Genomic DNA, 544643 nt, shown 5'->3' on the forward strand with positions numbered 1-544643 from the left:
TAAAAGAATTCGAGTTACCCTGGATCCAGGGTCAGTTTCTTTGAAGACGCCAAAGCCATTGAAATGTCATAAAAGTCGGGGTTCGATTTTATATATCTGGGGTCTTAAGTCATTTAAAGTCAATGTAAGTTGGGAGGTCATTCGCATTTACTTAAAGGGATTCTTCGGGGATCAAAGCTACCATGAAAAAAAAGAAAAAACTTCAATCCGATAGAGCTTAGGTAAGATGTAAGCTTTAGGGAGGTAAATCCACGTGGGTGAGTTTGGTAGGGGGTCCTTTGGCACATCGCCGTGGGGTAAACTTTTGTTTCTATTTTTCAAATTAAGGATAAGAGCTTGTTGTCTGACACATTAAGATCGTGACACCTTCTCCAAAGCGTGATTGAGACTTTGGCGGCAAATTTTCACAGTGAATTGTTGCAGCATATTACGTGACATCTTGTATAATCTCTGCTACACGCTTTCCTGAGCATTTCTTGATAACAAGCAAATCGTATCATGACCGTTGTCTTTTAAACGTATTACTAATATTGATTCGGGATAGCATAGATAGAATAAACCTCTACTAATTACAAACACCCAAGACGCAGAAGTGAGAAACAAAGTTATAGGTCGATCTTAATGACTTGTTTGGATTTTTTTTTTCACGATCAAAACGCTGCTATTGAACCTGGTAATCTTAGATGAACTTTGTCCGAAATTTTCTCGCAAACACATCAAACCATGTTTTCATGCTTTCAAGGTGGAAGATTTCCCCTAAATTGATGTTTTCTGTCCGTCTTTCGTGCTTGGTCATTTCTGTTGCACTGCGAATGTGCATCTTTTTTTCCGCTGTACACAAAACGGCAAACTTCCTTGTAACGAAAATAATAGAAATGTAACTGAGATTAAGCATATTATGATCATCTACTGTATATTAAGAATTAATAATCAATAACACTTGTATCGTTACTATTAGGCCTACATCAGGTGGATAAAAAACGTACCTAAATGAGCTTTTCATCTCTAAACATCTATCCAATTAATCCCATGAAATTTGCCTCTATTCTGCATCAACTATTGCTTCCGTTACATCACTGTGTGATTGCAACAGCTCCATACCTTTTGCGCGCAGTGCAAAAATTCATAAAAAAAAAAAAAAAAAAAAGCCAATGCTGAAATATATTGAGCGTTTCCCAGTCCCACCTGTTATTTCTTAGAAAAGCCAGTTAACCTGTCTTCCGTGCACCCAAAGACCGTTCTTGGTGTATAACCTCTAACAAGGGAAATATATTAACTATCCCCGGCCATAGGGAGATACTGATGTGACGGTCCGCTGATTTATATTTCTTGGATTAACACAGAAGTTCTGCGACCAGCCTGTTTTTTTAAGACTACAGAATAGATAATACTTTCTGGGAAGACGAATTTGTTTCAAAATTAAGAAATATTGTACTGTGTTTTTGATAATAATATCAACACTGTAGAAGTAGACCTATATGGTTCTATGGAAGGAAAACGTAGGCGGCCGAAACACAACTGCAGAAACAGACGTGACCAAAAGGTATTCATTTATTCAAAATTGAACTTCGCTTTAATAGATTTTATGTAAAATAAATTAGTTGACCATATTTTACAAACCAGATCATAATGTGATGAAAACAAACCATAAAGGTAACTTTCAACTGCAATCTAGTTTTCTCGCGACAGCCTGAGCCCTTGACACCGGTTATCTTTTCATTTTCTGAAAATAACCACATGTAACCTCATTAGTCCTGCACCGTCCTGCTTGGAATTAACCACGAAACATTCTATTACACCATTGACTTTTTCGACCGTGATTTTTGTACGTAGTAAGGCATTAATTAAGTAAAAGAAAACACAAACCGACCAAAAATATTAACATGTAATTGTATTGAGCGAGATTCCAATTAATTGTAGTTGATGTATTTTGAGAAATCACGAGTCGAGCTTGAGGGAGTTTTTAATCTATCCATAATATGAAGCCTAACACCCACTAACGTCCTTTTTAAATCTCAGTGGTATTAGAAAATTGCTTGTTCCTACTCTTTATGCCCGAAGACTTTGAAGATTATAACTCGCCTTTACAAGTTCTTTGCAAATTACTTCAGCATGTTGCTAAGGTAAAATTTCATCATTGTTGTGATTGTTAATAAATGTGTTGTTTCTCTTCTTATTTATTTATTTAATTATTATTATTATTATTATTATTATTATTATTATTATTATTATTATTATTTGCATATAACATTTTGAAACGTTCTCTTTGCTAAGTGTGACTGTTAGATGGAAAATTAATAACACTGTATTTATTTTCTTTTGTTAATTATTTATCAATCGGTTGTCCCGTGCAATATACTTACTCCGCCAGCTATCTCTCAAAAATGATATTTTCCAATTGATTTACACTGACATTGAAATGACCAACGAAACGTAGTATTCCCCAATATGTTTATCTTTCATGATCTTTTTGAACAATTGGCAAATTGATAGGTAGGGGTAGAATGTTTTTAGTCAAAAGTTGTACAAACTAACCAGTATTCTTTTCATTGCCACTCTCAATGATTGCCCATAAACAATTATTTTACTGTCACAAATCGTTTTTATGACCTGGTATAAATAACCAGTTGATAATTGGGTATGGCTTTTCGTTTTATTGTCAAAACGTTCCATACTGAGAAGAGAATAACGTATATGTAAGTCTATACAATAGTTGAGTGGATATTCCCAGGCACCATTGGGTCACCATGCATGTGGATAGAAACGTGAGCATACTTCCAGCTATAAATTACAAAAAGTCTAGAAAGTGATGTCCGACCTACATGTATACTTTGGAAACAGTCCAAACTCCGCCCAAACTCTTGCCTACCACCACCGTCCTGACTACTGGCAAACAGCCAGACTTTTTACCTATATTGACTTAAACCCCCCAGGCACATACGTATAATCAAAATTTGTTGACTTAATAACCGTTGTGATTTAATTGTTACAAGCCATTAGATCTGTAAACGTCCTAGCCCGGCTCTTTGTCTCTGATAGAGGCCGATAGTGTAAATAAAAACGTTGATTATTTATTGGAATAATTAGAAGCGACGGAACAACTTTTCTTCCCCTCTACACTTCAGCCCGCGCCTACTAGCGTAAATATTAAATCAAAATCGATGAAGGAACGAAGAAAGAGGCGGTATAACTGTAATGCAATTAGGAAAATTAAGATGTGTAATTAACATTGTAATTATTTTCTTCTACACAGTATTCTCCATGCGTTTTCCCCCTAGTGCCAGCGTTCGTTTATAATTCTGCAAGTTTTAAACTGTGGCAGGCGATTTCAAGACACGTGTCTTCATCTATTTTTGTCAAAGTCAAAAACAGAAGACGTCTGACGACGGTCTTTTGGTTAAAGTGCACTTAACACAGCCGCAGCAGAACTCTTGTATTTCGCTCCAAAAGGACTTAAATATTTAGAGTAGGTACAGTAAACGTGTACTACTTCTGCCGTAGGCCTACATTCGCAAAAAATGAAGTACGGGAAGGACTGTATCTTTTGAATTTTCAATAACTTTCAGATGCTTTTAATTAGAATTTTTGAATTTTGGAAATTTATATTTCTATATAGCATCTGTGGTGCTTTAACTATAAAGAATAGAAATTTAGGGGAGTGTGCTCCACTTCTAAGAATTTATGACTGAAAATTCATTATCTGTCAACTCCACTATTTCACCCCACGCCTATAGGCCTCTTTGCTAAAACAAATTTGGTTTATGCAGTTGTAAGTAGGCCTACGCAATATATATACAAGGTACATGTGGACCTAAAGTAAAGTAGATCTAACTTTTCGCTTTTTATACCTCATTCCCCTTTTTTAGTAACCGTAGGCTAAAAATTTTAATATGTCAATATTAAAATACCCGCTGCATCCTGTGTTTGTTTCAATTTTGCAACATTTGACTAGGAAACGCAAGCAAGCTTTACAAGCCAACATTTTGTCTTCTTGGAGAAATTTTAATACCTGATAGATATATAGTCACAATAATTGCCAGTTTTAGTGGCATTCTAAATGATATATACAGACACTTAACCAAAACTAGTTTGAATCAATTCATGCCAATTTTTAAAGTAAACATACCTTTTGCATCGTAAACTTGAGGTATAAAACAAAACAGCAGAGCGAACGTCATAAACAAAAAACAAATAAAAATCGATAACTTTCTGAAAAAACAATCTGATCTTTCCGTTTGCTGAAATCAATCTTCCTTTTTTTTCAGAGGAAGTTCCTTAGTTGATTTAAAGTAAAAATATGACATATTTGGAGCGAACAAATATTTTGGAAGGAGACGGTGACGAGACATTTCGAGCCATAGGTAATCAGAATAAATAAATACATACAAATGGAGAGCCAACTTTGTACTGAACTTCTGTACAGTTTATTTGCACGGTACTTATTGGAATTATTCTACCCATCTGTAATTGGGTCCTTCGCAGCTTTACTCTATTATTATTATTATTATTATTATTATTATTATTATTATTATTATTATTATTTATTTTTTCATTTATTTATTTATATCTGTCAAGGAGGTTGTTTTCACCTCTGTATATTGTTTGTCTGTTCATCAGCCTAAACTCCATAAGTTATTGATTGATTTTGATGAAATTTTTTGTGGTGTTTCGGATCCCTGCCTGGATCCAGGAACTTTTTAAGGATTCTTCACCATGGCAAGATAGGGCTAATTTGGTCAATATTCTTATTACACCACGAATAATGCAATTCAATCATCAATAATGAGAATGTGGCTAATTAATTAGTTTATTAATAAATAATGAACAATAATGAGGATTGAGTTGTCTTGGCGGAGGGGTTGAAATGGACTGTTTTTATTTATCGCTCTGGCTGAAGTGAATAAAAATGAACCAAACTTCCTCTGTCACTGCACGCGGAACTGTTGTGGTATGGTCTGCTTAACGCTAACTATACTCTATACTCTATGCTAACTTCGATGAAGTTCATTTTCCAGTGTGTGTGTTTTATTGAGTCCCTTTGGGCTGTCCCTTGGCAATGTATTAAGTCGTTTAGCCAGAAATGATGATATATAACGCTGTTTAATACCCATCTCTAAAGATATCAACAGGAAAGCCTAAGGCGGTGAACGTGGATCAAGCGCAGTTATTCACCCGCTGACATTTTACTCAGTAGTCTGTCGGTTGTTATATACCACTAAGCTCACTTTGATTTAATTATCTACGTTCCCTGGTGGCTTCCAGGTAGTGGTCAAAACATGATGAAGCTGAGAACGGACCGGATGACGCTTTCGGTTGTGCCTAGTCTCAAGCCGGTGAGCCTAGATGAAATACGTTGTTTCTACGAATTTTAGAACATTTTAGAGTGAAGTCGTTTTAGAGTTTAGATTTAAAATTTTACAGTGACATTAGTGAAAGCAATAGTCCAGTAACGTTTATTGTGCACACATTAGTGTAATTCTTCAGTTTTCTAATAACTCACATAAACACGGTAAAAGTTATATATGCTACAACTTGAACGCACGATGAAGTTTGAAACATCACACCTCTACTGGGGATACAGTCATCGCTTGAAAATAGTTATAACCTTCCCAGTATCTAGAACAAACTTCAGGAACTCCAGTTATATTAAGGACTGAAATATACATGCCCAACGCTTGCGTTCTTGTCATTCTGGCGCATGAAACCCCGCAATGCATCCTTGGAAAACGTGCGATCACACATGTGCTGACGAGTAATTTGCAGTTACTTCCTCGTATCCGAAACACTTGACTACGATGGGCCTTGGTAAGAATAAAGTTGAGAGTGACGCAACGTAAAACATGGCACAAGTCACTTTTAATTTTCGTTGAAATGAACTACACATGGAGTTAGATTTGAGTGGTAATATAATACCCATTACCACAACCGTTTTGGTCGCACCTGTACGTCTTGACTCATGGAAAAAGAGCCCCAAAACAGGGATGTGTCATGGGTTGAGGCTAATAGTGCATCACAGCCATTAATTGTTGATAATGCTGTGAATAGCCTAATTAAATTAATTATAAAGCATAACACGCATGAACACGTGTGATTTAGCATACTGCATATGTGAACATTTATAAATGTATATCCTTATATATTGTGTAAATAATGTAGTCTAGTGAGCCTGCAAATGTATTCATATCATTTAAACTCATTACTCATAAACTCATTATTATTATTATTATTATTATTATTATTATTATTATTATTATTATAAACTAAACAAAACAGATATCAGCCTTAAAACAGTATACTTACTCTAGTTTAACTTATGGGATGCTTTAGGTTGTTTTCAGTGACGCGTAGGGGTACTTACGGGCCATCGTACCAATCATCCTTGTAAAACATCTTTTTTTTTTCAGTCATTATATGATTTTTATAAACGAAAATTTAAAAAAAATCCCCAATTTCACCGCAAGTGAAAAAATCCTGTATCCGAATAAGAAGCCGGATAGAGGCACTCCCAAATAGCTGTGTATCCTGATTATTTCGTAGAAATTTGTGTAGCACCCTACAAACTTTTGAGCATCAGTGTAGGCCTATATCAAATCAACAAAAAAGGACATTGGCACCAAGAACTATTTGTGCTCTAAAAACACCCGCTAAGAATGAAGCTTCCTCTAATAAATTCTCCTTTCTTTGAAAGGCAAAATCATCACTCGCTTAAGTATTTTTTTTTTTGCTAAGGTTTTTCGTGCGGTCAGTTTGAATGCACGTATTAAAAAACGTCACCTTTCACTCCCTTTGTATCAACACTTTGTGTTTGTCCATTTCTTCAAAAAGTAATTGTTTGAGTGGGCATAACCTGTTTTTAAAACTATTTTATTACAATATTATACAGAAAAATAATAATATTACATTCACATCATCAGACATTCCAAATAAAATGTATTTCAAATTCAACGTGCTCAATATAAAGTAATGTGGGGTCTGGCAAATTTTCACCTACACTCGAGTCAATATGGCCATCATTTCATAGATAAAAATTAAAACGCGTGAGAGAGATGAAAAGAAGAGAGGAGCACAAAAACCTTGCGCGAAGCAGGGTTGTTACCAGAGAGGTCATCGTTCATGGTAAAAGCTAGTAAATGCGACGTTTATTGTTGTGAGACCTTGCAACATTTTTGAGGCTATCACCCCGCTGATTAGCTCCGTCTCCAGTACTAGTACAGGGCCCCGTAACTCGAAAGCATCGCGCATTGCGACCGAGCCCAAGCGTCTCGTTTCCATAACTCGTTCATACTCGCCCCATATGGGGGTTAGGGAATCGAGACTTGCGCTCAATGCTTTCGAGTTACGGGGCCCAGGTAATAGTAAAACACACGAAAAAGCTTTTCTCTCAAACTTGTTCTCCGAGAGATCAGACTTATCTGATGACCCTTTTATGAAAATGGAAATTTTGTTAAAAATTATCAGACTAAGGGCGCGAAATACTTGTCCAACGTGTTAAACGAGTGAGCTGGCATTTGCACCTCATATATTGTTAAAAGACAGACATCCATTCAGAATTCTCTATGCAGTTTATGTTATGTTAATCCCAGCGTAAGCGTACATCCCATGCACAATACGTCAGTAAAGGAGGAGGACAGGGTCGCGGCAACGTGACTGAGATTATCTGTCCACAATCTAGCCATCGAGAAAGGTAGGTGAGTCTGAAAATAGGCTCTGCACGCGCGACGCGGTACTCACTGAAGAACACGTTGTCTGTGACTGCATACACGCGATAAAGTGCCGTGAATAGTTTCGCTCAATAGACTTTACAAATTAAATTAATATCGTTTTCTCTATTCCTAGAATTACGGACGTATAGTATGTAAATGTATAAAACTTTATTTGGCTAAATATAATGTTTTATATATATATATATATATATATATATATATATATATATATATATATATATATATATATAACATTTCCGAAGACAACCAAGCGTAAAATGAACACAGGAAATAGCTTTGAAAAAGGAACGGCGCTAAAATGGCGTTTTTGGCGAATTATGTACACATCTTATGTTGATAAATACTTCTGGACTCTTTCGGACACCATCCAGATATGTTTTACCATCTCAACAGTGATGCAACAATTTCTGCAGTTAACGCTACAGTGCTTCCATTACTATTACTATTTCGCTATACTTCTCGAGTACGATTGATCGAAAAACTATGAGGGGGGTTATCCATTTTACGCATGATTGTGACAATAAGTGATTTATGCATGATTGTGACAATGATTGAAAAAGTACACCATATCTACTGTTCCTCTGATGTTATTTGTTTGGTTGTTGATCTCAAGATGACGAAGTGAATGAAGAAGATGAAGCCTCGAGTCGATATCCACATTATGCGGTCAATCGTCAGAGAGAGTGTAGCGAAGAATTCTCAAGTTAAGCAAAACGCTCGCATCAACCTGTTGATTAAATGCAAATGCTTGCGGTTTGGTTGAAAATCGTCTTACCACAGAGCGTGGAAGCGCAGTTCTAGTCGTAGATTTAATTTTGCTCCTCTATTTTGCTCCTCTTTTTTTTTTTTTTTTTTTTTGCAAACAAGCAATTTCCGTCGCAGGCTCTATTGGGTCTGGACATTATACTTGTTGGAATGAATGCACAACAAGGCAGTGATTGTTTTTACTTTTTACTCTGTTGAATTGAATCATTAAGGGGTATACGTATTGCAACTGATTATGCAAATACTTGCCCCTTTGTCAGCGAGTTTCACGTCATGATTCGTGAGTAAATCGAAATCCATTTAGGCGGGAAAAAGATTCTCGGAAACATTCTACTGAAAAGTAAACATCCATGTGTACATTGTAGGAACGTATTCAAAATCTCCTCCCTTGTCTTGCTTCCTCGAAAGGCAATTGCCATCAGTTGCTCAATAAATCGGCATTGTTTAGAGAAACATCCTTTTCTTCATTATACAAGGGTGCTGTTTTTTTGGATATTGTAAGGAAATTTTGTAATATAATTTGCCTTTTTTAATTTCATAATTGGTCCTTGTGGAAAAAATGACAAATAATCTACACGGCGCTGACTCTTAGACAAGGTTTGTGTCTCTTGCGACGTGCTAATAATTGATTAGTAATCAACATTCAGTAGTAATTATCTTCAACGGATGGCAAGAGGATACTCAGCAGATAGATGTAGGGGAGTTATCCTAACTGAACAATGATAGTGATGAATATTATTTTCCAATAATTTCTACAAGAACGTTTCTGGCCATCTTCGAAAGCGTGGTGTGAAAAGGCGCTGTAACGGAGTTGGCTTTCTACTTCGGACGTGGGATCGTTGTTGTTGCACAGCAGAAAAAAGGTCTTAAGGTAGAAAAGACCGAGTTAAGCAACTATCTCCGATTTTATTCGATTTAGTAAAATAATTGTATCACACAAATGATCTACTAAGCTACAACCGTTTTATAATTAGGTCAGAAAAAAACGCAGTTCAAGACAGTCGTACACTGTCACTAATTATAATCATTGCATTTGTTTCCAGATATCTTTCTGATTTGATCCATTTCCTGTTCACGTCATTATGAACACCCCCGGGACGGCAAATGCAGTATTAAAGTCATGAGGTGACCGATGATAATAATACATTTACTGTAGACAGTCTTATTAAGTTAAATCTTCCATTTGTGCCAATTTTATGGTGTTTATATGTTTCTATTGAAGCCCGATTTCAGACAATCTAGTGGAAATGGATGCAAATGTTTCCATAAAATATATCATACCAAGAATTTCTTTTTTCCTTTTTTTGCTCAAGCACTCGAACAAGCGAACTTATGGTGACATGTACAAATATATATATATATATATATATATATATATATATATATATATATATATATATTCTATTTTCGGTACTATGAATTTTTAAAAGTCACGTTCGGGGAGTATTTGTAATCCTTAAACGTGGAGGTCAGTTCGATACCATTTATTATCCTTTGATATTCGTAAATGAATTTTATCGTAGCACTTCTCCTTTCTACATGTTCACTTTATTATATATGTCACCCAGCGCTGGTGTCTTTAAGGAAATAAAGGAATCTTGCAACACAATGTGTACTCTTTGTCGTACCCCTGATTGATTAATGTACACCTGTCGCATATCTGACCCTACTCCACCTCCTGCCAAGAGTGAAGAATGAGCATTTCTCGGAAGCTCGATGAAAATAAGTCAGATAATTCACCTTTTAACATTCCGTTTAGCCAGTTAAATATTCGTACTCGTAGGAAATGACCAGTTTTTTGATAGATTATCGGACTTACAGAAGTACACACGTTACTTTTTGATGTCACCTTAAATTTGCTAGACTGGCAACCATTCTTAATTCTGGCATTTAACTTGACGTCTATTTAACAACTGCACTAGACCTCGTCATAGGCCTTCTGTCGTGATTACACAAAATTCACCTCCACCTTATTACTGTGTCAAATTAATATTGAGAAAACCGTTTTCACCCTCCTACTCAAGAATCAATGACATCTTTCATAACATCTTAGGTGTTACTGGATATGTGCAGACATCAAAAGGTGAGATGTATTACTGGAAATTTGGATTCAAATTTCGAATTACACTGAAAAAAATTTTATCATCATGAATGTGACTGCTTATAGAACAGCAAGACAAACAAAAACAATTACTCGTGGACAAGTTCTTTTACTGTAATCATATTACTTCATACTTGGTATATTAAGCTAGTCCCTATGAGGTCAATGCCAGACATTCTTGTGATACTTATCTCACAGGCTGCATATGCCCTGCCCTTCCCCTCCCTCGCCAGGTACATTATCTATATCTAGTTCAATTGCTGGTTTGCATGATCATGGGTCAAACACCCTGATCGTCACATATTGTATTCAAAGTGACTCTTCTATTATCAGCAACTATAGTTTTAATAAGCCGTTTACGGTGACGTTTGTGGATGAAATTTAATAATACCCAATGTAATAAGTAATACTTGTCACTCAGGGGCTCCTTAGTTATTTCGATCCAGGCGTGCTCGGAAGGTGGGTGAATCATACACGTCTGCAAAAATTTACAAGTTAAGCAAAACGATCGCATCAACCTGTTGATTAAATGCAAATGCTTGCGGTTTGGTTGAAAATCGTCTTACCACAGAGCGTGGAAGCGTTCATTTCATTTCTCGTCTGTGGTATTTGAACATCCAAGTCTATCACATTTTGTTACAATGCTTAAAGAACTTGAGGGGGAGGGGGGGGAGGGGCTTGCAATTTTCATCAAAGTATCAAGCACGCACTGACGCACATCAGTTTGACGATAAGGGTACAGCTGAAACCCAGAGGGCGTTGTCACGCACCCCGAAATAGAATTTAACTACCCGACAATTGACATGAATTTATGGTAACATTTCCTCACAATTGATGAACAGACAGGGCTGTAGGCTGTATGCATGTGTGTGTGTGTGTGTGTGGGGGGGGGGGGGGGGGGGGGTATGAAACAAGCAACGGAATTCACCAGTTTCTATGTACGTTTCAAAAGTGACTCTAAACCTGGAAACAGAACTCCAAAACGGGTTGATGGATCGTAATTCTATGATAATTCTCGTTTTGTGGATAAGTCATATCTTGATGAATCAAGAGAAAAGTGTTGCAATCTCCAGGAAAATCCAGCTAAATAGAGGATTCGGCACCTTTAAGTTATTCACAGAATGAAACTTCTAAATCGATTTCCAACCTGCAATTTGCTGACAAATAAAGAACATGACAACAGACAAATGATTATATGTTCATTAACTTATGGCCTTTACACGCATTTGCAACGTTAAAAATAGACATTCCAATCACAAGAAAAAAAAACAGTAAAGGCTCATAAAATTTTAAGCTACACAATGCAAGTATTCTGGTTTCAGTCCCTATTAGATCTCAACAAAAAACACAAATCACATAAATATATAAACTCATCACTATTCTCCTCACTTACATCATTAAAAGTAAATAAACAAGTATCTAAATAATGAAATGCTTTGTTTTTATTCCATTTAATGTAATTGTCTCATGAATATGCCATTTTTTTGCAGAAGGCCCACGAGATAAATGTTCAGCGGAATGGGATTTTATGCCAGGAACATTCTTAAGTAGCACATAACTGGATAATCATCAATTTGTACAAATTAAAAGCTCTCTTCCCTGGACCAGTGCGAAGAGAACTCAGTTGTCTAGTTTTCAATGTCTGGAATCCTCTTGCGTCTAAATATTTTGACTGTTATGGATATTTCTCTATGTCCTTTCCTACCCTCTCTATGTCTTGAAAATAAAAGTACTTAATATCTCCTCGTTCTACAAATAATTATTGAATAAATTGAGTTCACCTATCCGAAACAAAAAAAAGTCAGCGGAAAGAGGCCTACAGACAACCGTTTGCCCAATGCATCTTTTCACTCACAAATGTGGAACCTAACAGAAATTAGCTTATACATGTAAAATCATAATTACCATCTTAATATCTTAAGTGTGAATCACTTTTTCAGTTCTAAGCTATAAAACTGCTGAAATAGCGACGGCAAGGGCATTGAGGGAAAAGTAGGCCAATTGCCTGTATTAATTTTTCATACGATTATTGATTTTTCGTATGTGGAACATTTTAGGGGGAGACATAGGGAAGAGAGGTGCTGGGATCAAGATGCCAGTACAATGTTTGAGTTATATGGGATTAACGATCAGAGTATATTGAGAACTTTTATTGGTGCGAAAAACTACGCCATGGTCCTATTATCCAGTTTCGCCTTCTAAAACTTTGCAAACATCATGGCCCCTCTTTATTTCAGCCGTCTCTACCCTGAATGTTTTACGTGTCAACAGTTAAGCTCTCGAAAAACGCGGAACATTCAGCGTGGGGGCAGAAAAAGAACCGGCAAGGCATAGTTTTGATACAATATATATATATATATATATATATATATATATATATATATATATACACACACACACACACACACACACACACACACACACACACACATATAGTGCACCTTGGTTCAAAAGCCCTTTCAATCGGGAATCACTGGAGGGCGCAAGGGCAGTCCGGAAAAAAAGGTGCTGCTCATTTGCTGCTATGCTATTCGCAAAAACTGTTAAACTTGATGAAGCTGTGGATTTTGTTACTTGTAAGTCAGTGTTCCTTTATTCTGTTCCCCTAACGCATATACTAATAAAAGAAATCCTGATGAATTTGACATAAGACACAAGTCAGTAATTTTTTCATTAATTTGCTTATGTATGAGTGTCCGATAGCCCTTCCTAAAAAGGCATTGCCGTGACTTCACTTGTATTGGTGTTTTCTCTTTTGTCGACGGTATCATTTAGTACAACAGCGCGCTCCTAGTGGTGTAACACCAATTTGCGCTGTGTGGTAATCTCAGTAAAAATTCGGTGTTTGGAGTACATGTATTACATCTAGTCAGCACTGTAAAAGCTACCCGCACCAACACCTGCTCTGGAAATGGACAGTGAAATTGTGACGCAAATTCATTGTGCTGTGTGATTTTTTCATCTCTTGACAGCCTAGGGGTTGCCATTTGTTTAACTTGAATTTGGACAAGAATGGTTTTGGTATAAAAACACACACAGCTTTTTTTCTGTTCTGCCATATGCATTTTTATTACAGATATTTCTTGTCCCTGTTAGATGATTTTCACTCCTTTATTATTCATTAAGAAAACTGGACCCAGCTAGCGACAGTGGCAGGAAAAAAAGGGAGAAGAATTTCATAGGGAAAACTACTCCCCTTAGTATATTAGATACAATACCTGCCAAAGGTGTACAAAAAGATAACAAATCTGCAGTCTATGGATACAGGAAGAAGCCTGGAAGTTATCATGAATGATTCATCCCACCTGCATGTTAATATCTGCAGTAATCAACGGAAAATAAAGCAGACAATCTAATGGTCTATTTAGTTGCCAATCACGCAAACGAGTGAAGAAGAAAAAAAGAACAAGGCAACCACTTGATCGTACATGTGAAAAGAAACAATCAAGCAAAAAAAAAAAAAAAAAAAAAAAAAAACAGTAAGTTACAAAATATTATTCTGACCGACGGTAATCACACGGTAAACAAACACAAGAGAATATCTTTTCATAAATAGTGAACAGAAAAATGTGTTTAAACTTAAGTTTCGGTCATAAACTTTGTCTTGATTTGGATCTTCCAGATATGAGTGAATTCCTGCGGTTGCCTCATGGAATTGAAGCGAAAAGGAATTGAGCTTATCATTCAAGCCAGTCTCATACAAATTATATATACAATCAGCAAACTAAATGAACGACTTTGTGACGAAGGGACCTTATGTAAATGAAATACGTACTATAATTGCTGAAGGTGTAACGACTATTGTAAAGGCATTGATTTGCAATTGTTAAGAGGTTTGTCGGCACACCTCACAGAGAAGGGCCTATTGACCCCGAATTATTCGTTCGAATTGTTCTCTTTTTTGTTTGACGTTTGGTTTAGATATGACATCATTCCAGTCAAAATGCATTCACGAACAAGGATGCTTTTGTTGCATTAAAACAACTACCTACATTGCTATCGGCATTTTTCCATTTGGGCTGCTCATCTGTGATTCCTTCACACTGGGTGTAATAACACACAGTTATTACGCATGACAAACAATCTGAGTAATGCCCTAAGACACCGATTTTATAAAATCTCAAATAAAAATAATAAAGTAAGTCTGCTACTGAGTTTGTCTGTCCAGGAGGATCATGTTGTTCATTGACGGTGAATCAGCTTAGCTCTTTTTACCAGCATCCCTCACCGCGGCCTTTATGAGGTGACTTATTGGAACAATATAGGTGGAGAAATAGTAAATCGTTCCCAATGAGTCATGAATACCAACAGCGTTGCATTCAACTCTACCTGTGATCTATGAGTGCTAGCCCGTCTTAATTTTCGCCTGAATTGGGCCAAACGCACAATAATGAACACCGGACGGATACGCACCGCTAGGCCATTGCGTTTTTTACCTTGAGCATGCATTCCGCCATTGACGAATAAAGTGAGACATTACCTACATCGATTACGTGAAACAATCCATAGCTGATTCGCTATTCCGTAAGGGACTAGGTAGTACAAAATATGAGAAAAATATATGAACGAATTTGTAATCCGAAAAAGGATATGAAACTGGGAACTATTTAAAATTCCCGTTGATAAAACATAGGCACAAAGGGTGAAATGATACTTGTCATAATTAGAATAAAATAAGAATAAAATAAACTGATGAATGCGAATGTAATTGCAAGGGGTTAACTTACGATGACCATTGCGTCAGACTGCAGTAATGAAAAATAAACTGAGCCCCCTTCTCTGACAAAATTGATCATAAATCTTAGACGGGGTTTATCTGAAGTACGGGCATTGCGCACGTCCACAGGATGCGAGTCATGGTAAAATGAAAAATATAAGATATGATGTAGATTAAACCCTCATTCACTTGAATTAATGACGTGAATGTGTCAAACAATTCAATCACAAAATGACTTTTCCATTCATCATTTTCGCTAATTTGTTCAGCTTGAATAGGCTGAATAGAGTCGGGTTTTGTGGACGTCTGTCTCGCTAATTGCCGGACGCTTAAGACAATGTCAATAGTATGACGGATATAACGCAATATGATAAGAAAGACAAATAGAAAACGTTTCTGATCGCGTTAATTGGGAAGAGAGAAAATGAAATTAAAATTTGATAAGGAGTTTTAGAGTAAAACTGACTCAATACTGCAAGGCTATTGCAGCATGATGCTGTTTAAGCAATCAGCCGTAAAATAATAGTCCATTAACAATGCTTGGGTTGTCGCTATTTTATTTTAGACTTGGTGAAAAATTAAAGTCAATCGTTTGCTGACGTTGTACGTATGTGTGGCATGAAAGAATTATGATCTCCAGATTGATTTGATGGTGATTTCGGTCTGCTTAAACAGGAAGTCATGATCAACCACGTGGAGCTAAACCTCGGGTGTCAATCACCAATAGCCGCTCAGTGATTGGCCTGATCACACGTGTGACGTCTACCGGGAAAATCTATAAATTCAGCTTAGATAGGCATGCACCCTCACGATAAATTTGTGCATTGGAGACGCAACGAAAGGCAAAAGGACCGCTTGAATTAAGTAATTAGGAAAAGTCTTGAAGGTAATATTCTGAACACGAAAGGACAAAGAAACGTTGCGAAGAGAAGGAAGATAGGATATTCCAAAACCATTCAATTTGAAAGGAATCAAAATACAGGTTGGTGATTTTTCTTCTACGGTTTGTTACACACTGTCAAAAAGTAACAGTGACTTAATTCGTTTATGTTCGACAGATACAAATAAATTTCCATTTCATTGTATTCGATAAACTATGTGTATCGAGAGTAAACATATATACAAATAGGAAAACTATTTGCATTTGCTCTTTTAAAAAAATACAACATAGGCCTATAACAGAGTGGAGGAGGAAAGAGGTAATAAGAAGACAAGCAAAGAAAAGATAGGAGGCAAAGAGGGTATCACTATATATTGAAGAATCCATTACCTTCTGGTGAATGGGTTATGAAACTGTTATCGGTAAAGGATTAATAAATAACTGAAGGGCAAAATCTGCCCACTCAGGTGTGAAAATCACCCCGGTGATTCCAATACACAGACATACCTTAACAGATGTTGAAACATATCATACAGATTATCAAAGCAGGCTCTTTTTTCTAAATGTGTTGATATGGCGTGGAGTGCTGTACTAGAAACAAATGTGATTAAATAACGGTACGAGCAAGCGTGCGCGATTGTACTGAATCAACATTCCACATTGCGGTAACGCTGATACAGAGGTGATTGTGCACCGTTTTCCCCTAAGTAATATTCCCATTTGCCTAATCATTTGAATTCAGTTTATTTTTCATAATGTAATGTTGACTATTTTTTTAATCTTTAAGTATTTGACAGGCCAGCCGTCGACCATTTAACCGAACATTTAGGGTAGACAAAATCGTTAGATTCATTGTATTGACCCTAATAGTCAATGTGGCGAGTCTGTTGGCCAATAAAATTAAACTACCGCACCGCAACGTGCCTAAACGACAATCTTATACAATGATTAGATTTAGCTGCCTTTCCTAGTTGCACGAATCGTTGTAAAAGAGAGGTTTACGTTTACAAAATTCAGTTAGTTTGCCACAGACGTAACGATCAATGGATTAAACCGTGTCTGTTTTATTTCAGATTGACATGCAGTTAGAACAAATAACGACAGTATTTTCCTTGGTGCTGCTACTGTGCGCAGGTTTGGCACGAGCCATGTCACTGAAGGTGAGTTCCTCAAGCGGATACATACAGTAAACATTTACGTACAGAAAGCAAACACGTAGGCCCATATTTTCTGGAAGAACTAACTGTGAAGAACAAATTTCAATAATTCACACTCATGATTCCATCGTCTACCCGCTGCTTTTGTAACCGTTTCGTCATTATGTACTACTCCCTAATATACATGGGGATAAAGTGCCAATTCAGAAACTGACAATGGACAAATGCAGAAACACAATAACGCAATTTTCCCTGAATGACAGAGCTGACCCAATCCCTATTGGACTTGTGGAATTCAACTTTCACCTATAAATGAAAGATAATCTCATAAAAAGTCAGTTCAAATTAACGCTTGATCTACCTTAGCGAGTAACTAATGTCGTCACACACTCTTTGGGAATAAACTATGATCGCCTATATCGCTTGGCGGTAGGCCTATCTCAACCTTCAAGTGCATATACGAACAAATATTCTATTCGACAAATACACCATAACTGACCTTTTGGCTATAATCATGGCAAATTGCGCTAGTTCCTCAAAATTTGTTTAAAATTCTCATCTGTGTCATTTTGCCAACATATTGGTTACTAAATGATGGACAGTATTTTTAAAATTTCATACTGGAATAGATCTTTTCAGTGTTTTTATGTCTTACAAAATGCCGCATCCGAGGTCTATTTTATGGTCGAGTGCTGTTTTGGGTCCGTGACTGGTCGGTGCTTAAACCAAATGATAAAAAAACCTTAATATACAGGGGCGGATCCAGAAATATTTCCTGACAGTCTTCCATATTATATTTGGTTATCCATTTTCCATTTTTGACCGTCTTCCGACAGAAAAAATTAGATACCCTTCAATGTAAACTAGAAAATCTGACCGTCTTCCGGAAGACCCAGAAGACGGCCTAAATCCGCCCCTGATATAGGCATTGGCAATGTGGGACCTTTATTACACCTACGTCTGAGGGTCTAGTGGTCTACGTCGCCACTGGTGTCATTGCGTCAGAATTTACAGCGTAAAACCAGTTGTTTAAGTAATAGCGCGAGGACAATGGAAAAGGCCGCGCCTACTTCCGTCGCGAATACAAAGTGAAAAGGCACGCTGATTAGCAGTTATTAGATAAGGGACGAAGTTGGGCAATAGATCGGAAATTATATAAACTGTAACAGTGAAAATATAGTATTTTCGATGCTTTCATAAGTAGGAATGTTCTGTGTGCCTAAAGATAACTTTTTTGTCATTACAGAACAAAAATGTAAAATATTAGTTTCATTATTATTTTAAAGAACATTTAATTGAATACGTGCAAATTTTGGGACATTAACATTGCCCCTGCCTATCGTACCCGCTTTGGTTGATTTACAAATAAAATCACTCAAATCAATCGGGTGGTGTCTAGATGCAATCATTGATCGGTTTACAGCCAGCCATCAAAAGTAAACACTCAATAATGTGCAATAAGCATTGTCTACATGCATCATTTTGTTCAACGGTAAAAGTTGGTGGCCGTTAAGTCGAGATAATTTTTTGCTTGATCAGTAGGAGTTGACATTACGCTTGAAAGGGCAATGACCTGCTCGCAGTGGTATTGATGATTTTTGAATAAAAAAAAAACGCAGAAAATATACGCACCATGCCCACTCAATCGTAATGCATGTATGGGATAATATACGGAAAATGGGGCTAATAGGCATAAATGTTGAGGTGAAGGTGGGAGAAAATAAACAGAACGTAACCACGGAAGTGGGAACTTTTTGCTTTGAAGTTGAGAAACACTGCATCAGTTGAGTCAACAAAGTAACTAAAGCGATAAAACAACCTTTCAGTTTCTGTTCTCCGAGTTTCCATTGGTGTTACACACTGATCGATAGCAGACCCGGTTCTAGGTTAAACATTCATCTCAAAGCGGCAAAAAGTACTGAAACAATTTTATTATTCCGTAAATATTCCAGAGGCTCCTTTCAACTCGTAAAAGATAACAGAGAAGCGGGCAAAAAATTCGGCATTTTTCTTGAAAAAAATTTACCTCCTCGAGTCCCGACATAGTTATAACCTTGCGTGCAAAATACCGAAGTAGTATAACGTCAAAGGATCATGATTTTTCAATTTGTCTGCTTTCTGCAAGCTGTGTGTTCTCGCTCAGATCTCTAAAGCGTGCACCTTACTCCGATAAAATCAAGTTACGTTTCATAATTAGCCGCACGTGCCCGCCTCACGTCCGTACTACTCCTTTTTAAAACCTTTTCACCTATGACAAGTATTTTTTGGCAATATCCTTGTAAATACCGTACACAAACCTAAAAGATAATGTGTTTAGGATGTTGTCTGGGTTTAAATTTAGCAACCGTGGATAATAAAAGCACAGACATTGTTATTACTCAAATGCCAAGCATATTTTTCTGCGGGACTAATTGTCGTATGTACCTCCTTCTTACTCGACCAAATTTGTGTATGTACCAAATAATATTTAATTGTATTTTTTTCTCAAAACATTCAACTCGTGTGTCTCTTGAAACAGGTCTATCATTTGCAGTTTATACGTTGCAAGCTTAACTGTTACTTTGAATGACATCTTCTGGGAAACTAGCTTAGCAAATAGAGAAAATGATTACTGCACATAGATTTTCGAAAATTGTCAAGTTTTTTTGCCATGTTTTGTCATAGAATTAGTTTATATTTTCTTAATAACGCAATACTCTCTTATACGCCAAACCAGTCTCTTTCTTTTGTGTTTTACCTGTATCCAATTCGTATTTTGCAGCGATTCGAAGATCCATACATGAAAAGAAGCAAAGCAGCATTAAAAGGTAATAAAGCATGTCAAATGCATCAGATATGAGAATGTGCCTTAAGAATCGACGCTTCCGAGTAGTTGGCGAGAAAGCGTCGTTAAGTGATAAGAGATATCTACGGTATACGCAGATCACTAAGATTAATCTTGTGTATATGATAGAGATTTAATAGCCGGTAAGATTTGCTTGGAGACTTCACTGCTAACCTAGCTCACTAGACATCCTTTCGGATATATATGCAAGAATATTAGACATGGTATCAACAAAAAAAAGGAAATACATTATTTGAGACTATCTTTAACCTTCATGTATAGCAAGTCTTACGCATTCATATTTGAACCAACGGGGACTGAACTTTCCACAAAGATGCACTCTCATACAAGCAGAGCTTTATTTAGATGTAAAATGAATAATATGCTAAATTATTAATACACCAAAGAACGGTAAAAAATCTCTCCAACAGTGTGGTCAAATCAAATGTCACACGAGTATGACTATATAATGTTACCATTTGATCTTCGTGTAAATCGATGATTTCACAACGGCCGTAGCCGTCTCTGTTTACAATGCAAATATTGGAGTAAGTTGTGAGCTGGTGTCCCTGATCACATAATGTTCAGATCACATAATGCGATTTACAATACTTTGTCTTCGACCTTAAAATAAAAACACGGAAGTTATACATACCAATAAAGACTTCCAGTAGAATTGTGAAAGTAAAGTTAAAAGTTGGCATACTTAATATTGTGTCGTCACCGATAAATTGTTTTAAAGGACTGAAAAACGGCGTTCGAAGTCTTTCCTTTATATGAATCGCACAAAAGATTTCTGTTAACGATGGTAAGGTATTGGGGTAAGAGTTTAGCAATCTCGATAAACTATTCAGCTTTACGCAGTTAAAACAATCACACGAATAACAATGCACTGCTTTTGCCATAGCAGAGCTTTGGAAATAGTAGCAAATAGTAGCAATAAGTCTTTGCAGTAAATCGACAAATGTACTTCAATGCTCTAGGGATTACGATGTATTTTTTCCACAGATGAGAGTTAGCAGTGTTGTTCAAAACTTTCCGGGGAGGTACTTTGTTTGCGTATTTATCAAACCGCCCATACCCATGGGCTAAAATAAGCACCTTCGGTTAAGTATCTTTGCGATTAAACATACGGCGGTATTATACCTTAAACAGAGTACAGATCTAGAAAACATTATTAAAATTAGGTTGGCATTAATCGCCTAGGATCAAGCTATGCAGATTAACAAATTCACTTAACTATCAACAACACAAAGTTGAAAACAACCTTCAACGATAAACTCGATACTGTTAAAACATTTGACATTTTTTTCTAAATGAACGTCTATGTCATGTTTAAATATGTATCGTGACAGGCGTTCTGTTGGAAGGCACACCCGTCTTTGGGATGCAAGACAAATATATTCTGTATAAGAAATTAGTCAACGTCAAGGATACGGCAGTCACGATTTTAAGCTCGATTTGGCAAGTTTGTCATACACGAAGCAAAACTACAACCTAAAGACTACTTAATATAATGAACACTTGTCAATCACGCACTTTGAGGCATTAATCTTTATTAATAAGGCTTTGCATAAGCTCAAGGTTTTCTTAAATATAATTCTCAGTAACTTCTGTTTTTTTTTCCTTTTTATGCATAATTTTATGCCATTCACAAAACACATTTTTAAAAAGATTTTTACTTTGATCAGATATTTTGATAACAGCTTTAGGTCTTCAGGAAAAATAAAGAAATGTAAAATATGAAAAAAGATTTTTATTTGACATTTCAGTCTATAGAGACCTATTTTTTAAAGAAGTCATCCCTCCAGCCAGCGTAGAGGTTGGTCCAGGCAGTAGCACTGTGTTGATGTGTGAGGCCGGCGGCAACCCTCCACCAACGATACACTGGCTGCGCAATGGAGAGCGGATAAAACAGGTAACTATGAAAAGGAGTTAAATGGAGAGTGGTAGAGTTAAGGCATATTATTAATATACGTCAAGGCCCCAATCGAATGTTAGTCTGAAAACAGTGGTTTACTTTGACTGAGATTACATTTTACGCAGTCTGCATTAATGCCCCGTTTACAGTGTTGCGACATTTCCACGTCCTCGGCGATCACGAATTTTTTGCAATTTTCACAAGTCTCGGCTACTCTGCTCTCGTCACGAATTAGCGTTTACACCAAACCTCAAACCCACCTCTATCTGAAACACTTACAAGTGAAACATTCTTAGAAATCATGCGACTAGCTGCTACCGCAATTTAAGCGACTTGGAATATGACTTTATTACGACTTATGAGGACAAAATTAGGTGACTTCAGACTTGTAAGCCATTGCAACGCTATGATTCCTTTTATAGCTAGTCATTTGTCTCAAGAGCCTTTTGAACTGTCCCAGGCACTCGCAACCCTGACTAAAACATTTTGCGAAGCGAGATTCAGATTTTATACATGTACCTATACGTACAAAGGTAACGGTTGCTATTTTTAAGATAGTGCAAACCAACTGTTATCAGTTGTAAGTGTGCAAATTGGTTTTAAATGGATATGAGGTACATATATGAATACCTTCATGACAATTACAATCCTACGTACATTTTGTATCATTCGTTGCATGGCTTAACGCTGATAAGAATAGATCGATATTGATATGATTAATTAGCAAGTGACTAGAAAGCGGATGGTGCTAATAGATATCACATTGTTGCAACATAATCGAATAGCCTACACATTCTTATGATATGTTTGATTGAAACAGTTCTATTTTCGTTATCGCTTAACTCATAAATAAGCGTCCACCTAGTCTCCGTAGGATCGATCACGCAGGCGACAGCTCACTTTGTGTGCTTTCCTCTGTCATTTTATCTTTTACCCATCCTCCTCCTTTCAGGTGCTCTGTTGTTTCAGAACGTTGACGGCAATGGCTCTCTATAGTTCTTTTTCTTGGCATTTCTGATTCACTCATTGGTGTTAACTTCCACCCCTAGGCTGAGGCTGTTTGAGAAAGTTCACATCTCTTCCTCTTAAATCTCTAGTTTGCCAGTACTTGTTAGATGTTCTAGGGCATAAACAGTCCTATAATTCCACATTGAAGGCCTGCAAAACTGCCTGAACAATACTTTGGTGAAACATTCATTTCCCCACGAACAGCAGCCACCCTTAAATGAACTTTTGTTGCACGAAAAATATACCCTGGCAACCGAATGTTCTTACCCGCAGCAGTCAAACACGTGTACCCCTAAATTTGTAAACAAACCGCTGCACCACTGCCCTTCTCTAGCTCCCTAGGTCACACACTGCGATACACCTGACCCGGGTCCTGGAAGAATATATTCAGTAGTTTACACTCTGCAAATTGACACCAAAATTAAACCAAGCAACCCATTAAAAATTGGAAAAATCACTATTTTATCACAGTACATGTAGACGGGACGTTATTATTCACCCATACGTTATCGCTTTTCCCGTGGGTTTTGTAGATTTCGAATTCAGATAACATTGAGCTGTTCTTTAACCACTGAAGCTCTCCTGAAAAACTGCCTTTTTCAGATTCAAATCGAAGTTAGCGTTTATGCCAATTTCTTTTTGAAAATAACCCATGTATTCTTTTCAGGGAATACCACACGACTCTGCTGACGAGACAACGACATACGAGCGCAACAACAGAGGCCCTGTCCAAATCGGAAACACTAAGTCAGAGCTCGTCATCGACTGCGCCTCCCGAGCCTCTGAGGGCACGTATACCTGCGTCGCTGAGACGCCAACTAGAATTATTACCACCGATTCAGAAGTTATTTTCAGTAAGTAAATATAAACGTCTAAATTACTTGGTCGGAAATATAAATCCAAGAAAAGCAGTGTGATTTCTGTACGAATTAGCAGATTCAAAGATGATTGTTTTATGTGACAAAAAACGTGACTGTCATTGGTCATGCAACACTAGCAGATATAGTTATGATTATAATGATAACATAAATAGAAAACAAATCAATAAAAAGTGACACATGAATATTTTTGCAACATATCAGTTTTGTCTCAAGCTTAACCTGGAAGACCCAGTAATCACCTCACCATTTCATTTCTAGATGAAAAAATGCCAAGTAAAATCAGCGGCAAGTGCCTTAGCCGAGCCAAGAAACAAGGTGAATACATTTTATGAACTTCCAATAATGTGTTTGAATTTCGTAGCCGAGAGAAAAAGCATTATTGAGTTTGCTGCTGTAGGTATTTAGAATTAGGAACAAATTCTTCAAATGCAAATTAACAAGCTTGCAACCCTTCATTTAACTTTAAGAAGGAGGCAATTAATTCTTACTCTGAATCATCTTTTTACTTATGCAGTTGTACAGTAGGCCTTAAAACACAATTTCATAATCATTGGCCTTAAATTAAGAGGTGTGATCTTTCAGGCTCACAGGAACCCGCCAGAATCGTTATGTGGACATCCGACCGGGCAGAACTGGCGGGCGCAGACGTCCAGTTATATTGCCGAGCCACTGGGGCCCGCCCACTACATTACACGTGGTTCAAGGAGGACGGGGAAGTTATTGAGGGCAAAAGAGATGAATATGAGGTAAGGAACGCTTTTTACCAGTAAGATCAGGTGGTCGTTTTAGTAAGATATATAGGCTATACTTTTAAGTAGGCCTATATTATATTCTTTATCTTCTCTTCTAAAGACAATTTATCTGAATATAAAATACAATGTTTTCATTTAATAATGATCAGTAATATACATACATGACCTTTCCATGTTGTAGGTGCTACCAAACGGTGATCTGCTCATTAGAAATGTCAATTTTGAAAACCATATGGGCGGATACAAGTGTGAAGCCAAGAACGCATTCGGAAAAGACACGACGTCAGGATTGTTCTATGTAGTAAGGACCTTATTTTAGAAGATATCTTGTTAACAAAATCACAAGTAATAACTATACTGTTGTGTTCTTTTTCGTTGTTAAACAGTCATGAATCTACGATTTCAAGAACATATTTTGGGCCTAGTTCTATTAAAATTGCCCAATGTGATGCCGTTGTAATTGAAGCAATTATACTCATGAAAACCACCAGATGTTTGAATATTACATGGAATTTTTATATTGGAAACTAATGGTTTTTCCTTTTCATTACAGTTTAGACCATAGACGCAGTAGAACGCCGTTGTGAAAATTGTTGCCCCACTTCACTGCTACACCACCACCACCACCAGACGACAGCCGGCTGTCTACGTCATGGTTTCTTCACGCACGCGCACTGACGAAGCTATAGTTGAGTCCAACAAACTGCTTTCAAGGCAGAGATCCGGTAGCATAAAATGGAAATAGTCATGTCAAATTTCGTGATCGAGGGAAGCTTTATATTTTCGTTGTAACACTAACTTTCCATGATATGGAGAGCACAGTTGCTGCTGTTGATATTAGCTTATTTAAAAACATTCGGTTTTATTTTCCAAAAACAGTCCAATCGTGTCTGCTAGGGGCGCTGCGTTGTGGTAAAGTTGATCAAATATTAGACATAATGATTATTTTTGTAACTTGTTATGTAAAGACGGTTTTTAAAGCATCCGTCTGTGAGACATGCTGATATATACCTTTGCATTTATTGATTGTACAGGGCGTCATGTGGTAACATTGCCAGTATACAGGCTACTTATTTATTATTTATTAAAAAAATCATGTCATACATGTTACTTATTTTCATATCTTACATAAAAAGTGCCCAGTTACTAGCGTCTTATTTTGAATTAATGAGCCTCCGTCAATCCATGTTTTACTACTTTGGAGTAACGGTTCTCCTAATAGCTTTAGGAGGCGCAAGAAACTGGGACGTAGAGAGTTATTTATTTTGTATCTCCGTACGTGGTCGCATGTTAGACCAGAAGGTTTACAAAATACGACTAAAAGGGATGAAGCAATTATTACAAAACACTGATCATTCTTCTGCGAGGAACTGTTTCGAGTTAAAAAGCGTGGAATCACGTTAACATCACTTTTAATTCACATAACTTTACGGTCTTAGAGTCCATCTTCTGAAATCAATATCATAAATGTCAATTCGTTTGTCAAAATCAACTCCAGGTGTTTGCCATTCTAACAGGGGAAATAAAACTGATCAGTGAAGCAAATAAGAACTGAGTTCTTGTCTGTAATTTTATTTAATAATTGTTTTTTTATAAAGAGTCGTTATAAAGCATAAACTCTATCATGCAAGTATTTATGTAACATTCCTAAATTGGGGCGTTTAAGATAACAAGATGCCATGACCAAAGATAAATCTGTAAAATTAATCTTTTTCTTTTGTCATCTGTGATTCCGTGCATGAAGCGCTTTTGACTTAGTATCCAACATAAAATGGTCGGATCTTAGTTTTGAATTGATTTTGCTTTGCGGGTATAGATACTTAAAAGTCTATTCCTCCATCTGATGTGCCCAAAACCAAAGGCGATCATATTCAACTAGCATGCTAGCCCATTATTTACTCATCAATTTGGAAGCTAGTGCATGAGACATATCCCTGATGAATTTTCCAGAATTCTGCATACAAGGCAAACCTCCTTACTGACATTACTGACATTAGCTTTATCATCCATCGAATCACGCGAAAAGGAAACGGTCTGGAAACATCCATCAGCGTTTAGAGGACGGTGTCATTTGATGTCAGGGAACTTATTATGTCACTTAACGTGTATTACTCGGTATACCATATCATATTATGCACATTATCCTTGTTAACGGTCCAAAACACCTGTTAGCCATCCCTTTATTGGTTTTAATCCATCATGTTGCGTGAAAGACATCGTGCCATTAAGGACTTGATAGCAATAGCACAGCCATGTGCTATAAGACGCGGTTCATCCAAAATGATGCTAATCACGATTGCGGAATCTTCAAACAAGTTTCCATAAAACCATAAAATTCTAACTCTTTCAGATTGGTGATGAAAAGGCAAACTAAAGACTGGGTAAAACTTTGAGTAATACCAGTTAATTATTTTAAAGAATATAGTAGTTATAAATATAGTTAATTTTTTCAAGATTACTCACATATTTAGAATACAAACGTTGCTTTCCCTTATTTACAAATTATGCATGTTGACTGCTAGTAGAACACGATTTGCTATGTTATATAGGAAGAAAACGACCTGTAAGGCATTTTAACGGGGTCTTCGCGTTGAATGAAAAGTAGTGCACCAAAGATTTGAGAACCAGTTACGGCAGTTGAACGATGCATTTGGTTAATAATCCCTAAACAATTCAATGATGTGTGATGCATTTTTAAACCACTATTCACGCCAAGGATGTAAATATGAAAGGCAACTACTGTCACGAATAATGTTCGGTCTATCAACATGAACCATCCGCGTCACATAGTCCTTCAAGATCTTATTATCAGACTTTGGTAATGGTTTCTATGACAAGGAGACGCAGGCAACACGGAAAATGTCAGCGGCCTTTACTTTTTTCACCCACTACTACTTTCAGCAAGGGGCCTTGTGTAAATGCACGCCCCGATGGGTCCGTCCAGCTCTGAATCGTGTTAATTTGATAAGGTTCGACACCCCCCCCCCCCCAACACACACAGAGGTCATTTCCACAAAGCTGTCCCTTTTCCCTTATAGAAATTACACAGCAATTAGCGTGATTAATAATGTATATTGTTACCCACCAGAACCCTGATTACTTAGTTGTTACTTTTAAAAAATCATACCCATTTTCACCAATGCAAATGCATAAGTATGTGTCTGCGAAAAAAATCAAAACCTATACATTAATAACATCCATCTAAAAGGGACAATAAATACTCTAAATGGACTTACAATCATGTAGAGAACAAAAGGGGAATTTAAGTTTTCTTATACTTATACATATTTTTCATTTCATTCTTAGAAAAAAATACTATGAACACCGTTTTAACGCCTATTTAATTGCACCAAAAAAATACCACGTCGGTTCCAGGATATTTCTTGAAATGCCTTATCTAATGGAACATCAAAATTAAGGGCTCATACCTACTAAAAATGCAAAACCAATCACTGGTACAAATCACATCCTTTTGTTATCCACACCAATATCTTACTTGGTTACAGAATTACATCTTAAACAGATCACTTTCGCACACAAATTTGCAAAGCAGCTGAATAAAGGGAAGTTTGCTTTGCAACCCCACAAATGAAAATAAGTGCACTGTCTGTTTTTATATTTATTTTTTATGCTATAACATTACGTAATTTTAATTGATTTAACATTATCTAATGCTATATAATAACTAACACTATTCTTTTACTAGAGGGACCTTTCAATAAAAGCGGCCGCTATCGGCCATATTTCGAACACCATATTTGTGTTTGTCCTTTACTTATCCTTTCGCTTGGGTTAATGGGGAGACATAGAGGCTGAGAAAAGCGCGGGTTCCAAGCGTGCACAACTGTGTGTGGTGGATAAAGCAACAAAAAAAGGGAGTGTTTACACTTTAAGTGTCCATTTCTATTGCACCAATATCAGGATAAGTATATAATATTGCAGAAAAGAAACCGAACCCCTTCCAGACAGAGACTGGGAGGTGAGAAGCCCAGACTGTATCAGTGCCACAGATGACCAGGCATGTAATGTAAACCGCACTGAGACGCATGTGGAGTGCAGTACACAAGCAAACTTTACTTTTAACATCTGAAAACGCCGTTCACGTAGCAAGGTTCATGTTTTTTTCGCCGCTTACATTACTTCTCCACACCACTTTTACTCTGATCAATTTCTCTCTCCAAACAATTTATTGCCAGTTTTTTAGACGAAGCCATTGGGTTCCTTACAAATTTAACACTGTTCCTTTTTGTACACCAACCTCTTGTTCATCTTTTACACCGTGGGACAGTTTACATACGTAATAATGAGTAACTATTTTGTATTGAATGTATCCGGACTGTGATGATGCCTTTTTTAGTTACAAATATTTGGATCTCGTTTTCACATATGCGATACCAAATGAAATGTTAAAACAACACGCCACTGCGCTTGGTATGACCACAAAGTCTCCCACAGACGAGATGCATTTGTTCCTTTGGTCATGTCACTGACGTACATTCTTTATGTAGCATTTGCAAAATTATTTTAAAACTATCAGAAATAGCACTTCATAATTACCGTCGATTTTCTTTTCATATTCGAGGACTCAGCAGTATAAACTAAGTCACCAAAGCAAGTCAAAATTATACAAATACATGATACATGAAATGTGCACGTCAGTCAAATTTTCTTTCTTGTGAAATGGCAACTTGACAAAATTGTCACGCAACGTTATCATCAAATACTGAGGTGGAAAGATAGATTAGACATCGTTTTATCAAATTTATTTTATCTAGATTTGCTTACACTAATTGCCGAGTTGACGTGCACCCCGAGTTCCATGTAAAAATGTTGATTGCTTTCTTACATGACAGTAACTGCCAGCACGCCACAGAATTCATTCAAGAGTGGTCGGTGTAACGAGCAAGACGAGACCGCTCCCAGACTCCGGGTCCAAGTATTATTTCCCCGAAGAAACAATGTCAGAAGAACAAAACACCCCAAAAAGGATATCGCTAACTTGGCAGGGCATTTTAATAAAATCTGTTGATACATGATTTACGAACACATGGCCTTCTGATTAGTAAGATAATAACCAGATATATTTTTCCATTTTTTCATTATGGCCATTTAGTGAACCAGCTAATCCAATCAGCGGATATACTGACGGCGTTCACTGCAAAAAGACCATTATGCATTCGACAAAATTTTGAGTTTAGAACCCTCCTTAGATCCTTGGTTGAATTTAATAATTTTTCTCAAATGATGTTTTAATGTTTTATGCTGTGACAAATTCAATGACCATTTTAAAAAACTAGACAGCAAAGTGGCAAATATACAGACACCAACCAGCAAAAATACTGAAGCAATATTCACAAAGAAGGCATGTATTAAACAAATAAATTCTAGAAAACAGATTCAGTGACTTCTAGATAAGATAAAATTCTATCATGCCACAGCCCTTTGAAATGTTTTTAGTAACAGAAACTAGCATTTTAATGCACACACATGTCATAAAAATGGCACAAATAATACATAATTATGTAGAAAAATATCTCGGCTGTAACATAGAGCAGATGTGTTTATAGAGAGCCTTCAATTGAGAATACTGGAAAATTTGTTGTTCAAATACAATTGTTTGAGTATAAAAACTATTGTAAGCCTTTTGGACAATTATAGCTTCCTATAATGAAGAATGTACTAAAACTAACAAACTTCCTCTTTAAAATATATCTGAAGGCAAAATATTACTTTGCAGACAGTGAAAATAGACATGTACACAAATTTATTGTACGTTTTATTTGTTGTAATATACCAGCATCTATAGGGGAAAAGGAAATAATAAGGCATCATTGATTAAAAGAGATTAGACTAAGTTCCATAACAATATAGCAAAGGATGTGCAATATTGGTATTTTGTCCTCCTGGTCAATGGAACACTGCTGGCAACAGAATGATAATTGCTTTTTTATGTATTTTGTGCATTCACGACACCATCCACCAGACTGAAATTGACATCGACTTCATCAAAATCTGTACATTTGTGATAAGTCTATCAAATGGCACACATACTAACAAGTACAGGCCTCAGGCATGTTGGATGTTTTAATGTCAAATAAGATCCTTTATCACTCTTATTGTCTTCAAGTTAGAACCTAGCCTGATAAAGCAGTCATATGTGCACCAAAAGTAAAAGATAACAACCAGCATCCATCCATAGTAAGTAAGAGTGCAAGTCATTATCCCTGTTATCATTAATCACGCACACACCATGGATAGCTTTAACAATATTACCCCTCAAGTTGATAAGGCCGTAACACATACTTGTGAATACTAATTGACTTCACAGTTAATTAAGGCCTACACATCATTTACTGCACTGAGCTTCCAAAGCTGTCATAAGTGGCGTCAAACAGAGACTTTGGCAATGGCTTAACAGACGGTCATGACTGTGAGAGAGCTCACTCCATGGTTAAAGAGAAATTTGACAATATTTAGTACATATTTCCAGATGCTGTAATATAGATATGGCAACAAGCATACTAAATGATAAAAAAGACATCTGATATAAACTTTGAAATCGATCTCATTTTTTTCACTTGACTCAACTTCTGGAGTTGATTTCAGCAACCTTTTAACTAAACAGTGACTAAAAAGTTTTTGCAGCAACAAAAAGTGTCTTCCTTCACTGTGGTTACAAGGGCAGATTTTTGTAATGGTATATGTTCAAAATGGAGTGCTTGTGTGCATGACTCCGATCTTAAAACCACCTTATTAAACCAAAATTATATCCAGGGCAACATCTTCTTTAGCTTGTAGGTAGATTTGTGGCTAATACGTCTTCCACGGTTGTTAACAGCAAATTTGAGGAGCGGTTTTCTAACGATGCAGCCCAAACCTCCCGGTGTATATGCCCTCAGTTTCACTGGCATATATGGACCAGCTGTCACTGCAACCCAACCTGAAATGAAAAATAAGTGCTTTATCATTGGGAAAGCAATCACTCCATCATTTCCTACAGACCTATTACAACAATGCTTAGTTTGATAAGTTGATATCAACACTGATATTCTTCTGATATTTCACACACAAAAAAAAGTGATTAGGTACCAATTTGTGTCTCTTTTACATCAATTACAAAAAGATAGTAGACTATACTTGGTACTAAAACCTAAGTATGTAGGAAGGAACCATGTGAGTTAGTTATATTATATTATATTTATTTTGTTCTCACTGTAGAAATAAGTACTGCTTATTATTTTTTTTTAATATTTTGGTCTTTTACTATATATATATATATATATATATATATATATATATATATATATATATATATATATATATGAGGAAAACTGAACATTTCTTCATTTCTAACCTTTTTTACCATTATCCTTAAAATATGATGCAGACATACATGAAGTTTATTTATATCTCCACATCTATATATAAAAGTGGATCTGGCATTTCTTTGTGAGTGTCCAAGAAATCCAAATTAATAAAGGATCAAAATTGATTATCCTATAGCCAAATCAGACACCTTTCACAAGGAATCTATGAGCACCTTACATCACCTTTTCAGTCTTAAAACCACATCCCAAGTCCAAATTGTAATTGTGTTTACACAGACTTTTAACTCCCAAAGTTGACTATAACCTAGATGTGTCAACTATATTCAGCATAGGCTAATTGACTGTCATCACAAAGTTGACTTCAAACAGTTTTTTAATCAAGTCTTAGCTAGGGTTCCAAAAATAACATCATACAAGTGAAATGCAATCATCAACATATATAAATTTAGGAAAAATTGTCCAATAAAGCTGCTTTTTGAACTTGAGGCACACACTGTTTGTACCAAAAAACACTTATGTAAAATCAATAATTTCAAAGAAACACATTCAATAGCATCACGGCATAATAGATGGTGAAAAGGTTTTAAAATTCATTTTTAAAATTCAAAGATTTCCACCTAAGCCATACAGTGTCTGTATATTTAAAGCCTTCAGTAACTGTGTTTAGGTAATCTATGCCATCACTTTGAAAAAAATCTTTTTGGTTTGAGAGAGATGATATAGCATCAACATTCATATTTACCCCAAGGAAAAAAATGCTCTCTTTACCTCTTCAAGTTTACTGAAGAAAAAAATTCTTTGAGTCTTTCACTGAATATTGCTAATCAAATTTGGGTATTTGGAAAGTGACCCAAGATTGAACCATGATGTTACGTAAGTTTATAAAGCAAAAAAAAAAAAAAAAAAAAAAGCATTCCCCATAGGCCTGCACTCTCTCAATTGTTTTTCCCTTGTCTGCTGTAGAAAATGAATGAAAATAAATAACCTGCCCACATCAAGGGTTTAACTGTCCTATGGAAAGCCCAATCAATGACATCAAGGGCAATGACTTAGAAAGGAAAGTCACTTCATCTTGTTTGTCACAACATATATGTGGAGGACAGGCATTAAAAGGAGTCTTGGTTGTAATAACATCATCAAATGCTGTGACCTTTTTTCAAATTGAATTTAAATAACTGTTTTAAATACATCTCTGTAATGTCAAATATTAAAGATTAATTCTAATAAAGCAAATAATGTTCAAAGTACTTGTTTGTTATTAGCAGCTGGTTATGGTTCAATTCGTAGAAGACTGACAGATGACAAAATTATCTACAATAGTCTCTCTGTAATTCATGCCTCATAAATGGATTAGGTGTTTACTAACACTACCTGCAGATCTTTTTTTGGCATTAACACCCATATTAACCACAACACACCGTACAATTATTTAGCACCAACAAAGTGATACCTAGCACTAACATTCATCTGCTCTGGTAATGCTGGTTAATTTGTGGGTTTTGTGGTTAATATGGGTGTTAGTGCTAAAAGATCTGCGGGCAGTGTTAGTTACACCTAATCCAAAGAAAATCTTCGGGTGTGAGAAAGAAGATATAGCATCAAAATTCATACAGTACTCTCAAGGATAAAAATGCTCCCTTTACCTTACCTCTTCAAGCAAACTGACAAAAAATATTCTTTGGATTTATTTCTAAATATCAATAGTCAGATCTTGGTGTTTGAAAATTGAATTAAGGTATTAAGTTAAAACTGAGTTTATAAAAGAAAACAGCATTTCGAGCACTTTTTAATCATTTTTCCATTGGGTGTTGCAAGAAATGATTGCAGCAAATGAGACTTTATGAATAACCTGCCTATACTGTCCTATTCTGTTTAAGAAAAAATATACCATTTTCAACTGTCCAATGGAAAACCAAAGCAATTACATCAAGGACAATTACTTGGAAGGGGAAGTCACTTCATCTTGTATGACAGAATGATATCTGATGATGTTTTCTTATTTGAAGCACAGATGATATGAATCTTTTAGACTAGTACAGACACATATCTATGGCACAAAAGGAGCAATATAATGCTATGGGTATTTCTATTAAACTGTCCACATTGTACCAGACAATCAGTGTGCTGCTCTGTGTTACAGACATTAGCATTTGGTCAGTCCTACCTAAATTATATCTAAGTGAAACTTGCATCTTAAGTCACGACTTGGATAGATTTTCACTGAATAACCCCAATAGTAACTAACTGTATTGATTTAGCCATGAAAAGATTGCTGCAGCTCTGCCAAGGGATTGCCCTTAATAGTTTCTATCTTTCTAATCAGTTTATTTCTAAACTTTTCCTACAGGGTAATTTAGGATGCACACATTAGAATGGGAATGTTGGTTACATCAGCTATGAAGTGCTGCAAATTGCAACAACCATAATTACTTCTTGGGCTAATAAAACATTTGTCCAAGATCAGATGAAAGGAGTTAGAAAATTATATTCAATATGCTTTACACATCAAAGGTCTCGTACTTTCAATTATGTTTAAGATCAGTGATTTTGGTTTAATATTTTTGTATGACAAAGTGTAAAGGCAAAACCTATCAAACTGGTGCTGATTGTCTACAAAATACTTGCAAGATTTTGGAAACATTGATTGAATTATTCATAAAATATTTAGACACATTAAAGGCACAGAACATGAGTATGACCTCTATAAAGCAAACATTGGATTTGACTTGGATATTTCAACATTTTTCCTGAATCACCAAAGTACACCAAATCCTAAATCATTCACAAAATTACAGTCTCTTAAACCATAATGAGTTTAAAAAAAGCAGTTTCTGAGTAACTGCTGTAATTTACTTTTCCACAGATAATGACGCGCATGTGCAGTTAACTCATTTCTGTGGGTCGGGTTCATGCCTATTTAGGATGACATGCATGTGTGGTTAACCCATTTCCACTGGTCATGTGTGACTGCACGTGTCACTAAGCCACGACAAGTCGAAATGGGTTAACTGCACATCATTATCTGTAGAAAGGTGTATGATAGAGACAGGTAAATTTCACTTCTGACAATAAAAACAAGTCAACAAAGCAAAGTTATAAAACTTTGATGTATCAAAAAGTATATGGTGAAATAGTGACTATTATTCTGTAAATTTAGGGAAATTAAATGCTTCATAAAATAAATGCAAGGAGCTGTTTTCACTTCTGTATTTGGGTTCTTGAGATATGAGCATATTCCAGGTTGTCAATTGCTTGAGTGCTAGGAATCACTTCAGTAAGTCTGAGGAAAATAATTTTCTAGATTTTTACATTGCATTGAGAAAGCTTCAATGCTGCAAATATTAACAGAAATTTATGAGCTCAAAAAAAGAATAATGGAATACTTTTAGTACTTGAAACTGTCTTAAAGTTTTTTTTATATCTGTATATACTGCAAAGCTATTTATTATCAGTACTCAGACCTTAAATGATAAAGCCACTGAAAAAAGTATCCAATGTCCATTTCCTTCTAACTGTACAGGAAGGCATGATGGTCTAAGTGTTTTATGAGAAACATTAAAGAATCATTTAATTAACGAGAGCGCAGACCTCCGCCAAGGCAGCAAAGTCTCCACCCAATGCCGTTTCACCCCTAAATTTTCATTCTATAATGATTTAGTTTTTTGATTTTTGATTGATTACTAATCATCTGTTCCTTGATCCACTTTTGACAGTTCCTGAAAATTTCATCAAAATCGGTCCATAACTTTTTGAGTTATGTTGATGACAGACAGACAGACAGACAAACAAACAAACAGGGGTGAAAACATAACCTCCTTGGCGGAGTATGAAACATCAAATCAAAGTGCAGGGATGGGTCAGTCATGCAGAAACAGGAGAAAATCTCTTTTGGTAGGAAAACCTGGTTTTCAACACTGACCTGCATTTGGGTATTATGAATCAGTCCACTAAGTTACACTGAAATAAATATTTTTGTCTTGCTTTTGCATTTTCTGTTCTAAAGATTGTATAGGTAAAATGTGTAAAAAGTAAAATCTACTAACTTACGGAAGTGGTAAAAGGGTTCAACAAGGCTAACATTCTAAATTGTTCTGGTGACAGAGGATAATAAAAAAGGCATAAGATGCTTTAAGTGAATTCCAAGATGAATTTTCCTGTAGTTGTCACATGCTGTAGATGTTTTGTGCTTGTTTGTCCATTGGAAACAATCAGAACTATGTAGTCGCCCTTTGGATTTCTAATGGTAGAGAGATGACTTGTCTGGCCAAATCATGCTAGGAAGGATCACTGGTACTGTCAACTAGGAAAGGAGGCTGCTTCCTGGACACTTTTTGCATTATCCCCCTTCCCTACCTGTGCAGCTGCTGCTTTCTTTTTGGTTTGGCAGATTCCTTCTTTTGTGTAAAGATACCACTTTCCTCTGATGCAATTTGTTCCCATGCATTGATGTTTCTCTGGAAACTGGATTTTAATATATTGTTTATGTCTGTTCCTCATAGGACATAGGACACTGACCAAAGCTCAATTCTTGCTGGCTGTTGTCTTATTGGCTAACCAGAGCTGATTATACATGTTTCTTTTTGCTGTGCTGCTGGATGATTTTGCAGACAAGATCTGGAGCTATTTCAAAGCAAAGTCCATTTGCTTGTCTCTCACCGGCATTTACGCATCAACACAACTTTCCAAGTTCCATATTATTATAAGACGACACATTTTTCACCTTTCAAATCTTCTGGACTATATTTAACATGCAATTGCAAGCCCCAGTGACTGGGACATAAATGTACATGTGGCCTTTTGTTTCACATTGACCAATAAAAGATTAACAATGTAATATCACTATGTATACTCAGTATATATATTTGTTGGTTACCTTAAAATTATTCAGTATCTTTTTAGTGGATGGTCACTTAAGATAAATATGTATAACATGCTAGTGATGAGCTATAGCTTCAATAGCTTCAAATTGGTGAATTATGCCTTAATACCTGCATTTCAAAATTGTGACCAGCGGCCATCTTGGATTTGAGGATCAAAATGGCTACCAATTGTCTCCAAAGCACCAAGTACATGTTCTTTACCTTTAATTAAGCCATTTTGGTCTTTTACATTTGTTTCAAGGTCTTTAAGATGTTATGAAACATTTTGCACTAATTAGACTACATGACGAATGTGACAACTTAAGCCTACATGTATATTGATTTTGGAGACTTAAGATAGTTTGTACTGATACTTTATGAAACAGATTATATTAAAAATGTATTCTGCACCAGAAAATAATATTAAATGGTGCATAGCTCATTTACAAAGATGTAATACATATAGTTTCAAAATGGCGAATTATGCCCAATTTCAAAATGATTTCTGGTGGCCATCTTGGATTTGAGGGATAAAATGGCCACCAATGGCCTCCATAATGGTAAAAATGAGTTTCTTGCTCATAGTTTAGTCCAATATGATGGTATATAACAAAAAATTGTATTGAGATATATTTCAATATGGGTCATCAATATCCATGGTTTTGCAGCGTTCATACACATACCCGGTATATATCTTGGTAGTCACTTACAACATCCTCTTTGTCCCTTCAAATCACCTTCTATCACTAAAACAATATCAAAAATGACCTTTGCACCCCCAAAATAGTAGGAATCTACATATATCACATATATACAGTATGTAGGTCAAATGTTTCAAAAATCAACATAAAATAGCAAATTATGCCCACTTTCAAAATAGCGGGATGACAGCCATCTTGGATTTGAGGCACAAAATGGCCGCCAATTGCTTCCATCAAAAATGGGTTCCTTGTCCTTAATTTAGTCAGGTTTGGTAATCTAGAAATGTTTTTAGGCCAAAAATTGATGGAAATATGGAATATTGTTTATTTTGGTAACTAATTTGCATAATTTATGCTAATTTATCCATTGATAGAGAGTGTCTCTATAGATAAAAAAATTATTTTGGCCGAAGGAACATTCATGCCAAGTTAGACATTTGCACTACGAAATGCAGCTTTTCGCCAATTTTTGGTCCTTAACAAGCCTACTTAACAAGGTATAAGTGAGAGCTGTAGCATGTGGGATTTACAAACTGCACGTTGATGTTAGTAAGTTTGAGGAAAATAAGTCCATAATAATTATTGCATTAACAGCAAAGAGTGCACACCAACAGGTGGTGGCTTTACGAACAGACATATTGTGTCTGTACATAAAAACAAATTATAGTTTCAACAAACCAATCAGTATAACACATTTCAAGAATGAGTTCACTAATGCATCAGAAGTACGTCTACACAAGTGATGAGCTTCTGATTACAGAGATCAGAAAGCAAGCCATTCCAAAGTAGTCTCCAAAATTATGTCAACATCAAAAGCTATATCAAATACCATGGTTAAGCAATGAAAGGCATGACAAGTGCCTTGGATCAAAGTGTGAAAATGGATCAATATTCTGAGTAGGTATCAAGTATTCTGAGTGAATACCGGTGTAGAATACAGGAAATGTGCCCAGGTTTTTTTTTGTTAAAGTTTTAACCAAAGGGCTGACATTTTATCTCATCTTGATGATGAAGACACTTAATATTATAAAACTATGGCCATTAGGCAAAGCTTCCTCAAGGGAGCTCTCTACTATAAAATGAATCAAGGTACATGTACAAGATAGTGTACCGGATGCTTTACTTTTATGTATCTTGCCCGCATGATTTGTAAGTATTTTCTAGTTTAGTTTCATAAGTCATATAGGTTTAAATAAGGTGAAAAAATGTTTTTCTGTTTTTACATGTAGGTAGATAACTAAAAAAGTGGATGGTGACATTAGCTCTTAGGTAATTTTATAAAAAAACTGTTGACAAATTGATTTTCTATTAAAAAAATACCAGCATCACTTTTAACAAAGGTGTCTTTTTAATACTAAAGGTTAATGAGCACTTAAATTATGTTTCAGTTCAAAGTTCAAACACACAAATTATTGTCAGAAAAGAAATATCACTTATTACATCAAGATTAAGCATGTTGCTTGTTTCAAGCCAAAGCATTAAATCTTAATGATCTCTTTCCAAAAGCAATCAAACTTCACTGAACCTAAGAAATTGAATGCTGTGGCTTCTTACAGATGAACTTTGCATAAATAAAATAAAACCTTATTATTATTATTATTAAAATTGTAAACAATAATTTTTTAAAATAATGTAAAAACAGAAGGAATAATCAAATCATGTCATTTTTAAAAGTTGATCCAACTTTCAGGCTTTTTGAGTTTAAAAATGTAAATAAACAAATTTAAATAGGTGTAAAATTAAATTTGCACGTTACTGAAGGCATGCCATTCCAGAAACACTTTTATAGTTGTACTTCTGAATAAATCATAGCTTTAGATACTGACCATTCCCAAGCTAGTCTACAAAAATAAAATAAAAGTACGAAACCCGTTTTATGAAAATATCTTATTTAAACATACATTAAAAAAACATAGCAATAGTTGAACTGGAAGATCTTTTTCATATCATGTGCCCACTTTACTGTGAGCCATCCTATTTTCATGGGCCTTTAATTTTGGCCAGTTTCGACAATTGGTGCAAAGTTACCATCTAGGATTTGTTCTCATTAGAGCATTATTTGTTTTCATTAACATACTACATCACGAATATCTTAGAGACCAAACAAGTTATCAGTATGTTTCTTTCATATGATGAAAATGTTTACCCACTGGATTAATAACAAAATCATATTAATTTTGCTTTAGATATCAATTTTTTCAGAGCAGCCAATTTGTGTAAAGATAAAAAGCACAGAAAAAACATAACAAACCTTTTGACATAGAGTGGCAACTTTGAAAGACTAGCTGTTCACTTTGCAAGGTCATTCAATTAAGTATTTTATATCACCAAAAAGCTTGTAAGAAGCAAAGTAAAGGTTTCAAAGCAAACTCTCTGGCCATAAAATCAAACCGATGCTGAGATAACATGACCGACATGCTCTCTCATACCATATGAACAGATAATAACTCTGCGATACACTCAGCAATACTTATCTAGATAATGCACTGTATATCTATCAAATGCTAAATATTATTAACTTACCGAGACTAGACAGGCATATATCTGCAACACTTTCATTGAACGCTACTCCTGTCAAGTCTATTTCTTTTCCAACAAGGGATGGGATTTTATTCAGGTGGTCTTTGTCTCCAAATGGAAGCTGAAAGATGTGAAAAATTAGTTCCACATAAATATATAAATATCCTTTTTACTAATTGCATATAATATCTACATGCTTGTCTATCTATAATATAAACATCAGTATCTAAAACATGCAAGAGCTGACAGTGCTAAATAAAGCAATTGTTATATGATACTAGTATATAACTAAATTATAATTTACATGGTATATAAATTCAGAAATGAAACAATCTCAAAACTCTCCAGGCAAATCAACCACATAATTGATACTCTTATTATTTCAGCTTCTCACTTAAAGTTGACAAATAAATTCATAGAAACAAACAGAAAGGACATTTCCTGCATTTCTTGTATATTAATAGTAAAACAAAAATATGGTTTGACAGTTATCACGTTAACTTTATAAATGTCTCAGACGGTAATAGCGATACTGAAGGAAACGAACAAAACAAGTATTAAAATCAGAATATATACAGTGTTCGTACATAAAAACTTGTGATGTGATAATGTGGCTTCTATCAAGACAAAATACTCAGTATCTCATGACTTACCCCAAGGGCCCCAGATTTGATTGAATTCCTATAAAACTGATCAGAAAGATCAAGACCTACTACTTCAACTGGTAAAGGGAAATTGGCAAAGACTGTCATGTAAATTTGCTGTTCTCCCTGCAAAAAGGAAATTAAACATCACTCACTTGAAAATTTTCAGACTAAACAGATATATCAACTGTTTGTCTTTTTTTTCACATGCATACAATGATCAATAAATCTGCAAATACTTCAACAATTTAGATGACTCAGAGGAACTTCAGTGGTGTCATTTAACCCTTAAGGTGTTGAATAATTGTATACTAGCAAATCACATCCCGTACACTTGTTATCAAAAACTTGCAAATCAAACTAAAATTTGCAGCACAGAAAAGAAAAAAATTTAATTTAATGACTTTTGTAGCCAGCCTCCCTATAAGTGCTTAATATAAAGACCATAGACAGTCTAAAAGCACAATGCTAAAATTAAGTGTTTTGTTGTGTATTAGATGATGGCTTTCCCCAGGGCACTGCAGCCTCTGTCTAGACAATTAACTTAAAAGCAGACACAGGAACAGCCCATACCATTATGCGCATGTTGAACAAGGTGTGTCTGAATTTACAAAGGTTGATTTCTGGACAGTCATCAACTGGATCTCCAAATCCAGGCTAACTTATGTTAAGTATAGAGAATAAAAGAACAATATTGTGGAATATTGGGAACTTTCTGAATATAGCTCATTTTGTAATGAAAAAAGAGAACGACAGCAGTATACAAATTAGCAGAAGACATTTTAAGACATTTTTTCTGAAAGACCTAAGTTAAGGTTAAAGCTATTTAGGTTTTTGGACCATATTTTTATTTGAAATCTTGCACCATTGTGTTAGTACAAGAACTAATTTTACTAGACAGCAAAGCTGGCAAATATAGACAACTTACAGATTCGACTAAGTTATTCGTATCATTTCATTTTAACATAAACAGACATATTGCAGTAAACAATATTTTTTTAATTTAAGATAATCTGATCATTCTGATTACTAAAAGGAACCCTTCCCTTTTACCAGACAAAACCAAACATTAAATTTAAAGTAAGACAAAAATGTGGTTTAGCAACTTAAGGCTAAAAACCAGATATGTCAGAGGGCAAACGAGACAGCCATGACATAGAGGCACAGTGATCAAAACACACACACACACACACACACACACACACACACACACACACACACACAGTGTCTGTATATAAAAACAATGTATTATGTGACAAGAGCAGTATTTAGACAAGTTAACATAAACAGTTCGAGAAAAAAAAAAACATTGAGAATGCGCCATGTTAAAAGACACCGTATCCTTATCACCTCCAGATAATCTATCCTCCCCAGACCAGTCAGCCACAGGCTGTATCTCGGCTTCACAACAAAGGTGCGAGGGATTATCATATTCTTGGGCAACAGCTCCAACAGTTCTGCAGGTGATAATAAGTTGATGATCTGCAAGTGGAATACATTTAAAATTTATTGTGATATTAAATACCTGAAGTAAATAACAACAAGAACATCATCAGTATTATTAAAATAATTTATATACAATGTACTTGCAATAAACAAAACTAATGCAACAATTTATTCATACTTTTAATCAGCTCTCACAGAAAAAATGTTCATTTCACACTGCTATAATATCAAAGTATATCTGAAATTCTCAATTGTTTATTATCATAGAGCAAAATAGGTACGTCTTTGATAAGTATTCTACTGAGAACTGCTAAATAAAATGAAGGGTCATTCCAAATCATTTTTGGAAAGGATACCAAAATGATTATTTAAAGTTCAAAACACAAATAAGAAAGATATAATCACTGTATATTAAGTATAATTTTGATGACAATCTTTTAAGTAAGTCACTGGATATTTGCCTGCATAAATTTCGCAAGCGTAAAATTAAAATCACTCTCATACCAGCCACCCCCTCACATGTCACTAAGTTACTCCATAACAGTTATTTCTCACTCAATCATTTATTTTATATAAATGTTTTTAAATAAACTGGATATTTCCAACTGCTTTTCATTTTGTTCATCGCCAGTCATTTCTATTGGCATACAACATGTGTTACTTCAGTCACATACCTGGTTTGGGTTGACAAGTCCTGGTGTGTCAATGCACCATCTACTATTCTGGTAGTGATTTTCATCAAAATATTTAGGTGCCTTCTTTTCTTCTAGAGACTGGGAATGTAAAGAAACAGGGTTATCGTGAAATATATTGATGGCAACCACTCAAGAGGAAGCTTTCTTATGTGCAACCATAAACTTGTAGTGCATCAGAGTTAGATTCAACTTCACAATGACCTTATCTTATTTTTTTTAAACGCAAATAAATCAATACTGCAGAGCATTTTTTCTTAAGTTTTAAAGCCTATCAACTTTATCAACTAAATTCACATCATAAAAAAAGTTAAAAATATTGTTAATTCTATATACCTTTCTGCCACTTTGTGTTTCTTCAAGGCCTGATTTCTTACTAAACACATACTGTGGACAATCGAATGGCTCGATTTCTTGGTCATCTTCAACAGGCTTTTCAGTAGTGAAGGTTTGACCAATGAAACCTGGCGAGTAAAAGTACAATATACCATGATATATTGAATATATCTCTTCTGGAATGAAGAGGAGTAACACACTGAAATAGGTTATGAAATCAACAGATTCAAATCAAAACTGTTACAAATCTGTTAAAATGATTAGTCTTTTCCCCTATTTCTATGGAGCCAGAGATAATCCTAATCTTTATTCTCATGTCTCAATCTCAATTACCTTCACTTTTACTAGTTTTAACAGTTTCCTCACAACTTCGCAGTTTTTCTACTCTACCTACCTTCCTACATTCTATTGCATATAGTTTTTGCTTGCAAAATATATTTGATTTTTTTATAGCTGTTTATCATCCAAATGTATTCAACAATCACTAAATAATTAAGGGATTACTATATGGAGTTCATGGAGTTTAGGGTTCAAATGTAATTGAAAGTAAGATGGTAAGATGGATGGTACGTAGAGACCAGAAATGTGTAAGTATAAGCAGAAACAAAATATTTTGGTATTTGTTGTGTGGAATATCAATAGGTTGTACAGGAATTTGTTAGATGTGACAGTGTGGAACATTGGTAGTGCCCATAAGCCTCTGCACTAGTTAGGCAGACCTGTCTTTTCTTTTCAAAAATATTACCTGTTAAAGTAAGGCTTTTCCGTTTTCCATACTTTTTCCACATTTCTTTCCTCAGTTCCTCTTCTTCCTTTAGCCTTTCCTCCTGTCTCCTGATTCTTTCACTTCTCAATTGCAGTCTCCATGGTGTGATTCGTGCCATGGGGAACTTTAGAGTACCTATTGTTGTGCCTAAAAAAACATATACCACCACTGCAAAGTTGAATAAAAAGTAATGGAAATACAGTGTGAATTCAATTGAATTTGAAACTCTGGTTGGATATGGTGCACAATCAGCTTGCTAACAGTTTACCTGGTTACATACAGTTATCATATGCAAGGTCTAGGATTGTGCTTCTTTGGTCTTAAAGACCAAAGTCACATTTAAAGTCAGACCTGGCAGTGTCAGTTTACCTGGCCATTTGGAAGTGGTTGCCCTGTGAATCAGATTCCTTGCCTTGGTTTGGCACATGTCTGATGACAACAGACTGTTAAACAATGTAGATTTGCCAACATTGGTACACCCTACCAGGTACACATTACCTGTAAGATTAAACTTCTGATTAGAAAAGGGCAGGAAATGACACAAACATGGGTGAAAGTTGTAAATAATGAAAACATAAAGCTTGCCATCACTCATCACATTTAGATCATATGAAAAAAAAACAACAAAAAACAAGTAAAATGAAGACTGCAAATCCTAAATTCAGGTATAATCCTGAAAATTTTACCCATGCACAATTCCAATATAGAGACTATTTCCCATGATTGATCTACTTGTTAGTCTGAAATACAATTATACTAATCAACTGCTTTCAAATACTGTTTTTCAGTCTGGGTTTAATGGGATGGAGGAGTGGGATTGATTGTTAATTTTTGTCTCCTCTGCCTATATTGATTTTGTATAGCTTCCTGCTGGCAAAATTTCTGGAAAAATAATGACAAACCCAAAAACATATTTAGTGCAATTTGACTTTGATATCTTTTGACATTCAAACAACATCTGTATTATATTACTTATCAAAGAGCAAACTGCTCACTATCCTGAAGGTAAAACCTAAAACATTTTACCTTTTTTATGAAAATGTGCAAACGTGCTTGCCCTACATTGATACCTCTTTTCGTGCTTTTTTTTTTTACTTTTTGGGAAAGTATACCCAATCTTCCCCAGATCAGCCACCCTCCTCTCCTCCCTGGCCTGGGTTACTGATGACAACAGACAGAAAAAAAACAAACAAAAAAAAACATGCCCTAGTGAAATGATATGAGATTTTGTATTCTTACCATCAGTTCCCCATTTGTTCATGATCAAGCTGACCAATCCTTCCACACCATAACCTGTCTTTGCACTTATCAGCCTTGTATGAAGAATGGTTCCCTCACTAAGTCCAGCTTTTCTAATATGGCGCTTAAATGATGCCTCAATTCTCTCGAACCACCCAAAATAGTCCCGTGGCAATAAGTCAACTTTATTGCCCAGTATAATCAACTCATGTTGATTGCCAATGTGATCCCATAAATTATCAATAAAGCTATTGGAGAGGTCTAATAAATCTACCAATAATATCACCAGAGATGTTTTCTGAGTTTTGAGTTCTGAGATGATCTGTGGATATTCTTTGGGGGAAACTTGGACATTCAAAGCTAAATTAAAGTGTGTCATCATATGACAGCGCTGACAGTGGGCAGCTTTCCTTTCTTCTGGTTTCAACTGTTTATATCTCTGACTGGGCATGTAGCCTGGAACCCCAGGGTCCTGACAGTGCAGAAGTGCACCACACCCTGTGCAAGGCACATCACTGATGGGTTCTTCTGGATCTGGTCCTCCATATAATTTGCTTTTGTTTGATCTTTTAGGGTAAACTGAGTCATCAATCTGTATTGATTCTGTATAATCTTCTTCTTGCATTATTTCTGGAGCTTGTTCCAACTCTCTAATCTCTTTTTTAAGTTCTCTCAGCTCTTCTCGCTGGTATTCTAATTTGATTTTTTTTACTTCAGGATCTATCTGTTGTTCATTATCATCCTGAAAAGACAAAATGTTATTAAAACTTTGATTCTGCTACACTTTAGTCACAAGTTGAAAGGCATGAAATATGCGCATCAACCATTGATAAAATACTCCACTGAAACTCCACTTGGACTGCATTTTGATACTTTTCCATTACTAGTAATGTCCAATGTGCATTTAACCATTTCATTTCTTTTAAAATATAAAACAGTATAGCCTAATGCATTTTCCAGTTTAATTATTTATTTATTATTTGGCCCAAACTAAAATTCACTACCAATTATGGACCAAAATAAATAAGTCTTGAATTTTAATTGCAAATTTTTTTGACAGTCAAATGATTCACTTCATTTTTAACACAGCATGCTGAATTCATATGCCAATGTAATTGAGCATTAAGCTAATTTACTCTGATGAAAAGGTGCACTACAATAGTGCAAACACTACAGAATCTTGTACAATCTAAAATAAGTAAAAATGTCAAAAAGAAAAAGGCTTCCTTGTTTCAGTCATACACTTATGGGGCAATGTTGCCAAAATGACTTTTGAAAAATTATTCAAACTGATTTTTGACTAGAACTTGCATTTTTTCCAAACCAAAGACACTCCGTAGTTTCAAGAAAAACAAAAGTATGCTTTGACAGTAACAGGTATTGGATATTGGTACCATAATGATGGCCACAGTAAAGACATTTCTAAAACTTTGGTTCCTCTAAATCTATACATCTGTAGATTGGGTGCATACATACATCTGTGATACCCTTCTCTCCTTTAAGACCTTTGAATTTTCCATCCTCCAATATAACATCTGGCAAATAACTTGCATAGGATTCTTGGGATTTCTCTAATTTCATTCTTGCTATCAGGGGCAATGTCTCAACAGGATCTGACATTTGTAATGGTGGATTCCGCTTCATCTTTTTCTCATTCTCCGCTTCTATAATCTTTTTTACCCAAATTCTTGGCTTCATTTTTATTCTGGGGTTTTTGGTTGCATTTCTCTTAGAACCATGTGAATATGGAATAGCTGTGCTGAGAAAGTGAAAGTCTGCAGACCATAGAGCCTGAAATATACACAAAATAGCATGTATACATTGAACTAAAAAAAGTTATCAAAATAGGCATGCCTGCCAAAATAGGTTTATCTGGTGATAAACGAGAATTAAAAACTGTAAATTTGGGTTTGTTGGACAAAGTTTCATTTCAGAATATCTTTAAACAATATAAACGAGCATTATTGTGATTAGATAGTAAAAATCAAGGGGTTGGCACGGGAATGATTGAGAAATTACATTCTTCAAATACCCAGATATGCATAAAACTGATGCCAAACCAATGAATGCAACTGCTAAAGGCATGTCACCTGTTCCAAGCAGCTAACGCCTTATTAATTGATCTATTAATATATTTACAGCGTTACAAAAATATTCCCTGACACCCTCCCTCTAACATTTCTCGAAGTCCCAACTTAGATAAACTGGCAAAATCTTCAATTAACGGCACTAGACTTGACATTCTTCAGAATTTTCTTGGTTACTGATACTTCTTTCAAAATTTAACTTGAAACCTTGCTGTACCAGCGACAACTGAAGTAAGATCTCAAACTTTCACGGTTTCATCTTTCAGTCACCTCAAGTGCTAGGCAAGAAAAACGAGCCACCGACTACACTACAGCATAACTAATCAACTACCGTACGCAGCAAGAGTGTGTTTGGGCTTCTTTCTTTGAAATATAAAGGATTTTACTTACACCAGAGGAGGAAGTACAGGATCGATTAAAAATTCTTTGCATTTTCAGTTATTAGCAAAAATTGTTACTACACCGACAACACGTTGTCGCTTTCTTTGTTTCCGGAAGTGGTGACCTATATAGAGGAATGTTGGGAGAGAAAGAAACGGGGTTACACACTCAGTAAACGTTGTACACGGTAAGTCCGAAGAAATATCCTTTTTCGCTGTTTTGATTATTAAATAAAGTGGTTTATTTTGTATTTTGAGAAATATTGCTCCCCATGTGAAGTTATAATATAATTATAACTTATAACGTGGTGCATGCCTAGTCCTTTATGTCGTAGATCTACTCGTACGGTCCAAACATTTTGTATATATCAGTCATTATTTATGTACTGGTGGTATGTGTTTTGGTAAACATATCTGAGAAAGAAAGTTGTTTGGATTTTTTTAGCAATTTCATTCAGATCAAAAGTTATTCATTTGATGGCTGTCGATCTACTTTATTCTTAGTCCATTTAAATTATGAAAATGGGTCCATCATTACACTTCTGTCTTGAACAAATTGGTGAATTATTGCAATCACTTAATGTATTGAGCAAAATTTCAAAGGGCTGCCAGATTTATTTATCATGATTTCATATATTTTAATCCTGGTTTTGCGATCAGGAAGTTCAGCAGTTTACAACTACAGGAGCGAAGGGAGGAGCTGTATTTAACTTTCTTTTTTTATTTGCCTTTCCATTCTAAGTGTTGGAGGGTTTGGTTTTATCATTCCAATTTATGGATTTTGATATGTACATGCTATTTGTGCAAACGCACGAAAGACATAGGTGTACATAACTATTAAATGCTAGCCTGCTAAGTTGTTGACTGTGTTGATTGTACACAAATTATATGCTGCTTGGAAAGCCACCAGTCTTGCCAAGAACCTTCATGCTAGGTTGGTACCAGCTATACTTTTTGACTCTTACCCTACTCCAATAACAATCAAACAGCATATTTATGCAAATGTATTTAGTCATGGTGAATCTAAAAGCACTGAGAGCCCTTCAGCTTTATTGTAGTAGTAGATGATTTACCTTTCAGCCAGCCAAGGCACATGTATACATATGGATATATTCATCGAATTCTTTGTTTGCATTATCAAAGCCTGAGACCAGCTAGATGAACTTATTATGTGCATGATTTCTGTGGAGGGTTCTTGTATTGGCTCAGACTATATGTCAGAACTTGATGAAATCTGCCATTCACACAAAAACAGAAACCACATGCAGTTTGAATGTACAAGAATTAAGAAATAAGATGAGAATGTAGCTTCCATACAATAAGCATTAAAGAACAGGTGGTGTGGAATAGTTCCCAAAGTGCCAAGTTTTGTACAAAAATGAAATTTCTCTTTTGACAAATGGATGAATTGAAAAATATTATTTTTACTTTTTTTAGATATTTGGTGGCAGTTGGAACAAACATCTGAACAATGTCATTCCAACTTAACATTCCTCCCTCTGTGGTCAGCAAACTGGCCAAGTCAGAGGATGGAGACAATGAACCCCAGAAGAAAGGACGAGAAGATTACAAGAAGATGAAGGAATTAGAAGAGGCAAGAAAGGCTGGTACTGTGCCTGCTATGCAGGATGAGGAAGGAAAGTAGGTGTCATTGGGGTAAATTGTTTTGAAAATAATTAGAAAGTGGAAAGGATTTTATATTTGTATTTTTTACTTGTAATTTTACCCATATGCCATTGAGATTATTGTTATTTTAGAAGCATAGTTTTGAAATGATAAAGCTTAAAAAAAGTGCATTTTGTACTAGATATAAACTATACTATTCTATAGAAATTTGTTTTGACCAAACTGCTGAAATATGTGGGTTAAAGCAGTGTGAACTTGACAAATTAGAAAAATAAAATTCCTTCGTCTTTTTGTTCATGAAATGTGAATTATGTGGAGTTGCTATTAAGTATTATTTTACCTCAAACTGAAGAAGCCTGTGTTCCTGTTTTCAGAGATATCAATCCTCACATTCCCCAGTACATCATGCAGGCTCCCTGGTACTTTGGCTCTACAGTCCCCACACTGAGACATCAGAGGCCTCAGGCAGAGAAAGAGAGGAAGTTTGCAGCTATGGATCAGTGGTACAAAAAGGGAGTGAAAGAGGTATAGTACCATACTATTATCTCCTTTTACGCTGTCGTGCGTCTAGGGCATCAACTAAGATCTTCCACTGCTCTCTGTCAGGAGCTAGGTGTTGGATGGTTCTGCAGGTTTCTCCCAAGTGTTTCGACTTTACTTCCACAGTCCTTCTCCATGTGGTCTTAGGTCTGCCTCTTTTTCTGTGTACTGAAAGAGGTATAAGGGATTTGGATATACAAAATATGTAAAATAAATTTTACGATACAGCATTGTTAGTATTTATAAGTATTAAATTTTGTATCTGTCACTCCTTGGTTAATCAACATTTTTTATGTGAATACATTTTATTTTTTAGTACATAAAGGTATTTCTTAATTGCTCTGATGTGAGCATCCTGTGTATTGATATTTGAACTAATTACTTTTTTGCACACTTTTCATTTTGTTTTTTCTCTTTGTAGGGTCCTGTTGCTACAAAGTTCAGAAAAGGAGCTTGTGAGAATTGTGGTGCCATGACACACAAGAAGAAGGATTGCTTAGAGGTTTGCCATTGCTATTCTAATTACATTCTTGATCCAACACTGGAAATAAGATATATAAGGCAGTGGTAAATGTCATGCTTAAGAGGACAACAGGATTGTGCCTTTAAAAATAAATACTATGTTCTACATTGAAGCCCCCCCCCCCCCCCCCCCCACACACACACACACACACACACACAAATTACATAGAATTACTGTCCAAACTTAGAAATATTCTGATAATGTATGTTTCAGTGCCACGTTTTCTTTGACTTGTTTTCAGCTTAGCGAATGTGTACATGTATTTTTTACTCTTTCAACTTTTAAGCATGGGGCAGTTATTTCATTGAGGATGTAACATGCCTCTGTTGCCAAGGAAAAAGAGATTGATTTTAGGCAAATGATGGTCATCATACTGTTTTTTTATGGGGTGTTAACATTATGCTCACTGATTTTCAGCGGCCAAGAAAGGTTGGAGCAAAGTTTACAGGAGATGGCATAGCCCCTGATGAGTACATTCACTCAGAGCTTTCTCATGACTATGATGGTAAGAGAGATAGATGGAATGGCTTTGATGTGGATGACTATTCCAGAGTTTATGAAGAATATCAAAAAGTAGAGGAGGTAAGAGTTATCCATTACGCAGAAAGTTAAAGTGACCCACAGTGCTTATGTGGTTCTAATCATTTGTAAGAAGAGTGGCATTTTTAAGAATATTGACCCATCATCTGATACGTTGTCTCCTGTAAAAAATGAAAACTGTGGATTCAGATATTAATAATCTTTTTTTAGGCAAAGAGGCAACTGAAAGCACAAAGATTGGATCAGGCCTTGATAAGTGGAGAGACTGAGGTGATTGAATCAGTTGTAAGTAGATTGCCACTTATCTCTGTTAATATAATCATAATGATGTTTTTCTGCTGAAATAATTAAATTATTGATATATCATTATGACATACATTTGACATCATTTGGCATGTTTGAATAAGGGTGTTGGGGACCGCAATAGTAAGTAAGTAATTTCCAAATTTTATTTCCTTTTTTTTTTTTCATGCTCTTTATGACCAAATATCACCATACAGTTTCAATCAGGATAATTTAAAGAAATAACACAATTTCTCAAAAATGATATTTGCACATATCTTTCCTGCCTACTGTCTGTGTTTTACGGACTAGAGGAAAAATAAGTAGGTCAAATTTATGACCAGAAGTTTGATGAAGATACAGTCTTAAAGCCCTTTTGTGCTACCCAAAATATGTTTTGCCATTGTAGAAAGATGCGGATGATGAAGATGAAGATAAGTATGCAGATGATGTTGACATGCCTGGGCAGAAATTTGAAACAAAGCAAAGAATCACAGTGAGAAATTTGAGGATAAGAGAAGACACAGCTAAGGTAGGTATTAGTGTATACCAAGTGCAAAATAAAACATAAGTATATACAACTATATCTTAGTAGAATGTGTAAATTTTGAGTGATTTAAAGAATTATTTAGAGTTACTGGACACCAACATTTCAAAATTTTGAACAGTGAATCAGTCATGTGCTAATATGTCCACATTAGTGCTGTCTAATATGATTTGAATATGATGCTGACAGAAACAAATACTTTTTCTTCCAGTATTTACACAACTTGGATCCTAATTCTGCATACTATGACCCCAAGACCAGGTCTATGCGTGAAAATCCATTCAAAGGCACCTCAAAGGAAGCACAGGAGTAAGTTCATGAAGTCCTGTTTATAGTGTGTAATTTCCCTAATGTTGTGACTGTGAGACAAAGACCCTAATTGTTTTGGCATCAAGTTAATGAATAGATTAACATGCCCATGTTTGAGAATAATCCACTTTCTATGTACAGACACAGAGTGTCTATGCATATTGCCATTACCTGTGTCTGTCTGTCTGTCTGCCTAGACTGGTAGTCTTTGACATACTTTGTTACCGTAATAACTGAAAAGCAATGTTACCATTTTGCTTTTATCTCAGTGGAATTACTCATTGTCCTGAAACACGGGTCAAGTTCGAAACTGGACATGATCCAGTTATTACTTAGATATTTTTAATTATATAATTATTTAATAATTTGTTCTTCAAGCTAATTTGTAAGTAGTGCAGTATTTACCACATTTTAAAAAACATTCTGTGTGAGTGAGGGTCTTAAAACTGGAGTCACAGGTGTCTGGATGGACAGACAGCTCTGATTCATAATGTTTCTAACAGTTTAAATCTACATAGATATATGGCTTCATTGAAAACATTGCTGGTTTTGATGATGACGATGACTTTGTTGAAGCATTCTCTATTAAGCAAAATTGTGAGGCTCGGCTGGCAGAGTTTGTATCTTGTGGTATTATTTTGCCATTTTTTTATGTTTAAACTGATGAAGGTTGTCTATACATTTGTAAGCTTTTTCTGACTGTTATGTTATTATTCCTATTAACTGTCTTATTTCTATATTGGGAAACTAATTGGCTGTTTTGTTTCAAACCCAAGGGGATTTCTCATTGCCCTAAATGCCTGTCAAGTTTGTCAGGCTGATATAGACTGTCTGTGCAATATTACATATGTTTGTTTTCGCTGGCTTGTGTAGATATGTATATATCTATTTATATCATGAGAAATGGACCTAGGGTAATGTAGAACATCTTCATTTCAGACACTTGTTCGCTGGAGACAACTTTGTCAGATATTCTGGAGATGCTACCAACATGGCCAAAAACCAAAGTGAGTGACACACGCATGCACGCACGCACACACACACTTGTGAATTTGGAGTTTGGCATGGTTTTGTTGTGTTGTTTCAGTACTGGTAGTATTCACAACAGTTCAGTTGGTCTTATTTACTGGGGGAGGGGGGGGGGCAACACCAAAATATTAAATTGGAGAAAATTAAGAGGAGTTTTTGTATGTTCAGCACAGAATTTTATAACACAAAAATTATTTTCGGGTAACGGTAAACCCTAAAAGCTTAGGTGTGAAATTATTGAATGTTTTGTCAATATTTCAGTGTTTGCATGGGATGCCTATGAAAGAGGAGCTGATGTCCACTTGCAAGCCAACCCCACACAGCTTGAACTGTTGCACAAAGAGTTTGACAAGAAAAAAGATGAATTCAAGTCTGATGTCAACGACAGCATCCTAGACAAGTATGGTGGAAAGGAACATTTGGAAGCTCCACCAAAACAGATGCTGCTAGCACAGACTGTAAGCAAACCTAGTTCAGCTAATCGTCTAATGCTTGTTATATTATCTGAGTTCAAGTTTCATGAAGAGTTACAAGAGTCAGTGCTTTTGTTCAAATCTAATGTGAGTGAATGATTCTTCATTAAGTTTTTTATTAGAGTTTTCTTTGCCTTTCTTTAGAGATTCATAGCATTCTTGGTTTCTTTGAATTCCAGGAGGAATATGTGGAATATTCCAGACATGGCACAGTGATCAAGGGAAGAGAAAAAGCCATTGTAAGGTCAATCTGGGAAGAAGATGTCTATATCAACAACCACACAGTAAGTACATTTAATGGACATATTCTATTGATGAACATTTAGATTTTGATTATTATATACAAACACTGTATGTGCCTGTATATGTATATCTTATTACCTGTGTCTGTCCATGTTGCCATTGTTGCTGCCATCATCCCACATCATTTGGTCACACTATACCTGCTTAACTATATTTTTGTTTTTAAATTACTTTGAATTTGTAAGGTTTTGTTTGGTGGACCTCTGGGGTTTGTTTTATATAAACTCAGCTAGTTGTGTGATGACATCACCTAAGGGCTACCCAAGTGCAGGGCATGCAAATAAAGGCCTTGAAAAGATGCAGCTACATCAAAGGCAGTAGGTCTAGTGATTGCCAAAAATCTCGTACAAATCTGAAAGATCAAATAGTACCAAAGTGGAAAGTTGTACACTGATGTCTACAATAATTTCTTCTAATGTGCCAAGTACAAGTTACATTTGATGACATGAAGTCCATTGTAGCGTCTATGAACATTTTTCTCTAACTAAAGTATAGAACTTGGATGGTTTAGTAAATAGAATTTCCATAGCAGCAAATTTGCCTGGTTTCAATTTTTTTTTTTTTTGTAAATGAGTATGTTTATAAGCTTCTTTTAATTGAAACTAGTAATGTTTATAATGAAGGCCAACTAAAAAAAAAACTTACGTAATCCATCTTGTCATTGAATATGTTTCTTTTGATTTATTTAATGTATGTGTGTATCATCCTCATTGTTTAATTTTTAGCAAGTTCTTCATGTACAATTTGGTCACTGTCTGTTGATTTTACTTTAATATTGCTTGGTTGATATGAGGCTTGCTTGTTATGCATTATATGCTAACTAAACTGTACATTGTATTTCAGAGTGTTTGGGGCTCATTTTGGAAAGAAGGGAGGTGGGGCTTTAAATGCTGCTACTCTTTTATCAAAGAATCCTACTGCACTGGTGAGGCTGGAAAGTTGGCAGCTGAGGTAAGGTTTAGATTTTTATTTTGGTTTTGAGTCTAACTTTAAAGTGATATATTTTCCACTTAAGAATAATAGCAAAACAATATGGCAATAACAATTGAAGGGGTGCTTTTCCAATAAGATGTTATGTGTGCAAATGAAATGACTTGAAATTTATTCAAGATTTTGTAGTAACTTTCTGAACCGCATTTCTTCAGTCGTCTATGCCTGCTCTTACCCATGGAGATGGGGACCTGGAAGAAGAGGAAGAAAAACAACCAAAATCTTTAGTAGAGGTAAACTTTTAGCAAGGTTATTCTACCTTGGGAATTTTAAATATCCTCTTAAAATTTGAAAGTTATGTTGAAATTAAACTTGAGATATTATGCTGAGATTCAACTTGAGATATTAACCTATAAACAAAAAAGGTATAATTTTATTTTTAGTAATTTATGTTTATTAACAATAATTATTATGTATTTAATATTTGCAGCAACATCAAGAGAGGCTTGAAGAAGAGCGAAGAAAAAAGAAAAACAAGAAAAAGAAAGATAAGAAAAAGAAAAAGAAGGCACACAAAAAGAAGCGAGACAGCAGCAGCAGCAGCAGTGACAGTGATGAAAGTGTGGATGAAGAGGAAGAAAGAGAGAGGAAGATAAAGGAGGTATGTATCTTGTCATTACATAATAGGTATATTTTACTAATATTGTGTTTATTTTAAAAAATAATCCCAGTTAACTTAGTTTTTAGGAATAAGAGTGCTGAATTTCCTTTATTTTCCTCTTAGGCTATCAAGAAGGAAGAAGCAAGACAAAAAGAAGTGGAGAGGTTGATGGCCATCCCAGAAAGGAAACGTCCATATAACAGTGCATTTATGAATGACACTTCAGAGCCCACAGAGGAAGAAATGGAGGCTTACAGGAGAAAGAGGAAAAATTTTGAGGATCCCATGTCGGCCTTTACATGATTATATAACATGGTTTGGGTCAAAAAGAACTTGTGATAATTGAACTGGGTGGACATGCAAAACCCCATTTTCTCATATTCAGTGCTGAAAAATAACAAAATATGAAGGACATTGTTCAGGCGGAGTTATTTACTGTGTGCTGGGCTGTGGAAAGATTTGGCATATGGCAGGTCAAAAAAAAGAAAAGAAAAAGAACTTAACTGTGGTCTAATAAATTCAAAATTACAAAATTTCTTAAGCATTACAGCACTGGTGCGTCGGTTATATATCAACCATTAATTTGCACTCTTTCATTGTATGGGGCATCAGGAAAGTAACAGGGCTGGTATCACAAAAAGTTAATTCCAATTTAAAGTTTTCGGTTTACCCCTTCCAGGCCCGTAGCCAGCAATTTCAAAGGGGGGGTTCTTTTTCCGTAAAAGTGGACCTTTTACCATATAATCCCCATGCACCTAGGTCAAATTTTACCCAGAGTGGACGTTTTTCCAGCAAAAAGGGGGGTTCTTTCGAACCCCCCGAACCCCCCCTGGCTACGGGCCTGCCTTCATTATGTAATCATGATAGCCCTATGATGAGATTTATCCCTTTGATGAGTGGCACTAGCAGTACATACTCAGGAGGCAGCATCAGTTTGACCTGTAGGGCATTTGCAGAAATTCTGACATAAAGATGGAAGAAAAGCAATGATGCAAAATGTGAACTGCTATTTTACTTTGGGAATAACTCCCATCTTTTAGTGAACCAACTGCATCTATTCAACATAACAAAGATAGGCAATATATATATTTAAATTATAGTTTCTTTGTAATATAATAATGCACTGATTTTAGCTGAATAATAACATATTACTGGAAGACATTTGTTACTGTCAACATCAAACACCGTAGTTGATAGATTTTGTTCTTAACAACGTAATGACATATTCTTTAACACAGTAGATGCAAGAGAGAAAATTTCCACATGTTCTAGTTTTGGGTCTGCATAATTAAGGTATTAATCTACATGAAATGATATCAAAGCAATCTGATGTACATATTATCTCTGATTATACCAATCTGTGTTTCCACATCCCAATTTGCTGGAACTTTACCTAAAATTTAAATAATGACTACCCATAAAAATTCCGAATACTGCTGACATTTTACCCTAAACTGGAGTTCTATAACAACCCATTGATTGTCTGTTGTCAGTAAAAGCTCTGACCTGTATGTAGTTCTTTACAAAGAATGGCAATGTTAAATATTTCATTTAAGTACAAATACTCCAAATAAAAATCACTTATATGAATAATTTCTGAATAAATAACATTTTAAACTGAAGTTCGAAGACACTTATCAAGTGTATGGCTGCATTTACACATTGCCTCTGGTTATTGTTATATATTCAATAGCATTAACAATAAATAATTTAAATAATATTGTGAATTTCAACATTGTTATGAAATGGCTTCACATCCTGTCAGGGGATGGACCTTCAATACCTCAAGACTTCTCTAGATATTTACCATTGAGTGATTTCATCATGTTTACTTGTCTATGTAATATATGTATAGTTTGTGTGTTGAGAACCTGAAAAATGCAACTGGCAAACAATTTAGTGCTCAATAAAATTATAATGTTGTTCCTATAACGGTGATCATGTAATAAAAGTTTATATCACCCAGCCATGATAGAAATCTGTAACAAGCAGTCAAAAACAACTTTAATTTTGTCATGTTCCGGCTTATCACAGATTTTTTCTAACCATTGTAATTTATGTTGCTATCTGATGATAACTATCATTTAGCAGTCTAACAGCTCTTTGACCTATGTCGCAAACTTGACTTTACACAGTTGCCCATCACGTCCAATTTTAGCAGTCTAGACTTGGCCCAAAATCTGTAGATTTATTGTAAAACTGGACCAAGAATCTTTTCTTGAGAATTAGATGACATTAATAAACAACAAGCTTTTTCTTAGTAGTTATCTGATCTGCATATTTCTGTATACATTGTATAGGGGAACCTAGCCCAAATATGTGCAATTTAAAATGCTAGCAATATGTTCAGCATGCATAAACCCACTTGGGTCAAAGGTCTGATTTTGGCAAGACTAGACATCAAATTGCACTGGATAGAGAATACAAAGCCATTCATGTGTTTAAACATAATATGTCATCTCCAAACATAAAGCACATTTCAGGAAAATATTTTTAAAGCATTACATAAGAAGCAGAAGTGAAAGATAATTTCCAAATAATCATCAACTGAGAACGAGTCACAAGCAAGTTTCATAATCCAATACATCATCAGTACATATATTCTTCGTTTCAGTTTCTTGTGATATTTTTTCTGCGGCCATGTCCAATTTTGTACCTAATTCTGCTTTTTCCCCCAAATGTTTATCAGCATGAATGTCTTTAACTGATGATTGGGAATATTTATCTATGTTTTCATTATCTGCTGCCAATTCTGCTGTTGTTGATGTGGGTTCTTCTGCAGTGACAGGTGGGACAGGGACAGGGGACAAGTTGGTCTCTCTTAACTGTCTCTCCAACTCCTGAGTTTTACTGGCCAACATCTGTGCTGCAAGCTTTTGATGAGCCAAGGCATTACTTTTGTCATTAAGCTGAAACAAAAATTATCATCAACATTCCATTTCCTTCATACATTTTAACATGTTACAGTCAAATACAGGGCTACTAAATTGCCAATAACATATTTTATCTTTCAATGAACACTTGACTGGTTTAAAATGCCCTAATTTGGGATAACACAGAGACAATTCACCTTTCTACAGATAATGTCACAAATAATGTGCCAACTATGTTATGCATGTTGCAATTTGGTATATGAGTGTGTACCTGCCTCATAAAGTGGAGAGCTAACACCACTGATAATACTGAAGGCTTACCATATCCAATAGTGATTGAATGAGCTCCTGTTCACTAGAGCAGTTGATGTTCACTCCTTTTCCTGAGATTGTTATTGTAGTAGGGGGAGCCTGCTCTTGTGGTAGCATACTGGATGGGGGTGGCAGGTTTTCTGAAATTCAAAGAACATGACTCTGCTGTAAGCAACTAAACTGTTAGTGTATAAGTATAGATAAAGTGTCTGGCCATATAGCCGACACCAGCGTCTGTCATTGCCATACACTTTCCTGGATTTCCTGAAGTGCTTGTACATAAATTAAAAAAGCTTAATACACTAAATGAAAAGATTCCACACTGTGACCTCACGTAAATGTTCTGAAGTAAAAAAATGTCTTCTTTAATACATGTTTTGGGTGATTTTCCACAATAATCATACCTTAAATTGCTCAATTGTAGCTTCTTATATGTTCCAGGCCCTTATGACAATTTTTGACAATCCATTTTAAGCACATTAAGGATTACACTTTATATTATCGTGTGCCATTTATTACTAAACAAATGTTTGTACATGTACAAAGCTGTAGAAAATTAGAAAAGATGTTATGGCAGAGATTCCAAGACATTGCTGCTCTTGTGAGTGTTTGTGTATATGTGAATGTTATATTTATTTAATGTTATTTTTTATGACTTGTACAATACTAATTATGCCTAATTTAACTGATTTATATTTTAACAATGATATTTTCATATATAAATAAAACCTAGAAACATAGCATGCACCAATGCCAAACCTTCAGTTAGCTGGCCAGCTATCCACCTGATCACATTTTTCACTTTAATTTTCTGCTGCTGTGGTGGCATAGTAGCCAGTTCCGTGATTTGATTAGTCAACAGTTTGTTTCGGTTCAGCTGTTCTTCAAATGCCACACGGTAAGCTTCTACTGTATTGTATGCCTCATCTCGCCTCTGTTTGTGTGTATCAACCTGTTGGTGAACAAAATAGCAGTTTCTTTTAGATTGGAAATGAACACCTATTAGCATGGATATGGATAGGCTTTTCATTATATATGCCAATAAAGATTATCAATATGTAACTAAAATGCTGCAGAGCTAACTGGCTTTATCACTGAATGATTTATTCAATGAAGGTCATAGGTTTGATCAGCTGGATTAGAATAAGAGAAAGGAAATTTTTACACGCAGGTTACTTAACAAATATACATCTTTCATCTGTGAAAATATTGACCTACCTCCTCTTTTAATCTTACTAGTTCTTTATTAAGATTGGCGGCAGCATGGGCACAACCACAAGGCTCTGGATTGCTGACTCGGCAATGACATGCTCCCAATATTGATAGCTAGTAAGAACAACTACAGATTATTATTCACATACATGGCCTAACTGACAAACACTTTTAAGTTAAAACTGTTTTTTTCCTCATAGTGTATGTTGTTTGAGAGCCAGAGATGGCAGGGCAATTTATGTTTGTTATTCCTTACCTCATCAGTTGAGTAGTCATTATATTTCTCTTCTGCTTGAGCATGGATACTTTCATATTTGTTGCGTTCTTTCACATCCATTAGTGCCAGAAGTTCATCTCTTTGACGACTCAGACCTGAAAATTACAAAATGCGAGTTTCTTGCTTTCTTTAAGACTTGGTTTTATTTGTGCTTGTGAACACTTGTCTTTTTATGTTATGGTTTATACAACTTCACAAGTGCCTGAATTGCCATTTTAAGAGTGAGGTCTGTACATGCATTCATAATGGAAGTAAGAGTTTCTTGAATTTCAGTATGTTTAATATTATCTGCAGGAGTTTACCCATTTTTTCAGCTTGTAATTTCCGTATTTCTTCTGCTTTTCTATCTAAGCAGGCTAGGAGACATGAATTTTCTTGGCACACCCTGAAAAACATTTTTTTCAAACAATCAACTGAAACAGTTTTGATATGTATGCTGTTATAAAGATTGAAACAATATTTTTGGCACCTGTTTTACTTAAAGGAAAGAGTCAAAAGCTCAGGTTATGTAAAAAGAGAACATCCTACTTTCAAGTAAAATAACTGTCAAAAAATTAAATAAAAAGTAAAAATAAATAAACAACTTTAACCAAAAGAAAAGATGTGACTACTACTGATTCATCTTAGTAAAAAGATTAAACTCTCTGCAAAAATTTAACTCAATTTGGCTTTTGTAAAACAACAAACCTGCTGACATTGTGAGAAACCAAAAGCTCAATTCCAAGGCTTCTCGGAAGATATAGTTTAAGCTTTTCAAAATGAATACATTTCACACAGAAAATTATCCTCACATTGAAAAGAAAATGTAGGTTGTTTTAAAAGGGTGAAATAAATTATAATGTATCAAAAAGTGCAAATAAAGTCTCTTGTTACCAGTGTTACACAGAAATGAATATCAGAATATTAAAACAGACTTGGTTGGATTTGAGAAGTCATTAAGAAGATACTTTTAGAGCACACAGCTTAAAGGGTGCAGCAATACATACACAAACACATCTCAAGTACCACACAAAAGTAGTTTCATCTTAGAACGTAACAGATCTTCAGTAATACAAAATAGGCGTTTTTACTGTATGACTTGATACACAATTGTAAAAAACTTTTTGAAGACAAAAACCTGAAAATCAGAAAATTCTAAAGCACAAGTACTGTTGCATGGTACTAATATTACCTATCACACTTTGCCTGTAGATCTTCCTCTCTCTTTTTCCTAACAAGTGGTTGTGTTTTAGGCTGAGAAAGAGTGCCCACCTTCTCCACCTTAGCCCTATCACCAACAGCATGTGGAGGCTAGCAATATATGGGGAAAAACTGCCAGTTCTAAACATAGCCACAATAAAAGCCACCAAAGCAGAAAAACAAATGCCAACAAAACACTGTAATTCATTAAATTAAGTGTCTTTTCTGCTATGAGTGAATATTCTTTTCACAGTTTTACTTAATGAAAGTTATTTTTCACATTTCATTTGAGGTACAATTACTATAGCACAATATATACTCAAAACTTGTTTTTTATATCAGGGCAAATATCATCTCTAAGGCCAGACAAATTAGATATGTAGGTTAATAAATGGTAATTCTTTGCAAAGAAGGTCCATGAATGGAATTCATTTTTGCTTTCAATATGTTAACATATGGTGTTGAGGGGGAGGAAATGTAAAATCCACTAAAATTAAAAGCATTATTATTATTGAGGTGTTTCTGCATGGGTTCAAGGGTTTTCACACTCACTAAACCAATGTCCAATACGCCTTTTCCATTTGGAAAAAAAAAATGATTTCCTGAGAAATTAGGATCAGTCATGCTTGTTAACCAACCTATCAATTTTGTATGGCCTTAAGTATTTAAAAGATACACAATTTCCCAGATATAAAATTTCAGGATGCAGGAACATATCAAGCATGCACATGAGGGCGTATCGTTGCCACAACGAATTAATCCCTCTCCTCATTTCACTTCTGTGTGTTTTGCTAATAATGTTACCCCTCTGCCTTTGTATATGAATCCAAACTTCAATATTGCCCACTAAAAATAGTACACACTTTCAAGGCCTAAAATGCAGTGCAATAAAAATGCTGTAACTAAACCCCAAAAAAATATGCTGGCACAAAAGTCTAAGTTTGTTATCCAATGGAAGCGCGCTAGCATTTCCCAGTTCCAAAACCAAAGGCAGGTTTACATAAAGCAAGAGTACAGTCTTACCCAAATTCAATATCATATACCATTAAGTTAATCTTTTACAAGTTAGTGCTAATAAATCAGGTGTTAAGTACCATATTTCTGTGATGTTAGATCAAGCCAAGGGAGTATGTACACATGCCACTTCTCAAATCAAGACAATCATGCAAGGCAAGGCACAGTAACTCAGTAAACAAAGCAATGCACATAATTAATTCAAGTGGGTTTGTACCTATTTAGCTTGTAAGCCCACTCTTGCTCACTAGCCACATAGTTGGATTGTTGGCATGCCAGCTCATACTCAACCCTGCTGATTTCCTGGAAAAAGCATTAAGTGATTGCAATCATGACTTTCTGAAACATCTCACAGCATATGCTGGTAGTCACTGCTTCTGTGAAATCCTGGAAATGCTGTGCAATTAATGCATGCAGTTTTTATTTGGAAGGGTGTGTAGCTTTTTGGTGACAATAAGCCATCAAATGTGTGCACCTTTAGGTCATTTGGAGAGATTAATCATTAGGCGTTTTTTGTAATTCTTTATCAATTCTGAGTAAATAAATTGATTTCCTCTCCTAAAAATTTTCCTCTATAATAAACAGAATTCTGGATATAATCTCGTTGTACAAATACTCTTTGGTCAGACTTTCATATCAACAAAGATCAATTAAAGTGATTTTAAATATTAATTTAACATATCTCTAAAAAAAATAATGCAATGTCACTCAACTAAAATGCAATATATAAAAAAATGAATATTTTAAAGCCTACAGATATGTTGAAAGGCTAGAGCACAGTTCATATTATGTTAAATGTGTGTAGATCATGCAGAATTAATTTGCAAACATTCTGTTGCAGCAGCAGGGACAGGTTTATTAAATAAATATACATGCATCCTAAGGTCACTCATGTATGATTCACTATTCTCTCTTATCAATCTCTATAGTCTGGATAAGTACTGCAGTCAAAATAGATTACTCAGTATTATTTAAACTTACTTTAAATTTGTTTTTTACACCCCTGGAAGTAATAAAATTTGGTGTATTGACTTAAATCTATATCTATAGCTGTCTTATTGTTTTAAATGGTGAATTACCTTTTCTAAATCATGATACAATTCTTTTGATTTCTTTTCTAAGGCCTTAGAATCACCCTGATCTTGTTCTACCTGAAAGATAACCAATATCAAGTACTTGACCTTTATACAAGTATTTCCCCAGCCTCAATCAAGTCATAATGCATAGTTACCTTGAAAATCATAAGCCAGTAAGTATTTTGAGAGAAGTACAAACAATACACACTTTACATTATACAGTCCTTTACCCTATCTTCTTTGTAGTATCTAATCAATCCAAGTTCAAGAGAATAAACGTCCTTAAGCAGTGGTGTGTGTGGTGAAAATTAACTAGATTCATAAAGATAAGACAATAGCAAAAAGATGTATACCGCTACAGTTTTGTGCAGAAAATCTAAAGCAAATTTACCTTACTATCATGTATTATCTTACCTGCTTCTGAAGAATTTTTATTGCTTCTTGTTTAGCATTAAGTTTCCTTTGGCAAGTTTCAAGCTCCTGTTTCAGTTGATCAACATCCTATTACACACATTGAAAAAAGAAACATGGCATGACTAATTCAATTTCGCTTGATTAATCTAAATGACTGACAATAATATAAAACTTAATTTATTATATAGGGTTATGAAACAAGTCTATAGCTTGCTGAAAAAATCTATAGTTTTATAAACAATCTTATTACCTCTAGGGCAATTGTCAACTTTCTTTCAATTTGGTCCTTTGATGGCTCTTCATCTTGTACATCTGAAGAGAAATGACATTTTGACTTACAAAAATACATTATAATCATGTCTTGCATAGAAATCTTTCTCTATATAAAGAAAGTGTATGTAATAAAAAATAAATGTGACAGTCTGAATTTGGCATAGTTCTGTCAAAACAGGTCTGTTAAAAAGAAAATTTCACTATACTGGCACAGCTAATGAATAATGACATACTAGTACGTGATGATCAGGTTTATTGTCTATACACTCCTATTTATGTCTTTGAGTCTTAGCATAACAGCTATAGGTGCCAATAAATATATTACAATCTTTAAATAAAAGTACAAAACTTTAATGCATGGAACTTAAAAGGATAACAACTGTTCATTCTGGCCAAAAAATAAATTTTATCTTCCCATTCTTTACAATTTCAACATTCAAAGTTAGCCCCTGTTTTTTTTCCTAAAAACTTTACTTTTTTTTTTTTTTGTAATACTCTCTCAAGAGATTATTACAGAGTATAGCCATATATAGAGGCCATGTGGTCCAATGACAAGCACATATTTCAGAATAATTGCTATAACAAGCGTTTTTGTGGTAAAGTAGAATATCTTAAATTACTATGAGTTGTTTACAATGTATTCATTGTGAAATATAGATCTCATACGAAGAGTTATTATCCCTTTACTTTGAACCAGATGTTGCGGGGGGGGGGGGGGGGGGGGGGGGGACAACTTGTACCAATGAATAAAAATGACTACTTGCTTTTCTGCTTCCTTCCAGTTGTGTAATTCATGCTCGCATTTTTATCGTAGATTTCCTTTAGATTCTGTTGACACAGCTGCCTGTGTTGTTTCAGAGAAGTTCCCATTGGAACGTCACCAAATTTAGGGAAACTTTCTTCAGCTCCCTTTCCAACTTGTGGCTTTAGCAGCTGTTCGGACTTTTCGCGACTGAAGAAGTTTGGAATTCTTTCTGATATCTTTGTTTTAATAGGAGTGTTCAGTGATTGGTCTCCGGGATCAGAGTATGCTCTTGTGAGCGACTCAACGAATGCACTTGTCGCTGGTTTATCTTCGCCTGATCCAGACTCGGAGGAAACGTTACCAGAACAAAAACCTTCGCCGAGGCCAAGATCTCCTCCTACATCGTCTTCTTCTATAGATTCTTTCTTATCTTGGCCTTCATCCATCTTCGCTTATTGCACGTTCCTGCATCAATGATAACAAAGTCAATACACATACGGTGAGATACCAAAGAATTATTACATTTGCACTGGACTAGAAGTACGTGTTATGAGGACCCAAGCGCACCTGTTTCCGGTAGGAAGCTTTTGCGCGAAGAAAACATATCTTACAAAGATTTTGAAGGAGTATTTGAAATACTAATATTTAGAGGTACATAATAATTTTATCACCTTTTAAGACATATTATCATATTTGATAATGTAGTCAATGCAATGTATTGACAGTAGCTCAATTATTTAACTGTGTCACATCGCGGATAAATATACTGTACAACTAGGTCAACTTATTTTCTAAGCTCGTGTGTCAACGCTCCAATCCATAGTATATAACAGTCATATAAGATTAAATGGCAGGTCGGATACCAAGTGGTTTCATCAAAAGTGCCTTACATAATGGCGTTGGAAGATATGTTAATCAGTGCCAAAGAATAACTCTAAAATTTTGTAAGGAGCACGGTGACAGCAGAGGCATGAGGTAAATCCATAATTAATATCAGCACATTAATTAGTGCTTGTAAATAATATTTAATTTACCAAGTTTGTTTGAAAAGTTATGTCATTATATTCATACCTGTGATTTTCACCTTTTAGAATGTAATATTTCACTATTACTGACTCACTGATTAGCACTGAGACATTAATATATGTCAGTCACAGAAAGAAGTACTGTAGTTAACAGCAAAGATATCAGTAGTGTCTAATGTACCTTGTACAAGTTGTAGTGATTTGCAGAATAAATGGAGTAATACATTTAAAATTAAAAAAGAATATTGGCTTGCCACAATGTGAAATGAAGTTTCACATAATGTCAGTGCTTGAATACAATATACGCTGTATAATATTATGAACAGCTTGTATATAATATTATTACCCCAGTATATATTACTGTTGCTAAATGCTAACCTAATATAGTCTCAAATAATGTTGGAAATCCAAGGTTTTTACTTGTTTTACTTCAGAATCAGACAACTGTGTCTGTTATGTTTTGTGTAAGACAAATTTTAGCTTGCATGTCTACAGTTATACATAAAGCTTAAATTGCTTTTTTAAATATACTGTACAAATGTCTCACTTGTCTGGAAGTTGCTGGCCAGGGGTAAAGAGTCAAGGTTAATTCCTTAGACAGGAAAGTGGATAGGAATCAAGAAATGTCTTTTAAAGTCATATCACTAGCTGCACTCCTAGATCAATGATTATGGTGATCTAAACATGTGTCTATGGTGACATACTTTTTCAAACAAGCAACCGATTGAATGTATTTTGATCTCCACATAATCCTTATTTCAGGGACTTCATAGAACAAGAGCTATTAGATTTTACTAGGAGTAACCCTGGAGTGGTGATGTACCTGCAACCAAGGCGACACAGGAAACCTGTTATAGTAGCAGAGTATTGTAAGTTTGGAATAAAAAGAATTTTTGAATTTTTAATGTTTATATTACTTGGCTCTAGCTATAAAGTCTCTCTCTCTCTCTCACACATTGATCTCTCTCTCTCTCTCTCTCTCTCTCATTGATAAAGGTTATTACTGTTCTCCTGTTACTTGTAAAATAAGTGTTCTACATACTTTGTTTTTCAGTAAATGGATACAAAGAAAACCTATATGTGCCCAACTACCCTAAAGATGAGATCTGCAAATGGGTGGAGCATTTGCGCTGCAAGCAAGGAATGACCCCTATGAGACTTAGAAAATACCAGCACACAGACAATCCTAGTATTCAGGGTATATGGAATCCATTTACCAATAAAGATCCCTCAGCAAATGTTACCACATATCCAAATCCTAATGTACGAGTCAGTGCACCAGAATCTGCCACAGATAGATTACTTAAATTAGCGCAAGAACTGAGGGAAAAAGACAACTGATATTTAACACTCTGCATGTTGACTACATTTTAGAAGGGAATGCCTGTGTAGGTGAAACTGTGGCCTGCTGAACTTGGTGTAAAGCCTGTCCGCACAGCAGAAATATTCCTGGATGTTGATAAAATAATATGGATGCAAAAAACACAGTTTCAGTGTCTAGTTGCAACAATATTACGGGTGTTCCCAGGTTGGATACAAAACGTTTGTACCCAATTTTTCAGTTAGCTCATAAGGCTATTCTTGAAAATGATTTGTGATTTTGTTAATGGCATTTCAGTGTGGTGCTTTTTCCAATGCTGACAAAAGTAGGTTAGCTTTGAACCCATATCTAATATACTTATTTTATTTTTATTTTTAAGTAAGGTGCATTTCCAACCTGCTTTATTTCAGTAAAAACGAGACTTCATATTCAAGAAAATGTATATAAATAAAAGCAAAGAAACTAAATGATGTGTGTTTTGCCAGACATTTAATGCTGTGAAGATTTGTATTGTTAATCCATTTATAATTATCCAGAAACTGGGGGATTTTCCTTCTCCGTTTTCAAGATAGAAACGCAAAGCTGCTCAAAAACCAATCAGATATTTATAAAGGCATACTATCTGCCTTTAAAAGTGCTCATTTATATTTTCTTAGTCAACGTATTTTGAAAGGCTACTTATATTTCCAAATTCTGACAACAAAAACGATAAAACATGGCATAGAAGTACCTGTTATTGACGCTTGCTTCGGAATTTACAGGATGACATGGGGGGGGGGGGGGTATGACTGGCCAGTCATATAGAATTAATTAATTCGAAATGGTATAAAAAACGAATCCAAGTGCAGGGACGGGTAGAACAACGTTTAGTGACTATGAAAGAAAATTGCCTTTTTTCGAAGAAAACGTTTTGGCGGGAAAATCCCAGACAGGATGCCTTTACCCGTTTTATAAACATTAAAAGTAAGATAAGACGCGAGTTGTATCGGAGTCGGGTACATTCGGTTTTCTAACGTGAAGTTTTGTTACAATCCAGTGGAGTTTGGTACAGTGATACTGGTGACATAAGGCATGCCCCGTCGTGTTAGACACGTGGACCAACGACCATTCCCTTTGGTGTCAGTGTGACTGATGTACTGGCGCGCCTATACACGATACAGAGTTTACATTGATAAATTACTAGTAATCATCAAAGTTTTGACGGCCACTGACGCAAATTGAGCACTGAAAGAGAAAACTCCCAAACATAATCAGGGTTAATCTCACTCCAAAGGAATCCAGCAATTTGTTTTGTCACTTTTAACCAATCCGTTTATATTGGTTGACTAACACTGACGAGCTCATAACTAAAACCTGTGGAAAACGAGTGTCGGAGAATAGTTTTACGTTAGGAGTTTATTGAATTCAGCAGTCGTCGTCTTTACTTTTTGGGACCGTCCTTTGCTTTAAAAAACATAATTAGACAAAGTCTAGTGACAAGAATAAGGTTCCAGGGCCCAGAGTTCGCGCAGAAGACAGGATAAAGCACATCAGCAGCAACGATGAACAGAGCAAAGAATTTTTTTGCTGGATATATACTTTGTGTATTAGTTGTGTATTGTGGGTCAAGAGTAGTGGATGTGAATCAAGAAAAGTCACCAAAAGGTACTGATATTTTAAAACTTAAATAACATTATTAGTACTGAATTGAATAAAAGGCGCTCGTAGATTTCCAGCCTTTCATTAATACCTTTTACACCATTTTTTCTAACTTCAGGAGCGACTTTCATTAAGGCTGTCTTTTTAATTATCGAGCTGATAAGATTAGGCTCCTATGCCAACAAAAACCTCCAGGACTTAGTCTTATCGAAACAAGACATGTTAACTGCTATATTTTAGATACTTATATGGAGAGACGATCTATTCAAATAATTAGCAACGTGTCTTGCGCCGAGCTGACCCGTAAATATGCCACTCAAAATCTGACCGACGATGAGTTGATGGAGGTTTTAAAACAGAAAGGGGGCGAATATTTGACTGAGTATATGGCTAAGACCACTGAAGAAGCAAAGCTGATGTTCAGGCCGTTGAATAAGCCACATCGACCTAAGGTACGTCTATGGTTGTGTCAGGTCGTATCCCGTAGTTGTGGTGTCCTGTTTTAGATACCGAGGTGTGTTGATTTCTGTCCTCGGGCCTCATTACATGGATGGACAGCCGGTGACATTAATGATGCTTCATGCACTATGATTTCATTCTTGTCCAAAGGATTGGTCTGGCCGGTGCGGATGTCATTACTGGACATTTGATAGACCCAAAAGACCTGTTATAGAAACATTTTTGACAGTGACAAAGGCGAAAAGTAAATTTGGCCATTAAATCATCTAAATTATTCAATGCGTTACCAAACTCCAATGCTACTGGTGAATCACACGCGTACAACGCAAAACAGACAGCAGTGAATATCTTTTACAGAGAAAAATAAAATATAACTGTATAATGCACAATTTTTGGTAACCCTATTACTAAAATAAGTAGAATTTAAGAAGACACATTGATTATGAAAATCTTAAAACGTAAACATATTTGAAAATGAAATATGACAATAAGCTGCTAATATTGGCATACTTTTTCACTTGTTAGCCCGGGAAACAGCCACCCAATCCTCCGCCAGGCCAGTTGACGCCCCCACCACCGCGGACTGACCATGGACCGTATGCGCCAGGCATAAAACCAGAGTCAAGTTATTTAGCAGCAAACGACTTGATAAAAATCTTTCGACAATTTGCAAAAATCCAGAGAAAGTGCGGCATGACGGTTGCCAAGGTCCCTGAAAATATAATTTTGTCTGGTGAGACTTACGGTCGAAAGAAGCGTCAGAGCAATTCTGGCAGTGGTAGGTTGAATGGTCATAGCAAAGCTATTTACTCGACTGACAGACGTTAGAACGTATAAATAAACAGAATAAATTACGTACAATAACATTTGGTAAGATGCGTAGTAAGTTTGAACTGTATGTTCGACATCTTTATGCATTTAAGGACTCCATGACGAGCCCGGTTATCAAGACAAGAGGCGATGTTGGGAGACGGGGTGAAGTGGGCAATATTGTTACGCTTTTTTTGAAATTACATACTTGTCCATCATGGGAAGTAAGAGATGATATTTCATAATGAAGAGTGAAAAAAAGCACAAAAAGTTAATTATTCCATAAAAATTCCAGTGACAACGAATGGTTCGTGTGTATACAGAGGTACCAGTGATGACGGTTATTTACAAATGTGCACTACTTGCTCTACAACTACAACATTGTCGGACTCCTACTTTCCACGAGTGCTCAACGAAGTTTCCTGTGGAGATAGTTCGTCGTCTACCAGCTCTTCGGCTAACGATAATGGCTGCTTGTTCGTATCTGGAACAGGTAATGTGGGGCAGTTGTGTTAGTTGAGATTGTGCTGTGTTACCTTGTTACTTTTCAATGCAGTTGTTTAATAATATGACCGATGGCCAGACCCGCATTTTACTATAAATATAACATTAATGACATTAATGTGTAGTGCTTCTGATAGATTTAATTGTTTAATAGATTAAATAATGCATCGATAGATGACCATTATGCAAAGCCAGCAGAGAGGGTTTGGTCCGTTTATAGAAATTATATTCATTCCAGATATGTGCTTTGGTCTAATTTCGTCTGTCTGTAACAAGTATAGCAAAGTAATAAACAAACATGGGGAGTCAGTGTCCTAAAAAAGAACACCAAACTTTCTTATGGCTTAGGTCCCTATTTATTCGACAATGAAATGCGGGATTAATTTATCTCCTTCCTTTGGCCTATTAGGCTATTACGGACAGAGCTTTGACGTTTTATCAGAAAATTTTCTTCTTTTATCAAATGTGGTCAGTTAGCGTTTGGAATTTGAAACATTTCAGCAAACGGCCAGTGTAGGCAGCAGTACATATACGTGAACATGTTGCGCAAGACGGGCAAGTGTAGCTTGGTCACCAACTCTGACGGCAATGCAATGGCAGTAGACGAGTGGGAGCTGTACACGCAGCCAATTCACGTCTCCTGTGAATGCATGGTGGATGAAAGATCGTTCTTATCTAACTTCGTTACCACATAGTCATAGAGTACAAAACTTTATTAACCCACTGATTGCTGCGTTTCAGTGAATTTGAGGTTAATTTTCAATATATTTTTCACTTTTGAAACTAGTTTTGTGCACTGTTTTGTCCAAAGCCTGTGTAAAATACAATTATCAGATTTCGATTTATATGTGAACTAAGATTTATCTCCTAATTCTTCTATGAAGCACCCAAGTCTCAAAGTACCTGGTTTAATAGGCATAACTAAATCGCTGAAATTGCTTAATACTGTGATTCTGTCTTTATATTTTGCTCAATTTACGAGTGCTTCTTGCATGTGCTCTTATTTCACAAGTTCTCAGTTGTTCAAACAAATCTTCAAGAATGTTAAAATAAAAGTTGCCACCCTTTTTGATCAAATGTATTTTGTAACTGCAATAATATTATATGCAATAAAATGATAATAATCTATACTGACATTTATGTTGAAAACTGAACTGTTTCCGCTCGAAAATAAGACAAAAAATTTCAAATATAGTTTCGAAAATGCCAAGCAAAATCTACTTTTCTGATTTGGTCGTGGCAATTAATTGTAGAAAAGTAGCGGAATTGTAGTAAACAGCATGCGTCACAGATATCATTTTAGATTAAATGTCTAAGTTTGTTTAAACACTTGCCACTGAAACACAATTTATACTTGATATAAACTTCAGAAAATAATTAAATTGGCAACGTTTGCTTAGAAGGAGAGAAAACAATACAAACAATATTTATGTTTACTGTTTAATCAATATTGTCGATATTACTCACAAGAAACTGAGTTAACATAAAATTGCAATAATAGCACCTGAGTTGCACAGAACAGATTGTCAGTATTTTCATGTACCAGTGCCACTGTACTTAGAGCACTAAACCTTTGTACAATGTACAATCATAATAAATAAATTAATTACAATTAAATCATTACATGATTATGTACAGATATATATATAAATTAATTGCTTTAATGTTCAGAAAACATTTGTCATCCTGAATGCATACAGTAACCTAGGTTGCGTCCATTATTGCCATGAACATAAAACATAACCAACATCAAAAATAACCGAAAAATGCTAAATATATATTAGTGTGGTCAATCGAAAAACGCAACAATGATACATCCATGAAAATAAATTACTTGACAATTAACAAAATCCATAAACAAAAACAAGAACTCCTACTCTAATCTATGTGGCATCGATAAATTACCAAAACAGATATTTGTAATTAGTTGTAAATAAAAGAATGAATTCTTTCCTCAATTTATGTGACAATTTTTGATCTCAACAGATCAAGACAAAGTTTTCTCAATTAGCATGACACAGGTATAACACCGACATAAATTTTTGAAACAATAAAATCTACGCACAAAAACCACACCTGCCTCATAGTCGATCAAATAATCACTTAATTACAAGGATGATGACACGCAGATTAAGCTGTGCATAATCAAACCTTATGTCAACTTGGAGACATTAATGGCTGGAAAGTTCCAAAAAAATGTGCATGTCCATCTGGAGTCAAAACGGGACTGACTGGGGAACCAACATCACCGAAAGAAAAGTCAAATTTGGGCAAACGATTAGCACAACTACTGTTTAAAAATCCAAGTGGAGAAACAGTAGAAGTTGCAATCTTTGACGATGGAAGACCTGGGTAACTGCAAACAATCTGTTTGTTGAATTCTTCTAACTGCGACATGAAGTTGAGATTCGGTGCTATCACGTTTCGACGGGTTTTCACGTGATTGTAGGCCTCGTCCAAAGAGCACTTTTTAAACTGCATCACGTACGCGATGCAGATCGTGGCGGATCGGCTAACACCTGCATGGCAATGGACTAATACTTTTCCGGAAGCTGACCTCACTGAATCTGAAAAATATACAATATATTCTGTAGCAAACAACTTAACTGCTCACTATGAATAGTAACATATCGTCACCAGTCATTCTAAAATGCTGGCACTAGAGAATAACAACTCGTGTAAACACGATGAATCACCTATGGAATTTACTTATTTGTCACAAAATTAAATTTCCTCCAAACAGAAATGGCGTGTTTATACTGTACTTGTTGACACGTGCCATACAACTGGAATCAATCTACTAGTTTCGAAAACGTGTGTAACCTTGTAGTGTTAATAAAGGGGTTTACTGAAGCGTTTCTGCAAAATTAGATGTCAAGGGGAACTCGTGCCGTTTGGGAACCGGTAATAGGTGGCGCGAGTCAGTCTGTAAAACCTGCGGCGGCCAATTTGTCTCCGCGCAGTAGTTCGCCTTATTATCTCATTAGCAGGCAGGTACGTCTCCAATCAAGGTACAAAAACAAGATAACTACCCCTATAACTGCGCAAGATCAAATTAATGTACATCCGACTGCCATTAATTTCCGTGTGATAAGGAAGGGTTACAAAACACCGGAAACGACCAAAATCGGCTAAAATAGTGAGTGTTCTTTTTCAATAAAATCGAAGATCTGTAGCAGGAAAGGGGAATATTAAACGAAATGGACCGAAAAGGTCACGAGAAGTAAGACTAAATGGACTTCCTGCTCTTTCATTAAAAAAGGTAAACAAGGGGTTTATTGGAGCTTTGAATAAGTATTTGTGGTCATCACAAGTAATATTTTGCCTCATGTCCTGTACACCGATATGACCGAGGGGAAATTGCTCTATCGTGGTACAAAAACTGGTGTTGTTACGAAGGTAAATGCCACACATAATGGAGATGCTTTAATCTCATATGCGGTTTACAGGATGTGTTGCTTATTTCGCTCATAATTAAGTACAGAGATGCACGCCTATCCCCTCTTCAAAAGCAAGTAATTGATAGAACCGACTGACGCTCTTCATTAACCGCAAACGCCTCGCAGAGAGATGCGCCGCTAGTTCAAGGTGGTAACATATTTCTAAGGGACCTCCACAGTCAACAAATTTCGTTTTCCTGTTTACTCAAAGTTTGAGCCAGTTGCGCTAAATGCCAAATTAAACGAGCTGAATGCCAAATGGGCACAGGTACACCCGACTTACCTATGAAATTTATTGCATCCTGAAACCACTTCCCAATCTCTGAAAAGCTGTCGTCGGCGACTGGTATGGTTTTGTACAGAAAGCTCTCCGGGAAATGGTTCTGGCAACTGTTGGATACGTTGAGCAGGGCCGTTATCCCCGCAGCACGCAGTTTCGACTTCTGAGAAGCATGAACTGAACTGCCCAGATATAGCCAGGGTAATATCTCCACTGCTTCTCCCTGAACACGTAGAAAGTAAAAAGTCTGCATTCAAACAAATACATCTTCACATTTTTACCCGCAATTTTGATCAATATTTATAGAATACCTACTCCCGCTTCAAATTCAAGTTTAACAAACTGCTGTTTTCACCAATTAATGAATGTAATCTATTTAACGAGGAGCTTTATCGCTTTTGAACAACTTCTGTTAACCATAAGTTATCTGATTACAAAAAAAATACAGTTTCATATCTCTAAAACTGATAACTATTTTTCAGTTGATAATTACCCGAAAAAACTCGTCAGTTAATCTAAATTCCTTTCCACAAGATCGGGGGGAATCCAGTGTACTTCCTGATGAAGGAGAACTCGGTTTCACACAAGCTTGAGGATATTGACATGTAAATGCATCGTATCCGCCTGAAATATGAGGAATTATAAGGGTCAATGAAAAGAACTATATATTCCTGATACGGATTTCATATTTCATAAGACAGGATTAACACACACGCGAGCATCGCTTCGAATAATGTCCATGGGGAATGTGAAGATAATGGAGTGCATAAAACTTAGATTTTCGCGAAAACCTTATAAACTAGGCACTCTCCTACTGTATAATCTGCGTTTAGGATAAAAACAAGACCAGTCTCATCAATATTCCCCTTGGTTAATAACATCAAGGGATGGGCAGTTGTGTTCAAGTAGCGTGCAAAGTACCGTCTATTTCACATGTAGGAAAAGTTAGTAGCTTGGTGATACAATGGATGTTTGATAATGCGTCTTTTTTTTTTCACAACAGACCAGCAAACAGGAAAAGCTTCGAACCACAAATGGACGCTGCAAACATGTCACCCTGGCCATGAATGGCGTGGGAAGTGCGCTTCATTAAAAAGGTTATGAAAATTGCATCCATGCTGAATAAAACCTAGATTAACTGATGATGCAGTTTTCATATCCCCCCAAATAATAGTTAGTTTAATATAAGGTTTAGTGTAGCCTATTCTAGTTGAATCAGTTTTTTTTTTTTTTTTTTTTAATTATCCCTATATTGATCTTTATTGAGTAGTACATGTACTTTCCCTGCTTTAGTCTAGACATTATATAATGTATATCAAACTGTATATGGTAATCACTCTGCGGATTACTTCTTGTATTTGAATTTGATCATGCCCGGATGTAGGGCGATAGTCAATAAACTTCTGATTCTGGTTATTTACAGGGGCAAAGATGCAAGTAGGTCAAGAAATGATTTGCCAGCGCAAATGATCGAACAATAAATATTGGTTGTAGAGAAGGGCCACGCTATCCCAACAGATTAGTTATCCTAGATTGTACACGCAAAACATGTGTAGCCACCTTGTACGAAACTCCGAAAAACCCGTCGGTCACTGCTGTAAGCACCATCTGGCGTGAATCTCAGAGTTATCGGATACTTGGAAATCGATTTACAGCTGCAGAGCATAAACACTCAAGAATCAACTGAGATGACGGGTTTTAGCATTTAGGGCAGTTTTTCCAATAAATCACCACCAACATGGAGAGTAAACAGGAAACTGGTTATTATCAGTCCGTCTTCTAAATGAATTACGGCAGGATATTATTGTGTTTGAATTACCTGTCGACGCGCGTTAAGACGGGAACCTGACCTGCCTCCGCCCCCAAAATATCCTTATGTTCGGTAGTTTTTCAAAGTTAGTACAGGTAACTACCAGGCTAGACATTTTTCAATTAGGTGTTGTAACCCCCCCTGTACCTCTGGCGCTATACCATCGTTCTACCGTATTACATAAACGAAACGCCCTTTGTAATGTGCATATATAACGACCTAAGTCTAGTCACTTTTACTGTCTGACAAAAATTTCACAGCACACTGCAAAATGCGAAAATCTTTACCAATATCTGCTCAGTCGAAAATGGACACGAACACTGGTCAATAGGAACGACAGGACCCTGTGCATAGCAGAGGATATTCTAAATTCCGTAAAGTGTACTTAGCATCAAGTAAACGGATAACATAATTATTAGGAAACCGCGATGTTATTCTTTATGAGAGTCACTCATTCCAGAGCGCCCTGGTTGATCGAGCATGAATTCCATACTTCCGATACCACAACACAACTTACGTTTGGTTATCTTATCTTTTCGTAATTTGATATGGCAAAGAATAACCAACCACAGGAAAATGAGAATTTCGAGCCCACAGTATGAAAGCATGCAATCGGATTACATAAACATAATGCATATCAAGATTAGAGTTTTTTAAGTATACAAAAAGGACCACAGTATTATCAATTTATTTTTGGAATTTAAAAAAAACGCTTCTTGAAAATTATCCACTTGCTCGGGAGAGGCAGCGTGATAGTTGACATGCAATTAGCGCCTCTGTCATATTTCCTGCACTCTATTGATGTCGCTCCTTAATTTCCCGGAAATAGGAAATGCATTGTCATAGGCATGATCACACTTGTAACATTATTGTCGGTGGGCTGCAGAAATAGGGATTGCTCAGGGAACGCAGCGGAAGACCAATAAAATATTGGATAATTATATCTATCACAGAATCTATATGTAGTAAATAGGATATTAAATCCTGGGTTCCTCCGAGATTTTCTATTACACAGTCATATGATCAATACGAATAGTGCTCATGTAAATTTCTTCTAAAAAGACCAAATCTTAAAAAATTCACGAGCGTAGTTCTATGACAAAATGCTCTATACCTTCAACTTGATTCGCAATGTATTCGTTCAAGCCTACCGATTTTCCGAATATCAATCCTCATTAAAAGCATCCGACTTCTGTTATAAGAATCTGCCAGAAAATCTATTTGTGGCGACTCCTACGCAAAGCTCGATCGATGCGAACTTCCACTTAAAAGTCGACCTTTCACTTACATTATTCAAATCTGAGAGTCAGCGACACAACTTACTTTCGGATTTGAGATTTTCGGGCTCCTATGGCAACATGATTTTCATCGAAATTTAGATTCTCAACGCTTGGGATATCTTGTAGCAGTTTGTCAACATCATTATGACTTACATGTAAATATAATACAAATTTATACAATATTTAAAGGTATAGTGGCGAATCACCCGTACGAATAACTCCATGAAATATATGTTGGTTGCGTTTTCGTTATTTTCTCCGATTCGTTTTCCACATTTTAACTGTGTTATGAACCCCAAGTGTGATCACGAGTTTCGAATTTCTTCTTTTACTACTTTAGGTCTAAAGTTAGTCTTTAACGTGACGTATTAAAAATATAATTGTATTAAAAATATAATTATATAACTGATCAGACATAGAAATCGCACTTTATTTGACGCAAAAACAATCACTCCCTATAGTATATTATACCATTCCTTTTAAAGCTTTTTTTTCTGCGCTTTTTAATGTTATAAGTGCAGTCTTTATACACTGGAGAAGAACAGTTAATATTAGTATCAGCAACCAAAAGGTTAACTTATCTTGAGAAATCAAATAAACAATAGCTATTTTACCGTTAAAAGCATTAATCTCCGAGCAGCTCTATCTATCAACAAGAACTGAAAAAGATAGATCCATTTCCCAGGGAACGGTATAATTTCATCTTGTGTTTATAAGTAAATGAAAGAGGAAGATATTGATGTTGTTCGGGGACCGGGCACATGTAGAAATAAATAACCTGTTTGTTATTGCAGAGGACAAGTGCAGTGCAAGAAGGGTGCTTCATTTACAAAAAGCCCACAAATATATGTCATTTGTTTGCCTCTACTCGTATTAATTAGCCTCTGGATTTGTTGAGGTTGCGATTACTCGGCTGATAAAGAATCCGAGGTAAACCACTCCATAAATCATATTTCCGTTAGAAGTCATGTCTTATCAAAAATAAAAAGATAATAAAAATAAATAATCAAAATTATAACCTGTGTCTAAATTTTTCACGAGTAAACAGCCCCAAATAAACATTTTGAATCTGTTTTGAAAGACACGTTCTTCATTTATTTTTTCTTCAACGGCCTTGTGCCGTCGTGAAAAGCGTCCCGTGTTACCAAACCAGTGGCAAGATGAATCCATCACAATCACAAAACACATCAATTCCACACATATCAAAATTATACAGCACAACAGATGCGATGACTAAACCTAATCGCATGCAATTCAGTTAATTGTTCTCTTTTGATTCACGATACGGGCACCATCCTAGTTATAAATACATCTCACGATTACGGTTATTCGTCACCACTAATCCCTAGCTCGACAACACGTTAATCAAAGGTCAGACTTAGGGAAAAATCATCAGTCACCTGATATGGACTGATAAGATTAACCTGGACGGGCACCAGACATTGTTTACTTCCGTGGCAGGTATACGTTGGTGTGCCAAATAAATCCCACAATCGCCCAATGTTAGAAAAGCACTTCTTTGAAGGGTCAAATAAGGCTGAGTGTTATAAATAAATCCGACCGTGGTAAAACCCCGGAAACGTGTTTCAAATGGAGAGAAAAGGCGGGATGTAGCCATCATAAGCAGTGAATTGTGATTTTTTTAAAGTGAAATATTAGAAGAGCAGGTATATCGTGATTTTTTTATAGTGAAATATTAAAAGTGGGGTTAATTAAAAATGAAATTGAAATCAAAAGAAAGGATATGATATCCACTCAAACATATAGAGAAATCAGTGTTAACATCAATTTTACTTTAAGTCTCAGATGATAAACGTTAATCCCCAAAAACTTACCAGTTAGATAAAAGACATTATTCCTCAGACGTGCATCTTCTTGCAAGCTTTTGACAACCAAATACAAATTAGAGTCTTTCGTGGCATTTTGAAAATCGTCTGTATTTTGATCATAAATAACCACATTTTTGTAGTCACCCGCCAATAGTTTTTCTCTTGAATTGGCGCAGGTAATGACATTAGCCAAGGGTAAACTTCCACCTGAACGTCTTTTAACAATAGGTGGGCAATTTATATTGTGAGATGTCCGAATATGCCCTTCATTGTACGCTATGAACGGTCTACAGTCAACTAAGATCGTGTCGTTACATCCCCATATTTTCACGAGACCCGTGGCTGTGAGCGACTGCGGCTGGTCGTAGATTTCTAAGTCTGCCATGATAATGCTGTGATAGGCCTAGTCTTTGTCCTTCAAATGTTAAAATCTTAACTCGTGGTCAATAATTATCACAAATAATCGCAAGAAAATGAAGGCCGTGTCAGTCGGAAATGGCACTTCACCGTAGTAAATACAGTCATCGTCTTCTTTTAGCACAGATATTCCCAAACATGGCGCAATATTCTGACTCGTACACACACCGATAAAATCCCATTCACAAAACCACATGAATGGAGGTCAAATAATATAGGCCCTAGCACAGCGCGGACGCCACAGGAAACCGCGAATAGAAAATAGTCCTACTGTCATGGCATAATAATCATTTACTTCATGTTGATGTACTCAAATAAAAACCATGCCCTTGACCAGAGTTATTAATATCTGTAAAAATAACAAGCATTTGTGTCGAGAGCAAACAAATTCAATGACACCACGTCGCATGAATATGAACTGGTTTACTCCCGCCACGATGACGTCACCATCCGGCACGTAAAAATACACATATCTGTTTACAAACGTGTTTGTTAAACATCAAAAGTGAACCCACTAGATTCAAGGTCACTGAAACCTAACAAAACGGAAACGTTCCTGTGAACCCACCCTAAATATCATAGTGGCTTCATTTGCCTCGTATCTTAACACTGCCAAAACTAGTAGAAAACTCGTGCTTTATCCTTGTATATCGAATACTAGGTGCGCGAAACCGATTAATTTCGATTAAAGCAATAACGGACGTTTTATCTGTTTTAGTAATTCAAACATTTATTATTTATAAATTATCTATTTTATCTGTTTGTTTGATTGTTTGTTTGTTAGTGTGTTTATCTCTTTATGTCAATACTTTTTATATTTAGATGCCATGCTAATTATTTTAATTTTAGGCAAGTATGACAGGCCCACTGGTATATGAAGATTGAGGTGGAGGGTTCGATGGATCGTGAAACTGAGCATTGTATAGTCGTATTACTAGCTGATGATACATGAATAAATGATGATACAAATGTCCAGTACTTTAAGCACATGTGTTCATAAATATGTATAAAACTTTATCAACAAGAGTCAGAGGTTTCATGTCATGATTTAACTATTTGGATATACAAATAACACACGAATTCCACTATTCCGCATTAATGCAGAGATGTCCATGGGCCCCTGCAGTGCAGTCACCCTAAAGAGCTCTCTCTCTCTCTTTCTCTCTTAAGACCGGAAGATGAGTGATTATTCTTGGAAATTAGCAAATGTCCAACACTATTTTTTGTATATGCCGCTTCTCACTTCATGGCGTTCTAAACTCAAAAATACCACGTAAATGTACGTTTAAAGATTTCTTCAACTTGAATTAAGGCGATTGAACGGTTAATTGTAGTGTATACAATTAGAAATTCTGCAGACATGGACTCTGAAGATATGGACTTAGAATGTTATATATAGGAATTTTCATTAATGTTTGCATATGTCTTTTGTAATGATATGTTACGTATGGCTTTATCAAGTTAAACTAACAATATCTATTGTTATTTATTCAATTATTTTATCCTCATTCCAATCTTTAAGTTTTGAATTAAAAATAACAACACTATTACTCCTCAGAGGGCCATATGAAACAGCAATAAGCAACATTTGGGTATAATCCATGGTACGTGGCCGTATTCTAAAGGTGCGAAGGTGAGAAAATTGGCACGTTTTCGGAGCGGAAGCGTGTGGGAAAGGTGTGATACCTTATTGCGTTGTATTAAGCTCCTATAACTAGTGAAATTCACAACCAAATTATCTGTTAATGGCGCTATATATGGTCACACAAAATCGGATCACAGTTGCAGGCGCAATTAATAATTTTGTTGAAGATTAATATCGGTCACCCCAAGACTGTCGCTGTTCACCAAATCTGTTTAAAAGATTGAAGTCAACAGTTGTGCTACTCAATATATATTAGAGGCCAGCTTAGTGATAACAATTCCATACCGAAAATTCTCGCTGGAACCACTTCAGAAAAGTGTATAGAACTTGCCAAAGACAATACTGTGAATATTTAGTGAAAATCAGTCTGAGACCCTAGTGGATATTCAAGTGCTAAAGCACTCATAAGAATAAATAGAGTAGGGATTGTTTTTCTTCAACCAACAGCTAGTACTAAAAAAATGTTGCTTACCTCCAATTTTCGATGCTATCTAGAGCACCTTCATCAAGGATTGAGGTTACCCCTGATGAAGATGCTTTAGATAGACCTCTCAATATCGGGCAATAATTTCCATATTAGCTGAAAGAAAAATCTCTACTTTATTCTTATTACATAACACATGTACAGCTAATAAAATCCCTGTGTTAAGCACCCCTCTTTTGTTAAAAAAAGATACTAGTAAAGAAAAATGAAGGGTCATCTAAAAAGTTTACATGCTTTCCAAAACTTGGAGAATAGGTGTTTAGGTCAGTTAGGCAGGTCAAATATGGTGCTTTGATAACTAATGCCCACTGTAATACTGGTTCGTCAGAAAAGCAAGGATGTTTATTGGTTTTGCAACTAGTACATGGAGCCTTTGCTGACCTTATTGGAATTCTCTACAAACTACGTCATGAAATAATCAATATTAAAGAACTGTCGGCTGAATTATGATCATGAGAAAAAAAGGTTAAAGAAATAAAGAAAAAGAAATAAATATTGACCGAACGTGGGAAAACTGATAACAGGCTTATCAGATTATTCCAAAAGAATGAATTCAAATCATAAACAAAACGAGTTTGATTTACAGTGTTGGAAGAACATTGAAGCGAAATGCTAGCGGCTATGTCGTTACCTGCACGAAACACCTGTAGGCATATCGCCAGAGTTGCTACTGTGCTAGTACATTAAGACTGCATTCCCATAGATTTAGATCGATTCATCTGGATCGACCTAACTCCCTGACGGTTCACGCTAAATTGCTGTCAGCTCAAGAGGCTTAAATGTCTGTCACGCCTACCGAATCAGCTAGGGTAAAGATAATTACCCCCTAACAGCTTTACTAGGCGTGATAGACATTTAAGCCGGCCAAGTTGACAGCAATTTAGTGAGACTCCCTAGGGGGGTAGAACGATCTGAATATCTGTGGGAATGGTCTCTAATAGAAATGGCGAGTTTTTTGTGCTGAATTACACGTACAAAAGAACTTTCGGAATGTGAAAATTAGGATGGTAAAGCAGCATTTTGCAGGGCGAAGTGAAATCAAAGTCGTAACGGTATTCTGTTCTGAAAATAAGTCACCGACTACGCACGGTTCCAAAGTCTAAAATATTGTGTTCTGAAAATAAGTCACCGACCACAAACGGCCCCAAAGAAGACAATAAATGGGAAAGATTACTGATATAAGGATTTTAAAGGGCAGATGGTAAATACAAAAAAATGAAGACTCCATAACATAGTGACAGGCAGTGTGAAGCACGAACAGACACACCTACACGCACACACCACCAGAAAAAGAATGCATGTGAAATGATGTCCATAATGATGTCCAGAAAATAAGTAAAAAACACACACACACACTGATAAAACATGCAGTCTACAGCTGCCTATTAATTGATTTCATAAATGACGTGGATCTGGTATTGATTTAACATTTGTACCAAACCCTGTAAGTAACATGTAATTAGCCTCATCTTCCCTCTCTTCAGGCAACTCATTCACTGTCTTAAATATCGCCTCCCACGACTCATCTTCACTCAAAGTGGTATATGTCAACTATTAAGTCGAAAACGAGACACATTATTCATCAGAATCCGAAATGAACTCACGTAGTTTTGCCAAATTTTCGTTTGTAAAATTCCCTTTCTCATGCTTATATGTAAAGATACCCTGTGTTATACAAAAAATGTATACGTGTTTGTGTGGGCGTGTGTCAGGCCTGTGCGAATATAAATATAAGAGGAACAGCTCACCGACATATATTTTGGCTTAAAAACCATGCTATTGGAGAGGGCATCCTTTTTTTCTACATTTATCATGCCAATAAACTCTACATCTCCGTGACATAATTCTCACTGTTTCTGTGTTATTTCTTAAAGGAAATTAATATATTTTGAAGGTGGTATCATGTAAAAAAAATGTTGACATTACTATCACTGTTTAACAGTGTTACATTTTCTTTCAAATACCGTTACCACAACCAAAATGTCACGGTGACATATTCTTCAGACAAGCACTTGTATATGTGCGTTGGTGCTTGATACTTGGATTTACCAAATGGGAATCATTTAAGCACTTTTGGTATTTGAAAACGGGAATACATATCGTCCACATCAGCATGATTCGACTTCCGATCCCGAGCTGTTCACGTGCTCAGTACAAGCCCTCCCACCCGTATTCCCAAGTGTTTCGGAGGAGCTCTCCTTAACATGATACAGCAGCTCGGAAGTAAGTGAATTTGAACAGGGAATTGTATCGGATATAATTCCCCGATTTGAATAACCACCTAACTTGGCACAAGCGAGAAACATGTGATCAAATATGATACAATCTACAAATAAGCCTAGATGGTTTGTATCATTCACAATAGCGGGACACCATTGATGAAACATCACTAAACAAAGACAAGACACTTTTGTTTACCTGCATCGCTCAAGTGATGCCTGTGGCGAATCCTTCGGTGCCACAAAAATAGAGACCCCCGCCCCTCTCACGCCCATTTTTCCTCTCCTTGGATTTGCAGCCGAAGGTCACTCGTTGGCCGAAATTTGGTTTTTTGCAACCAGTCCTCTTTTCTACCTTCCCCCATCTCCTTGAACAGGCACGGTAACCGAATTGCCTTTTCTACCTCGGTCCACGAATAGAGGCGAGACACCTGAATCTCGGGACTCGTAGAATAACAAAGTTTTACTCACGGATATCCCTCATCACACAGTTAACTGGGGATCTTACAAAACGGAGGCGAGTCACATGTACCTACATCTCCCTGCTGTGTCCCCTCACATCCGATATTAAATACGTTTAACATTAATATAAACAAACAAACACATAAACTCAAAAACATGATTTTTAGCCCATATTACCCCTATTCCCGCTTAAATATGCTCTAAGATCTAATGATGGCATCGGGGAAATAACTACGTTTGTTTACATGACCACAATAAATCTCAAATTGGTAAACAAGGTGTAGACTACTGTCCTAAAGAACTTCAGTGCTTCCATACATGTTTTATTTGTGGAAGAATAGCTGCATTCAAGTCGGAGGATGTGGTATCCCTTTGAACATACTCAAAAGAGGATGGGTTGGGTATTTGGTAAACTACTTTACAAAAAAGAAGAGAACCTCAAAACTTATACTCACCTTTAAACCAAACGGATACTCTTTCTGTTACAGTCTAAATAACCATATTACACTCTCGGTTTACAGTTTCTCATTATGCTAGTGAACTTTCCACATCCAATAGTGACACACCTTAATAAGACATTACACATACATTGCGTCACAAGAGTCAGTTTGAAGACACATTAGTGTAGTGCGTGATATCATTAGTATTAATCCAATAATAATAATTATTATAATTATTATAATTAACCGAAACATCCAGAAATACACAAAATTAGTCACTAATGTTCAATCTTTAGGTCTAAACAATGCAACACAACACATCTATTAACACACTTACAAGAAATGAGAATATAACATAGAGAACATTGGATACTGGTTTAGGTGTGGCAGTTTTATTCACTGTGAAGGACAACCGGTATGATAGTAGAATGTAAACAAATATAATAGTGTAGAGCAAATCCAAATCATGACAAACGGAAATTATTAAGAAAGAAGCAAATATTTATAGGTCTTTGACCTTCACCTGACAACTATTGTATTTTTTCGTGAACCGTTCAATGTATTTGAGCATAATGCACGTCACGTAAGTTGCATAACACGACATCATGTCGACTACTGGTAAATGTACCACACCCCTCCCTTTAAAAAATCTACATTTTTAAACTATGCTTTAGTTACGAAAAGGCTTCTAAAATATCCCAGAAAATAATGTTATGTCACGTGTCGATTTTGACTCTTCAATACTTTTTACTTTTGCCCCAAGCCTAGGAAAATTGAGTCTGTGTGATTGAAACTGAGGATTTTGTCTTTTAACGTGGATTGTACTGACTGATCTTTTTATTAATGAGGAATAGTGTTATGCATTTATGCTGCATAATATTGATCTCAAAATTTAACTGTTTCATTTCTTAGGTTAGCTTCTAACATTGGTTGGAATAAGTAAAAAGCTATGAAATTGCAGAAAACTCGAATTGAACATTTTTTGAAAATCTGCCCTCAGCAGTATTACCAACACCAGTTAAGGAAGCTATTAATCGCTGGTTATTCTTCCGGTATTAATTGTTGCTATGGTAACGACTTTGTCACTTGCGTTCTATTGGTCTCATCTGAGACAGTAACAGAAATCTTACATCATCGTATGGTCTTTAAATTCAGGACATTCACAAAAGAGAGGGGACGAGAGAGAGGGGAGGAGAGGACAAAAAAACAAACGCAAGAACAGAATTAGTATAAATGCTTTCTTTACTCCGTTAAACATTGACATGCTGCTGATGCATGTTTTTCAGCGGAAAAACAGCAGCAAGGGCTTCCGTGTTTAAACAATTTGTTTGTATGTGATGTATGATTTGGGAAGAAGAAACGTTCAAACCAGTACTCTCTTTCATTACTTTCTTTTTACCTGGAACACACTATTGCCTTATAAAAATCGCGGTATCAATATTAAGGTGATTCATGGGTAGGTTTCCTTGATGTTTTCTCTGAAAATTTATTTTCAGGTAAACAAAGCAAGGGGAATTTTCAATGCCTTTCCTCTTCTCTTGTCAGTCATTGTGAATGGATGCAAATCCTGGGGGAAAAGAGTGAATAAGACATTCTCTATACGCCGATACAACAAATACAACAAACTATTATTATTAGCTGAGAATCCTGGAAACTGCTAATTGACAAGTTTAAGGCTTAGAATAATTCCATGCACCCTTTTGTGTGCTGTGAGATAAGGAAATCGGAAATCAATCGCCAACCCGCCGATGGTTGGTGGATAGCAGTGCTTTGCTCAGGTTCAAATCTCAGCCGAATTATAGATTGGGGAAGAGCGAGATACGACATCAATTTCCCTAGAGACAGAGGAAGATCAATTAAGAAAGCCTTTGTGCATAAAATTTGCATTTCTACAATCCCTTGTGCAGTGGCATCTAAAATTCGAAGTGCGGGCAAACGCCTACTGCTCAGATTTTTTGAAGAAGCCGACAAGTATTTGAATAAATGTAGCAGGCCACTGCTGTGCTCAAAATACAGCGGTGTGATTATGCGTGATGTTCAGATCCCGATTTCCGGTTAGATAGATCCACTATTGACTTAATTCTAAATGAAATCTACCAATTATTGAACCAGAAAGCCGAGGAATAAATACCGATCCAACTTGACCCAACAGAGTACAAAGCATAGGCTTACACCCAGCAAAGTCTTTTATTTCTGATTAGTCATTTATACGCCTTTTTTTTTCAGAATTTAATGTTATACCGGGCCTTGGGCCAGACATTTCGCAGAAACTGGAATGGGGTTGGGGTGGAGGTCTTTTTCTGAATATCAAAGTCGCTACATGCAGCGGTTGTCCACAAATTATTAAGGAGTAGGCCCCTTAAAATAGCATATATTTTGCCTTGGCCATTTAGTTTTTATAAAGTCTGTCAATTCAATTTTAGATCGAGACAATCACGAGAAAAGTATGATCTAGAAAATTCATTAAAATATTCATCAGTATTGTTGAGCTGCGTCTAACCCGTCTCTTTCACGGTCATGCACGGTATGATTTGTGATTTGGTCCAGATATTTACTTAGTATAGACCAAAGAATTACGCAATCCTTTCCCTACAAGATGTATATCATTATTTCAACATCTTTGAAAGACGGACAGCCGATTTCAGAATTAAATTCAATGTCGTCATCACAGTTTTCAAAAAAAAAAAAAAAGTAAATCCGTTGCATTACATATTTCAACATTAAAATGACATATAACGTTAATGCCTAAACAAAAAGTATATATCTATAAGAAAATGAAAGTAGAAGAATATGCGATTATGCATAGAATTGACACCATGTGCAGTGGACTATAAAATTTTATCACTGTAATCGACCAGCAGATTGTGTTAGAGGCGACCAATGAAATGCTGGCACGTTGGGAGCGAGCTGCCTGCAACATCACTTCCGCCGTTCACATGTGCTGTGTGTTTTGATTCGGACCAGATATTTAGTGCACGACAGGCAGGAAGATGCAGTTTGATATAAGAAGGTAATTTATTTTTTTGCAAGCTACTTATTTTCATTACGTTTACAGCATAGAGAAAGATGTTTATATAACTGCCATCTTTTTCGATACTTGATGCACCAAACGAATATACATGTACTATATTATTCAGGTATTTATAAACTGAAGCCTATCTCTGTCGATTTTAGTATGAAGTATGGATTAATTTTGATCGGCTGCGTTATGATAAGCCGAATGATAGACTAGCGCGGTATCCTAAATTCGTTTTACGTCGTTTTAAGATTCAAAAACCGATCACTTAATTAAGGTGACACACCCAAACCCAATATAGAGGTGCAAACGATGTCACAGTGATGTTCACAAAAATATGTAGTGCACAGATTACAAACTATGTTTTATTATTTTAGGGTCCCACATAAAGAAGTTTGTATTAAAGTTTTACTTTCCTGGAACCACGAATAATAAAAAATAATTCATCATTTAACCCCAAAAAGGAACATACGTTACTGTCACAAATGCATAACGTCTAGCTGTGGAAACGTTTTAATCACTTTGAAAATTCAATCATCACGGGTTTTGTTCTTTAATTTATCTCCTACAAGTATAACGTTGTGAAAAATTACGAAAAGCTTTTGTATAGAGCAGTTAATTGTTTTTTAGCGACTTAAGTTTGCCTGTCACTGAATATTAAAAAAACGGGGAAAATACACCCTACCGACAGTAAAATAAGCATTTAATAAATTATTTTTCCCCTCGTGCTCCAAATATTATATCTGAAATGTCAAACTATCATGGAATCACGATATATTTTTCTGTCAGCAAAAGAAAACATTGTTTTCTCTTGCACCAAGTACTTGTACAAAATGAAACATTTTGTCAATTTTCCTAGGGAACATACGTTACCTAGTATAAGCTATGACGCAGGCCCCATTGGTTACGGTTTAAATATTTATAAAAAAACGTCCTTACGTCATATTTAATTTAACATGATCGAATCACTTCAAAATATATAAGAACACGTTATGAAAATAAAAATTAGGTGGCCTGGAACATACGTTACCGGAACATACGTTACCAGTGAAAATCTACTTGTGCCCGAAACTGGCTCCGAAAGAAAAATTAGCTTCTGTTTGAGATGTCAGGTGGTTCTTTCTGACGTCTGCTCGAGCTAAAGATTAGATGAGGTAAGTTACAAGTGTAAATAAATCCATAAAATCCTCAGTAACGATGAAGGCGAAGTGAATGATTTTCTCGTAATAAAAAATTAAATTCAAATTCAGAAATGAATGTCAAAGACGGAAATAAATGTCAAACAAAACTATGCAAGGAAAAAAAAATCGCCAACGAGCGCATTGAGCGCAGTGCCAAATACATTGATACCGAACGGGAACATCATTATTTCAGAAAAATGCAAAAACAAGAGCTGAGATTTAAAAATAATATCGATCTCGTAAAAAAGAAATGAGAGTGACGCTTATTTGGAAGCGAAAGAAAACGGGTTCAAAATACTATGTAGGCCTGCCTTCCGCCTCCTTATAAATGTCGTGAAAGACAAAAGAGGCATGCGAAGACTAAATCGCGAAAACGAAAACTTCACCAAAGAAAAGAAAAGCTCTTAGCTGCTATATAGAAGTTGCCGAGGCAAGTCCACAGCAATCACCACTTGTTGTGTGTGCAAGGTGGTCACAACGTGGAAACGATTGAGAAGAAACTGAAGGCAGTCACAATGAACTATTAAAGAACTACAATCACAGGTTAATGCCATAAGCAAGAGGGAGAATGCTATCCGGCAACGATTTAGTCATTGTAGAAGACGAAATATGGAACCACCTGAATTTCCCACATGCCCCAAAATTAAGACAGAGCGCATCATACAGCAGGCTATGCACCCAAGCTAACACTGTGCAGGAGCAATTACTTTTATGTCACCTCCATCCCAGTGTACCACAAACTTTCATAGTCTTATTTATAACAAAAAGAAGGCAACAAAGAATATCGATTGTTCAAGATTTGGTCAAACAAGGCCGCTTTTATTTTATAACCCCACTTCCCTAATTATTTTAGCAATAATAACAATGTAGCAAATTGTTGCCTTTATCCTTAGGGATGAAAATAATATCATATATACATATAATATTCAATAAGACTAATCATCCTAAAAATATGACGACTTATAGAAAATGTTTTTTTAGCTACAGTGGGTCAAGTTTAACGAGTTACACCAAGAAGTAAGATGAAAATTTTGCATAATAAAGTGGCTGAGAATATTGCGAAGACGTAACGTTGTCTCAGATTTCTTACCGCTGCTACTGGCATTTGCCGGGAATCGTTGGTCGAGAACTCGCGAAAAGGGGATGAACAGGTCGAAAGGTCGACGGATGGGAGTAGCAGGAAAAAAAGGCAAGCTGTATACGATTTTTTGATCGAGACGACTATAGTAGAGCGCAAGAGCGCCAGTAACCAAAATAAAAAAATCATCGAGCACGTTGGCAGAGTAAAAACACAGTATGAACATCTAAGAAATCTCAAGAAAACTTTTACAAGAAATCATGCAGCCTATAATTTGTCTTAAATAGCGACTGATAAGGACCATATCGAGACCCTTGAACTCTAAAGTGATATCTGTTTCTTATACTCACTCAATGGAAAGACCTAAAACGTAATTTTGTGAGCCAATTACTTTTTATAAATGGAACAAACATTACATATATACTTTTTTTTAATTCCCAAAAGTGCCGAAATCCGCAAGTCAATTAAGACCTTTCAGAGAGGATAGTAAAGCTAATTTTGAACGAATTCTCTGCTGTATTGGAAAACCTATAGGTGTGTTGAAAAAGGCTTCGTTTAAAGAGGTGGTAGGTTAGATGTTTCTGAGATCTGTATTTCTTTACATGCAAATGATGAAGACGCTTGATACGCGGATCGTGTTTGTGTACAGGCTGTAATAGGTTATCACTTTTGATGTCTGAGTTTCATTTAAACACCTCAATTAATTCTGCGAAAAAAAAGCGAAAAAATATCCTATCAATATTTATTAAACTCGTGCCCCGTATCTTTTCTATGGCTGTGGAACATACGTTACATTACGGTATGCGAAGGATGCAAGGCGTAGTTGGTATTGTAACTAATACACCCAAAATTTGAAACTGTCAATGAGTTTTAAATTCACGACGAATATGATCAGTGGTAGATAACTTTTAGGTAACAAAGTTTTCAAATCTCTATACAATTGACAATTACTGCCATTGAAAGAGTCATCAACGTGGAAATTGTAAAGAAAAAATGATCTTTAGTTTGAAAGTAATTTTCCTAGATCTGATCAATTTAAATGTATTTTCCTAACACTTTTCCACTATTAATGACTCATAGGCTTCTGATAGTGTTTAGCTTGCACAAATTTCCACAGCGCTCAACTAATGATCGTGTTTGTATCAGGCGATTCAGTGGTAACGTATGTTCTTTCTTACGCTTTTTTCACTTCAAACGGCTATCAATTTATTTGCTCACAAAACAGAAACGCGTGAGCGTAAAATTTGGACATTTGTGGATTTTTGTTCTATACACATGTACGTTTTAAAAAATTGGATAATACATCGAATTCATTCAATTTCATTTTTTGAGATTTGAACTTGTGAAATGCACCTCTATATTGGGTTTGGGTGGACAGCGTGACTAACCGTATGCAAAGCCTGAATGGCATTTGAATAATGAATCGTATGCACTCTCACACACGTTTTAGCGCTTTTATTTACTTTAAATATCTAATATATAAAACGTAAATAAAAATGCTTGAACACTGTCGCTGAAGTATTTTTTGTTTTATAGCATATGCATCTTCAGCTTCACAAACCAATGCTTCTTGCATAGCTGCGTACATAAACATACACTGTATACCAGTAAGTGATAATTACAAGGGAATCTTTGTATTCTTGAATTTTTAATATGTGAATTATACCTACATCATATTTGAAAGGAATATGATGAATATCTTGATTGATGAACCCCAAAATTATTAGTATTATTACTAGTCCCCAGAAGATCCATCATGAAGAATGCTTAACCACTGTCTTGATAATAGCAAAGAGCCAAAAAACACTGGCTAGTAAATGATTTTATTTCAGGTATCAAATATAAGTTTCTCGATCAGCTCTGTATGCAGGTGCAGACAATTTTGACAGGTTTTTTCATCATGTAATATGTGAACTAATAAAAGGTATAATATTTTCTTTAAAATTCAGCAATGATTAAACTCTCCCAAATTGTATATAAGCTTTTATTCCAAAAATACTACCAAAATATTGTGTATATATATGCCCTGGTATATGAACTAGCTATTAAGGGAGAGTTGTTATCACATTTGCAAATTTTATAGTATGCTCACAGATTAGTGAAAAAATGATGTTTTGAAAATTTAAATAAATCATGAATGTTGCAAACATTACTAAAAGTAAATTATACTTAACAGTATTATTTCCAGGTGTATTGTGACATTTCTGCTGTGTTTTAAGTCAATTAAAGCAAAGAATACTCTATTAAATCTTTGTCTTGCAACTGTACTAAAATATGTTGTCTGAGATAAAGGTAGAGATACACTGTACATGTTCACTTTTAATTTGAATGATTTTTGCCTTCTTCAAGTTGAAACTAGATCATATAATATACACAAGTCCCATGTAAATGCCTTTATTTAATCTTTTTAAAGTTACCTTTTCATATAAGATTTTCACTGAATTTTTATGCAAATTATCCTAAAGTAACCACCTTTAAAACTTGCATATTGTATGTTTATTTACCTGTGTGATAACCTACCCTCTTGATAAACTTGGGATAAACCTAATGGTCTGTTTTTTTTTCAGATATTTGCTGAAATGAAACATGATAACAAAACTTTAAATAAGTATTTGTAAAAATGTACAGAATTTTGTCTTACTAATGTAATATATGGCATGAATTTTGCATGGATTTGTAGTCTGTTTATGAAATATGCAGACTGCCTAATTTTATGCTGGACACCTTATCTACATTAATTATCACAAAAACAACCAAATGCTTTCTCAGTGTTCCATCTGTGCACATGAAGGTCATTCATATGATACAGCTCTATATGCTTGCTTGAAACTTGGGTTATTAAGATCTGTAACATATCTAATTAAGGTCATCAGATGGCCATATGATGAATAGAAAAAGGGGTTAATTGCCTTCTAGATAGCATTTGGCCTTATTTATATATTCTGTCTGTATTTGAACACAACTTCCAATTAAATGATATGATCAAAGTAAAGTCGTCATTACACAGTTAGTACTTTTCTCTTTCCTGGCATATTGTTCTTTTCAAATCTTTGATAGGATGTGTGCAATTTGAGACTGACACTGTTATCTCCCTGTGGTGTTTTGCATATGAATTTGGGAATCTTTTCTTGATATCTTTTCCTACAGTTTTTATCAGGTTCAGTGAATCTTTCATATAATGCATCTTTAATTTGTTGTTGTGTACCTGGATTTTTTTTTTCGTTGAAAATCAAATCAGTGCTTGTGAAAGTGTTGAGCTAGAAACCCTCCAGGCCTGAACACCATAAAATGTAGTAGTAGTTTTTTATTGAAGTGTTCGACTGCAACTTTTCTCTTATCCTTGTTTTCTATTTTCCCTCAAGAAGAGTAATTTCATGGGGGTGGGAAGATAACCTTAATTACATTTCTATAAAATGATATGGAATACAAGTTCTTCATATCTGTATTGTCACTGTATTGTATTTGTACCATTTAACAAATGTCAGAAAGTAATATTTTTGCACATTGCAGATTTGATATATATCGGAAGATCCCTAAGGATTTAACACAGCCAACCCAGACTGGGGCTGTCATCTCAATTCTCAGCACATTGTTTATATCATACCTTTTCCTGTCAGAGCTACTGGACTATATATCAGTAGATATGTAAGTGCCATACAAACAGTATTCGTTTGTATATGAATCATAACTTAGATAAGAAAAGAACAGTAACAGTACTATAGTGTGCATATACCATGTAGAGAATCAATTTATTGCACTATATGAATTGTTTTCCAATAACCACATTAACTAAAAATGTCAGTATTATTGTAATATTAAATCAAGCTTAAATATATTTATTTATTTATTTATTTATTTTGGCTGTATTACAAGCTTGTTGGTGTAGTGCAAAATTAAATGAATAATAAATTACTTTTAATAATTTTTTCTTTTTAGATTTTTGGTTTTCACTTGTTTCAAATTTTACTTGAGCATGTTTCAACAGTTTGTCTGTGGATAGTTATTAATAATTGTTTTTGTTTTTTAGTGTCAGTGAAATGTTTGTAGATGATCCAACAACTGACAGAATTCCAGTGAAAATTGATCTGAGTATCCCACATCTGCCGTGTCAATGTATGTATAAATACAGGAGACTCCTTACTTACAGATGGCATATATTGCTATATGATCACAATGGATGATAACACATTTTAGCGTAAAAAAATTATACTGGCAACAGGATATAATAGAATAAATTGAAAATGCAGATATACCTATATTTCCAGACACACAGGAAGCAGGAGTAAATGTCCTGTAACAGATATGAATTATTTTATAGTACCAGTTTATAACACAATACAAAATCTACATGCCAAACAATCAAAATTAATATTCGGCGCAGTAGAAAAGAGGCTTTAAAACTTCACCTTAAAATCTCTGGTCATAAATTTGACCTACTTTTTTCCCTCCAGTTTGTAAGGCAGAGAAAGTAAGCTGAAAATATATCTATAAGTTTAATTATATGCGCTGGAAATAATGTAATGGAACTCTGCTGTTACCATCTTTATATGACACATTTGTTTTTCACCACATAAGTGTCAAAGGGTTTTTTGTTTTACTTGCACTGAACAGCTCTGTTTAGTAAAATGTCAGGTTTCTTGTGAAAATCATGATTGGAATATATTCATTGTTTACTGCAATGTTAAAATTGAGCAACCCATTGTTGAGGTCAAAATTATTGAAAATTTTGAGAATTTTAAACTTATTTTGTCTCTTTGAATTACTTCATTTTTTTAACATGTGTGTATGTGCGTGTCTTATTGTCCTATTTAGCTGAAAAGAATAAAAAGACTAAAAATTTATATTGAAATATTATGTTTTCAGTCATTGGATTAGATATCCAGGATGATCTTGGGCGCCATGAGGTGGGCTTTGTAGAGGACACTGATAAAACACCAATTAATGAAATGAGGGGCTGCAGGTTTAAGGCCAGTTTTAACATTAATAAGGTAAAAATGTTATTCCAAATATGACATAAGTACCTTATTCCAATAAAAATCTCAAATCTGTACTTATACCTTACTCTGGTAAGTTTTCTTAGTGTATAGTCAACTAACTGTTTCGCTAAGAATCTGAAATCTAACTATTGCCATCTGTAACCCCTTGAATAAAAGTTAACCTGAAATGTACCTGGTGTTGATATCCCAGCCTTCACTGGTAGCCAAGTCAGCTGGGAATGTCTGCATTATACGTGGCATGGGCCTAATACTAAAATCAGTGCCATTTTCATGTGTTATGAAGCAGTCATGCTTGTTGAAGGTCAGGAATGCAAATGTTGTTCTAAAAGACTGGCCAGTCATTTAGAACTTAATTATTTAATTAAATTGTAAAAATATTTAAATAAATGAGGAGGGAATGGGTCAAGGAAAGGTTTGCTTTTTTCCCCCCAGGAAAATTCGTTTTGGCAAGTAAGTCAGTAAATCACATGCAGTGTATGATGTCTGTATGTGTGTCAACTTTGATGCTTAGATTTACTTTTATCACAGTGTAAATACAGTAATAGTTTTAAATGAGTTTATATGTTTTATAGTTAGAATGAGTGACATGCTTTTGATTAAAGTGAAAAAAATTACATTTTTGTCATTTCAGGTACCTGGCAATTTCCATATATCAACACATGCATCCCAGGTCCAACCAGATAGCCCCAACATGAATCACATTATCCATAGTCTTGTGTTTGGAGACACAAAAGGAAAGGTAAAGAAAAACCATACCTTTTTAAAGGTGTACAATGCAGTTTAGACATTTACATAGCAAAAAAAAAAAAAAAAAACATTTTTCTTTTACTACCAAGGTAAACCCTGTCCAAAACTCTCAACAAAATTACCATTTATAAACCTGGGCCCAGCTTCATCACCACTGGATAGCACTATCCTCTGGATAACATTATCCATTGGATAAATATGTTATCCTAAGGACAGTTATGCTTTGGGTAAGGTAATATTTCTGAAAGTCTAGATACTTATTTTTGTCTCTGATATTGATATCTGGTGGTTAAATTTGGCTGCTATCCTCAGAATATCTGTCCAGAGGATAACTATTCTATTCAATGGATAGTGTTATCCATAGGAAAGTGCTATCCATCACTGATGAAACTGGGCCCTGGTTTTAAGTCCTTAGTTTCTTATACTTGAGTCACTCTCTTAATGAAGACACGAGTTGCACAGAAACAGATGCTATCTTAAGTTAAAGTTTTGATTTAACTGATCAGCTTTGAATATTGAATATTTATTGCATTGATTGATTTTTTTAAAATTCCCACATATTTTTCAGCATTCACATTTACCTGGATCCTTTAATCCACTTAAAGATGTGGAGAAACAGGATGCTAACCGTAAGATTTTAACTTTTGCATCAATCAAATTTAAAAATAATTTGTGTCAGTGAAACATAAACCATTTGGCTTAAGGAGGTATGTCTTGAAACACTTAAGTGACTTTAGATGCCACAATATTCTAAAAAATATGAAATGAAATATTAATTTTTAAAGTTCATAACAGATGTGCACGTTTCTTTTTCAGCCTTGTCATCTCATGATTACTTCTTGAAGATAGTTCCCTCAATATTTGAAACAGTTGGAGGCAAAATATCTTATCCATACCAATACACATATGCTTATAGAGTAAGTGCTGTTTAATAAATTGTTTTGGTGTGCAGGTATTACTTTTAAGACATCATGTCATTTCATTTTCATCTTTTTGTATGTAGATGATAAAAAATGGTGTACGTATGTGTTAACATGACCTACTAAATATTTTCCTTGTTGTTGCTCATCATCCTTTCCATCCAAGTCAACAAGCATTTTGGTAAAATGTTCACTTCATGAAAATGCAAAATTTTATTGCAGGATTATTTACAATATGGACATGGACATAGAGTACTACCAGCAATTTGGTTTAGAATTGACCTCAGTCCTATTACAGTGAAATACACAGAGAAAAGGAAACCATTTTATAGTTTCCTTACCATGGTGAGTATCTGAGAAGTTTAAAATTTAAGTACAGAACAGGGTGTGGGAAGGAGGATTTAATATTCTATTCTAGATTCAATTTATGCAAAAACATTTTCACTTTATTTTACATAACTTGTAATAGGGGGTACATGACTGCTTATGTCTGCCTTTTACAAGACAACAGGTGTCATGTGGTACAGACTAAATGATGACATATTACAGTATTAATCCAGTCACTGTTGGAAAAATCTCTAGTGATAATCCAGTATATTGTCCCTGCTTCTGATAGATAGAATGGCTACTTTTTTTATAAGTTTTCTAATAAAATGCTGTTCTGTCTTTCAGATCTGTGCCATTCTAGGAGGAACATTCACAGTGGCTGGCATCATTGACTCCCTTATCTTCACTGCTGCAGAGATTTTTAAAAAGGCAGAATTGGGAAAACTTAGTTGATCTCATCATCAGAAATAGAGGCCGCTGTTCATAGAAGTTACTGCATTATTATGTACATTGACTGTATGTTATTTTGCTTGTAGTTATGATTCTGTGGGAAATGTTTGCATTTTTGTGTAGCATTTAATATAAGCATGCTGAATGTGTGGGCCACATGCTGTTGACAATATCTGTGTAGATTTAACAAATAATAGAAACAGATTGAAATAAGGGTTCATTTTAGTAAAGAATCTTTTTAAATACTTTGCAATTGTACATGAAAAACACATGATATATAGTATCCTAAGAAAATGTTTCAAGTTACAATTTAATTTTATGTTGAATGGCAGTTACATGCAGGTACTTTCAGCAAAAGTTCTCTCACTAAGCCAAGTCTTATTTGATACTTGGTTTACGTACAGTAAAAACTCATCCATTCCTAATAACTTTGTTCTTTACACAAATGAACCCCTATATCAATATATTTTTACATTCACACATATTGTTGATTCAAGACTAAATGATCCATGCTAAAAGCAACTTACAGGTGGAAGGTCCACAGATGTGTAATATTTGATCTCTTCCTTTCAACATTTAGCTGTGACAGGTATTTTAATATCTTTAAATTAGAAAAAGAGTATTTCAGAAAAATAGTGCTTAGTGATGTAGACAAAGGGTAAAATTTATTGGTTGAACTAGTCTTATATTTTCAGAGATGTATTGTTCACATTTTGTTCTGTAGATAATTCTAAAATAGTACTAATGAGAGTTATTTACATGGACAAATAATTAGTTTGGTATATATGTGAATCTAGTCAGTGCTTTGAAAGAAACCTTATTCTTTCTTATATGAAGTATACAAGACCATGCAGTATTTTACTGGATAAACAAGAAATAAAAGGAAAAAACAGCATGTTTTCTTAGATCAAAACATTTATTGTGCTCAGTAGGCTTGACAAATTAAATATCTGTCATGATCTTATTTAAAGGGATAATAACTCTTCGTTTCTGCCAAAAAATGAATTTTCCTGGAGTAAACAATTTTCCCATACTTACCAATGGTTAATGAATCCATTTTAACATTCAAAGTAAGTCCCTGTTTTTTTTCTAAAAAGTTTGGTTTTTTGTTAAAATCTCTTAAGAGATTTTAACAGAGTATAGCCATCAATGGAGGTCACGTGGTCTTAAGACAAGCTCAGATATCAGAATAATAGCTATAACTGTTGTTTTTGTGGTAAAACAGAATATATTATATTTCTATGAGTTATTCACAATGTTTTTATTGTGAAATATAGATCTCATACAAAGAGTTATTATTCCTTTAATATGCCATATTTCTCTTGTGTTAATCCATTTCAAGACACATTTTGTTTAAGCATAACATCTGAGGACCATACATAGTCATGTATCAGTTTGATGAGGGTCATAAATATTCTTTAATATACTGTCTTTGGTTGATATCAAGCAAAGTTGGAGAGTAGAAAAAATTAGATTTATGCGTAGTTATGATTATGACATTGATAAAGGTGCTCCATGATGTGTTTCAGATATTTAAAAAAAAAGATGTAGTTCTAAGCTAAAAGCATTATCCAAAATATTTTATCATAAAGGCTGGGGAAGTGTCAATAAATATTTTTCAATAGTTCTTTTGCTTTGTTGTCCTGCTTATTAGCAACAATTGTTGCTAGATGCCTTTTGATTGTTTTTTTAAAGCCTGGGTCATACTGTGCTTGCAACCTTAGTTGCCATAGGTTTGAAAGTGGTCACATGAGGTTGCCAACAGGTCACCAGCAAACACTGACACATGATGATGTTTTTTTTTTTTTTTTTTGCACTGACAACCAGTACAACTGATAATGAAAAACATTGGTATCTCAGAGGTTGCCTATTGATCTCTTTTTGGTTGTCAGTAGGTTGCCATAACCAAACTATAACCAGCTGCATACCGTCGATTGACGGTCCTTAGTCACTTGGTCGCAAACAAGTTTTCACTGGTTGCAAGCAATTGAAAACATCGCTAGAAGGTTGCAAGCAACCATAATAAAATAGGTGTGGGATGTTGGCTTATATGAGCATGTACTAAATATATAATTCATTTATATTATATCATGTATGCCTTCTTAATATCATGATAAAAATCATGATATCTTAGTTAAAACATTGTATTTGTGCCAGCATTTGAAATAAATTTACAAGGTTTACAAAGACAATTTTTTCAATAAAATAAATACAAGTATGAGTGCCTACCAGCCACCATACTTGTTCAAAAGTCATATAAATAGAGGCTGCTGAGACAATGCATTCAGTCCTCAGTATGTCATCCAACAGAGTGGGAAGGGTGGCAAGAATGTATGTTGAGACAGCAAATGCCTGTGAAGAAAGTTCACTAACATGCAGTTCCAACACAGAATCTGTCTCACACAAAGAGGAGCAGTTGAGAGATCATAGACAGGGTGCAGATAGGGAGTCTTAAATCCACTATTAGCGGAGGAAGAGTTGGTTGAGTTTTTAAACAAAATGAGAAATTCCATAACCTATGTTTGAAAATAAATCAAAGCTGGAGAAATAGATGGGTTCAATCAACAGAAATCGTACCGACCCACTGCAGCGTTTTTTACCAATAGTAACACAAAGAAAACAACAAACAAGCCGAAAAGAAAAATAAAATGCTGCTCTATCACATGCCTAGTTGTGTTGGAACAGGAAAAATGCCATGAAATAGCAAAAAGAGGCCATCTGTGATTTAGCTGTCTTACGCCCAACCATACAAGCCAAAAATGCCTTTCTAAATTTCGCTGCAGAAGTTGTAATGGAAAGCACCACACCGCTCTTCATGCTAAACAAGAGTGATTTTCAGAATTTTCAGAGAAGTTACATTGAAAGACGTGGTGACAATATGTGGCCAAATTGCCTTGGAAAACTGAACACAGTCCTCTACCTACAAATTATGGCATCAAATACTGTATGAAAGTTACGCGTGTATGACACTATCATCAAGAATTAAGAGAAACATAACTTTATTGAGAAAGTATGCGATGATGACACTTCAAATGGACATTACCTGCTTCACAGCCCTGTAAAAAAGGATTCCATTACAACACCAATTTCTAATACTTTACGACTGCAGCGCAAAGGCCACACCTGACGACCTCAGCTACTTAATGATCTTGTTGGAAGAAAAACTCAAGAAATCAAAGAAAAATCAAGAAATTCAAAATGTTCCCTAAATAGGATAACAGATCTGACCAGGAGGAAGTGAGAAACTTGGAGGAACAGTTGGAAGAAGCCTGCAGAGCTCTTGAATCTGAAAAAGAAAATTCTGCGCACAGAATTCAAGTTGCTGTAGAAGAAGCAGAGGCAGAAAAAGAAAGATTACTCAGAAAAGCAAAAGAGAATGCTGACATCCTAGAGGCAAGTGCTGAGGCTGCAGAGCAGAGAGTCAGAGCCCTGAAGCGACAGAAAGAGACAGCTACACCAATAGAACACAGAGCCCAGAATGCAGTCATAACAGAAACAATAACCCCTACCCTTAATCACCCAGCACCAAATGAAATAACACTCCCATTTCACAGAATTAACAGTCCTAGTCGTACTAGTATGCAAACTAATTATGGAATTCCATTGCCCAGACAGACTCTTTCCTGGAAAAGAATCCTGGGAGGGTTTCATTGAGCCATTCAAAGTTCTAAGCCAGACTTGTGAATGGAGTGAGTCAGAAAAACTGTTTAGATTATGTAACAGTCTGCATGGTGAGGCTGCTGATTTCGCCTTTGTCCAGTTGCCAGCAGAGGTAGTAAATTCCTATCCTCTGTTACAGAGGGCATTGCAAAACCGATTTCAAGAAAAGCGTACAACAAGCTCCTATTTATCAGAGCTAGAGAACAGAAAGCTCAGCCCAAGAAAGAAACTGCCAGAATATATCTCCGATATTAGAAAACTTGTACTAAAGGGCTACGTACCCGACGGCTGACTGCACCACCCATGAGACAATTGCATTGCGCCACTGCATAAAAGGTTTGCCAGACCATCAAGCCGCCGTAGCAGTGGGCATGAAAACACCCAAAAATCTGGATGAAGCAAGGGAGGCCCTTGAGATGTACGACAGTCTAAGAGAAGAGACAGAGAAAAGACCGAGTATTAGGGCAGCGAATCCAGAGGCTGTTGTGACTGAAGTCAGCAACACCAGCTTGAAAAGAAGTTTGACATGAAGCTAGATGAAATTAAAGAGTTGATAAAGAAAGCGAAAGCGAAAGACACGAAAAGCCCTCCACCACCCAAGTCAGAAAATTGGAAAAACAACGTAGTGTTTTAAGTGCCATAGATATGGGCATCTGGCAAGAGAATGCAAGGCACCTGTGAAAGAGGCTCCACACATAAACAACCAGGGAAACTGAGAAGGGGCATTCCAGCGGCCAGAATGAACCCCTAAAAACACCTGTTGACAGTGACACTGAAACCTTCAGTTGTAGAAATGCTAGTGCTTCTTGGCCAGTGAAGATTCAGGGCCAAGAAGTGAACTTTATTGTAGATACTGGTGCGTCAAAAACAATTATATTTATAGGGATTGTCCCATTATCAGTATTTAAGTTAGTATGTAACAGGGAATCCCTACCAGTATGTATATTTTGTCAGAAAATATGCACTGTAGCTATGATAACTTCTATATTTTTTTTTTGTTATGCTTATATCAAAATAAACCCTGTCATTTGGTTTGGTTTTATGCAAAAAGACATAATTGATACAAAATAAAGAGGGGATTTGGATTAAAAAGAAAGCATTTGAAAGGATATTATCTTATATATTTATAAATTGGTTTGCAGAAAAACTTATACACAAAATACATATTCATTTTTCAGAGAAGATGAAGTGAACCCTGAAAAAATACTCAGAGTATTCAGTAGTGAATATCTGGAGGGTCGTACCATGGATATTGTAGAAATAGATACAGAGGAAACCCCAAGTTATGACCGCACAGAAATATTTGTTAGCAGATATTCTGTGTGTGAGGATGGCCTTGAACAATTGCTGACAGTAGAAAATCTACGCTATCCCCTGTACGTGGCTTTTCATGGCGAGGAGGCCATTGATTATGGCGGCCCAAGAAGAGAATTCTTGCAAATTATGGTAACAGTAACAAAGAACAGGCTTATGAAGGAAGAAAATGGTGTCGTCACCCTTGTAGAAGATGATTTTTTATGCGCCTCCCAACAATATTTTTTGGGTGGACTAATTTGTGGTATGTACAATATGCATTAGGTATACTATTTTGAAATAAGAATAAATCTAGGTATTGGGTTAAAAAAATTAATGATGAGCTGTATGGGTTGGGTAACAAGCATATGAAAATAGCATGTCCATCAGCATAAAATCAATTTAGTTGATGAAAAAAACATACATTAGCAATGGTAATTCACAATTTTAAATACTGCATTGTATGGATTGAAATATATTTGTATCTATTAGTTATATCCGAGGCAGATCTAGGATTATTTGAAGGGTGGGGGTCCATGGATGTGAAGACATATTGTTTGGTATTTAAGAGGGAGAACTGTGTTTTTGGTATATATCATGTAGTCAAAATTCTTATTCCATGAGGTGAATATTTAGTTAATTTTTTTCAGGACCCCCATGCCCCCCTCTAAATCTGCCACTAGAGATATATATATATATATATATATATATAGATATATAGATATATTAAATATATTAAACATTTTACAGGACTTAGCCTGCTGCAAGGTGGAACGTGCCCAACCTTTGTGGAATGTATATTGGAAAAAGAAACAAAACACCACAAACAGTTTTTGTCAGGACTAAGGAGGGTGGGGATTATACAGGTAAATGTATATATTTCAAGTGAAAAGGGACTTTTAAAATGGCATACTTTCTGTTGTCAAAAATGACTTAGTCTTACAATATATAAACATTGCTTCAAAATGCTGAAATGACAGAATATATGGTAATGCAATTGTCCAGCAGTTTGTGCAGCTTTTGACACGGTTTCTGAAAGTGTAGACTGACCGTTTATGACATGTGTGTTTGATTTAATAATGATGAACATTTTTATTTATTATACCCCTTTTAATTCTGTTAATTAACTTCTTGATTTTAATTGATATAGGTAGGGAAACTGGGTTTTTAAGTTATAACTTAATGGATAAGATCAGTATCATTATTATGATTATAATGATTTTCAATTTTTGATTATCAATTTATCAACAAACCTAATTATAAATTTTACATGCAGTTACACGTCTATGGTACTGCTTTATTGTTCATTAAATCCTATTGCATATTCATTTTTTAAAAATATTTCTAGCAATGTTATTAATGATAACAACTTTTCAACTTTAATTGTAGTTGATGGAAAAACTCCCCACACTGAGAATGGTTTTTAAGGATTCAAATACAAGCCTCAATTTTCCAAAAATACAGAGGCTTCTGAAAGCAGAATTCTCTGCGCCTCAGTCATCCAGGTGCAGGGAAGAAGAGCATACTTATGGACAGTTCTTGAGGTATCTGAGAGAAGTGGCAGGTAATAATAAAGTATATCATACAATTAAAATGTGATAAATAGTAAATGAGGAGCAAATGGTTTCCCAATAAAATAACCTGTGCACAGTAGATAAGTACAATCTATAACCTCACGATGAGACTGGTCAGACATTTAATGGTCAACAACATATATATATATATATATATATATATATATATATATATATAAACATTACAAGCTTTGTTACTGTCACATACAGCACTCTAATTGATGTAGTTTTTTTAAAATAAGATAATCTACAACATAGATATTGAGTATAATGTAAATGCCTCAGAAGTAAATTTCAATTAATGCTGAAGATTATATTTAATAGTGTACTTTTTGCTTTCTCAGCAGGTAGAAGAAAGAGTGTAACTTTAGGACATGTTCTGGCATTCTGCACTGGTGTAAAGGAAATCCCCTCACTGGGATTTCCAAGTGATATAAGTCTGACATTTTCACTTGCAACAGATTCCATGTTACCAACGGCAAGCACATGTATCATGCAAATGAATTTGAAGATACCAGCTCTGGGAGCGGAGAGGCCCCCCCAGGAATTCATTTACAATTTGTGGGACTTGGCTTTTCCTAACACTTTTTTTGGGCTATGTTAAAGAGACATATCAAATCATCTTTTTGCCACAAAGTATTATGCCCAAACTCAATGAACTTGTAATCAGGAGGTTGGAGTTCAATTGAATGAGTCCACGTGAAAATAGTGCAACAGTAAGCAAAGCTTAGTCTGAGATGCCTTTGAGAAAGTATTTTTATGAAAGAAATCAGAAATACTGAGAGCCTGCCTAAAGATTTTACATATTGAAAGAGTTTGAGTGTTATTTAAGATGTATGTTAGTACTAGATTTGATGAGTTGAAAAATTTTGTATGCTAGCTGTTTATCCAATTGAAAAGTATAGTGCACTTATACATTAAGCACTATTTTGTTTGGATGTACAAGTGCTCAGTTTTTTATGTAAAATAAATATTTTATAAACTGTTTACCATAGTCAAAAGTTTAGTAGATTAGTACATGGTGCAATATTTTTGCATAAATACTAGTGCTCAGATTTTCCAGTTATACTTTGTGCAAAAATATAAATAAACGTGATATAAAGAATGACCCAATTCTCAGCTATATCATAAATGTCCTATACACTTCACTCTTCTTTTGACCCTTCTTTATACACAATACCGTCACCCATGTTCAGCAAAAACAGCATATTTGTATAATTTTATCACAGCTGGCTAAATTCTGTCTCGTCTTCACTCCTAAGGGGGCTTACATGAGATAGAATATGCCTGTGCATGCTAAGTGAATTGCTGCGTTTGTGCTCAGTTAGACGCGTTTTTTCCGTGCTCTGGTTTTTGGGGATTTGATCACGTGCAAATTTCAGAAATTTTCAGCAAACGATACCGTAGGATTATATATTCATATATATTCTGTTTGTTTATACTAGACTCTCATCTAAGGACGGATATTCGGATCGAAATGGAAGGTTCAAACTTTACAGAAAACGGCCGTGAACGCGAAGCAAGTCGCTATTTGAGGCCTTCGCGGCAAAACTTTCTCATTCGACGACCGTTCAGCATCGAGATGGCTCAGATGCTCACCCCACCGGGGTTGTCCCAAGAAGGGAGGACGACGAAGATGCGGAACCCGCCGTGTTAAAGAAATGAGGACCGAGATGGCAACAAATCTCGCCCAGATACAGAGTTTGTTCTCATCAGCATTAAAAGAACGGGATGAGCACTGGGAGAGTCGACTGGAAAATTTGGGCATTGGCGATGATTCACTTCAGTCTGGACATTCTAAGCATTCTTCCCACAACATTGTCGTTCCAGTAATTGAGCAAGAGCAGGATCAGATGTCCACCGGCTCGAAATCTCCAGATGACTTCTACGAAGTTATTAGAGAGTTTCGGCAGGACGTTGAACGTGTACGTATACGTGTGACGTAACAGGTCGTTGCCTTCTACGTCACGACTTTTGACATACAGCCTCGCCTAGGTTCTCGTCTTGCGTACGTTCTGAACGTGAAGAAGGCTGTTTACACGTAAGTGAAGAACGTGAGTTTTTAACTGCTCTTTAAGTGTACAAAAGGCAGGGTTCTGCCGAGGCCGCGATTCTGCGAGATTCTCACCAAAAAAATAAAATTCTCGCACAAAAATTACCAAAGATGCGAAAATTCTCGCATACAAACCGAGTGAGGGTGCTATCATTGTTCTTGAGATGATAAAAGACACAATGAGAGTGGCGTCTAAAATTGTATATCTAAATAATCATCACCGGTATAAATTTCTTCGCATAGTCCGCTGCATTGACTTGTTAACACAGTGTCCTTAACGTCGTCATGTTGCGACGATGTTTTACTGCATGTGTACCCTCGTAAGAGATCGTTTCAAGCAGCGTCGTCATTTGTTGTCGTAATATCAATAGTACCTCTTCATGACTACAGTCCAATCGGCAATCCTCGGGTGACTCCGCTGCACTCGGCCTAAAGTAGCACACGAATCTGTGAGCGGTTTTATTGGTTCTAGCACAGGCTTCAAACAACTGCGCATGTGCGCAAAGTACGCTGTTTGAAATGAACAAATTGGTGAAATTGACAAAGCCTGCCGGTGTTTACCGTCTGGTTGATTTTCTTTCATTAGCTCACTGGTGTCTTTTTGAAAGTTTATATTAGAAATGTTCTATTGATTTTATGTTGTAAAAAGTAAATCCGTCTGAATTCCTTAGAAAAATATTTATTTTACCTTCATTTTAAGGGGATTCCCATTGTATTTATAGTGTTATATGTGGCCCCAATGGGGATTTTTACACCTCCCCCACTCTTGATTAATAAAATTCTTCATCTGGAGGATTGTAAATTATATTGCAAAATACATTGAAAATCGTAGGAAGGTTAACTGCAGATAATGCTGCGAGGATATTCTTAACAGTGGGGGAACTCGGCCAATATAAAATTTTTAACTTCGTTTCACGATTTTGGAGCGCCTGTTCTAATTTTTGGAAGCGAGGCAATGGAACCAAATAATGCGATACAATTTGTAATCTCGTAAAAATTGCTATTTTTATATAAAGGTCATAGCATGGAGTACATCGAAATGCGACTTGTTTATTATTATGATCTTAAATAATAATTAATATAAAACAAACGATATAATACGTTCTTAACGTTAGCCTATTTATTAACTCAATTGATTTTTTTTTCATATTTGGAGAATAAAAACACAAAAGTTGTCTGGTTTCATAACGAGGCACTACGTTTCGTTCGTGTGCTATTGGTTCTCTCATTTCGCGCGACAGTCAACCAATGATAGACGGCGTGACAGTAATATTCAGACTGGTGAAGCGTGGTTAAAATGGCGGCTTCCTTGCCGAAAGTGAAAGTTGAGAAACAGAGATCTATTTTTAGTTTTATGCCAAAGTCAGGTAAATCCGTCTCTCCGCCTGACAAGTCTGAGAAAAGGAAGAAACAAATTTCTGAAAATGCGACTCCAGATGAAACTGACAGTTCGTCGACGATAAAGGTATGGTCATTCCGTGGCATTTTTATTTTACGTTTTGGAAGGACACTTGACACTTCGTTTGAAAATGTGAAAGAAAGTAAAAAAAAGGTAATAGACCCGTTTTTGATACGATTATTCCTCTACATGTGAGTATGAAAGTTAAAAAAAAAAAACGTTAAAAAATGACGGGTCCCGTTTCTGATATGTTTATTCCTCCTACGTGAGTATGATAATATGAAAAAGAAGCTGAGGCCCGTTTTTGATATGTTTATTCCTCCTATGTGAGTATGATAATATGAAAAAGAAGTTTAAAAAGTTAGGAGGCCCGTTTTTGATATGTTTATTCTTATCTCTCTATAATGTATGTGTGTGTGTGTGTGTGTGTGTGTGTGTGTGTGTGTGTGTGAGAGAGAGAATAAAAAGTTGAAAAAAGGAAATGTTTAACTCCAGTGAAGAAGTAAGGAGACCTGTTTCTGATATGTTTATTCCTCTGTATATATGTGTGAGAATACTAATTTGAAAAAAAAGGTAGGGCCTTCTAATCAAGGATATTTTCATAGAATGCACTCAACCAAATGTGTTACCTATATTTTTTTTACTTTAGCCTTTATTTTAAAAAGTAGTCAATATTGTGAAAACGATAAATCAAAGATTAAAATGTCCTTCCCAAACACTAACACCCAAACACAATTTTTCCTGATAAAAGTGTTAATTAAGTCATGATTAATCATCAAAACCTAAAAATTATTTTGGACTGTGGTGTCTGGTTGCAGAAATTATAAGTTTGTAAGTAGGACAAAATTTAACTTTTTTTAAATTTTAGGTCTGCAGACCAAATACCATCGAAGGGCCTGAAAGAAAGAAAGAAAGAAACCAAAAGTAGTGCCACAGAAATTTCAACACGATTGGTTAAGAGATTATTCTTGACTCCGCTATGATAATGAGGCAGATGCTATGGACAGTACAGAGAATTCTCCCCCCTTTTTTGAGACCTTGGCAGAACCCTGAAAAGGCATTATTCTTTATATCATTTTGATTAACATTGCAAGATTAACTATTCACTAGATTTTTTATCTCAATAATCTTGAGTTACATGGCTAATTGAAGGAAAAACGGGCTTTTTACAGAGATGCTCTTTGCGTTGTCAGATTCTCTCCAGACATTCCTTGGATTCTTGTATGCAATGACCATGACTTCGTGAACATGTATCACTTGCCTTCTACAATGAAAATGTATATGATTGAATCAAACAAATTTCTTCATTTTGCTTACTGATAGAGAAGAAATAAAGTCATTTAAAACGCTAGGTTTCCCAATGAAATTGTTTTTCTGTTTATTACAGTGCTCTGTTCTCAAACAAGATGGCTTTGGCAGACGATAAAAATAAAAAAAATCAGATTCACTCCTGCTCTAGACATCCTCCTGCTGCAGGAGGTTTTGGTGGTAAATCCATTTGAGGCAAGCCCAAGGTGGGCAGAAGTTTCCACCTCCTTTAATGCTGTATTGAAAGAGAGGCGTGGCGATGAAATGACTTTAACCACTGCCAGGACTGTTCGAGAGAGAACAGCACATTTGATTCAGAAATTTAAAAAAGATGAAATGGAGAGTGCAAGAAAGTAAGTACTCATCACATTCAACACATTCAAAATTTTCTTAGTACTTAATTTACCATATGTCTTTATATAAATTACCTCTGTTCTGTTACATTTTTTATTCACATTTTATTTTGGAAGAAGTATATTATTATTAAAAATATAAATAATTGCAGATCTGGAACAAATGAAGAGTACGGTCAGAGAGAGCAGCTACTCACTGACCTGGTAGCACTCCTCAATGAAACTCAGCAAAAAAATAAGGCCAACAAGGTTGACGCTGAGAAGGCTGAAAAAGAGGAGGGGATGGCTGTAAGGCAGGCAGCCCTTAATAGAAAAGAGGTTAAAGGTATTATGTAATTTGTATAATAGCCACTTTTGTATTTGATAAAGCCAATTACAATATGTATGACACTAAGAAACTGGATTGACATATCTCTATATGTAAAATCCTAGTACTTTATTGGATAAGATTAATAAAAGCAGTAATATTAGCTTTTATCATTTGTTTAAATACATGTTCTCCCTTTAACAGAAGGACAGTCAGGTGTGGGCAGAAAGAGGAGCTCAGAAAGAGAAGATTATCTGGCCATAGTCAGGGAAAGGGAACAGAATGCAAAGAGATTGCGGGAAGAGGAGCTGGCCCTCAAGAGGGAAGAACTCGCATTGTCAAAAGCCAGATTTGAACTGGAAAAGAAGGAGAGGGAGAGAAGAATGGAAGCAGAGGCGGCAAGAGAGAAAATGATGCTGGACTTGATGAAGGCAGTAATGGAAAATAAATAAATCTTTTTTCCTATTAGCACTGCTATATAGGCAATTTAATGTGACCATGATTTTTTTTTTACTTTTTAGTACCCACTTTTAAACAAAGACTACATGAAATAGGCCAAGTTACCTTTTTGCGCACATTTATTTTTCATTCTGTTTGTTAATATTTAGTGCTGATTTTGCTGTTAAGTATACTTGTCCAGTGTTATTGCATCAAAATTGCCAAAATAATTTTTTTGTCCATTCTTATATTCTGCTTATTTGTGCCAAAGTTTATTTTTATTTTCTTCAAAATGATGAAAAATAATTGAATACTCTTTCTTTGTTTTGTGCCAAAAGCTTAAAAAAAATGCTCAAATCTATTTCATATATATTTTTTAGTTTTATATATATCAGATTCAAAGTTTCATTCCTCAATGATGTTAAAAAGAATCATCTCTATATTGTAAATATCAACCATATGCAATTAATAGCATTCTTTACTGTTATATTATTATTTTTGTTGTTACTTATTGTTGAAAGCAGCCATGTCAAATGAATACTCTTATTTTTGTTTTGGTCAAAAGCTAAAATAATGCTCATAAATAAATAGGCCTATCAACCATGCAATTAATGGCATTCGGTACCGTTACTTATTGTTGAATGCTGCTACAAAAAATAAATGCTCTTATTTCAGTTTTGTACAAAAGTTCCAAATATTGCTCATATTTTGAAATCTTTTTCTAATTTTTTATGTTTAAAACGTTTCATTGCTCAATAGTTACAGAAAATTACCACTATATTGTAAATAAAAAATTTCAACCTTGTACAATTCTTTATTTGCTCAATTCTTTTCCTCTACACTACAGCACATTATCTTAATTCTTTTAGATATGTGATGCATTTATTATGTTTAATTTCTTTGATATAAATATTCCTCCAATGTTGGAGGGTGTACATTAAAAAATTCTGTAATAACTCCACCATAGCAACAAGTATGGCAGTTGGTGAGAATTGCACCAACTGCGTACAATTTGCCAACAGGCTGAAGGTAAAGTTTTTAATTTTTTTTGAAGTCAAGAAAAGCAAAAGTTTGTACAATTTTTCCAAAGGCCCACTCTACACTTTCTCGGACCCGAGACATTTCAGAATTAAATGCGTGCTGCTCTGGTGTAATGTTTGCACCTCGAAATGGACACTGAAGTTGGGGGCGGATGGGGTATGCAGGGTCACCATAAATACAAAATCGCCCATCAACATCTTGTGGTAGCTGCAGGGATGCTAGTCTTCCGGTTTTTACCGGAATTCCGGTTTTTTTTTGCGTCCAGTTATTAAATTTTCTGGTACTATATTTTGTTCCGGAATTCTCGTTTTTAACGTGGTCGCGGACTGGACGAACGATGCGTCAGAGGAACGTCGCATTTCAACCATTGCGACAGAGCTGCGTTTCAACACAATATCTAGTCACAACCGTAGCACGTGATTTATTTATGGCGCTTGATTGGTTGGAAATGTAGGCTTTAATGTCGGCACCCATGTGGAAAGTTTTGACACCGCGTGCGCGGAATTTTGAACTAAACCAAACTAAATGGATTTCGTGGAGAGGGGAACAGACGATATTAGAAACATCGACATTACTGTCAAAAATAGATTTAGTTGGAGTTTTAGAAACTTTGATTAATGAGACTGCAGTTGGAGCCCCATTGTTGCTTGGGCATTACCACGAAAGCCATTACCAATCTTTGAAAATGATAAATGAAAGGGATTAACATTTAGTGACTATCATTATCATGCTGGTGATTATCAAGCTTACGTGAGGGATCATTACTGTCTACTATGGGTGGTAGGTGTTTATGTACTGATGGCACTTCCATCTTGTCAATGTCAAGATTATCCTTGGAAACAACTGTTGAAAATTACCATGAAGTTGTGATGACATATATTGCAATATATTTATTAAATAAAATTTGAAATATAGTAATTGTTTCATAATCAATTTGTACCCCCCCCCCCCCCCCCCCCCGGTCTTTGCCAAAAAAAAGTTCAGGTTTTCTTTCCGGACCCCACTAGCATCCCTGTAGCTGTTGCAGCTGTTGAAGAAGACCACTCTCTTTCAAAAGGGCACAGTCGTGGCGCTTGCCTTCCATTGGGCCATACAAACTGCATATAATCCCATTTGGGATCACAACGCTCTGGAATTTAATTGCGTGTGTCCTTTTGTGTCCATTGTAGCATGTCCGTTGTAGAAATGTAGGTCTACTAATAGGTCTAACGGTGCCATCCACAAAACCAATACACTATTTTAATGGTGCACCCTGTGAAACAATCGCCTCAGAATACTGCATGAGATGATCCATGTCCATCCATGGTTGATCTAGATTATGAATCAAGTGACTATAATCGTCATATATGTGGTCCACTGTTTCATTCACGATTACAGATAACTGACTTGTACATCTTCCAAACACATTTCAAGGTCCACTAATCTGTTTGGATATGACAGCCTCTTTAGTAATACACATAAAGCCTCTCTTCCTGAAGTTACTGTTCTGTCAGCAAATATCATTCTGTCTGGAAGTTGAAGAAGTCAAACCAACCGATCGATATCTTCCCTCTGAAAACTATAATATTTTCCGAGAAGTTTAATATACCAGTACATGTCCATTATGCAATTAAATAAATGTCACTCTTAGTGTCACATTATTAAGTCACTTTATTTTATAGAAGAGTGTACCTGTCATGATAAAGCATGAGAGGGTAAGAATTGAAATTTACAAATGTAAGTTAATGCACAAAATAAGTCTTAAAAGTATAAGCATGTTAGTAAGTAGTTTGGTGGTAATACTACTAGTAGTACTAGTACAGTATGACTACTGCATGCACCAGTAGTATGATACTGCAATTGCATATTATTGTTTCTATTATTATTTTATTTCATTATAACCTTCTTCTTTTTTATCATTGTATTTTAAGTTTTAACATGTATCCTCTGTATTTATCCAACCTTTGGTTTGAAATGTGATGTAATAAAAATATATAAATTAATCAATTAATTAGACTAAAAGCTGGTGTCTGAAAAAAAAAAAGACAGTGGGGAAAATAGGCTTACCGGAATTGTTTCCACACTTGCTCATCAGTCATCGAAGTGAGATCGATTCTAGGAATATTCTGATTAAATTTGGTTTTGCGTGTGGCATCATCCAACATAAGCATATCTATCAAGTCTGTGTCATTTTCTTGTATCGCTAGATGTAACAACTCGCGGTCGGACATGTTGTTTTGCGACTACACCGCCCCCACGTTCACGAAGGGCCGAAGCGAAAAGTGGGTCATGCTTGTACGCAAACGTGAACGTGATGACTCGTACGTACACGTACACGTTCAACGTCCTGCCGAAACTCTCTATTTCTAATGAACTGGCAGGAGTGGAGAGAGTAGGGCCGGATGTTTCTGAACAACTGTCAAAACTAATCAACAGTATCTTGCAAGAGAGACTACAAGATGACAAAGTAAAAGACCTCATGGTTAAGCACATGAGGCCTGGGAATGTGAATGGTCTTGCAGTACCGCGTGTAAATCCAGAAATCTGGTCGGCACTGGAGGGCAAAATTAGGTCTTCAGACTTAAAACTTGTCTGTGCACAAGAGTGCATTCTGAAGGCAATGGTCCCGCTAATTATGCTTTTAAATAAAGCAGATGTAGAGCGAGATGAGATAAATGCTAAAAGCATTGTTGAGTTGGTTGAGGTTGAGTTACGTGCCCACCCTTCCAGGGTTATAACCTGAAGTGCACATTTTCTCTCAAAACTGAGCATGCGCAGGCATATTCTATCTCACATAAACCCTATGTTCCTGAAGACTCGACAGAATCTCAGTCAAACTTCAACTTACAGGTAAGTCTCGTTTAACTCCTTAATTCTTGTCCATGTTATCATCCGTTATACTTTGAAGGAAAAGGAGGGGCAAATGGCCATTCAAAGTGCAATAGCTGTTTTTAATAGACCAACAACTATCTATTTCAGCCTGGATACATCCCCTCCTCTTAATAAAAAGGCGTATCTTCACAGGCAAGATGATAAGAATGTTGATTTTTTACACGAAAGCGTTATTTGACTTTCTCTTGGCTAAATAATTGTTCTTATGTCATACAGTTGAATCTCAATAATCGTAAAGGTGGTCACAATTTTTTAAGAGCACTCACTTCATCAGTTATGTGATTCAAATAAATTCAGGGGGGGGGGGGGTCCTGGGAGGAGATTGTCGCAAAAAGAGGGGGACGCTTTCATAGAATCAAAATGATCCAAGATCATCCAACTGCTTCATCTGTCAAAACAATGTTCTACCTCACACGTCAGGAACTCGGGAGTAACATGAGATGGGGAAACCCAGCTGCTAGTCAGTGTGATCCTAGCTGTGCTATCAGTCAGACGCATTTCTTACCTCTGGTCTCTGAGTCAATTGCTTTTTTACATTTATCTAGTTTCTATATTGGATTATTATTCCCTTACATATTTAGTGCCTTGTCTACCGTGTTTTGTGGATAATTTCTTTATCTTACTTTGTTTACTTGGACGGTCAACGGTGTGTACAATGGAGGAATCTGGAAATAACACTACCAGTGAGGAGAACAATTCTTTGGTAACAGTGACTGACTACATGAACAATATAGACGCAAACTTTACCAAAATGGCCAGTGCTATGGCCAACATGAGTGAGGCATGGTTGGTGATGAGCAAGGCTCACTCCAGTGGGGTACACTCTGTGGCCCCTCAGTCTGCCCACTCTGATAAGAGTCATGATGCAGTGTCATCAGACTCTGATGGGGAGGGTTCTGTTAAGGCCCCTCAGCCTACCCATAGTCAGAAACGGAGTCATGACGCAGTGTCGTCAGACTCAGATGAGGAAGATAGTGATGCAGAGGGCTTGTTTGAAGAACAAGCAGTTAAAGAGCCTAATGAAGAAGTAGACTCTTTTTTAGATTTAATTGATGATGATGAGACTCCGGGCCCTGAAATCAGGGAAAAGTTAGCAAGCATTGTTAACAAAACATTCACCAAACCTTTGTCAAAAGATATTACGAAGAAACTATATGAGCATCACCTACGACCAAGAAATTGCGATGCCATGGTGGTCCCCTTGGTGAACAAACAAAACTGGAGTAATGCCAGTAAGGAGTTGAGGGCGAAGGATGCCAGGATGTGTGACATCCAGAGGGCTATTGTCAAAGCTTGTGGCATCTTTGCAAATGTAGCTAACAAACTCCTGGATAATAATGACAGAAAAACAGCCAAAGATGCCTGTGATGGCAGGTAGAAGAAAGAGTGTAACTTTAGGACATGTTCTGGCATTCTGCACTGGTGTAAAGGAAATCCCCTAACTGGGATTTCCAAGTGATATAAGTCTGACATTTTCACTTGCAACAGATTCGATGTTACCAACGGCAAGCACACGTATCATGCCAATGAATTTGAAGATACCAGCTCTGGGAGTGGAGAGGGCCCCCCCCCCCCCCCCCCCCCCAGGAATTCATTTACAATTTGTGGGACTTTTTCTAACACTTTTTTTGGGCTATGTTAAAGAGACATATCAAATCATCTTTTTGCCACAAAGTATTATGCCCAAACTCAATGAACTTGCAATCAGGAGGTTGGAGTTCAATTGAATGAGTCCACGTGAAAATAGTGCAACAGTAAGCAAAGCTTAGTCTGAGATGCCTTTGAGAAAGTATTTTTATGAAAGAAATCAGAAATACTGAGAGCCTGCCTTAAGATTTTACATACTGAAAGAGTTTGAGTGTTATTTGAGATGTATGTTAGATTGTATTTTTGATGAGTTGAAAAATTTTGTATGCTAGCTGTTTATCCAATTGAAAAGTATAGTGCACTTAGACATTAAGCACTATTTTGTTTGGATGAACAAGTGCTCAGTTTTTTATGAAAAATAAATATTTTATGAACTGTTTACAATAGCCAAAAGTGGTGAAAAGAGCTGTATGGAGGTATGTATGGACGGGGGCCATACAGGCATCAACTTCAGAGGAGTTAAGCAAAGTAGCGAAAGCAAGAAACCCTGGGGTTAATGTGATTTACATCTGAAAAGCATCCATAGATGAAAATGAAAAATTGATGAAAAAATCTTGGGAAAATGTGTTTGGCATTCCTAACACCCACAAGATCCATTCTGTGAAGGCATCAGGGCTGGGATATGTACAGGTATCAGAAACATCCAATGGTAAGTATATGTCCATCAGGAGCTTATGAGGGACAAATTCTGCACAGGTGTGCACAACGAACTGCACGATCAGTTCTAGTAACGTATTTTAAAGCTCATATCTCAATGTCTGTAGTGGACATGTATTTACAGTTTTAAGTCCGCCTCCTGTTGCTTACTTTGTATATATTCACGCCCTACTCATTGAGTGGTTAGTTTTTGATCTTTCTCTGTAGATAATAAATTTATAGTTGTTCAACTCCAATTTTTTCACTGAACCGCATAATGACATTTTATGGTGCCGTAACCAGGATAACTATGGCTGCAGAGAAAAATCAAATACTCCGGTTGGTGAACCGAGCCCAGCTAACGAAGCTGTTTCAACGAGCATCAATTTTTATGTCTGATGAGCTGTCCGTAGAAAATGTGAAAACAATGGACTTAACATACGAACTTTCTCTGAACCGCATATTGACAAACTGCATATTATATTTAAGGACAACAGTTATGGCAGTGGTTCGGTACATGAGAACAATGTATGGTAGGGTTAGAAAGGTTAGGTCTGGACAGGGAAGAAGACACTTTACTGCTAGGCAACAGTGGGTGATGGAGAGGTTTTCCTTCTTGGAAAAGCATATGTCCATCCACAACTAGGCTTGGTTAGTCCAAGATCTTGTTAATTATGTACAGCAACACTAAGCGAAATAATATCCAATTCTCATTATTACAAAATAACAAACTACAAAAATAACTTTTATTTTGTATAATATGTTCCTTAAATGTTTTTCACATTTTCAATTATTGCCTCCTGGACAAAATGAAAAGGATGACAAAGAAGAGGAAGTCCTTTCAACCAGCAGCGCCGAGACCAACAGAAGGAAGACAGATACAGTTGAACAGAACATCCTCAACCTTTGTAAAACTATCAGTGATCAGCAACCTACATCTAGCAGAAAAGCATTTTGCTAGTATTTGGCTTAGAAAGTTGATAACCTGTCTGAGCAGCAGTGGGCGATATTTCAGCAACAGAGCATGGACTTAATTTTAAAAGCAGGCAACCAAGGAGCACAGCTCAATTACAGGCCTGCATCTCATTTCGTTTACTCCTCAACGCCCTCAAATTGACACAACTTTTCTGTCTCCATTGAACACTTCATCCTTAACCATACCCTCTGTCCTAATGCTGCATTCAGAGGGTCCAGAGCAGTCAAGTTCAAGCAATTTTTATAGTGCCACTGTGGGAGACTCAGATATGGTTCAGCCCTTTAATGCAACTCTTAGTGGATGTGCCAGTGATTCTTCCAAATAAAAGGAACCTCCTGTCTTTACACCACACGAAACAAGTCCATCCACTAGCAAACAAACTAGTCATGCTTGCATGTGTCAAAAAGATTTTCAGCAGAAGCAACCAGAATCATCATGGCATCATGGAAACAATCCACAAAGAAAGGATATCAACCATATATTCAAAGATGGATACAGTATTGTGATGAAAAACAAATTAATCAAGTTTTGCCTTCTGTGAATAATGTCATAGAATTTCTCACTTGTTTATTTGAAAAAGGATTAGGTTACAGTGTACTAAGTACAGTATGATTTGCTCTGTCTTTTCGCTAAGAATCGCAACTGAATCATTTTCTGCTGGAACTCATCCATTAGTAATATGATTTATGAAAGGCGTGTACACTGTTGGTCTCAAGAGAACACGTTCACAAAAAATTATAAAAAAATGTTTACAAAAATTTATAAAAAGTAATAAGAGCGCAAATTTCAGAATGGGACTGTGAGGTATGGTTTAATAAGGCAAGCACAGGGTGACAGTCATTCAACTGTGTACCTTAATTTGGTTTCAATAAACAGTTCCTATCTGGAAAGTAACAAAGTGCATGACGTGACTGCCAGATTTTTTGTGGTTGCAAAAAGGTTGCAAGCGCAGTGTGACCCAGGCTAAAAGGAACACCCACTGTTTGAAATGTGATTATGCAGCATCTAGAATATCATGATGAAATATGTCCAGGTCTTCAACTGACACAACACACATATTTTGGTTCAATTTTACATGACTTTCAATAACACAAATCCTTTGAAATTCTTTAAATTAAAAAATGAATTAATAAGAATTATTATGTGAAAAAAATCATCTCTAGACACTGCATGGTTTAAAATTCAGAATACAAAAAAAAAAAAAAAAAATGAATAAATAAAAAATACATCTGAGAAAATGTTATCTCTTTTCATCAAAATGGCAATTCCTTGTGATCCCATGAATAATATTTGCCAGTATCTAAATAACTTAAGCTATCAATAATTTTTAATAAACAACCTACAGAGTATTCCACAGTAAAAAGTTTTCCTTCTGGTACATTCTTGTGATATGGCCTCGACAGGTCTGTATCCACTGTCCCTGGGTGCAGTACCACACATATCACTTTGTTCTTTCCACGCCCTAGCTCTATGCTGAGATTCTTGTTAGCCATGTTTAGAGCTGCCTTTGACATCCTATAACTGTACCACCCTCCTAAACCTGTCATTAGAAAAAAGTTAATGAAATGAGTTTGAATTAGAATTCACTGCAGCAAAATATCATCTGTTTAAAAGTTTTAAATCCTGACATAATAAACACAGTATATGGTTTGAACATCAGACGTTTGTAAAACATGTTCAGCAAAATGGAGGAGTCACCTTTTAAATTAATAAGGGAGCAGATTTGGGTGATCTGAACAGTCTGTCATTTAAGACTGGTCCTACATGATTCTGTGTAGACCAGTAGACATTTTAGAATCCGTGGATTTAGTGGTCCAACATGATCATCATTCTGTGTTTGCTTGGAAATTAGAGCTCTGATCATATTACCAATGTCATGATGTATCACTGAACCAAACTGAGATGTAATATACAAGTAAAAAAAATATATTGGTATGATTCTCCATGTGGATGAGCACTGAGCCCTAGCTGTCCAAGATCAATTTCACTTTATAAACAAATTGTTTTACATAAAATGCAAGCCAGTTTAGCTCTTGCTAAATATAGACAGAGTTGAGAGCTATCCTTATTCATTTTGATTAAATACTGGAATGGTTGTAGTAAAGAATTTTATTTCCCAAATTATGCAGCTTAAAGCAATAATAACTCTTCCTTTGAGATTCAAAATTCCGCAAGAAATACATTGTAAACAACGCCTGGAAATATATTCTATTGCATTTTCCCACTAAAACGACTGTTATTGTAGTAAAACTAAAATCTGTGCTTGTCACTTGGGCTTTGGATGCTTTTCTTCGCGGTCGACAAGTGCATCCGTTGCCAATGATGTTTAGGTGTTACGCGGATTCTCACGTTCATTGGAGACCAAAATAACACGGCGGGAAACCCTCAGACGTAAGTTGCGAGTTTTTGTACAGTGCGTCGGAGAACGAAAAGCCCAGAATTGCACACATTGTAGATATAAATGCATTTTGAGCAAAAAGACGAATATATCTTATGAATCTTATAATATTGTTATATAGTGTTGTTGTTGTCTGCTTTTCCTGCGGTTTTAAGTATGTTACCAGAAACTATCACTCGATACGAGAGAGCTCCGTAAGTTAAAATCTCTTAAGAGATTTTAACAAAAAAACGTATGTTTAGGAAAAAAACCCTGGATTAACTTTGAATGCAGGAATGGGGTCGTTGACCATTGGTAAGTACGGGAAAATTGCCGTTTTTTCCAGGAAAATCGTATTTTTGGCCAAAACAAAGAGTTATTATGACTTTAAGTTGCGATAATAAAAATACTTTCTTCCAAACCAAAGCTAAAATCAGAATAATTTGCACTTTACTTGGTGTCAATAAACCACTTATATAATCAAGAATAATTAATAGACTGATGAAGATGAAGAGCAAAAAACTCACCATTGTCTGTTATTGATCCAACTTTGGCTGACATATTGACTAGAACTGCCTTATGCTGATTTTTGGGATCTGGATGTTGTGTTCCAATGTTTCCACTTCCCTTCTGCAATAGTGGCATGAAATGTTTGGCCATCACCAAAGGACCCACTGTATTAGTTGAAAATGTGTCTAGTATCCCCTGGAATTTGGAATACGATGTACTAAAACTGATTTATATTTAGAGATGCTCTTCACGCATATTGAAATTACCCACAGCCACATTTTACCCAACTCAGACCTTCAAGGGGTTCAAAGCCTTCTGCTTAAACTTCAGAAAATAAACTATATCGATTTGTATTTCATATATTGCAGGTGTTGTTAACCAATTAGCCATATATCTCTGTTAGGGAAAATCCTAGAAATAAAATTTAAACTGTACATTTGTGTCCAGCTCTTATACATAAAGCACAAAGTTTTTTGTGGTAGCAATCCTACTTACTGTCAGATTCTAACTTGTGTTATTTGTGCTTACACATAAAAGACAGAGGTGCACAAAAATATATTTATTGTTGGGTGATGAATCCGTGTCCGTATCTGTGACATGATTAAGGGGTCGAAAATTAAAATAAACAACTTTAGACTCATTCTTGAAAGTTTCTTCCTCAAAAATGGGCAATATGGTGCTACTAAAACAACGTTTTGCTCAAAATGAAATAATTTTCTTTATGTACACCAAATTTCAAATCACAAGGCTAGCATTATCAAATCAAATAACACCTTGACCTTGCCTCAGGTTTCGGCCTTACAAGCTCACGGTACCCTTACCGCTGGTAAGGCCTCATAGCAGTATGTACAAAAACCTTGAGACACTTAAGTACCTCGAAATGTCCACGTTCTGACAATCTCTGTGGGTCCTCCGTTGTACCTTGTAGTATGTAAATCCAATTAAAAGTGTTTTCGTGTACCTTCAGGCATGATGTTCATAAAGTTTTGGTCATTTTATTTCAGCTTCCTACTGCACTGACACAACAGCACGCTATATTGTGGTACACTTGCGGAAAGGACGACCACCTTTTCAAGGTCGACCTCGAAATGGAGTTGACCTGTTTCATGTTTCCAATGTAAACTTTTAGCGCCCTCGGGTGACGAGTTGTGAAAAATGGTGTTTGATCCATGTAGGCGACCTAGCTCCAGTTAATAATGTTTTACAAGCATTTGGCCATCCATTTGCGCTTCTGTCGAATTTGGCCCACATTTGCCTTAAAAACTACATTAGAAATAAAATCAAAAAATCTAAAATTTCTGAAATATTTTTTTCATGTAGTTTTTAAAGCAATGGTAGGCCAAATTCGACAGAAGCGTAAATGGATGGCCAAATGCTTGTAAAACATTATAAACTGGAGCTAGGTCACCTACATGGATCAAACACCATTTTTCACAACTCGTCACCCGAGGGCGCTAAAAGTTTACATTGGAAACATGAAACAGGTCAACTCCATTTCGAGGTCGACCTTGAAAAGGTGGTCGTCCTTTCCGCAAGTGTACCACAATATGGCGTGCTGTTGTGTAAGTGCAGTAGGAAGCTGAAATAAAATGACCAAAACTTTATGAACATCGTGCCTGAAGGTACACGAAAACACTTTTAATTGGATTTACATACTACAAGGTACAACGGAGGACCCACAGAGATTGTCAGAACGTGGACATTTCGAGGTACTTAAGTGTCTCAAGGTTTTTGTACATACTGCTATGAGGCCTTACCAGCGGTAAGGGTACCGTGAGCTTGTAAGGCCGAAAACTGAGGCAAACCTTGACCCTATCTGATGTTTTTTTACCTCAAATCATAATAGATTAATTCATGTACCTTTGGAGTTACATCCTTCAAGCTTGTCTCTCCTCTGCCTGACGGGTGCAACAGTCCTGCTGAGTTTATTAATAAATCCAGTTTTCCAAACTTTGCCTGTACCTCACTTGCAACTTGCGCTACATGTTCTTCATTCGTTACATCAAGCCTGTGGATGAAAAGTTTTTCTGAATTTTGTTGGCGCAAATTCTGCAGATTTGACGCATTCTCAGGATTTCTGCAGGTAGCTATGACGATGGACCCTTTGTCAAGCAAGCTTTTACAAAACTGCAATCCCAACCCTCTGCTTGCGCCCTGTACTAAGCTTGTAGACATATCTGACTTGCAACGTTGAAACAAGTTTTTATAACACATGGAGTAACCGGAAGTTGATATCGGAAGTAGCAGAAGGCCAATGAAATACCGTCTAGCATTTTAGAGATGTCAAAAACGTCCAATCAAAATACTTGATTAATGCATTTAAAAGGGCGGCCATATTTGATATTGTGTGCAGGGTTTGTGTTTATTTCTTGTAACACCTATGTTGGTTCAGCAGTCTTGCTGTGGATGGTTCCTTTCAAATTTTGAGGTGGGTAGGGTTTTGAGAAGTTCTTAAAATGGATACTGTGCGTTGCACATCGTATTTCCAGGACTGTGGTAACAGGAAGACCAAATTCATTGGTCAAGATTGGGTGATTACATTATAACTCTCATCAAAAATGATAAGTACATTATAGGAGTGAAACCACAAATAAAAGGTGTGGGCCAAAGGGGGGTGGGGGTGCAACTTACAGTGTGCGGGAGAGGTATGTTTTAACTATGGTAATGTAGCGATTTTTAACAGTACCACTATTTTCATTGGAATTGATTACACAATGTTTGCCTGTAGACATACATATAATTAACTGAGACCCCATTCCCATAGACACCATCAGTCTACTTGGATCGACCTAACTCTGCGGGGACTCGCTGAATGCAATCAGATTAACACGCCTCCTCTTGGCATTAAGTAGAATGTATACAGAAAACCTCATGATTGTATGAGTACGATGGAAACATTCAATTACAGTAGGCTGATAGTATTTACGGGAGTCCCTGCAAAGTTGAGGTAGGTCCATATAGACTGATGTTTTCTATGGGAATGGGGTCTTACTGAATTATTAGTATTACTATTAGGCCTTGTTTAGGTTTGATGATAAACTTTATGTCCTTATATATAGAAAATATAAGGGCAATACTTTTTGGATTTATCTAAGAAATGACAGACTTGTAAAGATCAATCAAGTAATATTTGTTCAGTGACGTGTCCTTTTGGTAAGGTTCATATCTCTTCAACTCTGTGCTGATTTCAAATGTTGCTGTAATGGAATTTATTTCATATCAGGTCTTCATTATATACTTTTATAGAAGTTGATTCTTTGGTAAATTACTGAGGAAATCCATAAGCAATATTTACAATTGTTATGGTTTTTATAATTTGACCAACAGAGAGCTTGGAGCCAATGTTATTGTCACAGACTGTAGATGATTTATATCTATCACCTGTTACAGGTATATGTTGGACATGGCCAAAAGGGAGAAAGTAGTGCAGACATATGGAAGGCATAGGAATCGTGTCATTACCACAAATGATCTATGGAGCTCTGGAGAAGAACGAGGGAAAACTTTATTCAGTAGTTCTGAAGACTCCTCTTTATCAATTACTGACAGATCCAGGAATGTATCCTCGAGGTACACATAATATAAGTATTGATTGTTGTCCTGGCATTTTTAACAGTTTGGGCAAATTCAAGGATTTGTGCAACATGTAGTTGTTCAAGATGTTGTTAACTTATAAAATTAAGAAACAGTGATGTTGAACAAATTTTAAAATTAAATAAGCATTCCTCTGGAAGATGTATGTTTTTATTGTTCATTGTTTTTGATTTAAAATAAAGTATATTTTCATTGTTAAGTTAGAAGAAAATTACTAACTCATTTTTTGTTCTTGGACAGGTCATTCAATTCTTTCTCTAAAACAAGGTCAATAGACAAACACAGTGCTAATAAAGAAAACAGGAGCAGAAAGCCTAGGAGGGCAAAAGTTAAAGCTGTTGACAGGCTTTTTGCTCTCACAGTAAGTATATATGTGTCTGTTATATAGTCGGCATGTCCTTTATTTAATGTTGAGAAAAATAAAATGATGCTTACATCTGTTTATGTAATCATTATCCATGGGGAATATGATGATTGTCCTTTAAAATTAAGTGTTACAAATGAAAGAATCACACAAGAAAGTTAATACATGGCATGTTTATGATTAATTCAGGTATCTTGATTTGAATTTGATGTAAGGATTAGAAAACTACTGCCACAAGGTATCATTCCCCATGTATTTCAGAATGTGTTTAACTGCACTGTGCAACAATTGACTTAGGCACATTTGCTTTGTATTTTAGGACTCTGCAAACAGCTCCCAAAATACATCAAATGTAGGCTGCAGGAAAGCTCTTAGAGATCGAAATGGAATTTTTGACATCAAAAGTGATGAAAAGGTGAGCAAAAAGCCTCAAACAGATAAAAGAAAACGACCCAGGAGGGCCAAAAGGACAGAAAACAAGAAAACCAAGAATGTAAAAGGCTCTTCCAGGGAACCAGCAGCATCTAATTTGAAATCGGACACGAGTGACTTGAAAATAGAAGCTTCTCATTTTAATTTCAGCCAGTTTGACAATTACAGTTTGGTTTTATCTGACTCTCCTCTAAAAGAAGGAGAAAAAATATCTGGTCGTGATTCTTTATTGAAAGAACTGAGTGGTATAACAGTGCAGCAAACACCTGACATTGTCACAAGGGGAAAGCCAGCATTGAGAAGTGTCACCAGTGTTGAAACCAGCACACCAAATATATACCATAAAGCAAAGCGGACAGATGCTGCTGGTAAAATAAAACCTGAAGAGATCTCATTGATAGAGCATTTTGACTCGAATCCCAACACCCCATACCAAGAGTCTAAGGAACAGGAATATGCAGAGATATCTGCAGGTGTCGAAAAACTTAGTCTTGGAGATAGTTCGAAAAACAGCAAGGATGTTCGCTCTGGCAACACTTACCAGGTTACTGACAGACAAGAGTTAACCTATGCACTTAGAAAGTGCCAAGTAGTTTTAGACAGGTGTAAAAACCTTACACAGAATGATGAAAGTGAGGATGCGAACTGTGAAAGCACAAAGGCCTGTGACACTGATGGAATTGGATTGAAAAGCTGTGAAATTATGGTTCAGAAAATAACAGACAGTTTTGTTACACGCAGACGGCGCCCTGCGTGCAAGAGTTCAAATGGTAAACATGCTAGCCTTGATTCAATTGTGGAGCTGTCTTTTGATGCCTCTGCAGACTTATTTGACACAGACACACCTAGTGAACACTCTGATGCTGAGTTAGCAGATCTTCCCAGTCCTAAAAGATGCTACATGTTACGGGGTCAAGGACCTGTGACGAGGAATAGAAATGTATCCGGCGATTCTGAAATTAGTGCCATTTCTGAAATCGAAGAAGAGGAAGAGGTTGAAACAGATGAGGATGAGGAACTTGTTTCTGAAAATGACGATCAAGAGCAAGCTAGTGATGTAGAACAAGGTGAAACTGAGGAGGAGGAGGAAGATAGTAGTAGTGAAGAAGAAGATGAAGATGAGTGCAAGGCTGAGGTAATTTATTAGGATCAAGGAGATTAAAAGATGGAAGTACTTAATGGTCATTAATTACCTTTGGGGAATTTAAGCAGTGGTTTGTTAAAAAGTGTTTTCACATATATGTCAACGGGTCTACCTGATGTGTGTGTGTGTGTGTAAAAGAACTGTTTCATCAACACATTTTTATACAGGAATCTGAAGGTGATGAGGAAGAAGAGGAGGAAGAGGAATCAAAAGCAGAGTCAAATTTAGAAAATCCTAACAACACCACTCTTTACATGCTGAATGACAGCCAATACAAAACTCCCTCCGACAGTGGTTTGCTAGAGGCTGGAATGGCCAGCATGTCCTACCATACTGCAGAAGGCATGGCAGAGATGTCTGTAGACAGCAATAAGACAGATGCTCCTTTGCTGTCTCTCAGTGGACACATTAATAGCCTGTGTCGATCCTTTAAGGTAATGCCACAAATACAATAACAACAATTTTTATTTTGTTCTCAAATTCTTTCATGTGTCTTGTTACCTGTACAGCCTCAATTTATTGGTCATTTGAACAATTATGCAGGTATAACAGTGTGACAACTTCTGCTTTTAGGAAGTCCTTACTCCATCCAAGTCAAAGAACATTCCTCAGCTGACTCCGGAAGAGAAAGTTTTGCTCCAGTGTGAGCAAGACAATGTGATATCATTTAGTAAATGTATTCCATCAAGGTAAATGTTGTGTTAAAAGTTTGATGTGAAATAATTTTATTTATTTTGTTTACTGAGAAGTAAAATGTTATTAGAAGTGACGTGCTTTTAGGATGTTTTGGAAGTTTATAAAAGTTGTTCTGTGTAGTTGGTTTAGGATCTTTTTTATTAGGTAAAGATATTTTGAACTGATAAATTTCTTTTGTTGATATCTTGCCAGTATGATGAACAAGTGTACGAAGATTGGAGAGGGAGTTTATGGAGAAGTTTTCAGAACTGTGGTTAATAAGAAATCTGTGGCATTAAAGGTACACTAGTAAGAGATTGTATCATGTTCATTGATATTACTTTCATGTTTCTATGTATAATTTTGAAAAGTGTATTTGGAATTAAGTTTAAGTTGAAGAAAAGGATAACAAAAATTAATTTTAATCTGTAACTTTAAACGACATTATAACATGACAGAATATCAAAATAAGAAAATATTAATCACTTTTATCTTAAAACAATACATTTTTAGTAACTTTATATCTGTGAAATAATATTTACAGATCATTCCTATTGAGGGTGATTTCCCTGTGAATGATGAACCACAGAAGACCTATGAAGAAATTTTACCAGAAATCATGATCTCAAGGTAAACCAATTACTAAAGCACTGCATGGAATGGTTACGTTTAGAGTTTGATTATCAAACCATAACTTTACTCATTTTGTATTATTAGTAGTATGTTTTATTAGCTTTTGTTGAAATTTTTTAGAAATTAAAATTAAAAAAATTACCATCCATCTCACTCAGAAATATTTGAATCTTGAATATGTGCCTTTAAATTTGTCTATGTAATGTCTGTATATGTGCCATCTTTGATATCTGGTTTATGCTCACTAGCCCTGCAGTTGTGATACAATAGAGAGGAAAAAACTAATTTTACAGTTATGTAACTTTTTCCAGAGAGCTGAGTGCAATGAAGGATAGCCAAAAAAGTTGTACTGAAAACTATGTGGAGGTTAGAAGGTAACAACAGAATACCTGACTGTAGTATTGATGACTCTGCCATAAAAACTCCAGAGCTCTGGAATAATTTTTATTGACAATTTTTATGTACAGACACAGATGTGTCTGTACATATTGCCATCACCTGCGTCTGTCGTCGCCGATGCCGATGCCGATGCCGTCGCCGGCGCCGTGCACTTTCCTTGTAAACACGATAAGTGGAGGGCAGTTTTACTTTTTGGCTTAATATTTACAGAGCTGATGAATATTCATAAAACGCAGGTCAAGTTCGAAAATCAGCATGATCGGGCCATTTTAAGGGAAGTTATGCTGTTTTTTCACTTTTTTCAGCATATATGCAACCCTGTAAACACATTTTAAGGAAAACCGTTAGGCCTGTTGTCATGTAACTCACAGGAGTAATCAGTCTTATAAAAACACAGGTCAAGTTCGAAAATCAGCATGATCGGGCCACTGTTTTAGTAGTTATGCTGTTTTTTTATGTACAGACACAGATGTGTCTGTACATATTGCCATCGCCTGCGTCTGTCGTCGCCGTCGCCGATGGCGATGCCGATGCCGTCGCCGTGCACTTTCACCGTAAACACGATAAGTGGAAAACAGTTTTACTTTTTGGTTTTATATTAACAGAGCTGATGAATATTCATAAAACGCAGGTCAAGTTCGAAAATCAGCATGATCGGGCCATTATAGTAGAAGTTATGCTGTTTTTTTCCTTTTCAGCATATATGCAACCTTGTAAACACATTTTAAGGAAAACCGTTAGGCCTGTTGTCATGAAACTCACTGGAGTAATCAATCTTCTTAAAGCGCAGGTCAAGTTCGAAAATCGGCATGATCGGGCCACTATTTTAGTAGTTGTGTTGTTTTTTTTTCATTTTTCAGCATATATGCAACACTGTAAACACAATATAAGAAAAACAGAGAGACCCATTGTCATTAAACTCACAGGAATGGTCAATCTTACTAAAACGCAGATTGAGTTCGAAAATCAGCATAATCGGGGCATTATTTTAGAAGTGAAGCTGTTTTTTTCGCATTTCCTCAGATTCAATTCTTAGGCATGTTAATAGCCTTATTATTTAAGTAATAAGATACGTAAAAGTGTTTGTTTGACATTTCCTGCATCTTTACAATATTTTCAGTTGATTTTGTAAAAATTATGGTAAACTTGTTATTGTGTTTTGTGTAATAAAGTGTCAAAAATGGAAATAAACTCATATCATTGCAGTTTGTCAGATTCAGTCATCCACTATGTTCAGAATCTAAGAATGGAGGAAATTGGACATTTAACACTGTTCTATTGATATTTTTCCCATCTCATCTATTTTCTTAGTTGATCATATAAAAATTGCAGTACACTGTTTATTTTGTTTTATGTTTAGAAAGTGTTAAATATGGAAATAAACCCATGTCAGAACAGTGCTGTCTTGTTTTATTATACTGTGGGTGAAGAGGTTAACAGAAAAGCCAGAACTCTCTTGGGAAGATTCTATAAGCTCTCATCAAGAGGTTTCCCACTATCCCCAGTTCATTTGACTAATGAGATGCAGTGACCTAGAAATGTGCAACTAGAGACTGTTGCTAAGGGTGGAAAGGTTAACAGAAAAGCCAGATCTCCCTTAGGAAGATTCTAAGCTCTCATCAGGAGGTTTCCCACAATCCCCAGTTCATTTGACTAATGAGATGCAGTGACCTAGAAATGTGCAACTAGAGACATTGTGAAGGAGGCCATAGGTTTACAGAAGAAGCTTGGTAAGTTGTTAATTTTAGTTTAATGTTAGTTTTTAAGAGGAGTTATTTATACTGCTATTGCAAAACAATTAAAGAGCAAAAATAAAGCTAATTAATAAATCCTAACTAACAGTTGAAAAGATCATACATACATAACATTAGACACTGAAGATGTTTATGTCAAATCTGTATCCTAAAGCTCTATAGTATTTAAAACAGTGCATAACTTTTAGAGATGTGCATCAACAATATTCACGACTAAAGAAAGTTAAGAATAGCTATGTGAAAAATCTCATTAAATGGCAATGGTGTCTTGCTTGCCTGAATTGATGCCACATTTCTTTATTGGGGAAATTTGCCTTTCATTGATTCACAGGATAATGCATTTGTTTTATGGTGTTTAACAGCATGTGTACTTTGCTCCAAAAGGGGGTCAAGGTTTATCCTGTGTTACAGTACTAGTAAGTACTAATATTACTGGTGATATTTTAATATACTTGTAGAAACCATAGTTTCTTCTCAACATAGTGGCTGATAAAAAGTGAAGGAGTATGTTTGTGATGGGTCCATAGCAATAGTCCGAAGAATCATTGGTCCGAATGTTCACTAAAGAACCTTCGGACCAATGAGCCCTTGATTAAAAGATCGGCAAAAATGTTACCACTTTTCGGACCAATGAACCTTCGGACTATCGAGATGCCCCTTTTGTGATATAAAGAGAATCAATGCTAGATTTAATCATTTTAAGTTGAATTTGTATAATATTATATTTCTTCCAGCTCACAGTTGAAGTTAGAAGCAATTCAGTTGAAGCTTCACAGAATAATAAGTGTGGCAAGTATTGTTTGTTTTAAATCATTAGCATTTAAGTCTCACGATCATCAAAATACCAGAATTATGCATTTGATGTAGATAGCTAAGTACTAGAATTCAAGTATATAGAAAAGGTAATACTTGAACATCTAGGCAGCTACTAAATTGCAGGAAGTATGTGGGTTGGTTATTGAAGCAACAGAATAGATGGACCACTGACAAGCAGATCTGTCCACTAAATATGTTAAATTCCTTAAAGGTCTTCTTGCCCCCACACATGCCACAACTGCAGGGGCCTAATAATTAAACCTTGCATGAGGTTAAATCCATTTAAGGGCGCATGTGGAGGATGTAAGACATTCTGGATTCAGCGCTATCATTTTTAAAGTAGGGTCAGCCCTATTTAGTTGGCAGATCTGCTAGTTGGCGGATCATCTTGTTTTAAATGGGACCTACAGAATATATTAATTTACATTGCACCATATATTTCAATATCGTTTATATCTCAACTGTTTATTTTTTATTTTTGACTCTTTTGATCATATTCTGTTCATTTTACCTCTGTAAAATCTACTAAACATTTTTTTATGGATTTTAGACTGTAAATAAATATTATTATTATTATTTATTATTATTATTATATGCTATATATATTTTGAGTAACCATAGTTTCTTCTCAACAATGTGGAGCTTATCAAAAGTAAAGGAATATGTTTGTGATATTAAGAGCATCAATGCTAGATTAAATAATAGTCAGTTGAGTTTATATAATATTCTATTTCTTCCAGATCCCAGTTGAAGTTACTCAGTCAGTTACCCTCTCAGTCAATTGCACCTTGTCAGGATAATTAGTGTGGCAATAGTATGTAAGTATTGTTTTAGATACTTGTCATTTAGTCTCAAGATCATCTACGTACCAGCAGTGTGCACTTTATATAGATAGCTACTAGCAGACAAGAACATACCAAGGAAATACTTTTAGATTGGTAGATACTTTATTGTTGGCAATATGTGGGTTGGTTATTGAAGCAACAGAATAGAGGGACCACTGACAAGCAGATCCATCCACTAAATAATTTTTACCCCACTTCAAAAACCATGCCATTTATTCTTTAACGGTCTTCTTGCCCCTACACACGCCACAACTGCATGGCCCGATGGGCCTTATAATTAAACCTGGACACATGGTTAAATCCTTTTAAGGGCTCATGTGGAGGATGTGAGACCTTTGGGATTCAGCACTATCATTTTTAAAGTGGGGTCAGCCCTATTTAGTTGGCAGATCTGCTAATTGGCAGATCATCTTGCTTTGAATGGGACCTGCAGTATATATTTATTTACATTGCACCATATATTTCAATATCTTTATATCTTTACCAGCTATTTTTTTATTATTGACTCTATTAATCATATTCTGTTCATTTAACCTCTGTAAAATCTACTGAACATATTATATATGGATTTTAGACTGTAAATAAATATTATTATTATTATTATTATTATTATTATTATTATTATTAGGGTATTATTATTATTATTATTATTATTATTATTATTATGTTTGTGATATAAAGAGCATCAATGCTAGATTTAAATAATAGTCAATTGAGTTTATATAATATTCTATTTCTTCCAGATCCCAGTTGAAGTTACTCAGTCAGTTAGTTACCCACTTAGTCAATTGCACCTTGTCAGGATAATTAGTGTGGCAATAGTATGTAAGTATTGTTTTAGATACTTGTCATTTAAGTCTCAAGATCATCTACGTACCAGCAGTGTGCACTTTATATAGATAGCTACTAGCAGACAAGAACATACCAAGGAAATACTTTTAGATTGGTAGATACTTTATTGTTGGCAATATGTGGGTTGGTTATTGAAGCAACAGAATAGAGGGACCACTGACAAGCAGATTCGTCCACTAAATAATTTTAACCCCACTTCAAAAACCATGCCATTTATTCCTTAACGGTCTTTTTGCCCCCACACATGCCACAACTGCAGGGGCCTAATAATTAAACCCTGCATGAATTTAAATCCATTTAAGGGCGCATGTTGAGGATGTGAGACCTTCTGGATTCAGCGCTATCATTTTTAAAGTAGGGTCAGCCCTATTTAGTTGGCAGATCTGCTAGTTGGCGGATCATCTTGTTTTAAATGGGACCTACAGAATATATTAATTTACATTGCACCATATATTTCAATATCGTTTATATCTCAACTGTTTATTTTTTATTTTTGACTCTTTAGATCATATTCTGTTCATTTTACCTCTGTAAAATCTACTAAACATTTTATATATGGATTTTAGACTGTAAATAATAATAATAATAATAATTATTATTATTATTATTTTTATATGCTATATATTTTTTGAGTAACCATAGTTTCTTCTCAACAATGTGGAGCTTATCAAAAGTAAAGGAATATGTTTCAGATATTAAGAGCATCAGTGCTAGATTAAATAATAGTCAGTTGAGTTTATATAACATTCTATTTCTTCCAGTTCCCAGTTGAAGTTACTCAGTCAGTCAGTTACCCACTTAGTCAATTGCACCTTGTCAGGATAATTAGTGTGGCAATAGAATGTAAGTATTGTTTTAGATACTTGTCATTTAAGTCTCAAGATCATCTAAGTACCAGCAGTGTGCACTTAATATTGATATCTACTAGCAGACAAGTACATACCAAGGCAGTATTTTTAGATAGGTAGATACTTAATTGTTGGCAATATGTGGGTTCGTTATTTTGAAACATCAAGCCTTTATGGCAATTTTTATTACTTAAATATAATACTGTTGTATACTTTCCTGAAATCTGAAATGTCAGTATCCACTGATTGGTTTCTCCAAATATGAGAAAAGGCTCAAAAAAGTTTGCACCATCTTTGTTCATGATTGATTGTTCACATTTGAAGGTTGCTTTTGAATACATAATAGACCCTTAATTAGTCCATCTGTCTAAAACGTGCAATTTACAGGTGTTTGGTTCAGAAATGAGGACCAGATTAGTGTTGGGCTGAATTAACTTGTCACCCAGAGCATCAATGAGCATATTGAACACTGTTGTGCTAAGAGTATCACCTACAGAGTATCACCTAGATCCCTACAGAGGGAATGAGTTACTAGTAGCAGCCCTTTTATTAATGAAAATATCCTTTTAATTTAGTGCGCATTTACTTCATAGTATGATTGTTAAAGGTAACCATCAATACCACACTTTAGCATCTTACACCCCATTTCCATAGATTAGATCGACCTACTTTGGATCGACCTAACTCCCTGGGGGTTCGCGCTGAATAGCTGTCAGCCGGGCGGACACGAAAGTTAATTGCCCCTTATGGCTTGTAGTGGGCGGGGACGGACACTTAAGGGGGATTATCTGACGTTAGTCTGGTGAGACTCCCCGCGGTGATAGATCGATCTAAAGTTGTGGGAATAGACCCTTATAGATGAGACCAGTTCTTTTTCCCTCTCCATATAAAAAGGTACTGTTTGGTTAATAAATGGATTAAGCTTCCAAGCAGAGACTCCCCAGCATTTATCCAAGTCAGCTAAAGATAACTTATTATGAATATTCCCTTTGAACATTAATTACTTTGTTTACGTTCATCATTAGGAGATCAACAATTTGAATATTTCTTAATGGATGGATCAATTAAATGTTTATTTAATAACCCATACAAGTAGCTTTTTTGGTAACTGGTCTTCACCTTTTATAACTTCTGTGTAGCAATCTTAGAATTTTTTTTCAACTGCTGTCACTTTATCCTTGTTTTACTTTTCACATGTCTCAATGTGCAAATTGCGACTGCTGATATTTTTATCTTTTGACTAAAGTAATAAGTACAAGTTTACATTTATCAAATGTACCAAGTTCCTTTATCCATGTTTTGTTCTTTAATATACCTGTTCGGGAGGCCGATAGCAATTAGGTTGTATGAGGGTTGATTGATAAGTAGTTAGCCTCATATAGAAGGGGTACACATTTTACAAGTATTTTTGTTTATTTCTCAACATACTCTCTTTGAGTATCTATACACTTTTGCCAGTGAGTTTTGAGAGACTGTATGCCACTTTCATAGAAGCCCTTCCCTTGGACATTCAGAAACCCCTCCACTTCACGTATGATGTCATCATCTGACACAAAGTGAGTACCTGAAATGGCCTTACTCAATTTGGGAAATAGATAATAGTCAGAGGAAGCAAGATCAGGATGTTGGTGTATGTTCTATCAGTTCAAAGCCACACTCGTTGATTGCAGCCATGGCAATGACAGACTTGTGAGCAGGGGCATTTCACAAAAATCACTTGCCTTGCTTATTTGAGAGTGCTTCCTCGTCGACATAAACTAATCAAATGACACCAAACTTTGGCTACACACCTTTAAATAGTCAGGAAATAGAAGGGCTGAAAAGGGATATCGCTGCTTAACCCCTTCCACACGAGGCTCACTACTTACTACAACCCTTGTAATTTAGTTACCTTGTAAAAAATCCATCCAGGTATTTACAGATATTCTGTATATAATGAAGTGTTATATATCATTGCACTTCTTTTTCAGTAGCTGTAGCTTACTAATTTCACTTGTTTTCTGACAACTTGATTATAACAAATCAATTCATATTTAAAAAGAGTAGCTTAAAGCAGGTCTGAACATGTTCCAAAAGTCCTATTTTCTTCTGAAGTCTTTTCTTTTTCCATTTGACCTTAATAACTAAACAAACCTTAAATAATAGTTTTTTTTTTTTTAGCATACCTGATGCCCTTAATTTACATTTCTGAGCTTTGGCATCTTAAGACAAATAATACTACCAGACTCAATATAAACCAGCTCGATGCTGGAAGTAGAAACTGGGCTATTATTATTATTATTATTATTATTATTATTATTATTATGTGTAGTTATGTAATCTGTAATGACAGTAATATGATGGGCACAACAAATATTATGCTTTGCAAGGAATCCAATATTATATTATTCTGACTCTATTAAAATGGAATAAAACATTGTATCTAAGGCACCGTTCTAATTAAAAATCCAAATTCCAAAAATCCAAAAATCCATTGACGGTATCTAGTATTCATGGTCTGTGTCCTGAGTACCCCGTGTTATAATTAACTAGCATTTTGTAAAACAACACCAAAAGGCATATGTGAATACATTCTTCTATCTGCTTTCTCTGCTGTATATAAATGGGACTGATAAATTTTAGTAGGTTAGATAAGTAATCCAAATTAACCATCAATTTAAATGAGATAGTTTAAGGCTATTTTATTGTTGATGAAGTGATTAAATTGTTTTGTTCATTGGCATGTCAACTTCATTTTTGTTATACAAGTAACTAGTAGAGGTAGATTACATGTACATGTATTACTGGGGATTCGCACTCCATCGGCATGTACCTTTAATTACAGAAACAACACATCAGTAAATAATGTTTTTGTTTGATAATGTTTTATTTTCGGTGCACTTGTTAGTCTTGGTAGTTTGTTAAGGGCCTCTTAAGCAGTTGCACTCGAAAGAAACTGTTTACAACTCTCTTAGTTTCTATTATGGTTTGCCAATAAATATGTATTTTTTCATATTTCTAGATGCCTAGGTTGAAAAAACAAAGCATGGTCCAAAGAAGGGCACATCAGAAGAAGATGATCAAGAAAAGTCGCAAGAGGGTGACTAAGGATGCCACGTCTACTATTGTGCCTGCTTCGGCAGGCACGCCCACCTCGGTGGGCTCTGTGAAAAACTGTGAAATTACTGATAGAAGCAGTGAAATTACTGATATTACTGATAGAAGCAGTGAAATTACTGATAGACGCAGTGAAATTACTGATAGAAGCAGTGAAAATACTGAAAAAAGCAATGAAATTACTGAAAATACTGAGATTACACAAATTACTGAAAAAAACAGTGAAATTACTGAAAACACTGAAAAAAGTGAAAATAATGCAGTTATTGAAAACACTGAATTTCCTGAACACACTGACATTCCCATTGCTTCAGATGTTACTGTTCATGCAGCTTATACAGATGCTTCAGACAAGACAGATGCTACAGTTGACACAGCCTATCCTGTCAGTTTGAGTGCCACTGATGCCCCTGGTCATTCAAGTAAGTCTATAATATATTCAGACCATTTTTCACCATCAGATAAGTCTGTAAAATCTAACATGCCAGTCAACCCAAAGCTATCATCGGTACCCCACAAATTAAAGAAAAAATCAGTAGTTTTTCCTGAAATTCAAAAAAATGAACCCAATATGGTTACATTAAAAACATCCTTAAAACCTGTGGAAAAAAGTGTTCAATATTCAAAAGTGGGTTCAATGAAGAAGGTACCATTAACAAAACACACTGGTAATACCATTACCTCTGATTCTATTTCATCCATTTTTGATAAAACAAATTTGCACAAACCCCATTTAAAAAGACTACATGATGAAATGAAGAGGCAGTTAAAATGGACAGAAGACAAACAACAAAGCAAAATTGACGCAGTGAATAAAACTCTTTTGGATACCTCACTTACGGGAACCAGTAGCACTGACAGAAATATTTTGAAAAGAGAGAAAAATAAAATCAGGATGCAACTTCTTAGATCTGATCCACAGTACAGGAAAGCCGAACAAAATGCTCAGAGATTAAAACGTTCTCAGGTTGATGAAAAGAGCAAAATTCTAAAGCACAAACAGTTGAAAAGGTCTGATCCACAGTTCAGGAAGCGCGAACAAGAATCTCAGAGACTAAAACGCTCTCAGGTCGATGAGAAGAGGAAAATTTTAAAGTACAATCAGTTGAAAAGGTCTGATCCACAGTTCAGGAAGCGCGAACAAGAATCTCAGAGACTAAAACGCTCTCAGGTCGATGAGAAGAGCAAAATTTTAAAGTACAATCAGTTGAAAAGGTCTGATCCACAGTTCAGGAAGTGCGAACAAGAATCTCAGAGACTAAAACGCTCTCAGGTCAATGAGAAGAGCAAAATTTTAAAGTACAATCGGTTGAAAAGGTCTGATCCACAGTTCAGAAAGCACGAACAAGAATCTAAGAGACTAAAACGCTCTCAGGTCGATGAGAAGAGCAAAATTTTAAAGTACAATCAGTTGAAAAGGTCTGATCCACAGTTCAGAAAGCGCGAACAAGAATCTCAGAGACTAAAACGTTCTCAGGTCGATGAGAAGAGCAAAATTTTAAAGCACAAACAGTTGAAAAGGGCAGATCCACAGTATAGGAAAAAGGAACAAGAATCTCAGCGACTAAAACGCTCTCAGTCTGATATGAAGACCAAAATTCTGAAGCACAAGCACTTGAAAAGGTCTGATCCTTATTACAAAGTAACTGAGAGAAGTAAAAAAAGGTTAAAAAGATCTGATCCCGAATTCAGAAAACATGAAAAAAAATCTGATTCATTTGCTAAACGTAATAAGAGGCAGAAAATCAATACTAATCTTCAACAGTTAATACAACAATTCCACAAAAAAGTTGCTGAAGGTTGTATTTACACATGTTGTATATGTCAACAACTTTGGTACAGGCATACTGTGATAAATTCAGAGTCTATCATGAATTTAGAAAATAATGCAGTTAAACATTGCAAAGAAACTGGTGATTTATTTGACAGTAATTGGATATGTTTAACATGCTCTTCTCATTTGAAAAAGAACAAAATTCCTCCATGCGCTATGGTGAATGGCCTGTCGTTTCCAGAAAAACCCAGCTTCTTGGATTTAAAACCTTTAGAGTGGAGATTAACTAGCCCAAGGTTAGTTTTCATGAAGCTTCAACAAGCTCCTCGTGGAAAACAATACAAATTAGAAGGAAATGTTGTAAATATACCAGCAGATGTTACATCCACTGTAACAAAGTTACCAAGAACTGAGGCAGATAGCTCTACAATTAAAGTTCAGCTCAAAAGAAATGTGAAATTTAAAAATTATGCATATGCTCAGAATGTAAGACCTAACAAAGTACTTGAAGCTGCAGCTTGGTTAACTGCAAATGGAAAATTATATCAAGAAAAGGGAATAACTGTAGACACAACATGGAAATTAGAAGAAAATCCCTGTAGATCTGACACATTTGAACAAACAAAAAAAGAGCATACAACTATTTATAACTTGCGTGAGGAACAAATACAAAACTTACTGAAAGAATATGTTTGTGTTGAATGCCCTGCTAGTTGTAAAAACATTCAATTTTCTGAAGAAGGGCATCTTATGGATCAGGATGGTGATTTTGCAGATGAATTCTATGTCATTTTAGACAAGCCTTATAAATATGATCCATCTGTTGATGTTGACAAATTTGTGGCTACTATTCAGAGTGAAAGAAAAGGTGCTGGTTTTTCAAAACAACCACACATTTTTGGTGTACCTGCATTCAAATCACAAGAGAGAGGCAGATCAAGATATCGCAAGAAGATAAATACAATCAGAGCTTCTAGTAGAGAACGAATTGAAAAACTCATTGCTTATAAGCGCCACCATATTCTAAGAAAATATAAGCATTTGAAACTGAGTTATTATGGCTTGTTTAAAAGAAAAAAACAAGGAAGAACATGGTACTCAAGATACTTCAGAACTGTAAAAAAAATTCGACACAGAGTAAGAAATGTTTCACACTTGCAAAAGAAGTTATCATACTTACAGCAAAGACATATATTACCTACATATTGTGAATCTGAAAATGAGGTACAACACATACGGACTGACAATACTTCATTCCATTTTATGCCTGTAGATGCCCTCTGGCAAGAGAAAATAACCAAGAAACTAAACTTACCATTAAAGCGTCCACACAATTGGCCTGAAACTGGTAGTGATATTCTCTTGACAAATCCTAGGCAGTTGAAGAAAGTTATTGGAGATGGTAATTGTTTTTTTCGAAGTTTGTCTTTTACCATCACTGGTTCTGACATGTTGTATGATAATAATCACATTATACTTAGAAACAAAATCGTCAGTCATATGAAGCAGCTTGAGTATGCTTTTGCAAGTAGTATGTTAGGCGATAATGACAGCACCTCAGCAAATTATATTAGACGAACCCGCATGGATAGTGTAAATGTTTGGGGTACTGAAACAAATACTTGCTGCAGCACATCTGCTACAAACGGACATCTATGTCTACTGCAAGCCTGGTGACTCTTGGAAATGGTTAAAGTATTCTGCTAACTTTCTTGACCAGAACAATCATTCACACGAGACAGCTATTTACCTACAAAATACAAACTCTGATCACTATGATATCGTGCAGAGTGTATGCGACTCATCATTGTCTGCTGATAGCATATACAAGAACTTGCTGCAAACAAAGCAGGTAACACGAGCTAAATCAGATATAAGTAAATACTTACAGGAAAATGATACTACAGATTGGGACGAAATTGATGAGGAAGAAATGAAACCTGGTATAAGAGATACAATGTTAACAGGTAGAGACTTCTTAGAAGACACAGAGAGAGAGAAAATTTATTCTTTTGCACCTGGCCAAGAAGGTCATCCACTCAGCATATTCAGAGATGAACACTGTGAGGAACTGGCTTTTCCTGAAATATTTCTTGGCAATGCAAGGCCTGCAAATCAAAACAGACTTGTCCCTGTACACTACAGTGACATTTGCAAGTCGGAATTAAGACGCAATGACAGAAGAGCAGCAATGTGTGTTGACAACATATTTTTTAAAGCAAAAAAACTACAGATGAAAAGATTGATTGGGTCAGCTTCTCTTGCTGTAAGAAAACATAAAACTAGTGGAAAGAAACTCACTGCAGGAGATTTGAAACAGTCTGGAGCCATTGAGAAACTTTTACATTTTGATGAAGGTTATACATTCCTAAAAGGAGTACGTGGTTCCCCCCCATATTTTGAGAAAGCAAAAAAAGATTTATTTGCAATGATACGTCAGCTAGGAGCAGCAACTTTTTTCTGCAGTTTTTCTTCTGCTGAAACAAAATGGAATCATTTACTTGGAACTCTTGGTCAATTAGTAGATAATAGACATTACTCAGAATCACTTTTTGTGCCACAAAGTAGCACCATTAGGTAAAATACAAGATTTTTTTTACCGTGTAGAATTTCAACACAGAGGTAGTCCACATATTCACATGCTGCTTTGGATAGAAAATGCACCTATTTATGGTGTCAATTCTAATGAAGACATCATACAATTTGTTGATAGCACAATTTGCTGTAGCAAACCAAATGAAGATGATCCAATAAAAGAACTTGTATCTTATCAGACACACAAACATACAAGGACATGTATAAAGAATTTGAAAAAATCTTGCAGATTCCATTTTCCACAGCCTCCGATGAAAAAAAGTATTATTCTGAAACCCCTTGAAGATACTTCACAGAAGAAAGAATATGCACAAGTTTGGACAAAGATTCATAATATTATAAATGACAAAAATTTTACATGTGTTAGTCTAACATTTGAAGAATTTTTAAATAAAGTACAAGTCTCAGAAGAAGATTACATTTTGGCAGTGAGATCTACAATCAAAACTGATACTTTGTTCTTAAAAAGACTGCCCTGTGAAATTTGGATAAACAATTATTCCAGGTCATGTTTACAAGCATGGAGAGCAAATATGGATATTCAGTTTGTTTTAGACATCTATGCTTGTGCAACATATATTGTAAATTACATTTCTAAAGGACAAAGAGGCATGTCAGATTTACTTTATCAAGCTTGCAAAGAAGCTAGAGAAGGTAACAGTGACATAAAACAGCAAGTCCGTCACATTCACCCTGAGCTTCAGAGCTAACTTGACACTAACCTTTTCACTGTAGCCTATTCTCCATCGTGTCAAGTAACCTCTGACGAAAATAGTTTGACCTAGTTTATATAAGCCAATCAAATCCATGTTTCAAAATTTTTCACCAAAGTTTGGTGAAAACGCTGATTGGTTGACCGTCAATCGGCAATCCTCGGCTGATTCCGCAAGCTCCATACTAACAACATACTTATTGTCGAGTGCGGAGACATCCGAGTAGTTCCGAGTGTATTACCGTACACAAAGAAAGCAAGGCGAGTGACTACGAAAAAGAATGTGTTAAGTTATCTCTTGATTCTTTGCAAAATATGAGTAAATCGGAATTGAAACCATAGGGTCTAGCAGTTTGAGGCCCTGCATCATTATCTACTGAGAGACGATGTTATTTGCGTGCTGCCCACAGGTTACGGCAAGTCCCTGATATTCAGCCTTTTCTTTGATTGGTCCGGATTTGAACAAAGCGCGCTTTGACTCGTTCGCGTTCATTGGCTAGATCGTTTAATGAGTCATTGAGTGCGGGCTTTTAAATTTGATTGGCGGGCGGCGGAGGCAATCGAATCTGGTCAGAGGTTACTTGACACGATGAAGATAGGCTACAGTGAAGAGGTTAGTGTCAAGTTAGCTCTGAAGCTCAGGGTGGTCACATTGGAAACAAATTTCTTAATAATGTTGAAATTTCTGCTCAAGAAGCTTCCTACATCACTTTACAGTTACCCATGAGAAGAGCTTCTCGATCATTTGTATTCATTAACACTACACCCCCTGAAGACAGAGTACGATTACTTAAGCCACTGGAAGAAATAAAAGAATTAGAAGATGAATCTGACAATATTGAGTCCAGCAATCTTTTGAAACGTTATAGCAGGCGCTTACCTTCCTTGGACAATATTTCCCTTGCAGATTTTGCTGCATATTATGACAACAATTTGAACATTATTGGCGGAAGCAAAAAAAGATCTTCTAGATTATTAGATACAGATGGTATGCCATTGGAAAAGCATGACCTTGAAAATTTTGAGGATGATATTCATGATATTCCATGTGAAACAGACATTATTAAAAGAAAAAAAGCAAAAATTATTCGCAGTGTTTGGTTCAGTGAGAGTTTATATCCTGAAAAGCATTACCGTGAGCTATTGATGTTGTATATTCCATGGAGAAATGAAGAATCTGACATTTTGCAAAATTTTGAAAGTTATGAACAGAGATGTCAACATTTAGAAAATGAGATTAGGGAACAACAGAGAATGTATTCTCCAGCTAAAGATGAATTGCACAGAGCAATGGAAGATCTAAATAACATGGATAGTGAAGATGAAGATATGTGGGCCACTGTTGCACCAAATACTGAATGTCAAAATGAAGCTGATCAGTGTGAACCTAGTGATGTGGTACAATCTTCTGTTGGTCTGTCCTATGACTTAGCAGAAGATTTGGGTATACATGTATCTGCCAAAAGTTGCACTGAAGAAGAAATTGTTAATAAAGAAATACCTGATATCAGTTACTTTAAAATGATTAGAAACATGAACAGACAACAGTTAGAGTTTTTCCATCATGTTTTACATTTAATCAAATCCAATTCTGATCCATTTCACATATTCCTGTCTGGAGGTGCTGGTGTGGGGAAATCATTTGTCACTCGTGCTCTGTATCAAGGTATTTTAAAGTACTTGTCAAGTTTACCTGGTGAAGACTTCCGGACAATTAGAGTTGCTTTGATTGCTCCTACAGGAAAAGCTGCGTATAATATTGGTGGCCACACAATTCACAGTTTACTGAAAATTCCTGCAAATCAGAGTCTCAAATATAAAAGACTCAGTGCTGATGTGTTAAACAGTTTCAGATACAAACTTGGATCACTTAAAGTTCTCTTTATTGATGAAGTTTCAATGGTTGGGAGTAAAATGTTAAGTTTCATCAATGAACGGTTAAAAGAACTAAAAAACAATGACAGATTGTTTGGAGGTGTTAGCATTGTGGCTATAGGTGACCTATTTCAACTGAAGCCTGTGTTTGATAACTGGATATTTGAAAATCCAAACAATGACTATTATCCATTAGCTACTAATTTGTGGCAGAAACATTTTCACATGTATGAACTGACTGAGATTATGCGTCAGAAAGACAGTAAAGAGTTTGCAGAAATTTTAAATAGGCTTAGAGAAGGACATCACACAGACAAAGACATAAAAGTTCTAAGTGAACGTCAACTTGATCAATCAAAAACTAGCCAACAACCATTACTACATGTTTTCCAAACAAATTCTCTGGTAGAAAATTTCAATCATGCCAGTTATCAAAATGCGAAAGGAGAAAAATTTCAAATTGCAGCCACTGATACTATCACTGGGCCTGTACCAAAACATTTAGAAAACAACATCAGAAAGCAAATTCCATTGGATCATAAAAAAAACATGAATTTACGAAGGATTCTGCATATTGCAGTTGGGGAAAGAACTGAAGTTGTCCTAAATGTTGACACAGAAGATGGCATTACTAATGGTGCACCAAATGTTGTGAAACTGGTAGATTTAGACAGACAATTAATTTGGGTACAATTTGATGCAGAGGACATTGGCAAAAATGTCAGAAGAATGAACAAACCATTATATAATAGCAAAATTTCAAAAACATGGACACCTATCTTTCCTGTTAAAAGACAATTTCACCTGGGAAAAACAGGACAGTATCAAGTTGTAAGAAAACAATTCCCACTGCAGTTGTCTGCTGCAAAAACTATACACAGATGTCAAGGTGACACATTGAAAGAATTAGTTGTAGATCTCAGCGGCAGAAAAAATGAGCACATGCATTATGTTGCACTTAGTCGAGTAGAAAAATTAGAAGGGTTGCATATTTTGGAATTAAATGCCAGTAAAATATGCATTTCTGACAAAGTTAAACAAGAAATGAAACGTTTAAGGCAAGAAGCACAGCTTGTTAAATCAATATCATTTCTATTTGAACAACCAGATGACCACTTCAAAATAATCCATTGGAATTGCTGTTCTCTTCACAAATACATTGATGATATCAGAGAGAATCTTGATGTAGCGAAAGCAGATGTATGTGCTTTCACTGAGACCAGATTTGCAATTAAAGACCTAAATACAAAATACCAGCTAAAAGATAAATATCTTCACAGAAATGATAGTACTCTTCATAGACAGCATGGTACTGCTATCTACAGTCACCATAGATATGCAGAGAATTTTCCAAAAAATTGCAATTTCTCTGGAATTGAGATTACTGTCATACGGTTGGATCAGTTTCCTGACTTAGTTGTCATCACAATTTACCGACCTCCTCATGGTAAAATGCAGGTACTTCTTGAGGCTTTGAGAAATATTCTTGACACTATTGATAAGACAGACAAATGTGTTATTATAGGTGACTTTAATGTCAACTGGCTCCATAAAAACAATGCAAATGCTCTCAGAAAAATGATGTGCCAAGACCTTATGTTTACACAACATGTCACAACTCCAACTACCAATTATGACTCGGCCTTAGATCTCGTCTTCACAAACTTTAATCATACAGATCTTAAACTTATAGTTTTGCCCACTTATTTTGGTGATCACTTTCCAGTCTGTTTGTCTTTTCCCAAAAATTGTCTTTAAATTTATATTACAGATTATAAGACAGATTGTTTCCAAATTTCATTTAACCTATGTTCTTCCAACCACATATATAGCTAAACACATGTGCAGAAGTTTCAGAGAATAACACTTCAAAAAAGAAAGAAAAAACATTAACAAAACCTTACGAATTTACCCCTTCTTTAAAAAGTTATTTACTTTTACCTATACATGTGGAAAAAATAATGTCACACCCATTTCTTCAACTTCATAATACTTGAAATTGACCAATGATATTTGTTTACCGAATTATTTATTTCTTTCAATTCTAAGTTACATGATTACTCATACATTTTCACACATTATTGTGCTCTTCTTTACTTTTATAAAATTTTACATATTATATTGTTAAATATATATTTATATATAATATTTTACATAAATGACGAAAGCAAGAACATAATCATCATATTAAAGACAGTTATAGTTCAAGAAGAAATACCATCTTTCCCTTTTAACTTAAAACATGGCATAATAAAAAAGGAGATAGACTTGGCTGGTGTCCTTTGCCCCATACCTACCAAACCATATTCTTGTTTCACTATCATTTTAAGAAGTACATTTGTTTGGTAAAGAAACAGGTTGCTTTTTAAAATCAGCATGATCAGTTAACAATTTACAGCAGTCATTATTTTTATATCATTTTTTTTCCACACATTGACATTTTCAGTGGCTTATATATCCCTTAAAACTGGATCACTTGCTACTTTGCCAGCTTTGCTGTCTAGTCAATTTCAGTGTACCAAACCCATTAAAAAAAAACCAACCAAATTGAGCAGTGACAAATCTTTATGAGATTAACATGTCATGTTACATATATTTCTTAATTTCAGAAAGGAAAATACCACCTACTTGGAGAAGATTAATGTTCACTTGTAACTTCTTTCCATGGGGTTTATGGAAACAAGACTGGGCTCAAGCATAGGATTTCTCTTCTTACTCATAGTATGAGGAAAGAACAATAAATGTTATAATATAATTGACACTGTTGGAGATGTGTTATTTGTGAAGTTGAAATGTTCATTCTTCACACTGAAGAACACTCAGTATACTTGAACAAAAAACAATGTCATGTACAGTTTTGTACCTCTGATAGAGAAGACAATTTAGAGTAAATTATTCAAGTTTATTCATTTTGACTATTTAAATGTTGGTAGCAAAAAAATGTCAGAAAAAGATTTTTTAAGAAATCTGTATGGCTATTGAATGAGTTGAATTGTATTTTATGGAGCATAGCAAAACAGAGTTTCTCCTATCATTTCTTATTTTGTGAATACAGTTAGTTTTATAAAATTGAAAGTAAAAAAGATATGTAAAAAATATTTGTCTTAGAAATGAACAAAATGTTATTTTTCATGGCTAATATGTACCCCTGGTTTTGTTGCAGACATGCAGTTCTGGTCTAGCACATTCCATACTGGTCATATTTACAAATGCTCTGTATTCTAAGAGTCATTTATTCATTATGTTCAAGCTGTACATTTTATACTTTATTGTTTTAATGCTGAATACCCCATGGCATAAATAACTAGCAGCACAAATTAATTACAGCTTTGGAAATGACTAGCTCACGCTGCTAATTAATATCGCTACAGAGTAAACATACCGTGAACACTAGATACCACCAATGGATTTTTTAAATTTTGCATGTGAATACAGCCTAATAGTAATATATTAGCTTGTTATAATGTCATCTTTCTTTATTTTGGTATCTTAGAAAATAAATGCTCTAAAATGACCTCACCAATTAGTTATGTGAGTATTTATCTACAGCTAAATTGCCATCTTGCTTACCCTTATTCATTCTTAACAGATATATGACTACTATAAAGCTTTCAATTTTCAATTAGCAAAATGCCCAGGGTCTGTAATGCAGTTAGTACGACAGCCGAGTCTAAATAAAAAAATATATTATATATATATTATGGTAAACTTGTTATCGTGTATTGTGAAATAAATTTTCAAAAATTGAAATAAACTCATATCATTGCAGTTTGTCAGATTCAATCATTCACTATGTTCAGAATCTCAGAATGGAAGAAATTTGAATGATGTGAATTTTTCTTCAGTCAACAGCTAATATTGAGATAGGTTTTACCTCCATATTAGCTGTTGACTGAAGAAAAATTCACATCATTCTTAAAACTTAACACAGCTGATGAAATTCTTCTGGGAAGAAATTGCACATTTAACACTGCTCTATTGATATTTTTCCTATCTCATTAATTTTTATAGTTGATTATATATAAATGGCAGTAAACTGTGAATTTTGATATATGTTAAAAATTGTTAAAAATGGGGAAAAAACATTTCAGAACAGTGCTGTCTTGTTTACATTTTGTCATTTTCAAGTTGTGACTTTGAAGTTCCATGGGCCTGAAGACCTTTGCTAGTCACATTTTCTGAATATCCATGTTACTAAAGTTGATGGTCATTATGCTGTTAAACATTATGTAATCTTGCATCAAAATTTGAAAAAAAAACTATTTTAGGCACTGCTCCCATGATGACCATATAAGAAAAACCATGTCACTTACTGCTCTCAAACTTACAGGAAAGAAACATGGGACTAAAATACAGCTTCAGTAGGCAATGCAGTCTGTTAAGTAATTCTTTCTGCCAGTTAAACAGTTTTTTTGTGAAAATTTAATTTTTAACTTATTGGCATTTTCAAGGTGTGACTTTGAAGTTCCTCGGGCTTGAAGACCCATGCTAGTCACACTTTCTGAAAATCCATGATATGTTTATTTTATTATTAAAAATTGATGGTCATTATGCTGTTAACCATTATGTAATATTCCATCAGAATAGAAGAAAATTCTGGGAGCTGCTGCCATGATGACCATTATGGGAAAACCAAGTTACTTAGGATTGCCAAAAAGAAATACAGGGCTAAAATGCTGCCTCAGTTGGAAAAGCAGTCTAATTGGCTTCTTTTTGTGAAAGTTATACATTTTCAAAGTGTAACTTGAACTCCCATGGGCCTGAAGCCTTATGCTTGTTACACATTTTACTTACATTGGTATTACCTGTTGAGCATAATAAAAATTTGATGTTGAATTTGCAGTTTAACATAATGTACTTTTGCATCAGAATTGACAGTAGCCTATTTTGTGCAGTTATTTCCTGCTTTTTGTCTGTACATTTGACAGCTTTGCTGCCTTGTTTTCATTTTTCAGCATATATGCAACACTGTAAACACAATTTAAGAAAAACAGATAGGCCAATTGTCATTAAACTCACAGGAGTGGTCAATCTTATTAAAATGCAGGTTGAGTTCGAAAATCAGCATAATCGGGGCATTTTTTTAGAAGTTATGCTGTTTTTTCACATTTCCTCCGATTCAACTCTTAGGCATGTTAACAATCTCATTATTGAACTAATAAGATATGTAAAAGTGTTTGTTTGACATTTCCTGCATCTTTACAACATTGTTACTTGATTATGTAAAAATGATGGTAAACTTGTTATCGTGTATTGTGTAATAAAGTGTCAAAAATGGAAATAAACTCATATCATTGCAGTAGTCAGATTTAATCATTCACTATGTTCAGAATCTCAGAATGGAGGAAATTAGACATTTAACACTATTCTATTGATATTTTCCCCATCTCATCAATTTTCTTAGTTGATCATATAAAAATTGCAGTAAACTGTTTATTTTGTTTTATGTTAAAAAAAGTGTTAAAAATGGAAATAAACCCATGTCAGAACAGTGCTGTCTTGTTTCACATTTCCTCAGATTCAATTCTTAGGCATGTTAACAGTCTCATTATTTAACTAATAAGACATGTTAAAGTGTTTGGTTGACATTTCCTGTATCTTTACAACATTATTAGTTGATTATGTAAAACTGATGGTAAACTTGTTATCATGTATTGTGTAATAAAGTTTCAAAAAAGGAAATAAACTCATATCATTGCAGTTTGTCAGATGCAATCATTCACTATGTTTAGAATCTCAGAATGGAGGAAATTGGACATTTAACACTGTTGTATTTATATTTTTCCCATCTCATCAATTTTCTTAGTTGATCATATAAAAAATGGCAGTATCCTATTAATTTTATGTTAAAAAAGTGTTAAAAATGGAAATAAACCCATTTCAGAACAGTGGAGTCTTGTTTACATTTTGGCATTTTTAAGGTGTGACTTTGAAGTTCCATGGGCCTGAAGACCTTTGCTAGTCACATTTTCTGAATATCCATGATACTAATATTTTATTATTAAAATTGATGGTCATTATGCTGTTGAACATTATGTAATATTGCATCAAAATTTGAAAAAACCTATTTTGGGCACTGCTCCCATGATGACCATTTAAGAAAAACCATGTCACTTACTGTTCTCAAACAGTACAGTAAATATGTACAGATGTGTCTGTACATATTGCCATCACCTGTATCTGCCGTCGTCGCCGTCACTGTCGCCGGCGCTGGCGCCGTGCACTTTCATTGTAAACATGATAAGTGGAAGGCAGTTTTACTTTTTGGCTGTATATTTACAGAGCTGATGAATATTCATAAAACGCAGGTCAAGTTCGAAAATCAGCATGATCGGGCCATTTTAAGGGAAGTTATGCTGTTTTTTTTTTAACTTTTCAGCATATATGCAACACTGAAAACACATTTCAAGGAAAACTGATAGGCCTGTTGTCATGAAACTCACAGGAGTAATCGATCTTATTATAACGCAGGTCAGGTTCGAAAATCGGCATGATCGGGCCACTGTTTAATTATTATTTTATTAGTTATGCTTTTTTCTTCACTTTTCAGCATATATGCAACACAGTAAATGCAATATAAGAAAAACAGATACGCCAATTGTCATGAAACTCACAGGAGTGGTCATTCCTGCTAAAACGCAGGTTGAGTTCAAAAATCAGCTTAATCGGGCCATTATTTTAAAGAAATGCCGTTTTTTCACATTTCCTCAGATTCATTTCTTAGGCATGTTAACAGTTTCATTATTTAATTAATAAGATACGTAAAAGTGTTTGTTTGGCATTTCCTGCATCTTTACAACATTATTAGTTGATTATGTAAAAATGATGGTAAACTTGTTATCGTGTATTGTGTAATAAAGTTTCAAAAATGGAAATAAACTCATATCATTGCAGTTTGTCAGATTCAATCTAGTTATTTCTTGTTTTTTGTCTGTACATTTGACAGCTTTGCTGCCTTGTTCTTCTTAAAATTAAGTCTGGGACACTGAAACTCAGCCAGCTGAGTTGTGTTTGACCAAAATCTTTAAGTTGTGTGTGTGTGTGTGTGTGTGTGAGAGAGAGAGAGAGAGAGAGAGAGAGAGAGAAGAGGGGGCTGATACCCCAAGTCTTGCAGTCAGTTATCTTATCTTAATCCAAATTTCAGGGTGTCCCTTGTGAAAGGCCAGTACCCTGCTGCTCTGCTTAAACAATGGGATATCTATGACAAAGCAAAACGCTCTGAGAATGACAGGCCAGGTAGAAATAAAGACTGAACAATGCCTCATTCATCAACATTCTTGTGCTTTTACTTTGTTTATCTTTGTGTTGACAGTGTATGTAAGATAGAGTGGCTTTCCACAGTAATTTTTCTACCCCAATCCTTCAGTTCAAGCAGTAGATGTTACCTGCCTTGACATTACCTTTTTAATGGGGGGTAGTTGGCCGGAGGTTGATTATGTCAACTTGCATAGAAAGGCTACATTTGATTAATTCTTAACCAAAATGTTATCATTTAAATGAAAATATTTCTTGGAAGCGTAACAGCTTAAATCCTCAACTTTGATTAGAAACTTGCCATTACCATTTAAAAGAAAGTAGCATATTTAATTTAATTTATTATTATTATTATTATTATTTTTAATTTAATTTAATTTTTTTTTTTAGACATATTTGGCAATAATCAGTTATTCATTGTGTTTGAATTTGCGGATGGAGGCTGTGCACTAGAGGGTTTCAAGGTTGGTATCAAGGTTGAAAGGTAGAAATAGTATGTACCCTTTTTATGTACAGACACAGATGTGTCTGTACATATTGCCATCACCTGCGTCTGTCGTCGCCGATGCCGTCGCCGGCGCCGGCGCCGTGCACTTTCCTTGTAAACACGATAAGTGGAGGACAGTTTTACTTTTTGGCTTTATATTTACAGAGCTGATGAATATTCATAAGATGCAGGTCAAGTTCGAAAATCAGCATGATCGGGCCCTTATTGTATAATTTATGCTGTTTTTTCACTTTTCAGCATATATGCAACCCTGTAAACACATTTTAAGGAAAACCATTAGGCCTGTTGTCATGAAACTCACAGGAGTAATCAATCTTACTAAAATGTAGGTCAAGTTCGAAAATCGGCATGATCAGGCCACTATTTTAGTAGTTATGCTGTTTTTTCATTTTTCAGCATATGTATATGCAACACTGTAAACACAATATAAGAAAAAGAGATAGGCCAGTTGTCATTAAACTCACAGGAGTGGTCAATCTTACTAAAACGCAGGCCGAGTTCGAAAATCAGCATAATTGGGGCATTATTTTAGAAGTTATGCTGTTTTTTCACATTTCCTCAGATTCAATTCTGACGCATGTAAACAGTCTCATTATTGAACTAATAAGATACGTAAAAGTGTTTGTTTGACATATCCTGCATCTTTACAACATTGTTAGTAGATTATGTAAAAATGATGGTAAGCTTTTTATCATGTATTGTGTAATAAAGTGTCAAAAATGGAAATAAACTCATATCATTGCAGTTTGTCAGATTCAATCATTCACTATGTTCAGAATCTCAGAATGGAGGAAAATGGACATTTGATACTATTCTATTGATATTTTTCCCATCTCATCAATTTTCTTAGTTGATCATATAATACATTTTGGCATTTTTAAGTTGTGACTTTGAAGTTCCATGGGCCTGAAGACCTTTGCTAGTCTGCTAGTCATTTTCTGAATATCCATAATACTAATATTTTATTATTAAAATTGATGGTCATTATGCTGTTAAACATTATGTAATATTGCATCAAAATTTGAAAAAAAAAAAACGTATTTTGGACACTGCTGCCATGAGAACCATTATGGGAAAACCATGTTACTTATGATTGCCTAACTTTTAAAAAAGAAATGCAGGACTAAAATGCAGCCTGAGTTGGAAAAACAGTCCAATTGGCTTCTTTTTCTGGAAGTTATACATTTTCAAAGTGTGAACTTGTTACACATTTTACTTACATTGGTATTACCTGTTGAGCATAATTAAAATTTGATGTTGAATTTGCAGTTTAACATAATGTATCTTTGCATCAGAATTGACAGTAGCCTGTTTTGTGCATAGTTATTTCCTGTTTTTTGTCTGTACATTTGACAGCTTTGCTGCCTTGTTCCAACTTCTGTTGACACAAGCAATAACTTCATGTCAGAATAATGTGCATGTGATACTTTACCGCCTTTTCTCAATCCCAAACATGCTGATTGTATCTGAATCAAATTTCCGAAAAATGTGTACTTTTTGAAATCAAAATCACTTCCTTCCAGTTTGAGAGCATCTTGGAAGCCAAGAGTGTCCTGCACCAGGTTGTGTGTGCCTTGGCTGTGGCAGAGGCTGAGCTGGAGTTTGAACACAGAGATCTACACTGGGGGAATGTGCTGGTTAAAAGGACTAACCAGGAGACTCTACAGTATAAGCTGAATGGTGAACTTTGTGAGATCAAGGTCCATGGTGTAACTGTCAGCATCATAGATTTTACACTTTCCAGACTTAGGAAAGGTATGGGATTAATCTACAATGCCCTTGAGCATGGATCTTTGGTTTATGCTTATAACTGTGCCAATTTCTTTGATTCTAGAACTTTGCAACTGTTTATGTTTGATCATTTTTTTCACCTGCATACAACAGAGTTGTATACCTCTTGCGAGTGAAAGAAAATTGCAATTTTTGAAGCACCAGCCATTATGTATTTGCATTTGTTCAATATTGCTGTTTGTAATTAACAATGGGGGTTAAACTCCCAAGCCAAAATAGTTACGTTGGAAATTTTGACATTTTCACACAGTACACTCATAGGCCCATATGCTGAGATGCATTAAATGAACCTTCTGATGGACACGCAAATCATAGTATTCAATACCTCAGCCAGGGACATATTTTATAGGCACATTTTGTGCAGAAAAAAAAAAGATGTAGTTACAATCCTTGTGTATACTATTTCTAGCATACTTTTTGTCTTTATGTTCAAAAAAGAGTGTTAAAACAACCATGTACTCTATATTCTTCTGGTAATTGCCCCCTAGAACATGTTCAGGTAAAAGTAAAAGCTGGGTTTGCAGCCTTATATGTTCAATAAACAAGATCACTCTGCTTCACAATTTGTGCTGGTAGGTCTGTTCAAAGCTGAAACAATCTCACCTCACTTTTGAACATATATAACCCATGCAGCAGTGGGATTCTCTGGTACTGTCCTCAATTATCACCACTACTGTGTACCATGACCAAGTCATGTGCTTCATCAGTATGTTATATTATGTTTTGAATTAAGTTGCATTTGTTTTGTTTTCCAGATGGTTGCACCATTTTCACAGACTTGTCTGTTGATAAGACATTGTTTGAAGGGGAGGGAGATTACCAGTTTGAAGTCTACAGGTTGATGAAGCAGGAAAACCAGTGAGTTTTCTTATAGCTCAACAGAGCTACTTGTAATTTGCCTCTATTGATGAAAAACTTTGCCCAGAACAAGGATATAAATTATTTTGTGGTTGCCCTTATCTTTATCAATAATGTTCTTCTGCATGTTTCTACTCTACAACTGAGATTTGATTCTTTTATCCAGTCTACGCCATAAACTTTTCTGCTGATTGGCCATTTGCACCACCAGTTTCAGAAAAACTGCTCTAAATCAAGATCTATTAGTCCAAGTAAAATGTACTGGACATTGTTCCCTGTTGCAATAATATTAGTAATAACAAGACCTTGATTTTGTCAAACTTTTAAAAAAATTATTTAGAATCATCATGTAACAGTTTCCAAAAATATTTAATCAAATCAAAAATCTCTTTTGATAACATACAGTAAAAAATTCTATGGCTATGTCAGAACACTTTTCATACAATCTGAAGAATCTACTTGTCCAAACTTTTACTGGCCATAGGTATACGACCAGTTGCAGACTACTTTTATCAGTGTAGGACCTCCTTTTGATGGGGCATTGTATATTAATTTTACAGTTGAACATCATGAATGGTATAATATTCAATTGTATCATTATTTCTTTGTTTTAGAGACAATTGGGAGCAGCACCACCCATTCACCAATGTCCTTTGGATCAACTATTTGACTGATAAACTGATACATGAAACCAGATACCCTGGCAATGATGCTCAGCACAGGGCTTTGCTCAGAGACATGAAGGCCTTTTACAAGGACATTCTAACATACAGGAGTGCTGTACACATGCTGACAGATTGCCAGTATTTGAAGTGTTGATATGTACAGAGAGCAGCTTTTCAAAGATTTTGTTTTCTCAAAAGATATTAAATAAATTGTTGACAGTGGAAGAAGTAATTAGGCTTAATAATGCATTTTATTCATGAACAGTTCATACCAATGTTTTATGAAATGTTATCATCGATAGATCAATGGTTATCATATTTTTATTTACATGTTTATTTATTGACCTTGGATGTTTTCAGCAAAAACTGAAATAGATTTATTTGAAATAAGCATTTTAACCTTAAAGAAAACTGAATCATTGTCAAAATGTTTAAAATACTAGTGAAATATATGTATTAATGATAATAACACTTACAATTTAAATTTAGATAAGAAAAGGAAAGAAAAAGAAAAATTGATTAAAACAAACTGTTATAGAATTATTATTCCAGATAATTGAAAAAAAAAAAATAAAAAAATGATGTGATTTCGTTATAGTTCTTAAAGTGTTGTTGTTAATTGGCAGCTTATTTTAGTTACATTAAAGGTACATGCGATCTGAGCATCAGGGGAGCGTGGATTCCCAGTAAAATAAGTTCGACATGCCAAGGGATAAACTGAATATATCATTCGATCAGTCATACAAGAGCTTTAGACTGCTCCTTAAATTTTTGGTCGGAAATTTAACCTACTTTTGTGACCTACTTTTCTGCCCCATTGACATACAGCATAGAATGCTAGCAGAAAAATCCGTTCAAACATCATTTTCGGGTAAAATTAAAGAATGCTTTTGGTAAGTCTCTTAGTTATACTACTTGAAACTATATACTGGCATTTGGTCGATTTTTGTGGCAAAAAATTGACTTTGTATGCATCATTAAAATAAGTGAACATGTTTTTTGCTAATTTCTCCGTGCCACTTTTAATTGCACCGCCAGCAAGAGCACTGGAGTATTTACATGGTTTACTCTTCCCCCTCACCTGCTACCACATCTTGGACTACAAGGACCTGTGCCCTCATCTTGCTGAATTAGGTCATGTAATTTTGACTGGAACCACCTGGAATTTTGGGCTTTATCTGTGCATTTGCATAGCTGTGGTACTTGTCCAAATGCAGAATTTTTCAAAATGAAAGTTATCTAAAATAGAAGAGTGACAATTAAAATTGAATTGGAAATGTTGGTGATCCAGATATGACCTTGAATTTGACCTGCCAAACCACATTTTTGTTTAAATTTACTTAGGGTCTTTGTAAAGGTTAAAAAATATCCTTTTTAACATAAAAGTTTTTTTTCTATTATTATGTACAGACACAGATGTGTCTGTACATATTGCCATCACCTGCGTCTGTCGTCGCCATTCATGTCGCCGTCGATGTCGCCGTCGCCGTCGCCGTGCACTTTCAGCGTTAACACCATAAGTGGAAGACAGTTTTACTTTTTGGCTTTATATTTACAGAACTGATGAATATTCATAAAACGCAGGTCAAGTTTGAAAATCAGCATGATAGGGCCACCATTTTAGTAGTTATGCTGTTTTTTCACTTTTCAGCATATATGCAACACTGTTAACACATTTCAAAGAAAACCGATAGGCCTGTTGTCATGAAACTCACAGGAGTAATCAATCTTACTAAAACGCAGGTCAAGTTCGAAAATCAGCATAATCGGGCCATTATTTTATAAGTTATGCTGTTTTTTCACATTTCTTCAGATTCCATTCTTAGGCATGTTAACAGTCTCATTATTTAATTAATAAGATACCTAAAAGTGTTTGTTTGACATTTCCTGCATCTTTACAACATTGTTAGTTGATTATGTAAAAATGATGGTAAACTTGTTATCGTGTATTGTGTAATAAAGTGTAAATAAAAATGGAAATAAACTCATATCATTGCAGTTTGTAAGATTCAATCATTCATTATGTTCAGAAACTCAGAATGGAGGAAATTGGACATTTGACACTGTTATATTGATATTTTTCACATCTCATCAACTTTCTTAGTTGATCATATAAAAATGGCAGTAAACTGTTAATTTTGTTTTATGTTAAAAATGTTAATAAACCCATTTCATAACAGTACTGTCTTGTTTCACATTTCCTCAGATTCAATTCTTAGGCATGTTTACAGTCTCATTATTTAACTAATAAGATACGTAAAAGTCTTTGTTTAACATTTCCTGCATCTTTACAACATTGTTAGTTGATTATGTAAAAATGATGGTAAGTTTGTTATCATGTATTGTATAATAGAGTTTCAAAAATGGAAATAAACTCTTATCATTGCAGTTTGTCAGATTCATTCATTCATTCACAATGTTCAGAAACTCAGAATTGTGGAAATTGGACATTAAACACTGTTCTATTGATATTTTTCCCATCTCATCAATTTTCTTAGTTGATCATATAAAAATGGCAATAAAGTGTTAATTTTGTTATATGTTAAAAAATTGTTAAAAATGGAAAAAAATGCATTTCAGGACAGTGCTGTCTTGTCTACATTTTGGCATTTTCAAGCTGTGACTTTGAAGTTCCATGGGCCTGAAGACCTTTGCTAGTCACATTTTCTGAATATCCATGAAACTAATATTTAATTATTAAAAATTGATGGTTATTATCCTGTTAAACATTATGTAATATTGCATCAAAATTTGAAGAAACCCCTATTTTGGACACTGCTCCCTTGATGACCATTTAAGGAAAACCATGTCACTTACTGTTCTCAAACTTACAGGAAAGAAACATGGGACTAAAATACAGTTTCATTAGGCAATGCAGTCTATTTGGTAAATTTTTCTGGCAGTTAATCAGTTTTTTGTGAAAATTTTATTTTTCACATATTGGCAATTTCAAGGTGTGACTTAGAACCGCCTTGGGCTTGAAGACCCATGCTAGTCACATTTTCTGAAAATCCACGATACGTATATTTTATTATTAAAATTTTTATTCTTTATGCTGTTAAGCATTATGAAATATTGCATCAAAATAGAAGAAAACACAATTTTGGGTATTGCTGCCATGATGACCATCATGGGAAAACCATATTACTTATGATTGTCAAACTTTTAAAAAAGAAACACAGGACTAAAATGCAGCTCGAGTTGGAAAAGCAGTCTAATTGACTTCTTTTTCTGAAAGTTTTACATTTTCAAAGTGTGAACTTGAACTCCCATGGGCCTGAAGCCTTATGCTTGTTACACATTTTACTTACATTGGTATTACCTGTTGAGCATAATTAAAATTTGATGTTGAATTTGCAGTTTAACATAATGTACTTTTACATCAGAATTGACAGTAGCCTATTTTGTTATTTCCTGCTTTTTGTCTGTACATTTGACAGCTTTGCTGCCTTGTTTTTTTTACTTATCAGTTGAGTGGCTATAATTAAAGGTAGGCCTCTTTCAAAAATGAGCACGATCAGCATATTAAAATTTATTGAGGGTCATTAACTTGTAAGGATTACACAAGGCAGCAAAGCTGTCAAATATACAGACAAAAAGCAGAAAATACTGATGCACAAAATGGGCTACTGCCAATTCTGATGCATAAATACATGCTTAACAGCAAGTCAACACCAAATTATAGTTGTGCACAATAGGCAATTCATATGTAAGTAAAATGTTTAACTAGCATAAGACCCATAAGAGTCCAAATTCAGACTTTGAAAATGCCAGAAGGAGTAAAATGAAAATTTCACACCTGCTCTTTATGAATATTCATCAGATTTGATAATTTTGAAGTCAAAATGTAAAACAGTCTTCCAGTTATTGTGTCATCTCTATAGGTTCACGCTGCTGGTGAAAATTTAATGAGCTTATTGTTCTTTAGAACGGTTTGTTTGAAATTCAAGAACTACAATTATAAAAAAAGCAAATGTGAGGTACCGATGTTGTTGCCAGTCTTGGTGTCTGTCCCCCCTGAGTTCTGACAGAGGCTCTCGGTGGCTGAACAGCACCTGAGGATCTGCTGGTATCTACGGCAACCTTCCTTGAACTCCTGTAAATCAGAATGGCCATGACAATAAAAAAAGTTTGGGGTATACTTTGGAGAATCAACATGAAAATAATTTATTTAGTCTTGACTTTTATCTGAGGGTGTATATTCATGATTTGAAAAAAGCAAATCTTTTTCAAACCAAGTTAAGATAAAAGAAAAAAAATTGCATAACATTAATAGCAGTGATAAAATTACAAGTGTGATCTCTACCATTACAGAACAATTTAGCATAGAATTTTACCAGATGAGTTATGAACTTAGAATAAGAGAACAATGCTTATTGTTCTTATAAACTTACCTACATAAAAACCTATCCAACTAGAAAAGCACTCAGAGAGCGCAGACCTCCGCCACGCCAGCAGTTTTTTAATTATTATTGATTATTGATCCGGATCACCACCAAAAACTAATCATCTCTTTCTTGGCCCACTTCTGACAGTTCCTGAAAATTTCATCAAAATCAGTCTATAACTTTTTGAGTTATGTTGATGACAAGCAAACAAACAAACAGACAAACAGGGGTGAAAACATAACCTCCTTGGCGGAGGTAATGATGGCATCATCTAGGGGTGTATTCCCAGAGATTTAGATCGATCCAGAGATTAAGATTTAGATCGACCTAACTCCCTGGGGGTTCATGCTAAATTGCAGTCTGACAGCCGAGCGCGCACCATAGTTAATTACCCCCTTACAGCTTTCAGTAGGCGGGACAGACACTTAAGCCGGCTAAGCTGACAGTAATCTAGTGAGACTCCCCACAGGGATAGATCGATCTAAAATCTATGGAAATGGGGTCTAGGTCTCTGAACTCTGTGCTGAAGAGGATCACCACACAGCCCTTCTTTATATCCACATAATGATACCTACAGATTTTATACCAATTCTTGAATTAACCATTGTTTTCATTTAAATAAGAAATGAATTGGGGGAAAACAATCCAACAATTTACTTAATATACACTTACAAAATAAATCATTATCAACTGCCACAATCAATAAATGAAATAACTTATTAATCATTTTTTTTCTGAAAGATCTCATTTCTACACACTAATATTTAAATATGTTTAGTTAACAGTGAGGAGTTGTTTGTTTTACAGCGACATGATGCAATTTTGTATTTGTCAAAAGCTTCCATTTCTTCTGTTAACCACATGGTCTCTGTTATTGATCACAGCTCACTTCCATCCAACCTCCCCTTTTTCTTGAATTTCAAAGTAGTTTTCAAATACAGATGGAAAGCAGTTACGCTCCCGAAGCCCTGCCTTTTTTACTACCACTGGCCATTCACAAGGAATATCTTCTTACTCATGGACTTATGAGACATTGTAGCCTGAAAATATATAAATGACTATGTTAAAATAATTACATTTAGCCAATTTTTTATAAAAAATAAAAGAAATAGAAATAGAAAGGGAAATACATCTTTAGAATTTACAAAGCAAAGATATCTGTTTGAATATAGCAATGATGTGTGTGTGTGTGTGTGTGTGTGTTTGTGTTAGAATGCATGTGTGTGTGTGTGTGTGTAATAATAGAGTGTGTGTGTGTGTGTGTGTGTGTGTGTGTGTTTGGGCATGACTGTTTGTATTTTTTCTGAAATCATATGAGTAAATTAATAATGAAAATATATTTTTCATGTCCATCTTCTAATAATCACCCAACTGTTTTAACTTACCCCCACCAGACTAAAGGCCACATGATTTAACGTCACTTTTTACTTGATTACAATAAATCAATTAGCTTTCTTTTTTTCTGTAAAATATTCTCACAAGTCAATTTCTAACTGAGGCCAATCTAGCATATTTCCCAACTTTTCAAACAAACTTATTTCCACCAAATAGATACAAAAAGTGGTGATGGAACGCATTTGATGTGGGCCAGACTCCCCGACCCCAGCTCATGGCTGACTTAGTTGATTGTGGGCGAGTCCCCCCCCCCCCCTCCCCCTTGTCTCGCCCCACATCCCTCTCCTACGCCTGTGTATAGATTGTTGGCTGGTTCGTCTTCTGCCGGGAGTTGAACAGTTGGTCAACAAATTTTTCAGGAGAGACAGATGGCTTACGGAGGGGTCATGTTGCCTGCAAAGTGCCACACGGTGAAACTGAAAAAAAGGGCTATTTTTACACTTTTCTAAAAGTTTGTATTAGATTCTGATTATAGCAGCTCCACGCTCTCTTTATATATTTTGTGTTAATCTGACACTTCTCTCATTCGTCGGTCTCCCCCTGAAATGTTCCACTCCAGAAAAAAATCAATAATGCTATGGGAGAATTGTACAGGCAATTTGACCTACATTCTCAACTGCAGTTATTGGCGCTAGTTTAGCAACGTTATGACTGGGACGTGAAAACCTGATTCACGCCTGTGATGTGAAGGTTTACAATTTATATAAATGAATTAAGTTACAGGGTATGTTGATCAAATGATTGGAATTTAAGGCTGTAATGGGACATTGTTATTTACAAAAATAAAAGAAAATCTGTATACAACTCAAAAACAGAAAAAAAAACATTTTTCTCTTATATGCAAATTGGATTGCTTGTAGTAATATAAGGCTGTCCGGAAGTGATGTCCACATCAGGGATTTCAAATATTAGTGATCTTGATCACCTAAGGCATCTTAATTTTTATTATTTGATTAATATATACCGGTATATTTGAAACTGCCAAATTTTCCCCGGGAAGTAAAATAATTTTCTTCTTATTATAAATCATTGCTCGACCCGCCTATGTGTTCCAGTGAAGAGACAAAGTTGACTTTTACAGGCATATACTGTATATAACTCATAATCCAGTGCTTTTTTGCTTCATTTTTCATGTTTTAGGTGTTTTCTAATGTATGGGATGAAAAGAAAAGTATTCTGATAATTTTTTTTCTTTTTATTCTTTTTTTTTTTTTTTTTTTTTTTTGGGGGGGGGGGGGTCAAGGGGAGCCGTAGCAATTGTGCGAAAGTTCAATAGTCCGAGGGTTCATTGGTCCGAATGTTCACTATAGAACCTTCGGACCAATGAATACCTTGATTAAAAAAAACGATTAAAGTGTTACCGTTTTTCGGACCAATGCTTCGGACAATCGAGACGCCTCCGGTCAAGGGGCTTGGAAGGCTTGCAAGGTAGGCTCTAGAAAGTTGGTTATTCCAGTGCTTGTGGTACTCTTGTAGAAGCCGACTGAAAGAAAATGCTGATCATTTTCAAGGGTAGTGCCCAAAATTTCAAAGGGTTGCTTAGCAACCGTTGCTAAGGAAGTGATTAACCTTAGTAACAAGCTAATTGGACCTTTCTTGTTCAGTTTAAATGATTTAAAAGGGCTTTTAACAATGTTTCAAGCAATCAGAACTATACTATTTTAGGCCATTAAAAGCCCAAATAAACCATTGCAACAGTTGCTAGACAGCATATTACCCTAGCAACAAGTATTTAATAATATATATTTAATAATATATATTTAATAATATATATACAGATATCTCTGTAGCATTTTACAAATCCTCTAGTTCCTTCCCATATCTTTTTGTTCCCATTCTACATAAACTAACATTTCATTTGTTTCTTAATTATTAATTAATAATAATTAAGATAGGTACATAAATATTGTATCCTTGCACAAGCCCAAACACAAACATCTCCGAAGATCTATCAATGACCACACCTAAATTATCTTTAATAGGGCAAATGATGCACGTCCAAACATTTTTTACATGTGGGCAATCCTAAAAAACGTGCAGAATATTTTCCCTAGCAGTATTGCAAAATTCACAAATTCGTAAGATAAGCATAAGTGTTGAATATTCTGTGATTTATTTTGAATCGGAACGACTTCAGTTTCGTGTGATCTGTTTCTTAAATCTTAGTTCCCAATACTTATACTCAAGTTTTTTTTTTTTTTTTTTGTTTTTTTTTTGTTTTGTCTGCCATTCACCTACACCTTTATCTGATGATATTATATGGCTTTGGAGGATTATTTTGCGAAAAATATCTGGATGGTTTGGTAACTTGTTTAATCGAGTCATCTATTTCTTGGAATGCTATGTGTAATTTCCTTCCAATGGAAGAGATAGCCATTCAGATGGTAAGCTCTTTTGGATACTGAATTAGCCCAGAAAGTGAGCGCTAAGGTTGATTTTTTGTTGAGTTCCTCTAGAGAGAGGGGATTTCGAATGTCATTTACAATACCATTGATGTAAAATAAACCATTTTTCACCATCTTTTATGGGAAAAGTTTTTCCATTTCTTTCAATTTTTGAGTTTTGACATAATGGTTGTGATAGGATTTCATCTGGGGTTAAATTGGGATATTCCTGAATTTCACTCAAAGAACCAATAATTGCCTAAAGGGATTAGAAGTTGCTTTTAGAATTTTTAATCTACCTTTTGTTACTACCGATTCCTGACATTTCACCAAGAAAAACTACTGTTCTTTTCATCATAAAGAAGTCTTTTAAACCATGTAAATTTTAGGGCCTTGGTAAAAATTTTATTTATGGTACCTTTTACCGTCCATTTTTGTAATCAGACGTCATCCTTGCTCATTGTATTTTGTATCTTTTCCCATTCCTGATAAAGTTAAGTGTGATATGCATATTTTTAAGTATTGAGGGAGGGGGGCTGGCAGGAGAGTTTATATATGCACTAAGATGAGAAATACTAAAGGTTTAACCACTGCTGACTTTCCTATTATTGAAAGGTTTCTCAGAGATCAGATTTCCAAGATAATTTTCATTTTTTTCAATATTTTCTAAAAAGCTTTTTCATATTATTTTTTATCAGTTTCTTTTCTCTACCAAGTAACTAAAATACACCTTCATGGTTCTATTTTAATTCTTTTTGTTAATTAATGAAGTTCAAAGGTTTCTGTTCACACCCAAAGGCCGTTCTAGATGCCATATCTTACTTCCACCAAGGCTGCTCTACAACAATATAAAAGAAGAGTAATCTTGCGAGATGAACATATCTAAATCAGCACTACGGTGCCATGTCATCAGATATCATGTGCTCATTCTGGTTGGACTTGTACGGAACTGTGGACCCTTGTGGACACATTTGCCAGAAGCTATTGTTCTGCCCAGAGTTGCTGCAATGTGCATGTAGGTGCAGATGTAGAGGCTGACAATGTGCAAGGGCAAAATGCACTGTGTATTGCAAATAGCTCCTGCTTTTAAAATTCTCAGAGAAAGCGCCTTTTGCCCAACAAGTAAAGTTAATAGGCTGCAAGTCCGAGTGGGATTGAACTGACCTGAACCTTAGTTCATGTTGTAGAATAAACCCATTGTTAACTTTACTGTGGAGTTATCTTATTCTCTAGCAGGTAGCACAGCAGTACAAAACAGTTTGCGTGGGATATTTAGGATATTCCAAAGAGCAAACATTGTTTCTTTGTTATAGCACCATTTATTTTAATTTCCGCGCGACGTTCACGCCTACACATGAGTTCTTCCCCTCTTTAATACAAAGCCGAATCTGCCAGTTTTAGTTTTATCTATCTATCTATATATATATTCACTGAGCACACTAAGAAAACCAGTCGGAGCAAAATGTATGGTTTAGGCTTCCTACCATGTCAGCAATTACGATTGAGCTTATAATGCTAATAAAAGGCGTGTCTAAAGAGCTGGTAAAAACAGTTTCAGTCTACTTTCAAAATATCATACCATTATTCTTAACTTCCTAAAGGTTCAAGATCTAATGAGCGCAAGGCGGTTTCAGAGGTAGCGTCGGATCGGGGTGTTGTTCATAGCCGGTTAGTAGGTCTGCAGACGAAAAATAAACAGGTGTTTTCGTTTCCAGTAGGGGCCGTATCAAAATGGCAAATTCATATTGCGTTATGAATAGGTAATTAATAAGTATGCAGTGTTAATTAAAAGAACGTCCACTGCAAGAACTGAAAAATCGGCTGTCTTTTGTTTTATTTTGATTAATAATTTCGTTAGTCAAACTGTAAAATAAACAACCATCTGATCCCTGAATACAGTATATGGATATTGCTTCAAAATGGCGGCATGGCTGTGGTGTTTCGTCTCCTGGAGTGCAGTTGCGGTAGTAGTAGTGCAAGGTGGAGAGTAAGTAGTTTTACTCTATAGTTCACTGATAGTTTGTTTTATGTGGCTCGATATAAACGCATGGAACGCAATGTCCGTGCAATGCAAGTCTGGAGTTGGCTTCAAAATCTTTCACTTATTCACAAACCAAGCTACAGACTACAGTGTATATATACAATGAGAAGTTCAAATGCTTGAACGTTACTATGAGGTACCGAGTACATGTAGTGTGTTAAATGCCAATTGCCTTTTTGATAATTTCTCCACTTTTTGACAGGATAGGAATGAAATCTCTTTTCCAATAGCAGACTTGTAACGGCATCTTTCTCTTCCACCACCTAAGATTTCTCATATAACAGTAACTATTTTGTTTATTTGGCTCGTTTACTTCTCGGAAAATCGCACTTTCAAGGACATATACAGGTTTTATCATTTTTCCTTTCTTTTCAGTATACGTTCCCTTTATGCAGATTTATTTCGAAACTACTTCAAGGATGTCCGTCCCTCAAAAACTGCATCAGAGCCAGCTGAGGTTACAATGAGTCTGGGTCTCCGCAGCATCGATTTTGATCCTAAGAAGGGGGCACTTAAAATAAACGCGTTGTTAAAATTGGTATGTTTTTCTTTTAAACTAAAGCAATCCTTTTTATTATTTCCAAGACCAATCCAAGCAATCAATAAATTTATATATAGAACCAGTTGAATCTAGTGTATTGCTGGCTTTTCAAACAGATAAGGCTCATATAGCTCACACCAAAGTTTGACGAGTCTTGGGGCTAAAGTTTTACCTCATTATTTCATGAGGCTCACAAGTATGCAGTAACCTATGTCCTTAGACTATACAGTGCATGGAATTCAAAATGCTTCTTTTATTTTTATTGACTGCATTTATTTATTTATTCAGACCTGGATTGACTACAGATTACGGTGGTATCCACCATCTTACAAAAATGCCGATACAATTTATGTGAATGCAGACAAGTTATGGTTACCAGACATCGTACTGTACAACGCGTGAGTGTTTGATGCTACATCTATACTGTATATGTGAGACACATAGAACTTGCACAGGGTGCTTGCTACAGTAATTTATTTTCCTCCCAAGGATTTTCTCTGTAAGTTTATAGGAGTATTAAAAACGACAGGAGGTATCTTGGAGGATTCGTTTTGCCCTTTGAATAGTAAAAGATTATATATTTGAAGAGGTGTTTGACATTTGTAGGCTTTGTGAAAGAAAGTTATGGTACAATTTATGACATACTGTAGTAGCACGAAAGCACATCTCTTTTTATTTTCATTTATTATTATTTCGCGAGCATTCTTTTATTTGAAATGTTAACAATAATTCAGACAAATGAAGACGTATATCAGCTTATACTTCATCTGACATGATGTTATCACTTTTTATATCCTCTCTTTTCATGGCCCACAAAAACTTCCAAATAGCTAGGTTTTTTATTCCGTGCCTCGGAATTTATAGCTTGAAAATAACATTTTCTATCTTCTGACGTTTGAATCATGGCAAGTTCTGTTTATTTTGTTTTTTATTTTTACTTGCAAAATAAATCTGCCATCGAATCTGTGATCCCCGATTTCTTTTATAGAATGGCTCCAACAAGAGATGTGGTGAATGCTCTTGCCACGGTTTCACATGATGGACACGTGGTTTACAAGTCCAGCAAAATATACAGGTATCGAGAATAGTAGTTCAGAACTGTAGCAAGTAGAATTGATTGTAGCAAGTAGAATAGATTGATTCTACCAATATATGTATAGGTCCAACAGTATAAATTTCAAAATTCATTTTGACAAAATTTCATGAAGTTAGTTTCTCATGATAAAATGTATGTTAGAGCAAAATAAAATTTTGTAGGATCATAATAATTGGTGCTTTATTGTGTTTTACATTCCAAGTCTATGGCTATTTTTTAGTTTGATAAGCTCGGGCAGATATTAAGCTAAACATTTCTTCTTCCAATTTAAGTGCCATCTGTGATGCTGCATCTTCCTCCACTGTCCACCAATGCAATCTAAAATTTGGGTCTTGGATATACAGTGGCTATGAGCTTGACCTTGTGCTGGACGACATGGACAAAAACCAAACCTTCCCTTACGTGGACACTACTGACTACGTGGAAAGTCACTTCCTGGAACTGATCGGTACCAACGCAACGCGGGTAGTAATGTACTATGCCTGTTGCCCGGAACCTTATGTCGATGTCCAATATAGGCTCAATCTTCGTGTCAAAGGCGAAAAATAATAACTTTTTTACCAAAACCAAAAAAGATAACTTGACTGACAAAACTAAAGAGTCTATTTCTTAAATACTTGAGGAAAATATTGACCGTACCTTAAGGAAAATTGCTGCTGTAATGCGCTTAGCAAAGATTTGTATTGTAAGGTGGGTCTCGCTCGTCTCGTCGTTTAGTGGCGTGTAGTCAACACTGCTATATATCTTCTCTTTAAGAAATAAATACTGCAGTGGCTTTTATGAAAGTCATTACTTGACGATACTAGACGGGTGGGTAATATGGCTGACGACAAGGTTTATACCCTGGCAGTTGGAATATAAAGGAAAGTCTAGTAATGATAATCGTCGTACATCTTACGCAGTAAAAAGTTCTTCTGTGAAGTGCATTCAGTTATCAACGTTAGGTCAATAAGCGACAGTTTATATGATTTTTTTTTTCATTATACTTCATATATCGAGTGCAATAGTTTGACGCTGCAGAGGGACTGATTTAATAAAAGGAATATTGCAAATGTAATGCTCAACCAAGGCCTGCTAAACCCTCTGAAATTGTTGGTCTACGTCTGTATTTTTCCTGATAAAATGAACTTATTTAATAATGTTTGGTTAAACAACAATTAGACTAACCAAATTACATTAGCAATTTGCAGAGACCAAACAAGCAGTATATTTCATTTGGCCATGCGCAAACACGATGTATGTCATGTTAAATGTAAACCTAAGGTCCATTTTCTTATTTTGCATACATATATACAGAGCGAGAGAGAGAGAAAGAGAGAGAGAGAGAGAAACGATAATGGGTGCTGATTGGTCTCTGCAGTGTTTTAAAAGCAAAGTATAATATACCTCTGTACATTTTCATTTCGTAAGAGTTGTGTTGGCAAAGTACAGAGAACATTTTACAGCCTGCGTAGTCGAGAATAAAAAGGTTACTTAGGTGATAAAAAATAACATCTTTTTTGCCCAATATATAAAATAGTCTTACGGGTGTGGCTTATACTAGAAAACTGCCATAACCAGCAAGTGAAGGGTAAAGGTATTGTTTATTTTGAATAAAGGTTTAAGCATGATATAGACCTTCTAAGATGCCTAAACAGCTTCTACAAGAGGCAACAGCAAAAATTTATTGACTTCTGTTTATAATAATAATAAAAAAAACAGCTGGACGAGTGTAAATCAATCTCTAAAAAAAAAAAAAAAAAAAAAAAAAAAAAAAAACCCGGAAACGGCGCATTTCACAAATACTCGGCCAGTATAGATAAACCTAGTTTAACGCATATTACAAAAACCCACTGCATTGAAAAGAATCTATTGACATTCAACTTGTAGCTGAACATCCTTTCCAAATGTGTTTCCAAATTCCACAACCAATATATATATATACCGAACTCAACCCATAAATCGCATGCCATACGTATACCGCCCCTTTCTCATTAGAGTAGAATTGATCTCGCAAGATGGCGACCTGGGGAACCACTATGCTGCTAAATCTGCTCTTTATCCATTGCATGACAGTATGGGCGCTCGTCCTAGCTCAAGGAGCAGAGTGAGTATTTTTTCTTTCACACAGGAGCTGAAGCACCTTTTGAACATTCTTAAACAGCAACCCAGCAGACAAACGACATTGATTCACCGTTGAATCAACATTAATTTTGGTGGATCAACGTTGAATCAACGTAGAATCAATGTCGTTTGGCTGCTGGGAAGGTTTTGCTGAAACAAAAGCATATTTTGTCCAGAAAGTAGATGATACGCCTTAATCTAATCGATCTCGGCAGATCGTGTGCAGTAACCTTTTCGAGCTCGTGTGTTATTCATTGGGTAATATCAGTCAGTGATCAGTTATCACACACACACACACACACACACACACACACACACAAGTAGTATCAGATATATTGCTTATATATGTTTTTAGATCTACTAAATATATATGCTCATACACGTATCGTAATGCATGGCTTAAGAAAAAATTCAAGGCTGGTCACCACCTGTAAATCAAAGTATTGTTGTTTTGCTTTTTCTGCTGGCATTTAATGCTTAAAAGTCGATGGAAAAACCACACGAAACGCTGACCACCATGGGGAATAAAGTATAGGACCTACTATATTTTATATCCTCATTATTCTGTGTTTCAGTGAGGCAAGACTCCAAGACTCGCTGTTCCGGGATTATTTTAAGGATGTCATTCCATCGGAAAACCCGGAGGCTCCACTTCAAGTTACACTGAGTTTAAAACTGATAAAGATCCTGGATTTCGACGTGAAAAGACAGTACATTTCCTTTGTAGCATGGCAAACAATGGTAGTTGATTTTCCCGTTTCTTGTAAAAATCGATGTGTTCATAAGATAATAGGAGAACTCAGTAGACTGCAAATACTATTGCATGTACATAAAGAGAATTTCTCTACTTCTCACCATGCGAAAAATGAAAATATAGACAATTTGGGGCATTTTCAGCTATCGCAGGCCTCAGTTCAGGTGTGGTTTATAAAATCCGCCAAATTGACGCAAATTGCAAATTGCAAAAAATAAATAAATAAATAAATAAATAAATAAATAAATAAATAAATAATAATAATAATAAAATAAATAAATAAAATAAAATAAAATAAAGTAAAATAAATAAATAAATAAACTAGTTTTGTCAAGGCTTTGTATCAACTCCTTGGTTATATCAAGAACTGAACAGTGCAATTTTAGCATCTACACAATTCATTACGTAATCTCAGTCAGCATACTCACATACCCCTAGCTGATATCTTATTTACCAAATTGCTAATTGAGACTAAGTATTTTTTTTATTTCAGATGTGGAAAGCTGACAATCTTCAATGGACTCCAGCCTCTTTCAATGACGTGCGCAGCATTGTCGTGGCGGCCTCTAAAATATGGGTGCCGGATATTCAGCTGATGAACGCGTGAGTGAAACTTAACTTGGCACCGTTTCTCAACATAACAAGACGTATGTTAGCTTTCTGCCATTTAATCAAGAGAACATCCCGTTGCTGTAGATGTTTCCTGTAGTGTTTGGCGGCGATGAGTACTCTGTACCAGCATGGCAGCGTTGTTTGATGTCTTTTCCCCACCTGGCAAGATTATCGTGATGTAATGATACACATAATTCACATTTATACTAAAAATGACGGCTTAAAATTGTTTTCTTTATTTCTTTTAAATCTCAGAGCTGCATCAACGGAAGATATCATGACTCATGCAAATGTTCGACTGTCCAACAATGGCAAAGCCTTTTATGTTCAGTCTAAGAAATACACGTAAGTGATTTTTTTTCGTTCGGTATCAGTACTCTTTAACCGAGGCCCCTCCAGCTGTTACAAAACAGATTTGTAGAGAGTACCATATCAGTGCTTGCTACCCTACTGCTGGGGCGATAATTTACTGATCCAAGTGACCACTGTTGCAAGCCAGTGTCAGAAGAGTATGCGGGATTTTTATACAGATCTTATAAACGGATTTGGCGTTTCCAAACTCGAGTCTCAGGGACCATTCCCACCGATATTTGGATCTATCTAACTCCCTGGGGGGGGGGGGTCTCACTAAATTTAGGAGACCCCCAGGGAGTTAGACCGATCCAGATAGATTATCGTTTATTATTATTGTGTCTCGTCTACTTGCAGTTAATCACTGCATATCGTAGCACCTTTCTCTTATTTATTTATTTATTTATTTATTTATTTATTTATTTATTTATTTTAATGAAAATCATTATTTCTTTCGATTTTTTGTTTATTCTTTATCTGTTTATATATCTATTTATCTGTTATTATTATTATTCTTATTATTATTATTATTATTATTATTATTTTTATGCAAATTTCAGAGCTAGCTGCGCCACAGATCTTAATGACGAGGTTCACGAGTGTAAGCTGAAGTTCGCGTCCTGGGTTTATCCCGGCGACCAGCTGGACTTGGTCGGGGACGACCTCGACCTGACCGAATATAGCGCTGAGATGGAATGGAAATTGCTGAACGCCACGACGGTGCGTAACGCTAATAAAACTATCCCTGACATAACCTACACACTCAGGCTAAGCAGGGATCGTTCAGCAGGTGAGGCAAGATACGAATTAAAGACATTTGTTAAGATGGGCTTTTCTCTGAACACCCAAACCCAGTATAGAGGTGCAAATGATGTCATAGGCATGCTCTTAAAAATATATTCAGTGTACAGATTCCACACTATGTTTGATTATTTAAGGTCCCACAACTTGTATCAGAGTTTCACTCTCCTGGTACCATGAATAATAAAAAACAATTCATCGTCTAGCCCCACAAAAGGAACATACGTTACTGTCTCAAATGCAGCTGTGAACGGTTTACTCACTTTGTCATCACTTTGTCATCACTGGCTTTGTTCTTTGATTTGTCTCCTACAAGTAAAACGTTGTAAAAATCATGATAATCTTCTGTATAGAGCAGTTGTTTTTGTTAATTGTTTTTGAGCGACTTGAGTTTTGCTTGTCACTGAATATTAAAAAAAAACGTGGAAAATACACCCTACCGACAGTAAAATAAACATTAAATAAACTACGTATTTTCCATTCGTGGTCCAAATATTGTATCAGAAATACCAAACTATCATGGAATCAATATAAATTTTCAGTCAGCAACAAAAATCCCCGTTTCCTATTCCACCAAGTACTTGGGTAAAATGGAACTTTCTGACAATTTGTCTGGGGAACATACGTCACATAGTATAAACCATGACGCAAAGCCCTTCGAGTTACAGTTAAAATATGTATAAAACATCCTTACGTTATGTATAATTTACCTTGACTGAATCACTAAAACATATATCGGAAAGCGATATAAAAATTCAATCAAATGACCCGGAATAAAGACATGGTAAAAACTAAAAATTAAATTAAAATTATCAGTCGAGGATTTTTGTTCTATACACACATATGCTTTAAAATTGAATACAACTGTATTCATTCAATTTTACTGTTTGGACACTTCAAGCATGTGAAATGCACCTGTGTATTAGGTTTGGGTGTGAAATGAAATATCTTATAATAGCAAAATTTATTTTAAAAGAATATATTACCATGTTTACTACGGATATGTTACAACAAAACACTGTCTTCTTTACATTGTGCAGATACAAAAGGGAATTTACGAAATCTATTTTTTGCAATACGAGACAAAAACACGAGAAAGTTTTTGATTAATTATAAATTCTGAACAGAAACATTTGCATGAGATACGAAAAATTGGTTTTTGGATGTCATGCTTATTTTAAAAGCGTCATTTAGTGGGCTGCGAGTTGGACCTATTACAAAATACATTGTGACCTTTCTCTCTGTACATTTTTCTTCCTAAGTAAACCGACCACTTGCCATTTCAAGAACTTGAGATCGATAGCTATAGGACATATACAAAACATTGGCAGTCATAATGCAGAATATTTTTCTCTCAATTTCAGACGCTGGACCCGTAAGCTTAGGAGCGTCTCACATCATCACGTGGCAGCTATGGATTCTAGTAGCACTAGCTTTAGCTTGGCAGCAATAGCAACCATTATATTAAGGAATTCATTCGAAGTGCCTGTTACTTATATGTAAACCGATCTCAAGTGGTGCCAAAATGGAAATGCGTCAATACCATAGATCGCTGCCATGCAAGGGCAGTTGAGATAGCATCAATTGTTTAATATGATATTAATATTAGTAAAGAGAAATATGTTAGATCTGTATTTTATGCTGAAGTCCAATCTCTCAGTGGCTTCATTTTGTTACCCCCTAAACAGTCATACCAACCCCTTCACGTTTTTTATGTTGTAAGTTGATGCTGCTAGCCATCTGTTTAGCTATGATTCATCTCTTCCAAAACCAATCAATTTTCCATTCCTGTGCCCTACATTATGGTATTTTTGCTTTGTGACCCCCTACAACCTATACTATCAGAATCCTGGATCCGCAAACGATAACTAGTAGGAAATGAGTTTTCAAATTTTGAGTATATATGGTGGAATAAAAAATGTCATGTTTTGGAGAAATGTGTTATTGATTGGTGGAAGCTGCATTATTGTAATGTGGTGTATTAAACTGGCGCTTTTCCATTATCTTAGTTCACATGGAAAATCTATTTTCTAAAAATCTATTTTCGGAACCTTAGACCCCATTCCCACAGAATTTAGATCGATCTAACCCTTTGGGGAGTCTCACTAGATTACTGTCAGCTTAGCTGGCTTAAGCGTCTGCCCCGCCTACTAAAAGCTCTTAGACTGGTTTCCCATCCCTAGATCGATCTAACAGGATCGGTCCATCTCCACGGGGTCCCTCGCTAAATTGCTTTCAGCCCAAGCAGCTTAGACGTCTGGGACGCCCACTAAAGCTGCTAAACGATAGTTAATTACCCTCTAACAGCCACAGCAGGCGTGACAGACATCTAAACCTCCCAAGTTAATTGCAATTAAGCGAGAATCCCCTCGGGGGTAGTTCGAAGCAAATCAGTACGATAGTCTCTGGGAATAATCTCTCAGACAGTTGAATCTGAGGAAAAACCACTTGTACACAAAAAGAAGGACATAACTTCATTAAAACTGAACCGATCAAGTTTTTTTGACTTGATCCGAATAAAAGTCCTGTGAATCAGTGCTACAAGCTTTGATGTCAATTCTGTATATTTATTTATTTATCTTTTTTGCTCAGACTGTTTAAGGGGATTTGAACTGCGCTCTGTTAGTATCATATTAACTTTTTTCTATTTTCATTTAAGTTTTATTTTATGGAATTTTCACCGCGGTGAAAATTATTTCTACCGCGAACTATGAAAATAGAAAAAAGTTACTATGATACTAACAAAGCTCTGTAGATTTGTAATTAATTGTTTCCTCGTCCATCTTGCTTAGGGTCATTGTATCTGTCTATTTTGATGTCCGTGCCATGTTGATTGTGTGGCATTTTTATTCACCTTCACGTATCTTTGGGGAAAATTTTGACAATATTTAGCTTCGCTATTAGATATGGAGAAGCATGGGCTTCGGACGCCTGCACTATTAAATATTATGAAACGATCTGACTGAAGATAAAATCTAGTAACTCCAAAAAAAAAAACAAAAAAAAACAAAATTGTTTAACTGGATACAGAATAGTTGGTCAAACAGTTTGTTTTGTTCAACCACTTAATTAAAACCGCTGATAACTGATAAAAAACCACAAGCGTCCTAACTCCGAAATGAGTCATCCAGTACTATCAGATGTCTCTGAATAAGTCGAAGAAGAGGGTCTCCATGGGTATTTTTGTACCAGTGAAAGCCACTTTTCTGTCCAACTTTTTATTTCCCCGAGATGCACGACTCATGAATGCGGCTTTTTATTCTTGGCCCTTCGCGAACGAAGTCATTATACCCGGTGATAGTTCATTTTCAGGATTTTTGATCTGAATAAGGTTGATTTACGGTGCTTTGTGAGTTGATGATTTTATTTCCCCTTGAACCGTGATCACTACCCCCACTGAACCCTCGAAGAACCACCCATGTCGACAGTAATACGTTAGCGTAAAGCGTGCTTATCTGAGAATCAAATAAACAATCGGCCCGTAAAGATGTCCACGGTCTCCTGATTGATGTTATGATAATGTGAAGGTTTGGCAAAAAATGCAAAATCCAGTGCAGTCAGGGATGGAAAAATCTTAGTGCAGGGCTAAAGTTGAAGAAGCAGGCCACGAAGTGGTAAAAAATAAAAAATGCCCAGTTATTTAGATTTTAAAAGTTTTTGTTCCTTTTGTTTAGTGTTAAAAGTGTCAATCTCATTATTTTCGTTCATTTAGAGCGCTGTTTGTTCATCGTGTTTTCCTCTGTACCTCAATATAAACTTGTCAACAAAATTCTTTGTCGCCTTTTGCTATTACGAGCCCCAGTGAGCCTCCGTTCGCATATATATTTTATCTTATCAATAGAAAATTAAATACGTATACGCAGAATATTTTCTTGCATTCAGTGGCGCTTTTTTTCTGAATTTTCGTGTAAGAATATAGACAGTTTTTCGTAGAAGCGGTCAGGTGGGAAGAAAAGAAATATCTGACCAGAAACCATAACAAGGTGTGCTGTTCAGGAGTGACTATCTTCAAGTACGAACCTCAAGAAGATCAAGAAGATATAAGGCCCTGTGCTTATCAAAAAAAGTTCTCGTGTGAATTCAGTGCATTATACTGCGATTTTCAATTTGATTATAGTTTGATTATAAAACACGCCCACGGACCACAGGCTACTCGATCACCTAACGATAAATCTAATCAGTAAGTTCTTATTGCGATGGCTGTTAGTTATGATCTCAGACACCAAAAGCCACGTCGTGTTCGGAAAGCGAGTAGTTTAATTTATACCAAATGTGTCGGACGTAATGAACACTTGCGAACACTGTGCCAAAGTTAGCAAAAAATCATACCTGTCAGATGTGCATTTTGACATTTTAACATATCTTCCATAACGCGTTATGTTGTTCATTTCACTGTTTTTGTTTGCACACATTCTTAATTAATATTCACGTCATGATGTCCCCTTGACAGGGGCGGATTCAGGCTGTCTTCTGGGTCTTTCCAGAAGACGGTCAGATTTTCAAGTTTACATGAACGTAACTAATTTTTTCAGTCAGAAGACGGTCATTTATAGTGAATGGCTCAACAAAATATGGAAGACTGTCAGAAAATATTTCTGGATCCGCCCCTGCTTGAATACAATTTATGATCTGGTAACGGTTAATGTGATTTATCTTACCTTTTTATTTTTCAAGCATTAAAAACGAAATTGCCCAAAGTGCAAACTGGCAGCCTGATCACAATTAACCCTAAACCAACGTAGTCACTTCCATAACGCTTCTGAAAATAACAATAGTAAAGTGAGAGGTAAATTCTGAAATGAATTATGACTCCATGGTGTAATTTCTTATTTCATTCTCTTCTCAGTTAGATTCTTTTAATTACTCAATTTTATCTGAAAATTTTAGAGACTTCGACAAGCGTAAAAAACAAATATTGCCTCCTCGGAGATAATGACATAACAGTTAACATGGTGAGTGCGCCCAATGCACGGCTGTTGTTCTGAGTTAATTTACATGATAATAATTATATGCGTTGTTTTTATTGTCGGTGTCATTTTCTATCTAACATTTGTCATATATGCAGAAACTTGAATAGGGGTAGGGGTATGGACACTGAAAATAATTGACTCCTGTCGTCTTGTATCCCATCCCTGAGGTTCTACCCTGAGTGTCAGAGCAACGTAAAAGCTAGCTTGTTAAATATATACCTTGTTATGGAGTCGCTTGTCAGAGCAACGTAAAAGCTAGCTTGTTAAATATATACCTTGTGATGGAGTCGCTTTTACCCATTGTTGATATGGGTTATATATGAAATCAAGATCGAGCTGGCAATACCGGAATCTAGAACCTAGGGTATGAGGTCCTGATATCAATAGGCATTGTGATGGAAATGAGCTATTGTCAAACTAAAATAAAGCAATTTTTAACTAATGGTGTAGCACGAAAAAAAGTAAAATCCGGAAGGGCATTGTCTTATCAGAATAAGATAGCGTGCAAAGAGAATTGTAACTTTTCAGCTTTAGTTATTATTATTATTATTAAACCTGGAATCAATAGATGTATTTAAGATAAATACAATATTGGAATACCCAGCCACAGTTTTGGTGAGAAATACTCATTTCTGGACAATTTTAAAAAGCTTTTGATTACTCATACCCGCAATGGATAACTCTCAATATATCTCATGTATAGGGTTTGGTGCATCTTGAAAGTGACCAGAAAGCAGGTATTTTTTGTAATAATGGCCAGCAGGTATTTTTTGTAATTTGTAGTTTTCCTTTTCTTTTCGTAAGAATAGAAAATAATATTATATGACATTTGCCTCCTTTTCGTTCTCTTGAATACACTTCGTTTAAAAAATGGCTGCTGTTTCCCCCTTAGTAAGTAACTATTTCCTGATGGCGAATAAATAAAAAAAGATATCTTGTACATGCATTTGGTTTAGCGGGAAAGTTTTCTCAACACACAGCAAATGATAATGGAACTTTTCATTTGTAAAGGTGCGGACGGTGTGACGTACCGGCTAGAGCAAGTGCTTGCTTTGCACTGGTAGGCTTTGCATGGAAATAACAATTATTTGTAGGACTTGCGTGTGTATGCTATCTTTCCAATCTCGTTGATGCACCTATCCGCTGAAAACAGCGCTTTAGATTAAATGATGAAGATAAAGCTTTCAAATTATGATAACATAATTGGATGCAAATAATATCTCAACGAATTTAGACAAAGTCAACGAATGTAGACAAAATCAGGCGTTTTTAGAAAAAGCCAAATTATTCATATAAAACATTAATTGTCACGTTGGTCCGTATAGTGTTGAAATGGGGCCTAGTCACATTGTTGAGCTTTATGTTTGATGAGTAATGCGAGTCTGTAAAAGCTAGTTTATTCACTGTACTTTATGACCAGTTATTAGTTGGTGTTATAGTGCATCACCGAGGGCTTTCGGTAAAAAGTATTTCGGACGTGTGTGTGTGTGTGTGTGTGTGTGTGTGTGTGTGTGCACGATATCCTCTACATCCTTATAAACACGCTTTCACATAAACGTTCATTCTCTTTCACTAGTGCTTTTCTTTATCTTTATTATGATAGTTCCAACAGCAGTTCAGCGGAATTTTATCTTACACATTAAAAGAAGTCTAAACCTCAAAATAACGTTCACAGTTTCTTTGAGCTTAAAAATCATGTGTAGGACCTTGTTTACCTTTGTCATTAAAATCTATTGGTTATTTTCCTCTCTCTGAACAAAGTCGTATTCGAACACCTAAGGTATTGGTATGAATGAAAATAAAATGATATGCATTGAACTGAGCTGAACATATAATATATAATTGGTAAACCAAGCAAAATAAGGTAATACGTCAAGTACGTTCTCTGTGAAGCCAAGTGTCCGGATTGATCAAACAATTTAAATCAATCAGAGGATTCCAAGATCCAGAAAAAACCATTCCCTTGGCACGTTTAGTTCTACTGGGTAGGTAGAGTTTATTTCAAATGTCGTAATTCGAGTTCAAATTTAATTGTTAAATCATATAGAACCGCCAGATGCTGTTTTGTCTTTTGTAATACGTCCAGTACATTCTCTGTGAAGCCTGGCGTTCAGAGTGAGCAAACAATTAGAGGATACCAAGATCCGAGAAAAAAAATAATGATAAATAATAATAATCATCACTACACCCCCTTGGCTTGTTTACCAGGACATCAGTGCCATGTTTCTTTGTTGACGCCAATAGCGTCAGTACAGGCAGCTCATTAGTTGATCGTTCCACTGCACGTTATCGGCAGACTTGTACATTATGCAGTAAACTAGATCTTCATCACTTTTAGCTGTTGATTATCTGGTAGTGATTCATGTTGTCCCAGAAAATGACCTTTAGCACATGTAAAGAAAACACTGCCACTGCATATGAGTAATTATTCATTCTTATATGTCGAATTCCATTAAAATGTCAGTGCGTCGTACACATTAAAATGATAGAGTAGCAAATTTCTTATTTAATATATATATAATTACTATCCTAGGTAAAAGCAGAGCCTAACATAACTAAGATTATAATTTAAAACGTTGGAAGATTAAAAACAAAAATACTTTGCTGTATCGTATTAAATAATTCGATTAAAATGTTAGTCATAGGAAGTTTGTTGATCAAGAATGCCAGATACCATTCAAGACACCTTAGGGGTTACCATGACCATTGTCCGAAAGAGAGTGGAACTCTATTATAATTTACCCACCCCTGTATATACTGTGTAGCATAGAAACTTAAGCTATGTGCATAGAAACATCATCTCCGTCAAAATTTTATTTTTGATGATATTCAGATGCATTTTCCTTTTAAAAAATAACTGTAAACCACGCTTAATTCCTCGAAATAACACCCAAAGTGCATAGTGACGCTGCACAGTGATCCTTATTAGTTATAACAAGCAGGCCTGTAGCCAGCAATTTCAAAAGGGGGGTTCTTTTTCTGAAAAAGTGGACCTTTTTCCATAAAAACTTCATGTTCCTAGATCAAATTTTTTCCAGCAAAAGGGGCGGTTCTTTCGAACCCCCCCCCCCCCCCCCCCCGGGTACGGGCCTGACAAGGTAGTACTGGTACTTCCACAAAGGCCGCAATTTTTATTCTGTGGATATTTTTGCTGAGGCAGAGATTAGCCATCTATGCAACCAAAGACATATCTGTTAATATCTAGTGAAAAATCAATCTCTGACCCTGGAAGCGGGTGACAAGGTCGAGTCATGAACATTGCGGTTAGTCTTGGGCCAAAAGTGCAAAAAAGAGACGGATTGGAGTCATGCAGTAATGGGTAATTACACAATTAGGTATTCAGAAGGCTCGGGGATGATGAACGTTTTTAAATAAGCTCTTATCAGGTGATGGGGGATAGGACGGGGACGCGCGTCCATAGGCATTCTTGACGCAAATCTTGTGTCTAGTTTAATTTATCTGTCTAGAATAAGAAATTTTGCTATTATAAGCCTGGAAGTACAAAGACCTCCATACTACGTACCATTTCTTAATTGTAGAATTGTACCGCTGATATCACTTAAGTGAGAGATGTAGTGGTATCACCACCTAGCAACAGGCCTACATTATTCTTTAATTTTTCTTTATTCTTCATTCATTCATTATTCTTTAATTCTGTTTACTGATTTAGGAGCCCATGATATCAGAAGGTAGGTCCACAGCTATTCATCATGCCGACACGTATTGCTTATAAGATGATTACTTACATGTACAAATAAAACAATATGGAAGTCTACAAAAGGATCAAACAGTGCTGACAATAAACCACGAAAGATGACTTCAAACTCGATGGACGGGTCCCGGCAAAATGAGCATTAATAAGTGATGTATTTTCTCCAGGTTTTTTTTTTCATACATGCATGTACATGCATATGTAGACCATCCAGTCAAATATCACCCTCAGATTATCTGATAATGCACAGTTTCGTTTTCTATCTAATTTTCCATTCACTTCCCAAATTGCACCTTCTTTAATGGTTCTGATGCAGAAATCGGACAAATATTCATAGAGGTAGTCACACGCGGCAAACCATAATAATAACAATAATAATGTTGTTTTATCGTGACCAAAATCAAACTCACTCCAACAGTAACGTCAGTGAAGGTTCATGGCAGTGGACGCAAACAATCGCATGGGCTGTTATTTTCTGCACCGCTGTAGCATGCAAGCCACGGTGACCACCCAGTCGTGGCGCCCCACGGAAGGCTAGCTCGCCTGTGTTCAAACGGGAATTAAAAAAGTTCAGAAGAGTTTGAACTAAGCAACAAGTTATCTTGGCGCTGTTTCTAGCAAATAAAAAAAGCATATACTATATAGTTCATGATTGAAGTTGGACTGACAGGCAGTATTGGTTAAAAGTTCACAGCTAAGGGGATATGATATGCAAGGATGCTTCTTTATCAATTTTGTCCAGTTTGAATAAACATCAAGTAAATTTCAAGAGAAAACAAGATTTTGCCAAACTTCTTATGACCTTTATGTTACAATTACCAAATTTCCCGGACATTTTCTCAAGGTGTATCTTGATTTGAAGAAAAATTCCACTTCCCTAAACTGAAACATCCTGGGTTTAAGACCCGATGCATAAAAAATTCAGCCATGAGTAGCCTTTATGAATTGGTCCATTAAAATTTTTAATATGGTACTAAAGAAATTGCCTCAGCGTAAAGCCGTACTCGGCCCTACCCCTACCATGCAGGCCTCTATTGAAGCAAATCCGGGCACGGTATAATTTGATGGTGATAACGTTGACAGGTAAATGGTACATTGTGAGTGGCTGAGGCAGCGGTGCTCGACAATCTTGTCTTTTATCTAGACGTCACACCGCTTCATCTGTTGCATAACACGAACCACATACGTCATTCTTATCAGATTATAAAGACAGTCACCAGGACATAAAAAGCCTCACCAAGAACCTGTGGCCACTAAAGGATACACAACTCAAAAGGAGAAAGAACAAAATCTCAAACTCGAACACAACGTCAGAAACTTCTGTATAGCAAAGGTAACTGTGCGGTGTTTACCTTCATCCGGTGTCCATTACTGACGGTAAGTAATCATTGCCACCTTGTGCTTTGATGATATTTCTCTCAGATATAGTATATCAAACCATGGAAGCATAACTGTCAGTTATTCTTCAAAGTTAAACAGACGTTTTTCTTAAAACAAGTACATAATGAACGCTTGATATTACATTCTAACTTACTGAACAAACATAAATGTCCAAACAGGCACAGTTGGTTTTACTTTATGCATGGTACCAGTATTCTATCTGTAGATGGAATTTGAGCTGTCACTGCCACTGATGCAGGCAAGTTATTTTTTTTACAAATCAAAAGAAAGAAAAAGTGAAGTGAAAAGAATGCTGAATCGTTTTTTGTATGTTTTTCAGGATATTTTTGCAAAATCACATCACAGAAAAATATGAGGACCACTTTCGCTATATTGGTAGCACTGACCGTGGTCGCTGTCGTTTACGGTGCAAAAAATAAAGCTGGAGATAAACCATCACCCGGAGTAGCACTCCCTGTACCAGAAAAAGATGAAAAAAAGATTCCTTTTAAAACCTCTGAAGAAGATGATGGACAAGAAAAAGATCCAAAGGAATCAGGGAAATTAGAAGGAGATGAAAAGAAACAAGGTGGTATCCAATTAGACAAAGGTCTGTCCGATGACGAGAGAGACCACTTGATACGCAAGGAATTGTCTAAACAAGGCAAGCTAGTGGTGGATGAGCAAAGTGGAAAAGGTAATATACAGCTTTTTTCGCGTAGTTTAAAGTTGACTTTACCGTATCACTAAGTAAAATTAAAAAACACTTATTGACTCGGTCGTAATGAACAGGAAAGTGATTTTAGTAAACTGTGTATATAGCTTTCACGATAGTTTGTCTGTGCCATGACTAGTAGGTGATACTACTATTGGGTTAAGATTCATTTGAAGCCATCAAAAGCCATTTATGGAAAAGTAATATAGATGAAACCGTCTCTATGTCATGATTTCAGTGCGTCTTGTGAAAGCCGGAGCACAAGGGGAGGGAGTTCCAAAGTCATATATCGTCACGCTTCAGGAAAATGTTAGGAATAAGAGAGGTAAGTTTCCAGTGCAGATTTAAACGAGAAGATAGGATTAGACAGTGACTTATATGCAAAATGTACGGGCTTTCCAATTCAAGGTCAATTTGTAAAATGGATAAAATAAATAATAAAAAAAAAAAAAATTAAGGGGGGGGGGGGTTCTTATCCATAGTCAACACCATATTATACTGTGTTATCTTTCTCTAAAATTATCAACAAATCACATCTTATCATTAATTTTGGCCATGACGTCATGCAGTTAATTTGCAGCCTAATGCGCAATTCTAAAAAACAAGATGTCATGTTTGCAGCATACGACTGTTCGAAAGCCAGAGAAAACTTAGCAGTTGAACGAAAATATCACTAAACCAGAATAAAACACCAGAGACGGTAACAAAATGGCTATAGCCTCAAATTTGGATTAGACGTTTAGACCAAAATAACTGTAGTCTACTCAAACGTAAGCAATGTCTCACCTGTTAAAAAAAGAATAATTTCTGTGGCCTGCTGGAAGCGTCACTTAGTTTTGAGTGCGACCAAAATCTCACGATAGTTACGAATTGGAGTTTTGAGAAAACTTCATTTGCTTTAAAGTACCTTGTCCTGCGCTTATTTTGCGTTCAACTGGCACGATGGTTAACATCAATCACCTCAGATACACTTTATTCTGGGACTGTCGATTAGGTTTGAAATGGCGGCTCAAAAAGAAGGACTTCTGGTAGATTTCAAATATATGTATTTGCATTAAATCAAAAACCTACAACCAACGGTGGAAAATTCTTACAAAACGTTCACCGGAAAATTCTTCGTTTAAAGGGGGTCCCAAAACAACCATATGAAGTGTAAATCACACTTTTCAGAGATAATGAATTTGAATGTATACGTTTGGTGACGACATTTTTTCATTGTGGAACCGACAAGCGCGTATTTTGAGAACATTAAAATCATTGTTACGCTAATACTTTTGAACAAACGTATTAACGTAAAGAGGTAAAATATAAGCAACTAATATTAAATATCCTAACTTCGGGTCTTTTTAATGCAGATATTTAAGTTTGCAATTATTTTGTATTTTTCAGTAAAACAAATGTTGAAAAGGAGTGGTTTGAAAGGCAAATCCAAACGGGTGAAACTCAGCTCCAAAACGGACTTTGTCCTAATTGATAACGTCGAAGAAGAGTAAGTGGCAGTGAATGATACGCGAGATGAGATCACTTATATAATATCTTTTAAAAACAAAGATCATAATATCTATTATAGATTTTACTGAGGTGTGTGTGTGTGTGTGTGTGTGTGTTTGCGCGTGCGCGTGTTCATTGTTAGCTAATTTAATTGTTTGTATATATTAAAAAGAATTTGATTCCCTAAGAGAATAAGTCACAATGTATGTTGCACGGGTTTCTAAACCTCTGATATCAGATCACATATTATTTTCTTTGAAAAACATACCATATCTACTATAGGTTTATATACTAAGAGAGATGTGTGTGTGTGTGTTCAATGCTGGCTAATTCTATTATTTGTGTACATTACAGGGAATTGGATTCCCTAAGAGGCTATACCGATTTAATCAAGGAAATTGAACAAAACAACGTAGTCCATGCTGACGATTGCGTTACCAGTCAAGTTTCGAGCGCCTTATGGGTAAGTTGAATTTTGAGAAATATCCAAAATAAGAAATATTAGCAAATTACATACTGAGACTTACTATGTAACGAATTTAGTTGTGAACTCAACCCAAGATCTTTCAAAAGGGTAGACATTATCTCATTAATTATATTGACAGGGGCTGGATCGACTGGACAACGCGCCCAATGACGACCGAATGGTCGCTTGGGGAGATGGTACCTCTATCGACGTCTACATCATCGACACTGGAGTGTTAGCTGCTCATCAGGATTTTGGAGGCCGTGTAACACTCGGTCTTAATTCCATTACCGGAAACCTAGACTCTAATGATGACCACGGCCACGGGACCCACGTAGCAGGCACTGCGGCAGGTACCACTTATGGCGTTGCCAAAAATGCCAACATTATCGCAGTGAAGGTGTTGTCTTCCTCGGGGTCTGGTTCCTCTGCAGGAGTCATTAGAGGTGTGGAATGGGTAAGAGACAGAGTTTTACAAAACAAGAAGGTGTCCATCGTCAACATGTCTCTCGGGGGTGGCTACTCCGCTGCTTCCAACAGAGCACAGAAGGAGCTGAGGGAGGCCGGGGTGTTCTCGGCTGTTGCAGCAGGGAATGCGAACACTGATGCTTGTGGAAAATCGCCTGCTTCCGCACCTGACGCCATCACGGTAGGCTCCACCACTTCCTCCGACGCCAAGTCTAGCTTTTCCAACTGGGGAGGATGTGTGGACATACACGCTCCAGGATCCAGCATCTTATCGGCATATCACACAAGCAACACCGCGACCAGAACTCTCAGCGGTACTTCAATGGCTTCACCCCACGTTGCTGGCGTAGCTGCTGCGTTAGCTTCCACTTTCAACGCGAAGGGTTGGTTTCCAGAAACCTCCCCTACAGCGGTCGATTGGTTGGAGTCCTACATTAAATTGTACGCCCAGGAAGGTGTCATCAGTGGATTAGTTTCTGGAACCACAGAAAAAATGCTCCATATGGAGTGCCTGAATATGGAAGAATACAACAACTGAGTCAGCAGCTTCGGTCATATATTTGCCAATATAGATTTTAATGGGATACAGGTTGTTTAAAATGAGCTAGTTTTAAAGCAAAGCTTTGTTCTGTTATCTTGCTGAAACCAAAGCATTCCATTTATACTTGATTACTGACTTACTCCCAAAATTAAGTTTCATGAGTACAAAATAAAAATCGAACGAAGAAACATACATGAAAAAAGCTATTTAAAAACCAAAGATAGTTCAACAGAAATTTCATGTGCGAAATAATTAACAGGTTTAAAAAAACGTCTGTGTTAAGTTGCAGCAACTGACAAGTTATGAGGTCAATTTTTTTTATCATTTGCAATATTCCATTGCGATACTATTTTAAAACATTTAATATCACAGTAAACAAAATTTTAGCGAAATGTCGAAAAATTGGTTTACCGAATTATTGGATGCATGAGGGTATGCCTGCAGAGAAATAAATATATATCAGCCTTGATGCGCTTTCGTCTTATTGAATAATTGAATAATCTCTTAATTATAGCTTTCCAAATAATTAGCAAGGCAATTTGACCAAATTAAGACTTGTGATTCAAATTTAGGGTCGGCCTCAAGCTGATGTAGATCTGTCGTATAGTCAGCACAATTGAAAACATCGAAGTTGAATCTTAAAATAAAAATTTGAATTTCCATTTGGGATAGACATGCAAGGATATTCGTGCATATATGTGGATATTTAGTGAAAAATCACCGATATAATTTTGATTATCTATCACTTATACGCGGAAATTTTACTCGATCCGACCGCAATCTTAAAACTGCTTCAAGTGACATTAATTTAACGGAATGGAAATCGCGAAGTTTAAAAAAAAATCAAAAACGCCAAGGAAGTGACCTTATAATCTTATCGTCCATCTGTTCTTTAATTTATTCACTTATTATTTTTTGAAAGTGACAAATCTCCCTACAACATTTACCGCTGTTACTTAAATTTAGAGGGTGTGAGAATGGCCAGGCATGGTCCTCCAGATGACTTAATATGAAATAATAGAACACGAAAAGAAAAATACAAAATTAGAACGCCATTTAAGAGAGAGTGATGCAAGTTTGCAGTGGCACTCACTCATTTATATATTAGCATCTGCCATTTTAAGCAATTTGCGCTAAATCAACTAGCTAAAGAATTCAATATAAAAGGTAAATAAACTACAACACTTTCATGTGCATGTAACTTATTACAGTTTACGAGAATGGCATTTTATCTTTTACATTAAGCAGTAAAAGATAAACATTCAAGCAGAAGATTAACATTCAACATGTAAAAAACGGTGGTTTGTCTAAGGTATGTTGGCGATGATATCTCTGTCAGCAAATAACATCAAATAACGTTTCACCAATCGTTCAAACGCAGGGGTAATTTCCTGAAAGTAACCCTCTGCAACGAACACCGATCCCAGTGCCGCAGCCGCCCCAGCGACTAAAGGAGACGCCATAGATGTGCCACTCTTTACTGCAGTGGAAGTGTCGGTTTTATTAGACCCCATTCCCAGAGATTAGATCGATCTACTTTAGATCGACCCAACTCCCTGGGGTTTCACGCTAAATAGCTGTCAGCCGAGCGGGCACGAAATTTAATTACCCCCTTACAGCTTGTAGTAGGCGGGACGGACATTTAAGCCGGATTATCTGACAGTAATCTAGTGAGACTCCCCGCGGGGATAGATCGATCTAAAAGCTCTGGGAATACGCCCTTAGACTGGGTTCCCATGCCTATAGGTCGATCCATGTGGATCGATCAAACTCCCTGGGGAGTGTCACTAAATTGCTGTCAACTAACCGGCTTAAATGTTTGTCACGCCTACCGAATCAGCTAGGAGTAAAGATAATTACCCCCTAACATCTTTACTAGGCGTGACAGACGTTTAAGCCGGTTAAGTTGACAGCAATTTAGTGAAGATATATAGATAAATCCAAATATTTGTGGGAATGGTCCCTTAGTTGCTGAGAGAATCCATGTTAAAGGGGCATATTCAAAATTCGTCAAAAAGGTTGTCCCACCCCAAATTTCATGTGCTTTTATTTATAAATGATCACATCACAGGAGTTATATATAAGAGTAAGCCAAAATCAGGCTGAAAAACAAATCTACATATATAAAACAGGGACGGATTTAGGCCGTCTTCTGGGTCTTCCGGAAGACGGTCAGATTTTCAAGTTTACATTGTCGGGCATCTAATGTTTTCTGTCAGAAGACGGTCAAAAATGGAGGATGGATCAACAAAGATAATTTGGAAGACTGTCAGAAAATATCTCCGGATCCCCCCCCTGTAAAATTTGCAGTTATAATATTACATTGACATTATGTGTCTTCAAAAAATACTATGGTCATTATTCTGATGATTTCATATCGGCGTCTTTGGGGTAAAGTACCATTTTCGGTTTCTTGATGTTCTTAAACTGTAACATTTTTAATGTACCTTTGTAAATAAAATTGACGGATGAAAAATGAAAAATGCTAACAAAATGTGGGACTTGATAGTTCTTCATGCCTTTGTCAAGATATACAACAATTTTGGTGATTTTATCTGCAACGGCTATGGGGTTATCCTCCGCAGTGATTGCTGAGTACACCCAATTAAAATTGGTAAGTTATGATCCCCCACAAAAAAGCCGGTACTTTAATAGGTAAAATGTCACCTTAGCACGGTGGCAGCTCAACCTGTTATCGATATGTTGATCAGCAAAGCCCCTTTGTATATGTCAGATATAAAATATTGATTCAAGGATAAAAAATGATAGGAAAAAATCAAATAAGGTGATATAATGATATACAGTACTTCAAGGCATATAACCTTCACTTTTTCACATGTTCTTGTCGATTTCAGTTTGAGTGTGTGAGAAAAAATATTTGGTGATGAGCCAAATAACCTTTAAAGATATCTTATTCGAAATATCTTATTTTCTGGTCAAATGGCATACTCTTCCACCTTCCCCAAAATGTAATTTTCTCTTAATTATTACTCGACCAGTCCCTGCACTTGGATGAATTGTTTAACACCATTTCTAATTAAACATATTTAATTTTTAAATAACTTGCCAGCCACTTAGACCGCCATGTCTTCCTGTACATTTCAGAAGACTATATGGACATCTGGTACTTTGGTTGAGGGGTTTTGCCGTTTTTTATGGTCTGGTAATGGAAGGATAAGCTTTGTATATGTAGACAGAAAACACGGATAGCATATTTTAAGATATAAACGCCCTATTTGAGGACATCGTCTTTCCTCTGTTACACTAGACGCTGATCCAGAAAAGAGGCTCATAAAGTAACTTTTATTTTCTCTGCTATCTATACTCGGTTTGACACTGTGTGATGATAGACAAATGTATGGCAGCTTATTTCAGGGTGGTCGTCCTATAAAACCAATGGGCCGTGACAATATAAAAGGGATCTAAAATCGGTGAAAGGTGCTAAAAAAAGGACATTTTAGCCTAGTTGTCCATTTTAATTGACAAATACATGAATTCAAAAGCGATTTAAATCCCGAGAATCGGCGAATAAACAGACAACATTAGTCTTAATAAAATCCCTAAATTTGCAAGCTTAGGGATTAATAATTATATTATATCCATAAGTGAAACACAGTCTACTTTTCTCTACTACTGTGTCAAGTTTATTTAATAATGTTTATGTCGTTGATCTTATTTCTTTTCATAAGGCACCCAGATAAATATCATTCACCATGTTTATTGCAAAAATATGTATTCATTTTACACATGAAGTCACATGATTGTAAACATAATAAATGTGGAACTGCTGTATTCTGAAAATCTGTATTTGGTTCATTAAGATACATTATCTCTAATAGGAAAAAGTTTAAAATATGTTATTTCACACTTAAAGTCATCGATTTACATATTGAATGATAAAATGAATTTTTGTGAAAATAAAAAATCCCTTCTTGTAATATTTATCATGTGCGACACTCATCTATGAGTTAATTTGATATCAATTATAGATTAATTTACAATTGACATTTTGACTTTTTGGTAATTAAATGTCATTTATATCAATTCGTTTAGTCAATTATGTTAAAAGCTTAAAATAAACTCATGTTTTGAAAAATGGTTATATATTTCATTTATTTCACTGTTAAAGAAGCTGACAGTCCTCATGTGCAAGAATTTACAGAAACAGACGTTTGGTGAATTAGCACGAAGACACTGTAACAAATGAAACAAAAAAAAGTGAAGCATGTAAGCAAATAAAATAGCGAGGTAATTTTGAAAAAAAAAAGGAAAAATTGCATCAGCTTTCACTCGTTTTCTCAATCGGAGAGAAGGTTCTATTTGATGACACCTAGAAAATAAATAGAACTTATTTGTATCATACCTAAAATCGCCTTTAAAATTGAAAGACAACAGCTGTGTCATTTATCTTCCTTGTCTTCTGATGTAAAGAAAAAGACACTAAGAATAAATACTTACATTTCAGACACACATAGGAAAAGAACAGAATTAAAATACTTCCACCACCCAAGTACTTTTATGGTCTCTAAAATCATTAGGGGCCTACTACAAGCAGCAATGCACAGTGAATTTTTGAGTTGGAAGTAATTTTCGTACATTGGAATCTGGCAGTTCCTCTTTCCTCAAAACTTTTCAAAATTTTAGTTATATTTTGATTATCATATCACTGTAAAATAATAGGGTCTGGTGCTCAACCAGAAGCGTATACCTGTAGTAATAATATGTAGTGTGGGGGCGTTGACCTACAGGGCCCTACGTACACGTATATTTTACACAGTACATATATATGTGAACATCGTACAGTACAATAATGGCACTGTCTGTTATTTTGGATCCAAGTACCGAGCGTGGATTCGAGTAACACACATAAACCACAACCAGTAGATTCTTATACGACTCAAATGAAGTCGACATATCAAGGGATAAACCGTATTAATCACTCGATCAGCCATAAAAGAGCTTCTAAACTGCACCTTCGTCAAGTTTTGATCATATATTGACCTAGTTATCTGACCAACTTATCTGCCCTGGTTATATACACCATAGAAAGTAAGATGAAAATATCCGTTCAAATATCGTTTTGGGGTAATATGAAGCGATATCCTAACCAATACTGTTTTAAACTACATGTACATGTTGGCATTTGGTTGGTTTTGTGGCAAAATTTTGACTTCAAGTGAACCATTAATGATACTTCTCTAGTACGCTTTGGTAAACTCTCCGTTGTATGCATATTACCAATATTTATATTATAATCCTTTACCAGATCTTTCACTCTTTCCATTCTTGGTGATGGATTAGTTTAAGATGCTCTTCGGGTGAACAACCTTTTTTATGAAAAGTCACTGGTGTGATGTAGATTGCCTGACATTCCTTATCTCTGAGGACAATTTTGTTTGGTAAGAATCAGACCAAAACTATCAAACTGTAACTCCAGATTGTAGGCGTTTAAATGTCCAAAAATAAAAATATATATGCTGTGGACAATCGTTGAATGATAAAAAAGAGAAACATTATAAAGACAAAGGCTATCCACATTGAATTTAAGGTGATTTAATAATTTAAACTCAGTTCATTTCAAGTAATAATAGGTTTTGGGAACTATTCCATTAACAGCAATGTTTTTAGCAAGCCGTACAAACTGGTCCAGTCCCACATGCATTGGGGGAATTCGAGCAGCAAAGGTCCTGAACACTTCATCGACGGGAAACAGTACATACATGTGTACCATGCATGTATATAAGATTTAGTCTGCCGTCACCAACAAACTCCATATAAACACTAGCCTGTGATATATCTACGAAACCTTCTCGGAACATACGGTACCTACTGTATGCTCAACAGCGCTTAGCCTTATTAACGGTCGCTTTCTGCTTGACAGATGCACTTTGTTCATTACTCGACGAAGTATGCCGATTTCAACGCGGCGAAAAATAAATCTGACGGTCTGGCTGTGTTAGGACTTCTTTCAGTGACTACGGATTACTTTCAGGATGCAGTGTTTCGCTAAAAATTAAAGAGGAATACAAGTCTCTGGGGACCTAATTTCAATAAAATCCGACCCCCTCTTCTCTCTAGACGTACGTTTGCAAATAAACGCCGAAATAAGCCTTACAGTATTTTATTTTAATTTTTTAATACAGTTAGTTTTCCTGGTTTCAGCTCTGTCCAAGATACGCGTAGCCACTTTTAAATAATCGTTTAAAAATAGTCCAAGCGCTACTAGGAAGATATGTTTTACATAATCAGAATGCACGAAAGTCCAGGAAAATGTGTTCCATTTTTTGTATCGTTAAGTGCTTTATTTGCGAGGTAAACATGTCGTACCCATGCAAAGGCATTACACGCCGCATTGTAATACATAGGCCAATGTCAGAGAGTTCAGGCAATGACGTCACGACTGGATAATTACCCCCAAAAAATTAGGCTTACGCTTACCTTACAGTGGGTAAAACGTGATGGGCAGATCTAGAGAGAAGAGGGAGGTTGGATTTTATTGAATTTAGGTCCCCCAGAGACTACTATTCCCCTTTAAGTCATTTGGTTATACCCCCTTTACACTGGACGGCGTCCTTTCTGCGTCCTCTCTGCGACCATGAAATTTGGCATCGCTGTGGTCTTAATAAGGAAGCACGAGCACTGATTTTGTATCAGAATGAATGCTCAATGATCGGCCAGTTGTCGGCACGTAAAATATTATAATTTTTAACTCTCAAATGGGGCCGTGCTGCTGGACGCAGATAGGACGCCGTCCAGTGTAAAGGGACCCTTATTGAAATAAACGTGTGCATTAAACAAAAATCCAGTTGATATGTGAGACGTCTACTTTACCAAGGTTTTCATTCTCAACAGTACAAATACGATTGGCGCTGCAGCTTTTAAGGCGAACAAAAATGCAATGGATAAGTTTAAGTAATTACCAGTATAAGTTATGGAGTAGCCAGCTAAACTATAGGTATTCATTTTTGCTACTATTGCAGTAGTTGAGATTGCAAGTGTGATTGCGCCAGTTATGATTGCAGGTGCAGTCTGAGGACAACACGAACCTAAAACCTATTTTGGACATTCAAACATCACTGAATCAGGTGTGCAGAGTATTAATGTTTTTTATCGTAACTTACTTATTCAATTATGAACAAATGCAATTATACAAAGATCGAGGCACATATATATTTACTTGCTCATATGCACCAGCATCTGGTGTCATTTGGACAACTGGGTAAAGGATGATAATAATAATAATAATAATGCTAGATGGCAAGTTATGCAAATACGTTATATGCAAAGCCGTTATATTAGAAAATGGCCGAGGTGGCAGTTACATCATCTGATCCTCAGCTCCACCCATGCAGGCCTGTATTGAGGTAAATCGGGAAAACGCTCTGGGCACGGTATACTGGTAATTTGATGGTGATAACATTGACAGGTAAGTGGCACATTGTGAGTGGCTGAGGCAGCGGTGCTCGACAACTTTTACTTTTGTCTATACGTCACACCGCTTCATCTGTTACATAACACGAACCACATACGTCATTCTTATCAGATTATAAAGACAGTCACCAGGACATAAAAAGTCTCACCAAGAACCTGTGGCCACTAGAGGATACACAGCTGAAAGGAGAACGAACAAAAATCTCAAGCTTGAACACAACGTCAGAAACTTCTGCACAGCAAAGGTAACAGTGCGGTGTTTACCTTCATCCGGTGTCCATTACTGACGGTAAGTAATCATTGCCACCTTGTGTTTTGATGATATTTCTTTCAGATATATCATATCAAACCATGGAAGCATAACTGTCAGTTATTTTTCCCTGCTCAAGTTAAAACAGATCTTCCTTTGTTAAAACAAGTGCAAAGTGAGCGACTGGTATTACATTCTAACTTCTTACTGAACAAACATAAATGTACATACGGGTACCGTTCTTTTTACTTTTTCTTTTTACTTTTTTAGAATTTGAGTAGTCACTGCCACTGATGCAGGCAAGTTTTGTTTTTCACAAAACAAAAGAAAGAGAAACTGAATTGATAAGAATGCTGAATCGTTTTTTGTAAAAGTGAAAATAAAGCTAAATTTCGTATGTTTTTTCAAGGTCTTCAAACCACAGAAAAATATGAAGACCTCTTTCGCTATATTGGCAGCACTGGCCGTGGTCGCTGTCGTTTACGGTGCAAAAAATAAAGCTGGAGATAAACCATCACCTGCAGTAGCACCCTCTGTACCAGAAAAAGATGAAAAAAAGATTCCTTTTAAAACTTCTGAAGAAGATGATGGACAAGAAAAAGATCCAAAAGAATCAGGGAAATTAGAGGGAGATGAAAAGAAACAAGGTGGTCTCCAATTAGACAAAGGTCTGTCCGATGACGAGAGAGACCACTTGATACGCAAGGAATTGTCTAAACAAGGCAAGCTAGTGGTGGATGAGCGAAGTGGAAAAGGTAACACACAGTATTTTCACGTTTTCAAAGATGACTTTACCGTATCATTAAGTGCAATTAAAACATACTTATTGACTTGGTCGTAATGAACAGTAAAGTGATTTCAGTAAATGTGTAATATAGCTTTCACGATATTATGTCTGCGCCATGACTTGTCGGTGATATTGCTACTTGGTTATGATTCAGTTAAAACCATTAAAAGCCATATATATACAAAAGCAATGGCGATAAACCCGTCACCTCGTCATGATTTCAGTCCGTCTTGTGAAAGCCGGAGCACAAGGGGAGGGAGTTCCAAAGTCATACATTGTCACGCTTAAGGAAAACGTTTCGAATAAGGGAGGTAAGTTTCCAGTTTAGATATAAAATCATTAATGGGTATAATACGTTGACTTATGTGCGAAGTGAATAGTCTTCCCAATTCAAGGTCAGTTTGTATAATGGATAAAATAAATAATATTAAGAAATTAAAGCGTGGTTTTCTTATTCATGGTCAACGCTTTAATTTTATACCGTGTGATCGTTCTCTAAAATTATCAACCAATCACATCTTATCACTAATTTTTGCCAAGACGTCACGCAGCTTTAATTTGCAGCCTTTTGCGCAATTTTATAAAAGTAAGATGGCGTTTTTTGCAGCGTACGACCAGAGGGTGGAAACGTATTGCCTTTATGACTAAACCGTCATTTCTCGATATTGGTTTGTGACCTTCATGGTCAATTAGGGCTTGGCCTCTGCGCCACGCATGAACAGCAGTAAGTCGGTCCACCACACCTGGGTCTTTTTGTCTTTGACAAATGTTAAGTCGTCAAGGAAGATATTATTCAAGACCTCGGACTAACATCTACTAAGACTCCCTGTGGCTTCTTCAGTAACGTTCCTACAATTCACGATTTTTCTTTCTGTGCGTACATACCCTGAAAATGGTTAGCCGATCTTATGAGAACTATGTCACTTTCTCACCCTTCTCTAAGATAACCCCTGGTACGGCTGCAATTCCACGAACATTTCTTAAAAGTCACTAATTAGCACATGCAAGTCGTGTCGATTCTGTTGATAAGCATACCGGCAGGTATGATTATATGAACGGTAGCTAGTAATTAGACATGCGCTAGAACTTGCTTGTCAGTTTAACACAAAGCAGCTTATATAATTACCAGCTGAGATGACCAGGCAAGCCCCTACCCATCGGGGGCACAGACTGATTTCTCACCAGATATTCACAGATATGTCTCTGGCAAAGGTCACAGTTATTCTCTCTACGCCTCAGCGCAAATGTCCACATAATGATAACTGCAGCCCTGGTAGAGGTTGCAAGCCCCAATCATCGTATACGTGAGAAAGTTTATGGCACATCCTCCCTGTATTTTTCTCAAGAAAGAATTATCGATGCGCTTTTTCTTCCTGGGCAATGATTTCATTCGTTTTTTCTAAAACTTTTTTTTGGCATTGGGGGCTTGAGAAAAATTTATTTGCATCGAAATGCCTATCTTGCGCTTATTCGTATAACTGGCATGATGGCTAACTTCAGTCGCCTGAGATACCCTTCATTCTGGGATTGAATAGGTTTAAAATGGCGGCTCAAAATGGAAGGACTTCCGGTAGATTTTAATGATATGTATTTGAATAAAAACAAATAATGTGCTACCATGTCGTTTTTTATTGATGCACAGCGGAAGGAAATAATCACAACATGTTCACCGTACGTATGGATGTAAAATATTGCAAATATTTTAATATAGTAACTTCAGGTCTTCTTAATACATTATTTAACTTTGCAATTACTTCGTATTTTCCAGTAAAACAGATGTTAAAAAGGAGTGGTTTGAGAGGCAAATCCAAGCGGGTGAAATTCAGCTCCAAAACGAACTTTGTTCTAATTGATGATGTCGAAGAAGAGTAAGTGGCAGTAAATGATACGCGGGTAGCTAAACCTCTGACATGAGATGAGATAACTTATATTATATCTTTTAAAAACAGAGTAGCCTACATTGTATCTATTATAGATTTTACTGAGGTGTGTGTGTGTGTGTGTGTGTGCCGCGCGTGTGTTCAATGTAAGCTAATTTGATTATTTGTATACATTACAGACCATTGGATTCCCTAAGAGACAAAGTGGCAATGATGTTACACGGGTAGCCAAACCTCTGACATGAGATCACTTATAGTATATTCTTTGAAAAACACTCTGTGTGTGTGTGTGTGTGTGTGTGTGTGTGTGTGTGTGTATTTAATGTTAACTATTTTGATTATTTGTGTACATTACAGAGAATTGGATTCCCTAAGAGACTATACCGATTTAATCAAGGAAATCGAACAAAACAACGTAGTCCATGCTGTTGATGATTGCGTTACCAGTCAAGTTAAAAGCGCCTTATGGGTAAGTTGAATTTTTAGAAAGATCCAAATAAGAAATATAAGCAAATTAGATATTGTGAGTTACTGTGTAACGAATTTAGTTGTGAATTCAACCCAAGGTCTTTCAAAAATATCGATCTTGACGAGCTGGTCACTTGAACCACACGCCTTGGAATCGTCCCCAGTGCCTCACTTGACCAGCGCATGGGAATCGGTTTCTTGTGAAAGATTTCAGAGACATTGGTACATAACATTATAAGTTTCAGAATTTGATTAATTTATATTTATACCTTGAGGACTACTAATGGATGACGGAGAACATTTAATCAGTCATAGAACATACTTTGGACTATATCTTTACTTAGATCATCTTCATAACAGAAGTCAAATATAGACATTATCTCGTAAAATTATTTTGATAGGGGCTGGATCGACTGGACAGCGCGCCAAATGACGACCAAATGGTCGCTTGGGGAGATGGTGCCTCTATCGACGTCTACATCATCGACACTGGAGTGTTAGCTGCTCATCAGGATTTTGGAGGCCGTGTAACACTCGGTCTTAATTCCATTACCGGAAATCTAGACTCTAATGATGACCACGGCCACGGAACCCACGTAGCAGGCACTGCGGCAGGTACCACTTATGGCGTTGCCAAAAATGCCAACATTATCGCAGTGAAGGTGTTGTCTTCCTCGGGGTCTGGTTCCTCTGCAGGAGTCATTAGAGGTGTGGAATGGGTAAGAGACAGAGTTTTACAAAACAAGAAGGTGTCCATCGTCAACATGTCTCTCGGGGGTGGCTACTCCGCTGCTTCCAACAGGGCACAGAAAGAGCTGAGGGAGGCCGGGGTGTTCTCGGCTGTTGCAGCAGGGAATGATAACTCTGATGCTTGTGGATCATCGCCTGCTTCCGCACCTGACGCCATCACGGTAGGCTCCACCACTTCCTCCGACGCCAAGTCTGGCTTTTCCAACTGGGGAAGTTGTGTGGACATACACGCTCCAGGATCCGGCATCTTATCGGCATATCACACAAGCAACAACGCGACCAGAACTCTCAGCGGTACTTCAATGGCTTCTCCCCACGTTGCTGGCGTAGCTGCGGCGTTAGCTTCCACTTTCAACGCGAAGGGCTGGTTTCAAGAGACCTCCCCTACAGCGGTCGATTGGTTGGAGTCCTACATAAAATTGTACGCCCAGGAAGGTGTCATCAGTGGATTAGTTTCTGGAACCACAGAAAAAATGCTCCATATGGAGTGCCTGAATATGGAGCAATACAACAACTGAGTCAGCAGCTACAGTCATATATTTGTCAATATAGATTTTAATGGTATACAGGTTGTTTAAAATGAACTAGCTTTAAAGCAAAGTTTTCTTCTGTTATCTTGATAAAACCAAAGCATTCCGCCTAAACTTGAATACTAACTTATTCAGATAATTAAGTTTTATAAGGACAGAATGAAAATTGAACGAAAAAACATACATGGAAACAAAACTGTTTAAAAACCAAGGATAATAAGAATATATTTAAGCATTTGTGACGGAAAAATGGTCTAGGTTTTCATGTGAGAACTAGTCAACGTTTTTTTTAAATGTCTGTATAAAGTTGCGACAACTGAAAACTTATCAGAGGTAAAATTTTTTATCATTTGCAATATTGCGATCTTATTTTAAAACTTTAAATATCACAGTAAACAAAATTTTAGCGAAATGTTGAAAATTGGGTACCGATATATTGGATGCATGAGAGGATGCCAGCAGAGAAATATTCCTTGATGCAATTTTGTCTTATTGAATAATAGAATAATCTCTTAATTATAGCTTTCTGAATAATAAGCAAGGGAATCCTATCAAATTAAGACTCGTGATTCAAATTTTCGGGTTGGCCTGGGGTTGATCTGTCGTATTATCAGCACAATTTAAGGCAAAATAAAGTTTAATCTGAAATCAAAATCGTATTTTCCATTTTGGATATTCATGCAAATATGTGAATATCTAGTGAAAAATCAGTATATGGCCCTGGTAGAGGGTAGTTCGTCATCGAAATACTTTGGAGTATCTATCACTAATACCCGAATATTTTACTCGATCCGACTGCAATCTTATAACTGCTTCAAGTGACATTAATTTAACGGAATGGAAATCGAAAAGTTGTGAAAAAATAGAAAACGCCAAGGAAGTATCCTTATAATTATATCGTTTATCTGTTTTTTAATTTATTCACTTATTATTCTTTTGAAAGTGACAAATCTGCCTACAACATTCACCACTGTTACTTAAATTCAAAGGGTGCAAGGAGAAATAAGAAAATGTGATATGATACATTACAAAAAGATTTTTAAAAAATACAAAGTTAGAACACCAACAAAGAGAAAGTGACGCAAGTCTGCAGCGGTACACACTCATTTATATAATAGCATCTGCCATTTCAAACAATTTGTACTAAATCAGCTAGCTATAGAGTTCAAAATAAGAGGTAAACTAGAGGATCAGAGATGCGATACCGCTTTCGGGTATTGTACCAACAACTGCAGTAAGCGCATTCGTATGGAAAACAAAACAAAACAAAACAAAAAGATACACTGCCGCGCCTCCAGTGCTGTGCTGGACAAGCTCTACAAAATGCACTAAAAAGTTTTCAGTTTTTTTTTTGTTGAAAATTACACTATATATCAAAATCATGGGGAAAAGTAAAAGTTCAAATCCAAATTTTGGACAAGGGTGCATTGCGACGAGCGCCACACCTAAACCCGTGCACCAACACGCAGGTTCTAGTAGTCTAGGAGAAGACGCAGTAACGGTGACATGGCAGCGGATACGGCGGACGAGACGGGTCGGGACTCAAACCATGTGTACCGCCAGCGCCTACGCTGATGGTACAATAAACTACAGCACTTAACATTTAAATGAAACTAATTACAGGTTACGAGAGTGGAATTTTATCTAGCAGTCGAAGATTAATTAACATTCAAGAAGAAGATAAACATTCAACATGTAGCAAGCGGTGGTTTTCCCCAGGTGTGGTAACGGCAAAATACATCAAATAATGATTCACCAATCGTTCAAACGCAGGGGTATTTTCCTGGAAGTAACCCTCTGCAACGAACACCGATCCCAGTGCCGCAACCGCCCCAGCGACTAAAGGAGACGCCATAGATGTGCCACTCTTTACTGCAGTGGAAGTGTCGGTTTTATTAGTTGCTGAGAGAATACGGTCTCCGGGGGCATATATATCTACACAACGGCCATAGTTGGAAAAATCCGCCCTGGAATCAGACGAGGTGGTTGCACCTACTGTAATTGCTTTGGGGGCACTGGATGGGGAACTGAGACAGGCGTCTTCATTATCGTTTCCTGCAGCGACGACGACAGGGATACCTTCATCAACCAAGGCTGCAACGGCGTCGTTCGACGCAGTGCTGTAGCCTCCGCCTAAGGACATATTCACCACAGATGTGCGCTTTCTAGCACGCACCTGCTCAAGCACCCAGTACATTCCATTTAGAACGCCCTGGGAAGTACCGCTTCCGTTGCCATCTAATACCTTCACAGCGATCAGGTGAACTCCTTTAGCAATTCCGTACTTTGAACAACCAACTGTTCCCGCGACATGAGTGCCGTGACCATGGTCGTCAATGGCGGCCGTTTCTGACGTGTCGGGAAAGCCAAGTGTCACTCTCCCTCCTGCAAAACACTCATGACTGGGTCTTATTCCAGTGTCAATAATATAGACATCTATTCCACTGCCGTTACCCCAGCTTAGCAGGCGATTGTCATCTCGGATTTTGTCAACTCTGTCCAAGCCCTGAAAAAAAAAGTAACGAAATATTATATATTACATAAATTCGAAATAAGCCGAATTTTTGCCGACAAAAGGTCCGGGAAAAGGTCTTTTAGGATATATATGTATATCCTAAAAGTGCGTATGCGTGGTCCACCAAGATTGTGACCTATTTCACCGTTCACGTGTAGTTATTGCTTAGAAGAGGCAGAGCTTTATACCATGTAAGCCAAAATCAGGCTGAAAAACGACTCTACATAAAATCGGTGGTTATAATATTATCATTTGTCCATTAATATTATTTGTCTTCAAAAATACTATGGTCATTATTCTGATGATTTCATACCGGTGGCTTTGGGGTGAAAGTACTATTTTCGGTTTCTTAATGTTCTTTACTACTTGAGCTTGTATTTAAAAAATCCAACGGAAAATAGATGTGCACGAGTACTATATTTATCACTTATGACTATAAATTACACCCATTTCATCGATTTACATATTGAATGATAAATTGAATTTTTGTGAAAAAAAAAACCCTTTATGTAATATTTATCATGTGCGACACGCATCTATTAGTTAATTTGATATCAATTATAGATTAATTTACAGTTGACATTTTGACTTTTTGGTAATTAAATGTCATTTATATCAATCGGTATGACGTTCATCATTCCCTATATGGAAAGTGAAAGGTCAATACGGGGATCCAGAAGGCGAAAAAAGTTACCATGTAGTCAATCGTGCCTCTGCATGAGCTGTGAATACGTGTATGTGAACAGTGGATGCATCCCAGATAGTGATGAGAATGAAAATGATGATGTTTTGTAAATGTTGTAATGATTTAAAATAAAATATTTGATCATATTTTGCACGGTGTCATTGAATATTTACTACTTGTATACACGACATGAATAAAAGTGATATGAATATCTCAAACATTTTGAAACTGAAAGAGGCTACAAAACTCACCAGTATTTAAGACTGCTTCCGTGCTAAGGATGGTTAAAATCCTTTCTGAGCCTTTTAAGTTTTGAAGGAGGCATGATGCAGGTGTGTAAATCGAGGGGAAAGCGCCCAACTTGTAAGAATACGAGAGGTATATTCTGCTTTAAACTAAATAAATAAAGTAAAAAGCAAGCTACAAATTTTTAAACAAAACACACCATCTTTCTTAGTTGTACTCACCCACAGTCCATATAAGTCAAGTACGTTGTATTCATGACAGCTACTAAAATCGTCATTAACTTTCACTATAACATCTTGCTCGATTTCTTCAATAATATCTGTGTTCTTTCTTACTTCTTCCACCTCGCTACAAAAGATGGAAAGTGCATTACAAAAATGAAATTTAACACATTCGTCGTCTTTTTATTTTGGACCTTAGCTGCACTGTCTTTACGGTATAACTCCTGTTAGTATAACTCCTTGTACAGGATAACTCCTGTTAGGGTGAAAAGAAGCCCTAGCTTGTTCATGTGATTATACTCCCTAGATTTAGAAGAATTCGCACCACAAACGTTGTATGGGTTTTGCACGTAGACTTACCTCTCTGTAAGCTTCACCATTACTATGTCTGTTTCACTGTTAAATTTAATGTGGTCGCCTTTGTACCGCGGAATCGTCTCCAGAAACCGTGCAACTAAGGAGATAAAAATAGTAAAGCTAGCTGGTAAGCAAATAAAATACCGAGGTAATTTTGAAAAAAAATTGCAAAATTGCATCAGCGCCCACTCGTACTCTCAATGGGAGCGAGGGTTCTATTTGATGACACGAAGAAAATAAATGGAACTTATTTGTATCGTTACAAAAATCGTTTTAAAAGTTGAAAGACAACGATTGTGTCATTTATCTTCCTTGTCTTCTGTTTAAAAAAAGACAATAATTATAAATACTCACATAGGAAGAGAACAGAGTTAAAATACTTCTTCTGTTCCAAGTCACTCTTCATATCGAGATATTATTATTATTATTATTAGCGTACATAGAAATAGGCCCCAATCGACCCCACTGTTAAAATAAAAAATCATACCTTGTTTATCGGTTAGTCCTTCCTTCAATCGAATAACGTACTGGTCGCGTACCCCATACCCCTTATTTGCCTTTATAAGGCGCGCTAGAATGTAAAATGTACACAGAATCACAGTAATCTTCGTGCAGTCTTGCCTTAACTTGCCTTGGCATTGGGGCTCTTTCCCAATGAAATTATCGTTCTATGCAGATCGATCCAACTCTGCGGGGACTCACGTTGAATGCAATCAGTTTAACAGGCGTGTTAATCTGCTATTCTGAGTGCCTTAAGCGATAGTCCTCGCGGAGTTGGATCGGACTAGGTAGAACGCTGGTTTCATTGGGGTTTCGAGTATACTAATATATACAAAAAATGTGACAACGACGCATGCAACTGAACCATATAAGATAAGTCAGGTGACTTTGTTTAAAGTCACCCATATCTAATTATAAACGAATGATTCAGTAGAAGGCCCTACCTTTTCCGGTTTCCTTCAACACTTTGATACGTCCTGCTTGTTGCAGTAGACTGCGAGTGTTAGCCACAGTTCGTTCTTTAAATGCTCTTTCACCGTCTTCATGGATTTGCATATGTTCTTCCTTCAATTGCTTACTGTGAATTCCATTCAAACAGAGAACTGCAAGCAATGCCACTACACCGTACAGCTGTTTCATTCTTGATGAGGAGACACACAGACGAAGTTAAATCTAAAAATAACACAAAAACAATCAACAATTTGGAAGGGGGTTTTCAGGCACTTAGGTGTTACCCATAAAGTGCAGTATCAAGTGTGCAGTTACATGTAGTATATACCGGGGATACATGTATTGCGTGATACCATACGTGCGCATGTTAAAAGATACAAGCAAGAGCTAGGTTAGGAGAATGGATGGATGAAGTAGAAGATGATCCATCGATATATATATACACCCCGTTACCCCTATTTCTATTGCTGGCATAGACACGCAACCATCTTTTCTAGAAGCGTATACCTCTGTTATCCTCTGTTCTTCACGAAAGAAATCGAGAGAAGCACAAGCCCCCTCTTCGTTGGTTGTCTATGCATGTGACATCTGCAAAAAGGGCATTGCTTGACCACTGTTCACCTTGACCACTTACTTCTATTCGAGCCAGTGCTTTGGATCAGTCCACTGTCCAGGAAAGCTAGGAAAGTTGACATGGCAAGGTTTTCAGTTTATTTTCAGGTTCAAGTCAGTGAATTGATATTCCTACTTAAAAACACAAGTCACTATCCAATGAATCACTAGCTCGTCGTTATTTTTATTAAATAAATACACCCTTTTTACTTATATTTTTCATCGGCGTTTCAGTGGAAGGTCATTATACGTAAACCGCAGTCCTCGCGCTCTTATGTCCCACCTACATGTGCAACAGATCACCGCCAGGCAGGACCGGTAGGGTAGGGTAAAAAAGTTTCAAGTTGCCCCTTGCACTGACCATTTCATTACCTTAGGTTGAAAGGCCAATTACAAAAATGAGAGACTTGCTTTATAAAAAGAGAGAACACGTATTTTTAACCTGTCCACTACTCAAAGCAACAGGTTCAATGTTCAGGGCATTTTAGGCAATACCCCATCAAGAGAGATATGAAATCAATTAATCTTTAAGCACTTTTTTGGCAGACTTAAAAATGATATACTAATATTTGACCGAGCCTCTTCAGAATGTTACTTGAGTGGCAAACGTAGGCCCTACCAAAAGTTTAAATTGTTGATCTCCAAGATCACATGATTTGTGGTTTTCGTAAATGAATGTTTATATTTCGAGATGGTGTCAGTGTCAGGGTTAATTCTGTAACCCCCCCCCCTCTCTCTCTCCCCCCCCCCCCCCCCCCACACACACACACACACACAATCCACAATGGGCCCTATTTATAATTACTACTGATACATTACAGAAATAGCTACTGATCCCGTGATGGGTTGAGCTAACAGCTAAGGTAGATATGACTGTGTAAAATTTGATAAGCCACGAGATAACACCCCAACGGAGAGTCCTATCAATTTCAGTTCGAACACATGTACAATAATAAAGCTGCGATATGCAACATCGTCAGAGTGAAATTAAAATGGAAACCGTTGTACAGGTTTTGATTTTTGCTGCTCTGCTGTGCAGTGTTCGTGGAAAGGGAGCAGGTAAGAATCCCAGAGACAAGTGTCTATAATGTTATTTTGTATATATTGGTAGACACGCATGTAATAGCGATAGGCCTATTTATTGAGAAAAGGCTGCGCTACGTAGTAAAAAGCTGCTCTACTGGCTGGTGTAACCGAGACGATCAGTTTTGAACAAGAGCTCAGTTATGTGTAAAAATCTAGTTGAGCCAGGATGACATCAAGTATCGCGTAATATTTAGTACTTTCACAGAAATTCTTGTCCAGTAACTACTGAACACAACGTTGAGAGAAATACGACTGGGCTTGATAAAGATGAAAACAGTATCTATTTGACGAAAGTGATTGGAATTCGCTTTGTGTAATGTCCAATCGCCACGGGAGGTCAAGGTTGATTTCTGTCCCCTTCTTGTGCAATGACGTTATGCAGGCATTGATCAGTCCACGTTCATTATACATGCAACCATCTGTGTATAAAATGGTGTGAGGTTCTACCTGACAATGGTGGTGGTCTTTATCAGCACTTGACTTATTTTTAAAACGCCACAATTGGTATAGATTACGACAGCAACATATGTCTGAAAAAGATTACACAATATGTCTCGTCTGTATACAAGCTGGCTAGATATTTCAGGTATGTGTGGCAACCGCACCAAAATCGCCCTTTTCTAATCGTTCTAGGCAGTTCTACATGTCGCACACCATATCAATGATTGGTACTGGAATGAATAAATGAATGAATTAATAAATGCATGAATGAATTAATGAATGAATAAATGAATTAATGGATGACTGGAATGATATATGTGAATGATGCAATGTAGTGAGCATAAAAAAGCGAAATATCTGTCCTTACACCTCCGTAGGCTGCTTTGTGAATGCATTTATTTATTCAATTATTTTTTTTAATGATTTATAATACTGATAATTATTCCCTTTTTTCAGGCCTATGATAGAGGACTGCATTGGGCGGAAAACCCAAGAAATGAATTACATGTTCATTTTGATTTGACACATTTGTCCTGTCTGTATAGGAGGCTAAGTTTATACAGATTTGCTTATCTAAATCGTTACCAAACTGATCCATAAAAAGCGTCCTGTGCTACTTTCTCCCCTGACACTAGTCTAAGCAATGCAGAATGTCTCTATTCTACAGGTAGTACCGTCTTGCATGCCTTTCAATAACCGTTGCAGGTCAAGACATAATAATAATAATGATAATAATTATAATTATTATTATTATAAATAATAAAATAATATTTTTACAGGAGATCTCTGAAATATCTCAGAGGAAATAGTAACCATTTTCGTTACTAAATATGTATGCGTATATCCCCCAACAAGTCCTTGAAAAACTTTCTTTTTTCAGTAACGAATAACACACACTACGACTAGGCTGATAATAGTGGTTATAATGGAGAAAAATTTTAGTTTTATGTTAATCTGCTATGCCTACGGCTTAAAACGGATATGTGAACAAAACTTGGAAATATAGGATGATCCATGCTTAAAAATTAAATCAAAGATGTCTAGCACGTGTTTTGTTTTCATTCAAACCTAACATAAGTATCGGTTGGATTTGGTATGCGTTAGTTTTTGAAACGGTGTAGTAAGGTGTGCTCTTACCTAATATTGTCGGACTATATTGAAGGAATGAAACGGGGGAGGAGTAGAACAAGCCCTTTTGCACCTAGAAAATATTTAGAAAGTAGCAATGCTATTAGGTTCAAGGTATCGGTATATACATTATACGTTTATTGAGTACAGTTTTGTCAGACTTATCCCCGTTCTGACTTCAGCAGGCCGAGAGAGAAGAAGAAATGTAAAAGGTCGTTGAACACTTCACCTACACTGATTTCAGTCAGAGGATAAAAGCGAAACAGATTAATGCTATTTGCCAGGATGATATTGGCTTTTCCCATAATAATTCAGTCTTCATACAATATGTGGGGTGTTGTGATTACTTATCATCTTGACCAGGAAGTTAAAGACACTGCTCTGTGGTTTTGCTGTCGTCGAGTTGGAGGCGATATGGAACGTTTATTATATGAATTATAGTGTTTGTTTAGCTTCCAACCTTTATATATATAATTTTTTCTTCTCTGTTTCTGATATATATGTATAAAGAACGGTGACTTGTAGGCCCATTAGGCCTGGTGATGTACTCATATCATATGTCACGTTAATCAGGGGCGGATTTAGGCCGTCTTCTGGGTCTTCCAGAAGACGGTCAGATTTTCAAGTTCACATTGACGGGTATCCAATTTTTAATGTTGGAAGACGGTCAAAATTGGAGGATGAATCAACAAAGATAATTTGGAAGACTGTCAGTATATAGCTCTGGATCCGCCCCTGTTAATAAATAAATAAATACTATTGCTGGACTGGCGAAACGCAGCAGAAATGCCTGCCGTGCCATATTCTAACAATCTCTCCCTCTCTCAATAGTAAGACAGCTTCTCTCTAAGTTTTGATTTTAACCAACAATTTGAATTTTTTTTCTTTTCGATTACAGAATGGAACTATGGAAGTGGACCTCATGGTTGGTAATAACTTTGGCACATTTAAATCTCTATTTGTTTGATAAGTTTGATGTTACTATCCAAATATCAGGAACATAATATTTTGGGTAATTCCACAAAAAATGAACATTCGAGTGGATTGAAGGAAAGAAACGTCAGTGACGCACACATTTTGTATAATTTTTAACTTGTCCTATTGTTTTGCAGTTAACACTCTAATAACCTCGAATACCGAAATCAAACAGTAAATCAACAGTGAATAAAACGTTATATAAAACAATTGATTTTTGACAAAATGTGTGCGCTACTGACACAATTCAAATGTTTACTTTTTCACGGAAGGACCCTCAACTGTGCCTCTCAACAAATTTTATCAAAGATTAATCGTTCGGTTGTCTCTCTTCAGAATTTCCACTTGTTAAAATTATGTTGCTGTTGTGCATTTTAAAGAATTAAAATGCGAACACTATTACAGTAAACACTGAAACCACACCTTTATAACAATTTTCGACTGCAAAACGCCGTGCTGTAGCACAACCGTGTTGATACTTATTAAAGTTTCTTTTGATGCTAACCATAAGGTCCCGCACACTGGAAGGACCAATCAGGATATGCGGCCTGCGGAGGGAGCCACCAGTCTCCAATTCACATCAAAACAGAAGACGTGAAAGAAGACAAGGATTTAGATAACATAGCTTTTTCGGGATACGATCAAACTAACGGGCTATGGACGCTTAAAAACAACGGGCACTCAGGTAACAAAGATCACTTTGTTTGTAAACAGTTATCACGCACAGTTAAAAAATATCAAATTATAAATAAAATTTAATTGTCCCTAGTTGTATGCTACTTTTTGAATGTTAGTTCACTTGAATTCTGTAGCTTTTACAAATAAGTAAAGGATTGGTTAAACGAATAAATACATGGGTAGAAATACCCCCCCCCCCGTACTTCCATAGACTCTAAAATCATTACTCCATGTAGCAACGCACACTGTATTATGGAGTTGGAAGTAATTTGCATACATTGGAATATTGCAGTTCCTCTTTTCCCTAAACGTTTCAAAATTTTAGTACAGTGATATTTTGATTATCATATCACTGCAAAACATAGGGTCTGGTGCTCAACCAGTAGTGTATACCCGTTTCGGTGATATAATAATAATTTGTAGTGTGGGGGCGTTGACCTACAGGCCTACGTACACGTATACATGTATTTTACGCGGTACATGTACAACATTGGTCAAAAAGGTTGTCCCACCCCCATTTCCATGTATTTGTATTTACAAATGATCACCTTACAGGTGTATATTGTTATAAACGGTGCTTTTTATTCTAGATACCATGTCTAATATGATTAATGGTTAAAAAAATACAAAATAGTGGTGTGAATATGCACATTTTATACCATTTAGTCAAATTTATAACAAATTTGAAACGATATCATTTGATATTGCTCTAAGTAACACTGTCTGAAACTATATGTTAGCATTTGGTTGGCTATTGTGACACAAATTGACTTCAAATGAATCTTTAATACAGCGTGTCTAGTGCGCTTTGGTACTCCACGCTGTATGCTTATTACCAATAAACTCTCACTGTTTCCATTCTTGGTGGTGGGTTATTTATGTGCTATGGGCAACAAAAACCTTTTTATGAGTAGTAGCTGGTGTGATGCACTTAGCCTGACATCCCTTAGTTCTGTAAACTATTTTATTTGGTACAATTCAGACCAAAATTATCAAAGTGTAACTCCAGATTGTAGGCGTTTAAATGCCCAAAATACAAAATATGCTGTGGAAAATAATGCTGTTGAATAAATGTGAAACGTTATAGGGCCTAAAGATAAAGGCTATTCACACTGAATTTAATATAAAGGTGATGTACATGTTATGTTTGAAATTCATTTCAGTTCAAGTGGAAATAGGCCCCGGAAACTATTCCATTAGCAGCAAGGCTTTTAGCAAGCCGTACAAACTGGTGCAGTTCCACATGCATTGGGGGAATTCGAGTAGCAAAGGTTCTGAACACTTCATCGACGGGGAACAGTATCCACTAGAGGTGTGTACATACCATACATATATATAAGATTTAGTCTGCCCTCACCAACAATCTCCATAATTGTTTATGGTGTACACCATATAAACACTACCCTGTGATATATCTACGAAACCTTCTCGGAGTATACGGTACCTACTGTATGCTCAATAGTGCTTAGCCTTTTTTAATGTTCGCTTTCTGCTTGACAGATGCACTTTGTTCATTACTCGACGAAGTATGCCGACTTCAACACGGCGCAAAATAAATCTGACGGCCTGGCTGTTTTAGGACTACTTTTTTCAGTAAGTATGGGTTACTTTCACTATGCAGTGTTTAGCGAAAAATTAAGGCATTTGGTTATTGAAATAAACATGTGTATAAAAAAAATTCAGTTGATATGTAAGACGTCTATTTTACCACGGTTTTCATTCTCAACAGTAAAAATACGATTGGCGCCGCAGCTTTTAAGGCGAAAAAAAAAACTGCGATGCATGAGTTTAGGTAATTACCAGTTGTCCGGAACCGCGCAAAATTTAGCTATGAAACAAATTTAGAAATAGGCTCGAAATACGGACACCGTTAAATACTTTTAGTTCGGATAACGCGTTAATATTACCTTCCAAGTTCGTGGTCAAAATAGTTACGTGTAAATCGCTATGAGGAAATCCAACTCTGACAACAATAACCAGTTTCAACCATTTAATGTTCACTCGTCGCTTGCTTTGGTACATTCTGAAGATATGTTGAAAATTACACCCTTTAGTATCTAACCAAGACAATGGCTCCATGAACTTCCTTATCAATGGCTTCTAAATCAGAATAGTCAACAAGCCTACTCTGCCTCTTTAGATTTTACATAACGTATTATAAAGGGTTACAGACTACAGCAAAAAGTTATTACGTGAAGTTACCGAAATTGTCTGTGAATTATTTGATGTCTCCGGCACAGTATAAATTGTTCGACAACCACATGATGTAGCCAGCTAAACTATAGGAATTCATTATTGCTACAATTGCAGTAGGTGAGATTGCAAGTGTAATTGCGCCAGTTCTGATTGCAGGTGCAGTCTGAAGACAACGCGAATCTAAAACCTATTTTGGATCTTCTTCCAAACATCACTGAATCAGGTGTGTAGAGTATTACTTTGTAATCGCAGGTTACTAAATCAGTTATGAACAAATGCAATTATACAAAGATCGAGGTGTATATTTTTTACTTGCTCATATACAGGCCTACCAACATCTGGTATCATTTACCGGTAGACAGGGTAATAATAATAATATTTATTTAAAGTCTTAAATTCGGACTTTAGAACGTAAATATATAATATATAGGCCTATATAAGGCTCGATAAAGAAAAGGAGGTTTTGATTACAAAAAATTGATTTAAATAATGTAGAGTTAAAATTGTTAGTTCACCAAGTCTTTAAAAATTCCTAATAATTCCGGAATCAACATTAAATCCAGTTTGCTTATAAATATATATATTTTTAATTTGGCAACAGGTACCAGTGTTAGTTGTCCAGTTGTCCCGTTATCGAACCTGTTACCCAGTAATAAAACATACTACCGCTACAGTGGCAGCTTGACCACCCCGGCCTGCTACGAGTCCATTTTATGGTCTGTGTTTCCAGAAACGGTGGGAATTTCAGAATCGCAGGTAAATTAGTACATTAGGTGTGATTGGTACAACTAACAAGTTTAAAATGCGTTTTATCATATAGATCAGTTCTTAACCCCATTGCAGTAAATGGTACTGATAAGGATACCCTTTGTTTATACATGTACCTTCACTGACTGAAAAGTAATATTTTAATTGTATCATAGATAGCCATCCATGCCCTGCATTTTTCTAAACAATTTCAGCTCGATCAGCTGCGTAAAAATCCGTACTTCGAAGGAACGTCCAAAGAGCGCATGGTGGATAATTTTCGTCCTCTCCAAAAACTTAACGAGCGCGTTGTGTCCAAGATGGTTGTAAGCGTAAACGATGGGCAGTCCATCTATTCTGTGACCAGTTATGTTCTTCTTATGTCTCTTGCTGGACTCACACTTCTGCTGGAATAATGTGCGTCACAGCACTTTTTTGTTGAGGCTAGGTGACTAGTTATGCAAACACGACGTAAGCCGTTATATTATAAAATGGCCGAGGTGGCAAGCGCATCTGCTTATCAACTGAGAGTGTTATTTACACATCGATACCTGCAAAATGAGGACTATTAATTTGCTGTTGAAAATGCTCTCCTGAATTGACTAATTTTATATTTAACAACTTGATGATACAATTGGAAAGGGTAAGAAAAGGATAATGTGCTGAAAACAAAAATAAATATCGAAAAGATTTTTGTTGGACTCAGTCTTATGACTCTAATTCTTTTTCTTTTTCACACAAACACGACCTTTCTTTTATGATAATGTATACGGATATGTTGGACTAAGAATAAATACGAAGTAATATTGCGCTGGGTGTTTCTCTACATAAAGACATACACCCTGTATTACGATGTGAGATCTTCAAGTTACACTAGAAATTCGTATTGTAACTATAAATAACATAACAGTTCTTGATTTACTACGTTCTGTCTTGTAAGTGCTTGGGTAATTCCAAAATGTTTAGATGAAATCAATGGAATGTGACCCTTCTGTATATTAACTGACACAATTCCCTACTACATTGAATGTGTTTGCTACTACTTTGTATGAGTGGGTTAAAAACCAGCGTCTTCTGCATATATTTCTTTTGTGAGCCAATTTGCATTGGAAGTCCATTCCATGTGAAATGTATGCATTAAATGACTGTTAGCATGCACACAGGTAACCTTCATGCCCCGTTATTTAGGACTGATATGTTTTCATGTAAAATGGAAGCCATGGAACGAAATACAGATGACTTAAAGCGTCCAAATTAAGATTACTTGTTGAAGCGGTCGTCACTGCAGGATAAATAGTAGTTCAACAACAGTAAGTAGGTATGCTGATGTTATTGGAAATAACACGTTCTTACATTGTTGCAACATGACTCTCTAAAACTGTAAAGACTCATGACTCTCTAAAGACTCTCATAAACTCTCTAATACTTGTTTATAACGTTTTAGCTGCGGGAATTGAAATATATTAATTGACATTGGACGTAAGATCGTCAATGTAAAATGTGCGTGAATTTTAATTTAAAAAAAATGAGCCACTGCATTTTAAAATTCCACAAAAATCCACATACCTGAGGCAAGAGTTAAGATAATAAGCTTGTTTTACTGACTTAAGCATTTTTAAGACTACCTATTTGGATTTTTCAATATTAGCAACGTGTATATTTGATATAATTTTCAGTGTATTCTTCAATCAATCAATCAATCAGTCAATGATATCGACCGCAGTTAATCATCAACATCATCATGATGAGATTGATTTCTTGGCTGATTTACCCCACGAGCGCCAATCTCTCGTGAAGTGTTAGTGGACGGCCGTTGGCTCTATCTAACGAGCTCATCCGCCCGAAGAGAGATGGATTTTATTTTTCGTTTCATTAGAGTGTCCAGCCTACCTCCAAACCTTCCTCCTTCCATCTTCCTTTCTTAGAATATATAAACAAGTCATAAAAACTGGAAACAAAGTGCTACTTCACCCTGCTTGTTGCTGCAGATAAAACAGTAGAAAATGGTTTACTATGTGACCTATGATAACTGAATGATTATAATGTTCTTATTCATCCACTTAGTACCACCCTTAACGCAGGTCAATGTAACTAGAACTCTTATATATTGGAAACCCATCCACTTTTTCACTTATTCTAAAGCAAATGATGATTAAATCGCACACGAATTTATTGCAAAAGTGTTTGTGCTTATTACTAAATAAATTGTGAGGCATATCTCCCTAAGTCCAGCAATGTCGTAACCTGTGATGTGATTATTGTCTTATTGGCGGGATTTTCATTTTATCGAATCTTTCTATTTTATTTTGTCCGACCAACGATTCACTGCGTCAAATTGGGGACAAAAGAAATGCTTCAAACATTCACTCACCTAAGCCAACTGAACAGGAAGAGAGTGACCTTGAGAATAAATTCAGGCCCGTAGCCAGGGGGGTTCGGGGGGTTCGAAAGAACCGCCCCTTTTGTCAGGAAAAGGTCCATTTTGGGTAAAATTTGATCTAGGTACACATAAGTTGCATTGTAAAAGGTCCACTTTTTCAGAAAAAGAACCCCCCTTTTGAATTTGCTGGCTGCGGGCCTGATACTCATAAGGCATTTTGAGTCGGAAATCAAAAGCATCTCTTATGTGACTCCTTTAAATGATAAAAAATAAAATTTGCGAAATGATTGCATAATAAATAACATCAAAAATGCTTCTGTGGCGTAACGGAATTATGTATAATATCAAATGCACATAAAATTCATAGGAAACACACTGGTGCTCAAAAATTGCATCATTAATGTTTCTTCATTTAAAGATTTTTTCTTTTGCACATCTTTTATTATTCAAAGTAACAATTCTTATCGTTAACTGAAATCTTTAAGTGGCGGGTTTAATAAAATATACAATTACTGCCCTGAAAAGCAATATTATCCTGTAATGTTGAAATTTCACTAAGCTGCGATACTGAAATATAACAAACCTCTCTTGCCTCTGCGGAAAAAAATTGCTTGTATCTCTTAAATGAGACCAACAATTAGTAGCTGTTTTCCATTTGGAGTTGAATGATCAATCAAGTCGAATTGATTTCTTATGCTAGTAACAAACGCGACATGGCAACTTACTCAGGAAAGGTTAACTTTTATAGGCGCAGTTATCAGGGGCATAAAATTCGACACGCAACAAAAGTTTTCGAATTAAACAGCCATAAATATCTCTCATCACCTTTAACTGCCAACGGTTTATAGGACACATGCTATTCTAATTAGACATTTTAAAGTCGAATCTATTATAAAGAAAAGAATGATAATGAAACAGATATATTAAAAGAATATTATTCAGTTACCTTACTTCTTGACGTTTACTATATATGTATGTCGCAGGCCAAATTGAAATCTAAGCAGATTAAAAATCAGGTTAAAATCCACAGTCACAGACAATTTAAAATTATAAATAGATTAATCACATTCCCAGTAAAGCCATTTTTGCTATTACAATTTATGTTAATCAAAGATAGAATATTAGAAAGAATTTGTTTTTGTTGGTGTTTGAAAAGTGATTTTCACTCACTTTATAAAAGTTAACATCAAGTATTTGAGTGCTTTTACTTAACAGACGGAATTCAGCATGAGAACAAACGTCTTCAAAATTATCATTCTATGCGGCTCTTTGATGCTCATCAAAGAAGCCTTGGGGATTGCTACAGAGGCTTGTGACACCACCTTTACGACAGCCGCCATTGGGATACAAAACGCCAGCGTCATTCTCACCGGCATGATGGCCTTGTACAAACCTGGAGAAGGAGGTTACGGTTGCAGCGCAGTACCTGACGGTAAATAGAGAATTGACCATTTCACGAAAGACATGGAACAAATTATAAATTTTGATTTCGCCTTCGCTGCCTTTTCTTTGTCAAATTAATCTTATTCTATAAGTCCGCGCTTTTTGATCAATTGCCATCTCTATCAGTGTCTCACCAGTCACACTGCGTGATATCCAACTTCAACGGGTTTTATAAAGACCATGGTCAATCCATAAATACTATAAAATTTACCAAAAGCATTATAAAATCCTTACAGAAGAGTCGAGAGAAAACCGTGGTTTTAGTCTTGGGGTGGGGAGGGTGGGAGTAGTCGGTGTCCTATTCAGCCAAATAGGGCTTTGGTCAAGCTTTTGGTAAATCGTCTCATATCTATATTGCAGCTTAATGTTGGAATATACATGTAGATATGAAACGATTAACCAAAATCTTAAGCACAACTGTAACCATAATGCCTTAAATGTTGTTATTCGACCAGTCCGATGGACGAAGGCCATTGAAGCAATGCGATGGTCCATTGAACTTCTAAACAGAGACAGCGGCGTGTTAAATGGAAGAAGACTCACCGATACTTATATACCTGGCGTGAAATTTGGTAGGGAAACATGGCATTCGCCAAACCAAAAATCTATGCTTATGAAAAAAATAAAAAATATTAAATCTTATTGTCCCTTTGTGAATTTCTATAAATCCACTGTCTTTTTCAATTAAAAATAATTTAATAATTTAACTTTTAACTGTATACATGTATTTAAGGTTTCCTACCAAACATCAATCACCATGCCACAGGTACTTTCTATTCAAATTGTAAATATTATTATAGAAACAATATGTAGGGTTGTACTTTGAATATCCAGGTCTGCAGATCACAGCCACGTGTGGCCACCCAGAGACTGCTTTCACTGCCCTGAAGCAGACATTCCCTGCCCTGGTGACCACGGAGACCCAGTGTGCGCCTAACGGGACCAGTGTGCTGCCAGGTAGATATGGAGTATACCTCAGAGAAAAGCACAAGTTGCATGACCTATTATTATTGAACGTTTTAAGCTCACGGATTCTGGTACCTTTTCCTGACCAAAGCTGGTTTCGACCCTTTTACGTAACGTTCTTCCTTTTTTGCAGGGGGGGGGGGGGGGGGGCGAAAAATCCTGTTACACTTAAATGTGCATAGGGATTATCTTTGACAGGTATATTAGGGTTCACAGAGCGGCGAAATTATGATAATGAACTCTATCATAACGAGGTTCCAGTTGTGAACATCGGAATGGGGCCATTGTTAACAACGCCAGGCGAATCTGTACTACATGTGGCAGCGTCTTACGAGACCCGGAGTAAGGTACGTATTTTGAGGATGGCCAAGCTACCATTTTTTTAAAAAGTAATTTGTTTAAATAATCGGTATAGTATGTACCTGTTGTGCTGACTTGAACAAAATGCTGATAACAGCTTCAAACTGTCCCGAAAATTTAGAAAACAATTACTATTGACAAAAATATCGGGCTCTCATGGAATAAGTCCTTCATCTTTGATCGACAATAACTGGATATGCAAGAGTAAAAACTTCAATTAAAACATTAATTTTGTTTCTCATTTAGGTAGTATCAGAAGTGTTAAAGCAACTCAACTGGAAATACATTGCAGTACTGTACTCCAATGATGCTACTGGGAGAACCAGGGTGGATATCATGAGAGACATGCTAAGAAGGTATGATCTGTGCGCCACTCTCACAGAAACTGTAGATCTCGGTCTATCAGATCAAGATGGTGATGTTGTCATCAAAAAACTTATCTCCTTCGGAATTACTGGTGTCCTTTACGTTGGATCACAAGACCCTCTTTCCGTTTTATTCAATGCAGCAAATCGGGCAGCCAGAGAGAATGCTAAATTCAATTTTCAGTGGATTCTGGACGATATTATTGATGAAATATCTGCTCTAAGTAATATGCCTTACACCAGGGGCGTTTTGTATATCCGCGATGCTGTTCAGGACATTTATGAGTTTAAAGACCACTGGGCAGAGCTTGATCCCACACGACCACCAGCTGAAAACCCTTTCTTTGCTGAACAATACATGACAGAGGAAACTTGCAGACTGCCTTCAGCATTTCATCAGCCATATGTTTCTTATGTCAGCTGTCCAACCGTGACCAAAGAGGAAAGGCTAAGGCGGTATGCTAAGGATCTTATGCGAGGTTTTGTTAACTTGGCTGTGGATACCGTGTATACTTATGCAAAGGCATTAAAAGAAGCACAATCAACAAAGTGCCAGACAAGGGGCATGTGCCAAGACTTTATGCGAATGACCCACAAAGAATTTGCCAATCGGTTCTTAAAGACTGTAAATTTTACATACACGATGAACGAAAGAATACAGTCTCTAGAAAACAGAAAAGTGGCTTTTGATAAAGGATATCTATCGAATCCAGAAGTCGATGTTATAAATATTCAAGTTGATAAGCACGTCAAGGTAATGGTATAGACAACGTACAATTTTTTATGACATAAGATTTATAACATTATTTTTATTACAAACAAAATTCATTTTTTTAATTGAACGGTACAAGTAGAGGCATCCGACAGAGAAATATTTAATGGTTTACGCAAAGTACCTTACAAATGCAGACAGTAATATTCAACATAATGCTGCACTTGACATCTTTTAATATCCGTTTCAAAGATTAGCGTAACTGTCTGTATTTTAATTCTTTTTTCTCTTCCTTGTACACATCTAGGTCGGAGACTACAGAGCGGGTTTACTGTCTTTGAATACATCTCTAATTCGTATGTATGACGCAAGACGCACTGGGAGACTTGCTGAAGTTCCAAAATCACTTTGTCAAGTCTCACACTGCAATTGCATGTCGAATTTTAAATCAAGTGATAATGTTTATAGTCAACAGGGAGATTTAATTATTGGCGGAGTTTTCTCAACTCGACAAAAAGGTTCTACACTGCATACATGCAGAAGCATTGATTCAGTCCAAATGCAGTTAGTTGAAGCATTCAAATATGCCGTGTTGAAGGTAAACAGAGGAGAAGCATCCGTAAGATTGCCACCAGGTATAAGACTCGGTACCACTATATATGACGATTGCGAGGATCCTTATATTGCAAAGGCGTCACAGTCGGCGTCTAAATCTTTGGACGCAATTGTGGCCGTCTCACCTGATTTGCCTCATATGACGGTACACGACACACTAGATGGGTTTAACATTCCATTAGTTTCGGCAGATCCCTCTTTGTCACTGCCAAGAGAAGTTGAAATCCAGATACTTCTTCACATCCTTATGCACAATGATTGGAGATTCGTTCAGGTGGTGTACTCCGATGACTCCTATGGCAATGCAAGCAGTCGAGAATTTAAAGCAGAAGCGTTAAAGAATGGGATTTGTGTTGTACAGTTGGTGCGTTTTAAGAACGCAAATGTTGCTGAAGCAGCTAGCCTGTTAGACAAATATCCGAACACTAAAGTTGTAATTATACTTCTTTCACGACCTAACATTGTTCGTATGTTCTTATACAGCATGCGGCTCCGTCGTGGTGAATACATATTGATAGGCAACAGTGTGCTTGGCAACTCCAATACCGCCGTCGGGGGTGAAGATATAGTATCGACAGGGACGCTGGCAGTCAACGTCCAATACCCGAACAACACCGATTTCTTTTCACATTTAAACCAATTGACTGCAAAAAGTGGTTCCACCCTGTTGTTCCAAAAATGGTACGAGGCACTCTTCAACTGTACGTTAGACACCAAAGTTAATGTTGCATTTCAAAAGTGTATCCAACCTTACTCGACGCCTATCACATCTGCCAGAGGATTCAAACTGGTCCCCCAACATCAGCTTGTTATTGAAACAGTATATTCTGTCGCTGAAGGGTTGGAAAGAACATTGCGGCGTTATTGTCCTGGGAACATTGACAGAATATGTCCTGCATTTAGAAACGCCCCTGACAAAAACCTTGTGGTTGAACGAGAAATAAAAGAAGTATTCCAGAGAAAAGCCATTCATGCAACTTTTAAAATCATTCAATTTAAGGGCGAGAATGAAGGATATCAAGAGGTAGGAAATTTTTTGACAAATACAACAAATAACTGAATCATAGCCCTAGAGAAAACACATTAATAAAGGTTAACATGTTTTCTCAACCAAAAACAAATTAGGCCTACATAAAAAGCGGAATGTTTACTTTAAATACAGTGAACGAGTTGCAGTGATTGTGTGTTGCTAGTTACATTAATTTATGGTGTTTTAAAGTGTCGCCATTACAATGTTTTTATCCCTTCAGGTCGGGCAATTTAACGAAGCTACAAAGAAATTACACTTAGATGATGTCAGATTGTCTGGAATATCCTTGTCTAGTTGTCCTGGTGCCTGCTACGTGTGCAACTATGTGTACCAACACCAAGACATAGTCATAGTTCCAGGAGACATCTTGATCGCCGGGATATTTAATATTCACGACAAGGGGTCTTCTCCATTCACTTGTGGAGATATTCGCAACGGTCCAGCTAACATACAGGGCGCCAAAGCTGTCCAATATGCAATAGAGACCATAGCAAACGGCACGGCTCCTGTGAGTTTAAAGGGCGTGAAACTTGGGGCTGTGATATTGGATGGATGTTCTAGTGCAGCGAGAGCAGGAAACCTTATGTCAAGTGCATATACGGGGTTGCTAGGATTGAAGCAATTCAGAGACATTAAAGTTTGGATGGTTGAAGGTGCAGATATGCTGGAAGAAGCTTTGCCCACTTTGAAGGTAATGGGGTTACCTGTTATAACAACAACGACGACGGACAGTCAACTGAACCAGGAGCTTCAATTCTATCCTAAGATTTATCGTTCAGTGCCCACGTCTGGCCATCTTGTTTCTGGTATTTTGCAGTTTCTCAAAGAAATGGGCTGGAACCGCGTGCAGGTGATCCATTCAACGGACACCTATGGGAAAAATATGGCTGATATATTTGGAAGGTTGGCGGAAAGTGCAGGCGTTTGTGTTCAGCAAACCCATTTTATTAGCAACAAAGAAGAATCTGAAAAACTTTTATCGGTCTTATTATCTTCGTATGATGCTTCGGTTGTTGTCCTCTTTACTAGTATTGAAGATATCTCGGAAGGCATTCTGACGGCTAAGCAAAAATTGACTAATGACCCTCTTCGGCTGCTTATCTTTCTTGATGACTTCTCTGCCACTTCACGAATTTCACCAAGCTTACTTGAAGGGACGGTATTGTTTCAGATAAAAGAACTCGATCTTGACAATTTCTCAGCTTACCTCAAAACACAGAAATTTAATGGTACCCCCAAAAATCCATGGTGGGACGAATATTATGCGAGACTTTTCAAATGCAATCTCCCTGGACAGCACAAATACAATATGTCCTGTCAAAACGATTCTTCCTTGAGAGTGACAGATGCTCCTGATTATGTACATCAGCCATTCACATGGGGTACCATTCAGGCAGTGTACGCATTTGCACAGGCACTGGATTCTTTGCTAAATGAACGTTGTGGAGCAGATAACGACGGACTTTGTGGCGCTTTCACTACTGATCACAATATCACAGCGGCGCTTGCTGCCAAATTAAATGGTGTTTCAATGGATGACGGGTTTGGTAAAGTCTTCAAATTTACCTCAGAAAATGGAACGGTAAATTACATGGTGCAGCGATATAGCAATGATGTTATTGAACAGGTACTTTTACCGAAACTCTTATTTATTTTGATATAGTATAAATTTTAATTACATAATGTGAAATGTATATCTGCTCTTGATTCATGCCATCAACCCCATAATAGACAAATTTATATCTTTTTTTCCAGATTGGTACATATCGAATATTCCAGCGCTCCCTTACTCTTACCAACCCGACCCTTAAGGACTATTATGGTTCAGTTAGTGCTAGGTGTGATGGACTGTGCTCACAAACTTGTTTCGCAAAAATGAAAACCGCTGCAAAAATAACTAAAGATAAACAAGGGTTCGTTGACGGCGATGTAATTTTTGCTGGTGTGTTGTAGTTTTATTCTTATCTTCATGATTAAGTTATATAAGCAATGGTTATAAGCAGTATTTTGATTCATTTATAAATAATTTGCTGCATATGACTTCTTGCGAACACTGAAACCAAAGGTTGGCCTAAGTGCGTAAGTCACTGTATTATCGTGCTTTTTTATATAGCGCTAACTGATTCATATGCCGTTATTGTTTCCTACACAACTTAAATACACCAATTAAAAGGTTTATCTCGATTTTTAAGGTATCTTTGACGTACACCAAAAGAGCTTACAACCCTTAGCCTGCGGCCCTTTGAGAGATCAAAATGGGTTCCAGCTAACAGAAGCATTTCTTTATGCTCTGAACCTTGTAAACACTCACAGGGGACAATTTCAAGATATATTGCGTGGGGTCAAACTGGGTGGCATTTTATTAGATTCCTGCGAAAGTCCTGCACGGGCCGCGACGCTCGTCGATAATATCCAAAGCGGAAGAGTGAGTTTAAGCAATTCTACTGTTTCAAAATTCATTGCCGCTTACATTGCCGGCCCAACCAGTGCAAGCAGTCGAACAGTGGCAGAGGTTTTGAAACCGTATGGTGTACCTCTTCTGAGCTACGCGGCAACCAGCACCGATCTGAAGAATCAGTTGAAATACCCCACCTTTCTCCGCACTGTTCCCAGTGATGGCAAACAGGCAAGGGCAATTCTGGCAGTGTTGAAAAGGTTCAACATAGAGTACGTGCAACTGGTAACTTCATCAGGACCCTACGGTGATCCAATGGCGAAGGACTTGCTGGAGCTTGCAGGAGAAAGCGGCGTCTGCATCGCCCAACATCTTGTTCTCCGGGTAACTAAAACAGTGTCGGTTAAAGTTGCTGCCAATAGCACTTTACATGCTCTCTTGAAGAAACCTCCACGAGTTGCAGTACTGGCGTTAGAACGGGAACATGTGCGTGAATTATTACTCGCCTTCAATAGTAGTACCAATGCTAAAAAACAAAAAATTCTGTTTATTGGGACTGATACATGGCAGAGGGATCTTTCCGTTGTTGCCGGTCTTGAAGATATAGCAGAGGGAGCGCTTACTCTTGGCCTTGAAACTATAGACGTTCAGGATTACGACACTTCATTCTTCTTAAAACATCCAAATAACTACTTCTCTAACCCCTGGTTCGAGGAATATTACCAATGGCTTCACCAATGTTCATTGCAAGGAGATGGGGTGTTTAACAAACTGTGTCCATTGCAAACATCACAAATACCGCCAACCAAGTACAAACAGGACAAACTTGTCTTTTACACCATTGCAGCCGTCCATGCCATGGCACATGGTCTTCATTCGGTCCTGTTGGATACCTGTGGAGCACAGTACTATGGGCTTTGCAGCAACTTCACAAGATCGGGGAATAAATATCAACAGCTTCTGAAGTCTACAAAACTTGCCAACTTCACGGATATCACCGGACGTCCCTTCGAGTTCAAAGATGGAGAAAGCGTCTGTGGGTATAACTTGTTCAGATTTGGTCGAGAAGCGCTTGGAGGATATCTTTACAGCACGGTAGGAATTTGATTTTGTTGTTGTATTTAAATTATGAAAATAACAAGTTTATTTTAAATCATAACAACCTTGAGGTAGAAGTTGTGCAGATATATACTTTCAAATAAATAAAAAACTATTTATATGAAGATCAAATTAAGCTAAAAAAAAAAATACAGACTTGAAAGAGTTGTATTATTAAATGGGTTTAAATTTTGGTTTTTGGCACATTGAAGTTGGATTGGTTGTTATATGTTTACCTTCCGTAAGATCTGGTGGGTAACATAATTCAGCTTATCCCTGTCGTTCCTAATTTTTGAAAAAGGACTTGCATAGTTGTATGCGCCGGTTTTCTAAAGTGACAAGGTTTGCTTTTACCCGGGCATCAACCTAAGGTGAATCAGAAAATATAATTTATATTGCCTTAGATTGGATATATTATATTATATTATATTATATTATATTATATTATATTATATTGCACTGACCACTGGTTAACCCAGGGTGCCACAAAAGACAAGCAAATTCAACAACAGAGCGAATTAACCTTGATACAACTGCGCAAGAACTGATGAGGACGGTTTAGCACTTTTTTTTTAAAGTTTGCAAAGATAATGGAACCGTGTACATATGTAGTCAACATGTTCATACCTTTAAAGGTTGTTAGTAACCAGTAAGCCCAAATATTTGAAATTATATTCATGTACTTTGCAGGCACGCAACAACCGTATAAAATATAATGAAACGCTACCAAGTCCATACAGGGATTTTGAGAAGTCATCGTTTCTTTTTTTTTCTTTTTTTAAATAAGCGATGATAACTTTGATACACATACCATTACGAGCCCAGACGATATTTTCTGTGTGCCTTTCAAACTGTTGACAGAAACACGCGACAACATCATAAAATGTCCTGAAACACTGCTTAGTTCACACAGGTATTTTGAGAAGTCATCGTTTCATTTTTTTCTTTTTTTTTCAGATAGGGGATTATAACTATGAAACACTAACCATTACCAGCCCAGACGACAATTTCTATGTGCCTTCTTCAAACTGTTCACACAAACACTCTTGTAGAGAGTGCCCAACCCTGGGGCCCAAGAAAACAAGAATAATGATATCGGACAAACAGACAATAAAGGAGATTTCAAAAATGTATGTGGTTGCCGTTATGGACGTGCACCAACGTGGTCGAAACCAATTTGAATGCGGACCTCTCAATGTGCAAAGTTATTACCAGCTGTATGCTTTACAGATTGCGCTAAGGAAGGAAAATCCCGACAGCCTTGGATTGTTGGTAATAGATGCTTGCTCGCATAGCATTCGTGCAGTAAACGATATTTATAGTTTTCAGGGTGGCTGCGGCATCATCGGTGAGACAGCTCCGATCGATCTGAAAGTCAGGCCCGAGATGACTATGGCCTACGTCATCATGGGACCAGACAACGTTGATGCTGCCAGGGCTTTTTTAACTTCGCAAGAAATCCCTATAGTTATACCCTCGGTTGCTCCTGCTGCCCCTAATAAATATGTGTTCAGCACCATGCCTTCTGATTTTAACAAAGCACAATTGCTTATTTCCATTTTACAATCATTAGAATGGACCCACGTTATGGTGGTCAGTTCTAGCAGTGATGGCAGTCAGGCGGCAACCACTGCCTTTTTCAACGCAGTCAAAAATAAGACCAATATTTGTATTGGGAAACAGATCATTATGGGAGAAAATGCCACTGAGGACGACGCGCGAGATTTTGTTAATAATCTTAACAGTACAAGTGATGCTCGGGTCGTGGTATATTTTACTGACGTTAAGCATACAGAGCTCCTTTGGTCTGGATCAGACTTATCTCAATTAGTGTGGATTGGCTTTTCCCATGGTGAAAACGAGGCAAAGGAAAACAGCGATCGCGTTTCAGGATCCATTACAATTTCACCACAAACATTAGACATGCGAGATATCTCAAATACCCTAGTGGGATCACGTCCAGATATCACAAATGATATACCCCCAGACTGGTTTGAAGAGTTTTGGCAATTAATAAATGGCTGCAAAAATTCAAGTAGCAAGTTTGTACAAAAACAATTCACTCGCGAATGTGGAGACAGTGAGCAGATTTCATCAAATGAAATACGCATGGACCCCTCTGTAAGCCACACCTTTTTAGCAGGCAGTATCTTGCGAGAGGCGGCTTTGACATCTGAATGTATTCCTGGAGACCGCAATTGCTTTACAAAGGCTCTTCATACAACTGTCGTGCAAGTACCTGATGCGACAACGAAGTTTTCCTTTAATAATACTTTAGGATTCGAAATCCGAAATTTCCAAAGCAAGTCCAAAGTGCATGTGAAGGTAGGTACATATTGGAAGGAATAAATCGCAAAATCGGTATGTTAGCCTACATTTAAAAATCGATGATAGTATATTATGAAGAGACCAACCCATAAAACAGCAGAGTTGACAACTTTGAAACTGAGTTATAAGGTACTGAAAAGATTGGAAAATACGTGAAAAGATAGATCAACAGTAAGAGCTATGCCACTCAAAAAAACTGTCATGACAGTTAAGTAACTGATTAGTTTATTAATGGGCATGCCTTGGCGGAGATCTGCGCTCTCTGAAAGCTTTTTTAGTTTTTTTTTTTGTTTTAGATTGGGTCATGGGATACAGGCGCGATGCACCTTAGCATTGATGTACGTAAATACCAAGGGCCAATTGCCAAAGGCGGATCGAACTGTACTTCGGAGAACTGCCCTTGTTTAAAGAACCCAGTGGTCACTTTTAATCAGTCCGTTACCGTTGCAACTCCTTCACAAAATGAATACATTACAACCTTACCGGCGGTAGATTCCCGCTTCGTCAGTGCTTTAGGAATCATTGTTTCAATGTTCATAGGAATCGGTGTCCTCCTGACATTGGTGCTCTTCGTGGTCTTCTGTGTTGCTTATCCGAACTACAAAAACATCGGGACCACGTTACTTGGGTACTACGGACTGTTTGGAGTATTAGTCATATTTCTTCACACATTGGCCTTCATATATTATCCATCATCTATCGTGTGTGGCTTCAGGCGATTCTTACTGGGTTATTCTTATGCCATTTGTTTCTCAGCATTTCTTGTCAAAGTTTTAGATATATGGAGAATCGGAAAGTATGGCGACGCAAAATACAAACGAGTGACAAGTCCTTGCAGCTTATTCTTTGTTGCAATTGGTTTGACACTTGTCCAAGGCATCATCGTGACCATGTGGCTGGTTCAAGATCCTCCGAAATCGGGAGAGATAATATATGACGGCGGTAGGTGGCACTGGTGTACCAGTACTGACTCTCACAACGTTGACCTAGTGATGTCGTGCATCTACGTCATGGCTCTAATACTCATGACCGCCATTTTTGGGGTTGCCACGTGGAAGCTTGAAGTAAACAACAGAGAATCGCGCTGGATTTGCATAGCAGCCTTTCTCACCATCGGATGTTGGGTAATATGGACCGTCGTTTCCACTCTGGCCGAGCGCAAGTACAGAGACGGTGCGATCGCTATCTGCAACCTTGTGAATGGATATGTCATTCTGGCCACTGTCTACTTTAGAAAGCTGTGGTTGCTGGCCATGCACAAGAAGGAAAAGAGAGAACTGGCTGAAGAACACAGATCCGTGAGTATGAACGGAAGCGCCGAAGGTGAGATGTCAAAATGCCATGTATTTTATTTACATTTAAATAAAGTATACTATAAATAGATACCATAGAAATATATTCCATCTGCAATTGCATGGAGTCTAAGGATGATCTAAAATATCAGTAGCATGGTATAATAACACTGTCATTGTTTGGGAATTATTTAATATTGATCTGATTTAGAATTCATTGTATTGTAATGATAAAACTGCCTCCAGAGGAGTGACCATGCTGTGGCCTGTCTCTATCGTATTCTAGTTCTTTCATACAGATGGGTTAGTTTTTTTAACAAGACCTCCTCTCTCATTCTGTTGAAACTAGTTTACTTTTTCACTGAAGAAAAGGTAAGCCAACACATCCTGTAAAAATTTGAGAATATTTCATGTGATTATCTAGGTGAGCCAATAGAAATGTATTCCACCTATCCAACGACGACGCGAACAGGTGAAGTGTTCGCGCCGGGATCCACCACTCGCTCGTTGGATGACCCTGCGTATGTGTATGCTGTCAAACCTGCCAGACGTATGTAATGTACAATCCAGTAAAGTTAAAAAACTTGAATCTTAGTATTCATACGTCTTTCATGGGGGTTTTATAAGCAAGGAAGACAAATAGGTGGAAAATTAGAAGGACTAGAGGGACCTTCAGGCATCTTAATTATTTTAGATGAGAAAACAATATTTATAAAGAGCGCTTATCTTTGTTTCACTTCTAGACTAGTTGCTCGCCACTTAATTTCTCTTTATAATTGCATATTATGGAAAACACACATGCACTGAAGTATACTATTTAATTCTCGTGCTTTTAATTATGGCGAAAAAAACACGACAGAATCAATGAACAACAACAACGATTGAATGAAGACGTTCTTTTCATTTATAAAATGATGTAAATACATTTATAATGATTAACATGGTAAATAAGTAAATATATGTGTAACAATGTTGATATTTAATGGAAATATACAACTTTTTCTTTCTACTGGCAGTACTATGGCTGGTTTACACTTCATGCTCTTGGGGCACTCTTGTTTACAACTTCAACCAATAAAGGATTAAATGTTTAATTAACGTGGATTACAACTCATTCTATTATATGTATACTACATACTATACTTATGACTATGGAAATAACCACTTTTGGCAATTTAAGGATTCAAAATTGCTTACTATAGACCGTTCGGAGGAATATCATCATTAGTGCAGCACTCTAAAAACTTTTTCCCTCGTACTAAAAGTTCTTGAAATGCTTTCATATAACCTTTTGCTTGGCTTGTAATGTCTTTTCTAACAAAATTGCACAAAGCGGCCTGTAAGACGAATCTCGCAAAGATGATTTTAAATTACAACTACATGAGGTTGCAGTCATGAGTTTTTAAACTTCGTTGTGAACTCCAGGAATTCCGTCGTTCTTTTGCAGCAATTCCTACTCCTTAAGCACTCCTTAAGTTTTACACGCCATAACAATTGAATACATAACTTTGTTAGCTTTTTAAATGAAAAAAAGATTAGTTGGGATTCCACTTAGACTAAAGACCCTAACTTACATACTTTCCACTGTACATTTTCTTTATACAACGTGAATAAATAAGTTAAATATTTACGATATGAAGTAACCCATCAGGTTATTTACCTAGTTCACAATATGTTGTGTAATTTGACTCAAGACACTTAAATGTTAACTTTAAATATAAAATATATAAGTACTTGTTAAATTATAATCTTCAAGTAAGAATGTTGAAATAACATTAAAGAAACAGAATTTTAAAGCTGTTTTGACAATAGTGTACTGAAGCGTGAGAAACTTGATACTAAGTAAGTCAACCTGGAATTGCATTAAACTGAAAGAAAAGATTTCGAAAAGAGTCTTTTAGGTGAAACCTTACCCATATCATTTCTAAGATAAACTTATGTGTGACTTGAAACGTAAAGGTGTTTTTTACGTTTGAAAGGTTCTTCTGCAATTTCTGAGCGGTGGTAAAACGTGACTGTCACATTCCTTTGGAAAAGTTCTTAACGTAAACTTTCTTTCGGAGCCTCCCTTATATTTTCTTAATTTAAAATAAAACACGAGGAATACTGTCAGATCTAGGTATGGCACTTGTTTATGATTAAATATTCTAATTGTAACATCCGTTTCCGGCATTTTGAAACTTCACTACAGTGGTCCTAGGTCTTGATACGATTTGGCCTCTGAAACAGAAAAGTCATAATGTTATTGTAACCTTAATGTCACTAGCTGAATTTTATTATTATAGGTTCAATCAATCCTGAAATGCAAACTATGACCTTTTTTATACTTAAGCAAAAACACATTTTAATTCAAATTAAACTTTTTCGCAAAAAAAAAAAAAAAAAAAAAAAAAACATTCTTTCATTTACACGTACTTTTCATATTGTGCTTGGCCTTGTTCGTTGACGTAGGGTAGGCGTATTCAGATGATGGTTTACTTCTAGCATCCAAAGTATGGCTTCTTGCAGCGTAGTCTACTGGTGTACCTGGTCTGTATGGTCTACCATAACTGTAGACGGAGCCACCTCCGCCTCTCTGTGACTTTAATGTACCCGGTGTACCATATATGACATTTGGTGGCGCACTTCTCATGGTGTTACTCTCGTAAACGGACCCTGGATGTCGCAGAACTAAGCCATCTGAAAAGATCATATACTCACATATTGGAACACTGTTTTCATAAAAACCTATTTTTTCAATATCTTCTAAGATCACGGTTGAATAACACATTTATTCGTACTGCTGTAAAGTACTTTAAGTTTACTCAGTATCTAAGTGTTCACGATTTTCAGTAAAAAACTGTTTCTTACTCTGTTTTTGTAACTGTTTCTTAGACTGAATAGATTATTTCATTTATAAAGGTCTTAAATAAATTCGAAAAAATATCTCTTACGTGGATCATTGACACTGTGCACAGATCTTGACAGGGTGGGAACGTCCGTGTACAGGCCGTTATCGTGTGGCGGTTGTTTGGAAGGGAGTGTACCATTGACTCCTCCAGCATATGCCCCATTGTTAACATACACCACAGAGCCTGGTGCTTTATACACGCTGCCTGTCATTACACTACCACGATCCCACTCGTCTTCTGCCTTAAGGAATTTGTCAATGGTCATACTTTTTAAACGTTTTACTTTCGGCAAGAACATGACAAGGAGGATTAACGTCGCTGTGCACCAAAGTCCAAACGCAGTTGCGGGGTCCCAATAGTCGGAAAAGTCTTCCCGTGAATGTGGAGAAAGGTGACCGATCAATGTCCATGCAATCCATAAGGCAGCAGTGGCACCAGCTGCGATTCCAATTAGAATATTCTCTCTGTGATTTGATTTAACTCTGTAGGATCTTACAGCCAGAATTATACAAAGGAGAATCAGGAACATTACGTAGACAAGCGATAAGACGTGGCTACTAAAATGTAAATGTCTGCAATACCATGTTTGTCCCGTGACCCAAACTCCTTGGGCTGGTTCTACTATTAACCACGTCGAGTCAATTCCAACCTGGACAAGGAGAATGAATAGGAAAAGCAGTATTTGGAACACACCATGAAGATAACCAGTCTTCTTTGATTGGAAAATATTCATAAGCTTCACAATCAGCACACCAAACATAAAGGCGTAGCAAAATCCAATACCAAATCGAATGATGCCACACGTTGCCGTGGTCTGATACGGTACGTAGGCGAAAAGAACCAGATAGCTGAGAAATATACCAAACAAAAGGAGCTGCCCCAGCCACAACACTTTCCACTTTGAGAATGGGGTACCAGACACCTTTACAATAATGTAGACCTCAAATACAATGATCAGGAGAATACCAAGACTTGACAGCACAAGAATTGCGATAACCCAAGAGTCTTGTTTCCGTATTCCTGACGGGGCCTTTTGCTGCTGTGGGGCGGCGGTTGGTTGAGTCTGTCCGCCGTTACCACCATTAGTTGTCCGCAACGTAGTGGACGTAGTAGACGCGGTGGTAGCACTTGAAGTTTGCTCTGCAGAGATGGTGGTGGTAGTGATGGGAGAAGTAACGGCTTCACACACTTGACAAGTTGGACAAGTAGAACTGCCCATATTTGGAGGCTGGGACAATGGTGTTCCCTTCACATATGTTTCTATCTGGAAAAAAATCAATTGTTTAAGAAAAATTGCGCAAGTGCCTACTATAAAAAAAGTGTCCTTTTTCCGCTATGTACATACAATGATTATTAGGTGCCACACTGTTGTCGTAATTTACTTTATTATTATTTAAGTACTCAACATTTATGGTGCAATCGACTTTTTAAAAATGGGGCAACATAAACTGAATATTGGAGGCAGGAAGGTACAGAAATATGAGTATTCAGTGACCATACTATTAATTCAATCAGTTTTATTTCTTTAATTGCTTGCCTGCCAAGCGACTTAATGAAGCCTTAATTTTCAAATATTTCTGAAAAAGTCAATAGAAAAAAGGGACATGACCAATTTAGTCCCCCTTATTTTAGGTATATCTATTTTAGGTATGTCTTAGTCTTTAACTGGATTGATTGGATTGATTGGATTGTAAGTATCACACTGTTAAATGCAGTATAATGAATCTGTATGCACTCAATAACCGTATACAAAATTCAGACGGCATGAACATAACCGCCCCTTTAAGGAAACCGCCAATTATCTTTTTTATCATAAAATACGAATATGCCTGCATTAAAGGTACCCACTTACCGATTCATACTGGTTGCGATTTGCACTAAACTTGTTAATGGCAAATTTCACAACTGCTGCGTCTCCGTTCCCCTGGAAAGAAACCCCAGGGAGTGAAATTTTAAGGATTTCTGCATAAATTTTGTCTAGCTGGGCGTCACTGTTTGAGAACTCGGTGCAAATTTGGTTGACGTTTGGACACATGGCACTCCGGGCATTCTCTATACCATGAAGAGCGACGTCAACTGCTTGAATGACGTACGCAGTGGATAAATCAATCTCAGAAGTATCCAAATTATTGGTGTTAGGCTCACAAGGAACCCCCCTATTCGTGGAGCCTGGCAGATCGCAGGCAAATTTTTCCTCCCAGAATGACGCAAAAATTGGGTTTTGAGTTGTGAGGTTTGTTGTTGGTCTGAGAGCGCGGTAGTAGTCACGGAACGCATTGAAGGAATCCATGTTACCGGGCACTAACGATAATGTCACGGCCCCGTCAGCGGCCTCCTCTACGCCCTTGACTACTTGCATGAGTGTACCCCATGACGTAGTGGAAATAAATGTAAATTCCCTTTCCGCACCTCTTCTTTTTATTGCTTGTAACACATTTCTAGCCTCCACGTGAGTTCCGAAGATGATGACTCCTTTGGTATTTGGAAACGCACTGAGTTTGTCAACAACGCCGTCCATAACTGCATTGTTTACAACGAGTGGTAATTTAATCTCCTGCGCAACGCACAGACCATTTTCGACGGCCATCTTTTTAAAATTTTCTTTTCCCGCGGTTCCATCTTCGTCTGCCCGGTACATTACTTGCACAGCGTCCCAGTTTGACTGCGCCTTGATAATCTCGATAAGAACTTGGGATTGCTCACTGTCTGATGGCTGCGTGCGGAGAAACGTTTTAAACACATTTGTGTCGCTTAATGTGGGGCTGTTTGCAGAATGACTTATAACAGTCTTTTTCATATGACCTAATATTCTGCCGGCTTCCAAAGCCTGGCTACTTCGTGCTGGTCCAATATAAGCTAAGATATTGGAAGGCTTCACTGGTGGATCAGCACCATATGCCAAATCACAGCGTTCCAAATTGAATAGGTACTGAACAGCCTGGTGGGGCCGCGTACAAAAGTCAAACGCCAGCCCCCCAACATCCACACCTTCGAATAATTTCGTCTCATTGTATCGCTGACGAAATGTCTCCAGCGCCCAGAAAAATGCCTGCATGTTTTGTATGCCCTTTTCTCGGAGTGCTCCACATTTGTAAGGGTTGGGGTCAATCTCGTGCACATCGAACATACCGGCCAAATAGAAGTGATTTAGAGGCTGGTCTTTGTTTGCCACTAAATGGGCGTAGGGCTGCTGTGAGGCACAGCTCTGTGACGGATCACATTCTTGGCTGTAGGCTAATGTGAGGACGGCTCCAAGATATGCAACTGTTACAATCATTATGTTCATCTGAAAGTGGATAAACATGACTATTATAACTTATTTAAAAACTAAATTAATCTGTGTTAAATACGGTGTATTTTGTAATGATAATAATATGATAATGTAGTCTTACATGGCGCTTTACAGATTAAGAGATAAAATGACAACTGAATTAGATGTAAAAATGACAAATTAAAAGTAAAAAAATAAAAATTACAACTAACTAAAGAAATTCTAAAATTATGAGTCTAAGAGTTACTTATACTAAATTAGAAAAATCTAAAAAGAATTAGAAGATTAAAAAATAAAATGTTGCTTTATCAGTCACTACAACTGATTAAAAAATGTAGGTCTTTAAAAGTCAATACTTTCAAGTTTTAGTATATGTATATTTTTTAATTTCACCTTAAACTCTATCACATCGATACAGGAATGTGACTGTTGGTTTTCTCATTACAAATAAGAGAACGGTAATTTAATGAAGACACAATAATGTCATAATTACAATTATGGGCACAATATGCAGTTGTGTTAATGTCACGGATGAAAAATACTCAGACATTTTTGATAAGACAGGTAGGGAGATAATAGTCAGTCGGTCCATCTTGATATCAGACGGCATGTATATATCACGCGTTCAGGTTAGGTGATATTAAAAGAGATATCTGATGTGAACGATGATGTGCAGTGCCCAGTGGAGAAATCCTGAAGTATTTAGTATTCTTCGAAAAAATGGGATAGCTAGTTTCTGTTAAATAAAGTGACTTGGGTTCACCGCAAACATATTTTCTATTGTAACACTTGAATTTACGTAGCACCTAAATCAGTCCACTACTGAATTCAAAAGATATAAAACCACAAGCAAAAGGAAGGCATCCATCAAACCGCATAAATGTGATCTTAGAACCAAACAATTAATACTTCATACCTCTGATGAATATTCCAAACAAATATCTCAAACAACTATCTTCAAAAACTCGACTGCATCAACTTACTGCACTTCGTCTACGGCCATTTGACATATACCTCCGGCCAATGCCTAAATCTAAATCCAACTTGTTATTAACCTCATATAATTTCGATCCACCCTGGGCATAGCGCTTATCTTCTTACAACTTACCGTGATTGCTGATAGCTTTACTTTGAGATAAATAGAAATTATGTACTTTATATACATATATATATAGAGAGACCTAAATATATTGGTTTACACACGTCCCACAAGCAAGTTATGCGTCACTAGTATAAGCAATGATATAGTGTAAACATTATCCAGGCTATGTTGTCTTATTGGACCCGTGTTGCAACCTGTGTCTGTCCCACCCTCATCAATCTTCCTCGTGAACCCAGCCTTCTCTCCCCGTCAACATATCATCTACGTCACTTATTCAAATGTCTTTTGGGGTTTAGGGCCAGGTAGTTCTTAAAATAAACGTGTGATTCTCACTCATTAGAAGACTCATCAATTTTTTTGTCCATGAATCACACTTGAAAGACCCGTCACTGGATTAAGATGAATAGACAGTATAATGCAACATGTACATAATTTCAATTTAAGCTAATTGTTATTTCTTCAAGTCTACCCAAAGTGAGCGCACATAAAAAGATAGAGGTCTTTTAAAGGTCCCTTTAAAGAGAAAAGAAATAAAGAAAATGGTGTCAATGTAATATCCAAAGTTACGCCCATAATGAGATATGTATATTTTTAGTGGATAACATGGCGAATGTTTCGATTTTTTTCCACAGTCACTGACATACTCACCGAGTCATTTCATGATAATGTAAAATGATAAGGACGTGTATATTTACTATTAGTCTCTGAATTTATAATCAATTCAGTAAACGCAGTGACATTATTGCTGTATTAAGCCCGGTGTTGATGCAATGTACAGACGTAGACTTCAAACGCAAGGGTGGGTCCTCCAAATTGACAGATTTACTTTTTATATAAATATGGAATAGCTTTTAGACATATGGAACTTTCAAATATTTTTAATATCTCATTAATTATCTTGCAGCTAAATGTGACTTGTGAGGGTTTGCTAAAGGTCGTGCGAAATACCAGTGGCATGTAATCGAGTTTAGAAAATAAAGCGTCGAAAAGTTGGTCAGAAACGCCGTATTAATTAGTAGAATTGTACACAACATATAATGAATTGAGTGAACTGGATTTCACATTGTGCCCGATATAAGTTGAGATTTGACCACTAGCGGATGGTCTGATTATCAGGTGTAACGTCTATGATCATCTTGTAAGAGGGTGATTAATACGACCTCGGGTAATAGTAGGGAAATAATCAGTTATTAGGCGTTGAAAATGATGCCTTGTAATTGACTTTCTGCGCCTCATTTGTATTATATATATAGAGAGTCAGACACACAGGTCGCTTCCCTGCCATTATGCAAGTTCATACCATTATCGTCAGCAAGTCAGGATATTTTACCGATGAATGGAAATATTTTCCGATTAAAATTTTAAAAGTAAAAACATCCGCGCGCGCACACACACACACGCATAGAAAGAGGGGGGGGCGGCGGTGGTGGTGGTGTAATTATACACCAAAATGATATGAAGAATACATGTATGCATAAGGGGCTGCAATATTTATCAATTTTTATAACTAAACAAAGCATAAATACCATGTATGTTAGTCATCCAGTCGTAAAGATTTTTTTTTTAAATCACCAATTAAAAAATCGTCTTCCTCAGTACACCGACACGAGATAAGCAGTGTCTTTGTTATGATAATGGTAAAACATTCATCAATACACATCACGTTGTGCATCTTCCCGAGGTGGAAAAAGTTTCACAATATTCTTTAAGAAAAAAAGGGAGCATTTTTCTTCCCCATTCTATACCTAGATGAAAGGTGATCTCTTTTTTAACATGCTGCAGACGCACAAAAACGTCTGCCTGATAAAGCGCAGTTGATATTGACAAAAAGTTGGAGGATACATATTCAGTCTCCGCCCTAAAAGAAAACTAGTTCTTGTCTTACTATTAGCCCCCTTGGTCGCCCATTACCGGTGCCTGACCAAGTCACCTGCTATAACACCACTCAATACAGGAACTTGCCAAATATGTACAATAAAAACAAACATGACAGCAAGTTAAATTGTGTGTCAAAAATGACATGTGCTATTTTGAAATATAGTCTCGCGTGGTAGTTCCATGCAATACCTGATTTTTTAATTACAAGCATGCAGGCGGGCTAAGGTCATGCTTGTGTTACAATAATAGTAATATACACAATGAAAGACTCCACTTTCATAATGACCCAATATTCCATTTAACTCAATGGGTGTTGGAACATTAAAATGCATCAGAAGTTCACATACCCCAACCATACTAACCATACCCTGATGTAGGGGAGAACTGCAATTTCCCTACATTTTACGCCTGCCCTCAAATAGCACGTACACTTTTAACTTCAACAAAACACTTAAAGACCCGTAACTTTAACTTAAGAGTTTTGACCCCTATGTAAAGAACCAAAATTGTAGTGAAGTGCCTACCTTGTCGTCTTTGTCTACAGTGCGCTGCTCCTAAAATCTAAGTAGCTGTCCTGAGTAAAATCATGTGTCGAGCCATCAGACTTCACCAGGTGTGTAAAATGGGTCGGGTCGGCAGTAGCGCTCAGAAACCATCCTTTAACACTCCCAGTTGTCACAGGAGGCCGGATACCAGTGAGGATAATGCATACAACCCGTTACCATACATGGGTAATTATTACCTGCAGTCAACCGTGGGATATCTCAACATTCCTTTAAAAGAGCGAAACAATTTACATCCCAAAACTTGCCCGACCTGTTTTTAAACTACATTAATTCATGCTAAATGCCATTACACTTTATGCAGGATTGCGCCAATTGTCGCGTAGTATATACCTGTCCAAAAGGTAAACAGGAGCTGGCATTCTCATATTTCACATAGATGAATTCCCCCCAAGGGTCACTGCTGTGTTAGTTGAGACATCATATTGATGCTTTTTTTCTGTGACATTCAGGCGTAAAATCCATGATCAGCGACAGCAAATAACGCTTAATTTTACCCCCGTTTCGAAAACATTACAGAAAATATACATATTTGATTATTTGAGAATGGGGTAGAACTTAGGAGGATCCTCATTTGAAACAACAGGCACTGAGATTAAGATGTAGCTAAAATAAAGCTTTTTTCATTTGAAATAATGAAAACATGAACCATATCATAGTATAGCAGAAGTTTTTTTTATTTCCGGATATATCTTAATATTTGTAATATATTTTTTGCCATATCAAAAAGTCTTACAATGTGATGGGCTAATACAATGGGAAAGTACATAAAAATGTTACGCATTTGAACATGTACGTATTGAACTTGTATGTGTTTATTTCACCATACCCAGATGACTATCTGCAGCGCCAGCAATCCAAAAATTGTAAATTAAAAAAAAAATATGTTAAACATTTCCACACATTAGCAATAAAATTCAACTTATCATAACTGGTTTTGTTGGGAGTGTAGATAAAGCATCAAGGCATGTACACATTACTCCACTGAGCATCTGATCAGATATTCTGTGAATTAATGTATACTGAATATGCATTATTAAGCTGAGATATCCAAGTAGACCCTAAAAGCCCAAACCATATCAAATGGAATATAATTGATAAAATTCAAATATACTCATTAAGAAAAAATTACTTGTCTATCTTTTTGGCAAATGTGTAAAAGGCTACAGTAATGACTTGATCTTTTCAAAGGGTAAAAAAATTATCAATCATTCAGATTGTATTACATCATTTTGGTTTCATTAAATAATTATCTTTCTACATATCATTTGTGTACTTTTACTGAAGTCATAAAAGTAATTACCATAATTCTACATAATTCTAGAAAACAACTGGAAAATGCTCACAGTTTTATTCTGTCAGCTTTTACTCAGTGTTGCACCACACTTGCTAGTTGGGCAATGTACCATACTCAACTCTCCCTTAAAAACTCACTTAAAAGTTTTCCCTTTCATTAATACAAAACTGTTCTCCATGAAGGTGTTAATTTGTGATTAAGAGAACTTTTTCAAGCATAAAACTTGCCATCAAAATAAACACCACTTGCAGAAAAGTCACCAACAATGTCATCCCTTGATATAGCAGCTTGGGAGAGAAGACGCTCCACACAAACAAGTGGTACCGTTGGAGTGTGACTAGAACTGTGTACACGGCATTGGGAATGCTCTGACTTAAAATGAGTAGACATGCCAGCTGAAGAAAGCTGCAAATAAACAAATTTAAATATAGAACATCTTTTCCCTTAGGAATTCTTTGGAAGTATTTTCTTGAAATCCAAAAGAGAAATAAAAAGTTTTATTTACTTTCAAAACAACTGGCAACAATAACTGGCAACAGCTTGATAATTTTCATTAAGATACCCACTTAGCTTAACAACCTTTACACAGTTATATTAAGTTGGAATAGTTGCTAAAAACAAGACATAAATTACTTCTATCCATTATTCATACGAAAATTAGCAAACTTGTTTCCATACCTTTCCTTTAACTGCTTCCCAAATTTACCACGTAGAACACATCTCTCTGTTAGTTTCACCAACAACCCAAGGAACCAGAATACTGGCCCTGCGTAGGTGGCAGAACACATCAGTGTCCCAATCAAGACAGGACTGTATCCATCTAAACCAACATAGCCAGCTGATACATCAACTGTTGTAATGCTGTTTGAGTTTCCCTGGAATGCATGTTGCATTGGAAAGCTATTAAAGTGAACAATAATAGTAAAATGGAAGTTCTATCCCTTTTTTGACTAGCAATTTAGGATAACTGTAGCGTATGTAGATTTAAAATCATAGTGTAATGCTTCATAATGTAAAAAAAAAAACATTTTTCACATCTCAAACTTTAAGATTTTATCATTATCATGTTACTATTATTATTATTATTATATCACTTTTAAGAGCTCCATCATTATTCAAATTTCTGATATATATTTTGTACATATAAATATGTATTAGCGGAAAAAAAGTATTATTATTAAGATTTAATATTAATGTGTGCTTATCTGCATGTATGCACAGCAGGTTAAGTTTAATGCATTATAAACTGTATTCTTATGATGCATACATTAGGTCTCACCTGGTAAAAGAATGCAGCATTTCCCATCCAAATATATAAAAATATCACACTGGAATCTTCAGAAAATGCTTCCACAATATCAACAACACAGCGAGAGATCAAAACTTGCTGCAGCAGTATCTGTGCAACCAGGGGAATGTTATGTGGTCTCATTAGCAATGTTATGGTCAATGTCCATAAAACTAAAAGTGATTTTGTCAGCTGTAAAAATGTTTGTGTGTTATATGGCTGTAACTTTAGATTCCTGACAGTCTTGTGAGCTGTATATAGAAGACTTAATGCTACCACAGCATAAACAACCCTGGCTTCCAGCACACCTCTAGAAAGCAAGAAAAAGTTTGTCAACAGTTTCTTAGTAATGAAAAAAAGTTACAAAAATTAGTTAATTTATTTTGACAATTGATATTTTTAATGTTGAAACATTACATTATTTTCATGAAATTTACAAATTTGTTGATAATAGTAAATTCAATTTCAAACACTGATTATGGCCTCCCTAAATCAGATCTGACAGTAAATCTGGAAAAAATATTTTAACTCTGCAAATCTATACAACTGACACAATTCCTCTTACTTTGTGACTTCTGAATATATTCGAGGTAACACAAGACTACCATTTGCAGCTTTGAAGGTAAAAATTCCCACTGCTGCAATAAACACCATTATCTTCAAGAACTGGTCATCTGTGAGTGACATCAAAAGGAAAGTGATCACAGCAAGAGAAACCACCACTATCACAGATAAGGCAGATTTATTTTCAGGGCTGCAAATAGAAATGAACAATATCATAGAACAGAATCATAACAAAATATATATGAAAAAAGTACTTACTGCAAAGAATTAAGTACCTGTACATGAACAACATCAAAATTAATTGTAAAAGCAAAATGATGACCTTAAACACGGTACTAGTAATGTCATTCAGTATATCAGATGTAAAAGACGTATATCAATTTATGCAGATTTTATTTAATATGGTATATTACAGTGGATAGCTGACTTATTTCAAAACACAACTCCAATGTCTGTTACCTGACCAACCAGTCCCCAATATCAGTCTGATCTGCCCATTTTATCCCAGTCTGGTTCCATGAACGAAGCAAGCGACAAAGCATCAGAACTATAAGCATTCCAAACACAGTCCAATGGTTAACACGTGAAGATGCTTTTCTCATAGAATTTCCAGTATTTTTATTTGACACACTTGATGTATTTCTGTGAAGTTTATTACCAGGGCTGATTTCATGAAGTTCAGAGGAGGGATGCATCACTGTCCTGAAACAATTTCCTGATTGTTCCGCATGCTTCTGGTCAGGCTTCCTGCAATTTGTTTGGTCAGTGTTACAAGCATCTTTTAGAGTCATAGAAACAGCATCTGATATTTTGTTCTCATCCTCTAGTTGGTCCTTGTAACTCCATATTGCAAGGCCGGTGACAGCCATGTGTACTGTCATTGTAAAGAAATACCAGGTCTGGTGCTCCTCTTCCACAAAACTGCTGGACAACAAGCTTATAGTGTGTAAGACGTTTCCTAGCAGGAAGCATTTTGTAACAATTGGTAGCCTGGTCATCTGGAATAGAAAAAATACTCCTTTGAAAGATTAGCTGGTCGAATAAGATCCCGAAAACATCATTAAGTTGTAAAAGAAATACCAGTGCTTATCTTAACTTCCATATAAAAAAATTGTTTGATAAAATTGCAACAACTGGATAAACTTGAAATATGCTAGTGATAAAAGTTAAAGGGATAATAACTCTTCGTTTTGGCCAAAAAATGAATTTTCCTGGAGTAAACAACAATTTTCCCATACTTCCCAATGGTTAATCAATCCACTTTTAATTCAAAGTTAGTCCCTGGTTTTTTTCTAAAAAGTTTGTTTTTTTTTTGTTATAATCTCTTAAGAGATTATAACAAAAGAGGTTATAATCTCTTAAGAGATTATAACAAAGTATAGCCATCAATGGAGGTCACATGGTCTAAAGACAAGCTCAGATATCAGAATAATAGCTATAACTGCTGTTTTTGTGGTACAACAGAATATATTATATTTCTACAAGTTGTTCACAATGTTTTTATTGTGAAATATAGATCTCATACGAAGAGTTATTATCCCTTTAATCAAAATACAACTGCTTAAAACATGTTGCTATTTTTTATTGACTTTTACCATTTTACTTGATATACATACCCAACATCACTTCATAAAAAGAAAATCACCTGCACAAGTAATGATTTCACTACAGCCAAAAATGCTGTAAACAAAAGTATCCCACTGGCTCCCATGGTGAAGACAATACCACCGGTTACCACAACTAGAATAACAGCAGGTATACCATTGGTCCCAGGACACAGTAGCTCACTCTTGTAAGAGGTTGTGCACACAGTGAAGTGCCCTGCCACTGCTACCACACCACTGGCCACACACAACCACCTCACAGTGCCACAACTGGGGACCTGCACACTACTGCCATCTGGTGAGAAGAGAGCAGCAACTATTGCTACTGGTACCTGTAATGAAAAAGTTGTCAGGTAACAATACATGTATAAACAGTCTTCATTTACATGTACCAAGAGACAAAAATCTTTAATGGTTGGCAAAAGAGGGCCATGATTATTTGCTCTCAATACTGTACAAGTTGAATAGGCAGGCAAATTGCAATTTTTCTCCATTCATACGTAATGGATTATGCAGGTAATATATAGTAGGTAAAGGATAATTATGCAAGATTCAAAAAATCCCATCACCATGCAATAACTCACCATGCAAAGGAGGGAGATGGCTATTATCATAGCATACAGGTCATAGCTGGCTAGGGATCTCGCAACTTGGTCTCTCATGGCAACAACTGAATCCCTGTAAGCTTTCATAACATGATACGCTGACTGCTCATCAAGAGCTACTTCTTTGTTATAATACATGTGAAGCCATGATTCATGTTTCTTGATGGCTTGCTCATACTGAATAAAAACAAACTCTGAAATAGAGAAAAAGAAAAAATCACATTTTACTGCAAATGTAAGCAAAGGTGTCATAATGCAGCATTTTCCATAAAAAAAAACTTGGGTTGGCACTATTATGAAAAAAAATATAACTGAAAAGAAAATTTTAAAAAAAGCTTTTAAAAAAGCTCTCTTTCAATAATCTACAACCTCTCAGTAGTCATATGATCATTATGATTTAATGTCCATGACTCTTGTCAGCACAGGTTTTTTTCACCAAATGACAGAAAAAAACTTCAAATTCTGAAAATATTATTTTGCCTGATACCAAATTTCATTAAACTGAAAAGATATGAGTCTTTGTTTTTACAATTAGAAAAAATTAAACATTTACTTTAAATTAAATATACGCTTACTATAAGTGAAACAGCAAATAAAATGCCACACATGTAGGTCATGGATTCTGGTTCTCACCTTTTTCATAATTGGCCACATTTTGTTTGTACACAAGGGCCACTTGGTGTGCATTCAGTTGCATTGCCCTCAGTGCCAGTCTCAAGTCATATTTCCATAGGACATCAGTGGGCAGTGCTCCCAGGTTGTTCTGGGGAATGGGAACCCCCATCAAAGTGGACAGAATGGGCGCTAGGTCAATCTGCTGGAGTGTGGACCAATCAAACTGGACACCTAACAAATAATTAAGGGATTTATCAAGTCCACAAACCCATATGTTCCGTGCTTTCAATAAAAATGAACATTAAAAAGGGCAAATGTTAAGCTAACTTGTATACTTATAATAGTATCAGGAAAAAAGACTGTAAACCTATTCTACTACTTTTTAAAAATGGTCAAGGATAACAATTTCAAACATCTGAACAACAGAACCTCTACTACCTTTCTTGTTAGAGTAGAGTGAACTGAGCAAAACCAGTGGTGTGGAGACTTCAGTAACAGAAGACCCCCCATGACTTCCCTGGTCACTCATGCCATGATCTCCACACAGGACCACAAGGGTGGGCAGCTCTAGGTCACTGTCCTGGTAAACAACAACTGGACATTAAATGTGAAAAAACTGATATCATCACCTACAACACTACCAGTACTTTCTAAACATACACCTTCAGAGACAGAATAGTAGTACAGTGCAGGCCATGTAATCTGAGAAAACTCTCCACTTTAAAAAGTGCGATGAATTATCAACCAGAAGGTTACAAACAGGATAGACTTTTGCTAAAAATCATCCACTAATTGTACCTATCTCACTGTATAAGTGTAAGTTATTCTTTATTAAAAGCTAAGGCACACTGCACTTCTGTGGAACGGATAATAACTACATATAAGTCCAACCTGTTTTATCACAGCTTTGTGTATTTTCTCCATTATTCCATCCATCTCCTTCAACTTTGGTCCCATAAGTGGACTATGTGGTCCAGCCAGATGACCAATGTGGTCAAGGCCCAGGTAATGAAGGATCATGACATCCCAGTCTGTTCTCTCCAGCTCATCTGGCAAATGCCTAGTGACATTGTCATCTACCTTTAATAACCAAAGTAAAAATATCAAACCAGCATATATCATTTCACATTAAAACATGTAATGCCAACATTTCAGGTTTTGTATCACTCAATCATGCTACATAACCTCTTCAAACGTTAAAATGAATGTGTCAACCTTCCTTTTTCATCAATCAACCTTTAAAAAATACATGTCAGAAAAAACAGTAATCAGTATAAAATTTCCAGTCATTCTTCAGTCATTTTACTTATAGGTAAGTACAAATAAGAATATGAGAATAAGAATATCTCAACATTTTACCTCAGTATAGTCAGTAACAAAGAATGAAGTAGTCCCATCTTCACGGAGAAAATGTCCAGGAAATAATCGGATCCAGGTGTCATCTCCATAAAACACTATTTTCTTCCCATTTCTATGAAGCTGTGTGATAAAATTGTCTTCAGTCAGAGATTTAGAGTCAAAGTTGAGTACCACATCTATAAAACCTGGTATTCCCCCCGTAGTTATTGCCTAGAAAGAACCAGTTAGCAAAATAATTCATTCAAAAGACAATTCTGACTATCACCCTGCAACAAAAATACTTTTCATTTCTCCTTAGATTACTATGTTATATATAACAATCTATCTCAGAATGACTCTGAAAATAGATCTACATGCAATAACTTTTAACTTTTTAGTCTTTTTAAATTTAAAAATGCCATTAGTATTAATAAATTGACATGAAATTATCTTCACAAATTAAAATCTGTTTAAAACACACAGAATACAAACCTTTATTCTTGGCATAGTTACAGTTGGAGGATGTGCCTTAGCCACAAAACTCACAGCTTCTTGTTTAGTAATCTGATCTTTAACATAAGGCATGCCCCGGTCTTTGGTGGTATTGAAAACAAAATCTGCCCTCAGTGCATCTATTAAAACAATGACCATTCTTCCAAACAAGGGTGGAACTGGGAGTGAAGGAGTTTCAGTTTGGGTGAACTTGTCTTGTATTGGCTGAGGTGGTAAATCAATGAAAGATGCATGACCTGAAACATATCAAAATACAACATGTACTACCCTCATCATTAACAATACAAAAATGTGATGAAACATCCCCCCCCCCCCCCAAAAAAAAAATGTGATAGAAATATTTCACTTATGATGTGGTTTCAAACTTGAACAGTAAATAAAGGTATTTAAGATAAGATTTCAAAATCTCACAGTATAAAACACCAAACAGCTATTGAATCATCAGTTTAACAAGATGCCACAAATTGCTCCATAAACTGAACAGCGACAATATTCATACAATTATCTTGAATTTCATTTTTTAAAATGTACCCAGTATAATATGTTACCTGATATTGCTGACTTGACTGGGAAAAAGCCTTTTAGAAAAACCAAGAAACCCAATACCTCTAGGCAAACACAACCCAGAATGAAGACAGATCTCTTTATTTTCATCCTGCTTCACAACTCTGAAAAAAGAGAATTAAGGACATGTACAAACACATAATTGAGTGGATTCTTTTAAAATCATCCAGTTGATTCAATATAAAATGGTAAAATTCAGTGACAATCAAACCAGGTGATAGGTTTCAGGGTGAGACTTCCATGTCAGTTTGTCATTGAATTTTACCAAATATTTTTATGTGTAAATGTATATTCTTGACACAAACAAACAATATACATCATTACAAGTACCAGTACACTTATTTGTACTATAATATACATGTACTGTACCCTGTATGTTCAAAGCATTATGAATTATGTACATGTATAAACAATCTACATCCATAGACCTGACTGCCATAGACTGTAAGGTACCCAAAACACAGCAAACTAAAGCATAATTGTGATTTCATTAACAATAATAATTTGTAGGCTACAAAGTTCCAAAATATTATACCAAGGATGGGAGGTTTTACAAATATCAAGTAAATTGAAGTGATGGAGACCAAAAAATATACCTCATCCAATTTTTACTAGCACATCTCTATTTCAGATCTTGTGAATATTGAATTTAACTTTCAGTGGTGGTAATTAACTACATGTAGATTTTAGTAGAAAATACTCGGCGGCAAAGAGTAGATCTACACACAGTCAGTACACACGATTGTTGGACATTTTTCTGACTGTTTTCTCATACAGTAGTGACTAAAATACTAAACGTTAAACTCTTGTGAGTGTTTCTCATAAACCATACCAGTATAAAATGAGATCCAGGCCCTTATGCTCCACACTGCCGTTCTTATTATCCTTTATTGACCATAATTATAAATGAATCTTCCGAATCCCCCACGCCGGAAGGCGACGTCTGCAAATAACTCCCAAGATGCAACATAGCGGAAGTGTGGAACAGCATGGATGACGACTCCGGCTTTCGCATAAACACTGAATATGCTGCGAAATATAATACATGGAGACAAAAGGAAGAGCTTCAAAAATGTAAGCAATCAGAAGCATATATGACATATACATCAAACAACGTCATATATTTTTGAAAATTTTGATAAGGGCAACACATTTCGAAACCGTAAATAATGCATGACGCTTGGATCTAAATCAGTGGAAATGTTCAGTAATTAACTAATCTAATGGCACACGTACAACAAACATGTGCTGCGTAAAGTAGTAGTGGCTAGGGAATTCTGCACTGACACTGCCAGTGCCATTGGATTTGTTGCCAACTTTACCGTCTATTCCCTCTGTTTGAGGATTTCAAAAGATGAATTGGCACCAGCCTCATTGTACAGTACGTCTACTTAGTACAGTACATGTATATTTTATATTTTTATAGGAACAAAAGCAATCATATGTAGTGTTGAATTCATTTAAATCCCTTTAAATCCATTGCAGTAAAAGACAGATATGGAGATGTGGAAATTGATGAGGATACGACTTCATCAGAGTCAGAAGATGATGATGCAGAGGTAAATTGAGTTCTTACAATTGAAGGTGACAAAACTGTATTGAAAACTTGGCTTTCAAATATTAAAAAAATTACACAACTGTACTAATCATTGGTATTAGCCAAACAATTAAATGTATGCAGTGAATCCAAACAGGGTTGCAGCAGACAGTAACTTTAACGTTTGCTACTGAGTTTCTATTCTTAACACTCTTTACGATGGTTCAAAACAGTGTTTATAGTCATTGTGCCTTATTCACTGCAAAGGTTTTCATATTTATATCTTGTTGGTCACGGAATATGTAAAATGGTGTCCTTTTTTTGTTCACATGCATTTCAATTTGTATCTATTAACCATGCCATATGTGCATAACAATGTACTATTTTACCTGTGTCACTTTGATTTGCAGGCTTTGACAGAGGAAGTGGAAAAAGGATGGTTAAAGGCATATGCTGCAGTCAAGACAAGGGATCCCAAGATATATAGCAAGGAAGTCAAGTTTTATAATAGTGATGGTATGTTAAAAGTTATCCTGAGTTTGTCTTATTAATTTGAATTTTCATTAACAAAAAAAAAAAAAAAAAAAAAAAAGCCATAAGATTTCTCCTACTTACGAATCATTGGTTGACCCATCCCTACACTTGAAACATTTTGTACTTATTTTTAATTGAAATTATGTAATAATTTAAAAACAACTAGGTTGTTAGTATATCATAATTCATTTACAATCATGGCTGTCTGCCTGACATTTCAGAAGGAATATTGACAACAGGTATTTTTTTTTTGAAACGTTTATTATTTTATAATTGATTTTCATAATTTTAAAGGTCTGAATTGGGAAAGATAACTAGCTTTGCAGGATATTTAGATATAGAAATTCAACTTTGGGACATCTTCAAATGCGTTAGACATATATATATTCCTTTAACAAATATTCAAGTAACTTAATTGAAGAATTGTTATTGAAGGGTACTGTATATATAATTATTAAAAAAATATGTATGATTAACTAGATATAAATTGTTTATTTTCAGATGAAAAATCACCTGAAGAGGAGACATCTAGAAGGACAAAAGAAAAGCCAGTATATTTAAAGGATTATGAAAGAAAAGTTATTCTTGAAAAGGGAGGGTAAGGAATCCCTGTTGATGGAACTCCCCCTAGTCTATAAACAGATTGAGATTTTAAACCAGTTGAAATTAACTGAAGATTATGTAAGATAATGTAAATGCCAAGCTTACAAAATGATTGTAGTGATGCTAGCAATGCACTGATAAAATGTAAATGATATAATGAGGCCATTTTCAGTTTTTCCCATCTGGCTCTTTATGAGCTCTATTGAACGTCATGTTTTCTGTTCCAGTCAGCTCAGTGATGAAGAGAGTGATAGTGAAGAGGGGAATGAAGAGGAGTACAAAGGTCCCAGTTATTATGAGGAGCAGGATGAAATAAGACAGAGGTAATTTACCTTCACTGATTATGTAGTTCTAGAAGATACTGCCAGTTCAAGTAGATTTGTACAATCCAGATTTTCTGTATTATATCATTCCACAACCACACAAGTAAGATAGCATTTTTAGATTTACTAGGACTTGTCAATGAGTAATCCATTTGTTTGATAAAAATGGTACTCTAATCCCATAGAATCAAATAGTAAAACAGTTTTAATTAAATTGTGTATTATATACTTCAACTAATGATTTTGATTTTGGTCCTGGTACACTGAAAGTTTTAAAACACCTACAGTGTTATTTCTCTCCTCTCTGTTGCAGTATCAAGGCTGCTATCAATGATTCGGATGAAGATTCTGACAGCGAGCTTCTGCACCATAGAAAGAAAACCAAAGAAGAAAAGGTACATAACTTTCCCAGGCTATGCAACAAGTTTTCATCTTAATTCTATCTGTCCTGTATTTTCTACAGTTTAAAAAAAAAATAGGAGTGTTATATGCTATAGACTCAAGTGGCATCATTAAGAAACAGTGCATGTCTTATCATCTCTAAAGAGCCAAACTTTTCAGTCATTTCATATTTAAAGAGCAGGACTTATGATAGATTCACCATTGACTTTGGTTATTTCTATGAAGTGAATAAGATTTCTTTTATAAAAAATGGCTTTTCAATTTAGACAAGATAAATTGGTATACTATGAAAGAGGTTTTTTTATGGTCTTAAGATGGGATGAAAGCAGAATTATTCTTTATTTAGAGATTAAATAATGTGAGTTAAACAAGTTTTATGTTATTTAGCCTCTATTTAAGAAACTATTCTGTTTTATCAAGATAAATTGGGTAAAGCAGTGCAAATGTTACCTATTGGTGATAGGCTCATTATTTGAAATATGAAATTGTTGCAGTTAAAATATGTCCTTTGTTAATTTGAATCTCATTTTAGGAGCAGGAAGAAGCAGACTATTTACAGTGGCTCAAAGGTCAAAAAGAAGAACCAGGAGAGACTATTGATTCAGACCTGGTAGGTTCATTTGCTAGCATAGTATAGTTCTGTAAGGATTATTGCTGTAAGTAAAATGCGTTTAAATAAATTATACAGTAGGGAATTTTTTATCATTTAAAATTATATTTTTTCAGTCTTCATTGAAGAAGTACTGGAACAAGCCTGATTTAGATGAAGGAGAAAAATTCCTTCGAGATTACATCCTCAACAAGAAGTACATTGACAAAGATGATGAAGACAGGTACAGCATTTTTTTTCCACAATGTAGAAAATGCCATTAAAACTCAGATATGTGAGTGGTCTGGGCAAATAGTATGAGTGATAATGATTTAATATTCATTTTGGTGCATATAACCAATGCTTATGATATTTTTGGTGCCCGATACAAGAATATGACTATCTCCAAATCCAGAAGTAGGTAGATGCATTTCTTTTTCAAGTAATTTGAATCAGTCATTTGTGATGTGAAATAAATGCCATTGAATAATTAAGAACAAATAGCTTTCTTCTTTGTCAGGATCCCAACGTACCATGAGATTGTGAATGAGGATGAAAACGATTTTGATGAGGAAGAAAAGGAATTGGAAAAGCAAGAGGAGTTTGAAAGGAAATACAATTTCAGATTTGAGGAACCTGATGCTGAACTAGTATGTTGTATTTGGTTTTGTAATATATATATGTAAGTGACTGTAGTATTAGTGTGTAATATGACTTGGTGTGACTGTTGATATTTGAAATAAATTTAATTCCTGTTTGTATTAATTTTATTAATTCTAATTTTAGATCAAAAGCTATCCAAGAACCATTGAAGCATCCGTGAGGAGAAAAGATGAAAAGAGGACAAAGAAAAGAAAAGAGCTAAAGGAAAGGAAAGAACAAGTAAGATCTTTTTTACATCTTTGTCTGTTGTTCTTTTAAAACAGGAATGCATAATAATTGTCAGTAATTTTTGCTGAAATATGAAATCATATTTGAACTTGTCTTATTAAGGAAAAAAATAGGAAAAAAGAAGAAATCAAGCAACTAAAAAACTTAAAGAAGCAAGAGATTTTGAATAAGCTGGAGAAACTGAAGGAGATCACAGGGAATCCCAGTGTTGGTTTCAGTGAAAAGGACATAGAGGCAGATTTTGACCCAGCAGAATATGATAAGATGATGCAGGTGAGATGCAGATGTACACAGACACAGTTCTCTTTAAGGTTTTCATTTATTTGATGATGCTATAGCTGCAGGTTTAGTTTTTTTTTTTTTTGTATTCTTAGTTTCTGTAATGATTAAAATAATAAATTATGTGTTTAAATTAATAAGTATACATCACATGCACAGAATAAATATATTTCTAAGCAGATGTAAACATTTTAAGAATTATGATTTTGATATTGGCAGTCAAATATTAATTTTTATCTTTTTTTAAAGCAAGTTTTTGATGAAGATTATTATGGAGGGGAAGAAGAAGAGACGAAACCGGAGGTTTTATTTGAAGAAGATCTAGGAGTGGAAGGCAAGTAACCCACTTTTTCGTTTTAATACCCATTTAAAATTTAATTATTAAGAAATATCTTAAAAGCTTCAGTATGTGGGTTAGTTGATTGTATATGCCATTAAAATTATAATAACTGGATGCCTTTCCAATTTTAAGGGTTTTTTAATAGTTAATCACCATCTTACTTCTGTTTCTAAGGTAGGGGAACTGTGCATTCATAGGGTGGTTCTCTCGTAAATACATTATATTCATATCAGGGGTTCTCCCATATGCTGCCTGGTGTATTTTTTCAGGTGTTTCAGTCATTTTTTCCAAGACTTGAAGTTCTTGCTACACTAGCTTTGACTTTCGTATATACTAGTATATTTACTATAATTATTATTGCTGTTTGCTGCGGCAGTGCCTACTGATTTGTATTTGTACCTGTTTATAAGTGCTGTGTGTTCTTCTTAATGTACAGCTAATTGACAAATACTTTATCTGCACTCATGCAAGCACTGTATCATACACAAAGATATTGGTATCATCTGAGTGTAATTTTGGTATTTCAGAGAGTTACGATGACTGGAGTGGATACCAGGAAGAGCATGAAGGAGAAGATAGTTACACAGAACCACACTGTGAAGATGCAGACTTCATTGTAAGTAGTCAAAAGTGACGATAGTATGTTGTTGTTATTATATTGATAATCTGGTGCATCTACCTATAGCAGGTCATGTTGTATCAGTCACATGATTAGTGACACATGATAGGCGCAACATCAATTTTATGAGCATTTGCCTCCTATAGTTATCTTCCTCTGGAAAACCTGGATTTCTGAGCATATACATTAGATTTCAATGATGAATTGCCTCCTTTGTTATTACCTTTCTTTAGTATTAGACAATTTTGGGAGGCTTAAACCTTTTTGTACAATGTTTCACAAAGAATGAATTAGGTTGAGGCCAATGTCTTCAAAACTGCATTCTGACCAATAGCAAAATGCCATAATTGTTTTTTACCAGATCTTAAATTCATGGATATAAGATCATGTCATCACAGATTACATAGTTCTTTATATAGTTATTACCTAATCTTTTATATTCATAAGAAGAAAACAAGTTATATGAAATATTTTTCTTTGTACAGATGGATGCAGATTATGACCCAAGTCAAGATCAAAAGGAGAAAAAGAAGAAAAAGAAGAAATCCAAATTTGTTGAAGCAGTACTTAAAAAGAAACCAGTGTTTGAACCAAGTAAGAAAGATACTGGCAACCTGGCTTTGTTTTTATATCAGTGCATTTAAAATCTATAAATTAGGCACTGATTAATTTTCAGTATCTGAAAAGCTTTGTCACCTTGTCAAGTGACCCTAGCATCTCTAGAGGGTCCTGCTGAGTCAGTCAGTATCAGCAAGACTCATGATAGATGCAACATGAATTCTGGCTGCATTTGCCTCTGAGTTATCCTTTCATGGAAGACCTAGATTTCTTAGCAGCTAACATGAACTACTGAAAGGCTTAATTAGTTTGAAAAATAGTATTTTTATTAGACTATATGGATCATCCAAAGCATTTTATATCTATGCATAATGCCCATTTTTTATTTTAGGTTAATCTGATTCTGAAACTTTTGTTAACACATTGCTCACGTTTTCCCAATAGGTGACAAGACTTTTGAGGAGTATTTTGATGAATATTACAAGCTGGATTATGAAGACATTATAGGAGACACACCTTGCAGGTTCAAATACAGACAGGTCATCCCAAACAGTTTTGGTCTTTCCACAGAAGAGGTATGAATATCACCCTGTTGCTGCCATAGAATAAGCCATCGTTCATTGGGGTAAAAAGGCCTTAAAGAGATTGTTTTGACACTCTCCTACCCTAAGTCATCTTGTATTTTAATATATGGTATGGCTATGTGATGCCAAACATCATATCATTGAAGTAAGTTACTGTCTCTCAGCAAAAAAAGGCATTTTGGTATTATGTGCGCATTTCATGTGATGGCAAATCACATTTGCACCATTCAGTTTCAAAGACATTATTTGAACGTTCAGTGGTTTTCTGTGTATATTTAGGTGCTAACAGCCAGGGATAAGGAGCTGAACAGATGGGTGTCATTAAAAAAAGCCTATCAGTACAGGTCAGTTGGTGCAGGAAGCTTTATTAGATTACTATGTAAACTCCTTTCAATAGAATTATTTGTTGGAATGTTTTAAGCAGACACTTCTCTCCCCATCATCTAGGCAGAAGTCATCTATAACTTTCCAGCTGTAACCTAGCTTCTGTTTTAAGGATTTGATCAGTTTTAGGGAATTATTTAAATTCATGTAATGAAACAGTTTAAATGAGGTGCAGGTTTGCATTTTATTGTTTTGGTGAAACCATATTTCTTTGAATTCAGGACAGAAGAGGAAGAGAAATATGACGTGAAGGTGTATACGAAAAAGGGTGAAAATGTACAGAAGAAATTAAGCATTCTGACAAGTTTAACAGAAAAGTAAGTTGTGGTAATGTATAGGTGATTTTTTTTGTTAAAACTAAAAGTAAGTTTCAACATTTATCTGTTAGTCTTTGATTTTACATTCTGGTCAAAGTTAAAGCAAAACTGAAGTATGATTGCTAAGGGACAGATGTTATTTATATTTACCATGGAACATATTTCTAGGAATGAAGACTCCAAACCAGCAGCAACCATATCCAGTAACAAAGGTTCTTCAAACCCCAATGAGAAGAAACAAAAAAAGAAGAAAAACAGTTTTAAAGGTCAAGAAGTATTCCTAGAAAACAAAACTGAACTTGGGGAAAGGCCAAAAAAATGTCCTAAAGGGGAAGAAGACACCGTTAAGTTGTCACCACAAAACAATAGTTCAAAAAGAAGTGAGAAACGGGCAAAAAAGAAATGCAAACAAAATGTAAATAAAGAAATGGACAAAAATACAACAGTAGCTAAAATTAGTGCCAACACAGAACCGAAGGTTAAAAGGAAAATCGATGAGGTTGACGTTAAGGAAGTATTAGATCATAAAAGGCAAAAAATAGGCCCTACAGGTGGTGGCAGCTCTGAGGCTGTAGGTGTCACTACTAGCACGGAGTCCGAGTCCAAGCATAAACGAAAAAGAAAAAGGAAGAAACAGAATAGTTCTTCTGTTCCTGTTCCAGAACATGGGAAAAATGAGAAAAAGAAGAAAAGGGGTTCAAACTTTAAGAAAAATCAAATGTCAGAGGAAAGATTAAAAGCTTATGGAATAAACCCAAAGAAATTCAAGTACATGAACATTCATAAAGCAAAACAACCAAGTTGACACGCTTCATTTGAACAGTCTTTGAAAGAAATGATTAGCAACAAGACTACCAGTACTTGAATAGTTATACAAATGCTCATTTTAAAGATCTTTTATTTATTATCATAAGAAAAATAAAATGTATAATTACAGTAGTTCTAAAATACTACTAACTGTTGTATGCAATTGACTTTGTTGCAAAATTGATTTTTAATTCCTTCTTTATGCCTAGCACTCAGTTCACTGCAAAACTAGCATGACTAGAAGATCCAATAAACATACAGGTTTAGCTATTTGGACCTTTAATAACTGAATAACAATTACAACCATAACTGGTACATTACATTTAAGTTACTTCATCTCTTTCTCCAAAGATTAAATGTGGGTTCTCCATAAACAATGAAGAATATAAAAAAGTTTTTTTTTTTTTTTTTTTTTTTTTTTTTTGCAATAAGTGAACAAATATTTCTTGTAATGTAATATGATATATTATGTGCGCATTTCATGTGATGGCAAATCACATTTGCACGATTCAGTTTCAAAGACATTATTTCAACATGAAATATAAAAGTTGTTGAATAACAATAAATACATCAAGAACAAACGTTTACATATATTTCGAAATATGCAAAATTTATAACATTGCAGCTATTAAATCCCTATAATAAAATATCATTAATAACAATGCCAATAAGTCCCTGATTGAATAAATAGCACACCAAATCTTTATGGACACTACAAATCATCTGAGATACATACATACGCGGCCTGCAGGTTACATGAGTAACCTGGATATTGCTACAGGTAACTGATCTGTATACATTTTGAGTGAAATCCAAATGTCAAATACAGACAGAGATGTTTAAAATTTATTGACTTATCTCAATGCTAAAACATTTAAGAGGAAATAATTATTTTCAATATTTCTGGACCTAATAACGTCATACATGGAAGTTTCTGGTCTAAGGTGGTAGAGAACTTATCACCCTGATGTGGTATTTCTTGCCTACATAACCAAAATCTAAGAACTGTCATCAATCCTGATCCTTCTTGAACTCCTAAAAAGAGAAAATTAAAGCACAATGCGTATAAAAGAAGTCTTCTGATTTACATTACTGTGTTATTATGTTTTTTTTTTTTTTTCCAACAAAAAAATGCATGCTATTGTACTACTAGCAACAACATTTGGTGAAAAATGCATACATAAATGTTGGGATATAATAAACTATAGTTAAAATAAATAAGGTGATAAAAGTGATAATATGCAGAGCCTGAATGAGTAATCTATGATACTCTTACACCATGGTAAGTTTACACCTTTTTATTAAGTGTCATATCTACCAAAAACGATGCCTAACAGAAAAGTAAACAATTATGCTAGACATTAAAATTATTCCTGCTTCACACTTTCAACAAAACCATTTCACAGAAATGAACTTACGTGCTTTATATATGATAAAAATACATCCCATCCTAATGTAACAAAGTTAACATATATCACTCTCAGCTTAGGAGGTAGAAAATAAAAGTTGATGCACTGAGCAGCTGGCCATACTGTCCAATCAGCCTGGAATATAGAACCTTGCTTTAGACATTTCATAACTACATATCAATATATATCTAGAACTATATATCTTTATATACATATTTCTGTAGAATAAACATTTGAGCATTATAGAAATAGTGTTTACTTTTTTAAATTCCTCAAATAAAGAATTTACATACAATGCTCAGCAAGCGTATTACTTATTCACTTGTACAACACACTATTTTATATATCAATTAAAAACACTTAATGTTTACTGAAAAAATCTTTTTTCACCAATCACAAATATTTTTAAAGTTACTTCTGTAGTGCAGTCAGTGCTCTAGCACAGTCAAATGTCATGAAAATATTTTCTATACAAATAATGAACTTCAAGGACAACTATTAATTTCAATTTTCCTGCTGTAAGCATTGAGAATCTCACCATATAAACTGTCCAAAATTTGGACTTAAATTCCTGTACCCCCTTGTCCCATGACTGCCCTTCTAAAAGACCCATTCCTAGATAATAATAAAAATGAATATGAAAGGCAATGCTTTAACCATAATAAAAACTAAAATGGTTTTTCAACATATCAAACATTTCTTTTCAATTATTAACTTGTTTTGTAAGTGTTGTCAATATTGAAACTAGTAATTTCTTTTGTACAAAAATGTGCATTAAGCAAGAGTTTGGTTGTGTAGTGAAGTCATTTTTCACAAATTTAACACCAAAAATAAAGATGTAATAAATGTTGGTAACTACTTGTACTTGCTAAGGGTATAAACAAAACATAAACACAGACAGTGTTAAAAAAAGTTTTTGTCAAGGATATACATGTAAATTTTAGTGCACGTTTTAGCATCAAAAATAACACATACGGCTAAAACCTATAACAATATTAATAATAATAATAATAATGATAATAATAATAATAATAATAATTTGAAAATAATCAATACTGGGATAATTTGGACTAGTAACTTTTGAGGAAGTGAGGTTTATCAAAATTGATGCTAACATGTACCTTAACAGTTATGGTTTAGGAATTATAAAAGTCATAAGGGGTTAAGATTAAGAAAATGTCTGTTTAGATTAACTTAAACATAAAAGAAGTTATTTGTGATAACACTAAGTGCTCTTTAGCTTGAAAGTAGTCTTTGAGTAAAAAAAAGAAATGATTGAATCTTTGTGCAAAACTGGTAATGGAAATCATCTGAAATAGCCTTAAATGAGGCTGTTAGAAATCCATGTCATATATGAGACTAAAAAATGGTGAAAATCAGGGTGAAATTGGGTTAATTTTTATGAAAATGTTGCAACTGTGTATGCAGCAGCAATGAAGTCTTAGAAAGCAACATATAAGTGCATACAAAACATGGTGAATTTGTATAAGCAGATAAATATCCATGAATAAGTTCTGTCAGCTTTAATTTGTTGCAGCACCATACTAGCTAGTCTGCCACTATTTTTCACCCCTCTCTCCTCTTAATCTTGCAACATTTTGATCGAGTTTTTGCTAAATTGCCAGATTTTGTGCTATTTTGGATGATCCCCATGAAGTGGTTATCTCAAAATATTTCTAGTCAAAACCACTTCATGTTCACAATAAAAACAAACATTTCAATGCATATTTTGATATAAATAACCAGGGGCGGATCCAGAGATATTTTCTGACAAAATATCTTTGTTAATTCGTCCCGATTTTTTACTGTCTTCCGACAGAAAATATTAGATACCCGTCAATGTAAACTTAAAAATCTGACCGTCTTCCGGAAGACCCAGAAGACATCCTAAATTCGTCCCTGAATAACCCTTTAACACCTATTCAGATTTTTTTCTCTGATACCTCTTTCAGCTTACCCATAAGAAAGCCAAAAGCAAAAAAAGGTGAGGCAAATATTTGGTCCAGAAGTATTTTCTTTGCAATGGTTTTGAATTGTGTTCCCTTCAGAATTCTGTCTAGGAAGCTATACCAAGCATGACTGGCTGGGCCTTGCAGGACTAGCCCAATCGTAACCATACGACCTGAAATGCAGTGGCAAATAATCTAGAGCCCTCAATCAATTCTTTTTTCAATATGATCCTAAAAGGTTCCAAAAACACTGGACAAACAGCTGCCATACCTGTAAAAAATATAAAGCTGCAAGAAAATGAAGAGGAGGGGGTACAAAAGCATAGGAAATAAATATTTTAGTTTGAGGAATTTGATCTCACCGCCAAAGAAAATTACTAGTGACACTGGTGACATTATTAGTTGCTCCACCATAATCTTCTGTGCAATAGTCTTAAAGTCTCTGCCTGGAAGCCACCAATCTAGGTATTTATAATACTTATGAGCCATGGGTCCAAAGAAGAATCCCACCACTGTCATTCGACCTAAGATAGGATAAATTCATAACATGTATTTAATAAAAGTGCATTTGCATTTCAATACAATACAGTTTTGTTATCTGATATCATATGTGCAAATAAGTTAACTCCAAGTTTATGTCCATTAACATAAGGACCCAGTAAATATTTACCAAGCCCTTCAAAAGGCAAAATGCCTTGTACATATGTGTGTATATATATATATATACTAATATCAATTAACAGTAAGTAGCAATCTACTTATATGTACATGTACACTGTATGTAGTCTGCCAAGCACTGCATGACAACAGTATGATTGTGAGGCATGTTTATCGAGCTTCAGTAGTTGTATAGCGAAACTTGACTTCGTGGACAAGGAGGATCAAACACAAACCTGTTCTTTTCCAGTCTCTTGTCCATGCCCCTCCTTTCTTTTTTATCCGTCTACCTTCAAAAGTCTGAACAATGGAATCTCCAGCTCCTAACAACACGCCGGCACTTATTGTGTTTGTTAAGAATAAATGCCTCCCAAACAAGATATTGTAAATTGACCTTACTCCATTCATTGTGATGTCCCTCTGCTTTTAAATAAGGCGGTGGACATTAAATAAAAGTTCTTAAAATACGGATCTACCATCATCTATATTGCACTAGGATTATGTCATCAGCTGGCGGAAGTTGATATCTGCACAGGCGTCAACGTTACCAACGTCAGTTTCACACGCTAACGTTACAAATGAGTTTGAACGTCATGTGCAGTGCAAATCGGAATGTTCATTAATGTCAAAAATAAGTATAAGAGAATGTGATTAAACTATTATATACGAGCTTAACGACAGTAAAACAGAACAGGAATGTATATCAGACTTCAACGGCTAAAACGTGGGTCTAACTTCAGACTGGCTTGTCTTGTAAGAGGCTCGTCAATGTGCGCCGTCTTTCGGAACAAGTGCTCCACGCGTGATTTCACGCGAACAAACAAAGTTTGTGTCAAATTGTGTGTGAAGTGACGGAACATGTATGGTGGAATGTGATGAATATTTACCCGGGGTATTTCCCCTGATCTTCCCTAGTGTTTTGGTGCTACAACGAATGAAGATGTGTTCAGCGAGGATGATTTTATCAGCAATCGTTTTGTTCCTTTTCACGTTGCTGGATGTCTCTTGTGCAGGTGAGTTTGGTATATATTGCATTCAACGTTGAATAGAAATATTCTAATCGAGTTCAGACTACCGAGTACGACTTCGAGTTATAACTTCACGTGAAGTGGGCGGATAAATATTAAAAAAAAGGACATGAACAGTGAATGCAAGGCTGCCAGTAACGGAGGAAGTGTCCAAAATGGATTTTTGCGTTTATATGAATTAGTTCATATGACTTTGACTAATTCTGTCATATGAAGATATTATGTGAATATAGCCACTCATTCTCAATATATAGGTCCGTTTGAAAAAAACAGAAAAGTGAAAAATGAAGTTAAAGATTTAATGCGTATGCTACTTTTATAAATCTTTTGTAGTGTAAATCTATTTATCTAAGCAGTGTGTCTAGCTTTTTGTGTAAACCATGGAATTTTGTTTAATTCATGCCTTGCTTGCATGGGGAAATTTTCTGATTAAGTAACGAAGGTTGCAGCTGTTTAAGTAATGAAAGTTTTAAAAATAGCAACCCTTCAGGATAATATTTGTAAGTAATATTCGCAAAAATTAAACTGCGATAAGAGGTTATTAAGAGATGCATGTTTATTTTACTGACACATATGTCCTGACCAATAGGTATATTTTTTCACAGTGCCTGATAACAAAGGTTTTGTAAATTACTTTCTATTAGAATGCAGTTCGGGAAAAACAGTTAACTGAGGCGTGTCAGCACACCGTCAAGCTTATCATGTATACATCTGAATTGAAGATTTTATTAATGGCTAGAATATTACAAAAACATGAAACAACTAAAAACAATGACCTGTGCAAAAGAAATAATGTGATAATGTGAAATGGTGTTGAGAAGGTTTTAAATTGAGTCCGTCTATGATAGTAATTGTTATTTTTTATGCTAGACTGATGTAATTAAAATTCAACTTGGACAAAGAATTCTTCAGCTCACTAATTTTTAATAATATAAAAAAATGTTAAATGGGCCTATATATTGAGAATGAGTGAGTAATACTCTGCAACTGTATAAATATTACACAGTAGTCAGCAACTAAATATTTTAATTACATTATAAAACAGGATTCACATTTATCTTACTCCTATACTTGATATCATCACCATATTGTCCATGAGCATTTGGATATCAGATGGGTGGTTAACGTAAATAAATTTTTATATTTTATCAAGAAAGGAAGCTATCATGGTGAGGAAAGAAAGTTGAAACGACAAGATGATAGTTTTTTTTTTCCTTGTAGCAATTTTTAGGTCTGTGTCTTAGAGGTTTTTTTCTTTGTAGCTTTTTTAGATCTTTTGCTTAGAAAAAGCTTATTGTTGCATTTCAGTCCATGAAAGAAAGTGGGAGAACATCAATACTTTTATTTTTATACTTATTCCTTTAATCCTACCATGTATAGTACTTTAGATATATTTACTTCTTGAAAATAACAAATATCTTGGTAGACCACAGATTGAATAAGTTATCCACACTTTCTTATATCTGGTCTTACTGTTCATCATAAAGGGCAACTTGTATTTATTTGACATTTAGTTGAAGGTTTATAGGTTTCCCCAGCTTGAAAGCAACAAGAAATTGGAAGCTTGCAGAATTTTACTGTGAACCCTTTCAGTTATTTGACAGTTCAGACAAAACAAACCTGTGCATGTGTACTTGCTGAATGGGTTAGACTACTCTAATTAGCTGTCACATTTTCTTTGGGGAACAATTGTGTTTAAGAGTGCATTCCCAGAGATTTAGATCGATCCAACTAGATCAACCTAACTCCCTGGGGGTTCATGCTAAATTGCTGTCAGCCACCGCGCATGGAAGTTAATTACCCCCTTACAGCCTTATAGAAAATTTCTGCTTTCTTTCTGTGCTAGATATAACCCTGTCTTTTTCGGCAGGTCACTTGAATAAGTATGCACCCACAGCCCCAGCCATATGCAATGCATGCACAGTACTTTGTTATAACAGACTTTTACAAACTGGAGAGACGGATAAATATGCTAAATTACGACCAGAAATTTGGTGAAGGTGCAGTTTTAATTTAAACTTTTTTATGACTGACAGAGTGATTAATTATCCCTTGGCATTTCCATCTTCATTAGGAACTAGTAGAAGTGGTTTATCATAGCCATTTTGGTTACCTTGCAAAACTGAGCTTGCTTTGCTGTGAATCGAGAGCAACTGATGTGCTTGTTTATAATGAATGGCAGCCAAGGATTGAAGTTTTGTTACTTTTTATTACAGCATAAAGGTGGCTTGGTTGAAAGTCCTACTTTAATAGAAAAACTTTTGACACAGATTGGAAAAAATGTGAAATATAGCTATTTTCCTCAAAATCTAGAAGATCAATTTCATTTAACCTTTTCCTAAACAAGATGCATTCAGTAAAACATTGATTCAGTGGAGGATTTTCCAACGAATGCAGGTTTGATTTGAGGGCAAGCTTACTTGTTATGGACGTGCATTTATGTACTAGTATGTAAGCTTTTCTTTAACATTATAACCAAAAGAGACACATGGGAGTAATTTCAGTTACCAGGAAAGAATGATGGAACAAAATTCATTTAAATCATCACACAGCAAGAAATGGCAAAACAGGATATATTCCCATAAAAATGTATTTAACATTTTGCATGTGAACAAATTGATTTCCATGGCACTTGTGGAGCAAATAGCATGACACGATATAGATTTTCCCTCAGGATATATTAGTTTTGTTTGGCTGACTTGCACTTGACCCTGCTTTTTATAACAGATGGTATGCTACATTTAAAGGAAATTAGAGAGCTCTTATTAAAACTTTCATCTTTTAATGACGCTGATTAACTGGAGCAATGTATGGTTTGAATCATAGACCAGTGAGCTCCACCAGTTAATAAACAAAAATGCCAGTATAGTAGATCATGTAAGAAGGAGAAGGAGAAAGGGATAAGATGACTACTGTATCTATGATTGTGTACATGGAATAGGCAATGACTCCTGAGGCCAGAGGCAGAGACCCCACAAGTAAAAATCTACTGCTGTAATAGGCCCCCCTCACAGCCATTCCCTGTTTAATGTTATGTGTCACATTGCATAATTCCTTATTAATGTTACAGTAAATAAGCTAGTGTGAACACAGGAAGTAATTTATCAAAAAAAGGCTCTAAAATTCCTGTCTGATTATTTCTGTATCTTGGGCAGGTGAGTGAATTGAAAGTCACATTTGATTTCTGAAGACCAACCTGGGCATTTTCTTTGAGAGATAAGAATGTTCCTATATCTTTCAAACTGCACACCTAATTATCTCTGTCTTCTTCCTATTAGTATTAGAATTTCTGTTGATAAGTTCAGTGTTACTTTAGGAATAACAAACTTCCCAGATATGTGACTGTGGCAACATTTTCTGGGTAAAATTTTTGCACCCTTATATTCACTATTATATTAATGAATGCAAATAGGCAAAAAATTATTTTACATTTTTTCCTACTCATTATAAAATAAGAATAATGGGTTTCTTACAGGTTTGATTATGAAAGTTCTGTAAAATTATATTGCTAGGAATCATATTATTAAATCGTAGCTGGTATTTTGGTGATTTCACATAGACACATGGTGTGTTTTGCTATAGATAAGGAATTGTAGAAACTGCATACATTATGGAATGTAGATTTTAAATGAGCATTGAACATTTTAACTGAGTGAGTGATACATTGATTAGAAATTTAACAATGTCTCTTCTTTGCTTTCAGTTTCTTTATACGGAAATGATTTCCTCCATGTTCCGTTCCGCGATGCTGGAAGCACCACTAATGTCCGCCTTGAGTTCCGCACCAGTGTTGCCAATGGTGTCTTGTTTGTGGCAGCAGGGAGCACAGATTACTGCATCATTGAACTGAAGTCGGGAACCATCCAGGTCCGCATAGAGTTGGGATCTGGAGAAACTGTTCTGGAATCCCCTCCAGGACTATATCTGAATGATCTGGCGTGGCATGTGGTCAACTTAAAAAGAAAAGGGGGTAGCGTGCAACTCACTGTAGATTACATCTATGAGACAACAAAGAGAATTCCAGGGAGGTTTTATGAACTTAACATTGATGATGGTGTCTATGTTGGAGGTGTCAGGGATACTGGTGGCTTATACTACACTCACAATCTTCTTGGATACAGGGGGTGTCTAAAACATATTCATTTCAATACCTACAGTATTCTAGATATTGTAAGACATAGCAAGGGGAACAAGAAAATCACCAAGGATGTACAGTCCCACTGCAGCAGAGAATTTAACTCTGAACCTAAACAAGCAATCAGTTTTACAGACAAGACCTCATATGTTGGATTTTTTGTGCAGAGTTCTCAAAATGAAATAACATTTGCGTGCAATCTAAGGACTAGATCCAAAACTGGAATAGTACTCTTTATCTTAGGAAGAAAGCTCAAGTCAAATTTCATTTTATTAGTACTGAACAATGGATTACTGACATTGTCTACAAAAAGAAATGGCAAAGTGAAAAGTGTTTCTACTAAAATTATTTTGAGTGATGGAAATAAACACTACATCAGTCTCAAAATTTCTGCACTTCACATGGAGTTGGAAACTGAAACAGAACACAAGCAGCATTATTTTACCTCTAAAGAACAGAGCTCTTTAGATCTTTCTTCTATGTGGTTCATTGGTGGGCTGAGTTCCAAGATGACCACAATTGCTGCCAACCTGGGCATTGACTCATTAAAGAACTTACCAAAAAACATTGCTGGAATTTCCTTACAGGGTTGCATGAAAGATGTAAAAATTGATGGCAAAGCCATGGGACTTCTTTCAGCGCAGATCACACATCTCATAACCCCAGGCTGTGCTTGGACTTTTCCTTGCTCCGCGTCTCCTTGTGATGAAGGGTCAGTGTGCGTAGAGCATAGTTACACACAGTTTGAATGTGTCATAAAAGACCTGAAAACCGCAACAGACTACATGCTACCTGCGGATGCCACTGTTTTACCTACTGTAGACCTGGTGCGCTTACACCCACTTGTTGTAAGGGAGGGAGGGTCTGAGGTGATCACAGAAGACAATGTGGATTTTGTGTTCAACTACAGGGCATATGGAATGAGGGATTCTGCAATATTTTTCCATGTTGTTGAGCCACCTAAACATGGAGAGTTGGAGGTAAGAGTGAGAAGCCGGTCAGAGAACAGCCTATTTACTCTACTAGATCTGACTATTGGAAAGGTGCTTTATATAAATGATGGATCGGAAGAAAATTCAGACCAAGTGACATTTGCTGTTGAACTTTTAGGGGGAGCAGACAGTGACCTCCCTGAGATACTCAAAAAACCGTATCGTTTCACACTAAGGATACAGGTTCAGCCTGTTAATGATCCGCCTATTTTAAAACTCCCACCAGGGGGGACTGTCGGTGTTCTTAAACATGCCAAGACACCCCTGAGTCAAAAGTCATTAAATGTGGTTGACCCAGACAGCAATCCAGACCAGATTACTTACAATGTGGCCTTTGAGGGTCCTGAACATGTGGTTGCCAGTCACTTTGAATTGGCTCAGAAACCAGGTGAAAGTGTCACAGCCTTCACTCAAAAGGAAGTCGCTGACAGAAAAGTGTTTTTTGTTAATCAGGGAGAACAAAAGACCAGAGTTAATGTTCAGGTTAATGATGGAAAGGACAGTAGTGTTAGGAAGATGATAACTTTTGTTACCATCCCTATTGAACTGTCAGTGACCCACAATACTGGTGTGAATGTATTCCCCACCAGTTATTCTTTAATTCTTCCAGAGAATCTCACCACTGCCACAAATATTCAGCGCCAAGACATTGATGTCAGATATGAAATTACCAAGTCTCCAAAATATGGTGAAATTCAGAAGCAAAAATCTAGCACAAAAGAATGGTTTCCTGTCAGCATTTTTTCTCAGAAGCATATTGACAGGGGCAGGCTGAGGTATTTCCACACAGGCAGAGCTTTACATGCTATTCCTGACATGTTTGTCTTCACTGCTTCAACCCAAGGTGCTAGCATTCAATCCAGACAGTTTCACATTACCTTCGATCAGGTGCAGCTGCAGCTGAACAAAAACACAAAGCTTCAATTAGAAGGTGTGATGGAAATGGAGCTTAACAAATCTCACCTGAGTGCTTCTACGAACAATCCTAATACCCTCCCTGATGCTGTAATGTACAAGCTTATAACCACACCAAGACAAGGGCACCTGCTCAAATTAAAGAACAGCAACAGTAATGAGTATCAGCAAAGACTAGGGCAGAGCTCAAATTTTACCCAAAAAGATATCAATGATGGCCTCATCTTATATAAGCTGCACAGGACATCAGATAATGTTGTTAATGACAACTTTCAGTTTAGGCTGCAGTTCAAGGATGCAGGCAGCATTCAGTCTACTGCTTTTACATTTGAGATTGAATTTATACCTGTTGAAAGTGATATTTTGTTTACTAACAGACTGCTAAAAGATGTTTTAGAAGGCGGAAGAAAAGTGATTACTAGAGACTATTTTTACCTGGAAACTGATCAGATTTCAGAATTTAAATTTACTCTGCTTACATTTCCCAATCATGGCATTTTGCAGCTTATTAACTCAGAAAGTGACACCGTCATCAGCAACAATATTTCCCAGTTCAGTAACGCAGACATAAGAGAAGGCAATGTAGTGTACAAACATGATGACTCGGAGTACGAATTTGACAGTTTTGACTTCATGGCCACACCCATTATTGGGCCATCATCAGAAGACAAGCTGGAAATGGAGATTGTGGAATACACTGACACATTTCATATAAAAATTCTCCTTCGCAATGACAACCCACCAGTAAGGGTAGTGGACAAAGTATTCAATATTGTTAGGAATGGGATGAGGCCATTTACAGATGAGGACGTAAAATATACAGATCCAGATATTAATTTTGACAGTAGCAACTTGCAGTACACAAGGCGTGGAATTTCAAATGGAGAGATAGTGAATTCTACTGATCCCACTCTCAAAGTTTATCATTTCACTCAAAAAGACCTGGAAACTGGTCAGTTGATGTTTGTCCACAAAGGAAAAGAATATGCTCGGATATCCATTAAGGTAACAGATGGCCAGTTTCATGATATTGCACTTATGACAATTCATGCATCTGACCCATACATCAAACTAATAAACAACACAGGGCTGGCTGTTTTCAAAGGTAAAAGTGTTGCCCTGCGGTCTGATAACCTTAGCATTGAAACCAACATTAATGCTGCAGATAATGAGATTCGAATTATCATTATATCTGCTCCAAGATATGGTAAGATTTTAAGAAGAGGACATATCTCCTCGGAATTCAATATGCAAGATGTAAAAAGAGGGCATGTTAAGTATGAACATGGTAACAGTGGACATGTGAAAGACTCCTTCAAGTTTGCTATACACGTCAAAGATGTGAGCATTCAGGGCACCTGCAACATTACAGTGTTTTTGGAGGACCATCATCATCCACCAAAGTTTCAGCATAACAAGATGCTGGTTGTGGAGGAGGGACACACTGGAGTCATAAGTGACAACATTCTACTTGTCACACATTCCATTACGCCACCAGAGGACATTTTGTTCACCATCCAAGATGGGCCCAAGTTTGGTCATCTGGATCTCACAGATTCACAGTTAAATGTTCACAATTTCACTCAGGGAGATATAGACTCTGGAAAGTTGGCATATGTTCACACTGAGCCTGGTGTAGTTGAAGATGTTATAACATTTGATGTGTCTAATGGGGTGCTTACATTACGGGGTTTGGAGTTTGTCATTGACATCATTCCAGAGGTACTCCCTGTCAGTGTTACCAATATAACCCTGAAAGAGGGAGGGACGAAAGCCTTGACAAAGCAGTACATGCAGGTGACAAACAAGCATTTCAAAGATGACAATTTTGAGTACGAGATTACACAGCAGCCCAACTACGGTTGGATAGAGAGAACTCAGGCACAAGGTGTTCGATTAGACCAATTTAGCTCCCAGGATATTCATAACGAGTTCATATATTATACACACAATGGAGAGGAATTCTACACTGATGAGTTCACTGTCCTGGCTAGAGCCATGGGGTCTGGCAAACAGAGCAAACCCCATACCATATATATCACCCTGATACCAGTAAATGACCAAGTCCCCCAGATAGTGACCAATAAAGATCTGCATGTGTGGAAAGGGTCTATTACATTGCTGACCAGTGCCCATCTTAGTGCCACTGACCAAGACACCCTGCCTGAAGACCTTCGTTATAAAATCACCAGTCCAGATTGTGGGTATGTGGCCTTAAAGGAAAAGACTGGAGATGAGATTGTACAGTTTACACAAGCTATGCTGGACAGCAATCAGCTTGTGTTTGTTCACAGTGGTGAGTTTTGTTTGAGAATTGAGAATAAGTTTTAATTAGAGATGCGGTTGTTAAAGAAGTACGTGCGAAGTACTATCTGTGCCAAAATGTGTAGTCAGGTACAGGCCAAAAAAGTGTTTTGTTGCATTTAGCTGAGCTTGTTTGTGACAAGTTAAGATTTGTGACATTCAGCATTAATGCAGACCTATCAGGTTGAAAGAGTCCTTGAGTTTCAGCTGTAGTGATTGTAACCCTCTTACCTGTAAAATAGGCTCTGAAAGACTTGAAAAGACAAACACTAATCAACATATCATTGCTTAACATATTATTTGTCCAAGTATCTTTGTAGGATAGTGCCTGTTACTACGGTAAAGTCTTGAAAATTTCGTCGTTCTTGAAAATTTCGTCGGCAGACGATTTTCCGCCGACGTAATTTTTTTCCCTTTGAAAACTTCGTCTACCTTGAAAATGAGGTACTCGATAATTTTTGAAAAGTTCGTCACCAAATATGGCCGCGTTGTCCAGCTCAAACATGAAGGTAATGCGTCAGTTGATTCAAGACAATGATACGATCAGGATATCATTGCCGATAACACTCTCAATGGGAGACAGGAACAATAGTGCGCCCCTGCGAGCGGTTACCCACAATATAGATGGTTTAGATGTGAATTCCCGTTCTCAATTGCGGGAACGTCGGCCTTTTGTCTTTAGTTTCATTACTATTACCTGGCTTAAGGTGCGTTATCAAGCCGGCAAATAGAAGTCAGGCCGCGGCTTTGTCATTTGTAACGCCGTTATTGTTATCGGCGGCTGTCCTAAATGAGGAAGACACAATGAAAAAAATCAAGATATTATCTCGAAGTGAAATGTACCCGTCACTTCTATTCATGTCCATGTTCAGTTTAGGACCATTTAACGATTACCTGGATCGTACATGGAGATCGTTCGCAATGCGAATGGGACGAGATGGCAATATTCATATTTGTAGCGGACTCCGTTCGCATAAGATCTTCAGCGGGAGATCGTTCGCGATGTAAGCGATAATAAAATGCACTTTTCATATTAGTGCAAGGGAACTTCGTTCGTGGAAGATTGTCAGCAGGAGATCATTATTTTAACTCCCCCTCCCTCTTTGAATTTTATTAATAATATATATTTTTCATTTTATCTTTAATCCCCCCCTTCCCCCGCTCACGGCATATCTTCAGCGGAGAATCGTTCGCGTAATATCGGCAAGACTTTGTTCGCATAAGATCGTCAGAGGGAGATCGTTCGCGATCCGAGCGAGACGAACAGGCAATTTTCGTATCATCATCGGGAGATCGTTCGCGATGTAAGCAAGAATGAAATGCAATTTTCATATTAGTTCAAGGGATTTAGGGAACTTCGTTCGCGGAAGATCGTCAGTGGGAGATTATTTAACCCCCCCACACACACACACACACACAATCACACACACACTTTGGATTTAAAAAAAATATTCATTTTCATTTGATCTTTAATCCGCCCCCTGCCCCGCTCACGGTATATCTTCGGCAGAGAATCGTTCGCGTAATATTCTCAGGACTTTGTTCGCGTAAGATCATATCAGAGGGAGATCGTTCGCGATCCTTGCTAGACGAAAAGGCTATTTTCACATCTTCATCGGGAGATTGTTCGCGATGTAAGCAATAATAAAATGCAGTTTTCATATTAGTTCAAGGAACTTAAATTTAAAATCGTCAACGGGAGATCAGTATTTTAACTCCCTGTAAATTTTTAGGAAGTTACAGATTGTAATTTTAGAAGGCCTGACACTCAATCCTGGGAAAAGCCCTGCATGCAACAAACGTTCCCAAGTGCGTAATTTTTTTTAACATGTCGCGTCCAGGTTATGATGCAAGGTTGCAATTAGGCTTATCTTGATCCTTCTCCTCTATCACTGTATCAGGAGGTATGTTTCTTACCGAGAAGATAATTCTCAACATGTTTTCGGGTACAGTAAGTTAAGTATAACTTTACGAGATGCACTAATAAATAGATTATTATTTACCACCAGAAAATGACTTAGGAAGTAGTAATAAATATCCCACAATATAGGAGGGTCAAAGATAACAGTCGCTACGGATAAACTCCGAAGGCCGGATTTTTGAAAATTTCGTCATACCCAGGAGTCGGGGAGAGGTAATTTTGAAAAATTAGTCGGATTTACACAATTAAAAATATTAATTAATTTTTAAGCGACGAAATTTTCAAGACTTTACCGTACTACTCTAATCAGGTATTGTAATTTTCACCCAAACTAAAAAAAAAAAGACATGCATGCAGGAAGATTTTTTGCATGATGTTATTATGAGGTTAATAATCAAAAGTTAAGACTCGGGCAGTGGCATAGATATTCATGGAGATACAGTTTTCTTTCTTTTTTTTTCATGGGTTTATTAGAAATGAATCTTACATGCGACAATAATTGCTAGTAATGCATTTTGAATCAAAAAAAGACTTTCATAACTTTAGGGGTGTGGCTGTTTCAGACAAGTTGCCACTGCCTCATATGCAAATTCTAGCACCTCTTTTGTACCACTGTCTCCTGAAATATTAAATGGAGAACATTGAAACTTGAGGGATTGATAAATCTATGACAAGAGCTGTGCCTGCTGTACATGACATTGTTGTGAAATCTGGGGACTTTTTTTGTGGGGTGTGGGGATATATGATTGTTACCCATCAAAACATTTATTGTAAAATTAGTGCTGATCCAGTGTTGTAAAGGAGGAGAGGGGGTTCCTTATTTTTCCTGAACTCTCCTGTTCACATCCATGATCCCTACTTAATAAGAAGCAGCATTCTGGGCAAGAGTTTCATCAGCTTTTGTGTGTAAATATAATGGAAAATTATGGGTTCATCCCACTGGGAATTTAACACTTCTGTCACATTGGTTATGCAAACATTTTGTGTTACATTAGTATACCCATTGTTGGCTGTTTTATATATACTACAGCGCCCTCCAATAGGGACGAAATGGACATCATTTAATAAGTGATATTAAACAAGTATGCAAGTTCTACATGCAATGTGTGCATTACAGACATGACCAAAATGTTCACATTTTTTGTGGAATGAATCTGTGATAGATAACATGGATTTGAGTGACAACTGGAACAGCTGTAGGCTTTTAACTCAGATAATGGCATTATATTATTGATATTTTTGAGCTGCGTCACTTAAAGTGAATGATTATCTTTCAGGTGATGCTTCAGGGAGCTTCCATTTCCAGGTGAATGATGGCATCAACTACTCAGACAGAGAGATTTTCCGCATTACTGCAAGCCCACTGGTACTTCATCATAACACTGATGCAAAGCTAGATGTTTACCCAGGCACTCTGCACCCAGTCACAGTGGCAGTGCTCAATGCCAGTACAAATGATGCCAACCAGACACGCCCCCTGGTGTACACTTTGAAAACTAGGCCTAGGTATGGGAAATTGGTGACTACTGTGAATGGTAGCAATTTAGAAGTGTCGTCCTTTACTCAGGCTGAGGTGAATGCTGGTGAGATAGCATATCAACACATGCAGGCTTTAAGTCAGTGGTCAATAGATGATACCTTCACATACGAATTGAGCACTCTGTATGCTGCATCAGTCACTGAGAGACTGGAAATTTCAATCTCTTATGACAATATCAATGCCAAGAATCAGGACCAACTTGTTAAAATGTCAGAAGTTAAAGTTCTTGAGGGCGGGCAAATTACATTTAATGAAAATCATTTAGATGTGTCTAGATTAACTGAAAAGATAAAGTCAATCAGCAGAAGTGCAGTTTTGAAATTTTTCATCACAAAATTTCCCAGCCATGGATACTTGTTGATTAATGATCTGAATGCTACTGCAGGTGCATATTTCCTGGAGAAGGAAATCAAAAATAACCGCTTTAAATATTTGAATGATCACTCAGATGCACACTGGGACAGCTTTGACTTCAGCCTTAAGGTCACAGGTCTAGGGTCCAAGATTACTTCACCAAAGTTCAATGCCACTGTTAACATCACAATCATACCAGTGAATGATCAGCCATTTAGGATTGTAACAAAACATCCAACAATAGAGGTGATTCAAGGATTTACAATTAACATTACTCCGCAGCATCTGAAGACTACAGATCTAGACTCTCCTCCAGAGAACCTTACATACACTATACTCACAGGGCCAACTAATGGAATTGTGGCCTTTGCTAATGCCCCTAAACTTGCTATCAGTTCTTTTACACAGAAGGATATCAATCAACTCAGACTGATATTTGTACAGGATGGGACCAGAGCTTCAGGCACTTTTAATTTTAAAGTATCAGATGGTCAGTTTGCCCCTTTTTATAAAGTGTTCACAATCAATGTGATCCCTCTCACATTAGACGTTGTCAGCAGTTCTGGACTGCAGTTGTTGCAGAGTCAGTCTGCTGTGCATTTAAACCAGTCACATTTGAACATCTCCACCAACGGGCTGCAGGAGGACATCGCGTTTTTCATATCTGAGCCACCACAATTTGGAGAACTGTTCATAGAAGATAAAACAGTCGAGCAGTTTTCACATCACAGTCTAATAGAGTCCCAGGTTGTGTACATCCAGACCGACATGACTGCGGGTCAAGACTCGTTTGTTCTGAATGCAACAATTGCTGATCACCATATCATGGTTCCAATGAGTGTATCTGTTCAGCCATTTGTCAAGCAGGGCAACGTCAGCATTCCATCAGGTTCAAGGGTGCCGATTTCACTGTCAGAACTGAATGCAACAGCATTAGCAATAGCTACTAACAGCAATCCAGTATATTATGTGATAAAACGACCAGTGTTTGGTATATTGAAGAAGACTATTATTAAAAGGTCAACACAGTCTGTGGATGGTAGTTTTACCTTCACTCATGATGACATTATTAAAAATAGTGTGTATTATGAAGCAGATTTAGTGCATGTCCCAACCAATGGCCTAATCCATGACAAATTTGGGTACAGATTGACAGCTCCCAATGTTCAGCCTGCTGAAGGGGAGGTCATCATAAAACTTCAGCCTCCATTACTAACAACTGGGGCTATAACACCAAGTCCAGGTTTGGAGAAAGAAAAGGGTGCAGATCAAAGCACTATGTTTGATCAAACAGACATTGGAGATGCTGAAAGAAAAAATAATAGCAACTCTGACAGTGTGTCAATAGACAAAGCAGTCAGGGAGTCAGATATTAGTGGACTTCCCCCAACTGCATGGGTCATAACACTCGTCTTAGCTGTAGTGGTTACATTAGTGTTATTAATGATAGGGATTGCTGTTTGCAAGTATAAGTATGACCAAAGAAAGAGGGGGACCTTTCAGCCACAAAGAGAGGACTCGCAGACCCCCCTGTCCCAGTCACATGTGACAATTGAACCGCAACGTTGGTCACAAAGTCAAAGCATGGATGAACTACCACAAAGTCATTTAATGGCCAGCTGCAGCCACAGGTCACCTCCAAGGTCACCCGATCCTTCAAGGACAGAGGTCAGTAGGGCAGTTCCAGAGGTCAAGGTCACACCTTTGATTAATTTGGAAGAACAGGTCAAGCTTAAGACACCAGAGGGCAGCATTGCATCCCTAACAACTGATAGTCAAAGCCAGATGACTTTTGATTGGGATATGGTAGACCCTGAAATACTGAAACAGTGCAGAATTACGAATCCAGTACTGAAAGATAACCAATATTGGGTGTAAATTGAAGCATTGCATTTTTTTGGAACTGGGCAGCGATGTAAAATGTAATGGTTATCATGTAAGGGTTGCTTTATCAGATTTTGGCTAATCAGTTGCAATTATATTTGCTCAGTTGGGCAATGTCAAATAAAGATTTTGTACCTACCGGTATGTTGAAGACTTCCGAACAGTTAGTTGAAGTTGAGAGTATTACCAATTTTAGTTTATTACCATATCTAATATAAATGCCAAGAATCGAATCCTTTTATTGTCATCTTGAAGAAACAAGAATTTAGACCACCCGATACTTTTCTTTCTTTTTTACATTTTGTACTTTTTTACGATATCATCATGTCTTCTAGCTACATCTATTATCTAAAATGATATTACAAGTTTACTTATATTATTGGTATTAGTGTTGTATACAGATCTGGTGTGTGCATTTTTTCTAGAGATTACATCTCTTACAATGTTAAACACGTTATAACAAACATATCTGAAGACTAGCTGTACTTGTGACAGTTCTGTTACAGCAGTTGATGTTACTGCAAAAAATAATAATTATGACGTTAGTCAGTGTGTTCAGTATGCAATAAAGTCTTTTCATATCTTGCACACAGTAAAATTTCAAGTTTTTTGGTTATGTTAAATAACTTTGAAGCAGCCACTGTTTCCAAAACTGTACAATCTAGCGTTCTTCGGTACTAGTTTTTGGGGGATAAGAGATACCACATGGAAATTGATTTGACAGAAGATATTTGCTGATATTTCTGAACTGGGGATATGCATTTTGTGCTCTCCCACTTGAATTAATCATCAATCTAATGCTCTTTCAATATCCATGATTACTAAAATTCTGAAACTCTAGCAACCACGACTGCTCAGACTTGGCAATAATTGTATTCTATTCAATAAATTGAGTGCATGTCTTAGGAAATGAATCGAGATCAAATGTGAAAAGATGTACAACTTTCACATTTAAGGAGTACTTGCACAAATCTTAAATTCAAATGACTCGTTTCCAGTAGTGGAATATGGTGGAAACCTGCATTATTTTATCAGTGTTCTATGTTTCTCTTCACAGCAATGTGTGATGATACAGATGTCGGTGAAGGACCCCAGCATTCTTCACTTCACAAGTTTTAAATGCTTTTTATCAGCAACTACTTCAAGATGCAATGATGAGTACTTATGGCATATGCTAAATCATTGCCTCTTATAACCAGGTTAAATGCATAGTGTATCAAAAAGCAAAACATTGAAATCCCAATATTAATTGCAATTTTCCAAAAATACTAAATGCACTGTACTAAATGGGTGGAAAACGCATGTCAAATTTAGGGCCAGAAATTAAGAGGAAGGTTTGTTTTTAAGTCACTTTTCTGCTGCCTGAGATTAATGTTGGTTTTGAGGCATTTGGATTTTATTCATGTTCATGTTGATTTCATTCATGTTACAAGATATTTACTCTTGCAACTTTATCTCTGAATCTCGAAAATCACACAACTTCACTTGGGACTCTTCCTAGCAGTTTTCATGAATTTTTCGCGAGGTGTCGGTGTTTAACCTTGGCATCATTTCAATCACTGTATCCATTCACTTTTTTTTCAGACATTTAGAAAACAAACTGCAAAATTATCTGTTCCTCACATTCACTTGTTTATTTTTTCTTTTTTTAAAGTATGATACTTTGTACAAAATGTCCAGAGTTTATTGACGTGGCTGCCTGTAGCCAGTGGCTGCTGAAATTGGCTGCATAACTTGCAGGTTGGGGATGTTTCCAAAGTCCTGGAAGTAAACATTTATTTTTTAAAACGTAATTTGTTTCTAAATATATTCAAATATAATTGAACAAAATAGATAAATTAGATAAAAAAAAAGTAACTAGCCCATGATCACACTTAGTGAATTTTTTATAGCTACTGTAATTGACAGTGTAGTACTATGGTATTCTTCTTATCAATGAATTATCCAACCCCAATTAACCTGACATTATTCAGATGAAGATACAGTGAAAACTGCTCTTAAAAAACTGAATAGTATGCTACAACACACGAGAATCGGGTTATCAAATGGTTAACACCTTCAGTACAGATTTCGTTTAAAAATGACAATCAGACACCTACCAACATCTTCAACATTTCTTTAGTGTCTGGGTCAACCTCAAGAGGATCTTGCTCAATTGCTGATATCTGGAAACCAGAGAAAGTGGTGCCAATATAACTAACAGTATAGTTCAGTGTGCAATACTAGGATTGAGTATTAAGAATTGGTCCCTGTTAAGTGTTCTTTGTTATGGGATACTATCTTTTAGCCATTTTTACAAACGAGTTATATAATAATACTTGCCTAATTTACTTTCACATTTGAAATGGAGATTTTGTGTCCCTATTGCTAAGTCATTACCAAACAAATTTAATGAAATTTATCAAATAGTACAATTTGACTCTATGTTTCAAGGGTACTTAAAAATGATACATAAACCATTGAACAAAACTGCAAAGCAAGTAATTCTTTCTAACAAACAGAGCATAATCTTGTCAATATGATTTCCAATGCAACCGTTAATGAGAAATAGAATGTTTAGTTGTGTAATGAATAAGAGAACATTAATCCACATAAATGTGGTTCATATGATTTATCAATTATCTGGTAAACATTTTGCTTCACTCTCTTAACAAAAATGACCATGATGTGACATCATGGCTTTTCCCAGGACTGGGGGTGCAGGCCATCCAAAATTACCACCTGTAATTTCCTACACAATTTCGGGGAGTCCAAGTATGCCTAAAGCCATCGTATTTCAAAATAATCCATAAGCCTCCCAGCAGTCTTTGATTATATAGACCTTTCAGTGATGCTGGTTGCCATCCAAATGTCTGCTGGACAGTTTGCTGGGGAAACCCTTGTGTGACATACCTCTGGTACATAGTTGTCCCTCCTCTCTCTCTCCTCTTCTTGCAGCTTGATGGAGATACCACGGACAGGGCCCCTCTGAATACGCTTCATCAAATGGGTCACAAACCTGGTAACAAAATAATACTGAAAATCATTCCATAAATTTAAGGAATTTCATCCATGATTTTATGCTTAAATTAGGCAATTTTGTCCTACTTACAAATTACAGCTCTATTGGTCCCTGCACTTCCATTAGATGTTTTAGACTATGTACAATTTAATAAAGTAGCTCTATGTAACTGACAAAATATTAAGACCCCCATGTCTCACTTATCTGAATTTAAAAGAGATGTTAGCCATGACCTTTTTAACCCCCACTCAATTTGAGCAGATTAGAAGACACCAGATATGAGCCTAGGTTTAGAAAAAAACTATAGAAAAAGATTTTTCTTGGGACTAAACACCTAACTCAGTGATTGCGAAAGCCGTCGGACCACGGCCATATGCCGGCAAAAATTCTGTGGGCTGGAAAACCCTTATAACTCATCGGCCCACATGACCGACGGACTAAAGTTGATTTCTTTTAAAGACACCGACTCATATCTGAATTTATCGTTAAGCTCTGAGTACGCACTAGGCGCAAGTAAAATTTTAACCTGCGCCATACTGGAGCGTACATGTAGCAAACACTATTTTTTGTAATAAAGATCTTCATACATTATGATGTCGCTCGAAGTGCGCATAGAGATGCCGTGAGGGCTGACATGTGACCCGTTTCACAAAAAAATTATCGAAACTGAAACAACTACAGGTCAATGAAAAACGTACTGCTCAAGACACTGAAGACAGGCCGCGCACGGACCTCTGAGAACACCTAACTACAATGTGCTGGGTAAACAAATATGGCTTCTGTCGCACCGCATGTTGAATAACCGATAAGTGAAAACGAGAAATATTCATTTGCTTTTTAGATGGGTGCTCTTAACTAATTTTAATGGATATTTTAAGTAATATTGCATCTTTAGCGGCGCTATATGTCAAAATGAGGGACAACATCATTTTCAGTGCGGAAAATTTGCAATGGCACAGTCAGGATGCAAAACTGTCTATTAATTCATCTAAATGAACTAGCTTAGCCTTAGATATTGAATAAAAATTATTTTCAGACTCTGGCCCATAGCCAGGAATTGTTCAATTACAAAAAATAGTTCGAAAGAATCGCCCCTTTTGCTGACAAAAGGTTCACCCTTGGTAAAATTTGATCTAGGTACGAGGTTTTTATGGAAAAAAGACCCCCCCCCCTTTTAAAATTGCCGACTACGGGCCTGCTATGAGAGCAGTGGCTTTTTTTACAATACCTTTTCCATGTAGTGCAATTATTTATTCTGAAAGATTTTTCCATTTAGTACAATTTTTTGGACAGTACGATTGTTAATTTTGGAAGATTTTTCCATACACTACAATTATTTAGGACTTCAGAGTAGAAGCATCAAGTTTTTTATTGTTTTTACAGACTTTACGAAAGGCGTCGGACCGTCGGACATGCCTGGCAAATTTCGTCTAGGTCCGATAAAAAATCCTGTATCGTCGGACCTTATGTCCGGCGAGTTTTCAAACTGACTGGGAATGTGTAAATATAAGGAATACGTTGTTGTTTCTTTTCTGGACGATATATTTTACTTCATTCAAAAAGAGAGATGGGGTGAAAATCTCGGGGAGTTCCCAAGTAATTATACATAATTTATTAACCTCAGTTTCACTCACAAATACTATTTTGTGACTGGCTGAGGTTGGGGGATTCCTGAATGATGTAATGTACAGTCTCGTTTTCGTTTTCGTAATACCCCTACACAACAAAATGGCCGCAACACATGTGCTCGTGCTATTTGCGTTTTTACAGACTTGATCCTCTGTTTCTTCATTATCAGTCGTACATAGTACTCATGGATAAGCCTTTTGCTTAGAAATGACGTTGTTGAACTTTAAACACTTCGTTGGTGCAAAGCGTGGCAAAAATGAAAATGAAGTGAGGAAGAGAAACGGAAGTTTATTAAAATTGGAAAGAAGGTAGGCCCTGGCGGACTTATGATCTGTAGGAGAGGAAAATAGTGTGTGCCGAGTGTCAGGAGTACTAAAGTTATCATTTTGATCAATAGCAACATGTTACAGCTTTATTACGGGTTCTTAAATTATGGAACATATGTACGTATTTGCATGTACCGTTCACCACTAGTTGGAGAAAGTGCACATGAACTTGATGAAAGCTCACAGTTTGAGTTTCTTTTTATAGAAAAAGAAATAAAATGAAGAAGAAACTTAGACTCGGACCGGACAGTCCCTGTCAAAGCTTCAATTGTGCTGTTTCAAAATGCATATGTTATTGCCAAAAACAATGTGTGAAATGGTTATCTGATTAACAGACGTTTTTATGGACATGTATACATTTGATATTACTACTGTAGCTACCCATTCTTCATACTTGTATTGTTTTTAGTCCTTGTGTCATTCCACAGCATCTTTTTCATTAAATAAAAAGCAACTTGTTATGCAAGTAATTTTTTGCCTATTTTTTTTTCTTATTTTACTTTTTTACAAATAAATATATATCAAAAATTTAATAATTGATTTAATGTCAGTGATTTAAAACGTTAGAAAATACACATGAAAAGATGAATAATGGTTCATATTTTTATTATTTTACTTCGGTCTGACAGATTTTGTTTCGGTCTGACAGAATTTTCAAGCTTGTCAGACCGAATGTCTGACAGATTTTTTGGCCTTTCGTAAAGTCTGTTTTTAATCATATAAAAATATTGAAATATAATGAATTTTCTCTAAATAATTCACGGCACACATTTTTTAAAAATGGCCCAATTTCTTTTTTTACCAAGTGGGCCAAAATGGCCCAACCAGATTTTGACCCAGGACGATCCCTGCTAACAGCAGACTTTACGAAAGGCGTCGGACCGTCGGACATGCCTGGCAAATTTCGTCTCGGTCCGATAAAAAATCCTGTATCGTCGGACCTTATGTCCGGCGAGTTTTCAAACTGACTGGGAATGTGTACATATAAGGAATACGTTGTTGTTTCTTTTCTGGACGATATATTTTACTTCATTCGAAAAGAGAGAAGGGGTGAAAATCTCGGGGAGTTCCCAGCTAATTATACATAATTTATTAACCTAAGTTTCACTCACAAATACTATTTTGTGACTGGCTGAGGTTGGGGAATTCCTGAATGATGTAATGTACAGTCTCGTTTTCGTTTTCGTAATACCCTACACAACAAAATGGCCGTAACACATGTGCTCGTGCTATATTTGCGTTTTTACAGACATTATCCTCTGTTTCTTCATTATCAGTCGTACACAGTACTCATGGATAAGCCTTTTGCTTAGAAAATGACGTTGTTGAACTTTAAACACTTCGTTGGTGCAAAGCGTGGCAAAAATGAAAAAGAAGTGAGGAAGAGAAACGGAAGTTTAATAAAATTGGAAAGAAGGTAGGCCCTGGCGGACTTATGATCTGTAGGAGAGGAAAATAGTGTGTGCCGAGCGTCGGGAGTACTAAAGTTATCATTTTGATCAATAGCAATATAAATGTTACAGCTTTATTACGGGTTCTTAAATTATGGAACGTATGTACGTATTTGCATGTACCGTTCATCACGAGTTGGAGAACGTGCACATTGAACTTGATGAAAGCTCGCAGTTTGAGTTTCTTTTTATAAAAAAAAAAAAAGAAAAAAAAAAAAGAAATAAAATGAAAAAGTAACTTAGACTCGAACTGAACAGTCTCTGTCAAAACTTCAATTGAATGAAAGAGACTGTCTTACTGTGCTATTTCAAAATGCATATGTTATTGCCAAAAACAACGCGTAACATGGTTATTTGATTAACAGACGTTTTTATGGACATACATTTGATATTACTAGCTACACATTCTTCATACTTGTAATGTTTTTAGTCCTTGTGTCATTCCACTGCGTCTTTTTCATTAAATAAAAAACTTGTTATGCAAGTAATTTTTTGCCTATTTTTTTATTTGTTTGTTTTTCTTTCTTATTTTACTTTTCTACAAATAAATATATATCAAAAAATTAATATTTTATTTAATGGTAAATGATTAAAAACATTAGAAAATACACATGAAAACACGAATAATGGTTTATATTTCTATTTTTTTACTTCGGTCTGACAGATTTTGTTTCGGTCTGACAAAATTTTCAGGCTTGTCAGACCGAATGTCTGACAGATTTTTTGGCCTTTCGTAAAGTCTGTAACAGACAAGCATTTTTCCAATAGTGAAAATCTAAAAAAAAGTTAGAAAAGTTGGAAGCTCCACTTTACTATGACTTATATTTTAATTTTAGGCAAAAATTGGAATAGAAATTTACAAAGGATACATGATCTTGTGTTAAAAGATTAGAAATTAAGATAAGCAACCCAGATGTAAAAAGGATAAAACTTAAATGCCAGAAAGCATCCAAAATGAAGGATGTTTAAACTTAAACCTCAAATATTCTATTATATCTGGCCTGAAAATTGAAAAAGCACCGATTTAAAATGCCAGGCAATAACATTCATCAAAAATGAGGTGAAAATATACAGCTTGATTATTTTATTGTGGGCCGGTAAAAAAAGGTGTGGGCTGACAAAATTTAATTTGCTCCAGCCCACATGTCTGGTAAGTGTTCAATCTCTTTCGCAACCACTGCTAACTGGAATTTGTGGATTTTATCATGTATGCTCTAGGGTTGTGTAAAAAACCATGAATTCCATGCAAAAAGTTCATGTCTGAGAAACTGTGAAGTGTTTTCAGTCAACTTTATGTTCACACTCACGGAGCATGTGAAAGGTCGACTGTGATTGTGAAAACGTTGAAAACCATAATAACTGCTTTGAATTCGGTATTCAACCATTGGAATAGAACTTGACAGTGATATTCCTGTATTATAAACTGTTTAGTTTTCTAATATTTAACAATTACTTAGGCCTGTCACCGAGTTTTTCAAGCCTCAATTTAAGCCTTCTTTACTTCAGTTTTCAGTACACTTACCCGGCAATCTTGTTTCTCAAAGGTTTGCTTGGGATAATTGCAATTTCTTCACATATCCTCTTGTTTGTGTGGAAATCGAGTGTCAGACGAGTGTAGTACTTCTCGATGATCACTCGTGCAGCCTTTTTGACTGTTTTGGTTCTCACCCGACCCTAAAAGCAAGGAAACCATGTCTGTCTAAACTGATACGTTCCATTATATAAACCACTTTCTTTCCTTAATGCGAGTAAGATTTAATCAAATAAACTCAAATATAAAGAGTGGACATGTTTAGGATTGTGCAAATCGCATTAGTGCAATTACACTTTAACGGACAATAGGGTGATGGACACAGATTTTTTACGATCAAGACAGGTTTCTCACCATTTTGGCTTCGGGAGCACGGAAAAGAGACCTATTCGCACAAAATTATTGCTGATGTGCGATTGGCTAAAATCATTACTACCAAGACGATCCAAATCCAGAGTTTATGCGCCTTGTACACAGATTGTTCAGTAATATTTCTTTCTGTGCTCATTTTTGCACTGTGGGATATTTTGCTCAGAAACGACACCATCCAGCTTGCCTCTTGTAGATAGTAGGGTTTAGGCAAGCAATAAGAAATGGGCACGCCATCTCCAGCCGCAACTCTAAGCTCATTCTAACCTACTGTAGCTGGAGAGAACGTGTGATAAAGGAGGTGCTTGTACATGTATTTACATGTACTTCACGCACCTAACTTTGCACACTACTGAAAACCGTTGGCTATAACAATAAGAGTCAGAGAGTGAGAGATTTGGGAACGAAGGTGGACCAACATATCTTCAACGTAGATCTGTGTTTGTGTTAAAAAATAATAATAATAAAAGAAAGAATTAAAGAATAGGCCCTAAACGACGTCTTTTTATCAAACATCCCTTTTCGACTTTTAATCAACGGGGTTTATTAATATACCAGATAAAATCAAATTTATTCAGGAAGAGTAGATTCTGCGAAAAATTAAAATTCATTTGAAAAGCAAATCAATAATCAGGTCGGGGTGGGTGGGAGTGGAGACGAGTTGTGCGTTGGTCACTAATAGGCCTAATTCACGAGGGTTGGTGGGAATGGAAAAGTCTTTTCTTAAGTTCTTTTAGACTTGATATTTGTCACTTCTTTGAAAAAGCGATACTAAAACATGTACATGTAGGCCAATATGCATGTAAACTTCACAGCAAGTAGGCCTATAGTTATTATGTAGCCTACGTAGGCCTACATGTAGGCCCTATCCTCAACCCTACGCCTCCTAAATACATTTACCAATTCAATATGCAATATAGCATTTTCAACGAGTATATAGACGCATAAAACGCTTATGCCATAAAACTATCCCAAAATATCATTTATCTTTTTCAATATTTCTATCTACAGCAGCGAACAGTTTGCCTTCAGAGAAAAAAGTATGTTTCGAACACGATCGATTACCTATGACAGCGTTATTGAAGTTGCTGTTTAATAGCCGTGATAAATCTATTCCTCCATTTAATTTTCTTAAATGGATTTCCGGCTGAAAGATTATGTTGTGATTTGTTGAATCGACTTATTTATATTAATGAACCGGAACCGAAATCCAATTTAGGTCAATGCAGCTCATATGTAGATGATCTACTCACGGCTTATCAGCCGATGCTTAACCTTTGCGTTTGATAACTCGTTTATAAACTGTTGAAAACCGACTACACCCAAAACTCAAGCAGGTTGTCTGGATATAGTCCACACCGGGAGACGACAGTGAGACGATGTCTTGTCATCGGTTCTTGGGACGCTGTCTGGGGTTTTTAGTGCTTCTTTCTCACACCACAGGACTCGGGAAAGCACAGAGTGACAATTCAACGGTAAGGACAAGGGTTGGGAAACAATAAGAGCCTCGCGGTCTAGTGTTGATATTCTGTACACAATCTGCATATAAGACTCTGGGTTTTAGGTCAAATTTGTTTTAGAATAATAATGAAACCGGTCACACTATATACTCGTGTAACGAAGAATGTACATGTATTTGCTTATTCAAGCATACTTTTTCGTTTGAAAACCATTTAGGCCTGTAATAATACCGTCTCCACTGACTCATTTCTTAAAACAGCTGACATGTAAACAAATACGTTGTGCTGCTAGAGAATTCTGTGATAAATCTTACGGTGAGTTACCTTTTTTTTTCTTTCTTTTTTTCTTTTTTTTTTTTTTTTTTTTTTTTTGAAAAAATTGGGCTTATGCAGACCAAGACTTCATATGTTCAGGCAATAAACAAACATCCAGATCACATCTAATTAAAGTATGTGTTTTCACTGGCTCACCCGTAAGGCAGGTTTGGGTATTGGCTAGTACTAAATCTTTGTGTACTTTTAGGCGAACGTTATCGATCGGTCTCTAATCAGTATCAGATGTGTGCAAATATTCCGGGTTCAGAAAAATCCTGTATACATGGATATTTGTCCGAAATGTTCGTGGCTCAGGATCAGACCTGATACGTTTGGTCGTTTATATCTATGAACATCAGGATAGCTGTAAAGGGTGACTTTCGGAAAGGATATGAAACGATTGTTCTGTCATTTATCTTGAAAGTTTGGCATGCGAATTATTCACAAGCAATAACTCAAAACAAATTTTTTCAAGGCTTACAACATGCGTTGCGATGTTATATGTGGGTTACACGCGGGTTTGATTCATTTTCAAACATTGTGAGAGTAGCCAAGAAAATTCCGCTTAGGCTTTGTGCACGTTGGAATTAATTCAAATTATTAACCTCAAAGAAAAATATATTAAAAGCAATGAAACTTGAATGTCGCAGTGTTCTTGTATCGCACCTGACCGCAGTATGTAGGTCTATAGACGCCTCAGCTTTTATTATGGTAAATGAGTGTCTCACAAAATAATGCATGTATGATCACTTGAAAAGCTTTATTGTATGTCTTACTATGCGGGGATTTTAGCCATAGTTGACATCTACTTTTGTAATAGTCATGACTTAATTTCCATGTCATCCTAATCATCCTAGAATGATATGTATTCGTCATTCATATGAATTTTTTTTTTTTTTTTTTTTTTTTTTTTTTTTTTTTTTTTTTTTTGCCGAGAAACGTTTAGCAGGAAGTGAGTGGTTTGGCTGACAGTCAAGTATACAGGGTTTATGTCCGATCACATAGCAACTGCCTTGTTCGCTTTCATGATGCCGCTCTTCCTGGACAATCTGTAAAAGTGAAACAATATATTTAAGATCCAAAACACAAGCCTGGAACACAAACTTTAGCTGAATTTATATAATTACAACTGGCGCTTGAAATTTAAGTTACTGGCGAATCGGTAGGGTCACGCTACCCTCTACCAGGGCCACCGATTGATTTTGCACTAAATATTCACAGATATGTCACTGGCTAATTCATGGCACATTTATCCACTGTGTTGCGTTGGAGAAAAGTGAACATAATTGATCTGCAGCCCTGGTAGAGGGACTTCGACTCCCCCCCCCCCTCCCCTCCCCCATCCCACCTCATCATAAAATTGAAATTAAGTAATTCTTTTACTATAACGAACAAAACAAGAAACGAGCAAGAACAATTTGTATGCCTATGCCCAATAAATTACGAGAATATTCTTCTTATACCGGTAGGGCCTACCGAGCGAAGCAAAAATTTATCTGTGTGCCCCCGTTGTTAAAATGTTGAATACGCCAGTGTAAATCAAATATAAACAACAAAAAAGCTAGAGTTCAAGCAAAAATATGCCTTCATATAGATTCATTAGAAAATTCACAAATCTTATTCGCGAACGTAATGGAATTGTTACTGATATAGGCCTTTGCCTCTACTATGATCTTTAATATTCACAAAACGGGTCTTGAGTATACCGAGTCCGGAAATTTCGAAACAAATATAGTTACGACATTTTCGGATACGGTATTTCCTATGCCCGTTTACCAATATACTAAATGATGTAAAATTGCATCGAATGGATGTTGCACGTTGGTGACAGGTTCTTATTATCTGGGTTTTATATGGAGATCAATGTATGTAATGGACTTCAGAGGGTGCTGGACATATTTTGATGTTATTCATTTGCGAAAATGTGCATATTTTCAACCACCTACACACATGAAATGTAGAAAATTTTAACCACAGTGACTGGACAATGTGGAGTGCGTGTGGTCAGAAAGAGGCCAATCACTTTTCCGCACAGCAAGGTACGTGCACGTTGCTTGTGTTAGGTTTAATATTAGAAGGCCTATTCCAGTACGAAATAGTTTTAGAGAGAGAGGGAGAGAGAGAGACTGAGCATTTAAGCAGTTTTTTTTAGCTATTTGAGAAACCAAATGTTAAACACAGAAACACTTTAGTGCATATATTTATTTCTTCGCCATAAAGCTATCTCAAATGTAATAGTTGCTTTTGCGTGCGCTGACTGTTGGATTATTTTGACACCGCAAAAATGCGACAAAAAGAGAAAGAGACAGAATAAATAATGGAAAAGAAAATAACCTTTACTTATAAGATTATTTCACGTGCTCGTTGTCATTTTGAGGTGAAGAGCGTCTCATAAGCTGTATCAACTACTTGAGATCATGCGTTCTTCTCTTCAGAGCCTCGTCGTGCTATGATATTCCAATCCCCACCGATTGTCTTAGATAAGAAATGATGATGGGTCTGGCATACAATATATATACTGCAGTCCATTGTTAACCTTTACCTTATAATTGTGGTTCATCACTATCTGATTGTGCGAGTGCTCCTCCATATAGTATAGTAAATATATATTATATGTATATTTAGTGGTCCATACATATTTGTATGTATGTATGTATGTGTTTATATAAAGCACAGTAAGTGGTGAGGCTTCGAAGGTTGAAAAGGATTTCCTTGTTAATTCTGTAGCGGATACTTGAGGTTTGTCTGTTTTTCTCAGCTAAGTTGATTATTCATAGCGGTTTAAAAATGAATATAATATTATATTATCGGTTTATACATACGTAAGACGCTCTTAGCCGTTTCGTGATATCATAAAGCATCTTATCAGACTGTATTGTTATGACTGCATTGTCATTGTCTCTAGTAACACTGATATGATATCTAAGGGAAACGCCTTGTGCCAAAGTACAATATGTAAAAAAAGTACGTACTTGCCACATACACTTCTTGTATGTAACTAGCCTTTTTATACCACGATTGATATGTCTTTGCCAAGAATTTTCTGTTGAAGTCAAATTATATTAAAGCTTATCGCAAGGTGCTCATTTATGCACTATATAACGTGCATAAACTACTGAGACAGGTTACGCGTGCGGTAAAATTTTTCAGGAGATAAGCATCCGGAGAAGTCAAAATATGGCGAGTTATAATTTTGGACGAATTAAAACGGTTTATTTTTTCCAAGGTTTTATCCTGGATTCTCTTCACTAGGTCAGTTGTTTAGACACAGTGGTAATAACAAAAGTGTATGGCATTTACCCGTGGTAACGGCCCATTAATACTATGAACTCTATTTTCGTCGGATGTTTATTGACAAAATCACATTTTCCACGGAGATTATTTCATATGATATGAAGGTATATTTAATGACAATTACATGTTGAGGTGGGCCTAGCACAGATAACATATAAATGAATTATTTGCAAAAGCGTCGTTGGAGCTTATATTGACCTTGGACCGATCATATATGACAATAGACCTTGTCAATACGGTTCAGCATGTAATGTTATCAACGAGTTATTGTTAAGTCATATATTTATTTGTTTTGTGAAATTTCTAAATCTAATTCTTATGAATTACTTCTAAGAGAAGTTCTCCTGTCATTCTTCTTACAGCTCGAAATTGAAGTAAAAAGAACCCGCGAAAGAGATATGAAAAGGTTAAAGAAAAAGGCCTTCTTTTTGATTGGGTTGATATATATATATATATATATATATATATATATATATATATATATATATATATATATATATATATTGTAATGTGCAACGTATGCTTTTCTTTATTTAAACAGATTAGGGCAGGTTTACCAGTGCAGTCATTATCGCCATTGACTGATAACCGATTTTTCGACAATAAAAAAAGTGATAAACCAATAAATTATATCATAAATCTGACAAATATGCAATAAAACACCTGTCGACTTGCAGAGGAAAAAAGCGATGTATTCATATTAAATATTTTTAGATATTGCCTTATGAAATAAAAAAAAGATGTTAAAGAAAATGTATTCTGTTTTTCAGACATCGGCGACATCCAGCCATGCCTATTTTACTGTCGACACTTCAATGACGACAGACCTGAGCGGGGTTGCCACGGAAATAACTCCTACTTCTTCACCTTCACTTACAGAGGCATCGCAAGGCCCTAGCGAGACTTCTGCTGATTCCACAAGCACGCTTATGACAGATGCTACAATTTTCACGTCTTCTCCAGTGGCTACTGAGTCATCAGCTTCCAATATCCAAGCAACCAGCGATGCGTCGCGTGATGGAGTGACGATGAGTTCATCTCAATCACACACGACTGTCTCAGAGTCTTCTACGTATTCGCTGGAACCAACAGTGTTAGCTTCAGCGTCAGATTCATCATCAATAATATCACACTCCTCGACAGTACCAAATTTTCCTAACAGTTCAACACCCGACACCTACACGACAGAGTCGGATTCATCAAGTATGTCAACTGATGCAGCGTGGGCTTCAACGATAGAGGGAACAATCAGTTCTACCGCCATCCTGACGTCTAGCGATGTTGTGAGCTCATTTTCGTCGCAAGTGGGAAGTTCCACAATGGCTTCAACTAGGAACGTGGAGTCGGCTGCAACGACTTCACCAACCACATCGAGTGGCTTTTTCACCTCTACGGCAACCGACCTGTCATCATCCGTCTCGGTACCGACGACATCGTCATCGACACTGCATTCAACTGGCGTGACGGGTACAACTGATGCAATCAGATCCACAGAAGAAACGACTGCAACTAACAGTTCCCAGGTATTCCATTCCACCGTAACCACAACGATGAAAAACATGGTAACGTCAATACGAACCACCAACGGAGCGACAGCAACACATCCCGGAGAAAAGAATTTCTGTAAGTAATTATCGATTCTCACCTTTGAGTTTCCCAGCATGTCTCTGGCATATTGAGAGAGAGAAAGAGAGAGAGAAAAAAAAAGAGAGAAAGGGGAGAGATAGGGAGAAGGAAAGAGTCCTGGTGTTCTTCTTTTAGGGGTGAAAAAAAGTTAATCGCAGAAGTTATGTTTGAAAAAGTATTAAAAATCTCTTCTGAAAGGACTGAAATGAAAGTGAAAGGCATTTTGTCTAGTCTGTCTTTTAATGCAATGCTACTAGTGATCGTAAAATGTAAGACAAATAGATCGAGTTTTGCCTTGGGGATTTTAAGCAAATTGATAGAACTCGCACCTGCTTCGTGATGTTACCGGTGTCTGCCACCAAAGTCCACAATATTGCTTTGATAGAGTACACGACGAGAGCAACAAGTTCATTTTCGTGTCTGTATTAAGATATCAAGAGGAAAAGTTAGAGAAGGTAGGGGCTGTTTGATCGACATCTGCCAGTTGATATATCGTCAAGAAATTCTCATGTAAATTTGTTTGCGCACCGAACTATAAAAGATCAAGATAGACATATAAAGCGCACTGGAATATAAAAAAAGTGATCCTTTCGCGATACCAGTCGGTTTTCTATTAAACATGTACAAAAGGGCATTGAATGTGCACATGGCTAGACATATGGATTATTTTATATCTGTTGTAACTTATTGCTGCTTTATTTAAATTCCGCTGAACTAAATTGTTTTATGAATTTCTCTGAATCAATATTGGACACTTGTGTATTAAAAGTGATATGTATATCTAAAAGCTCGTTTGGCACACTGAAGACCGAAAAGTGACCGAGCACCTTGAATGCCAAAACTCACCTACATGTATAATGTAACCATTTTCACTGGACTAATCCGTAAATCTATGGTATGGCAAAATCCGGTAAATATGATAAGCATGGGCTATACTTGCTTGTATGACCACTTGCTACAAAACTCGGCTTGCGGTGGATAAATTATAATCCTGTTGTCAGTGCCATGTCCGAACATTGGGCCGTGTCTATCTAAATAGACATCAATAGCTGCCCACCTGTGTGTGTAACATATACACGACGGTATCGTTACATGACTACCAGATGATGGCTGTCTTTATTCTACGATGGCGGATTATGTGACAGGCAGTACATGTCTGATAATATTGCGTATAGGCTACAAACTCAGCAAGTTATTAGAATATTAACTCGGGGATGCTATTATTCAAAAGAAGCAAGTGGAAAGGAACGGAAGCACAACTGGTATAGTCTTACAGTAGGATAGCACATTGGACTGATATAAAAATGCAACTTAAAAGATTAAGCTTGAGCCCTTGGTAAAAACTCTTACGAAGTATTATAACAATGTTTTTAGTTGCGGAAGGGGTTCCGCCACCTTTAAGAATCAAGCGAAGTGAGGTGAAAGGCAACAAATAAGTATTCAAATGGCGTGCAGTCCAAGCGTGTGATATACGACATTAAATCTCAATTTACGTCATTGTAACCAAATCCACCTAATATCTATTGAAAGCACAATGGAAATTATTTGGAGCAGCTGGGGAAAATTCACGATATTAACGGTTTCATTTATGTCTGTTATTAACTCTAAACTTTCATTTTGACGTATTTTCACATTTGCAGTTGAGCACCTGCTTGAAGGAGTTCGGAACGGAGACGCCTCCTCTATTGGAATTCTGCTCGGGTTTGTGCTGGGAGTGATCCTCATCATCGTGCTGATAGCAGTGACAGTGTGTGTAATAAGGTATGTATATACTTAAATGGTCCGCTTACTTTTTGGCAGATGACAGTTGTCTTAACCAGGTGTATTAAGATATGTCTACATCAGCAGATTACATTATGATAACGGGTTTAACTATCAAAGCTTGTTGCCGTTTCCTGATAAACGGGCATGGTCTAAGAGATTGTGTCAAAACGGAAAGAATAATGGACCGACGTCTTGTTTGAAACATAAGACCGTGACAAATTGGGAGTTAATTAAATTTCGCTAGTGAAATTTTAGTTTTCGAGCATCAGCGTTGAGTTAAAAGATTTTTGTCTCCGTTTGCTATGTATATCACATCCACAGATAAAAAGTCAGTCTTTGGTGACAAAAATATTGCCTGTCCAGTATGTCCTTGTATACACAGGGTGAAAAGTGCATTGGTAATCGTATTTACGTCTTCATATGAATTGAATGTTTTCATGTCACGCGCTTGATCTTAAAACGCCTTAGCCTGCGTGGATGTTATTATTTACGTACCAGGTAAAAGCACTAGCAAAAAGTTAATAAACAAACGTGCATATTTACAGTGTGCGTGAGAATGAAGGGGTGAGGTAGGGTTTAGCATGATCGCTGTCGAAGATTACAATGTAACAGTATACAGTACTCGTGCTAACATGTTCCCCATATACAAGTAGAGTTATTCATATATCGTGGTGTCACAGCATATGAAAAAACAACCCTTCAGGCTTATAAGACACTCCAAGTGCCGTCTTAAAGTGCGGTTATACATTTTGTCAGATGTATACTGTGTGTAAACAATTTAGATAGATTCCTTGATAATAGTAATAAATGAAAGGAAATGTTCTTGAAATTTTTATTGTTATTTTATTTATTTATTTATTTATTTATTTATTTATTTATTTATTTTTCATTGTTTTTTTTCCATAAAGAAAGAATAAGGCATGAGTCACTGTGCACAAAATATTGTCATACAATGCAACGTCAACTCACCACCCTATGACTCACTGTTTTCAAAAACACGAAAACGATAACGGAACTGTTTGCATATTTTCTCGCAAAGAAATTGATATGAGGTGGGGAAAGGTCACTACTATAGTTTTCTTGGGTTAAATTTTGTCATCAAAATCCCCCGTTAATCAGTGCTTTTTTTTATGGAACCAGTGGTGGGTTGCGGACACATTAAATTATCGCCCTTTTTTAAGCAATATATACTAGTTTGATGGGTCCTAGTTTAAGTTTTAATCTGGACCGTCTTGTGGTCCTCTCTACTAAGTAATTGTTGCTCAAACATGAAATTAGAATCCAGGTAAATAATTTGACCAACCTGACTCAGTGAGTCGCATTAAAATATGCAGCACTGAATGAAATTATGCCGCGAGCGAAAATAGAATGTTGATGACATTTTTTGGGTTTAACCCCAGGATCAAGTGTCGCGCCGTGTTTTCTTACCCCCAATTTACGCCCGAGTTTAACAATGCCGTCACCTGGTCTGTGATCCCGTATAATTAACCAGGTTACATACATAATGTATTGTAAAGAGGATAGGCCCTTTCCACTAAGGTCAGCGGTAGACAAGCTTTTAGTGAGTGATAGACATCGGAAGGGTCTTCCGGAATTAGTCACGAGATGTGGTAGACGATATTTATATCCGGCCACGGCTCAGAGTGAATTCTTGTTTCTAACGAGTAAAGACGGCGCATTAGACGCGTTAGAGCTCGCATATTGGTATATATACGTATTTGACAACAAGTACGTTCTACTTAACAGGTGATCATGCATCTATTTTGCCTATCTTTCAGAAGAAAGAAAAGACAGCAGCAAGACGGATTTTTCATGGACGACGAAGGGTTTTCATGGCACAATCGTTCTATTAAGTTCCATCGGGAGGAGATGCCGAAATACGTATACCCAGACTTTTTGAGCACAGGTTTTGAACTGAAAGAAGCAGACATAGTTGATCTTGAAACCTTCGACAGTGGGACAAAACAAATCAGGTCGGATAGCAACAACAGCAATAGTGACAGTTCTTCAAAAAGTCTCTCACTGCCGGCGAACTTTTTAAAGGCCCCACGACGAATGTCTGGCAATGTCTGTCACCACGCTGATGGCTCCGTCGGCAGCAGGAACAGTGTCCGGGCTAGTACTGCGATAAAAAACTTAAGAGACATGAAAGATGGCGTTTCTATTTCTTCTTCAGCTAAGATAAGAAATGGGTGTAGAGAACCAAAGTTACCTGGTCCACACGAGACCAGAATACGAAGAAATTCGGACTCGGACGGTTCGGAGACCGATAGATCAAGTATTGGAAGTGATCGGTCCCATGAAAAGGGCATAGTGAACGGTGGGTTCCAACACGATGAACGGAGTAATGAATGAAGGGAAACCCTGTTACAATGGACCTTAGAACGATCCGTTGGTGCTAGTAAAGAATGCGGAAAAAGGAAGACTAGGAGACTAAATAATTCAAATCATAATGCAAGAATGGTCAGATTTGAAACTGAAAGTGCGGAAAATACAAAACATTTTTAATTTTGAAGATTTTGTAACGTGCTATATTTATATTTATTTTGTTTTCATATTTAAACTTCGTCGTTTAAGGTGCCAATTCCATGAATAATTTTCCGATAGAGGAATCGGATAAAGATCATTCCAGTCATATATCATTTGAGTATTTTATCATGCGTACATCAGAGGATGTTGAATTGTCTAAGGTAATAGTCACTGGCCCTTAATTTGTCAGGTACCGTTACAGAGGAATTGCAATTAGGGCTTGAACGCAACGGTGGTCATTATTCATTTTGTGAATGACGCGAAGGAAATTTGCCTATCGTGACATGGAACAATTTCTTGAGTCGGAACCTTTATCGGACGTCAGTTCTGGTAAAGAGATTACGTGAATATCTGAGGAAAGATTTGATCTGGAAGACACGGCCACTTTAGATCGAGATATTCGCCGTGTTATTTAAACAAGAATCACTGACAGTTATGTGAAATAATGGCGGAAATCCCTTTGTTGAAACTATTCTACGTCAAATGGTAACAATTGGAACATTATTATCTGACCAGTTGTTTTACAAGATAGAAGTTAAATTCAAAAGATTGTCATCAGTGATTTGTTAAAAGGCCGAAATTTGCCAACATTTTTAAAATATTTTTTTTCCTATCGCCTCTTCTGATGCATAAACATACGAGGCCGGGTGTAGCAGAAGCTCACAGTAACATATAAAGTAACATACATTTTGTCGATCTCCTTGTCTTACGCACTATTATATGACAAATAAGCATCTCCAATTTTGCTATTTGTGAATAGGTTGTTCATTATTTTAATTATCAAAATGATATGCTTTTTAACATCTTGCATTTGTATATTTTTTTACTTTGTTAAAATGCAACATTATTTAATAGTTATGATTAAAAACTGCAAGTTTTTGTAGTGAATAAAAACTAAAAAAAATTATGCCTTTGGTGTGTAGTCGCTTTGTAGGAGACGTAGAATCCACCTTGAGGTCAGCTAAGTTAGAACTTCTACAAACATACATATACTAATCTAAAATTCTTTTAAGATTAAAAATTTGTTTACATTTAACTGGGCGGCCTTCCATTTTAAATGATACAGGACTTATGCCTTAATTTCATTATCAAATTAAATTTATTTATTCAATATCATTCTAAACAGAATTTTAATTTTTCAGTTAGTTTGAAAGGCACAGACATGATACAAAACTGGTTATGGGTATGTTTGTTTAACACAAACAAAGGTGTGATAATAATTAACGATTTTATTTACTCGATAACTGAAATATACAAGAAACATTATAACATGTAAAATACAAACATCTTTTTTACAATGTCACCTCCATTTTGACTTTAAAATATTAACAGATCTATAAAGGCAAAACTTGCCTTGCTAGCATTTCTACTTAAAAAGCATCAGCATTCCCTATGTTGTAAATATTAAATGACAACTGACAATAACACAGAAGACATACAGAAACTCATCGTGTTCAATTATCTATGGTTGTACACAATACATACAGCTCACAGTGTGAAGGCTAACCACTTTGCTATGCTCTACAGCCCTTGTTTTTACTTCAACATGGAAGAAACAGTACAGAATGTTCTAAATGTAAAAAGTATCAGAAAAACCTTTTATACTGACAATGCTACCAATGACAGTGTTATGGACAAAGTTAATCAACATTTGAATATTTCATGTGTAACTCGTGTTTTCCAAGATCTTTTGCAAGATATATATATACATCTTAAACTGTGTCCCATTTCATCCTCAAATAAACTGCCAGGTCAACTTTCAATAAGAATTATGATTTATACATGAATGAATATGGATCATTTAACAAATTCAGGTGAATTGAACCCATGTTTTAGAACCTGTTTTTACTGGTAGGTATGGAATGTTACATGTATAGTTCATTAGGTACCATATGAGAGAGAGAGAGAGAGAGAGAGAGATAGGGAGAAGGAAAGAGAGATTAAAGGGAATAAACACCCTGTAGGTGTCCCCTTTAATATCAACAATTATCTACTTTGGTTGACGTTTGCAAAACAAAACACTGAATGGTAAACAATAGTCTATAATACTTTTCTGTATGATTATTTACCTGAATGTCAATATCCTTCAAAATAGCATCTAAAGTTACAACATCATTATTGTCATTTGATATTGTTGTCGTTCCACTGACAATATGTTCCCTTTTTTTTGATTGGTAAAAAAACCCAACAATGTCATTGGTCCATATTATGGTTGGTGGTGACACCAGTGTTCAATATTGTTTCATCAGACCTCAAATTCAAGAATATAAGATCAGAATACATGTTAATTACATAATAATGCACTTTATAATAAAGGCATAGAACCAGTTCCTTCCAGAGTTTCACTTTACCAGGTATATACAGGTATTTGCTAATATTCAATGCGTTTACCATATACTAGACCTTCTTTTTACTTATATCATATTTGAGGCAAAACAAGCAATTTCGGTTAATTTACTTGAAAATAATGTTTTTTTAAATCATTTATCCTGAGGTTTTGACTTTTCTGTTAAAATGTTATTTTAATTTTTGAATTCAAAGTAGCTACATCTAATGATAACATGACTATCCACAGCACCCAGCTCCCTCCCAATGGGGCCCACAGACATTACGGAATGCTAGGCATCTGATGAAGTAGAATATAAAACAAAACAGCTTCCTCTTCTCAGTCAGAATCATCTTCATCTCCATAGTCTGTGGAAAACGTTCTTGGAATAACTGGAAAAGAACACAATACCATTAATGATGTAATATTGCCCTGGTGTCAGGATAACCTTAGACAGGCTTCGCAAGCAAATATATTTAAGTTTTCATCAAAAGTGAGAGTGTCAAAGCACATGATGAATGCTGGTGACATTTTCACTTGACTGTTGCTGTTAACAGGATGATCAAAAGCTGCTATTCTCTGCAATTAATGGACTCATTTACATAACAGATGCAGTAGGACAGGCTTGTTTTCAACTGGCCTCCTGTTCAAACAAAGAAACTCTCTTGGGAAATGATTTCCAAATTCTCTGAAAATTTCATGAAAGGCTCCCATAAATTCATTAATCAACTGATATATGTTTTTTCAAACATGCTTAAGACCACCATAACACTGATAATTCCAATCAGTTAATTGAATTTCTTCACATTATGACAACATTAATCTCATTTAGCCCATCTCAGTAAAACTGTTTACCATCTGTAACAGGGAGAATTTCCATGCAATGTTTTTCAGCCCATAAGCAATTTATGGGCTAGTTCCCAATGAAACTATCAATCTATAGTAATCGATCCAACTCTGCAGGGACTCTCGCTGAATGCAATCAGAATAACAGATTAACATGCCTCCTGGCATTGAGTAGAACACAGAAAAGATGGTGATGACAGAGTTCTTTGGGAACAACAGGAGGCATGTTAATCTGTTATTCTGATTGCATTCAGCACGAGTCCCATGGAGTTGGATCGATCAACAAAGAGCCATAGTTTCAGTGGAAATGAGCCCTATGGTCACTGAGTGCATGCAGGACCATGTCTTTCAACTTGGTCCAATGAACCCCATCAAAGGGAAGAAGCACATCAAAGAGATCACGCAGTAACATGTGGCCTGATAGTACTTCTCACACTGTGACCTAGGATGGCTGGTTGATCCATTTAAAGATCTAACATTTTAGAACTGGCACCATTTCAGTACTTCACTTCCTTATTAACAGAAGTAAGGGAGGTTTCCAAAACAATGAAATACAAAAATCAAAACAAGTATTGAGAATTACATCTTCACTTCATGTTCACCATGACCTCAATTTTTATTATAATAGTTGGTCAGCTTATTAAGATTTTAAGAAATCTTCATCAAAAATATAAATTATATGCCTAAAGTTTATGTTTAAAAAAAACACACAATTGAAAACTTGTTTTATGTTTTTTGGTAAGTTAAGAAATATTTGTTCATCTGAATTCCCTCATGACAGCCAAATTTAAGTGAAAGAGGAGAAATTATGCAAATTTTGCAATTAAGCATGCAATTTGCCTATTACGTCTTCGAGTTTGTACTTAAGAAATGTAAAACAGCCCTATAATAAGTACAATCTAGGCTCTCTGTACTTTGTACTTGTACTTCGTCACTTTTGATACCTCAACTCTCTAATGATACAGCAATGAGTAGGCTATCATAAAACAAGTAATGGTGGGCATAAGGATTTGCACTGTATACATTTAATGTACTTCATTTCTGAATTTACATTACAAACTAATAATCTGGCAAAATTTCTAAACAATCCTGAAAGCTCACAAGACAGTAAACAGCTATTCCTGAAATTCCCTAAGAAGGTTATTTTGTGAAAAATGCTAATATTAATTATCAAGCATAAATGGATCTCTTTATATTAAAGTGAATTTAATACTTACTTGCATGTTTTAAAAGAGCTGCTGTTTCAGGATCCTTGGCGAGTTCATATGGTTTTTTGCCATCATTATTTTTGATATCAGCCCTAGCATTTTTCTCCAGTAGTAGTGTAACAGCACCAGGGTGGCCCTTCCATGCTGCAGAGTGCAAGGGGGTATCACCTAGTTTATTCTGCAGAAAAAGAATAATAGGCATTTTTATCATCTTATTTAAACTCTTGACTATGTTTTTGTTATTCCTCAACAGGTGTATTTACATTACTTGATGATTTACTAAATGATTTTCAAAACACTTCAGTTACATATTCAAATCTAAGCACACACACACACACACACACACACACACTTAAAGAAAAAAAATCTTTATTTTAATATATTCTCATATTCATTTTAAAATATATTTTCATATTCAAAGCAATTCAAAAAAGCACTTCACATTGCAAAAACCTAAATACACCATACTGAGTCTCAATACAACATGAACATGCTCTTAGGTCATTTACCTGTACATTGACTTCCACATTAGGCACCTTGAGCAGCGTTTCTAAGCAGTCGATGTGTCCACCATGTGCTGCCCAGTGGAGGGGTGTGGACCCTGCCTTGTCCAAACCATTCACAGACACCTACACATATGTACAAGAAGGCTTGACATTCAACTGTTCATTGCACTTGTAGAAAATTTCTACATAAGTCATCGGAGATGCATTAAACTGGCAACAATTAAAATGCCTATGCATGGAATATAGTGCTATTCTGAACTGAATAAATAAATAAATAAATAAAATGGCTGCAATGCATTCATGTTTTTTTAATGGCAATTTTTTAGCAGTATCACACGTGTGAATACACAGAGTAAATAATCTGTGTTGAAAACTTCCTTTAACGATGCAAATATGCAAAGAAGGCTTTCTGATAATGAGGTCAATAGCAAGCACATTTATTTCTCATCTTAACAATTTCATGGCTATAAGGTGGATATACTGTACTAAGGAAATAATATATATTATGTACCTGCTTATATTATGTACATACCCTATTTTTAAGACACTCAGACAAAAAACTAATGTTTCCTCTTCTCGATGCTTCATGTAAGGGGTGCTCTATGGATTCTGTGTTCTCTTCAACTGAAAGAGACAAAGGTCAACAGAATGTCACGATGTCCTCATTACATGTGCTTTATCAACTGATGTTTGCAGTGAATGAACAGTGAAGACATTACCACTGATAAAACTCTTTGACATCTATGAATGAACTCCTAAGAATTCCAGATCTTAGAAGAAGATAATGTTTTCATTGCCACTTAGTTGAGTATATGTTTCTTTATTTAGATGTGCAAAGTAGTTGACAATAGGTTAGGGCAATTTTATGACAGTTCAAGAATAGAAACAATGGCAATTATGCCACAAATGACTTTTCATTCTTCTAAAAATATTTTCCAACTTATCACACTGTATATCAAGTAGTTAACGTCTATTAATAAGTTAAATAGAAATTAAGAAAGTGACCTTTTTGTGAATTCAAAGAACTGAAAAAAATGAATACTATCAAAGAAAAAAAAAATTATGGTAATAAATCTGATCTTGTCCCATCTAACAGAAAACTGTGACCAGACGGGACAAGATCATGCTGCTGTGACCAGACGGGACAAGATCATTCTGCTGGTGTAGAAAGAAAACATTAAAATGAAATTTCATCTGACAATTGGTAACCTCTTAATAATTCACACATCTAAAGCACAGCTCTAGGTCATGGAGCATAAAGAGAAGTGCTGGGGTGTAACAATACCTGACCACGTACCATAGTTACTAGGTATTAAGCCTTCTTTATCCCCACATCTTGCTTTCCACCAACCAGAATCAGACATGTCAAGAATATACAGGGTGTCTCCTTCATCAAAAGTCAACTCATCTGTCTGAAAAATTCACATTATTAAGATTTATATGTTTATCTACTGCAACTTCATCCTCATCAAATGTGAAGTGATAAAAAAATTAATATGAAATTTAAAACATTTAAGCAAGTTTATCACTGATTAAGTGATTTATGACAAAAAATTTATTTGGTTAAAATATTTCCGATGTTTGGCAGTACCAAGAAGGTTTTAAAAATCTCTCTCATTCAAAAGCAGAGATCCCATCCCTTCCTGTCACCTATTATGGTTTACTTTGTACCCTCAATACTGATTATGATCTGCAAGTGAATTTCACCATTCTACTTCTATTAGGACATTGTGTCAAAAAATAGAAACATAAAGCTCAACAAGCTAAAGAACCTGACTTAATAGAACCTGCAGCAGAAATTGGGCTGTTGGAAGGTATTAATATTTGTATGGCATTTTCTTTCTGACAGATTTCTGGAACATTTTCCAATGTGTATAGAATAAACATCAGTGTTTCAGCATTTTAATCTAAAAATTGCCTACCTGCTGAGCTTCATATCTGTACATTGCTCTCACCACTTTCACTTGTCCTTAAAGAAAAATATGTTATTGTCAGAAAAGAGATTATAAAAATAATTCTGCAGAGTATTTTATTAAAACTTCAAATATTTCTATTATTATACAATTGGGTACTTTTGCAATATGCCCCCCCCCCCCCAGAATTATGTTTTTGTGATATTCAATATTTTTCTGAATTCAGTAATGTTGCTTCTTTCTACTTGCTTTTCAAATAAATTGTTGGAAATTTAGAGCCCATTCAAAATAGAAGATCTGAGGATCTTCTGAGCCACAGACCAAATATGGCGGAGCCTACATGGAAGAAGAGCCGACTAATCTGCTGATGGTCTCGCCACCTCCACACATGCCATTAAATGGATTTAATCATGGTTCTGAGGTTTAATTGCTAGACCCCTGCAAGGACGGCGCGTGTGGAGGCAGGAAGACCTTCAGCGGATTATTCAGCTCTTCTTTTACTGGGTTCCCATGTCTAGATGGATCCATCTGGATCGATCTAACTCCCTGGGGAGTCTCACTTAATTGCCATCAACTAACTAACCTAAATGTCTGTCATGCTTACCGAATCAGCTAGGGGGTAAAGATAATTACCCCCTTAGGCCTAACAGCTATAATAGGCGTGACAGACATTTAAGCTGGTCAAGCTGACAGCAATTTAGTGAGACTCCCCAGGGAGATAGATCGATCCAAATATCTGTGGGAATGGTCCCTTTTATGTAGGGTCTGCCATATTTGATCCATGGATCAGAAGTTCCTTGGATATTCTATTCTGAATGGGTTCTTACTTAAAGATTTTCAAAAAATCTTATAAGAAACTTAATGCCCCTTCAAATGGAATGAGAACTTAGGTCATTTCAGGCACATAAAAAATAAGCAAGTAGTTGTAAACTGCAAAACTATATTTTTGAAATACAGAGACATTGATTACTTAACTGAATTCAGAGAAACATAAGAATAAAAGACTTAGTACTTATATGCTTAAATTTATTTAAGACATGTGAATTACTATGAAAACAAATGGTTTTTAAAATCTGAAGTAGTAGTCAAACATGATTGAAATAAAAATAGGATATATCATCATGGAATGTGGAGTTTTGGTAATTTACTGAATTTACTGGGAATTTATTGACAGACAACTTAGGCATGACAGAAAAGTGTGTGTGTGTGTGTGTGTGTGTGTGTATGTGTGTGTGTGTATGTGTGTGTGTGTATGTGTGTGTATGTGTGTGTGTATGTGTGTATGTATGTGTGTGTGTGGAGGGCTGACAGCAGTCACTATGTGTCTACAATAACCTTTCCAAATACTAACTTATGTACAGTCTGTTTATCAATATTACCAGCAAACAAGCCGTATCAGGTGACTGGACATGAAGAATAAGCTAAGTGCATGTAATAAAGGTTTTTGGAATGCAGAGATGTTAAGGTGGTGTGGCAACAACATAGCCATGAGGCATCTATGTTTTTAATTGGCAGAGTGATCCCCCTGATCATGCAAACACAGTGTAATTCCTAACTTCAATTTAACACTTGTTAGGCCTACAAATTATGCTTACTTGAGGTGAAAAACTTGAAAAACACTCTGATCATTTATCTTGTAATCAACTACCATTCAGTTAATTTGCACATTATTTATGTGGGCGGAATTGATTTGAACACTTTATTACGTCTAATTTTGCTTACAATAACATTTACTGAAGATTATTTTAGGATTTAAAATTTGAGATACTGAATGAGTATGACTCATCATACTATTTCTGATTAGTTAAATACTATTTACATCTTGGTGCGGCTGAAATAAAGTTAAGCACTTACTATTCGCTGTGCTTTTCATTTATAAATGTCATTATACTTGCAATTACTACTAGATATACAAGGAAGTATCGATAAAATTGCACCGAAGCCAAGACGCCGTCGAGTCTTTTCTGTACATTTACTCGACCAGGCTAACAGATCGACGATTCTTACCTGGTTTAGGGGTGGGTGGCGGAGGCGGTGGTCTTGCTGGTCGCGACATTTCACAATATTTTGACTGCAAATTAAAATGACACAATAATACTTTTTATTATTATGTTGCTGCTAGAAGGAAGTTTTCGCACTTCCGGAAATGATTGAGATGGCAGCACCTGACGGAAGAAATGTACAATTTCCAAGAAAAGCCAACACGACAGTGAAAGTCGAGTTTGAAAACATAAAAAGACATAAAAAGTATTTTTCCGATACATAAAAAGAGTATCTATAGAAGTTTTACTTATATTAATATCGATCATAATAAAAATACATAATGTAATACAATAAGCAAGAAGTTTAATTGCATTGTCTTGCAGACTACATGAATTGGTGCTGACATCTGGTGTACCTGTATCTAAAAGGGATTTGTAGTGATTTACTAAAGCAATATTTTTTTAAAAAAAATTTCTTCTACTAATGAATCATTGCTGGACCTGTTGTATACTTTTATTGGTACCTTTTACATGCTGGAATCGTCCGTCAATGTTCCTGTTAACTAGTATTAGTTAGCTATCTTTTTCTTCTCTAGATATTGAACTTTAAAAATTGATGTACTGGTTCCGTATAGTAAATATAGAAATCAGCATCACCAGACAGTGAATTTCAGTTTTAACACAAAGAAGATATATGTGAATTTTGGAAATAACAATCTTGCCAGTGACACTAATATAACATATACGAAAACAACTGTTAAATTTTGATTGAGTTTTAATCTTTTATTTTTTAAAATTATTTTCTTATATTATAATTTTAGTGAAATACTGTGAAGTAACATCTTTGCGATACAAACTTAATGAAACTTTACTTTGCTGTACGACGAGTCAAACGCCACCATAAAACATCCAAACATACAGATGACAGGATCCAGGATTATTTGAAGGGGGGTGGGGGGTGTCCGCGGATGCGATGTCGACCCCCTCCCTTGGCGTGGGGTTCGCTGAAGGCCCCGAGAATTTTTGGTATTTTAAGGGGCGAACAGTGCCATTTGGAACGGTTAAGAATGATTCAGCTAGTCAAAATTCTAATTTCAATAGGGGACTATTGTTTTTTTTTTTTAGAAATCGAGGGGGGGGGTCGGGACTCCCTTGCCACCCCTCTAAATCCGCCTCTCGATTGTTCCCCCAATTTTGAACTATATACTTGTTCGCGGAGAGAAAATGTGTACCATCTTTGAGATATATAGCCTGCCCCCTAATGTATACGATGCAAGTTAATCATTATTCGCTTTTTGTGAAACCAGTAACTATTTAGACAGGACATAATCTTGTTATCATATTAGTTATCTGGCGAAGATCTTAACTCTACTTTGAAGCATCACCTCGAAAGGACAATTGAATTAAATAGATAAGAGCTAGCATTTATATTGCCTTAGATCTTAGTAAATAAATACCAAATTTCAATTGGTAATCTACAATTCCATATAATTAATCGTGAACATAAAAGGAATTAAATGAGATTTGCAAAGCTTACTTTATTTCAGTAGTTTTATCATCTGGTATTGTATGTGGTCAACTATTCGAAGTTTCGCTCTCGGCCCGTTATTTACATCTATATTATCTATCATAATTTTTACCCTTTGGGCGATGGTGAAAACCTCTCAACGCCTCTCTTTCTTGTCTCCCTCCCATCTGTTTTTTTTCATGCTTTGCGACGCAAAATTTGTTTTCGGTTTGCAAATTTTCCACCATGTTGATCGTCACTTGAAGTATGAGAATCCCGTCAGTGATACATCCCCTTTGTTTATATGGTACATTTATTAAAATAAGCAGCTTTGTTAATTTATTATCAAAATATTTCACCAAGTCAAAATTGGATGATCAGTTTAGTCAAATTTGTAAAATACCATAAGATTTTATGAAAACGTAATGTTTATTGTAAAAAATACTCTGTACAAATTCACATTTTAAATTTCATATGAGAAATAACATCTATGAATATGTCATAGAAATACAACAACATCGATAACAACAAAAATAACTTATCATATGTATGCAAAAACAATGCATCTTACAATGATGTGAAATAAATATACTGGTATCTATATAGTTATACCAAAGATGTGATACAAAGTTACACTCAATTGTACGGGAGACGGTAAATTTCACGTTTTACTATTATTATCATATAATATGGGACTATATAGAAACCCACTGAAATAATCTAGTAGACGCCACCCTTTAATTTCAAGAGTGATTGTGCACTGCATTAGTGAAACAAAGTCAATTTCTGTATCATATGCCTTCCTTCAGATTTGAACAATGTACATTGTCTCAATAATCGGTAAACACACTTGAATTTAATAGTCCTCACTTGAAATCGTCACACCACATTTGATAACTTGTCTGTGGTGGCGTTTCCCCTGAAGACGCTTGTTCCAGGCGTAGTTATATCTGTCCATCAAAGCAGATCGAATTTCTCCAACACCCTTCAAGCTTTTTCTGCCTACCCTCACGCTTTTTGGAACAAAGGCTCGCCGTACGAACACTTTGCAGCCCTGGTTCAGAACACCGTCCAGTTGCGCGATAACATTTTGATGACGTAAAATATAAGTGTCCCAGTGAACGCGAGATGTAAACCCACCCGTGTGCCTGACGTACATGACGTATTTCTTTGCACGCTCTTTCGGCTGCACCGCTACCTCGTACACGGCGGGGCGTTGTGTGTCGTCGCGGAAAAGATCAACATTTCTGTAGCCGACGTGTTTTTGTCGTCTTGGCACCCAAGCGTCCACGTTTTCCTTGGGTTTGGACTTCACCATTGCCAACTTCCATTGGGACCACTTCATGTTTTTGAGAAGGAAATTGTTGACGGTCACGTGCTCACGGTACTCTCTCACGGGAGCCTCCTGCACGAATAAATGATAGCAAATCTAAAGAAATGATCAGATTAACTTAATGAACGTAATTTATGAAACTGAAGTCGATTTTACGCAAAAAGAAAGTAATTTTATTTCAACTTCAAATATAAAAACACATTTCAAATAGCAAAATTTACCAACGACTACTGAAAAATATACTTACTGGTGTTGTTTTTGCAGTCGATTTCTTCTCAGGCATGTCGACCTTAGCAGGAGCATCGGTATCATCTACTGCACTTCTCTTAGGTGCACCTTTTTTGGCTGCACCTTTTGTTATTGCTTTTTTAGGTGTCGCTTTCTTTTTAGTAGTTTTAGCAGAAGCGGCTGTGTCGGGCGTTGTTGACGTGACAGCCGGGTCGCTACTATCTCCCCCCTTCAGTTCTTCAAACATTCGGTGCAGTTCTGCGTTCATACCAGAACCTCCACGACGCATGGCAACCTCCTGCTCGTAAGCCTAGAGAAATGGAAACGAAATTATGAACTAGAGAATCTCTTCTAGAAATCCTTTTCGTGTTTTAAATCGCAGCATAGTACCAAACTAAACAGTTGTTTGTTTTAAGTGACTTTAATAAAAACATAGTTTTAAGCAAGTCTAAAACAACCACTTCTCACATATGTACAAAAAAAAATAAATAAATAAATAAATAAAACAACAAAAAAACTTGGAACAGTTTACAGAAATTCACTTTTCCTACCTCTAGGAACTCTGCCCCGTGTTCTCTGTAGCAAATAGCCATAATGAAGTCAAACACGTTGGAAAATTCATCAAGTTTCAAATGGCGACCATGGGTCTTCTCAGCAAGTGTGGAGTAGAACTTGTCTGACTCGGAATTGTTTAAACACTGAACGGCATAAATATTCACACCCTGTAAATAATCAAGATATCCCAGGATAAATAAATAAATAATTGAGGGTGTCTCCACTCTATAAGAAATGTGTTAATAGCTCAAATTCGGTTATCTTTATTTATCTATTTTAATCGATATCATTTTCTATTTTCAACAATATATATATCGAGATCTTATCCTAAAATCAGCGAATGCTTACCAGTTCATTAAAGAGGCGGTCAGTTTCAACCTTCCAATCCAGTCTCTTTTTGTTCAAATGGTAGTTTGGCTGATGAGGAGTGGCATCCCCAATCATCACCAGGGATCTCTGAGAGCCAGGGCTCCAGGATAGTTCTTCTCTTACTTGATGCAGGACCAGCTCGTAGCACTCTTCAAAGTCACCGCCTCCGGTGCCTTCGACGTCGTTAACGAAGTGACACAGCTTGCCGACGTCATTGGTGAAGTCGATGTACTTGGTAACATACCCGTAGGCTCCCTCGTCGCAGTAATCTCCGTGAGCGAACACTGAAATCTTCAGGTTTGGGATGTCGGACATAAGTCGCTGGATCATGTCCTGGACGCTCTGGCGTACCTGCATAATACAGCTGCTCATGGAGCCTGTGGTGTCAAATGAAAAGACAATCTCAATGGGTCCGCCAGGAACGCCGGTTGGGCGAGACGGGGCTGGGGCTGTACGAGAGCGTTTAGCAGCGGGGGTTGCTGAAGAAGCTCCTTCCCCGGTGTAAAGCGCCGCCCCGGCCAAGGATCGTTTCACCGGACCAGTGCTTCCGTCAACTTCGTACAGAAATTCGGTATTGGCGACGAGTGCCCGGTTGTAGGATGTGCTTTGCACAAAGATATCAAAGTCTGGCAATTTAGATCTGTCTAAAGTGAATTTTCTCACTTCTTTATCGATCCCCAGTACACCTTTTACCGCAGGGCCGCTAATAAAGGACCTGTCACTCTTGCGCCTTGCCACCACCTCCTTGTAAGCCTGAATGGTCTCTGGTTTGGTCAGCTGGTAGAACCCGCGCCCTGTCTTAAACTCAAGCTTGTTGGCACGCACGAAGTCCCGGATGGACATTTTCTTGGGAACTCTGTGAGTTACAAAGCGAGTTTCTGCGACTGCCGATGCCATCTTTTGAACAGTGGAATCACGAATGGGGGTGTAGCTGTACTGGTAGCTCTGTCACGAGAATGGGTGCCAAGGCCCTTATAGATATCGATAATACCGATAACCTAAATAACAACAAACCAGAAATAATTGGATTGGGTCTATTGTCTTATGCCATACATGTATATATATCGCGAGTATCAGCATTATATATATATATATATATATATATATATATATATATATATATATATATATATATATATATATATATATATATATATATATATATATATAATAGTTAAGTGACGTTATTTGACGCTGTTTTCATTAATAATAATAATAATAATAATAATAATAATAATAATAATAATAATAAAGTAAGCGGTGGCTCTATTAGCATAGGCCTACTATAAAAACTTGTTTAACTTATTCTTTGCAAAAAAAAAAATAAATAAATAAAAAAAAAAATAAATAAATAAATAAATAAATAAAATAATTAGAAACAGTATTAAAATGAAAAACATCTTTACAGCAAATGGGTGTCAAGTCAACACAACAAAATATTAGTAGTGCTAGTGAGTTTTTTATGACTAGAAATTATATTTTGAAAGAAATGTACCTGAAGTTACCTTAAATGCGGACTTTTCCTCAGACCGACAGTTGATTATCCCAGAGGCTGTTTCGACGTGTCTATTAGTCGAGTGGTCAATGTTGTCTGACAAATCCATGCTATTCGGCATCTTATATAGCCCCTTCCGATCGCCCTTCTCTGGGCAAGCAAGCACAAGCAGTCGGGCAAGTGAAGACATGCCGGCGGAAGTAAATAAAGCTGTAACGTGGTGTCTAATTTTAGAAAGATGACGTCGTCAACCTTATTTGAATAACATGTGAAAATATAGGTGTCCCTTTGAGCGTTTATCGTACTGCTTATTTACACTATACTGCCGCCACCTATCGAGAAAGTTGGTTTATGGACAAGACCTTATATTTTACCCACAATACCCGACTGGGAGTTGTGGCGTGCTCCTGTAATCTAGCTACTTGGAGGTCTGGGTTGGTGGACGGCTTGAGGCCAGGGGTTCTGCTTGGCGTCTATCTATGTTGATCGGGTGTCCGCACTAAGCTCGGCATCAATATGGTAACTCCGGCGGAGGCTAGAGTGACCAGGTTGACTAAGGAGGACCGTACTGGGCCAGGGCAGAAATGCAGCAGCCAAAAGGTCCCGTGTCGAGCAGTATGGTGGGATCGCGTCCGTGAATAGGAGGCGTTTGGTAGCCTGACCGATATAGTCGGACCTAATCCTCTTTTTTTCTTATTTCTAATGAAAATTTTACAGCTGTCTAATTTTTTGTCCAAAGACTTTTATTTACTACTTAAATATTAGATAAAGCTATCCTCTACCAGATTGACTTTTCACGTTGTTCACAGATATGTCTTTAGATAAACAGACGGTCGTTTTACTACCTCGCTTTTCCCCTTTTTCCCTATATAATCTGCCACCCTTGTAGAGGGTGAGATAAAGCCAGGGCAACAGATAGTAACCATCAAAGATGCAAGCTGGGCATTTATTCGTCTAAATGAGCCTTTTTTTAAAATGAAGTTTCTTATTGATGGAAGTGCTGGTCAAAATAATCCATAGGCCCTTAGCTCATCCATAGCTCAGTTCCAACTTAGGCGTATGAAACAATTTAATCGGCGAAGATTGGAGCAACCTGCAGGGAAAGTGAGGGTGTTAAGAGAACGCGGCCATTTTCATACATTTTATCAAAAATATCATCCTGAAATTACGACTCCTTCCTGTCAAATCTATGTCTATTTGTTGGTTGGGTTATCCTGCTTAAATTAGGTGTTGACTTTACATCATCAATATTAATGCGCACAGACGTGCCAGCCTGCCTGAATGCTTTTGTTCTGATCCACACAACTTATACTTATATATTTCATCCACTTATAAGAACTAATGCATAGTATAATAAAATATGAAAATAAAATCATAATTATGTGAAATTAATTTGCTATCACAGTTGTAGTATGTAATTACACTATCGTAATCTTGTGAATTTGTGTATATGCTGATATAGCTGGTTATGAGACCACTTGCTCCTGTCATAATTCTATGGGCGTGATAGTGTTTACACTTCATTGTAAGCAATATCCATTACTCTGGTTTCTCTTCATCCACGTATAAATCTTTCGCCTTTTACTAAAGATTTCCGTGGAGAGGAACAATACAATGAGTCTATAGACTAATTTTTCTAGCCCTCCGAAAGGAGGGTAGCATAATAAAATGTCAACTCTCGACGCACTCTCTCACTACTTTATTGTCCTTGGAACAAATGCGAGGATACAAAAACTTGCATACACAAGGGATTATTCCTTGTTATCTAGCGATGCTATACAATGTATAGATTATAGCAATACCCTTCCTACCGACACACACATGATATTCCTAATACGTTGTTGCAAAGCACTATCACTTGCTTAGGCAAAAGGATGCAGCACAGTTGCTATTTCTTTTCTAAAATAAAACTGCATTTGGTCATAACTATGATAAGCTCTTCATTTAAACTTTTTAATGGCAAGGGTTTGATGGATTGCAAATACATATATAAAAGTATTTTTGTGATACATTGCATCCATCCACTATGATTCACAATACAACATAGACAAAGAATTCTTTATGTCCAAATGATTACTAATTTAGATAGACAAAATCAGATGCAGTATTTTGCACTGCAAGGGCTTTTAAAATAATGAAAAAAAAAGTTCCAACAATAACCTTAATATTAAACTCCAATTTCTATTATTTTTTTTACATTTGTAAATTCTTGTATTGAAGTAAAATTGTCAATTTTATTTGATGTACTCCATGTGCCAGAATGCATTTCAAATAATAACTTTTTATTGATTTTTTTACAAAACTTCATGTAAAACTTTCATTCATTTCTTTCTTATTTAAAATATTTTATAATGACTTTATTGTGGCATCCCATTTGCAGTTGGAATTTTTGCATTAAAGAGGCACATCTGTGCTTCATTAAAAATTTTGTGGCAATATAATTCAGCTTGAGTTTAAATAATTGAGACTGCACCACGTGTGTTCACTACGATAAAAATATTTCAGTACATTCTGAAAAAAAAAAAAAAAAAAAAAAAACGAGTTCCTGCAACCAATCAAAATGCTTAAAATTGACAGTTTCTACTAAGAAGTGTAACAAAGTCAGCAAGCAGATACAAATAAAAATCGACTTTTTAATTTTCACAAAAAAAAAGAACGTACATTATGTAAATTTTGCTCAATTCAAAAGTGATATAATTCAATCCACACCTGTATTATAAATGTTGTACACACACATTATTACATACATTTTCTTAAATTATATTTTACAATATTTTTTACAATGTAACCATGTGAAGTGTTAAGAAGAATGTTTGCATACTAATAAAATTTAGTATTATATTTTATTCAAAATAAATACTTCAAAGTCTAAATCATCTCATTTCACAAAAGAAAAGTCAGAAAAATGCCTCTGATCAGACATAGACCTCTATACTCTTTGAGCTTTTTAAAATGTTCTAATATGAAGTTTCATCCTGTTCTGTGATGTACTGTATTTTAAGAAATTGAATACAGGCAAATCTGTCTCTATCTAATTTGTAGAAACATTTAAGGTAGTGAAAAAAAGGGAGAGTCACATATGTGTGTGACATGTCCCTGAGTTGATGTCAATCACTAGGTGACTCCTCTGTTCTTAAAGTAGCCTGGTCATCGTCTCCAGTAAATATTGGTCTGGAAAGGCCTGTTAATGTACTGCATGTATAAGAGGACTGCGTAGCACCGGTCATCTCGCCTATAAACTGGCTCCTCTTTAGATTTTGCAGAACGCCATCCTAACAAATTGAAATCAAAAAGCATCATTGAATTTTTTCTTCTTTTAATACATTTGCAAAATGTACAATGAATAATAATAATAATTACTATTATTATTATAAAAACAATATTTAAGACACATCTACCAAATTCAATGGTTTTAAAAACTTGCCTTCCACAAGATGAGTAAACCATCTCCTCCACAAGAGACAAATCCCTCCTCACCAAAGTCAACAAACAGCTAAAAAATATACAATAAAATAACAATGAAGTGTAAGCATTATCTGTAATGATATAAAAGACAATAAAACCTTAAAACAGGGACATACCATTAACCTTGTTGACTTTTAAAAAGAAAAGGCCATTTAATGGATTATATTTATATTCTTCATCTTTGTTTTGTGGAAGCTAGAGGAGCAGAAGCATAGTATTTTGAAATTTTGTTCAGGTTACCTCAATTTCACGTACCTGTACAGCACCTGAATGTCCAAGACATTCACCTAATAGACATGGTTCTACAGTCTCAGACTTCTTCAACTTTCTAATTTTATCTCTGCTGCAAAAGTGGGAATTCACAAAGTTTATTTACCAAAATTGATCAGCCACAATAAAGATTTTGAATCACTTACTCAAACACTTCAATTTCAAATGAAAAATGTGTAATTCAGTTTTTCTCACATCAGAGACCAACTAACTACATTTTCAGTAAACAATTTTGAAAATGATTTTAGATTTACTCAGCGTAACATCTATGGAATTTTTAAAAAGATATGTGATGTCATTACAGATGGAATCCTACAATTTTACCGAAATCGATGAAAAATCTAGTCACCTCAGGCCAGTAAATGTCTCTAAAGGGTTCATAAAGTAGTCTTTGTCATTCTTTTCTGCAGGGGCTCTACCCCATAGTTTTATAGCACCATCCTCTGAACAAGTTGCAAGATACAGGCTGTAAAACAAAATGTATATTTAATAAGCTATTGCTGGTTTAAATGCATGTAAACAGTTCAATTTTCTGACATACTGGCATAGAAAACATTAATACTTTAAATTTTTTAACCTAAAATTTATGACAGGTTATTAACTACATAAAATGTGATAGAATGCCACTGTTTTCATTTCCATAAAAATTCTCCTTACCCATGATAAAGAAAGTCCATGTGTTTGATCTTGGACATGTGAGCATCCTGCTTCTTGGCAATGATTCTTCCTTGGTCTTTTGTGATATCAAAAACATAAATGCTATTTCCAACCGCAGCAAATATGCAACCCTAAAAATAATGGGACTTCAAATTAAAGATAAATTATTAATTGTTACAGTAAGGCTTTAGTACATTTATTGCTCTACTGCTTCTGCTAATTCAACATTTGATATTTTATTATGCATGAATATAATAATAATTTTTGAAGCAGCTTACCTTCTCTGGTGAGATCATATGTTGAATACTAAAGGGATAGTGGTTGTCTATGCCTCTAAATTCTTTCTCTTCCTTAATCTGGTTGAACTGCCTAATGGCAGACAAAGTATGAGAAGACCATAGCACAATCAGGCCATCCAAAGAGCCGCTAGCAAATGATCCATCTAAAAAGTAAGTATAACTTTAACTTGAGATTCAACAAGCTATTACTTCTGCTTAAAATATGGTGGAATTTTGCTGGTTCTAAGATGTCTTTTTCCACAACTTGTCCCCTGTTTACAAAAAAATTCTACCAAATCTTTTTTTACCATTTATCAGCTAGTTGACTTAACAAAGCTTTGTAGGCTGTAGCCAACTAAGCATGTCCAACAAAGAATCTAAAATCTTAGTTTTGCCAACAGCAGCCTTAACTCTTTTAAAGATTGGCGAAAAGTTTTCTACATGGCAGATCATGCCATCTTTGAATCATGAATGATCTTTTTTGAACAATGAAATGAGGCAAAACAAACAATTTGGACATTTAAACTTTGATACAATATTATTCAAAACCATGGTAACAGTAAAATGCCAGGATGTCATCATGGGGCATCTTGTGGTCAAAAAGTGTAAAGACATGAAACAATGTCCCATTTTATTTTCAAATAAAATTAACATTAACATTCAATGAAATTATAACAGAATATCTTGAAAAAGGTATATACTTTTCAAAATTTGTTCAGTTTCAGTTGTAAACAAAAAGTTCTGACAGCTCCTGAAGAGGCTAAAAATTCTGACTCAACCAACCAAATCTCAGTAAGGTCAAACCTTAGACTTTTTTGTGAAACTGGGGCCTGATCAACATTTTGAGTGATATATCCATTTCCATCTTACATTCTTTGACTGTCAGTTGCTTTCCTAACACAGTTCCACAGTTAAAATGTTGTGAGATAAGACAACAGTTTCCTAATATTATGATTCTGACACGAAGAAAACTTACCAGGTACATTTATAAGGCTTCCAATGGCCTCCCTGTGCTGGCGAAAAAGGTGTTTGAAAAACTTGATCTCACAACTGTCTCCACAATATTCAACAGTATAAACATCTGCAAATATAAAAATATTCTTGACAACAACATAACTACATTATGTTGCAGTGGAGTACAAAATGCATGGAAACCACTTAAAATTTAAATGCAACTATCCTATTCATGTTTAACTCGACACCTTCATTAGAGGTTATAAGGGTAAACCACAAACAAACATTGTTAACAATCTAAAAGCCTCTGTTTTAACAAATGCCATTACTTCCAGCTATACAAAAAGAGTGCATTATAATTGTATAAAATTTTTATTATTTACTGACATAATGATTCTTCACAGGCTGCAACAAATCTGTTCTCCTTGATTGGCAGCAAAAACTGAATATCGGCTGAAAAGAACATAAAACACTTTAAATAAATATCCCCAGTTTCATAAAAATCTATAACCAACAGTTTTATACTTTGCCAGCATGCTCATGACCATTAACAAATTTCACTATTCTAAAGTATGTTATGTATTATTTTTAGACTCTAGACTGTTTCCATTTCATACAAGGATGAGAAAAATTCCCAAAAGAAAATTCAATACAAGTCCCATCGACAGTAAGTGTTACCTTTCCCTGGGTTTTCCACTTGATGTAATTGTTTTCCCTTCCTGCTCCACGCACACAATTTCTCCCCTCCTGATATAAAGATATCAAATGCTGGTAGGGAGGCCAAGCACTGAAAACATGACAAATCAAGATGCCACATTTTTCAAAATACTTTAACAGCTCACGTTTCTTTTTTTTTCTTTTAAAATAATTGTGAAGAAAAAAATCCTGAACTTATGAAAAACAATATTCAAGAAAATAGTTACTACAAGATGAATATTTTCTGAAAAGTGAGCTTATTCATTCTGATGACAAGAAAACTCTGTGCTTACTTTGACTGAACTGTTGTGTTCTGTAATATCTTCAAGACACTGCCCTGTTTCTATGTTCCATACCTACATGTATCAATTTGCAAGTATTAAATCTTGAACAGAGTGAAGTTCTATGATTTTTTTCATCCTACAAAAAATATCAATTAATGATATGTGCATGTACCTTTTTTAAAAATTTATAAAATACAGTCTGAATCTTAGTTTAACAGAGTAGTTCATATACCTCAGTTTAAGATAATTAAAGAACATGGAATCTATAATTATATCAAAATATCACATCCCTGCATGGGTTACTCTAGTACCATTGTAACACACACACAAACTCAAATATGAAAAACATATACAAACTATAACAGATTACCTTGATGTGTTTATCAGATGCTCCAGTTATCAATAGTATATCATCATAACTTCCTGGCTCTGGTTTAAGTAGCAGTATACAATTGATGGGGAGTTTGTGTCCAGAGAAAACATTCAATTTACGACCATCCTAAACATCAGCACAAGAAAATTGAAAGTTGCTTTGTGTAACAAGTTTGCAGATAAAATTAAAGGTTAAAGGAAAATTATGTATCTCCTTCTGATGTTTCTTTTTATGGTCTTTGGAATGCTATATTTTAAATGCTAAAAACAATAAACAAAATATCTTTCAGGTCAAACAAAATAATAAGATCTAGTGATTTGAAATAAAATAACAAATTAATGTGATACTGGTATTTTGTCAGCAAATATCTTAAAAGATATAAAATAGGTCTGTGTAAAACAGATACTTTTTTGTACTATGTACACTGTATGTCCTTACCTCTATATCCCACAAAGCTGCTGTGCAGTCATCTCCAGCAGAGATACACCTGAAATGGAAATTTATAACACATTCAAATTTGGAAAATATTGTCGTCATCTCAACTCTCAGTAAGTCTCATCCAATCTGCAGGAAAACTATCAGTTGACAGGTAGCTTAAACTCAAAGTAAGATAGATGGACCCAAGTTACCTGTGGTCATCTACCTTGACCAGAGCTCTGACAATGTCTGTGTGGTGCTGTAATATCAGAACCTCTCTGTACAGGTTACATGGCTGGGCATCCTCAACCATGTCCACATTCTTCTGAAAATATATACAAAAAACTTCAGTACAGGTATAAGGATTTAGTCAAACTTCTACACAACATGTTGGTTATGGACATTCTATCATTTATAAATACATAATAAGTCCTTATGAAAATAATATCCAAAAGAACCAAGAATGAAGTCTTTTGTTCAAACTTCTAACTAGAATAAGAAGTCTGATGATTGGATATATTATATAGAAACAAAATCTTTGTTTCTGACAACAGTCTCCAATGTCACCTATCAGTTATTTTTCTTCACACTTAGACCCAGTGATATAATTATAATGGATTCAGTGAACTGCTACACTAACTACCATACTATATATAGTGTAGATTAGAAAATTACCACCAAACTATTCAGCAGCTGCATATCTGATATTTCAAGCATGGCCATTGTCAACAGCTGTCATTTCCTTCAATGCTGCTAGTCAGTCTCACCTCACTGTAAAGCACAGTGGGTAATAGCTCAACACAAAATTAGACCTAGTTTCTTACACTACTAACATCTAGCCAAATGCTGTGTTAAATAGGCTAACTGACATTTTGAGTGAATAATTTACCTATCACATATCTTGCTTTATTCCCAATAACCGAATTACACATTAAATTAACAATTATCACATTTTATCAATTATCAAGAGCAGTCTCCACACACTGACCTCATTGTCAATACATGTAACTAAGTTTTAATCTAAATAACAAGGGTCACAACACTTGGAAGCCAATTTCATAATACTGGTATCTATCATATACATGCATGAATATCTATATGGGCCATTGCAGAGATGAGGGTTAACATATTGATAACACAGATAACTGAACACCACCTTTTATCAAAATAGGTTGAGCTGTGGATAAACCACTGGCTAAGGCTAAGAATGCTGAAAATTGAGGCAATGAAATATGAAAAATTAATAAAAATGTGTGTGTGTGTGTGTGTGTGTCTACACACCTAACACCCAAATCCAATATAGAGGTGCAATTGATGTCACAGGCAAGCTCTTAAAATATTTAGTGCACAGATTGCAAACTGTCTGATTATTTTAGGGTCCCACGTGAAGAAGTTTATATCAAAGTTTCACTCTCCAGGAACCATGATTAATAAAAAATAATTCAACTTCTATCCCCAAAAAGGAACATATGTTACTGTCACAAATACAAAACGTTCAACTCTGAAACACTTTACTTACTTTGAAAATTCAATCATTACTGGATTTTGTTCTTTGATTTATCTCCTACAAGTATAACCTTGTAAAAAATTATAATAATCTTTTGTATGGAGCAATTAATTGTCTTAGAGCTACTTTACTTTGCTTGTCACTGAATATTAAAAAAAACAGGGAAAATACACCCTACCAACAGCAAAATAAGCATAAAATAAATTATTTTTCCCATTGTGCTCCAAATATGATATAAGAAATGTCAAACTATCATGGAATCACAATATATTTTTCGGTCAGCAAAAGAAAACATCATTTTCTCTTGCACCAAGTGCTTAAACATAATGAAACATTGTAACAATTTTTCTAGGGAACATAAGTTACCTAGTATTAGCCATGACACAAAGCCCCTTGAGTTATAGTTTTTTATTTATAAAAATGTCCTGACGTCATGTCTAATTTACCATGACTGAACCACTACAAAATATATCGGAACGTACGTTTTTGGAACATATATTACTATTTAGGGCTCTTTCCGTAATGTAAAAGATATGGTAAAATTAAAATTTGAATTTAAATTGAGACAAGCGTGGATTTTTGTTCTATACACGTTTTAAAAAATTGAATAAAACTTTGAATTCATTCAATTTTATTTTTTGACACTTCAACATATGAAATGCACCTCTCTGTTGGGTTTGGGTGCTAAATGTATACTGATCCTAGACAAAGTCTACATTGAAAGTCTTTAAAGCCCTCACATACATGACATACTAGTTAAGGTTTATGTTCACAATAATGTTAATTTATTTGAAGAATATTTTTAAAGGTTACAATCCATCTACCGAGCCTAACTTCAATCTTGGCAACATTGTTATATTGAAAGCTATGAAAAAGTCCCACGCACAGAGCCCATGCAAAGTTATATTTTAATTGTGATGGTATATATTGTGTACATGTATACTGTATATCTATTCATCTCATTCCCAATACAGTTTTTACTGATGGTCTGTCCTCATTTTGATTCTATCGGTCTCTGTAACTTACTTTGATGTATGCAAATGTATAATGAATTCAATTTAAAAAAATGTTTATAGGGTAATATTGTGATTTACAGGAAATTATATGTATTATTATCATTAATCAATTTAATACAGTGATCACGTACATTATTGTCATTGTACGAGTCTTTGAGAACACCGCATAGAAACTCACTTTTCTAGTTCTACTCTCATCACGCTTCTGTCATTTTCACTAGTTACTAAAACGGCTAGAAGAGATTTTGACAGCTTAGAGGTACTTTACATTGTATGATGAATGTTCCAATTGCCTCTGTCGCTTGGCTCACTTTTAGCCTTAGATGCTTGGTAAGAACTAGCACGAAAATTCATGCCACAGAAAATATTGACGATTCTGATATGTACTGTCTGTGCTAGGTAAGAACATGCTTCTTGAGCACAAAGTTTGACACGTAAGCACTTTCTTTACCATGTCAGAAACCGTGTTAGGGGTGTGTGATAAGTGCGTGCGTAGCTAGCAGCCCTAGAAGCTTTTAAAGTCTTTAAACAAAACAGCCATTTTCACATAGAATTGTGTAATTAAATAACATAAAATTATATTTGATGTCTTCATGCGTCAATTTCAGTAAAAAAAACTTGCAGTATATTCTGTAGTAATGAGAAATATTCTGAATATTATACCTTGATACTTAGTAAACAAACTAACTTGCAAACCTCTTAACCCGGAAGTGCGCACTGCATCTTTTTGAAAAACAGCGCACCTCGTAAAACTCTCTTGAGAAACGAGACTTTGACAAATTATGTCAACAAAAATAACCACACGTGCGGTGGCCTTGCATGTTGGCAGGAAAGCTACCGCATGTACTTGGTAGGATATTTATTTCATGTCTGATATCCAGAAGGTAATAGTAACACAATGTATACTGACTTTGCCCTTTCTCTAGGATTACCCCTGGCATTTTGTGGGGAATAGACGGGGAAGTATTTGTGTTTACACAGGATGTTGTCTTTTTTCCAGGGCTCGGGATTTTAGATTGAAGTCTATATATTTCTACAGCTATCAACCTTAGTTTATGCAATCTTTTAATGCAGAGCTGGAAAGATGTCTGATGACGAATCTGAGGATTGGAGCCTCCCAGTAGAAGGAGAGGCTGGCAGTGGAGGGGGAAACACTGCATTCTCTTGCAGCAGCAGCAAACCCAGTTGCTCTGGTAAATTTATGTGTGGCATTCATTTTATAGAGTTAACTGTGGATATAATAGTCACTTTTTACCTAAATGAAGGAAGGCTGATTCAATTATTTAGTAACATCTCTCACAATGATCTAACAGTTTTAAAGAATTTAATTTAATGGGTTTATTTCTTTTTTTTTTTTTGCTGAACAAATACTAATAATACGCTAATTAATGTGTGTAGTTAATTATTTTGCAGGGCCATCAGAGGTTTTGTTTTGAGGAAGAGTTAAACTTCTGTTACCTTTCCACATTGCTGTTTGCTTGTTCATGATAGTCACTGTTGTCTACAACTATGACTGGCATTATGTATTGTTGTTTTGGAGAAGGCTTACTTTACATTATTTAATGTTATTAATATTATAAGTGCTGTGTTTATCTCATTAGGATCCCTTAGTATTTGCCCAGAGAATCATGCAAGGACTATCATTCACATCGACATTGACTGTTTTTATGCACAGGTTGAAATGTTAAGGAATCCAGAGCTAAGAACAAAACCTTTGGGTATGTATGCAGAAAAAAGTTTCACTAGACAAACACATTAAAATTGTAATGTCGAATGAGGTACCAATAGGTGTATGTTTTTCAACAACAATTAACGGAGAGAAAAATATCATGAATAGAACTATCTGTTAGAAAGCTCGCTCATATTTAAATACTTCTATTTTATAGGCATTCAACAGAAGAACATAGTGGTTACGTGTAACTATGTAGCACGTGAACGTGGTATATCCAAACTGAGTTATGTTAAAGATGCAGAGAAGAAGTGTCCAGATATTGTTCTTGTCAACGGGGAGGATCTGACACACTACAGAGAAATGTCATATAAAATAACAAGTATGTTTAAAAAATGGTATGAATTTGTATTAAGCACAATCCAAGAATTAGGTATTTTAAAGTTGCATTAGTACCCGGTACATATGAAAAGCCTGTAAGGTTTACTTGCCCCCTTTAAAAACACACTAATACTGTACCATGTCTGGTGAACCCCCCATCCAAAACATTGGAGATAAAAAGTCTTCCAAATTGTTTTATTAACTAGACTGACTTGTAGAGAGTCTTACTTTGCCCTTGTGAATTCATAGTCAGATTTTTTAAAGTAAACTAGATTTTGTTGATAACAAGTTATTCATATGCAAGACAGCAGATGCTAGTTAAATATAGTGCTGTCAGCTTTGAAAGGTAGTACATGGTCATTTATGATGTTAAGTATTCTGCTATTTATTTCTTGTTAGATTTTCTGTTGAAGTACACACCTAAAGTAGAACGGCTTGGTTTTGATGAGAACTTCTTGGATGTCAGTGATATGGTGAGAATGAGATTAAATGACCCAAGTACCAAAGAAGAAGTAAAAGGTCACATTTATGGCCAAGGGCAAAAAGACAGTGCTGGTGAGATTAATTTGGAGTCATTTTATAATATTTTCTTGTTAAGCGTTTCTCCTTTCTCTTGTACTTTTTGCAAACAAACATTAAATGCGCTTATATTATGAACTGTCTGTGCACTTGTAATTTCTGTTGCTTCCTCCTGGACCATTAGAATGAAGAAGTTGAAACTTTGGGGATTAATAGACCTATCATCAGAGATGTCCGTGAGCTCTTCAGGGTATAATGCACCTTGAGATATAGTTTCTGATACTTCTAAATATCCAAATATGAAAGCAGATTTATTTTTAAATAAATTTCCCATGTACCAGCATAGATATGAAGGACCCTTGACAATGCAGGAGTATGTGATGGCTACCCCCTGACACTATCTAGTTTTCTTTGTAGATAGCTGTACATGTGGATGCCATGCTCGCCTGACAGTTGGTACCCAGATTGCTGCAGATATCCGCAGTGCTTTGCAAGAAGAGCTTGGCATCTCATGTTGTGCTGGAATAGCTTGGAATAAACTACTGTCCAAACTTGTGGCTGGTACTCATAAGCCTAACCAGCAAACTGTGCTTTTTCCTGAGCACACATTTGAGTTAATGCTCAGTCTTGAGGCTGTCAGAGCAATCCCAGGTATAACTTGATCTTGTAATAATTGTGCAGTTTGAAAAATTAATACAGATCTGTTTCAATAGAAATTTCTTTATGCATCCACAAAAGATGTATTGTGAAGTATACACTGACCTTCCTATGTAATAACATTGTTTTTACTTTTTTCATAAGAAATTTTGTAAGCTTTCAAAAGAAAACACACTGTTTGCATAAATGCACATAGATGGAAAATAACCAAAACCAACAAAGTTACAGTAAAAATAACATGTTTTCTCAAGGTATTGGTCACTCTACCGCAAAGAGACTTGCATCTCTGGGAATCCAAACTATATCACAGCTTCAAGAAGTAGACCAGTCTGTGTTGACAGGGGAATTTGGAAACAGCATGGCTCAAACTGGAAGTGACCAGTCCCCTGTTGTTACAACAGGACAGGCTCAAGTATGATATTTGCTTTGTAGAATACATCCTCTGTAAATCACAATTTAGGTACTTGAACATCATTTACATACTGATAATGATTTCATTCAAAATGCAATCAACTGATGTTATTTGAAATTCCCCCTTTAAAGACATTTATTTTGTTAATAGTTTAAAAGCACAGTCATTCCATTTTAGTCTATCAGCGATGAAGATTCCTTCAGAAAATGCCAGGATGTGGAGGATGTAAAGAACAGAATTGGTGGACTCTTGGACAACTTATTAAAAAGGTATGTATTATATTTAATATGTTTTATACGAATCCAATTGATAATTTGAGACAAGTCATTTGTTGTGGCAAGGAAAGCAATAAATAAAATTATGGGTTTGATTTTGCCGTTTTCTGAATAAAGTTTGGGTTATGCGAATGATATGCTAAGAAAGTTAAATTAATGAATATGTTTAATGAATTTACCCCAGTTTTTTAGTATTAGTTTGCTATTACCTAGAAATTTGGTATATTTGTTTGTCTGTAGACAGAGAGGTGTCCACATATACAAGATATTTATGCATTAGTTCCAACTCTCTTGAGAAAATGGGAAGAAAGAAGACAATATAATTGTCTTGTGTTCTGGTCCTTTTAAAGTCACTAAATAATCACAATTTTACTGACAACTTTGCTCTCTTGCAGACTAGAGGAAGATGGAAGACTACCTGGAATAATACGATTAACCCTCAGAAAATTAGATAAAGAAGGGCAGTGGTCTAAGAGAGAAAGTAGACAATGCAGAGTTCCTAGTCATGTTTTCGCATTAGGTAATAACAAAACTATTGCTTCGTATTGTGTGCTCAGTAATAACAAGACTATCCAGATGAAGATGAAATGAGTATTAAGAAGCGAAATTGTTTAATTATTTCCCTGCATGGAAAAAAGTTTTCTTGTAACATTGATTCCCTACAATCTATTTTTGAGAAAAAATGGCAAAAACGCCGATGCTTTGTGATATTTTGATTTTTTTATACTTCTGAGATATATTTTCAGATAATTCTGAAAGGAAGAAGGACAGACTGTTGCAGATTGCCATGGAATTATTCCACAAGATCATAGACACAAAAAAACCATTCCACCTAACTTTGCTCAACCTTGGTTTTACCAAATTTGATGCAACACCAGCATATGCCAGTACAATTAATGCATATTTTTCCACTAGTGCCACACATATCAGTTCTGCAGGAACAATAGCAAACTTTACGGAAAGACAAAAGCAGACTTTGTTTGATGAGCGGTCACAGCAGCCTCAGAACCCTCCATTAAGTTGGTCATTTCACAGTCCACCTGGTAAAGAAAGCAAAATGTGTAGTAAATCAAATACTGGGAGTTCAATTTTAAGATGGACAGAAAGAAAGGAAAAAAGAACTGAAGTGCCAAGTCATCGCCATGATGTTGACACAAAGAGATTGAAATTGGATGTGCCAGGTACAGAGGTTTCTTTTCCTGATCACATTGATAGGTCTGTATTTGATGCTTTACCTCCAGAACTGAAACAAGAAGTGTTAGCCAATGCAGATTTGTTAAAAGCCCAAATTCTTGACTCCAGCCTTAAGGCCAGTGTCCTTAAGGCCACGGACACAACCCAATATTGTGATAGCAATAATGGAAATGCTGGCAACATTTTACCAGGCACAAAGACTGAAGTTGACTCAACAACCACGGATACATGCAGGGAAAAAGACTTGACTGTTGGTGCTCAGATAGAAGGTTCAATATTAAGTCCTTGTCAAATGTCATTTTCCAAGAAAAATGATGACAAAAATTCATTACATTTTGATAGTGGCACATTGGATACAACAGACAAAACATTGAACATCATGGTCCCTCCTGACATTGACAAATCTGTTTTCACACAGCTGCCTCCAGATATTCAAAAGGACTTGTTAACCCAGTGGAATCAGAAAACATCCACAAATTCTCATGTTAAACAGAAATCCAAAACAACTAAGTCACCTTCACTGCTGAAATATTTCAAAAAACTCTAAATCGCTGCATGTTATGATCTTAATATCATATGTAAATACATTAATTACTGTTAATAAAAGATATTGATTTAACAGACAGTTTTTTTGGAATAATCCTAGAAGAAATTTTTAAAAATTCCTGTCTTTTAGTCTATCAGGGACAGGGCAGGCAGAGTGCAGACTAGATAATAAACCTTTACAGAGGCTTAGAAAGTAATGGTTATTTTCTTGGGAAAGGAGTGAGGGCAACTGACTGAATAAGAGCACCAAGTGATAGACTGTCACACCTATCACAGCCCATTCCCTACTGATATCTGACTGTAAGCAGACAGAATTTTGACTGGCAATATATGAGTTTATTTCCCTAGGTATTGAAAAACAAATTTTACTCGTCAAGATTTAAAATCATTAATGACAGGTGTTTATAATATTTTTGTGACTAGCTGCCACTGTGTCCTTGATTAATTTTACTTTATGAATACTGCACAAAGAACAATTATGAAATATATTCAGTCTAGAAGTCACAAATGCATGGATGAGTAGCTCGTTTGCTTGCTGTCAATAAGGTGAAGAATCTTAGATATTCGTTGCAAACTAAAATATGATTTACACACTGTTTATGTGTGTTGTCATGTCACATTTGTAGTTGAAAATTACACCCACGTTTCTAACTTCTGTTGTGATAACAGAATCTCCAACTCTGATACTGTATAGTATATATGGTGCTGTCTCTGGAAAACTTCGAGTTGAAATGGACCAATTCAGTAATGATCAATACTGAACAGTCTTAAATGGCCGGTTTACTATCTTATAAAGTACCAACGAGAATAAATACAGCACATTTGTGAATTTGTTTTTAGGTTACCGTTCCAATATTGTCAAAAGAGTGAATAAGCTTTTGAACAATCTTATCTGGGGGTTCAGCAATATCCATTATAATGCAGTTTTCTTCTTCTGTTGGCTCCTCAAGTGTCTGAAATTGTGAATCAACTAATGAGGGAGGCATAAAATGTCCAGTTCGCATTTGCATTCGTTGAGCAATTGTTTCTTTATCTCCCTTCAAGTAGACAAATTTGACATTCTGTGGAAGGAATGCTGCCCCATTTATCCTACTTGAATTTTTATCTTCAGCAAAATCCTCAGTCCCAACATTACCATTTAGAATGATTTCCCGGTAGATCTTCTTCAGAGAGGAGCATGTAATTATTCCAGATGAACCTTCATCAAGCCACCTAAAAAAAACGGGTTATTGATAAATTGATAAATGGTGATCACAGAAAGAACTTTTATGTTTGGAGAGAAATACCTTTGATCTTTGTTTGCATATTAACATTCAAACTTACATTAAAAGAGACATTGATGAAAGAAAGAAAAGCAGTATTCATAATAAAAGCCAACTAAGTTTGTATCAAAATAAAATTACTCTTGTGCATCTTCTGTATTCTAAATCTTAGATATGTTAAGTACTTTGAATTGCATGTTGTGAAAAATAATCAGAATTCAGCATTCAGGATTTGTACGAGGCATGCCACACTGAAACCAGTATGGCTAATAGCCGCTATCATTTCACTACAAGTATTATTGGTAGCGACATGATCCTAGCATTATGAAAGCATTACAACTTGACCAATATTGAAAAATCACACAGACCTTTGAATGACTTGGTGCAATGCCAGAAGCCATGGTAGTCTGTCCTGTAAAATATGTAAAAGACCACAATGGTTACAATAAAGTTATCACTGAGATAAGAACATTATGAAACCTTTTTATTCAAAAATTAACAATGATAACAATATTGGCTTCAGCATGGCAAACAAATTTTACATGTCAAGATTTAAAATCTGAAATGTAATATATATTTATAATATTTTTTGTGACTAGCTGACAGGTGTCCTTGAATAATTAAATTCTTTAAGAATTTTTTATTCAAAGATTTACAACTAGAAACACGATACAAGCACTGTACCTGATCTTCCAAAGGAATCCCTCTGGCCATTTTGGCTTTGTTATCTGGTGTATGATAGTCATCAGCTTCAGCAATAGGCCACCCTACCTAATAAACATACAAGTTATAAAAGTTTGTTCAATGATGCTGCCAAAATGACAAATCAAATGCAGCCTTACAAAACATTGCCAAAATACAAGAAATTTAATCTAGTGTGTGTACCTAACAAAGGGAAGTGTGATATTTATTTTTTACGTTATAACATTACGTAATTTTAATCAAATTAACATTATCTAATGCTATATAATAACTAACACTATTCTTTTACTTGTGGGACCTTTCAATAATGGCTATCGGCCAAATTTCGAACACCATATTTATGTTTGTCCTTTACTAATATTTTTGCTTGGGTTAAAGAGGAGACATAAAGGATTATGACTAAAAACTAATTAGCAGTGCTGATATTTCACATAGTCATTACCAGTATGTTAAAAAAAACTTCTAGCATGCTCAGTGAATGTTTCTTAAAGAAAAACAAGGTAGCAAAGCTGTCAAATGGACGGACATAAATGGCAAAGCTAAAAGAAGCAATGTCATTAAAAGAGATTAAAATTATAAACAACCAATAAACAATGAAGGCACACAAAACATCTTTTTGTCATTTTTGGTGGAATTATATTACTAGACAATAATCACAGCTAATTTTTTTATTGTTAATTTTTTAAAGTGCTACCCAGTACTGTTGTTCTGGACATTCAGAAAATGTTTCTGTCACAGATATTTAAAGTTACATTAAGAAAATGCATCCTATTTGTATGAACAAAATGCTGCACTCCACATGGTTCATTAGCATAATGCATGCACGTATTACCCCTATCCCTTGGGTGACAATTTTTTGTCGTGCATGCATAAGCCTGCTTCTCATAAATATTCACATATTTATATATCTGCAGTATACTAGGTACTGATACACCTGTACATCACGCATAAGCTAGTTGCAGTTAAATATAAATTAGAATATTTAAAAGTAGTGTTCTGTTTTATATGGTTATAGATTTTATTAATTTCTTTGAATGCCATTTCATAAAAGTTACACTACTTCATGATAGTTAGAATAATTAAAAGTTGTTTTTTCATGCTACATGGTGTTTAGGATCAATAAAAAAAATCCAGGAAAGTCCATACAGACAACTACGGTGACATCAGACATGGGTGATGCATGGCTATAGATAAATGTCCAGACCCATAGTGTCTGTTGATTTATAATTTTAAGGTAAAAAATAGAAATGGAAGTCTTGAAATCTAAATTAACTTACATACCTTGTCTGACAGCAACTGAGCAATGGTTGTTCTAAAATGTGAATACAATCAGTTAATGGATCCATAAATTCAATCAAAGATACACATCTGTCATATAATGAAATGAATTTATTAACAACACATCAAATTAACAGAAACAAAAAAAAAAAAAAAAAAAAAAAAAAGTAATTTCCATTGGTCCATTTAAATATAAACACTCCCGTACAAAAAAGCTAATCAGAAACTATATTTGGTATTTATTTCGAGTTCACTTGCCAATTAATTTTTTAAAAGGAAATTACATCAGGAAAATATAACAGGTAAGGGCCAGCATAAGGCACTGGACATAAAGCACAAGGTGGTGGTGGTGGGGGTGGGGGTGGGGGTGGGGGTGGGGGGGTGGGGGGTCAGAAAAAGTATATAACAGTGATTTACATTTTGTGTGGCCCACCCTAACTTATTTGGCAAATAACTTTTTTATTCTGCACCCCAAATTACATTTGTCTTGAACTCAACAAAGTGTTTAGGTTTAACAGTACTATATTATGGAGAAATATTTTTGCAGCTGAAAAAAAGGAAAATATACACTGCCAGTACTTTCAACGTATTATGTCATGACAATAAACCTACTTGCCACAACCACAAACGCCCATCAAGATGACGATCATCTTTCTCCTTCTGTTCACGGCTTTTTATCAGTAAACAATATCAGCTGAGCTAGCCTCGCGTCATCTGCTAGCAATACTCTCGACTAAAATGTAGTCTAATTATTAGATTTCAGTACAATTTATATAAATTATGATGTTGAAAATTTTAAACTGTGGTCTAAAAAAACTTTAAATCGAAGAGTATGTCGAATATATTGCACAAATAGTTCTAAATGGTAGCTTGAACCGTTATCCGTTTTGAGAGTAAGCCTCAAGGTCGGGTCAGGCGTCCATCTTGAGCAGGAAGGTCGGCCTCCAAGGAGACTGGATGGGATTAATACGTATTTGAAGATATTTGCAAGTACAAATTGCAAGAATTCGTCTCTGAATCGTTACAACCATGTTAAAAAAATTTGGGAGTAAAAGCGATGTTCAACAAGAGTTTAAATGCACGGTTAGATTTCTTGACGACTCTGACCCTTTGGATATCACTTTCCAGGTGAGTGATACTAGATGACGTGCATGATTCATGACTTGTTTGTATTCTTGTCTGCTATTTGCGGGTGGGTGGATTTAATTGAACACATGAAGGTTTACTTGGTATTTTCTAAGCAATCAGTTATACTCCTCATTTGTCATGGGATATACAAATGAAGCTTCACTAGCCGGTACTTAAAAGTAAACAAACCTTGAACTCTGACCGGCCGGCGGCTGGATTGTAGACACTTGCTGCTGATGACCACTGAAAAGGCGGTTTATTTAAACGCTTACCTACTTTTATATTTATTATTTAATCTTATCGATATTTATCTTTCATTAGAATTGAATAAGTGCATTCTGCATTGAATAAATGATAAAAAAGGAAAGACAAATGTGTAAATGAATCAGTGTATTGGATAGATAAAGAAATAAATTATCAATAAACACACAACTAAGATAGGGTTAAGTGAAATTTGTGAAAAAAAATAATTTATACACTTTTTGAGAGATAATTTTAGACCATTTGACTGGAAAAGGACTTAAGGGAAACATTAATACTTCAGGACTTCGTATTTGTTATATGATCTTGATGAAAACTGAGGCCATGATTGTCATATGGAAGCTGCATTAATAGTGTATTAATGCCATAGATGTGGGATAATTTGAATGCACTCATATTAGAATCTGATGAAAACAGCTTAAGTTGTTGTTTAGAAATGGTCTTCTTGCATGTGCAGATGTCACTGCACAGAATAATATGATGAACCTAATAAGATTTGCTTTGGCTTATGCTTAGGAAATGAAATTAGACAGATGCTGTGCTTGTTTGAGTGCAGATCAATACAAGTTTCAATTTGCATGTTTTCCATATTGGTTCCACAAGAAGAGGGATTATTTCATTGCAAAATATGAGTAAATAAGTAGAATCATTATAACATGTACATAAAAAAATTATAAAATAAGGAATCCTTACTGTTTGCTAATTAAGGAGATGTTTAGAATGAGTTAAAATGCTCTAGCTTGTGCGACCTAACTCCAAGGGGTAGTCTGGCTGAATGCAATCAGACTAACATGCCTCCTTGAGCAACAGTGGGATAACTTCCAGGTTGATTCCGCTTACAGAAGCTACCTGGACATATTAGTACTGCAGACTTTGCTGAGGCTATATTTGCAAAACGTCTATTCTCTGATGTCTTCATGATAAAGGCTGACATTTTGAATAGTTAACAATAATTTAGAGATGGACACCTTGTTTTGTCTCTATTCAGATATGAATCTGCCATTTTCACTACACTTTGAGTGTGAACAGTGCATTAGTGCGACCTTACTCATTACTAATTGCCCCCAAGATTCCAAAGCCCCATATTATTTTGATACACACCGATTCAAATCTAGCTAATTCTTCCCATTTATTAATAGTTTCAATATGCATGTTTGCAATTTATGAGAGTATGTTTTGTCATCAAACCATGATATTATTTCCTTTGGGAGTGTTTCTATAAATAATTGATCAAATTTAATAAATAGCTTTCATTTCTGGTGATCTTATAGTGAATCATTTATAGACTTGTTCACTCTTGTAAAACTATGTTATGTATTCAGAAAAAGACAAATATCACCATTATGAATAAACTGTTTGGCATCTATAATTTGTTTTATATATAGCTTTGATATAGTTAATTACCTATAAGTATTAGGGTAAGCTTGCAAAGGATATAATAAAAAATCTGATTTTCTAAAATGAATTATAACAGAAAGGAAAATTATATATATTCATTTTCCATCATTTTAAAAGTTGTCGTAATGTAATACCACTGAGAACTACTATTGATTATCATCTTGAATATTGAGGGTTAATAAAACCCAACGTATTAGCACTAGTGAGGACCAAGGTTAGGGATTTTTGAAGATGCTGCTCACACATTCCTGCTGCTTCTATGCTATTTTCAATATTTGGGATTATCTGTTCTCAGTGGATGTGCATTTTATGTTAAAATCAGATTGTGTTCATTCTTGTTTCTGTTACCTTTCTTATGATTTAACAAGTGCCCTTTGGTGGGATTAAGGTATTTCATACTGGGATGTCCAAGCCAGACAATTAGCAAGACTATGTGCAGGTACCATTCATTAGAGGAGCGCTAGTACAGCACTTGACTTAAAGGTTGTCTCATTAGGGGCCTTTCACACTGGTAATTTTGACTGCGGTTAACACCTGACCACAGCTTACAGTGGTTAACTTTTCTAATGTGAATAGACTACTAGGCCTTGACCACAGGCCAAATAAACCAAGATCAAAACTTTGGTTCTGTTGCATTTAACTATCTCACAGTCTAGACTGGATGTTTACATTTCAAATGCATATGCACAAGTGGGCAATTTATCATATTTTGTAATTTATTCACACTGACAGTACTGTCATAAGTGTCGTGTTTTTCTTATGTTATATTTCTTTTTATGAATAAATTTAATATTTTATACAGCATAAAAATCATTGCACCTTTTTCTCCCACCATATTGTTTATAAGATCACTTTTTTGCTGAGAACAATAGTACGCATGCTTATAAATGAACAGGAAATATGGGACGAGAGGCAATATTGTAGCCCTAAGCAGTATGAATACTGGCATGATTCTATCGGGGGTTTATTGGACTGTGGTTTACTTGCTAGTATGAAAGGCTCTATTGGTGCTATGTAATTAAGATTATCTTTTACTTTTTAATTAGAAATATTTTTGTTTCATATGATCAGTCTGTTAATTTATGGATGTGCAAACAGAGATATATTTCTGAGTGCATTTTCCCACTTTTTTCAAAATAAGAAAAAGAAGAAACATTAATAATTAGAAATATTTTTCTTTTTCAGAACTTGTCTGTCAAGCTCTAATCAGCCATACTTTTTCCCTCTCTGTTTTCTGTAAACTTGCTGATCAGTGCCTGTGGCATGAAAATCTATACATCTGTCAGCAGTCCTTTGAAAGTTGTTTGATGTTTCATATACAGGGTGGTCCATAAAAAAACGACCTATTTACTATTTCCATCTCAGTTTGGATATACATGTAATTAAAGGGTTTGCTTCATGCCGTCAGAATGGCCTGAACGGAACATATTCTTCAGAAAACATGCCCAATTAACGATATCTTAATCCAAATACACAAATTAAAAGCTCATTTTGTAAATTTTTGGCTTTAAAAAACGTCCTATTTGCTCGGCCTGGGAGTTAATGAGCTACGTGGTCACGTGGTCCAATGACGACAATCGAGCCACTGGAGAACAGAGCGTGCTTAGCTGTCAAACTGAGCTGCATTGTCTACCTGTAAGATGACTTCTCTATCTGGCTTCTGATAAAAGTTTATACTCATTCAAATCTCTTACCCGAGGGGTCTAAATCCTCGCGAAGCTGTGTAAAACCATTTCCCGTCTAGTCATTTCTTTAACAAGCATTTCATTATGGTTATCCCAAGTTGTATAAAACACTGCATTTGAATGAGTTAAGGGAAATGTTGATTATTGCATATGAGGTCCATGTTATTTGTGAAATTCAATTTATTTTATTAAACCGCTGACACTCCGTCTTGCATACTTTTATTAAACTGAGGTAAACAATGCCCGTTACCTTGACAAGTCCTATCTTAATCATCCATCTAACTGGAACTTCCTTTACCTCTTAATTAGAGGGTTAAATGGCATTCAAGTTGTCTTGCTTGTATCGAACGCACTCTCTATCTAAGCTTTACTCCAGTTATCTCAGGTAAAAATCTACCTGTGCGTTAGTTACAAAGCGCAGCTCCCGTAGACCTGGGGGTACTAGATAAAATCTGAACACCAGGTTTATCGAGGAGCTAGAGAAAGAAAGGAAGAATTTTTCCTGCACAACTTCATAGGAATTTTAACACGGACTTGATCCAGCTTAGACCTCCAAACTAACAGGGTGACATGGGCAATTTTCACAAACAAATCATAAAACTATATTTCAGTTAACCGCCTTTAAAATAAATATACCGTTCTGGGTAAATTAAAATAGTTATTAAATCGCAAGAATATTTTTGACTTAAGTGATGATTTTATTATTAATGGAAATTAAGCTACTATATGAGGTACATTTGCTGTGATTACGGTACGCTGTCCTTCATGTTTTGCGTAAGTCTACATTTTGCTGTATGTGCTTGTAATCTTTTTAAATATGTGCGTACAATTTTTGCAGGTCTGGTTACCCCCCTGTTATGTGATGAGAGTATTAATTTGGCAATTAGTTCCTTAGCTTATTTGAATAGAATTGCAGTGTAAAATTTTCAACAAGATGTTGGCGAAATAGCCCATTACTCTTTGTAGGTATTTCCCCCGTCAAAGTTTGTCTAAAATTATCTTTCAATCTTTACTCTTTCAAAGACAGTATAAAGTTACCTGACATATTTTCGTGTAAACTTAATGACAAGCCAAGTGTCTCCAGTTCATTCCGTACTCAATTTTACCCAAGCAAATTTTTTTCTTGAGTAGATCTTTATAATAGCACGGTGTTATAAGCTTACAAATTTGCAAAAAAAAAAAAAAAAAAAATGCGTACTGACGCAGAATTTGCGTTTCAAGTTATAAAATGATCAATCTTTTAAATTATTTAATATTTCAGATGAAATAATCTTCAGAAACAAATCCTCAAAGCATAAACGAATTAGGATAACGAACCATTTTATTATAGCAGTTCCCATTTTTTCTTTAATATAACGCTCTTTTTCCTGTTTTTCCTCAACACGTTTTCTTCCACGGAAGCTTCAAGATACCCTGAGAGCAATTTCTTTTATTAATGTTCGCGACCGTGTTTGAACTTAATTGTTTAAGTATTGATATTTAACGTCATTTACAAATACCAATAAAATAACCCCATGAAATAAATGAGATATGTTGAAAAATATGAAAGCCCACCAAGACGAGTTTCATACCTGTTATTACCTGGCTTGGGAATTGCAGCGGTGCATAATTAACAGGTTTGTTGTAAACGAGCTTTTGGTCAACTACAATGCATTTAAAATGCATCAGCAATCAGTAAGTTTGCCAACTGATGACAGTTAATCTGAAAGACTACCAGCTCTTGATATGATCTAAACCACCTGAGGTGACCATGATCTAGAGCATCGCAACTATTGTCACCGAAGTTAGTAAGTAAGTCACGGAAGACCGTCACAGACAAAGAAAGATTGTCAACGAGAGCTGCAATTTTGCTGAATCCCACGGCAACACACCGAGGCATAACGAAAATTCCTCAACTCCGTTCTACACAACTTTCCTTAACTTCTCCGTCTGTATGCAACATGCAGCTCAGAGTCTCATAGACCTTTATCGTGATTGTCGTCACAGTACCACGTGACCCAGATCTGTTGCTTCATTTTTGCATATTGAGGTGAGGTTTACTAAAACGCTTTTTTTTCTACTAATAGATTGTTTTTATAATTTTTAAATGGCGGGGATCGATTAAAACATACCTCTAGTGTATAGATTGAGTGCTGTATCTTCAAAATTCGAGAAATGGATTTTTACATGAACATTGTCCTTTAAGCTATTCCCAACTTTCTTTCAACAAATTGTTTCTTAAAGGTGACCAGTTTATTCTTGCAAATTCTGCAGAAACTGGAAACCTTAAGTTAGTCAAATTTCAATAATTGATAGTGTGCTCTATACATGCTTCTCACTGCTGAATAACAGCGGCCACATGAAAATTGAAATTGGCAGTGACTCTTGCAGTCATGTCAGCCAGACTGTTCTTTTCTTCTTTGTAGGTTAGTCTTCAAAGTGTGTGAGTTTGTGGATTGTTAGCATAGATTCTTTCCTTAAGGTGCCTCCATAGGAAGATATCTGGTGGATTGAGATCTGGCGAGAAGGGTGGCCAAGGAAATTTATGTGCAACGTGAGATGGGAATGAGTGAAATTTATCTACCTTAAAGGTTTCCAATTTCTGCAGAATTTGCAAGGATAAAATGGGCATACTTATCGAACAATTTGGTGAAAGAAAGTTGGAAATATTTTAATTATATCAAAATAGAGATGGAAAGTAAAATAGGTCGCTTTTTTTGGACCATACTGATGTATGAAAGATGTAAATACACATATAACTATGAAATGGCATTCACCTAGTGTGTCAACTGTTTAGATGCTGTCAAATCTTTTGCTTGCCTTTTGCCTCCTCAAGTCACGCACTGCTGAAATACCAACCAACCTAAAGCCAAACAAAGTATGATTTACAATACTTTCTAAGTGTATGGTTGACCTCTTGTTGAAGTTATCTGAGGACAGTTAAAACTTTCAAAACATAAAATGGCAGATAAATGGCCTCAATCAATATTTCAAAAAATAACCATAGTTACCATCCCCTGTCCAGTTACGTAGTCAGCCATCTTGACACAGTTTGAAAAAAAGAGGGGAGTCTGTAGCGATACCTGGAAGTTGAGTCATTGGAAATGAATGGTGTATATACTACAAGAACCCTCCATCATAGCGTCATTGCATAAATTAGAAGTGGAATAATTAGTGGGATAATTTCATTTCTCAGTAGTTTATGAAACTTGGTTATTGAGTATATCTTTAAATATTGGTAAATGTACTTTATTTACTTGTTTAAACTGGCTTCATGGGACACATTGTGTTATGGCCTCCGGTTGATTAATTATATCATACCATGCATAAATGACACTTCCAAGTTCTTTTCTAATGAATCTTTAGGTTAAAGAATAATTGCATTACCCTATTGCAAATGATTCCTCCATCACTGACTAACAGGGGAATTATTCATCTTTGCATGACACCATCTTGGTCGCCTTACAAATAATTAATTTTACCTGTATTCCCTTGCCAGGGGCATTTGTAATATTGGCATTGTGTAGATATTCACATATATGTAGATTTTTCTCCTGCTAAATAATCAAGACTCTTCTCTTGCCCACTGCTGTAAGAGGCATTGGATCAATTTGTCTGAATAGACAATTTTGATGGATAGCTGCAAAGTAAACAGCTTGCATTCTGCCAGTGTCTGTGGATAATCAGCAGGTGTGTTGTTTGAAAGCCAACTTTGAAGTGTGGATAGCTGTGATAAGTTGTTTTAGCCAACCAAACATTGCTCTTGTTGGAACTTCTACAAGAAGTTCTATTTATCAATGAAAGTATCAACTTCCTGGCATCAAAGTCAATACAAAGCAATCATACCTTGTAGCTGTTCAGATTTCTCCCAAAGCTCATTGTGACTTTCATCAATAATTATGTTCAGAAATAGACTATACTGGTTCCGAGAAAGTATGATCAATAATCCTCTCATATGGTGGAGAGTTTGGAAATTAATGAGATTCATTATTCAAGTCGTAGCATCTTTATTTACCATTGATCATCATTCATGAAGAAAACTAGAGTATGTATACCTACAAGCGGCTGGATTTTCAGGTAATTTTCAATCCTTGCACTGCATTTGTATGATAATTGTAGCTCTCAGGTAATGTTGCAGAGCCGCTTTACCTGTCTTGTGTGCATGTGTCTCGTGGTGTTCGGGGTACCATTATTGACACGTTTCTCACCTAGAATACATTCTGCTTCTCTAAGGTTGGAGCTGAATTTTGTAAACTTTGGTTATTTTGATAAGAAGCTGAAATGATGAAGTTTCTAATAATGTTTCAGCGATAATTAAAGTCTTAAAAAGTAGTTGTTTGCATTGTAAATAGACAGTTTTAGAAAGTTTGAAAAGCCATTGTAATTCCCTTTCTGTTCTTTCTTTTTTTACACACAGTGCAGATTGTTTTCATATCAGAGCAATTAGAGTGCCGATAAGAATATCTGCTCGCAAAAACTTTGGAAAAAATCATACTAGTGATTCAAATGACTGGTGGGCACATTAAGTCTTTATATGCAAGTTGCCTGTTGCTGATTTCTCACAGCCCTGTCAATGCTGCCAAATAAACATATATATATATATCTTGGACTTATTCATCTAATTTTGAATCCAAAAGATGATAACAATATCACTGATTTTGTCTACCAGTTATTGTTTTTTGTTCATGTATTTAATAGTAACTGAATAACCTGACTTAAGTATAGAAATTGTCCAGTTTTTCCAGATATTTCTGCTGGTAATTTTTTGCCCAGAATGTAGATAATGCTTTTTTTTTATTCAAACTAAACTTTAACTTTTTTTTTCATTTATTGCATTACCACTTATTTGGGTATATAATTGAAATCTATTGGAATGTCTGCTTTATTTCTCCTTGCTGAATTATAACAGTAAGGGCTCATTCCCAGTTGTACTATTGGTCTATGTAAATTGATCCAACTCCACGGGTGACTTTTGCAATGCAATTTTTAAATGAGATGCCTCCTGGCTTTGAGAAGAATGTGGAAAAACTGGTGATTTTATGAGCACAGTGGAAATAATAGGAGGCGTGTTAATCTCTTAACATGAGGCAGGAGGCATCTCATTTAAAAATTGCATTGCAAAAGTCACCCGTGGAGTTGGATCAATTTAAGTTGATTGCATTCAGCAAGAGTCTCCGCAGAGTTGGATTGATCTACATAGACCAGTAGTGTCACTGGGAATGACCCCCATGTGTCAGTGACCTTTAACTGGTTTAAAGTCATTATAATCGTTTTTCTTTTCAATTTCAGCGAGATGTCAGTGGGCAGTGGCTCATAGACCATGTGTGCAAACATCTCAATTTAGTTGAAAAGGACTATTTTGGTTTAAGATATGTGGACACAGACAAGCAGAGGGTAAGGTGATCGAAAGGTCATATCTTTTTGTTTTCCAAAATTATATCAAGTGCTTAGTTAAAATGCCTTGACTCTGTTTCAAGCTCATAATTCTTTCGTTGAAAAGGGTATTTATAGTTAGTTGCCTTCTTCCTGTCTATATCAGAAATTTGTATACTTATCTCAGTGGGGGATTATTAATTTAATTTCGAAGAATGTGTTATCTTGATATGAATGCATCTGGCTCAGTGTATTCTTGCAGTAGAGTTGTGTGCTGTATATAGTTAACTTTTATTGTTTATTTTTCACATTGACTCATAGTAAAAGAATAATGAAGTTATCCCATAAAGCATGTTTACTAGCAGACATATAAGAAAGTTATCCTATGTTGGCAGTCGTGTGCACAGAAAAATCTTATTTAAATGGTGGCATTTTGCAGTATTTTCCTTCTCCGTAAGGTGTTTCCCCAATATAAAACATTTCCATCTTTCTGTATTGATAACGCATAACTAAGAAGAATAATATCAGCAAAATTTGCATCTGAGAATGAATGTTTAAGCTTAGTCGGTGGCCATTAAAGTGGGATAATGTTTACAAAGAGTGAACGGTAAAACAGAGGAGTGGCTCCAGTGACAAAGCACTGAACATGTGCATTATCAGGTTAATCATAAAAAATTCATGTCTTTTCTTGATATAACATACACTTGGGTTGGTTTTTGATTAACAGTCATTTGAAACTGGGTGATGTCCAATGATGAAACACGCACCAATGGATGAAAATGTCTCTCATAGTAAAACACTATACGCTATGACACATGCTTTAATTAACTATGGCTTTAATTATACTATTTAACAAGCTGTGCTCCATAGACAAATAAATATGATGGTGAATATAATTGTGAAGTAAAATGTTCACTTTTTGTTCAATCAGGCTTGATCAATTTAAGCACTAGTCCATTGCTTGTGTTTTAGTTCACTTCCATTTATAGCAGCCATAAGCTGGATTTTTGTTCTTTAAATCTTCCTATTTATAGATAGATGTAGGTAGCTTCAGCTTATCTCGCAAAGGCATGTTATATTGAGGTTGAGTTCCCTGCTCATGTAATTGCATATAAGCATGAAGTTAAATTGCCAGAAATTAACTCTTACTTCTAAATCCTAGTCAAGAAAAATTCATCAGAAAATGTTTATTCACAAGGTATTTTTTATTTTGGAACCTTCCTTGTGGATGGCAGGAATTTTGAAATGTCCTTTTTTTTCTTGCCAAAACCCACAATTTTCTGCTTTCAAACTATTAACAATATGATGGAATTATCTGCTTGCATGTGATGTAATCTGTAGGAAAACTGATAACTTTTGTCCGAGTGTGTGTGTGTGTGTGTGTGTGTGTGTGTGTGTGTGTGTGTGAGAGAGAGAATTCGTTCACTAAATAATATGGCATGTTAGTTTACAGAAACACCTGTATATATTCATTTCAGCATTGGGTAGATCCTCTCAAACCTGCATACAAGCAACTTAAAAGTAAGTGCATGTTCTTTTATTGTCTCCTACAGTTATTACTAGCCCTTTGAAGTTATTTCTAGGTAGTCTTCAGTTGAGAAGATTTTGACTTTGCTAATCTTAATACACTTCCATGGTCAATGGGAATTGGTATCTGTCCAGCAACCTGACCATGTAACATTTAATTGTTATTATGACCTGTTGGTCAAGTGATGAAGAAAATATCATTGCCGAGTTATAATGAGCCAAACTGGAGATGGCAGTGCAATATACTCAGAAAAAAAAGTTCATCCAATTCTATTTTGCAATTTTGATCTATTTTGTTACAAAAGTGTAAAGATAAAGATGTAAGAAGCGTTTTTGTGTACATGCTGTCTTATCTACTGAATTACACTAGGATATATTGAACTAGGACTTGATGTTGTAATGAAAGGACTTTATATGTCTGTGCAACAGACATCAGTTTTTTTCTTCCAGATTTAATTTTTTTGTGGGCCATTTAAATAGTAATTATACTAAAATACAAATAAGAGGGCTGACAGGAAGTCCTTTTTTGCTCTAACCACTCAGTTGTCCTATTCCAAATGGAATATTGGTCACCACACACATATAAACAGTCAGTTTTTTTTAATGCCAAAAAGCAGATCCTCATGCTTGGTTTTGTCAGTTTTTCATTGTTTCCCCTTTTTCAATTATCTTTTTATATTGATAATCATTGTTCTATAACTATAGTGATAAATATTTTTCTAAGTACAAATGTTTGTATTTTAAGTGAAAGATATGGAAGTGATTACTCCGAAATATTATTAGAAACTTTAAGATAAAAAAGTCACTGTATCAAAAACGACCAGTTGGGCAAATGGGTATGGAGTTTTACTGGTTGGCTGGCTGTAATTATATGTCCCCATTGGTAGACGAGTACCCAAGCTTGAGAGAAGACAGCAAACAAAGTTTTGTTCCCTCTTTTACTAAAGATAGGAACTATTATTTATTCTCAGCAATTCAATTATCACATCTGGATTGGAAAGTGGTCTCTATTAGGGCAATATGGTAGATCAGTGTCCATGTTAATGGTGTGAAATGGCATCATGATTAATATATGTATATGAGTGCCTTGAAGCTTGAAGAAAGAAAATCCCTTTGATGAATTCATCACCAACTCTGAATATCAAATGCCACGATTACAGCCTGGCTTGAATAGATTTGGAATACAATTTTTCATGCAGTGTAATAATGATGGGTCCATATTTTATTGCTTGTCAAATTTCTCTTTTTTGACACGCAATTTGTGGTCCTTTGACAATAGTATTACCATAGATTTTCAATTAAACCATTCATGACTTGGTATCAGAGTATATTAATATAATGAGATAAGGGTATAAATTCTATAAATCAGGATTCAATTATTTTCCTCTTTCCTGTAACATAATTTTATTTGGTTCTTAGCAAAACAATGGCATTATTTATTTTCTAGATGTGAGTCCTCTGGTGCTGTGTTTTAGAGTGAAGTTCTACCCTGCAGAACCTCACAAACTTAAAGAGGAAATTACAAGGTACGTAGATGACAGTTCTTTTGGCAAGCAACTTAGGCGCAATAGAACATCATGAAGGTCCAATACTTAGACTTCATCTAAAATAATGCAGTGACTTTGAAGAAATTTAATAATGCAGATAATTGGATATACTTTGCTTGTGAAAGTTAAATTTACATATATATTTTATTGCAGTTCAATAAAGTAATTGTGAACACACTTCTTCACGCTATCAAAGTCATCTTAATAATGCAGCTTTCATTCAACTGAACTGTCACACATAATGCCTCTTAAAATATTCAAATAGGCCTATGATAAAATTTTAAACCATGAGCTATACATCATTGTAGTCTAAAGTCTGCCATCTCAAGTATTTCCAGAGCTGGGTCACTTGGGTTGCTAATGATTGCTTTCAGGTTGAAGGGATTAATGGCCTTTTGTTGCTCTGAGATTGTCTTAAAGCTTCTATCATTTATCCATCTGAAACAAATAAATGTCCATTTTAAATGCAGGGTTCTCACGCCTATTATAGTCCCAAACCAAGGCAATCAACAAAATGAGTTATCTCTAGTTATTTTCTGAGCCCTGTCATGAGACGCTGCAAGAATATTAGAAATTCATTAAAACCAAGAGATTCAGTTCATTGATCTGAAGGCACATGTACTATGGGCCAACTTTGGCATAAATGCTATGCACACACTTGTCTGTATTGACAGTATGTATTATGTGTCACTTTGGTCAATAATTATATTGCACTCCTTCATTCCTTTGTCCATAATGTGCTGCAACATAATGTAACATATAGTTTTCAGACTAATAAAGTGACACATGATCTAAAGTGCAGGGTAAAAGTAAAAGATCAATCTACTTAAATGACAGATTGATACATTTGCATATGAAGTTATTTTGTAGAAGATGATAGATTTAGAAAAAAAGGTTTTATAGATAATAATTATACCATTTTCTCATAAGGCATTTTGTTATGTGAACATCTAGATAAATTTAAATAATGGAGTTTTATATAAGTAAACTGACATCTATAAAAGAATTTGTACTATAATATTTTATAAAACAGTCATTTTATTTTGAACATTTCAGATATTTCTTGTTCCTGCAGTTGCGCCGTGACCTCCACCATGGTCGACTGTTGTGTCCTCCAGGTGATGCAACTCTTCTGGCTGCATATATCGTCCAGTGTAAGTGAGGGGTGGACCTCTAATTTGTGACATGAAAGTACACTTTCCTAGGCTACTTAGTAAAGTATGAAGTGTTACAGTTGACAGTCACTTGAGGGATTAAGGTTCAGTTTCATAGAACATCTAAGCTATATTCATCTGTTTGAGTTTAGACAGTGCTTAATTTCCTGCTGTCACCCCTGAAACTAGTTTTGTTACACTAGATCATTAGTGTGCCAAATTGATTTGCATGCTGAAATGCACTTGCTCCCAAGGCTGAAATATTGCTCTTAGATAGGAGGGGGATCTTTAGCTTTGTGTATCTTATGTAAGGAGCTGCTTCAGGCAGAGAGCAAAGAGAAAGTTTTTTATCATGTACATCATTTTGGTGTGGAAGAATATTTGAACATCTTCTTCAGACCAATGTCTATACAGTGAACCATTTTAACATATATATCCAAACATACACAATAACACACCAAAATGATCACAATATTTACATTGAGGCAAACCATTAGATTCCAACACTTAGATTATTGTTATTACAGGACAAGGGGAAATATTTTTATTTGATATATAATATTCAGTATAGAGTAATATAAATGCCTGTTTGAAGTGGGATATAAATATTGATATAAGGATTGTGAAACATTGCAATTTAAAAGGCGTCTGTGAATTTTGTAAGAGCAAGTTTTATAGTAATGTTTGCCCTTTTTTGTACCGTCTGTAGCCAGTGTAGATCACAGTACAAAAAAAAATTTAAGGAGTCTACCAAACTTTGAGATAAATGAGATTTTTTCTTTCAAAGATGCTCCAAATTAGAGTACATGAATTTTATGGGATTGCTCTGTGCACATTAACTTTTTTCAAAGCTGTGGTAGCAAAACAGCTGATCTTTTTTTCTCTTTAGCGGGTTGCACAAAGCACTGATGTGTAAAAGGTCACCAGTACCCTGGAGCACATCATCCCTTTAATATCATTAGTATCTTGTCATATAATTTCTCTGGAGGCTGTTTTCTTGAAAATATATGAGAAGAAAGCATATTTCTTGGGCAATTGTATTTTATTGTTTGTTTAGGTTAAGAGTAAACAGCATGGGATCTCCATTAATCTGGTTACTTGTTTTGCTGATGAACATTTGATATTAAAAAATCAGTCTGAGGCATTTGGATATTTTCCAATCTCTTTCCTGTGTAAATTCCCCACCAATGCACATATCAATTATAGCATCTTCATAAATGATGTCCTTAACGTAATTTCTTTTTTCACAAGAATGACAGTAACAGTGAGATTTGTAAAAAAAAAAAAAGGTTACGTTTTCTCACTTATCGATATATTTTTGTTCAATAATTATTTCATATTTTTGGGCACCTTTGCACTTCAACAGATGTTATCATACAAGTGAATTCACATTTATATATATTATAAATCACCCTGATATTCCAGCTGAACTTGGTGACTATGATCCCCAGGACCATGGCCCAGGCTACGTGTCCAACTTCAAGGTCCTGCCTAAACAAACACCAAAAATTGAGGAGCGGATTGCAGAGCTGCATAAAGGCCTAACGTAAGTAGTAGTTCCTACAGGGAGACAATTTCAAAATTTTTGTCATAAAAATTTTTTTTTTCAGTCTTTAAATGATAAAGTGCATACAGTGCTTTTGGAACTCGAATAATATCCAATTTCCCATTTAAGTTATGGAAACTAAGTGTCTTGGCATATTAGCAAATAGTGCTTGGGGTAACCTTTTCCAATCAAATAGGAAAAATTACAGACAAAAATTTGTACACGTGCAGTTAAAAAGCTTCTTGTTCTACACATTTGATTACTAATATATTTTGGCACTTGGCAGATGCAGCCATTATTATCAGTTGAGTACATCAGTAGGGTATCATGCCAAATTATATGATGGATTTATCCTTTTCCAGAGGCCAAGTACCTTCAGAAGCAGAGTCTAACTTTTTGAGAAAAGCTGCCTCTCTTGAGACATATGGGGTAGACCCACACATTGTTAAGGTAGGGTGCTAACTGGTTGATACATTGTATGAGCTATTTATTTTTCTAAAAACTCATTACGCCTTTTTGAAATGGAGTTATACTGTTTTCTGTATGGCACCAGTTCGACTAGTCCTAGCATGTAACTATGGTATGGGTGCTTTACTCCCTTTCACAGTCCCAATGTACCAGTCAAAATTAATCCAGTTTTAAAACTGGTTGTATAGGGCACAGGATCTCTGTTTAGGCGAATGTCTTACAAATAAGCCAGTTGCCAGTCACTCATATTTGAGTTATACAGAAAACTGAACCACTCAATGTGGAAAGGGCCTTATTTCTGCACAGTTACCAATTGGTTATTAGCAAGCTAATAAAAATTGAGAGTAAGACAAATGTTATTAGAATTTGTCACATGATCTAAATTTAAGTCAATAAGAAAGTGTGTCTGTTGTTTTTAGGATCAAAAAGGAAACCCTATGTACATGGGTGTTACTTGTCATGGGATCAGCACATTCCAAGGCAACAAAAGAACACATTTCTTTAAATGGTAAGGAGGTGCATGTCGCTCTCATATGTCACTGCCTTTACTTGTGATTTGAGTAAAAGACATGTGGACTTAAAGGAAGACAGTGAGACATTTAATTGCACACATTTTTGTTACCTGTTATGATATGTTAAAATAACATAGTTACTGTAGTAAGCAATGGGCTTGAAAACTCTATACCAAAGCTTTCTTGTCCCTTATATATCATGACCAGTAGACAGTGTGTTAGCACACTCAAACTTAGTATTTTAGAAGTTAAAACAGTAGATAAATGGCTTGATAGTGTTTGGGATATCTAGAATAGAAAAAAAATTATGCAGTATTATTAAGGAAGAAAAGGATGTGGTATAAAAAGTTTTACCTTTGTCATTTTATTTCAGGACTAGCATTAACAAAATAGCATTTGAAGGAAAGATGTTCATATTACACCTAACACTTGGAGAGGTGAGTGGTACTTGATTGTTTAGGTCAAATGCAGTGAACTTGCCAGATGTAAGTGTTTCATTTGTTACATTGTCTTGTGAACACCTTGGACATTTTATTCCAAACACTAGGATGGAATATTTCACATGGCAGACTTTTCTTGAATTTTTGTTCTTTCTCTTTAACCCCACTTTTAAAATTGATGCAAAATCTTAGAAATGTCCAGCCTTTTTTTTGGGAGAGCAACATAAGGACAAGCTTGCCTACTTTCTGTTTATTATTCTTTGCAACTAATAGATTTGAATGCCTTTCAATTTTTTAAAAGTTACTTTTATGAAGGTGATTTAACATCACCTGAATGTTCTGTCTTTGGTTTTTATTCTTAATTTTGTGGCTTTAAACTATTTTACTTGAGACCTGTGAAGACTGCAGCACATGGTCATTTGGTTGCATCAGATACTTAAATTTTATTCATTTTCTTTTCTCATGTAGAGTATATGTAGCTGCAATGTCATCACTTTGTTAATAAAGAATTCTCGTCATGCACTTCACGTACTTTAGTTCAGTCAGTATGAAATCTAGTAGCTTAATAAATGAACATTTACATCAAGTCACTGTGACCTGCTGCATATGATAAGTAAAATGCAAGATATTTAATTCATCAGAATTCTCAAAAATAGTTCTGTTTTCTAAAAAAAATTGTTAATGACAAAAAAAGTAAAAAAGAAAAAAAAACAACTTGTGATTCTTTTTGTTTGAGAATACATCCACTAAATAGTAAAAGTTTATCAGTTCATTCTGCCACTTTGAAATGGTCATTGTATGTCTTTATTTTAATTTTAATTTTAACTTAAAAAGTCCAGCAGGTCATGGTACTGGTGGTTCTTATTGTACATGTCTTGTAAGCTGTTCATAGCATTATTAGATGTAGATATTTGTGGTTTCTGAACATAACAGTACACTTTACTTTTTGAAAATGTCACAACCAAGGTTTTAGTTGTTCTGCTTTAGTCTTTTTCAATTGCTTCTTATTTCCCATAGGCCGACCTTGAAGAGTACAAAATAGACACAAAAGTAAGTGTTTGTTCTTATTTCACTGAACCGACCTCTCTTAACCTCAACTAATAACACTTTTGATAGCATATCAAGTAGTTTGAATTGTCATTTCAGTCTTTAAACCTTTATCAAATTTTTTACAGTTTTTTTTTTCTGAAAGATTTTTATTCTTTACAGCACAATATTGTATTTTGTGCATCAGTTGAACCTAATGGGAAACAGTGCAGTTAATGTATTCTGTTTTGTTCTACATCTGTTTCATAAATAGTTTTTTTTTTAAATTGAAAATAATTGACCTATTAGATTACACTCATTTTTTTTTATAGTTCAGAATTAGAGATCAGAAAAGCTGTGATATTGTACACATGTTTGGTTATTTCTCTTTGCATCCTGAATAATTTTGTATGTCATTTTGTGCACATAGATATATTATGATACTGCCATTAGCTGTTGGTGTCAGTAGATATATACAGCTTGCTAACTGGCTTGTTTTAACCATTGCATGACTGCAGTGCATGGTCCTTTATATTGAAAGACAGCAACTGCTATGACTCTAGGCAATAAGTAATGTTAATACCATCATCAATCGTGGCAACTGAAATTACCATAGCAACATGAGAGTTGTTCCCTGCATTGCAAGGATTATCAGACGCTATGTCAAAGTTAGAGGGTATTGCGGTGAATATGAGCTTTGGTTACTCATAGACTGTGAACCCTACTAAAATTGATGGGTAACCTGATGCCCATTTTTAACAATGCAAAACTTAGTACACTTTCAGCATGAAAAGCTACATTGTGAAGCAAAACATTTCTTCTCAGAATTGAAATTAGTCTGCCGTAATGGTGAAAGGCATGGATTGTGTACATTGTATTGAAACCTATAGCTGTAATTGATAATAATTCATTTGTTACTGTGAGCTATTTCCAAAGAGGGTATCTTAATTAAGACATCTGCTTGTTGCATGTTAGTATACAATATTGTGCTCTAAATACACAGGTGAAAAATGTGGAGTTTCAGGTGTTCATGAAAATGATGATCATTGTATGGGTATATAGAAGGTGGATAATGGGAGTGTGCAGTAACAATTTATTTTATTGCTTAAGGGGATTTTACTAAGGCGATTTTTTTTTTCAATAAAAGATGAACTACTAGTCAGCCAAAGTTTTTGTTGATTTTATGCTTTCTTTTCTTTATTTCTTGCTCTGTAGGAATAAGTTCAAATGAAGACAGAGACTAATGGGTTCTGAAAACCACATTTGTAAGGTTTCACTGTAACAGACCTACAGCTCTAGATGAAATGGCATTATGTCAGTTGAAAAAGACAAATTTTTACAATTTCCGAGAAATCTGTTGTTTTTCTCATATTGTTATTTGGTGAAGTTAAAGCTAGCAAGGAATATGCAGCTTTCAGTCTAAAACCCAATAACTTGATTTTCCCCTTTTGATGGCTTGTTTGGGAATCATAAATGGGCAGGCAATAAAGAGAAGCCTCTTAATACCCTGGATAGGCAAATGCTTAAATTGATGTACATGTTTTCTGTCAGACAAAGCACTGGCTATATTAAAAAAATTGAAATAACAAGGGGCAGGATGTGCCAACAAATCACGTTTTGTTGAGTAATTGTGTAAATGAATGCACATGGTAACCCTAGGAGACCCATATATGGTGTGATGTGTGTAGCATTAGCTTTTCAAAAGAATGTGTTTTATCTGTATGCTCTCAGCTTTAATTGGAATGTCATCTTGCGAAACTGGGGTAGTGTGGATCGCACCAAATATTTGTTTCAGACAGATGTTTCCCTTTCAAACTTGTTCTAACAAGGGTATAAGCATCCTGATGACTTGTTCTTTATTTGTCCTTGTCTCGTTCAGTTACCAGTATCTTTTAATATTGTGCTGAGTTCTTTTTCTAAGTTTTAAACACTTGTTAGGTAAATGTGTTTGGAACGATTATTAGGTTAAAGCAACAACTACAACGAAAAGAAAACTATGCAAAGAGGCTTGCTTCCATATGAAAAAAGTATCCGATCTAATCTTAGAGAAATTAAATGTGGTGGCTGAACTAAGGGGGCATTTTCAATGAAACTATCATTCTATATAGATCAACCCAACTCCACGGTGACTCATGCTGAATGCAATAAGATGAGCTGAATGACACGCCTCCTCAAGCAGCTAGGAGTGATTAACTTTCCTGTGTGCTCAGCTTCTGGAAGCTTTATCACTTTGTTTTGAGTGTGACAGAAAGCACACGAAAGCAAACCATCCCCTTTCTGTTCAAGAAGGTATGTCATTCAGATAATGGGATTGCATTCTGCAAGATTCCCCATGGAGTTGGATCAATCTATGTAGAACAACAGCTGCATAGAGAATGCACCCTAAGGCTTTGAAAGTAGAAAAGCTTTTTTTTTTTTTTTGTCCAATTTTCTGGTTCATTTGTGAAATTTTGGATCTTTCACAGTGAAACTTTGCTGGCTAACTTCCTTTTTTTATGGACAGACGCTTCTTTGGTCTGGACATAGAAAGCCATCACTGTGTCTGGCGTTGTTGCCACTTAATTATTTAAGATCATAAAAGGAAAAAAAGTGTTACTTATTAGTTATTCTCAACTTATAACTTAATTATAACTTAATAGAAATTTATATATATCCACCTTGAGTTTGGGGGAATGGGTGTCAAGACTGAAATTTGTATATTTTAATATTCTTTTATTCCATGTTTACACTGTTAACAGTTGTCTTTCCATATGTCAGCCATTGCTGGCTTGTTTCAGTTGTTATTTCCAGTAGGGCTTTGGTATCTCTATCATTCTCTCTCATGTGGGCTGCTATAATATATGTTAATGTTGGGAAGCAGGGTTTCTTCTGCCTTCTACCAGTATCTCTCTCTCTCTCCTTGGGTTTTGTGGCAGTTATGTTAGTTGATTTATTCAGATTAATCATTCACTGAATTGTTGCTTTTTTTCTTATAGAGTAGCTCCTTTTTACTTGGGTGTACCGGAAATATGATGGTATTTGATGTTTATTTTTGTAAATATTTGTTGAAACTTAAGATATTAAAAGTTAGAACTTGATTTAAGTTAGAACTTTATTTTTCCATATACAATCATCCTGATATAAAAAGAGGGGTTTAATCACAGTGAGTGTTTAAAAGTGCTTTTATTTGCAGAAGTATGTGCCTTGAGTTATAATTTTTGTCTGAAAATAGTTTTTTCAGTTAGATGGCGAAAAGTTTGCAAAAGCTATTAATATAGGAGTTAAGTCACATGGCCATTTGTAAGGGCCTGAAGGTGTTAAGGGAATGAGCAACTAAAGTATAACTATTAATTGGGGTGAAAATCCGATAACATATTTTGAAAGTTTGGGCATTTGTTTACATTTTATCCTTGCAAAATGAGCCACCTACAGAGTATGTATCTGCCAAATATGTTTGACATCACGTAGGAAATAGATATGAAAAGATGGAGGTTGGATTGAAGTTTAAACTTTTGTTGACTTCAAGTCAATATAATCATTTATCTTTTGATAGGTACTTGTCTTTTTGATGGTGAGTCTTATTATAACAATACCTGCTGATATGTATGGCTAGTGCTTACATGGTTCTGCTATAAAACAGAAAAAGTTTGAACTGCAAACATATAGCAATATAGGAAAATGTAAGTCTGTGGACTGATTGTTATTTTTTTTCTATTGCAGAAGAAGCACGTTGTTGGCTTCAAATGCCCCACAACTGCAGCCTGTAAACATCTGTGGCGGTGTGCTGTGGAACAGCAAGCTTTCTTTACGTAAGTATCTAATACAGAACACATTGGAGTTCTAGTGTTTTTTGCTTTGCAGTGTTTTATATGAACTAACTCTTAACAACAGTTTCAGTACACCATCAGACAATTCATATACCCACTTGGTGCATTATTTCAGGCTTCAGTGTAATAAAAAAGTGAAACTTTTATAGTAAAACCATTTTAAATTATCGTGCCTAAAACCATTAAACAAGATGCAAAGTGCAGATAAAACTTGCAAGTTTTGCATGCAATTTTACATGATCTTCTAAACAAATTGACACAGAGGCAAGATTGAAATCTTTACAGATCTTTAAACTAACAGTCAATACTTTAAATTGATCCAATTAATGAATATGTTGATATTTATTTTTTATCACTAATCGCACATTATTTGCCAAATAATTGCAATTTACAGCATTACAAAATGATGAATTTTCCTTTTGTTTCCAATCAGCAAGATGCTTATTAATGATATTTAATTTTATTAGTTTTGTTGCATTTCTTTTACCCCTTTGTCAGCCTTCCTTCAGCTTCCCAAGCTCCCAAAGTTTATTCTGGGGGAGGACTATTCAGGAGAGGATCCAAATTCAGATTCAGGTAGTTCATGATGTTTCTTTCTCATCTGTTATCAAGTAAGAACCACTGAGTGCACTCCCTTTTTTTTATCATGTTTTAAAGACAGTTCATTTCCAGGAAAAGGTTTGTGGAATGTAAAGAAAAACGCATCTTTGCTGACATGAGCAAAACATTCATAAAATGTTGGTTGCTGGTATTGATTTGTATAAAAAAAGGCTGAGTTTTACTACAAAAATATTTGGTTTGAACTTAGAAAAAGCTTAAATATAGTAACCTGTGTGAAATAGAGCACATGCAGACTAGTAGAATATAGCAAAGTGTTCCGAGTGTGTGCTTTGTGTGTTATGCTGCTAAAACTTTACCTTGTAGTGGGCGTTCTCAAAGAGAGGTGCTTGCAGATAGTGAAAACATCAAAAGAGATAGCCCCACTTTCAGTAGGTAAGTATGTGTCATATGGACTAAAAAGAATGTCAGTGCAGTGGTTTGTGCACAAAGCTTATATATATTCTTATTTGCAGGTAGGGGCGGGGGCTGGTTTATTTCTGAGCATTTAACCAATAAATGGATTTATTTGAAGTCTATACAAGCAGACACATATCAGATAAGACAGGCAGAAACCTGGACTAGAACACACACAGTGACTATAATTGTTGTATTCAGTTGGCAACAAATTGTTGAATTCATTCCCTTAACAGCAATGTTACTGGAACTGAATGAAATAGCAAGGGATTTGTTTTCCAAAGGAGAAATGTTAAAAATAACAAGGAAGATATCGAGAATGATGGTTTGTTCAATTGATTTTACCTTAGTTACGCCAATTGCTATTCCTTAGTGTGCTTTGCATCTCTCTGCTTGAATTTCTATGGAAATTAAAGCATTATTGAAAATGGTTTAGAAAAACTTTGCAACTTTGGTCTATAAAGCATTAGAGCTGAGTTGAACATTTCTTGTTACAAATTTGAAGTTTGTAATTGAAAGTGAAAATAATAATCTTATCTTTTTCTGTTTATCTTGAACTTTTTTCAGGTCATCTTCCAATCCTATAATTGTTAGGAACCACAGCAAGAAACAGCAGAAGGAGAATACGTTACCTATTAACTTTACTCTGAGTGCTGATGCTTGTAAGCTTATAATTTAATAGAAGTTCTATCAATTAAATATTGTTTTTCACATTACTGTAAAGAAAAGTTGGGACATTGTTTGTATGAGCAGTGTTTAAGGTAAAATTGATGAATTCATTTGTTTTAATCTTAATTGAAGTCTTAACTTAAATCAAGATTATAGACAATTAATGTAAATGTAGTGTAAAATGTATGTTTTAAAGAATAAGGGAGCCCAGAAAACCAGACCACTCTCTGTTGACTTGTCATCTTATTGCTCTTTTTCAATTCTTTTAGCAGGTGATAAAGCAGATGAGTCTCGCGACGCATCCAGTCCCGCCACCATTTCCGAGTCCGTGGACATCACTTTGGACTCCACATTACCAAATCAGACAGAGGTGACCATAACCAGTGAAAACAGCCCCTATGAACCAGATGAGACCATAGTTGAGGGATCCTCTGATGTCCAAGACACTTCTCCACCAAACGACCTGCTGGAGACAAAAATACGGGATGCAGAGAAGGAGCTTGAAGAGCTGCGGAACCCACCTGTCTGCAGCACACCCAACCACTTAAATGAAGTGGACAAGGAGTCAGAAACATCCTCAGTTGAAGGAGAACCAGCCGTTGTGGAAGAAAACATCCATGAGAAAAATAATGGGAAACTGACCAATACAGAGCTCCCCAAGGATGTGGTGCCAGCACCACCTGCAGAGAGGTCTGGGACAGCCACATGTTGCAGATACTTGACTGTCAGTTTTGTGTTGACTTTTCTGCTGCTATTTGCAGCTGTAGTGTTCATCATGGAGGCCAGTGTTGAGAGTGAGTTGCTAACGGAGATCAAAAACCGAGAAGAAGTGATTGATTTCAGAGTGCAGTACTACGATCCTGCTAGGGCCTATGTGGTCAGCTTGGCTGAACAGGGCCTTGCATATTTCCAGTCCTAGGCTCAGCCCGTAAAACTGTGAGGAGCGTTAAAACCAAATGGTTTGGCAGTGAGTTCACATTACCATAGCTGGAGTACACATTTTCAAATTGACAATTTAAAGATAAAACAACAATTGTGACCAATGCATCTATACTTTGTAGCATCTTAATAGACTATTTTGACATGTAATTTTAATATCTGATGTTTAGTATAAAGAATGACATGAGATTCATATGATATACACGTACTATTGTATACCTTTATTATGTTTCTCTTTTAAAATAAGCTAAAAGGAGCTTTTAACCAGCAGCTCACTGCCTTAGACAGTTTAATTGTCTTGGTAGTTGGTTACATATTGCTTAACCATGGTCATTTTCTGCCCTATAGACAATTCCTTTTAATTTGGGATAATATAGATGTAGTTTCTGAGCTATTTTGAAGTATTTCAGGCACAGAATTCACTAGAAATTGGTTAAAATAGGTGGTGCATTATTAATGGTTAAAATGAGCATATCTAGGAAAATTTTCATCATCATTTTTACTACTTTGAAATTGCATTCTTCAATGAAATTTTGAACCAATCATTGAAACCTAAAGTGCGTTAAATAATGGAATAGATTGTAGATGAGGATAATACCAGGAACATGAAGTCCACTTTGTCTGTAAACTCTTTTAATGATATTATCTTCTGGATCAAAAATACTAAGTCATACGGTGACATAAATTATTTTTAAATAGTTTGTTGTAATGTTGTGTTCTTTGTGTTACGGTCTTCGCTTGCACCACATTCCAAATAATAATTATTTAGAAAATGCTCTGAATTAAAATGTGGTAATATGCCATCTTAATACTTTACACCTGTGTGCATGCCAGTACGTATCAATCATTATTTGCATTTAAATTTTGGTTTTATAAGAATATTTTTTATATTAGCTTTGATTGTAATACATGTATACATATCCTGATGTTGGAAGCTTATAATTCACTTTTCCTTGATTGCTTTCAAGCTTTGGCTTAATAAGTAATGTTAAAGCTATTTAGAGGCGTAAACAGATAACAGAATGCTATGCATGTTAAACTGCAAGTTGTAGCATGTTTTAATTTATTGCAGATAATTTTTAGTGAGCTCTGATCAAATATATATTCAAGGTTAGTGAATGAAAAGGAGTTTAGACTGATCTTAGTGATTTTTGATCAAGTTTCTCTAGTATGTATGTCCAAAGGAAAAAAAACGGTGAACATGCAAGTTGAATATGCTATCAGGATTCTTCATATTTTATGGGGTATATAGACAGTAAGGGTAAATGTGGGTTTTGAGATACTTTTTGGAATTGTATATCGTTTTTTTTTTTTTTTTTTTTTTTTTTTTTTTTTTTTTGAAATACCCTTGAAGTTCAGCACATGCCTTCAGAAGTTAAACACTTGAAACATAGCTTCAGTTTGGAGTGGAGTTTGCTTTATGCTAATGCTTGTTAGCTATGTACTGGGGGTTCATGATGTCAGAACACTTGATGGAACAAAAAAAAAGAAAGTGGAAACCAGACCCTTCTTCCCAGTGCATGAAGTACATATCATCACCAGCATTGTTGCTGTAGCGGTGTATACAAGTCTGCTCAAAGGGGAAGATGGGACTGAACTTAAAAGTGTTAAACATAAAGCCTTTTCATATCACAAAAATAACAGAGTTTCTGTGTAATACACCATCCCTTGGTTTGTATTTGGAACAGTGATTCCATTGCATTTAAGGTGAAGGAGATGTGGTTTGATTCTGTGGACATTCTTTTGTACAGTAGGATACAGATTTAATGTGCTACCTTGATAATTATTTTGGTAATCATTTTTGCTCATTATTTTAAAAACCAGTGTTTTAGCATGTTAAGCATTTTAAAGTCTGTATATATTGGTTAATCACAACTGTAACTGTGTTTGTATATTTGGAATTAATGTTCAATTGCTTATTAATAAATGGAGCTCTTTGAAGTGCTTGGATGTTTTTCCCTCGTTCACTTTCTTGAGGTGTTGGCATATTTTGCAAGCATGCATTTTGAAAAATGGACATATGCTGTAATAATTTGCATGATGAGATTATTTGCTTGATTATTTGTGAAAGAGAAACAAGAGCATTGGTTTTTCTGGAATTGGTCAGATTTATTCAAATGAGTCTGTAAATCTTGCAACTCTGATTAAATTTTCATGCTTGAAATCTAGGAAGGCTCAATAAGCTAGCCACAAAATCTTGATCGTTTTATATCCTGAATACATTGACTCCTGAATACAATATGACACTTTCTATGTGCAAAGAGTACCTTAACACTGTGCTGCAACTACTGAGCTACCTAAAAGCTTTCCATGCCAATTAAAAGACCAAACCATATTTTGAATACATTGTGTGGTGTATCTGGGACTTCATTCACAAAATTCAAAATTATTTCAAACCTCAAAAACAGTTGAAATAAACTGCTGGTAATAAAAGATTGGACTTTACAAGTCTACAATTTTAATTGTTAAAGCTTAGCAAAAACATAATTAAGAATACATGATTACTATTAAGTGTCATTATATTACCATATACTGCACAGCTAGAGAGTGTACTAAGTACTGGGGGTGGGGGACAGATGAAACAGTTACAGTACAAGTGAATTATTTTATAAAAATTACAATAATTATGTTTAGTAAAATGCATCACTCAAGTCAGTCTCGAATCGCTATTTTATAGTATTCATAAAATAAATACTTCTAAATAAAGTCAAAGTAAAAAAAAAATGGTATTCAGCTCAATTTATGCAGAAAGCACCCCCCTCTTCCTCTCTTTTCAATGACTGGCATCCCAAATGCATGTTCTGATCAGAACATGTCTCACCATGACGATATCCCCACCAATTGCTGGTGCAGGCACTCGTGAATTGATCACCCTACAATTAATGATATAATTTTCAAATTGAAACACAGTTGAGAATGTTTAATCTTCAGTGGAAGGGACAGAAGGGAGTATCTATAATCCTTCTACATTATAGGTAATCCACTTGAAAATGCTCAATGATAAATGGTTAAAATAGTTAAAAAATACTTGTAATTTCTCACATGCAGACTGTGATACAAATGGTCCTGCATCGTTCTAAATATATTCTCTTTGTTATAAAACAATAATGATAGTTTGGTCCGTTTTTTTCCTCACAGGAATGTACTGAAGTACAATTATTACATGATTGAATAACAATGCAACACTGGTTTAAAATTCGTGGTGAAAGAAAACATCAGCATTAGCTGCATAATTCAAATGCAGGTGGAGCTTTGCTGCCTTGGCTGCAAGAAAAGCTGCACCCAGAGCTCCAGTTTCATGCAAGCGCAGCAATGTGAACTCTGAGATTTTCACATCAGGACGAGACTTCATGCCTTCTAGGAAACCTGAAACAGCATAGGAATCAGCTCTATATCAACTGTATAATGCATTAAGCCTTTGAATTAGGCACTGCAGGTAACAGTAATTTACAAAATGTGACTAGTGAAGGTGTTCAGTCCCATGAAAGTTCAAAGTCACACCTTGAAAATTCCAATATGTTAAAAATGAACAATTCTCAAAGAACAGCAGAACTTACACAAAAATAAACCAATCAAGCTATTTTTTAACCTGATCTGTCTATCAGACCTATGAATTATTCATGAAAGTTATAAAGCAATATATGGTGCAGTCTTCATTTTATTCGTATAACAGTGTGTTATCTCTGAAAGTGCAAGGCAACAATGACATTTGTGTCTGTAGATCAAAATGGCTTGAAAGTTGAACACATGGCATTTTTAAAATTTGTTTTAGACAGCTATAGGAAATATACAGGAAGACACATTTTATCAGAATGTAAACACTTACAGACAAAGCTTGTATGTAAAAAATCAATTAAAAATCACTAATAGTAGTCTTAACCACTTATACTAATTGACATGACCTGTAATTTTTTTGAAGTTAAAAAATTTCAACAAAAGTTGTAAAATAAGACTGTGATTAGATAACCAATCCTAAAAATACAGAAGCTGTGTTAAAGAAAACTATCCATACCATCTTTTAAGGCCTCCCAACTCTTCCACACTGAGCCAACACAAACAATAGGTAGTCCACCATCAAGATTAAGAAGGGCCTTAACAAAGATAAATTATGTTTGAAATTAAGAAATGCAACATCAAGGAGGTTGAACTCCCAAGATGAAAGTATGTTGTGTCTTGTGAGTCTTGTGCTAACCCTAACATTTTGTTTCTTTCACACGGAATACACTTTAAATAATATGTGCACCCAGTAACTACATACCTTTACTTTCTTTGTCCCCAATGTGCCTATGATATACAACACACATGCTAAGCTTACTTATGCCCCAATTTGGTGTGCCTTTCCATGCACACTTAAAACAGCCATGGCAGGTCATTAGTAAGCACAGATCCTGTGTGAATGAGACAAAATGTCAGGGTTTATCAATGAACTCAACATGTTTCCATCTTGAGAGTTCAACCCCCATATTACCCACAGCATGTGCAGAAGGGGCATGGAGCAAATTATTATGAATTCAAAACTAATTAGGAGATAATACATTAAAATGCTTTATTGTACCATACTATTATACATGAAATTCCATTTTATGTTCACCTTGTCTGCCTTTGCAGCCACGGCCAAAACATGTCGAGCAAGAATCTTTCCAGCTTCACAAAACACATGACAACAGAGAGGATCTTTCTTTTCTAAGGCACCTGAAAAGTTAAAATCATCAAACAATTTAAAGACCATGGAAGTAGTGCTATCACCAAACTTTTACAGCTAAGAAAATGGATATTTACACCTAGGAAAAATAAGTGTCACTTTTTACAACATGGCTCTGCATTATTATGCTATGGAAAACTGGGCACTTCCTAAAATATATACCTTAAATGATAAAATAGATCACCTTTAGATAGTTCTTTGCTCATGGATGCAATAAAACTCTTGTCAAATTTGGTATAGAGGTGTTCCAGCAAATCCATCTGAGTTTCAATCTAGAAAGGATAGGCACAGTTTTAACGTACAAACCTAACTTTATAACTTAATGTATGGGTACGCTTTAGCTTTATATATATACAGCCTTGGTTAAAAAGGTTGTTCCACCCTAAACCCCATGTGTTTCGTAAACAAAAAATCACCTCACGTCTGTAAACTATTTTGAACAGTGTTCTTTTTTTATTCCAGATACAATATTTAACATGACTGATAGTACAGAAAATGTAAAATAATGGTGAAGATATACATATTTTATACTATTTATTCAAATTTAAGCATGTAAACCCTCAAATCTCAGGGATCTGATGTTCACAGATTAATGGTTCTTGAATGGTTCAAAGTTGTGAGGTGATTATTTGTAAAAACATGTGGAATAAGAGATGAGATAAAAATTTCCCCAAGTTTGTATACAGTTTTAAATGTGGAATATACAATATGATGTTTTATGTATTAGCTAAAAATGCAGTTCTTTACAGAAAGGACAAAACATCTTAGTGTGAAAGGCTCATTCTTGATATAACTTTAATATTTTTCATAATGACTGAGTTCCCATTTATCTAAATGCTTACCTTGAAATGATTACGCATGGTTTGTTTAACAAAAGTCACATCATATGGACAAGGAAAGAGATTGTCTTCATGATCAAATAACATCTTCAAGGCTTTCTGGGTCATCCAATAAGCTAAAGAAAAGCAGACTGCTGTTTATCACTAGAAAAGCACTCAGAGAGCGCAGATCAGTGCCAAAGACCTTGCACTGATAAACTGTTACAGTAGTAGTTGAGAGGACATCCATTGCACAAGGTCAAGGGCACTGGCAGTACCTCGGTCCTCAAATTCTTGAATCCAAATGGTAATCAGTATCACAGCGAAAATCTAATCGCTAATAAGTAAGCCCATTTCTGACCTTTCCTGAAATTTTTATCAAAATCCATCCAAATCTTATGGAGTTAGGCTGGTGACAAACAAACAAGTAAAAAGATATAGTGAGGTGAAAAAGAACACCCTAGCCATCAGTTATTATTATTCTTTTTAAACCTCCACTTGTTTAGGAGGAAATCTGTTGCATGAAATATTTACATGTACATGTACTATAGTACGCTTAAAATATATCATCTACAGTATTTTAATATATATATATATATATATATATATATATATATATATATATATATATATATATATATATATATAAACAGTAGACTAAAATAACTTTCTTATATATATATATATATATAACTATATAGACTAAAATAACTTTCTTATATATATATATATATATATATATATATATATATATATATATAACTATATAGACTAAAATAACTTTCTGATAAATTAAAAAAAACAAAGCCTGTATACAAAACACTGTGACAATAACCATGTGCACAATATGCAAGTCAGCTGAACTTTTGTATGCACTACAACATGCATGGTAGCTGTGCCATGTGAATAAGCATTGGCATGTTACCTGAACCCTCATCACCCATCATGTGCCCCCATCCACCACACCTACGTGGTTCCATCTGGGGACGAAACAACACACAACACGATCCAGTACCAGAGATCAATACCAAACCTCCTGGAAATCATAAAACAATGACACATGATTCTCTCTCTGACAGTATCATTTATAGGAGCAATATATTTACCTCCCCCCTCATCCCCGAGAAGGTGGCCCCAGCCTCCACACCCGGCTGTCTGTCCATCTTTATTGACCAGCACACAGTTAGAGCCTGTTCCTGATATCAATACAACCCCACCTGGAACAGAAACAGCATGCTTGAAAGGAGTTAGTGGGTTTCAGTTACAGCAAAAAGTATTTAGCTTGCCCTTATATTGTCAGCAGAAGTAGTATATAAAGTATCAGCAGATGTAGTATATAATGCATATTAATTATAAGCAGGTGTAGTATATATATATATATATATATATATATATATATATATATATATATATATATATATATATATATATATATATATATATATATAGCATCAGTTCTTATGTATAATTCCTAAGATAATGTAGGGTCAGGAAATATTTGAAATTAATTTTGATGAGTTTCTTAACAATCAACACATGACTACATCACTGGTAGATGCAAAAGACATTGGAAAAGCTGTGCAAGAGGAACCTTTCGTGTTGGAATCAACATGGCTTCTTATATCATTGCAATCCATTCTATTCAAAGCACTGCACTTCAATTACTTATTGTAGAGATTTTCAACCATATTAGAAAACAGGAAATTTTAATTTTCAAGATCACAAAATGCATCCGTTCTTTCAAATTATTGCAAAAAAAATAATAATAAATAAATAAATAATTAAATTGCAAGTTATTCACTGAATACTTTTTCACTCAACTTCTTCCATCAATGAAAACAATTAAAATGATTACCTTCTTCTTTAGCTGTAGCCATAGAACCTATGGTATCATTGCATATAAAGTAGTGTTCGCTTAGAGAGCTGTATTTGTTCTTAAGTGCCTCAATGATTTTCTTCTGTGATTCCTCTTCTCCACCACCACTAAGGGACAATCCCTGTATAATAAGTACAAATTAAGTACAAAATCTTGTAAAACAACCACCTTTGGTAAGATTTTTTAAAGTTTAAACTAAAATAAAATCAAAAAAGGGGTAGAGTTATCTGCTTCTTAAAACCTTGGATTCCTTTATCTTTAAAAACAAACATTTGCTGACAAAGCTTTGATATACACTGTAATGAAAAGAAATAAAATATCAATAGTTATGAAATGGTAATAGAGTTTCGTGTACATGTAGCAAGCATTATCTTACCAAAGCCTTGAGTGGAGTGTTTGGATCTATACCAGCTTGTTTCTTGATATCTAGGGACAGGTCATAAATCCTCTTCATACATTCTTCTTGTCCTACCAGCTGTTTCATTAAAACAGACATTCTTAGATAGAAGTAAGGATATGATCAATTGGCATCAGAAGCAGAACAGCCAGCCACAGCCTATGCTGTCATGGACTGGTGGAAGAATAGAGGATGCCTTAGGTCCATATTCAAGGTCTGTTACATTCAATGCGGAGGGGGTACCAGCCTGTATTGCCACACATATGTATTTCTAAACAATATACTACCATTTATGGAATACCATTGTATAAAAAATAATGTTAAAATCACAGCAGTTGAGGATGGAGGCCATCTTCTGTGTCTTTTGGAAGACAATAAGAATTTTTCAAGTTTTCACTGACGGGTATCTAGTTTTTTTCTGTTGGAAGATGGTCAAAAATTGAAGATGGATCAACAAAGATAATTTGGAAGACTGTTAGCAAATATATCTGGATATGCCCCAGCATAGATATAAAAGAAACTTGCTCATTCTTTTTTGGCCAGAATATCTATCCTTGCATTTTCTAAACAAACCTTACATTTACTTAATATTTCAATATTGTTTACTATAAAGAGCTAACTGGTAATCCCTTTCCATTAACTTTTCAAACTATGATAGTGTAACAATACTAGTAACTTAAGTAAATTTTAACTTTAGTCAATTATGTTACATAGTAATCCATATACAGTACATGTATAACATACCCAAGGGTTGGTGCAAAGCCCCTCAGACCTGGCCACAACTGCACCATCTAATTTCATAAGGACCATCTTCGAGCAAGTGGCCCCACTGCAAAAGAAAAAAAACAAACTTTTTGGATCTTTTGGATACGAAACTGTTAGCCATGGCCTCTACTACAGTGTAGTATATCACTGAGTGTAAAGATTGCCTCGAGAAGAAACATAACTAATTAAAATTAGAATATCGTGCCTCACTAATAACCCTGCTTAAAATTACCCTTCAATTCCTCCTACAAGTATGTCCATGTCGAGCTGTACAATGTAGGTATTAGCTCCCAACTTAACTGCTTGATGTCAACTCCCACTACCGACAGGCGACACAGATATGTGACCTCAAATATCCGGTCTGTCAGAACAGCGTCCACAAATGTCCACAAGCACAAAATGGCTGGAGAATCACTTCATAGTTATACCTTAAATATAATTTGGTATTTTCAGTTGGAAAACAAAGTAAAGTGTCATAATTATGTAGGCCAACTGAATGATATCACACCGCTATAAACTAAGCAGAGAGAAAGTAATATAGGTGCACGCTAGACTGCCTAGACAGGCTAGAGTCGACGAGCGTCCACAAGATTAAAATAGAGAGAAAACCTATAATTTAACAACAAATGGTTGGGATATCAGCTAATAAAAGAAGTAATAATTCTAAAATGGTGTGCTGCTCTCATTTACTGAACGATTACACAAATAAAAGTTTGGGATCCGAGCGAGTGGCCCCTCTTACAAATCGGAAGCATGTATGCGCTCCTGGTGGCAGAGTGAATAACCAAAAGCAGGACAAAATAATGATCTTTTATAACATCGTTACCAGTGGCGAATTAAGGGGGTTTCAGGGAGGCCCTGTCTCCCCCCCCCCCCCCCCCCCCTCTTCGATTTCTAAAAAATTCACACCAATGGTCCCCTCTTGAAATTTGAATTTTAACTAGCTGAATCATTGTTTTAAACCGTAGCCTACCAAATGGTAACGTTCGCCTTCTAAAATACCAAAAATTTTCGAGGGGGGGGGGGGGGGGGGGGGGGGGGTCGGCTTGGCATCCACTGACCCCCCTCCCCCCCCCCTACAAATAATGCTGAATCCGCCCCGGGTTATAACTGGTAAAATGGTGAGTTTTAGCAAGCGTTTTTTTTTTAATGCACAAAAATGCACACCTGTTTTGAAGGGGCCATGTCCGAATGAACCCTTGGTTAAAAAATCGATGAAAATATTACCGCTTTTTGGACCAATGAACCTTCCGACTATTGAGACGCCCCCGTTTGAAAACTGTGAAGTCGCAAGCAATCGATTGGGTGTGGTGGGTAATTTTCAGTGTTTTGTCTGCTAGAATAGTAGGCCTACCAATAGCTATAATGAAGACAGGGGCGGATTTAGAGGGGGGTCAGGGGGGTCCTGACCCCCCCCCCCCTCGATTTCTGAAAAAAATAACACCAATAATGGTCCCCTAGCTCTTGAAATTAGCACTTCTGAATCATACTTCTAAACAGTACCAAATGGCACCATTCGTCCTCTAAAATACCAAAAATTTTCGGGACCCTTTAGTGGGCCCCGGGCCCCACGCCGAGAAGGGGGGGAGGGTCTGCTTCGCATCCGTCAACCCCCCCCCCCCCCCCCTTCAAATAATCCTGGATCCGCCCCTGTCAAGATGTAGGCCTACACTGTACACCTAGGTAGAGATAGGCCCCCTGTTATGCCTGCGATACCTGACATCTTTTGCCAACTTCAATAAAAAAATAGATAGCCTTATTTATATGTAAACAAACAACACAAGAAGACAAATTTATGCAAGTGCGATTCCGTGGTTCTGAAAACACGTTTGTATAAAACACTTTCATGAGTGGAAAACGTGAACTTTTGATCGGGTGTTTCTACATGTAACAGTAAGGGAAGAAAATCAAAATGTGTATTTATATATTTTAGCTCCAAGAAATTGCAATTTCACTATTTATCATAAAGCGGCGTTGCGATATATTTGTGAGAAAAAAAAGTATAGAAATATCTCGAATGCCTACTTCCAATCAAGAAGGTGTATAAGACGCACCTCCTTGTCCGAAGCATGTTTGTATCCTATTTAAATTGGCAACTTCCCTTTTTCTCAAAACCATATGCATGTGTCGCACATCCTGCATGCTCAAGCAATATAGTGCCATCGTTAAGGCAATTAAATTCATAACCTTTGACTCAGGCTATTAGGCTATTTGATTTATGGTCTTACAATGTGCTATATGTTATCCTGTACCATCCTTGCAGTGACTCTCACTTTTGCAGATCATATTTATGTGGAAAACTGATCACAGCTGAAAATGATGTAGTGCGCGAAAAGTAATTGAAGGTTTATTTTGTATCACGTTTATAGTGAAATGAGATCTATCACGCACTATCATCTAAGTGTGGTTTTCAACTAAATTTACTCTATCTAATTTACCATCTCAGCCGTATCTCAGCCGTAACGGGGATCTTTGACTGTGACAGGTTTTTCATGCTAACAGGACTGCAATATTTTAGACATCTATGAATAAATAATAAAGCTTTAACAAAATGTGTATCTCGAAAATACTTATTTGTGAATCATTTACAAAAAAAAAAAAAAAAAAAAAAAAAAAAAAAAAAAAAAAAATCTGTGAAACGCTAAGCACATGATATTTTCAGAGGGTTCGTAATCCAACAAAGTTGCAGTTACAAAAGAGAGAGAGGTGGAGAGAGAGAGAGAAGTTTAGGTTGTGCTTACCTTATTTGATGAAGCAGTAGCCTAGGATATAATAACTTTAATTTAAATTTTCAAAAAAAAAAAAAAAAGGGTTTTAAACGCTGTATTTAAGTTATGTTATCCCTATCGTGAAGTATATAAATAATTATTAGTTGATTATTAGAGAATATGAGTATGAGAGTATAGAATATGAATATGAGAGAAAATCAAAAATATCTGTATTCAGATCAAAAGAAGAAAAGTGACTGGTGATTGTGATCTTATTTCTAACCGCAACCGGACATGTGATCTTCCCATGCGACTTCTTAAAAATATTCACTTCCCGAGAAAAATGTTGCGCTTTAATTTAATGGCAAAAATTTGCTCGTCCACAAGATCCGCTTACGAACGAATATAAGTCGCGCCGAACATGGAACTGGACATTCAAGTTGCGGTCAAGCTCTCGAGATCTGAGTCGAACGATAGTTTTTGCTCCAAGAGAAAATACAGAAGAAGAGAAAATGGAAGGTCAAATGATCGTTGTATTTAGTCTTTGCCTGATCGGGATGTGGGGTACAAGCGAAGGTAAATATTCAATGTTGAGATAAGCTTTTGTAAGAAAATTGTCAAAAGGGGCCCAGTTCATTCTCTTAACTCTTCGCTGATAAGTTAGAATACATTGTGATTCACTTAATGCTTCAAATGTTTTTTTTTTTTACATTGTATTAATGATCATTTTCGTCTTTTATAGTTTCATTTTTTAGTAATAAAGGAGGCCTATTTTTTTTTTTAAGTCAACGCGGGGAAATAGTGTAACATATGATGCGTTTTCTGAAAAATCAGTTCATGTAAATATGCATCGATTGCGTCTGTTTTTTTTTTTTTTTTTTTTTTTTTTTTCTTCGATTCTCCAATATTATGCTTGTAACTCCTGTATTTACAAACATAGAACAACAAAAAATTAATCAACATTTTTCAAACATTGTTTTACCTATTTCAGCCGTAACGGGGATCTTTGACTGTGACAGCAATGGTTACCAATACAAATCATGTTGCACAGGGGTCCGGGGTATTTCGGCCAGTGTGATGACCAAGAGATCAAGATCCTCCTGCGACGCAGGATACTCATTCGCTGTAAATGGCTGTGGCCTATGGGTCAACCACGGGTGCAGAGCCCGCTTCTACGTCGATTTCAACTGCAGAAATTTGAAAACTAGTAAGTTGGTAATTTATCCATAAAGTAGTTTAAGCAGTTATCAAAAGGATTTAAGAAATAGTTAGCCTACTTTCGTCGTCCAGGTTTTGTTCACCTTTAAAAATATTTTTTTAGGGATAACAATTTGTAGAGTTGCAATTTGTAAACACAACGCATTTAACAACCAAAACAAAATTGGAGTGAATTGGAGTGACCAAAATGTCTATAAAGATGTAAAAAGAGACATGATTTCAAATTGCAATCTTTCTAAAAAGATTTAAGTAAGCTTAACTTGTAATTTTTATTCAATGTGAAAGGCATTTAGTTAAAAACGCATGTAGAGGTACTAATTGAAGTTTATTCAGAGAATGTAAGCACGTTGCATTCATTTATTAATCACATTCTTGGTTGACACTTGAACGCTACGATACCTGTATTCGAACAGACTAGTTTTTCCTAATCCGCATCAGTTTATTGAATGAAAATGTTTCGAGTTCATTTATGCTTTTTACAGGCAAAGCCGATTGCAGCAGTCACAATTATAAATACGCCGAATGTCGCGTCGGTGGAGTCATAACTTCTATCAATGTGGCCAAGAAGTACTCCCGTTCCAGCTGTGACTTCAACAAAAGCTTCGGTTTCCTTGGCAACAAAATCTGGGTAGACGATGGGTGCAGGGCCTCTTTCACTGTCCAGTATTGCGCTGACCGGAAGTGTTCTTGTTAAACCACGCTGTCTTCAGTGCTCCAGTATATCGATATAAAATGTTTTATGAACTTATTGCGGATATAACTCATTTTGATAAAGATATTTGTGCATTATTAGTACTTAAAAGTTATATTTCTATTTTGAAATATCCCTTTTCAGTTCTGTTGAAATTAAATATGTCATAAAAGATATACATGTATCAAATAAGTATAACAGTAATCTATTTTGAAATATCCTATAAATTCTTTAGAAATTAAAGATGTGTGGAGTAACTGATATTTGCCTCATGATTTAAATAAAGATAGCTCAAACAGTCCAAATTTCATATCTCTAAATTGATTTGAAAAAATATTGCAGCAACATGTGTGTTTTTAAATACTTCTCATAGTAACACGTAAAAAGTGTTTTTCGTCCTTTTTCAAAGAATTCTAGTCGCTTCGACTAAAAAGCTGCGCTTATGACATCATGTTGTAACGTGTATCGTTAACAAACTCGTAACACCTACCCTGAGTGTCAGAGCAACGTAAAAGCTAGCTTGTTAAATATATACCTTGTGATGGAGTCGCTTTTATTAGGTATTGTTGATATGGGTTATATATGAAATCAAGATCGAGCTGGCAATACCGGAATGTAGAACCTAGGGTAGTAACACCATGACTTGCGAAACATCACAACATGATGATCTAAATATGTGAGAAAAACCGGTTACTTTTCAACGTTAACAGGTGGCCTTCTTATTCAGCCCTGAAAGCTTAGGCAAGTTCTCACTCTGTACACGATCAAGTTTAATAAGATCGCAAACACCTGAAAAGGGTAAATAAATAAGATAAGAATTCAAGGCAGTCAGGCAGAGACACAGAGAGAAAAAACAACAGTCGTGCTTTTTAAGTGTGTAGTTCTGGAAAAATGTATTAGTTGGACGCCATCTTTCAATGCACATAATGAATGAATTGTCACTTCAGTTCTTTTTAAGATTGTATGTTAACAAGATATATGTATTCTATTCAGTTTGTTGATAGATAATAGCGATTTTAAAATGCACGAAAAGTTAAAAGAAGAATTGCATGTGGTCATATGTTTCTGCAGAAAAAGCTACCAATTTCAGTGACGGATTTAGAGAGGGGTGCAGGGGGGTCCTGACACCCCCCCCCCCCCCCACCCTTCGATTTCTGGTCCCCTCTTGAAATTAGAATTTTGACTAGCTGAAACATAGTTCTAAACCGAACCAAATGGCACTGTTCGCCCTCTAAAATACAATTTTTTTTTTGCGGCCCGCTGAAGGCCCCCGAACTCCACACCAAGGGAGGGGGGGGGGGAAGGGTCGGATTTGCATCCGCGGACCCCCCTTAAAATAATCCTTGGTTAAATGTACTCTTCCATGATATTTCATATGTGTCTAATGTTACATTTTCCAAACTTGATGAATATGAAGCAAAAGAAGATGTCTATATTATTAACGGAGAGCGTGAACACAAGAGACGATTTCACGTTGTCGCTGTTTAGCCGCCGATTCAGGATCGCAGCGTGCTTTCCCAACTCTGTGAAGTTAAGTGTACTCTTTCCTAATATTTTTTTATGTGTTTAATGTTAGATTTTCTAAACTTTATGAATATAAAGCAAAATACGATGCATATTCTAAGCGGAAAGCGTGCTCACAAGATCGGCACCATGTTGCCCATGTCCCAATTTCGTTACCCAGTATCGTGGACGTACATTTTAATGTATTAAAATAGCAAAAAAAAAAAAAAAAAAAAATCAAGTGAAACTTCAACCAAATACTTCTTCTCGTGGTATTTTAAAAAATTATTTCTACCTTAAACATATAAAATTTTAAGATTTATTTCATGTAGATTCCTTACTTCCAGCTCTTAAGACTGAAGTGGCTGGAAAAAGTGATGTAAGCCCCCCCCCTCCTCCTCCCTATATCAAAACCACTCTGCCCCTTGCTCCTTCAACACTATCGTTTGCTGAATCATATTCCGCGTATCTCTCTCGACAGCTAAATAGTTTACGCGGTCTGCAACATTTTAGGGAGAAACAGATGAAATATAGCTTCTGTTATAATTTCTGCCAAGTTTTATGTCGCATAACTAAAGAAGTCAATTAGTTTTTATCCCTTTAAAAAGTTTTCAATATACTCTGCTTTTAAGTGGTTCGAAGAGTCCCAAATATTTTGCTGGCATCTTGACGATTTTTTCTTTCCTGCTTCCCCCCAAAACCGTCCTTACCCAAAAAATCGATAATCGTATGGGATTTTTATACAGGCAATTGACCTACTTTGGGCAAGTGCAGTTATCGGCGCTATTTAACAATTTTATGACTTGGGCGTGAAAACGTGATTCACGTCTGTGATACGAAAGTTATTTATGTTGATTTGATTAATAAACAGCGCGTGTCGATCGAGTCTTTCGAAGATTTTTTAGCAGAAGGGAAATTGCTTTTAATGGAGAATGGAAAATGTGCATACTCTCTTATATGCAAATTAGATTGCCTTGAGTTATAAACTGGCCGGAAGTGATGTTCATCTCTGTAACGAGGCCGGTGGAACACAATCTAAATATCGCTGCAAACAAAGTTGGGAGGTTTATCAGACATTAGTATTACACAAAAAAAAAAAAAAAAAAAAAAAAAAAGTTTCCGAAATCAATGGAAAAAAGTTACCATAGAAGTGGTTTATATGTTTTAAAAATAAACATTTTTTCATTTAAATTTAAGAGCACAAACCTTAAGATGATTTGAATTTGTGCTATTAAAATCAATATAATAAAATTCTAAGTGAATCATAGAATATGTCATTTTAGTTATTTTCCTTTAATTACGTGTACATTCACAAATGTAGACAAATGAAATCCGGTGAAGCATGCGGCCAACTGCTGACCAGTTGGTGTTTTTCCTCTGGATATCACAGATGATTTTTGAAAACCTTCGAAAATTTTGAAGCTTCGTACAATCGTCTTATGTGTTATGTTTCAGATTGCACCAAATGTGGAACTTACAGAAGAGGAAAATCATTACGATATGAAGCAGCAATAGCATTTTTAGAGGAAGAGTCAGCTTTTCTCAGGGAGTTAGGACTAAAATTGTTGTAATTTAAATTGGATCAGGCGGATGACAAGGGCTTTTATATACCAATACTGCCTTGTATCTAACAGAAAGACAACATGCACATTACTGGCATCTTTTCTATTTTATAGATTATAATTGTTCGAAAAGAAAAAAAAACTGATATTTTCTCATTTGACTTTGCAACTAATGACATTCTAAGAAAGGACTACTGTATCGTTTGTTTGTGTAAATAACAACGGTTGTTTTAAATTGATGACACGTGTGATTATCATGTGTACAATAAAAAGTAGTTGTAAGTTTATTGGATTTTTTTATACAGGGGGGGGGGGGAGTTGCTTTGCATCCGCAGACCCCCTTCAAATAATCCTGGATCCGCCCCTGAGCTATCCATAGTTATTTTATACGTTTACGGTTCAGTTAGCCTAAACGATGCATCGTGAGGCCGTACGCTAACCATTCACTGTGATCGCCTCACTACATGTACTGTATTCGACTATCACTTTATTGTATGCTTACTTATTTCATTCTTCATTATGGCGTTCTAGTAACATGATAAATTCCTCTAAATGTTGCAGCAATTCTGGTATCGAGAACTGCGTTATTCGAAGACAACTGACGGAGGAAAAAAATTCGCCTACATCGTTTGAAGAAGTTGTGATTGATGATTATTATTATTTTATATATCTTTTTATAAATATAGGTGGACGTTATTTAAAAAACTTAAATGAATTGGAGTTAATAATTAGTTATCAGTTCTTAAATTTTTAAGCGAAAATCTTTTCGCTGAAACAAACCTTTTGCCGATTCATAATTCAACGCTCGATATGAAATAGAGATGTAGCATTCACCGATTTGAACAAGTTTTTTCCCTCTAATTGAAATCCAAACTATTCAGAGGCAAGTAAAATGAACAAACTTGGATAAAGCTTATCTGGTGGTTATAGCAACATCACCACGTAAAAACCGCATTTATGATGTAAATTAATTGTTACGTTGCTGACGTTGCGCTATGCAAGACGGCCCTACAGAGACCAAGAATTTTTGCTGATTTTGCATAGGGTCTAAATTTGCTAAAAAAAAAAAAAAAAAAAAAAGAGAGAGAGAGAGAGAAAAAATCTTATGCACAATTAAAATTTATGGATGACAATATTTCTCTGTTGAATTTCTTTACACCGAAGGAAAACACGAGCATGCCTTATTTAGAGCTCACATAAATAATTACGGTTCAGTGTAAAAAGAAAATATATCAAATGTTGAAAGTCATCGACTCTATTACTGTTTTGCAATTAAAATAGAATGCTACAATGAAAGCATGGGTATATCGTTTTCAGGATGCTACATTTCACTATAAGCCCACTTTCGTGATTTTATTTAATTGTTTCGAAGATCTATTAGATCTCAACTACATATTTTACTCAGAAAGAGGGGGGGGGGTGGAGATTAGATTGGTTTGTCTCCTCTGCATTCGCTTGGCTTATTATTTTATTTTTTTAAATCTGTTGTAATTTTGTCAACAATGTCAACAATTTTGGCTTAGTTTCTAGATCTAATCTAATCTAATTTGAAAACATATTGCAGTGAAAGCAATGTAGGCCTAACTTGTTAGAAAAATTTTATCCGCAGCGTTACATTCAAATGTGACGTCGTTGCGTTACGTTGCATTCACAATGTTTGCATTGCATTCACGACGTTTAGCATTTATGTCATTGGCTAGTTGCCAAATGCTGACGTCAGTTGGTTACGTTCCTGGCATATTGCCAGTTTTTTGTTTTGGCAACAGACCTAAGCACGTCATTTTTCAATACAATTTTGATAATTTTGAAACTCGGAGGAACATGGAATCCACTGTTCTATTGATGGTCAGAATAGCGATTTTAACTTCAAAAAAATTAATTCGATTGTCTTACAGAGGACAGAGCAACAGCAGATATATATAGAAAGATTTAATTGATTATCTCTTGGTGTCACAGTCTGTCCGCAGATTCCGAGCTGCACGTGCACACTGTCTGAAGCGACGGCCATTTTCGCACTACTTTCAGCAAAATCGAGTGAAAATGGACGACTTTTGAGCTCTTCGTATTTTCATGTGTAGTTTTGTCAACAGTTGATTTGATTAAACGATAGATATATAAAAAGAAGCGGGGATATCTAGGGATTCGGAATCTTAAGGTTAGTTGTCATAAAAATTAGATTCAGAACGGTAAAATGGAAGATTTATCCACGCGGGTGATTGCAAATGGTGCCCCGTTTCAGGTGTCCGAAATTTTCTATTTGAAGATCTCTATAAAAAGTTTAAATTGTACAAAGTTTTAAAAACTAAATCATGAAAGCTGGTTAAACTGGGTCTCTGGCAGTATATATATATTGAAAATTCAGCTTTGTCCATTTTTTTTAGTGCGAGGTGAACTCGACGCCAAGCACTCGCATTTTTGAAGCGTGTAACACTAGGGTGTTTCAATTTAAACAAAATTGCTACAATGTTGAAATCACCAGCGTTTTATATATATTCTAAAAGGTAAACAAGTGTGCTTTGTGTTGATATGAAACACATGTTGCGTTTGGGTCCCACCTCGTTGGCAAAGTGTTCATATTCCCGTGAAGTCGGTGTAAAAGTCGGCAAAATCGATTTTTTCAAGTGCATTAAGTTACTGTGATTATGTATCGCAGGAAACGCAAAATATTTTCAAACAATTACATCCTGCAGAAAGATAAGATCATAAACTTTCAAATGATATATCATAAGGTATATCTCCTACAATTTTTACCCATTTTGTGTGGGGAAATTAGTGCATCTCCAAAACGACGACAAAAATGGAACCCCATTTTCATCATAATTTATAGCGTCACGTGACCAACCTGAAGCACTGACCCGACTTGGCAAGACTACAAGTTTTCTTAAATATTCTGAATATCAGAGCAAACAAGTTACAATAAAATTAAAATACGAACAAGTGCTGTGCATCTAACATCAGAAATATTCCAAGAGTTATATAAACTCATTCTTAAAACATCAAAAATTGTATAGTTATGATCCACTCCACAAGAAATCCAGTGTGAATTTTGACCGATATAGAAAGATATTGCTAGATGATAAGATCTAGTTATAAATAAAACAAGATTTTTTTTTTAATTGGATAAATATTTACAATGAAGTACTGGTCTATGGCCAGGTTGTACTTTTTAAAGCCTGAAAGGGTTTTGATAAAAAAAATCATTCAACTCCGGTTTATTCATTATATTAAGATCTGCACTTCTGCCTTATTCTCTTATTTTACTGCTCAATATTTATTTCTATGTACTAGTACTATTTTTGTCTCTTACATATTAAACTATTTAAAATAAGACCCTTACAATTGCAATTTGAAAAAAATATCCCTTATCTATTTAAAATTTACATTTCTCTTTTTAAAAGTGCAAAATTTTGAAATCTGTGTGATAAACAAAACTAAGTAAACATTTAAAACTCATGTCCTTAAAGCACTGTCCCTGGGAAATGTTCATTCAGCCTCATGAATATGCACTGAACTTTTTGAAAGTTTTTAAAAACCTTTTTGCCTTTTAAATTAAAGCAGTTAACAAGGCTCCAATAAACTCGTTGGCCAACTTGATGTCTATTCTGAGGGCAGGAGAAGCACCGGCCTAGGCCTGCCCCAGCAAGTTATGAATATTATACTTTAGCCAAAACTGACATACAATCAAGATCATCCCCAACTGAAAATTCTTGAATATAATTTGTAATTAAATACATATCAAAGTGCATTAAAAATGAAAAAAAAAAAAAAACTTCAGTATACGAGTATGTTTCAATTTTTTTATTTCCTTAGAATCTTCAATGGCCAGGTCATTTACCTGGATATGATAGTCAGAAAACAAAATCAATTTTCAAGTTCAAAATTGGGCTGTTTTCCCAGAGTGCCACCCTGCCACACAGTGGTTGATAGATTCCTTGACTAAATGATCATCAAAACTTGGCCCCTATAAAACTGCTGTCAAAATTTTGTTAACTTAAGCACAATATTCCCCAAACTTGACCTCCAGTCAGATTCGGTTCTTTTGAGAGCACTGTATCCTCTCTCCACCTGAGAAGTGGACAGGCTGAACAAGGCAATTTCAAATAGCATTATTGTATGTATTCTAATCTTTGTCTGGTCTCCTAGCCTTGAAACAAATCAGTACACATATCTTTACTTTTATTCACTATAAACATGCCACCTATGTGCTCTTTAAAGGCAGGCCACTCTCAATGGAAGTCTTTTGGGTCAAAGCCCATCCTGTATAATACTTGAAGAAAATAATGTTCCAGAACTTGTCTGCTATGAGAAAGGTTTCTAGGGTAAAAAATATCCAAGACTCTACAGTACAAAACACCATCTCTTGTTCAGTCACACCTGCATCAACAGCACCATCAAACAAAACCGTATAGAAAATAATTTTCCCTGGTCTTGACCAGAACATCTCTTCCCTAATTGTCAGCTGATATGCCCAAATTGGGAATCTGTTAAAAATAAATATAATAAAATGATAAAATCATACATGTAGAAACAAGAAATTTATACAAAGCAGATAAAAACTGAAATTTTTACATGAAAAATCCATAGATTAAAAAAAAAAAAAAATCACCTCATTGTCAGTCTCACACCAGTTGTTTATCAAAGTAATTTCTTACCATACTATATAATAATAATAATTCCTTGGTCCTACTACTAGTAATCTACACATTTTATGTAAACAAAGTACAACTGTAACTTTGCAACAAAATGTAACATTCACTAGTACTGAACGTCAACAAGTGCATCTGAACTATGCGAAGGGAGGTTACTCCAAAATCATTTCTATACATTTCGGCGCTTATATGAAACATAGTGAATTAAAAAAAAGACTCACCTTTTAGTCGGCAAACCCAAAGCTATGTAACTTGAAAGGCAGATTTTTCCATTCTAAAACCATATACACTGTATGTTATGGTTGATCTCCAGCACCGATGTCTTTTTTTCACGTATTATTTTCCATTACAACTCTCACTATGACAGTGACACATTGTATACTATAAATATACACTTGAAAAGATGAACATTCAATTTTTTTCAACCGAAATGCAAGATTTACCGAGAAAAACGCTCTCCAGTCACTTGCTCAGTGCAACGTGACAGTCCCAGTTTCGACTGACCCACATAGTTCGCACTAAAATAGGGATTTCACAAAAAAGGACGGTTGTACAAATTTTTTATTCTTTTTGGCTCAATTCCAGCATATACAGTTGCATAAATCGTTATAATATCAATTAAGCATGTTTGTCCATTTTTTCTACAATCATTTCATTTTAGGGTACAAAATTACACGATCTGCTTGAGAAAAATGCGTATGCTATTTTTAGACAACTGATACAAGGCTTTCGTCGAAATTGAAATGTTCATTTTACATTGTGCGTTTACATCAAGTTCTAAATTTTATTTTTTGAAAGTTTCAAGCGGAATAATGAGTTATTCACAGAGCTTCATGGATTTATATAACAACTACGGGTTTTTGAAAACATGGCGCGAAACACACGTCGCGGACTATTTTGTGCAAGCGCGTAGGTGTTTTTGTAATGATCACCGCTTACGCATTGATATGCCAGATCTGCGGACAGACTGTCATGTATTAGTATTTAATAAGCACTTCGCTAGTTCAGGAAAATGACCAGTTCCGGTTCGGTCAAAATTAAATATTAAGAATCAAAGAACCGGGCAAATCACACTATTTAAATCGAAGGTCTAGAATCAGTATTTCCAATAATTAAGTAAATGTTGAATCAAAAATGTCCATCCTTGACGTGAGATGTGAACCACCTGTCGCCCTAATTTTGTTATAAAAATGCAGCATTTTGCCGCATTCGGTGTGTTCGGTAAATGTTCTGCGAGTCGGGAAAGTAGTAGCATAGGAAGGAGTAACTGAGGGAGAGACGTTGTGGTCACATCTTCAACTTGATGTAGTCCGTGTGCGCAGAACAAAATTCCTTTTAGAGGAAAAAGAGAGTTGTTTATAACTTTACAGTGACGCGCTTTTATCACACGTAAAAGCCCCCGTCACAATATAAAGCGAGCACGCTTCACGAGCGTCAGTTGACAACGAGCTTGCACAGTGAGCAGACTTACGTCACTTCACAGCGATTTTCTAGGCATTTTCCACTGTCAGTTGCCTCAGGCTTTCATATTTTCTACATTATTTTACCACTGTATCTTGAAAAAGATATTGGTGAGTCTTTCTGGATATTATGTATTCAAAGTTGCAATTTTAAGAAATCTTTTTTTTTTTTAGGTTTTGGGCATTTCGTTTTTTATAACTATTTTTGAAAACTTATAGGCTATCTATCAAAAGCACTTTGGTAGAATTATGCATCATTCCCATTAATTTTTATTTATTTATTTATTTATTTATTTATTTGTGTGAAACAATATATTTCGTTTTCAACGAAAGTTGCTGTAGTTCGGCCACGTTTCTTAAGATTTTTTTTTTGCTGAGAATTCTACAATTATCCCCATGCTACACCTCAGATGCATGCTTCTGTACACTGACTATGACTTTAAGATCTACACACACCCAGTTATGTACAACAAAAACAATTTTGCTCCTTTCAGAAATGTGTAGTACAACTGTACCCACACGTAGTGGAGTCCACTACCACTCATATTATTGCCCATGTGGATGTGGTGGCATCTTTAGAACCAAAACAAAGGTACCAAATACAGTGTTAGCCACTATGGCTTCAACGCTGTTTACCTTTGCCATGCACACACTTAAGAATGTCTTTGGAAGCACCACTTTTAAGTCTAGAATCCCTATAGCAGTAAATGGGTGCCTCCGTTCTACTGAGAGGGCACACTGCCCAGCGGTTGTAATCCAAAGAATACCTAAACCTAGTCGTATTCCCGTTGCTACTAAAGCTTTGTATGGTGGCGGTGAGGGGAGAAACGAAAGGGGGGAAATTATTGTGGCTGATTCTCTGTGGAGGATGAGAGGTAAGCGTGCTCGTAAAACGCCTATGCCTAGATCTCTTCTGCGTTCTCCTTGGCACCCTATCAGCTCTAGGCACACTTCAAGAAGTGTTGCCGATGCTTTGAGGAAGACAGAGCTACATGGTCGCTCTAAGTTTTGTGGTGATGAGTTTACTCCTTGTAGTCGCAATGTAAGAGTTAAAAACAATGCATTGGTATCAGAAGTGATACGCACTTCTACAAGGCGTTCAACGTTTACTGGCTCTGTATTGAGAATGTTCTGTTTGGGGTGGTAGCTCAGTACTTGTGTCCCTAATTGTACATATTTTATATTGTTTATGATATGGCATTCAGTTCTTCAGATAGCATCTGCAAATTTTCATTGCTTATTTTAATTTTTTTTTTTTTTGCATTCTATACAAGTATTTCTTACAAACTTTTTACAACTTAAATTTACATTGAATACCACTTGCACTGTAATCACTGTGATGACTGTGTGGAATATTTTAAGTTTTAGATAATTTCAAATTAATATTCAATTTGTTTTGGACACTTGGTGTGGAAAATTCAACTATTTTAATTATAAAGATAAAAGTAAGATAAATTTAACAAATTTAAACCAAATTTCTCTGTTCACTTTATAGTTTATTTTTGTTTGCATAGTTTGTTTGCATAGTTTGCATGCGTGTAAACAATATATACAATTTTTTCTGTCTCATCAAGCAATCTTTATTGATAACACTTTTTGCAGTATTTATGTTATATCTGGTTGTCATTGACTACATATTCATTAGAATATCTCTGAGGAGGATCATGTTCTTGTTGGTGCTGGCCACACTGACAGGAACATTTGGAAAGTTCATGATCAACCCTTATTGATTTTGGCCAAATCTGTAAGGACATTGGTCATGATCTTTTCATCATAGCATGTGTTTGTGTTGATGAAGGGCCCCATCAACACCAACAATGTTATATTCCTCTGGAAGAGTGAGTATGTAGATAAACCACCACCAGTTATTTCATTTTTGCTGCAGAAAAGTCTTGTCATCTCAATACTTGTGGAGGAAATTTCTTTATGATAGGAGAAAACTAATCAATGTTTGAAGGATAAGATGCTTTCTAAAGGTATTTTTTAAATCTTACTTTCCTATGACAGGGTGATATGCTCTATTTTCAATAGTTCAAAAGTTTGTCATTTTCTGATTTATCTTCCACGCAGTCATTCCCTTTCAACTTGTATATGCAGTCGTGTTCATAAAGAAAATATGACATTTAAAGAAAAGTCCTTGTCAATTTTGATGTAAAATCATAGTTAAATAAGAAATAAAAAACTTTTTCATACACTACATCTTGTCGTTGTTGTTGTTGTTTGCCTCTCTCTCTCTCTCTGATACAATCTAATACAATTAAATAAATGTTTGAGAATTTAAATCAACCTCTTGTCATTAATATTTTTGGCATTGCAGAGTGAATGATAAAGTATTACTGTTAACGATGTCTGTTGCACTCCCCTCTGTTTTCTGGTTTTCTGTCTCTCTCAACCTCTCTCCCCTCATTCTCTCTCTCTCTCTCTCAGACGTATAACAAAACACAAGATACAATAATGAAATAATTTTATGTAGAGTGTAATAACCTTATAAATTTATTCTGTAGAGTTTTCAAATAAAATGCAATACAAATACAACTAAAACACAAAGTTGAGGATAATTTAGATTAAAAAGTAATGGTACTAAAAGCGGTGTCCCTTAATTTGCCTAAAACACCGCAAGAGGGGAATATTTACCTTCAAAATAAATCACCCCGGCAACCATTATTGTACGGAGAAGCAGAATGAAATTACACTGGTGTTAGACAAAATGACGTAGAAATACAGTTGCTTAACTAGCTGTTTTAAACAGGCTCTCGACTTTTTGGTTTGTTTTATACAGTATATCTGCTAGTATTCCTGTGAAAATAATTGTAACAACTTGTCGCCAATGATCACTGATAGTGAAACTGACACCATCTGAATGATATAAATTTATAAAACTGGTATAATTATGATTTTGTCAGACAAGAATGAACACATTCTCAACAAAGAAAAATGAGTCAAAAGTACTTTATTAGGTACTGTACGGACTATACTACAGTACTAAACTTTAGCGGGTGGTAACGGTTGAAAGGAAATGTAAATTTGACATTGGTTTTCTGCAATTAAATTGTCAATTTTAACCACAGGTAGGGAAATATTGATAAATGTTTGTATTTGACTGATACAGCTTACAGTGTCCAACGTCACAAAATCACTAAGAGTCATTGTAATTTTAGTGCAGTTTTATATAATAGATTAAATGCCAAATTCAGCAAATTCGTTACACATTTGGCCCTGATGTGTGTATGCTGTGCAGTGGCGGATTTAGTAGGGGGTCGGGGGGGGGGGGGGGGGTCCTCAACCCCACCCCCTTTCGATGGTCAGGTCGGCTTGACATCCACGCCCCCCCCCCCCCCACCTTCAAATAACCCTGGATCCGCCCCTGCAGAAGAAGCTTCATGTTACCCTGAGAGATTGCGCTTTCATAAATGTTCGTGAGAATGTTTGACCTCGCTTTAAATATCGATATTAAAAGTCATTTAAGAATACCAATAACATTACCTCATGAAATTAGAGAGAGAATACAAATGAATCTTGAAAACTGCAAAATGAATGCTCAATAAACGACCAGTTGTCAGCACGAAAAGTATTTTTTTACTCTCAAACGGGGCCGTGCTACGGGACGCAAAAAGGACGGCGTCCAGTGTAAAGAGGGCTTAAGAAGGTCGCGGAAAACTGTCACAGACAAAGCAAGAAGACCCCCAACGAAACCTTGACAAATCTTGACCGTACTTCCGATAGAAAAAATTATATGCCCGTCAGTGTAAAATTCTGACCGTTTTCAGGAAGACCAAGAAGATGGCCTCTATCCGCCCCTGTTGGTATTATTTCTTGAATCATTTCATATTCTAACATCATAGATTGAATAGTCTGAAGGTCGTCAGCATTTTATCGGCGGTTTTCAAGGGTGTTCCCATTTGTGCTGGGATTGTACCGTATGTTTTGGACCTGCTTAATATCTTCCGCTGCGGTAGAAAATTAATGCAAAAATTGGCCTTGGCTGAGATGATCAAATAATAATAGCGTTGCATACTTAGCTTAGTACATGTTTTGATACTCTAACTCATTCCCAGTTGGCTCTACAAGGCCAAAAGTGTTTAACTGGGCCAACTAGCCCCGGTCTCCCCTATGGGTCATTATTCTCACACGTAAGAGCTATACCCTAGGAGTGGCGGTGCCGTAATTGAACTCTCTTTAATAATTCAAACATACATTTCATACATTGTGCTTATGTAGTCAAAACAACGTAAACTGTCAAAAATATATATTTTAACATTTTTGGCTCTCTCTATTTTTGAACAAACAGGGTTTTTTTTTACTTTTTGTCCTCACTGCTGACTGTTTTGCTGGGATGGCTTCTTTAGGTCTCACAAACAATAAATGCCATTTGACACTTTGATCTGCGGGTTTGTAATTGCGAATAATGCTGGATCAACAACTTAAAACCACAATTTCATTGTGCGACCGCGAAAATACTTGTTGCAAGCAGCACAACAAAAATTGTACGCGATTTGGCCGTGCAGCTGTCATCGTTTCTCCCACTGTTTATAAATGGGTTGTTTTTCTGTATTTTGAGGTGAGATAGCAATCGGTGTGGGACGTAAATTCATCACTGAACAAGATTTTATAACGAAAATTGGCAGAGTTGACCAGGAGTGTATGGGTTACAATCCCGTGCCGTCATTTGGGATTAAATGTTTTTGTTATGCAATTATGAGCCCCTAATCACAGATTTTCAATAAACAAAGGCATTTTATGCTTCATCAACGATAAAATCGTATATAAGACTTCTGTGAAAAATCGCTGTCAAGATTTTTGGAGTACTAAATGGTGTCATTAAGTCGGCGGTGATCGTGGGTGCTCAGGTATAAAGGAGAAATTTGAGAAATCGATTTAGAAGTTTTTATCCCAAAATCACAATAATGACATCACCCGTTAGATGAAATATGTGTTAATGTTAATTAATTTAGCCACTGAACACTGAAGACTTATCCAAAAGAATGCACGTAAGGCAAAGGGTGACAATATCCTTAATAAGTGGCATTGGATTAATGGACATTTATCAACGCTTGGGTTAGACGATTGTGGCGAAATGCATTCTTTAAGGAGCGAGAACAAGTTAAGATACATGTTACACTGTTACATACAAGAAGTGGATTACGTACAAAGATTTTATCCGTCATTTCTGTAGACCATCTGATACATTCTGCTCCTTTCTTCAAAAACACTAAGAAGATTAGGAACACTGAAGAAGGAAACCATCAAATTATCAGAAAAGCTTATCCAACGATTAATCCCGTGTGTGATAAAGATAAAGATCTGCTCTAATTTGGAAGACGACTTATGGAGAAATGAAAGCTGCGGGAGCATGTGTCCCGTTGTTGCTGTAAGCTGATGTTTTTTTTTTTTTTTTTTTTTTTTTTTTTGTTATTGCCTGACAGTTCTCGCCACAGCCTTCTATCCTTTCGAGTCGGAGTTTTGATTACCCGATTTATTGTCACTTTGGTTTAAAGAAAAACACAACAACTCGTGAGACAACTTCAGTGATTTATTACACACAGATAACGTGCTGACATCTGACGGGAACTGCCTCATGGGGCCTTGACCGACCCCGTGACCTCTGGTCAAAAGGCACTACTTTACTGACCATCACTCTGGACCCTGCGTCCAACATTACTTCTATATTGGGTGCGTCTACCTAATGGGTAATTTTTCTTATACGTTTTTGCTATAGTGCTAGATGTGTCAGTGCCTTAGTTAACAAGTCAAAACCTCTCAATAAGTGTGAAAAATTGACATCTTACTTCACACCTTGACACCTAAACACTTTTACATATACATACAATGTAACATTACGTGTACAATTTAAATTATTTCCGTCGAGTAATAAATACTCCAGAAATCTCTGTAGATATCACTTAGCAACTCCCTATTATTGTTATAATAACTATCATTTTGACGTCATTTTACAGTAGGCAAAGATAAAATATTTATGTGAGCCACAGAAATGACTTCTAGCAATATACATGTATATAAATTTCCATTTTTTATCCATGGTAACTCAGTGTTACGCTGGGCCCCTTTCAAAGAGAAGACTAGAATATGTTGACAAGTTTACCTAAGATGTATTTTTACGGTAAAGACAAGCGTTGCAATACAGGGTCTTTAAATTAAATAACTAAAAAGAAGAAAACATTTCATTTGGTGCTTAATCTACCTTTCTGGAACTGAATTCATCATTTCTATCCTAACCCCCACCCCCAACCTCCCGTGTCCAACCAGTCAATGGATCATTCAAAAGTAGTAGTGAATCGAAATGAAAAATACCGGCTGTGACAGGAATGGTAGTCCTAGGAATGGAAGTTAGGGGTTCTATATAATTAGTACAGGTTAGTGTTAGACGGAGTACTGGGGTTAGTATATGCATGGGACGAATGTCACATTTGCAAAGTAATGGGGAGCGGACTACGGTTCCTAGCGGACTACCAGTCCCGTCACACGGTTGTATTTTAGATCAAGCACCCACAAGCTAAAATAAACGCTAAAATAGCGAACATCGCATGTGCCAGTGCATCACGACGCCGACCACCCCTGGCACATGAGGACGGCGCGCTATGTTTCCCGTCAGGCACCTTTATCGGCAGTTCCCGTTGTGAGCAGCGGTCCGCGTCCGAATCCAGCAAAGTGACCTGATATTCTTTGGCGTCAAAGGTGACCGTCTCTCTCCTGGCCTTCAGCATCCTAGAGAACTCTGCCCGGTAGGAAGCAAACAGCTCGGAACCTTCACGATAGCCGCTTACCATTTTGGTTAATCTGACCTGGAAGTTGAAGACGGCCACCAGTGATGGGTTTATTGCATTGCGGCTCATCTGTGTACACGTCTTCCGGTCAGTCATAAAGCGCCATGCCCCGTCGCCGATAGGACTGAAAACCTTGGTAGAGAATAGATAAGCTAAGTTCAAGTCACAAATGCCTTCAGCTACAGAAGCCTTCTGTTCGTGTTCCGACATAAGCGCGATTTGGATGGTAAAATCAGCGTTGACCAGATATCGTATTGGAGTAAAACACTGGTCCTCTTCTTCGTTGCAAAGTGCCTGGAAAGCAAACGTTTCACCTCTGATATACAAAATTTTCCAAAGGGTTCTTGTAACTATAATTTTTTGTTTCTTTTGGCATATTATCCCAGCACAGCTGTAAATCATTTTATATATAGATTTTTTTTAAAAAGTCTAGATACCATATCCAGCATGACTAATTAAGTCTCATTAAGTCTTATCAGTATATATGTATATATACACCGTCAAATCGGATGTTTTATAGTGATATTTAGCGAGCACAAAAATGTTCATAATACTGAGAAAGACACCGCCAAACGTTCACAAAATTAGCGCCAGTAATTCTTAAAAAAAAAAAAAAAAAAAAAACTCGCTAGTCTTATAATAGCGTGTGTGTCTAAGGTGTACTGCATTGGCAGAGGCGAAGTCTATCTTAAAAATGATATAAGATAGGATAAAATTGGCATTTTTTCTATTGATGTATTTTCATTAAACTACAAGGTGGGTATTGCATGATTGCAATCTGAAGACGTCTAATGATGTAAAAGAAAATAAACCAGTTTTAAATTGTCGAAGGCATTTTTTTTCTTTAAAACTCAAATAGTAGTTTTTTTAATGTGGGTGATCCATATTGCTTGTGTACACAAATACTTTTTCTATGCTTTCCAGGAGTATGGTTCTGTCTCATCCGTAATCTGCTGGAGAAAAAAATGCAGATTGTCACAAGAACACATCTGGAATTCTCTCTCAAAAATCTTTATCCTCATGGCTTCTTCAAATTAACGGCTTACCTGGTCGCTGCTTCGTTCACATGGTTTCTTATATCGCGCCCCAGTGGTATCGATCAGGAGAGTATAACCTTGCGGATCGAAGGCTCGACTTGATGCTGGAAAGATAAAAAGATACACTGAATAATACGGGAGGTTGCATAATAATAATAATAATAATAATAATAATAATAATAATAATAATAAAAATAATAATTGTATGCATTTCCCTATGAGCGAAGTAAGTAATTATAAAGCAAAAACTTACTAGTAGGGGGTTTTGTTTCTCTTTAGGGGTCTGCCCATAAACGGCATGACGACGTTCCAATTGTCTTCGCGCGAGCATGGTGCTCCTCTGTAATAGGGTGTCCTTAACAGCAATACATCAAACAATAAGGATAGCCAATGTTTGTTGCAGCAAAACGGTAATTTATTTATGTGACTTGGACCAAAGCCGACACGTGATACTAGAATCAATATCCACTATCTGCGTTATTGTTGCCAACGGCGCTCCTAGTCAAGAAATTATTATTATTTTTTATTTTTTAATTTTAATTTTTATTTTGGACCGATAAAGGTCACTTGTTCACTGAAAGGCGTTTTGTATAACTAGTCCATCGACACTCTTATTTCCGATTACATTTTTTTCTTCAGTCGACACGATATTTTTCACCTCATCACAAAGTTGATTAAAGTGGATTTTAACTAGACCCCCAATCAGCAATCAACCTCCATTTTTATACTGATCATTGTCCTCCGCATTGCTGGATTTTTTTTTCAGTCCAAAATACAATGTATTTTTAAATGATCTTGATTCCCCGCAAGATCTGTGTGGGTAGTTTTTAGCATTTATCAGTACACAAAAAAACAATCGGCAAAATTAAAGTCGGTCATAATTTTCGCAGCAAACCTTGACGTAGTATTTTCTCTTAATTTTTTTTATTCATTACATTCTGTAAATACGATATGTATAAAAACAGGTTACCTTGATAATATCTCTTTAATCTGAAAGTGCTGATTGCCACTTCTTTCCTTGGTCATGATTACACAGTGCTTGCAAGGAGGTGCAATATGTTAGAAAGTATTTTTTCATTCAACTGTAGACGGTATAAGTTAGGCTATGGCAAGTGAGTTTTTGAATACCATTGACATGCCCAGCTCATCGTGAAGAAATGGCGACATACCGTCCTTTAACCATCAAAGGCGTTCAACGTACAATTCTAGACAATTATTACCCTTAAAGCCTTCCAAGCCAGGATTTTTCCACCAACGCTCATATTTAATTAATTTTCCCCACCTTAATCTTTCTTTTTTGACACTCGCTATAACTCTGTACATGTAACAATTTTGAAAAAAAAAAGCCAAACACCAAAACAGGCGCTTGAAGGTACACTCCATGGGTTTGAAAATCCCAAAAAATGCTCATTTTTGCCATCTACGTCTTTTATAAAACCTTACATACACCTTAAAAATGATTAACCCCTTAATTATTTTTTCTGGATCGTACCTGATGTTTATATTTCCATTGGATCTCATAGGAAATGGTAACTGTAATAATGACTGGCCAGTCATTTTAGGCTAAAAGCAAACTTGATAAATTTTATCCAAGGTCTAATTTAAGCAAAGAGAGGGAGGAAGACAACAATCGCCTTAGAATAGAAGTTGCCCTTCCCGTTCTAATCAGAAACTCTACATCGACAAAACCAGGAACAGCACTTAAATATTATTTAAATATTGAAATGTTGAAAATACTTTTGTAGAATGTGTTTATTGACTTGATATATCCGACGTACGTTTGTACTTTACTTTTGAAAGAAAATGAAATAATATAAAACTTACCTGAAACAGTACAAGCTCTTATTTGCGTCAGAAGATTATACGGATATCTGCAAAGCCAACAAAAGGCATTTCTGGCGTAATAGTGCAACGACCACCTCTTAACATGAGTGATGGAAATTGGTCCTGTCCAACAAAATTCCTTGAGTTTTGGTTGGGTGTTTTTGTGACACTGCAATGCAGTGATGGCTAGGCCCGATGTTGCAGCAACTGGCATGAGATCGGATGGAATACACGGTCTGCCGGGTATGTCTACTGGAGGGCGAAAGAACAAGCTACAACCGTCGGTTGATCTTGCCTGTTCCACAATATCGTCTCCACCGATTATGTTGAAAAAAGTGTCAACGCCAAAAGATAATGATCTGTGACATGTGAAGTAAAACCCCCATTGTTGGACACCAGATATACCGTGGCACACTGCACAGTGTTCGTTACGAAATGTCAAGTTTGTTGCCAAGTCAGACACAGGGACGATGCAGTCAACTTCACTGGTATTTCGCGGAGCTTCACATTTAGTACGAACGACATCATGGGGCCATTCATCTGGGCATGATGTCACCATCCAGAAGTGCTGGGGATTAAGACTAGGGAAATACGAGGTGGACTGCATGATGCATTCAATGTTGTTTGAGTTTAAGCGCATTTCCACCGATAAAGAACGCTTGTTACAGTAGTCAGTGGCACAGCAGTCTTGGAACAAACCGCAAAAGTTGTCACAGAAACACCCACCTGTCTGAACTTCGGTTTTCTCTAAGCAAAATGTTCTGGGCAAGTTAAAAGGAAGTGAAGTGTCATTCCAAAGTGTCACCATGGACTCACCTGGTGGTGAGGTCATAGTGAAATTTGAGATCGTGGAGTCGCCTTCTTCCCTTCTCGCGTCAAACGCTTCTTCCACGTCGCCGTTGTCTACACCAGAAGAGGATACGGTGAAAGTGGCTGCTGTTGAAGTAGACTGGAAGTGTAACGGCGGATTCTTTGGGACATCAGCCTGGGAAAAAACTTCCGCTTCCATTGAAAAACGGCTATCTAAACCAGAGCTAAGCGAGGTGGTATCGTAGGGGATGGTTTGGGTTACCGTTGCGCTGAACCATGTCTGTGGGCTGACTGTCTCCGCGCCTAAGACTCCTTGAAGGAATAGATGAAGCAATAAAATATGCTGCTGCTTGTTTCTCCGCATATGAGAATTCATTGCAAGAACTACCAGCTGCCTCTGAACTGTTTCTAAGCCTATTTCAGCACGCTATGTTTCAGCCTTTATAGAAGTCGACCGGCATACTCTCAATAAGTCTCCCCAGGCGCTAAGAAGTTTATGGAAAAAATTGCATAATCAAAAGTATTGACAACTTTTTCTCGAACCAGACGACAAAAGTAAGACACAAGAAAGGACAGTTTATACCGTGGCACATTATGGAGTTTATAATTAAATTCCCGTTGTATTCCATTTTAAAAAGTTCTAAATATTTTAATCCCTATTTTGTGAATAGAAGGGGGTGGGCAAATAATGGACAAAAATATCAATTCCTTCCAATTTGAAACAGAATAACACAATATCTTAGACGGATTATCCACAATAGCTTAGACGAGTGAACCCCATGACGTCCTGGCTGGACCACGTATCTAATATTCACTTGGCTTTCACGAATTGGCTGCGAAATAATGTTGTACTTAAACCACGGTTCCTTTGAAATATATCAATGTATTTTCTTTTGGCTTGTTATATTTTACGCATCTTCTGAATACTCTCCTCCCAGTCTTTCCTGAAATATCACAAAATAGGGAAAGTAAATAAAGCACTCTGCTTAAAAAATGATCTGCAAATGCCGATCTTCAGCAAGGAAATGAGATTAATTGAACCAGTCGTTGTTTTCACTGCATAAGGTCATCAACTAGAATTTTTACTCATGTTGTTGAAGTACATTGCCGCTGAGCTATTTCAGAGCTTATTTCAGCAAGTCATGCTTCCTCTTTATACAAGTTGACCGGCATACTGTTATAGTGAAGAATAACGACGGATTGGATCGTTTATTCCTACTCTCTCTCTCTCTCTCTCTCTCTCTCTCTCTATATATATATATATATATATATATATATATAGTCAATTCAATCTTCGTAGGGTCGCAATCTGTAGGGTCGCATGCCTCATGTCCAGTCCAGGTATCACGGTATAATCGCGTTGCTGTTTGTCACGCTTTTCCTCCTATCTTGCACGAATGGATGGATTGAGATTGATTTTCATTCGTTCATTTCGTTTAATAATAAAAATGGTTATGTTTTACAATCATACAAACTTATGTTGAATCAGTGTTCTATTACCATGTATTCCAGTTATCAGTATATGATTCCGGGAGATGCTGGGCCGTAGGGATCTTTATTGTTTAGGTACGTCCAAAATAAATAAATAAATAAATAAATAAATAAATAAATAAATAAATAAATAACCCTGCGCCGGTATGAAACGGATTTGCTAAGGCAAGGGTGGTCGTAAATATATAAATCAGTAGGAGAGCGCACTTTTCTTTAACGCGTAAAGCCCAGGTGATTAAAAACAGGTTGTTTGTTTTGTGTCATCTGCCTCGTTCTATTGTTACTTTCACCTGGATTCTCTATTTCGGTACTTAATACGGTACTTTCAATCTACAAATAAAAATGAAAAAAATACCTATTATTTCTAAGGTGTTTTAAATGCATTATTATTATTATTATTATCTTTCTGTTTTGCATATTTTGTATTCTCTAGTTTTCTTGGACAAATTCAGTCTGAGGTGTGGTTTCGGACTCGGAATAACGTTGCGTGTGGCAGACTTCAAAAATGGGGGCTGTAGAATGGTGCATTTGGAATCATACATATACGTGTACAGTATATACATGTATATTAAAGTTTTTAAATTAACTTGGATTAACAGATTACTATTGAATACTGACCAGAACGGTAGGATTTTTACCGAAATTACAAGTTGTGATATGACTTCGCTCTGCCAGTTTGGGCCTGTATATAAGAACAATGCGGGGAAATCACGACAAATTTATTTTGGAAAGAATCATTTCATATTACTCACAGTATGCTAGCGCAATACAAGAAAATAACCCAAGAGATTTTCTGGAAGCTCCATTGTGGCATACTCCGAGTATTTTGATCGGAAACAAGGCTGTATTCATAAAAACCATTACATGAGAACAGTTTCCGGTTGGTGCTCGACTTGCTTGATTCAAACGGCAACGTGCTTTCAGACAGAGAAATCAAGGATGCATACAAAATACGCCTACCATTTACGAAATATTTGACCTAAGGGATGTTACCTACAATGCATTTCCCAATTTAAAAGGAATAGTTACACAGAAAACTTTTAACCCGAAAATACCCAAACCAATTATGATTATATGAAAAACAAAAAAAGGCTGTAAAGTGATTTGTGATACGTTTATAAAAAAACTGTACTAAACCCCTAAAAATGAAATAAAATGGGAAAGGTTCTTAAAGAAAGCAATAACGTGGAATCTTAGCTATAATCGTCTCCTGAAAGATATGAAAGAATCCAAACTCAGATGGTTTTTGTTGATCAGTTATATATTATCATCGCAAACAACAACAAAACCGTGGTGATAGACCGTCAGCTTTTGATATGATCCGCACAAACTTGCAGAAATGTTTCGAGCATCACCGGTGGTTTTCTTGGGGAGGGGAGGGGGCAAGGGCAAACTTACATCTTAGAAGTACGCGAGGTTCAATTGAAGAATGCTCGCCTGCCACGCGGGCGCTCCAAATTCTGTTGAACCGACAACTTTTTCAAGCTTTTAACTGCCCATTAATAACTACAATAAACGTTTGTTGCTTGTTCCTAAAAACGCTGGTTAAAAAAAAGAAACAGATGTTTTCAGAACCTTTGCATGCTCTTTTACTTCAAGTGAAGTATAGTTGCACAGTAGGTGCCAAAAATAAAGTTTAGTTAACTTGTGGCCCACCCTAAATGCATGGCTTAATTTTTTTTTTTTTTTTGACCCACTACTTTTAGTAGGCAAAACTTGTGACCACCTCCATTCCTTTTCCAACACACGACCTCAATATAAGGAAGATGGTGTAGAAAAGATATAAGGAATGTACTAGTGTATAGAGGGTTAACGTTGCCTGCCCACTGGATAGGGCATGCATGTAGAACACACTGAGGTATAGTGATAGGGTGGCCCTTCTGGCTATTACAAAACGGGAACGGGTGGAACAATGATTCGTATAAGGAAAATATTCTCGAAGAAAATTATATTTGGTAGCTTCAATTATATTTCCATTTTTTAATTAATATTATCAAATGATTAAAAATCAAAATATAAAGTAATCAAGATCACCATCTTTGAAATCTCTGCTAAAAGCATCCCTTCCAGTCAGCTATATTACTAGAGACAATCTTATTTGCATATAAAAGAAAAAATGCATTTTTTTTTCTTTTTGGGGTTCTTTCCAAATTTTTTTATTATTCTTAAAAAGTAATATATACTGAAACACTTTTAAATGCTTTATCAAAACGTGCAGTTAATTAATTATTTACATATTTTTCTCAAATGACGACCCTGGGGTATACACATACAATTTTAGTAGTCAAAATGTCAAAATACTTGAGTAATATCTCTCATCCTGTAAAAACAACATTTAATATACTACAAATACTACTACAAATTTAATATACTACTGCAAATTTAATATACTACAATTGTAAAATTATAGTTATACATTTTTGCAAACAAAAACAATCTTTATAGCAAAATTTTAAAATCAATACATATCAAGTTTTGTTTTAAGCTATGTTGTACAACTGTCACTTTAAAAAATAACATCTTGAATACTGTTAGTTTACTTAAGTTAAATTGAACAATAGTAGAAAAAGATACACGAAAAATTAATCTGAAGTTTGGAAAACGTAAAGGGATAATAACTGTTCGTTTTGGCCAAAAAATGAATTTTCCTGGAGTAAACAACAATTTTCTCATACTTACCAATGGTTAATGAATCCATTTCTACATTCAAAGTTTTTTCCAAAAAGTTTTTTTTTGTAATAATCCCTTAAGAAAAAGAGATTATTACAGAGTATTGCCATCTATGGAGGTCATGTGGTCCAATGACAAGCTCAGATATCAGAATAATAGCTATAAATGCCATTTTTGTGTTAAAACAGAATATATTATATTTCTATAAATTGTTTTCAATTACGAAGAGTTATTATCCCTTTAAATGTGAAAGCCTTCTTCAACATACTTCCAAAATATCATGTTATTAGAAAATATGCATCAAGGATATAATGCAAAGATTAAGAAATTTTGATATAAATCTTTGTGCAACAAAGACCGTAATAATGGGAAAGCAACTTTTTTTACATGATAAATGTCACCAATTGCCATTAAAAAGAACAACCATTAAGTTCTTTTTATTGACCACCAGTCTTTTAAGCCTTCAAGAGCCTCTCCTTCACCACATTTTCCAGTTTAATTGCATCCACAGCAAAATTTCTTATTCCCTCAGCCAATTTGTCTGTTGCCACTTCATCTTCATTTAGCATCCACCTGAACGTCTTCTCATCCATGTTGATCTTTGTCAGTTCACACTGTTTTGCTAACAATTGTGGGACAAGAAAAATCTTTAAAAATTTTTTTTGAAACAAATGTAGTTTAAATAGTTGTAAAATTGGAAAGTTACACCTTAAGTCAAACCTCTGCCATTTAACATGACCAAATGCCACCATATAGTCTCAAATAGCAAGACTTAAAAATACCAAAGAGCAAATTTACTGAAAAATGATATTTGATCAATTATTTTCTGCTTTCTTTTAAACCTTTGTTATTGCTGCAAAACCTAATTTGAATAATTTTGCTTTTGCAGGCACTGCAGTAATTGGTCACATATTACTACCCTTACGTCATTTGGTGGATATCACACACTAGAGGAATGAATAAAGAGGTTGAGTTAACAACCAAAAATTTGTAGAAAGGTACAGTTTCCAAGCTATTTTTTGGCTGACCAAAGGATTAAAATGCATTGTTGGGAATCCAGGCTCGCTTCATATGTAACTAATTTTCTTAATGTAAGCTTACACTACTTAACTGTAAGAACAGTGAGCATACCTTGTTTCTCAGAAAGGTACACAGTCACTTTCTCATTGCTGCTGGACAGCTTTTCTAAAAGTGATGGGCTACAAAACAAGAACAGAATATTTGCTATTATGTTAAATTTACCATTTTAATTCACAAAACTCCTGATAATTCTCAAGGACTAGCTCCTGTAGAGATACTACTGTGTTTATATAAAAAGTTAAAATTCCTGGTTCTTTAGGTACCTGATAGTGAGGAGGTCACATCCAGCAAGTGCTGTTATCTGTTCTGTATTTCTGAAAGAGGCTCCCATGACGACAGTCTGGTATCCAAACTTTTTGTAGTAATTGTAGATCCTGGTGACACTTTGAACACCTGTAAAATTGGCATATATGTAACACAATTTCACAAATAAAGCATTTGTGTTTTCAGACAATTAAAGTTCTTTAAGAAAGATTTGAATATGCATTGGCTTTAAATGAGACCTATATATATTAAGTATTTCACATAGAGGATGCACTTTCTGTATAATTCCCACTACTTGTTTTTTCTTTAGAAAAACAGAAGAAGCTAAATGTTTATAAACTGCTCCCAGCTGAGATTATTAACTTTACCAATTGCCATTTTTATTACAATGATTTAATTCTTATCATCATAACAAAACCAACCTGGATCTTCCAATGGCTGAAACTTCTTTCTGTCTGTGTTTTCTACATACCAGTCAAAGATTCTGCCCACGTAAGGTGAAATGAGTGTCACGCCAGCCTCTGCACATGCAACAGCCTGCAAAAGATATTTCTGCAATTTCAGAGGTAGAAATTCCTAAAATACAGTTTAAATTGCAAAACAAATTGGTCAATTGCTTCATATCCTAGACATCATATGCAGTGCAATTCAAAGATGTAATTGAATATGGAGGTTTTAAACAAAATCAACCATTAATAAAATGATAGAGTACACGTGCCCATGAAAAATTGAAGTATGTAGTACCTGTGCAAATGAAAACAACAGAGTCAAGTTGCAGTGAATTCCATATTCCTGTTCAAGGGTTCTGAGACATGACATGAAATAAAAAGAAGGAATTTTATTTAAACATTCTAGTCATCATCTATGAATAAGCATGGTATTTAATAATCTTCATATATATTGCAGGTCAGGGCATACCTATTCAAAAACAGTTGTGAACTTGTTTTAACAAGATATTTCAAAACAGTTCCTTTTCCATGAGAACAGTCCATCAGTCATCCCTACACTGCTCTGAATACAAGTAAATGTAATTTGTATAACACTTTTTAGGTTTGTTTAAATTTGTTCTTAATTTAAATAGAGAGTTTCTGTGGATGATCTCATATTCTTATATTTTTAATACAACTTACCCAGTTTGAATGTTTAAAATGTTACAAATAAATGTCACAACTATGCTTGTATATTAAATTATTTTCCTTAATTTGGCATAAAAATGGTCCCATTCACTTTCAATTAAAAGTGCACAAAAAAAAAGCACTATATAATAAAGTAAAGAACTGAAATCACCTGGCTGCCTCAATACCCTCCCAGGTGGTTGGAAGTTTGATAAGAATCCTTTCCTTGTCAATCCCTTTCTCTTTGTATAAGTCAATGATTCTTCTCGCTTTTGAGATGGAAGCTTCCTTGTCAAAAGACAATCTGAAATATTTTTGTATAACAAATACAGCTTACGTGACTAATATGCCATAACTGTGATCCTCCATGAGCCTGTATTTATAAGCATGATGGGCAAATGGCAATGTTTAAAGATTGTTATTGAAAAAGTTATGCAAAAGCAATCCTTTACTGAAGTCATGGCAAACATGTCAAAACAGGACAGTGGATAATGGTCAAATATCAAAATAGATTCCAAACACTAAGAGAGCAGTCTCTTTATGTATTATATTTGAAACAGGTAAATCACCATGGCATACCTTGCATCAATTTCTGTGGAAACTCTTCCAGGAATTATCTTCAGGATTTCTGATCCAAAATTAACAAACAATCTGTCCATGGTCCAGTCCAACTGATCATCAAAAGAGCTACCGGTAAAATAAATTGTAATTTCATCACTGCCCAGTATTTTAAGAGTTATCAACTGTATTCAACAAAAGAAGCAAAATATTATGTTGTTTTCTATAACACATTTGAGCACCATTTACGGTGAATTTTTGGCGTTATCATGTCTTTTCCTTGTGAAATCCGTCTCAGTATTATCTATTCAGATTGGAAAAAACTGACATACCCCTCCTTTGCTTTTGCATACTGAACTGCATCATCTATGAGGTGTTGATACTGCTCCATCTGTGCAGCAGCCAGGATCAAGGAAGGATTGGTAGTGTCATCTGTAGGTTCGTACTTCTTCATTGCTATGAAACATAAATACACTTTTACCATTAAAGATCTTCTTGTGGGTACTTGAATTCAAAATAAAAGAAATCTATGGAGACTGTTATCATTTTTATTTATTTATTTATTTATTTATTTATTTTCGCACAAGAAGAAATAAAGGAAAGTGACTAAAATATGCTGTATCTTCTGTTGGCAATCAGAGATGCCAGCCTCTGGTAATATAAAATCTGGAGATTCTAAAATTTTGCGGGGGGGGGGGGGGGGGGGGGGGGGAGGGGGGGGAGTGGTCGCTGCCGTTGTGCTTAGTGGAGAGGGGGGGTGAGGAAGCGACCACTTTCTCTCCCCTTCCCCCAGACAATTAGAAGAGAATTATGAAGCTGACAGTAGTGCAAATTTTCAAAGCCGCTTTTATCCGGGAGATTTGGTTACCCGTACGGGAGACCGGGAGATTCGTTTTGTATCTGGGAGACTCCCAGATTGTCCTGGAGATTTGACATGCATGGGAAATTCATGTTTGGTGCTCATGCTCTGCAGTTATAGAATCAATAAAATTCAATTATTTTCCTTGATATTAATAGTTCTGTTCTAAACGAAAAAAAAAAATCAAAAATTTGTGAGGAAATTATACATTAATTGAAAACCCCATTAATATATCACATACAGCACTTACAGTCTTAGAGCATGCGTAATGCAGCCTCCATGACTTTGTTGTCATAACTTTCCAGTTATATTGCAAAAGATTTCTATCGTCATGCTCAACTGACATGCTGCTGACCTTGAATAGGGTATAGAACTGCATGTTACGACAAAATCTGTCACCTAAAGTTTCATTAGATACAGGGCTCGGCACCGACAGTTAAAAATTCAGTTCGGACAGGTGAAAATGCAGGTTGAGCTGTCAGGCCAGGTCGTATTTTATGAGTATTTGAAAACAAAAATCTTGAAAACAAAATTTTGTTCATTCCTAACGTCTTTTTGCGTGACTCTTTTGTTTATATATAAATCATCGTCATAGTTGCTATAAAAAGATACTGTGCATTGCCTCAAACTGCAGGCACGTGTCGGGTGAGTTATGTCATGCCACAAATGGATCGTATCAATCTTATGCATAGTTTTCAGGTCAACCACCCCTGGCTGATATATTATAAGAACTGATTCCAATCCTTAAAACCAACAAAAATTACTCTGACAAAATACCTAACTTAGATCCACCTTTTTACCTTTTATGGTCATTTTCATCATATTCAAAAAGCAATATGCAAAGCGTTAAAATTCCCTAACAGTGGCAAATAAACACGACTGCGTCATAAAGGTTAACGGGAATTACGTACACATGGCTTACATTTCTGCTGTTTTACCATCCGAAATATTCCTAGTTAGATTGAACATTGTGGATTTGTTCAGTGTGAAAAAAATATCGCACAACAATTTCATTTACCAGTTGCAATGAAAATAATAAAAAAAGAATGGGGAAAACCTGAACATGTTTATTATTTTTACTTTCTTTCATATAAAAGAATATTTTACTTATGCAAACAAGATTTATTATAGCTAATCCAAATAATTTTTAAAAATTGGATAATATATGTTCAGTAACTACACGTGAGCGCCATAGCACTAACCTCTTGATAACAAGAGGTCTAGCAACCAGGTAATGTGCAAATCCGATTCCAATAAACTAAAGGGAAAGTGAAGCATTGGTGTAAAATACACTCTAGACATTTGATCATCGTATGCAAAGGACTGAAGGTTGTTTGATTTTATTAAGAACTGAGTGAACGGTCATCATTATCTGAATATTCTGTTATAACCAACAAGGCAGACAAACCACCACCGAGGTTATTTTTAGTTACTTTTAATTCCCGGATTGTGCACTCTGGCTCCGCAAGAGGTGGAGACCGGGCAGCACAGCTGTACGGCACATACGGTTAACAGGGGTTGACAAGTAGCCTACTTCCAAACATTTTTCATAACTGTGATTATTTCTCATTTTGTTTACATATTTGATATTTACGGCAATGGTAAATAAGCAATGTGTTTATGGCACTTGCAAAAGTGAGTCTAGGTACGTTGACAGGCCGGACAGGTGTCCCCGATTAACCGCCGACAGAGAAGGGGTCCCCGAGCATAGAACAACTCAACCTATATATGCCGAAAATTTGGAAACAGTTGAGCAACTGAAGCTTTGTTGGATTTGAGCAGAAATCGATAGGAAAGTAGGCCTACATTGACATGTCAAACCCCAAAGTTCAAGATTTGGTCCTTGACACCAGTAACGCTCCCCTTTGTCAAGAATATGAACAAGACATCGGTCGAGATGCACGTTCTATTTTTTACCTGTGTTATGTGACTTTATCAACTTGGTTGTTAAATGCCAGACCTTTTGTTCCCTGGTACTAGTAGCAAACTTTTCCAGGTAACGATCTGACACTAACAGCGTTGTCAACCCAGTTAGTAATGCTGCCATTGTTACTTGTATCCCTAATATACCAGTGATATATTTGATATATTTCAGTAAGAGAATAAGCTATGATGCTTGTATTTATTTGCAACACTTTAACATCAACCTATCAATGGAAAGTTTGAACCTTTCAATACTATTATACAATAATGGTATAATGATGGGAGCTGTTATGATTAAATGCTTATTTAAAAGAAATAATAAAGCAGATTATATGTGAAATATAAAACGGGTTTATTCTATTTGAGCTACTTTTGATTTTTTTTCAAACCAGTTAATCATCAAACATGAAGGTCATTTTCATGCACATCCACAGATATTACTGCAATATAACCCTACTGATAATCAGGTATCTGCATTTTAGTAATGTAGATCTACATGTGAGTATCACTAATATAAAAATCAGATACATAAATCAACATTACTAAAATACAAATACCTTTCAGATCTCAACTGATAAGATATTTATAATTTTATGTATAAAACAGTAAACATATCACAAAACGTGTGTACGGAAGATATTTCTACAGGTATCTTTCATTCACAAGTCAAGAAACTTCACAATGTACTCAACAAATGTAGATATTTGAACATACAGTCATGATAGTGTTTTGCATTATTTTGCTAACGGGTATAAAAAGAACAAAAGAAGTCTCCCCCCCTTAAAGAACAATAAAAAAACAAAAAACAGACACTGCCATTCTCAATACCTTAAAACAATGGCACCTTGCCCCACTGTTTGCAGACAATGTCCTAGTCACTGTCACGGTGTACTTTTGATGAGGCAAAGGGCAAAAGGGCAACTCCTTTGAAGTACACTATGGAGGTGTCTTTCTTGTAATAAATCTGCCCCAAGTACCCTGAAAGTACATATTGCGACCCACGCAACAAAGGCTCCTCCGTGGTGTCAACACAGAATTCAACCAGCCACTGGTAAACATCGTCATAGTTGAAAACTTGTGGCACAGCTTCAGGGACAAGATCACACCAACTTCCCGAGTTCTCTTGTTGATGATGAATCTACATGTTTTAATTATGTTTTTGCAACATGAGTTCATCATTAACTTTGCTGGTTCACGTGTACACAGTACCTCGCTAACAATTCTGCTCTTTTCCCCCAAATCGCCATTGACAAGCTAACCACATCGTTTCAAAACAACGTTTGTATGATCCTCTACATCTGGCGTGGCAGTTTCGCCCCGGGGACATCGTCTTCGGTTAAAACAACGTATCGTTTTCACTCATCTTTGCATTGCTTCTCTAAAAAATGATCCGCTTGCTGCCCGGCCAATGAAAATAATCTTAGCGCATGTGTAGTTACGCACAACCTATTACGTTTAATGCGCGCAAATTTATGTAACGTAAGGCGGTTTAACAAATTTGATGTTTTACTTTGATCATTACTGCTCTCATGCATTGCTACACCCAAACTTGGAGTTCAAATGCTTTAATAGTAAAGATGATATAAATAGCTGGTTCGCTATCATATGTGAATCTTTCTGTTCAAAAGTAAATAATAATTTCTCTCAAATCAAAGTACTCGTTGGGCTCATCGTTCAATTTATTAACGCAGTGCAGTATTACGTAATGCACATGTACAACAAAAACTACTAGTGTCAACACAAGGATAACTATTACCCACCTTCAAAATCGCCCGTATCAGCCACAACAACAGTGTGATCCTTGATCTGATCCAACACAGAAGGCATCTTTGCAGCTTTTGACACCGGCTCGTTCGTAATTTATGCTTATATAGTGCTGACCATACACGGAAATAGGACGCTATGGCACGCTTTCTGTCGAGTCACACCGCGTAGTTTTGACGGTCATACTGACCGGCGGATAACCAAGGAAGGACATTTTAACTGAAGTATTAAGAAGATATTAAAAATCATATAGACCTATGCCAAATATACGTGTATGCCTAATGATACCAAAAGTGCTAGAAATGTCCGTATGAAAAAAAAAATCCAGTTTCTGGATTTACTTTCCTGTCTTAACATAAATTAAATACGCCTCGGACATGTAATAGTTTTGTTAATTCTGATTTTTAATTTCCTAATCTTGAAACCCCCTCCTTCTTTTTTTGGGGGGAGGGAGTATAATTTTTGCACGTTTTGTTCATAAAAGAAAAATAATTAAACACAGGTGGTGACAGCGCCACAGACATGTAACAGTTTTGTTAATTTTGGTTTCCAATTTCTCAATCTTAATTTTTTTCCTTTCCGAATAAGGATATTTATATATAAATTTTAACACATACTAGTATTATTTATAATATCTCTGTTTACATTTGTCAGTGAAGAAGTATATACACAAAACGAAGAATATGCTAAACATTAATAAAAAATCTTATTCAGATAATATATACCTGTGCAAAATGTAAAGTGGCAGATACATTAATACATTGGTGCAGATACATTAATACAATAGTAATGGTAATGTAAACATTCTGAAGTTTGACATATGAAACCTGCATGGATATATAATTTTAAACTATAATATACTATATAGGCTTAAAATGATTCTTAAGTCAACTTCTCTTTCAAATATCTTGATGGTTGTATCTGTGCATAAGACCATCCCTTTATTACAAAAGAATAGAAACGAAACGAACGCATAATTTTACACATAAGCAGTAATTCATGAATGCACAAGCATGATTAAGTTACTATGTTTTCCAGTTTATGCAGTCTATGTTGGTAATTTTTTTTCCAAGGGTTCAAATAAAAATAATTATATTTTTCTTCATCTGACCTACTAATACCGGTCCGTGGCAAATACTTTTCAACTTACAGGCCATCCCAGGACTCGACATTAACTTTTATAACCTCCCGTCCTTCGGACAGATGGTCATAAATATGACCTGTCCGAATTTGAATCCAACATTTCGGACAAACGAATATTTTCCCATTAATTCCCGTCAGGGAAACTTTGTCAAGTAACGTGTAATCTAAGATCTAATAAACAGATCTTAGGTGTAATCAAGAATGAATACGTACTAACGTTGCGGGATCCATTTTGGACATGCAGCGAAATATGTTGGGCACTCCATGTTTATTTCTCTTTTTTTTTCAAATTCAAACTTATTTAATGAGATCAAGAGTGCGTTGAATTTTTACTTTAAAACTTCATACATGGATCGTTGTAGAAACTAAAATTGAGTGGCATGAACATTGGGTGGGACCCAGGTCACATTCCAAACTGCCAGCTCAGATTGTCGGGTCAAACTGTCACTTAGCTGTGTTTGTCTTTTATTTCCCCTTTAAAATGAATTTTCGGACAACAAAAGGTTTAAGTATTATGTACATTTTATTTTCGAAACGAATACCAGCAAATCCTCCATTTTTCTTGATCGTGTGACCATTTCCATATTTGTACATGGAATACGCAATGTACACTTGTGGAGGGGTCGCGAATCATTACGGGGAACACGTAATATTTTGATTGCAACTGGCAAATAAAATTGTTGTGAGGATTTTTTTCAGACTGAACATATCCACATTGTCAAAGATATTATAACCCTTAATTATCATCCAGATACCGAAAATCCTTGGCCTGGGACGCGACACCGCTACCGCCCTTTGACGGTAAATCAATGGTTGCTTGGATGGGTCGGCGAGGTGAGGAGGGCTCTCCGTGCCTCCTGGCCGAACCCGACTCGCCGGGTTCCCCGTACGTCGGGTAAAGGTAGCTGTCGCACCGCCGGGACCCCAGTGGCCGGCGTGCTGACAGTTTACGTATCTGGTTCATCATGCCAGTGTTCATATGCTTGTCTCAACGGTTCAGCCGTGCATGTCTAAGCACATGCTTTCACGCAGTGAAACCGCCAATGGCTCAGTTATGGTTCCGTAGATCGCACAGTCTTTCTTGGGTGACTGTAGTAATTCTAGAGCTAATACAAGTTTAACCAAGCTCCGACCCAACAACGGACAGAGCGCTTTTATTAGATCAAAACCAATTGAGCTCCGGCTTGTCCTGCTGGCGACTCTGGATAACGTTGGGCTGATCGCATGGCCTCCGACCGGCGACGCAACTTTCAAATGTCTGCCTTATCATTTTGCTATGGCACTTGACATGCCTACCGTGGTTACAACGGGGAGTCTTCTAAAACATGCGGTTCACAGAAAATCTGCTCACCTTGGCAGCTTCTTGGCAGCTTTTTGGTGGCGGTGCAAGTATAGTTGCAAGATCAAACTTAAAGGAATTGACTGAAGGGCACCACCAGGAGTGGAGCCTGTGGCTTAATTTGACTCAACACGGGAAAACTCACCCGGCCCGGACCCTGTAAGGATTGACAGATTGCGAGCTCTTTTTTTGATTTGGTGGTTCTTAGTTGGTGAAGCGATTTGTCTGGCTAATTCTGATATTATCGGCGCCGTCGCTTCCTCCGCAAGCGCAAGGGTTTAAGAACCGCGTGCAAGCCGCTGGCTGGCTTGGCCCACACGCCGGGTACCTCCGTTCCCACACTGGAGGTACTTTATTTGTCCTGCGAGCTCGCCCTGTCCCACTCGTCTTTTTTCCGTACCATTTAAAGTATAAAAAATACGGTTCGCGCATTAGTCTTTTAAAACATGCGGTTCACAGAAAATCTCCGCTCACCTTGTACCGTTCAGAGACCCTTAAAATATCCCCCATAAGGACCGTTACCGTACCTTTGCGGTAAATATTCTATATACCGCAAGGCCCAGTACAGCACTGGTGCGTATCTTGGAAAGATCGGCTTCTATACTCCTTTATATCGCGAGTCACGAAATGGTATATATGTCACGGGGTAACATAACGTTTAAAATGAAAATTTTGGAAAACCCCTCTTCCATATACTGAGTACTATTTGACCCAATGCACTGCATTGTGCATCTTTTCTTTTTCTTTTTCTTTTCATTATCGTCTTTGAATTTAACTTGTGAAGACATGTTTTATTTTTGAAGCGTGACAATTTGTAAGGGAAATTTGGACATTGATACCTAAGCAAAAACAATGACCTACCTCCTGCATCACATTATACATAATAAGGTGAAGATATTAGCTGCATGTCGTAAATGATCTGTATAACCAATCTCATGTAATCCAGCATTCAGGTTTGATGATTTCACGTATTGTCCATGCAATCAGCATTGTTCAATAAGTAAAGTAATTCTGACCATATATGGTAAAATGCACACGGCACTTATGTATTTGCACACGGTACGCTATTTATTATAATATAAATATATGTGAAATTTATTGAAAAGTTAGTCAAGTTCCGAAAAGTTGAAGTGCTAAAACAGAGGATCAACAACTAGTAAGAGCAGTGGGGTTGTAAGGGTTGAAGTTAGCACTTAGAAGTCTTGTAAACTGCACTCAGATATAAAGCAAAGTATATTCCACGAACTGACTCCTTTCATCAATAATTACGAAGCTAATAATCTCCGTAACATATAGTTTAACATCCGGGTATGTTTGTTGTCTCTCACGGTTGCCATTTTTAAAGGAAATATCGTCACTTAGCAATCGTTTTATATATAATGAAAAAATATACCAATCTGATGAAATACAGCATAAAATATTGAACGAACAACGTCAATAAATTAAACCAAGAATTTCAAGTCTTTTATTAAACCAGCCCACTATTGTTTTATTAATTTTCACACATTATTGAAATCTGGAGGTTTTTTGTACTTATTAAGTACTAACAATGTATCGCAAATTAAAGCTCAAAAGATTGTTAACGCATTACATAAAATTGTTTTCAATTTTAATTTGGCAGTTTTAATTGTGTAGTTTATTCAAAACTACAGTTTTCACGCACGCGTTTTCACCATATACATCGCGGGCTTCTTATTGCCCCGGCCCTTTGTAATGATCGAACAAAACCGGTACTTTTTAATTTTCCTGGCCACTAACATCATTATCTCGGCATTTTTCTCTCCGTAGCTCATGAAAAAATGACGGTTTTACATTTTATACCATTCGTTTTTTTTAAATTATCCAAAAATAATCATTGGGTGTAAAAGAACACGAGTATTATTAAAGTATATGTTTAGTTCGTACACTAAGTATCGATTTCGTACGAGCACCAAAGAAAGGATTATGGAGCAACACCGATAAAGTGTCTTGTGCACCCCCCCCCCCCCCCCCCTCCTGGGGTGATAAGGCTGTTTGAAATAGATGGGCAGCGAAGGCTTCTTTTATTACAATGGAATGTGCCCGTGGCACCGAGGCTACTGCTGCAAACCAGATGCCTTTTTAGATTCGGAGGTTTCTTAAGCAGACGATGGGTAGAAGTGAAACATTTACCTCAAGGCGTGCTTTTTCTTGTGTTAAATAATGCACTAATTTTGCATAATAAATGTTATATGCTTCTCAGGAAGACCTTATAAATTGTTTCTATTTAGAATAAATGGAGGAATGGAAGTACCAAGCAACCAATAGAAGTGAACGCATTCCCACTAGTGAAACCATTTACTTTGTCCTGAAAGAAATTTCGTCTTAAGTGCATAAAAGGCCATGAATAAGATGCTTAACTGATCAGATCTTTGGTCTCACGCTATATTTAAATGAGGTAATGCAGCCAACTATCTGTCTGAAAAATGCTACATCAGCATGACAAGTATAAACAAGTCAAAGCCATTTTTTTTTTTTTTTTTTGGGGGGGGGGGGTGTTCTGATCACGTTACCATGCATGATATTATTCAAACTGGATTTAAAAGAAAAATATTTTCCACCAAATCTGAGGATGAGTTGTAAGGCAGTGAAAACTTTAAGTCTCAAGGTACCTTGATTTTTATAATAATAATCACAACTCCAGCAATCATTTTACAAAGGCACAGCCAGGTACCGGATATATTTCAACATAATTGCTTCTAGCTAACAAACACAAACCAAACATTTGGTAGATACTGCATGTATAAAATCAGTTTTGTAATTACAGATTGTTTGCACAATTAATAACAGGGAGTCTCACAATCTTATTTATTAAAAGTAAAGCTTTATGAGAATTGCTCTTGTAATTTCAATTCCAAATCCATTTCTTTCAAATTTATAATAAATATTTGTTATAAAAAACACCTTGAACATGAATATTCCCAGTCTGATGCATTAAATGAAATGTTTTTTTTTTCAACACAGTGTATTAATACAGTTCTTAAACTCTCATTCAATTTTGCCTATAAACATTATATGCGTATCCAACATTTTAGCAGCTTCTTCTCATCCTCAATACTGATGCTGTACGAATATTCATCCTGCCTTTTACAAATACACAAAGTGGCTCATGATTGAGATCATACACCAATACAATATGGGTCCTTACATTCCAAATGGTTTGCACTTTGTCCTAGGTAGAATATAAGTTTCATCCCAAAGAAACTGTCATGTGACCGATACTGATACTCTATCACTGCACATCTCACACTGTGACCGGTCAAACCAGTTAAGTTGGTGTCCATCACTTCAGCTGTCTACTGTTCAGGTGCTTCTGGTGCTGGTTCAAATCCTGCCTGAGGTTTGTCCATATCGGCCTGCTTTTTCACGCCAGATACGATGTCATCTATACGCAGCAACAATATAGCAGTCTAAAATGGAGAAACAAAGCAACAATGTACCGTCATTTCAGTCTGAGAAAAAAGTTCCTACATCATTTCAGTTTTACTCACAAGGCATAATTCTTTTATTCTTTTTTTTTATCATTTACAGGCACATGCCAAATAAACCATCAATATCTGGATTTGAAAAATAAAATAACAAATCTTGGAATAATTCTAAATAACCTTACAAAAACTTTAAATAATTCTAAATAAAATGTATCTAAGTTCTATCATACCTCAATGGCTGTCTTGTATGTCTGTGCTTTTACAGACATGGGTTCCCAGATTCCAAACTGCTTCATGTCCACCAGCTCCCCCTTCTCCCCATCAATACCCCATGACATGTTGCCTTCACTGGCATGCTTAGCCTGGAACATTGCAATCAAGTATTTCAATTTTTTTTATTTTAAAACATATTATTTTTTAATATTAAACTGAAATAAGACTTACAAAGAGAACAACGTTAAGAAAAACAAGCATCAATTTAAAAACTGAAACAAGTTTGCAGCCATGTTTGTTTACATCAGTATTTGCATCTTGACAAAACATAGAAATTTCTATTTTGCATCAATGGAAAAGTATATTAGGTTAACTCATATCTAAACCCCCTTTTCCATAAATTGTAACATAAAAGTCCCTTACCCTAAGGGCAGTGATGGTTCTAATGGTATTGGCACCACAGTTCTGGATCAGGGTTCTGGGCACCACTTCCAATGCCTTGGAGACAGCTCTATAAGGCCACTGGTGCACACCGGTTATTGTCTTGGCCTTCTCGTTCAGTGCCTTGAAAATAAAAGAGAATAAATAATACAGCTGGAAATCACAGAAAAATAAATAAATCAAAAGCTTTTAATTATCAAAATAACTTTTTTCTAAGCCCACTAGGAAATAGGTTATGTGGTAGAGACATCAACAAAACTATTTTACTTAACACATTTTTCTTTTTGTTTTGTCAAGTACAGGGTGGTCCATAAAAAATTTACATCTCAATTTAAAAAAGGTCGTTTTTTAAGGACCACACACTAATACTACAATTCTTCAAGCTTGTGACTTATCATAAGTAATTGCAAAATTTCAATGTTAGCTGCTAAGAAATCTAGGTCTTCCATGAAAGAAAAACTCAGAGGCAAAAGCAGCCAGAATTCATGTTGCATCTATCATGAGTCTTGCTGATACTGACTGACTCAGCAGGACCCTCTAGAGATGCTAGGTATATAATTACAGCTTGGAGAACAAGGGTTTGTTAAAATCAAATAATGTTTTTTTTTCTATATCAATACTAATATGGTGTTTAAGACCTGTACAAACATTGCAGTCCTCAGAAATTTAATCTTCACAAACTCAATATCAGTTCTTCTCTTTAAGGTACACATAAATATTTTTCAATATGCAAAGAAAAATAAACAGGGCATTTCTTCAGTTATTTTAAGAAAGTATCTTGGTATGCTAGACCTGTTGCAGATGGGTTAAGTAATGCAATTTTATGGAGCAGCAGTCCACTTTTCTAACTGCCCGTACCTGTGCCACCGCCATCTCACAGGCGCCGCCTCCTGGCACCAGCCTGGGATCCACCATCACATTCCTGGCCACATTCATGGCGTCCTGCAGATTACGCTCCACCTCGTTAAGGATGTCTTTACTAGCGCCACGCAGCAGGATGGTGCATGCCTTGGGGTCCTTGCACTCGGTCAGAAATGTGAAATACCTGTCACATTAAAAATATTTCATTAAGTTCTTATAAAATAAACTGTAATGGATACTTAGGAAGTTGAATGTGAGCATGGATGGATAGATGGATGGAGTAAATCAAATCAGAATATTGAGAAGATATTTAGAATTGCAATCAACTTTAATTCTTATATTCTTATGTAACATTTACAACATAGTGTTATCTCGTGTTTCAGTTGAGTAACGTGCTGTGTATAAAATCTGCTTGTATCATTCTCGTTATAATCACTTATAGATGCAGTGTGACTATAGAGGATTACTTACTCATCCCCAAACTTCTTGACTTCAAAGAGTCCGCACTTTGTTCCTACATCTTCCTCCTTGAGTTCATCAGTCCTGTTCACTACAGTTGCTCCCGTGGCTCTGAGTAGTGAAAAAAAAAATTACATGGGAATTCTAAAAGTCATCTGACAATAGATCAAGAAATCTGTTTTACAATTCAGCTTTTTCTACATTATTGTCATCTCATCTCTTATCCTTTAATCTTAAATCAAATTTCTAGCTATTTAATAAAATTCTGAAAATGCTAAAAATTGGGCACATCATGGTAATTTCACACTTCTATAACTGAACCCTTTTCCTAGTAAATGACAACTCCATTTTGTTAACATTACACTCCAGTCGATATTCACTTACGTTATCACCCCATGTCTACACTACCTTGCTATCCTGTTATTGTCCGACTTTCTGACTCTTCTAATGGCAGTGATGCCATTTTTGACTAAGTAGTGTTGTGCCAGATCAGAGATGCCCTTCTCTGTGAACAGCAGGTCTGGCTTCACACGGATCACATCAGCACAGATCTGCTGAATATACTCCTCTTCAAGCTCAAGCAATTTCCTAAATAAAAACCCATTCGTTTCAGCCTTTTGAAATTCATTTTTTTTTATTTATTTTATTTTATTATTATTATTATTTTTTTTTTTGGGGGGGGGGGGGGAGGGAGAGTCACAACTTAATTAACCTTAAAAGAAACTACTGGTCTTTAAAGAAATTGATCTTCAAAGAGCATTTCCAGGAAATACTTACCCAAAGTCAGTATCCTTGGTAATTTCTACATTGGTCTGAATGACAAAATAAATTCAATAGTACATTGAAAGTCTATGCGAGTACGTTATTTATACCATAAAACTGTTAACACACACACACACAGGCACACACTTAGTATGCATGCAATAAGCATTATTAAACTAAAAATAATTTATTGGAAAACGAACATGTCCTGAGCTAATAATAATGTCTAAGTCCATAGAATTAACAATATTATTTTAATTTTCATGCTAAAATTACAAAAAAAAAAAAAAAAAAAAAAAAAAAAACCTGTATCAAAACAAGCACCAACCTGACTTTCTCCTTTCTTATATTCTAATGAGCAGTCTAATAAAACTATCCTGGGATTTTCAATTCGTCTGCAATGAGAAAAAAATATATATATATACAACAGTGTAATACTGGTGGCTGACAACTCTTACACTCAAAATCAAATGCACCACTGTGATAAAAACAATACAAAAGAACCTTTAGAAAGATTAATTTTTTTCAGAGGCACATTAGGATTAAAAAAATTCATGTAACTATGCCAATATGACTTCCAGCTGCCAAGCAAAAAAAAAAAAAGGTCCCATTAAAATGGAAAGCTAACGGGAAGTTTTAAAAAATAACAAGCCATAAGTCATTTAGATTACTATTTGTCTTTGCCCTCAAATACAGAAAGACAAGGGTGATTGCAAAAAATATGCAACAAGTGATCCTTTGTTGTTCACCAAAACACCTAGCAACACCAAGCCTTTTTCAACACAAACAGTGTTGTACTGCAGACCAAAGAGCATTTTCTCCTCAGCTGAAAAGTTAAGATGAAGTGTGCTGCGGTAATAGCTGTAGTTCTAGCTATGGCATGTGTAGGTTAGTATTTAGTGTCTCTTCATTTATGTATAATTACATGGTATCAGTTTCTTAATGCAGATCAATCAGCATTTGGGTTCATTTGCTTAAAATAATGTATGCATTAATTTCTTACATTCAAAGCTGAAAACTCCAACTGCATTAAACATTTAATATACTACAAAATAGGTTTTTCATCACCACTTGCGTAATGAAAGAATTAAAGCAAATTGTTTCTCAAGATATCTACCTAATGTAACCCTTTGATGAAACGTGGAAACTCCATTCTCATATGTAGAAAATGTGTTTAATCTCATTAGAATCAATTCACTTATTTCAACATTTGGTGTGCAGTTTTAGTGATACCTGAACCAATTTTAAAGAACTGGCAGCTTTTGCACAATAACTGAGAATATCATTCTAGTTTCAGGATCTACAGGGAAATTTTTCCCCGGTGTGACCTGACTGTATCATTGTAATTAATTCTTCCTTAGGTCTAGCAGTCAACTGTTACATTTGCTCTGCCGTTGGTTGTGGAGAAGAAATAGATCCCACTTCAAGTTTAGTCACCATAAGATACTGCACCCATGGTTGTTTTAAAACTAAAGTTATTGCTGGGAGTGGATCTTTAAGTAAGGCATATAATTGATTCTTTTTGGTCATAATGGTAATACAATAAATGGAGCATGTATGACCTCAAATCGCTATGTATCTGAACATTCTCATTGCATTCCATAACTGCAACTGAGTGAAAAAAGCAATTTGACTTTATCAAGAAAAAACATTCATAATTGACTTTAAAAACCAATGATATCTAATTGTCAAATAATTATCTGATTAAACGTATCTACTTTCAGGTTGTGACAACTTGCTCTAGATGACAACCTATTCCATTTAATTTCTCTTGACTTTCAGGTATGACATCCTATGTTCGAGGTTGTAACCAATCTCCTAAAAGTGCCGGCTGCAGCAAGAACTACAATGCAAGTGCTGGGATAGCCACTGTCAGTGGCACCACTTGTTTCTGCACCACAGACCTCTGCAATGCAGGTTCATCTGTGACTGCCACACCATCTATGATCTACGTGTACATATTGTGTACAGCAAAATTTGTCTTTTTAGCTTTAAACTGACTATGGGCTTTGATGGCATGAGCTGTAAATAGTGTGCAAGGCTAATTATTTTTAAGCTAATTTTAAAAACGTATGGTTGCCCACAAGATAGAAAATGCACAGCTTTTTAACTGAATAAAAACATATAAAAATCCTACCTCTTCATCTTTGGGTGAGTAACATCCTTGTTGAGCATCACACCCTTGAGTACTGTGGATTCTTCAATTGTGCCACCTGGGACCTACACAAATAACAGCAATACACAATTACTATGTTTCAAAATCTTTAGTAAAGATATAACTTAGTTCTTTTAAGTACAGTTAGCAATTTCTTTCAGAAAAAGGTATTTGGATAATGAAAAACAAAAAAAACAAAAAAAAAAAAAAAAAAAAAAAAAATACCCACACAGATGTAATGCAATGTGGAAAACATTACATGAAAACAACGGAGTATCCACTAATATACTGTGTGATACATACAAAAATACAAGCTTTTTTTTTAGTATAATAGTAAAATAATTAATTTAATTGAGATAATCACAACTACCACTTGCCACTTACAAGAGAAATTCTGTCACGTGATCAGTTATGTTTTTTGTGAACGTATGGTTGACGATCATTTCGTATATAATTTTCCAAATTGTGTATTCTTTTCTATTTATGAACACTAAATCAATCCTTTTATCCATTGTATTACCTTTGGATGACTTAATTTTACAAAAAGTCTTCAGTTATTTAACTAATAACCATTTGAAAAATTCAATGTGGCAATGATTTTTCTAATATTGGCAAAAACCACAACCATTTTTATTAACTTTTACATACTCCCATCTCCTTTTAAGTCTATTCATGTGAGAGGAAACTTTTTCTACTTTTCCTTTCCACCTTACCTTTTCCACTTTGGCATAGCGTTTAATGTCAATTTCTCTCCTTCCATTTTCTTCAAGAGCCACACATGCTGTAGCATCTAGTGCTATTTCACAAGCTAAATTGGACCTATTTAGATAAAACAAAAGCTATCAGAGGGGGAGGGGAATAAAGTAAATGTTATCACAATGAGCACAGCCTTTTTCGATCATTACCTGTTATGACAAAATATGTATTACAGAGTTTCTTATTAATGAAAATTGAATCAGAGAGACTGAATTTCAATTATAAGTAAATTGCACTTAAGCTTTAAGAAAGCCTTGACAGAACATTGCTATCTTACCATTTCTTAAGAAACTTGGTCCCTATGCAGCTCTGTACAATCTTCATCATTTCAGCCCTGTTACTTATGTCTACTGGAACACTGAAAATTAAAAGCAAACAAACCCAAAATTAAAATAAACCTAGTTTTAAACATTTTGGAGATTTGTATGATTATTTCTTGAAATTCAATATAACAAATGCCAAGAACCTACGGAATTTTACATAACAATTCAGCAGATTTATATAGCTAACTCCTCCTGTCGCATTTTTTAAAACTTGCCTAGCTTTTTCCCTTAGAATCTCCACCATATCCTCCAGGGCCTGTCTGAAGGCCGATATTATGATGGTCGGGTGCATTTCTTGCAGGAGGAATGGCTCAGCAACTGCTAGCATTTCACCAGCTAAAAAGAGGACAAGAAAGAAAAATAAGAAAATAATCAAAAATACACATTTTTGAAAATGTTGGCAACAGACAAAAAGAGCCCTTCCAAAGTAACTCTTTACTGATCTTCTATCTTATTTGATTCAGAAAAATTTACAAGTTTTACCTAAGATATCTTTCTGAATTTATAAAAATCTCTGAAGGACAAGAGTTTTATGAAGATGTTGCAGCAAGAAGTGCAGTGGCATTTGCTTAAGTAAACTTCCTCATTCACTCACCCAATATGATGACTGATGTGGTCCCGTCTCCCACCTCCTCATCCTGTGTGCGGGCAATCTCAATCATGGACTTGGCTGCAGGATGCTGTACAGTGATCTGAAAGCACCACAGACAAAACCAAGAATTAATGACATAATGAAGTAAGCCTGAAGGCACTTCAGTGGCACTTTATTAAATAATATTTAACACTCAATCTACAGCCATTGATCAGGACTCATGTAACCTGAAAGTCCCCGTCTTACCTCTCTCAGGATTGCATTTCCATCATTTGTCATTACAATGCCTCCCATGGGATCCATCAGCATCTACAGAGAAAAGAAAGAATTATATCTTTGACTGAATTAAGTAGAATAATGTGCTGAGATATCTGGGAAACGGTTGCATTTCAAGGCCCAACTGAATTACAAATCCATCAGGTGTTCAAGGTGACACAAAGGCGCAATGGAAATCGGTATTTCTCTAACCATTTTGTTTCTGTATTCTTCACCTTCTATTAAACCTAGCAAAGTCAGTTCAAAAGTTACAAAAATTATGTAATAGGCATCTGTGGAATTGTGCAGTTATGTTTTGAGTAAAACAGAAATGCCTCATCATAAGTTTTCTTTGGTTTTTAACCAAAAATTATTTGCAAGATAAAGACCCCGTTCTCCTATTTGACCTAACAAGAAAGTAACTGAGAAAAGAGACACAAAAACCAGAACAAAGCTCCCATCAATTATGCATCATGTCACTTCATCAGATGTAAGCAAAATCAATACACAAATAGGACCCATCATTCCCAAGGCTTTCTGTTATCTCATCTCTGGCAAAGAGAGAGACACAAACACAACTTTTGAGAATGAAACAGGAAAAAGTCGTTTTAATCAAATGTATTTGCCCACCACATCATCATCATTTATCACAGAACAGAATTTACTGCAACCCAAGTGTGGACCATCTATCAATAGAACAGCCACTTGGGATTCAATGGCTGATGAATAGACACTGCTGAATTCAGTCTCCGATATCAGTACAATAAAACCATGCTCATTGAATAAACAGCCTGTTCTGCCTTGTGCCAGCAGAAAAAAAAAAAAAAACTAAATTTGCAGGGCAAGAGGCATTCCCTTGCTACCAGACCTTATCAATTCTTGAACAAGAGGAGAAGCACAAAAGCAATGCTGTGTGGCTGCCAGAGACGACATGAAGGTAAAGAATATTAGATAAAAATTTAATGTTTTGACTGTGTGTACTTTCTGTGGCAGGTAAAGTGACAATAATAGGATTTATTACAGCACAAATTCTGATAAATCCTACAGGGGGTTGCCAACCCATATCATTTTTAATCTGGGGCCCAAAACCTTTTAATTATATATTCCTCTACAACTCTTATTGAAACTTGGGTTTGGGACTGACTGTAAGCTTCTTTATGATGTCTTCAATGTACAAGTGTCTGTAAGATGGAAATGATCACATTATATGTTGAACTTTGCCTAATATTCTAATTCAATGAAGTTAACAAATTGTTTGAAGAGTTCTCCTTTAAATAACATGTTTTATACTAAAATGTAAATAATAAGATTTTCTATATTTGTTTCTTTTTGTCATTATTACAGCCAAAGATAAGCAGTCTTAACTGAAATTCAATTTAAAAAATAAGATAAAACTTCAGATGCATGAATGGAAAACATCCGATTATTAAAACTTCCTTTAAAAAGAATATTTTTCAAAATGTCACTGAGAAACTGTTAAATGTCTGACCTAAAAGCATAAATGTGATGACTGCACTGCCGTATAATATATTATTGAACAGGTTTCCTAGGAAACGCATAACTACGTATCTAAGATAATATCAGAGTTAAAAGCAGGTAACAAACTTAGATAAGGAATTTGAGCCATTAAGAATGCAAGCCTGTAGTTCTATTTTATCATCTTCTTAATTCTCAATGCAAATTGCAAGAAATTGACAAGAAACCTGTCTACAGCACTCGATTTTTTTATCTAGATGGAACTAAAATCAGAATATTAGGGAAAAAAGATGGGGGCATCTGTTAATCTTCTCTCTAATTACTTCCCAGTGGGTTAAAATACAATAAACTGCCAAACATGCAATGAATAGGGAGTTCTAAATGTACAATTCTCTGCTTCCTGTATTCCCTCTCACTTTTCCCACTTCCCAAGCATTTTTCTGCATAATCATCAACAATCAAATACAACCAATGATCATTTAAGTGTAGCAAGTCGATAGCTTGATTTAAAGGTTAACATCAAAAATGCACAGTTGGGAATCTTAAACAAACAAGGTTAAATCAGGTTTCAAATAAATAGGTGCTTTGTAGCATATAAAATACTGATCACAGCTTTCAAATGGTGACATATTTAGGGCATATTCATTATGAACTATTAGGTATTGTTGCAGATCAATTATTTAGGTTCTTGCACTGAAATGTCGATATTTATGATAACTGTACACATACTTCATGCCATTCAAACAATCCACACCAACTAGACTGGATATAAGGCACAGAGTCTGAAAATTTCCCCCTTTATTCCAATTTAAACCCCAATAAATATGAAAATTCAAGAACAAGTAATAAGGCATATTAAAATATGAGAAACTTTTTTCTGTTAGTACAGCAAAATTTCAATGACATGATATGGAACATGTATTTGTTTACATCATGAAAAAATTAAATTAAGGTGATATAAGGCAGAACGGGCAGCATGGCATACACCCGTTCAAAAAATAATTATAACAGAAATTAGGAAAGGATCAGACCAGGGAAATTAATGAACAGTTTTCCTTTCGGCCCTTTAAAATTCCTGATGTCGCAGGTTCAAATGTCCAGTGGAAATCTCCGCATATATAAAGAAAAAAATATTAATCTCATTGTTGTACTATATCTAACTAGTGTTGGGTGAGCAAAAATGTTTGGAAATACAGCTCGCAAATAACCATACAGAAGCAGACCAATTCTAAACATGTACAGCTATCTACAAATAATGAGTGTGAAACTTATCACAACTAGTTGCGCATTTTTCCACTTGGTTAAGCCATGGATATTTCTTCAAGTAACAATTATATCAGGGTGCTACACCCAGGTGAAAAATGGTTAGACCAGTTGATAAGAAAAAGAAGAGGCCAGAGAGATTATTTAATAATGCATGGTCAGGACAACCTTGGCTTATATACAATCAAGCAGCTAATTTCAAGTGCATGTACTATTTTGCAGCACTGGGGAAATCTACATCAGACCCCAAAACTAACAGTAATGGATTCCTCACTAGAGGAAGTATGAGCTTCAGGAGATCGACTGTCAATGATCGCAAAACAAGCAATATGCACATGTAGGGAGCCGCTGCCTTTATGGCAGTGTGCCTCTTAACGGTAACCTTAAGTCTTAGCTATGTGTCTTTTTCTTCATAATCATGACGATGTCAAACCATTGTAACTTTAATGAAGGATCAAAAGAGTGACTTCATGGTAGAAGATTTTAATATGAGAAAGTAGGCCAATACATTTCAGAGTTAATTTATTCTTCTTTCAGGGCAGAACTTTAATTGTAAACTGAAATTGCAAAACAGCTGATTCTCCTAAATAAAATTTATCATTATAACAGTCTTTGTTCTTTTGCTATTTGTCTATGCACAAACAATAGGATTAATTTAATTTTGCTCTGTTTTTGGACAGACAAGAATGCTTTGTTCTTTCTCTTTGTTCATCATTTTAAACATCAAGAGGGTCAAAATAAAATTGTTGTTACAAACAATGTTGAACTTACCTTTAACATGGCCCTGGGCCCAAGACATGTCCTTATCACATCAGCAATGGTCTAAAATGTGAAGTTTAATTGCAATAAGGCACCTTCTATCACAACTAATAAAACAAGTTCATTTATTTATCTTTTCATATATTTCCAATAAGCAATCTATGTAACATCTTCATCTTAATACAATCGAAACAACATTTTAACAACCTATGAAACTTTAACATATAGATGCAAATACCTAATATCGCTGAATTAGAATGTGGGCTTGATAATGACAGTCAGACTATTACATTACCAGTCGCACTGTCAAATCGACTATTCTCACGAATTAGATTCAAATACACATTATTTCACAAAGTCATAATCAAAACTGAGATACGAACGAGCAGGAAAGATATGAAAGATATTCGCAATGGGAGAGTTAAAAAGAAAATATATTACGATCTAAAAGTTCTAGGCGTTTCTAAGGAGCCAGCACGTGTTTGCCTAATTTACCTTCGCAGCCTTCACATTTCCGAGCTGAACTTTACGTCCTTGTTCTCTCTTTGTGTTTTGATCTGCAACGAAACATATAGTTAAAAGTTTGAAGAATAGAACTGAAAAATTCAATTTCGAACTTTAAGTTATAAACAATGCATACTTAGCACTAAAATCGGTGCTCCCCCTGATCCCATCATCTTCACGCTATCATCCAAGATGGCGGCCGTAGAAATAATGTCAAGCTCCACAGAAGAGATGCCATCCGCAGACAAATACAAAAGGAAATAATCTAACCTAAAGATAAATCTAAAGATATAATCTAGATTTCCCTATGAGAATATTGTTTTATTTTCCACATATGACTGGCAATAATCTGCCCATTGCTTTGATTAGATAATTTTTCAAACATTACGGTATGCTAAGGTATTCCGTTTTTCGCAGCTTAGCCCTAATCGACTCCGTAGGGTAGCATATACTGCCCTCTATCGACATGGATGTATTATTGAAAGAATTACACAGAGTTAGTCATGTGTACCTGGTTAAGTCCAAATGTAGGATGAGCGTACCTAGATAACGAATACTACAACATGGAGATAGAATCTGAGAGAAGTATCTCAAGGGCTTCTGTTTCTACTAAAATGTCGACACAGCACCTAAGCGTGGTTGAGGTACTTGTGAATGGGACCACATCCATGGGTGAGTTGGAAGTTTTAGACTACGGTTTCTGTCAAAACAAAAGTTTCCAACCTGTTGTTTTATGACCTCGTAGGCCCCCCAGTGTTATAAAAAAGGGCAGTACTTTATAAGAATTATGGTTGTTCAAATGATAACTTACTTTACTCTACAGAGGTAAATGAAAAATAGAATTGTCATTAAAACTAAAAGTTCATAATGTTTTTTATTATATATCTTAGATCTATGATTTTATATTAATAATTAGTGTTAAAAAATACAGAAAATAAGAGTTTTACAGTATTGGGTCATTTAAGGTTATTATGATTTTTTAAAATTGAAATCGTTGCAAAGGCTCCATAGTGCTCATTGTTTTGTTTTAATCAATAGTTTACTTATGAAAATTTTTTTGATTACTTGATTTGATTTTGATATACTTAATTGGCTTATGAATGATATAAATTCTAAATACTGAACAATGGGAAGAAAGTGGAAATTTGTAATGCTGCCAAAAGGCTCAAAACATTTAAATCCAATTGTTTTGAAGTGTCCAAGTGTCCATTTTTAGTCAATGTTTATTAAATTATATTAGGATATATATCTGTTTTTATTTATTTTTTTTTTTAATTCTTGTCTCTATTTAACATATGGTTTTTATTTCATGGTATTTAGGTTATGTTTCAGTAATGGAAACATTATCCAAACAAACTCTTTTGATTCTTGAAATGATCATGCACTCCTAAAGATGCATATTAAGCAATTATGTGTGTCAAATTTTTGCCATAATAGTTAGAAAAATACACTGCAGAGTTTCTGAAAAATGGTATTTGCACATATATATTCTGCTTACCCTCTGTGCTTTATGCTGGGGGGGGGGGGGGGGGGGGGGATAAGAAGGCCAGTTTAAGGACTAACATTTTTTCTTCTTTTTATGCTGCCCAAGAGATTAATCTAAATAGTTTTTTTTTTTTTTTTTTTTTTTTTTTGACACTAAAAATTTATAGAAATTTCAGACACGTACTCTCTTTTCATACATAGCTTAAAGGAAATTATGGATAAACATTTCTAAATTGAAATGAAAATTGTCCAGGATGTATTTTGTCAAAGCCATTAACCATAAGAATGTGACCCAGTTCCATTTAATGACCTATATCTGATGACATGAAACCCAGGAAGAATATCCTACAAGATTGCTAGCGACTAATCACATATATCCAAAATATAGTGGAGAGTGGACCATGGGGAGTAGGGTCATCGGTTTACATTAGCCTTTATGAGTCAGCTTATTCTCATACTAGTATATAAAACAGACCAGCCAACCCTCCCAACATTGTTGGGATTCTCCCAGTTTGGATATGTATCTCTCCATCTCCCAAATCAAAATAAAATTATCCCAATCTGTTAGACTTACCTCTCTTTCCCTTTGCTACAGTGTGCAGTGACTTTGTTCACGAAAATGTGCCAACACCTAACCATTGCTCTGTTAACTTCATAGACAGAGGGTAATGATTGAAGTAAACAGGAAGAAATGCCAAAGACAAAACCATGTTGGGTCTTTGTGTGAGTACCATCCTGAACATTTAGTTTAAACTGCTGATTGAATTCTTGAAACTTACATTGAAAGACTTAATAAATTAAAATTTAACAAATTACTTACTTTGCCAATTTGATTTTTCTACGTATGTTATTTCGTGTAGTCAGAACATTTGATTATAGCAAACATTTCTAAAGAAAAAAATGAGGCGTTACTTTTGAAAGCATTAAAAAACAGTTCCATTTTAATAAAAAGTAAAAGAGTATTTTTTTTTGTTTGTATGTATAGTTGGGTGTGTATCAAGGTAGGGGATGTAGGGTGTGCTAGGCCATCTCTCTCTTTGGCAATTGTCAATGTAGACGGGTATGATAAAAGTAATAAATTTTAGAACTATTGTCCTTGTTCATCTATTGTCTATATTGCAGGGAAGGACCCTCTAAGTATACAATGATATTCCTCATATTATTGAGGAAATAACTTAGGATTTTCCTCATGTTGTAAATAAGCAAAGATCTGTCCCAGTGTATATACCTTTACTTTGTGAAGAATAGAGGAAACTAAGGGGCTGAATTTGAACTCAGTTTGTTTTATGGGACAATAATGCACTAGGAAGGATTTTGTTTTGCTATATTTTATAAAGGATAGCATCATTCAATAAATATTAATTTCATTATATCATTTATTAATGTTAATGACACGCTTAATATAAACTGGACTACAAATGGCTTTTCTACATTACATAGTGAGAAGTGAATAATTTACAAAGGCTTAATGTAATCATTCATACCTGTGATGTCATTTTAAAAGAAGACATCTTGAAAACCTCCCAAAATATAGGCCACTATTTGATTGCAAAGTCAAATTTTTGTCATGATACAGGTGTTGAGGTTTTAAAATTGCAGTCAATATCATGTCTAATTTGCAAGGCAACTACACCAAGTGACACTCTGTTGGAGGAAATAAGTATACCTGCATCTTTGTTACTAATTTAAAGAGTCCTATTTTTTAAACTGTTCAGCTACATTCAGGTGAACCATCGTACTAGCTGGATCGATCCAACTCTGTGGAGGATTCTCGCTAAAGTGCATTCAGTGTAATAAGCTTAATTGTCTGACATGCCTCCTCAAGTAAAAGAGTTTCCTAGAGTTGAGGAGGCGTTGCAGACAATTAAGCTAGTTACATTGGTTGCGCCTAAGGCTGTATTCCCAGAGCTTTTAGATCGATCTATCCCCGCGGGGAGTCTCACTAGATTACTTTCAGATAATCCAGCTTAAATGTCCGTCCCGCCTACTACAAGCTGTAAGGGGGTAATTAACTTTCATGTCCGCCCGGCTGACAGCTATTTAGCGTGAACCCCCAGGGAGTTAGGTTGATCTAAAGTTGATCGATCTAATCTCTGGAAATGGGGTCTAAGAGAGAATCCCCAAATAGTTGGATCAATCCAGCTAGTACGATGGGTTTATTTAAATGCGGTCTCGATCAGTAAACAATTATACATTTACAGTGTAGCAACTAACAAGGGCACAAGCATTGCCAAGTAGAAGCAGATTGGTAGAGAATGAAAATATTCACATTTCTCTGTGAGACCTTAAAATATAAATTAATGCTCATTGAGTTCCATCAAATTTACATCCCTAATTATATACTGTGACCACAAAATTGATCTTTTTAAGGCTTATCTACAACATGCACAAGCAGGAACAGTAAAGCAAATCAATATTGAAGTTAATGATTTAGATCTTGGCTTTTTAGGACAGATACAGTTTTATTACAGGGTGCTTTCAATTCAGAATTCATTTCATGCGGTATGTGTACTTAAGCAGTATTAGGCCCCTATCCCATAGACACCATAGATGTTCGTAGATTGACCCAACTCAATCTGCAGGGGCTCCCACTGAATTAGGCCTACCCAACTACCAGACTCGGCACCGAATGATCCCGAATTCACCAGAAGATCAGACCACACTACCCGTTTTCAAGGTGTGTGTCAGTACGCATTTCACTGTATCATACCCCAGAACAAATTTTGAGATGAGATGCACTACTTCCAACTCTACTCAGAAAATTAGTAACATCAGAATCATTGCTATCACATAGCATACTATAGTCAAGAGCGGTGTGGTGTCTGATACTTCGAAGTGCGTGCTGAGGCATGTCATTCAGTTAAGCTGATTGCACTCAGCAAGAGTCTCCACAGAGTTGGGTTGATGCACTAAGACCAATGGTGTCTAGAGGGAATGGGGTCTAAGAAAAGCATGATAATTGAGTCTGACAGCAGTACAAATTCCTGCCAAAAGATCAGTGGAAGTATGTGTTAAATGATGTTATTGAGCGGCTGACACAGATGTTGTATTTTGCCTTATCATATATTACTTTAATTATCAACAGATTGTCATTACAGTTACTAGTCTCTGTGTCATGTAAGGCTCCTTGCCAATAAAGTACCAGTAGTAAAGGCAGAAGTTAGCACACATACTGTCTCAGCCAGATGTGTACTATAATTGTAAATTAGCTCACTACAGTACAGAGAGCTTAATGTTATCCTCTGTTGCCACATACAATCCCATGCCCACCTTAAATAATCATAATGGTGATTATTGAGCATAGAAACATACAATTTATGCATTTTTTGGCATTTTGCACTACATTTGGCATTTAACAATAACATAAACGGTGACAATTGGGTGTGCTTGCAGCTATGATATCTGCTTATACCAACAGATCCACATCATATCTTTCAGAGATATTATCTTAAATTTCCCAGCAAAAAATTATAAGTTAGGCCTGATAAAATTAATAAGTAAAATTAGTCCCAGCTCTCTGTAAACAGGGTTGGTAGATCAGATGGACTGTAATTTATTTTTGATTATATTATTTTTACAGATGATGTTTACTAGCAAATATCAGGGTTGGTTGGCTTTTTAAAAAATCATTTTATTTTTTTAAGGGAGAGAAAAGAGGGGAGGGGGAATGTCAGTTTTTGATCATGAAAGCAAAGAACAACAGCATACAGAATCTTTTCCTTTGGTCATTTGTAAAGATTTACAGCACACTAAAACAAAGCCCTATTTTTTAATTAAAAAAATTGTTTGAAAAAAAATTTGATTACCTCAAAATTGGGGTCAGTCACGCTCCTTAAGCAGGTTGTCAATTTTGTCTGGCTGGAGTCATGTTGTGTCCAGTGGTGAGGATTGTAGTGGACTGGATAACAATAAAAACTTGAAAATTTAGTTGGTCTTGAAACTTTTGCCAGAAGACTATTTTCTAACAACATACTTTTTTTTTTCAAATTTTACAACCATTGGGTCTTTCAATAATTTTGAAAAGTATGTGATCTAATATGGCCCTTGCCGGATTCACGAATTTTCAAATATTAATCAAGTTTTTAACATAGATTGTCTACTCTGTGGTAAGCTAATGTTTTATTTTAAAAAAGCCTGCAGATAGTACCCAGCTAGCTTAGCCATCATAACAAAACTGGAAATGAACCTTTATTCATAGTCCTGAATAGGACTTTCTGTACAGTAAGTGCTTATTTGCTTCCTAATAAACCAACTGTCAAGAATCATAAATGAAGATAAGAGCATGTTATATGCACGGAAGGTGTTAAAATCTCTAAGTTGTCAACTGGTAGATTAATATCTTAGCACACTTTTAACAATATCCACTGAACGCCTAGGAAAATCACAGTAAAGAATACTCATAAAAAAGTGAGAAATATCCGGCTGCATGTTGCACACCTCTGTGCTGCTTTCCACACAGCAAAAATGGCAGATTATTGGCTAGATTGTTTACTTTATTGATCCCCAGTATACATGGAGTTTGTTGTAGCCACATTACTCTCAATTGCATTACCTTTTCCCTTGATTGTCCTGTCTCCCCAGGATTTCTCAGTTTCCTTGTGTTTTGATGAGGGGACAAAGACAGGAGGTATTTTGCTTGGGAATGCTTGTGTATAGCACATTAATATTGATTCTGGTATATTAGGTTTTGTGTTTAAAGATCCCATTGTTTCCCTTACAGTAAGTGTTGAAATAATTTTGATTATTTATGTATTTAATTCATCCTAGGAAAATAAGAGCAGCTTCCAAAGTAAACAGTTTAAAGGAGAATGATGTTACATAAAATATTAAATAAATGTACCACATGAAAAATGGGAACAAACAGAGAAGAACCAGAGTAAAGACAACAGTACAAAAAATAATAAAGATACTTTTAAAATATTGACATATAATTTCAAATTTTAATAGAGTGGAGCCATAGAACACCAGCTTTGTTGTCCAGCAAGTCCAGTGTCTTGCTGATTGGTTTTAGCAAATTAGCACGCTTAAGATTTTTTGGCTTAATAGATGTATTGAAATAAAGGTGATGCTGCAAACAAATCTTTTATAAAGAACCTTGTGAAGTTTTATTTTATTTAAATACCAAAAATAATGCCAGCTGTAATTATAAGTATGATGAACTGTTGTGCACAACAGGATGAGGAAATATGAACAATATGTTATAATAGTTGAGAAAATTTGACAAAAATTACTGTTTGAGCACTTTTTGGTAAATATTGCTGGTTATTTGCAGAAACCCTTCATGAAAGGATCCATAGAATTTTAAATTGCGGTCTTCCCACGGTAGTTTAAATGTCAGCGTTGTAATCAGCACATGCAATGGGGATTGAAAACATTATAGATCACCTTCAGATCATAACAAAGCAGCAATTTCATGCCATATTTCCTGACAGTGGAGATAGCAACATGTGACAGATTGCTTGTCCAGTTTATGCTGGCATTCATAACGTATATATAGTTCAATATTTCATAATAAGAATGGAGTGGTTCACCAAAATTGAAATTGATAGACACAAGAATATTGATCACTGATAGGCTAGAGACATACAGTTATAATCCAAGATGGCCAAAATGATAAGTGTCACTGATATTAATTCAGTATTTCCTGGCATGAGGACACAAGTTCATCTAATCTGAATAAAGAACATGGGTATTTTTTTTCCTGCCCTTTATCTGTTAAGGTTGAGTGACTGCCTTAATAATGACTAGTCCACCCTGCTCATGTACCAGATGTACAGTGTTGTGTATACATATATATATATATATATATATATATATATATATATATATATATATATATATATATATATATATATATATATTATGAGTACCTCACCACTAGTCAGGACTATGTTTTGTAAAGTTAGCTATCCCTGAAAACAGGGGTTTCTCCAGGATTTGGAGTACAGGGAGTCCAAATTGAAAAGGTGAATTTGTAATAGGGTCATCCATTTGTTAACTGGGAAACCAACCCAAGGAAGACCAACCAACCAACCCAAAAATTTGTAAACTGTCTTTGGAAATAACGGCCCACTGTTGAGGCTAATGGCTGTCCAGATAATGGCAGGACAGCTCTCTGGGGAAAGCCTTGCCTGGAAGGAAAACTCATTTAAGATTGTAACACAGGCTAATGCTTGTCCCTTGTTTTACATTGTTCTGTACTGCCTTGGGTAAAAGCCTTATATGAGCCACCCCAGGTTAAAAGAACAGCAGTGATTAGGTTTATACATATGGGTTCAAAGCACAAGCTATGAAATGTATACCATGTGGAAAACTGCAAGAAAGCTGGTTATTACATGGTTCATTGCTTCTCATTTCAACCATATGTTCTGGGTTCCTTCAGATTACTCTGATATTTTTTCACATTTTGAGTTTTATGTGTGGGGAATTAGTCTAACAAGGTTAAAGATTTTGAATTCAAATATTTTTTTTCAACTATTGGCCTGCTAAACAATAGGGGAGGTGCCCCAATTTTGCAAAGACCACAAACATTATCTTTTTGAGGCCATTTTCAAAACTCTTAATTATAAGTTTTATTTAAATAATGACTGATTAATATCTGAAACTGACAGCATATTACACTTTGATCTTACTGCAAGTGAATGAAACTGTTTAGTTACATAGTTTTTTGCAGCTACATATGCTTCTGTAGCAAATGTATAATATGTAGCACATCAGTTAGTTACTTTTTGCTGTTACTTTAGCAGAATAATATATGAGAGATATTTTTACTCCAGAATAGAAATCTCCTGACCGTATATAAAAGGCTTTCAACATTAAAGATGCATTAAAGTAAGTGAGTACTTAAATCAAATCATTGCCACTGAACCCAACCAAATATCACTATAGTTTTTCAGACAGTTTGGTGTAAAGAAATACAGCTGAATTCCATTACATTTTTTCGCTGAAAAGTGATATTTGCACAGCTTTTTGCACAGCTAATTCCTGCTTACTCTCTCTGTGCTCCATGACCAGAAATTTGAAATTTGAAAAACATGGCAATGCAGTTATAAAGTTTGTTCAACTGATTGAGAGATAGATTTTTTTCATGTGGATTGTTTCATGTTTGAAACTCTTACTTATGAGTTATATATGTCACAGGGATTGACTTTCTCCTGCAATGTATCTTTATGGCAGTGTGGTTGAATTGCTTCTTAATTGCATTAGATGTGCTGTACTTAAAACAATTGGGGATAGCAATCACAATTTTTGTGCCTCATACTTTCTATATATAAAAATAGTATCACAATCTATTGAATCAAGTACCATTTATCTACCTGTTCTAAGAATTTTATAACAAAATATATTCTAAGACATGCCAGCACATATGATAGAATTTGGAAAGTTTTGTTTGCTGTCCTGAAAATTAATTTGCAATGTACTAGTAATAAAAATTCCCTTTTTGATTCTAAATGGGCCAAATGGCTTGACTAATTCAGTAGACAATGTAATTTTTAAGGGTAGTGCATTTTTTTTCTTTACCATGTTCTTAACAATTCTGCTTGAAGGGATTTCGAAAAGTAAACCAGGAAGTTTTTAATCTTGGAAGCAGACTCTATATTAAGCTGTAGAGTTGAGGTTTGCCTTTAGATGATCTGTCTGACAAATATTTGATAGCTGGAAATATCATATATGTATTTTGTAATTTAACAGAAAAAAAAGATAAGGGCTAATTCCAAAGTACATTAGGAATATGTGCATAATTGATAGGAAAGGCTTGACAAAAACCAATTAAGGAATTATATTTGGAAAGTGATATATGATGTACTCTCTGATATATGCACAAAGTTAATCAGACAGCTTCATGAAATTTATATCCAATTGACACATCTATTGATTAGCTTCAGAAATTTTTTTATTAAATTAAGCCTGTATATGCCAGGAAATATATTATTATAATGGCTTATCCAGATGAACAAAGTGTGTATATGATGTTTGGTTCAGGAAAGACAGCTTTAAATGAAGGTATGAATCCTGTAGGATTTACATATAACTAACTACTTACTAGTACATATATTTATGTGGGATGCTTAGCGTGGCAGGCAGAAAATTTTGTCTTCACACTGATAGTGCATGACAAGAATAGGGGAAAAAAGACTGCATATTTAGCTCTATGTTTTCATCAGGGTGCCATTATATCTCAGAACATCCTGCTCTGAAAATGAATGTTTAGCCTGGCCACCAGGGACTCCTATCTGGGAACTGACAGTAATCATGTTGGATGAATCCAGCAGTGATGGCAGAAAGTCGAAAACATCTCTCAAAATGTAATATTCTGTGCAGAATCAGAAACGGAAATGGCACCATTTTCTATTTGAAAAAAAAAACAACATCGGATTATATCCCATTTCAGGATGAATGTGAAGGACTTGTTAAAAGAAAAATTCATAATAGTCAGAGATAGTTAGGACTGGAGCATGACATTTTAAAAAGACCACAGCCAGTAATTTGCTTTCAATTGATGTACCAAGCTTGAAAAGCCACAATGGCTAGAAGATTGTACTCAAGCTATAGGGAAAAGAAGCAATGGGATGAATCCCAATTTGTTACAGGTCCTGAAAAAATGCAGCACCTCAAGAGGTTTTCTGATTCTGGTATTTGTAAGTAATTAGCTTTAAATTTGTTGTTTTATTTAAATTTTTCCACGGCAGCTTTCATACTAGCATTTACCTAGCTGCATCCCTCTATACCAGTAGTAACAGAATATGTCAACAGTAAAATGTCAACAGTAAATATGAAAAATGGAGGCATTGGTTAAGTAGTGTTTTGGTATATATTTACCTTAGTGCAGGTGTAAAGGTAAGGCAGATATTTTTGATTACTGACTACTTGTTTTTTAAGTGCCTCTAACCTCTAATGTCCTCAGAATGGCCAAAATACATGGGAAGAAAATAAAGACTTATAATAGACCTAGCCAAAAGGGTGCATTTTAAAGCTTTTAAAATGAACTTCCAATTTGTCTATTTTGATAAAGAAATCATTACAGTAGTTGGTTATGTTTTTTGAAGGATATGCTTTGTTCAAGCCATGACATCACAAATCCTTTAAGAATCCTATACTATATATACCTATAAAGCACCTTAAAATGTCAGGGTTGTAGCCAGGGACGGTTCGAAGGGTTTGAAGAACCTCCCTTTTTGCTGGGAAAAGGTCCCCTCTGGGTAAAATTTTACCTAGGTATATGATGGTTTCATGGTAAAAGGTCCACCTTTTAAGAAAAAGAACCCCCCCCCCTTGAAATTGCTGGTTATGGGCCTGAATGTATATTGATAGAATGTGCTACATAAGAAATGAATATTATTATATTATAGTGCATTTAATTGCAAAATTAAATTTGCTTTCCACTTTGTCAAACCAGAATACCAACCCATTGTTATCACTGCAGCAGTCTTCATTTATACAAGTAATAGCCAGTGATGGGTAGATGCCCTGCCAAGATAAGACAGGCATTGTAGTGAAGGACATGGACTGAATAATTAAAAGGACGATCTCAACATGAAAGCAGCCTGGTGATGTACACGTGTGTATGTTTATGGATTAACCTTGAATCTTAAAAGGTTAATTGTATTTCAACTTGGCATTATTTCATATCTGATTCAATTCATTAAGAAGAACTATTTACTGTCCATCTTTCTAGGTTCTCCAGAAAATGAGCAAGGAGGAATTAATGGTTTCGAAGACAGAGCATCTCCGCTGAAAAAAAGCAAAAGGCAAAGAATCTGGAGCAGTTTCAAGAAACTGCGCCCTGGATACAAAGACAAAGACAAAACAAAGCCTAAAAAACTAGGCAAGCAGTTTTCCCAGAGCCAGCCTAACGTCTCGGACCATGACTTGAAACGACATTTACACAGTAACAGTAGGACAGATCTCGGGAAACCAGCTATTGAAAGTACTGTGCCAGTAAGGACTGCTGAGTCTATTGATCCCTCTGAGATTTATACTGGGAACAATTTAAGCCGTGATAAACCTGCCGGAGGTGCTGATGCGATGATAAAAGGAAGGTTCGCAAGTGACACTGCCTTGAATAACTTGAATGCAGACATCAATGTAAAGGAAATGGAGGAGCAAGACAGTGGAATTACCATTGTAGATAGTCAGGTAAGAGAGGTGTGGTTACAGAATGCACAGGAAAGAAAATTGATTAGTCTGCAACAAGTTTTCAATTATAAAACTAAAATGAAGCTAACCCCATACGGGCATGAAACGTATTCTCTCATATGCAGTGAACAGGCCCTGCATTTTGTTATTATTTCAGTCTTGAATTAGATTTAAATTTTGGAGTAAACTTTTGCTGGTATGCTCTGGATCTTGTTTTAAGTTTCAACAAAAAAATATGGTTTGTGACAACAGCCCATTGTTTTATTTATCCAAGCTTGTGAAAAAGCAAGCTCATGCAGGATAGCTTTTCTCTCTTTCAGTTTGTAGAACACGGTTGTGAAAAAAAAAATTGAAAAGAAAAAAAAAACTAATCAACCCATGAGATACATTAAACTTGGTTTCACTGCCTAAACACACATGTCATTGTTTTCTAATCAAACTTGCATGGTTATTTGATCTGTGTTTCTTTTTCTTTGTTTTTATTATGTAAAAGTAATGTCTATCGAAAGCAACATTTAACACTTGCTGTCACTACAGTTTGGATCATTACCCTGCAGCAGTGTCTGGAAAGCTAAAGTACTTTCATAGAATCAATAGAAACAGTTAACTCACTTTCCCTTGGAGATGAAGCTTGAAAGATTTGATGTATAGATAATTACAAGATGGACACTCAATACATCTCCATGATGTTGTAAGGTGTAGCTTTACAGTTTCTAATAAAGTTTTAAACAGAAGCTGTTACCAAGTGGCACCCATTGGTGATATGATAAGAAAAGGAAAAAAAAACATCTTATTAAGCTTTTGTTACATGTAATCTAATTTTCTCCATTAAACTTTACTTTTTCTCCTCTTTATTTTTAGTCATAATCAGCTTTGCTATTTTGATAGAAAGGTGAAATTTCAGGATTACACCCAGAACATCCACCAATGGGAAGAAAGCCATATCAACCAGGGGCGAATCCAGAGATATTTTGTGACAGTCTTCCAAATTATCTTTGTTGATCCATTCTCCATTTTTGACCGTCTTCCAAAAATAAAACAAAAAATTAGATACCCGTCAGCGTAAACTTGAAAGTATGGCCGTCTTCTGGAAGACCGAGAAGATGGCCTCAATCTGCCCCTGTTAACTGGCCTTCCCTCCTCCTCCTCTTGCTCCTCCTCCTCCTCCTCCTCCTTAGGGCCCATTCCCAATGGAATTTTCTTTTTATATGAGATCTATGGAACTCATGCTGAGTGTAATCAGTTGAACAACATTTAAAAGTTAACATACCTCTTGGCATTGAGTAAATAGAGAAAAGCTGGTGATTACATGAGTATGTTGGAAACAAGGAGGCGTGTTAATCTTATTGCATTCAGCAGGAGTCCCTGTCAAGCTTCATTGGGAATAAGCATTTAAAGTATTTGGCTGATAATGATCTCAATTACCTTGAGTCACATCTCTGCCACCATAGCGTTTTAACTTGTGAAAAAGACTTTCACAGTTATAATTATTTATCTTGTCATTTCTTGCAATAACTTTTTTATCTAGTCCATTTCTTCCTATCACAAGAAACAAGTTTTTACAGCATGAAATGAAAGAGGATGGTTAAATAATGCAAAAAAGGATATTATATGTGGTTTTAATTGCATGTGACCAAAACACTTATCTGATAAAATTAGTGGAGAAACTGACTTTGATTTTAATTAAAAGGATTGTATAATGACTTGAAAATGGCTATATGTGCTTGCAGCAATGGTATGCACGAGTTTCCAAATTTTTGGTAAGTATCTTTCAATCTTAGGGATAAATTGGTTCATGCATTAACTATCATTTTGGCATGTAATCTAACATTTATTTACCAAAATTGTATTTATTTATTTATTTTGTTATTATTTGTAATATTTTCAACAAAATTCTTAACAAGATGAAAACACAAACAGAAGTGATCAGGTATTAGTAACTAACATGAGTATTTGTGCATGGGATTATGCTGTGAATACAGGTCATATAATATAAGAAGGTACTGTGGCAGGTGTTTTTTCTTAATTATGTTGATTTTATTTCTAACCGCATGAGGAAAGTTGAGTCAGTAGTTCTGGATGAAATATTTATAATATGATTTAAAGGAAAGTATTCTTTTTATATTCTTTTTATGATAAACCTTTTTGCTTAAAATGAACTCTGACCATATTGTCTGCAGGATTTACTGGTGATTTTTTAAATTTTATTGAACATGTGATGGGAGTTGGATATGTTATATAGACCCGCAACCCTGATGATTTACGTGACTTTCAGTGCAATCTAGTAATTGATATCCTTTCTTTTTTTCTGCCTGCAAAAAAAAAAAAAAAAAAAAAAAGGATCATTGTATTACCACTTGTCCCAGTATGTAAGCACTTTGGCAAATGTGATTCTGTTATCAATTTCACAGTCAGACGTGTCCAAGTTATTAACAGGGGATTGGAAATGATATGTTACAAAACTACTGTGAAATGATGGTTGTTTTGAGGTGAAAATGGATGCTTATGGTACTCGCTATGACTGACTTGGGAATTTCTGTCAGCTGGGTATTGGCGCACACATTTCTTTCAGTCGGATCAGATGGTGTAACTCATTGGTTTCAGTGTATTGCCGCAGAAGTTGAGTGATGTCAGACTGTATGTTTTTGTCCAGAGGATGAAGAGGGTGTTTATGATTTCACATTGGGGCCACAGCTTATGCCTTATGCTGAAGGATCGACCTATTGTTGACTGTCAATGTTGGGTCGCTCTGATCCAATAATTTCAGATCAGTTTAGTGCAGCTCTTACTGTTGTTGCTATGTTACCATATAGTCAGGGACAAAGACCCTGTATAAATTAAATATGCTCCCCTGAATGTCATGAAGAAATCCTAGTGAATCTCTGTAAACAGCCATGCTTTTATCCTTGCCCTAAACTAGGTGATGTGACAGGGTGGACCGGGTTCTTGATCTGTTGTTGTTATTTTAGTTAGTGGGTCTCAACTGTACATTTCCTTTAAAAGGAAAAAGCAGTTGAATAATCTCTTCAGAATTGCGGTGAATTAATGTATACTTTCAGGCTTTGGGTAGCTCACTTTCCTGCATTGCAGTCATAGGGTTGTCAGCAATATTTTCCATATTTGAAGAGGAATTAATATGTAATATGGGTAAATGGCATGATGAAACTAAGTTTTGACTAAGTGTCACTGATTAAACTAAAAATATCAGTTACTACAAGTAATAAGTAAGGTTTTGACTTTTAAAAGTGACAGATTTGAAAATCTGCTAAGTATTTTGAAATCATTGTATTTCATGCCAGGACACTGGAAGCCAATATTAATCTTTTGAATAATTTAAGTGAGTAGCAAAAATGTAGGAGAGATTTAATAATTGCACACACCGCAGGCGAATGCAACATTCACAGTCTTACCTAGTTCTATTTATGGATAGAAAGCGACTGTCATTGTCTGCTTACATGATATTGCCTGCTCACTGTAATTTTATACAAACCTTTCGTGTTAGCAACCTAAGCACTAGTTGGTGGAGCACTTCCAGACTACAGACAGTGTTCTACAGAATATGACAGTCACAGCCAGTAAAATATATAGCTGTTTGTGAATAGGAACCAACACTGCTACTCATAATTATTAATATTTGAATTGTCTGGTGCGCATTGCACTGTCACTGTGATAGTTTCTGGTGTTGACCGTAGACGTGACTCACTACTGGAACTGGTTCTGCAACCTGTAAATTAGGCTTCCAACCTACCAAAACAGAAACTGCAGCAGGAGTAAGTGTTCTAGCTCAGTGTTATTATGGAGGACCACACAACTGAGACTGACCCCTGCAAACAGGTAGTTGGTTTAATTATCTTGCCAAGTTAGATTAAATACTGTAGTTTGAATCAATTTTCCAGAGAAGGAAATTGTTTGACAAGTGCAAGAGTTAACGTTCTCTCCAGTCTGTCCAGTTGGTCATAATGCAAGGTTTTATTTATCAGCATATTCTTTTGCTTTATTTCTGTTATATTGATGCTCATATACACTATCAGAGAAGACTGTCAGCCCTGTGGTTTCATTATTAGTATTGTTTTAAAGGGTTACCTTTTATTGCTCTCAGAGGGTCCATTCCAAAACCCTAGCTATCATACTAGCAGGATCAATCTATCTCCAAGGGGTTTTTCGCGATTTAGTTTAAGCGTGCACGAAAGTTAATTATCCCCCCTAGCAGCATTAGTGGGTTTGACAGACATTTCAGCCGCTTAAACTGAATGCAATTTAGCGAGAATCCCCTCGGAATTAGATTGATCCAGCTAGCTACCATAAGTTTATGGGAACCCAGTCAAAGATTTTGTTTCCCATTGACTACTTGTGATATATCATTTTGTAAAAATATATTGCTGTATTTTTGTTTGATAGAAGAGGAAGTTTTTATTTAGGCCAGAGGTGAATACTAGTACATGGGAATGCCTTCTATCTATTCCGTCAGGTCTCTCAATTATTATTTGTATGAAATGAACCCACTTTATGTCTCACATCTAACTAATGTAGATTAGGTCACACTCTAAAATAATATATCTGTATAATCTATATTGTCTGTTTGATAGAAATGAGATGCATATTTATATGCTGTAACATATATATAAATATTCAAAAATTTAAATTTTGATGTTTTGGATAATGTGCTGTCTTGGAAATATTTTCAGACTTAAAGGTACTCAGTACAGGATTTACCCGCCAAAATAAATGTCTTCTGGAAAAAAATTTGCAGTTTTCTCCCACTCACCAAATCATTCCTGGTCATGTTCCTGCACTTGGATTCAATGTTTTTATTCCATTTTTGATTTTTTTAAAAACATCATTGTCCGAATCACCAGCTGTAGAGTTCAGTTATGCAGCAAACAAGAGCAAATCGGCTGCGCCGCAATATAATTATGCTTTTGTATGTCACATATAGTGCACGGCTTGCATTTTAACTAGTACTAATTTTAGTGACATTTCTCTTGTTAGAGCAAAATGCAGTGCATCTTTAGCATAAAACTGGTCATCACAAGCATAGTGAGATTACTACAGATGACTAATGCACTTTCACAAGTTTGTGGCTACGTCATGCAAAGATCGAAGCTTCTATTAGGTGATTCTCTCACATAGTAGCTGTGCAGGGCTTTAAAGTTGTCAATAGCTCAAAACAGATTGCTGAGAATGGAAGGCTTAGATGGAACACTCCACGCGATCTATAGGCCTTAGAGCGCCTTCAGAACGGATGATTCCTGGAGTAAATATCCCCACTTAAAAGCAAGCTGCCTAATCTCCTGATGGTCTCGTTGATTCCACATATGCCATTAAATGGATTAAATCTCAGCTTCAAGGTTTAATGCTAAGACCCTGCAGGAAGGCTGCACGTGGAAGCGGGGAGACCATCAGAGTGTTAGTTGGCTTGCTTTTAAGTATTTGATCCGCGGATCTGTAAGTCCACATATCAACTTGTTCTGAACGCGCTCTAAGATTAAAAAATAAAAAACATTGAGAAACGGGATTACCCAACATTGCTTTTGATAACCAAAGCATTCTGTTGTAAGCAAACCATTGAGACATGTTTCAAGGAGATAAGATGGCGTCATTACAAAAAGCAAGGAATCACTGTTGTATGCATTTGCACAACACAGCACTGTAAAACTAATTATGGAAAGTAATCATGGTCGACATCTTGAGGATAATCACATTGCTCATTTCAAAGGAAGGCGGATCTGCTATTCTTTTGTTGATGTACCTCTCACTGAAATTCATTTAAGTCTGTTATTGACTTTATATTTATAGATTAAGACTTCAAAAGCAGCAGTGACAATAGCTATCTGTTATTTTCCATCATTCCACTATTATCTGCCATTGCTACCAATACCTTATTATTAAAATATAGGAAAGGAGCAGCAGATAATATTTTTTATTCAGGAAAAAATCATGTTTTGTAAGGAGAGTGCCTTGATTAGTTATTCAATAATGTGAAGGGATGAAAGTAATCTAGGGTAAAAGATAATATATTTTGGGTCCTAGAAGTAATCTTCTGTTTCTGTAATATAATTTGATATCCTTAACATTTTATGCAGGAATAAAGGGCCTGGATAATACCTTAGGATATCACTTTGAAAAAACATGAAGCATTTCTATAAAAACGGTCTTTAGGAAAGAATTATTAAAGCCTACATTTTAGTGCTTGCAAGTTCATAACAGCTTCATACCATTTTTCTTATTTTATTCAATGGTTTGTATATGAATACATGCTTCCCTGTTTTCATCGAAGCTGCACTTGTTTTCTATGATATTCTGCCAGAGTGGTTGCAACCTGATTGAAAGGCACTATGTGATTGCAAGTGCTGCCAATAGATCTTCACATCTTAAGTGCCTGGAGAAGTCAATACATGTAGACACAATCAACCATTTGCCGTGACAGCTTGTTTTATTGCATTTCTGTCTTAAGTTTGGCAATTGCTTGGTTAAATATTGGATGACAGTCATCCGTACTGAAAAATGTTTTTGGACAACCAGAATGCCATTTATAAAAAAATAATAGAATTAATTAAAAAATTTAAAGCTTTTACTTGCAATGACTAACCTGAATGATACAAACCCTTCATTTTGATAGCCCTACATCATCTTTGTTGATGTTAAGTATAATTCATATGAAGTGAGACTGTGAGAGTGAACCTCTTCACGTCATGTTACTGGTCAAGGAATTGGTTTTAGCAATGTCCAGTCATATGACCACTCAAAATGTTGGAGATATGCTTCAGAGAAATAAAAGTGTTCATTTATTTTCTTTATCTGGATCATAGTTTAGTTGCATTGTCTTTGGGCATAATATTGAGCTAAAGAGCCCCTCTCTCTCTCTCCCCTCATCCCCAATTACCCCACCTTTTTTTTTCTTTGACAGTACATGAGTAACTCATCTAGATCAGCTAATTATAACCCATGCATTTACTTAATGGATGAAGAGATTACACTGCATCTACGTTTAATTGGTTGCATGACCACATGTTATGAACTGCAGTAAATTCTGAGACTAAGGATTTTGTTTGGAAGTATTCCGTCAGTTAGTTTAACAAGCATGCATGAAACAGAGTTGTAACTAAGTGAAGGGAAATACATGCATGCCACTGATAATCCATTATCAGTAGTTTTATAGAGAATCACTAATAAACTGGACATGTCATGTCCAGAATGTGTTTTTGTAAATTGATTTGTAAAATGCTACATTTTAAAGTAATGTACTATATTCAGCTTGCCAGTATAGTTGTGAAGCCAGCCCATGGTGGGTTTTGATCTAGCACTAACCTTGTGGGTGAAGGCAGCATGGACATAGGCATGAATAAAATGAAATAAAAACTTGTTCTACTGCTGAAAATATTGGTTCCTATTGTTATTTTGAGTAAGCATTGTAATTTTTAATTTTTTCAGGATGGCCTTGAGCACCAAAAACATATCACGGCACTGAGATCACATCCCTTCTACCAACTCAATGTGATACTATATGAGGGGAGAGACCTTGTGATACGGGATAGCAGTGGTAAGGTCCAGCTGATGAAATCTTGCTTAATGAAAGAAATTTCACAATGAAGGGATGGTCACACCCACCCATCCTCTCTCTCTCTCTCTCTCTCTCTCTCACACACACACACACACACACACACACACACACACACACACACCACTTTCATAAGTTAATTGGTAGTAACATGTACACCATGTAGTTACATGTAAATCTTGTGTAGTTGCATGCATGGTAAAGTATTGGTAAATGCTTTTATATCTTATGAAGGATGAACTCCTATCATGCAGCTGTCCCATCAATTATCGGATGAAACTTCAGTTTTATTTCATTTCGTTAAACATGCTCAAGTGGATATGAATTCATATCCATTGTATTTGTCTCAGTATAATTGACCAGCATTTTGCCTTTGCCTACCAGGCAGGCATACAAGTTGCCTTGCTTAGCTTTATGCTTTATGCACCCAGTGTTGGGACCTGCTGGTATTGAATAATTTCTGATCTCTAAGTCTATTAATTCTGCATGCATTTGTTCATAGAATAGATTTCAGATGAGAGGTGTTTTAAAGATATATCTTTTTGTTTTTCTTTCACTTCATAGGCTCTTCCTCCATTTGTATACCTTTCTCTTTCGTCATGTACCCCCTCCACATCTTTCACCAGCTTCTGCAAATAATTAAAATTAAAGGCTTAACTACTGCCATCTGTTACAATGTGATACTTGTGTGTAATTTTTATGGGGATCTTTTTGATGTCACAACAAATATGTTAGCTATCTTTTTATACTTAGTGTTTGCTGTAAGCGCCATTACTCCAGGGAAATGTTTTCTCTGTTGATTAATGGTTTTGATTTTTTATCATGGCTCAGCACATCTATAGTAAGCTATTGTAAGCTGGGATATTTCTCCCTTACTGATTACTTACTAGTATTGTTGTGTAATACATTTCAGTAACAAAGTTAATGTTTACTGGTACAATTACAATATTGCTTTTAGATGTGAACATTATAATATCATACTGATGATGAAGTGGTCCATATCCAAGGTTCATCGGCTGGTTTTAGTTGATTAAGACAATTGCTAGTTGATAGGTGTACTTTTAAAGAAAAAAGAGCATTTCATTGATGCCAGCATGCATTCTAATCTAGCTGCTTCCTAGCACAAAACAATATTTATCCTGAACATTAAAAATCAATCCTTTAATTTGGGCTGAAGAATTATTTTTTTCAATTATTGCTTTTCCTCTCTCTAAAATTATCTGTTATCGACCAAAACTAAACCTTATCTGAAATATGCTTAGCTCTCTCTCTCTCTCTCTCTCTCTCTCTCTCTCTCTCTCTCTCTCTCTCTCTCTCTCTCTCTCTCTCTCTCTCTCTCTCTCTCTCTCTCTCTCTCTCTCTCTCTCTCTCTCTCTCACACACACACACACACACACACACACACACACACACACACAGAGAAAATTTCTAAAACAAAGCAATCTATTTATCATTTATAACCAAACTTTTATCTTTCATTTTATCCTGCAAATATTTAAAATGGATTACAAATTAAGTTCACACTGCCCTACACATACTAGGTGTTTTATTATTTCAGGCACCAGTGACCCCTACGTCAAGTTCAAGGTTGCAGGCAAGCAGTTATACAGAAGCCGAACCAAGTACAAGAACTTGAATCCTCGCTGGGATGAAAAGTTCTCCATTCCCATCGAAGATGTTTTCAAACCTGTGGTGGTCAAGGTATTTGACTATGACAGAGGTCTCTCTGATGACCAGATGGGCAGTGGGGAGATTGACCTCAAGCAACTGGACCTCAATGTGTAAGGGTAGATTTTAGAAATTTATAGATTTGCACCGTCAAACCTTTTTGGAAACTAAGAAATACAGCCACATTAAGGATTCTCGTAAGAGTTATATTCTCTTTTCTGGTCCTTAATAATGTGATTGTAAAGAACCTGAAAGGTGAAATTTTGTTGACCCAGGATGGCACTGATAGATATTGAAAGGTTTTGAGTTATCCATCATAGGTTGACATTTTATTTTTATTTATTTATTTTTTTCTATTTTTTTTTTTTTTTTTGAAATGCTGACGTTTCGTCCCCAAGTGATGTTGTTGTCACCATCAGTTTTCTCTCTTTTTCTGTGTTCCAGTCCTGTGGATATGACATTGAAGTTAAGTAGTCCTGGACAGGAAGAGTATATGGGATACCTAAAAATGCAGCTGACATTGGTGCCTAAGACTCAAGAAGAGAAAGAACAGGCGAGTCTATTTGCATGTCACATGATTTGTTATGTTGACTTCCTTGAAAGCATCCCAGTCAATTTATTAATCTTTATTAATAAGGTAAAGGGTTGTGTTAGCTATAAGACAACATGATGTAAAGTAAAGTAAATGTCAATATTCATCAACATTTTCATCTTGCAAAAAAATGAAGAGCTGGCTTTTTTCACACAGTCATGTTACTTGTAATAAGTGCAGTTATTTGTAAGTAGTGTTTTGTCTACACCAGACTAGAGCTTTGGATACTTCTAGATACCTAGATGACTTCAAGATAGATAAATAACTAGGAGTGTATGGCAAACTTGCTAAAATAACTTATCTATGGATTCATTTATTAGATGCCTGTTTATTACCTTGAGTTCAAAACCTGTTTGTAGCTTTATCTTTTCCAACATATTTGTACTCACTGTAGGCATCATTTCTGTTATTCAATTTAATTGCCATTTAACAAAAGCATGTGTGTCAAGTTCAGTTACTATTTTCAGTTTCACGGCCATGGTTACATAATTGTTCACTGTTGGCTTAGTTTTCATCTTTACAAAGATTGTTTCTTTATAAAATACACGTAAAAATGAAGAATTATCGAGTAGATTATCAGTATCCATCATTTAGTATAGTTATGTGTCATCATTTTGTTGTATCACAGCATGCAGTTTATTGTAGAAGAAAGAGTGGGGTAAGTCTGCTTGTCTTCAACTCCAAAAATGGTTCCTGTTTTATGACTTTTCTGTTAGATATATAGAGGGTTATACAAACCTATTTATTTATTCTTGATGATTTCTAAGAATTTTTTTTTTCTATTTTTTATTTCAGTTTCCCTTTTTCTAAGAAGCTTTTTGTATTTTTTATTTCAGTTTCCCTATAAGTTTTCTTTTTCATTGTTGTGAATTTCAGTCCCTGTGCAGTATTTAATAATTGTTCCTAGGCATTTTCCTGAGGCTTGTCTTTTTTTCCCTAGGCCTGTCTTAAATGTTGCTACTTGTTAGAGTGAAATTATAATCTAGCTGTAGTATATTCCATATATTAAAAGAAGAACTTATATGCAGTTTATTTTATCCTTTGGAGATCTTTATAACTGATGAAGTGCAAGTATGTCCTTTCATCTTGTCACAGAATGCTCATCAAAAATAAACAAGCTGTAGCTAGATTTTAATTACATTAATAAAAATGAAAAACATTTACCTGTGATTGCCTTTTTTCCTCTTTGATCAAACCCTTGCATCAGTGAGAAGTTTTGTCCATTTTTTCTTTCATTTTCTGACAATTTTATGCATCATTTATCTACTTTTTAATAGTCTTTGAAATTTTTCAGATTTTATTGTCAACATTTATGGGTTTTCTTTTGTTTCACTTTATCAGAAATTAGGACTGGCACACAAATTAGATTGAGCGTAACCCCCAGATCTACAGCATGAGAGGGGGGAGGGTTTCCATCAGATTCTTAATCTGTTGTTGCTTTTTTTACCAGGACTCGAGTTCTGATTCTGATACTGACAATGTGTTATCTCATGTAAGTGTTCAGTTTTCTATTTCTAGGCATGTGCAACCATTACATACTAACCTCTCCCTGCAATCAATCAGCCAGTCAAATCTAAATCTGATGACCATTAACTTTGGATAAAAACAGTATTTTATCACATCAGATTTGGATATGACACAGCAGCATGCTTATTATCCTAGTGTGCTGTATTCTCAAAGATATAAGTAGGAATACAAGACTGATTAATGTCTTACTGTGGGTGTTTTGATATTGTTCATTAAGTTGGTGACTGAAGGACATGAACAGTGCCCCTTTGTAGTTACATTTTTCAACTGGTATCTGCATGGACAGTAGTTTTATGAAGGAATGCTGGTGTCTGTTTGAGAAAAAAGGTAGTATAAGTTATTAACCTTGGGTACCTGAAGTTAATGTAGATTATTAACTTAGTTTGTATTCTGCCATACTAAACTTGAATAATGTTGCTTGCTGCTGAAGATAAAATGCCTTTTAAGATTTCTTTTTAAGAGAGTTAACCCTACTCCCATACATTGCCCCTTCAATATGCATAGTTTTTCCTATTTTCATTGTTCTTTTTTTTATGATAAAATATGTTGAAATAATCCTGCATTTATGATTATCATTGATAACATGAAAGAATAGATTCAGATCTCTGCCTTGAGCCTAAAACCTGCATATGAATATGATACATGAAACCTGCATGTATATCATATATATATGATATGTGTAATTATGCAAAAACATCTGGGAAAAGTCTAGCATTTAAGCACACACTGGAAATAGCCTGGATTTCACAAGTAAAGGGCGTAGTTTCCCTTGGTAAAGTAGAGGGTGGGGGTCACCATTTTCTTTTGAATATTTGATGCAGCAATAGTGGAGTCAGACAGCATAGAAGATGCACAAAGATATATGTTGCAGCTTGATTTTTAACTTGTAACTTGGGTCAGGGTGGCACTGTAGCATTGCCAGTACTAACAAACCTCAGTCCGAGATTGTTAATGAAAAATATTTGACATTTTAAACATTGTGAAATCAGTAGAGAACAAATGAATTGGGTTTTAGAAAAAAGAGATGACCAATATTGTAATACAACATTATTTCTTGTATTTTTGTGAAACAGTAAATTATCCATCTTAAATATTATTGATAATAGATTATATTGAATTGTACATGTTTTTTTATGAAAGGGGGCTTTACACATTTTGTTTTCAGATTAACTGATTTTCTCTCATCCCAACTTAAATCAAAACTAAATAGCTATGTTAAGAGATGTATAATTGTGCATTTTTTCCATTTTTTCTTAGTTTCAGGACTATTATTTAACTTGAACATGAAGAAAAAACAACTTTAACAATGTAATTTTTTTTCTTTTTGCCAAGAAGGAAATATTGATGGATATTTGTGATTGCATGTGATCTACAGGTGTTAAATAAAATATGCTGTAGGCTAATTGAATTTTTCCAATGGCTTGAAATCCAAATTATCAGTGTGTCATTTATGGTATTTGCAGTAGGTCAAAACTGACGAATAGCCAATATATTTCTTTCATCATTTTTCTCATGTGTACTGCAATACCAGCCATAGCTAGTTCTGATTGTTTTAACATTGTCACTTGTAGATAGATTCTAATGCTGAGAAAAATACGCATTATGTTTGAAAAGTTCCGTGCCACAATTGTTGGCATGCAACACATCCACAATGTAGTTTTATGTGTTTTCCCCACATCATCAGTGTAAGAGTCTTCTTTGGTTGTATTTCCTATGGGTCCCATTTGTGTAAGTGTGTTTTGTGTAGCAACATTATCTTTGATCTGCAGGCGGAAATGAGCATTTAGTAAATTGAGATCATAGTTCTGGATTGTGGTAGTTGTACTGTAACGCATTGTTCCACTTCCAACCTCTCTTCTGGATATCCCAAAACCTGCATGAATCCAGCAGTTCAGATCTTCACTCCACAAATAGTCTGAGAGATATAGATTTTCACAGTTCATATCACTGACATATATGGTGAGAGCAGTCAATATACTTTGCATTGAGTTTAAACACATAGCAGAGAATGTCTATGGTAGAAGCAGAATATGCAGAACTGGAATAGAACCAAAATGCAGTCTGTTTTCATGGTAGGGAAAAAATTAAAATTCATTTTTTATATAACTAGACGATTTTTTAAAATGTTGTTATTGTCATATTGATTTTGTTTCGATTAGTGGAATTGGTGTGTTTCCCATTTAAATCACAAGTTTGTATACTAGGTGATTCTAGGCAATACCAAGCAGTTGCCTGTTAATATGTAAGAAATTGATTCAAATGGTGATATTAGCAAAAAAGGAAAGAATCTATGTTTGCTGGTACATGTATCTGGCATCATCTTTTGTTTTTGTCTTCTTTCTGTCCAGTAAATCTGAGGTCTTCATTATTTATAAACAACCATAGATACAGTCATGATTAAGCAGCAGCAGTGATTATGTATTGAACTAGATCATATAAAACTGAAATAATGCATTCTCTTTTCCAGGTTGTTACTGTATTAAATCTCGATGGCAAAATTTCATGTTGTTTGGTACTAGTCTGACGGCAGCAATTACTCAAGCTATTTTAGCAATGTAATACTTCATGTTTGCAAGCTAGAAAAACAATCTTGAAATTGGCATTTACATTTGTCACGGTTGTTTTGTGTCTGTTATACCAGATTCTAGAGCATTAAATTTAATTATTCATCTTTTTTTCCCCCTTTCTAGGCCTAATCACAGAACAGTAATTGAGTATTGATATTTTGACGTGCACTTTGGATAAGATTAATCAATTAAATACAAACCATAATTGAAAGCTGCTCTGCAAATTTTTTGCCCTGGCTAATGTCAAGTATTATTACATTACACTCTTGCCAGTTCTTCCACAAGGGCCAGCAGCAGCAGAGCTCGTATGGGGAAACAGCCAAGAAGCTGAAGTCTCAGATATGGAACAGTGTGGTCACCATTGTGCTAATAGAGGGGAAACAGTTGCTCCCTATGGATGACAATGGCCTCAGTGACCCCTATGTCAAGTTCAGACTGGGCAATGAAAAGTGTAGAAGCAAGGTGAGCCTGATCATGGTGTCTGTACTGGAGATGAGATGGATCAATTGAGAGTGATTTATATGAAGTAATGGAATGTTAGCCTGAGACAAAAATCTCTATGTATTCCAGTACTCTTATCATTTCAGGTCACATGAGCGTTTTCTGGAATCAATACTGTAACAGGCATTAACAGATAAATGCATGTGAAGGATATAAAGCTCTATATGGCCCCATTCAGAATAGGGGACTAACTAGTCTGTGGGACAAATATGGCAACCCACTACAAAGTTTGCCGTCTAATCCACTAATAGAAACTGAATAGATATCCCGTGGGGAAGTATTCAAGTGGTTCGGCCATATTTGACTTTCGGACTAGTTAGTCCCCTGTTCTGAATAGAGCCTCTGATAGAATATGTAATTTACATATATATGTCATAACACACACATATATATATATATATGTCATGATTCCTTGATATATTCAACTACATATTATTGACTGTTGGAAACTACATATTATTGATTATTGTTTATGTCAGAAACATCAGTTTGGTCTAAAAGTCCATAGCTAACATTATAAAGTAGTCATTTGAATGAGATTGGCAACAAAAATATTGCTTTCATTGGAAGTGTGCTTGCCATAAAAATGCAGAATGTGCATAAAAACCCTTGACTTTCCAGCTATATGCTAATATTTATCTGCCTTTTGTCCACATGTTTATTATTGTTTTAGAACATTTTTTTCATAAACTTTATCCATGAAATCTGTGATATGGCATAGTTCTTCTGGTTTATAAGTTATTATTTCGTTGCAAAATTGGCTTGATAGCCTCAATAGCCACAAAACAAAACTTCTGATGCTGTGTTTTCCAAAGTAAACAAATATGGTTAAAACTTAAAACAGTTAAAGTATTACCATAGTTCAGATAATTAAGACACCAAAAGAGATTTAAACATCAGTTTTAATTATAACTTTGATGTAATTGTTGAATGGAAGTTGTCTGGTTAGGAATAACATAAGGATGAATTTGAGTTATGACAGCTGCAATACCAATTCATATGGGTACCATTATTGTGTGGCACTGTATTTAATAAGTAATTTCAAGGTAATTCCAGTTCTTCTCTCCTTCATAAGGTAAAGTCAAAGACACTGGAACCAAGGTGGTTGGAAGAATTCCAACTGCATATGTTTGATGACTACAGCAAACAACTGGAAATAACAGTGTGGGATAAAGATGTCACTGGAGATGACTTTATGGGCAGGTAATGGACATTTTCAGGAGAACAAATAAATGCACAAGATCATGGTTTTATCTGTTTTGTACTTGTTAAACTCATACATCATTGTTAGATTGGGAATTATATCAAACTTTAATGATGTTTATTTTTCAAACTAGATGGGGGAATGTTAATCAGGTACTCAATCTTAGAAATCATGTGAATTGGAAAGGCTTTGGCATATGTTGCTCTTCTGTTTCAGAGCTGTGATTGATTTGAATACCTTGGAAAGTGAGAGAACCCACAAAGTGGTGCAACCTCTGGAGGATGGTGCTGGCGTGATCACTCTCCTGATCACTGTGACTGGCAGTGCAGGCAGGGAGACCATCTCAGATCTGAGCAACTACACACCCATTCCATACGAGAGAGATGCAATTGTACAGAAATATGTGAGTGATAACTTATGTTGTTGGTTTTTGTCTTTCAGTTTTTGGGTTAAATCTCACACCTGCCTGAATTGCCATCTTTTTTAACTTCAACTTGAAATAATAGTTCAGTCTGTAATGACTGGCAACAGGGTTGCCTGATAGAGACTTTTAAATTGATAATTGTAGTTATTATTTTACCAGATTTATTCAAAGGACCAAGGTGCAAAGAGGTCCCTTTGGATGTAGTTTGTCCATTTTCATCAATGGGGCTTACTTCTTGTTAAAATTGGTTTAGCTTTAAGCATTCAGCTTATTTCTTTATTCTATATAGCTGGTCTTCTTACAGTCATGGTGTGTTTCATTTACAGGGTTTTGATGATCTAGGCACCATTTCTGCAAGTGCTCTTTTGAACATACTCATACCAATTAGATATTTTCATTTTGATTTAACTGCAACTTGATACTTTGATGCCAACTTATAGAGTAATAAAATATATTTAATACAATCATTTCAGGGATTGATTAAGTCCTTCAGAAATATGCCAGATATAGGTTGGCTTCAAGTGAAAGGTGAGTTATCTGTAAATTATGTATGCACTACACTTATATAATTAGTAATAATATTTAAGCTGTCTATTTGCTGGTCTAATCACTATCAGCAAATCTATGGAACCATCAGTGTCCAAATCCAATGTGTGGCAGGTTCTTTATATTCTCATTTTTATACTCAGTCGTTGACTATTTTCTTTCATTGGTATTAAATCAGATTTCATGCTTAGAGATCCATTTTTACCTTCATCTCTTATGGGAGTAAACTTGATTGAGTTTTCGGTTACACGATATTTTGAAAATTGAGTTAAGCTCAATCGGTTGGTGGTGTCGTATTCAAATAAGCAGAAAATGGTGAATTGTTTTTATCCGTTTCTGATTGGATTTCAGTAATCAAAGCAGAGGGTTTGGCATCAGCTGACTTTGGTGGCAAGAGTGATCCCTATTGTGTGTTAGAGTTAGTCAATGATTACCTGCAGACACAGACAGAATATAAAACTCTGAATCCAGAATGGAATAAAGTATTTACATTGTAAGTGAAACAGTACTTTTACATATTTGATCATGAGTGGCCATCAGCTAACATTTTTACATTGTAACAGGTTAACTTAGGCAGTATTCAAATTATGAGTGTCCATTACCAACTTTTTATGTTCTTGTCTACACAATGAATTCTGCTTTGTCTTGAATTTATTTTGTCTACAATAAACAATAAAGATACATCATAGAATGGATGCAAAATCATTGAATTCTTTATATCAGTACTGTACTTAATGTTTCTTCATATAGCAGTTGCCTTGGGTTCAAATTGATTTATATATCCTCTTCTACAAAATGTACTTCCATTTACATAACACTATTGGGAACGTAGAGGTCATCACTGAAACTTAAAGTGCTTATTGTTGATCAGTGCTAGTCTAAGAACACATTCAGAACAACTGACTAACAGATCCGCAAATCAAATATGGTGACCCACTAAAACGCTTGTGGCTTAATTCTTGATTAGACACTGAATAGATTCCCTGTGGGCTTTACGCAATAAGCATTCAAGTGTATCAGCCATATTTGATCCGCAGATCTGTTAGTCCGTTGTTCTGAATGCATTCTAAAAGATCCTATTGGTGCAGATTGGCTCTACATGTATTTGCCTTGATAATCAATTGCCAGGGCAATCAATACATTTCAACAAAGATCATGGGGATGTTGAAACAACAGATTTCTCATTATTTCAAGGAAAACAGGATGAATGTGTATCCTCTTATATTAGCATAATATGTTTTTATGTTTTGTTTAGCAAAATTCCTTGCAATTCTGTCTGATCTCTCAGTTTGATTGGGACTTGTATAACTGTGATTCTGTGTTTTTTTTCTACAGCAATGTGAAGGACATCCACTCTGTGCTGGAAGTGACAGTGTATGATGAAGACAGGGACATGAAGAAGGAATTTCTTGGAAAAGTTGCCATTCCTCTGCTGAAAGTAAGGCACAACAAAAAATGAAAAAAAAATACTTTTCAGAGAAATGTGAATGAGACAACTAATTTTTCCAAGTTTTTTTTAATTAATTTAAACCACACATGTAATATCTTAAGGTTTACAACTGAATGATTTTTTTTTTTTTTTAGATATGCAAAGGCGAAAGAAAAATTTTTGCTTTAAAAGACAGAAAGTTACAAAAAAGAACCAAAGGGACCATCCACCTGGAGCTTGATATTGTTTACAATCATGTAAGCATTGTAGTTTCTTACTTTCTGTATATACTCATGTATTTCAGATGTAATTTTTGTGCAAAACATGCTTTAATATTTATCTCAACTTTTTATGAGAAAATATTAAATGACAAAGTTTATAAGACATTTAAAGATATCAAGTTTATTCAAACTTTCTTTTTTTTTTTTTTTTTTGGATATATATGCGTGTGCATATTGATTGAATCACTCTTTCTTAACTATAAGGAGAAGTTGTTCATATTGCAATTTGCTATTTCTAGTTTAAGGCTGCAATCCGTACTGTTAACCCAAGAGAAGAAAAATATATGCAACCAGAACCAAAGATGAAAATTTCTGTAAGTCTATCCATTGTTTAAGGACCATATCTCTCATGAAATATGTACTTAATTTAAGGCTATAAAACCTGAAGTTTTTTCACATCTAGTTTTTATGACTAAGTCAGTCATTTTGTGATACAGTAACTACAGAGAAACAATGTTTTAGAAACTATGAATAGTTTGTCTGGTGCTGTTGCACCAGTTCTTAATTTAAGTCTCTTTTTCCATTTTACTAAAAAGTCTCTCAGTGAATTTTGTTTTAAGCCAGCAAGATTTTTTAGATCATTTTGGTGTACCTTGTTCTGTTTTTCAGCTGCTGAAGCGGAATGTAGCTCGCATGGCGTCAATAGTAACAGCAGTGCGTGACACAGCCCAGTTTGTCCAGAGTTGCTTCACTTGGGAGTCCAAAATGAGAAGTGCACTTGCTTTCCTGGTAAATTACAATATATTATGAAACTTTCTTAAAAATTGACCTTCTCTTACTAATTTACAAGAATGTTTTAAGTTTTCAGAAAAGGTTGAACTGGGATTGGAATTGTATTCAAAGTTAAGTTTTTTTTTCTTTTCTTCTACTTATTATTATCTGTTAGGCATATAACATCAAGCATGGAAATACATGAATATCTGAGTGGTGGAACCCAAACAACTATTTGCTGCAACAATAGTATCTTTGTGTTATATGGCATTTTGTATTTAGCAGACCAAATAAAGACTTTGAAAGCTATACCCAGGCCCGTAGCCAGGGGGGTTCGGGGAGCGGGGGGAGGTCCCCTCAGGTAAAATTTTAATTAGGTACATGAAGGTTTCGTCGTAATTGGTCCACTTTTTCAGAAACAGAGCCCCCCTTTTGAAATTGCTGACTGCAGGCCTGAAAAATATAACAGCTTTAAACCCAGCATGTGTTGACCATTTCAGAGCTTCCTGGTGATTGTGTGGAATTTTGAGCTTTACATGCTTCCACTAACTTTGCTACTGATTCTGTTGTGGAACTACTTCATGCATCAGGTGGCAATAAGCTTGAGTAAGGACACCGAGTACACACAGGTCAGTCACCACGCCAGTTTTTATAGAAACTGGACACGTCTTTGCTGACCTCTCTATTGCATGTTGATTGAATGTATCTGAGTGAAATAATTATGAGAGGAATGTATTTAATAAAATCCAGTTCAGCTATTTTTTTTATACAAAAATACTACTGACTAAAAATGATTACCAGCTTATTGAAGTTTTAAGCATGATCAGTTAATGGTGGTGTGGCAGTGCATGATATGCATAAAATGAGTGATTAATATAAAAATTATGTTTTCCATTTAATGTTACTGAAGTCTCTTTATACTTGTATATAACATAATTTATTGGCAGTTTTGTTGGTAATTAACATGTTCAGGAAAAACAGTTTCAATAACTTAACAGGAAATTTTGTTCCTCTCTTCCAGACTACTACTGCTGTTGTAGAAGAGGAGGATGAAGATGAAGAAAAAGATAAAGTAATTGTCTTATGATAAAGCAGTATTAATATGAAAGGTTTTACACAGCAACATAAAGTAGAGATGATAGTCACAAATACTTCAAAAATGTCTAATTTTCATCCCCACAAAGTGGTGAATTACAATTGTAATCAACTTTCCAAGTTTTGCCTCTGCTTACAAAAGTTTTGTCTATGTTCAATCCCACAGGTGTCTCTTGAGATAATTTCATGATATTATTCATTTGCTCCCATTAGAAAAATGTTAATACTCTGACTTTGATTGTTTTAGGAAGAGAATCGTAGTCTCAGGGAAAAGTTGGATGTAATCCAGGGCTACTGTTTGACAGTACAGAACATACTGGATCATCTGGCCTCACTTGGAGAGAGGGTTAAAAAGTAAGACATTTAAAGAATGTAATTGTGTTTGTGTTACATACATATGCATATTTCATGTGTAAGCCCCTTGATATATAATTTTATATACCTACATTGTTTTACCAAGTAAGTAGATAAATTTTGTGTAACCAAGCTTTTTATTACTGGATACAGACAAGTAAAGCACATGTACATTTTGCCATTTAACCAAAGTCTGATTAGATGTTCATATTTGATATTTGGTCAAAATGTTTTCATCAAACATAATTTGGCTTTCAGCACATTTAACTGGTCTGTGCCATGGTTGACCACCTTTGCTGTGATAGTGCTGTTTATAGCAACCATCATTCTTTACTACATTCCACTGAGGCTTATCATTCTAGCCTGGGGTATGTGCATAAAAGAAAGAGAAACAATAATGAGAGAGATTTGGATATTGTTTTCACATCAGATTGGGGCAAATTTATGGAAGATGGTAATTTTATATAGATCTGATTATAAGCCTTACAGTGGGCTGTACACATTATTTGAATGTAGCAAAACATTATGCCCTCACAGGATGATAGAGTTAAAAACATCGATAGTGATTAATCATTTGGATCGACTGAACAGATTTTGCTTACAGTGTGCTTTGTCAATTGAATTGAGATTGGAACATATGTAAACATCATTTTATGCTGTTTTCTCCAGGTATTAACAAGTTCACAAAGAAGTTACGGAAACCAAATGCCATTCCAAATAATGAACTATTAGATTTTCTGTCCAGAGTTCCCAATGACATAGAATTGGTAGGTTATTTACATACTTCACAGTTATTATTATTGCTAGATGATTTACAGAGGGTATTCTGAAGACTTTATTAATATATCATTATAATTTATGGGGCAATACAATGAAAGAGCAATAAAATTTTTAAGTGAAGATTCTCATTCAAACAAAAAACCAAGTGGGTTTCACAAAATTGTTGATGAAGAGATGAACATTACAAGCTAATTCTACTTAATTGAAATGCCAAAAAGCCCATTTAACATGATCTTGTAGGTTTAAATGTTAAAATGAACACTTTCATGTCGATCAAATGATTTGCTGTACAAAGATATCTTGGTAATAATTAACTTAAATATTTCACAAGACAAGTATTTTACATGTACAGCTGTAGCTTTGCACACATAGACAAAAAAGGGAGTTGTAATATATTCAGAACAGAGCATATTCTTATGTGATGACATGCTGATAATGAAGATATGTTTCCAGATGGAGTTTAGAGAGTTTCCCTTGGAGAACTCTGAAAGTCCTCAACACACAAGTAGCAGAAAGAAGAGGGAATGAAAGGCTCAGACGGATATTTTTTCTTCAGAAAAAAATGGTCCTTGGCTTCATATTTGTTGGTGTCTTCTGCTTCATTACACAAATTTAATTTACATTGAGCTAACTTAATTGGCACATTGCACGTGTTTGTGCTCATTTGGTGGATTTTGAAACTTTTAGAAATCATACGATAATGGACTTACCCCATTGGTACCTAGTGTTTTTTCTATGCAATTAATAATTCCTTGTGTATCATGATCTTTTGTGATATATTTATAGATATGGTGTTGAAATTTTATTAATTCATTTTTTTAGAATAATCAGTTGAGCACTGGTCAAAGCAGGCTTTGGAGTGTGATTTTTCTGACCTCTGGGTTAGAGGTGCATTTGAGTATAGATAACCTTGTTGTCTTCACACAAGGTGAAACTGCAATGGAACTGATATTATTTGTTTCAAATTACATTTTTTTTTACATACAACTGCAATTTTTCTTGTGTGCACAAGTCATTTATAACTTATGAGGCATATATCTGAAGGTTTTGGTAAGAGGTTTTTTTTTTTTTTTTTTTTTTTTTACAGATTAATACAGGGTTTGGTACAGATCTGAAATATTAAAAAGATACATGAAATGTGATAAAGGATCCTCAAGCATAAATTCAACCACGTGCTGTTAAACAAATTGTTGGCATTATGCATGCACAAAGCTATTTTGTTTTTCCATCTTTGAAAGGCATTGAGGGAGGAAATTGGCACGGAATTCTTGTTTTTTTTTTTTTTTTCTGTTCTGTAGTATTTAATGTAAATTCCACATTACTTTCATTCAAAAATACATCATACAAAATGTACACTGAGCAAAAATATAAATGCCTTATGTGAATAATTTATGTGATATGTAATGGGTCACTCCAAATGAGCTGATGTTGTCTTATAATTGTACAGTAATCTGCAGAACATTGAACAACAATTCACTTAATATGATTTATATATATATATTTCAAGATGCTGATAAAAAATTAAAAATATTGGGCAGAGCATTTATATTTTTACTCAGTGAAGTTTATAGATGTGTTCTTGTAATCCCAGTTCTGTCTCCCAAATGTAATAAAGCAACAGGGTTTTATCTTATTTCAAATTCAATAATTACTTTGCAGAAGATGACTAAGGTTTTGTTTTCCAATAACTTATAGAGATTGTAATTAATTATTAAGGTAATTATTTTTATTTAGGTTTATTTATTTATATTTTTGTTTACTGCTTGTGGGTATTAGATGGTATGCTCTGTCAGAACTGATTTGAAATTAATGGCCAGTGTTCATCATAGATTATGTTACAAATTTTAAAAACTTTCATTGTAATCAATCATATTAGTAAAGATGAAGAGACTGGAAATATGTTTAATAGCAATTAGATTGGTTGTAGCATTCCTTTTACTTGAAAATGGTATTTTAAAGGATTTTCAGATTTCATAGTGTAAGTGATGCTCGTGTGTATTTTGTTATCTTTGAAAAAATCTCACAGTTTGTTGTATTATTCATTGGAGGTAAGAAAAATAAGGTACTGTGTGCATTTCTTCAGTTTTCTATCTCAGTTTTTCAGATCTGATTGTGAACCATTGTTTATTTATGTGCAGTTCAGTTAATGTTTTGTTGAACTGCAGTAATTATATTTTCAATTCTTCTGTATCCATTTGTGCCATTTTGTTCTAAATAAGGATTGGAATGGGCAGCTTTTGACTGATTAAAAGGTGCTTCCTTTCATTGTTCGGCATTTAAATGCACTGAAAAAAATATTTGACAAACTAAACAGGCTTCTTCATTGCCATTTTACGAGTCTTTTTTCAATCGCAATATTCTTGCAATTTTGTTTTTGGTATAGACCTGTCATTCCTTGGTATAAGTATTTCCCATTTTTCTTGTATCATCACACTCTGAGTCTAATATATGTACTCTACCTCATTTTTTCATTCAAATTAGTGGTCATTATTTATCTTATTTGATGTATTTGATTCTGTCTAATCAAAGGAAACTATTGTATTTATGAGTATGAAAGGATATTTTAATTGCCATAATTAAGTAAATGTAATTCTGAATGGTGTACAGCAGTTCAGTATAGTTTATTTAAAAATTGATCTAGACTCATTTTTTATACATGTGTATATATATTTTCATGCATTCACTTAAATGTAGTCATTATTTGAATGTAAAGAAAAGAGAATATTAAGACTACGTATTAAGGTTTCTCTTAAACTTATTTTACAAAATAAAAACCATAAATGCATATGTGTTAGTTTTTTGTGCTTGTGTTCATATCATATTGGACTTAATAGCTCTGCATGGTTATAAATTATGCATTTTTATGTACAGACATACAGATGTGTCTGTACATATAGCCGTCAGCTGCGTCTGTCATTGCCGTCGTCGTCGTCGTCGCCATGCACTTTTACCGATAACACGATAAGTGGAAAACTGTTTTTTCTTTTGGCTTGAAACTTACAGGACTGATGAATATTCATAATACGCAGGTCATGTGTGAAAATCAGCATGATCCGGCCATTTTTAGGGAAGTTATGCTGTTTTTTCACTTTTTTCAACATATATGCAACATTGTTAACATTGTTAACACAATATAAGAAAAACAGATGGGCCAATTGTCATGAAACTCACAGGAGTGGTCAATCTTACTAAAACGCAGGTTGAGTTCGAAAATCAGCATAATCTGGCTATTATTTTAGTAGTTATACTGTTTTTTCAAATTTTCTCAGATTTAATTCTTAGGCATGTTAACAGTCTCATTATTGAACTAATAAGATACATAAAAGTGTTTGTTTGATATTTCCTGCATCTTTACAACATTGTTAGTTGATTATGTAAAAATGATGATAAACTTAATATCATGTATTGTGTAATAAAGTGTCAAAAATGGAAATAAACTCATATCATTGCAGTTTGTCAGATTCAATCATCCACTATGTTCAGAATCTCAGAATGGAGGAAATTGGACATTTAACACTGTTCTATTGATACTTTTCCCATCTAATCAATTTTCTAAGTTGGTCATATAAAAATGGCAGTAAAATGTTTATTTTGTTTTATGTTGAAAAAGTGTTAAAAATGGAAATTAACCCATTTCAGAACAGTACTGTCTTGTTTACATTTTGGCATTTTCAAGATGTGACTTTGAAGTTCCATGGGCCTGCAGACCTTTGCTAGTCACATTTTCTGAATATCTGTGATACAAATATTTTATAATTAAAAATTGATGGTCATTATGCTGTTAAACATTATGTAATAATGCATCAAAATTTGAAGAAACCCCTATTTTGAGCACTGCTCCCATGATGACCATTTAAAGAAAATCATGTCACTTATTGTTCTCAAACTTACAGGAAAGAAACATGGGACCAAAATACAGCTTCAGTAGGCAATGCAGTCTGTTTTTTGCAGTCAAACAGTTTTTTGTGAAAATTTAATTTTTCACATGTTGGCATTTTCAAGGTGTGACTTAAAAGTTCCATGATCCTTAAGACCTTTGCTTGTCACATTTTCTGAATGTTCATGTTACTTATATTTTTTAATAACATTTGATGGTCATTATGCTGTTAAAGATTATGTAATGTTGCATCAAAATTTGAAGAAACCCCTATTTTGGGCACTGCTTCTATGATGACCATTTAAGGGAAATCATGTCACTTACTGTTCTCAAACTTACAGGAAAGAAACATGGGTCTAACATACAGCTTCAGTAGGCAACGCAGTCTGTTTGGCAAATTTTTCTGGCAATTTAACAGTTTTTTGTGAAAAGTTAATTTTTTCACTTATTGGCATTTTCAAGGTGCGACTTAAAACCTCCACGGGCTTGAAGACCCATGCTAGTCACATTTTCTGAAAATCCATGGCACGTATATTTTATTATTAAAAACTGATGTATTATGCCATTAAGCATTATGTAATGTTGCATCAAAATAGAAGAAAACACAATTTTTGGTGCTGCTGCCATGATGACCATTATGGGAAAACCATGTTACTTATGATTTTCAAACTTTCAAAAAAGAAACACGGGACTAAAATGCAGCCCGAGTTGGAAAAGCAGTTTAATTGGCTTCTTTTTCTGGAAGTTATACATTTTAGTGAAATATTCATTATCTTTTTGGCATATTCATTGTGGGACTCAGAGCTCCCATGGACATGAAGCCGAATGGTAATCAAACTTTCTACATGTCCATGCTATTTATAGTCAATAATCAAAAATTGGTGAAAATTATTCTATAATTTATTATGTAATGTGACATCAAAATTGACAATAATCTTTTTGCACTGCTACTGCAAACATTATGAAAAGAAAACTGTGCTACTTATTATTATATTTAACTTATAAGTATGATTTTTAGGATTGGCATGCAGTTCAAATTAGAAAGCCAGGTCAATTGGGTTATCATTTATTATTGAATTTATGCAATTTTGTGTGAAATTTTCATTTTTCTCATTCTGGCACTTTCTAAGTATAAACTTGAACTCTGATGGGCCTGAAGCCTTATGATTTTACTTTCGTCGGTGTTACCTGTGCAAAATTAAAATTTGATGTTGACTGTGCAGTTAAACATAATGTATTATTGCATCAGAATTGGTAGTCTCCTATTTTGTGCATTATTGTTTTGTGCTTTTCTTAAGTTGTGACTTATGGCCCTATATATATATCAAATATGGGCCTATATATATCAAACTCAAAGATTAAAAGTTTGAATAGCAGCTTCATTGGAATTATATTTACCTCTGCCAAGGAGGTTATATTTTCACCCTTGTTTGTCTGTCATTAACATAACTCAAAAAGTTATGGACCGATTTTGATGAAATTTTCGGGAACTGTCAGAAGTGGGCCAAAGAGGACAATAATCAATAATAATCAACAATTGCTGCCTTGGCAGAGGTCTGCACTCTCGGAGTGCTTTTCTAGTTTTGTTATGTTTTCCTTTATAATTTGTTCTCAAACACTTGCATTTGTGACTTTTAACTCTCATCGGTCTGAGGCTCTGACATTTCTGTATTTCCACATAAGTAGTTGGATTGTTTTTTTTATGTCTTTAAACATTATGTTACTTATGTAATATTAATTTATGCACTGTCATCATTTTTCAAATATTGAGACTTTCATCATGTGAATTTGAACTCTCATGGTCCTGAAACTGTAATCTTATTGAAGGGGTGGATTGAGACCATCTTCTGGGTCTTCCGGAGGACAGTCAGGTTATTAAGTTTATATTGCCTGGTATTTATTTTTTTCCTGTTGGAAGTCCATCAAAATGGAGGATGGATCAAAATAGATATCTCTGGGTCTGCTCATGTTATTGACCATTTAAACTGTTGTGCAGGATTATAATTCAGTGTTGACTGACAGTGCTATTATAAGCATTATTTATTATTGCATCAAAATTGACAAAATGACCTTTTTTGCATCTTTATTTTCTGTTTTTTGTCTGTACATTTGACAGCTTTTCTTTATTTAAAGTTTCATTGTTTTTAATAGTAAGTGGCTTTTAAACAGTAAAGTATAGCAATGATTAATTTTAAACAGTAGGTATACCTACAAGTAGCTACTCTTGGCTATTACATTATTTTTTCTTGGAATAATACTTTTTTTTTTGCACCTAGGGTGAAAAATACACAGTGGGGAAGTTTCCACTGGCTGCCAACAGCCGCTCCAAGTGTAATAATGACACAGATGGGTTTGTCAAGGTTCTCGGAGACAAAGAGACAGATAGGTTATTGGGATGTCATATAATTGCTTCCGTAAGTAGATTGCTGATGTTCTTAAGCCAAGATTACATTTGCCACTTGCACTGTATAATCATACGCAAGCTCTTTGTGATGGTATCCAAATTTTTTTTGCTTGACAAAATTGTAGTGGCTATCGGGGCTGTGGATCCATAAAAGTTGCACAGCCACCATATGCCTCTGCACAGACACCACATGAAAAGGGATTTACTGGCAGTACGCTAGCACCGAACAGACATTGTATGGCAAATGTAATCATGGGGTTTAGTTGTTTGTGGTAATACTGATACACTTATTTGTTAGATAACCCTCTTAACTACTTATTTATTTATTTATTTTCCAACAAATCTGATAACTGATTTCTTTTATATAACCTATGTTGAATTGGTAAAAAATCAGATTTCATTTAAATATGTTTATTGGTCGGTATCAGAATGTCTAAAAATTGAAAAAGAAAATTTATAACAACATTGGAAACATAGAAAAACATAAAAAAGACCATTTAAATCTGCCTCCTCCTATTAAGATTTGATTTTGTGTTATTATGATCAATTCTTATATATTATACATCTTTGAATATTTTGATGCATTTACACTATAAAAATAAAAGTAACCTTTTTGTAGTAAATTTGTTAATAGGCTATTTTTGTGAATTAATAGTAGAAATGTATTTTAGGTTGCTGGTACATTAATCAATGAAGCAGTGTTAGCTATGGAGTATGGAGCATCTTGTGAAGATGTCGCCAGGGTCTGTCACGCTCACCCTTTAAGTAACAGCTTTGTTTCATCAAGGAGTATTCTGTTATAACTCCTTGGTTTCATGCATCTTGGAACCTGGAAATTATTATCAACATGCATCTGTCGATCGCTCTGACCAAATTCCACACACTTTTGGCCTGTCTGTTTAGCTTGAAGTACTACACTGCTTGATTTTTTAGCCTATCAAATCAACAGTACAGGAAAAGGTAGAAATAAATAAAATGAAAGTTTCCACATGCAAATACATTTTCAGTCCTAGGCAGACAAGGTGTCCTGAAACTAACCATCTGAGTTTTGTCCACATTCAGAGTCAACTGCCATTTATAATACCACTTGTGCACAACATCAAGCATTGACTGCAAGTCCTTTTCATTCTTAGCTTAAAGCACAACCGCAAAAATCAACAGTAATGGAAAGGGCAGAGGCGTGCTGATAATAAAATCATTTCCAGTGACCTGAAAAATCTGAAAATTTGGATGTTTTCATGGTTTTTTAAAAATTATTTACAAATAAATTCAGACCAACTATTTAATGTTGAAGAGGTTAATATGTGTTTTTTTTACCATTTGTGTTAATTTGTCTCTTTTCATTACAAGTAACTAGAAAAGATTTCAAGTGTTACAAGTTTACAATATTGTGTAATCAGTTTTGCATTTTTAAAATTTATTTTAATGTGGGGTGATGAGTTTTCTATCTAAAGGAACTTTAACATGCAGACATATTAAAACTAACACAATTGATTTTTCAGACGGTTGCTGAAGCACTACGAGAGGCCAACCTAGCAGCTTACTGTGGGAAACCTATCAATATTTAAACATACTTAGAATGTACTTTTAACCTCCAGTAAATGCTGCAGTGACTTTATATAAGAGATTGAAACAGCATAATGAGGGAGTTGTCAAAATTTTGGGATTTGGTGTAGCTTTGAGATGTGTGGAAGATTTGACTCAGTTGAATAGTGATTTGGGATTACTTTTTATCTGTCTCTGCCTCATTTATAATGTATGGTAGGGTACAAGGCAAAAGCAACACAGAGAGAGAGTAATATGGAAATACAACAGGACTGTGGTATGACAAAACGATATTTGATAAGCTCCACATAAAAAAAAATGTACCTGGCTTGTATAACACAAAGATCCAGGCTTGTGACATTCTTTCTCGTTTCTAATAAATGTTTAAAAAGGCAGAACATTCAAATAATTTGCATAAGAAAATGTCAATCTCCCTGTTCATCAGCTTTATATCTCAAGTTCTGCTAGTTTAAGTTATTTGCATGATCAAACTGATCAGAGAATCAGTTATTGGTTTTTGTTCACTAAAAGAAAGTGAAATACACTCCTTAAGAGTTATAACACACCGCTAATGTATCTATATGTATTTCTTTTCTGGATTAAAGAGCATTATTTATCATATCTCTTTAAAGAGTCAAAATTGCCATCCAGTCGCTATTGGGATTGCTCATGTATCTCATCCATGTAAAAATATCAAAATGAGCAGAGCTGAAAATATTCATGTGAGACTCAGTAAAAAATGTTCTAGGACTTTTGGATATATATATATATATATATATATATATATATATATATGGATATACTTTTGGATATATATAAATGGATAAAGTAAACGTATATATATATATATATATATATATATTAAAAGGATCAGATATCATCGCCCAAGTATGTACTACTTACTGGGTTAAGCTAACCAGGGGGGGGATCCTGGATTTCCTAGAGGGGTGTTCGGCTTTTTAAATCCTCCCCCCCCCCCCACCCGAATTTTTTTTTAAATTTTAATACTTGGACAGAACGGTTTAAATTTAAAATTGAATAATAATTTAATATATCAGTTTTAGAAAGTCATCAAGTAACACTGCAAGACTAATGTAAGCCATATGACGGTCATGTTCGGTTTCAGAGATTTTGTATCTCGTGTATCTAGGCATAGGACGGGCTGAGATTTGTCTTTAACAGAATACTTTAACATAGTTTTGTCTGTTACTGAATAACTATCTGAAATCAAAATTGGGAAGGGATTTTAGGGAATGGTGTAAGGCACGTGAGTAAATTGTGTGGTGCAGAACTACATAAACAGTGACAAAGACGTTTTATTGTGAAACGTGCCTATTCTACCGGGAGCGTCGAGTAGCGTGAAGGTGTGTGTGTGTGTGTGTGTGTGTGTGTGGAGGGGGGGGGGCGAAATCTCCTTTTTTTTAATACCTTTTGTAACAGAAAGTGATAAACCAAGCTTTTGTGTAAACAATGAAAACATCTTACGATTCATGCCTTGCTAGTATAAAGTTATCGTATTCAGAGAAAGAGGTTTTTAAAATAACAACCCTTTTGGGTAATATTCGCACGTTATTAATACTAACAAAATTTTTTTTAAAAAATCCGTATAAAAAAGAGGTATTACGAGAAGCACATTTATTTTACTGACAAATATTGTTCTAAACCTCAAGTATATTTTTTTAAAATGCCTGGTAATACTAAGGTTTTGCAAATTACTTTCCATGAGAACGCGGTTTTGTCGTGTTTTGTCTAAAACAATTGAGTGTGTCCTGACTATCGTCTAGCTAATCATAGATGTAATTGAAGATTCTTTGTATGGCTAAAATATTACAAAAACATCAAACAACTAAAAATAATGACCCGCAGCAAAAGACGTCACTTTTTTTTTTCCAGTTTTTAAAAGCCAGGTGACACCGCGGACGTAGCCGCAATCTATATTGCGCCATTTAAAATAAACATAAACACAGACATTTTCTGAGACGTTAGACATCATACTCACTTCTTGCATTTACAAGTGCTTTAGTAGAAATAACCTAGATCGATTGGAGAATGCAAGATGGAGCTGCGAACTACAATAACGATGGTTTACATTTTGTTTGTTTTTATGTCAGAACAGATAAATCTAGTAATTATTTTTTGCAGCGATTTAAGTAGCTAGACTGATTTAAGTAAATTCCACTTGGATAAACAATTCTTTCTCCTGTTTTAAATTCTTAAATGGACCTACACATTGAGAATCAGCGAGTGTTCTCGTGGAAGGCGAGACAAGTCCCGAGTTCGATTTTTAGGTAGAGTCGAGTCAGAGACCACCTCACTGAGAAAACACACAAATGGAACTGTTGTGTGCCCGACCATGAAGCACTGATAATGAGCAATTGGCCTATTAGCATGTAAACTCTAGTTTTCGGCAACTTTGGTTGTATGCTTTTCAGAGAGATGAGAAAGGATGCCAGTGAGCACTGAGACTTATAACAATGTTTAAACGCATATTAAAAAGTGTAAAATCCAGCTATGGTTTAAAATGGATAAAGTAAACGTACAAATGAGAAAAATTTCATTTTTAAATATTCTTATCTTATTATTCGTATTTATTATCTTTTTTCTGTTTTTTCTCTACTCAAGCCAATGACATAAGAGTACTGGTCACCTGAAGCCAAAAAGGAAGGCACCCGTTCTTAATTATTACCTAAATCAATAGATGTTTTTTATACAAAAATAAGATCATTCGTTTCTTCTGCCTTGTAGAAGTTAATCAAGATTATTCATATGACTTACTGCTGCTATTCTTTCTATTCGTAAAACCTAATAACTTATTTTCATTTCATTTCTTGATTACAAAATGTGTTTCAGAGAACTGAGGTGGATGTACATGTCCAGTCCAGCGTACTTTCAAATAACTCACTTCAATTCGCTACAATCAGAACCTCGAAAATGCAGTCATTCTACGCCCTATTACGTCATCCACATTTTGGATCAGTGCTCGAATACACGCGCACAATATAGTGGCCTGCGAGAAGTTCACAGCTTCCAGTATAACCGACATCGTGCCTATCATAATTTTGGGGAGAGGATATGTTGCTCAGAAATTGTCATCTACTTTGTCTGTTACATTTCGAGGTCACTGCTTAGTACTTAATACTCTTACCATAAAATGAAATGATAAACAAAAAAATCAAAATAGAAAATATAAAATAAAATTTATGTCTTTAAGATATTAAAATCAAATTGGCGTATCACTATCAAAGACCATCCCCTATGAACAAGTTGACTAGTGGTGACAACAGGAACGCCACCACGTGACTAAAGGTATAAAAGCGCGGAATTTTGAAAATGCGTTCACTCAACTGCGGACAGATCTAGAGCAACAGGAAGGACGTCGTGTGCTGCGTCCTGTATCAAGCACAAAGGACACAGGAGTCGACTCGCATTTCTCCGAATCTTTCCTCATTCTACGTCAACGCATCGCTCTTCGACATATTGTTCCTTGCACACGCAGACGTCTAGACAGTGGATTCGGCGTTTCTCTAAGCTGGCCAGCTTCAACCTTCGCTTCTCCCCACGAGGAATCGTCGCTCAGGGATCTTCGGAGGATACTTCACCTTTTTGCTGTCGCGGGCTAGTCGTAGTGTCATTGCATTATTGCATGCGTTCCAGGTTTATTTTTTTTATTGCAGTTCGTTTTTATTTCTGTTTACAGGACAAAGAAGATGATGAGCGCCACCGGTGGGACTTCGACTGCACTCCATAAGGTATGTAATCTTTTTCTTTTTGGAAGTGGAGTTTAAGAAATGAAAGAAATCTAATCTCGTTTTTTTATATCTGTTTACAGGACATAGAAGATGATGAGCGCCACCGGTGGGACTTCGACTGCACTCCATAAGGTATGTAATCTTTTTCTTCTTGGAAGTGGAGTTTAAGAAATGAAAGAAATCTAATCTCGTTTTTTATTTCTGTTTACAGGACAAAGAAGATGATGAGCGCCATCGGTGGGACTTCGACTGCACTCCATAAGGTATGTAATCTTTTTCTTTTTGGAAGTGGAGTTTAAGAAATGAAGGAAATCTAATCTCGTTTTTTATTTCTGTTTACAGGACAAAGAAGATGATGAGCGCCACCGGTGGGACTTCGACTGCACTCCATAAGGTATGTAATCTTTTCCTTTTTAGAAGTGGAGTTTAAGAAATGAAAGAAATCTAATCTCGTTTTTTATTTCTGTTTACAGGACAAAGAAGATGATGAGCGCCACCGGTGGGACTTCGACTGCACTCCTTAAGGTATGTAATCTTTTTCTTTTTAGAAGTGGAGTTTAAGAAATGAAAGAAATGTAATCTCGTTTTTTATTTCTGTTTACAGGACAAAGAAGATGATGAGCGCCACCGGTGGGACTTCGACTGCACTCCATAAGGTATGTAATCTTTTTCTTTTTGGAAGTGGAGTTTAAGAAATGAAAGAAATCTAATCTCGTTTTTTATTTCTGTTTACAGGACAAAGAAGATGATGAGCGCCACCGGTGGGACTTCGACTGCACTCCATAAGGTATGTAATCTTTTTCTTTTTGGAAGTGGAGTTTAAGAAATGAAAGAAATCTAATCTCGTTTTTTATTTCTGTTTACAGGACAAAGAAGATGATGAGCGCCACCGGTGGGACTTCGACTGCACTCCTTAAGGTATGTAATCTTTTTCTTTTTAGAAGGAGTTTAAGAAATGAAAGAAATCTAATCTCGTTTTTTATTTCTGTTTACAGGACAAAGAAGATGATGAGCGCCACCGGTGGGACTTCGACTGCACTCCATAAGGTATGTAATCTTTTTCTTTTTGGAAGTGGAGTTTAAGAAATGAAAGAAATCTAATCTCGTTTTTTATTTCTGTTTACAGGACAAAGAAGATGAGCGCCACCGGTGGGACTTCGACTGCACTCCTTAAGGTATGTAATCTTTTTCTTTTTGGAAGTGGAGTTTAAGAAATGAAAGAAATCTAATCTCGTTTTTTATTTCTGTTTACAGGACAAAGAAGATGATGAGCGCCACCGGTGGGACTTCGACTGCACTCCTTAAGGTATGTAATCTTTTTCTTTTTGGAAGTGGAGTTTAAGAAATAAAAGAAATCTAATCTCGTTTTTATTTCTGTTTACAGAACACAACTGCAAAAAGAGGTCCCACATCTACAGCTACTTCGACCAATCTTTGTTGCCAGCGCGTCCTGCCATGGTCCGTCTACGAGGTGGCTGCACGGGGGAAGCGTCCAGCGAGTCCTGCCATGGTCCGTCTATGAGGTGGCTGCACGGGGGAAGCGTCCAGCGAGTCCTGCCATGGTCCGTCTACGAGGTGGCTGCACGGGGGAAGCGTCCAGCGAGTCCTGCCATGGTCCGTCTACGAGGTGGCTGCACGGGGGAAGCGTCCAGCGAGTCCTGCCATGGTCCGTCTACGAGGTGGCTGCACGGGGGAAGCGTCCAGCGAGTCCTGCCATGGTCCGTCTACGAGGTGGCTGCACGGGGGAAGCGTCCAGCGAGTCCTGCCATGGTCCGTCTACGAGGTGGCTGCACGGGGGAAGCGTCCAGCGAGTCCTGCCATGGTCCGTCTACGAGGTGGCTGCACGGGGGAAGTGTCCAGCGAGTCCTGCCCTGGTCCGTCTACGAGTGGCTGCACTGGGGACGTCCAGCGAGTCCTGTCATGGTCCGTCTACGAGGTGGCTGCACTGGGGAATCGTCTGGCGAGTCCTGCCATGGTCCGTCTACGAGGTGGCTGCACTGGGGAAGCGTCCAGCGAGTCCTGCCATGGTCCGTCTGCGAGGTGACTGCAATGGGGAAGCGTCCAGCGAGTCTTGCCATGGTCGGTCTACGAGGTGGCTGCACTGGGGAAGCGTCCAGCGAGTCCTGCCATGGTCCGTCTACGAGGTGGCTGCACTGGGGAAGCGTCCAGCGAGTCCTGCCATGGTCCGTCTACGAGGTGGCTGCACTGGGGAATCGTCCAGCGAGTCCTGCCATGGTCCGTCTACGAGGTGGCTGCACTGGGGAATCGTCCAGAGAGTCCTGCCATGGTCCGTCTACGAGGTGACTGCACTGGGGAAGCGTCCAGCGAGTCCTGCCATGGTCCGTCTACGATGTGACTGCAATGGGGAAGCGTCCAGCGAGTCCTGCCATGGTCTGTCTACGAGGTTGCTGCAATGGGGAAGCGTCCAGCGAGTCCTGTCATATGATGTTTCAATGAGATGGAAAATCCTGAAAGGTAACCCGTGTTATTGGGGAAAGCACATGTACTAAAATGATTTACTTTTAGTTTACTTTTAGTTTACTGGCCGTTCTGACCGCATTACTTTCCTAACTCTTCGTTTTGGCCAAAAAATGAATTTTCCTAGAGTAAGCAACAATGTTCCCATACTTACCAAGGGTTAATGAATCCATTTTTTATTCAAAGTTAGTACGTTTTTTTTAAGTTTGGTTTTTTGTTAAAATCTCTTAAGAGATTATAACAGAGTACAGTCATCAATGGAAGTCACGTGATCTAAAGACAAGCTTAGATATCAGAATAATAGCTATAATTGCAGTTTTTGTGGTAAAACAATATATTATATATCTATGAGCTGTTCACATTGCTTTTATTGTGAAATAAAGATATCATACGAAGAGTTATCCCTTTAAATCTAGAAGTCTGAATCTGGATTTACTGGTCCAAATACAAATTTGAATAGGAATGGACTGTATTGCATTAATATTTGTATTAACAAGACCTTGTCATTTAAAATTGTGATTTAACAGTTAATGAAATAAATTAAATCAAATCTAAAGCTCTTTTGAAAACTTGTAGAAAAATCTATCAACCACGTTACTAAATTGACACATTCTAGAAATGTACTGGTTCAAACAATTTTAATGGACGCAGACTGCTTTGGTTTTTAAAACTTATTCCATTTTCGTTTGTTTACAGAACTCAGTGATGGCAACTCCTGTTAGTTCCCAGTTTTCAAAAGAAGTGCAAGAAGAGCGGCACATTTGTTTATTTCGATCAGTCATTGGTGCCTGATTTAGTCCTGCCATGGTCTGTTTATAAAGGTGGCTGTATGTGAGAACAGCAGAAGCATGTGACGTTTCACTGAGATGGAAAGCCTTAAAAGGTACATGTAACTCATGTTATTTGGGAAAGCAAAACACGTTCCTTCCTTTATGCCTCTTGTTCTCCAGTCACTTCCTTTTTGTAGAATCTAAGCACTCTCCCAATCGATGTTTTTCCTGGTCCGTTACAGCAAATGCAATGTTCCTTTTCCGTCGTTAAAACTCTAAATTTTGCCTTACTCCATTGTGTCACAGACGTGTGAAGGTCGCCAGTGCATGTCAAAATATATGATGTTTTTTCAGAGTTTGTGACAAAAGTACTCTTGATATCTATTTTTTATCAAACCCATTAAACTTTTTAAACACATTTCGTATTGCAATTGTTGGCTTTTATTACATTTTAAAATTATTAATCAAATTTGCAGGCTACCAAAAGTGGAGGTGTCCAAAAATGTCGATTGCAACATCCAAACCACCAGATGAAACACTTCTTCTTCAGGAGCGAGGGATCTTCTTGCTAGATAAGTTTGTAAGTTCTTAGGGATCGACAACTTTAAGAAAAGCAGATCTTAACTTTTTTGTATATTATTATTAGTGTATTGTTTCTTATTATGGACTGTGATCAAAGACTGTATCCTTTAAAATTCGCAGAATAATAATCTTAGAGCAGTGTCTGTATATACAGAATTGGCAAAAGCGCGCAGCACATTCCTAAACATCGCATCCTTTAACTAATAGCCAAGTGTCTAAATTAGTTATTAAATAATTCAATCATATATTATTATTTTTTCTTTTCTTAAGAAAAGTAGCATGGACAGCCAACAATTTTAACATGTAACATTTCAAGGTGAAATAACTTTTAAGTGAACAAATTACATTTCATTTGTAGGCTACGAAAAGGGATTTCCAGAAATGATGCCCGAAGGCAACAGCTTCAACCGTAGACCAAATATCCAAGATGTGAAACGCTTCATAGCGCTAGCAAGGAGCCCCCTGTAGCCACTTTTCATTGATGATTGGACGTCCTAGCAGTCTTGGTTTTGAAGGATACAACTTGTTCTGCAAACAAATATAGAGAATGTGCAATGGAAATGGAGAGCAATATGCAGAGTATAATAGGAATACAAACTAGTAATGGACTTGGGGCTTTTGGATAATAAGAATATTTGGGTTTCATTGGTCACAAACTTTTGTCGAGTGTAATTGCACTAAGTTTTGTTTTTCACTTGTGTAAGTGATGTTTTATTACAATGGCTGAAGGTCTGAATGATCATTCTTAATTCCATGCATTCCAATTGAATAGGATGAGGCGTGGTTATGTATAAAAATGTTTTAAGTCTACCTCTTCAGATATAATAATAATCATCATGTTAATGATTTTAATTGAATATCCAGTTGCTGTATACATTCTAAATGCAGATAGTTTTATGCTCACAAAAACATTCGCATTTCCACCACTTATGGTCGTCTGTGTTTTGTTTCAATCTTAGTGCAGTAGTCTTTTCTGAAATTTGTGCTTTTGATGATGTGGAGTTGTTTGTCAGTAAGGCATTTGAGAAGGTCTTAACCTGCACACTAACCTTACTAATAAACCCTCACATCTTTGTAAAATCTGACTTCATGTAAACGCTTTTACATGAAGAGATTTTACATTGATAGCCTGTGCAAAATCTGCAATGAAATGTTTTACATGTGAAAATATTTCATTATTTTTTGCACAGTCTGCTCTACTTGAGAGATGCCATCATCTCTCAAGATAGAGATCACATTACTAACATTCAGATTTTCTCAAGTGTTATACTTGACAAATAAATCCACTTCATCATATATGCACCTTTTCTCCGGATCAACCAAATTCAAATTGAAACTTACATGGACGGTCAAACAGTGATGTGAGATGCGAAATAATTCGAAGCAAGCTTGCTTTATTCTCAACTTGTATCATATAGGTAGTGGCGATTTCAGGGCAAAATGAAAATTTAGAAATTTTATAGTTTTAGGTATTTTATCCAGAGTTATGTCTTGGTTTAGTTTAAATCATTGAGATACCCGAGTTATGGTCATATTACTTGAATCTGTTTATGGTCTGTTTATGTTATCGTTAGAAATTTCAGGACTGAGCGACTTTATTTATGGCTTTGCCCCCCTGGATAAAGTTTAAACTAGTTTCGTGTTAAGTCTCTAGTTAATGTCTCGGGTTGGCTTCAGTGCCTCTTTCTGTATGAATTACTTTGGTAAATATGTTTATCTTGTATAGTATATATAGAGAATAGTTTGTAGTCACGAAAGTTTATTCAGTCGTGCCATGCTGTCTAAAACGGGACTATATTCTTGAGCTTGTAAGGCGCTGTAAAAACTGTTATCCGGGCGTGGGCACTTTCCCGGCATTCCCCAAGAAGGGTTTAGACGGGTTTTTCCCCACGGCCCGAGAGCATCTGGTACCAACCTCTCACCATCAAAATTTGGCTTCAGTGCCTCTTTCTGTATGAATTACTTTGGTAAATTTGTTTATCTTGTACATTGCTGGGCTATTTGCGTTTCGTTGTGAGATGATAAAGACGGGAATGGAAAATATAAACTTTCAGTAAAACTACCGTTTTTTAATCCATTGCATTTACGTATAGTAATTCATTAATGATTACTTGCAAATCCTATTGGAATTGAATGTAACTGTTCATCATTTAACTTGATAGTTGAATAAAAATTATATTCTAAACTTGATTTACTCTTTTGTAATTACTTTCATACCGATTTCTTCCATAAAACCAGACGATGTTAAGTAAATAAATAAATTTTTGATTTTAGAAACGATTTTGCAGTGTTGCGCAAAGTTTCAATTTGGGAATAACTCTTGCCACAATAAAGACTAATGAGTTGGAATAGAGCACCTAGAATTAACAGTTCCGTGCCGTCATTTTTGTCTAAATATTTTTTGTTATGGAGTTATTAGCCCCTCATTACAGATTTTCTTGAAACAAAGGCAGTATTTTGCTTTACCAACAATGCAGTATGAACTAATTTTTTTAAAGAAAAATTGCTGGCAGGGTTTTGGAGTAGTAAATGGTGTCATTAAATTGGCGTTGAAACCGTGTTCGTTGGTGCTCTGGTAAAGGAGAACTTTGAGAAACATATTTTTCAATTTTTACTCCAAAATCGCAAACATGAGTGTTTATGTTAACCTAATTTAGTCGATGAACACTGAATATTTCTGTTTCTTAATAATGGAAAGCGTAAAACCCTGTATATATCACTGATATGTCCATTCAAATAAATAGGTTATTAGGGATTTTTGCTATTCTTTTGGTTTTGTGGCAACAATCAAATTATATCAGCTTTGTTATTCCTTGTTGTGGGGAAAATCAACCAGAGTTCAGCAAAAAATCAGCAAAACATCTGGAATTTGTAATGAGCTCATAAATACATGTACGTCAATACCATGAGCCAGTTTTAGTGGAAATTATTTTTCTGACTGTTAAAGCCATTTTGGTTGTATCAAAATGCATCAATATGATTCTCCACAGTAAAGGAATGCGTTTATAAAATGCTTAGTGTATGATAAGGCTGAAATAGTGGTGAGAGTCAACATCATTTATGCTTAAATTTATGTTAGGTGTATATCTTTATGGTAATTGAAAGCTATTTAGGAAATTCCATGTTTGCTATTCAATTCCCCGAGGACAACCGAGGCCAGTTAACACGGTTCCAAGCCAAAATTACCACCTACCAGGACCTCATATTATATTATGTGGACTTTTCTGACAGGGAATTGCCGTCAATTTAACCAGATACATATCTGTGAATACCTAGCAAAAAATCAAGCTGTGACCCTGTGGTGGAGGGTAATCCAAAACCAAAATCCAAAATGAATTTCTTCACGCACCCTTGTGCTACAATAATCTAACCTCTGCCTTCACAGTTGATTGTCTGTCGAAGGAGGTTGTACGCGTACCCCTTTCTAGCGTTTTTCTGGAAAACTGGCGATTTGTACAGGTAATTTTAGAATGGGGGTCAGTATACGAAATAAGTTCAATTCATTAGTTGATGTGATCATTGGTTTTAAGAGAACATTTATTGTGAATTTTCCTCAAGGTATTTAGTAGTTACAGAAGTCACAAACAGATGCTATTCGTAAGCGCGTAAAAGAGTATCTTCATAGATTCTTAAATGTAATCAAGGTCCTCGTGCGAAGGGCCGAAACGTCGTGCCAAACGAGTGACCGACGTTAAGTCTCTTTAAAAACAGTTTAACATTGAACTCGTGTAAGCCGTACCTGTTACCAGAATTAACTACTCTTGCTTCATATTTTATCGCCTCTTTCTGAAATCCTTGTAGTTGTATCCTGGACTGAAAAACGCATATGTCGCAATGTTCCATCTTTCATGATCTTTCCTTTTAAACAGCGTTGACAAAGTTTAGTTGTTGCTGATATAGATACCAAAACGCAAGCTACTCTTTGTTATTTTTTCATAGGCGATTGACAGCCAAATGGATGCTGCAGAGTTCCGTGTTCGTGGGAAAGAAATAGTAGACATGATGGCTGATTACTTAGAGAATGTGCAGAATCGTCCAGTATATCCTGCATAGCCGGATATAAGCGCCAGCTCCTTCCGGAAACTGCCCCAGAAACTGCTGAGTCATGGGAGGACGTTATTGGTGACATAGAGCGGGTTATTATGCCTGGGGTAAGTGCTTATAGGCACACAGGTAAATTATCGTTTGCGCATGCGCCACGCGGCTAAATATAAAATACACATGGCAAAATATACAGTTGATTTTTAGTATATTGGCTTTACTGTCTTTAAGAGATGAGCAATAGTTTAGTGTACAAGGGTTGTAGTTTAAAGAGGATTGTTTTTTAATTGAATCTGACTTGCTTCGTTTTAGTCGGTTTCCTCACTTGAGAAAAAGGCAGCTAAATCACAGAAATCTAATTCAAAATCATAATCATACAAAAAATGTTGTATATGAAATAGAATATTGTTTGTAACATTTCTGCTAAGAAGTTGATGGTTAATAATCTCTATATTATATTTTTGGCACGATTTATATATTTTGTGTCTAATCTAAATCAAACAATACTCTAGACAACGCACTGGAATCACCCGCAGTTCCATGGCTATTTCCCTTCAGTCAGATCCTACGCTGCCATCTGTGCCGACATGCTCTCCGATGCTATGGGTGGTCTTGAATTTACCTGGGTAAGCTGATTTTTTCTACTGTACACCGGAGGACCCAAGATTTCACAAAATTGGGGGTGGGGGGGGGGGGCTGGAAACTGACTTTTATTTTATTTATTGTTCGATACCATTAGAAATGAGACTCTTCAAGACATCTAAATCAAGCGGTCTGAGATCCATGTGTGAATTGAAACTCACCTCTATATGTTACCAGCTTGTCCCTGCCATGCATGCTGAAAGCACGCACAATGAGGCGAGTTTCCAGCCCTCTGAAACTCAGGGTGAAGCAAAGACCTTTTTGTTATTTTCTTATTAATAACAGGAAAACACGGGCTTATGTTCTTTTCCCAGGCAGCCAATCCGGCATGCACAGTGCTGGAGATGATTATGATGGACTGGTTGGGGAAGATGCTGGATTTGCCAGAGCAGTTTCTATTCTGCTCTGGAGGCAAAGGGGGCGGGGTCATTCAGGTAAGACCAGTCATCTAGAACCCAAAAATTATTTGAGATATTTGAGGCAAAATTGTAGACAACTTAGACTGAATTGATTAAGTGGCGTTTCGCCAACAACATATATGGAACTGTTACACTGATTATCACATTTTATTGTCTTTTGACAAAACACCTTGAGCGACAGATGATTGTTTTGATGAAACTTAATACACTTAGAGATGACAGTGACCTGTTTGTGTATGTAAAATATAGGCTTCTGAAATGCATTTTAGTTGTACTCAGTGCACCAAATATCACTTTAAACACTTAAATTGATTGTCATCTTATTTTATTTGATGCATTCAACAATTGTTTATATCTGTATTTATCTCGGCCGAAGAGGTAATGTTTTTGGTTCCCCAAGTCTTTTTGTCTGTTCTTCTGATTGACTGATAGCAACATAATGGAAAAAGCTGAGGACGAGTTTTCATTATAGACTTGATTTTGGTGGTGATCCAAAAGTTAATTGTTAACGATAAGTTAATTGTCTGCCTATCTGTCTGTCTGTTTGTCTGCCTTTCTGTCATAACATTATACAAAAACAGTACGTATATAATATTATTGAAATAAAAAGGTTGGACAACGAGTCATAAAGATGACTCTAAATTACAAGGCAATTTCACGACAGTCTGATCACGACATCGGTCTGTGAACATACAATCACGGGAAATTATAATTAGTTGGTGCTTATGTCTTTTCTGGAAAAATTAAAGATTTAGCACATGATATATATAATTACCGGTATTGTATACGCTCTTATCATAAGAAAAAAAGGACAGTAATGAATGTGTTTAAAAAAGTAAATCTTTCCTAAAGATACTGAACGTCGTCGTTTTGGGCCCTAATCCAACGGCCCAGATAATATGCCCCATACATGTAGTTCAAAAAAAAGAAAGAAACGATGTCCTTAAACTTGAACCATCTTAACGCGTAAAATAATGAAAAAAATTACATTTGTAGGGTAGCTCCAGCGAGACCATATTGATTTGCTTGCTAGCTGCTAGGAATCAAGCCATTCTCAGAGAGAAGGAAGCAAACCCTGCTCTTTCGGAGGCTGACATCATGGCAGATGGTGGGGGTACTGTTCAGATCAGGTATATACCATTCCAAGTCTCCAATATCCTGTAAAGACTCTAATCTTTCCCAATTCAGACTTTTAAAAACCTCCCCAAGAAAAAACATAGCTCATTTATCATTTTATGAAATTAGAAGAAGGTCCAGCAAATTTCAAGAAATAAGGTGGACTTAAACTCCAGTCTACCCACGAACATTCCCCAAAGTATTAATTATATCGGTAGCTTGGCATAAAAGCCATGTTCTTTCCAAAATATGCTTCACATTGCCTCCGTAGCGTTGGTGGCACACTTGCATACCTTGCACAAAAGTGTCAATTACATTCTTCTTTTAAGTTCTTTTTTTATCGCCGTGTTCAAGTTGTGTTGGACATCCAGCCTGACTGGATTCTTTTTCTTGAAATTAGTATTTTATTGTGCATATAATGCATTTTATTTAAATTCTTTCATATTGTTTTTTGCCTGTACTTTTGGCAGTTTTCTGCCTTTTTAATACAATTAAGCTTATATTCCCCTATATATGTATTTGTAGGCCCATAGTTCAGTGATACGTGCGGGCCTATTTGGAGCAGTAAAGATCGTCCTGCTCCCCACTGATGAGCAACAATCCCTACGTGGCGAAACATTGGCGCATGCTGTACAAAAAAGCAAGGCAGAGGGATTGATACCTATCTTTGTAAGTGTATAGTCTTCGTTAAATATATTGTCTGTGCTTATTGTTGTGGATGCATTGCAATAATTAAAAGTTATTCTGTAATAACGTTATGATCGAGATGGTGTGAGCAGATTGACCCTGCTATGTGATGCACCAACAGAAACAGTAGAGTGTTTTAACCGAGCCAAGCAATGGATTTAGAATTTGTTACGTTCACACACGAACGTGATCATGTTGGATTTCTCATATTTTTCATAATTAATCCTGGTTACATTTAATTAACTTACTTTATTATTTTTATATTTAGCGCTTATATAGTTTGGGGGATGTTTATTATCTCTCCAGTTTTGTAACTTTGTATCTTTTGCCTTTTATTTTCATTTGCGCCAACTTTTTGCTCCTATAGCTGTTGGATTTCTCATATTTTTCATAATTAATCCTGGTTACATTTCATTAACTTACTTTATTATTTTTATATTTAGCACTTATATAGTTTGGGGGATGTTTATTATCTCCCCAGTTTTGTAACTTTGTATCTTTTTAGTTTTCGTCATTAATAAATGACAATTTCAGTCATATGGACTTATCTTACTTAATTTGGAGCAAAAACAAGAGCTTCGTTGTGCTTGTGAACATTTGGCTACATAAATAAATTTTTTAATCGGTGTAAACATTTGATAAACAGTTAAAAACATCCCAGACAGCCTCAGTAATCTGGCCCACGTCTGGCCCAGATCTGGCAACGTCTGGCAATATCTGGGCCAGATTTTGCCAGACACTTGCCAGATCTGGGCCAAGTCTGGTAAAGTCTGCCCAGACAGCCTCAGTGATCTGGCCCACGTCTGGCCCAGATCTGGCAACGTCTGGCAAAAGGTATGGCCCACGTATGGCTTGCCACATGTGGGCCAGATGTGGCAATGTTTGGGCCAGATCTGGCCCAGACATTGCCACATCTGGCCCAGTCCACATTTGCTCATGTGGCCAGATGTCGGCCCAGATCTGGCAATATCTGGCAAAGGTATGGCATGCCAGATGTGGGCCAGATGTGGGCCAGATCATATTCAAATGGGCCAGATTAGGGCCAGACATGAACCACATATGGCCCAGATTGTTTTTTTTTATTATTTCACATTTGCTCATGTGGCCAGATGTCGGCCCAGATCTGGCAATATCTGGCAAAGGTATGGCATGCCGGATGTGGACCAGAAGTGGGCCAGATTAGGGCCGGACATGGACCACATATGGCCCAGATTGTTTTTTTTTTCTTTTTTTAAATTTTTTTTAAATATTAAATAAGATTACTATAAAAAAAGACATACAAGATTCAAGATTCAAGTATTTATTCTGTGCTAAAACCCTAAACAAAATTATTACACATTATATAACCTTGCTGGCAACTAACATGTAACAAATTAAGGGCCACTCCTTGTCTTTTTGTACAAAACAATGTATGTTTGAAAAAAAAAACTACACTGCAAAAAGGCAAATATACAGACACTTAACAGGAGGAAATGTCACTTACACACATGTAAAGAAAACAGTTATAACAACAATTTTTTTTTCAACACAAAGCTGCTCATCGAATCTGAATTAACACAAATTACAAAAATTGTAATTAATTATGCATGTACATGGGGGGGGGGAGGGGTTTGAGGGGGAAATATTTTTGCACACCTCAACCTAAATAATATTATACATTGTCATTTTTAAACTAATTCAAACATATCATTAATAATAATAATCACTAATGAATATAGTTTTGTAATGAATAAATCTTGAATAATGAATGAAAAAACATTGTCTTTTAGATGATGGAGAGTTATAACAAAATTATAAATAACCATGCAGTAACTGTTTCAATTCAACTTGCATGATGGCTACAGTACTGTACATACATGTTAATTCTGAAAAAAAAAAAAAAATGTATACTCCAGCACAGATATAGATCTACAATTAAAAGAGAATTACATGTGCACAAAAACAAACCCCAGTATCAATGCTTTGAATTAAATCACATCACGAATCAAATCACTCAATGAATTGAACCAGTTTGCAATGCTTGCGCTTTTTTCAAATCCATAACACTAAGAAATGATACTCCTTGACAAGCTTATAATTATTAAAGGAATCAACAATGGAACAAGTAACTCTACCAAGTTAACAACAGTTCATTCAAATGTCAAGTCAAAACACAACATCCCTTCCTTTCTTGGAGAGAAACGGTCCTTTCAAAACATGTTAATTGACAGTTCAGTCTTTAAAATGTCTTTTCAAACATTTGCAGAATAGCATATGAACTCCAACTTTTATTCCTTAAACCACACTGAAAATTCTCAAAACTAATCAACTCATATCAAATCCCATGTCCTTTCACTAATACTGGTCTCTTCCTTTGCTTGCCTTTACGTCACATTCAAATGTTCCCTTCACTTTTAAAGGTTTCTCAGACGTGTATGAATAATACTGTTTGTTTTCTGGTCCTCCACAAGAGCCACATTTATTTTTCTTGGATTTCAGCATTCTCCATGTATTTTCATCAATGATATTACAATATGCACCTGAATCTGGTAATACACTGAGATTAACACCTCTATTTCCTCCATGTCTTCTGTGTATATTGCATTGGTTCCCACACCAAATGTATATGCACTCCTGGATTATCATGTTCAAAGCTGTCATTTACATGAATAATAGTTTCAGTTTTGCAGACTTTTGCAAAGTGATCCAACGTTCCATGTTTTCTCAGTCAGGGAGTTTCTACTTCGTTTTTCATGTCTAAACTCGTAATGTTTAGACTGGCTTGGTTTGTCAAATGACTTCGGTTTCATCATACTCACAGTTTCTGGTGTTCCAATTTCATTCAAAGCGTATGTATATTATGAATATTCAGGTTTCTAACCTGTGTTTGGGAGTCCTGAAAATATCTTGTACACCTGTCCCTGCTGAATACAACATAAGCGCGCGTCTCCTCTGTCATATATTTTTAATTTTCTATCTTTGTTCATTATTCATGCCGTCCGTTGGTTTTGAAAAGATCAATCTTTTCCGTCAGCGAAGAGGTTAAAACTGTCAAGCCATCGCGTCGAGCTTGACCCTAATGTCTCCGGACTTCTGTACGGTTCGAATTCCGTAATTTCACATTTTTCCTCCATTTTTTCAAAGAAAGTTGGCTCACAGTTTTGCACTAGTGTTAATCCTCGTCGCCAGTGTTGATGCCTTCGAAATAAATCGCATCACGAATCAAATCACTCAACGAATTGTATCAGTTTGATACGTTTGTGCTTTTTTCATATCCACAACTCTAAGAAACGCTACATCCGGGTCTTTGACCGGCTTAGCATAAAAAGCGGAATCTTACAACAGCGGAACGAGTAGTTCAAAAAAGTTTTAGAACAGTGAATTAATTCAAATGTCAAGTCAAATTAAACAAATAGCACACTTATGAGGGGACATTGAAGAAAAGAGAGAGAGATCAATTAAATCAAAATTTATCAAATGACGTCAGTTCAATGCATTCAGCTCACTGGTCAATAAAAAATAAATAAATAGAAAATAAAAATTGAAAATGAAAGTACCATATCTGGCCCAAGTCTGGGCAGCATCTGGCAAAATGTGGCATAAATGCCAGACTTTGCCAGACTTGGCCCAGATCTGGCAAGTGTCTGGCAAAATGTGGCATAAATGTCAGACTTTGCCAGACTTGGCCCAGATCTGGCAAGTGTCTGGCAAAATCTGGCCCAGATATTGCCAGACGTTGCCAGATCTGGGCCAGACGTGGGCCAGATTACTGAGGCTGTCTGGGTGGCATTTATGCCACATTTTGCCAGACACTTGCCAGATCTGGGCCAAGTCTGGCAAAATCTGGCATTTATGCCACATTTTGCCAGATGCTGCCCAGACTTGGGCCAGATATGGTACTTTCATTTTCAATTTTTATTTTCTATTTATTTATTTTTTATTGACCAGTGAGCTGAATGCATTGAACTGACGTCATTTGATATATTTTGATTTAATTTATCTCTCTCTCTTTTCTTCAAAGTCCCCTCATAAGTGTGTTATTTGTTTTATTTGACTTGACATTTGAATGAATTCACTGTTCTAAAACTTTTTGAACTACTCGTTCCGCTGTTGTAAGATTCCGCTTTTTATGCTAAGCCGGTCAAGGACCCGGATGTAGCGTTTCTTAGAGTTATGGATATGAAAAAAGCACAAGCGTATCAAACTGATACAATTTGTTGAGTGATTTGATTCGTGATGCGATTTATTTCGAAGGCATCAACACTGGCGACGAGGATTAACACTAGTGCAAAACTGTGAGCCAACTTTCTTTGAAAAAATGGAGGAAAAATGTGAAATTACGAAATTCGAACCGTACAGAAGTCCGGAGACATTAGGGTCACGCTCGACGCGATGGCTAGACAGTTTTAAACTCTTCGCTGACGGAAAAGATTGATCTTTTCAAAACCAACGGACGGCATGAATAATGAACAAAAATAGAAAATTAAAAATACATGACAGAGGAGACGCGCGCTTATGTTGTATTCAGCAGGGACAGGTGTACAAGATATTTTCAGGACTCTCCCAAACACGGGTTAGAAACATGAATATACATTAGACAGTTAACGCTTTGAATGAAATTGGAACACCAGAAACTGTGAGTATGATGAAACCGAAGTCATTTGACAAACCAAGCCAGTCTAAACATTACGAGTTTAGACATGAAAAACGAAGTAGAAACTCCCTGACTGAGAAAACATGGAACGTTGGATCACTTTGCAAAAGTCTGCAAAACTGAAACTATTATTCATGTAAATGACAGCTTTGAACATGATAATCCAGGAGTGCATATACATTTGGTGTAGGAACCAATGCAATATACACAGAAGACATGGAGGAAATAGAGGCGGTGTTAATCTCAGTGTATTACCAGATTCAGGTGCATATTGTAATATCATTGATGAAAATACATGGAGAATGCTGAAATCCAAGAAAAATAAATGTGGCTCTTGTGGAGGACTAGAAAACAAACAGTATTATTCATACACGTCTGAGAAACCTTTAAAAGTGAAGGGAACATTTGAATGTGACGTAAAGGAAGAGACCAGTAGTAGTGAAAGGACATGGGATTTGATATGAGTTGATAAGTTTTGAGAATTTTCAGTGTGGTTTAAGGAATAAAAGTTGGAGTTCATATGCTATTCTGCAAATGTTTGAAAGGACATTTTAAAGACTGAACTGTCAATAAACATGTTTTGAAAGGACCGTTTCTCTCCAAGAAAGGAAGGGATGTTGTGTTTTGACTTGACATTTGAATGAACTGTTGTTAACTTGGTAGAGCTACTTGTTCCATATTGTTGATTCCTTTAATAATTATAAGCTTGTCAAGATGTATCATTTCTTAGTGTTATGGATTTGAAAAAAGCGCAAACATTGCAAACTGGTTCAATTCATTGAGTGATTTGATTCATGATGTGATTTAATTCAAAAGCATTGATACTGGGGTTTGTGCACGTGTAATTCTCTTTTAATTGTACATCTATATCTGTGCTGGAGTATACATATTTTTTTTTCAGAATTTACATGTATGTACAGTACTGTAGCCATCATGCAAGTTGAATTGAAACAGTTACTGCATGGTTATTTATAATTTTGTTATAACTCACCATCATCTAAAAAAACAATGTTTTTTCATTCATTATTCAAGATTTATTCATTACAAAACTATATTCATTAGTGATTATTATTATTAATGATATGTTTGAATATGTTTAAAAATGACAATGTGTGCAAAAATATTTCCCCCTCAAACCCCTCCCCCATGTACATGCATGATTAATTACAATTTTTGTAATTTGTGTTAATTCAGATTCGATGAGCAGCTTTGTGTTGAAAAAAAATTGTTATAACTGTTTTCTTTACATGCATGTAAGTGACATTTCCTCCTGTTAAGTGTCTGTATATTTGCCTTTTTGCAGTGTAGTTTTTTTTTTTTTTCAAATATACATTGTTTTGTACAGAAAGACAAGGAGTGACCCTTAATTTGTTACATGTTAGTTGCCAGCAAGGTTATATAATGTGTAATAATTTTGTTTAGGGTTTTAGCACAGAATAAATACTTGAATCTTGAATCTTGTATGTCTTTTTTTATAGTAATCTTATTGAATAATTAAAAATAATTTAAAAAAAAGGAGAAAAAAAAACATTCTGGGCCATATGTGGTCCATGTCTGGCCCTAATCTGGCCCATTTGAATATGATCTGGCCCACATCTGGCCCACATCTGGCATGCCATACCTTTGCCAGATATTGCCAGATCTGGGCCGACATCTGGCCATATGAGCAAATGTGGACTGGGCCAGATGTGGCAATGTCTGGGCCAGATCTGGCCCAAACATTGCCACATCTGGCCCACATGTGGCAAGCCATACGTGGGCCATACCTTTTGCCAGACATTGCCAGACGTTGCCAGATCTGGGCCAGACGTGGGCCAGATCACTGAGGCTGTCTGGGATTATTACACCATTTTAATGATTAAAATCATGCATTAGCCTGTTGCTTTATTTATTTCGAATCCATGGCGTATTGAACTTTGTATGTCTATATATTGGCCTTGGATGATGCCCTGCACTGAGCTAGATGTTGCTGGAACTGATATTAGTAAAGTGATACGGTATTTAGAATTATCTTTTTTTAAAGTAAATGGTGGTAAAAGTATTAGCGACCGGTAGGTCTTATGTCACCGCCCGTCACCGATAACTATGTAAACCGATTTATTAGTGACGCTGGTGTGTAACAAGAATGGAACCGTACAAATGGCATGCGCCCCATGGAGAATTTACATTGTTTCCAATTGTTTTAGTTTGCAGATTCTTTTAGTGTCAGTCCTCACAAGTTGATGAGAGTGACATTTGATTGTTCAGCATTATGGTAAGTAAATTAAGAAGCACAGTAGTTATAGTAGTAGTAGTAGTAGTAGCAGTGTATATATGTGTGTGTGTGTGTGTGTGTGTGTAAATTATACATGTGGTGGATCCAGAGCACTGAAAAGCACTATATATTTAGGCTTTTGACCCTCCCCTTTAGCTTTGGAAGTTCTCATTCTCTCTTCTAAAAGCAGTTAATACGGGTGAAACATGACAAATCCAACTAATTTTCCACCACTGTTACATATGTTATATTAAAATTGCTCTTGCCCACTGTTGTTTTTTTCAGCAAAATCCTGGGTCAACCATTAAATTTTCAGAAACCTCATGATAACCTCAAGTTACTACCATGATGTTTCCAATGGCTAACCATAATTTCAGAGCCTATGGTTGCCATCTTCTTTATTTTTCAAATTTTCACTTATTCCTGCTCATAAATTTAAATGGCTTGATTATATGGAGGCTCAAAATGATTCTTTCAAAACAGTACTTGATTTCTTTTTCAATTATATTTGTCATTTATATGTTTTTCTGTCATTTAAGTATTCTTATCTCAAGGGGATCTTGCTTAAAGCTAAATATTATAACTAGTTGTTTCAACTATTTTACTTATTACTCAAATCAAAGACATATTAGCAATAAATAAAGAAACTTGCATGCATTTAATCTGAATTAATTAAGGTATCCTCTACTAAATCCTCTACTAGAGTCACAGAGATTCTTTCACTTAGATATGGGCATTTTTACAATGCTAGGCATATATTGCTAATTAGCACATATTGCTAATTAACAAATTACATACATATGATCAAAGAATTATTTTATCACTATGTTAGAGAATGGTGTAAGTGAAGATAAACACTGAAAATAGAAACCAAATTTCACCACCGAGTCCAAAGTCAAAAATGACCAAAAATTTTTCCCGTTTTGGTCATATGATATAAAAGGGAATCTGAAATAAATTAAAACAGTGTTTGACATTGCATTTTTTTGGATTATTAAACACTCAGTAGTACGGTGGAAGCAAAGAAGTAGAGAGGTGTATCCTAGAAATAAAGTCTTTTAATGGCATGCTGGTATTTCCGTTAAACGAAATGTCCATTCCAAAACAAAAATAAATTACTTTCAGAAAATATATCATAAAACATACGGTATAATTAACCATCCATTATTTGGATGTATTGGTATTGTTTGTATCAAATAATGAAATCTGACATAAAAATAATAGAAAAACATTTCTTCAATGGCATCTTTTTAAATTTCTATATATATTCTCAACAAAAAAAATCATTTTTGCAAGTCAGCATCTTTTCTTTGGATCTACTAGAACTTCCATTGCATATTTTCCCAAAGTTCATGTATTTCAAAGTTAAATTAACAATTAATTGAAGAGATTATATCAGTTTAAATAGAAATAAAGGCAATTTGGATGCTTTGTATCGGAAAGGACATTTTTTAACAGATTGTCTAAAACACTTGTTTAATCTTTGGTCTGCTCATCTATTTATTATTCATGAGGAAAAGGATGATGGAAAGCACATCAAATTTATGTAGAATATAATTTTGAATAATATAACTTACCTTACTTTAATATTGCTTACTTATGATGTACATAAAAGTATTCGAAAATAGTTATGAGGCTACATATGTTAAAGTTGCGAGAGTCAGTTCACTGGCACGGTTTACAGAGGTGCTTGCAGGCAGACACAGGTTAAAATTAACTTCCTGTGATTATTTATAAAATATAAATATATATACCATTTAAGCAATTTTGTAAATGTTAAATAAACACAGGACATGCCTAAAAGGACATATTTAAAATGTTATTACTAAATTTAAACCTGACAATGTCAAATAATATTTCATACAGCTATGAGCTGTATCAAAAGGAAGTACTGTAGAATAGGGTATAATGGAGTGTAGAAGACTCTATTTTATGTCATGATCAAATACTAATAGAGTAACATTTCAAAAAAGAATCAAAACTATCCAAAATGACCAATTAATGTAATAAAAACAGTTCAATTTTAATCTAGTTAACTCATATTTTGTCCAATGATTGCTTCCCCAGTACCAACATACTATGAGATCTTAAGGCAATTTCATAAATGTTAAATAAATGTCCATTCTGAAACAAGGACATGTCTGAAAGGACATATTTTAAACATGGTAAATCTGACATTGTCAAATAATATTTTATACAGCTATGAACTGTAACAAAAGAAACTGGAAATAAGATATAATGGAGTAAAGAATACCTGGGATATATCTTAGAATCAATATTTAATAAAATAAAATTCCAGTAATGAATTACTAGTACAGAATAGACAAAACAAGTACAAAATGTAATAAAAAGACTTCAATTTTAATTCAGCTTCCACCTATTTTGCCCAGTTATTCCAAGACTTTACCTAAAACTTATAAACTCAAATACTACAATATATTAAAACAATATCATACTTGTTAAAAAATGTCCTTTCCGAAACAGGGATGTTTCGGAAAGGACATTTATTTTAACATGACACTGCAATTAGCACAAATGTCTGTGCAAAATAATATTTTACGCGATCATGAAGCATAACATAAAGAACTAATGCAAGGTAAAGTGAAGTACAGAAGTCCTCAGAATATCTCAGAATCAAAAACTTCATGGAGTCACATTTAATACTGAAACAGGAAAATCACAAAATATCATTGATTCCTCAAATTTTGGATATTTTCATCCTTTTTTTTTTTTCTTTTTTTTTTTTTTTTTGCAAATACATAAAAGAGCAATACTCTCTGAGTAAAACTAGGTGTTTTTTGGAGATCAATACCTTAAATTATCATAAAAGTCACACACTTCAAGGTTTAGCTTATGAAAATTAAAAAAATGATTTTCAAAATTCAAATAATCATATCTTTATACATACACAAGGTTTTATCTCGGGATTGTCATTTCTAATCCCCTTCAGGTCTATACTTTCAAGAAAAGTACTTATTTCAACACAATAATGATTTCCATTTTTTACCCTTGGTGGGAAAAAAAAGGAGCCCAGGATTGTAAAAATGCCCATATTCAAAGACATTTCTCTGCCTATTCACTGACTGTGCTCATTTCTGTACTGGTGACAAGTTTTGCACAATCACATATCATCACCCAGATTGCTTTGATGAAAAGTAAACCACTACATGGTGCCTTTTATTTAGGTTAAAAGACAGCAGCAAACTAGTCCATGAATTTGTTCATGTTGCTTTGCAAGAAACCCCGCTGAGATAGATCAATCCTGCTAGTACAGTAGGGATATGGGAATGCAGTCATAGTCATGCCTCTCTTCTGATATTTCTAAAATTTTTGGATTTTAAAGCCTTTTTAATGAACTTTTGTATTTGATACATACATATCCTAAAATACAAAATGAAAAAATGATTGCTGCCAATAATCATATATTTGATTTGATTTTCTGAAAAATCCCATGGATTGTTATTTAAAAAACTATAAAAGCCATTACACAGATTTAATATCGATTATTATTTTTCTAGCATTGGCAAATTCCTCTGGCTCGTAGATTTCGCTCCTTAAAGCTGTGGTTTGTTCTTAGGTTACTTGGTGTAAATGGACTACAAGAGTACATCAGACAGGTTCCTTACATTCTATGTCATTCCTTTTTATTATCTACAGACACAGATGTGCCTGTACATATAGCCATCACCTGCGTCTGTCGTCGCTGTCGCCACCGCCATTGCCGTGCACTTTTACCGATAACACGTAAAATGGAAAGTGTTTTTTCTTTCAGCTTGAAACTTACTGAATTGATGAATATTCATAATAAACAGGTCAAGTTCGAAATTCAGCATGATCGGGCCATTTTTAGGGAAGTTATGCTGTATTTTTAACTTTTTTCAGCGATTATGCAGTGCCGATAACACGATAAGTGGAAAACCATTTTACCTTTTGGCTTGAAACTTACAAAACTGATTAATATTCATAATACGCAGGTCAAAGTTGAAAATCAGCATGATTGGGCAATTTCTTTGGAAATTATTCTTTTTTTTTTCAAATTTTTCAGCATTTTTATGACATGGATAATTAGATAAGTGTTTATTTTTTTTTCCTTTTGGATTGAAACTAACAGAACTGATGAATATTCATAATATGAAGGTCAAGTTGGAAAATTGGCTTGATTAGACTATTTTTACAAAAGTTATCCTGTTTTTTCCCTTATTCAGCATATGTGCAACACTGATAACACATTTTAAGGAAAACCAAGCAGCCTTTTGTCTTGCAACTCACAGGAGTGATTAGTCTAACTAGTACAGATCAAGTTTGAAAATAAGCTTGATCAGCTAAGTTTTGATGAAGTTATTAGCCTTTTTGTATATAAGTGTTTTTTCTTTAGATTTAATTCTTAGGCATGTTGACAGTCTCATAATGGAACTAATTAGTAAAAGTGTTGTTTTGACATTTTCTGCTTCTTAACAATATTGTTAGTTGATTGTATAAAATGACGGTAAAGAAAATTGATTATTTTGTTTTATGTAAAAAAAATGTGTTGAAAATGGAAAGAAAACCATTTCAGTACAGTTATCTCTTGTTTACATTTTGGCATTTTGAAAGTGTGGCTCTGAACTTCCATGGCCTTGAAGACCTTCCCATATCACATTTTCTGAATATCCATGATTCTTTTATTTTTTTATAAAAAAATTGATGGCCATTTTGCTGTTAAGTAATATGTTATAGTGCATGAAAGTTGAAGGAAACCCTATTTTGGACACTGCTACCAGGATAGTGATTGAGGGAAAACCATGTTACTTATGATACTCAAACTTACTGAAAAGTTTCATAAGACTGAAGTGCAGCTTGTGTTGGAAAATCTTTGTGATTGTTTTCTGTTTTGGAAGAAATGAGGTTCTTTTGAGTGCTATATGGTGCAATAAATGTATATGGATAGCGGGCAGTGTATTAATTCGGGATCATAAATTAATTTGCTTAATTAATTTTCAAGTTATTTTAGGGTTATAAAGTAATTTGCTTAATTAATTTTCAAGTGGCCATTAAATGAGATTATATAAAACACACGTTGAGATTTCATTGTAAAGTCCCCTGGGTTTATCTCTCTTAACTGTACGGTCACATAATTAGGAATCGATGATTATTATGCAGGTAAATGTTAGTCATGTTAGTAATTACACAGCTAGATTAAAAGTTTGAATAGCAGCTTTATTGGAATTTTTTGTTATGTTTTATTTTACATTTTCTTTTAACTATTTTTCAAACACTAGCATCTTCAAGATATCACTTTCAACTCCCATCCACCAGAAGCACTGTGCATTTTCTGTTTTTCCACATTGGGAGTTGTGTTGGTTTTTATGTCTTTAAGCATTGTGTAATTATATTATTTTATTCACTGTCATCTTTTTTTCACATATTGGGATTTTCATTGTGTGAATTTGAACTCTCACATATGGTCCTGAAACTGTAACCTTATAGACCATGTTATTCTGTTGTACATTTTGTGAATTTTTTTCTTTCACATACTGGCAATATCGGTGTGGGACTTATAACTCCCAAGGGCATGTAACAGTTCACTTTTATTGATACTACCTATTGTGCAATATTTGCAACTTGACTTTGCAGTTAAAGGGATAATAACTGTTCTTTTTGGCAAATAATTAATTTTTTTCGAAAAAGTTTTTTTTGTTATAATCTCTTAAGAAATTATTACAAAGTATAGCCATCTATGGAGGTCACATGGTCTGATGACAAGTTCAGATATCAGAATAATAGCTATGGCTGCCCTTTTTGTGATAAAACATACTTCTGTGAGTTGTTTACACTGTTTAAATGACCTAGCACAAATTACATATGTGTAAATACTGTAGCATACTTGGTATGGTCTACAATTTTTTCACTCACTTTGCTGTTCAACGCCTTTTTGTTTTATCTTCGCACACACACTAAAGTAAATAAAATTTTCATAGGTATGAAAATTACTTATTAAATTGATCCATTTCTAGATAAATCTGAGTTTAAAAGCAAACCGATCTAAACTTAGTTTATCTCATAATACAGTATGTTTTTAACATTAAGTTAATTGGTAATAAATTAAGTTTGGCCTTTAAAAGTTGATCAGTAAGTTAAACGGTCCTAAAAAAAATTAAATCGGCGGGTGCGAAAAAACCAACAACTGCGGCTGCCAATTCCCGCCAAAACGTAAGAAACAAAACGCGGGAATTCCCTTATCGATCTCTTGAACAAAGAAGCAGCTGTTCACACAAAGGAGCAAAAAGGAAAGTAAGGCTTACGTACTGCGTAGAGGCACTTTATTCCATTAAAAGGCTCCTTAACGAAGATATAAAACACAGACGACCTGCCGGTTGTGTCAAAATTGCAGGGGTTTATTGGTAGAACTCAGAAGATCTTAGAAGACAGGGGTTATCACTTCACAGGTAAACAATAATACTAGGACTTGGTTTAGAGCCCGTACGCACTTCTTTCTTGTATACAAATCACGGGCTAGGTTTTGGTGTAGGTGGTGCAATCGGAGTATACGCAGTAAGACATAAATGCAGTACATTGAAGTTAATGTTTCGTTGAAAAGTAAGGCACCTTTCCTCACCGGTACACGTGGGTCTTTGTGTTGTGATGCTCGAGTGTGTAGAACATTACACCATCTTTGACCTCATTCATGTGTGCCTGCAACCGGTGTCATTTCACATAAAGGACTGCATCGACACAGCTGCAATGCGATAAATCAGACCTACTCCAGATGTTTTGAAAGTCTTATAATATTAGCCCCGATTTTACATTGACTGGTCCTGTGTTTATAAGCACCACAGTCGGACGAACTAAATTTGAGGAAAAAATACAAGCAGTCGTTAAACATGTTCGTATTGAATATGAAAAATTAATGAGTACTATTAATATTTAGGCCTATGCAACTGCATGAAATTACAATCCTAGAGCTGAATATTTTATGTAAGGGCATACTGCAAGAGACACCGTACTATGATACAAAAAGACCCCACATCAGCCACTTTAATTTAAACAAACACACGCCATTAAACAATAACAAAGAAGGCACTAGCCTTTTTGTAGTCTTCGCAGTGTGAGGGCCGATGCGTTAGGTGTTACACGGGCTTGCAACTGCCTACATAAGTAGAATATTTCACACGGGATTTCATTGAATGAATAAACTTGGCAAATGCAGTGTCATCTCCTTTGGTGCATCATTAGATTTAGATTCCGTGACATTTCAAAGTTCAAGGGGTCAACAACCGTAGTGTCCGTAGAAAAGTCATGCTCGTCTTGATTTAGGGGGCGACACTTTCCAGCACTGACGCCACCGTTTTTTTTCTTCTTCTTTTCAACCTCAGAAATCCAGTGCAACGTCAGTAGGTCTAGATGTCGTAGATTATCAGATGAGATTCTACATGTATCTGCTATAAACGAGGTCTAGTAACAAAAGGATTTCAGACAAATTATTTTAATAAAAAGTGAGGACTCAGAATGCAAAGTTTTATTTGATAGCACTGATTATCATTATGAATTTATTATGCTTGTTTTAAACTTTTTTTGTCGTTCCAGGCTAAGAGATGAGCGAGAAAACTATCAAATGCAAAGATTTAACTAGGCCAGGCGAGGCAGTGTCCCTGCTATTGGCTGATGGAGCTACAGTCGGTGAGGTCAAATATCAAATCAAAACCCACACTGGCATTCCCCAAGGACAACAGACATTATTTTACAGACAAAACGTAAATATGTTTGATATTACTATTAAGATTAATGTATTTTATATTAATGAAAAAATACTCATATAGCGCAGAAAAGTCGTCACAGTCGGGCAGTTGCCTACGTGGTCACTTTCCATCAATACATCACTCTTTTCCAGAATGCTATACGGTGTGCATGTAGCTTTGTTGTAATGATGTTGTAACAAATATTTTACTTACATTCGTTTATTCACAGTTTACTTAAAAGAGCAGATAACAGTATGCTCTATTAATTAATTTATTTAAATAATCTCACTTATATATAAGTAACCATTCATTTTTACAATCTAGGTTCTAAGAGACGAAGACACACTGTGGGACTTGCGCATTCCAGACAATGCAACATTAAAATTGCTTCCGCGTGAAAGTATCAAAGTCAACGTCCAAACTAAACAAGGACGGGCTACATCCTTCCGGGTGAGATTGTCTGACACTGTGTCTTCCGTGAAAATTAGAATACAGCAGGAAGCAAATATATATCTCGGAGACCGGCATCTCTCGTATGCAGGAAGGAAGATGACTGACGACCTTGCATTGTCTGCTTATGGGCTCAAAAGCGGCTCAATCCTGACATTTGATGAAGAAAAAACAGAATGTTACTTAGAATTAGGTTAGATTTTCGTCTGTTTTAAGAATAATTTTTTTTTTAATTTTGCTTCACCAAGTTCATTTTGTGATATCCATTAAAATAATATTCGATCAAGTCAAGTACAATCAAAGCTAAATAACAGAAAACTCATTATTTAAACTTCGTACCGTTCAATTTTGATGGTCACACTAACATTTATTCTCATCATCAGCTAACGGAAACCCAGGCGAGGACAGTGGTATTTTAGATTCATCTTCAGTGGAATCAGACAGACAATACAGTGAGACAGGTAACAGAATCTTCTGCATCTAACAATGTTCTTCTTCGATCATTACGTAATATTTTTTTTAGAAATAAATACGAATATTCCTGTCGTAATTTGAAAACCTTCTTATATAATATGGATGTCCTTTACGTGGACAGTATTGATGAGAATTTCGATTGTATGAAAAATTATTATTATTATTATATCGTATTCAATTTCTAGTGACACAGTTGCAAAATGATCTCCAGCTAGTGCAAGACGAACTCCAGGCTGTTCAAAGCCAGTACCATGCCCTGAACGACAAAGTAGGCAAGCAGGGGTCATATATGGAAGGTGAACTGGCAGAACTGAGACAATCCGTCTCGTCTCAGTTTCAGGGAGTTTTGGATGGTGTGCAGGATGTGAATGGGAACCAGGAGACCCTCAAGCTAGAATGCCTGTCTCTACGGGAGAAGCTTCAGGAGCAAGACATAACCGTAGCCTCTGCGACAAAGGAAATTCAAAACGCCAAGGATAAAGCAAAACGAACGCATAAATACATCAAGGAGAAAAATGCTGAAATCAAGAACGAATTTGAACAGAAAACCGCGTTCATCGAGAGGAATTTGAGTGAATCGTCGGGTCAAGTAGAAGAGGTGACGGCGCGTCTGGTTCAAGTGGAGGAAAACCTGTCGCATGTTAAAGAAGTACAAGAAGTCGAGATGGAGGAGAGGCTTAAACTACAAAAAGGACTTGAGGAATCGGAGAGTATCAGAAAGCAATTTATGCAGTCGTTTAAAGGTCACCAGACATTGGTGGACTGGGTAGATAGTAAACTGAAGGGCATTTCCGAAATGTCCGATAAGAATTTGAAAGTTGAAATTAAATCAATGCGCCAAGACTTCTCAAAGAAAACGTCCGAACTCGACCATACTGACGACGCCTTGGCGGAATCTCTGGTAAGACATAAACTGGAGTCGCAAGAAGGGGTTGATTTCGCAGATTGCTTTCAGTTGAAATACTGCAAAGATCTGAAAATGCTTTTTTTCAGAATTTGGTATACAACTACGTGTGTCACCGACGAAAGAAACAAGAAATTTAAGTCCCTGTTTTTGGCAAAATGTGTCAATCCTATCTTCCTGGAATACGTGAGCCTACTCAAGGAATATACGCAACACGTTGTACAAAATACCTTCGAAGCAACAGTTGATCAGAAACAAGATTGTGTGAACTCTAATGATTTGAAAGTATTGGTGACATCACTTCAAAACATCTCTGAAGGCAAAGCCGTTGATAATAAAGTCGATGCGCATCTTGCTGTATGTCGTCTGCGCAAGACACTAGGAAGAAAAACAAAGCTCGGACAAAAGAATGGAAATGACATCAAAACACGGGAAGATTTATGCAAACGTCTCGAAGTCATTTTGACGGACGTTTGTCCATTGGAAGAGGAAGAGTACTACAAATTTCATCAGCAGGGGGGAACCAAAAACGTCCGTCCATATGAAGAAAGTAAACCGACCATGTCATGCTATGTTCATGCCCTTCTACATAAAGTCCTCGCGCGGCCCGATGCTCTACCTTTGGCTGTGAAAGCCCCCATGGAGCTGGAGGTGGACGTCTCTGGGAGAGTTCGGGAGGGGACAGAAGAACACGAAAGAATTTTCACTTGTGGAGAATTCAAGGCGAGGATCAAAGGAAATGGAGCCAAGGCAAAAGAACAGACAACGAACTATGTGAAGATCGTAGCTTTTATTTGTAATTGTCTGAAGCTTCGCTTGGTGAAAGCCAAGTGTATGTTATATTATTTGTTTGGGAGAGAGGCCGTTACTGAAAAGCCTGTTCATGAACAATTATTGTATACTTTCGACCAAAAAAGTCGGCAGATTTGTTTTGTAGATGAGAGTGAGAACCATGAACGTGGGGATGCAGTTGAGAAGCACGCTATTCGTGTGGTGTATGAAAAAATGAAAATGGAGTAACTTCTTGACCTGTGGCCTGTTGCTGGTTTTGCGTGGTTTCCTTAATGTAGGGCATTTTAGTAAACCGGTAACAACTGCCGAATGTTTGCTATGTGTGTGTGTTTTTCAGATATTCTAAAGCTAATTCTTGTTCACATCAACCGCTTCTCATTATGAAACAAAATCTTTAATTAAAGTCTTTAATTTTTCTGTGGAATATGTTTTTGTCATTTTCATATATTTGAATATCATTTTTTTGTAAAAGAACAATGTGAAAACATTCATGTTAATAAGTTATTTGGGTTATTGTTAGATTTTATATTTTTACATATTTACCAATTCATGTTTTTGAGTGTATCACTAAACTTGAAATAATCTTTTTATTTAAGAACATACTCCATTTCTCAGCGATTTTCATATAAAATAAAGGATCATTGACATGATTGTTGACACAAATCATTCTGTAAGCTGTTTTTATAGTCTGACACGCATTTATTTGCTGGACGTAAAATTATAACGAAGATGTCACTGATGGATCTTGACTAGTCAAACCATGTGGTAGATGACTTGTTTCGAAAAGCATATTACGCCTTGTAGAAATAATGACAATACTTCCAACCTAAGAGAAAATCAAGGAATGTTTGTGGCCGTCTGGTTTCATAAAAACAAATTGACTTATAAACTTCCCTTTTCAAACGAAGTCCTTAGCCAGCTGTAATCGTTTTCCCGTTGTTGCACCCTGGGACAACTGGAGGTGTGAACGCAGCTGATTCCTTACGTTCAACTACCGTGTACTTTGTAAGATTTTATCTCACGTTTGATTAGCTTTCATTTCTAAACGCCTTATTTCATCTTGGAATGTGTAACCCCCAACTGGCCATGCTGAAACATTCTTCGGCTGTTCTTTTTTTTTTTAAAGCCACGTGGCACCTGGATATGGGTCTATGGAGACAAGCTTATAATAGGGGGATGAAATTTTAAAATTTGTAAATGTAATGTACAGATGAGGCTACTTGTTGCTCTTTAAATCTGATATTCTTGATGCTAAGGCCTTGCAATTTTAATTTTGAAATAAAAGAATAAAACATCTTATAAGCTGCTAAAAACTATATATATACATTAGCGTACAGCACCCAATTGATTAATCTGTCAGATTTTCATAGTCATGTATAATGTCATGAATGTGTCAGTTGTAACAGAAACGGGATCTGAATCCGCTTTCAGCTAAACACTTAACCATGCCCGATTTATTAAATCTTCCCTCCTTCAAATGTTTTTGCTGATTAGACGACAGCGCTTTCAAAATATACCTGCTAAGAAATATTGCAAGACATCTCACAATTTTTAGAAAGTCAACAAAACGTCAGCCGCGTTTGAACCTAGATGTATGGTCATTCACATAGTGGTTACTCCAGAAACAACGGTCAGCTCTTATTAGCGTTAATTCTTTCTTATTATTTTTCAGGGTACATACATGCTTGCCTGTTATTTTTAACTAAATCAACTTTAGAAATTTATTAAGGTAGGGTAGATAAATTATTCGTGAGTACAGGAAAATTCTTTATTTCCCCAGAAAAATCCACCATTTTTGGGGGTAAACCCATGGAGTTACCTTTTTATTTTTAATAAATTTAAGTTTATCTTTAAGAAAAGTTAATCATGAAGTTAAACCGTTCTAAATAATTGAAATAGGCAGGTCAGAAAACTTAAAAACAGTTGCGGATGCCAATTCCCGCCAAAACTTAAGAATAACAAAGTACTGGAAATTCCCTTATCGAATTCTCGAATAAGAAGAACCAAGAAGTTATAAAGCGACTTTCTTGGAAGAACCTTCTGTTGACACAAAGATAGCAAGTAGTTTCACCAGACCTAGGCCCCCTACTGCGTAGAGATACTTAGGCCACCCTATGTCATCAAAAGGCCCTCTAAGCAAGACACAGAAGACCTGTTTGTAGTGTCTACATTGCAGGAATGGATTTATTTGTAGAAGATTGAAAAAGTTTTGAAGAAGATTTTAGAAGACTGGGCCAAGTTTTTTAAGGTAAACAGTAATACTTGGACTTGGTTCAACGTGCGTTCACGCTATTTTCTCGGATGGAAATGGTGGCCTAGGTTTAGGCGCAGGTGATGCAATCGGAGTACATGCAATTATATATATATATATATACTGAAGGTAATATTTGTATATATACTGAAGGTAATATTTGGTTGAAAAGTGAGGTACATTCCCTCACTTCTACTTATGGGTTCATGCGTTGTTCTGCTCGAGTGTGAATTGCTCTTGCTCTCTCTCTCTGACCCTGTATAACGCAATTTTGAAATGTAACTAGCGATAGCAGGCTAAATGAGCTGAGAATAGACTTAAACATATATATATATATATATATATATATATATATATATATATATATATATATGTTTAAGTCTATTATGAGCTGCTCTATATATATCGTATGGTTTGATTTATCTGTTATTTGATGATATTTATTGGGCTTCTCCATAGAAAATTAATGGGAAGCACTTGCACTGATTGACAAAAGGCAAATTCAGCTGAATCTCTCCCCAGGTGAAGAAAAATGCTAGATAGGTATGACGAAAACGTCCTGTGTGGCAAAATATACCATGGCCCAAAGGAGCTTATACGTGCGTCTTTTAGAAGCCCCTGTTAATGTTCAAAGTGCGAAAACGACATGCACCGTGTCCATTTCGTATGTTATTAAGCCCTATAGCAGCGGAATTGACAAGACCCATGTAGCATACTCTTTTACTACAGAGCTTTTAGCCCCGAAAATGACATGGCTGTGTTTGTTTTGCCATTTACCGACCCCCCCCCCCCCCCCACTTCAAATAATCCTAGCTTCGCCTCTGCTTGGACCAGTTGATACTCGAATTTTGATTGACTCCTATGAGGAAAGACGATAGATGATAGTGGAAAAATAAAATACTTATTTCTCGCAATTTAAAAGCGTGCTACTGAACGTGATTAGAAATGTTATCTGATAAACGAACTTATAAATGTTACGCTTGTCAGGTGTTTTAGCGGCTGTTATAATCAAAAGTTTGACCTTGGGGCGTTTATGGCCACTTAAACAGCTTTCTATTTTGAGGCGAGCTAGCAATCGGTATGGGACATTACTTTATTCCTGAACAAGATTGGAAATTGGCATAGTTGACCTCAAGTACTGGAGTATATAAGCTTCACTCTCGTGTCGTCATTTAATGTTTTACCGTGAAGTAATGAGCCCCTAATTACAGATTTAGATTGAACAAAGGCAGTATTTTGCTTTATCAACGATAAATTCTGAACTAAGGCTTTTCAGATAAATCGCTGACAGGATTTTGAAGTACTAACTGGTGTCATTATATCGGTGATGAAACGTTGATTGTGGGTGATCAGGCAAAAGAGAAATTTGATAAGTCGATTTTTCAGTTTTTACTCCAAAATTGCAATTAAGACGTCACCCGTAAGTTGACAAACGTATAAATGTTAGTTAATTTAGTCATTGAACTCTGAAGCTTTATCTTTTACCCAAAAGAATGTATGTAAGGCAGTAAATAGGGAGTTTTGTGCGAAGGGTGACAAAATCCTTAATCTGTGCCTGCAGCCGGTGTCATTTCACACAAATCACTGAATCGAGTAAAAGTGCGACTAAACATGGAACTGCCTCCAAAAAAAGGGTAAGAGAAGGCCTACTTCAGATGCGTTTTTATAAAATTAATAAATGTGGTAAAGGCAGTGTTTTCTTCTTTGGTGCACCATTAGATTTAAATTCCATGACAGTTCAAGGGAGCCAACCACCGTAGGGTAGTTATGATTGTCTCGATCTAGCAGGCGGCACTTTCCGGCACTGACGCCAGCGGCTTTTTTTTTCAAATAAAGTTAGGGAAGACCGGGCCTAAACGCCCCCCATAAGCAGGAACGTGTCAGTTTTCCCTGCTGAAGGTATAGACTGTTCAAAGTGAGCGTTAACTATAAAGGCCTACCTAGACTACAAACTGATACTAACGCTTTTGAAACAAATAGCACAGAAACATAATACATGTAGGTAAAAAAAGGTTGAAGTATAAATTCGGCATTTTTGCCCCATTGGTGGGGCAATACGCCTAGCACCAGGGGGCTAAACGCCTACCGTGGACGTCTTGCCCCAAACTACATGTATAGGTGTTATGTCCTGCCTTTGTACATAGCAAAATAAAGTCAAATTATATTTCAAAGGTGAAATTAGTAAGCCCCTAAGAGACATAGTAATCGTTGGGGTACTGTTTTTAACTGAGACAGAAAAAAGCATCAAATTTAGTCAGAATAAACAGTTTTACTTATTATCGGACAGTATCATTATATATCAAAACTAACAGCACAATTGCATTTATAGCGTTAAAGTATTCTTACGATCATTTATTGGTTATTCCATTCAATAATCTGAGGAGATAGTAAAAAGTCAAAATTGGTTATTTAACAGTTATTTTATCATTAAACAGCATTACTCTAACTCAAAACCAACAGTACTACTGTATCTATAACTTTCAACTAGTCTCATCCCGTTTCCCTCACATTTCCTATTTCTCTACTCTGAAAAGACAGGAAAATGTCAAACGTTAGCCGAATAAGCAGGTAAATATATTATCAAACAGTAGAATTGTTCCTCAAAACTAACTTCGGCTACTCTTTGTAATATTGTTATCTTAATAAAAAAAATATCAATTTTATGCAAAGTCATCTGATTTCATTTGGACAGATAAATGTGGTCCTTTAGTGCATTCTTCATGGGCCCAAAGAAGACACGACAGACACTGAACGCAGCCATCCCGCGTTCTTGTGTCGAGTATAAGGTTCGCAGCAGATGAGACACGCCAATTCCTAATCGTCGCTCGTTCTTTCTTCAGCTGTTTGCTTTCCTCTCTTTCTGTGCTGTTTTGATTGCATTTTAGAGGCATTGTTCTCATCTTTTTACCTAAGAGAGCAGCCTTGTACGGCGATGAGGTTGGCCTTGCGGCAGTTTCTGTTTTTCGCGTTCTGGCCCGCTTTGCTTGCAGCTTAAAAAGAGGGGATAAGTCGTAAATAATTTCTTGGACGGATTCTGAATTCTGGTTGTCTTGAAGTGGAAATGAAATGGGTGTGTCTGAGACAGGGATATCGCCTCCATCTGTCTCCGTCCATCTGCTGAGCTCTTCCCCAGATTTTCTAATACTGGACTCTTTAAGATTCCATCATTTTTCCGTTAAGCTGCTTGTGACTTTGGGTTCACTGCTTTGACCAAACTTCGAAATAGACATCGCCCATCATTACATGCCTGGACGATATAAGTGTTGGACAGGGCCTCCGGCCTCCTGGTGTTGGTCGATGAGGAAAATGGCAATTGATTAACAGGTATTGAATTTTTAACAGCTGGTAGGCAGCAAGAAGGGTGTTGTCATCATCCGCATAGGTAGCTGTAATTTCTGCTGGTAGTTGCTCAGTAGTCTGTGCGGCGTCCGGCTCGTCTGTGATCAGCGCCCCATATATACATTGTCTGCAAAGACATCAGGATCAATGACCAGAAACCACATATTTTGAAACCATGAACGGCTCTTTCGAGCTTTTCGACCATTCTTTTTCTTGGAAAAATATACATTTGTGGCAAAAAGTGTCCTGTTGCGCTGAAGGCACAGATCAGGGTAACCAAAACTCCCCGCTCAGCACTCGAAACTTTACTGACTTGTCGCATTCCCCTTGCCGCCATAATCTTACTAGCCTTTTGGACAGTATAAGTCCAGTCTCGTCCATATTCCAAATATTGGAACGCGTACAGCGCGTAGTGATGGGCGCCGAGACATGCTATATACATGCCAAAGAATTTGGTCACTTGAGGCTTACAGCACGCGCGATGCTGGTTGACTGAGGCTGACGAATTCTAAGACCGTGATGCAAGAGAAACCCTTGCACCCATTCCTGCCCTGTCATCCGTAGCTCTCTGTTGAACGGATGGGCGACCTGTGCCTTTACTGCTACATCAAAAGCAAGGCGCTGTGTATCTCGGATCTTTAACCCCCTTAGAGCCGTCTGTCCATTTCAAGGGATTTCATGGGATTCAGCTCTATTGTTGGCGACAGGGCGCTGCGATACCTTCAATCATTAGGGCCACCTGGTACAGCCACTTGCTGGTCCCTATGGCCTCTGAGGGTGTGCCGATACACCTACCTCTTGGCTGGCACAGACAAGAGGCACACCTGCAGACAAAACCTAAAGTGCTGCTGCCAGGTTTTCCAGACCATATTTGCCTTTGTCAGGCTTTTTCTTATACGTTCTCACCATTGTATCTGTAAAATTTAGGGGGAAACTATTTATTTTTCAGAAGTCTATAAAGAAATATAAGCATTTTCCCAGAAATTTTAATATTAAAGTAAAGAGATACATGTATTAGCACGAAACTAACAAATTATGGCTCTTCCGCACGGAAGTGTGATAACTGAGAATAAACATTTTTACAGACATTCATGGACGGGAACTGTTGCTATTGAAAAAAAGATATGGGGCAAAATGCCCAGTGATCGGGGCAAAACGCCTATGGTGGGCATTTTGCCCCATGTCCGCCTGGGCATTTTGCCCCAAGGTGACACTGTGTATACATTGGTCAAAAAGGTTGTCCCACCCCCATTTCCATGTACTTTTATTTACAAATGATCACCTTACAGGTGTATATTGTTATAAACGGTGCTTTTTATTCTAGATACCATGTCTAACATGATTAATGGTTCAAAAAATACAAAATAGTCGTGCGAATATGCACATTTTATACCATTTAGTCAGATTTATAACAGGTACCCCCTCAAATCCAATGTTTAACTGTGATTTCCACAGATGTAAAAAAAGTGTCTATAAAATTAAAATATGGATATGCTCGTTAAAGGTCACGTGCCTAACAGTGTGTGCGTCTACCGCGTACTGCAATTATCTCCTGTAGATGGCGCGACAAGCCTTCAACAACGGTAATAATGTTTTGTGGGATAATGCCCCATCCATCTTAAAGAGCGTGGCGGAATTGGTCCAGATGATTTTGGAATATGTTCTCCTCTGCAATCGACTTCCAATTAATGCCACAGGCGCTCAGTAGGATTAATATCAGGGCTCAAAAACGGTTGTCCCATCCGTATAGCCCAGCAAATCACTTGCCAGACGAGAGCTGTAAGTAAATGCGTTGTCACAATGAAGCCGGTAGCATCCCTGAAGTCACCCCTTGCAAATGGAGTGAGCTATCTGTTGAGAATGTTACCGTAAAATGCCCCAATTACGTTTTGTTCCAGCAGGAACAATGTACTAATACCACGGGCTTGGAATGTTCTCCAGATGCCGACTGATCTAACACCTCAGGCGATATTATCCTGCACATACCCTTCCAAGAGGCATTTTTCAACATGCCCACGGACCCAAATTTGACCATCGATGGGATACAAGAGATAATTTGATTCTGCAGCAAAAGTGACTTCCTTCCAGTGATGGATGGCCAGGTTCAGGTCCCTGTGGGAACGTAGCATTCTCAGCTGATATCTCACTCCATCTTCAAGAACTGACTTTGGGTGAACTCCAGGCTTCATCATAACAGCACACTTGCTCACACTTCTCGCCTGGCAAGTGATTTGTTGTAGAAACACAATGTTCTAAGAATGGGACCACCATCTTTGAGCCCTGATATTAACCTTACTAATCACCTGTGACATGAATTGGAGTGTGCAATGAAGAGGAGAACCAACCCCCCAAAAAAACGTGGACCAACTCCCCCAAGCTGTTTAGGAAGAATGGGATAATATCCCGCGAAACATAATTTTTACCCTTTTGAAGGCTTGTCGCGCCATCTACAGGAGATAATTGCAGTACGCCGCAGACGCAGACGCTATATTAGGCACGTGACCTTTAACGAGCACATCCTAATGCTAATTGTGTGCTAATTGTGTGCTAATTTGGTGACATTTGATGCACGAAAACGAAGTAGATACTCCAGCGCAGTAGACTACTGCAATCATACTGCAAACATGCTTCAAATCTGCTTCGGTGTGGGAGCTAATTAGCATATTTGAAACATGCTTCTATCATGCTGCTAATCTACTGCATTAATGCTCCTCCTCTGTACAACCCTATGTAATTTTTGAAGTAGAATTGCAGTAGGCTATACTGCATTTCTACTGCAAATATGCTCCACACCACTACTGCGTTAATGCTTCTTTGCTACTTCGATACTACTGCATTTTTGTGCGCGCGTCTTTTCAATTTAATAGAAATTTCTTTACATCTGTAGAAATCACAGTGAAACATTGGATTTGAGGGGGTAACTTTTATAAATTTGACGAAATGGTATAAAATGTGTATATTTTTACCACTATTTTGTATTTTTTGAACCATTTTTGAACCATTGTTAGACATGATATGTGAAATAAAAAAGCACTAGTTATAACAATTTAAAACACCTGTGAGCACCCTGAGCTTCAGAGCTAACTTGACACTAACCTCTTCACTGTAGCCTATCTTCATCGTGTCAAGTAACCTCTGACCAGATTCGATTGCCTCCGCCGCCCGCCAATCAAATTTAAAAGCCCGCACTCAATGACTCATTAAACGATCTAGCCAATGAACGCGAACGAGTCAAAGCGCGCTTTGTTCAAATCCGGACCAATCAAAGATAAGGCTGAATATCAGGGACTTGCCGTAACCTGTGGGCAGCACGCAAATTACATCGTCTCTCAGTAGATAATGATGCAGGGCCTCAAACTGCTAGACCCTATGGTTTCAATTCCGATTTACTCATATTTTGCAAAGAATCAAGAGATAACTTAACACATTCTTTTTCGTAGTCACTCGCCTTGCTTTCTTTGCAATCGGCAATCCTCGGCCAATTCCGCAAGCTCCATACTAACCTCGGATGTGATAGGCGGAGAAATATGCACCAAATCCATGCATTTTGTCCGCCGGAAATGCCTTCTCACTCAATCAATTATTTTGCTCATAAAGATGTCTGTCAATACCCCTGATTTTTATGATGCTTTACAGTTTGCCAAACAATGCACTAAGATTGACTTTGATTTAAAGGATAAACAGATACAGACGTTGAAAGAATTGTGGTCTAAATTAGCGCGAGGTTGAAAGTAGTTCCTTCCCAACAAATCAACAATCAATATGGATGCCTCCGTATCACGTCCGAGGTCATTGTCGAGTGCGGAGACATCCGAGTAGTTCCGAGTGCATTCTTTGTGTACGGTAATACACTCGGAACTACTCGGATGTCTCCGCACTCGACAATAACTATGTTGTTAGTATGGAGCTTGCGGAATCAGCCGAGGATTGCCGATTGACGGTCAACCAATCAGCGTTTTCACCAAACTTTGGTGAAAAATTTTGAAACATGGATTTGATTGGCTTATATAAACTAGGTCAAACTATTTTCGTCAGAGGTTACTTGACACGATGGAGATAGGCTACAGTGAAAAGGTTAGTGTCAAGTTAGCTCTGAAGCTCAGGGTGCCTGTGAGCTGATCATTTGTAAATAAAAGTACATGGAAATGGGGGTGGGACAACCTTTTTGACCGATGTTGTATATTTGTAAAATTCGGCGGGAAAGGTGTAACATAATCTAACTCGATCGACATTTGTGTCGAGATCTAATATTGTCTTATCTGTCACCAACAATGGTTTTAAAATTCGTGCATTTGGTAGATGGTGTCACTGATGTAAGGACAAAATCTAAATAACTGTAAACAGTGCAATTTATATGAGCATGATGATATCTGATATAGAATAAATCCTCGTAATTTCAAAAAGGTTTTGAGGCAAAGACGTTAATAAAAAGTAAAGGCTAAGAATGTAAGGTTATATTTTATAGCATTCATTGTGATTGTTGTTTTACGCATTTTTTTCATCGTTCCACTTCCAGGCAAAGAGATGAGCGTTATAACTGTCAAATATCAAGATTTAACCAGGAAAGGCCAGACAGTGCCCCTGCGATTGTCTGACAGAGCTACGGTCGGTCAGGTCAAGATTAAAATCGAAGACGAAACTGGCATTCCCAAAGGACAACAGGCATTATTTCACGGAGTAAAAGTAAATATGTCTGATATTAGTACTTGAAAGAAATACAACATTGGTCAAAATGGTTCTCCCACCCCCTATATCATGTGCATTTATTTATACGTCACGGCCGGGCAGTTGCCAACGTGTAGAGGTTACTTTCTATAATGCATCACTCTGTTCTAGAATTCCAGAGCTCCCTTCTACATGTAACTTTGTGGAAATGATATTGTAACAATATTTTCTTACATTCGTTTATTTACAGTTTACTGAAAAGAGCGGATTACAGTATGCTGTATTTATTTATTTATTTATTTAAATAATTTCACTCAATTTACAATCTAGGTTCTAAGAGACGAAGACACACTGTGCGACTTGAGCATTCTAGACAACGCAACATTGAAACTGCTTCCGCGAGAAAGTATCAAAGTCAACGTCCAAACCAAACAAGGGCGGACTGCATCCTTCCGGGTGAGATTGTCTGACACTGTGTCTTCCGTGAAAATGAGAATACAGCAGGAAGCAAATGTATTTCTCGGAGACCGGCATCTCTCGTATGCAGGAAGGAAGATGGTTGACGATCTCGCCCTGTCTGCTTATGGACTCAAAAGTGGCTCAATCCTGACGTTTGATGAAGAAAAAACAGAATGTTATTTAGAATTAGGTATGATTTTCGACTGTACGAAGCAAAGATCTTCTTTTTTTAATTTCGCTTCACCAAGCTTTGGTCTTTTCGTTTATAATTTTTAGTTGCTTTTAAATACCTTATGATTTTATTTATGACTCGTTGTAAAACTTCAACCATTGGGTTGCGCTTTTAGCAAATAAATTATTATTATTATATAAATATATTAAAATGGTATTCGATTAACTCAAGATTAATAAAAACTCTTAAATAACAGAAAACTCATTATTTAAAATATATAAATAGCTTCGCAAAGTTCAATTTTGGTGGTCACACTAACTTTTTTCTCATCATCAGCTAACGGAGACCCAGGCGAGGACAGTTGTATTTTAGATTCATCCTCAGTGGATTCAGACAGACAATACAGTGAGACAGGTAACAGAATCTTCGGCATCCTAGAGTGTTCTTCTTCGATCATTAATATTTGTTATAGAAATAATTAGATCAGTCCTAGAATATGCATGCCCTGTGTGGGGGCCTGGTCTTAGCGCCGAACAATGTAAATGCTTAGAATCTGTTCAAAGGGGAGCTCTTAGAATTATTTACCCATTTTATACTTACAAGGATGCCCTACAGGCTAGTAATTTCACCTCTCTGAGGGAGAGAAGAGACGTTTTATTCAAGAACTTTTTTACAAAAATCAAGAATTTTGATAAGTTACACCATCTGTTTAAAGAAAAGAACCCAAGAAATCTCAGGGTCAGCAACAAATTTTTAATGCCAAAAGTTAAAACAGAGCGTTTAAAATCATCTTTTATAATGCACAGTCTTTTAAATTTCATGTAAAATACTGCTCCAAACTGTCTTATAAGTCTTGTTTTAAAACTTTGGTCTTTTCGTTTATAATTTTTAGTTGCTTTTAAATACCTTATGATTTTATTTATGACTCGTTGTAAAACTTCAACCATTGGGTTGCACTTTTAGCAAATAAATTATTATTATTATTATTATAATTAAATATATACGAATATTCCTGTCGTGATTTGAAAACCTTCTTATATAATATGGATGTTCTTTACGCGGACAGTGTTGATGAAAATTTTGGTTGTACGTAAATTTATTTTGCTTATTAAAGGTTTTGAAATAAAGTAATCATCCTATTCAATTTCTAGTGACCCAGTTACAAAATGATCTCCAGCTAGTGCAAGACGAACTCCAGGCTGTTCAAAGCCAGTACCATGCCCTGAACGACAAAGTGTGCGAGCAAGGATCATATGTGAATGGTGCAGTGGCAGAACTGCGGCAGTCCGCCTCGTCTCAGTTTCAGAGCGTGCTGGATGATGTGCAGGATGTGAATGGCAACCAGGAGACCCTCAAGCTAGAATGCCTGTATCTACGAGAGAAGATTAAGGAGCATGACATAAACGTAGCCTCTGCGACAAAAGAAATCCAAAACGCCAAGGATAAAGCAAAACGAGCGCATAAACACATCAGGGAGAAAAATGCTGAGATCAAGAACGAATTTGAACAGAAAACCGCTTGCATCGAGAGGAATTTGAGTGAATCGTCGGGTCAAGTAGAAGAGGTGACGGCGCGTCTGGTTCAAGTGGAGGAAAACTTGTCGCATGTTAAAGAAGTACAAGAAGTCGAGATGGAGGAGAGGCTTAAACTGCAAAAAGAACTTGAGGAATCGGAGAGTATCAGAAAGCAATTTATGCAGTCGTTTAAAGGTCACCAGACATTGGTGGACTGGGTAGATAGTAAACTGAGGGGCATTTCCGAAATGTCCGATAAGAATTTGAAAGTTGAAATTAAATCAATGCGCCAAGACTTCACAAAGAAAACGTCCGAACTCGACCATACTGACGACGCCTTGGCGGAATCTCTGGTAAGACATAAACTGGAGTCGCAAGAAGGGGTTGATTTCGCGGATTGCTTTCAGTTGAAATACTGCAAAGATCTGAAAATGCTGTTTTTCAGAATTTGGTATACAACTACGTGTGTCACCGACGAAAGAAACAAGAAATTTAAGTCCCTGTTTTTGGCAAAATGTATCAATCCTATCTTCCTGGAATACGCGAGCCTACTCAAGGAATATACGCAACACGTTGTACAAAATACCTTCGAAGCAACAGTTGATCAGAAACAAGATTGTGTGAACTGTAATGATTTGAAAGTATTGTTGACATCACTTCAGAACATCTCTGAAGGCAAAGTCGTTGATAATAAAGTTGATGCGCATCTTGCTGTATGTCGTCTGCGCAAGACACTAGGAAGAAAACCAAAGCTTGGACAAAAGAATGGAAATGACATCAAAACACGGGAAGATTTATGCAAACGTCTCGAAGCCATTTTGACGGACGTTTGTCCATTGGAAGAGGAAGAGTACTACACATTTCATCAACAGGGGGGAACCAAAAACGTCCGTCCATATGAAGAAAGTAAACCGACCATGTCATGCTATGTTCATGCCCTTCTACATAAAGTCCTCGCGCGAACCGATGCTCTACCTTTGGACGTGAAAGCCCCCATGGAGCTGGAGGTGGACGTCTCTGGGAGAGTTCGGGAGGGGACGGAAGAACACGAGAGAATTTTCACTTGTGGAGAATTCAAGGCGAGGATCAAAGGAAATGGAGCCAAGGCAAAAGAACAGACAACGAACTATGTGAAGATCGTAGCTTTTATTTGTAATTGTCTGAAGCTTCGCTTGGTGAAAGCCAAGTGTATGTTATATTATTTGTTTGGGAGAGAGGCCGTTACTGAAAAGCCTGTTCATGAACAATTATTGTATACTTTCGACCAGAAAAGTCGGCAAATTTGTTTTGTAGATGAGAGTGAGAACCATGAACGTGGGGATGCAGTTGAGAAGCACGCTATTCGTGTGGTGTATGAAAAAATGAAAATGGAGTAACTTCTTGACCTGTGGCCTGTTGCTGGTTTTGCGTGGTTTCCTTAATGTAGGGCATTTTAGTAAACCGGTAACAACTGCGAAATGTTTGCTATGTGTGTGTGTTTTTCAGATATTCTAAAGCTAATTCTTGTTCACATCAAGCGCTTCTCATTATGAAACAAAATTTTTTATTTCTTTAATTAAAGTCTTTAATTTTTCTATGGAATATGTTTTTGTCATTTTCACATATTTGAATATCATTTTTGTAAAAGAACAATGTGAAAACATTCATGTTAATAAGTTATTTGGGTTATTGTTAGATTTTACATTTATACATATTTGCCAATTCATGTTTTTGAGTGTATCACTAAACTTGAAATAATCTTTTTCTATAAGTACGTACTCCATTTCTCAGAGATTTTCATATAAAATAAAGGATTATTGACATGACTGTTGACACAAATTATTCTGTAAGCTGTTTTTACAGTCTGACACGCATTTATTTTTGGACGTAAAATTATAACGAAAATGTCTCTGTTATCTTTAAGAAATCATGAAGTTAAACCGTCCTGGATAATTGAAATTGTCAGGTCAGAAAACTTGAAAACAGTTGCGGCTGCCAATTCCCGCCAAAATAAAAATGACAAAACACGGGGAATTCCTTTATCGAATTCTCGAATAAAAGGAACCTTGACACAAAGGAGCAAATAAAAAACCAAGTCGTTGCACCAGACTTACTGCGTAGAGATACTTCAGCCACCCTGTGTCATCAAAGGGCCCTCTAAGCAAGACACAGAAGACCTGTCTGTAGTGTCTACATTGCAGCGATTTATTTGTAGAAGATTGAAGAAGTTTTGAAGAAGATTTTAGAAGACTGGGCCAATCTTTTCACAGGTAAACAAAAAAACTAGGACTTGGTTCAACGTGTGTTCGCACTATTCTTTATACAAATGGCGGCCTAGGTTTAGGTGTGGTTGGTGTAGTCAGAGTACACGCAATAAGACATTTATAAATGTAATATATTGAAGGCAATGTATGGCTGAAAAGTGAGACATTCTGTCACCAGTACACCTGGGTCCATGTGTTGTTCTGTTCGAGTGTGCAGAACCACACCACCACCTTTGACCTCATTAAGGATATAGGAAACCCTTTATTATCATCAAAGTACATATAATAAGGTTTTTCTGCCTATCATTGTTTAATTTTCTATTTACAATTCGGCTGACTAAAAAGCAATAAAAATCCCCTTGAAAATAAAAGATTTAGGCGTTTATATCCACCATTGCTAACCACAACAAATACTTCCAGTTGACTCCGCCCTAGTTGCTTTGGGATGGGCGCAGCTACTTTGGTGTCACGTGATACGCAGACACCTGAAAGATGCAGTCACGAGCGATGCCTTTCATAAGGGTGTAAGCAGTGAACCAAAAAAATGAAAATCTCACATAACATACATAGGGCCTATACCTGAAGTCGACGAGAAAAAAAGTTGGACATATGGTTCACTATTGTTTATTCTTCAGTCTTATTAATATTAGTACCTTTGTGGCGCAATGAGGTTTCCTCAACATCCCTGGGTAGCAGAATTTTTGTAGTTTATTATTGAAAATAAAAACGACAAAAATACAGCTATTATTATCCTCTACAAAATGAGTAAAGTAAACCAGTCGACATTGTCTGCTCTCTCTCTCTCTCTCTCTCTCTCTCTCACTGTATAACGCAATTTTGAAAGATTACTAGCGATAGTGTGCTAATGCATCCCAGAATAGATTTAAAAGTATGGAGGCACTGCTACAGACAACATACATGCATATCTTATGGTTTGATTCATTTGTTATTTGATGATATTTATTCGGCTTCTGCACAAAAAAATAATGGGAAGCACTTGCACTTATTGACAAAGGGCAAATCCAGCTGAATCTCTACCCAGGTGTAGAAAAATGTTCGTTGATTATAACCTCTCTTTCACAGGTCTCTTTGGATATGTATGATAAAATCGTGCAATACTGTCCTGGAGGTAAAAGTTTGCATGTTTTTGACACCCCGTTTGTTAGAAATACTGTAAGAGGAAAACTTTCCGTGTGTCAGAATACCCAGCCTGTCATGAGAAAAAGATGTGAAACCTAATTTTACATATCATATATCCCACCCATTCCATCATTTTATTAGTTGGACATGGTGTTGTACTAATCTCCAGGTCGTGTACCTTTTGGATAGGTCTGCTAATAATACCCTTGGCAGTCTCTATTTCCAGTGCTCTCACTTGTCCATCTTTCCCAGGGAATAATCTGGTAACTAAACCTAAAGGCCACTGTAAACGAGGACTAACATCACCCATTAAAACCAATGAATCTACATCAACACCGCCTTTGCAAGAAGATTCCCTATATACTTAGCAGACCACTGATTCCAAAAGTCTGCCCACTAAAAATGTGATGGGGTTAAAGGTCTACTCTCCTCCAATACATCACTAACAAAGGTGAGGGGTCTGGAGTTAATACATGCCTCCACTTGTAAGAGAATTGTTTTTAATTCACTGTGAGTCACTGACTTTCTCCCAATTTCCTTACTAAGGCAGATTCGACTGATTAAATCAATCGCTTCCACCAACCTTCCCACCATGGGACTCAAAGAACAATAAACCTCCACTCAGGATTTTCAGACACATAATACTTCACCAGTAGATTCTTAGCAGCTACAAAGCCACGGGCATTATCTGACATGATTTTCAGTTTGACTGCTACACTGTTTTGTCTTAGTAGTATGAGTTTTACCCTTTGTAGAAGCTACGTGATTGGTCATATTTTAACACAAGTTGTATCACTCTGGGTTGTATCTTGGGAAACAGAACCAATATGGTTTGCCTCATGAGAAACACTACTTTCATCACATACTCTTCCACTATCAGAGGCTTGAAAAAAATCTCTAGACATAGAATGTTTGTACAGTAACTTCAAATGTGGACCTTCACATTTCTGACACTTAATATCAGACCTACCTATGGTGGACGTTTTGCCCAAGCGTTTTGCCCTGTGTCCGCCTGGGCATTTTGGCACGAAAGGTGTATCATAATCAGACACCATCGACCCTTGTGTCGAGTTCTAATATCGTCCTACCTGTCACCAACAAAGTTAAAATTCGTGCATTTGGTACGTGTCACTGATGTTAGGACAAAGTATGAATAACTGTAAACAGTGCAATTTATATGAACATGTTTTTGATAAGATTAAGATGTCATCTGATATAGAATAAATCCTCGTAATTTCAGAAGGATTTTGAGGCAAATAACGTTAATAAAAAGTAAAGACTCGGAAATATAAAGTTATAGTTTATAGCATTCATTGAGATTGTTGTTTTACGCATTTTCTTCATCGTTCCAGGCTAAGAGATGAGCGGTCTAACTATCAAGTATAAAGATTTAACCAGGGGAGGCCAGGCAAAGTCCCTGCGATTGTCTGATAGAGCTACGATCGGTCTGATCAAATGTCGAATCCAAACCCACACTGGCATTCCCCAAGAACAACAGACTTTATTTCACGGACAAGAAGTAAATATGTTTGATATTAATACTTAAGAAGATATATGTATTATAATGTATATTAATAAAGAAATAGTCGATATAGAGCAGAAAGGGCGTCACGGTCGGGTAGTTGCCAACGTGGTTACTTTCCATCAATACATCACTCAGTTCCAGAATTCCAGAGTTCTATTTGTAGCCTTGTGGTAATACAATTGAAAAATTATTTATTCTTACATTCACAGTATACTCACAGTTTATTGAAAAGAGCAGATTACAGTACTCTGTATTAATTAATTTATTTATTTATTTAAATAATATCACTGAAACACGCATTTTACAATCTAGGTTCTGAGAGACGAAGACACACTGTATGACTTGAGCATTCCAGACAATGCAACATTAAAGTTGCTTCCGCATGAAGGTATCAAAGTCAACGTCCAATCCAAACAAGGAGGGGCTGTATCCTTTTGGGTGAGATTGTCTGACACTGTGTCTTCTGTGAAAATGAGAATACAGCAAGAAGCAAATATACTTCGCGGATACCAGCATCTCTGGCATGCAGGAAGGAAGATGGCTGATGATTTCGTCCTGTCTGCTTATGGGCTCAAAAGCGGCTCAATCCTGACGTTTGATGATGAACAAACAGAGTGTTGTTCAGAATTTGGTATGGTTTTCGACTGCATGTATTAAGCAAAAATCTTTTTTCTCCAAGTTCATTCTATGATATCCATTAAAATGGTATTCGAGTAAGTGAATAATAAAAATAAAAAGTCTAAATAACATTATTTCAAATATACTGAACAAAAATATAAACGCACAAACTAAAATGGTCAGTTGAAATGGATAATCATGAAATATGCCCAGGTTGACGGTTTATTTGTGAACTGATGAATTTGTTTTGATCAATTATAGTGGTCTGGTTTCACTTGGCCACTCCACGTGAGTATACTCTAGGCAATAAAAGGACACACCAAAATGTGTATTTCTGCCACTTGTCAACATGCCACAGATGCCTGGAACCATGAGGGAGCATGCCATCAGCATGCTCAATGCTGGCTTGTCAGTAACAGAAGTTGCAGCATGCCTGAATGTGCATCATTCCACTGTCAGCCGTCTAGGAACACGCTTCAGAGACACTTGTAGCATTAGGAACCACCCTCATGCACCATGTTGCCCAACAAACACCTGTGGAATGTTCTGGATCAGAGTTTTCAGCCATCCATGTTCCAGCTCTCGAAAATGTTCGTCAACTGCAAGAAGCACTCCAGGAGGAATGGGATAATATCCCTTAGGCCTCTATTGACAACTTAGTGATGTCCATGCGCCGCTGGTGTACTGCTTTGCACAAATTTAATGGTGTCTGTGAACTCAGGATGTTTACCCCCATGGTGTATTTGATGCCCTAACTCTTGGACTATGCATTTAAACTTCCCCTAATGCTCTCAAAGTGATGTCTATTTGTCGAGAAAAACATGCTGTTATTTTTGGCTATATACTCTAGTTCCATATATGAAAATAAATATACATATTCTTTCGTGCGTTTATATTTTTGTTCAGTATATATAAATAGCTTCGTAAAGTTCGATTTTATTGGTCGTATTAACATTTTTCTCATCATCAGCCGACGAACACCCAAGCGAAGATAGTGGCATTTTAGATCCACCCTCAGTGGAATCAGACAGACAATACAGCGAGACAGGTAACAAACGCTTCGCATCCACCAGTATTCTTCTTCGATAATAATTTTTTGTTTTAGAAATATATATGAATATTCCTGTCGTGATTTAAAAACCTTTTAAAATATGGATGTTCTTTACATGGACAGTTTTGAAGAAAATTTTCATTGTATGAAAAATTATTATCATTATTATTATTCTATCATATTCAATTTCTAGTGACACAGTTTCTTCAGTCAATGCAAAAGGAATTCCACAATTTTAAGTCATATGTTGACCCCCATGGTGTATTTGATGCCCTAACTCTTGGACTATGCATTTAAACTTCCCCTAATGCTCTCAAAGTGATGTCTATTTGTCGAGAAAAACATGCAGTTATTTTTGGCTATATACTCTAGTTCCATATATGAAAATAAATATACATATTCTTTCGTGCGTTTATATTTTTGTTCAGTATATATAAATAGCTTCGTACAGTTCGATTTTATTGGTCGTATTAACATTTTTCTCATCATCAGCCGACGAACACCCAAGCGAAGATAGTGGCATTTTAGATCCACCCTCAGTGGAATCGGACAGACAATACAGCGAGACAGGTAACAAACGCTTCGCATCCACCTGTATTCTTCTTCGATAATAAATTTTTGTTTTAGAAATATATATGAATATTCCTGTCGTGATTTAAAAACCTTTTAAAATATGGATGTTCTTTACATGGACAGTATTGATGAAAATTTTCATTGTATGAAAAATTATTATCATTATTATTATTCTATCATATTCAATTTCTAGTGACACAGTTTCTTCAGTCAATGCAAAAGGAATTCCACAATTTTAAGTCATATGTCGAAGGTGAACTGATAAAACTGCGACAAGACTTCACAAAGAAAACGTCCGAACTCTCCGATACTCTTCCGTTAATGCAAAAGGAACTCCATGCCCTGGACGTCGCAGTCGACAATCATAAGTCATATGTCGAAGGTGAACAGGAAAAACTGCGACAAGACTTCACAAAGAAAACGTCTGAACTCTCCGATACGCTTCTGTCAGTGCAAAAGGAACTCCATGCCCTGGACGTCAAAGTCGACAATCATAAGTCATATGTCGAAGGTGAACAGGAAAAACTGCGACAAGATTTCACAAAGAAAACGTCCGATCTCTCCGATACGCTTCCGTCAATGCAAAAGGAACTCCATGCCCTGGACGACAAAGTCGACAATCATAAGTCACATGTCGAAGGTGAACAGGCAAAACTGCGACAAGATTTCACAAAGAAAATGTCCGAACTCTCCGATACGCTTCCGTCAATGCAAAAGGAACTCCATGCCCTGAACATCAAAGTCGACAATCATAAGTCATTTGTCGAAGGTGAACAGGCAAAACTGCGACAAGATTTCACAAAGAAAATGTCCGAACTCTCCGATACGCTTCCGTCAATGCAAAAGGAACTCCATGCCTTGAACGTCAAAGTCGACAATCATAAGTCATTTGTCGAAGGTGAACAGGCAAAACTGCGACAAGACTTCACAAAGAAAACGTCCGAACTCTCCGATACTGACAACTTCTTAGCGGAATCTGTGGTGAGACATAAACTGGAATCGCAACAAGGCGTTGACTTCTCAAACTGCTTTCTTTTGAAAGACTACAAAAGTCTGGAAGTGCTGTTTTTCAGAATTTGGTATAAAGAAAGATATCCGTGTGTCACCGACAAAAGAAACAAGAAATTTAAGTCCATGATTTGGGAGGAATATATCGATCCTATCTTCAAGGAATACGTGAGCCTTCTCAGGGAGTATACGCCACATGTTGTACAAAATACATTTGAAATGACAGTTGATCAGAAACAAGATAGTGTTAACTCTAAAGATTTGAAAGTACTGGTGACATCACTTCAAAACATCTCTGAAGGCAAATCCGTTGATTGTAAAGTCGATGCGCATCTTGCTGTATGTCGTCTGCGCAAGACATTAGGAAAAACATCAAAGCTTAATCCGAAAAATGGAAATGAGACCAAAACAATGGAAGATTTATGCAAACGTCTCGAAGCCATTTTGACGGACGTTTGTCCATTGGAAGAAGAAGAGTACAACCAATTTCATTATCAGAGAGGAACCAAACACGTCCGTCCATATCAAGAAATTCAACCTACCATGTCTTGCTATGTCCATGCCTTTCTACATAAAGTCCTCGCGCGGCCCAAAGCTCTACCTCTGGGCGTGAAATCCCCTATGGAGCTGGAGTTTGACGTCGCAGGGAGAGTCCAGGAGGGGACAGGAAAACACGAGAGAATTTTCATTTGTGGGGAAGTCAAAACGAGGATGAAAGGAAATGGAGCCAAGGCAAAAGAACAGACAACAAACTATGTGAAGATCGTGGCTTTTATTTCCCATTGTCTGCAGCTTCTCTTGGTAAAAGCCAATTGTATGTTATATTATTTGTTTGGGAAGGAGGAAAATTCTGAAGAACCCGATCTCCAACAATTATTTTATATCTTCTACCAGAAAAGTCGCAAAATCTGTTTTGTAGATAAGAGTGAGAACCATGAACGTGGGGATGCAGTTGAGAAGCACGATTTTGATGTGGTGTATGAAAAAGTGATGATGAAATAATAATTTGTTGACCAGTGGCCTGTTGATGGTTATGCGTTGTTTCCTAAATGTACCTGTAGGACATATTAGTAAACCGGTAACAACTGAAAAATGTTTGCAATGTGTATGTTCTTTAAAGATATTCAAAAGCTAGTTCTTGTTCACATCAAGCGCTTCTCGTTATGAACCGAAATGGATGTCTCTAATATGTTTTTGTCATTTTCATACATTTGATATCACTTTTGTAAAAGAACAATGTACAAATTATTCTGTAGAAAATATAAGCTGTTTTACAGTGTGGCACGCATTTATTTGCTGGGCGTAAAATTATAACGAAGACGTCCCTGATAGATCACCAAGGCCAGAAATGCGCAGCATTCACGCAATACGCGAGGGCGCTACAGTAGGGCTTCACGTGACTCAACTAGCCAATCACAGCACAACAATGGCATCATGCACAGACACTGTGATAAGTGCTCGAGGAGCCAATATTGACTACCAAAAGCTGGCGAATCCTACCTATTAATACAGTGTTTTCCACGGTCACGTGACTTCCGCTAAATGCTCCGTGAGAACACGAGATTTTGCGGGATTTGAAGTTTCAAGGGGCAAGGGATTTGAAGTTTCAGGATGGACGCCATATCGACGAGTGCTCGTTTCGATCTGATTTTTCAAGGATTTGTAACATGATAACACCTGGATTTTTTCGAAAACACATTCATGCGAGTACTTGGAATAGAAATTTAACTACGTATGTTAAGATACTTCATGGTATATTACCACTTCATAGGATAAGAATTACTACTTCATGATAGAAGGCGACTTCATTGGTTAAAAAATAAGGACCCTTAGGAGACTTCGTAGTATATTACCACTTCATGGTACATTGTTTCCAAACATGTTTCAGTTCTGGTTGGATGTGGAAATTAGGCGTAAAGGTCAATATGAAGTTTTATTCTAGACCATGATTTCCAGAGTGACGCGTGTATTTGAAACGGGGTGTGTGTGTGTGTGTGTGTGTGTGTGGGGGGGGGGGGGGGGGGGGGAGGGGGGGGGGAAGGAGTAACATTACTCAAGATAGTGCGTATTTTATCTCGTTGGAGAAGCTGTTATTTTCAGATGTTCTCGTAGATACCCGTGAGATTAACTTCTATAAATAATGTACTTAATTTCAAGAGCTCCGGTCCAGTGACGGAAAGCATAAAGCTAGTTTTTTGTTTTACCCATTTAGTTTTGAGATATTTCAGATTTCAGGACGAGTGAAAACTGACAATATTTGGACGTTGAATCATGGCAGGTCTAAGGCACTAGATGTATGAGACAAACGAAGTGTATAAGTAAACACATTGCCTGCCTTTTAACTAGGGCATAAAACTGACCATGTGTGGTTTGATTGACGTACGGCGCAGGTTTATAGATATGGCTAGTACACAGCAGCAAGAATGTACGTCTTTCCACCGTAGGTAGAGAACTCTACTAGGCAGAGAGGTTTTAATTTTGCTCCACACTAGGTGTACATTAATATCTTTAACAAACCGTCAATTCCATTATTCGTGTTATAGAAGTGTCTCTTTTGTAACTATGACATAAATGTACGCTTACATTGGTCAAGCTTTCCCTGTGTTGGACAATTCATTATATACATACATAATCTATTTCACATTGTTACTTCCTAAACCATCATAGTTAGGAACTTGATACGTCGGGGATTAATAAACCTATCATTAAAGGAATTTGCAAAGGCTCTTCCGAATTCAATTGTGACTTGGGGTGTGGTCGACCCTGGGGGTGGTCTATTCTAATTTTTACATCGTATTTTATGCTAGGAACATGAAACATGGCTACATACTATTTTGAATGTGGAATGTCACTTCGGATTTTTTTTTTTTTTTGGGGGGGGGGGGGGCTGGGGGCGGTTGAGTCTAATTGACATTGTTATTCCTGCTATATTTATCCTTAAGACCAATAAAGCTGGGAACGTAAGGCTATGGGGATTGAAAAATCTGCCTTAGGGGGTGTGTATGGGTCCCTCTGGGTTTTTGTGACATTGGGTGTGGCCGTCCCTGGGGAGGTTGATTTTAAATTTTACATCGTTATTCGTGCTTCTACCCTTACGCCATTACAGTTGGGAACATGAAACCTTCCGGGCTGATAACCTTACCATTGAGGATATGCATATAGGTTTCCGGGAATGTTAGTATGATATTTCAGGTGTGGCTATCCCGGGGGGTGGTTGATTCTATTTTTCACAACTTTATTTCTGCCATCTATACCCTTAAATTTTAAGGAACATGAAACGGAGATTGATGAACCAGTCATTTTAATGAATGTGCATGGGTCCTTGAGAAATGTAGAGAACAGCAGAAGCACATACAGAACTAAATGGACTTCCAGCCATATGCATTAATATAGGTCAGGGAATCCAATTAAAAACTAATTCAAGGCCCCACACACTCGATCAGGAATCCTAGCGTTTAACTGCTGTTGTGTCTTAACACAAAACAAAAATGTTTATTTCCCAAGAGCAGTAATTAACATGTGTGTTTTATGTTAAAGAACAATGGGACTTGGACCCTACTAGGCTAGGATTCCTGAGAGTATGGGGTCTTGAATGGGTTTTAATTAACTTGACCTATATTCAAGAATACGACTGAAGGTCTGTCATTTAGTACTGTCTGCTGCTTTCTCTACATTTCCCCTTCCTTCCTTACTCGAAGACCGCCATCAGATTCACACATACGATGTAGTACTAGCTGGGTCGGTCCATCTCTGCAAGGAATCTTAAGTGCAATCTATGGAATCAGCTTCATTGCCTGACAAACCACTAATCACTCCACACCCTAGGGACGGCCACACCCCAAGTCACACTAATGTAGCCCACCCATGCACCAAAGACTCATGTTCTTAATTCGAATGGTCTAGGGGGAGATGAAATAAATTACGGTAATATATATGTGTACCATCCCCAGGGACAGCCACACCCCAGGTCACAAAAAAAAAAATAATAAAATAAAATAAAAAAAATAAAATAAAAAAATAAATAAATAAATAAACCTGCCTATGCACACCCCGACATTTTAGTTTCCTCAACCTAAAGACCTATGGGTATATAGCAGAAAATACAATTGAAAGATAATAATCAACCACCCCTAGGTCACCAAAGTCACCAAAAATCCGAAGGACACGTGCACATCCCTAATGGCAAGTTTAAATATCCCCAACGTCTCATGTTCCTCACTTTAATGGATAGAGGATACCAGTAACAACGATATAAAAAATATATACCCCCCCCCCAAAGGACTGCAAAGTCCCCCTACTAAAGGTCTACGGGTAGGTAGAAGAAATTACGATGTAAAAATTACAATCAACCACAATAACAATTAACCACAATTCTGAATAAATATCAATCTACAAGCCTGTTGATCTCGCAGACCAACTACGTTAGTTAGGCTGCTAAACAACGAGTAGACCTACCCCCCCCCCCCCCCCCTCCGAACGCCTTATTAACAGTTTCAAAATGCAGACTGTGTCGCAGATAATACTTTCGGGTCAAATGAGAGCCAGCCAAGGGCACATTTCGGGGACACCATTGATCACATCATGATGGACATTCACAGGTGTAAGACCAGAACAGAGCATCTCGGAAACCAAGGGACAGACGTAAATCATTACACTTGCGCGTGTCTTTCCTCATGGAAAAATTGGTCTTATAATCCAGTAACCTACGCGTAAATTATGTTTTCATAGCCTGGTTTACCTGATCTATTAGTTTTATGCATCAAGCGGATCTGGGAAGGGAGGGCCCAGGGGGTCTGGACCCCCTTTTCTTCAACGCTGACCATAATGTCCCATAATGTACTGATTTTTAGAAATACTGAATCCTCACCTACATACGCCTGTGTATTATAAAATTACTCAAAACATGCATTCAATACCACTAAAGAAACCCTATTCAGTCATACAAGTGAATTAAAACGAACAGTTTACCTATTTTGGATAATATTTACAGTACAAAAACAATATATTTCAAAAACGTTCTCTCTCATAGCGTTGGGCCAACAACAGGTACTATTTCACCATTATCCCATGAAGTCGCAGGCAATATCTTATGTGGAGATGAAGTCGCAAAATATCCTATGAAGTCGATTTGACAGTAAAATCAGAGCATTTATCCTATGAAGGGGTAATATACCACGAAGTGACTTTTCCAAGAAAGAACTGAAAACGTATCTCATAGACAGCAAGGATAGGACATACGATAAGAAATTTGTGCGGGCATTCAAAAGTCTGAAAGCTTATCGGTATTTTCAAGATGGCTATGTGCAGAAAATCTACACAACAGCTTTAGTGGACCACTCTGTGTCACCAGAAAACTGCCATGTTTAAAGCTAGACTACAACAATAGGCCATATTTTAATCAGAAACATAGCTACTTCACTCAAGTCCAGGGTCAAATGGCTGTGTACAACATTCATGAGTATGATTTTGTTTTGTGCACAGAGAAGGATCTCTTCATTGAATCTGTTCTGTTTGATGCTGTTCATTGGGCATCTGTGGTTCCTTAACTGACCAGTTTTTACAAGACATTCATTTTGACAGAGTTGGTGTACGCTACTATTAAACATTTTTCTTTTTAATTTTTTTTTTTTTTCATTCAAAAATTCAAGCTTTATTCTATACATGCATTTAATACCAAACTGAGAATATGTGCAATATTATTCTGCATTGTGTTCTTGGGTTGTGAAAATCTTTAGTGTTTTATTTTCATGCTGTTATTATAATCCTTGCATGATAATAGTCCTTTTTTTTATTATTTTTTTTTTTTGAAACTATTTTTTCTTTTGTATATTTTACATGGATATAGATATTAAATAACACTGTGATAAAGTAAAGGTTTTAAAATATGGTTGTATCAGATGGTGCTATTATATAGGTTTTACCGGAAAACAGTAGAATGGAAATGGTTCTCAGGAGTGAACTTTCATCTTTTTAGACTAGATTTTTATTTTATTGATCAGTTGATGCAGGATTCAAGTGCAATTTGTATATATTTTATGTATTTAGCAGTGCAATGGATATTTAATTACATTGTGATATAGTAATGTTTTTAATTATAACTTGTCTCAGATGATGGTGCTTTAAATTAACATTTCCCATGTAGGTTGGTTTATTTTACTCAGGTGTTAATGTGCAGCTTTTTTAGATTAATTTTAATTGGAAGATGGCACGATGCTAGTGCATTTACAGGTAGTAGGGCAGTAATTTATTAGCAAACTTGGACATGCAACAGCTCAGCAGTGAACAAATCAAAAATTTCTTTGTGATTATATCTTTGCACACAGTTTTACTTTTCTAAATAAAACGATGACAGAAAGTAAATTTGCTGTGATTAGCTTCTTCAATATAATTTTTCTAGTTCTACTCTCCGCCGCTTCGACCCATGTCGCACTTGAAATACGGTTTAGCCGTTTGGCGTGACTTTGGTAAATCAGCTGATGGTACTGCATCAATAGACATACTCTCTTTCCTGTTTGGTTTCCCGGATTGGAAGTGACAGCCACAGACTTTGAAGTTGTCAGTTATATCTTTCAATGAAATGTTCGCACGACCAGCGGCACTAATCCATAGCAATTTCGAACGTCTGTCCTTTGGAAATACAAAAAAAAAATACTACAAACATTGTCTTTTCTACCTCTCCGGTGGCTGCAGTTATACACGCAGCAGTTGTCATGGCCACCCATTACTGATAAATGCAAAGGGCGGGAGATCTACTTTACATCGACACAGCTAGCGCTAGCCGTCCATGAAAGCCCCTTCACTCTTGGGAAGTCGTATTCTAAGATGGGCTAGAGGATTTTGCCAATAGAGGGCTTCGTGTGAATACTAGTTATTTTACATACCACTTGGTGCGCTGTATTCACATTCACAAAATGATGACGTAGACGTATGACCCTATTAAGCTCAAGTAAAAATATAAGAAGAAAATAGGGATAAGCGTACTTAACAGCAAGTCACAATTAAAATATATTATGTTAACGTGTTTTCTTGTGTGTGTCGTTTTAAGGAATTGTACATGTAATGTGATAACAGAATAAGTCAAATGAGTTGAAACAGCGGTGGAAGGAACATATTTATGCACTATGTAAATTAACGTCACTTTAATTATTATTTACAAGCATTTTCACGTGATTATTTTAAAATAAATGTTTAATACAGATAACATGTTTCAGGGTGTCGACTTTGGCAAATGAAGCAGGTGGCGGGGGGGGGGGGGAGACATCATTTTGAATAATATAAAACGTTTATTATATTATTTATAAATGGGTAAAACAATCCACATAATTATCAGGCCTACATACAGTGTATGTTATATTAACCGAGTATACTATATAAACTACCAATTGAGAATTGTTGAGGGTAATTAGTACCCCCCGCCCCCTTAAAGTTACTCTTTTGCAGCTGAAATTGTCAGTTACATCTAAGAGCATAGATAATCTAAGGATACTTGAAATTAAACAGATTAATTACACTGTAAAAAATCACACCAATGGTCACTGTTAAAAATTAGAATTTTGAATCATAGTTCTAAATTGTACCAAATGGGACTGTTCGGCCTATTGAGGGGGGACGTGGGTAAGCTTTCCATCTGTAGCCTGTCATGCCAAAAAAAGCCGGATCCCCCTTCAAATAATCCTGGATCCACCCCTGACATGCATGGATTATTTCTAATTAGTAGCATCAATCCTGTGTCGAGAAAAGTGGCAGCAGGGTGTGGCTTGATTTGTCCATAGAAGTAGATTTGTCCTATATAAAGTTTATAATGTTAACCTGTAAATTGCTTCTTCCCCCCCCCCCCCCCCCCCCCCCCCCCGATTTGTGAATTTAATGCTAGCCCAGGAAGCATAAAAGCAAATGCTGTATATAAAGAAATAACTTATTCTTCCAATTTATTGCCACCAACAAAGTATAATTTAACATATTAATTGATCCATTCTTACCAAGACAAATGTTCAAAGAAAAAATAATTAAATTTACAGTTTCGATATGAAAGACATTTGTGAATGGATTGTGGATATTTTTTGTTTAAAGACTCCTTCGTTCTTTAGTAAATTCAATTTTTTGTTTCTTTTTCCTGTTAGGAATCTTGTAACTGAGGTTGTAGAAGTGAATATTTTATTAATTGTGTATTTATTTACTGAGCTGCGCATGATATATAATCCAACGAGCTTAAACCTGTGAAACATATTGGGTCGAGAATTTTGCACATAAATGCCCACTTTTAAGCAATGCCGTTGGTTATTAAAAAATGGCAAAAACTAAAAAAGTGTAATACCAAAAGCATCAAAAATATATTTATTCTCATAAAACTTATAGTACTTTTAGCATTACCATGTCACCCACAGAAAAAAAGTGGTTTGAAAAAAAAAGAAATAAAGAAAAAGATGCAGTTGATAAAAGGGAGTTTAAATAAATCTCAATTATGGAATATATTACATACATACATACTTATTTACACACACACACATTTATATAGGAGATTCATATTTCACATTGAATACATTGTAAACAACTCAGAGAAATATAAATTCTATTTTACCACTAAAATGATGGTTATTACAATTATTCTGGAATCTGTGCTTGCCACTTAACCATGTGACCTTCACAGATGACTAACCTCTGACAATCTCTTAAGAGTTGAGGGAAATCCGAACTTATTTGTTCTCTTGGGTAGAGTACTTTTTCGTGTAAATAAACAAAATCAATAAATATTTGGTCAACATTTTATCATCTAATGTGATCTTTTCTTAAAATAAAATTAATTCACACTTGTCTTTAATAATACACAGTACATCATTTAAAATAAGATAAGAGGAGAGCCTCATCTTTTAATTAATATTTTACAACAATCAGTAGGTTAATCATTTTAAGTTACTGTTGCACATATATTGATTTCTCTTAGATAAACTGCATAAGGTGTGTTTACTGCAGGTAATAGAGACCTTGGGTTTGGAAGTGGAAAAAATGTTGTGAACCATCCAAATTTAATTTTATTTTAAATAACTGTATTCCAGTATATCAATTTTTTTCATAAAATTAACTTAGAGGGCTCTGGCATAACTTAAGATTGACTGGCCCTTTTACTTCACTTGCAGTGTTTCATTCAGATATATATATAAAAAGAAGGACATAAATACAGTACAGTATTATACCCTTAATTCAGATGCCAGTGCACATGACTCTTTAACAAGTCCATCACCCAGACACCATTTTCAAAGAAATACCAACAGCATCCCATCTGCACCTTATAGAAATAGTAATAGTAATAAAAAATTTAAAAAATAATATATTAATGTAATGGAACCCCCACAGTTAAAGCAAAAGTTTGATCCAATATTCTTTATATATAATATTTGATGTGAGTATTTGGCAGTATATAATAGTAACATTATTTCCAGGATTTGGTAGTAGTGGCCCATTCCAGAATTGTACTGGATCCATTATTGTTTGTTTTAAATAGAGACATGTCACAGTTATAATCACTGGGCCACATAAGATTCCCCTTTGCACTTGTATAATTAAAAAAAAACTGTCACAAGTGTTGCATTATGACAAAATTAACCTGCTCTTATGCCAAAATGGTATTATTTTGAAGTGCGTTTTATCTGCAGCATCTGAAAATCAAGAAAAAGATACTATTAGTTATTAGCATTAAACATCAAACCAAAGGGACAACACAGTGACAGTTCCAGACAGACAGGTGGGAAAACATGACCCCATCTATTTTGGAAGCTACAAGAATCCAGGAATTTTAAGTGTCAAAAACTGTAAGATCCTTAAAGGCTTTTTCTGGGCATAGTAAACTTTAAAGCAATCAAATGAATTAAATTCATAAATTTAAATGTTAATGCATGTCTTGAAAATAAATATGAATACACATTACGTTAGAAATTATACATGCTAGAATTACATTTTTTTTTGTATTTTAAATCTAATATCCAACTCTTACTTATACATAAATATCATAATTATCATTATCATTTTTTAACAAAAACAAATTCCATATTCATACCAATATTTCTTAAAACCAGAATGGCCACATTTAGCCTATTAAAAAGTCTGGCTGGCATATCTTTGGTGTTTTGCCCAATCCATATAGCAACAGGTGCTCCACTGCCTGAATAAAAATGAATAATAATAACAAAATTTCTATTGATATACCAGGAAAAAAGGAAAATCCCTACACAATGGTTTAATGTATATATACAAATATGTCTATATACAAAGTTAATTTTGTTGTTCAATAATTTATGGGTAACTGTCTGTGCTGTTCATAAAATGTTAATAAATTCACATTGGGTGTGTATACTTTTGCTCTGTGTTTATGTACATGGTCTGGTCATATTGAATAATGTTTAACCCTTGCTCGGGATCTAAGTAATAAAGTATAAAAATTATTTTCATTGGCCTACAAATGTTTCTCTTGGGGACTCTTTAGAGGTGTACAAGTTTAGAACTTATACTGAAATGTGTGCTTCCTAGGTAACATAACTCACATGTATACACCTCAGCCGACAAGTGTAGCCATCTACATGTAGTTGTTTTTCATGGCCAATGGTGACAAACTGGCACCCGATTTTTTTTACTCCTGAAGAAGTTGCTGAAAATATATTACGAGAAAAATTATACCTTTCAACCCAATCATAATATTGAATTGTCTGCATCTTGCACATATAATTAACATAATTTATATAAACACAGGGGCAGATTAAAGATTTAGACTGTCTTCAGCTTACATAATTGGTGGGTATCTAATTTTTTCTGTTGGAAGACGGTCCAAAAAATAAAAGATGGATTGACAAAGATAATTTGGAAGACTCAGAAAATATCTCTGGATCCGCCCCCGTAAACCTTTTATTAATATATATATATATATATATATATATATATATATATATATATATATAAATATGAAAATTCTCAGACACAAGCCTAAAATTTTCCGTACCGTTAGCTTACGGCCAACCTGGTCGAAGGCCTTCATCAGACTGACGTGAGTAGTTGTTCACACTCACTGACCGCTAGATGGTATAGCGGCCAGGACCCTCTTATAAATGTCAGGTAGATCAACCCCCCCGTCCCTATTCATGGGTGGCTGGTGTCGGCTGATGTGGATAGCCTCTCGTATTTTTCGCGGGATGTCGGATGATTCAGATTCAAGAATCTTAGTTGAATTCCAATCTATACTGTGGCCGGTGTCTATTACATGTTCAGAAATGGCAGAGCTGGTATTGCCTACAGTCACTGATTTCCTGTGTTCACTCACCCTGATCTTCAACTGTCTACCTGTCTCACCAATGTAAAAGGAATTACAGTCATGGCAATTGATCCTGTATATTGTCCCACAACGGTGATCTTGGGGGGTTTTGTCCTTTGGTGCCACTAGGTGTTGTTTCAATGTGCACTGAGGTCTAAAAGCTGTGTTGACACTGTGCTTCTTGTAGATCCTGCACACTTTCTCTGAAATTCCTTTACAATAAGGGAGGATCACTAGCTGTTTTTTTCCGACTGTATCTGTTGGCTCACAGTTAGTTACTGCTGTCTTATCCTGGCGAAGTTTGGTCTTTAGAGCCCAAGGTGGGTAACCACACATCAAGAGAGCCTCATCTAGTGTCTTGTTCTCCAAGGTCTTGTCTTCCTCATTAGTCACGATCGTGTTGCACCTGTGTTTTAGAGTTCTTACTACCCCCAGTTTCTGATGTAATGGGTGGTGCGACTGGAAGTTTAGGTATTGGTTGGTATGAGTGGCCTTCCTGTAGACCTTCAGACTCAGGTGGCCGTCGTTTTCACGTGTGATCAATGAATCCAGGAAAGCAATAGAATTGTTATCCTCTAGCTCTCTAGTGAACTTGATGTTACGGTCTTGGCTGTTGATAAAATCGGTGATAGCAGTTATGTGGTCTCTGTGGCAGATGGTGAACGTGTCGTCTACATATCTCAACCAAAGACGTGGAGGATTGGGCATGGATCCCAGTGCGGCTTCCTCAAAGTTCTCCATATACAGATTAGCCACGATCGGACTGATTGGACTGCCCATGGCTGCTCCATGTTTCTGTTTATGGAATTCACCCTTATAGATAAAATATGTGGTGTTCAATACAATGTCTAATAGCTCTGTGATGTCCTCTACTGATAGATTAGTACGTCCATTGAGGGTGGGATCTAGCGTAAGTCTGGAACTAATCACTTTAAGAGCATCATCCACCGGTACACTGATCTACCTGACATTTATAAGAGGGTCCTGGCCGCTATACCATCTAGCGGTCAGTGAGTGTGAACAACTACTCACGTCAGTCTGATGAAGGCCTTCGACCAGGTTGGCCGTAAGCTAACGGTACGGAAAATTTTAGGCTTGTGTCTGAGAATTTTCATATTTATCCAACAACCAAGCTAATGAACCTTTTTGCTTATATATATATATATATATATATATATATATATTTTTTTTTTTTTTTACATGACGAGACTTTTTTAATATTCAACTACCCCCAGTTTCTTGTGATAATGTTCTATTCTTGGCCAGTCTCTCAAAGGGAATTGACATAGGTGAATTTACCCTCCTTTCTTCCACAATACTAAGTACAATAGACACAACTAAAAAAATAATAAGCCCTAGTCAGTTCAATATGTCTTCATGTTTCACAAAATACAAAAATTGATGTTGGGTGGAGAATAAGTCAAATGTCAGATCTAATACAGAGTACTAAAATTCTCCAAATTATGTCTTTTAACTTGTTTAAATATACAAATAAATGTAGCGATTTTTTTTATTAAAACAGGATAATTAAAAATTATATAGATTTGTTACTGCCTTATGTCAAGCATATCTTATAGCAGAGTTACAGTTATTGAAGAGATAATTAACTGCCTACATTTAATTTAGTAAAAACAACTCAAATACAAAATTTAAATCTAAGAGTCCCATATAATGGATTTAATACTTACCAAGACAGCATAGTACATGTCCTCATCTAATGCAAACTCTGACACATATAATATTCTCAGGTCTTTTTATATCACTGACAGAGAAAAAATTAAAATCAGAAGCAAGTGGAATTTAATTCAAATTAATCTATTTATTACAATTTGGGATAGAAAACAATTGTACTAACTAAATGCCACCAAACCTATACGTGTATGAAAAAAAAAAGAAAATGTAGAGAAAGAAAAGTATTGAGAATAATGTTTTTTTTAAACATAAATAAGGAAGGTAACCTTTTTTAATAACTACTACATATATATCAATGCATTTTAAAAAGTGCCAGTACATTTAAAGGTGGTTATATAAAATTCAATTTTTTCATTATACAGATATTTGAGGTTTAATTTATAACACCTATCACAAAAAACAGTGCAATGTTCTTTGAGACATAATGAAAAGGAGAAAAAATTAAGTCAAAAGAAATATTTATGTATAATGGCTAAAAAATTATTGATTTTTTTTTCTTTAAAGCATATTCAGTTACCTATTCAAAGAGAATATGGGTAACCTTAGAAAAATAAGCCATGCCTTCATAATATACAATCCTGGACATTACATGAAGGCTCACATGGAATGAAACACCTGTAAAAAGAACAATTTAAATGATGATGTTTCTACCTCATATGACCAAAGCGTTCATTTTCTTTTAAAGATCTTGGAAACATCTTGACAGCTTTAAAGTTATAATATGTATTATTCAAACACGTAAACATAATAAATTTAAATAGCGACCTTCATTGCTGTCATATCAAGTTTACCGCTATTTTCAGCTTAATATGTCTACGTCATCATTTGTGAATGGGAATACAGCGCACCAAGTGGTATGAAAAATAACTAGTTTTCACACGAAGCCCTCTATTGGCAAAATCCTCTAGCCCATCTTAGCACACGAAGCACAGGCTTCAAACAACTGCGCATGTGCGAAAAGTGCGCTGTTTGAAATGAACAAGTTGGTGAAATTGACAAAGCCTGCCGGTGTTTACCGTCTGGTTGATTTTATTTCATTAGCTCTCTGGTGTCTTTTTGAAAGTTTTTATTAGAAATGTTCTATTGATTTTATGTTGTAAAAAGTAAATCCGTCTGAATTCCTTAGAAAAACGTTTATTTTACCTTCATTTGAAGGGGATTCCTATTGTATTTATAGTGTTATATGTGGCCCCAATGGGGATTTTCACACCTCCCCCACTCTTGATTAATAAAATTCTTCATCTGGAGGATTGTAAATTATATTGCAAAATACATTGAAAATCGTAGGAAGGTTAACTGCAGATAATGCTGCGAGGATATTCTTAACAGTGGGGGAACTCGGCCAATATAAAATTTTTAACTTCGTTTTACGATTTTGGAGCGCCTGTTCTAATTTTTGAAAGCGAGACAATGGAACCAAACAATGCGATACAATTTGTAATCTCATAAAAATTGCTATTTTTATATAAAGGTCATAGCATGGAGTACATCGAAATGCGACTTGTTTATTATTATGATCTTAAATAATAATAAATATAAAACAAACGATATAATACGTTCTTAACGTTAGCCTATTTATTAGCTTAATTGATTTTTTTTTCATATTTGGAGATTAAAAACACAAAAGTTGTCTGGTTTCATATCGAGGCACTACGTTTCGTTCGTGTGCTAGCACACGAACGAAACGGAGCGCCTCGATATGAAACCAGACAACTTTTGTGTTTTTAATCTCCAAATACTTTAAAAAATCAATTAAGTTAATAAAAGGCCGGGAACAAGAACTTCTTAAATCATACATTTTATATTAATGATTATTAAAGATCATAATAATAAAAGAGTCGCATTTCGATTTACTCCATGCTATGGTATTTATTGAAAAATAGCAATTTTTACGAGATTACAAAATTTATTGTTTGGTTCCATTGCCTCTCTTTCAAAAATTAGAACTGGCGCTGCAAAACCGGGAGACGAAGTTAAAAAATTTATATTGGCCGATTTCGCCCTGGAACAAGAATGTCCTCGCAGCATTATCTGCAATCAACCTTCCTACGATTTTAAATACATTTTGCAATGTCATTTTCAATCTGGCACATGGCGCATTTTATGTATCAAGAGTGGGGGAGGGGTGAAAAATCCCAATTGGGGCCACATATAACACTATAAATACAATGGGGATCCACTTGTAATGAAGCTAAAATAAATGTTATTCTAAGGAATTCCGATGGATATACTTTTTAAAACACAAAATCAATAAAACATTTCTAATTTAAAATTTCAAAAAGACACCAGAGAGCAAATGAAATAAAATCAACCAGACGGTAACCACCGGCAGGCTTTGTCAATTTCACCAACTTGTTTATTTCAAACAGCGCACTTTTCGTGCATGCGCAGTTGTTTGAAGCCTGTGCTGCCCATCTTAGAATACGACTTCCGACTTCCTCAATCTTGCCCCCTGAGAAACAGTCCCGCACAAAATGGCGCGAACTGCGCATGCTCACGATGCCGTGGAAACACTATTCCCTGCAAAACGTATCAATAACTGGAGTGCGTTGCACATGACAAATCACATTCATCTCTTTACGCATTTGTTTTATTAGGTAGCTTTTGGGCAGCCCATTGTCAAGTAGTGTTAGTTCATGGTTACAAGCGTCTGACATGTGCAGAGGAGTTTATTGTAATATATATTTTTCTTATTGTTAGCCTACATTATTAAATCTAACTCTGTATCCAAGTACTGTAGTAACTATAGGCCTACTGTACCAAGTCAGGTACTGATGATGTGCAGATTAGTTTATTGTAATATATATTGTTCTTATTGTTACATTATTAAATCTAACTCTGTATCCAAGTAGTAACTATACTGTACCAAGTCAGGTGCTGATTATGTGCAGAGGTCATATATTCCAGAATAAGGCATTAGGCCCTACCACTAATTTATAACTTTTATTTTTGTTTAATATGTTATTCATGAAAGAGTTCATGAAAGATTATTTGAAGTTGTTAAATCGTGATCTTATCCTTTACATATTCAAATAAATGAATAATTTGGGTAAAATTGGTCTTCCACTTCTTATTTGCATTTTTCCTTTACTACAAGATTGTTTTGGAACAGTTGCAGCATTTTTTAAAAATTAAAATGAATAGCAATCTGAAAGAAGAATTTTGCATAATTACTAAATGATGATAGGAATTTTGGATTGATAAGAGATTAGTTAAATAGTGAAATTGTCAGTCAATTTATGTAGAATCTGATAATCTGATAGAAAATACTGATTGAATTCTTGGCCTTGCACTGGGCACTTTTACATTTGTGCCAATATAAAATCCCCCTTTTTTAAACGAAGTCCAAACCAGTTATAATCGTTGTTTTCCCTGAGCCCATTCTGGGACACCTGGAGGCGTAAACGCAGCAGATCCCTTGCTCAGATTCTACTTCTGTGTAAGAATGCATCTCACGTTTGATTAATTTCATTTTTAAACGCCTTTTATCATCTTGGAATATGTAACCCCTAACTGGCCATGCTGTGACAGTCCTCAACTGTTCTTTTTTATATAAGCCACGCGGCACCCGGATATGGGTCTGTGGAGACAAACTTATAATGGTGGGATGAAATTTTAAAATTCAGACACCAATAATTAGATAATGTACAGGTGAGGCTTCCTGTAGCTTTTTAAATCTGATACTATTTATGCGAAGGCTTTGCAATTAGAATAAAGCATCTCAAAAAGCGCCAATGCAAGAAAGCTGTTCATAACTATACATTGGCGTGGAATGGCCAATTGGCTCATCTGCCATACAGGGTAGGTGCATAGGATTCATGAATGTGTTAGTTGTACTGGAAACAAGATCTACATCTACCTTTAGCTAAAACACCCATCAACTCCCTTTACATTGCATTTTCCCCTTTAAACAATTTTTGACATTGTTATAGTTTGCTGAATGAACGACAAAGCTTTCAAGCGTTGGATTTGAAGGAATAGTCATATTAAATGGCAATGGTGCGTAAGGAAATATCCTTAGCTGTCTGGCTATTCGAAACGTTAATAAAACGTCAGCCGTGCTTGAACCTGTGTACATACCACATAGCGGTTTGTGGAGAAACACCTATTCAGCTCTTAGGCGTTTGTCCTTTCTTTAAAAAATGTTCAAACTACATACCCTTAGGGCTATACCCAGTGCACGCAAAAAGAGGTGTCGGTGCGGGAGCCGCCCGTAGCGGGTAACTCGCTAAGAGGGTGACTTCTTAGTGAAATAAACAAAAACGTCGTGTCTCATAAACAGTATGCACAAAAAAAAAAAAAAAAAAAAAAAAAAACGCACACACAGTTTGACTTACGCACTGCAGGTGAGAAAAGCTGGTGCTCTGCCAGCAAAGAGCGTTTCCGGTCAGCAAGCGATCTTCATCGGCTGGGAGAAGCCAATGACGGAAATTAGTAGTAAATTTGTACGAAGATTTTCATCCTTATTGCTAAGTTACAAGGATCAGTTCCGGACGAAAAAAAACCTGTGGCGGGAATAGCTTATTTGCAAAAGTTCGGAAGAAGAAGAAGAAAACGAAAAGGAGTAAAAGATTAAGGTAAATAGATACATTAAAATTACAAAATTGGTCAAAATAGCATTTTTCCGATTTCTATTATAGAAAATACTTAACTTGATATTAATGCAATAAAATTAATCACGTTTAGAGAAAAAAATTTTGGTCTTTTATTTACCAGCCCACGCATTTCTGCATGCTTTAAAGCTTTGCACCCATTTCTCGTCAATTAAAGTAATTAAAGTGTTTCGAAAATTGGTGAAAAATAGTGATGGAATTGCACCGTAACTCCTGCAATTCTTTGCCAGGGTTTGCTGTTGAATTTTATTGTTTATGGGATATGAACCTCTAATTACCGGTACGATGTTCCATCAAACAAAGGCATTATGTCACCCAGGCCCGTAGCCAGGGGGGGTTTGGGGGGTTCGAAAGAACCGCCCCTTTTGCTGGGAAAAGGTCCACTTTGGGTAAAATTTGATCTAGGTACGTGGATTTTTTATAGGAAAAGGTGCACTTTTTCAGAAAAAAAAACCTTTTGAAATTGCTCACTACGGACCTGTCACCTCTTTACCAATAAAATCAGAATTAAAACTTTTTTCTAGTGTAGTGGTGGGAGATTTAAAAAAAAAACAGTGGCGAACAACGCCGTGGCGAACAACGCCGTGTTTTTGCCTTTCTATGTCATGTCGCTGTCATGCTGCTGTCTCATGTTGACTAATCTTTATTAATTTAAGCATTTCAAAAATCCTGAAATCTAGTTTTACAAGGAAGGAAATTTTTTCATGTACCTCGGGGTCACAATGGGGGTATGTATAAAACCCTGGAGGAAATGGCGACTTTTATCCTATTTGCCATTAGTCAGTTTGACGTGAATTGGGCACATATTTGGGATCGGTATATTATAAAGAGAAGCGTCACGACACAGCTGTCACTACTGGAGAGATTGACAGGCGTTGCTTTTTACTCTGTAATCGTTATTTATCATTCCAGTGTCACAAATTTCAAAGATACATACTAAAACAAACGTTATGATTTATGTTATTCTTGCAAATAGGTACGATGTCCGCATAACAAAGAGCCGTTGGACCGATCTCACAAAACAGAGGACAGCTTACAAGGTAAGTGGAAAAACATCTTTATACAAATTAAATAAGATATATTGTTCTACAGCATTTGGTTGATAATGGTAATTTGTAAAACAAGGAGGTTACGGCTTGAACTAGAAACAATGCGTATAGATTAAGTGTTTCTAGTGCATACTAGTAAAGAAATAAAGACCTATTTCGATTTTGTACAAACATTGGTCGTAACTCCTTAATGTAAACTGTTGAGCATTAAAGCGTAACAAAACATAACATCACCTGAGCGTGTGATTGTGACTGCGTGCGAGAATGTGAGCATAAAACGGATTGTCTCTGGTGACATGTCGGGGTATTTGCCTGCTAGATATATTTTATGCAGAAATAAAATCATTAAAAGACCTCGAAATAACCCTTCGTTGCTCCTTTTAGATTGAATACATTGAACATTCCAGTGCTGCTTGTTCCACAGCCTCATATTATATTTAAAACGTGCCTGTCGCTGTGTTTATAAATGTTTGACGAAGAGTTCTGTCTTGTGCAGCTGCTGCACTAGTACTATGATGGAAAAAATCCATAAATGACTGCATATGTAACGCAGCCGTTGTATAGGGTGACGTAATCTAGACACTTGTTTGAGCTATGCCTTTGGTGTCAATCCTTTGTACACGAAACAGATGCGGTTTTAATCCAATCTTATTGCGTCAACTCTCACGTGTTAGACATGTTTGTAAGATTAATAAGATGGCTAAAACAATGAAGAATAAGCTTGCAAATATAGATATAGATTGCATTAGTTACAAAAACGACAAAGGTTAACGTAGAGATCGGCTAAACTGTTTTAAGGTTTCAAAGGACTTGCATACCTATTGCAATTCTCTTTCTAATTTCAGACAACAACTCTCAAATGTCAATTTGATCTTTTACTTGAGACAGACAGTGTTATAAACAACCCACGAGAGTTCAAAATTTGATTTGAACTGAATAACCCATAGATGACGTCCTGGATAAGGCGGAACTCTCTCATTGCTGCCCTGAATCTGTTCCTTCTACCTTGGCTTATCGCTGCTTGGCAAACTATAGACAGCGAGTTAGGACTCCATAACGAAGTCGAAGCAGGGCCTGTAACGATAGCAGACATCGACAATGAGACGAATTTGCCACCTTACTATAAAGCTGAGCTGAAGAACGTCCGTTCTCTAAATGGCTCGTTCATCCCGGTTCCCTGGCATTTCTGCGATGTTTCTTATCCATCCGACGAGTCGGTTAACGTCTCGTGTGAAATTCCTGCAAACGATTACCTATCTTTGAAAAAATATCAAAGTTGGATTGAATTAGTTAACAGAACAAACCGACTCAAGGTAAAATGTGACAGTGGCGGGAATATATCAGCACCATGGCCAATGAAAGTGTCTGGTCTTCAATCTTTAGAAATTGAAGGATGCAACGTGAAAGATTATATCCGCCACCAAGCATTCGGTGACTACTACTCATATACAGGCCCAGATGTTCTAAAAGTTTTAAAAATCTTCAATTCAGTTCTGTATTCAGACTTCTTGAGTCTTAATCAAACATTTTACAGAAAAAGCGGGAGCAGAGACACCGAATGCGGTTCCCTTGAACTACGAGAATTGCGCATGCGTGACATTACCATTGGTTTTGAGCAAGCGTTGAAGATACCAATCCAATTACATGGAAACAAAGCAACAGATAATTCAACTTTTAAACCAATAGAACAATATGAGAAACCCAAACTCGACGGACCATTTCCACAGCCTCAAATGTGGTGCTCACATAATCATATGGGGATATTGGAATTCTCAAACTATGCTTTTTTCAGGGTACTCATAAAGATGCTGATACGGGGTCATGGGTATCCTGTGCTTCATACATTCATTGCTGACAGAAACAACATAACGGTCTTTCCATACGCATTATTTGCAACAATAATATATTTTCCAAAGCTACGATATGTGGACCTTCGTTACAACAATATAACTGAGCTGAAAATACCGCCAGGATCTAAGCGCAAATTTGATTTACGACACAACAGCATTCAAGATATTACAACAAGAAACATCGAGTCAATGCTGGAACCGTATGTGGCAGATGTGGATTTTCGGAACAACCCAATTAATTGCGGATGTAAAAATTTCGAAGTGGTTAAATATGTAAGAACAAAAACTGTCCTAAATAAACTAAAGAATTCAACATTCCGCTACCTGTTCGACATGCCCTGCAATCATGGCACGATCACAACAACGTTTCAATCTGTCAGTTTGGATGATTTTGATGACTGTTTTATTATTCGTCACAGAAGCAGTGTCCCTTGGGTGGTTTTAGGGTTATTGACTTGTTTTGGGGTGTTGACAACCGTGTTTGCCGTATATTTTAGACGAGAAATTCATATTCTTTTGGAGACGAGGTCAAAGTGCGGGTGCTGTGGGCCTAAGTCTCGTTCGACTGAACGCCGCAATTCCAACACCTCTTGCAACGTCGAGGACGAAAGTACATCTGCCCGGGAGTTAGAGATTCAAAAGCGGAATATGTATCATACTAGTACACTCTAGTGCGTTTCTAGGAGATGTCCAGCAGCGTAGGTTAAAACATGAAAGCAACCATGGGGAATTCAGGGCAGGAATAAGGCAAATGGAAAAGAAAGGAAATGAACAGCCAATAAACGATGCGAAGAGCATATACATATGTCTTTGCAGTTTCGTAAATGTTTTATTGTCTGTATGGGGGCAGATGACAGACGGGACAGAAACAATTTTTCTATACATGTTTCCTTGTAATAAATTTTCATTATTTTACCCCACTCACGCAATAAAAGGCCCCATAAAATCGAGCAATGCACATTTTAGCACTCTATACTCAACGATGCAAGGGAATTGTTTTCAGTCACACAGTTCAAAGCAGTGTTTGGTCGTAGGTTGAGCGTCCAGAATAAATGGACCCTACAGTTTCCTTTTATCTAAATCCCTTTTTAAGGCCAGTAATTGATTTTGTTTCTTTTCATTTATCTAAGCACCTTTTCTTTCTCAGTTACTGATGTTGTTTGATTGGAAAGAAATACTTCGACATTCTTCGTCAATTTGGGTGCATGTTTGTAAATTCCACGAGACAAAATTGGCGAAAATTAAAATATAACAGTATTTGCCACAAGTTTGTGGAAACTCAAAAGGCTGCTCAATATGTATGTGAGAAAAAATTGTCTAAGTTTAGGAAATATGCATGATAAGCATTTATTTTTGTAAATATTGAGTAGAATTGACACATTTCCTGTGATATACAGTCAAAGGTATCAAAAGCGACTATCAAATTAAAACGTACTGCAGCAAACATTTAAGAACAAATTCTCAAAATCATTATTCATTTGTAGAAAAAAAACTAATGTACAAACCTTAATAATAAAACAGAGAAGAAAAAACAGGTCTTATTCAACTGAATTATAACTTGGTTTCTGCAATGTTATAAATAATGTAAAAGTATATTTATCAACTCCTATGTACGTCAGAATGTCTAAAATATTCCTTTTTCATTTAACCCTCTAACTTCAAACGTTGTTTGACATGTACATGTACATGCTGTTGGTCGTGTAATTGCCAATCTTACACTAAATGATTAATATACATTAAGATTTAAATGCTCGAATTCCTGGTAAATTATATTGTTAATGCTCATTTGGGAAAGGCTGTAAATAGTGCGCACTGGTTAATGGTTCAAGTAATGCACAATAAAGGGTACTTTGATAGCTTTGTGATATTCAATTTTCTAGCCTCTCTCTGAATGTGTAGTCGAGTATTGTTCTATGTGCATGTATCAGTCTGCTGGAAAAGTGATGGCTAGATTTGCCTTAAAGCACAACCCTACATCATGTATACGCAAAGACATTAAAGATGATACCATTATTTTTACGGATTGTCTCAGATGGTTCATATTTGTTGCCGGTGGTCAGTTCAGCTTAGTTAGACTATTGGCTCAGGTAATATACCAAATGACCCAGAAATGATGATCCTGGTTGGGGTCGACCTTCATGCATCTTCGCTTTCTTCAATGAAACCGCTACTGTGTTTTGATAACTTAAAGATGCTCTTTTATGACAACTTTATCATTGATCAGACGAATGTGCGTCCAACTTTTCAAAATGTCAACATTAGGGTTTCGTATATTCACTTGGGAAAATGCCTGCAAGTGCACGCAACGAAATAAAATGGTTTTAAACGCCAAAATAGTTTGTCCTGTATCATTAATTTAGTGAACAAAGCACGTTAATGAAGATGAACAAAATATCCTTCCTCGTCCATTAAATTTACCCCGTACCAGAGCCGCAGATTAATTATGTTCACTTTTCCGTAGCGGAGATTTGTGTCATGAGTTAGAGACATTTCTGCGATTATCTAATGAAAAATCAATCTGTGACCCCGGTATAGATTACTTTAAATCAGTATTACCTAACAACAGCGCATCTTGCAGTCGCTGTAAATTACACAAATCTTATTTTGCTGTGCTACATGTATGATCCCCCGATGAAGTCGTCTTGATAGAGGCTGAAATAATAGAGTAGTAAAAAATCTGAGTATAGCCTTGTATAGCTTTGGTTTCAAGAAACTATTATTGTAACTTGACCAACGCCATGAATATTTCTCCACCACGCTGTTTGGATTCTTGTTTAAAAATTTGTTTGTCACTTATGTTGGCTATAGGCCTACCAATTCACCTACGAGTTTAACTAATGGCGAATTTGATAAATTGCCTAAAATATCACTCACCTTGAAACATTTTGTAAACTTTAAGGTCCTTATTTTGGATTTAGATTTCATTGTCTTTGACATATACTCTGCATCTATTTCCCCAATTTACAGTCTTCATTGCCTCTTTACAAGCCACCTTGGACACATTATCAAAATTTCATATTCTATAATATACATAGAGATATATATCTATATGCTATGTACACGTTACATGGTTTTTATTAGACGATAACTAAATGAGCTGTAACCGAGATGAAATTGCATTATACTAGATAATGACAGTTTTCTCTCGGGATATAAGCGAAATGTGGTTTAACCTGGGGAGTTGTTTTATCGCTATAACATCATTTGCATTCATTAATCAAAAGGACTAGGTTCATATTGATTCTGAAAAAACTAGGACATATATAACATTTTGATGATATTTTTGGTGGATATGATATATGGGCCGGTGATAGGTCTACAATGTAGAATAGTTCTTCTGCGATTGAATTGCAGTGGGACAGGTAAACACTATATATAGCGTGACGGCAACCTCAGCGTCTCTTGGCGGATTATTTCTGCAAGTAAATGTCAGAACGTGCCTGTATATATATATATACGCGGAGATTTTACTGTCCGGGCGTTCGAGATTTTCTTCCATCTGCTTCTTCTACATTCTTATCATCTGTCGTCTTAGAAATCAACACAAGAAAAAAACGAGAGATTTTAGTTGAAATTGTTTAAAATGATGTGGGGAAGCACCAAAGTGGCCATTTTGCTTTACGCAAAGTGCACAGCAGAAGAATACAAAATAAATATTATCAGTTTAAGGGCCCGTTTTTATATCATACAATTGCTGATCTTTACAGAAAGTAAACACATGTGTTAGGTGCATGTGACCTAAAACACAGAGGCACATGTGCAAGAACTGAATGTGTGCAGGTGCGCCCGCTACGTTCAGTTGATCTATGTTTCATTCGAAACAGCTCAATTCCCCATATTTCATCGGCGAGCGGGAAAAACTGCAGGCCGACACGTGAACTGCATCGGAATGATTTCCCAGAACATTAGAAGCTATGGCGGTTTGAAAGCCTTTCCAGCAGTCAATCATGGTTAGTTGAAGGGAAGAAGCAGGGGTGTTCGATTGACCATGGATTTATCATTATTTCAGGAAGTGCATTTCGCTGGTCTGAGCTGCAACGGTTACTTATGACAAGGTAAGTTTTTTATTTTGGGTCTAAAATGGCGTTAAGCAAGCTTTTTATAGCATAAGTAAATCTTGTAGCTAACAGTGTGCCTACAATTTGCATTCCATGGTCCAACTTTCCTCCTTTGAATTTGAAAACAATCGCATTGTGTTGTTGTCTTCGTTTTTCATCAGCCCGCTCGCTTTCGCGGAGAACGATGCAGCAATTAAGATGAACAAAAATCTCGACATCTCTGCAACTAAAAGACAGCAGTAATCAAGTTTCCTCTGTCTATATTTTATTTTTTCTGACAGCCATGGAACACGTTAATCATTCTGCATCTGTGTCCTGAAAACCTGTATTACCATTCATTCTGTGGCTTACTGCCTATCCCTTATGACCCAGGTACTTTCAGCAAATTCGGTTTTCTTAACATAATATGCCATGATTCTGCGTCGTACTGATTAATATGTTTCCACGGCAAAAAGCGCTCATGATTAATAACATAAAGCCGGATCATTACAGAGATGATTGGACATTTACTTTGCGGTCTCTCACAACCTCTGTAAGTTATGGACGCCATGGCTCCACTGCCAAGCAGACGTGGAAAGATCGCGTTGCTTAGGAAAGTAGGGAAATGCAGAAAATAGCTACCGAGGCCCGGTTACACGTAACTGCTCTGTCAGTTATACCAACATTCCTGCCAGTAGCTCAGTAGATCCGCAAATCTGTTTTTCACTGCATCAGGCAATTTCCTTTACAAAGAAACAGTGATGGGGTTTTCGAGGAAGGAATTTTACAATCGTAGATCTAGGCCTCATGTCTAGGGACGAAGGGAGAACGTATAGCCCCGCTGAAGGAAACAGCGACTTTTGTGTTGCTCGCCATCAGTCAGATTGACGGGGCTAAGGTAGATCTAGGGGCAGTACATTATAAAGAGCAGCGTCACGAAGAAAACCCAGCCTCTCGTCAGAGAGACTGATAGGCATCATTTTATACGAGGTAGGTATTTAAATGATTTAATTGTAAATGCGCCCAGGTGATCGCATGCGAGCTAGAGAGCTCTTCTTTTACGATTTTGGGTTGGCCCTCTTTAGCATATACTTATCTGACGGTTGGTTTACAAGGTAGGTAGAAAGTGAGAGCAATGTTAATACAGGCGAACTAATTTTACAAAGTAAGCTAAAAGATAATCTGAAAAAAACCTTGACTGCTATACAGATAATAATACTAGTATATAATTGTACTGGTCTTATGTTTCTAAAAATAGCAATCAACAACATAATAACTGCAATGTGGGGCAAAATGTAGATCATGGTTTGTGTTATGCCCATTCCAAGTATGTACCGTTATTATTTTTATCTTTATTTAACGTGTGTGTGTGTGTGTGTGTTTACTAAGTGTCGTGCTGCAATGTTTTCATGCCACAGGACATGTAGGTATCACATACAGCTTCTGTTTGATAATAAAAGAAAATCCAAAATTGATCGAATGTATGCAACGTAGCCTTTGCATGTGTGACATAGTTAACGCACAATGACATATTAAGGTGATGTCCCTTGTGTTTATCTTTTCATAAGCATAACATCTACACAGTCAAATAGGTGATTTTTGAAAATGTCTATCTTATTTTCGAAACAGCTTACTTTGAAAATAAAGCAATTCCCTAAGAGGGCATATTGTATAAATAATATAATGGCTTCCACAGTATCTACGTACAGTTTTGACATGAGCAGATCAATAGAAGGATGCTATCAGTTTGGAAAAAAGAAAAAAGTCAAGGGCTACCAAAATACCTTAAGGTTATCAAATTTCTTTCTTTTTCAGAAAACAAATGTTGAATATCAGTTAATCATTTGGTTGAAGCAGGCGGTTCAGAAAGCAGCAGACGACAGTTCATCGATGACGTCCTGGATAAAACTGAAATCTGTCCTTGCAGTTCTGGAGTTGTTTTTCCTAGCTTGGTTTACCGCTGCTTGGCACACCCTGGGCAGCGAGTTAGGGGACCAAAACGAAGCACATACAGGGCCGGCATCGCGATCTGACATTGGTAACGCGACAGATTCACCACCTTACTACGAAGAGCAGCTGAAGATCGTCCGTTCTCTAAATGGTTCGTTCATCCCGGTTCCCTGGCACTTCTGTGATGTTTCTTATCCATCCGACGAGTCGATTAACGTCTCGTGTGAAATTCCTGCTAATGGTCATTTATCTCTGAAAAAATATCAGAGTTGGATTAAAACAGTCAATAGGACAAACCGACTTAAGGTTAAATGTGACAGTGGCGGGAATATATCAGCACCATGGCCAATGAAAGTGTCTGGTCTTCAAGCTTTGGAAATTGAAGGATGCAACGTGAAAGATTATCTCCGCCACCAAGCATTTGGTGACTACTACTCATATACAGGCCCAGATGTTCTAAAGGTTTTAAAGATCTTCAATTCAGTTCTGTATTCAGATTTTCTGAGTCTAAATCAAACATTTCACAGAAAAGACGGAAACAGAGAAACCGAATGCGGTTCTCTTGAACTGCACGAATTACGCATGCGTGACATTAAAATTGGTTTCGAGCCAATGCCGAAGATTTCATTTCAATCAAAAGAAAATAACTCAACAAATAATTCAACTCTGAAAACTATCAAAAGTCACAGCAAGCCTAAATTAAACGGGACCCTCCGACAACCCCAACATTGGTGTTCATATAATCATATGGAGATTGTAGAATTTTCAAACTATGCTTATTTTAGGGTGTTTTTCATAACTATTTTCGTACGGAGTCACGGATATCCCGCGCTGCATACTCTTATTGCTGTCAGGAACAATATCACTGTCTTTCCACAAGAACTCACCGCTACTTTACTGAACTTTCCAAAGCTTCGATACGTGGACCTTCGTTACAACAGTATCAAGGAGTTGAAAATACCGCGAGGATCTAATCGTGTCTTTGACCTGCGGCACAATGACATCAAAGACCTGACAATAGAAAATGCCAATGCGATGTCAGGGCGATATGCAGCCCATGTGGATTTTCGGAACAACCCAATTGATTGTGGGTGCAACAATTCTGATGCCGTTAAACATTTAAGGAGTGAAGCTGTCCGTAATAAACTTGACAAATCAACATACCGCTTCTTGTATGACATCCCTTGCCACCACGGGGAGACAACCACGACGATTCGGTCTATCAACCTGGACGACTTAAACGAATGTTTTATTATCCGTCACAAAAGCATTATTCCTTGGATAGTACTAGGGTTATTAGCCTGTTTGGTGGTTTTGACGGCCATATTAACTGTGTACTTTCGGCGAGAAATTCAAATTCTTCTGTTCACGAGGTTGAAATGTCGTTGTTTTAAGTCTCGATTTTCGTGTCCACCCAAAAGATTCGACGCCTTCGTTTCCTACAACAGTGGCGACGAACACTGGATAGTCCATACATTAGCTCCAAAACTAGAGAACCAAAAGCCTCCCTTCAGACTTTGCTTGCATTACCGAGATTTTATCGTAGGTGCAGCGATTGCGGAAAACATCATCGAAAGTATCGAGGCCAGCAGGCATACAATTATGGTGTTATCTGAGAATTTCTTAAAAAGTGAGTGGTGTTTAATGGAATTCCGAGCAGCTTATCATCAAGGGCTCCGAGAGAGAAATAAGCATTTAATCGCCATAGTATTAGAGGACATATTGCTGGATGACATCGAGGCCGACCTTCGTTCTCACTTGAGAACAACGACTTACTTGAAAGTATCAGATAAATGGTTCTGGGACAAATTAATATATTGCTTGTCCAGGAATCCACATGACGAAAATTCCAAAAAGAAAACAAAAACAAAACTATCTAAGACGTCAAAGGAAATAAATTCGAATTCATGGAACAGGACGCGGGATTTAAAAATAGATGACGTCAGTACTGTTTAGTATTTTTGGTAATTGACAATTTTCCGTTTCAAAAGACAGGGCATTTAATAATAATTTGAAAATGGAAAGGTCCAAATAACATTGAGGGCAAGTAATTTTACGGCCATTTTGTCTATGACGTGGACACAAATACTTTTTGTCTGTGTGCTATTATTTCCATTTATACCCGTTTTCGAAATATTGAACTGAAAAAGACTTTCCTACCATGTCGCATTGTATAAACGAACCTTTATCTATCTTAAAATACAATTGTATAAGGTGTTTCGCCATCCCTTAACCAATGGCCGAATTGTTGGAGAAAAGGCGCAGAGGAGATAAGGCAAATCGCTCAACATTCCACTCAATGTGATGTTACCGTTATGTCATTAGTATTTACAGTCTCACAAAAATAGGTAGTGCCCATTGTAGCCTCATACTTTAGATTATATAATATTATTCAGTGGTATTTCAATTTGTACCACTACATGGCATTGACTCTCGCGCACTTAAGTGCATTAACCTTAGCTCTATATATTCTCTCTCTAATCATAATCGAGCAGTGACAATAGTAAAAATTCTTTGGCATATATCCTAACCTATTATATCTATTTTGAACCGCCCCGGAACAAATGCAAACACATTTCAGTTATGGTGGATGAAATATACAAGTCAATTATGTTTTGTTATCTAAATTCGATTTTTCTTATACTAAATTTATACATCCAATTCATACAAGGTGTGTGAAATAGCAGTAAGCCTACTTAAGAAATGTCCATATTATGTAATCCATTACTTGGAGCGTTCATTTCTCTATTATGAGGACAGGGCAGTCCGGATGCTACGTTTAGTCAGGAGTGGGATTTATGATTAATTTTAATATACAGTGGCATATTAGAAGAAATACAAGAAGTTATGATATGATACTCATTTTAAAGGTCCACTTGTAACACAGGTCTTTATAACGTACCCATTAAATTTTAGATGCAGTCGATCACCATTTATGCTTTCATAAAGGCGGCGGTTAATGCCAGCAAAGGAACTGCAAAAATTGCGGTGTTCCTGTGTGTGGTGAAACCATTTTGTATACCACCAGGATTTTAACAAAGTTTATCTGTCTGAACTCCACTTGTTTGTTTTTTGTTTATCTTACAGTATTGATTTTTTAGAATGAGTAAAAGAGAGAAAAAGGAGAGAGAGCCAATATGATGTCAACATTCCATTACAAACCGTTTCATTAACTTTTAATGTTCCCAAATAATGAATCTTACAGAGGTTTTGTTTAAGTATATATCTTTTTTTATAAATCCCCTAGAAAAGTCACAACTACGTTACGAGTTCCCCTGCCCCCCCCCCCCCTCCCCCACTTGTAATCCTTATATAACGGCATTAAAGCATCCGAACGTATTTTTTTCTGACAAATGTCTTGGTTTAAGAATGCAAATTTCCTGTGCAACAGACGTTGCCTTTCAAGTACAGTTGCCTTTGGCTACGATGAAACCTTTCTTAATGCCAATTAGTCCCAAAACATTCAAATTTTAATTTTGTCTTAACGAGCTTTTGAATCTTCACAGAACCAAGAGCCTCAGAGAAATCACCCAGCTAATACAGCAGACGATCGTCTACTGTCAGTGGCTTTAAATAATGAGTGGCACGCCGGATACGATAATAAAGGACATGTATTGCATTAAAAATCGTTGGGTATTCATCCGCCGTGCTTCCTGTCACCCATAAATAGGTTCGGACAAGTAAATACCATTATACGCATTGGCTTCGAGTCTCACGTTGAGAGTAATTTCTATCTAAAGCGACTACTAGGTTAAATTGATTCGATAAAGCAGTAACATATTTTCGCAAGGGAAAATCTATAATGATAATTTAAAGTAATTGATATATGATACTGAAAGTATTATGCGTGTTTTACACGTTCAAGCTGGTAACCGGACAATTGAGTCGAATTGCTCTTCTTTTTTCGAAGGCACCGCATTACTTGATATATCGAAACGAAAAAAAGCCGAACTAAAAATATTAATGTAATTTGATAAATTTTTACATTGTACTTCATGTTATTGTATTTGCTGTATAAAGAAAGTATGACTCAATGGCTTCAGTAATATCTCTACAATGCTCAATACAGAGATCTTAGTCCAAGATAAATAAATAAATAAATAATAAACGTTCAGCTGGATCTGTTATCTTCAAATAAGGTAAACATTGGTCTTTTACTGAATCACAACCTCTTTCACCATCGAAATGCGAATCCTGACCTTTTCCAGAAATAAATTTATCCCAAAGTTTTGAAACATGATCATTTTATCACCCGAAGCACTTCCTCTATAAATTCTAACTATAGTTAACCGGTAGGTACATGTAGACACTAATGTAGTTACTATAACTTCAATCAAGGAATTGTGAATCCGGCCACCCGTCTGTATGAGTTCGAATCTTACTGTTTCAAATGCATTTGTGTGACTTAAATGGCGTGAGACATTCTGAAAGTAAATTTTATTTATCATCTTTACGTGCGCTTCGGCAGTATGGATGAAGGATACCTTCCAATCTTTCAAGAGACACAAACCGTTAAATTTCGTTATCAAATTCTGTAACATAAGCATATATTTTTATTGGACTTATTAACACATATTTTGAGTCATAAAATACCCCCCCCCCCCCCGCCAACCCCTATTCCCACCCGCTGTCGGTGATAATAAAAAGTGTACCGTCAGTTTTATTCATTACACTTAAAATCCTGCTAGTTAACCCGTAACGCAGGCAATAAAATGGGATGGTAAACGTATCACAATATGACTGTGGTTTATTGTTGTGCATGACAATTTTTACAATCTCGATTTTCAATACGGGCTTATTGTTTGGCAGATGTAAAATAGAGAATTTGTTAAGTCAAAAATTAAGAGGGAATAGATATCATCAAATAGAACTCGTTTGATGCCGTAAACTGAATGCCCCTGCGTTGGCGGCATGTATGGGTCGTTATGTTTCATCAGCCAACTTTTCTTGCCTTTTAACTCGTATAGATAATGGATACCCCTTAAATGGACAGTAGGCAAATCTAAAATCTTGCCTTTTAACTCGTATAGATAATGGATACCCCTAAAATGGACAGTAGGCAAATCTAAAATCTTATTTTTAGTAAGTCACTGCTTCCTTTTTTTTTTATTTTGGTAATAAATATTAGAGTTTATAGGTAGAGCATTTAGATTTTTTACAATGTAAGTGCTATCATAAATGTAAAAAGAATAGTAAAATTGAAAGATTCTACTTCCCTCTACACACCCAATGGAGTTGCGGGCAGCCCAAGCACTAAGACTGCAGTAATGTAGCAATGAACAGACGTTGTGCGTGCAACAAATATTGAGAGTGAATGTCCAAAAGGCAAAACACTGGTATTAATGAAAATCTATGCCGTGATCACTTTCGAAATTTCAAATACTTCACTGAAACTTTCTGATGAAAAGTCAATATTTGGCCATTTTCTCAAATTAGCCGTCTCCAATGGCAAAGAGCACAGCGAACACGTTACTGATATTGACTGGGTCATTGACAGCACAGGAGAAACACATCTGCGCATGCGCCACACGAAATACAATCAGGTGATGCAGGAGGTTTTTGGTAAATTGGAGATTGTTAATTTCTAAAAAATCATTTGAAAGACCTTAATTGGTCAAACAATATATATTTTTTGTCAACATATATTTTAATTGGTCAAACAACATGGCTTTCGTCAACATATATTTTGTATTAGTTGTCATCGAAAATCATCGAAATAATATTTGAAAACTTGTGATGCTTGCATTTTTACAGTATCAATTTAGTTTTTTATGGCTTCACTCCTTTCCATTTCCCTTTTAAATTTCCTTTGCCTGCACTCACTGGTAACGCTTTTTAGCAGATCTCCACAGATCTTCACAATTCAAATCATGTTGCAATCGATAAAAGACTCAGGAAGGTGGGCTTTTTGGACGAGATGACCTGACTCCCATTATCAATATAGATACAAGCATATCAAGTGTTTCTACGCCACTTTTAGTCTTCTTGATGAATATTCAACAATATGCTTTATTGTAGTTTGCCAGTGTCAAATTGTTTGTAGAATTTCTCTATTAAACAATACCAGAGACATTGCTGCATGCACAGGCCTTTGACGCATGTGTTGTCCCAGACACCTTTCCCACCAAAAGCTACAACTTAGCTATTGCGAAGTCAACCGCAGTCCAAGGTCGATGTGTGGCCGTGTTTTACAAAGAGACATTAGCAGCGGTTGTATCAATAACGAGTAGGCACCAAATGAAGTTTAGGTTTAACATAATTCTCTATGTTCCCACATGTAGTGACCTCTCTTCTACTCCCAATACCTTCAGTTACGAGTATTTCTCAGCAAGAAAACGATGGATCGATGTTCACAGGAATCGAAATACTTAACATCATAATTTTTTGTCCAAAGAGACTCGATCTAACTGAAGATTGAGATTAGGAGTATATTGGCCTATGTCGTGCATGTTATAATGGTAAGCCATAGAACAGAAAGGCAATGATTGACAAAAGTACCCAAACAAATGAACAAAACGAAAGTGAAATTCGCCGTCGCCTGCATTTTTTTTTTTTTTTTTTTTTTTTTTTTTTTGCCAGTTTTGTTGCGATTAAGCCTCCCTTTTTTTTCTACTCGTATCTCACTGGCAACTACAGCCTGTGTTGGAAAGAAATGATTCATTCTTTTTCTGTTGTATGAATTGATTTTATTTCAAAATGGTAATATCATTGTCATAGATTAGTTTGGTTTACAATTCATTTCCCTGGCACATTTAAGCAACACTAACTGAGCTCTAGGTCGTCTAGAAAAGAACTTGTTTGTCAGTTTTTTTTTTTAATTCTCTTGTCAGTACAGAGAGGTGATTTTTTTCGTCCTACCGCTTGCCAATCTTATAAGGCGGAGCGCCATACCAAACCGATGTAACGAAACTGAGTGTCTGTGTAACAGAAAGTCAGCGCTTTCCATTTAGTTATAGCGGTTAGGGTTAGCCTGACCTAAGTGGGTCAAAATCTAGGACGAGGCTTACCTGTAGGCCTACAAATGAATGGGAAGCGGACTTTCTATCATGTGGGACTCTCTGTCACGTTACACGGCTCTCTTGTATTAAAGGTGTTTGACCAGTGCAAGGGATCGTTATATGTTGGGCTTTGTCTCATAATAGAGTGCCCGATCAGTGCGCCCTGACTTTATAAACTGCACTTTGAATTTTGCTGTTTCATTCTCACACGTTTGTCTTCATATTAAACCGAACCGTGACCTAATAACGTCAGATGTTACGTGTACCTGAGGTAAACCGTCAACATAAAGGCCATTTAATTATACTGAACTGAGAATGCTTTCTTAAAATTTCCAAAGCTTGTTGTACATGTATGTTATGCTTATATACAAGTTCAAATCGCGGAGACTAGCGTATAATGTCTGAACGATAACGGATTTATACGCATAAATTCCGTTTTACGAAGGCAATATTATCACTTTTTTTTTTTTTTTTTTTTTTTTTTTTTTTTTTTTTTTTTTTTTTTTTGTCGAGCTGTGTATCACGTTGATTACAGATACGCTACATTAGAGTGATTTATGCCCTTTGCATGTGTAACATCATACCAATACATTAATAAGAAACTGGATTACTTTGTATGCTATATGTACATCATTTATATTAAGAAGGGCATGTTTACGTGATGATTACAAAGTTTACAATGTATTTTTTTACTCTCAATTACAGTATGATTGTAAGACAAGTGCACTTATATTCACTTTGCTTTTCGATTCGCTTTTTTACATTCACGGTAGTCATGCATTGCTATGTGGTAAAATTGAATTGAGCTGATAAAGCATGTACGCGATTTCAAAGGATATATTATCATAATATGAATACAACTGGAATATACATGTAATTTGGCATATAATATAGTGGTTTTCTACTGATGCCACGTGTTTAATACACATTGATGATGTTGGGTCTTGATAGCAATTTTCAATCCAGCTTTTTTAACATTAACACGAACAGTGTACCGGTGTAATGTGACAGAGAGTCCCCCAAGATAGAGAGTCCGCGTCCCATTCATTTGTATAGGTAGGCCTCGCCCTAGATTTTAACCCACTTAGGTCAGACAGCTAAATGGAGGGCGCACAATCTGTTACACGGACCCCCAGTTTCGTTACACCCACATTTTCAATCTTGACTACTTCTACTGCTTCGAACTTCATATTTTACTGAAGTTCCCCAAAAAATAAAATATGGGTTTAGTTCGGGAAAATTTGAAGTAAAACTAAAATTAAAATAAAAATAGAAATAGAAAAATAAGTAACTTAAAACCGTAAATATAATCAGATCATACTGATTTTTTGAAAAACATGCCTTTTAATGAAATAAAGCTTGTATTTATTACAGAAACAGTTTGACGCTTGTTGGCAAACGTGGCAGAAAATACATAAAGAGTACGCCCTGGTATATGGTGGAAAAAGAAATAAATAAATTTAAAAAAATTAAAAACTTTTATCCACGTATCACTTTACAACAAATCCTAATCTTCAGTCAGCCACCCGCATTAGGCTGTAAAAGGTACTGGGTTAATAATAGCATACACCATAGCTGCACATCAGTGGGAATTAATTCTCAAGCGTGATCTTCAGATTCAGTAAAATAAATGACACCATCTGATCATGAACAGATGCAGGAGACTTGAAAATCAGAGTGAAAACGGGTCTGATTCTAGTTAAGAATGATCAATAGCTAACGAAACTAGAACCGGTAAAGCACATAGCGTTATCCATATGCAATTAATAGAAAATTGGAAGTAATTTATCTCTTGTATTTGACGGATAATTCTCCCTAATGATATCTCAAAGTCACTTAATGGGCTTCCACACACCTGCTGAGGGGAATTTTAGAGTAATGTCATTGCTTCATTAGAATAATAAGTCTTTAAGGGAGACCGATACGAAATTAAGGCTGGTGGTCCTTTTCCCGTTTCCTTTATGTGAAATACCTATCTTAATATAAATGCTATAAAAATAAACAAATTTCTAAAACAGAGTCTGTTTTTTGTTGCTTATTCCCCGACCCACTTGCTTCTGCACATAGTCCACAGAGTGGACTCCCTTTAATCGCCAATATCGCTGTTTTGTGTATTGATGGAAATTAAATGTAAAACAATATAAGACATGAAATTAAAATTGGCACGGCTGATGACTAGGGTGTGAATTACAATCTGGTGCCAGTGATTGATTTTAATTTGTTTGTTTGGTTGTTTGTTTGTTTGTTTGTTTGTTTGTTTGTTTGTTTGTTGTTTGTTTGTTTGTTTGTTTGTTTGTTTGTTTGGGAGGTATGAGACACTTCAATTTCCTGTGACACAAATATTATTTAAATATCCCTTCAAAGCAATCCTTATACAACAGTCTAACGCACGTCTATAATGGCAAGTTTCTTTTCAGAGACATTGATATCACTATATGCATTCACCTTGCCTTGCCTTCACCTACTGTCTCTTTCAAAAATGGTTAAATATTCTGACAACAATGTAATTTTGGAATTTTGGTAGATTTATTAAGGCCATAAATGCTGTAAAACAAATTTTGAGAATTATTTTTCTTTAGTTTTCTTTTAACCTCCGTCGTCGGCGAGGTTCATATTGTGTGAAAAAAACATGGTCAAGGCTGCTTGTATTCGGAGCTACTGCCACTATCAATCAACCTCCTTGAAAACCCTGGAGAGCACAAATGAGATAGTTAGAGCAATGAAGACGTGGAAAACATTTTAATCAATCATTTATTTCTTTGTGCATGTGTCTTTCTTTTCAAGCCGCATTTATGGAGAATGCCCCCTGCAGACCCTTCGGCATAGCATGAAGAGCGAAACACAGAGTTTGAATAAAATGTATCTGCTATACATACTGAAGCCAAACTGTTGACTAAGACTGGGTTCCCATACCTAGATCGATCTAACAGGATCGATCCATCTCAAAGGGGTTTCTCGCTAAATTGCATTCAGCTTAAGCGGCTTAGATGTCTGGCACGCCTACTGAAACTGCTAAACAATAGTTAATTACCCCTAACAGGTTCAGTAGGCGTGTCAGACATCTACGCCGCTTAAGTTGATTGCAATTTAGCAAGAACCCCCTTGGAGATAGATCGATCTACAGTTAGCACGATAGGGTCTGGGAATGGTCCCTAACATGCTTGTCACGTATGGCGGTAACAGGGACGGTCACTCACATACACTCATTTTGTGAAGAAACAAAATTGACACTTCACACCAAACACATTTCACGGTTTCTCAATGGATAACATGTCTGAAGTCGCAAGTGTTAAATGCGATGCCTGAGATCACCCACAGTTGTAGAAATAACTGGAAACTGCAGATGCAAGCCTCTAATGGAGGTGAAATACAAGTACATGTAATCTATGCCTGAAGTGCGATATCTCCGACTTGAGAATTTTCAGTCAAATGCAACAAGCCATCTCACGTTACAGAAGTTGGTTTTTGTCTGCTCAAAAGCAATTTCACATAATCTGGTGCATTATCCCCCCTCCCCCCTTGGCTACAGAATATTGTATGTTTTTTTCAATTCGTCACTCATCTGTCTTTCATTCGAATAGGAAAAATATATCACAATGCATTTAGTCCCATTAAAATGAAGGCCCTTGGTAGTAAATATACTACAATGAACAGGCTCGGACGGAAATCGTCTCAATTTCCTGTTAGATTCTTGGTGCGCTTTAATATCTTTTCGGTATATCTCTCTTATTTCACGAGGTTATGCTATTGGTTATCTAAAATGACATATAATATCGATGCCGATATTTAAAACAAGTGAGTTCGATAACGGAGGCGAACAGTTCTGAAAGAGATCGATTTGTAATGGCAAGACCCATGTTTAGCTGGCCCTGCAGGTCGTCGTACAAAAAGTGGCTTCAATCAGACAGATATCCATCACATGAAGATGTCACTGACTTTGATTCACTGTTTAACAGTAATGGCGATTTAGGATAAGATGATTATGGATAACTTTGCCCTTTACTAACAGTTTGCCATGAAGTTCTGGAAATAAAAAGGTTAAATAATTCTATATGAAAAATGACAATTGACAATTTGAAAATGGTGCTGGTCAGGGCTTACTGGTAGGTATATGTCCTGAATTAAACGTATTTAGCAATGATCAGTGATGACAAAATTGTTTTTTCTTTTTCATTTCCTTGTATTTATAACTTTGAAATTGTTTAATGCGGCGTTTCCCAATTTAAATATAATATAATGTACATGTACTTTTCCAATTTACTAGGTTTTTTTCAGTCATTAAAAACAGGTTATCTAGACTATATATATACTGCAGTTTTCTTGGTTGAAATGATACCAAAATTCACCATTTTGCTTCAGATTTTCAAAATTGTCTTGGGGGAGTTCCCCCAAACCCCCGACTGCGGAGAGGAAACCCCCTCCTCTCCACCCCCCCCCCCAACCTACGCTACCAGTACCCTCTGAAAATTGTCCCCATTAAGTAAGATAGGCCTTTAAAAGATAGGCTTCAAAATTTTACCAAGTTATCAAAACCATTTACAATATAATAATTATCAGAATTGTATGTACATGATTATGTGATTTTTTTAAATGGTTACTTATTCTGTACACATACAAAAGAAATGTGGTTTTTGATAACCAAATTATATGCTTATGATAAAGAAATTAGCTTCAATTTTTATCTTGGTGAAAGTGTGAGTTGCATATCTTGTGGAAATAAGGAAAACTTGAATTAGAATAATTCACTTTTTTATTTTTAATTATTTTTGATTATTTTTAAATTATTTTTATTTTTAATTTGTTTGTAGCAGATATTTAATTAATCGTCCGGAGTTTTTGTAGACTGCATTTATAAGTTATCTATATTTGTAATGAAATGAATAGTTTGTTTCATGGGGTCAGCTGTAGAGTGGGCTACTTCAAAATGAATCGTGAAACTTGAGTGAAGTATTGAAGCAGTCGGTGGTTTACAGCAGTCCTCTAGCCATTGTCAACAATATTGCGGACGCTGCTGTTTGCAGTCAGGGGACCCATCTCAAGCTGTTCTTCCGCCAACACCTCCTGTCATGACGAAAAAACGCTGCATATAATTAGTCAGTCAACTACAGTTTCCTCAATATCACAACCATGGGATGTTTTAGTGGGTGAATATAGAAAACGAATTCCATCTTTTCCCATCACATACATTTAAGGTATAAAGTCTTTGACATTTGGTTATTTTAACTTATATACATACACAAATTGCTTGAAGTCTGTGAAGGTTCACTCTAAGGAACCAGCCAGTATTTACTCTATTAGAAGTGGTCAGTGTAATGTAATGAATCCAGGCGTTACCTGAGCAATGTCTAAAATGGGAGAGGTGACCACATCGGTTGTGAAATTATTCACGTAATAGTCACAGAGCCAGCTGCATTTAAATAGATAGATAGATAGATAGATAGATAGATAGATAAATAAATAAATAAATAAATAAATAAATATAAAATTATAATAGATAAATAGACAAATGAATAGAAGAAAGATATATTAATTCCAAAAAAGATATAATAAAAAAATGAAAATTTTAAAGATATGGCTAAAACTGTTAAATAAAATTTTTAGCTATAAGGAGCCTTGCAGGAAGAAAAAAACATTGATGTAATTCGTACCGATGACTTAAAAAGCCAGTCATGCTGTCAATTCTTTGGTCCACGTTGCTGAAATGAAATAGAGAGAAATAGTTCAATCTGTGTTGACAGTTCAATATGAGACGAATTGGGGACAATGGAAACTGAAGACGATTTCTACGAAGATAACACGGCTTATTTAAAAAGTGCATTATGTACTTTTGTGTCTTTAGACAGGCCTATGCTTAGAAGTCTAGTGACAGATGTTGATGACAATTCATTAAATTATTTTAATACCGCACATATTCATGTAGTTGTTCATACTGTAGTGTTGCCTACCAGACTAATCTGTCAATCAGATCCCTGAAGACGTGCTCTGTATCTGTGTAGATGATGGTGCCTTGGAGGATTTTTCTTCTGGCTTCTGCTCTAGTTGGCAGTTCAGTCCAAAGTGGGTGTCTAAATAAATTGACTAAAATTACTCTTGTTTTCCAACACGTCCTACTATTACTATTGGAAACAAGGCAGCAAAGCTGTCAAATGTACAGACAAAAAGAAGAAAATAATAATTCACAAAACAGAATACTGTTAATTCTGATGCAATAATACATTATACTTAACTGCAAAGTCAACTTCAAATTTTAATTATGCACAACAGGTAACACCAATGAAAGTTAAAGGATAAGGTTTCAGGGCCATGAGAGTTAAAGTACACACTTACAAAATGCCAGGTCGAGAAAAATGAAAATTTCACAAAAAAATTGCATTAATCCAATAAAAATGATAATCCAAGAGAGCTGGTTTTCTTATTTAATCTGTATGTCAAGAAGGGTAAATGACATGATTTTTCTTTAATGGTCACTATGAAGGCAGTGCCCAAATTGGGGTTTCTTCAAATTTGATGCAATATTACATAATGCATAACAGCATAATGACCATCAATTCTTAATAATAAAGTAAAAGTATCATGAGTATTCAGAAAATGTGACTAGCACAGGTTTTCATAGCACATGGAAGTTATAGTTACACCTTAAATTTTCACGAAAAAATGTATAACTTCCAGAAAAATTAATCAAGTTCCATGTTTCTTTTCTGTAAGTGTGAGAAGTGTAAGTGGCATGGATTTGCTTTAATGGTCACTATGGCAGCAGTGCCCAAAACAGGGTTTACTTCAATTTTGATGCAATATTACATAATGTAATATTGCATAATGTAATAACAGTATAATGACATTCAATTTTTAATAACAAAATAAATGTATCACAGATATTCAGAAAATGTGACTAGCAAAAGTCTTCAAGTCCATGGAAGTTCAGAGTCAAACCTTGAAAATGCCAAATTGTAAACAAGAGAACTATACTGAAATGTATTTATTTCCATTTTCAACACCTTTTTCACATAACATAAAATTATCGATTTCCTGTTATTTTTAAATGATCAACTAAGTAAATTGTTGACATAGGAAAAAAAATATCAATAGAACAATTTTAAATGTCCAATTTGCTCCATTCTGAGATTCTGAACATAGTGAATGATTGAATCTGACAAACTATAAAGGTATGAGTTTATTTCCATTTTTGACACTTTATTACACAATAACAGGTTTACCATCATTTTTATATGATAAACTAACAATATTGTTAAGATGCAGAAAATGTCAAAAGAACACCTTTACATATCTAATTAGTTAAAAAATGAGACTGTTAACATGCCTAATTATATGAAAAAACACTAATTTACAAAAAAAGGCATAACTTCACCAAAACTTAACCGATCAAGCTTATTTTCGGACTTAATCTGTATTTCAGTAATACTGATAACTCCTGTGAATTTCAAGACAATTGGCCAATCGATTTTTCTTGAAATGTGTTATCAGTGTTGCATATATGCTGAAAAAAGTGAAAAAACAGCACAACTTTGATAAAAATGGCCCGATCATGCTGATTTTCGAACTTGACCTGCATATTATGAATATTCTTCAGTTACCTAAGTTTCAAGCCAAAACGGTTTACTTTTTCACTTATCGTTACTACCATAAAAATGGCTCGATCATGCTGATTTTCGAACTTGACCTGCATATTATAAATATTCATCAGTTCTGTAAGTTTCAAGCCAGAAGGTAAAACGGTTTCCACTTATCGTGTTATCGGTGTTGCACATATGCTGAAAAAATGAAAAAATAGCATAACTTCCATAAAAATGGCCCGATCATGCTGATTTTCGAACTTGACCTGCGTATTATGAATATTCATCAGTTCTGTAAGTTTCAAGCCAAAAGGTAAAACAATTTTTCACTTATCGTGCTATCGGTGAAAGTGCACGGCGACGACGACGGCAACGACAGACGCAGGTGATGGCTATATGTACAGACACAGCTGTGTCTGTACATAAAAATTACTGAATGCCTATATATATACATTCTAATTTTCCTGTTCATATTACTAGCAGCTCTAAAGAAGGGAGGGTGTTATTTTGGCCTAATATTTTCCATCAAAGCTGTTGGTTTGAATATCAGTCCAGTCATCATTCACATAACTGTATCTTTTTTCTTACCTTCCCTCCATCAATTCAAAAAGCAAGACACCCAAGGCGTAGTAATCGACCCTCCACGAGGCGGCGTCACCCCCCAGAACCTCAGGAGTCATGTTCTTATAGAGGGTGAAGTTCATCAACTCCACCCCATTGATACTTTCCCCAGCCTCATTTAGAGGGTGAACGGACCCTAGATCACACTGGAAGAAAGAACTCCGCATTTAAAAATTAAATAAAAAAGGGAATCTTCTGGTTACCAAAATGAAAGTATTCATTACATCCAAAGTCTTCTTTTATCAATCTAATACAAAACCATATTTTACCATTACATGTTATCATTCGGATTTTCACACAGCGGTGTCGCATGAACAGTAATTTTTAGGTACATAAAATGGAGCCTTAGCGAACAGCGAGACGGTATAGAAATATCAGGCCCCACCGAGGAACGTTATAGCGAAAAGAAAAAATTAATTCGAATTTTTTTACTCAGATAATCAAACTGAACCACAACAAAGCGAATATCTTACCAGTTTAGGGATTCCGTGTAGACTAATCAAGACGTTGTTCGTTTTTAAATCAAAATGGGCTACGTGTCGTTGGTGCAAGTGCCCAATAGCCATACAGACACATGTGGCTATATACTTCACCATCTGAAGAGGAACTTCGTCCCTACCAAATGGATTTAAGCAACTGTCAGTATGATATTCTTGTCAACGTTTAAGAAAAAAATATTGTGTGGAATAACGTATTTCTTATAACATAGACATTTTTGGATAGAACAAGATAAAATCCGAAAAAATGAAAGGATTATTTAAAGAAAAGAAAGTAATATAATTACTTACAAAAATGTCTCCCAATACTCTTGCAGAATGTCCAGGTCCATCGGACATAGTTCCGACAGTAGAACAGGCAAGCCAGGTCGAATTTCAAAGGAGTGAACGAGTCTGGAACGGGAATTTCTCATATCAGACTGAGATAAACTACACAAATATATATCGGGTTGACGAAATATTTTGAATCTGTACAGAGTGATTTCTCATTGTATGATGAATAATTGAGATTTTACAGTTAAAGTTAATGACGTATTTATCCGTCCAGTATGTTTTAATACTCATTAAATTTAGCAAAATGATATTGTGAAAGATGTTGATAATTGAACATCATGTATGCATCAAACATTAAACGAGGGGAAGATATTATAACTTGGCGTATTTCGTAAACACCTTAAGATAAATTTGCTGTCTATCCTCTTCATGAAAGAAACTTCTTTGTAGATGAACCTTGCATAGGCCTCGGAAGTTGGCACCTTTAATGCTAGGTTGTCTTTAAACTAAATATAAAATATATCGAACAGTTAGTGTAATGTCACATCTGTAAATAACAACAGTAAAGATAAAGTGGTGACATTACTACATGATTAATCACTTTAATTTTTTTTTATTTATTATTTTATTTTTTTTTTTTTTTTGCTACTGCTTTAAAAATTTACAATCGTAATTACTATTGCTACTCCCGCTATTCCAGATCACTTATGTTTGTTCATCATGATAAGTTCAATACCTTGTACACTGCACCGAACCCGCCACCTCCCAAAATCGGAAGCATCGTGTCTTCCTTCCAAAAAAGAGCCCGAACCTTAAACAATGAATAAAGGGAAATTGAATCCTCATTTTGACCTGAGCATATACTCGATATGAAGTTATCGAATGCTCGTTCCTATTTTTCAGGACTTGCGTTTTGAATTGAATCTTCTTGACGAGTGAAATTGTCAAAAGCAGTTTAATAGAAGCTTAAATAGAATGACCCGATTACTTCTGAAACAAAACTTTAAAACGTCACACAGAATCTTATTTTGATTAATAAGAAACAAAGTACTGGGGGTGTTGTACATTGAAACATTGAAACCAGCAGCTGACTTTTTGACTTTGTGATTTTTGTGTTGCTAAAAAACAAAATCTCACCTCGTTTTCGAGTCTGAATATTTCTCTGTGAAAAATATACATGTAACTGTATTTCATGCCTAAAAAGGCCATATGTGACGCAACTATCATGGCTTATATCGTCTATTTTACTCAGACGTAAATCGTCGTAGATCTATGCACTTCGCTTGCGCGCAACATATCTCCAATAACTTTGTGCTGCCTGGTAACGTCGGCACGTGCCAATGACGTCACAATGTTTTGCCTTTTAAGGACATAATTATCACGTGAAATATGCATGCGCCCTAAATGTGGAATGAGCGTTTTTTCATGCTTTCAATTCTAGATCTAAGGTTGAAAGTGTATCGGCACTGTCAAAAATGAT

The 544643-nt window shown here is 35.9% G+C and overlaps 44 protein-coding genes, 4 long non-coding RNA genes, 2 other non-coding genes and 1 pseudogene across 96 annotated transcripts; 31 read left to right on the forward strand and 20 right to left on the reverse strand.

Annotated features, from left to right (window-relative positions):
* The first annotated feature begins 16097 nt into the window (after positions 1-16097).
* On the forward strand, positions 16098-25876 carry LOC106180868 (zwei Ig domain protein zig-4). The gene is made up of 9 exons (XM_013565041.3): positions 16098-16289; positions 17261-17347; positions 20106-20151; positions 21941-22086; positions 23765-23951; positions 24237-24293; positions 24561-24724; positions 24912-25031; positions 25284-25876. Exons 2-9 carry the CDS (start codon positions 17267-17269, stop codon positions 25293-25295), a joined length of 813 nt encoding a protein of 270 aa, XP_013420495.2. The 5' UTR covers positions 16098-16289; positions 17261-17266; the 3' UTR covers positions 25296-25876.
* Positions 25877-29721: 3845 nt separating this feature from the next.
* Positions 29722-47584, reverse strand: LOC106170317 (nitric oxide-associated protein 1-like). Its single transcript, XM_087016698.1, has 11 exons — positions 47566-47584; positions 46738-47052; positions 45262-46003; positions 44392-44520; positions 44002-44169; positions 43257-43384; positions 42903-43001; positions 42133-42264; positions 40792-40908; positions 40142-40259; positions 29722-31670 (listed from the first exon to the last, which is right to left on the reverse strand). The coding sequence occupies exons 2-11, from the start codon at positions 46957-46959 to the stop codon at positions 31495-31497; spliced, it is 2031 nt and encodes a 676-aa protein (XP_086872824.1). The 5' UTR covers positions 46960-47052; positions 47566-47584; the 3' UTR covers positions 29722-31494.
* A 152-nt stretch (positions 47585-47736) lies between these two features.
* LOC106180873 (pre-mRNA-splicing factor SLU7) lies at positions 47737-56648 on the forward strand. The gene is made up of 15 exons (XM_013565046.2): positions 47737-47916; positions 49166-49369; positions 49729-49879; positions 50316-50396; positions 50835-50999; positions 51168-51242; positions 51649-51771; positions 51998-52095; positions 53035-53102; positions 53386-53582; positions 53777-53881; positions 54744-54851; positions 55046-55123; positions 55321-55491; positions 55615-56648. Exons 2-15 carry the CDS (start codon positions 49200-49202, stop codon positions 55792-55794), a joined length of 1770 nt encoding a protein of 589 aa, XP_013420500.2. The 5' UTR covers positions 47737-47916; positions 49166-49199; the 3' UTR covers positions 55795-56648.
* LOC106180875 (coiled-coil domain-containing protein 125) lies at positions 56484-65452 on the reverse strand. Of its 3 annotated transcripts, none has more exons than XM_087016708.1 (11): positions 64886-65452; positions 64099-64160; positions 63849-63935; positions 63438-63509; positions 62576-62661; positions 61337-61455; positions 60145-60260; positions 59895-60002; positions 59436-59628; positions 58686-58816; positions 56484-58400 (listed from the first exon to the last, which is right to left on the reverse strand). In XM_087016708.1, exons 1-11 carry the CDS (start codon positions 65310-65312, stop codon positions 58050-58052), a joined length of 1752 nt encoding a protein of 583 aa, XP_086872834.1. In that variant the 5' UTR covers positions 65313-65452; the 3' UTR covers positions 56484-58049. The 3 variants fall into 3 exon arrangements, with proteins under 3 accessions (XP_086872834.1, XP_013420501.2, XP_013420503.2); XM_013565047.2 differs by lacking the exon at positions 62576-62661 and adding an exon at positions 60468-60550 and having other exon boundaries at positions 64886-65451; XM_013565049.2 differs by lacking the exon at positions 61337-61455 and adding an exon at positions 60468-60550 and having other exon boundaries at positions 64886-65451.
* A 177-nt stretch (positions 65453-65629) lies between these two features.
* Positions 65630-67700, forward strand: LOC106180871 (large ribosomal subunit protein mL43). The gene is made up of 3 exons (XM_013565044.2): positions 65630-65841; positions 66654-66760; positions 66946-67700. Exons 1-3 carry the CDS (start codon positions 65714-65716, stop codon positions 67230-67232), a joined length of 522 nt encoding a protein of 173 aa, XP_013420498.1. The 5' UTR covers positions 65630-65713; the 3' UTR covers positions 67233-67700.
* Positions 67701-68041: 341 nt separating this feature from the next.
* Positions 68042-71751, forward strand: LOC106180881 (uncharacterized). Of its 3 annotated transcripts, none has more exons than XM_087016749.1 (5): positions 68042-68856; positions 69091-69302; positions 69835-70087; positions 70415-70612; positions 71097-71308. In XM_087016749.1, exons 1-5 carry the CDS (start codon positions 68754-68756, stop codon positions 71138-71140), a joined length of 810 nt encoding a protein of 269 aa, XP_086872875.1. In that variant the 5' UTR covers positions 68042-68753; the 3' UTR covers positions 71141-71308. The 3 variants fall into 3 exon arrangements, with proteins under 3 accessions (XP_086872875.1, XP_086872868.1, XP_013420511.2); XM_087016742.1 differs by having other exon boundaries at positions 68046-68856; positions 68969-69302; positions 71125-71751; XM_013565057.3 differs by having other exon boundaries at positions 68049-68856; positions 71125-71751.
* A 298-nt stretch (positions 71752-72049) lies between these two features.
* Positions 72050-80244, reverse strand: LOC106153745 (dual specificity protein phosphatase 2). Its single transcript, XM_013527832.3, has 4 exons — positions 79269-80244; positions 74837-74967; positions 74347-74566; positions 72050-73190 (listed from the first exon to the last, which is right to left on the reverse strand). The coding sequence occupies exons 1-4, from the start codon at positions 79645-79647 to the stop codon at positions 72781-72783; spliced, it is 1140 nt and encodes a 379-aa protein (XP_013383286.2). The 5' UTR covers positions 79648-80244; the 3' UTR covers positions 72050-72780.
* Positions 80245-87781: 7537 nt separating this feature from the next.
* Positions 87782-99269, forward strand: LOC106180882 (endoplasmic reticulum-Golgi intermediate compartment protein 1-like). Its single transcript, XM_013565058.2, has 9 exons — positions 87782-87939; positions 93715-93849; positions 94232-94317; positions 95068-95192; positions 95833-95940; positions 96517-96577; positions 96765-96865; positions 97091-97213; positions 97541-99269. The coding sequence occupies exons 1-9, from the start codon at positions 87920-87922 to the stop codon at positions 97646-97648; spliced, it is 867 nt and encodes a 288-aa protein (XP_013420512.1). The 5' UTR covers positions 87782-87919; the 3' UTR covers positions 97649-99269.
* Positions 99270-105253: 5984 nt separating this feature from the next.
* On the forward strand, positions 105254-110840 carry LOC106161966 (uncharacterized). Of its 2 annotated transcripts, XM_087016866.1 has the most exons (4): positions 105254-106213; positions 109012-109285; positions 109438-109610; positions 109797-110840. In XM_087016866.1, exons 2-4 carry the CDS (start codon positions 109197-109199, stop codon positions 110042-110044), a joined length of 510 nt encoding a protein of 169 aa, XP_086872992.1. In that variant the 5' UTR covers positions 105254-106213; positions 109012-109196; the 3' UTR covers positions 110045-110840. The 2 variants fall into 2 exon arrangements, with proteins under 2 accessions (XP_086872992.1, XP_023931984.2); XM_024076216.2 differs by lacking the exon at positions 105254-106213 and having other exon boundaries at positions 108682-109285.
* Positions 110825-113794, reverse strand: LOC106153684 (uncharacterized). Its single transcript, XM_013527714.3, is given in 3 exon segments — positions 110825-111268; positions 112071-112629; positions 113118-113794. Coding segments are annotated over 2 exon segments (648 nt in total). The 5' UTR covers positions 112372-112629; positions 113118-113794; the 3' UTR covers positions 110825-110921.
* Positions 113795-115552: 1758 nt separating this feature from the next.
* On the reverse strand, positions 115553-122330 carry LOC106153682 (uncharacterized). 2 transcript variants are annotated; one of them, XM_087016778.1, is made up of 3 exons: positions 121949-122330; positions 120106-120208; positions 115553-118741 (listed from the first exon to the last, which is right to left on the reverse strand). In XM_087016778.1, exons 1-3 carry the CDS (start codon positions 122300-122302, stop codon positions 118455-118457), a joined length of 744 nt encoding a protein of 247 aa, XP_086872904.1. In that variant the 5' UTR covers positions 122303-122330; the 3' UTR covers positions 115553-118454. The 2 variants fall into 2 exon arrangements, with proteins under 2 accessions (XP_086872904.1, XP_086872894.1); XM_087016768.1 differs by having other exon boundaries at positions 120106-120283; positions 121949-122325.
* Positions 122331-122344: 14 nt separating this feature from the next.
* LOC106161969 (uncharacterized) lies at positions 122345-154172 on the forward strand. Its single transcript, XM_013539048.2, has 14 exons — positions 122345-122516; positions 123479-123658; positions 123923-124043; positions 124366-125613; positions 125790-126056; positions 126196-126311; positions 126511-126598; positions 126842-126927; positions 127242-127304; positions 149641-149732; positions 150141-150214; positions 151782-152013; positions 152805-152907; positions 153522-154172. Exons 2-14 carry the CDS (start codon positions 123483-123485, stop codon positions 153724-153726), a joined length of 2871 nt encoding a protein of 956 aa, XP_013394502.2. The 5' UTR covers positions 122345-122516; positions 123479-123482; the 3' UTR covers positions 153727-154172.
* Positions 127354-146264, forward strand: LOC106153024 (uncharacterized). 12 transcript variants are annotated; one of them, XM_087016843.1, is made up of 7 exons: positions 127354-129499; positions 129818-129872; positions 130640-130717; positions 131488-131569; positions 132358-132439; positions 135446-135962; positions 145106-146264. In XM_087016843.1, exons 1-3 carry the CDS (start codon positions 129432-129434, stop codon positions 130697-130699), a joined length of 183 nt encoding a protein of 60 aa, XP_086872969.1. In that variant the 5' UTR covers positions 127354-129431; the 3' UTR covers positions 130700-130717; positions 131488-131569; positions 132358-132439; positions 135446-135962; positions 145106-146264. The 12 variants fall into 12 exon arrangements, with proteins under 12 accessions (XP_086872969.1, XP_086872964.1, XP_086872973.1 ...); XM_087016838.1 differs by lacking the exon at positions 130640-130717 and having other exon boundaries at positions 135446-135523; positions 135855-135962; XM_087016803.1 differs by having other exon boundaries at positions 127779-129499.
* A 2916-nt stretch (positions 154173-157088) lies between the features above and the next one.
* Positions 157089-159184, reverse strand: LOC147764260 (uncharacterized). Its single transcript, XR_015332214.1, has 3 exons — positions 158744-159184; positions 157967-158110; positions 157089-157668 (listed from the first exon to the last, which is right to left on the reverse strand). It is a non-coding gene; the product is annotated as an uncharacterized LOC147764260 (long non-coding RNA).
* A 4384-nt stretch (positions 159185-163568) lies between these two features.
* On the forward strand, positions 163569-166391 carry LOC106153645 (acetylcholine receptor subunit alpha-like 1). The gene is made up of 5 exons (XM_013527647.2): positions 163569-163726; positions 164156-164318; positions 164610-164719; positions 165310-165396; positions 165690-166391. The coding sequence occupies exons 1-5, from the start codon at positions 163659-163661 to the stop codon at positions 165964-165966; spliced, it is 705 nt and encodes a 234-aa protein (XP_013383101.2). The 5' UTR covers positions 163569-163658; the 3' UTR covers positions 165967-166391.
* Positions 166392-167374: 983 nt separating this feature from the next.
* On the forward strand, positions 167375-172005 carry LOC106153694 (neuronal acetylcholine receptor subunit alpha-7-like). The gene is made up of 6 exons (XM_087000740.1): positions 167375-167503; positions 168096-168261; positions 168768-168877; positions 169142-169231; positions 169798-170027; positions 171403-172005. The coding sequence occupies exons 1-6, from the start codon at positions 167415-167417 to the stop codon at positions 171489-171491; spliced, it is 774 nt and encodes a 257-aa protein (XP_086856866.1). The 5' UTR covers positions 167375-167414; the 3' UTR covers positions 171492-172005.
* A 7904-nt stretch (positions 172006-179909) lies between these two features.
* On the forward strand, positions 179910-184248 carry LOC106170003 (uncharacterized). Its single transcript, XM_013549702.3, has 6 exons — positions 179910-180097; positions 180441-180797; positions 181054-181140; positions 182205-182304; positions 182661-182769; positions 182912-184248. The coding sequence occupies exons 2-6, from the start codon at positions 180473-180475 to the stop codon at positions 183776-183778; spliced, it is 1488 nt and encodes a 495-aa protein (XP_013405156.2). The 5' UTR covers positions 179910-180097; positions 180441-180472; the 3' UTR covers positions 183779-184248.
* Positions 184249-191311: 7063 nt separating this feature from the next.
* On the forward strand, positions 191312-196531 carry LOC106178865 (uncharacterized). The gene is made up of 6 exons (XM_087014938.1): positions 191312-191501; positions 191872-192217; positions 192474-192560; positions 194018-194117; positions 194487-194598; positions 194999-196531. The coding sequence occupies exons 2-6, from the start codon at positions 191893-191895 to the stop codon at positions 195863-195865; spliced, it is 1491 nt and encodes a 496-aa protein (XP_086871064.1). The 5' UTR covers positions 191312-191501; positions 191872-191892; the 3' UTR covers positions 195866-196531.
* LOC106178868 (uncharacterized) lies at positions 196186-201510 on the reverse strand. 2 transcript variants are annotated; one of them, XM_013562222.2, is made up of 6 exons: positions 201360-201510; positions 200846-201074; positions 200389-200472; positions 199905-199998; positions 199545-199671; positions 196186-198383 (listed from the first exon to the last, which is right to left on the reverse strand). In XM_013562222.2, the coding sequence occupies exons 2-6, from the start codon at positions 201039-201041 to the stop codon at positions 197547-197549; spliced, it is 1338 nt and encodes a 445-aa protein (XP_013417676.2). In that variant the 5' UTR covers positions 201042-201074; positions 201360-201510; the 3' UTR covers positions 196186-197546. The 2 variants fall into 2 exon arrangements, with proteins under 2 accessions (XP_013417676.2, XP_086871081.1); XM_087014955.1 differs by having other exon boundaries at positions 201306-201488.
* An 861-nt stretch (positions 201511-202371) lies between these two features.
* Positions 202372-209416, forward strand: LOC106169984 (carbonic anhydrase 2-like). Its single transcript, XM_087002464.1, has 8 exons — positions 202372-202523; positions 205018-205044; positions 205606-205779; positions 206936-207084; positions 207273-207365; positions 208125-208191; positions 208570-208724; positions 208931-209416. Exons 1-8 carry the CDS (start codon positions 202430-202432, stop codon positions 209129-209131), a joined length of 960 nt encoding a protein of 319 aa, XP_086858590.1. The 5' UTR covers positions 202372-202429; the 3' UTR covers positions 209132-209416.
* Positions 209417-212902: 3486 nt separating this feature from the next.
* On the forward strand, positions 212903-224456 carry LOC106169985 (uncharacterized). Its single transcript, XM_087002506.1, has 11 exons — positions 212903-213110; positions 213373-213495; positions 213703-213851; positions 214111-214983; positions 215249-216580; positions 216807-218213; positions 218342-218528; positions 218779-220076; positions 221037-222404; positions 222704-223730; positions 224124-224456. Exons 1-11 carry the CDS (start codon positions 212903-212905, stop codon positions 224255-224257), a joined length of 8106 nt encoding a protein of 2701 aa, XP_086858632.1. The 3' UTR covers positions 224258-224456.
* A 124-nt stretch (positions 224457-224580) lies between these two features.
* LOC106178873 (uncharacterized) lies at positions 224581-242762 on the reverse strand. The gene is made up of 19 exons (XM_087002507.1): positions 242625-242762; positions 241777-241896; positions 241208-241464; positions 240737-240946; positions 240269-240457; positions 239816-239957; positions 239396-239608; positions 238742-238956; positions 238199-238489; positions 237013-237551; positions 236555-236743; positions 235981-236299; positions 235380-235576; positions 234890-235106; positions 230970-231056; positions 228443-229876; positions 226633-227854; positions 226115-226378; positions 224581-225919 (listed from the first exon to the last, which is right to left on the reverse strand). The coding sequence occupies exons 2-19, from the start codon at positions 241880-241882 to the stop codon at positions 225885-225887; spliced, it is 6126 nt and encodes a 2041-aa protein (XP_086858633.1). The 5' UTR covers positions 241883-241896; positions 242625-242762; the 3' UTR covers positions 224581-225884.
* Positions 242717-250717, forward strand: LOC106178890 (protein KRI1 homolog). The gene is made up of 18 exons (XM_087002508.1): positions 242717-242866; positions 243278-243351; positions 243740-243845; positions 244365-244461; positions 244694-244789; positions 245103-245184; positions 245724-245801; positions 245918-246024; positions 246301-246430; positions 246567-246662; positions 246774-246944; positions 247200-247284; positions 247701-247906; positions 248395-248503; positions 248912-249042; positions 249331-249395; positions 249657-249752; positions 249921-250717. The coding sequence occupies exons 1-18, from the start codon at positions 242782-242784 to the stop codon at positions 250555-250557; spliced, it is 2451 nt and encodes an 816-aa protein (XP_086858634.1). The 5' UTR covers positions 242717-242781; the 3' UTR covers positions 250558-250717.
* Positions 250614-255279, reverse strand: LOC106170007 (mpv17-like protein 2). Of its 3 annotated transcripts, XM_087002465.1 has the most exons (6): positions 254811-255279; positions 254280-254441; positions 253926-254090; positions 252507-252583; positions 251978-252103; positions 250614-251594 (listed from the first exon to the last, which is right to left on the reverse strand). In XM_087002465.1, exons 1-6 carry the CDS (start codon positions 254980-254982, stop codon positions 251571-251573), a joined length of 726 nt encoding a protein of 241 aa, XP_086858591.1. In that variant the 5' UTR covers positions 254983-255279; the 3' UTR covers positions 250614-251570. The 3 variants fall into 3 exon arrangements, with proteins under 3 accessions (XP_086858591.1, XP_086858593.1, XP_086858592.1); XM_087002467.1 differs by lacking the exon at positions 253926-254090 and having other exon boundaries at positions 254811-255278; XM_087002466.1 differs by lacking the exon at positions 254280-254441 and having other exon boundaries at positions 254811-255249.
* A 64-nt stretch (positions 255280-255343) lies between these two features.
* On the forward strand, positions 255344-270876 carry LOC106178879 (chondroitin sulfate proteoglycan 4-like). Its single transcript, XM_013562233.2, has 3 exons — positions 255344-255587; positions 259306-263940; positions 267147-270876. Exons 1-3 carry the CDS (start codon positions 255437-255439, stop codon positions 269639-269641), a joined length of 7281 nt encoding a protein of 2426 aa, XP_013417687.2. The 5' UTR covers positions 255344-255436; the 3' UTR covers positions 269642-270876.
* A 379-nt stretch (positions 270877-271255) lies between these two features.
* LOC106170002 (small ribosomal subunit protein eS17-like) lies at positions 271256-278086 on the reverse strand. The gene is made up of 5 exons (XM_013549701.3): positions 277940-278086; positions 277577-277728; positions 272540-272645; positions 271747-271812; positions 271256-271408 (listed from the first exon to the last, which is right to left on the reverse strand). The coding sequence occupies exons 1-5, from the start codon at positions 277940-277942 to the stop codon at positions 271331-271333; spliced, it is 405 nt and encodes a 134-aa protein (XP_013405155.1). The 5' UTR covers positions 277943-278086; the 3' UTR covers positions 271256-271330.
* A 1089-nt stretch (positions 278087-279175) lies between these two features.
* LOC106178880 (uncharacterized) lies at positions 279176-289534 on the forward strand. Of its 2 annotated transcripts, none has more exons than XM_013562234.2 (4): positions 279176-279429; positions 283794-284646; positions 286290-286410; positions 288192-289534. In XM_013562234.2, the coding sequence occupies exons 1-4, from the start codon at positions 279334-279336 to the stop codon at positions 288766-288768; spliced, it is 1647 nt and encodes a 548-aa protein (XP_013417688.2). In that variant the 5' UTR covers positions 279176-279333; the 3' UTR covers positions 288769-289534. The 2 variants fall into 2 exon arrangements, with proteins under 2 accessions (XP_013417688.2, XP_013417690.2); XM_013562236.2 differs by lacking the exon at positions 279176-279429 and adding an exon at positions 282320-282468.
* Positions 289535-290153: 619 nt separating this feature from the next.
* On the reverse strand, positions 290154-297915 carry LOC106169978 (osteoclast-stimulating factor 1). Its single transcript, XM_013549667.2, has 7 exons — positions 297749-297915; positions 295751-295797; positions 295126-295240; positions 294361-294452; positions 293832-293951; positions 293332-293500; positions 290154-291660 (listed from the first exon to the last, which is right to left on the reverse strand). The coding sequence occupies exons 1-7, from the start codon at positions 297795-297797 to the stop codon at positions 291608-291610; spliced, it is 645 nt and encodes a 214-aa protein (XP_013405121.2). The 5' UTR covers positions 297798-297915; the 3' UTR covers positions 290154-291607.
* Positions 297916-299635: 1720 nt separating this feature from the next.
* LOC106169974 (uncharacterized) lies at positions 299636-303410 on the reverse strand. 2 transcript variants are annotated; one of them, XM_013549657.3, is made up of 5 exons: positions 303221-303410; positions 301695-302713; positions 301343-301513; positions 300811-301101; positions 299636-300635 (listed from the first exon to the last, which is right to left on the reverse strand). In XM_013549657.3, exons 2-5 carry the CDS (start codon positions 302610-302612, stop codon positions 300087-300089), a joined length of 1929 nt encoding a protein of 642 aa, XP_013405111.2. In that variant the 5' UTR covers positions 302613-302713; positions 303221-303410; the 3' UTR covers positions 299636-300086. The 2 variants fall into 2 exon arrangements, with proteins under 2 accessions (XP_013405111.2, XP_013405112.2); XM_013549658.3 differs by having other exon boundaries at positions 303211-303403.
* A 186-nt stretch (positions 303411-303596) lies between these two features.
* Positions 303597-303896, forward strand: LOC147764261 (signal recognition particle RNA). The gene has a single exon (XR_015332600.1).
* Positions 303897-304749: 853 nt separating this feature from the next.
* Positions 304750-304867, forward strand: LOC112042169 (U5 spliceosomal RNA). The gene has a single exon (XR_002886441.1). It is a non-coding gene; the product is annotated as a U5 spliceosomal RNA (small nuclear RNA).
* Positions 304868-305823: 956 nt separating this feature from the next.
* Positions 305824-313856, reverse strand: LOC106178888 (WD repeat-containing protein 41). 3 transcript variants are annotated; one of them, XM_013562246.2, is made up of 14 exons: positions 313824-313856; positions 310817-310929; positions 310626-310674; positions 310185-310313; positions 309824-309886; positions 309513-309621; positions 309222-309287; positions 308857-308961; positions 307881-308044; positions 307603-307733; positions 307295-307411; positions 306931-307018; positions 306635-306703; positions 305824-306482 (listed from the first exon to the last, which is right to left on the reverse strand). In XM_013562246.2, exons 2-14 carry the CDS (start codon positions 310915-310917, stop codon positions 306318-306320), a joined length of 1356 nt encoding a protein of 451 aa, XP_013417700.2. In that variant the 5' UTR covers positions 310918-310929; positions 313824-313856; the 3' UTR covers positions 305824-306317. The 3 variants fall into 3 exon arrangements, with proteins under 3 accessions (XP_013417700.2, XP_013417699.2, XP_013417698.2); XM_013562245.3 differs by lacking the exon at positions 313824-313856 and adding an exon at positions 311280-311426 and having other exon boundaries at positions 306931-307015; XM_013562244.3 differs by lacking the exon at positions 313824-313856 and adding an exon at positions 311280-311424.
* On the forward strand, positions 313847-318853 carry LOC106178883 (DNA polymerase iota-like). 4 transcript variants are annotated; one of them, XM_087002049.1, is made up of 10 exons: positions 313847-313977; positions 314202-314320; positions 314729-314845; positions 315014-315178; positions 315577-315732; positions 316114-316347; positions 316605-316765; positions 316943-317034; positions 317436-317560; positions 317787-318853. In XM_087002049.1, exons 2-10 carry the CDS (start codon positions 314212-314214, stop codon positions 318779-318781), a joined length of 2154 nt encoding a protein of 717 aa, XP_086858175.1. In that variant the 5' UTR covers positions 313847-313977; positions 314202-314211; the 3' UTR covers positions 318782-318853. The 4 variants fall into 4 exon arrangements, with proteins under 4 accessions (XP_086858175.1, XP_086858067.1, XP_086858100.1 ...); XM_087001941.1 differs by having other exon boundaries at positions 313859-314011; XM_087001974.1 differs by having other exon boundaries at positions 313860-314011; positions 314128-314320.
* Positions 318854-319094: 241 nt separating this feature from the next.
* Positions 319095-322775, reverse strand: LOC106178887 (gluconokinase). The gene is made up of 5 exons (XM_013562243.2): positions 322635-322775; positions 322026-322056; positions 320727-320813; positions 320411-320454; positions 319095-319992 (listed from the first exon to the last, which is right to left on the reverse strand). The coding sequence occupies exons 1-5, from the start codon at positions 322670-322672 to the stop codon at positions 319617-319619; spliced, it is 576 nt and encodes a 191-aa protein (XP_013417697.2). The 5' UTR covers positions 322673-322775; the 3' UTR covers positions 319095-319616.
* A 133-nt stretch (positions 322776-322908) lies between these two features.
* Positions 322909-348440, forward strand: LOC106178884 (FERM domain-containing protein 5). 5 transcript variants are annotated; one of them, XM_013562240.2, is made up of 16 exons: positions 322910-323150; positions 331763-331867; positions 333325-333367; positions 334821-334899; positions 335977-336074; positions 337500-337620; positions 337983-338070; positions 338508-338596; positions 338974-339037; positions 340058-340090; positions 343042-343080; positions 343766-343854; positions 344371-344448; positions 344797-344865; positions 345454-345548; positions 345825-348440. In XM_013562240.2, the coding sequence occupies exons 1-16, from the start codon at positions 323052-323054 to the stop codon at positions 346472-346474; spliced, it is 1839 nt and encodes a 612-aa protein (XP_013417694.2). In that variant the 5' UTR covers positions 322910-323051; the 3' UTR covers positions 346475-348440. The 5 variants fall into 5 exon arrangements, with proteins under 5 accessions (XP_086858480.1, XP_013417694.2, XP_013417695.2 ...); XM_013562241.2 differs by lacking the exon at positions 343042-343080; XM_087002354.1 differs by lacking the exons at positions 344371-344448; positions 344797-344865 and having other exon boundaries at positions 322909-323150.
* A 138-nt stretch (positions 348441-348578) lies between these two features.
* LOC106170579 (N-acetyl-D-glucosamine kinase) lies at positions 348579-355622 on the reverse strand. 2 transcript variants are annotated; one of them, XM_013550488.2, is made up of 10 exons: positions 355285-355622; positions 355032-355116; positions 354267-354365; positions 353870-354011; positions 352940-353050; positions 352039-352151; positions 351381-351468; positions 351086-351186; positions 350507-350585; positions 348579-349860 (listed from the first exon to the last, which is right to left on the reverse strand). In XM_013550488.2, exons 1-10 carry the CDS (start codon positions 355311-355313, stop codon positions 349685-349687), a joined length of 1023 nt encoding a protein of 340 aa, XP_013405942.2. In that variant the 5' UTR covers positions 355314-355622; the 3' UTR covers positions 348579-349684. The 2 variants fall into 2 exon arrangements, with proteins under 2 accessions (XP_013405942.2, XP_013405932.2); XM_013550478.2 differs by lacking the exon at positions 352940-353050 and adding an exon at positions 353121-353231 and having other exon boundaries at positions 355285-355617.
* A 2538-nt stretch (positions 355623-358160) lies between these two features.
* On the forward strand, positions 358161-359968 carry LOC106178878 (lectin ADEL-like). Its single transcript, XM_087005758.1, has 3 exons — positions 358161-358336; positions 358752-358967; positions 359461-359968. Exons 1-3 carry the CDS (start codon positions 358273-358275, stop codon positions 359670-359672), a joined length of 492 nt encoding a protein of 163 aa, XP_086861884.1. The 5' UTR covers positions 358161-358272; the 3' UTR covers positions 359673-359968.
* Positions 359969-366517: 6549 nt separating this feature from the next.
* LOC147764262 (uncharacterized) lies at positions 366518-367976 on the reverse strand. Its single transcript, XR_015332105.1, has 2 exons — positions 367605-367976; positions 366518-367215 (listed from the first exon to the last, which is right to left on the reverse strand). It is a non-coding gene; the product is annotated as an uncharacterized LOC147764262 (long non-coding RNA).
* Positions 367977-368821: 845 nt separating this feature from the next.
* On the forward strand, positions 368822-384571 carry LOC147764263 (uncharacterized). The gene is made up of 3 exons (XR_015332192.1): positions 368822-368954; positions 369338-369435; positions 384347-384571. It is a non-coding gene; the product is annotated as an uncharacterized LOC147764263 (long non-coding RNA).
* On the reverse strand, positions 382926-391154 carry LOC106170562 (transaldolase-like). Its single transcript, XM_013550459.2, has 9 exons — positions 391017-391154; positions 386807-386930; positions 386496-386603; positions 386089-386220; positions 385546-385606; positions 385224-385338; positions 384801-384930; positions 384589-384656; positions 382926-384079 (listed from the first exon to the last, which is right to left on the reverse strand). Exons 1-9 carry the CDS (start codon positions 391081-391083, stop codon positions 383913-383915), a joined length of 972 nt encoding a protein of 323 aa, XP_013405913.2. The 5' UTR covers positions 391084-391154; the 3' UTR covers positions 382926-383912.
* Positions 391155-396167: 5013 nt separating this feature from the next.
* On the reverse strand, positions 396168-408114 carry LOC106178870 (T-complex protein 1 subunit gamma). The gene is made up of 17 exons (XM_087016664.1): positions 407904-408114; positions 407759-407820; positions 407276-407326; positions 403757-403819; positions 403514-403610; positions 403134-403254; positions 402873-402953; positions 402553-402658; positions 401822-401904; positions 400013-400079; positions 399700-399734; positions 399331-399510; positions 398935-399033; positions 398461-398647; positions 397585-397725; positions 397179-397310; positions 396168-396930 (listed from the first exon to the last, which is right to left on the reverse strand). The coding sequence occupies exons 1-17, from the start codon at positions 407938-407940 to the stop codon at positions 396817-396819; spliced, it is 1656 nt and encodes a 551-aa protein (XP_086872790.1). The 5' UTR covers positions 407941-408114; the 3' UTR covers positions 396168-396816.
* Positions 400420-401818, forward strand: LOC106170537 (uncharacterized). Its single transcript, XM_013550425.2, has 3 exons — positions 400420-400572; positions 401046-401183; positions 401467-401818. The coding sequence occupies exons 1-3, from the start codon at positions 400524-400526 to the stop codon at positions 401682-401684; spliced, it is 405 nt and encodes a 134-aa protein (XP_013405879.2). The 5' UTR covers positions 400420-400523; the 3' UTR covers positions 401685-401818.
* Positions 408115-408222: 108 nt separating the features above from the next.
* On the forward strand, positions 408223-443411 carry LOC106170590 (multiple C2 and transmembrane domain-containing protein 1). Of its 6 annotated transcripts, XM_087016627.1 has the most exons (23): positions 408255-408439; positions 417645-417891; positions 418929-419389; positions 421120-421149; positions 426821-426929; positions 428506-428728; positions 429060-429168; positions 430658-430699; positions 433575-433763; positions 434878-435005; positions 435223-435409; positions 435904-435958; positions 436328-436469; positions 437312-437414; positions 437561-437662; positions 437926-438000; positions 438296-438415; positions 438898-439026; positions 439419-439469; positions 439740-439846; positions 440105-440214; positions 440516-440613; positions 441080-443411. In XM_087016627.1, exons 2-23 carry the CDS (start codon positions 417777-417779, stop codon positions 441152-441154), a joined length of 2760 nt encoding a protein of 919 aa, XP_086872753.1. In that variant the 5' UTR covers positions 408255-408439; positions 417645-417776; the 3' UTR covers positions 441155-443411. The 6 variants fall into 6 exon arrangements, 5 of the variants coding, with proteins under 5 accessions (XP_086872758.1, XP_086872753.1, XP_086872771.1 ...); XM_087016632.1 differs by lacking the exon at positions 417645-417891 and having other exon boundaries at positions 408223-408439; XR_015335363.1 differs by lacking the exon at positions 440105-440214 and having other exon boundaries at positions 441080-441162.
* A 7664-nt stretch (positions 443412-451075) lies between these two features.
* On the forward strand, positions 451076-458221 carry LOC147764264 (uncharacterized). Of its 5 annotated transcripts, XM_087001522.1 has the most exons (6): positions 451132-453507; positions 453586-454087; positions 454138-454676; positions 455376-455562; positions 455926-456029; positions 456390-458221. In XM_087001522.1, exons 2-4 carry the CDS (start codon positions 453657-453659, stop codon positions 455399-455401), a joined length of 996 nt encoding a protein of 331 aa, XP_086857648.1. In that variant the 5' UTR covers positions 451132-453507; positions 453586-453656; the 3' UTR covers positions 455402-455562; positions 455926-456029; positions 456390-458221. The 5 variants fall into 5 exon arrangements, with proteins under 5 accessions (XP_086857651.1, XP_086857650.1, XP_086857648.1 ...); XM_087001525.1 differs by having other exon boundaries at positions 451076-454087; positions 454138-454553; XM_087001521.1 differs by having other exon boundaries at positions 451133-454087.
* Positions 458222-459297: 1076 nt separating this feature from the next.
* LOC106176421 (aromatic-L-amino-acid decarboxylase-like) lies at positions 459298-462297 on the forward strand (annotated as a pseudogene). Its single transcript, XR_015332184.1, has 4 exons — positions 459298-460182; positions 460585-460698; positions 461029-461148; positions 462130-462297. The product of XR_015332184.1 is annotated as an aromatic-L-amino-acid decarboxylase-like (transcript).
* A 13721-nt stretch (positions 462298-476018) lies between these two features.
* Positions 476019-480826, forward strand: LOC106158737 (uncharacterized). The gene is made up of 5 exons (XM_013534817.2): positions 476019-476248; positions 477387-477553; positions 477863-478181; positions 478372-478449; positions 478648-480826. Exons 2-5 carry the CDS (start codon positions 477395-477397, stop codon positions 480384-480386), a joined length of 2295 nt encoding a protein of 764 aa, XP_013390271.2. The 5' UTR covers positions 476019-476248; positions 477387-477394; the 3' UTR covers positions 480387-480826.
* Positions 480827-489580: 8754 nt separating this feature from the next.
* Positions 489581-494335, forward strand: LOC147764265 (uncharacterized). Its single transcript, XM_086999152.1, has 5 exons — positions 489581-489822; positions 490265-490431; positions 490744-491062; positions 491381-491458; positions 492196-494335. The coding sequence occupies exons 2-5, from the start codon at positions 490273-490275 to the stop codon at positions 493932-493934; spliced, it is 2295 nt and encodes a 764-aa protein (XP_086855278.1). The 5' UTR covers positions 489581-489822; positions 490265-490272; the 3' UTR covers positions 493935-494335.
* A 4098-nt stretch (positions 494336-498433) lies between these two features.
* On the forward strand, positions 498434-501788 carry LOC147764266 (uncharacterized). The gene is made up of 4 exons (XM_087002522.1): positions 498434-498572; positions 499055-499132; positions 499628-499705; positions 499902-501788. The coding sequence occupies exons 1-4, from the start codon at positions 498434-498436 to the stop codon at positions 501716-501718; spliced, it is 2112 nt and encodes a 703-aa protein (XP_086858648.1). The 3' UTR covers positions 501719-501788.
* A 7239-nt stretch (positions 501789-509027) lies between these two features.
* Positions 509028-514559, reverse strand: LOC147764267 (uncharacterized). 3 transcript variants are annotated; one of them, XR_015332164.1, is made up of 6 exons: positions 514222-514559; positions 513701-513774; positions 513242-513349; positions 511252-511355; positions 510768-510872; positions 509028-510369 (listed from the first exon to the last, which is right to left on the reverse strand). It is a non-coding gene; the product is annotated as an uncharacterized LOC147764267 (long non-coding RNA). The 3 variants fall into 3 exon arrangements; XR_015332165.1 differs by having other exon boundaries at positions 513242-513774; XR_015332166.1 differs by lacking the exon at positions 513242-513349 and having other exon boundaries at positions 514222-514556.
* A 10393-nt stretch (positions 514560-524952) lies between these two features.
* Positions 524953-530344, forward strand: LOC106168856 (uncharacterized). 3 transcript variants are annotated; one of them, XM_087001589.1, is made up of 2 exons: positions 524953-525271; positions 527069-530344. In XM_087001589.1, the coding sequence occupies exon 2, from the start codon at positions 527144-527146 to the stop codon at positions 529157-529159; it is 2016 nt and encodes a 671-aa protein (XP_086857715.1). In that variant the 5' UTR covers positions 524953-525271; positions 527069-527143; the 3' UTR covers positions 529160-530344. The 3 variants fall into 3 exon arrangements, with proteins under 3 accessions (XP_086857715.1, XP_086857713.1, XP_086857714.1); XM_087001587.1 differs by having other exon boundaries at positions 524953-525166; XM_087001588.1 differs by lacking the exon at positions 524953-525271 and adding an exon at positions 525642-526243.
* An 8837-nt stretch (positions 530345-539181) lies between these two features.
* On the reverse strand, positions 539182-542560 carry LOC106168861 (cAMP-dependent protein kinase catalytic subunit-like). The gene is made up of 5 exons (XM_087002523.1): positions 542361-542560; positions 540147-540266; positions 539850-539897; positions 539536-539608; positions 539182-539262 (listed from the first exon to the last, which is right to left on the reverse strand). The coding sequence occupies exons 1-5, from the start codon at positions 542558-542560 to the stop codon at positions 539182-539184; spliced, it is 522 nt and encodes a 173-aa protein (XP_086858649.1).
* Positions 542561-544643: the final 2083 nt, after the last annotated feature.

This window comes from Lingula anatina, chromosome 1 (assembly GCF_051362555.1).
Source record: "Lingula anatina isolate TDL-2025a chromosome 1, LinAna3.0, whole genome shotgun sequence".
NCBI lineage: Eukaryota > Metazoa > Brachiopoda > Lingulata > Lingulida > Lingulidae > Lingula > Lingula anatina.

Coding starts and splice junctions, on each gene's coding strand:
- LOC106180868 (XM_013565041.3), top strand. CDS start 17,267: ATGCAGTTAGAACAAATAACGACAGTATTTTCCTTGGTGCTGCTACTG. Junction 22,087..23,764: donor ATGGAGAGCGGATAAAACAG/GTAACTATGAAA, acceptor TATTCTTTTCAG/GGAATACCACACGACTCTGC. Junction 24,725..24,911: donor GCAAAAGAGATGAATATGAG/GTAAGGAACGCT, acceptor TCCATGTTGTAG/GTGCTACCAAACGGTGATCT.
- LOC106170317 (XM_087016698.1), bottom strand. CDS start 46,959: ATGAAGCCAAGAATTTGGGTAAAAAAGATTATAGAAGCGGAGAATGAG. Junction 44,170..44,391: donor AACCACTTCCAAATGGCCAG/GTAAACTGACAC, acceptor ATGTTTTTTTAG/GCACAACAATAGGTACTCTA. Junction 43,002..43,256: donor AAACACAAAGTGGCAGAAAG/GTATATAGAATT, acceptor TTACATTCCCAG/TCTCTAGAAGAAAAGAAGGC.
- LOC106180873 (XM_013565046.2), top strand. CDS start 49,200: ATGTCATTCCAACTTAACATTCCTCCCTCTGTGGTCAGCAAACTGGCC. Junction 52,096..53,034: donor ACCTCAAAGGAAGCACAGGA/GTAAGTTCATGA, acceptor TCTTCATTTCAG/ACACTTGTTCGCTGGAGACA. Junction 53,882..54,743: donor TCTATATCAACAACCACACA/GTAAGTACATTT, acceptor ATTGTATTTCAG/AGTGTTTGGGGCTCATTTTG.
- LOC106180875 (XM_087016708.1), bottom strand. CDS start 65,312: ATGGATGAAGGCCAAGATAAGAAAGAATCTATAGAAGAAGACGATGTA. Junction 63,510..63,848: donor TAAAAATTCTTCAGAAGCAG/GTAAGATAATAC, acceptor GTTATCTTTCAG/GTAGAACAAGATCAGGGTGA. Junction 62,662..63,437: donor TGTATCATGATTTAGAAAAG/GTAATTCACCAT, acceptor TGCTTTTTCCAG/GAAATCAGCAGGGTTGAGTA.
- LOC106180871 (XM_013565044.2), top strand. CDS start 65,714: ATGGCAGGTCGGATACCAAGTGGTTTCATCAAAAGTGCCTTACATAAT. Junction 65,842..66,653: donor GGTGACAGCAGAGGCATGAG/GTAAATCCATAA, acceptor TCCTTATTTCAG/GGACTTCATAGAACAAGAGC. Junction 66,761..66,945: donor TGTTATAGTAGCAGAGTATT/GTAAGTTTGGAA, acceptor TTTGTTTTTCAG/TAAATGGATACAAAGAAAAC.
- LOC106180881 (XM_013565057.3), top strand. CDS start 68,754: ATGAACAGAGCAAAGAATTTTTTTGCTGGATATATACTTTGTGTATTA. Junction 68,857..69,090: donor TCAAGAAAAGTCACCAAAAG/GTACTGATATTT, acceptor GCTATATTTTAG/ATACTTATATGGAGAGACGA. Junction 69,303..69,834: donor ATAAGCCACATCGACCTAAG/GTACGTCTATGG, acceptor TTCACTTGTTAG/CCCGGGAAACAGCCACCCAA.
- LOC106153745 (XM_013527832.3), bottom strand. CDS start 79,647: ATGGCAGACTTAGAAATCTACGACCAGCCGCAGTCGCTCACAGCCACG. Junction 74,968..79,268: donor TAATGTCTTTTATCTAACTG/GTAAGTTTTTGG, acceptor CTCATATTTCAG/GCGGATACGATGCATTTACA. Junction 73,191..74,346: donor GGATGCAATAAATTTCATAG/GTAAGTCGGGTG, acceptor TATATTTTTCAG/ATTCAGTGAGGTCAGCTTCC.
- LOC106180882 (XM_013565058.2), top strand. CDS start 87,920: ATGCAGTTTGATATAAGAAG. Junction 93,850..94,231: donor GACTATATATCAGTAGATAT/GTAAGTGCCATA, acceptor TTTGTTTTTTAG/TGTCAGTGAAATGTTTGTAG. Junction 95,193..95,832: donor CCAGTTTTAACATTAATAAG/GTAAAAATGTTA, acceptor TTGTCATTTCAG/GTACCTGGCAATTTCCATAT.
- LOC106161966 (XM_087016866.1), top strand. CDS start 109,197: ATGACTTTAACCACTGCCAGGACTGTTCGAGAGAGAACAGCACATTTG. Junction 109,286..109,437: donor GAAATGGAGAGTGCAAGAAA/GTAAGTACTCAT, acceptor AAATAATTGCAG/ATCTGGAACAAATGAAGAGT. Junction 109,611..109,796: donor TAATAGAAAAGAGGTTAAAG/GTATTATGTAAT, acceptor TCCCTTTAACAG/AAGGACAGTCAGGTGTGGGC.
- LOC106153682 (XM_087016768.1), bottom strand. CDS start 122,302: ATGTGTTATAAAAACTTGTTTCAACGTTGCAAGTCAGATATGTCTACA. Junction 120,284..121,948: donor TGAAGGATGTAACTCCAAAG/GTACATGAATTA, acceptor TCCAAATTCCAG/GGGATACTAGACACATTTTC. Junction 118,742..120,105: donor TGGATCAATAACAGACAATG/GTGAGTTTTTTG, acceptor TTCTAATGACAG/GTTTAGGAGGGTGGTACAGT.
- LOC106161969 (XM_013539048.2), top strand. CDS start 123,483: ATGTTGGACATGGCCAAAAGGGAGAAAGTAGTGCAGACATATGGAAGG. Junction 126,057..126,195: donor GCCTGTGTCGATCCTTTAAG/GTAATGCCACAA, acceptor TTCTGCTTTTAG/GAAGTCCTTACTCCATCCAA. Junction 126,312..126,510: donor AGTAAATGTATTCCATCAAG/GTAAATGTTGTG, acceptor ATATCTTGCCAG/TATGATGAACAAGTGTACGA.
- LOC106153024 (XM_087016815.1), top strand. CDS start 135,446: ATGCCTAGGTTGAAAAAACAAAGCATGGTCCAAAGAAGGGCACATCAG. Junction 135,963..145,105: donor TGATGCCCCTGGTCATTCAA/GTAAGTCTATAA, acceptor TCTTAATTTCAG/AAAGGAAAATACCACCTACT.
- LOC106153645 (XM_013527647.2), top strand. CDS start 163,659: ATGGCGGCATGGCTGTGGTGTTTCGTCTCCTGGAGTGCAGTTGCGGTA. Junction 164,319..164,609: donor TAAACGCGTTGTTAAAATTG/GTATGTTTTTCT, acceptor TTATTTATTCAG/ACCTGGATTGACTACAGATT. Junction 164,720..165,309: donor GACATCGTACTGTACAACGC/GTGAGTGTTTGA, acceptor TTTCTTTTATAG/AATGGCTCCAACAAGAGATG.
- LOC106153694 (XM_087000740.1), top strand. CDS start 167,415: ATGGCGACCTGGGGAACCACTATGCTGCTAAATCTGCTCTTTATCCAT. Junction 168,878..169,141: donor GATATTCAGCTGATGAACGC/GTGAGTGAAACT, acceptor TTTAAATCTCAG/AGCTGCATCAACGGAAGATA. Junction 170,028..171,402: donor AAGCAGGGATCGTTCAGCAG/GTGAGGCAAGAT, acceptor TCTCAATTTCAG/ACGCTGGACCCGTAAGCTTA.
- LOC106170003 (XM_013549702.3), top strand. CDS start 180,473: ATGAGGACCACTTTCGCTATATTGGTAGCACTGACCGTGGTCGCTGTC. Junction 181,141..182,204: donor AAATGTTAGGAATAAGAGAG/GTAAGTTTCCAG, acceptor TGTATTTTTCAG/TAAAACAAATGTTGAAAAGG. Junction 182,305..182,660: donor ATTGATAACGTCGAAGAAGA/GTAAGTGGCAGT, acceptor TGTACATTACAG/GGAATTGGATTCCCTAAGAG.
- LOC106178865 (XM_087014938.1), top strand. CDS start 191,893: ATGAAGACCTCTTTCGCTATATTGGCAGCACTGGCCGTGGTCGCTGTC. Junction 194,118..194,486: donor ATTGATGATGTCGAAGAAGA/GTAAGTGGCAGT, acceptor TGTACATTACAG/AGAATTGGATTCCCTAAGAG. Junction 194,599..194,998: donor AAGTTAAAAGCGCCTTATGG/GTAAGTTGAATT, acceptor TTATTTTGATAG/GGGCTGGATCGACTGGACAG.
- LOC106178868 (XM_013562222.2), bottom strand. CDS start 201,041: ATGAAACAGCTGTACGGTGTAGTGGCATTGCTTGCAGTTCTCTGTTTG. Junction 199,999..200,388: donor AGGACTAACCGATAAACAAG/GTATGATTTTTT, acceptor TTATCTCCTTAG/TTGCACGGTTTCTGGAGACG. Junction 198,384..199,544: donor TTGACTTATATGGACTGTGG/GTGAGTACAACT, acceptor TTTTTTTTTCAG/GGCTTGGACAGAGTTGACAA.
- LOC106169984 (XM_087002464.1), top strand. CDS start 202,430: ATGCAACATCGTCAGAGTGAAATTAAAATGGAAACCGTTGTACAGGTT. Junction 205,780..206,935: donor TAAAAACAACGGGCACTCAG/GTAACAAAGATC, acceptor AATTCATTTCAG/TTCAAGTGGAAATAGGCCCC. Junction 207,366..208,124: donor TTTTAGGACTACTTTTTTCA/GTAAGTATGGGT, acceptor TTCTGATTGCAG/GTGCAGTCTGAAGACAACGC.
- LOC106169985 (XM_087002506.1), top strand. CDS start 212,903: ATGTTGGAATATACATGTAGATATGAAACGATTAACCAAAATCTTAAG. Junction 218,214..218,341: donor GCAATGATGTTATTGAACAG/GTACTTTTACCG, acceptor CTTTTTTTCCAG/ATTGGTACATATCGAATATT. Junction 218,529..218,778: donor CGGCGATGTAATTTTTGCTG/GTGTGTTGTAGT, acceptor TCGATTTTTAAG/GTATCTTTGACGTACACCAA.
- LOC106178873 (XM_087002507.1), bottom strand. CDS start 241,882: ATGAAAATAAAGAGATCTGTCTTCATTCTGGGTTGTGTTTGCCTAGAG. Junction 238,957..239,395: donor TGTGGCCAATTATGAAAAAG/GTGAGAACCAGA, acceptor TCTCTATTTCAG/AGTTTGTTTTTATTCAGTAT. Junction 238,490..238,741: donor CCATCTCCCTCCTTTGCATG/GTGAGTTATTGC, acceptor TTTTCATTACAG/GTACCAGTAGCAATAGTTGC.
- LOC106178890 (XM_087002508.1), top strand. CDS start 242,782: ATGGATGACGACTCCGGCTTTCGCATAAACACTGAATATGCTGCGAAA. Junction 243,846..244,364: donor CAAGTTTTATAATAGTGATG/GTATGTTAAAAG, acceptor GTTTATTTTCAG/ATGAAAAATCACCTGAAGAG. Junction 244,790..245,102: donor CAGGATGAAATAAGACAGAG/GTAATTTACCTT, acceptor TCTCTGTTGCAG/TATCAAGGCTGCTATCAATG.
- LOC106170007 (XM_087002465.1), bottom strand. CDS start 254,982: ATGAATGGAGTAAGGTCAATTTACAATATCTTGTTTGGGAGGCATTTA. Junction 254,442..254,810: donor AAGAGACTGGAAAAGAACAG/GTTTGTGTTTGA, acceptor ATCCTATCTTAG/GTCGAATGACAGTGGTGGGA. Junction 251,595..251,977: donor TTTTATCATATATAAAGCAC/GTAAGTTCATTT, acceptor TTCTCTTTTTAG/GAGTTCAAGAAGGATCAGGA.
- LOC106178879 (XM_013562233.2), top strand. CDS start 255,437: ATGGTGGAATGTGATGAATATTTACCCGGGGTATTTCCCCTGATCTTC. Junction 255,588..259,305: donor GCTGGATGTCTCTTGTGCAG/GTGAGTTTGGTA, acceptor CTTTGCTTTCAG/TTTCTTTATACGGAAATGAT. Junction 263,941..267,146: donor GCTTGTGTTTGTTCACAGTG/GTGAGTTTTGTT, acceptor ATTATCTTTCAG/GTGATGCTTCAGGGAGCTTC.
- LOC106170002 (XM_013549701.3), bottom strand. Junction 271,813..272,539: donor GGGACAACTATGTACCAGAG/GTATGTCACACA, acceptor TCTGGTTTCCAG/ATATCAGCAATTGAGCAAGA. Junction 271,409..271,746: donor AAGAAATGTTGAAGATGTTG/GTAGGTGTCTGA, acceptor GTTTACTTCCAG/GACTTTGGAAACATCCCCAA.
- LOC106178880 (XM_013562234.2), top strand. CDS start 279,334: ATGTCTTGTCATCGGTTCTTGGGACGCTGTCTGGGGTTTTTAGTGCTT. Junction 284,647..286,289: donor TCCCGGAGAAAAGAATTTCT/GTAAGTAATTAT, acceptor TCACATTTGCAG/TTGAGCACCTGCTTGAAGGA. Junction 286,411..288,191: donor GTGACAGTGTGTGTAATAAG/GTATGTATATAC, acceptor CCTATCTTTCAG/AAGAAAGAAAAGACAGCAGC.
- LOC106169978 (XM_013549667.2), bottom strand. CDS start 297,797: ATGTCGCGACCAGCAAGACCACCGCCTCCGCCACCCACCCCTAAACCA. Junction 295,798..297,748: donor GCCACCCACCCCTAAACCAG/GTAAGAATCGTC, acceptor TTTTTCTTTAAG/GACAAGTGAAAGTGGTGAGA. Junction 294,453..295,125: donor CTTAATACCTAGTAACTATG/GTACGTGGTCAG, acceptor TGTCTCTTTCAG/TTGAAGAGAACACAGAATCC.
- LOC106169974 (XM_013549657.3), bottom strand. CDS start 302,612: ATGGCATCGGCAGTCGCAGAAACTCGCTTTGTAACTCACAGAGTTCCC. Junction 301,514..301,694: donor ACCGCCTCTTTAATGAACTG/GTAAGCATTCGC, acceptor GATTATTTACAG/GGTGTGAATATTTATGCCGT. Junction 301,102..301,342: donor ACGGGGCAGAGTTCCTAGAG/GTAGGAAAAGTG, acceptor CCATTTCTCTAG/GCTTACGAGCAGGAGGTTGC.
- LOC106178888 (XM_013562244.3), bottom strand. CDS start 311,327: ATGGCCATGCTTGAAATATCAGATATGCAGCTGCTGAATAGTTTGGTG. Junction 310,930..311,279: donor AGCTGCTGAATAGTTTGGTG/GTAATTTTCTAA, acceptor ATATATTTTCAG/AAGAATGTGGACATGGTTGA. Junction 309,288..309,512: donor AGTGGAAAACCCAGGGAAAG/GTAACACTTACT, acceptor TGTTCTTTTCAG/CCGATATTCAGTTTTTGCTG.
- LOC106178883 (XM_087001941.1), top strand. CDS start 313,947: ATGTTGGCAGGAAAGCTACCGCATGTACTTGGTAGGATATTTATTTCA. Junction 314,321..314,728: donor CAGCAAACCCAGTTGCTCTG/GTAAATTTATGT, acceptor TTATCTCATTAG/GATCCCTTAGTATTTGCCCA. Junction 316,348..316,604: donor GGCTGTCAGAGCAATCCCAG/GTATAACTTGAT, acceptor TGTTTTCTCAAG/GTATTGGTCACTCTACCGCA.
- LOC106178887 (XM_013562243.2), bottom strand. CDS start 322,672: ATGATCGTCATCTTGATGGGCGTTTGTGGTTGTGGCAA. Junction 322,057..322,634: donor GGCGTTTGTGGTTGTGGCAA/GTAGGTTTATTG, acceptor TTCACATTTTAG/AACAACCATTGCTCAGTTGC. Junction 320,814..322,025: donor CTCAGTTGCTGTCAGACAAG/GTATGTAAGTTA, acceptor TATGTTTATTAG/GTAGGGTGGCCTATTGCTGA.
- LOC106178884 (XM_013562240.2), top strand. CDS start 323,052: ATGTTAAAAAAATTTGGGAGTAAAAGCGATGTTCAACAAGAGTTTAAA. Junction 333,368..334,820: donor TGCATACAAGCAACTTAAAA/GTAAGTGCATGT, acceptor TTTATTTTCTAG/ATGTGAGTCCTCTGGTGCTG. Junction 338,597..338,973: donor AGAACACATTTCTTTAAATG/GTAAGGAGGTGC, acceptor ATTTTATTTCAG/GACTAGCATTAACAAAATAG.
- LOC106170579 (XM_013550488.2), bottom strand. CDS start 355,313: ATGGACATACTTGTAGGAGGAATTGAAGG. Junction 355,117..355,284: donor CTTGTAGGAGGAATTGAAGG/GTAATTTTAAGC, acceptor TTTCTTTTGCAG/TGGGGCCACTTGCTCGAAGA. Junction 349,861..350,506: donor TTGGGAGGCCTTAAAAGATG/GTATGGATAGTT, acceptor ATGCTGTTTCAG/GTTTCCTAGAAGGCATGAAG.
- LOC106178878 (XM_087005758.1), top strand. CDS start 358,273: ATGGAAGGTCAAATGATCGTTGTATTTAGTCTTTGCCTGATCGGGATG. Junction 358,337..358,751: donor GATGTGGGGTACAAGCGAAG/GTAAATATTCAA, acceptor TACCTATTTCAG/CCGTAACGGGGATCTTTGAC. Junction 358,968..359,460: donor CTGCAGAAATTTGAAAACTA/GTAAGTTGGTAA, acceptor TGCTTTTTACAG/GCAAAGCCGATTGCAGCAGT.
- LOC106170562 (XM_013550459.2), bottom strand. CDS start 391,083: ATGCCTTCTGTGTTGGATCAGATCAAGGATCACACTGTTGTTGTGGCT. Junction 386,931..391,016: donor TGATACGGGCGATTTTGAAG/GTGGGTAATAGT, acceptor TATGTTTCATAG/CAATGAAGAAGTACGAACCT. Junction 384,931..385,223: donor TCAGCCATTGGAAGATCCAG/GTTGGTTTTGTT, acceptor CCAATTTTACAG/GTGTTCAAAGTGTCACCAGG.
- LOC106170537 (XM_013550425.2), top strand. CDS start 400,524: ATGAAGTGTGCTGCGGTAATAGCTGTAGTTCTAGCTATGGCATGTGTA. Junction 400,573..401,045: donor TCTAGCTATGGCATGTGTAG/GTTAGTATTTAG, acceptor ATTCTTCCTTAG/GTCTAGCAGTCAACTGTTAC. Junction 401,184..401,466: donor TGCTGGGAGTGGATCTTTAA/GTAAGGCATATA, acceptor CTTGACTTTCAG/GTATGACATCCTATGTTCGA.
- LOC106178870 (XM_087016664.1), bottom strand. CDS start 407,940: ATGATGGGATCAGGGGGAGCACCGATTTTAGTGCTAA. Junction 403,255..403,513: donor CACATCAGTCATCATATTGG/GTGAGTGAATGA, acceptor TCCTCTTTTTAG/CTGGTGAAATGCTAGCAGTT. Junction 397,311..397,584: donor GAACCATCACTGCCCTTAGG/GTAAGGGACTTT, acceptor GCAATGTTCCAG/GCTAAGCATGCCAGTGAAGG.
- LOC106170590 (XM_087016627.1), top strand. CDS start 417,777: ATGGCTAGAAGATTGTACTCAAGCTATAGGGAAAAGAAGCAATGGGAT. Junction 430,700..433,574: donor CTGACAATGTGTTATCTCAT/GTAAGTGTTCAG, acceptor CACTCTTGCCAG/TTCTTCCACAAGGGCCAGCA. Junction 433,764..434,877: donor ATGAAAAGTGTAGAAGCAAG/GTGAGCCTGATC, acceptor CTCCTTCATAAG/GTAAAGTCAAAGACACTGGA.
- LOC147764264 (XM_087001522.1), top strand. CDS start 453,657: ATGGTCCGTCTACGAGGTGGCTGCACGGGGGAAGCGTCCAGCGAGTCC. Junction 454,088..454,137: donor CTGCCCTGGTCCGTCTACGA/GTGGCTGCACTG, acceptor TCCGTCTACGAG/GTGGCTGCACTGGGGAATCG. Junction 454,677..455,375: donor GAGATGGAAAATCCTGAAAG/GTAACCCGTGTT, acceptor GTTTGTTTACAG/AACTCAGTGATGGCAACTCC.
- LOC106158737 (XM_013534817.2), top strand. CDS start 477,395: ATGAGCGAGAAAACTATCAAATGCAAAGATTTAACTAGGCCAGGCGAG. Junction 477,554..477,862: donor CATTATTTTACAGACAAAAC/GTAAATATGTTT, acceptor TTTACAATCTAG/GTTCTAAGAGACGAAGACAC. Junction 478,182..478,371: donor AGAATGTTACTTAGAATTAG/GTTAGATTTTCG, acceptor TCTCATCATCAG/CTAACGGAAACCCAGGCGAG.
- LOC147764265 (XM_086999152.1), top strand. CDS start 490,273: ATGAGCGTTATAACTGTCAAATATCAAGATTTAACCAGGAAAGGCCAG. Junction 490,432..490,743: donor CATTATTTCACGGAGTAAAA/GTAAATATGTCT, acceptor TTTACAATCTAG/GTTCTAAGAGACGAAGACAC. Junction 491,063..491,380: donor AGAATGTTATTTAGAATTAG/GTATGATTTTCG, acceptor TCTCATCATCAG/CTAACGGAGACCCAGGCGAG.
- LOC147764266 (XM_087002522.1), top strand. CDS start 498,434: ATGCCACAGATGCCTGGAACCATGAGGGAGCATGCCATCAGCATGCTC. Junction 499,133..499,627: donor CAGACAATACAGCGAGACAG/GTAACAAACGCT, acceptor TCTCATCATCAG/CCGACGAACACCCAAGCGAA. Junction 499,706..499,901: donor CAGACAATACAGCGAGACAG/GTAACAAACGCT, acceptor TTCAATTTCTAG/TGACACAGTTTCTTCAGTCA.
- LOC106168861 (XM_087002523.1), bottom strand. CDS start 542,560: ATGCGGAGTTCTTTCTTCCAGTGTGATCTAGGGTCCGTTCACCCTCTA. Junction 539,898..540,146: donor CTGATTGACAGATTAGTCTG/GTAGGCAACACT, acceptor ATTTCATTTCAG/CAACGTGGACCAAAGAATTG. Junction 539,609..539,849: donor ACTGGCTTTTTAAGTCATCG/GTACGAATTACA, acceptor ATTTAAATGCAG/CTGGCTCTGTGACTATTACG.